The sequence below is a fragment of the Manis javanica genome, chromosome 3 (genome assembly GCF_040802235.1).
Source record: "Manis javanica isolate MJ-LG chromosome 3, MJ_LKY, whole genome shotgun sequence".
Taxonomy (NCBI): domain Eukaryota; kingdom Metazoa; phylum Chordata; class Mammalia; order Pholidota; family Manidae; genus Manis; species Manis javanica.
This window is the reverse complement of record NC_133158.1, coordinates 203336041-203912756: the sequence shown is the minus strand read 5'-3', so window position 1 is coordinate 203912756 and position 576716 is coordinate 203336041. Positions and strand designations below refer to the sequence as shown.

General features: G+C 37.2%; 1 protein-coding gene and 1 pseudogene across 4 annotated transcripts; one reads left to right on the top strand and one right to left on the bottom strand.

Annotated features, from left to right (window-relative positions):
- Nucleotides 1-138632: 138632 nt before the first annotated feature.
- SPOCK3 (SPARC (osteonectin), cwcv and kazal like domains proteoglycan 3) lies at nt 138633-538157 on the top strand. Of its 4 annotated transcripts, none has more exons than XM_073232632.1 (11): nt 138633-139283; nt 139857-140030; nt 274178-274223; nt 323066-323180; nt 397362-397485; nt 419528-419642; nt 494925-495044; nt 526694-526915; nt 532390-532452; nt 534012-534149; nt 536315-538026. In XM_073232632.1, the coding sequence occupies exons 2-11, from the start codon at nt 139857-139859 to the stop codon at nt 536482-536484; spliced, it is 1287 nt and encodes a 428-aa protein (XP_073088733.1). In that variant the 5' UTR covers nt 138633-139283; the 3' UTR covers nt 536485-538026. The 4 variants fall into 4 exon arrangements, with proteins under 4 accessions (XP_073088733.1, XP_073088734.1, XP_073088735.1 ...); XM_073232633.1 differs by lacking the exon at nt 138633-139283 and adding an exon at nt 139443-139463; XM_073232631.1 differs by lacking the exon at nt 138633-139283 and adding an exon at nt 139510-139690.
- Nucleotides 152264-153249, bottom strand: LOC108398106 (heterogeneous nuclear ribonucleoprotein H3 pseudogene; annotated as a pseudogene).
- Nucleotides 538158-576716: the final 38559 nt, after the last annotated feature.

Sequence of the window (576716 nt, the reverse complement as noted above, 5' to 3'; positions counted from 1 at the left end):
GGAGAGAGAACTTCATGAATTCAGCAAAGGATTCGCACTTGTTAAGTTACACTGATATAAGTGTTACTTCCATCTTGTATCTTCAAAACATGTCAGTCTTTATTTCTATAAAAAGGAAAAGAATAGGACTGACACAGAATCCTGTGTCATTCCAGCAGAAAGTGGCATTCATCCACGAATACATAAAAAATACAGAAAGAAACCCATCAAATGCATCAGATGCATTTCAAATAAAAGTTTATCTGTAATTCTAATGTACTAAAATTTGTAATATGTTTAGGTTGATTTGTTCATGTTTTAGCACTAATAATTGGAATGATATCCCAAATTAAAAAAAATTCTCAACATTTAGAGCAACATGTGACAGCAAATTTAAAAAGATAATATTTCAATTTATGCATTGATTTATATTCAAATAATTTCTTTAGGATTCACCAATAAAGGACCATCAAGCATAAGATGATGTAATAGGGTTTAAGTCCATGGAGGAAAAGGATTATGAGTTCAGAAAGAAAATGGAATTTGGTGTTGGAAAATTTGAAGTAAAAATGATTGCTGGGTGAGTCCAGTAGAAATCACATATGGTTCAGATTGTATCCTCCCAGGTTTCCTGGTCTTTCTTTGCCCTTGTGTTATTTTACAACTCTGCAAGTTGTAGATAACAGATGAAAATGCAAAATAAATTTAGATTATAGATGCTCTAAAGTCTGTCTAGTGGATATTGAATTGATTTCCATTTCCCACTTTTATAGCAAAAGCCAGCCTTCGTTCAACTTAAAATGTGCAAACGGTACTATTATTGTACAGACTTCTTAAGAATATTCTGAAGGAAAAATATAAAACATGCCCTGGCATACATTATATAGAAAGGCATAAAGTGCATGAGAAGATATGGAATGAACACTTGGTATAACACATGGAATACTTTAAATACCTTGCTAAAACTTAGATTATTCTGCCAACAATGGTTTTTAAATAAGGGAGTGAAACGACCTGACTTGAGTAAAGAAAAGATCATTCTAGTTGCAATATAATAAGTGGGATGGAATAAGTGAGAATCTGGAGGCAATGGGATGGGTTTGGGTGATTATTATAGCACACAATTGTGGTAAATAATTCCAGCTAAAAATAATGATAGTCTCCTAGGGAAACTGATAGGAAGGATTAAACAAACCTGGGTACAGGGGTGGAGGAATTATGGAGATAAAGTGGCCACAGAATGGGGACTGGATGGAGGACATGAGTACAGGGTGCGCCCTTATCCATGGTTTCACTTTCCTAGGTTTCATTTCCCTGAAGTCAATCACCATCAAAGCAGGTGGTCTTCTTCTGACAGATCATCAAAAGAAGACTAGCAGCCTAACCACACTGTCACAGCGCTTCCACCACCCACTCACTCCTACTCATCACATGGCATCTTACCATCTCACATCATCCCAAGAAGAAGGGAGATGCAGCTCAATATATTTTGAGAGGGAGAGACCACATTCACATCACTTTTATTATAGTATCTTGCTGCAATTGTTCTATTTTATTATAGTTGTCAATCTCTTACCATGCCTAATTTATAAATTAAATGTTATCACATGTATTTATATACATGTATATATATGAAAAAAAGCATAGTATATATAGGGTTGGGTAATGTCCAAGGTTTCAGAAATCTACTGAGGGTCCTGGAATGTACCCCTGAGGAAAAGGTCCAGGATGACTGTAAAAGAATCAGTAATGCCTCTGGGTAGGCAATACTCAAATCTCTATTTTATAGATATATACAGATATAAAGTCTGTCTGTCATCATCTCTCTCTAACTTCCCCACCTCCCTAAACTGTTTGATGGAGCTGTGTATCTGCCTTCTGGAAATTTGTCTGCATATTTCTGTAGCACTTCTACTTTGCATGTCCCAGAGAACTAATTGTCCACCCATCACTGTACTAATCACTTCCTCTCCACACTTTCACCTGTTCTTGAAAAGAGTGTGCATTCTTCTGCAGTTGGATGGGGTGATCTCCATAGGTTAATTGGATCCCACTGATCAATGGTATTGGCCAGCTTTCCTATATTCATGCTGATTTTCTGCCTAGTGATTCCATCAGTTACTGAGAAGGGGGTGTTGAAATCACAAACTGCAACTGCGGATTGGTTATGCCTCTTTTTGTTCTGTCAAATTTTTCTTCATGTGTTTTGAAGCCCCACTGTTTAATGCATGCATATTAAATATTACGTCTTCTTGATGAATTGACCATTTTATCAATATGCAATGTCCCACTTTGTTATTGGCAATTACCTTTGCACTGAAATCTACTTTGCTGAAACTGCGATAGTCACTCCAGCTCCCTTTTGATTAGTACTCACATGGTCTATAGTTGTATTTGTAACCTACTTATAATTATACTTGAAATTCATTTCTTGAGGACTGCATAGAATTGGGACATGACTTTTTATCCTTTCTCCAAAGTTCTGAATTTAACTACTATGTTTAAACCACTCACCTTTAATGTAACTACTGATTGACATATGATTGGACCTATTGTATTGTTTTTGTTGTTTCTGTTTTTCAGTCCTTCTGTTGTTCCTTTCTTCCTTTCCTATAGGTTACTTGACCTTTTTATTTTTAGTATTTGATGTTGATTTGGCATTTTTTAGTGTATCTTTGTATTTTAATGGTTGATTTAAGAATTACAATGTACAAACATAATATATCATGGTCTACTAGTATCAGTATCTTTCTCACCTCACACATAATTTTAAATACACAGGAGAGAAGTCAATTTTATTTACCCATAAGTTACTCCCTTCTTTTGCTCTTTTTTTATTCCTGATGCTCCAGGATCCTTCTTCCTATCATTTTCCTGATGTTAGAAGAATTTCCTTTAACAGTTCCTTTAGAGAAAGTCTGTCGGTGACAAATTTACTTAGATTCCCTTTGAGTAGATTTTATTTCACATTCATTTCTGAAAGACACGTTCTTGATTGACAGTTCTCGTTTATCCAAAATGTTTTTTGGTGTTTTTTTTTTTTGTCTTTTTTCTGGCTTATTTTGATTTGAACCTTTTGTCCTTTGTTTGGTTAACCCATAGGCAAGGTGTCTGTTCTTTGATTCCTTTCAAAACTCACCCTTTGCCTTCGGTTTTCAGAAATTTGATGACAATATGTCTTGGTATGCATTTCTTCAGGCACGCCATGTTTGGAGTTTACTCAGTGCCTGGAATCTTGAGGTTTAGATGTTTTGTCAGAATTGGGGGAGGGAGTTATGCCATTGTTTTATTTCTTCGGTTCCTTTTAGTACCGTACTCTTCCTTCCGGCACACTGATGGCCAGAATGCTAGGTCATATGTACCATTGCTCAGGTACCTGAGCTCCGTTCATGTTTTCCGGTCTCTTCCGTCTTTATCATTATGATTGGATAGTTTATTTTGCTCTATCTTCAGGTTCCCTGCCACCTTCATTCTCCTACTGAGTTCGCCCAGTTCATTTTTTTATTTCAGTTATTACTTGACTAAGTTCTAAAGTTTTCATTTGGTTCTCTATTATTTCTTCTACTCCTTTGCTTGCACTTTCCATTTGTTTTAAGAGTGTTCATAATCGTTTGCTCGGTCACTTTCATGATGGCTGCTTTAAAGTCCTGTCAGATAATTCCAACATTATGCCCGCTCAGGGTTGGTGTTTATCCATTCTCTTTTCTTATCCAAGTTAATATTTCCCTTGTTCTTGTTCTGATGAGTCCTTCTGCATGCATCCTGGACATTTGGGGCGTCATGAGATTCTAGTTCCTATTTAAACCTTGTACTTGAGCTTGTAGGCAACCTGCTGGAGTCAGAGTGTAACCTCAGCTTACTTTTGCTGGCTGTGATTTACATGTTAATTTAATTTTCCAAGTCTCCATATGCTATTCTGTTCTGTCCTACTTGTGTGCCAACCAGAGGCCAGTATGAAACCTAAGTGTTCCCAAAGCAGTTCAATTTGTAGACTTTTGCTGAGTTGTGGCTCATTGGTTTCACACGTGGACCACATAGAAGTCCTACTAGGACTTTGCACACATATTTAAAGAACTCTTTTCTCTAGCTCCTTCCTCTCTGTAATCTCTCTGCGATTCTCTAGGTGGCAGAGGTAAAGAGCTGTATTTGTGTTGCCTTTCATTTAGTGTAGGGGTGGGAAAGTCCACAAGGCTCCGCTCAGTGGCCTCTTAGGAGCTGGTAGGTATGAGGAGAAGCACCAGCTCATTGTGCTGGGCTGTGAGGGTGGTTCTCAGGGCTTCTTTACAGTCTGAATGGCCAGCAGAGAAAGCTTTCCTACCGTGTTAGTCTGGAGAAAGGCCAGTATAGTCTAAGGGGTTTTGTCATGTAAGGCTACTGTCCTGGTCTTTTTCTCTCCTTTGGAAATCCACCTACTGCTCTTGTGTTCCCTAAGAAGATAAAGAACTCTAGTATCAATCATTGGATTGACGGAGCCAGGGCCGCAGTTCAAGACTAGGTCCTGGGAGAGTCTAGAATTTGTGTCCCATCATCAGTGCCCCTGACCCAGTTCACATACTGCTCGGTATTTATGATTTTTTTATACTGGTTACTGAAAACTCTTCATGGACATTCTCTGTCTTCAATATTTTCCTGCTCTCAGTCTATTTTTTATTCTGTAATCAGAATGACCAATCCAAGCTGAAAATCTGGTTTTATTTTACTTGGCACCTTTCAACAGTTTCCCGTTTCATTTAGGAAACCTTCCACACCTGTCTACAAAGCTGTTTACTGTCTGGACTCGTACCACTTCCTCCTGCTTCTACAGGGTCTGCCCCGCCTGCGAGGGGCCGCCCTCACTTCCTCACCGCTGTGGCTTTGCGTCTCCCTGACCACAGCCCATCCTTTCCATCTGAGTGCATGTAACTCACCCTCACCACCACCTTTAGGAAAACCTACACCTAAGTGTTCTCTATTACTGCTCCTAAAAGAATTTAAAAAAAAGTAACACTTAACCACTCAATATTATCAAGGCTCTGCCTTCTCCAACAGACTACAAAGTAATGAAAGAGTTGCAATTTCAATCTGTTTATCAGTTTAGCTCCAGAAGCTGACACACTGTAGCTCTTCAAAAATAATTATTTGTTTGAAGGAATCAATGTGTGAAACAAATGGTTTGAACCTGGGTGACTGAGCAGAAAAGAGTGCCATCAGCTAAGCTGGGTTCCCTAGTAGGAGATCTAGTTTTCTGGCAGATGAATTAGAGTAAAACCCTCTGGGAACTTGATGACCCTGTGTGGCCATAGCATTTCCATTCCCATACACTCTATGTAAGAGTAAGCATGTGGGGGTGTGCCTGGGTGGTGGCTTCCTACATGAATAAATTAGTAATAAGTGTATCTAAGCACAAGATCAGGAGACTTGGAAATATTTTAGGTTCCTGAGAAAGAAGTTTCTGCTAATATGAAGCCTGAACACGTTCAGATAAAAAATAAAAAAGAATTGAGTATAGACTTGCTGCTGCAAATCGGGAGGGCAGAGGGAGTTTGCAGAGGTTGGTAAGTAACACATGAGAAAAGTACAGCCTCCACAAATGAGTGGGATTGTTGAGAGAAAAGTGTTATTTATCCTCCGGCCTGATGTTCTACCATCCAGTGCCACCTGGAGTTATTCTTCCCAGAGCCTCATGTTGACAAAACTTTATTTTTGAAATATAACAAACAGGAGTAGACACCGATATAGATGATGGTTCTAGTATTGCCTCTTTTCTGAAGTTGGTAATACTAAGCAATTTATCTGGGAAGTGCAGTAAAGGTTAGAGGTTAGGAGGGCTAATGACACTTCCAGTTTCCAGGCTGACACACAAGGAGCCTAGAGTCACCACTCCATCCTAACAAGCAAATAGCTGAACAAACTGAACTTTCTCGTGTGTCTGTCTTCATATCCACAAAATAAGGTAGAAATATCTGTCTCATATAAGTCTTAATAGACTCTATACTAGACATAAAACATGTACCGCACGTCAAGGTCAAAGGAGATATCACAGGGGGAAATTAAATCGGCAATAACAAGGAGGAAACATTTCTCCCATAAAACATGTTCGGACAGAGGCAAGACACAGTTTAGGTTTGTTTACTTCACTGACCACTAAGTCATTGGGAAGTGCTAAGTCTGTTCAGATGGCTTATGTGCTTCAAGAAGCTTAGCACCAAGATGTCCAGACTCTTAGTTATTTCCTTTTTCCCCTTGCCTTTTTCACATTCACTCATTTATTTTCACATTCACAAAGAAATAATTTACCCAAGCATGAAGAAAGCAAAATGATAGCAGACTCTTTTATATTTTGAAGTATATTTTTTAATAAGCTCACCTCACAATCATCTTACTCTCTCATAGATAAAATATTTGTTTGGCTGATGCTGTTCAGCCCCGTGGTGTGAGAAATGAACATATTAAGAAATGATAAGCTATCATTTGCTTGTGGCCTATAGAAATGATAATCCCAAAGTCTGTGATTTTTGTTACTCTGTAGAAAATTAACCCATCTTTTGACTAGCTTGACATTCTTACTTTTGCATTCTTTCCTTAATGAGTTATTCAAATACCTGTAAGTATGACCTATTGTCTTTCTGCTGGTGCCTAATTAGTAAATACAGAAAAACTTGATGTGAGCCAAAAAATAAAAATAAAATATCAAACCAAACCAAACAAAGCCTTTAAATATTTTCATTTATCTCTGTTGCTGCCTACCTTTTTTTTACCTTTTTTTCCTAACTCACCTTCCTTCCTTCCTGTATTCTTTTCCTTTATTTTTTTCTAAGTTTACTCATTTTTGACCAAGCTATAAACTGGAGTGCTGTCAATTTTGTGGGCACTGACAATGTTGGTTATCTCATTGTAGCCTTGCTACCAAGCAGCCTAAATTGCCTGTACGTTATGTCAGCATATCTCTGGGAGTAAGTAACAGGCAAATATAACAAACTAGTCTATTGTACAAATTATGAACATTGATAATAGTTACTTATCTTGAAAAAGTGAATTAATGTAACTATCAGGTGACCTGGAAAACAGACTGAGACTTTTTGTCTACAAGACAGAATGACACTGTGACAACTGAGGGAAGAGCAATGGGAAGAGGGAGAGTCTGGATTGCAATGACGTCTTCTAGATATTGCATAGAAATAAAATTATACAATGTCAAAGTGCTGATGCTCCAGAAACTGGAAAATAAATAATGAATCTCAGGAGGCGGTCAAAATAGTGTTAGGATCATGGGTCCTTATGTAAATGGTTGTGAAGGTAAATATATCATTGTAGGGCAGGATGCTATGATAGTGGGGCACCAATTAACACAATCCTCAATATAAAATCTTAGGATTCTTGTAGATTTCACTGTTTCTATTAGCCTTCTCAGCAATTCTAAGCTTCTAAGCAATTCTAAGCACCCAGCCTCTCTGGTCCAGATAATCCAGATAATTCTCTCTTGCCCTTGTAATTACCTATTCATATGGAGAGGGACTATCCTCTCCACCCCCTGGAAACACCTATCCTATGGAGATGCAGTAAAGCCTGGTGAGAGATTCTGGAAATATTGCAATTTTACCCACAGCTATTACTTCTAAGTTTCGCCTTAAAGTTGAGTGGCCTTATGAGAGACAAAACTGACCAAAAAAAAAAAATTTATATATATTAGAAATGTATGACTACTGTAAAATTCAGTTTCCAAATATAACAGCTAAAATAATAGGAAAAACATGCTGAAAAAGGAAAAATACCAAGCATAAACTAACATAAAATGTTGCTTTGCTATTAATGGCATCCGTAATAATATCCAAAATGTGGAGCTTTTGTAAACCTGGTTTAGATTTTATTGTCTAGTCCAGGGTCAGCAAACTATAGCCCAAGGGCCAAATCACCATCCATCCCCTTTGTTTCTTTTTTTAATAAAGTTTTATTGGAACACAGTCAGGCCTATGTTCCTTTATTATCTTATTATCTATGGCTACCACTAGCATCATACACAAAGACTACAATATTTATATGTGCTGACCTGGGTCAAGACTAAATATTTGAGAGAGCTTCCTTTCTCATGAGACTAGGTTAACATCTTGGAAATTTCCATTGCTCTCACTTGCCACATGATTCAGAGGACAAAAGTACATTTTGGCATTATGTCAGTCAGGATTCCTACAGAAATCATGGGTCACTCAAAGTAAAACTATTTCAAGAAGGTTTATCAATAATGCACATTTAAAATAGTGTGGATGGACATAAAGAAACTCTAAGGAATGTATAATAACCTTGGTCTAGTAATAGAGGAGATGTTATCACTCCAAGACCCAGAAGTCATGAAGGAAAGAAAGAGGCACCAGACATAAAGGAGAGACACTGGTCAAGAAGACTGCCTTGAGAGAAGCAGTAACCTTTGGCCCAGGAGCATAATAATCCTCGGGTATTTCTCAGGGAGTAAACCAGAGAGTAATTCCATCCCTTCCTCCATCCCTTCTATTTCTCACTGTGGTATCCCACTGGGAATTGAATTAAAGAGAACGCAGAAACCAGGTCTTTTAAAACCAGGTTGTAAAACAAGGTCAGACACCAGGTTGTGAACCAGATCAGCCTCTTCCAGCACAGGACAAAGTGACAAAGGGTGGAAAATGGATTGAGGGAAAGATGAAAAGGTAGGAAATATGGCTAGAAACCTATATGTGGCTTTTTCATCAGTTGGGCCACTTGACAAGCCATTAATAACAATACACCAATCAGTGACTGTCAATCAGCCTAGCAGGATGTGAGTATGGTGTGTGTAAGACCAAGAAAGAGCAAGAGTGGCTTGCAAAGCTCACCCCAGTATCTCTGTATGCAGACACACACACAAACACACACACACACAGAAGAAGCAGAGGGAAATAGTATCAATGGAATTTAATTACTTTTCTCTAAATTTAACTGTTTTTTTCCTTTAGCTAGTTTCCCTTAAATGCCAATTCTGAACATGATTTGTTCCAGGTTCTTTATTTGTTTTAGAAGTTTATTGAAGACTTTCAGAAAACATCAAGGATATTGAACAAAGTCCAAATGGCAGCATAGAAAGAGGCTGAACTTACCTCCCCCCACATATGCACCAAATCTTCACCTCCATACAAAACAATTCCTCCTGAAGGAGAACTGAGGGTTGAATGAACAGTTATTCTACAACAAAGGATAGAGAAACCACCTGAAAAAAGGCAGGAGAGACAGAGACAAGGCGACAGAGGGAGTACTGGCCCCAACAGCCCCCTGTAGGAGGAATATCACTGAGGAATCCTTGAGCAGAATCACCTGCCCTCACAGAAGAAAACTGTGGTGTAAGGCGCAACCAGACTCTAAGCGAAGGAAGTCAATTTACTGAACTAGAGCACCCACCAAATGACACAGGAGATGGAACTCTTTGCGGGATCGGAGGTGCTGGCAAGAACCATTGTTTACACACACTGATGTGTGGATGGGAACAGGGTTCTGGACACCTCACCAGCCTCCCACACCAGCCCACACCAGCTCCAGATGTCCTCTGAGGTGGTCCCCATACATGCCTACATGTACCTGCCCAACATCCCACTGTTCCCCCAAAGCAGCTCCAATGTGGCACATATAAGGACTCCCTGTCCTGCACTTCAGTCGTCTGTCCTCCCACCAGGAAAACGAAGAAAAACAAAGCAGGAGGTATCAAGTGCCATGATTTCAACCTATACTAAAATCTACAGTGATCAAAACAGTATGGGACTTGCATAAAAATAGGCATGTAGATCGATGCAACAGAATAGAGATCCCAGAAATAAACCCATTCCTAAATGGCCAATTATTCTATGACGAAGGAGGCAAAAATACACAATGGCCAAAGACAGTCTTTTCAGTAAATGGTGTGGGAAAAACTGGCAGTTACATGCAAAAGAATGAAACTGGATCCCTGTCTTACACCATACACAAAAATAAGCTCAAATGGATGAAAGGACTAAATATAAGACCTGAAACCATAAAACCGTTGGGAAAAAATATTGGTAATACATTCTTGAATGTCAGCACTAGTGATTTTTTTCTGGATATGTCTCACCAGGAAAGAGAAACAAAAGCAAAAATAGTCAAGTGGTACTACATCAAACTAAAAAGCTTCTGCCCAGCAAAGGGAACCATCAACAAAATGAAAAGCCTACTGAACAGGAAAATGTATTTATAAATGATTTATCCAATATGAGGTTAATATCCAAAGTATATAAAGAACTCATATGACTCAACAACAACAAAACAAATAATCTGATTAAAAAATGATCAGAGGATCTGAATATACGTTTCTCCAAGGGTGACACACAGATGGCCCACAGACACAGAAAAAGGTGTTCCACATCACTAATCATCAGGAAAATGGAAATCAAAATCACAGTGAGGTATCACCTCACACATGTCAGAGTGGCTGCCATCCAAAAGACAAGAAATGAAAAGTGTTGACAAGGATGTGGACAATAGAAAAGTGTACCCTTGTGCACTCTTGATGGCATGTAAACTCATGAAGCCACTATGGAACACACTATGGAAGTTACTTAAAATATCAGAAATAGAAATATAATATGACCCAGAAATAACACTTCTGGGAGTTTACCCAAGAAAACAAAATCACTAATTCGAAAGCTACATGCACTTTTATGTTTATTGCAGCATTATTTACAGTAGCAAAGATATGGAAGCAACCTACATGGCCATCAATAGGTGAATGGATAAAGAAGACACAGTATATACACACAATGGGATATTGTAACTCTGGGGGGAAAATCCCAGGGCAAAATGCCTTTGAAACCAAAATCAGTCAAAGGGAGAAATAAAGTGCAAGAAACCCATTAGTTTCTTACAAGCAATACACTTCCGCTCCCCCATATCTCTCACAACCTGGCTGCAGAAGAAAAAGCCCCTCACCCCAACTCTCTGGTCCAGATAATCCAGATAATCCTTTCTTGCCCTTGTAATTACCTATTCATATGGAGATAGACTACTCCTCTCCACCCCCTGGAAACACCTATCCTATGGAGATGCACTAAAGTCAGTCAAAAGATTATGGAAATATCGCAATTTTACCCACAGCTATTACTTGCCATAAAAATAATGGCATTTTACCATTTCCAACAACACTGATGAACCTAGAGGATTTTGTGCTAAGTGGAATAACTCAACAAAGAAAGACAAATACATAGCATTTTACTTATATATGGAATTAAAAAATACATATATACCAACCACAGATAAACTCCTACATACAGAGAACTGGTGGTTGCTATAGGGGAAGGAGCTGGGGGATGGGCAAGGTGATAAGTTGGGAGATGGGCGAGTGAAAGGTTAAAAAGGCAGACTTCCAATTATAAAATAAATAAGTTACAAGGATAGAAAGTAAAGCATGGGGGATATAGCCAATAGTATTGCAGTAACTTCGCATAGTGACAGATGGTAACTACACTACAGTGTTGAGTTCATAACGTATATATTTATCAAATCTCTGCGTCATACACCTGAAACCAATGTAATATTGTACATGAAGTATATTTCCATAAGAAAAGAAGAAAATAGGAGTATAAAGAGCCTTGAGGCAGCTGCAAATATTGTCGGGAAAAGAGTGATGCTCCTATGTCCTCTGACTTCCGGGTTGATCCACATTTCTCCAGCCCACCTCACCTCTGCTCCAAGGAAAATACTGCTCCTGTTTCATGCATCATGCAGAATAGTTTGGCAAGAAAGGCTGGACCAAGCAAACTTCCAATAATAAAGCCTGTGATGCTATCAGAGAAGTAAGGAAACTGACCTAAACATTCAAATTGGGAGCTAAGGAACTAGGTCTCTGAGTTTTCAGCTCTGGATGTGACACACAGCACTGTCAGAGCCTGTGATCCTTTCATGTCAGAGCTGACAAGGGCTCATACGAGCTGCAGGTAATGTTGCCTATGACTTCCAATAGGTATCTTAAATATACTTGAATGGAATTCAGAAACAACAGAAATGCTAGGGTCTGATGCTATTTAGGCAACACTTGAAAGCTTATGAAATAACACCACAGGTTGTTAGTATAGAATATGTAATAAAAATACAAACACCTGCATGGTAATAATAAACACCCACTTTAAATAATGGTATCTCCAAAGGGAGAAGGGGGAGAAAAACATGTGATAGAGACCTTCAGCTGGATTTGTTAATGTAAAAATTTGATATGGGGATGGCTAATGATAAAGTCTTATAGATCTGTAAGAGGGTATGGAAGGTATCAGATAAGTTATTCTTGGAATGTTTCTGTTTGTTTGAAATATTTCATAGCAAAAGTTTAATAAAATTAATTCTACTTCTCTCACTAAAAGATATTAATCTCTCTGCATATTTTTGTCAAATCATTATGAATCAACTTTTTAATGGAGAAATGTTCAATAGCCACTATGAGCAAATAAAACAATGAATTTGTTGAATAACATTAAATTTTGGGGCATATCCTCTGTCCAAATAGGTTGCAGCAAATATAAATTACATCTGCAGTCTGTAAAATCCATCCATTAAATCTTATATTTGCTATGCCAAAAATGTACTTGACACAAAGTAAGTTCCACCTATAGGAACCAAGGGCAGGCTCCTCCAAGACATGCAGATTATTTCAGAGTTGAGAACAAGGCCCAAAAGACTGAGAAAGGAACTTCCTCCCACCCCACAAGCACATAAGAATTTAGATGTAGGACCTGCTCCAGGAGAGCCCTCCCCGTGCAGAGCTATATTATAATGTAAACTAGGTGGGGTAGACAGGGGGGGATGTGGCTAAGTTTATTAAAATTCCTCTCTGTGACCCCTCATTGTTTCTGTGCTGCCCAGTGAGTATTTAATTAGTAAATATTGCTGTTAACTACTTCCTTTTTCCTTTGCAGTTTCAGATCCCTAACCCCTTCTCCTGGCTTATGATGACAAATATACCTCATTCTGGCCAAATGTGTTGGAACCCATGTCTATGGCTTCTCCATATAGATGTAATTAAACTTTGTTTTTTTTTCTCCTGTTATTTTGTCTCCTCAATTTGATTCTTAGACCAGCTAGAAGAACCTCAAGGGGTAGAGGAAACTGTGAACAGCTTTGAAATGGGCAGAAAAGATCACTGGGTGGCGCTTATCTTTGTCTTTCATTTTTCAGATATTTTGCAAATCTCTAAAGTGTAAAAAACTGGTAGTATTGCAGATGACTGTCTGTAGATATGCAAATCAACTCTGTCAAGTGGAAAGTAATTGATCATCCCTATTGACACTCCCCAGTTTTGCTTCTTTTTGTAAATTCAGTTTAGTATTCCTGGGTGCCTAATAAATATGTTTTTTTTTTCTAATTCTCCTCAGAAGCAACGATAACACCTGAATGTTTCCCTCACTGATTGATCGATTAAACAAAATCTTTAACACATGGCTATTTTATATTGGTATGAGGTCATGATGTTACCTTAAAAAAATATTTCCTTTACTAATAGCATGACTAGAGTCAAAGTCATAATTTAAACTGGAGAAGGCACATTAGTTTCTCAAGAAGCTTGAAAAGATGTTACCGATTCTCTAGAGGGTGGAAGGACTGCTCAGCAGCAGTTCAAGTAAACACCAATTTAAGCACCATAGGCTTTACGTGACAAATTGATAAAGGAAAACAACTTAAAAAGACAAACACATGCAATGCTTCTCAACTTGATCTGTGGTTTTTATGATCAACTACGGTATTTAAAAAGCCTGCTGTGAAGTACTTTGAAAATACCTTGGAGAATGACAGGGTATGATTTCTGTTCTTTTTTATGGCAGAAAAAAAAGTAATGTTATTGTTGTTTGAATATTTTTAAACACATCCTTCATGCTTGAGCTCCCTTATCATGAAAATTATGGGTTTCCTACTGTTTCGTACTGTTATCAGGTTAAGGAGAAAAGGTTTACATCTTATGCAAGATTAATTAGGTTTTAGCCAATCTTAAAGGTATCATCTATATCCTGTAGGCTCAGAAGAGAATCTGGCAGCATTGTCCATCACTTCCCAGTTTGCTGTATGCCAGTATATAAATAATCTGAAGGCAAGCACACTTCCTTTGTATATAGTTACAGAGAGATGTGTTTTCTGTCAAAATTTTTCAATTTTATGTAAAAATGAAGTCACAGGTACCTTTGATAATAGCCCAAAGTTTCAACCTTTGTGAAGTGCCATTATGAAGTATGTATATATATATATAATTTTACATGGATTCTTTGGCATGGGAATTATGCTGAATGCCATAATCAATAGGTATGTAATATTAGCAATTAGACATAAAAACTCAGATGTACTTAAAGATCACTTAGTAAGTGGCACTTAGTAAGTGTCTTTTAGCAAACAGACAAAGCCGTATGTGGTTAGAGTTTAGATGTAGCGATCCTTTTGACACATGAGCAAACGTTAAGGGAGATTACGCCCATTAAATGTTAATGCTAAATCCTGTTAAACATATCCAAAGAGTAGAAGTGGACTTGCCTCGTGGTTTGGCTCCTACAGGATGGCGTAAAATCCTTAATTCATCCTCGTCCCTACAGACTCCAAAGTTTTCAATTTATTCTTCTGGATTGGAGAAAATAAATGTAATTCCACAACTCTCATTTAAACAAGTCCTGACTTATTATTACAGAACAGAACAACCAAAATCTTCATCAGAATGCTTTTCTTGGCATCAGAAAGGCATTCCAGCTGTGGTGCTTCAACATAGACTCACTGACCAGGAGCTACAACTTTTTGCCATTTGCTGTGAGAAAATTAGTCCAAATCAACCTCGGAAAGGAGCCGAGAGAACAAAAGCCTTTAGAAGCTGATAAACAAAGAGTAAACAACAAACATATCTGCTGACCTCGATGCTATTTATGCAATACTTTCTTTATTAGGGTAAGATTCACAGTTTCAAAATGGAAAACTGCCATGTGAATTGATTCCTAGCTGTGGGACAGCCCAACATCACAATGCGTGTGCTAACTGGCAAGCACATGGTTACCTCAGCAGCTCCCAGATGGACTCCAGGCAGTCAGGGATGTCTGGAATGGGCTGCTTCTTCTGCAATTTAAATAAAAATGGAGTGAGAATTTACTTTGACTCTGTCTTGCCAGTGAGTTTCAGCCCCGGACAAGTTCACTATGGATTCAGTGAGACCAAAAAATGACAATGGAACATTCTTGGAGTGAAAGGGTTTATACCCAACTTTATTCCCATGGTGGCAGGTCAATCACTAGAATCCGGTCCACTCAGAGCGAGTCTGCCCCCAGCAAGCCGGTCTCTGCCTCTGGGCCTCTGCATCCCTGCAGCCGTCTCAGTCTCTGTCCTCGGTGCTGCCACCACTCCAGCCTCTGCTCTGCTCTCGTGCAGCCTTGCAGCTGTGCCACTGTGCCTCCCAGAGCCCTGGGTGAAGATCTTTATAAAGAGTCAGTAGCAACGTATTGCCCACACGTGTGTAGTGAGCCAGCCAACCAGGGCCAGGTGAGATTCCTGGCCACAGGAACCTTCACTTTATCCACAGATCCAACATCTGTGCTACTGATCTCTGCTGTATGTTAACACATTTCTCTGCTATCTCTGGACAGATGATCAGGGGCAATTTTGTAGGTTCTACCCCCAGTGCAAAGGGGGTCAGCCTTCACCAGAATTTATAAAGTTAGATTCTATAATTTGGGGTATTTGACTGACTGTAAGGCTGAGCATAAAATGCAGACCTATTTTAAATACTCTACCTCACATATCACACAGATAATTTCACACAAACACATACTGTGAAAGTGTAGGAAAAAAACACTACACGGATCCCGAACATTCAAAAATGAATACCCTTACGTTTGAAGTCTCTTAGGGCAGCAGAATGTTACACTCTTCCATTGTGTACGGGCCACACTTGGCACAGGACTCTTGTATGTCTGTTTGACCAGCATGGAGAAAACAAGTTATTAAGAACTTAGGCATTCCAGTTATGTCAGGGCACATCACCTCTACGGTGTACACACTTCATTTTTTCAGTATCGTTGTGGCCCTAAGGTTGCTGAACAGATTTCTCTTGCTCTGGGTGGCTAGATCTTTGCTTTTCATTCTTAAGTTGTCTCTCCTTTACTTCTCATAAAAATAGAGAGTCCGCTATACTAGGGGCCTATTGAGAGCACCACCGCTTCTCATCAGCCCTGAAGTGCCTGGGGTCACCTTGCTTTTCCCACCAGGAAGGCCCAGTTCAGCTTACCTGTCTTACCTGTCCAGGAAACCCTGAGCCTTTGTGGGGAACAAGAGGGTACGGAGAACAGTCAGGCCTAAGAAAAGCAGGTGGCATCAGAGAAGCTGTGACCAAATCAAGTCTTTAAGTTTGCATGTTGCTAGCTAGGCACTGTTGCCATTTTCCCTGTAACATCCCTGACCCAGCAGCCCTCTCATGCTTAGTGGTGGATTGACTTATGATATTGCTCGACACGTCACGTTCGTGCTCTGAAATCCCAATCCGTTATTGTCCCTTTATGGGGAAAGAAAATCTGTTCAAGGTTCTGAATTTACTCTGGACAGTCCTATTTCACTTTTTTAGAGTTACTAATAATGTCTCTATCTATAGTGTGTTCAGAATGCCCTACGACAGTGACAGTTTCATGTAGGATTGCATGATACTTATCTGCAAGTTTTCATCTTGAAACACAGAGGACAAGCGTGAACTGTGAGACAAAAACTTTGATGTATTTAAATTAGCATAGTGAGATCTATCTCACATGTACTAATTGAAAACACAAAAGCAAATCAGAGAACTGATGTCATCAGATATTGGCAGCAGCCTGGGTGCATTTTAAAGTGTGAAAGAAGCAATGGCACCATTTTTTATTGAATGACAGTCACTCTTCTGCCCTTTACAAGTAGTGAGATAATACATCTTCCATCACAGACACTGTGATCGAAACAGCTTAATGGTCAGATATTTAACGTCAGCCAATGATTTTCTTCTGAAAGATATTCCCCATCAGCAATAAACCGCATTGCTTTACTTCAGAAGCCTAATAGTTACCATGACATTTTCCCTAAGGCAGGGTGCCGAGTGTGCAGGGTACACCAGACGCCTCTGCTGACACCTCTTCTGATTCTCCTCGGAGCAGATGGGCCAGATTCCAGCGACCTCTGATGGATGGGTGGTCGCTTCACTAGGTCAAACACCGTGAATGAGAAACAAGAAACTTTAAAATTAAAAAGTCTGTAAATCGACCATAGAAGGATGGTAGTTTGCAAGGCTAATGGGAAAAATGGATGTTACCCAAGAGCATCTGATAAAAGAACCCATTCTGTCTGTGCTTACATCAGTCTTATTTCTGACTAAGCAGTGGAGTAAGAAATTTATTTCTGGTTTAGTGAAAATGTCTTTAGTAATCCCCATCTATTGGATCAAAAGTAACTAAAAATGCTTGTTATGAAGTGACTGATTTTTGGACCTTATATGACTCACCAAATTTGGAAGTCTGCTCTTGTGTTTATAGTAATCACATCCTTAATGTGATATATTATCTAAAAACCTGTCAACATCTCTACTTAGTGATCTCCCTGGGAGCAAATATGTGACAAACGACAGGGTGCCCCCTGTATGTCTAGCCGCTCGGTCTCCACGGTTGAGCCGTTTCATATGTTGTTCTCTGTCCTTAAAGCCACAGCACTTCTGCGATCCTCATGCTCAATGATGCACTTGCTTGCTTTTTTACTAACAACATTAAAGCACTGAAGGAATCTTTCACAACTTCCCACAGTAACATCCACTCACCAGCCTGCCTTTGGGTCTGTATTCAGCTCATCCTATCAGGTCTTGTAAAGTAATAAATCCCAGTTAGTGTCCACAGTCAAACTTCCCCATGTGCTGCAGCTTTCTGTTCTCTTGCTTACTCAAGAGTATTGCTTCACCAAGACTCTTGTATATTTCATGCATCATTATTTTTTTCCTCTTCACTGAATTATTCAAATCAGCATACAGTCAAGGCTTAATTTTTTACATATTAAAAATGAATAAACAGGCAAAAATCTTTTCTTTGGACTGCTTCAAGTGGCCACACCATTCCTCTGATTCCCTCTGATCCTCGTCTCCAATATAACTTTCCAATCATCTCCAAAATCTTGAGAACTTCACTCAAGATTCTGCCCTCACTATTCTAATGAAACCTTTCTTCAGAGTTCCAATTACCTCTATATTCCTAAGTCAAGGACGGTTTACCCACCTCTTTACATTTGACCTGTTAGCAGCACTTGGCTGACTCCTTTTAGCCTTTGAAACCCTTCTGCACTCGACTTCTAGCATACCATCCTTCCTAAAAACAAGGAGAAACTGTCAAATATGAGCCCATGGGCATGTTGGATGCAGATGTTGAAGGGTCTTACAGTGTTGCATTAACAAGCTTGAATTTTTCCGTAAACTACCTGGAGTCAAAGCAGGACTTTAAGCAGAGGAGTGACACAATAGGATTTGTTTTGGAAATGCAGCTCTGAAAAGAGTGCTATTAAAAGCAGACAGACAAAAGTACATGGGGGACTGTAATATTGCTCCCCCAAATTCACTCTCTCCCCAGTAAGAGAATTACACATCCATGTTCTTTGCCATATGCAGTGACGTATCTCCCTAGATAACACTTCCCTATTCACGCTGAGGCTTGGCCACGTGATGTCCTCGGGCCAATGAAACACAGCTAGACTTAAAGTACGTCATGTTCGAGCACAGGCTTTGAGTACAGTTGTGTGGTTTGGCTTGTTTATTGCCTTCTTAACGTCTGAAGTGAGATTACTATTCCCAAGAAAAGTTGTATTTTTACCCTGGGTCCGAGAAAGGAAAAACACATGGGGGAAAAGCAAGCACCAACTGGTACAGCCAACCCGCAGGTAGGTAAGCTAGAAGTGAGAGATGTATTAAGTCACTATTCTGGGGTTACAGTGTTTTCCAGTATAAATTCAAAAGAACTTGTAACTGATTATTTGAAATACAAACAAAAAAGGAAAGTAAAATATTACTGTATTTTTAGGAAATAGGAGTTTTATTTAAAAAATGTGAGCATAGAGATACAGATGTCTTTCTCCAGAAGTTATATTGAGAGCAGAAAAGCAGTGGATATAAATTTAACCCTACATGAAGCCAGAAAAACATTGACTATGGAAATGAGCATACACCTCTCAGTTGTGTGGGGCACACAACAGTTTATGGTTTAGAGGAAATAGGACTATGGAAACACATATTCAAGTCAACACATCAGTAATCCTGATAATAGAAAAAAAATGTCATTTCTAGAATTATTTCTAAATAATTTTCAGATTCAGGCTAAAGAATGATAACACTTCTCTGCTAATATTCAAAAACTTGAAATAACATTATCTGCTCAAAATCTGGCTAGAATGATGTGCAGTTTAGGGCTGAAATCCATGAATGTGTGCTTGGGAATTATAGATTGTTCTAGAAAACTAATACAGCCAAGTATCCAACTGAAGTTATTCGGAGGATCTACTTAACTATTTTCTAACTAATGTAAAGGACTGGGTCAAGATTCAAAGACAGAATGTAGCTCATTGAAGAACATTTGAATTATTTCCTTTTTGCCTATTTTTAAAAAGGCCAAAGTGCATGAGACACATGAACTAATCCTGTTTAAACTTGACAACAGCACTGCCTTACTGCTTTACTTTATTTAATCCTCACAATAGCCCAAAAGATATTATTTTTGTTTTCCCCATTATATAGGTGAGCATAGGTAATTTTCCCAAGTTCTCACAGTAAGATGGGAAGCTAAAGTCAAACCTGGCACAGTTTGCTTACTGTGCACATCTGCTTCCATGGGAACTATGCAGGCATTCAGCCATCAAATATTATAACATGCAATTCATGGATTTTAAATACTACATATTTACAGAATTTATCTCAGAAGGAGTTGAGGATCCATTATTTGAATGTTAAAGCATAAATCAGAAGTTAGCTATTGTGGTGATAATTACTGGGTTGTATAGAGAATAATTTCCCCTGACACTGCACCCCCACCAGTGCACGTACGCAGGCACACACACAGATCCTCATCTCATGGTCACTTTCCCATGATTATGTGCTTACCAGGACATCTCTGTTATTGTATCATCTTCCTACCTGCCGTTAAGAATTGTTGGCTGCAGAATATGCTGGCCTAGACCACAGCAGTCAGCGTACATCCCAGGATTTTAGACGTTGAACTAGGCCTGAGAAAGTCATTCAGTCTCACTTTAGCGGAAGTCGAGACTTAGAAACCTTGAGGAGTGTTGGTGACCCCTCAGCCAGGGTTTAAAAAATGTCATTCTGCCTCAGAATTGCACCGACCCAGACAGGCAGTGAAAGCAGAGACGATGAAGTCAGGGGGACCTCACGGCTCGGTTCCAGTTGTTCCTGCCTTCCTGTGGCCTGTTCCACACTCGATTAAATTCCCCCAGGACATGAATTCTCCTTTATACTCAAGCTAGTGTTAGGTCAGATTCTATCTCTTTTAAGCAATGTGGTCCTGAGATTATACTTCAGAAAGCTCTTAAGGAAACACACACACACACACACACACACACACACACACACACACACACACACACACACAGGGCAGGGTGGGTTCTAAGAAGAGAGGACAGAGAGAAAGCTTCATGCTACTCACAGTGGAGAGAGAGAAACTCTGAGCAGACGCAGCAAACAATCTGTCCATAAAATGTGCAGAAATTGCTACGGATGATGCACTTCGCAGACTTCCTGAAGCCAGCGGTCAGACTTAACCAAATTCCCAGTGTCTTCCAAGGCGGATATGCAGCACAACCAAGGGGGAGCTCGCTTTTCTAGAAAGTCACTTAATGGGAAAACAACACAACACTGTCAAAATTAAATTCTGTCACTTACACATACAAAAAAGATAAAATACCAGACAGGGGGGCTCCCAAGTGCTTGGTTATGAGAAGCAAGAAAGCACAACCATAGTCTATATGTCCAGACTTGCAGTGAGTGGAGATTGTTGGCATTGTGTCTCCCTTCCAAAAACTGAAATTTGGGTATTGAATAAAGTAACATACCTATGTATGTATACACATGCGCACATGTGTACAGGTATATGTTTTATGTGTTTGCTCAGCTGTAATCATCTTTATTACAACAATTATTTTTTTTGTTTTTCAGTCAGGCTGAATAAACAAGTAAGATGTTTTTCCCCTCGATGGGTTTCTTTTTTTGTTTATTTGCTACTCTATTCCTAGCAACTGAAAATGACTCCTGACAGCACAGGTATCAATAAAGAATTGCCAGACAACTATAGATTCTATTAATAAAGTAATCAATCAATAAAATTTAAATAAAATTTCTCAAGAAACAGTAAAAGAAATAAATGTGAACCACGACAGCAATTCATAGAGCATTTATGGGGATCTGATTCCTGGAAGGCCCAGTGTCCACAGGAGTAGGTTTAAAGCTTCATCCAGCAAGTCAGAATTTGTACTTCTTTCCTGTCTACAGACCCACATAGTCTGTCCAACCTACAATCCCAGTAAGAGGGAAAAGGCAAAGCTGAAATACAGAGGCACATAACAGACACAAATAAGCACCAGTACCTGGGGCAGTGGGAGCCGAGTATCACGGTGTGCAAGCACTCTGCTAGGACACATGAAATGCTCACTTTTGACAGTGTTTAATATATTCTTCTTTGTTCCCATTTCTGTCTTCTCAACTATATTTATTTTCTGATGTTAGTTCACAGAGAAAAAGAGAGATAGAATTCCCCAACAGAGAAATATTGAGCCTGTGTCTGTGGGCAGAACAGGAGAGAAAATCTCTGTGGACAGAACAGATCCAGGCTAAACAGGAGAGAAAACACATGTTTAGGGGAAGATGGTTCATAGCGTTAGAAAACGACTGTGTCATATAAATGAATTTGTCACAGAAACAGTTTCAGTTTTAGTCAAATATATATATACATTTATAAAATGCATATGACATTATATAAATTACAGTATACATGCAATATATAAAAATAATCTCCTCATTAAACAGCTGGATAGAATAAAGGATCACTGTGAAGAACTCAGCAAGCAGTCTTTTCAAAAAGTTTTGAATGAACTGTTCTCACAGTCTTCGGCTTTGTCTCTGATTCAGACTCCATCTCTCAGAAATATACTTACTGAGTAATGAAACGTGCCAAGTATTTCACAAAGCTAATTATTTGACAAAATCAATTTGTATTTAGTAAGTGTGCATATACAGTTCCTTTTAAACATCTGTTTGGTGAGCAGAGACCAGTATGAGAAAATGTATTTGGAAATTTGACTAAACCATAGAGCAAGGAATTCTGATCTTTTTAAACCATTTTTTGAATTTTAATGCTTGCAATTGCCTTGCTTAGCATGCAGAGGTTTTTTCTTGGAGAGAAAACATGTTAATGAACTCTTTGTGTGTTTCCAGCTTCCTAAATAGTATGATGTCTGACATTTGTGCACCAAGTACTCAGGAGGCCTCCTGGAGAAAGAGGGAACGAGGGCATCAACTACTGCGGAGGCTGAGCCAATGTGGTCCAGGCCTCTACTAGAAATAACTAAGGAACCACGATGCAGCAAAAGGGGAAATGTGGAGTCCCAAGCTAACATTTACTTCCCGGCTGTTGCTGAAACATCACCACCACGAATAAGCAGTGAGCACCCACCAGGTGTAATGAATTAAGGCTCAGGGGGGATGATCCTGGGCAGGTGAAATATTTCCTTCCGAGCATCGCAGTGAGTAAATGTCAAAACCGAAACTGACTCCATTCTTTCAGGTTGGCATTGGTTACTGCTGTGTGCTTTCTGTCCTCTGCCCACGGTAGTTTGTGTCCGCCGCAAGGCAAAGGGTGCTCGCCTTCCTCTGAGGCCCTCCCTGCACAGGATCAGCTCGCAGTCCTGGTCTCTTATCTGGTGGGTCCTGGAGGGCTGAGGCACCTGGAGTGGAGGTCCTCATGCACACAGCTTCTGCAGCTCTGTTCTGCTCCACCTCTATGCCTGTGAAATGAAGGGGACCCATCATGGGCCCCCACAGCCCAGCAGAACGTTGTGGAAGCACTGGGCACTGATGGACAGTCCTGTCCAGGGCTGGGCGGCACCAAGGAGTCTGTTTGCCTAACTCAAGTGCAGTGGGTGGGCAAAAGCTGGGCAGGGCCTGATCAGGTTTCAGGGCTGGAAATGTTCTCCATGGCCCCAGGTCCTGCAGGCTGGTTGGGTTCCTGCTCCGGGGGTCAGCCCTTTGCCCCACCCCAGGTAAAGTAGCAGCTGTCAAGTGAGTCTTCTCAGCTGGCTTCCTTTCAAGATTTGATGGGTGCAATGTCCTTTCTTTTCTTTCTGTACTGTCTGTGTTCCTTTCAGTTAGAGGTGCAACTGCTTCTGTGGATAAAGTTCTCTCCGAACCATCTTGGCACTTCCACAACCCTGACGATTATCCCTTTGGGTTTCAAATGACAGTGACCCAGAGATGAGCTCTTCTCTGCCCCAGGGTCCTGATGAAACTGCAGTGGCATGAAGCTTCTAGATGCCTGATGTTCTTTTCTTTCTTTATTTTTTTGAGAGGCTCTGTGAAGAACACCCTCAATCTCCTTAAATAACCTTTGGTTTGGCACCGTCATTGGTCTTTCTGACATCTTAACAAAAGCTTTTATGATCACATCCTACGCTTTCTCTTAGAGCATGTTTTCCTGGAAATGCCCTGGATTCAGTATTTGCTCAGAAGTCAATTTTCACCTCAGGCATCATTTGTCATTTGGCAGAGTTAAGATTTTTCACTGCCATCAGGTCACGACTCCTTCATGTCTTCCCTCCATTGATCTCTTTTCACATTTCACTATGAGCAGCCCAAGGAAAGCAGGTGTCAACACTCTGCTTAGACACCAGCTTAGCCAGACCCCAGGTAACGGGGCGCCCTCAGTGCAGGCAATTTGGTTTTCTTTCTGGCCTTACATCAGATTGCCTTCTTGCAGCTTCCAGTGGAATCTTTTTACCTTCTCTGGAGACTTAAGAATACAACCCTCAATGCCCAGAATTCTGTGAATCTCTGCTGAAGGCCATGTAGGCTTTTTCTACGGACTCTCACTCCTTCCAAACCACCCACTGCTCAGTTCCAGAGCCATCACCACATTTTAGTTATTTGTTAGGGCAGCATAACTATGCAGGAATACCAATGTCAGGTATCTACTGCTGCATTAAAAACTACCCCAGATTCAACAGATTGAAACAAAACAGTTATTATCTCCTAGTTTCTGTAGGTCAGGAATCCAGATGTGGCTTAGCTGGTGGCTCTGTGTTAGGGTACAGTAGTCCCTCTATCTGTGGTTTCAGCTCCCCCTGGTCAACTATGGTCAGAAAGCAGATGATTCTCCTTCTGATGTATAGTCAAAGGTCACTAGCAGCCTAACACTGTGTCACAGCACCTCCACTACCCACCTTACTCTGTCTCATCACGTGGCATTTTTATCATCTCACATCATGATGAGAAGGGTGAGTGGAGCACAAGAAGATATTCTGAGAGACAGTCCAGACACACATCACTTTCAGTGCAGTGTATTGTTATAATTGTGCTACTTTATTATTAGTTGTTGTTAGTCTCCTACTGTGCCTAATTTATAAATAAAACTTTAACATAGGTCTGATGTATAGGAAAAACCTAGTATGTATAGGGTTTGGTACTGTCTGCAGTTCCTGGCAGCCCCTGAGGGTCTTGAACCATATCCCCTGTGGATAAGGGAGATGCTGTATTTCAAAGTCTTCAGTGAAAATATTGTTTGGGGCTGTGGTCTCCTCTGAAACCTGACTGAGGAGCTCTGCTTCCAAGCTGATTCCCCCGGTTGTTGGTAAGATTTAGCTCCCCGTGGGCAGCTGAACTGAGAAACTCAATTCCCCACTTGGGGTGGCTAGAAACCTCACCCAGTCCTTGCCGCGTGGGCCTCTCCGCAGGGCAGCCTGCAGCACGGCAGCTGGCTCACAGCACGTGACCGAGGAGGGGCTGAGCGTTCTGAAATGAACGCTTGCATCTTTCTCTAATTTAACCTCGGAAGTGATGGCTCATCCCTTATGCCCGTTCTATTTGTTGGAGTAAACCACTGCATCTGGTCTGTCCTCAAAGGGAGAAGAGCACACAAGGGCAGGGACGCCAGGAGGTGAGGACCATTGGGAACAACTTAGAGGCTGCCCACCATGAGGTCCCGATCTGACGTTTGTCCTCCACCATGTGATGAAGGGTTGGTTGCGTTTATTCTGGATCCTTAGATATAACTGTGGAAATACAACTCACTTACAACATATTTTTTTAATGCTGAGCAAAATATAATCCATTTTACAATTACAAATTAGGTTTACAAAAACCAATAGTTTTAGTATTCTATTGCTATTTTTATTAGAATCAATATTATTATTTTGAGATTGATTAGAGGAAATTTCTTATGGATCCTTCACATTTTTATGCATCTTATGAAGTACTAACCATAATTTGTTCCCGGCTCTCTTATCAATTATTTTTGTATAGCAAATAGCATTGGAAGGTAAGAGTGTCTCCCTTCCAAGCAAAGGAAAAGCATACTTTACATCCACAGTATTAAAGTTAATGTCAGCCTCAGAGCAAAGGGCAGATTTATGGCAATATTTGCATGTCTGGTTTCCTACATTCCGTGTTCCTCTTCTATAACACTACCATCTACACATGCACTTCTTACCTGGCCTTCTTACTGGGGGGATTAATTAATGCTCAGGGAACAAAAATACTGACCTTCTGGTCTCTGATATTGCTGTTAATAATATATTGTCTCTCACCTCTGGCTCAACCAGCCTCCATGAAACAAAAACAGGCTAATATGTTGACCTCCATGTACAGTAAAATCTCAGGCCATTTTAAGTGTTTTCAGCATGAGTAACTTGATAAGATGTATCACATTTTTTAAGGTCTTTATTATTGATGAGTAATATTATATTGCATGACTATACTCTTCTTTATTAATTCATGATTCACCTAATTTTAAGCTAGTACTCTTTGAAATATGATATCTGATTTAGGCATTTTCAATTTCAGTTGTCTAGAAACAACTGAAATCTTCCCACTCAGTTTTTTCTGTATGTGCCATTGAATACAAAAATGGAAACTAACAATTATGGACCATTAGGAACGTATTCTGTTCATATTATTAATACCTTTTTTTAAAAATTGTACTAGGATTCCCTTTCTAGAAAATAACAACAGAATTTAGAATATTTATATTAGGATAACTTAAACAGAAAAAGATGTCTACATGTTTTCTTTTGCAATTAAAAAAAAATACCTCTATTCATTTTATGTTCCAAACATCTCGGTGTAAACTGAGAAGCACCTGGTCACTGCAGTGTCCCGTGCAGGATAACGATGCAGGATAATCATGACATTAGTGACGTCATGCCAAGTAAAAGCTTGGCAGCAATCTGGCTGTTGTCTAGAAGAATCATGATGATATCTTTCGTAAAGTGATCATGTCATTTCTGCATTAGGAAATTCTTATGTAGGTAAGTGTACTGTTCACTCAGTATGTACTTTTATTTAACTGACTATATCTTTAGCATTTTATTAGTAGGATTCAACCAAAAGAGAAGCTATTCTACATATTATGAGTGGAAATATATTTAATACTGAGAATTAAATAAGCTTCCAATGCCACTGACAGAGTGGAAGCACAGAGTTTAAGAAAGTTTTTCAAATCATAGTGATGATAAAATAACCATCCTCAATGCAATCAGCCTCCTGCAACTCCAAAGTGGACACTTCTCAGAAGGGTATCTGCAAGCCACAGGTGGAAGCTTCTATCTGCTGTCTCCCAAAGCCCATAGACAGCAGCATAATGGTATTGCCTTCTTATATGTCCCCAAAGTTTGCACAATTGCCTCTAGAGATAGAATGTAACTGAACTCAGTATCAAGGGAGTCCTGATCCTGTAGCTTCCAGATTTCACTTTCCTGTAGGACAAGGGGTAACTTAGGAGAGTGGGGAATGGTTTGCCAACAAGTGATATGCAAAAAAGTCCACCTGTTGCTACCTTGGCACCATTACCCAACCTTCTACAGAAAACCAAAACCACACAAATATAGTGAGCTCCAGGGACTATTACTAGAGTATGTATCTGAAGTTTGGAAGAAACAAAATATTAAGTCTTAATAAGCAGAAGATGTGAAGCCTGTATGTCATCTGAGGTTTACACAATGGAATTCAAATTCTGATCAAATAGAATTTTAGACTCCGTTTCCCTCTTATTAAGATTATATTTAGAAGTTAGGATTCCTGTGCCTTGGATCCTTGATTCCAGATCTGTGGGTCTTAGATTTGTACACAATATACTGGGACAACAGCCTGAATTCACAAAGCATGTCTCCTAGGCGATGCCAAGCTGTATTTAAATTAGCTGTTCCTACCTTCTATAAGGTCAAGTTTCTGGAATGTAGGATTTGTGAGAAGGCTAGTGAGTATCATACCTTTTTCCCATTGCTTTAGAGTTCTCATCCTGCAGCACAGTTGTGTGGAAAGCTGTGATGATACACGGTGAACCAAACATGCTGGTTTAGAGGAGACATGATTGGCACAGGAAAAAATATAAGTTCAGAATGTGTTAACTTAACTGAGGCAAATTCCTTGCTTTTGCTTTCTGGAAAGAAGCCAGTCTACTTTACTGATCATCAGCTATCTAGCTAGTTCTACTGAAGTATGGCCATATTGGGGGTTGCTGGGACAAATCAGACATTTGGCAGCAAAGTCCTTATCATTGAGCCCATGCATGTCATCCATCCCTATCTGCACAGCCATTTGGTTTGTGAGACCAAATGACCATGCAGAGAGTAGCCTAGGAAAAGTACGCTGGTGCAAATATGTAGACAAGTTAATCCTGGTCGTTAACAGCCTTCTCTGTAGTAGGGCCCCTTTGGTGAATTCCTACAGGGCACAAATATTACCTGGGCCTATTCTGAAAAGTTCAGTCTATTACATCTTGTTGATGGTATCAGCCTTCTTATTTGTCCTTCCAAGTCCCTGGTTGTCTGAACACTGTTGGCTCCGTGCATCCAGCCAGCTCTATTTCCATGGCAGGGGAAAGCAGATGCTCCAGAATCTTTCCCCTTGGAAGATTTACCTTGTCCCATGACCCTGACAGCCATCCCAAATGGAATTGTAATGTAGTAGCAGACTATTTTCAATATATGCCAACATACCATACAAAACTTTCTGTAAAAACGGCTCAAAAGTTTTGCTTTTTATTTCCTACTCATTTAACTGATGGCTTAAACTCCTTATAAGTAATTATGTATATGTTGAGATAAGCACAGCACTGGGCCCATAGTTGAACCATATAAGGACATTTTTATCCTGAAACTAACTTGTACCTCAGAAACTACTCATGCTAATCATATACACCACATCTTGATGATAGAGTGCCTCTTTATTTATTTAGGTATTTATTACTCTGTAATTAGTGGTCAGATGTATCTGAAGTCACCTGATTTGCTTTGGTCACATGGTCAAATGTCATCTGATAGTCAATCATAAGCTCACCCTCTATAAGATTCTAGTAGAAAACCAAAGAACTGATTTGTCAAATAAGTTACTTTCTGAAAATGGAATGGCTATGCTTTCAAACCCAGTGTCATTTTCCATGATCCTGTAATGCATGCTGCCATCATTACTGATCAGCATTGCTACTGACCCCAGATACTTCAAGCATTATAGTACTTACTGGGACCTATCAAGATGTTGGAAGAACAACTTATTCTGCAGGGTAGATACCAGATGTGCAGCCATTTCTTTCTTTAAAATCTTCATGAAAACTTGTCAGCTTTGAGACAAGAAGTAAATTAAGTCAAAGCAGAATTCCAAAATGTTACATATTCATTAGAAATAGGTGATGCAAATCATTAAAGGGGTTTATCAAGAAATATGTAGTTTGATGAATTAGAAAAATAATTTTAATGACAGAATTGGAAAGAGGAGAAGCAAAATATTTAGGAAATCATTTAGTTAGTTCAAGTAGGATACGCTAGGTCCATAATAAAGGCCATGGAAATAATAATTGAGAAAATGAGACTCTACTGAGAATTGCTAAGATGAAGAATAGCTTGGCTTAGTGAATGATTAATCATGAAAGGAAAGAGAAAGGAGTTGAAATGATGTCCAGATTCCATGTTTCAGCAATTGGTTGGGTAACAGTGTCCTTAACAAAAATGGGGAATAGAGTATAAAGAGTCTCTGGAAAAAGGAGAAAATTGAGAAAGGTTCAGTTTTTTAACATGTTTACTTTGAGGTGAGAAACCTGATAGATTTGTGAGGCCAAAGCAGAAAATAGAGGCTTGAACTATTGATCTAGAAGTCATAATGTTTGACTGTTTGTAATTAAACCTGCAAAAGTTGGAAATATATCCTCTAAAACAGAGATGTAGATATTCATGCACAAGTATTATTTGGTGATATAGATGTTATTGACAATTTCTTGGCCAATCTCCCCATTATGAATCCCCTAATTCAGTGCCTTGAAACTATAGCCACTTAAACATTTCATATGTTTAAATATTTTGTGGGTCAGAGATTTGAGGGACCTTCTATAAGCAGTTCTTGCTGAGGGTCTCTCATGCAGTTCCACTTTCATTGCATTTTGTTGGTACAAATAAATCACAAATTTTACTACAGATGTAGGAGAGGATGACATAAATCCCCACCCTGATGGGAAGAAAGGTAAGATTTTTGGGGGATATGTTTTAAAACTGACAAGCTTCCTGTACAAATGGGTTTCCTCCCAGCTCTCTTAGTTTCCTATAACTTTTGTAACAAATCACCACAAACTTAATGGCTTACAACAACATATATTTATTATATTACTGTTCTAGAAACCAGAGGTCTAAAATGGGTCTTATGGGACTAGCATCCAAGTTTGCAAACCTTCTGGAAGCTCTAGGGGGAGAATCTGTTCCTTACATTTTCTAGCTTCCAGAGGCTGTCCATATTCCTTGGCTTCTGGCCACATCACCTTGACCTGTGTGCCCATTATCATACATCCTTCTTTGACTACCCATCCTGCCTCCCTCTTATAAGGACACTTACTATTATTCTGGGTCCACTGGATAATCCAGGGATAATCTCCCTGTCTCAAGGTCCTCAATTAACCACATAGGTACATTTAGACAACATGGGTACATTTAGTCAACAGGGATTAGGGTGTGGATATCACTGGGGTCCACCATTTGTCCTGTCATACTGTTGGATGAGAAATTGACTGTGTAATATGTTTTGATCCAACACTTTGTATGTAAACAGAGTAGACAGATTCATGATGGTTGTTTTGCTGGCCACCTCAGTCTACGAGGATCTACAGTTTTAAAGGTGTTAATATTTGTAAGATTTTATAGAGATAGTTTATAGAGATACCATTTTATAAGGTATGAAGTTAAGTTTCCATGACATGTAACACTCTCCAGCCTACAGTGGAAATACCATATGCAGGACCCAATCTGTCTAGCTCCTGGCCTAGTGTTCTTTCAATTGCACCACTTGCCCTGCAAGTTTAGCAGAAAGTTATGGTCTTGGTGATACTGAGTTCCAAGAAAAGCAGGGGAAAAGCATTCAGAAATACTGTATCAGGAAGAAATAGGAAATGTAAATAGGACAATAATGGATAAAGAGATTAAATTAGTAACCAAAACCTGCCCAACAGAGAAACTCCAGGACCAGATAGCTTCACTGGAAAATTCTACCAAAGCTGTCAATCCTCAACCTCTTCTAAAAAGGAATTGAAGAGGAGTTAAACATTTCCAAACTCATTATATGATGCCAGCGTGGATACCAAAGTCAGATAAGGACACAAGAAAACTATAGACCAATATCAGTGATAAATATAGATACAAAAATTGATAAAATATTAGCAAACCAAATTCAAGAACATATTTAAAGTATATGATACCCTGACCATGTGAAAATTATCCCTGGGATGCAAAGTTGGTTCAATGTCCACAAATCAATAAACAGAGTATATTGCATTAAAAGAATGAAAGATAAAAGTAACATGATCATCACAATAGATGCAGAAAAATAACTTGATAAATCATATCTTTTCATGATAAGAACCTCCAACACGCTGGGTGTAGACCGAACATACCTCAACATAATAAAGGCTTTGTATGACACTCCCAAACTAACATAGTCAATAATGAAAATTGAAAACTTTCCTTCTAAAATCAGGGACAATTGAAGGATGGCTACTCTCACACTCTTACGCATCATAGTACTAGATAGTCTAGATGTAGACATAGCAATTAGGCAAGACAAAGAAATAAAAAGCATTCAAATCAAAAAAGAAGAAGTAAAATTATCTCTATTTGCAGATGATATGATCTTTTATGTGGAAAATCCCAAATAGTTAACCATAAAAAAGTGTAGTAACTAATCAACAAATTCAGTCAGGTTGCAGGATATAAAATCAAAATACAGAAATCAGTTGTATTTGTACAATATAATAATGAAGCATCTGAAAAAGAAGTAAAGAAAACTATTCTATTCACAATAGCATCAGAAACAATAAAATACCTAGGAATAAACTTAACCAAGAGAGTGAAGCATCTATACAATGAAAACTATGAGACTTTGGTGAAAGAAACTGAAAAAGACATGAATAAAGGGAAAGTTGGTAGATTAGCATTAATATCATTAAAATGTCCATGCTACCCAAAGTTGTCTATAGATGCAATGGAATCCCTATCAAAATTTCAATGGCATTCTCCACAGAAATGGAAAAAATATCTTATAATTTGTATGGAACTACAAAAGATCCTGAATAGCCGAAGCAATCCTAAGGAAGAACATAGCCAGGGCATCACACTCTTGATTTTCAAACAATACTGAAAGCTCTAGCAATTACAACAGTTGGTACTGGCATAAAAAATTAGGCACACAGACCAATAGCCAGCATAGAGTGCCCAAAATTAACCCCCACATATTCTATGATCAACTAATATTCCCAGAATGGGAAAGGAGAGTTCCTTCAGTAAATGTTGGCGGGATAAGCATGTGTAGCAAAATGAAATTGGACCCCTGCCTCACTAACAAAAACTAATTAACTCAAAATGGTCAAAGACTTAAACATAAGAAAGACCTGACAACAGGACTCCTAGAAAAAAACAGGAAAGAAGCTCCTTAACAATGAATGGTCTTGGCAATCATTTTCTGGATACACCTCACCAGACAAGGGATGCAAAAGTAAAAATGAACAAATGGGACTACATCAAACTTAAAAGCTTCTGCACAGCAGAAGAAACAACCAACAAAATGAAAAGATGACGTACGGAATAGGAGACAATTTTGCAAGTCATATATTGATAAAAGGTTAATATCCAAAGCACATAAAAAACTCATGCAAAACCAAAACAAAACAATCAGATTAAAAAATGGGCAGAAGGAAGAAAACACATTTTTCCAAAGAAGACATACTGATGGCCAACAGATGCCTGAGAAGATGTTCATCACCACGCATCATCAGAGAAATGCAAAGATCATTTGGCATCCAGAAGACAAGAACTAACAAGTTTTGGTGAGTAAGGAAACCCACTTACAGTGTTGGTGGGAATGTAAGTTGGTGCAGCCACTATGGAAAACAGTACTGAGGTTCCTCCAAAAATAAAAACAGATCTATCATGTGACCCAGCCATCTGACTTCTGGGTACACACCCAAAGGAGATGAAAACAGGATACAGAAGAGACATCTGCACTACCATGTTCGCCGTAGCATTATTCACAATAGCCAAGAATACAGAAACAGCCTACATGTCTGCCCAAGCATGAATGGAGAAAGAGATGGTACGTGCACACACACACATATACAATACTACCATGAGGAAGAAGAACATCCTGCCATCCTGCCACTTGCAATGACGTGGTTGGACCTTGGGGACATTATGTTAAGTGAGATAAGTCAGACAAAGATAAGGATTGTTTGATACTGCTTAAATGTGAAATCTAAGAAAGTTAAATGGTTTAAAAACAGAAAAAAACAGAAAAGTCAAACGGTGGTTATCAAGGGATGGGGATGGGGAGGAGAGGACCAATATTTTTTAAGGGTACAACAATAGCAAATAAGCCCCAGAGATTTAATGCACAGTACCATTAATATAGACAACAGTATTGAATTAGAATCACCAAACTTGCTTAGATCTTAGATCTTGCTAGGTCTTATCTCAACCACTGTAAAGAAATGATAATTATATGACATGTGAAGGTGCTAAATTGTTGCTGAAATGGAAATCATAATACACAAATGTATCAAATCACCATGTTGTACATTTGAAATTTAGATGTTATATATCAAAAATATTTCAATACCTATATATTTTAATTTAAAAAAAAGAAATAGAAAAAGCATTCAGGCTCACCCCTTTCTTATGCTAACTGCCTCAGGATGAGAGGCATCTATAAAGGATGCTCACGATTATGTTATCAAATGAAAACTGATCACCTACGCCTACTCTCCACCTTGAAACCAAGCCAAGTTCTACATCATTTTCTTTATTCTTCCCCATGCCATAGACTTGCTATTTATTTTCAGTTTTTAACATCATATATACATAATTTTATTTCCCATTTGGACTAACCTCAAGCACTTTAGTGCTCAGAACTGGATATATCTTTTCTCTTCAACTGTGATAATTCCAAAAAAACTAACACAATTGCTGAAGCTCCAGAGTTCAGTAATATTATATATTTTTTAAAGTGAGCAAAGATGAGTTACTGAGTAAAGATGCAGTTCCATAATTTTCCTTTTTCTAAAGGGACTCATTTATTCTTTTATATTTCTATTCATTCAAAGTAATTTTCTATGTTTATGACACACAGTTTTGGGACACCAATCATATTTCTTCAATAAAAAGTCATAGAATTTGATTCCCAGTTTAACACCCGGAGTCAACTGTGAGGGTGGTTCTCTAACCTCATAAGGTTGTTGTCAGCATCAGTTCATGTTCTGTTTGACAAATTGGCTTATAAGCTGAAAAATGTCACACAAGTGCTAGATGCTATTTCATTCCCATATTTCTTGTTTGTCTTTCAGTGCTGTTGTTTTTCCCATGAGTCAATAAGGCACCACGTTTATCTGTCAGTATAAATAACACCATCATGGGTGCTGTTTGTATATGTTTTTAAAATACCAGAAAACAGATTAAGTCACAGAGAAGGGTGGGGTTTAAGAACTGAATGGATCCATCTTGATAACAATGCTTTGAAGGTCATCATAGAGCAAGGACATGGCAGAGAGTCCCTAGGCCTCCTTTTCTGTGCAGGAGAGAAGCATTTTTGCATAACAAAATCTTAGCTACACTTGTCTCTCTTTGGCCATTCCTCTCAGAGTGAGAACTATAAACTTCAGCTGTTTTTACCCTGGGAAAATTGCTAACATCTTCAGAAATACAGAGTTCTATGTTCCTTTCCTGAAAATTTGTGTAAGTGGGTTCTGGGCAGGAACAGAGAATCTACATTATTGATCTGCCCCAGATGATCTCCATGTGGCCAGTGATGTACCAGGAAGCCTGGCCCCTTCATAACCTTCTTAGGGTCTGGTCTTAGGTTCATGAAAACAGACCTACAATTGATTTACAACTCAATTTGTGGTTCTAGGTCAGTTATAAGACCTAGCTGTCTTCATGAAATTACTGTACCACTTTATGAAATTTGCTTGAGGACTTTGTGTTCTTACGGGACCTGACTCAAGTAACTCCATTACACTCACATTATTTCCAATTTTACCTCTTCAAAAACCCTTTTCATCTGACTGAGACCCATTGTTTGTAAAGTCGTATTTGCTAGATGTTTTTCCTTTGTGTTACAAAAAATGGAAGTTGAACTTTAAGAAAGTAGTTTCTTCTCGAAGTGATTTTTTCTCAATGTACAGTTTACGTTTTGCTAATTTCTTCACTGCGCAGTGAAGCACATGGTCAGCACTTGCCCCATTCTTTCATGGCCAATGGGGTTGGCTTCTATTCAGGGTCAGGAGATGTATATGAATGACCTTATTGATGGTTGGGGAGAAAAGGTCAAGGATAATGTAGGGACCAAGGACAAGCTGCCCTAGATGCAGCTTGTCCTAATGTGCCATTTTGGCATATTAATTACTCTGAATTAACATGACTGGAGAAACAGCAGAAGCAGGAGGAACTCTCTGACCTGCCTCAGTCTCCCTCTACTTGAAACCAGGATATAAATCTCCCATGGGAAAGGTGCCCTCCCTGCACCAGGAGGGAGAGAGACAACTTTATCAACAGGAAATTCAAGGCCAAAGAAGCCTGTATAAGCAAACCTTGTCATTTTTACTAATTTACTACCTCAACGCAGATACTGGGTAGAATTCCTTACTAACTGAAGTTCCCAAACCTACATTTCCCTAGACCTTCCAATTCCTCATAGATGTTTGTTTCTTTGTCCAAAGTGTATAAAATCTGCCTACTTTGGTCATTGTTTTGGGTCTCAATTATATTTTGGGGCTTATGTATGTAGGTAATTAAACTTTGTTTCTTTTGCCTGTTGATCAAGCTTAGAACCTTGAAAAGTAGAAGAAAATTCTTCCTCCCCAACAAACACAGTCATTTATTTAATCTTTTGGTTTCTTGCACAGAATCCATACATTTTATATCAATACTAGCTTGACAAGGTAAAAGGCAGCTGCAATTTACAAACTGCTCCCAGTGCCTCCCGTTTCACAGCCCTTCTCACAGGCAGATGCTATTGTTTCTCTTGAGAAACTCGCACAAATTCTCTCCCACCCCTTCCTTTGCTTGCTGGTGGAGACAGTGTTGCTTGGAGAGTGGGTATCTGGGCAAGCAGGCCCCAGCTTCCTCTCTTCCTGGCCTTTCTTTCTTTTCACTCCTTTCCTCTGAGCCCAGGACACAAGCTGGCAGATGCCTGTGCTCGCGAGTTTGCCAACCAGGCAGGGAAATGACCGTATTGGTGGGATATCCTCAGTTGAGTTGGGGAAGACTAAGGCCTTTGCATATCCTTCCAGGGACACACATACCATCTACACGTTTTCCTGAGCTTTTTTCCTCAATAGTGTCCCAAACTATTACTACAAATATGTAGGCTGTGTGATTCAAAGATACAAATCTAAGATTATTTATACATGATCTAAGAAGGAGTGTCCCTGTACTTAGTAAGTTGCTGCCTTGCTTATATGAGAATTAAAGGAGCACCATGAGTTGGACCCAGTTTAGGACTGGTCAACATCTAGCTTAGTTTGCCATATAGTCCAAGCATGATCCATAAAAGGATGAATAAGAAACATGTAATTGGAAATAGATGGGTTGGGAGTTAGTTTGAAATCCATTAAGAACAGTTAAATTACATGATTCTGTTTCTCTGGGTCCTCAACAAACCAACAAAGTAAACCAAAAACATTTTCCTGAATAAGAATAAATAGTTTTAATATTCAAATGGCATGTCCACTTGAATAATGACAAAAACAATATTCACAGTATCTAAATCCTGTCCATTTAACAATGTATAGAGGAGAGCTGCCTAAATAAATCTCTAGTGTATTTTATGACCCTTCCTGTCAGGTGTTATTATGTGATTGTCCTTCTTGAAATGTCTCTGGTGTGTCTGCACCTTCCAAGCCACAGAGGGGAGAAAAGCATGTGGGGAAAAGTCACACCAAATGAATTCAGTCAGTTTCAAGGCAACATGAAGGGCAGATGCCAAGTGGCTCTGGACCACTTCCATGGGCCTGTCAGGAGAAGGCTGGGCCCGTAATGATCACAGGCCCTGTGTGCAGGTAGGTGAAGTGAGAATCCAAAGCAGGTCTTCTCCCAGGACTTCTGGCTGAGCTGCAGGCTCCAGGGGGCAAAATGCTCCCGAGGGATTCTGATTCTGATAGGGCAGGGGCAAGACTCAACTCAGGGGTAGCCACAGACCCCAGGGCCCTCAGGAAAGGATGGGTTGATATTTTTAAGGTGCTTTCCTTTTTCTCTATTAGACATTCCAGATGTTATTTAGGAAATATTCCTTTATTTCTCAACACCTCAACAAAAAATTAATTTTTATTTCGGTGAATCATGGCATCTTTATAAGCCCCCTACTCTCCAGTTGTACCTAGATTTCCAAATAGTACATATTACTTAAGTCAAAATGGGTCCATTTGTATTGAAATAGAAATAGACCAAAAAGGATAATAGTACCTAACTTGTTTTTTCGGTGAATATTATTATTCATACATAATAAAACTACTCTTTACCAGATGACCAAACAACTGGATCACAAAATGCCATGAGGAATGTTTTAGCAGAAGGGCTTGGAGGTCACATGATCCAGTGCGTCCTTGTCACAGCTGAGCAAATTGAGTCTGCAGCACATTATGTCTGACACATTTCCTCTCTCTGGCTTGTTAATAAGGACTCTCATCTCAATTTTTAATAGTGAATTATTTTATGATTAGTGGATACATGACAAAGGAAGGACTTCTCCTTCTTCTAGGGTGAAAGCTCAGTTCAATTAGCAGATATCCATCTGCTTCTCCATAGCCACATACTGAGAGCATGGCATTCATTGCTCCAAAAATTTATACTTTTTTTGTTTAAGGTACTAGAAAAGACAGATATAAAATCTCATAGCTCCAATTTCAAATTACCCATAAAGAGTCTTGCTGGAATACCTGGATTCAGCTTTCATCAAATGCTGCTTGAGAGCTGGACCACACAGTACAAAAATCACACCAGCTTCCCAAAGTCAAGGCTGCAGAGGCAGTGCGGCGGGTTACTGTGAGTGCAAGACGTACGCGGGAATTACAAAGCTCCCTTCCTACGGTACAAATTCTCTGTGAGGAGACGTCTTTCTAGACAAAACTGCAATTTTTGTCATACTCAGACCTCAGCACAATGAACAATTCTAAGTTAATTAGTATTCTAAATTTAGATGACAGAGATTTGAATTTTAAAATTTCAATTTAACTTTATTATCTCCTTGTCAAGAAAGTCACTGTCATTAGCTTTAGTAACATATAAATGAAAAACATTAAGCTCTAAGATATCTATTAAAAAGTTTATGTATATTTGTGGATAACTGTGTAGAATCAGCTATGGAGTACATATATAAAATTAAAAAGTAAAAAATAGCTTGTGGATAAAGATATGGGTGAAAAATCAATAGCTGGGAAGTGCATGCATTTTTGATGTTCAATGTAGATGTAGGAAGTATACAAAAATAGTCTTTGAGCTTGATTTAAATTAGTTTATTAGATGCAAATTAAGAAAATGGAAATTCGAAGGGCAGGTTAGAAGAACACTGTTGGCGCAGGTACTAAAATGGCAAAGGCAACTCAGGAGGTCCCAGAGATGGCACTGTGGGTAGAGACTTTTCAGTTACTCACATGGACATCTATAGAGGAATGAACATTTTCATATAATTCAATACTTAATGGCTGTGTTCTTTAGATACAGAATGCTGCAATACCTAGCTAAATTCCTTTAAACCCCCCAAAATTCAAAATTGTATTAATTTTCTATGATAGTCAATGTATTTGAAAAGTGGAATGGTTAGACATTCTCAAGTTCTAAAAAGTAAAATTGTACAATTGGCATTTTCTATTATTTAAAATCACTCTCTTTCTATTCCATTCTATTCCCTTTAGGTGATTATGTTATTATTATAATTATTTTAATTCCAGAATTGAGGTCAAAAGTTCATGTCCACATTAGTTTAAATCTTAGTTTAGAATTTTAAGAGAGAATCATAAAATTATACCACATGGTTGAAAAACCAGTGTGTGAGGTGCAAGGGTCAAGAATGATGTACTATTTACTTATGAGTATTAAATGTGTTTCTGTTCTTAATGATGTGACCCAGAAATTTCATCAGTGCCTTTTCTCTCCCAGTTATAAATCAGCTTTGTGCATAAACATCTAAAGTCTTCATCTCAACATAACAGAAGTCACGACGTGAGGAAGACCCCCTGCTTTTAGTGTAATATTCATATTATCCTTTAACATGAAAATCTAATATTTAAAATTAATAGCCAATCACTAGGCAGATAAATTAAGATATTCCCTTAGGGAAAACAGAGTATTTTCAAAAAGGGAAAATTATAATTGACTAATATATTTTAGTTTATAGGTAAACATAATCATTACAGTGGGGAGAAATATTAAAAAATATTTATATTGATGCATATTTAAGCAAGACAACTATTTAAGGCTGAATGATGGTTGTACCATAAGTATAGCACTAGCTTAAGGAAAATAGCTAAAAAAACTTTATATATATATATGTGTGTGTGTGTGTGTGTGTGTGTGTGTGTGTGTGTGTGTGTGTGTGTGTATGTATACACACATTTGCCTTAGAATGGAAGACCCTAGGAATTAGAGGTGGAACTAGGCAGCAGAATCATCTTTAATATCACCTGGTAAAATGTAAGTTCCCAATATCTCTAAATATTTAGTTGTGTCTGCCACCCACTGGTTTCCTTCTAAGGTTTTTCGTTTTTTTTTTCTTTTTTTGCCTTCTTTAATACTTTTTATGGAGACACACATTAAGTGCCCAAGTCTTAAGCAAGCATCTTTACATCTTTACATGTGTATACGCCCATGTTTATCACCAAGAGCCAGATATAGAATATTTTCAGAGGGTCTCCTCATTCCCCATCACATTTAATCCCCACTTTCACCAACCTAAGGAAACTATACTTCTGGCTTTTATCACTAGTTACATTCTTTTTGCCTGTTTTGAACTTTTTACAAATGTGAAATTGAAAAGTATATTTTTTTTGTGTTTGCTCAACATCGTGTCTCTGAGTTGTAGCCATGTTATTATATGTAGCAATTCTTTCTTAAATTTAAAAATTGCATATTATTTTCTTTTAGGGGGGGCATGGTCATTTATTACATCATCTGATGGATTTGAATTTCTGGAGATGATGCACATTTGAAGAATACTAACAAAGATACTGGATAGAGTCTGGAGTCTGTTTCTAAGTCAAGAGCCAAGAGTGTCAGGATTAAACCCAGAGAGCAGACTCCATCTCCAATATGAAGAATCTCAGATCCAGACAAGTGGGTATCAGCCAGATTTCCTAATACCACCATTTCTTCATTGTTCCCAACTCTTAGGAACACAAGTATAATAGCCTTCTAAAACGATACACATACCACTTCAAGAGGCTAATGTCACATCTAGGGGAGCCCCATTTTGATCACCATCTTTCCAATCTCATGACCTTCTCAGTGAGTACTGTACAGACTTTCTGATATTTTATATGCCCCTTGTCAATGTTGGAATCATAGCATTTGGGATTCTCCCCACTTCCCATGGATCTTGTAAACCATGATAATACGATGCCTGACGTCAATGGAAAGCTATCCGGGATTTCCTTTGAATGGTTATGGTTTTAGATGTAAGTAGGGATCACTTTTTCTCCTTCTGGAATCAGCCTTTCTCAGCACTTCCAATGCTGTGAGCTCATGGTCCCTGAAGCAGAGCTTCCTACAAACTTGGGCCTGCCACAGGGTCCTTCCCTGCTTTGTGCCCCACTCAGAGTGGTGGCCTTCGATGTCATTCAACAGTGACCCTACATGTGGAATATGCTGAGTTTGGAACCTAAAGAGGCTCATCAAGCACTGTGCTTCCTCTTCACGACAGGAAGTTCAAAGTTGTTACCTGATAGGCCACATCCAGGCGCTGCATGGCCTCTGCACTCCTGCACTGCTAAAACACGTACATGTGTCTACACCGTGAATCTGCAGAGTCTATCCTTCACCCTCTGGAGCACATGCGTCCGACCAGTGCCATCAGGAAGCCAGCTCCCTCTTGCTCATCTGGACCAGTCAATGTAACATCTTTCATGTGACAAATCCATGTGACACTACAGGGCATCCGGACAGTCCATATTTTCTTGGTCTATATAATGTTATAGGGTGGGGGAGTTAATATAGCCTGAAAGAATAACTGTGTATGTTTTTTCTTTCCTTTCCATGTGAATCTAAAGTGTTTCTCATCCTCTTTTCTGGTTAGGATAGAAAATAATTCATTCACCAAATCATTGGTTGCATATTACCTATCTGGGGTCATGTGCACAGCGTGCACAGCAAAAATACTACAGACGGCATTGCAGCTGCAATTGGGGCTGCTATATGGATGAACGTGCAGTAGTCATACTCACATGGTTAAAATTTTTACAATTGAACTGTGTCTTTATGTCTGCACCCACTGTCATTGATGGGACTTTCATTGATGCTGGGCAATGAATCATGTGGTTTTGAATCTCCATCTTAGACATGCTGTTTAAGTTGGGGCATCTGGAAGCTGAGACTGATTTAGGTGCATGATGTTAGGCATCAGTAAAGAGGGTTAGGTAGAGAAAAGAGTGAACTGTGATGTAGGCCTGAAAAGCTCTGGCCAACCTGGTAGAGAGCTCTAAATTGTGTATATTATGACAAACACACAAAAAGAAATCTCTTCCCCCAGCTCCTTAGACCACTTCCTCATCAACTTCCACATTTTCCTTCACTCTCAGGAAATAAATATATTTTTAGGCTTTGGAATCTACCAATTTCTCCAGAACCCACTAAATCTACCCTTTGATTTATTATTCATTTTCTATTTTGTTTTAAAACTATGGATAGAGTGCCTCCTATGTTCTAGTAACTATTCAGAATATAGCACCAAAAATAGCTGAAAAAGTTTCTGAAAAATAAACAAAGAGTACCTGTGCATAACGTGAGACTAGCAGGTAGCAATAAGTGCTGTGAATAAAAATAGAGCAGGGCTGAGGGGGTTGTGCTGACCACGGAATTGCTCCTCAAGGATCTGACATGTGATCAAGGATCTAAGTGAGCTGAGGGAGTGAGATGAACGAATATGGAAGGAAAAAGATATTCTAGAAGGAACACGTGATGCAAAGAGCCTATGGCAGGTGCATACCTGGTGCTTTCACAGAATAAGTTTAGTGCAGCTAGGAAAGTAACTGATGTTGGTTTTCTTGTTTTAGAAAGGCAAATTAACCTCTAAGGACACAAAAGAGAAAACATTGGCATAATCACAGAATGTTTTTCTGCACAATGAATGATTATTCACAGATCCCATTAATCTTTGCCAAAATGAGCTTTACACATCTCAAATAGACGCTGGGAATTCCAGAAATGATGTGAGCGTGCGTATTTGTAGCTAATTAACTAAGCCTCGTTCCTCTAAATTTCTCATTATATCACATCTTTTGCAAATGAGAAAAAGTTATGGTGTCTTGAGATATCATGAAAGTATTTGTGCTTATAAAACGTGTGGGTATTAATTTTTTAAAAATTTCTATTAAATCTTAGTTAATAGATTTTCTTGTGAAAGATTGGAGATTTATTAAATTGATATGCTGGTCATGTAACAGTCTCTGTGGGAGAATGTGCATATGGTTTCAATGGAGATATGAGTGGTTTATGCTTAATATGAAAATAAATATTAAATATATACATACATATGCATAGATGTAAAATTTCCTCCTTGACAATAGTGATAATTTAGATGTTCCTCTCTAGTCAATCAGATTTTTGATTCAGCAAATATTTATTGTGTGCCTTTTAAGTGCTTGCACTGTGCCAAATTCTGGGGACATATTGGGAAACCCAACACAGGAAAATCTCTACCCTTCTGGAGTGAATTCTGTTTTTTTGTGCATTTAGGCCTATAACAAGTTTTAGGTGTAATGGGAAATTCTTTTTTCAAATAGTGAAAAACTTCTAAATTTCTTGGGTGCCTATTTTGAGCACAGAGATACAGAATTGAGATAGTCACCATGGACACAGCACTTCCATCTAAAACTTTTGTGCTTTCTAACTTTCTATATAGGTAGCAATATAAAAAAAATCTTTTAATAACATTTCAAATGAAACAATATATTTTCAGGGCTAGATCCATTCTAAGTTTTAAGGAATGTTGACATTATGGTGCCTAAACATCCTAAAATATCCTAGCAAGTTTCACATAAAGCATTGGTAGTTCCTTTAGTATGTTTACCTACAGTATTTTTCAGAAGGAAATATTTCTCACTGCAATACTTTTTCCAAAATTCACTCAAATTTACATTGATTTATTTGCTCTCTTCCATCCTTTTCAAGACAGCATTACAAAGAACTTCATTTGTTAAGTGACCTAAACCAGACCATCTAGATTTTCTGTGATTTCTTGGTAAATCCACTATGAAATGCAAAAATATATAGAAAAGCGAATCAATGAAAGAGGTATGCATAAGAGTGAAGTTAGTGGATATTATTTTCTCAAATAATTAAAAGAAAGTGTTTTACATGTTTACTGGGCTGCTGCTATGCTAGCATCCTCTTGATCTTATCTTTTCACATTTAGACATCAAGAAATGCTAACGGCATTCTTTTTAGAGTGGGCTGTTCTCCAGAATTTTGCCTCTCTCTTTGGCATTTATCCAACATGCTTTAAAAGTCCATAGTATGTTCAGGGTACGAGGATTATAAATAAATAAATAAATAAACTATGGTTCTTATACATCAATATCAATTAACTGAGGAAGATTCACAAACAAATAATTACATTTAAGTATACATAATAGGTACTGTTTACAAAGTATCTGTTTACAAAGAATCCATGAAATCAACACTTGAACTATCTCAAGATGATAATGTGGAAGCACACGACGTGTATCTCGATAATATAGAAGGCAGTGGAGGAGGGAAGGACTCTCAGAGCGTGCAATTTCTACACAAGTCATCAAGAACGGGGAGTTTATCAGGTGGAAAAGAGGAAGAAAACACTCCCAGGACATGGAGCAGCAAGAAAAACAGCACAGAAGAAAAAGGGATTACAGAGTTCCGGAAATGCATTAGCCAACATGGCTCTAGAGAGTGAGTGGCTCTAAGGAGGTAAGGATTTCCATTCTGGCAGCATGGTTTAGAAAGAGGTAGCCTGAAGGAAGTGAGCTGTTGGAAGCAGTTATTAATAATCCAGGTAAACAGTGATATCCTGACTTAATGAAGAGAGAATCGTAAGAACAGCAATTTAAGAGATGGTAAAGATGAAGAGCTGATTATACCCGTGGTTGGTTTGAAGTGGTAGGTGAGACAATAGAGGTACCAAGAAAGACTTGTAGTTTTTAGAGGCTATTTTTGGAAAAACTAGGAGCATGCAAATGTAATTCCCTGAGAAATGAGATTTCAAAATGGGCATTGTGGACAGATTTTGGATAGACTATGTGTTCACTTTGCGAGTTTGGAAGTAGCTGTACATTAATAGATGGCAGAAAAGAAGGGAGGTGTGGTTAACGATGTCAAATGCAACAGAAAAGACAGGTGATAAAAATTTGAATGTAGCCACTGAATTTCCCAAGGAGGACATTTTTGGTGACATAGAAAGAGGAATTCAAAGGAGTGGTGAGAGAAAATCTATGATTGCAGGGAATCTAGCCTAACATGCTGCAAAACATACATTGCTTTCTAAGCAAAAGAATTTAATGGGAAGCAGAAATGTATATTCTAGATATTTCAGTTTCATTTAAATGTGATAGATAGTCTTGAAATACATTTGTGTTGGAAAAAAAGAATGAGTATAAAGGCAAAGATAAAGATAGGAATAACAGTGGACAAGCAAAAAGGCTCTGGAGAGATGGGAAATCACTCAAATTATTGGGGAACAACGGAGGCAGCAACTTCCATCTGGGAGACTCAACGGAGGCTGAGGGGTAAATGTCCTATGCTACATATCACATCTTAAAATATTTAATAACTTGTGACATAGTCAAATAATAAATGTGCCTTTTCTTCCTGTTCATATAGAGATGTAAAACAACACCAGATCCGGTCTCTCTCCAGCAGGTCTTTGCATACTGTACCCAGTCCCACTGCATCTGGCCTAAACGTAGCTATTTATGGAATAATGAGAGAATGGAAGGCCCATGGATGATCTAAAGCTTCTCTGATTATACGTTTTACCCAATAAATCTTATTTTCTATTTAAAGATCACATTGCTAGGGTTATGCATGTCTGCATCCACCTGGCTCAACCATATCAAAGGTTTATTAATGGCAGAAAGATAAATGAGCACCAACTTGAAAAGGAATTAATAAAGGAAAAAGGTGACGTTGTCTGTTGGTAGGATGAGCAGAATGTGAGCCCAGGTTTGGACTTCCGCATGACGAAGCTTTTCTTAGAAATACACTGTCGGCTACTCTCCTCCCTCTCGTTCAGGTACTGCTGCTCAAGTAAACCAGAGTATTATTATGTACTTGTAGAAAGATCTTCCCCAAGAGCATCTTCTCTCTGGTTTTTCCTTAGAATGGTATCTTCACAGGATGTTAATTAGTGTCATCTGAGAGAGTACTAAGCAAGCAAATTAGACCACGCCAGGTTAAAGGGATTTCACTGTTTTAAAAATGTCAAAGTATCTGTGTTGGCTCTAAAACACATCTGCATATTCTCTGATAGTCTTGTCCTCCAACAAAGGAGTCTGATTCTCCTCCCTTAAGTAAGAGCTGGCCTAAGCCGCTTGATTACAGCCAATAGAGTGAAGCGGCAGGTGGCACTGCATGATGTCTATGAGGTCATGACGGTCACGTAGATTCCACTGGCTCTCTCTCTTTTCAGGATGACCATCCCAGAAATACAGCCTCTGTGCAGGGCAGGAGCTAAGCAACCTCATGGAAAGTCCATGTGCTAGTGGCCCAGGCACAGCTGAGGCACCAGCTAAAAACCAGATCAACTACGAGGCATACAACGAAGGCATCATAATATCCCCAAACAACAATCCAATATTATTCTTTTATCAGTTCCTAAAGCATATAAAACATTTTTCAAAAAGTTATTCTGAATATAATATTAATTAAAGAAATATTCATTATGTATCTATTCTAACAGTTTTAGAGGAAAAAAGAACAGTGAATAGGAAAAAGCCTTGCCCTCCATAGAATACATTTTAGTAAGAGATACAGAGATTACATGTATAAATGAGGAAGTAATAAAATTTCAGGCAATTCAGCCTCCAACCTTGGCCCAGATTCAGATGATGCCCAATGAATTGTCCCCATGAAATTTTTCTTACTTTGCAGATTCACAAAATTAATTTATCATAGTTGTAAGCATTTAATTTTAGAGTGCATATTATTCAGCAATAGGTACTAGAATGGCTTTTGGTTCACTAGAGCTATAATGGACTTCGTAAGAGGGGTAAATGTTTTCTGAAATGATTTTCTCACAGATCCTTCAGAGGATGTTTACTCTTTCATTTTCTCTGTAGTTTTTGGAATCTTGTTTTTAAACTTTTGCTTAATGTTATTTGTGGTATGTATCTTAATATGTCTATGAATTTTCTTCCATGATTATGAAAATTAAGAGACAAAAATATTGCATTTTTTGGTAAAGATTTTTGTACTCATTATTTATTAAGGTCATGAAGTAATTGTTTTACCAAAACCGAAAGGGTTTGTATTAGACTTTCTCTACCACTTTCACACAACTTGCAAATTAGCCAATTCTACTCTGAACCCATCACTTCTTTTAAATTGAAGTATCATTGATATACAATCTTATATTGCTTTCAAATGTTCAACACAGTGGTTCAACAATTACCCATATTATTAAATCCTCACCCCCCTCTAGTGTGGTTACTATTTATCAATGTAGAAAGATGTTAGAAAATCATTGGCTATATTTTCTGTGCTGTACTCCTGAAAACAATATTGCATTTTTAAGGCACCATCACTTCCACTGCACTGACTATATACACATTTTTTTTCCCTTTCTGCTAAGGCAGAATTAAATATGGAGGAGAAGTTGCTCTAACATGCTGTTTTGATTTCTGAGAGAAGAATTTATGGGCAAAATAATTCAAGAATTTCTCAACACTGTGTTTTAAGCAAACTAATACTAAGTTGAAGTGGCTATTTGAAATCTCTCCATGAAAATTCTGTCTTTTATCAAAACCATCTTTTTTCCATGTATATAAAAGTACACAGTATATTCCCTTATTCGTGTCTTTTTAGGATTGCTATCCTTTGGTTATCAGCAAGTTTCTGCCCTCATATTTCTATATTTCCATAAAGGTAGAGGCTTTCAAGAACTATATTTTTTCCCTCTGTCATTTCTTTTTAGAAGTATATTTCTTTTGAAAATGGAATACTCTTAGCTCATTGCCATTGTCCAATCTTAATTTCCATTTCCCAGAGTAACATTGATAACAATAAGATTATATTTGCTGTCCTGTTTTAGAGTCTCAATTTAAGATTACTTATTACCCATCTCTGGTGTGTTGGTTTACAAATACTGAATTCATAAATATACTGAAATGATAGAATTTTAAGCCATGGTCCTAAAATCCAATTTCAACTCATGGATGATGTTTTCAAACACAGATACCTCCTTAGAGATTTTACTTTCCCTTTTGTAGTCTCAAAGCTCTAGGATAATCTGTTATGAAGTTGGTATAGTATAAGATTTCATTAAATTTAATGGATTTCTAGTGTGAAGACTCAGAATACCTCCCTAAAAAACTATTAGTTTCATGTTTTTCTTTCTTTACATGTTCACCTTCCTAAGTGTAGTCAAATGTTACAATTATATCATTTTAACAGTTTTTGTATCTATGCAAATTATTTAATGGATTCACATGCAATCTGTCCTAAAATAGTATCAAACCTAGGCAAAACAATCTTGTATTAATAACGGGGACACTCTTTTATTCCATGTTGTTATTTCTGTAGAGCATCTATGAATGAAACAAGGAAATAACCTAAAGGAACCTAGAACTAATTTTGTTAACATCTAGATAGTAAGTTAACTTTTATAAAAATTCAATGAATAATAAGCTGAGTGGACGTGTGAAAGGACAAGTTACAAAATAATAATCCAACATCATTCTTATGTCAGCTTTTGAAACATACATAAAATAATCTCCAAAAGGTTTTCTGAATATAAGAAAATTAATTAAAGAAGTATTTATGATATATTCTAACAGTTTTAGACAAATAGAATAGTGAATAGGAAAAAGCCTTACCTTCCTTACAATACATTTTAGTAAGAGATAGAGAGAGGTTATATGTGTAAATGAGGAAACAAAATTTCAGGAAATAGTAACTGGTAAAAGAAAAAAATAAGAAATCTAAGGAATTAGTGAATAATCAAGTCCTAGGTACATAAGGATGGGGGAAGACAGACTATTTAGATGATGAATATAATGACTATGCTATAAAAACATGTTTGAATTTACATTTGAAAAACATGTGAAACCAAACCGTATAAAGACTTGGGAGAAGAGCATTGTAGATGGAGGGAAAAGCTATGTGAAAGGCATGGGAATGAGCATGACCTTGGCCACTGAAGAAACCAAAGCAACAGTCAGGAGAATAGCTACATGTCATGTGGCACACAGTCTGGCACACACAGATGTAATTAAGTCTCCGTTAAATCCTGGCCCCAGGACTGCACAGCAGTGGGCAGCTCCTCGAGTCCCTTTGAGCATGGTTCTTAAATCTGTTGATGGAGACCCGTCCCCTGCCCACCTCTGGATCACCCTGAGTACTGAATGACTGGGACGTTGGAAGGCCTCAGGGCAGAAGACGAGTTTTGCAAGTGTCCCCTGCTGCCACACTGCTGGCAGGTGAGGCCACAGTTAGGACCAGATAGGTCACACCTTGGGCCATGTAAAAAGTTTGGATTTTCTTCCAAATGGAATGAAAACATTAGGGAATTCCAAGCAGGTGACTGATGTCAACTGATTGTCATTTTGAAAAACACCCCTTTTTTTGTGAAGTGTAGGAACACAGCAGGAGCAGGGGGTGGGCTGGGAGACAAGTTCAGGAATCACCCTGGAAGGAGGATAAACTGAGCTGCAGCAAAATTAAAATTCCTTTCATTTTGGTTGAAACCATAAATTGCCCCTAGGAAAAATATCTCCTAGACTTGGGACTAGATGTTACAGAACCCTGGAAAGCCACCCATCTTAAAAGACAGGAGGGAGCTCTTGATTTAGTCCTGGCCCTACTACTGGCACATTGCATTAACTTGAGGGAGCCAATGATGTCACTAACTTTGCTAAATCCACACAAAATCAATCACTGAGCTAGATTATGGAGATTTCCTCTGGGTCTAAAATTCTGTAATGAATTTTATTCTGAATTTTGAAAATATATTTTAATATGAAAAGATAAATGTTATATATCATTATATGAAAATAACCTTTTAAAAGACCTGTGTACTTATATTTAGTTGTTTCAAGTGAATTTTTTTCTGTTTTAAATGGAAACTTCACATCAAATAATCATTTTTAATAACCTGGTAAATTCCTCCTGTTTCACAGGCACAAATAATTCCTTAATTCTAGGGTCATGGACTAGGGAAAGATGCTAAGCGTTTCTAAAGTTGGTGTTTAATAAGTTGTCCAATTCTTTTCAGAATGACACATGATTCTATCTAAAATACTGTAGGATTAAAGCATCTCAAGATTCACTGAATTTTTATTCAGATTTATTCCTGTAGACAGTCTCTCCCTGGTGTGTATCTCACCTCTGCTTCCCCAGTGTTAGCTGATATATTACTTTCTTTTTCCCCATTTATTTCTCCTTCCTTTGCATATTCCTGCATATAACTGACAACCCACCCCTTCCACCAATTCCCTCTTGCTTTTTCTCAAGTCATATCATTTTTTTCTGCTGAGCATAAGGGCATCTTATGGAAATAAACAGCTGCTGTCACCTTAGCAATAAAAATGATTCAGGAATCACTATGTCTTGGAGTCGCAATTCCTTCTGAGGCTTCAAATTCCCTGGTTTTCCTGATTATACTTCAATATCAAGGATATTTTTCACAAAAATATAGTCATTTTTCATTTGTCACATGTTTCATATTTTATTTTTCACCAATGATAACATTAAAAATAGTAGCTCTGAGGTTTTCAGTATTGGACACTAGTTATTTAAAATACTGTATTGCCAAAGGACATTTAAACCAGGAAACCTAGCATAAGACTCAATTATGATCTGTGTTAAAGTTACTTAACCGTAATTTGCCTCTAGTTCTATTTAAAATGCATTTTCTTCCAGTAATATATGCATTGATGTGTGTTAGGAAGCACACAATGGTTAGCTTTACCTGAATCTGATATACATTGTACTTCTTTCCTTTTTGATCATTTTTTATTACTTAATATGTGATCATGTTAATAATATAGGTAGCTTTTAATTATTTTTTAGGTACACATCCATAATCTTTTAATAGTATGCTTAACCAAAAGCATTGTTGGCGAAAATACTAGGTACTGTGAACACTTAAAAATGACTGTGAAATAAAATTTATGAGAAGGGACAGGATAAGCATAGTTTTGAGGACGGATCTCAAAAACATCTCTGAATATCATTAGAATAATTTTTTTATAATAATGGAAAGATAGAGAAAAAACAATAATCCATTTTTGAAATGCTCTGAACTACAATACTATTACGGTAACACTCCATAGACTATTTGAATTTACATGTTCTCTGAGATTTCAATATATTCAAGAAAAATCTACTTTAATGGTATCTATTATCCTGTTGTCTTGAATATGATGGGGCAATTTTTGTTCTTACAATGAAAAAAATATTTCTGTGTATATTACCATTAGCCTTATAATAAGGGGATATGATTATCCTCTAACTTTTATATATTTTCTCTTTCTTTGTGAAAACAGACTGAAATAATTAGACAAGTGCAGAGGAGGTTCAGAGGCAATTGTTTTCTGTGCTAAAACAATGGACTCCAGTTCTGAATGGTTCCAGTGAGGTGAGGACATGGGGAAAGGGCAGATGGGGTGTTGTTCAACCTAAGGAAGGCTCTTGAGAAATGAGAATTTTAAAGAAGTGGACCCAAGTTTTATCTGGAAGAGTCATAAAATATTCCACCCTCAATATTTTGGTAAATTGGCTCTGGAAGTCCATCTAGTTTTAGAAGAAAAGGAAAAACAGTTAAGATTATACGTTAGGGCCTTTTTTTTTTCTTACAAATTTCTCTATAGTGATTCTTAAAATGTTCTCTTCCATAATTCAGTTACCAAATTCATTTGTAACACTGTTCACTAGGGAAATATTCTCCAAGGAAATTATTTAGATTCATGATCTATGAGGAAAGTTCCTTTTCAATCTCTAATATTTAAGCTAATTAAGCACTGTAGAGTAACCTATTTTAAAAATTAAACTTTGCTTGTGATTATTCTCAGAGAAGCCACAATATAGGTTTTCAGAAACTTAATGGGTGGTCTTTTAAATCAAAAACAATCACCTTGCAAAACAGAAACCATGTGAAAACTAAATGTTATCCCAAACCACTGTATGCCTTTATTTTCACTTTTATAGAGAAATCCTCTGACCAGAGTATAAATGATGAAAAGTTTTGAGCATGTGTTGGGGTGGTCATTAAGGGCTATATATTCATTTAAGGAAAAGAAACTTGAAAACAAATGTTTACTTTTAAATCAATGTTTCGTAAGTTGCTAAGACATTTAGACCGTGAAAATATAACAATGTATAAATTTCAGACTATATTACGAAGTGAAATAGGAAAAGCAGATGAGCAATTATTCTTCCATTTCTGTCGCTCTGCATTAGTTCAGACGTGTCTATAAGCAAATGTTGTGTTGAGTATTCTGAGGTGCTAAACTTTTCAGTTGGTAAGATTCAGAAAAATGTATGTGTAAAAATCCTTGCCCACCTCACAGCGCTGTCAAAGCAAAACAACGCACCAGAGATACAGGCGAGGAAGACTTCATTAAGGCCACTGCAGTGGGTGAGAGATGCTGGACTCAGAGGGCTTAATTCCACTGAGACAAAGGGCGGGACAGTTTTAAGAGTGGGTTTACAGGAATATCAGATCATCTGCTTTTCCTAAATGGCCTTTCCCCAAAGGAAAATTAAACTCTTACCTTCACAACAAGAGGCAGCTTTGCAACTTGGGGCAAGCTGTCCACAAAAGTTAGGTTCCCACCCAACCCCAGATGCTGGGGGTGCCATCTTCCTGGATGCCTGCATTCGAAAGGGATGCCTCTCAGGCCCTTGAGAAAGACAGTCCTCCGTGTAAAACCAGCAAAGAGACGTTTCAAAAGATTTACACCTCAAAGGGGCAGGGAAAGGATTTTAAAAATTTCTATGTCAAATGCTCTAAAGAAAAGGAGGTCAAGACCTGGAGTCAGGAAGGAACCTGCCTAAATTTAGTCAAAGGAAATGTCAAGGTCATCTTGGCGAACATACACACACACAGATGTTCTCATGTCCTAAAATAATAATAGTGATGATAATAATAACAGGTGGTTCTGCATGTTCATTATCTTATTTAGTAATCTGATTTTATCAACCATGTACTGTACCTATCTCAAATTAACCATATAGTCGCCTTCCTATCATAATTCCAATTTTAAGATGAGAAACCTGAGGCTCAGGTAATTTAAGTAACTTGCAGAAAAGTGTTAGAACATAAATTCAAACACAGACAGCATGATTCCAGACCCCGAGCTCTTAAAAAGTAGGTGCCAGACAGAATGCCCTTGCCTCAAGGTGGTGTTAATTCCTTTTATATGTCTCTGCGGACTGCTGCACCCCTTGCCTGAGGTGCAAAAGTCATAGAAGAAATACTGGCTGCTTCTACTCAGCCTAGCACTCTAGACATCTCTGTTCAGGGAGGAAGGGAGGCATTCCTCCCTTACCTGTAGAAGCTGGAGTGCATTTTCACTCACAGAGGGAGTTCCCACCTCTGTCTCTTATGTGGGTCTGATTATGTCTATAAAAGGAAGATTTTCCTTAAGTGGGTGTGGGACAGGAAGGCAAGCACAGGACAGGTCTGAAGCGGGGTTCATAGGAGTGGTCAGGAGATGAGTGGATGAGCCATGGGTAGTTTTTAGCTTCATTGCACACACTGGACACAGCCATGAGCCCCTTTTAAAGCTCTCTGTGCTAAGATAACTAGGTTGCCTACAGTACTAAGCCATATTCTTTCTTTATCAAAATTTCAGAGATACAAGTCATTTCCATCCCTGCCCCCTACAGTCCAATGCCTCATCTCAGTTTGGTCAAATATAATTCCATTTGAAAGCAAAAGGACTCATTCTTGTAGCTGTGCCTGGGTGGGTGGTGGAGTCAGGCTTCGGTTAGAGCAGGTGGACAGGGGCAAGAATCGGGGGTGTGGGGTGTTCTGATCACCCAGTGGCAATTTTTTGCTCTGTTCTACATCAGATGGAGAGAGTAACTCCAACCGTAATGCTGAGGGTTTTATACCATCCAGTTCTAGCTAAATGTAGCCAATTAAAGATGCTGGTGAATGATGAGAGGATGGGAAATTCATTCTTCACAGTTCTGGAGGTGGATACCCAAGACCAGGGTCAGATGAGGGCCCTCTTCCTGGTCACAGCCAGCACTCTCTCACTAAGTCCCCACATGGTGGAAGGAGCAGGGGTCAGTCTGGATTGGTGTTTTTTTATAAGGCTACTCATCTTGTTCATAAAGGCTCTACCTCCAGCCACCCCCCAAAGGCCCTAATACCATCACCTTTGGGGGCTGGGGTTCAGTAGGCATTGGGGAAAGCACAGCAAGAGATTTATTTCACTCCTTTTATTCCCTAAGGCAGGTTGTCAATGGTTCCATCTCCTCTATGGACAGAAAATAGCAGGTTGAGGAAGAATATACCTGTTTTTATATGAGCTAGATTTCAAAGGAACTAAAGAACACAAACAAAGATTACACAGAAACAATGGAGAGAGGATGGGAAAACAAGCAGCAGAACATTTATCAGGAACTGTTACTATCCAGCAGATAAAACATCTAACCACGTATTTCACTGTGAATTAAAAAAATAGTGAATCAATCACTTGCATAAAAATGAATTCAAGGAAGACATGAAGAGACAACAGGTGAAGAAAAAACACAAGTCCACAGTTCAGGAGCAAAATGTGAAAAACAATAATACCATGGAAACTGTAAAGAACACACACCTTGAATCTAAAGGCTAAAGTGTAAACTGTATTCAATAAAAAGGTGGATATAATGCAAGAAACTTCAAATAGGATTTTGCCAAAATTTCTGTACCTCAGAAATAAAGAATCTGGTTTTGTCAGATATAAAGAACAAGTTATCTATATAGTGAAAGTTTTTGGCATGACTTCACACTTCTCCTCAGCAATATTAAATTTTAGAGATCATAGTAAGAATGTCTATAAACTTCTCAGGAAAAGAAAGTGATACCCAACACTTATAATCAGCCAGCCTGGCATTTGAACAGAAGGGCACCATGAAACATTTTCACACACCAGTTCTAGTGAACCCGTCCCAAAGGTACGAGAGGATGAACCGCTGCCCATCAAGGCATGGGCAGGAATAAATACTGCAGCGGACTGTAACTGAGAATCATAACTATTATGATGAAGGAAATAAATGTTATGAGCTGCTCTGGAGTTTTTATGGTATGAATATTAATAGAACTGTAAGGGGAGAGGACCTACAAGGTAGTGTATGTACACAAATTTTCTCTCTTTTAACCTGTGGAAATTGAAATATCATCCAATTGTGTGTTAGTAAGAACACAACATAAGGTTTACCCTCTTAAAAAAATTTTAATTACACAACCCCTTATTATTAACTACAGGCCACTAGGCTGTTCAGCAGACTTCTGGCACTTACTCTTCTTTTATAACTTTGATTTCACATCCATTAATCAACAACAAATCCCTGTCACCCTTCTTTCCAGCCCCTGGCAATCACCATTCTGTGGTCTACTTCTATACTTTTGTCTATTTTAGATGCCTCCTAGTAGAGAAATCAGGCAGATTATGTCCTACTGTGACTGACATTTCATTTAGCACATTTCTTCCAAGTCGGCTTAATAATATTCCGTCATGTCTATGCCACATTTTCTGTTTGCAGTCGTCTGTTGTTGGACACTTGGGTTATTTCCATATACTGGCTGTGGCGAATAATATGCACTACATGGGAGTGCAAATATCTCTTCAAGATCCTGATTTCAATTCTTTTGGGTATATACCTGCAAGCAGGATTGCTGGATCGTATGGTAGTTTCTATTTTGTAATTTTTGAGGAAGTTACATATTGCTTTCCATAGCCCCACGTGCGAGCTCTACCGGCAACGCACACAGCCCTGTTTTCCCTACACACTCTCCAATACTTATCTGTGCTGTTTTTGCTGTTATGATCATTATCCTAACAAGTGGGAAGTGATACCGTATTACGGTTTTGATTCGCATTTCCCTGATGATTAGTGATGTTGAGCATCCTTCTATATACCTCTGGCCATTTGGATGTCTTCTTTGGAGGGGTGTGACGTTTTATATTCCCATCAGTAGTGAATAAAAGTTCCAGCTCCTCCACATCCTTGCCAATACCTGGTATGGTCAGATTTTTTTTGTTTCAGGCTTTCTAGTACCTGTTGTAGTGGTTTCTCATTGTGCTTTCAATTTACATCTGCTTAATGAGCGGTGATGTTGAGCATCTTTTCATAAGCTCTCTAGTTGTCTGTTCAGATCATGATTCATTTTTTCTAACTGATGTGCTGATTTTCTTGTTACCGAGTTTATTCCCTTGTATTGAGTTTTAAGAGTTCTATATATATTGTAGATCACAGTTAAGGGATTTGAATTTCTTTTCCAGTTAATGGCTCACTATTCACTCTATTTGAAGAGCAGAAATTCTTAATTTTGATGTAGTCCAGTTTACCAACATTCTTTTATAGATTGTGTTTAGTATTTAATCTAAGGTTTATTTGCTTAACCCAAAGTCACAAAGATTTTTCCCATGTTTTACTGAAGTTTCATAATTTTGTATTTTATATTTAATCCTTTTATACATTTTGATTTTATTTTTCCAAAGAGTATAAGAAATCTGTAAAAGTTCTTTTTTATTTTGAGAATTTGTATCCATTTTTTAAGCAAATTGAAATGGTTTTTCTTTCCATATAATTAACTTTGAATGTTACAAAAAGTCAATTGACTAAATATATGTATGGCTATTTTTGGATTCTCCATTCTGTTCTATTGATCTTTTTGTCTGTCTATATATCAGTACTACACTGTACTGAACATACAGCTTTGCAATAAATAAGTTCTGAAGTCAGATGGTAATTGTCAATTTCTACCAAAAAAACAGAAAAAGGATTCTTGTATTTTGATTTGATTGCATTCACTTACACGTCAATTAGGCAAGAACTGCTATCTATAATATTGAGTTTATCAATCCATAAACACAATAGTAGTCTCCATTTATTTAGGTATTCTTTCATTTGTCTCAATGTTTCGTGTTTGTGTACAAGTCTTGGACATAGTTTGTTGTGTTTACTTCTAGATATTACCATTACTAGGGGTGATTAATTATATTAAATTCAATACCAGTGATTGGGGCCACCCAATGATTTATTTGTGGTCAAAATATCTTTGCCACAAATACATGGCAAATATTTGTTTCTTTTTAGTAATTAAGCTCAATTCAATAAGAGTGGTCACATATCAGTTAGTAAGATGTCTTATATTAAAGTAAGCAGGTATATTTGTAGCAAATATACATATCATAATATTCACCTAAATATTCAGTCTTCTTTAAGACTTATGATTGCTTTATGTGGACTTCAAAGAACATGTATAATGTTGTTGGGTTTCCTGTTCTGTAAAATTAATTGCATTACACTGTTTGATATGACATCCAAGTTTTATATGCTTTTACTGATTTTCTATTTACTAATTCAGCCAGTAAATGAGAATTATTATTAAAATATCCAAACATAATTCTTGGTTCATCAATTTCTTATTTCAGTTCTATGAATTTTTGCTTCACTGATCTTGAAATTTTGTTATCATGCAACCTACTTATAACTGTTATGAATTTCTGCAGATTGACCTCTTTTATCTCTAGAAAATGCTCCACTTCATCCTTATTAATATTTGATCATTTTAAGGTCCCTTAAGGATATTAATATAACACTTCCAGCTTCCTTATGATTTATGTGTGATTTAAATTTTCTGACCTTTTACTTTAACCTATCTGAAAGCTTCTTTATATTTAAATGCGTTTCTTCTATATAGCATATAGTTGGGTCATATTTGGTATCTTCTCTGATAATCTTTTTTAATTAGTACATTTGGACTAAAAATGTTTAGTGTACTATTGATCTATTAGGACTTAAATCTACTATTTGGCTATAGCAGTTTTATATGTCTGCTTCATTTAGTGAAAATTGTCGTATTCTCTAAACCTTCAAGAGTCCATCTAGAATCATATATTATTGTCTGTTAGAGTTTGCTAAACTCTGTCATAGGAACATTCTTAGCAATAAAGATTCCTTATGCATACAATCATATCAATAGATGCAGAAAAGACATTTGACAAGATTCAACATCCTTTCATGCTTAAAAAAAACCCTCAACAGACTGGACATTGAAGGAACATACCTCAGCACAGTATACAACAAACACAGAACTAACATCATTCTCAACAGAAAAGATTTGAAGCTTTTCCTCTAAGATTAGGAACCAAAAAAAAGTGCACACTCTACCAGACTTATTCAACAGAGTAGTCCTAGCTATAGCAATTGGGAAAGACAAAGAAATAAAAGGCATCCAAATCTGAAAGGAAGAAGTAAAATGATCATGATTTACAAATTATCTCATTGTGTGCATATAGAAAATCCAAATGACTCAACAAAAAAGATGTTGGAACTAATCATCAAATTCAGGAAAGTTGCAGAATGTAAATCAACATACGGAAATCAGTGGGGTTTGTATATACTAACAATGACATATATGAAAAAGAAATAAAAAATATTCCATTCACAATATCATCAAAAAAAATTAAATAATTAGGGATAAATTCAACCAAAGGGGTGAAAGACCTGTTTAATGAAAACTGCAAGAATTTGATGAAGGGAACTGAAGAAAGCAAACAAATGGAATGATATCCTGTGTTCATAAAGAGGAAGAATTAACATTGTTAAAATGCCCATACTACCTAAAGCCATATATACATTCAATGTAATCTCTATCAATATTCCAATGCCATTATTTTACAGAAATAAAAAGTAATAATAAAATTTCTGTGGACTCATAAAAGACCTTGGATAGCCAAAGAAATCCTAAGAAAGAAGAATCATGAGATATCACAGTGTGATTTCAAACTATATTATTAAGTGATAATACAATCCTGGCATAAAAGATAGACACACAGACCAATGGAATAGAATCGAAAGCCCAGAAATATTCCCACACATACAGTGAGCTAATGTTTGACAGGGGAGCCAATTACATTCAATGGGGAAAAGACAGTCTCTTCAACAAGTGGATCTGGCCAGCCTGGGTAACCACAGGAGGAAAAGTAGAATTGGACCCTTATCTTATGGCATTCACAAAAATTAACCCAAAATGGATTAAAGACTTAAATTTAAGATCTGAGACCATAAAACTGCAAAAATAAAATAGGGAAGAAACTCCTTGACATTGGTCTTGGCGTTTATATTTTTGGATATGACACCGAAAGCATAGCAACAAAGCAAATCAAGTGGGACTACAAATGTGAAACCTTCTGCAAAACAAAAGAAACCGCAAAATGAAAAGGCAACTTACAGAAGAGGAGGAAATATTTGCAAACCATGTATTAGATAAGGGGTTAATATCCGGAATATATAAAGAACTCATATGACTCAATAACAACAACAAAAAGTCTAGTTAAAAAATGGGCAAAAGAACTAAGCAGACATTGTTTCCAAAGAGGACACCTGACCGGCCAACAGGTAAATGAAAACATGCTCAACATCACTAATCAACAGGAAATATGAATTAAAAGCATGAGATATCACCTTACACTTATTAAAATGGCTATCGTCAAGGAGATAAGAGTTGATGAGGATGCAAAGAGAAGGAAACCCTTATACATATTGATAAGGATATAAATTGGTATGTACCCAATGAAAAAGAGAAGGGAATACTTCCCAACTCATTCTATGAGACTAGCATCACCCTAATACTAAAACCAGACAAAGACATCCCCAAAAAAGAAAATTATCAATATCCCTGAAGAACAGAGATGCAAAAATACTCAACAAAATATTAGCAAATTGAATAAAAAAATACATCAAAAAGATCATCCATCATAGTCAAGTGGGGTTAATTTCAGGAATGCAAGGAAGGTACAATATTTGAAAATCCATCAGTACCATCCACCACATCAACAAAAAGAGGAACAAAAATCCCATGATCATCTCAATAGATGATGAAAAAGCATTTGACAAAATTCAACATACATTCACGATAAAAACTCTCAACAAAGTATAGAGGGCAAGCACCTCAACATAATAAAGGCCATATAAGACAAACCCAGAGCCAACATCATACTGAAAGCGTTTCCTCTAAGGTCAGGAATAAGACAAGGATGCCCCCTCTTCCCACTTTTATTCAACATAGTACTGGAGTCCTAGCAATGGCAATCAGACAACACAAAGAAATAAAAGGCATCCAGATTGGTAAGGAAGAAGTTAAACTGTCATTGTTTGCAGATGACATGATTCTGTACATAAAAAACCCTAAAGAATCCACCCCAAAACTATTAGAACTAATAAACTGAATTCAGCAAAGTTGCAGGATAGAAAATCAATGCACAGAAATCTGGTGCATTTCTATATACTAATGATGAACTAGCAGAAACAGAAATCAGGAAAACAATTCCATTCACAATTGCATCAAAAAGAATAAAATACCTAGGAATAAAGACCTTTATATACCTTGAAAACTGCAAAACACTCATGAGAGAAATTAAAGGAGACACCAATAAATGGAAATACATTCCGTGCTCATGGATAGGAAGAATTAATATATATCTCAATTTTAAAAATATTTCCTAATCCACCTTACACCTTGCCCCCATGATCCAGTATGTCTTTGATCCAATACACTGAAGATTTACAAATCATTTCTGGAGCTCTGCTACCCTTACAATTAAATCTTGGGCCTCGTGCTCAGCTTTTCTACATTCTAGCTTTAGGAGAAACAAGTCTTCATTTAAATATTTACAATATTTATAAACATTGGCAGAGTCCTCTCTTCCATATTTGCCTTAAATTGGTGGTTAATCAACTCTAGCCTTCCACTGTCTTATTCTACTTCTCAAATGCAACTAGTGATTCTCAGAAAAGTCATCCAATTGTCATCTTCATAATTCCTACTTCTCAATAACTTCTTAGTACTTGAGGTATTGCATAACAGTGAATTTCCTTCCACTAGCATTCCATCCAGGTCACCAACAGTGAAAATTTTAATAATTGCAGAGGCTATCTAAATTTTGCCTACCACGAATGATGGGGTTCTTATTACCAGTTTCTCCAAGGGTGATATCGTTCCAAAAATCTATTATAGAGTGTTCCTATGGACCATTTCTGGATGAAAACAACCCCATTGGGTTGGGTTCCTAGGGAAACAGCTCTGAGACAGACACCTGTTTGTCAGCTGTGTACTAGGGGTGCCCATAGGAACAGTCCCTCTGTCAGGGGCTGAAAGAAGGATTAACAGATGACTAAATTTCAATTGCAACTTAAAATAAAGAGTTCCTCTGGTTTTATGTGGAGCTTTGGAACTAAGACCACCAATCAGAGTTGTCTTAAATTGAGATTAGGGGCTGAGTTTTTGCATTTGCACATAATGGTCTGTGGAAGTGAACTGCCCTTGAGAAGGGGCATAGCTGGGTAAGAGTTTCCTTTCACTCAGGGCAATTTCTGGGGCAGGACTCAGCTGTAAGCAGGCCACAGGCAATGACGGTGTCAGTCCCGGAGGTGAGGGCATGGGGGTTGCATCACAGCCTCCATCTCCCTCCCCTAATAGACCAAAAGCTGAAGGATAAAGGAAGCTATACAATCATTCCCCCAGGAAACGCCGAACAGTAACAGGATTAAAAGCAGTGTCTGTGCTCATTTGAGATCAAGAACCCGATTGCTATTGTGAGACTAGTGGCTTGGATGAGGTGTCAGGGAAGGCACTGGGGTTTTACCAAGGTTAGGATTTTGCCAGGACAGAATGAATAAAGGAAAAAGACAAGGGAGTTAAGGGTGATTGTAAGGGGTAATAATGATGGGCCAAAGAATTTCCATGGGATAAGGAGTATGGTAGGGAAATGAAGGAGATCATATTTTGGTGAAAAGATTAGGACTACTCAGTATTTGCCAGAGTGTAACAATTATGAGCATTGTCTGTCTTCTGGTTCTGAATTCACTGTCTTTCCCTGCCATTTCTATATACTAACCATGTTGCTATACTATATATTATATACTAACAATCTCTACGTGTTGTTGCTCTTGTTTGTTCCAATCTAGTGCCACCAGTAAACTAAGATTGAATGAGGTCACAATTTCATTTTTCAAGTATATTAATTTCTCTAGGTAAATATTCACATCACTAAACAAAATTATATTGTCATTCTCCTTGTCCCAGTTTCAGAGGGAGGTTTCCCATCACACATGAATTTTGTAGGAAGCACTTATTATTGGTATGTGCAAACTTTAATTGAAGAGAATAAACAAAGACTGAAGTGTTTCATTGTTATGGTTCTTTGGAAGTATACTGATAAAATATTTTTTCACGTGAAAATATATACCTTTTGCTGTAAGTAACACTAATTGGATAACTTGGTTTTAATAATGTTGAGTAAACATTATCCCCTTTTATTTTATGATACAGTAGCTGCTATAGTTCTTATTGTATTGTGCAGTAATTATCCACAGTTTAATTTCTACATTATCAAGTAAAATAATTTATCCAGCATTTATATGGAAATATTCTGGAATTTTGTGAACTGTTGTTTGATATGTAGAGCCAGTTATCTCAGCTTTATCATAATTTATGTTATAGGTCTCCTATAGCAATTGAACAATTAAGAATCGATTATAACTTTCTAAGTGTTTATAAATAAATAAACCATCATTGTTGAGTTCCTTATCTGAAGGTAGGGAAATTTTTTTTCAGCCTCTGACCTTGAAATTTCAGCTATAAGCAAGATAAAGTTTGTTTTCATGAAACCCTTATGATTTGGTGCCTCTAGAACCTTCTTACAAGAATAGTGTTAATTTTTCATGAAAAAGTAAAGCAACTCTGCTGTGCATTCAAGACTTTTGGGCTTTCAGGAAACCATGATCTATTGCATTTTTTTTTTAACTTGGGAAGCAGTAGATAGAACAGGTAAACGTGCATATTTTTAATGAGCTGTTTGTGAGTGTGTATGTGTGTTGCCCTCCAGGCAAGTGCTCTATGAATTCAGTGAGACTAAATAAAGACAAGGTCAAGAAGTTGGGGGTTCTAAAAGGGGTTCACCACGCTTATTCTCATGGTGGTCATCCGGCTAAGTACAGCGGCAATGACAGCTCAGCGTGTCCTAGCTGGAGCTCTGTTCCAGCTTAACCTTCTAGCCCCAGGGCTCCACAGCTTCCCTCCACACATCGCCGTTGCCCCTAATTCTCCCTCTAGGCTTCCCTTCTCCACTCTCTTCCGTTCTCCCAGCTCCCAGCTTCCACGCTTGCTCACACTTCTCTCCCCCCAACTCTCATGGCCCTCCAGCCTCACTGCCCCTCCCACCGGGAGGAACCCTGTGGGCGGGTCTCTGGTGACTGGCAGATGCCTGACCACTTACACAGCAGGAGCTGATGGGAGGAGAGAATGGGTGCTTTCTCTCCACCCCTTCCCTGGACTGGTACTCCTGTAACTCACCAGCCACTCTGTCCCCAGTAAACAACCCACAGATGTGCAAACAGGCATATATATATATGTATATATACACATACACACACACAATGGGCACTATTAAGGTCAGGTAGGAATCCTGTTCGAAAATTTCCCTTTTCTCCACAGTATGTCTTACAGGTTCTAGTTCTTACGAGTTAAGGCAGAGGGCTAGTAATCAATTGCAGTGGAAGAATAGTATAGAGAATCTGGCTTTTGACTTCTTCCTATTCTTTCTAAACTGTTGTGGCTCTGAACTGAATATAGGTCATGAGACAGTAATTCAAAAATCAGTAATTAGTATTTGAGCCTTGAAAGTAGTTTGATCTCTCTCATATCGTGTTCAGTTCATGATTATAAGATTTCCACCGTGGAAATAATACTTTGTCACCAATGATAGAGCAATTTGTAATATATCAGAACCCCTAATTAAATTCATTAATTAATAATTAAGCTGGCAAATGGGGCTAATGCCAGCTCACTTTTGTTCATTCTATACCTGCAATAGATTTGTAGTTAAGATATTAATTAGGATTAACGTTGATCCATTAGTCACTTTGTTACTCTCTGCATTCCCGTATGTCTGCAAAGTTGCTTCCTTTTAAGTATTTTCCATCAACCTCCTTTCCCTGAATAAAAGCTATAGAAAAAAACACCTTCTCACATAAACCTTTGATCACAATGTACAGCTGCTAAAGACACTGAAGTTGATTACTGCTAAGGGCAAAGAAGCCCATTTTTTTCCACAGCTGTTTACATCCATAAATGGGTAAAAACCATCCACATACACTTTTCTGATCTAGTGCTTTGAATTTTTAATGATGGCAGCTGAATAATGAAAGATCCCAAAGGTACCAAACACACTGCAACATGCCCAGGGGTCTCTGCAGTTAGATGTGGAGATAACACATCTGTGAAAGACGCTTCCCTTTAAAACCATAGAAGATATGCCTTTAAAATGTCTACAAAAGCAAATCTTAACCACATGCTGGAAAGTAGAGGATAATGTTTACATTGCCAGTGTTTCTTTTCCTGTTAGTGGGAAAAATGGGAAAATCTAGGTTTACCTGGACTGAGTACATTAAGACAGAAGTCCCTTGTAACCCCATCACAATGTGCTTAAATCTATTTATTGCATAGTTCTGTCTGGAGAATGATCAATTTGTGGGGGTAAGTAAAGCAAAGTAGTGATTAACAACCACAGGCTAACGGAAATGACTTAATGTGATAAATCTCAAGGATTATTGGAAAACTGCCAAAAAAAAAGTTTGAAGGGTACCATTTAGGAATAAGACTAGAAGACAATTTAAAACAGTAAAAGCCCTTTCCCCCCAAAATGTATTTGAAAACAAAACCTCTTACTGTATTTAAAATTACAGTCAACACCTTAAGGGAAATGTCCCTGGCTTTCAAGTACATGACTTTCATGTAACCCATACACTCATTTATTAAACTCTGAAACCTAAAATCTTCATACTTATCCAAAGTGTTGTTTTCCATACTCATTTCAACCCTACGTGAGTGCCTCTGATACTGGAGAAGAGGTGCGACTTCATCCACATCAAAAGGAGTTTGTCAACTTTCAACACTCCCTGGAGGCTGTGCCTAATGTAGGCACCTCTGCCCTACCCCCCACTTGCTGCTACGTGAACCATGATTTTGTATTATAACTTCAATAAGGTTTTGACTCTTCCGTATATAATCTCCTGAATAAAATATATCTGTAGATGATTTTTCAGGCAGCTTTTTGTTTCCATGAGTACCTGAGAAACAAGTCAGAAACCACCCTCCAGATGCCAATAAACACAGGCTAGTTTGATTCATCATATTACTTATCTTCACGTAAAATGTATATAAAATATATCTCACTTATTCCTATGCTGCATTAACAGAATGGCTCTGACCCCAAAAGCTTTCATTCTTTTCTTTCAGATCTTAATTAATTTTTTTCCCTGTCTCTTCTGGATTTGCAGTAAAACTGGTCAGAAAACTTTCCCAAGTCCTTTATAAAATATTGGTGTGTTTCAAAAAGGACAGATTCCCAGGTATCTGGTAAATTTAATCTGCACTAGGATGCCGGAAGAACCAACACTGGGATGTAAGAGTTGCTCAGTCAGATGTGACTCTTGCTTTAGAGGAGAGGCTGTGCACGCTGCCTGTACTGGGGCGAGGAAGGACTGAGGAGAACACAACCACATAGGGGACGGCGACGAGGGAGAGAAAGTTGGAGAGAGAGATTCCTACGCTGTTGCCTTCTTCTGAATGAGTAACAGGAGTGCAGTGCTGTGGGTTTATGGGGGTCTGATGTTGGACCATTTGGTCTGAATCTTGGCTTTGCCAATTCCCAGCAGTGTGAATTGGGGGCAATTTACCCAAAGTTTCTATGCCTCAGTTGCCTCATCTATGAAATGGTGATGAAATAGTACCACTGACTTCACAGGGGTGTTCGAGTTAAATGAGTCAATACTAAAACCACCTAAGATAGTGCCTGACACATGATAATAGTTCCTAGCATTTATTACACACTTATCATTTTTATATATGAAGTCCTTCCTATTAAATTACCACCTATAAGATGCCCCAAATCAACAGACAAAGGTCCTTGAGGTTGTCTGTCATAACCACCCAGCCATTTTCTAATCTTTTCCCCAACCTCTGCCACCACCACGTTTTATTCATTCCTCTTAAACTTCTTAGTGTCATCATTCCAGCTCCTTTCATGACAGTGGTCTGCTGACGAATACTCCATTAGCTTGTGTGCCTAAATGCTTCACTGTGAATACAGACTACTGAGTTTGGCATTCTGGAAGCTTTCTCATTTGTGCACCTGGAGATAAACTAGGCCCTTGGGAACTACACCACACTGTGGACCCCACTCCCCATTCAGTGAACTGTTGTCACCTCAACTGCATCTCAACAGGCAACCCTGTAATGTACTGTGTACCAGGCAGGAGCGCTGCATGTCCCCATGACTCCCTCTGGAGCTCAGAATGGTCAGCAAACCACCCGGAGATTGTGGGATGAACTGAAGGCAGAACTCTGCTGAGGACATCACCGTGGCCCCAAGCCCTGTCTTCTTCAGGAGTGCTATTAAGACGTAGTCTTCCCATGTTGGTTACTCATCACTTTCAGGAACAAAATACAAAGCTACCTCCATTTTGAGTTAACAATTTTACATGTAGTTGAGTTTGATTCACTGTTATCCCACTGGCAGAAACATATCTGTCTATTTGATGTGCTTATTCTTTTTAAAACTGAATATATGTTTAATGTTATCTATACCTTCACACAAGTAATTGATAAAGATACTAAATATTTCAGTGTGTATTTCCAGTCTTGAATCCCCTATACACAGTTTTCCATCCTGAAGCCAGAATATTTTTGTAGGTAGTATTTATGTACCTTTATGGAACAGGTATTGATAAGAATTGTATACACTTCCTGGGAATTGTGGCTAAAGGCAAGGTACTTGAACTACAGGGAGGTTAACGGCTACCATTTAGAACTAGGCAATGCTCTGCAGGTGCCAGAACTCACCTACCCACCAACTTCCCAGCTTTCTTAGGAAATAAACAATTGAAGTGTAGGGTGGGGTCCCGGTCGGTCTTGTGAACGAAGCATATGACGATGTCAGGAGTTATTCTCCCCCTTCTTTGAGGTAGGGCGGGGCAGGGGGAAGTGAAAGGGCTCCCTCTTCAAGTCAAATGAGTGAGGGATTCTAAAACACTATTTCCCTTGAGGGAGGGAAAGGTATCTCTTTCTCCTGATGGGTTTTGCTGACATAGAGAATTTGCATTCTACCCTAATGCCACCATCAGAACACAGCGTGTGAGCGAGCTCATGGGAGAGCGCATGAGAGCTCAGGAGAGGGTGGTGAACCCCTTGCTCCCCTCTTACATGTCAGGGAAGAGGACTGGGGTGCCTACCAAGAGAGCTGAGTTAGGGGGCACCAATGAGCAGTCTTTGTTGGTCCCTGCGAATCCTTTCTAAAAAGTCCATTTCTTTCCAGTGTTCCTGCTTCAGGGATATGCAAAGAGGGCTTTTCATTCTGGGCTCTCTTCCAGCCCCATGGATTGAGGTGGAGCAGGACCAACATTGCTGCACAGGCAACCAGAAAGCCGGGGAATTATTACGCCGTTCTGGATGAGGAGTGCATACCTACGGAGTGCAAAGACACACACGAAATGCCTCTGCCTCGGGTTAGAAAGAGCAAAGACGAACTCCATCACTGAGGAGTTCAAGCACGCACTCGGACCACAGGTCATTGGAGCCCCAGCATTATGGGCACTTCTGGGCTGGGGGCCTGGGCTCCTCCCAACCATGGATTTCCAGCTGCACAGAGGGAGGCCTTCCCGGTCTGTGTCTCTACCCTTGACCTTGAAGGCATCTACTGTTAACGAGCAGACAAGCAGCCATGTCCCTGGGCCCGACCACACTCACCCTCCTCCCCACCAACAGAAATAGTTCAGAATGCATCATACTGTTTGGCAAATAGGATCTTCTATTTATTTTTGTTTCATCGTATGAGTGTGGAGTAACAGCGGAAAACTAATTTCCACTCACAAAAGCTCCAGATATTTAAATTTCCCACTATCAACTTATTGAGTAATGGACAAGCAGTAGTCACAGCTCCATCCTGCCCATACCCTCCCTACACCCCACCCCCACCGCCAGGAGTAAGCAGCAATTGTAGAGAATATGTTTTTAAGCTACATACTTAGACAAATATGTTTTAAAATGTCATTGATGCTAAAAGAATTGAAAGCTTAAGTGTTTTCAAACAAATTTAAGACTAATAAACCTATGGCTTATATTTATTTATTTATTTTCATAGAGATAGGAGAAGTCTGGCTTTTCATACGCCACTGATAGCTTGGAAAATTTAACCTAAATTATAAAATTTGACAAAATAAATAATAGTGTACATAGCATATATTAAGGTTCTCAGATAGTCTTAACTGCCTTCCATCAATAGAACTTAAGTAAGACAGATAATAAGCTCATATATTAATTATAATTTACAGGCTTATAATTATTTACAGAGTTGGACATTGTCATATGAAAATACACATGGAAATATGAAAACATAAACATAGCATATGGCATCTGAAAATCTATGAGGACAGTGGAATTGAAAGGCTTTTTCTTAATTATTAGCGTAATATCTGTTCATTTGTCTTTTCTACATCTTTAAATATTCAAAATTCTGTTCATGATTTGTCTGTAATAGTTCTGAAATACCAACCAAATAAAAGATAACTTGTCATTGAAATATAAAGCTAGATATTTACAATGTCTCCAGAGTGAGAATATTTCAAAATATTGATAAGGACTATATGCTATGCCTTTGAAATTTGTCAGGTAAAATTTGTCTAGGCCAAAGAAAGAGAAATTAGAACTTCAGATTTGTATTGGGAGAAGAACTCTGCCATTAAATTGTTTACATAATGCTACATTTAAAAATGCTTTGAGGAGCAGCATGGTACCATCTTTATAACATAGATAATGGCAAATTCTTCATGGCTCAGTTTGCTCCATCTGAAAAAGAAAGATTCTCCTAGATAAGCATTGTAAAATAAAAACTAAATATTGCAATGACTCATTTGCTGGTAGGATATAAGCAAACCTCCATATGGTGGAACCAGCAGAGCCAGCAAGATAGCCTGGTCCTTCTTGCCGCTGTTGGGCTAGGAGTGGGTGAGTTGCCTTCAGCAGATATGCCCCTCTGAGAGAGCACAGAAGGCTAGCCATCCCAAAAGGAGCCTCCACCACATCACTGGGGAAAAAGAAAAACATGAGTTGGTTGCAGTGGAGGAGTTTGATAGAAGCAGAAAACTAAGAGAAACTTTCCAAGTGCCACTCCACCCCTAAGAAGGCACTGATCAGACCTAACTTCTCTGCACAAGTGACCTGTCCTACAGGAAAAAGAAAGGGCAGTGGGAGAGGGCCTGAGCACCCCTGGCTGGGCATCATGTGATTGGAGGATGCACTTCTGCTCAGCAGTGTCTGGCGTGGTAAGGGGAAGCTCTGCCATTTGGAGAAGGAAGATCTTGAGAAGAGACAGATAAGAATTTCAAATTGTCTTAAAGAGATAATGCTCAGCAGGGAGTCTACCATGATCCCCTGGAAGAGCCACCCCTGGGAATTTCCCTACAGGGTACATGGGTACCCCCAACACTGAGTGCTAGACCCATACTTCCCCCAACTTTGCTGCAGGCTCCATGCACACACTCCCGAGTGCCTCTGAAGAGAGTGATCCATGTAGACAAGAAGAGTACTCAGAAGGTAAGCACCAGTGAGGAAAAGGGGGAAATCACAAACTTGAGCTACGGTGCCACCTCCTGGAATACAAAGAGAGGTTTCTAATAGACAGTCCGGCAAATCCTAAGTACCAAAGAAGACATGAAAGTTTATTAAGCAGGTGTGTACTATTTCAAATGTGAAATCAAAGGCATATAGCTACAAACAATAAGAAAAATCAAAGAGCTATTAAATCACAAAAAGAAAAGAAAGTTCTGCAGCGGCCAAACTCAAAGACATGGGATTTTGTGATCTAACTGATTAAGAATTCAAAATAGTTACTGTGGAGATATCCAACAAGTAAAAGAAAACTCGGAAGGACAATTTAATGAAATCAGCAATAAAACTAATGAACAGAAGGATTTCTTTACCAAAGATATTGATTATAAAAAATAACCAAACAAGTTCTGGAGTTGAAGAATTCAAAGAATGAGATAAAGAAAGCAATGGAGAACATTTCTCAGGAACAACCAGAGGAAAAAAAAATAAATTACTTGGAGAATAGGTATATGGAAATGATACAGTTAAAAGACAAGAAGGAATTAGATTTTTAAAAGAATAAAGAAAGCCTATGAGAGCTATTGGAGTCTATCAGGAAAGTAAATATCCAAATTGGGATTCCAGAAGGAGAAGAAAGGGAAGAGAAGCCAGAGTATATTTGAAGTACTAATAGCTGAGAACTTCCAAAACTTGGGGAAAGACTTAGACATTCCAGTCCACAAATTAATAGAACACCTCACTATCTCAATACAAAAAGACATTCTCCAAGACATTATACTGAAATTGCAAAAACCAATGACAAAGAAAGAATCTTAAAGGCAGCCAGGTAAAACAAGAGAGTAATCTGCAAAGGAACACCCATTAGATTATCAGCAGATTTCTCAGCAGATACTCTACAGGCCAGGAGAGAATGGAATGACATCTCCATGGGGTTGAGGCGGAAAGTTAGGCTAAATTGTTGAAGGGGACAACAAGGAACCAATTTCCAATTATAAACAAATAAATCACAGGCATGAAGAGTACAGCGTAAGGATTATAGTTCACAGTATTGCAATAACTACAGTTATTGTGGTGAGCATGTCATAAAGTCTGTAATTGCCAAATTAATGTATGCCTGAAAGTATTATTTATTGTATATCAATTATACTTACATAAATAAGCACATAAATAAATACATAACTGATTGACTTCAGTGGGGAAGAAAACAAGTGTTCTAAAATTTTTATAAAGCTGATTTTCTACACTTGAAATCAATAAATAATTGTAATAATACATGGTAATAGTTATATGAAACATTGAATCATTATAAGTGACTTTAAATTTTCTACTAGTTTATATTATCTATGCAAATATTCTGATATGGACAATCAAGAATTGAGTATAGGTCAATAAAATACAGTGTTCTACACTCTTCGTGGAGGCTTTCACTACAGAAAATAATTACTATGATTGCTTCTAGGGTTTGGATTGCATTTCCTTAGAAGTACTATTACACTGAACAAAAATGCACACATACTCTTACACACACACGCGCGTGCACACACATATATTTGAGAATACAGTCGATCCTGAGCAACGTGCATATTTAAACACACGGGTTCACTCATAAGCAGATTTTTTTCAATAAATGTGTCGGAAAATTTTTGGAGATTTATGATAATTTTTTAAAAATGTTCTTTTCTCTAGCTTACTTTATTTTAAGAATACAGTATGTAATATAACATACAAAATGTGTCACAATCAACTGTTTATGCTAATGGTAAGGCTTCCAGTCAACAGTGGGCTATTAGTGACTAAGTTTCTGGGGAGTCAAACATTGTATGTGGATTTTCAACTCTGTGGGGTATTATGACGCTAACCCCATATTGTTCAAAGGTCAGCTGTAGATTTAAAATCACACCTGCAGATTTCTTGAATTCGAATTCAGGCTCTGTGATGAGCTGTGAGGCTATGGTTCAGTTTTAATTTCAGTTGCCTCTTTCACTTGTCAAATAATTACAGAAGCCCCACCATATGCTTATGTTAAGGGTCAAATGAGATAATACATATGAAAGTGTTCAGCTCAGCACCTGCCGGGGGGAAGTGATTAGGAACATTACATGTCCTTACCTGTTCTGATGTTTACCTGTAGCTCACAGGAGATCTGTCCCATGGATAGTGCTCAAGGCCCATTTCTACATCTTTGAATACACAACAGGAGAGAGTTTCACCTCTTTCGGGGAAGAGTAACTAACAATAGAGGCAATGATGCTGAGTAAACGAAAATAATATATAGTATTTGGAAAATACCTGATCGGAGAGAGGGAACCTTGGTCCATGCCGTTCCCTCTGCCCGGGTTGCTTTCACCACGTCTGTAAGGGAACCCCCCTACCTTTATTCATTAAGGTCTCTGCTAAATGTCACCCCCTCAGAAATGCCCTCACGGACAACCCATCTATTGCTAATCTTTTTCCTCATCTTGCCTTAGTTTTCTTCTTATTATCTATGGCTCTTGAGAACCTCTTATTTTTTTTAATTTATTTTGGTTTTCATTTCTTCCCACTAGTGTCTGAGTCTTGATAGCAGTGATTCTTCTGGTTCCGTGTCATAATTTCAACATTAAAAAATGTACAAAATAGACATTACCGAAATGCTTTGTGAATGGATGAATGCATAATAATTGAATAAAGCATATTATAGATTTTGTTCTATATTTTAATCAAAGATAATAGTTACCACTAAGATAAGGCTTCTGGACTATGGATGTATCATTGAGGTCTTTGCATATGGGTATGGCCAACATTTACTAATAAATATAGGATAATTTTGTGCTATGAATTGTGCATGCAATATTTAATCTTTACAGTGCCCCAATGAAATTGCTAACGTTTAGATGACCATTTTGCCAATTAGAAAGTGAGGCATAGAGAGCCTAAATAGCTTTTCCAGTGAGTGAGTGACAGAGCCAGGATAAGTGCTCTGTGTCTGATTTTATTCCATAGATAAACGATACCACGTGAATGATGCTACAAATCCATTCCAGCCCTTGAAAGCCAATTCGAAGCTCACCTCCTCTCATCATGGCTCAATAGTACCATTTTCAGATACAGAGACAAAAACATGTGAAGTACACTTAAAATCCTGACCCACTTAATGCCAGATCAAAGAGTAATGTGTATTAGCTAATCAAGAACTAAATTAAGTTCTTTAAATCCTCTTAGTAATGTGTTTCAGGTAGGAATTAGCAGAACCATTGCCAATTTGCTGGTTCATTTGCCTGAAAAGTCAATTTCTGCTAGCAATAACCAGAGTTCCAGGAATTGAAAGCCTTTTAAAAGTCAATGACTTTTGCTCCTGTGTAAATTGTCAGGCATCAAACCACATAACACTACATTACAGATCTCAACTGTGGGCAGAACAGCAGTAGCAATTTACTCAGCAGTGTCGTATTTTCATAATGCCTGTGCTCACTGAGAATTCCTATGAGTTCTGTGCTTTATTTTTGAGATAAGGCTGAGAAATAGGATATTATGGGCTGGAGTTAATACACTATTAAGATTTTATGATAATAACCAGCCTTGTTCCCATTGAAGGGACAGGGATTTCCAAAACTCGAAATGCCTCTGGTCAAATGAAACTGATCATCTTCTTGGAGTCTTAGGACTTGAGGAAGGAAGTGCTTATTTCTGACTCTTTGTGAAATGCCATTATCAATGCCGTCATCAGGAATTAGACAGTATGTGTATGTTATCAGACCCTGGCACCCAGGTATAATTTGGTGGTTCAAATTGTCTGTAGAAGAATGACACAGGAAAGGCAGATGGAAAGAATTTCAACTGTGATTAGAGAGAAACCACAGGTGTTATAATTATTTCCCTGGCTTGAAAAATACTGGATGGACAGAAATAGTGAACAGATTCAAAAATTAAGTCTGTACCCCAAATCTCTTCAGAAACAGGTTTTCCTTACCAGTTGTTCACTCCCCCTCGCCCTGCCTTCCTACCTCACAGCACACTAACTCAAACGGGCTAAGCCTCGTTTTAAATCCCATCTTTGCAGTTACTGACGATGCTGCTGATTTGCTCCTTCTTGAGCATTTCACTGGCTTTTCTGATACCACACCGTACTGGTGTTCCTCTGAAGTTCAGGTGTTTGTCGTGCTCCTTTGAAGTCTTGCCCTTATTTTCTAGGCCATTAAGTGCATCATCACCAAATGCAGCTCCTCACGTTTGGATCCTAGAACTTCTCTTCATTCTAGTTACTATTGTCAAAGCCCATGGCATCAACCTTTCTCTACAAATACATCATACACAGATGTGTGCCCCCAGCCAGAACTCCCCTATTAGCTCTAGACTCATGTCAAAGCTTCGCATAGCCTGTACGAATTGCATTATTTCAACCTTGACTTTGTGATCTTACTTCCAAATCTCACCAATTTCCAGTGATGCTGGTCTTACTAAACAGATCACACTCAATCCTGTACGTGTCATTCTTTCTCTCTAATTCCTCTCACGGATGGGACCCAACCTACAATGCTTTGACTTACGATCTTTTAACTTTACATGGTGTGAGAGTGATGCACAGTCAGTAGGAAGCATGCTTTGAATTTTGAATTTGGATCTTTTCCTGGACCAGGGACATGCAGTACTATCCTTTCTCACGATGCTGGGCAGGGTGGTGAGCTGCCCCTCCAGTCAGTCACGTGATGGTGAAGTTAACCCACACACTTACATCCATTTTGTATGCATACAACCATTCTGTTTTCCACTTTCAGTACAGTGTTCAATATATTACGTGAGATATTGTCAGGTCTGGGGGTTGCCTTTGAGGTTTTGGGGCAACGCAAAGAGCAAAGAAGGCAGTGGGAGTCGTCATGGAGGGAGCTCAAGGAGGCTACTTTATTCTGCCCAAAGCTGTACTTCTCAAATGGCTACAGTACTAACTCATGGTTGCAGAAGTATTTGAAGACACCATGCGTGTGGCCTTCATGGCCAGACATCTGCCCTTCATGGCCCTTATCTATCTCCTTTCCCATGGGTACAACACGCTGTGTTTGCAGGGTTTCTCAAGGCCAGACATATCTGGGGTGAAGCAGTGGGCAGATGTCCTCATAGAACAGTACAGGTAGTGGGGGGACCTTCCCTTTAGATACCCAACACTGTTATAAAGTAGACTTTTTATAGATGATTTTTCCCAACCATAGGCTAATGTAGGTTCTAAGCACCTTTAGGGTAGTTAGGATAAGTTATGATGTTTGATGGGTTCTGTGAATTAAATGACTTTCAAAACAACTTACATGGGTTTGTCAGGACATAACACCACTATTAAGTCAAAGATGATCTTGTATTTGATTCATCACCAAATATTGCCAATATTATATCCTACATCTTGAATGAATCTTTTTATTTGGTTCCATTTCCATAAAAGCCATTCTAGCCAATCTCTCTCCTGGTTTCTCAAAACAGTCTCCAAACTGTTAACAGCCACCTCTGCACAGTCCCATCCTCCAAGCTCTTCTCTGCGATGCAACCAACATGATTAATCCACAGCAAAGGTCTAATGCCCGTACCTTGATTATATCCCTCCAACTGCTTCCCAGGAGCATCTTACTCAGGAAAACAGACGATGGAATAGGTATTTCCAACAGAAGATTTAATTATGGAAATTGATTACTGCCGTGTTTGAAAACTTAAAGATCAAAAGTTGAGCTAATCCAGAGTTTACTGACCATGGGAAAAAGCTACTACCTGCAGCACTGAGGAAACAGACAGAAAATGTTAGTATTACAGAATTTAAGGGCTCAGAGGAAGGGCCCTGCTCGGATCTTGGTGCGACTTCTGGGAGGAAGCTTCACACAGCTGGTGCCAAACATGCAGTAGGATTTTCATCCCACTGCTGTAAGTGCTGATGGAAACTAGAAAACAGGAAATATCTGTTCATTCTGACTGCTGTACCAAAAACAGCAGACTTGGGGTGGGGTAGGGGGAGGCTCTTAAGCAACAGGAATTTATTTCTCACCGTTCTGAAGGCTGAGAAGTCCAAGATCAAGATGCCAGAGATGCAGGATCTGGTGAAGGGCCACTTCCTGGCTCGGAGTCTGCCATGTGCTCCCCGGAGCCTCACATGGTGGGCCTGGGTGATGGGGCCCTCTGAGGTCTCACTTCTAAGGGTACCAACTCCATCCACGAGAGCTCTCCACCATGACTATTATAACAGCCTCCCAAATTCCTTACTTCCAAATACCACCACATTTTGAATAAGATTTTAACATATGAATTTGGGGGAATGCACACATTCAGATTACAGGAGACATGACGGGAGGTGGTGAGGAACATGGCACTTTTCCCAAAAATAAACAGAAAAACTACCTATTTGTGATTCTGACAAGAAGCTTCAGTTTTTAAAGAGCTTATACTACACACAAAGAAGAGAGTAATTTTCAACAAAACTGGTATCTCTGCCTTTAATTGCACTGATTTAAGTCATTCCTATCCCATGTTAACCAAGGATCAAGTTTGGAAACAATAAGAATCAGTCATATTAATTATCTTGATATATTTTTTAATATGATTACATGATCACCTAGTGACTTTCAATAAAATAAAATTGAACCTATTGGCTATAACTCCATCTTACTTTATGGGACCTTAGAACTAAATTTTCCTTGGTCTGGAAAATTTCCTCACTGAGGGATAATATAATCAATTTACATTTTTTGGAGCTGCATTTTAATGATATACAACAGTTTTCATTAGTGAAAGCAGTCTTAATAGATGTAAAAATTAAAATGTTTCAGTCTAAAATTTTCCTTGATTTTATGAAAATTTAATTGGAAAAAGTTTTAAGTGGGATGAAAGGCAAAATTATGCTGGAAGGTGATATTATTAATAACATTTTCCTAATTAGAAAGCCAGGAAAAATATAATAATTATATAATGTTAAAACCAATTTAAAGATGTTCCTTTTCTTTATACTTCCAAAGCACAAAAAGAGAGAAATTAACTGCATTCAGAGCAAGAAGTGTCAGTAGAAAGGTTTGTCAAAGGAGATTTATGTCTTTAGTACTCAATCAAATTTTAATGAAGGATTACAACTGGGACTTAGGAAAAATAAAGAACTCTATGTGCAGTTAGCCTGAGAAAAATAATTTAGACTGAAACACTGATGATTTAAGGATTTTAGGATTTAAACTATTCACTTTCTTGTGCGTAGTAAGATTATTTGATAAGACCTTCATTAAATTTTGTTTGAGTTATCAAGGAGTCACTTTCCAAACCAAATTTTTCAGCTTGGTCCACCTCTGTAGCTATTTTTCCTTAGACTTTGCAGATTAGAAATCTTTTTTTCTTTTATCATAACTGAAAATATTTTCATGTCAGTTCATATCATTTTTCTTGAATATTAAAACTACTGAAGTAATGTTTACCTTAATTTTTAAGACATAGTTTTATTTCTCATAGCTCCAACTATCAGTTCACTTAAATATTGCCTATTACAGTTACACAAATTGAAAACATTATGGATGTTTATTAGTATTTTGATTTTTAAAAACTGATAAGCACTTTAAAACCTTACCACTTGCTCTCGTTAGTCGTGTTTTAAAAGTCTACTTACATATTTTAAAAATATTTTAAGATGAAACCATTTAAATTACTTTTTTATGAATATGTAAGTGTCCCTCAAATACTCAATAAATAAATTAAACAAGATAAAAATTCAATGGTAAATTTAATGGTTGGTGACATGTAAAATTTTGGGACACCCATAATCTGAGTATTAGACTCAATCTGATAACATAATTTAATATAAGACTCTATGTTCCTCTAATCCAATGTAAAAAACAAATCATTCCATATTTTGATATTTGTGCTATTGTAGTTCTTTTCATCTAATTGCTTGTTAGAAGATGACCCAATTTGCATTCAAGCATTTATAAGACTGATTTTCACTAAGCATGAGACATCTGCATACTCTCTGTTGAGCCTGGCTTGTCCTGCAAACAATCAGACTAGACATATGATACATCTGCCATCCTTTATAACCTAAACTGCTGCAAGAAGGAAAATGCATTTATATTTCATCATGAAAGGAAGCATCTGAATGTCAACTAGTTCACACAAAAGATTACTGTCTGAGTTACCAAGCTTGGGTTGCCTGACATTAAATGTTTAGCAGCTAATTCTTACAAATTATTGATGTTCCTATCATTTAGCAAATGGGTCACATCACTATAGTAATTAGCACCCTGTTTCTTCTGCTTATCATAGTTAATGTGCCATGAAAGAGCTATTTAAGACCTAAAAAAGTAAATGGTGAGATTTGGTTTTACCATTGCTAAACAGAAGATACAAAATTTAGATCTTAGGGATAATGTTCAATAGGTTTATGGTCCCAGTAGGGTAGGTACAAGGTTGCTGTTTCTCTCAGGTATTTCCTTGGAAAGGGGTAGTAATGGTTGGTCATCTGGGAAGATGAGAATTTAACATGCTGCGAAGTAACCAAAAATCACATTAATTCTAATAATACAATCAATTTTAGTCATAGAGGAAAACAATTTTCGAAACCATTTCCACTTCATAACCAGCTTTATATCTACTATTTTATATTACTGTTATAGCTGAAAATATTTTACTTAAAGATACTTGAAACAATTCTCACCTAAAAATTCCTGAATACCTATAAGTAATAGTACACATTATAGATATTATAATGTATTCTTTTTGGTTTCTAACTCCAACTTACAATGAGGTGATAACGTGAAGGTTTCAAACATCACCATCACCCGGACTGCCTTTAAGGGCTCTCAAGAAGACAGCAGTATCATATATAGACATATAATCTTCCAGAAGTTTTAATAAGGTTTTTTCTTATAATCATAATATTTTTTAATGTACTTCATATTGAAAACAATTCAGCTTTCTCAAATCTCTATTATCCCTACCATCAAGAGATGTGGCTTCAAACATTTCTATTAAGAAAGTCATTTAATCTGTGAATGAAAAGAATGTAAGTGGCTCTTCCCCTTGCATAATTGAACATCAAGAATGAAGATCCAGGATTTTTTCCAAATAACTCTTCAGCGTTTTGTCCGTTTCTACTGGCAACAGAATCGTATGATTATCAGCCAAGAGACTGCGTGTCTTTCTAGGCCTGAGGTTCCAGCGAGGCGTGAGAAACCACGGAGCACACCCAGAAAATCTCTCCCTTTCACCTACTTGCTCCTGACTGTCTATAAAATGATGGAAATTTCATTTGCCTTCTATCTGCTGTCCCCCGGCATTGGACTGTCAGTACAATCAGAGTTGCCGGAGCAGGAACGAGCTTATTGGCTGATACTAATTGTATCCCTAACAGCTTAAGGGTGTGTGTGTAGCTATAGGAGAGCATTACGTGGAAATTGTCTTTGCCTATAAAGTTTTAAATTTAGCACAGCCAGAGCTGATTCTGGCCATCATGAAATACACATACATACCCTAAGTGCAAATGTTGAGTAAGAAAGTATACCAAGACATCAAGTGGGAAAAATGAAGGGTTTTATGGATTAGTGATAACTGCCTGCCTATAAAATTGAAAACAGGGAATACAAACTCTGCAACTTTAATTGAAAGCTTCCTTTTCCCCAAGAAAGTTTTCGTTATCCTACTCAGCACCTGACTTCCCTTGAGACCTCTTTTACATCAACCTTAGAGCACACCTTAGGCGGGGAATCGTCTGGGAAGACAGCCTGTGATTGCTCTAAAATAGTCTGTCACACAGTTTAGTGTGAAAACTTTAGGCTAGTTAATCCGTTCTGGAAGACACAAACAAATTCTCTTAAACTCTCTACATTATAGAAACTCTCCCACAGTCTCCTGGTATTAACTCAGATATCACCTCCATCACTACCAAAACCACACACACTCAACCATGGAAATCATGTTTCTAAATCTCTCTTGAATAATGAAAGCTTATTCTACGTCCAATGTTAAATCAGTTCAATGTTATGGGTCTATTTTTAAAACATCTTTGTTTTAGTTCAATGTAACAGTCTATAAAATCCAGTACAGAAGATAAAATCAAAACCCCTTCACTGTTTTGAGCTAGAATCTTTGAAGTGGTCAGTAAGTCAATCAAAATATATTTATTGAAGTGCTCTATATGCCAAACCATGTGTTATAGATGCAAAAGAATGTAATAGTGAACAAGACACATTGAGGCTCTGTTCTCAACTGATGATCTGCTTTGATTCAGGCAGAAAATGCACACAGAATGGTAAACAAAGCCATTTTAGTACTAATGAAAAGATCAAAGGTATGAGATAGAATTTTTGTTAGGGGTAGGGGGTTGAAATGCCCCTCTAGCCAAAGGAGCAATAGAGGTCTTTTTGAGAAGAACGCATCTGATTGAGAAGGACACGGGCATGTAAGAATTCCATAGAACAGCGTTTAAAGCAGAAAAGAGAGTGAGTATAAAGAATGTGCTATGAGGATGAGCATGTTGCACTGAATAAGCAAAAAATAGGCAAACATGTCTGGAGCCGCAGTAATTGGGAACTGGGTCAGGGTCCTGTACCCATGGGCAATGCAGGGTAGGGACTTGAAACAGGTTGAATAGACCCCACTGGCTTCAAGCATTTACACTTTTATCCCTTCCCCTTAAACTATTGGAGCTGACAGTGTTGAGTTCCTCTAAATATTGATTCTACTGAAGGGTTTAAAAATGAAATCCTTAGCACAGAAGTTTCCTGGTAAGAGTAGTGCACAGTGAAGGTGCTCGATAATGATGTTATAATGCTTGGGGCTCACCTCCCTTGGTCCTATGTCCCATTCTCTCCTTAACTCCTAAGGATTGACTCTGAGCGCCTGGTTTCTTAACTCCTTTCTGACACATTACCTGACAAAATAGCTGATAATCTTAAGCTAACATGAGCCTATACGATAAAAGAGCTAGGCTTCTCAAAATAACAACAAGCTGCACAGCATACGCCATCTGAAACAGACTTACTGAAAGAAGAAAAAAGAATTTAAGATAAGTCAAAATATACACAAAGTTTTAAGGAAGATATTAACACTCTAAACTGTAGGATTTGGGTTGTTAGGCCACTTCTATTTTTTTAGCATTTAAAAAAGTGGGACTTGGTTTTGATTGGATGTTGTAAGGAAGTGTAGGTATTTATGTAATGGGTATCTTAATAAATCTATCCGTAAGGAGAGAAGACTAGACCTACGCTACAGCTTTAACTGGTGAAGAAACAACTGTTACTCTTATTAGTCAGGATGGGGAACGTTTGGTCATCTGTATGTTTGGGATAGTGTTCACATTTTGTCTGTGCTTGGGTGTGATTATGGGGTGCTCTTGCTTTTGTCTTGATCCATCCTGGTCACAGAGAGGATATTCTGTGAAATTTTACACGTTCAGCCCAGAGCATAAGACCAATCTGAAAGTACTAGGCCACTTCCTAAAAGTCAGCTAGCTCAGCTTTTCCCCTTCTCAGGAGTATTTGCATTTGAAAGCAAAGGATCTGAAATGAATATGCACACAGGGATACATTCAGGCATGGCACTGGCCAACTTAGTTTATTCTTTCATTTCAAGAGAAATTTCATATTGAATAATAATGGTATTGCAATTTTTTTTCCTGAGTTCTGTTGACCTCCTTCCACAGCATAGTAGTGCTCTAAAATATATGGTACAAAGCAATCACACACTGTTGTAGTAGATTTTATCAACAAATCAAACCATTATGTTTTTAAACTTACTTTCTTTAAAATCATGCAGGAACTATATTTTAAATTGTGTCTCTAAAATATGTTTGAATGTTTTGCCATTAAATATGTCGACAGAGGCAACAAAGATTAAATAACTGCGATAAAATAGTGGTAGAAAAATTTTGAAAATATGTAGTCAAATGTCTTCTTTCACGTGACAGTGGGTATAGGAGCAGTGCAGTAGTTTGCAAACTAAAGATTAATAAAACAAAAGAAAAAAAGACCTCTGAAGTCAAAGAAAAATGAAACGCTGTATTATCAGTATGAAATGAGTTTAATAAATAACACAAATTTAAAAGAAAATCATGGCCCATGACTCAGAGAAGTTTCCTTGACAGAGATGTACTTGCACATTTGGGGAGGTCAAGAAAGAAATGAACGTCATTAACTAACATGTACGGGGTGCCTGAAAACCTGCATACTTTATATGACTTAATGTTACTGAAAGCCCATTAATTGAGGCCCAGGCTATTCAGGTAAGTTGTCACGGTTCACATAGCTACCATTTTCAGAGTCCGTATCTGGGTCCAGGTACCGATCCCCAAGCACATAGTCTTTCTATTACATGGTGCTGGTAAGTGTATTTTGTATGAGGACAGGTGTGCAAGGATAGCCAAAGTTTGGGAAAAGGAAGAGGAAAACATGATTATAGTGTCCAGGGTTTGTCCACAATAATTTGATTAGAACATATTATTGGTCTGGGAGGAAAAGGCGAAAAGAATTCAAAGCATAAATGGAAAATTGGTCTATAAAGGCTGGACTTTCCTCCAGCCTTGAGAGCAACTGATGGCTGGGGGGATGAATCGTAAAAACATCAGTTCAGGAAGATTATTGTTAATGAACAGAAATGATCAAAAAATTTGTAATTAAGGCAACACTAAAGAAAAGTCTGACACAGATATGGAAACATTTTCTAAGAATGTCAAGAATTGAAGCGTCATAAAAAGAAAAAATTTCCTTAAGCTCTTACAATAGTGGTGTATGGCTTTGCTTCATGTTTTATGAACCACAGTTCAGTATTAATTACTTAAATTTACCATATCTTTCTTCTGCACTGTCCATCCTGTCATAGATATTTCTTTGCTCAAGTTGTTTTCTCAGAAATTTGATGTGAGTGTGCTTTACCAAACCTAATTGTATTTGTCAGAAGTATTGTCATTGCAAAAACTGTCAGAACAAGTCATAGACAATATAATAATTCATTAGGGGAGTCATGTTTTACAAGTTGTTTCCTTTTGGGTCATTTAACATAATTTTTTAAAAATAAATAAAATTTACACTCCTTTGAAAAGGCGTGAACACCATGAAGAATGAGTTTTGCAGAAAGCTAAATGATACCAACCTCCAAACCTGAAAAAAAATGAGCAGTATATTAAAGATTGATATAAAATTTATTATCTTTGACTGCTACATAAACATCTTAGTAATGTGATTCCTTTAGAAGGTATGCTTAATCTCTCTGCCAAAAGTTTATGAGAAAATATAGTTTAGTGTCTGATACCACCTTTCAGTCACAAATTCTACATTCACATTTATCATCAGGCAGAAAATAAGATAGTGAGAAATGAAAAAGGGGCTGCTTAGCTTAATGATTAAATCATTTTTCAATTTCAGTGTTCCAAATTAGACATGAAGAACTGACAGTACCAGCATAGTTACCTGACTTAAGACAAAATGCAAGCTTTTAAGAATATAATAAATTACATATTCATAAAAATGCTAATATTACTACTGAGAAAACAGCCAAAACAGCATTAAAATTGTTCCTACAAATGTTTACTTTTACTGATACCTATTAGTATAAGAGAGAAAAAAAGAGTTTAGAAGGAGCAAGACGGATAGCACATAAATGTGGGGATCAGGAAAGCTGGTGTTGAATTTGATTTATCTGCTTGCTTATTATACTAAAGCAAATACAGTCAGTATACTAAAGCAGGCAACTTGGCTTACTATACTAAAGCACTTTAAACACTCTCTGAGCCTCACAGGAAAAAAAATGAGAATAATTATTATCTTTCTGGATTATGGTGAGGATTTTAAAAGATAATAAGACTTTTAAGTTGCCTAAAAGAGTGCCTGGTATGTAAGAAAAGGCAACTAAAGATGGATTTTTATTGTTCAACAATGTTCAACATTTGACTTAGAAATCTTCAAAATTTGACTTAGACCTGGAAATCAGTATCTTAACTTTAAATATCAGTCATGATTAAAGTAGCAAATCTTTTTAAAACATGGGACATTGTATTATTTTCCCCAACATTTTATTATGAAAAAACTCAAACATACAGAAAAGCTGGAAGAGTTTTGCAGTGAACACATAACTACCACCCAGATTCCACCACCCACATTCTACTGTACTTCCTCACATCCTTATCATTTCTCTACCCAGCACTATTGCATCTTAATTTTCATGCATTTCAAAGTCAGTTGCAGCTATCGGTATTCTTCTCCCTGACTGTCTCAGCATACATATCATTATCTAGACATCACTGTTTGCTCATAGTTTTCTTCTTCTGGTGTAAAATGTAGATGAAATTAAATGGACAGGCCTTGAACACACACTGGGATTTGAAAAACGCTCTGTCTCTGCACCCAGTCTCTACAAAGCACAGACCTTACCACTCCTCAAAAAGGACAGCATTATTTTTTATTGCAAGATAGTGTTAGTAGCCTCGTGAATCCAAGTCAAAGAATTATTAATTAATTAAAAATCACATTAGGAGTAGATGCAAAATAAATGAACTAACTGGCTTTGATGTTCTCACCATGACAACTGGAGATGACAGGGAACTGAGACTATTTCAAAGAGGAAACCATATCCAAAGATGAGAGCAGAGAAGAAAATCATTCACTCAAGTACCAGATAGTTATTGACCAAATATTGTAGTAGGGGATAATTTTAAGCCCAGGGGTTGGAATTTAAAGAACATGAAATCATTGTATATGTTTATGTGCCAAGTGACAAAAAGCATTCAGATTCACATGTACATGCTCAATACCATATGTCTCATCTAAAAGGAAAACATCCTGATTTTCTCATTAAGGCACAAATTCAGGCAAAATTTGTCAAACAATTTTCATGGCAAATGACATAACATAGATGGAAAGTGATTATTTGGTAACATTGAATGCAGACAGACACAGACATACACACACACATGCAAGATTTGAGAAATGTATTTAGCTCTCCTTTCTGCTCTGAGTTCTCTATTTTTAGCCAATCATCCAGAGGCAGGTGGCTACACAGGCAGCATTCTAGAAATTGTTCCTTTTCTAAATTACTATGTTGACTTCCTTCCGTCCGATGTTCTATACTGAAGACTGTGTCATCCTGATATAAACTGCAATGTGCAATGTTAGCAATGTTAGAAAATCCACTGTCCTGAGAGTTGGAGGTAGAAGGCTCCCCAGTTGTACAAAACACTGAAATAAAAGCAGAACAGCATCAGCAGACAAAATAGCAGTTAGTGGCTGCATTTTCATGAAGCTGCAAAAGGTGCTTTGGAATCCCTACCAGAGGGAGCTAACTGATCAAGCCATGTGGAATCAGAGTACCTAACTGCAAGGTCATTAACAAATAATTAGGTCACAACTTAGGGTAGCATATCAGAAGAGTGCCAATCTGCATTCACCATATATATAGATACAGACAGTATAGGTATGAAGTTACAGATGTCCATAAAAATAGCAATACTGGTAGCAATTTACATAGCAGGAGTTAATAGCAAAAAGTCATTCCAACAATTAAAAAAAAGGGAAAAAGACACTGACCTATGTTTGCGTGATATTGTAGTCCTGTCACTCAATAGGTTTCAGTATAATCACATGAATTATGTTCTGAAGAATGACCTTCCTTCCCTCATCTTGCATGCCCTAAAAACATAATCACACTTTCAAAATTACAAGCATACACAATTTTTTGTTTTGCTGCATTAAATAGTCTCTTTTCAACATACGGCCTGAAACTGAGAAGCTCCTCTCAAGCCTATGTAATTTCTCTACCTTCATGAAACTTCCAGGGTCACTTGGGAAATCAGTCTATCTTGCTGATCACTAGCTCCTAAAAGGCTGGTATTTGCCTGTCCTGCCCTCAGGACCTCTCCGTTGTAGGCAAGGAGACTTCCTCCGCGTTCCGCACAACTGGCCTCAGTGGGCTGCATCAGGGCTCTTGCTCTCCCCCAGGGTGTCCAAACTAGGCACAACAGCACTCCTTTCACCAGCCCAGGAAGTGGGAAAACATGGCCCTTGTCTGAACTCCACACCTAAAGCTCCATTTTCACAGACAGAATAATTAAGCCTTGTGGGAGGCGTTCCAGCCCAGATGCTGCGTCCTTCCTCCTGGGCCCATTGTATTGTCATTGATTCATGGGAACTTTGATGCTGATTATCAGAAAATGTGGGCTGAACATCCTGAAGGACTGACTTAAAAATCTTGGCCTTGCAAATGGTAGGACAAGTAGTGATTCTACAGCATCTTACTATGCTGATAGACAGTGATTCTAATGGGGTTTGTGGCGGGGACTTGGTGAAGGGGGGACCCTAGTAAACATTATGCTCTTCATGTAATTGTAGATTAATGATAACAAAATTTAAAAAATAAGTAAAAATCTTGGCCTTAAGCACCTTAACTCTTGGAACTTTTCTGTTTATATCATGTCAAATATATTAAACTTAAATATCCCACATTAAACAGTTCCACTGAAAATCTTAAAAGTGATTTTTACTGATTAGATGTGTTAAAAATCATTTTGTTTATGTATATATTTTATTTTCTCAACATAATTGAGTTTCACCACCTATTAATTCAAATATTTAAAATATTGCTAAAAACTTTTTGAGATTCATAAATATTTTTATGTTTGTTTGTGGCATGCATGTATATGTAAGTGTGCCTAGGTTGAAGTCTCAAATCATTCTGTATGTTTCTGCAAAGCTTATGAACTTTGGGTACCAGGTTTATAATACCCACTGTTTAAAAACCCCACCCCCAAGCCCATTGCTAATATGTGACCTCCAATTTGCAGAAACTGCAGACAAGAGCAGCACGCAGGAGACTGACGCAGCGTCCTGTTACCCCACTTCATTCACCTTTTTCAACATAAATACAAGAACAAGTTTCTTAAGGCTTTTCCTCAGCTGCCTTGAGTTTTCTCAAAGGTACTTTGCAAAACCATCTGTTTCTGCTCTTCCCTCAACTTCCCTTCCTAATTTTCTTTGTAGCTCTAAGTTTCTCTTCTAAGTGTAACAAATTATCATTTCATTCTATCTGCAATCCTCTTACGCACCCAATCACTTTATATAAAATTCCTACACATTCCTTTTAAAAACAAAGTTATTTTTCTATTAGAAAGGCAATAGCAAGTCATAATAGAAATTGCAGATATTAGAAGCAAAGTGATCTGCAGGTCTTTAATTCATATTTTAAGTTGTTAATACTTTGTTGTATTCTCTTTACATATGTTTGCATCTATATTGTTCAAATAAAGCTGTATTATTACTTTTTAAATAGCTTTTTCTGATTATAAAAGGTAACAATTGATATTTATAAACATTTTGTAAAATTTCAATAAATTTTGAATGAAACACCCACAATCCCTGTACACCAACTACTGTTAGTATTTTTTAATGTCCTTATAATGTTTTCATGAATATTTTCATATTTTTGATATACACTGTGTATGTGTTTTAAAGCAAACTTATCAAAAAAACAAAGGTACAAGAAAAGACATGATTAAAGGAAAAGGGCTTATTAAAAGCAGCTCAAGGTGAGTGTTTCATTCATGTTTCTCAGTTAAAAGACACTGTAATCTGGGCTTTTAAATTTAGGGCTTTTAAAAATAGGTATGCAAACATTTAAACTAATGAAAGAGCTAACATTTCATAAAGACACACTGTAGCCTGGACATTTGTTATTTTGTGTTTGTGTTTGTGTTTTTAAATTAAACAAAATACAATAATATAAATGTTACACATTATTATAGTATTTTTCCTCTACAAATGAAGATAACAAGGCAAAAAGTGAAAACATAATATTTACTTCTTTGGAGTGCCTAGTATGTTAAGCCCTGGATTATTTTCAAAGGGTGGAACAATGAGAAATAAATTCAAAAATCCCGGGTCCCCTGACAATAAGTGGCAGGCCAGGATTTGACTCTAGAGCGTAGGTATTTGTATTTACTCAGTGTTACCATGCTTCTCTTCTGCCTTCTGGTTTGTGAATGGGCAAAGAGACAATTTATTTGTCATTTCTTTCAGAAGGATGTCCCTAATGTGTGCATATTTTAGCAATTTTTGCAAGCCATTAGTAGAACAGACATATGACTATTTTATGACCATTAAATCTAGCAAAGAATCCCTATGAAATATAAAAGAAGGGATGTACAAATGTAACAAATGTTATAATAAAATGAAATGAAGAACGGGATCACAGTTGGGCTTAGATCAAGTCACTGGACATGCAGTGATCATGCAGTTAGGTTTCTGAATTTGAGGTTCAACTTGAATAAAAGAAGGCCCACAGACTTTTAATTCTATAGTTTCCTCATTTGAAATTTCTTACATTTTATTCAAATTTGTTAGTTGGAGATTATCTTCAATAATTTTCTTAATATAACTCTGTGGCTGGTATAATCTGAATCATTGATAATTGGATAATATATTTTGGTTGGCTTCATACATGAACAAAAATTTTGTAACATTTATTTTTCCTTCAAAATTCTGAAAATATTGCTTTTTTGAATTTGGTGTTACATAGTGGCATTTTATCATTCAGCCGATGTTTAGATTTTATAATAGTGTCTTTTAGTGATTCTGATACCTGTATATATTCAGAATTTTAAAAAAATCTGCTAGTTGGAATTGGGTTAGAAATTTGGCAAGTTTGGGTGCATAAACTATAAGGCACCAGTTACACTTGAGAGAAAGCATATTAAACAAGAGAGATAGAAGTTACATTCTGAAAACTGAATCACCAAAATTATCTTTTCCTATTTCACCCTCCAGGCAAAATAACCTTCTTGCAGAATTTACTGATACAAGGAGAAAAACCTAACCATGAAAAGGGACCTCCCCATGTCAGCACCCAGTAAGAACACCTCGTAGTGAAGTTAGCCATTTGCTATTACTTGTTAATGATGCTCAGAATTCCCAAACAGATTTTGTCTCCAAGAACAGAGAACAAGGTGGTAGCTTCAGTGTATGCCCGCATACAGGAAGATGTGACAAGGTTGGGAATCTTCTCTCCAAAAATCAAGTATAAAACTGAACAAAATTATTAAAACAACCATTCTCCAGGGTTCTGAAATTGACCAAAATAACTAACAAGCATTTATTTGCAAAACGTTGCTACCATCTGGGAGGAAAAAGAGAAGGAATCTGTGGGCCTCATTGTCTGCAGGTGCTACCATTTCCCCCACCCTTGCTCAGAGTGCATTTTTACCAGCACAGAGTTCACCACAAGAACCAGCAACTTCTGTGCCAAAGAGAACGTACATGACTTTAGGAAAAGGGCAAAAATCCATGGTGTCATTTACAAACAAGTAGCAAACACGGTAAGAAATAATATCACACTGCTCTGATGGTCTGAGACTGCAGACCCAAGTCAGATAAACAGTGATCTTGCCAAAAACAGAAAGAAAATATCCCTGCCTTTCCCCATGAACATGCGCGCGCGCGCACACACACACACACACACACACACACACACACACACACACACACACACACACACACACACACAATATCTGGGGCCAACTCCTACTGGCCAAAGCTGGAACAATCTGAGCAACAAAATAAAGTACTATTGGATTATATCCTCAAGCATAAAATGAACATCCATGCCGCCTGGGCTTCCAACCATTGGAAACAAATGAGCACATACCTAATTGGGGAGATGTGCACATCTGTACAGAAAGTTGCCAGTAGCTCCTATTGATGCCCTTCCTCCAGGGGGTTCAGGCTAATTCTCTACTCCTGCACTGTGGTTTGTGGTAGTGATCATCTTCCACAGGGTTCATACGCAAAGACAGGAGGGACAATTTACATGGAAAAACCTCACAAACACAGCTAACTAGTGATAGAGGTTAACACCACCAGGGAGAAATCATCAGCAAGTCTGTTCCCCTGGTATTGTTGCTGGGCAGCTGCGTCTCGGGAGGTCTCCTCCCTATGCACTACGTGAAGCACTAGGAGAAACCCCAACCTGGATTGAGAGTGTTCTTGACTCTGAATGAGAAAAAATTCTTAAGCAGGTCAGATGAGTGTATGTAAGGAAGCATTAAAGCAAGAGCGGCAGGGAATGGCAGCTGCCCAGCAGGCAGCAGAGAGCAAGGAAGAGCAGAGGGAGGGAAGGGAAGCCCATTGAACTCCTGCTCAGCATGGGGCAGATCCCTTGGCAACTCCTAAGGCCAGGGTCACCTGGCCTCCATTGTCAACTTGAATCTGCAGGGCGTGGGAACTAACTCCCTAGAACCCCAAGATTTGGGGGAGCTGCAGAGCACTGAAGGAAGTGATGAGAACTTCCCAAAGGCAAAGAAAGGAGATTTTCAAAGCAAGCTAATAAAGAGCATGATGGTGCAGCTGCAGTCCTGTCTGGGTCACCCAGGCGACAGGAGCTGGCAAGCCCAAAACAGAGCTCTCAGTAGCCCTTTCTACTTGTCTGAAGTAGAACAGAGGGAGTGAAGACTTGGGCTTAAGTCTGGAAATTTGAATGAAGTAGCAAAGTAACAAAGACGCTTACCACTGGAAAAGCACAGAGACAAAATGCAGTAAGCTGAGCAGTGAGAAATTTTTATTCAAGGCAAAAAGTACACACTCAAAGAAATAGGAAGCACACTTAAGGGCTTAGGATTCTGTGTTTTAAGGCTTTCAAGAGTGAGGCAATGAGCAGAGGCCGGGTGGGGGTGGTTGCTGGGTATAGGTTTGACTCGTGGTCTCATGGTGTCTCTTTCCACGGAGAGACATTATGTCACCATCCACAGTCTGTCCTCTGGATATCCTGTAAGATAAATTCAACATAAGGAATTTATTGATCCTGTTCTTCTCCAAGATAGTGGTCTTCCTCATGAGCTGGGAACATATCAGTTTGGCTTGCTTGTCCTACCTTAAGATGGTGTCAGGTGTTGCCTGACTACCAAGGAATATATTAGGAATCTTACCTCCTAACTCCCTATTTTTTTTAATGGAATTTTATCCCTAAGATGGAGTCCCTCTTGTTCTTACAATACTGTTTATATCTTGGCATTTTTCATCATAGGTAGGAAAAGGTAATCATGATGTTTGTCCCATGTCCCTGCCCCGTGTCAGTATGACTGACCCAAGAGAGCACTTTGCCACTGTGGTTCTCCTCTAAGAAAAACATGGACATGATCCAGTTATGGGGAAAAAAAGAACAAACCCCAATCGAGTGACACTTTTTTAAAATACCCAACAAGGACTCTTCAAAACAGTCAAGATCATAGCCGCCAGGAACCCAGGGGGACACGAGTGCTCAGTGTAATATGGTTTCATGAATGGGGCCCTGCAAAAAAAATGGGACATGAGGCAAAAACTAAGGAAATCTCGATAAAGTATGCAGTTTAGTTAATAATTTATTAATACTGGTTTGTTATTTATGCAAATTTACTCATACAAAAGTACTAGCCTCACAATTTTTTCTGCAATTCTAAAACTGTACTAAAATTCAAACTTTATTTTTAAAAAAGAAGAGGAAGAAGTTGTTTAAAGGGCGTAAGAACCAGCATGAGAGGTATCCCAAAGGCCAAAACTGGAAAAATTTGGGCAAGAAGATGAATAAAATTATAATGCATCCTGCGGTTGTGGCTGCATCCACCCCACCGTCTCCTGGACTTGCCATTGGAATGAGGAGGGAGATGTCTAGGCTGGCATGTGCATACAGTGAGACAACGAATTTGACCGGATCTGTACTGTTGGAACTCAACCAGGAGTTGGGAGGGGTGCAAGTTGTAGCACTCCAAAATCTCATGACTATAGACTATCTATGGTTAAAAGAACATATGGGATGTGAACAGATCCCAGAAATGGGCTGCTTTAATTTGTCTGATTTCTCTCAGACTGTTCAAGTACAGTTGGACAATATCCATCATATCATAGACAAATTTTCACAAATGCCTAGGGTGCCTAAATGGTTTTCTTGGCTTCACTGGAGATGGCTGGTAATTATAGATTTGCTTTGTTTATGTTACCGTATTCCTATTATATTAATATGTGTGTGCAAGTTAGTTAGTAGTTTAAAACCTATACATGCTTAAGATACTCTACAAGAAGATATGTCAAAGAAATAATCAATCCTCCCATGTTTTCTTCCATATGCTACCTCTACAACTTTTCTTCTTCCTTCCTAATTACAACCCTTAAATAGAATTCATGCCTCATATCGAATTTATCGAGTATCATAATTCCTCCAGGTGGTAAAGCTCGAGACAAGTGCTGGGCATAGAAGCCACAGGGCATAAATCTGCAAAGAAGTAAAAAACTAACCTTTTCAAACAATATGGCTTCTCTCTCACTTACCAACTTTACATTTCCCTGTATGGCCCCGGAAGATGACTGGTTAGCCAGAGACGGGTAAGAGTCCTCAAGGGAGGAACAACCTAAGACAGGCGCACAGTCGCAGGGGGACCATCTGGTGAGAAATCGGGGAACAACAGTGGTGAAGTTTAGAACCTCACCCCCCCTGTTTTGAGAGAAAGCTTCTGCATACATGGATGTTTTATTGCCCTTGTCTAGCTCGGATTAGCACATAGTCTACAGGCACACACCTGATCATCTACAATTGCTCTCTTACAACACTAAACTATGTTTTCTAACTTTATCTTGCATCTACCTACCACTTCAGCATTTTATTAAAAATAAAAATGATAATAATAATAAAGGGAGAAATGTGGGATCCACATATAAATCAAGTATAAAAATCAAACGAATATTCATATTTGTCCTCATTGTTTATAGTTCATAATGCGTGATCAAAACCAAAAGTTTCTGTGATGACTGCCCTTGTACTGTTCACCATGTAAGAACTTATTCACTATGTAAGAATTCGTTCACCATGTAAGAACTTGTTCGTTATGCTTCAGAAGATTGGAGACTGACGAGAACTAGGCTTGAGATGGATTAATGATTGTGCATTGAGCACTGACTCCCCTATACAGAATTTTATTGCTGTTAACAACCATTTGATCAATAAATATGAGAGATGCCCTCTCAAAAAAAATATTATAATGCATTCAAAAACCCATATCCATACTAATATAAATGAATAATTGAATAAAGAGGTAAACATGGGAGAAGATACAGCTCTTCATTACAGAAAAATTCAGAACGAATGCGGGACATAGAAAATTATCATTAGAACAGCACTAAATAACAATTGCATTGTCAAGAACCAATAATGCATGCATGCTACAATTAGTGGGTAAGTGTTTGAGAGGAAGCAGGATATTTGCATCCTCTATTAGCACCTCCCCAATGATATTTATTGATTACTAATGAAAAATGGTGGGGAAACCAAGCAGACAGTATTTTAGGCAAGCAATTAAAATGAGCATCACCATCAATAAGGCATCGACATTATGGACCCTCGGATGTGATGAATTTATAGGATCCTCACTTCCGTGATATTTTTCACAAAAATAACCTTCTATCAAACATTGATGTTAATTATTTTAATAGAAAATCTCTCTCCAAATGAAAATATATATATTTTCATGGCTTAATATAAGAAATGTGTTAACATCAGCAGTAGTTCCTGATGCTCAGAAATTTTCCTTTAGCAGATATTAAGAAAGATGGAATCCGTTATGGTGCATTGATTTATTCCAGGAGGTTCAGTGCTGGATTTAGTGATCAAATATGACAATTTAGCTTTACTTAGGTGCCCTACGACCTCTAATCTGTTACTTGACTGTTGGTCATTCAACAATCTATTTTTTTTAATTGCATCTATAGAAAGATAGTGCAATGTAAGAAAAGCCATATTGGAATGATTTGAAATACTGGGAAATGAGTAAAGCTTTGCCATATAATGATCATGGGCTCTCATCTTGAAATCTGGAAAAATAATACATACAGGCGACTCTTTGTAGAGGAAATAAAATAAACCTTTCTTATATAAACTAGAAAAAAGAGAGTTATGTCCTAAATGCAATAGAAATTTAAAACACTGTGTGCACTTGAGTTTGCATAATTACATGCAAATTAATGAAAAAGACATTATGTAACTCCTCAAACCTGAAAGCAACCTGCTTTATAAAGTGCCAATAAAATAATTTGATGTTAAAGATATATTTCAAAAAATTTATTAATTACATAATTGTAATATCAGATAAAAACAAAACCATGCAAATGAAAACAAAAGCTCATTAATTAAACACCTTCATTTCCCAATAAAAAGAAAATTTTGCAAACTCTGTGACAGTTATGTTCAAGAATTGGCTACCCTAATTTACATTTTAAATTTATGTTCATCTGATACCATTATAATATTTCCAAAAGCAATGAAAAATCACGAAATTAATAAATCAGGCAATGGACAAAAAATTTGAATGTAACAGTAAGTGCATTTTTATTATTGGCTAATATATAACTTAAGATTATAAAAGTCCTATTTTTCCAGTTTCAGCCAAAATCATCTAGCTAAGAATTTTAAACATTAATTTTGATTTAACATTATTACTATTCTGATATGAATTGAAATAAAAATTTAATTCAATCATACTCAGAAATGATAGTAACAGCTTTTCTGAGCTGTTTACGGACTCTGAAGCCTTCAGTTCCCTGATAACATCGAACTATGTTGCTCTTTAAACATGTAATGCCCACCTTTCAGTGAACTACTTGCTTTTGACCTTTAATAGAAAATAACTGAACAAGAGAAGTTTAAAACTGAATAACTTGTGACTATAAATATTCTTTGGGGGGGTGTAAGCTCATGTGACTAAGTGATATGAAAGATCTGTGAATTAAAAAACAAATATGAATGTACTTGAATTATTTTATAAAAGCTAACAAAGAGTAGAAATGGAAAAATATTTAACATAATTCCAGTATAAACTAGTTTCACTCTGTTCTAAGGAAAAATTAGCAATGAAATATTGGATGTTAATATTTTGAATGTACGTGTAGTAATAACCAAGTCTGGAAAATGTGATAGAAATTATTACCCTTGACCCATTCAGATTTACTGCTGAACATGGTTACATCAGCATGTTTATAAAAGAACTTCCGTTTTGAAGATACAATAACTAAGGAACTGAACTATCAGGTTGAAAATTAAATTACTTCCTCAGGAGAACTTTATTTTAATAAATAGGATCTTAGAACTATCAGAGCAATAAATTGCCTTAGATAATTTTAATCAAATTTTAATAACATTTAAATAAAAAGCAAATCATTCTGATTACATTTATGTCAAAGGATGCATAACATATGCAGGCTTGCACAATTTTATGATTTGGAAAGCTTGTGTGTTGCAAAAGTCCCTGAAAAATAAAAGCCAATACTCAACCAATTGCAAATACTTTTTTCAGCCCATTCATCTTTAATTACTGGATCTCAGGCTCCAGCATCCCCAATTTCCCCAGAAGGGTAAATGGATTAAACTATTAATGACTAACATATCAATACCTACCCTTTAAGCCAAATAAATCAACAGGATGATAAACGATTTACTGCTTCAGTGCACACAATTATACAAATATTTATTCATGTTCTGTCATAAATAATGTTCCCATAGTTGATCAAAAACTAAAGTGAAAATGTTCCCTTACTTGTAAGCTTACCATTGGTATCTGTTTGAATTCACATGTAGTATTTGAACTATTGGGACATCTCTGAAAACCAAACATGTTAGGAATATTTCTAATCAAATGTTCTTTTCTGATGCATGATTGAAGTTGTGTGGTGATTTTATTCATCTGACCTAATTATAAACTGAAAAACTCACATCACTGGATTATAATAATATCTGGACATCAAGTCAATCTTTATCTTTAATCAAAACAGATAGTTGGCTTTTGATTAATAGTAAGGGCATACTTTATAAAATATACAGCATAAAATTATAATTGATCAATATGTATAAACCACTTGGTTGTAAAATTAGCCTCTCTGTTAAATTTTGAAGAGGTGGGTTAACACAAAAACCACCCCTTTTTCTATGAAATCGTCTCCACAAAGTAAGTTCCATGAGAGCAGGTCCTTATCTTTCTTGTTCTCTGATATATTCAGAAGGCTGCCTGGAAGAGAAATTAATCTCTTCCTCAAAAAGACATTTGATGTAAGGGTTACCTCCATCTCCTTTCCAATCCCTGGATTTCACAAAAGGTCATAACCACTGTTCTGACTATATTCCTTTACTCAGTATCAGTAGCTTTAATCACTAAACTACAGAACATTTTTGAGGCACAAAATTTTACAGAAACAAAATTTCAGAACATAAAGAGTAAATAATGTTTGCACAATCCTTTAAAAGGAATGTGTCTAGTGAAAAAGTTGTAGAATGCCTACAATGATAACATGACTACATTTTGAATAACAAAAAAAACCCATCAAAAAAGAAAATATGAAGGTATTTAAGGAAATCAATATAGCAGCCAGGTTGCTTTACAAAGGTACAGACTTTGAAAGAACAAAGTACAATGGAGTGGCTAGGAACAAGAGGAAATATAGAATTCTAAAACAAACCCATAATAACTTTGTCAGAATTATTAAGTGCAAAGGATGAATTGCCAAGAACTAAGCACAACAAGTTTTTTTCCAGTTCTGCTTGAAACATAAAAGAAAAATAAGAAATGGATAGCTTCAGGAGAGAGCCAATATGTTGACAGACAGCAGGGAAGAAAAAAAATTCACCTTTCTATTTTGCTTCTGTGTTTTCTTCAACCTGAAATACAAGAAATATAAAACATAGATTTGGAATTAAAATACTTGTAGGGGATCTGACTCACCACATCCTTTTAAATGACTTTAGGTCTCCTGGCCAAGAAAAGTTAAAACCCAGGCCTAAAGGTTTACAAAAGGGATTTTGGAACCAGACACCACAATGTATTGGAGGTTTCATAGGAATGACAAGAGTTAACATATTTAATATAGACAAATACCATGAATTTCCAAAGGAAAATGTATAGAGCCAGATATTACAATTGCTAAGATCATTCCCCATATTCATAATGTTACAATGCATTAAGTTATCTAGATAGTCTGTGGGATTACTTAGCAAAGCAAAACTAAATTCTAAATTCTAAATACATTTATTAAGACTATGATAATAATAAATTACTTTTCCTTTTTCCATGGGGTTTTTTCATGAAAAAAATTAGAGAGTTTATATAAATATGCTATGTTAAATCTATCTGCATTTTGTACATTAAGAAATAGCTATTATACACATTGTTATTTATAGATTATTAATTACAGATTATAAAGGATATTGTCAATATAATGTCCTTTAAGTATAAAGGATATTCACTCATCTGTGGAGCATAAGAACAAAGCAAAAACTGAAGGAACAAAACAGCAGCAGACTCACAGAACCCAAGAATGGACTAACAGTTACCAAAGGGAAAGGGACTCGGGGTGGGGGAAGGGAGGGAGAAGGGGAATAAGGGGCATTACAGTTATCACATATAATGTAGCGGGGCCCACGGGGAAGGCAGTATAGCACAGAGAAGACAAGTAGTGATTCCATAGCATCTTAGTATGCTGATGGACAGTGACTGTAATGGGTTATGTGGTGGGGACTTTATAATGGGGGTAATACAATATTGCTCATGTAAATTGTATATTAATGGTACCAAAAAATATATATATACCTAACAAAGTAGAAAGAAAAAAAAGTAGAAAAGAAAAAATATATATATATACCTAACAAAGAAAAAAAAAGTGTAAAAGATATTGCCAATGACAATGAATAAAATTGGTTGGAAGTCCCCAGCCCTCTCCTATATTTCAATAGATTACTTAGGTCAAGATATAAAATGCAAGTATATCACAATTTTAAATGGTGTGGCATTCAGTTGAAAGCATATATTGTGAGGCTTCACCGACAGGTTAGAGAAGATCCAAAAACCAGGGGCTAAGAAGATGGAAGCAAGTAACAAATGTAATGATTAGAAAGAAAAAAGAAAAGAACAAAAGAATTTGAAATATCCAGTCCAGAGAAGAAGAAACAGAGATTTATCAAAATCAGAATGATACAGTGCTGTGTGAAGTCAACACAGGGGTAACACAGACTAAGATTTTGAGAACTAGGAATCTTTCCTTATCTCTTAATCTAGGACTAGAGGTGTGTATGTAAGTAGCAGAAAAAGGAAAGTGAATTCTGTGTCAAAAAAACAGGACATTGGCACAAAAATAGTGTGAAAAACATGGAGTTGTAAGAATGGTGCCACATGATAAAGGCAAGCTCAGTTATGGCCATGGGCATTGGCTAGAACCTCCCAGATGAAAGAACAAGCAAAAGGGACGGTACGAAGCTTGCTTGGGATGGGGCAAATGGCTCAAATTGATTGAAATTTTGCCAATCAAGTGTAATGAAGAAGAGGGCATTTTTGTTTTGCTTTATTAGAGGAGCGATATGATTAAACTGTGCTTCAGGCATAACCTGGCAGTGGTGATGGAGACATTAAAGACTGCTGTAAGAGAAGCCAATAATGTAGAATCATATTTCTGAAAGGGAAGAGGGAGGGTCAGAGATGCCGGAAAAAGGTGAGTGGGTGGTGCCTTTACAGAAATAAGGTGCAGGGAGGTCCCATGCAGGTGAAGGGGCAACTTTTGCACATCCCAAATTTGAGTCATTTCTCATAAATTAGGAATATCTATCTGCTTCAAGGAATATTTCAATTCAAACTAACTTGTTATCCCTTCACTTTATTTCATGTAGATGTAGCTGACATCATATGATGTAGACTGTCCTAAAACCATACGTATACATTTTTTCAAGTGTATGTTGGCGTACACTCCAAATACACTTTTGGGGACTTCTCTCAATCTTTTTTTAAAAATGAATTTAAAACATACACACATGAAAAGGGCCTAAATGCATGCATATGCAGTTTGATGAATTTACAGTAACTGAGCTCATCTGTGTAACCGGAGCCTAAACCCAGAAATAAAACTTTTTCGTTACCATAGAAACCTCAGCGGAACCCCCTTTAAGTAATGGCTCTCCTTCAGAGGAAACTGCTATTCCAGTTCCTAACAGTGTGCTTTATATTTTATATAAATGAACCAGTACAGAATTTCCTCTTTTATGGCCTTCTCTTTTTGCTCAAAACTATGTTTGTAAGACCCATCCATACTGCTGTGTGTAGCAGAAGTGCTTTTATTCTAATTGCTATATAAAATTTACTGTGTGAACATACTGCAATTTATTTATCCAGTCTACTCTTGATGACATCTGATGGGCACTTGGTAGGTTTCTAGGTTTTGTGTATCACTAATGATGCTGCTATAAACATTCGTATAATGATACTTGGTGAATACATTATGCATTTCTGTTGGGATTATATTTTACCGCCACAACAGGAATTACTGGGTCCAAATTATTCACATATTCAGTTTTAGTAGACGGTGTCGGCTTTCCAAAGTTGTTGTACCTGTTATATTCTCACCAAAAGTGTTGGAGATTTCTGGTTGCTTAACATTCCCAGCCACATTTAAAACAGAGTATTTCATTTCTGCTAGTTTGGTATGTGTGGTGGCTTTATTTTACATATCTCTTATGACAAATGAATTTAAACAGTCTTCGTATGTTTATTGGTTAGATGTATATTCCATTGGATAAAATGTCTATTTAAATAATGTGTTTCTTTTTCCACATATTTTTCTATTTCTCTATGGTTGATGATAATTCTATATATTCTGAATATGTATCTTTATCTGATATATGTGTTACAGATCTCTTTCTCTATCCTGTGGTTTTCCATTTTACTCACTTACTTGTGCCTTTTGACAGAAATGTTAACAACATAGTTCAATTATACATTTTACTTCCGTTAAGATTTGCACGTTTTTCCATTGTGTTTAAAAAGTCTTAACGCATTCCAGGTCATGAAGTTGTTATATATATATTATCTTCTGCAAACTTATTGTTTACCTTTTACATTTAGACCAACAATACACCTGCAATTTATTTTCTGAATGCTGCAAGGAAGTAGTCGATATTGCTTGTAAAATGTGATGCGTTAGAAGACCTAGCTATTTATGGAAAGATTATCTTTTCTCATTGTACTACAAGCATTCTTGTCAAGTACCCAGTGTCTGCATATGTAGGACTCTATCTCAAATGCATTCACTTCCATTGATCTATTTTTTTATCTTTGTACCAAGACCGTGTGGTTTCAATGATTATTCGTTTACATTGATTTTGAAATGCCATTATAAGGCCTCCAATTCAAGATCACCCTTGATGCTTCTTAGACATTTACATTTTAATAGAAATGTTAGAATCAGCTTGTCTGTTTTTCCCAGCTCTACTGGAAAAAACAGATACACTTGACAGATATAATTGTATATATTTTAAATGTACATGTGGTGGTCTGATATGCATACACATTGTAGAAGGATAACCAAGATCAAAATAACTGGCACACATCACTTCCTGTGGGAATTCCTTTTTGGGGGGGATGCTTAAGACCTACCCTCAGCAACTTGCAAAAAGAGGATCCCCTACAACTACGGTCATGGTGCTGTTCACTAGACCATCAGAACTTAACTCTTATAACTGAAGGTTTGTACCCTTTGACCTGCATCCACCCATTTTCCTCTCCACCTGGTCCCTCTCCACCTCCACCATCCTATTCTCTGTTTCAGTGAAATCGGATGTTTTTATTCCACATATCAATGGTCTCATACAGTGTTTGACTTTCTGTCTGGTTTATTTCACTTAGCGTGATAACGCCCTCCAGGGTCATCCACACTGCTACAGAAGTCCGGATTTCCGTCTATTTGAAGCGGTATACTACTTTATTGTCTCTGTGTCACTCTGGCAGCTCCATCAGCTGTGCTCAGCATCAGCGATGCTGTGGGGTCCTCATAGCAAAGGCTGCAGGTAACTGCGGCCGTGAGGTTTGCTGGGGCTCTTCTGCTCTCCTTTCCTAGTGGAGTGAAATCCCTCCAAGAGGATGCTGCTCTGGCCCGGGATGCAAGTGACGTCACATGCTTCCTGTGCTTTTCCACGTGTCCGTCTTCAGTCTGAGCTCCGAAGAGACCTGCTACTTCTTGGTTGCAGCCTGGGGCTTTCCTTATAGTTGTTTATTCATTGTTTGTGTGTGTGTGTATGTGTGTGCAGGAGATGAGCATTGGTACCTCCAGGCCCTCCATTCTGCACCTTGCTGAAGTAACCTTAGCTTGCCAATTCACACACACACATGCACACACACACACACACACCTGTAATTTTGATTGCAGTTACATAGAATCTATAGGTAAATTGGGGAGAATTAATATTTTTACAACAATGAGTCTTATAATCCATACACCTATCATCATATTTCTTAAGATATACTTTAATTTCTTCAAAATATAAAATTTGTATCTGTATAGATATTTTACATATGCTTTGTAAGAACTTTAGTGTAAAATATACATTGTAGGTCAATTGTTTTAGAATTTTAGATGTTTGTATACTGTGTTTACTGAAGTAGTGTTCTGTGAACTGTTATGGTGGATTTTTCTGCAGTTTCCCTCCCATTTTTCTGAAAGTATTTTTTTGTCCTTTGTGGATGTCTTCAGTTCCTTGATCTGTTTAGGATGACAAAGGTTATGAACTCTACTATTTTCATTAACATAGGCGGGTTGTACAATTCTCTAAACTCCATGCTATTTGACAGTTCCTTAGGTAAGCAGTTGTTGTCAAAGTTACCTGCAGAAGCAACAAGAGGGAGTAAACCGCTTGCGTGCATTGTAGCAAAGCCACGACAACCTTTGTGGTTTCTTTGCCCACCAGGCTGCAGCAGCTGTCCGCTTAGATAACAGTGACTAGTAGTAAGAATGGATCCAGGCCGAGTCCTTTCAAATATTGACACCAGGAAGAAGATAACCTCCTGATAACATAGAAGCAAAGAGTGATGAATGCCTTGTGAAATGCCACAGATATGAGTGTTGCCTGTAACATATTTCCTCCTGACCAGCAATTACCACAGCAAAGGGTATAAATATGAAGTCAACATGGGACAATAGAAGAGGCACACCAAGAATTTAAAATACAGTCTCTCCTCCCCAATCCATTTTGGACACAAGTCTTAATAAATGTTTTTTTCAAAAAGAGAAGCACATTTAATTATTTTTGGTTAGTCAAGAAAACACAGTGGGCCACAGTGATATTGAGGGCCCACTATAATGAAAACAGTTGTTCAAAGGATAACTGACTCAGAATAGCCTCCAGTAGCTCATGAGGAAAACACGGTGATAAAGTAGAGCTGGAGGGTGTGCGTCTCTCACCGCGACGCCGGGAATTAATATTATCCTTTGGGTTTAGATAAGATTAAAGGCTATGGAATAGACTTCACATTTTCATCCTTTGGTTTTGTTCTTATTCTGAAATATTTATCAAATACTTACTGTACATGAGAAGAAAAAGACAAGAAAGGGAAATAGAAGGACATGTTTCTGTCCATGAGTTCTCCTGTTGCAGGCATCCAACTTTCAGATTTAGAAATGGCGTCGATATGGAATACAGATATTATCGTCCTAAAATGAGTTATTGGTTGATAACAGTAATTGGTTAATAACAGTGCATATAGTTGAGGCTTCAATACAGAAACTTCAGTGGGTTAAGAGGAGAAAGGATCCACTGAATTGGCATAAGGAAAATCTGGGAATTTCTCGATGTTATTGAGGATTCATTAAAAGTATTCATTTCCAGTGTTCAGAAGCCAGTGCTGTTGAACAGTGACTGCAAAGTTTTGAGAAATTTTAGAAAGCACACAAGAAGTGAGCGGCTAACCAAGGCATGCGCCTCTTTCACGCAACTGTTCAGTTGCTAAGGGTCCAGAGGCTGAGTGAAGCCATCATGTTCCAGGTCATGGAGGCTCCTGAGTGCTCAGAGGTGCTCAGGAGCCCCATCTGTAAAAACAGGTCGTCGTCATATTTGCTGTGACATATAATTGTAAGCAAGGTTCTGGAAGTTAATACATATTTGCTTTAAAAACTATGGTTATTTTCTATACTAGAAAAATAGAAAGCATTCAGACTCATAAACTGTAAGAGTTTTTCCAAGTTATATTTCTTCTCTGAAATGAAGCAATAAAGGGTAGGTAAGGCTACTTTATTTCCCTTTCCTTTTGCCCTGGCCTGCATCACTGCTTATATGTACATTATTTCACAAATCATGAAGTTCATGAAGTCATGTTCTAAAGCCCTTTGTTGAAGCCCTCTAAAATTTATCTGGGTAACTTGCTTTTCTAAGTATTTCAGAATAACACTGTTAAAATTCAACATTTCAATGATTTTCATGTTTTAACTGAAGTTAGCAGAAGACCTTGTTTCATGTCAGTATTCCTCTGCAGACCAAGTTTCAGAGAGCAAATTCAAGACTTGCTAAGTAATGGCTCTGAAATTCCATTCCACTGATCAATTCTTTATAATCACAGAGAAGACATCTTTATTTCCTAATTCTTATTTTTAAGACAATCATCCCTGGAGTTGTCTATATATATAGTTTTATAAAAAGAGAACAGAAACTCAGAGAAGAAAATGGGAACCAGCAGGAGGCTCTAGACAGTACATTTTCACCACAGAATTACATGCAGTTTCTAAAGAAAAGAAATAACAAATGATAAGTCAAGAATTTACTTTAACCATGTGGTATTTATTTTGCTTGAGAAATGTTTCTTTTGACCAACAATAATTGTTGATGAACTTAACAATTAATGATGAACTTAAACCCATGATAAAACCTTTAGTGCTGTATACAACCCAAAATAAAATGATTTCTAATTTTAGGATTTGTATCAATCAACTTGCATTTTTAATTTTATAGTGTTACGAGCTACTAAATAAATTCTAGCTGTTAATTGTATGATGCATGATAAGGATAATTACCACATTGATTGCCTTGCCTTTTCTTAAATTAATATGTAAAGTACTTTGTTAAAATATGTTTTTCAAATGCTGAAATAAATGAGTTCGCTTTTTCTTTTTAATGTATCTACATAGTCATAAGCAGTCAGGAAATTCTGACAAATGTTTTAAAACCTTTTTTGAGAATGATGTTTTTTTTATTTTAAAAATCATTTTATGAAAAGAGAAGTACCTAAATGGAAATTTATTTATAAACAGCTTAGAATTTTTGGTTGAGCCAAACATACTTTATTACTTCATGCCCATTTACAGTTTAGGATTTTCTCTAGAATGTTGTTGTTTATTTAATCTAGTAAAATATGCAGGACATTCCTTCATATATTCCTTTTATCATAAAATGACAATCTGAGGAATCTTTTCTGATAGAAATATTTTTCCTATTTATCTGTACATAGTAAACTATTTGTAATGACTCAGATATATTTGAATATGTTTTGTTAATCCTGTACTAATTGTTAACTGCTGCTTTTTTTCCTCCATATTTTTCCATAACCAGGTTATTGGAGAAATAGCCTAATATTATGTGAAAGTTCAGGATGTCTGTCTCGTTCATCTCTTTTGAGAAAATAAGGTAAATGTCACAGAAAACCCAATATTCCTTTAGGTTCCTTTCCATAAGGTAGGTAGGTGAAAGATAATCTTGATTCTAAGTATATGTATTTCAAGCTTTGATATAACATCAACCTCTAAGCTTGCAGGACTCTAAGACCCCCAAATCACCCTTAATATCCAAATACATACAAACAAAAGAATACTTCGTTTTTTCACGTCAGTATTCCTCTGCAGTGCACCCCTGAATGACTACTCTTCTGTTTTTCTCTGCCTGTCTCTGGTATATGGATGCTGTGCACACAAAGAACGCAGCAAACAATGATTACCTATTCCCAGTGTTTGCTGTGTCTCCTGCTATTCTGCTTCAGAGCCACATCTACCACTGCTGCCAAATCCTTTATTTCTATTAAAGGCCATACTTTCATTCTGGGTAGGCAATCATTTAAAAATAAAATTCACAAGAAAACCAGACACAAGGTGCATTTTAACCATAACACATGTACCTATAAAAAGTCTGGGTAGATGATTGTATGACACGGTGACCCAGCCGAAGCTTTGCTGACTGTGGTGAGCAAAAGGCACAGACGGTAGCATTGCTGAGGCATGCTCACCGGTGTGGGGACCTGTCAGGGGTCCTCTTTCTTCCCTTCTATAACTGTGTCTGATTGAAGGATTTTTCTCAGGAGGCCTTAACAGTTACTTCACTAATGATTCCAATTTCATTCAGTGACCCAGAAATGAAACACAACATTTCACAAAACTCCCAGAGTGCACTATAAACAAGACTTACAAAATGTCATGTCCTTGAAAACATGAAATCCAACATGCTGGTTTGTGTCTTTTACTCAGAATTGAGCTCCGAAATAAAATGTTTCATGGGCCACAGAAGGAGGTGAGGTCTGAGTTCAAAAAGAAACACGAATCTTTTCCCCTCTATCAAGTCAAACACCATAAAATCTGAAATGTGAAATTACTGTGATACAAGATCAACGACACAATTCCTTTCATAACCTAGTGGTGCCAGGTGGATGTTATTTATAACTCTGAGGAGACGACACAAGATGCTTCATGAGTTTGTGTAAGGTGTTGATTTGGGAAGTCCTAGAGTGATCCAGGTCTGTCCACACATGAAAAGTATTAAATCTACTTTAGCACGAACTGGGCCTAACTGATATGTTTTAATCCAAATGATAATTATGTTGACCCACTTCTAAGGAAAACACTTTACTTAGCAATTTATACCTTGAAATGTTCCATGTTCTTTGATGCTCAGCCAAAGAGAAGCACATATTTAAATCTGAAAAATATTCCATTTTAAATATAGTATTTTTGTATATGAAAATGACTTTGATATCAACCTATCTAAACATTTCCTTGACTTTTTATACACCAAGCACTTTTGGTGTATAAAAGGATACCAAAATGGTATCCTTGCTTACTCAGACATCAGGATATATATATATATATCCAGTACATAATGACAATGTAAAAGAATTGATTTTGCGGGCACTTTGCATCAGCGATTGCTCAGTAACTGCAGCTGAAGTTTTCCCCAACATGCTCAACTTTTCATTCTTATTAGCAATGATATGAATTCCTGTTTCATTACATTCTCACCAGCATTTGGAATTGCCAGACTTAAAATTTTTCTAAACATTCTAGATGATGCATAAAGGTAACCTATTGTTGTTTCAATTTGCAGTCACTCTACACGTGTCCATTTGTCACATGAATGTCTTCTTTGGTGATGTGTTTCTTTTGTCTATTTATTTTATTATTATTATTTTATTCTGTTTTGATACTTGTTATGCATTTGAGAAATGTTTTTTATCACATGTGATTTGCAAATATTGGTCTGCACTTCCTGTTTTATCTCCTCATGATTTTAACAATAGCTTTTGAAGCCCAATTTGTCTTTTTTGTTGTTGTTGTTATGGATTGTGCCTTTGATATTTTATCTAAGCGGTATTAGCCTAAACCAAAGCCACAAAGGTTTATCCCTATATTTTATTCCAGAGTTTTTATAATTTTGGGTTTAACATTTAGGTCTATGATACATTTTGATTTAACGTTTGTGTATGGTATGGTTCCTATTCTGGTTCAGTTTTTGCCTATCGATATCCAGTTGGTATAAGATCACTTGCTGAAAAAATTTCCCTTTATTCATTGAACTATCTTTGCACCTTTGCTGTCAGCCAGTGGATGATATATGTGTGGTTCTATCCGGATTCTCTATTTAGTTTCATTGATCTATGTATCTATGCTTTTGCCTATGCCAGGAGTCATCAAACACTTTTCATAAAAGACAAAATAGTAAATAAAGAAGATCTGGAAAGAAGTAGAAACCTTAACTTCTATTAATTTTTGACAACTCGAGGATGCATACTGTAATCACTACCCTGGACATTTAAAGAAAGGAAAAAAATATTTAATTATTAATGGAATAATAAAAATATTCACTTAATCTAAAAGAAATCAAGAAAGGAAAGAAAAATAATAGAAGTCAAATATTTAAACACAAATGTATCAGAAATTACATTAGCTGTAGGAAATAAGTGCTATAATTATATGACAAAGCTTGTCAGAATTAAAAAAATGAGTGACATAACTAAACATAAGGAAAAAGAAAAATTAGAAGGAAAACATGAATAGCTGTATTATGGAAACACTAACCCCAAAAATACTGATTTAGATGTATAATTAGAAAAAGTAGAATATTAATGTAAGAAACATTACTACAAATAAAAAGGATGTCTACAGTGTTGTGTTTTAATATGCCAAAACAATGTGACTTTACTTTATAGACCTAAAATAGAAAAAATTATGGAAATTGAGGAAACTAAATATTGAGATAAAAAAATAGACATTTTGCAAGATTTTTAAAAGCACCTCTCAATAACAGATAATACAAGTAAACTAGTTTAGGAAGTATATAAAGATATGAACAGCAATAATAATGTACATAAAAAAGCAGAGAAAAACCTTTCTAACACATGACATATTATTTTTGAATGACTATATCTTTATATGTTAAGCATTTGACATAAAGTTTAAAGATTTTAAATATAGTGCATGTTATTTCACAGCAATGGTTTTTGCTAAAAATTAAAAATAAAAATACAAAAATAACTCATATTAGGAATCTAGAAATTAATTTTTAATTATCATCCATTTAAAAAATCACAGGAGAAATTAGAAAACATTTGAATTAAATTATTCCAGAAACACACACATTATAATAATATATGACATATAATATATATTTTATATATAATGCATATGAGTTTTGGAACATAGCTGAAGAATAACTAGAAAGAACTCTGTAGCTTTAAATCCATTGTATATATTAAAACTGTAAGATAGCAAGTCTATTTTGAAAACACTTTTCTCAAGAAACTATTTTAAAAACCATATGAAAGCCAAAGAAAGAAGGAAAGATGCAAATAATAAAAAATCATGGAAAACTTTCACAGAATCTGTGATATGTATAAATGTGAGAGTATACATATATATATACACACACACATATATATATATATGCACAAATATTTCATTATTTGAAAAAACTGAAAATGAGATAGTGATCAAGGCAAAAGGAAATAATAGAGGAAGAACAAAAAATAATGATTTTACTAACAAAAAAGTGACATTACTGTAGATCTTAGAGATGAAAGGATATTATAAGCAGCTTTATGCCAAGAAAATGTATGATTTAGATGAAATAATTAAAATCTTAGTAAAATAGAACTTTTGGAAATGAGGAAATGTAAAATGTGAATAGCTTATACCTATTAAAGGAATTATATCTGCAATTAAAAAAACAAAATTTAAAATACCTTCACACACAAAAATTCCATAATCTGATGGATTAAGCGATGAATTCTAGCAAAGGATAAACAATGCACATCTTACATAAACTTGTCCAGAGACTAACAAAAAAGTGAACACTTCCCCAGCTCTTTTCCTTTTAAATCATAACCTTGTTATCAAAACCTGAGAAGAACATTAACAGAAGAAAAAATTATAGCTTTTGTCATGAACATAACAGCAAAAAAACTGAAATGAAAATATTAGCAAATCAAATCTAATGACATAAAAAAGGTTAATGTCCCACAACTAAAGTGGATTTAATCCAGAAATGCAAAGGTGAATTAACATTTAAAAAATAAAGTAATTCAACAGATAAAAGAGAAAAATCATGTAACATCACTACATATGTAGCAATGTCTCAAAAAAACAATTGATAAAAACTCATATAAACTAGACATGAGTGAAGAAAAGTCTTAATCTGTAAATTGTATCTATAAAATGTTTGCAGCAAATCATACTAAATAGTGAGATTTTAAAAAATATTACCTGAGATTAGAAAGGTGCAAGAATGACAGTGAATTGGACAAGAAAATGAAATCGAAGTTGCAAAGATTGTAAAAGAATATCAAATAGATAAATGGGCAAGTACTCAAATAGACATATTATAGAAGATAACATGCAAAATGTCAATGCAAATGTAAAAAGATACTCTGATTTGACAGTGAAATGCAAATTAAAGTACATGCATTTTGTTGAAGAAGGTAAACTAAAAATAGGTCCTACTTACACACTAGAATGACTACAATTAATAAGAATGACAGTGATGAGTATTGCTGTAGATATGGAAAAATGGCTTTTTTATATCAGGTGCTAAGTAGTTTAAATGCCTACTGTTACACTGGAAAATACACTGGCATTATCTAAAAATTGAATATAATGACTCAGAAATTTTACTTGTAGATATATACTTAACAGAAATTGTATATATATGCATATTTCATTATTTGAAATGAATTCCTTCTGGCGGAATTCCTTCTCCTTCAGGCGAGATAAGTTTTTGGTTCTATTCAGGCTTTTGAACTATTGGATGAGACCCACCTATATTACGTATAGTATGTAGGGTAATCTGTTTAATTCAAAATCCACTGATTTAAGCGTAAGTCTCTCAAAAATGTCCTCACAGAAACATCCAGAATAATGTTTGGCTATATATCTATCTGGGCAAAATAGCCCAGCCAGGTGACACATAAATTAATCACCACGCTCCTTTTCTGAAGCATGTTCATGTGAAATTCCACAAATACTAAGCAAATTAAAATGTCCCAACAACATAAATGTTTATGATACGCAAACCGGAAAGTGAAGTATAGAGGGCTAAAGAAAGCCATTGCTTTCACTCTTTAAACCTCAGTCCTCTGTCACTGAACTGTTCCCGGGTATCCCTTGGTATACAGAGAACTGGAAAGTTAGTATTAGGTATGATTGACAGAGACAGTGGAGCATAAGTGGGGAAGCATATTTTAGATCATGGTATCAACTTTAATTCTGGATAAGGAAAAGTTTCACTTGTAACCAGGAAAACTGATGTTTAGCCCAATGTAGTATATTTATGTAACAGCTTGATGACTACATATCCTAGAATGCAAAAGTTACCCAGCCCAAATTCCTGCTTGCAAAGAATTCCATTTTTATCTAGCTATGACTATGTTTTCTAAACATAATATACACGGGTTCTTTTGACAACTCTGCTAGCAAAATAGATGGACTTACTAGTAGTTTTCCTGTGATTTAATTAGAGTTCTAAGGGTTTACCTTTTGGTTTAGTGTGATACATCTGTCAGATGAAGTCTTAAATTACATAGTCAGCTGTGAAGGCTGAATTCCTTTGTAACGACATTGTTTCAAGATTTGTACTGCTGATTAATCCAAATCTCTAAATGGCTTCTTTATTGTTTATCTGTAAAGCGTGATTCAATTGAAAGAACACAGGGTCAATTGTTCTCATCAGTTACCTAATGAATTCTCTGAAAGTTGGAACTGACTCTGTAAGTGATTTAAAAAAAAATATCTTATCTTTGACATGTATGAAATCCAAGTTGCAGGCTTAGAGTTTGATTGAACAAAATTGTTACATCACAGTTAGGAGTATGTTAATTGTCCTTTCTGCAACCTTCCCTGAAAGATACAAAGGTATGATTTAATCTTTACAGACTGACCAGGTATAGTCCATAATTTCACTTTTCACTAATTGGGTAGAAGTATTAAGTAGGTTTGTTTATTTTATATTTGAAAACGAAGAATGTGAACAACGAATGTCAAATTAATAAATCACTTAAAATTCTCTCCACGAATTAGAAGGTACTGTTCTCTTGGTCTATGGTTACTAACGTTCTGTACTCTTCTCCAAACATTCATAAATTTTGACCACTAAAAACACACCATACAAGCAAATCATCTTATTCATATGTAATGAGATACACATTTTTTAAAAATCCATTTTTATCTCCCTGTCCTTTAACCCTCATGTACTCAAGGTAAAGCTGGTTAATAGACTTGGTTCTGCCAGAGAAAGAAAGAAGGAAATAAGCTCATGCAAAACCCATATTTAGCATTTGAGTTTGCAGAATAAAGTTGCATAAAATAAAAGAATAGTATTTTCCTGGCTGACAGTCATGAGCAATCTAGAGTAGCAGTTTCCAAAAGGTAGTCCTTCACCTCCTGTGTGATGGTCACCTGACTGTTTCACTTACACGCAGATCTGAACTTGCCTCCCAGGTCACCTGGGAAGGGGAGACTGGGAGGGTGTAGGAAGACAGTGATAAAGTCCAGGATTCTAATTTCTCTTTACACATTCATTCATAATTTCTCTTTACACATAATTGTTTTAAAAAATCACTGTTCTAGAATATTTGACAAACGGGTAGAAAAATTTTTTAAGCAGAGGAGAAATGGTTAATGCCTGCAAAACAATGTTCTTTTGTTCACAAACATTCAACTTTAATGTGTTTTCCAATGAACAATTATGAGAAGAGGTGTGCAAAATCTAGTTAAGGTAGCTTTATAGGTCAGTTAGATCTAAAATTCTATGTCTAGCGCAAGTTTCCCACCTCTGCACTATTTCCACCTGGTAACTGTAACTGGGAGCTGGTTTGCATTCTGGGACGTTTAGCAGCCTCTACTCATTAGACACCAGTAGCACCTCACCCCACTTGTGACAAGTAAAAGTGTCTCTAGACACTGTCAAATGGCCCTGGGGAAAAATTGCCCCCACTGTGGTTGAGATGGGAAATGGTGTGGCGAACATTTCTTGTTCTTGTGTATTCACTTGCAAGTGTATTATAGTTTGATGGCAGTGAAATCTGGATAGTTTGAAGACTATATGTAATTAATATAATTTATATTTCCAGTTTTCATCATGATCAGCCTACAAAAGTTGGTCTGCCTCTGACAGATTAACTCTGACAATTGAATAAAATGATGTTCTCTTCTGCTGCCCTGTTTATTGATCACCCTTCTATTTTACCCAGTCATATTCCTGCCCTTCAATATTATTTTTTAACAGTAAATTGAGAGAGAACTTTTTTCATGGTTAGAAGTGGTTGTTAATGAGTAGAGAGCCAGAAGTTATTTCAGAGCAAACTATTTTATTATTTAGAAATGCTCCTTGTTCTTGTTAAGAAGTATACTACATAAATTTAACTAGCTAGGTTGCTCATAAATTATTACTGACAGTATAAACAGTGGTGAGCTTCGTCTAGTAATTTTGGATAAAATCCTATCTTCCATTAACTTAATTTCTTAATTTTTCACTGGGAAGCTCCAGGTTAACATTGCACTGGGATGTGCTCCCTAGTTCAGGATCTTCATGTTCAGGGGTTCCCGAGGTTCTGAGGCTCACAATCCCCTGTGAGTTCCACTGCCCTGGGTCTGAATAGACATCCCCCAGTTGATATCTGGGAGTCCCACTGAGGACAATGGGGAACAGATGGCCTTTCTGCTGTGTCCTTGGGTGAGTAATGAAGAACAGGCCAGGAACACATGAAAATTGTGCCACAGTATCAGGAAAATTGCAGTGTACGCCCAGTAGCATTATTCTCTAGAAACAGTGTTGTGACTGTGGAGAGCCTCCTACACAAGCATAAAAACAGAAAACAGCAGCAGTACATGCATTCCATTAGCTGGATCCTAGAAAGTTGGTGGTTTTCTTAAAACTACTTTCTAATCAATCTCCATGAAGCACTTTATTCTATTTCCAGTAAGATAAATTTAAACTTAAAGTAGTTCCATGTCTAAAAAATACTATGATATGCTTGATTGTATCATAAGGATGAAAATCTTTTTTAATTTAAAAATATCCTTAATATTAATAGATTTTGTTATAAGGTATCAAATATCACAAGAGGGCACTCTTTTACTAAATACATCAATAGAAGGGCAGTGTGCTGAACTTTTTTAAAACACAGTTTTTAATGATACAGTAGCCCTATCACACATATCTAATGCTATTTTTCAATACTATATATAGAATATTATAAATATGTGATCCTATCCATAAAAATATACCTTTTTGCAGCAAAAATTTTAGTGAATTCAACTTATTTTAAAATTGTCATACAAATAAAGAACTTTATCTTGAGGATGAGTATTTTGACTGAGAACATAAGTTTTAAAAAAGTTAGTTTCATTTTTGGGGGGCCATGGAGTTTTCTTAAAGTATTTTTTTCTGCTTATACTAAGGATAGTGTTAATGAGGTTCTTATTTATAAATGTTTTTTTTTTTGCCAGCCCATCAACATTTTATCTGTCCCTGAATTGTATATTTTAGCCATGTTAGTAGAAATCGATAATATATTCTGCATTAAAAAGAAATTTTAGGATTCTCCCTATATGATGATAATGTTATTATGAGTGATTCAGAGACGATGATGATATTTGAGGATGAACACAGGCACATTATTTATCATTACGGCCAAAATTGGGACTGAAGATACTGGGTCATGGGAATGGGAATAAACTAAGTGGTCCATGTGAGTATAATACCAGCATTACACTGATAGGAATATATTTTACCACTCTGATTAACAGAAGTAAAACTTAAATAAAATAGTGAAGAACTTTTAACAATTATGACTTTAATATATTCCATGTGACTAGGATGACAGTATGTCCTAGTGAACAGTAGATGTCAAATTCATTGGTGTGGTGGTACCATTGCAATTTAAGATGATTTATTTAGACTTCAAATGTTTCAAATATAAGATTTTAATTAAAGTTAATCCACAAGGTGGAAAAAATTATAAATCATAAATATAATCATGTTCTTCCAAAGAAACTACCAGTAATGCCTAGAGAAGAGCTTAGAGTAGTTAAAATCGCTAGCACTGGGTAAAGACCTCTAACTTCGTAGATAGAAAACCTAGATGTATTTCTGGCTTTGCCATTTTATTAATTGTGCAACTGTGGGTGAAATAATTCACCCTTAGGATTCTCAAAACAGTTGGTAAAGGAAGCAAAGTTCTTATTCATCTGGGTCTGAACTACCAGGATACATGGTGACACACATCCTAAGGTTACGATGACTGTTCATGTTTTAAAACAATATATATATAATTTATTAAGTACATTTAAGAAATGTGCAGGATCTAGCCGTGTCCCAGCAAAGCCGTCTGAGTTTTGAAAATAAATATTGCTGAACCATTGCTAAAGATCAGCAAGTTCTCATCAAACTAAGCCATCCTGAGGGTCTCATTTCTTTTCACTATATGGAGGTTTGCCTTTTAGAATTTATGCCATGTATAATCATACCTTGGTTGTAGTTCTAGATATGAATTTGTATTATAATAGATTTTTCAATGATCTGTGTTATTTTTTTGAATGTTATTAACTCTTACACCATTTGTTTTAACACTAGACAGAATCATCAAATTCCAACAATATTTTGTGAGCTTCCTTTTTCAGAAGCCACCTATATGTCAAAGCCCCACACCTACTTCTAGTTACAGGCTTTGAATTGGAACTCAGGTTTCTTAGTGAAATTCAAATTTTTTCTTCCCACAATATCATAGCTACCGGTAAAATACATTTTCTCTGCAGGTGACCATGAGTTTCAGGTTTTAGAATGACATAAAATGTTAAGGTAATAGATACTTGAAAAAAATATGTTTATCATGATTTCCTTCTAGTAAAATTCAATTGACTTTAATTGCATGGATTTCTTAGAAGAAAACTGCATACTCCAAAAATAAAATCCAAGTTTCCTGCCAACAGATTTTATTAATATTACTATAGAATGCATCTATTTCCTGGTCAAAACTACTTTGTTTTGAAAAAATATGGTAACATTTACAAATGGAAGGTGACAGCAAAATTGAGATACTGGAGAACTGGTCACAAGCTAAGGGCAACAAGAAGGAATAAACCATTGTCCTTCATACCACTGACTGACTCCCATCTGGAGTTCTGAGTAACGCACATGTGCCAGGACTGATGAGTTACATCAAGGGAGGGGGACACACCTAACTGCACAGGCTCTGTTCTGTATACCAGGATTGGAGCCCGAGGTATCCCTCACTTTCCTATTTCTATCCTTCTTCTTTTTCTTCTTCTTTCTGTCCTTCGTTTCTCTAATTTTCTTCTCTTATAAGTTGTCTTTGTTCTCATCCTTCCTTATTATTTTCCCTAAAAAGGCTTCCTTTTTTTAAAGAATGATTGGTTGTGTAATAAACTCTTTTTACAGTGTCTCGTATCTGTAGTATGTAGGAGAAAATTTTTTTACATGCTAGTGGAAAAAATGCTTGTGTTTCTGTTTCCTATGGCTTTTGTTTTGCTAATGATTCATTCAGAAATTAGTCAAGGGTTAAATCAGACTAGATGTTTATACCAATGAATCTAAAAGTGGCTGAATTGCTTCTTTTGCAAAACACCACCTTCTATGAAAGTAGAGGAATCACGTCATACTGGTAATTTTTTCCTGTTAGTAAGGAATAGTACTCATCATAAAGCACTAAAATGTAGAAAATTAGGGAAAAAAAACGATTATAGTGCCATTATTCTTGTACTTATCTTTGTTATTTTGTCAGTTTTTACTTTATATGAATTTTGAAAAACTTGGGATCTTTTTTGTTGTTGCTGTGTTTTTTTGTGTTATTTTTTTTGCCTGTCCAAATATTATAACTCCAATGTTCTTCTAAGATCTTTGGAAATGTTTTGAACTGCTGCAGAATGTTCCATTGGTTAACTGTCTGGCAATATCATAATAATTTTCAATTGCTTGTTAACACCGTGGAGTGACAGGCCTGCATTGTATCTGAAGCACGAGCATTGCTCATACTCTTGACTAGCTTATCCCACCTGATGCTTTATACAAACTTTTCAGTGTAATATTTTGTTATTATTGCTGCTTTACTTCCTTTCAGGACACTCTCACAAATGAAATTGTTGTCACAGAGGAGAGTAAAAATTTTAAGATTCTTTATAATAAATGCCAAAGCTCTTGTAAAGACTGTGCTACTTTATTTTCACACTAGTTACAATGAAGTAGTCCACTGGATGGCATCTTCTGTCAGGCTGTTGGGGACTTCCAATCCCTACCAGGACTGTGAACCTGAGAACTGGCCCCAGGGTTCTATCTGATTTTCTGCACACAAAGCCAGACAAAGGGAAGCAGCACCCGTATCAAAAATTGAAGTGAACTGTAGAAGAGATCGCTCTTCTAATTTTTTAAGAAGCTCTTGCTATTAACAAAAGAGTAAAGAAATCCTACCCATAGTTTCACAGCTATGTTTTGACAATCCTTATTGATTAGATGTCCCTTGAGGACTTTCTTTTTCACTCAATTAATATGTCGCCTTTATCATGTCAGGAGAGGATGACCTCTAAAGTATTTTTCTCAGTGATGGGTTACATCTATTTATAAAAACTAGAAAGAACACTCCCTAAGGCTGGCAGGGTGAGCCACCTTCCATAAAGGATTGATTTTACTGACCCTCTCTTTGGACTGTTGGGCTTTGGACTGTCCACTTGGGGCTGACCATATTAACTGGAGTTCCAAGCTGACCTACATCTTAAATTAGGCATATCTAAAATGTTATCCAAAAAGTATCTGAGGATTTCCATTCTTTTATATAGCATCATCATGTTTTTTATTTTCCTAAAAGCTACATTTTAGTTCCTCAATTAAGGGCCAAACACTATGAACCAAGGACACACAATTAGCAAAGAATCTTCCTGCCCTAAAGCATTTTAGATTCCAGAGGGGAATGAGACAGACAAACAATTAGTAAGAAAAATAATCGTTTTGTGTGTAATAAGCAATTGGAACGTAAAGGAAGAAACAAGGACAGTCGTCTAGAGGAACTTGGGAGGTGTCAGAGGCATTTGAAGGACAAGGGAAGGTTTGAAAGGGAAATGGCACGTGTTAATGTGAGGAAAACTCCATGCACATGCTGTGAAAATCCGGAGGAGAGAGGTGTCAGAAATGCTGCAGAGATGCAGGCGCATGTTGCTCTGGACTCCGGGGAGTCCAGCAGTGGGATAGGAGCAGAAAACAGATCATGCTGAGTAGAGCAGTGAACAGTGTGAGAAAGTAGAGATGATGAAATGAACTGAAAGATGTAGACTAACGTCTAGATGGCGGACTGCATTAAGGGCAGTTGGTTTTGATTTTATTTTCATTCGTAACACGTTTACCGGCCACTTCCTTTGCATTCTACTTGGTAGAAACGGTGTAAAGGACAAGAGAGAATCTCTGTCCTCAAGTACTGACTTTTATTGGCAGGGGGACATACTCAGTTACAAAGTAAATACTCTTAAGTACAGACACATTCAAGGAAGAAGCCAGACAAGGGCATGTGGCGGTTAGCTGCTGGGACTGCATGGGAGCCTGGAAGGCCCTATGGTAAAGACATATTTATGTTGAGAATTAAATGATGACAAGAAGGCAGCCAAGAAAAGATCTAAAAGACATTCTAAGACAAATCAGTGCAAAGGCCTCAATATTGTTAAGAGCATCACATGGTGAAGGTACAGAAATTAGGCTAATGTGCTGTGAGCGACAGCAGCATGGACAGGGCAGGAGGTGTAATGCCCTTCATGTTCTAGTTTCAATAGCAGACCTTTAAAATTTGTTAGGAAGGAAGTGACCTAACACATACTTTAGGAAAATTGTGGACTTCAGGAGAAAGGGGAGAAAAACATGGCAATGAGTGGAACCAACGGAGTTGAATTTGCGAAGGACAGCAGCTGCACAGGGGAAAGGTTGTATCCGGTTGACAGTCACAGTATTTCCTTGAGGATGTTACATACTCTCAATCTGTGCAGCTACTTGAGCTTTATAAATTAGCCTCTGTCCCCTTAAATTTGTAATGGGTTAATAAAAACAACTTTCCTGCTCCTCACTGGTTTGCTGTTTGGATTCAACGGGGGGCAGCGATGGGGAAGCCTTGAATAGGCTGTAAGGCATCCTTCCGGTGCTGTTACTGTCTGGTCTGTTAAACTGCCATTCAGTGAGAACATCTACCTCCTTAGAATTGATTCTGACATTGGAAAGGCTAAACAGGAATGTGACATCCAACAGTTTGCCTGCGAAACCTACCAAAAGCACATACATTTCTCTGAAATATGCCTTAATAGGACAATAGAACTGTTTTTGACATTTAATGACTTACACAAATTCCCACAGGCATTTAAGAGCAGACTTGACACCGGTTGATGTATCACATTCAGATGTATACACATCCTTTTGATATTCAGAGATCAAACATTGATATTCCATCCAGAGGAGTTTAATAGACATTAAGGGGCATGTCTCATTTAATCAAGTCAAGAAATATGACATATTATCTATTTATTTATTTTGGTGGTTATTACTCTTGCTTAGGTCCCAAACTACCCAGAGTAGCTGAATCACAAATTACAGATATATTTTGAGACATATTCAAGGCTTTTTATATTCTCAACAATATTGTCTCTATGGTCACTCTAACACATTTCACTTTTACATTAAATAACATTCTAAGCCACATAGTCACTAATGGTATGCTTGACTTTTGATGTGTTCTGAGAACATTCTCCTTTCTGTTTATTTATCCCAGGGACACATAGAGAAATTTAATATCTAAAAGACATGATTTCTGCTTAACACAGCATCATCCATTTGTTTTGCCCATTATGAGTAAATTTGAATATCCGGGCTTGGAATATAATTTCTTGATCTGCAGGATTCCAAACAATTCTAAACTCATTGTTTTGTTCCATTCCATTTGTGATCAAATTTTTTCCTTTATTAAAACTCCTTAGAGTCAAGTAATTTTGAATGTTTCAGACAATGTGAAAATTGGTCAATGAATCTATAACAATATTACTTATTACATGGAGGGAATCTGTTGTTTTTGAATGAACCAAATATGAAATTAATATGTCCATTTATTTATAAATTAGTTTTGTCTATGTCCCAGACATTATTCTTAATACTTACATATTATTGGGGAAAGAATCCTGAGAGACATGGAACTAAGTACCAGTTGTAGGAGACGAACCATAGGCAACAATCATAATGTTAAATAAATTACATATTATGTTAGAAGGAAATAATCACCATGGCAAAAGTGGAGCAGGAAAATGATTTGTGCATCTATTTCAACCATTCTTTTTTCACTGCTGATGTACTTTTACTTTGGAAGCCTCAACATAAACCCTAGATTCACAGTCCCATTTTAGTGTTCAGCCCAGACTGGCAGGAATTTCTCAACTTCATTTCCTAATTGCCACGGGAGAGAATCTCATTGATCTGACTCAAGTCTGGGTTCCAGTCAACTATGGACTAGAGCCAAAAACATGCTCTGTGCGTCTCCAGTTGGAGCATCGTCTGTTCTATAAAGATGTTCCTACAGAGAAAGGATGTGGTCCTCATACACACATTGCACTTTTATGCTCCACAGCAAAATTGTAGGAAGGGGTCCAGAAGTTCCCTTCTCAGAAAATCCACTCAGAGCTACAAGTTGAGGCAGGTTGAAGGACATGAGAGAGTTTCACTCACATATCTTTTCCTTTTAAGCAAGAATGCCTTCTCCAGAAGATCATATTTCTCAGATATCATCAGTCAGAACCAGGCTGTTAGATTTGACAACAGTGTCCAGCATTTGGGTTCTTTTGTTTGAGAGACAGGCCATTTTATGGTAAGGAAAAAGTGGTAAAAGATTAAGGCAACCCCTGGTATCCATGCATGTAAGGTTATCAGGTACTGGGGTACCCCACCAATGTATGTATTTATCTTAAATGCAGTTTATTTGTCTTTTAGTCATTAGCCTTTATAGAGATTTCAAAAAAATAAATTTCTATAATATTTTATTAGAAAAACTAGATTGGTTAAATTTCCAAGAAACATCAGAAGTTTGTTAGGTAAATATTGTAAATACCCTGAAATTAACACTTATATGTCTCACTAAACATATGTAATAGATGAAAAAGCTTAAGATATGAAATCTACAATTTAATAAATGATTACCAATCATTTTACTACGAGTGGCAAATTAAAACAGCCAAAGTCATGTTTCCCTTAATGGTGTACAGTTTAAGGAATCAATGTCTACTTTGAAGTAAATTTATGGCAAATACTTAGAGTCTACCAAAAACTTAGAAAAGTTTGTGGAATGGATTTTTTGCATTGAATATAGAGTTACAACTCATATGTTATTAATGTAAGGAGAAATTCTTCTCCATTCCTTGTAAAACATGCTTTATAGGACATGCTTTCTACAATGAAGACTAAGAAGATGGTAAGCACCTTACTTATTCTTTCATTTAATAAATAGCTTTTGATTAACAGCTATTATCTGAAGCTTATGGTGCAATGTGGAATTATTCATATACTCTGGTCTTGGGGAACACAGTCTCCTGATAAAGATATTGACATGGAAAAAATAATTAAAATGAACCATGAGAGCCAAAATAGATACATGAACAGAAGACAAAATATACTCTGGAAGCAAAGCGGAGGTCTCTCCAACTTTGCATAGAGGAAGCTTCCAGAGAAAGGGCAGCTGAGCTGGTCAAATGAAAATTTTCCTAGACAGCATATGAGGAAAGGCATTTGATAGGAAGAAATCAACACGCACAGAAGCATGGAGATGAGATGTGCAAGGGAGCTGAATCTTCAGGACAATTGTATCACACACTGGGGATAGAACAAGAGTAGGGTGAGAAAATAGGCAGAGATAGGACTAAAAGTGTGGACGCATGACAGTACATCCTGAGAAAGGGCCTGGTGTGATGTCGAGGGGTAGGCAGTTTATTTTATAAGCCAGCAGAAAGCTACAAAGTCACCAGAAATGTTGAAAGAGGGGATGGTATGAACTAATGTAATTTTTAAGTTATCATTTCTGACAACCACAATTAGATGCCATTAAACACCCACCAGATGTCAAAAACTAGGACTAATGTCATGAAAATGTGTCAAGGCTGCGGAGCAACCAGTGCTCTCAAATGTTTCTGATGGCACTGTAAAATGTGCAATTGCTTTGCAAACGCATTTGGCAGCTTTTTGCAATGTTAAAAAATAAACATGATCCAGGAACTTCTTCATAATAGCCAAAAGTTGGATATAATCCAAATGTCCGTCAAGAGCAGAGTGGATGAAACATTCATAAAATGGAACAATATTCACCAACAGAGACGAATAACCTACTTTTAAACACAACAGCATGAACGATTATCAAAAACATTAAGCCAAGCAAAAAACCAGGCACAGAAGAATACCCACTGCACAAGCATGTTTACGAGAGGCTCAAAAAATCCAAATGGATCCATTGTATTATATATATCACAGTGGTGGCTGCTGTGAAGGGGTGGATTGACCAGAGGGAACTTGGGAAGATTTTCTGTAGAGCTAAAATCCTCTCAGTCTCGACTGGGAGGTCATGGTTACAAAGAATATGCATTTATTCAACTCATTGAGTATTTAAGATGAATTTTCCTCAATGTTGCTACTTGAAGTAAATGTTATATAATTAAAAAAAAATTATAACCTGGACAGCAACATGGTGGTGAACAAAGGAAAGAAGTAGATAACAAGAACATCACTGAAGAGAACAGTGTCCTATTTCAGGTAAAAGGGAAAGGTTTGAATGACAATAGGGACGATGATGACAGAAAAGAGCAGATTTTGCAAGGAAGAGAGGACTGTGCTTGAAATATGATGGCAAGCGTGATGGGGGAAAAAAAAGACAAGAGAATAAATAATGGATGTATTTTGATGTTACTATTGAAAAAAACATACTGAAGAGTAAAAGGTGCACCCTAGCCAGCACGATGTTGGAGTAGAAGAACCACATCAGACCAGACTTCAAGATTCACTATAAAGCTACAAAGATGAAGACAGTGTGGTGCTGCTGAAAGAAATAGGCAAGCAAACAAACAAACAGAAAACCAGACAAGCTGATGAAACAAAATAGAGAACCCAGAAATAGGTCATACAGTCAAGTGATCTTTGACAAAAGAGCAAATACAACTGAATGTAGAAAGGATGGTCTTTTCAATATATGGAGCAACTGGGAATTCCACATGCAAAAAAAAAGAATCTAGTCACAGAACTTAGATTGTTCACAAAATAAAACCAAAATGGATTGCAGTCTTAGCTATAAAATGCAAAGCGGTACCACTCCTAGGAGATAACATAGGAGAAATCCTATGACCTTGGGTTTGACAAAGACTTAGACACAATACCAAAAACATGGCCCATGAAAAAATAATTGATCAATTGAATTTCATTAAAATTAAAAACTTCTCCACTACTGAAGACACGTGAAAAGATAAGCCACAGACTGGGAGAAAATATTTGCAAAATAAGTAGCTGATGAAAGACTAGTATCCAAAATATTAAAAAAATTCTTAAAATTCAACAGTAAGAAAATGAACAATAAATGACCCAAAGATCTGAACAAACATTTTACCAAAGAAGATATACAGGTTGCATACAAACATATGAAGAGATGCTCAACATAGCTGTTGCTGGGGAATTGCAAATTACAACAACAATGTGATACCACTACGCATCTGGTACAGTGACCAAGATAAAATGCACACCAAATGCTGGCAAGGATGTACAGCAACAGAAACTCTCTTCATTGGTGGTGGGAATGCAGAATGACGCAGCCCCTGTGGAAGACAGCTTGGTGATTTCTTACAAAGCTGAACACTCTTATTACACAGTCCACAAAATTGTACTCTGTATTTACCCAAAGGAGTTGAAAACTTATGTCCACAAAAAAATGCACACAGTGTTTATAGCAGCTTTATTCATAATTTCCAAAACCTTGGAAAACCAAGATCTCCTTCAGTAGGTGAAGGGATAAACAAACTGTGGTACCTTCATACATGGAATATTATTCAGCAATAAAAACAAATAAGCTATCAAGCCACAAAAAGACACAAAGGAACATGAAATGCACACTGCTAAGTGAAAGAAGCCAGCCTGAAAGGGCCACCTGCACTATGATTCCAACTCTGTGACATCCTGGAAAGGAAATACTGTGCAGACAGTAAAAAGGTCAGTGGCCACCTGGGATAGGGGAGAACGGAGGAATGCATAGATGTAATAGGACATTTTCAGGGCCAGATTATTTTGTATTATGCTACAGTGTAGATGCATGCCATATATATTTGTCAGAGTGGAAAGAATGATTAACATAAAACATGAATGCTGATGTAAATTACAGATTTTAGTATATTATAATGGATCAATATCAGCTCATTGATGGTAACAAATATACCACACTAATGCAAAATGTTAATAATGAGGGAGGTTGGAGAGGAAGGGTAAGAGGATATATGAAAACTGATTATTTCAGTTTGATATAGATTGTGTAAGTACATGTTTGTTATTCAGGTGGAGAAACATAACAGCAATGAATATATATCTAAGGTCCAATAAGAAATGGATACCCTTATGTGTGGAGGAAGAAAAAGAACAGGCTATGTCAGAAAGCTCAGAAACATCAGAACTGAAGAATCGGTGGAGGAGCCAGAAAAAGAGAGGATGGAGAAATGGTTTGATAAGAGTGGTTGTTTTATTCAGTAAGAACAGGTATTTTTATGTGAGCCGAGAGTATGTTCTGTTGCGTCAAAAGCTGCCAAAAGATATAGTTTATGAATATGAGGAAATGATGTGAAATCCGGGCTGCTATTTTTAGTAAAGTGGTAGGACGTCAGCCAGTCTGTCATAATTTGAATAAAGGAAGGGAATTGAGAAGTAAAATCACAAGTTCAAAGTATCAATCAAAAAGTCTGATGAAGAGGAATAGGGAATGCCAACCACCCCTGTGTTATGACTCATTCTGCAAAGTTTCACAGCAGCCTTCTCTACTTTATAGGGCTTCAAACAGGGGATTGAGGTCCTTGGTGAAGTTTCGTTGTTGTGCTCTTGATGCAGCATAAAGCTAGTTAATGGCCTTCCAGTGAGTTCTGAAATGTACCCTCAGACTCCTCCAGAATATATTTACCAACAAATGATTGAATCTTTTAAATGACATCAGTTTTTCTACTTGGGATATTAAACAGAATCTTCAGGGGAACTGATAGCTTTATAGAATTTCTTGTTGACCTCTATTCTATGCCCTGTTCTTAAGTTTTAAGATAAAATGTCACTCTGAAAACCTATAGCTTCTATTTTAAAACAGTGTATTGGTTGCCACTAAGGTATGTCTCTTATTAAAAGTTGATTTCATTAAATACTCAGATTGCCATAATAATTCTGATCATTTAAATAATTTGAATGGTGAATCGCACTTTGCTTTTGTTAAGTGTATTTGTTACTCTCAAATTTTTTAATCAAAATAATAAGAATAATCATATCATTGTTAGGCAGAAAGACAGATATGAGTAGGAAGAACAGAGGGTGGGGCCCACCAATAACTCAGGGAATAAATCAGATAAAGCCAGAGAGCCAGAAATGACTCACAGAGTTAACGACCTTTTGCAGTGTGAGTTCATTCTACATGCTCTGAATCTGGGCTGACCTTGAGACTTGCTCTAGCTAATGCAGGTGAGATAGGGCAGACATGGGACAAGCATCATGATTAACTTTTCCTGCCTATGATGAAAAATGCTTAGATATAAACAATACAGTAAGAACAAGAATGACTCTATCTTAAGGCTCAGATTCCATTTTAAAAACCAGGGAGTAGGAAGGTAAGATTCCTAACATTCTTTGATAGTCAGTCAACAACCTATCTTAAGGCAAGGCAAATGGTCTTAACTGATATGTTCTCAGTGCTTGAGAGTAACCACTACCTTGGAGAAGAATAGGATCAATTCTGTGTGTTAAGTTGATCTTAAAGAATTATCTGGAACACTGACTGTGGATGAGGACATAGTGTCTTTCACTGGAGATAGACATCATGAGACCACATGTCAAGCTTACACTTCCCCCCCCTTAACCCTTTACCTATATCCTATTCTTGAAAGCCTTATAAGAGAAAATCCTAAATCCTTAAGTGTGCTTCCTCTCTGAGATTGCCTGCACCTGCCTTTCTTTGAGTGTGTTACTCTTTTCTGTCCTATGCTGGATAAATAGGGAGGGGCTACTGGGAGCTCTGATTTAGGCTTGAAAGTTCCCATCTCCTAAGTGACCTAGAAGGAACTGTGGCTATACGATCATGTTCCTTAGAAGCCTGCCTGAAAATCTCTTTTCTTTGCCTTTAGGAAGTTCTCAGACCATAATTTCACTCTGACCAGTGTTCTGAAGATCCCCCAACTCCTGGTGCGGTAGGGACTTAGTTCATGTGCCATACAAAGTCAAGCAGACACGGCACACCAGGTGACCCTGGCTTTAGGAGTCAGCAGGATTATTACTATGCTAAGCAGCAGTTTGATGAGCTTTCCTTTCCTCCCTCTGTTTTTCCTTCCTCTCTGCTTTATTCAGATAAACCTGCCATTGTGTACCTTGACTTTAGCCTGTTCCTTTCTTACAGTGTGTTCAAATAAAGCTTTGATTCTACTTCATGACTGTGTCTCTGCCCTTTAATTCTGTGTTGTGGCGGGGACAAGAACTGAGGAGAGCAAACTGAACCCCGACATCAGTACAAGGGTGATTTAATAGTGAATATGATACATTCTCTTAGAAACACTGAAAATAAGTGACCTTTTGGGTTATTTATTTTTTGATGTGCTTTTGATTGTTATAAAAGGTGGTTCTTAGGGTTGGGTGTATGTTCCCAAATGACTTCATAAGGTTTTGGCTTTTTTAAGAGCAATGCTTACTTTTTGTTTAAGTGGGTGTTTTCTTCACTTTCTTTACTGAAAATTTTTAAATGTTGAAATATATTGCATGAGGTATTAAAACAAATGTAAATTATCAAACATTCATACTCTTTAGTAGTGATGATGCATAAACGTGCAATATGTCAAAAATTTAGCCCTCAAACCCTGTCCAATTATATAGTTTGAGGATAGTTAAAACTTCATCAAGTCTCCAGCAAATAAACTCATAAGGTCATGGCATTGTTTAAATTTTTTTATTTGGAGTAATTAAGGCATTCCCATAAGACAACTTTATAAATTCTAAGTATACTCTGATAATGAGATCTCTGTCAATGGAGTGCTTATCAGGTTGCCATAGTCATTGCAATTACATTAAGAACTTTGGTTGGAATAAAAAAATAGATTGTTACAGTATAATTACCAATAATTGTAGAAGACTCAGAACCTTTTCAGTTTTATCTAAGATAAATAACTGTGGAATAAACAAGTTTAAGTATATGAATATAGCAAAGATTGCAATAATGTATAATAAAAGGTAACTGCTTAACTATACTATAATCTTGCAATACTATATAGTCATTTAAAATTACATGTTCAAGACTATGTATCAATATAAAAGATATTAATAATAGTTAAGTAAGGGGAACAATCCAGTTTCAGTGCTTTTGGGGGAAAGACTAATCCCTGTCCTAATAACAAGTTATGCCTCATGTAGTTCCTTAAGAACTGATACCAGCCCCTCAATGAGGATGCCTTTCTGTCTGTGCTTAGATTTGTGTGGGGAACAGATTTTCACCAGCAGGATTAGGGGTACAATACTCATCTGTTTTATGTGTCTCTCTTAATTTGTACAATAATAGAGAAGGAAAGTACTGTAAGTAGTCCCCAAAGGTGATAAAATTTGTTGCAAAAGGACTCCAAGAAATTATACCATTTCACTTATTATTTTGTCCTTGGGATCACTGAGGTTTGAACCGTTGACTTGTTACAATTTCAACACTGATGATACATTTGGGGCTAGTCTTCAAGGCCAAAACGTTATTCCAATTCATCACAGCTTTTAAGTACCCAAAAAAACCAAAAACAATAAAACAAAAAACAAAAACTGATAGAACTTGGATGAGAAGTTGACAGAACCACAGTTCTCACAGTTATAAGGGGACTTCATCACAACCATCAGAAACACATAGATGGCTTAGGAAAACACAGGTGAGGATGAAAAGTTTTGAGTAATGAAAATTTCAAACATGATCATAAGGAATATATCTGTATAGATACACACATAGCTCTGAATTAGAAAATAAATAGATATAACCTTCAAATATGAATTGAACATTCACAGAATTTTATTATGTAGTATATCACAAAGAAATTCCCAATAAATGTCTTAAGGGTTCTTTCAAGCCACAATCTATGTATATAAGCCAGTACTTTTAAAAAAGGAAAATACATATCCAATTAAAAAACACTTGCATATTACAAAGCATACATCCAAAAAATTATTCGAGTGAATAGGTAAACAGTATAAAATTTAAAACAACTGAGAACTAATGACAAACTGTCACTATGAGAAACTGTGTAATGTGGCCAAAGTAGTAATTAGAGGAAACATTTTAGTCCTAGAACTATTGAAAACAAAACAAAAATAAAATAATTTTATTAAGAATCAAATATAAATTAAGAGAAACACAAAATTATTCCCAAAATGCTTGAAAAAATAAAGAAAACCAAATAAGAGAAAGCAGAATTGATCAATGAACATCTGGCATATATGATCATGAAAGAAAAGGGATGAAGAGACAAGATGAGCAACACAAAATACTGAAATATTATTCATAATTTAACATTATAGAAGCATATTATGTACAACTTGAGTTTGATAAATATAAAGATCTAGAAAAAATGATCCATTTCTTGGAAAATGCAATTTCATGGATCAAAAGAAACCTGAATTGTTCAAATATCATAAAAGGTATTCTGAAAGCTATTGCCCAAAAAGAAAATACAGCAAATATTATGAATGATTCCTATCAAATTTGTAACATCCAGGGAATACCTATTGTCTACCAGTTTATTAAAGGTCACAGGAAAAGATAAAACTATTTCCAAATCCATTCCACAACTGAAGCAAGATTCGGACATGAAATCTACATGGAAAATCCAAGAGAGAATTCTCCCTTGTGAAAATAAAAATTTTAAATCATAGTATCAGAAATTGAAAATCAAACCCATTTTAATAGAATGGAACCAGACATGATTTATCTTCATGGGATAGGGAACCTGTTAACATAATTTACCAAATTAATTTGAACAGGAAGAAGCAAAATAATGTGAGGTCTAAAGATTTTAATAAAATCCACAAAATTTGTTATATATAGATAAAGCATTTCAGCCTGTAATAACAATATTAGTTAACTACGACATGCATTATATTCAGTGAAGAAATGCTGTGTATGCTTTATTAAACAAGAGGAAGAGAAGCAAAATTACCTCCTCACCATTATTTAGATTTCACTAGAATTTTTTACTAACTAATTCAAAAAGATAAAAAGCCATTTGTACTGGAAACAAAGTAGCTAAACCTCATTATTTACAATTAACTTACTTGATTTCCTCTAGCCATCAATAGTCAATTAGAAAGAATAATTAGGAACAAGACTCAAAATAGCCACTCATTACACCATAGGCTAAATCAAAAGCAACCCCATATGTTTACAAAGATTAAGAAATGTGAAAAGATGCAAAAGCAAAAAACTCTAAAATGGTACTGAGTCTTGGAAAAAATGACTAATGGTAATTGAGAGATGTACTAATATCTTCCTTAGGTGTGTAGATAATTTCACTACTCTCATCATTGGGCACTTGAGCAATCTATTTTACATCGTACAAATATTAAAGGGACTCTTAAAACCACTTGCATCTTTTTTTCCATAGATTTTGTCATCATGCATTGGAAGTTTAGGGTATGATTATATTTATTGTTGTTTCACATATGATGGATGTACTAAGAACATTCCCTAACTTATTTTAATTTGCAAGTTGTCTATTTTACACCTCTCTTAATATAATGTTTACTTTCTATTCAATTATAAAACATTTTTTCTTCTTGATTCATAATTTTGTTGCCTAATTATTGAATTAAGGCTATATTATATGTGTCAAACATACTTTGTTGTTATTATTATTATTATTATTATTTGTATTGGCTGTTTTGTTTATTTTGCATAAGAGGCACTTAGATTTTATATAATAAACTTAATCATTTTTATGTTTTTGCTTTTTAGGCTTTAAATCATAGAAACAGAATATTTACAGAATGTATTAACCTCATAATTTTAGAATTCAATGTCATGATTAGAAAGACTACAGAGCCTAAGGGAGTCTATTGCTAATCAATTTTATGGTTTGAGGTAATATTTATTCTCAAAATTTTATCTTCCTCATCCACAAAATTATGAGGCTGGACATTTTCCTTCTGTTTCTAGAATCCACATTTCAAAAGTCCAAGTATTTCCTAGGTTTTATGATATAGCCCTCCCCCCACATTTATTATAAGAGTCAACATACATCTTATAATTTGTGCAATTAATATAAATCTCTTATAATTTCATTAGGAATCATTTCTTTTTCAGAAAATCCACCTTAAAATCAAATACACAATAACTATAATTAAGAAACTAATTGCAAATTGTATGAAGTAGCCTACCATTCTCATGTTTGAAAAAATATCCCTGGATAAGATATCAAAATGAATTTTGCTTGAATAAGAAAGCTGATGGAATTAATATGAGTTTGCATGTGTATGTATGTGTGAACATCTATGTGCACAGATAGATAAATGCATGCTTGTCTTTAGGGTCTGTCAACATCACTAAAAGCAATCCTAGCAAAGGGAAGGAGTAAAATTCCATCATGAATTATTTCTTTGGGGCTGCAATATTGTAATTAGATGCCTAAACAGATTAAACTATCAATTTAGAAAATATAAGTTAGAAAACACATGTGTCCAGTCATCCATTCTGTCCATCCAACTGTCTATCAGTTTTCCCCTACAAATATTTATTATACGAAGTATTCCTCCATCTACTCCCTGACCCCATGCAAAAACAGAAAATTTGCCAAATTGTCACTCTAAACATCATCTGTAAGGGAGAATCTTGGATCCTCAGACTAAATGAAAGGATATTTGCCATGTTGTATGATATTCTTTGAACAACCTCTTGTGTGAGGGGTTTTTTATGAGTCTGTTTATGTAAGACAGAACAGGAAACTTGCTTGTGGAGCCATCTTGAAGTTGAGCTGAATCTATCAAACACCAAGTGTTTATTATTTCTCATAGTTTCCATAGGTCAGGAATCCAAGAGCAGTTGACAGGACAGTTTAGGCTCAGAGACCCTCATACGGTTGCAGTCAAAATCTTGGCCAGAATGACAGTCATTCAAAAGCTTAATGGGGGTTGGAAGATCTGCCTCCAGGGGGCTCATGCCCATGCCTGGTCGTCCTTGTGTCACTGAGAGGAACTCAGTTCTGGATTCTGGCTTCTTGAGTGTTCTCACAATATGGCAGCTAGCTTCCATGGAGAAATGATCAGAGAGACAGACAGACAGACCAGATAGAAACTATTCCTCTTATGACCTAACCTTGCAAGTTACTTGGCATTATTCTTGCCACACTCTACTGTAAGACACGAGTTACTAATTCTGAAGCATTTACAGGAATATTTTAAAACTAACATTTCTAACTTTGTTCTGCCAACCTTAACAATTGAGTTGCATTATGAATGTCAGAAGGTGACTGGTGGAGGTTTAGTTATTCAGGTCTTGATTTTAACAGCAAGAATGAGAATACTTGGCCGTATTGTGTACTCCTCACCTTTGAAGGAAATGTCCAGTAAGTCTCATTGAATTCTTCTAGTTAGGCTTAAACAGCTAGAACTATGTTGTTCTTTTAGCTGCAGAGGCAATGGAGGAATATAATCTTTTATTATTTATGATAATATGCCCCATTAAACATTGGGATTCTGTTACAAAGTGAGATGTGAATGTGGATATTAGTGCAGGCAGCCAGCATTCTATTCCTGGAAAGCCAATAGATTAATTCTTAAAAAACAGGTCTCTTGACCTCTGGTTCTGATGAAGATGGAGTAGCCCCATACCTCCATGTCTCCTTACAACTGAAAAAACTCTGAATGTAACTCAAAAATAAGTCTAGTAAGACTGAAAGGTGGGTATTAGAAGGCAGATTGCCTAGGGAACTCAAGATATGAGGAAGAACATGAGGGGGAGTTCCCTTGGTCTCTTATTACAAACAAGGCACTGCAGAAGGTTCCACCTGGTAGCTTCAATGAGAACAGACAAAAATGCTCCAAAATATTTGTTCTCCTAAGTCAAGGGACTGGGAAATGGGTGGCCTAACAACAGAATATGCTTCTGGCAATAACCACCCTACTCCAGCCAAACATCAGTGGATAAATGGCAACCACCCCATTTCACAGTTTCATTGTGGAGTTGAGCTTTCATCCCCACTAGGCATCAAGGGATTGAACAAGGTTGCATGAGTCTGAGCTCATTAGCAACTCCTTTGTGTCAGGTGGATTCAGGGGAGCTGAAGACCCCAACCCCATTCTGGAGCAACAAAGAAGTATGAATCAGCCTTCCATTTTTTTCTACCCAGATATTGTCAGGGCCCAGTAGGGAAGTCATCTACTCCCCACTTCACCAATTTCCCTAAACACAGAGGCAGTGATAAATCTCAATTTTGTTGGAAAGATCTTAGCAGAAGCTGAACTTGCAACCAATCCATCTACCAAGAGGTGGTATAAATATGAATAAGTACCCCATTTTGCAAGCAGTGGGTTTGGCAGGGTAGATGGGAAGCTTAATTTATACACCTACCTAGCACTATGGCTGTATTAACAAAAGCTCTGCTTATTTAGAAAAAAGATTAAACAGGAACCAGTCATAACATAAATGAGAAAGAGAATCAACAGACACCAATACCAGGATAAATCAGCTTGAATTATCTAACAAGGAGTATAGAAGTATAAACATGTTTCAACAAGCAGTTACAAATGCTTTTGAAACAAATGGAGAAATAGGAAATCAAAAAAAGGAAAGTATAAGAAGACTCAGATAGGAAATTATAGAACTAAAAAGTATAATCACTGAAATAAAACAAAACTTGCTAGATGGACTCAATCACAGAGCAAAGATGACAGAGACAGAATTAATGACCTTCAGAACCAGTGAACACATCAATTGCATTTACCTAATCTGAGTATCAGAGAGAAAGTAGACTAAAAAATAAAACTACAGATTGTCATGACCTGTGAAACAATAACAAAAGAACTAACATTTATATTATCTGCATTAAAGGAGAGGACAGAGAAAGAGATACTGATAAGGTACTTGAAGAAATAATCAGTGAATATTCCTTAAATAGATTGAAATAAACATACTTACAGATTCAAGAGACTGAGTTAACACCAAAGAAGATATATCAAAAGAAAGCACTCCATGAATATCATCAATTTCTAAAAACTAAAAAAGAAAAAAGAAAAAGTCTTAACATTATGTAGAGAAGAGTCCATATCACTTATTGATATCGATTCAGAAGACAGGCAACTTTTAATCTGAAACCATGGAGGACAGGAGGAAATGGTACATTTTTCAAATGCTGAAACAAAAGAACTGTCAACCATAAATTCTATATTTGTGAAACTGTCATTCAGTAATGAAGAGGAAATAAGGACATTCAGATGAAAGAAAATTAAAGCTAAGAATATTAGTACACTTGCCTTTAAAGTATAGCTAAAGGAAATTTCTAAAAAGACAGAAAACAATAACAAAATAAGGCTGGGGACTTCAGAAGGAAATAACATTGGGATGAGTAAAAGAGAGCAAAAAAAAAGAATGGATAAAAATGTGGACTATTCTTTTCATGAGTTTCTTAAATCATATTTGATGGTTTAAGCAAAACTATAACATCATATATGTGGTGCCCTATGTATGTAAAGGAAATACTTAAGACAATTATATTTAACAAGTGGAGAGGTTTAATGGATCTAATCAGAAAATAAATTCTACACTTTGTTCAAAGAGATAAAACTTCCATATTGGGAGACTGTTGTAAGTTAAGTATGTATGTTGTAATATTTAGGGAAATCAATACAGACTATGCATTTGGTCATAAAATAAACCTCAACAAATTGAGAAGAATATAAATCATATGAAGTATGTTCTCTGACCATATAGAATCAAACTAGAAATTAATAACAGAGAAACAATTGAAAAATCTCCAAATGTTAGGAAAAAAACACACAATCTCTGAGTCAAAGAGGAATTTTAGAAGGGAACAGAAAAATCCCCAAAACTGAATTAAAATGAACACACTACCTACCAAAATATATGGTATGCAGTTAAAGCAGTACAGACAGGGAAATTTATAGCATTAAATGCTTATAGTAAGGAAAGAAGGAAGTTCTCAAATTAATAATATAATTCCCTACCTTAAGAAATTATAAGAAGAAGAGTAAAATAAACCCAAATAAGCAGAAGGAAGAAAATCATGAAGAAAAAAATCAATAAAATTGAAAAACAGGTAAATAATAGAGAAACAAAAAGCTGGTTCTTTAAAGAAATTACTAAAATTATAAATCTCTAGCCAGATTGACAAAGATGGGAAGAAGAGAATAACTACTATCAGTAATAATACCAGGGCATTAGTCCATATCCTGAATATACTCAAAGAATGACAAAGAATATTATAAGTAACTTGACACACATACATCAGAAGGGATGAGTTAACTCTTTGAAAACTACCAACTACCAAAACTTAACCATAATGAAATATATAACTTGAAGTGTCCTACACCAAGTAAATAAATTAAATTTGTATTTAAAAAGTTCCTAAGGGGAAAAAAAGTCAAGAAAAATATCTCAATCCAAAGTACAAACTGAACTAAATTAGCTGTGTTGTTGATTGCAACCAAGAGCTTGATTAGTATAGCAAATTTTTTAATTAGTGTTTAAAAATTAAACAAGAGCAAAAATATTTTCCTACCAAAATTAAAGGTTGAATTATTCATGTTTTATTCCTTATTCCTTTATGTTCTGAAACTAAGAAAGTCTTTTGCTTGGTTCAGAGGGACAATCTCTGCCTATTTGTGATCACTGGAAAGTATTTTATGGAATTTGGTCGGGCCTATTACAATGAAATAAACTTTAAAAATACATTTTAAGAGATTTTTTGGCTCTAATTTTTGTCTAGATTCTATTGTCCACTCTGTTTCTATATAATATTAGAGATGTTTTAGAAACAGAACAAAACAGTTAAAAATGTGACCATATGTTATTTCACAGATCTCTGATTTTATCTGAGTTCCTTCCCCTAAAAGGCATGCTGTTCATATCATATGTCCCCTGGCAAATAAATCTTATTCTCTAAGGTTCCCTAGTAATATCTTTCAAATGACCTCTTTCTTTGCTCAAAGTCTCTCCTACAGATCCCCAGTGGGAATCTTATATCTGCCATCCCATACTACCATTTGTAGAATGATGCTCTGACCTACCTTCCTTCAGTGAATTGGTTCATCCCCTATCACAGATCAAAGATTTCATAAGGACCACTGATTCTGCCTCCCTCTCAGTTATCATGGTGTTTTTCATTCTCCTGGCACGGGAATGAGTTCAGATTTGGGTACTGAGATGGTGTGTTCTTTTTCTACATATATATTTAACAGTAATAATATTATACATAGCAGTAATAGTAGTATAACTTCATTCAGGTTCCAGAACCTGATTCCAATGTGTGTTATTATGTGGGAGGGGGTCTTCCCACACATACTAATACCAAACAATTCTAGAACACAGCAGGGTGTTGGAGAACTCAACTCAATTCTGATATTAGCTGCCCAGAGACAGCACCAGATTCCCCACAGTACTCCATCTTACAGGACTGCCCTCCATCCCCCACTCCAGGTACCAGTTGCAAGCCCCAGGCAGTTAAACTGCGCTTCTGACCTACCCACTACAGACTGGAAGTTCTCATGACCAACCCCTTAGGTTAGATTAATTTGCTAGAGCAGTTCACAGAACTCAGGAAAATTCTTAACGATTACCAGTTTCATAAAGGATACAAGTTAACAGCCAGATGAAGAGATACATAGGGCAAGGTCCCAAATAAAGGAGCTTCTGTCCTCGTGGAGCTTGGGGTCTGGGCTGGTGGCACATGGAGGTGTTCTGGTTCCCCTAATGTAGAAGCTCTCTCCAACAATGAAGCAGGATCTGGGAGAGCAGAGAGCAAGAAGCTCTTCTCAGGTGTTTTTGTGAGGGCTTCATTGCATAGTCATGATTGACTAAATTATTGTCTGTTGGCTGACTGAACCTCCAGACCCCAACTTTGGGTGGGGCTCCAAAAGTTTCTCCTTAACATGACAAAACACCCATACCACCTTTAAGACTCTGCAGCGTTTTCAGGAACTGTGGATGAAGACCAAATACACCTGGGAAATACATATTTGGTCATATGACCAAATATGTATTTCTTATGACTTATTATATCGCAATATATGTGATATAATATATATTCAAAACTGTGATTCAAAGAGGGACTGTAGAGGTCTTCAAGTCGGGGGGCACTCTCCTCTCTCATTCATGACTGTAGGAAGAGAATCCCTTCCTTTTCCTACACCTCTGGTTCAGGAGTGTGAAATGTCTGAGTGCCTGGCCAGTTCTTAACTCTGTGAACACACTTGAGTTTGCTGGGATGGAGTTTCCTATGATTGAGCTAGCTCGTGATGGAGAAAAATAGTCTTCAGTAGTTTTTGTTCAAGCTGTTTGTCTGAGATCAGGCTTCTCTCTAAGCTTTTCACTTATATGTGGCAATCAGTTCACATTGCAGCGTCCTGGCATTAGTTCAGCAAGAAGCCTGTTTACATAATCCCTATCTTTACACTCATCATACTTGAGTTATTAATTTATTGTGATTTTTCTCCTCAAATATGACTGTGTGCTTTCTGTGTCATGGGATCATGTAGCAGCTTGTTCATATTTTTATCCCATTTCAAGCCTATTTAGAGAACAATCAACAAATACTTTTAAAATAAATAGCAGAAGAGCTTTATAACTGTGAGAGGAAAAACTTGTGTTATCTGTGAATTATTTCACACTCTTGTGTAATTTCTAGTTAGATATTTTCTTTACTTTCAGCAATCCCATAGAATCCAGGATTCTTGAGGTAAGTATGGACAGTAATTATAAGCTTCCTCTGTTTTTTTTTTTAGAGGGCATCTCTCATATTTATTGATCAAATGGTCAAGCTTCCTCTGTTTTTTTAGTACAACCAGTTCACAGGGTGAGAACTCCTCATTTATCCAAGGGACAGAATTAAGTGTCAAAGGATTTGTAATATCACTTGGGATAGGATTTATTCTCTGAAAATAGTTAACCTATAATAATTTAATAGAGAATGATATATGAAGCTGGTTTTTCACTGGTCAGCTGAAAACAAGTAACCGAACAACAATTCACAATGACAAACATAAAAGTTTCTTTGTACATCTTGATTTAGAAACTCTGTCTGTAGTCATTTGCGAACATAATACTCTACCAGGCCAAATAACATTCTGAGTCAAAGAATAAAGTCATCCACATGCATTCTTATATGATGGTTACTAAGTTAATAAATCTGCAGGTCAAACAAATTTTTTTAAAACATATTAATCTTAAGGACAGAGGTATTTTTAAAAAGTCTTTTTGACTTACAAACTTTTAAATTTAGTAACTTTAGTGTAAGAATGTGTATATTTCTGTGCATGTGTAGAGTTTAAATTTTCTTATATATCTTATTTTATCAGTTTTTATGTTAATACCCTGTACCTGTCAATATAATTTATATATTTATAAATAGTATTCATTAAAATTAAAAAAAAAATTTTTTTTAGAAACAGTCAAGACATATTATCTCAATATAAAGTAGAAACATTGTAATTACCTTATTGGCCAGTTTTCTAGTGCCATCTATTTAATGATCAATTAATTTAATCAGATTCACTTTTTGGTATAAATGTTGAAAAACGCCTTTGTAAGAATTATAGTAATTGAACTGATTGATATATTTCTCATATTTATTACAACTTTTAAGTTGGTTTACTGAATGCTTTAGATTAAGCTAAAATCACAAGAGGACCCATCTATCAAATTAGGTATCTCATATCTTGTAAGTATGCTTGAGTCAAAACAACTAACAACCTGTTGTGTAGTGTTCTAATTTTTAAAAATGTGTTTGTTTGATGGCCCTAATGCAAATGTAGTAATTACTGCTACTTTCATTAAATTAGGAACAGATGATTTATAAGACTTAGATGGTTTCAGTAAATAAAGTTCCAAAATAAGGCACAGAATGCTCCTTCTTGACATGTTTTTATGATGGTGTTGGCAGGTCTTTAATTTCATCCTGAATTTTTAAAACCCAGGGGTTTTCTTCACTGTTTTTCTCTTTTGTATGCTGAATTCAAGCTGGTAGATGGATTTGGCATAAGGCACCCTGCTAATGGTTGACTTTATAGATTAGGTATTGTTTTCCTCATCTTATAATGAACTCTTCTAGGCATGGCCAAATTGTGCCTTTAGGATGACTTACCTAGCCTTAAACCACGGCTTCTGGTGGCTTCACACACTTTGCAAAGCCCCCTAATGTCCATCTTGCCTTATCTTCCACCAGCTAGCTATAATGGAAAGGAAAATTACATTTGCTTGATTGGCAAACAATATTTTTTGCATAAGGACAGGGAAGTAGTAGTGGTCAATTTCCATCTCAGCCAAGCAGGGGGATAGCCTGCTGGATTTCCGGCTTAATGCTGCTGCGATGGGAGGCTGAGAGGATGAGGTCATTTGAGTCAGGGTCTGAGGTGCTCAGTGTTCTTAGTCTTAGCTTTGCAAGCTCCCTGAGTTAACCACCCCCTCTTTCCCTGACTTTATGTAGAGATGAGTCCTACTCCTACTGGAATCCACATCAGTGAATGTACAACAGGAGAGGGAAGAAGGATACAGGGGCAGTGGAAGGCAACATAAAGATGATCCAGACACAGACATTTGTACACAGAGAGGGAAAACTGAGAAGCGGTGCAGCAGGATCATTCCAGAGAACTTTATAGACACTAAAAATCCCTCCTTTGTATGGGGTTATTGAAGAACAAAGGTCATCAGGTATGTTAGGAGCCTGGTAAGTGGAAGATAGCCATCATTCGGCGCTTTCTTACATACAGCCTCAGGAGAGTTGGGAGGAAGAACAGAGTAGCCTATTTTATAATAGCCAAGAAAGAAAGTAACCTATGAAAGAACTGTGTGTGCGTGTGTGTGTGCATGTGCATGTGTGTGTGTCTGAATTTAAGGAAAAGGAGTTCCATTAAGGTCTTCATAGATCCCAATCTTAAAGGTGGTCAGAAATGGACCTCTTGCTGCTATATGTTTAGTGTTTATCTTTCTAGAACTTTGACAAACCTAAAAATGAGGGTAAAGGGGAACTAGACAAGGAATGGGTTTAATACAAAAACATCCTAACAAAATGTCTTGTACATATTCAACAATAGATATGTGCTGATTAAGTAACTTAATGTTTAGTACAGGAAGAGCTGAAAGCATCAAGAAACAAATATAATCGTAAGGTTTTAGCTCAGAGTTGCCCTCATTTTGGCTTTTTGTAAGGTCTATACATTATTATTTGTCATGAGGTGACAGAAGTGGCCTAAAAGAGACTGTGGATCTCAAGTAGTCTTGCTGTGAGTCCCCATCTGTAAAGGACAATCAGAAACTCAACACCACTTGCCTTGCCACCTACTGTTGTGACTGGAGGGCATCTTACCCGCCAGTCCGGTCCAGACATCACTCTCCATGTCTGCCTTTTTAGCTTTTCCATAAAACTGGGCAGCCGCCAGTGAATTATTCCACTCTGTGCCCCCACCACCCTTGACTTGGAAGTCCTTAACCCCCCAGCCCCCCACACCCTCCCACCCCTCCGACTCCCATCATCTTACCTCCTTACCTCTCACCCCTCTTCCTGTTCTTACCTGCTGTGTTTTCCTCTCAGCAAGCTTTCAATTAATCCCTGTTGAGGTGTTAACTGACAACCAAGGTGTTAACTGAAGTGTGAATTCTCTCAGGATTATTTAAATTTTGAAAGTAGGCTCTTTGAAGACCCAGTTATAGAGAAACTGAGAGGAGACTTCCCTGTGATTAATACATCAAACCGTCACACTTAGTGACTTCGTATCTCTATTAACATGCCCAGAAGCTTAGCCTTGCTGATGGCAGTGGATCTGGGAGAATGCCAGTTGTGAGAGGTGAGCTGGACCACACCAATCGGGCGCAAATGCACGGGACATCGGCTTCTACCTCTTCTGGAGGTACCTACCTCTTCTGACACGCAGCGGCTCAAGCTTGCAGTCTGTCTTGAGTCAGTCCAGCTCTACTGACAGAACTGGAGTTTGATACTATTAGAGGCTTTCCTCCTAAGACAAGTACTGTTGTCACATCATGGTCTTCCACGGATTTTTACGTCTTGTAGTAATTCATGTGGAGCTGCATTTTGGGATATTGCCAGTGAAAGCTAGATGTGAAGACACTCCATGCACATATCAGGGTCAGCAATGACATACGTTCATTTGGGGATAAATGGAGGTATAAAAATAATTATACACATGCTTCCATAAATCTAAAGATGATCTTGTAGCCGTGGATGGCAATTCCCGTGCTAAATATATAAGGGATGCTGAAGGGGTGGGGAGTGTGGCAGCATCATGATCCATCAAATATTTTCTAGCAAAGAACATGCATCTCCTCTTAAAGGCCGGTTACGAAGGTTAGGTTTTTCAACAATTACTGATTTGCTGTGCATCAGTTTCATCTAAGGCACAATTTTGGTGCTCTTCTCATTAAATTTAAATAAAAAAGAGTGAGGTGTTAAGTTAGAACGTGTTAAAATACACCCATTGAATTGAGAAGAAAGTATTTCTACTTAATCTGAGGTAGAAGTGAGAATGGGGAGCGGGGCTGAAGGGCCAGGTCGCAGGACAGGGCCGGGGGGCCTCCTGACCACGCACTTCACCTAGATTCGCTCCATCAGGTTCTGTTTCCAGGGGGTGAATGCCTGATTTCCTAACAGTGCCTTTTTTTTTTTTTTTTTAGAATATGTGGACAGCATGCAGAGGCAAGTATTTTGTCTTAAATGGAAGTCTGGAATGCAGGCAGTGTGAGGTCCTCAAGACGGTCTTCAAGTTGCTATAGGGAGACAGCATGGGGCTTTTCAAGTTTTGATTCAGGATCCAGAACGTAAAACACAGTTCTCAACGAGCTTTTATTAAGGAAAGTAATCCACAGCCTGTGGGAGTTCTAGGTGTGCTCCAATTTCCCTCCTAGGAACGAGCCGCTTTTTAAAAAGGGAACAGGAAAGAGCTTCCACCCATCCACAGGGAAGTTTGCACAGCGCGGTAGCCAGAAGTTCGCGCAAACAGACTTCACCTTTCCGGGCCTGAAACCCGTCTCCCAGACTCTCCCGAGGGCCCTGCCGGGGGCGGAGCTCGGTGCCGGAGGCTTACGGGACGCCAGCGCGGGGCAGCGCTGCCCGGCGACGCGTAAAGTTTCTCCAGGTCTCGCCTCCCGCGTCTGACCGTCCGCTCGGGGACTGCGGGACGGAGGCGCCCCAGAACGCGCTCTGCGCTCAGTTCCATGCGGGAGCCGAGGGGCTGAGACCGCCTGGCGGACGGGAGGAGCGCTTCCGAGCGGCGGGGCCAGGACGCGGAGGACCGCGGGCGCGGGGCCGCCGCCTTCGGAGGGGCCGCAGCGGGTCTGGAGAGGAAGGTGTGCAGGCGGGCGCGAGCGCACGGGAACGGGGCCGGCGGAGGGCTGCGCTGGGGATGGGGGTGGGGGTGCGGCTGGGGGCCAGAGGGCTGAGCCGGGCGCCGGCGAGGCAGGGGCGGGCGCTGGGGGGAGGGCTGAACCCGGGCGCAGGGCTGAGCCGGCGGGAGCGCGGCGCGCGAGGTGGGCGCGGGGGGCGCGCCGGGCGCTGGGAGGCCCGCGGGAGGCGGCGGCGCGCGGGCGGCGCGAGTGGGCACGGCCGCTGCCTTCCGGAGCCTGAGCCGGTGCGGGGACCGCGCGGTGGTGCTCCGCAGGGGCCGGCCGGAGGCGCGCGGGGACGGCGCGGGCAGCTCCAGGAGCAGCGCGCACGGCCGGCGGCGCCTCAGGGGAGCCCGGGCGCTGCTCACGAGGTGACGCGCGGCAGCTGCGATCATTCCGGCCGCGCGGCTTCCCCTCCCGGGCCACGGGTCCGCGCGCGGGGGTCGGGCCGGGCCGGAGGGAACGCCTGAGGGGTGGGCGCTGCCTCCGGGTCCCCGGCCCCGTCCCCCGTGCGACACTGCCCCTGTGTCCCCGCAGATGCTCCAGGTGTCGGTGCTGTGTGTGTGCGCAGCCGCCTGGTGCGGCCCGGCTCTGGCGCTGCCTGCGGCCGCCGGGCGGCCGGACGGAGGGAATTTCCTGGATGACAGACAATGGCTCACCACCGTGTCTCAGTACGACCAGGGCGCCGGGCAGTGGAACAAATTCCGAGACGTAAGTGCTACGCACCCCTCCCGGGCACGAGAGCGCGCGGCTCCGAGAGGGGACGGGCTGGGTGGGGGGCGCGCGCGGAGGAGCCGGTGGAGGGGGGACCGGGGGTGCCGGTCCCCGCGGCGCGCCCTCCGGACCGGTGAAAGCGAGAGGGCCTGCGGGCCGGCTGCGCTGGAGTCCGGGAGCCCCCCAGCCTCCCACAGTGCCCCTCTTCCCGCTACACCCCCACACCCGTCCCCAGCGCACCCCTTCCCCACTGTCCCACCATGCTCCCCTTCAACCCCCAACTGGAGTTCAGGTCTCCCTAGCTTTCCCGTCCTTGCTGTCCCACGTTGGCCCCCCGTCACCACCGTGCCCCCCTTCCCACTTTCCCACTGTCTCCTTCCCCACTCTTCCACTGAGATGCCCCCCTCGACTGTCCCTCCGTCCCCCGCATCCCCACTGCGCCCCCCACGCCGGCCCCCAAAGGTCCGCACAGTGCCTCCTCTGCCTCCCCAACTTTGGGGCGTCTCTGGCACTGGTGAACACAGATGTGTCTTTAGATGCCTTGCTGCTAGAGTGACCAGGATCGATGCGATCCTAATGGGCCATTAAGGAGTAGAGGGAGAGGTGGGAAGATGGAAGACGCGCCAGCGCCGGCTCTCGCCCAGGGCAGGTCTGGCCGCCGTGTCGGCGTAAGTGGAACCGCTCCCGGTTCCGCAGCATTGTGATCAGGTGTGAGGCTCGGCGTTGACTCCGCACGGAATGCTGCGGCCTCCGCGGGACACCTGCGGGGCGAGGGGCGCTCCAGGGTCACCCGCAGATGGCGCCGGGGGCCCCGCGGTGCCGTCGGGAGGGGCTGGTCCCTGGCGCCTCCGGTTGCGGTCGGCTCCCCCGGCCTGCGCGCGTTCGCACCGGCAGGAGGAGGTCACCCTGGCAAGTGTGCCCCCAGCCCCCCCGCCTGCCCTCCCAGAGGCCCGGCAGCCATCCGTGGGACTGCGCGGATCCGCGTGCCGGGCTTCGGCTCGCTGAGCCCTGCTCGGGGAGTAACGTCAGCCGAGGCCGCTTTCCTCCTGGTTTCCCAGCCCCCAACCCAGGAAAACCCACCGACTAACCTGACACGCAGCTGGTCTTGTCACAGGGATTCCTAAGGAAAGCTGATTTTTACTTTAAAATGAATGTAGCTCAGGTTAACAGGGATGTGAAATGACACTGGTGGTACTTAATGGAGGGCCTCGCCTTAAATGTTTTTTCTATTAACAAAGCTTAAACATCGTATTATTAATAAATGAATACTCGTGTAAAAGCAAGCCCTTTACACATCTGTGTTATTCAAGTCTGTGCTAATATTGAAAACAATCCGAAAGGCTAGCAAGGGAATGACATACCTAAATCTGGGGAAGAATTTCTGTTTCTCCTGCCCTCATTTGGAAAAAACATTTTGAACCTTTACTCAGTATTTAAACAATGCATCACACTATGACATTTAATTTCTTGGTGGCTGCTTTAAAACGTTTTAAAAATAAATTAGTCTTTTCTAAAATATACTTTAATCTTGAATATCCTCTTACTATATTCACACTACTTTACTGAATTATTAAAAGCAACCAGTCTATACCTGGGCAGTTTGTAAATGTGTTTGATTTAAACTACTGAGGACAGCTGAGTTGCCTGAAATAATTAAATATTCTAGGATTCATTCAGCCAGCCTTTACAGAAATGGAATAGGGTATTTTATTGCCCTAGTGTTTTCAGTTATTCTTATGTGATCTCTGGGGGTAAAAATACATGGGAATTATATGTTAAATTTAAGGAAAGGATTACTGAAATATTTTCAGTAATCTGTTTAAAGCACATGCAGTACAGGAAAATTAATGATTTACTTGAGAAACATCAGGTTTTAGCATTGCCATTTTAGTAAGACAATTGCATTTTTGTAAAGACTTCATCAGGACATGGAGAAGGTAAGTGCTATCTTTGTTCACCTTTAAACACCTGTTGCTTATTAACATTAGAAAATGTTTGCTGACAACATGGCTTCTCAACTCTGCTTGTGTCAGATCCTTGTTTAGAACACCCACTCCTTTGCTGATTTACATATTTTCTTCCTCTTTTTGGGAGTCATTAGCTAAATTTTTTGTCTGTATCTTTCAAGATGTTGTTTATTTTTTGGTTCATTTTCAGCTGGAAGCCCACGGTTATGGGGTATTGCTTGAAATAAGTCTACAGCATGAATCTAAATGTTCTGCATCAGCACTGATATCTTAAGTAATTGATTTGCATATTCAGTTTATATAAAGGCAAAGAAAGCAAGGAAATCTGAACTACTTCTTGCAGAAACAATTTAACTGAAGCACTTCTGTTTAGTGCTTTTCACCACAAAAATATAACCACTTTTATTTAGGAAAAACCAAGCTTTGGAATGCCTCAGCATAATTAATAGTAGAATTAATCCTTACCTTACTTCTTGTGACCATTTTACCTACCAACATTTTTTTATAAATAACTTGTTAATGAAAGTTTGAACTGTATCTTCTTTTGAATTATATTTGAAATCTATTTTGAATAATATTTGAAAATATAACTCTTCATTATATTTTAATTGAGTGATTTAAAAATAAATGTACTTTATAGTATATGCAATGCAAATATATAAATATATTTGTATGTGATAAGCCTTTAGGAGTAAGGAGCATGGATGGGAAGTATTATGTGAGAGGAGGTAAACACAGGAAACACTGTCATTTGATGGCTCGTTTTCTCAATTTCCTCAATGTAAGTTATGGAGAAATAATAAAATCAAAGGCAAACTTTCAGTGAGTAGGCATTCACATAGAGACATCTGATAATGTTGACTGTGCTCTTTGAACAAAATTTTGTTGCCCTCTAAAATTTACCACAATGTCATTATATTGACATAGAGAATTTTTATCCTTTTGAAAATCATTGACATATGTGGTTACTAGTATAAAAATTCCTGTATAGATTCTAATCTCTATGTTTTCGGAAAAATACAAGTTTAACTTGAGGATGTAGAGAAGTCAACACACTAAAAAGTAACTATAGTAGATAGAACCAGCACATTATATTCAGGGTATAGTTATGTGGTTTTAAAATAAAGCAAATGAACAAAAAACTCTAAGCAACAGGATATGTTAAGCAGATACACTGGTTGCATGGCATTTTCTACTTTGTTGATTCTGAGCAGTGATAAAATCAAGAACCCAAGATTTCTTAGTGGGGAAATACCACTTTACTGGGACGGGAACAGGTAATTAACTCCCCCACACCATTCTTGCTTTCATATATATATGAAAAGCTTTCATATGTATATGTATATATATGGGCCCATTAGGAGAACTGGAAACCAGATCATTGTAAGGAGCCAGAATTATTAACTTATAAATAAGTGGTTCATATATTGTGTATTTCAAACATTTATGTTTTAAAAGTCAATAAAATTATTACCTTTATCATGTAATAAATTAGTATGCAATTTGGACATTAGTGAATTAATTGGTAATGATATAATACCACTACTTACATATTGATTTCAATGAAGTACATATAGTAATTAAGAAAGAAAAGATACTGTATGTTGAAAGCAATTTAATAAAAATCTAACAAAAATAGGAGTGATGGCCATGCTATTTTAAATAGCTCATGTAATAAAACTATAATTTTACCCTTACATTGAAATTGAAGTACAACTGACCCTTGAACAACATGGGTTTGAACTGCATGGGTCCACTTATACGTGGATTGTTTTTCAATAATATATTGGAAACATTTTTGGAGGATTATAACAACTTGAAAAACATTTTCTTTTCTTTAACTTTATTGTTGGATACAGTATGTAATACTACATATAAACTACTTGTTAATTGACTGTTACTGGTAAGGCTTCTGGTCAATGGTAGGTGATCAGTAGTTAAATTTTTGGGGGAGTAAAAAGTTATATGCAGATTTTCGACTTCATGGAGGTCTTGTTCTCTCTTAATCCTGGCATTGTTCAAGAGTCTACTGTATTTCTAGGTTAGATTTCTTTTTCAATAAAAATGCCTGGCAATGAGGGAAAGGGGAGGGATGAACAGGTGCAGCACAGAGGAAATTTAGGGCAGTGAAAATACTATATATAATAGTATAATGGTTGACACATATCATTATATATTTGTCCAATGTCATTAGAATGTACAGCCCCAAGACTGAACTGTTAGGTAAACTGTGAACTTTTAGTGGTGGTGATGTGTCTGAGTAGCCTTGTCATTGTAACAAAGGTACTCCTCTGGCTGGGTGCTGACAGGGAGGCTGTGCATGTGGGGACAGGGAGCATATGGGAAACCTCTGTACTCTCCTCTCAATTTTTCTGGAACTTAAAACTGCCCCCCAAAAACGGTAGTGTTAAAAAAATTGTAACCACAGCCCTATCACCTTAAGAGACACACAAAAAACTTGGAGCTCATTTTGAACATTGTTTTAACAGCTGGTTACCATGCATGTTACAAAGCCCACAAGCCAATTCAGCTTACATTCATTCCTTAAGTGACTTTTAATACAGTTTAGAAAAAAATGAAAGCACTAGTGAAGAGTTACAACTTAACTTTACAGAATCAACCTTAATTCAAGTTAAAGGACATGTCCAATGTTGTGAAAATGTAAAATGAAGGTTGAAGCAAGAGTGAGGCACTTACATTGTAAGTTGACTTTTTAAAAATGCCTGATTTGGATATGTTGAATAATAGGAAGTAAACCTCTCCTAACTTTTTATTTCCCTTTTTCATCTGAGTTGAGGTTCTAGAGTACACAGATAGTTTAAGAGATGATGGCTAATGGACTAGGATAGCTATTTCCTGATGCTTAGTGGCTGCAGAATAAAGCCTCTGAGAATCTATCAACTTTTACTGCTACTAGTAAATAAATAAAGCAATTGGTCTCTATGCCTGCTCCAAGCAAAGGACTCAATTGCTGTAAAAGGCTCTATGAGAATCCTTAAAGAACATCGTTTCCGTGCTTTGCGCAGATCTGTGATACACTGCGGTTATAGTTCCTGAGGAGCTGGCATACCCTACTCCTGGGGACCCTTCTTTGTGGTACCTTTTTGAAAAAGGAAATATTTTTGAGATATAATAGGTAAAAGTGTATATATTTAAGCTGTACAATATAATGATTTCATATTTATGTGTTGTGAAATAATTACCTTTGTGGTGCATTCATAGTAGGAAGGATAGTTTCACTGTTTTACTTTTCAACAATATATACCAAAAATAAAATTGAAGAATGAATACTAATTTGGAGAAATTAAACAAATTATACTACTACAGTCTCTGTTTTAGGACTACTTTCTCAATAATGGTTGTCCAATTCTGGTAAAAAAAAGGACACTTAGTGTTTCTTCCTATGAAACAGCATTTTTAACTGTGGTAACCAGTACTATATTTCATCACAGTGGAGAATTTAGACTCTCCCTGGGAATTCTTCACAGTTAATTTGTTGCAGTCTTGTGTTTTTTTCTTTCTCTCTTCATCTTTGACGACCCACACTCTGTTTAACAATCCAGGAAAGCCTTTGTATACAGTTACATACTTGCAGTTCAGAGCTGGTAAAAAATAGCAAGCAGTGTCTTTATAACACTTATAGTAGCGTATTTTATAACAACTGGACTGTTACTCATATTGTTTAAATCATCGGGGTTTAATCAAGAGAGAGGCAATTGACTTAAGAGAAGCAGTAGGTGGGTTTGGAGGTTCTGGGGTCAGTGAGTAGAGGGGTATTGCTGTGTAGCACCCTGCCCCCTGCCCCTGTTCTTAGCCCCTACTTCTTAGCCCCTATCCCTACTTCTTAACCCCACCCAGTGCCGCCACCACCACCACACGCACCAGCAGGATTTAAGATTGGTTTTAAGTAAGATGCCATATGAGGAAGGTAGGTCAGAGATACGCGCTGATGTGCTAGTTTCTTGAGAGGGACTCTTCACAAAAGCTGGCACTGCATTATCAGATCCCTCCAGGAAGTCTGAACTGAGTACAAAATTTAGTTTGTTTGCCCTGAGTTTATTCTAAGGTAGAAATTGTAGGGCCACACATAATCCTTTCAACTCTCCAGCTTTTATAATGTCTACTGAACTGTCAGGAAGTGTAAGTGGATTAAGAAATTTCTCTGTGTATGTGTTATATATGTTTATGTTTATACATAGGTCTCTGCATGAATGTATATATTTTATATATACTTTATATATGGGTATCTTCAAATAGGTAACAGATGAAATAATTAGAAAAACAAAGTGTTAATAATAATTATAGATTTAGATATTATTTTTACATGCTAATTACAAGGCAGATACTCCCCTCCCCCTAGAATGTGTTGAGACATGTGTTAGGGTTGTTTTTTTTTTCTGTTTTTCCTGGTTAAGTTTTCTGCATTTCAAGCTGAGAATCCGATCTCATTTGCTGGTAAATAAATGTGTGGTCACTGTTTGCCTTTCTGGTTCTGGGAAGTTAGCTCACTTGGGATTATATGCATAAACATTTTACCTAGATACACAAAAGGAATATCATGTTCTACTATAAAGCATTTATTTTCCTGCTCTTAAAATAAGACTACTGAAAGACTGCTTTTAGATCTCATGATTCTGTCTTAGTGACATTTTGTGTTCTTATAATTTTATGTTCAGCTTTAGTTTTCATGCTCTTGGCCAGAATTATTTTATTTTATGTATGTATTTTTAAAGGCTGACCTGTGGATCATTCATACACAAAATCCAACTCCCATAAATATGCTCCAGGAGTATCTGCATGCATTTTCCTATGTATGAAAATCCTTTTATCTTTTTTACTCTTTCCACTTCTCCTAGTTTACAAACTTGGCTGCCCTACTAGACTATGAAGTCTCAACAGTTACAGGTTGTCGTCTCTCCCCTCAGACTTCTACAGTTCCCCAAGCATTAGCACAGAGACTGGCACCGAGCTAACAGGAAAAATACTTACTGAATGAACATTATATTAAATTTGCCTTTTCAATTTAACAGTCCTTAAGTAAATCCTTTTGGAACTGTATTGCTTTTGGGGGCTATTTCCATTCTGACTATCCACAGCCCTGTTTTGTAGTTTAGAAATTTAATTTTTATGAAATACAAAGTTTCAAGTACTAAAACTGCTTTAGTCCATAAATTCCTAAATGTACCAAAATGGCCAAAACTGTCATGTTCCGTTTCAGACTGGCAGCAAGTAGACCTTCATTAGATGCATCTTGGCATTCCCTCTGCCAATTTGTCCAATTCTTTTCTTATGGTTTCTCTTTGACCACAAAATGTTGTTGCTCTAAAGTATTTAAACATTTTACTTGCTGCCTATTAAGTAATACTAAGAGCCACTATCTTTCTTCTCTTTTTCAACTACTGCACTTCGGTGAATGGTTGTGTGGCTGAATCCAGAGAGTTCCCAGACAGTGTAGATTTCTTTCACTTCTGTCTCAGTTACAATCGCCGGCATATTAGAAATAGGTTAAGTTCTGGCAAAAAGGAGACTGGATTAGAGTGCCTGAATTCAGATAGAATTTTATTTCCCAACCATGGAACCATTAAGGGGACTCTTCCAGCTGAACTTTTAGATTTTCTCTCACATTTCTATGAATTACCATTTCCTATCAGTAGGAAGGATATCCTGAAGTGACCTGAACCCTCACACATGACTTCTTTGCATGTCCCACTGGCCTGACCTTAGTGGCAGGGTTACACCTAGCTAAGGGGTGTGGTGAGGTGTTTGGGGGAGGGCTGTGGAATGCGATCTCTAATAGAAAAGAATTAAAAAGAAATAGAAGGTTGCAGCTGGATAGGGAAGAAAATATTAACTGTCATGTCTTGCAAATATTCCTGTGCCCACTGATAGAAATGTTAATCACTACCTGTCAGTGTTTGCCTCACCTCAGTCCTTCTCCCCCTTCCATGTAACTCCTCTGTCCTCATCTAGGGTGGAACTGGCACACCTGGTACCCAAGGTTGAGGGTGTAGGAGCTTGAGGGTAAATAGTGGTTTGCTAATGTCTATGAGGCTCCCTGGAGGCTAAGGAGACGTGCTCACATGTCCTCATTTCTGGTGGAATCCTTTGGCATTCTCTTTCATGAGAGCTTTTTAATATGGATCTTTGGTGGTACCTCCAGAATTCTCTTGAGATAGATAATGGTGATTGGTGGAACTAGAATTTACTTGTTACTCCTATTAATTGAAGGACAGAATACTTCCATAGCCAAGGTTTTATTTTTCACCCACGCAGAGAAAAGGCAAGTACCACTAATGCAAAGTGGCTGCCCTGGAATAATATGAGAAATGATGCCATTGCTGTATTCATGCAGCTAGCTCTGGTCCTGGAAGAAGGAAAGCAGTCTCGTAGCATTAGTGTCTCTGAGTGGGTTTCCAGATGGACATTGCACCATGTCAGATCTGCCAGGCATGCCCTAGAGGCTTTAAGGTCCCACTTTGTGTCATGACATCAGACGTGGCTGACAGCTAGGATGGCTGAGTCCTTGCCTCCTCATAGACACAAGTGCTGAACTGCACTATTTGTTGGTAAGTTCCATTTTGTTTTTTAGAGATCCTTGATTCCTTCCTTCTTCATACTTCTCAGCTTTCATATTTGTACTTTTCTCATATATTTTCATGGCATGATTATTTCACAGGGGATGAATGTATGATTTTTGCTTGCTGTTCTCACTTATATTAGCATGTCTTATAACTAAACTAATAATAATGAGTATATAGTGTACAAATATACAAATAGAAATATAGGTAAAAAGTCTTCATAAAACCACTTGGCCACTGAAACTGTGTCATTTCTTTCAAAGTATTGATGCTTTCCTCACAACTCTACTGGAAATTGTCTTGTTTTCGATAAGCTGCTCACAGGCTTCATTATCAAAACCTGCACGGCCTCAATCAGAAATGTCTCCCACTTCTGAGCATGTGTAGCAGATTTTTGCATTCAGAATCTAGGGATTGTAGCCTAATACAAATTTTTTTCCCTCCTGAATAGTAACATAGTATTTCATTGGTCTATTTAATAGTTGTGAAAGCAATAACATTCAATAAAAAAAATAATAATCTTAAGAATTTGGTGGACCCTGTAATTTGTGTACTTTTAATCAGTGTTGTTCTCATTTTAATATAGGGACAATTAAAACTCAACATTCTGTTTGCACGTATGCTTCATCGGAAACAATGGTTTTGATTTTGAAAATACTATTTCAATATGGAAAAGTTTTAAGAACTTAACTATCTCAATCTAATTTTATTTTGTTAGGTTTTATCATTTGATAGTTTGTTTTACTGGTGATGTAAATTACAAAAGAACTTAGATTTAATATATATGTGTTTTTTCTACACAGTCACATAGCAAGTGGCAAATTGTGATTCTTTTCATTTTTTCCCCAGTCGTCTTTTAAGCTCTTTATATTATTATTGATATTAACTGTGTTGCTAAAATGCCTATTTTCAGGTGATTGTTTTAGTATTTTGTCAATAAAATAATACCATATCTTTATGTTTTCTGAACATGCAAGATAATGGTTAAACTTTACTTCATTATTTTTTTATAATGGATATCCTCTATCCTAATCTCTGAAAACTCCAACTGTCTGTGCTAGTTATGTCGAAATAAAAACATCTTTAATCATGTCATAATTAAATCTGTGTATATGTGTGTGTGTGTATATATATATATATATATATATATATATATGCATAAATACATATGTGTACACATATTTCAACCAAAATATCAAAGATAATGTAAATGGGAAAAAAAATCATAGGGAAACTTCCATTTGGTTTTCCATAGTGGCTGCAGTGTTTTAAGTTCCCACCAGTACTGTACAAGGGTTCCAGTTTTCAACAGTATTGTCAATACATGTTATTTTTATATTTTTTGACAGTAGTCATTTTATTGGACATGAGGTAGTATCTCACAGTGTTGATTTGTATTTCTTTAATGAATAGTGATGTTGAACATCTTTTCATTTTTATTGGTCATTCGAATATTATTACCTCTGGAGAAATGTCTATGCAAATCCTTTGCTCCTATTTTATTGAATTTTGTTTTGTTTTTAGTTTAATCTTTTAACGACCGAAAAATAGACTTTATTACTCTACTCTTGCAAATGGGGAAACTTAGTTTCAACAAGCTTGATTAGTCTGCTAAAGATTAATGAGATTTGAATCTATGCTGTCTAGCTCTGAAGATTTATTTATTTATTTATCAACAGTCGACCACTTTAAATGAGTCTTTAAAAGCAACTCAGATTGGTTTTCTATCTTTTGAAATGTTATGCTTGGTCCTTTTAAATGGTCCCAATTAGTAAAGATTTGGACTTTTTTATTACAATTATGGAGGGAGTGTCTTTTAAACAGAATTACAATGATTTTACTGTAATTGCAGCATTTTATCTTGAGGCTACAATAAAGATTTCTAGTGGCCTATTCTTCATCAGTTTTAGAGTAAGTAACATTGGTGAATGGAAAGCCATTAGTTGCAGAGTCCATTATTGTTCAAAGAATAATGTTTATCCCCATGGGCATATACACATAACAATTGCATCTTACTTGTGTTTTTATTAGAGAATTCTTTTGATATCACGGTGCAATTCTGGACATCTCTGGTAGGTAAGAGTGGAGTTGAAAGGCGTACTAATATGTTCTCCCAATAGCTCTTGGTCAGCTTCTGATAACAACTACATCATCTTTGGACACTGCTAAGCATTCTTTGCTTAATTTCTACCCACCACAGTTACGGATTTATTTTCCAAGTAGATAAAAGTGGAAAAGGAAAAGGAAGTATCTCTTAAAATTAAACTTTAGGAATTTGCAAATGATTATCATGTGTAATCAACAACACAAATATAGAAACGTTGGCAGTGTGGAACGGGTTCTCAGCCAGCCAGCCAATTTCTGCCCTTAGCAGATTCCTTATTTTTTTTATGTTTCCCAGGTAGAATATCAAAGGTTGGGATAATGCTGTTGACTTAAAAAAAAAAAAGAAATTTCACCATATATAAAATAGTCTTTCTAATTTTTTTTAAGAGAGATGCTATACTATTATCTCCCTCACTGATATGTATCACAACAATACTATTTCTAGCAAAAAGAATTAACAAGTTCAGTAACTGAATTCACACTGACAGGTTTCATTTTGATCCATTAACCAATTTGGAAAAAAATCCATATTGATCAAAGGGTTTAAAAGTAAAAAGCACTTTTTCATTGTTATTTGCAGCACTTTATAATGCAGTGGTTCTGAAACTCCAGACAGAAATCAGATGCAAAATCCAACTTGCAGGACTCTTATTTTAATTAAGACTATGACATGGACTTGTCTCTTACATTTTTATTTTTTAGTAGTCATTCATACAATTATTAAAAAAACACACTTTAACTCTTGGGCAGGACACTGAAAATACATGTGAGAATTATACTGCACAGTAAGTACTTTTGTTACTTGCACTGAATTCCCATGTCACTGAGAACCTTAACCTAGTTCTAAGACATTTTGAGAAAACTAACAACTATCACTTTTTGGAAACATTTTTTTGGACTTCAGTGAAGTGCTCAGGGGATTTTATTATAAAATCTAGTGCAGGTGTTTAACTTCCAATACTCCCATGCCCCGGTAGTACAATTAAGAATAATCAGAAATCCATATACTTCTTGAATCATCAACATTTCAGAGTCATGCCCCATAAATGACATTTGAAAAGAATGACTCACATGGAATTAGCTGAATTTGTACTCCTGAAGCCACCTACATGCATATTTAGATTTTATATTTATAGTATGTCCAAGAGAAATTAAAGAAAAAGTTACACTAATTATTTTCTAAGCTCTAATCCATATGTCTGTTTAGTAAGACTTCTAGTTATGGAGAGGCGAACCACTGGCTTTTAAAACTACTCTCTACTTCTTCTTGTAGATCTGATAGTAAATACAGCAGCCACAATCTTATGAAAGCAGCACATCCTTAGGAGTAACTAGTATATAAAAAGTATCAACATCAGTGGTTTGAATATAAAAATTTATTTTTAAGTCAAAGTATGCAATAAAACCCACAGAAAACAGATTTTCTCATCACAATCTATTACTTTTCCAAATAGTATTTTGAAAACACATTCCTTCAATCATTATAAAGTTCTTTAAATATAAGAGAAGTTGAAATCTGTAACAACTAGGCTAGTAGACCAGATGCTGTTGTTAGGACTTCTGTGTTTGTGGTTATGTGTTAGCACATCCCATGCCATCCACCTCCACTCATGCCACCTTGACCAGAATAACCTCCACTGCCTCCACCACCATGGCCAGGAGTACCGTATCCTCCACTGCAGCTGTCCCCCATTCCTATTCTCCCAACAGATCCATAACCTCCCTGAATGGCCATTCCATCTCTGCCGCAGCCTCCCATTCCAGAGCCTCCTGCAGGAGTAGAATTCAAGAGGAGTTCAATGTTGCATGTTATGCATATCTTTAGACTTGGCAGCTGCTGCATCTTGATGTGTCACAAACTACATCTGCTTCTCCTGTTGCTCTGATCAGCTCCAATATCAGTAGGCACTTGTAGTAGATTTAGTGGTGAAAGAGATCAGCAATGTCATTGTCAGTTGCAGGAAAAGGTAATCCTCTCGTATGTACAAAATGACCACCGTGAAAACCTGAACTTGTATCACTAGCTCCACCATGTCGTCTTCCCATACCGCTTCCTTCTCTCATTCTGTCATCAAAGTCGTCATTTCCACAGCCATAATTATTACAACTACCACAGTCATCAAAACCTCCAGAACCACCATCATATCCATCACCTCCTTGTGGCATTCTGTCATACATATTTCCACGCCCAGCTCCATAATAACCCTCTCTTCCTCCTATTGGTCTATCATGTGGTCTGGGTGGCTGATCCAGCAATCATCTTGGTGGGTCCTAAAATCCTTTGATCTCCTGCTATTTCTGAAGATCTCCATATACCCGTGACCTGTTCTTTGCTTGTGTTTCCCCAGAGCATTTTCTGCTGTCTCCATTGAAGCAAACTGCAGGAAGGCCTCCCCTGTCCTTCTCCCCTAATGGTCCATCTTCAGTGTTACCTGTTTGGCTCGATTTCCAGCCCTTGAAAGGACTGAACTATTTACACTTGGCTGAAACCAGTGGCAGTCCTCGAAGTCGTACTGTCCCATCACTAGCGTCTTTTGGACCATTATGTTTCATAACTCAATCCATGCCAATACGGTTTGATTTAAATGCCCCTTTTACTTCAGATGCCCTGTCTGGCGACGGTCCCAACTCAGGTGCTGACGGGGTCCAGAGAGGAGGGAGAAGGGCTTGCCTGGTGCAGTGCTCCCTGCAGGGTTCTTCTATGTCTCTGCAGGTTGCAACTGCTAAGGTAGCTGCTCAGTGGAGCGACGGGCTGGGGGAATGGATTGGAGGAATTGAGTTATTTCTTGTTTTTAAAATAATTTTGCTTTGTTTACATATATTTTGGAAACTTACCCATCTAGAATTTTATTGGAGTTATTGAGTATGAATTATTTCATGGAACATGGATTCTCTGTTTTCACAGTTTTTTAGCCAAACAGAAGAATTAATAAGCTGCCAGACTGATGAAACTACGGAGTGAATGAAAATTCAATGACTTATGTACTTTATATTTATTGAATTTAAGTCATATTGAACTTATTTGGTGCTACATTTTATACTAAGTATTTATGTGAAATGAATAAATTCAAAACTTGATGCAAAACGTACATTCAAAATGATTTTTTTCTCCTATACTTCTGATTCTCCAAAAACGATGTGGTTGTCTTCTATCTTCACTCTGAATTTGCTACCTGACTTACACATGTCATTCCCCCACTGGCAATTTTCCCATATTTCTTAAAATTTTACTTAGGTTATATGAAATATTCAATGATTAAAAAATTAAAATAAATTCATAGCATCAATGTTGGAACATGTTGAGTGTTCCAGATACCTGTGTGGGTTTTTTATTCTGAGCATAAGGAAAAACCCATTATTTATAAGGAATAAAAGAGGGAGAGGGACCAAAAATGTAACACTTAATTTAAATGTGTCTCCAAATACATAAAACATTACAGGGCATTCTCTTCTGAATATGGTGAAATACTTACTAAATACAGTAATTTGTATAGTTCCTTACTCAGAGGTCCCTTTCACTTTTCTATCACCAGGCTACTTAGGGACTTTCAGAATGTTTATGGACGGGCACTCCAGGCAGGATACTCTGAAATATGAGCTAGCTAATTGCCTTGGCACATGGAAATAGCATCTGCTGAAGAACCACTTTTAGAATATCAGGAGAATATTTATAGGCCTTTCATGACATACAGTATAATATGAAAGTATAGGCAATCTCATCTCCCAGGAAGACTGTCTAAGGTGCCCTTGGCAGTATCTGATCTTCTGCCCAAACATCCCCGAGGCAGTCAGATTCATCTAAAACCAACATTCTCCAAGGCACGACTTCTCTGGAACATTGTGACAGCAAGCATTAGCCTAGCATTACCTGAGAAATTTTTCTTTCACATGAAATATAATTTCTTGTAATTGAGATATTACACACTTCATAGTTTTAAAGAGCTATTGTATTTACTGAAACTATGACTTAAAGGCACCCTTCACACTGATAGGAAGTGCTAGTTTGGAAGCTGAGATATTTGAAAGTAACCCTAGGCAAAGTGGTGTTTTATGTAGATCAACCCACTTAGCATATTATCTCCAGAATATCTTGTTGATGAAACGTGCTAATTTTGCTTACTGATATTGTTATTTAAAATTGAGAATGGAAAGTTTTCTGTTTTGTTTTTATTCCGCATATTTTCCTAAGTAAAATTTTAAGAAACAAGGGAAGATTTCTGGGGAAGGTGTGTGTGTGCAGTGTGACATGTTTAAATTGGGTAGCAAATTAGTACTGAAGATGGGACAACACAGCTCATATCATTTTTGGAGAATGAGAAGTTATTTGGGGAAAAATAGGCCTTGTGAATGTATGCCTTGCATCAAGTTTTGAATATCACTGGGAACCACAGCAGTTTATAGGCCAGTGCCTAATATCTGGAAATCAGGCTTCAGAACTGTTTTGTTTCTCTGAGTAGCTGACAGCTCTGGGCCTCTGCTGCCAGAAGCCTTGTGTTTACCCTTCGGGGAGCAGCACCCCTTCCCTTACATGTGCTGGTTGGTCTGACTTGTGGATTTGAGAGAATACCTGAGGAAGCTTGCCATCTGTCTCAAAGGTGGCAAAACCTGTGTCTCTGGTACTAGTCTCATGTGGCTGCCACCCCTGGTGCCAGGATCAAAAGTAGAGTGAAACATCAAGCACCATCTAAGGCCGGGGTGCTGTCTATGGGGACCTGGGACAGATTTTGACACACCATTAGTTTTGAGTTACAACATTCGCTGCCTGTGGGGGTGGCCTGTGTGTGTCTGACTGGCTTTCATGTTTCCTTACGCCAATGCCTGTCACCTTGGACTCCAAAAGAAGTTCTCTGTGAACAGTAATCTTTTCAGTACTAGGTAGTTTAAGGTGTAGGTAGTTGTAGGTATAGTTAAAATATAAATGTTCTTAATTCTTCTACTTGAATAAGTAATTTAATCTTCACTTTTCTGGTGTGGAGCTACTGTGGTGGTTCTGATTTGCATTTGTGGAGGAAAAAGCCCTTCTTGATTGTGGTTTGTGGACTTAACTTTTTTATTTTTTATTAAGGTATTATTGATATACACTCTTATGAAGGTTTCACATGAAAAAACAATGTGTTTACTACATTCACTCATATTATTGAGTCCCCACCCATACCCCAATGCAGTCACTGTCCATCAGTATAGTAAGATGCCACCGATCCACTATGTGCCTTCTCTGTGCTACACTGTCTTCCCCATGATCCCCCACACCATGTGTTCTAAACATAACTAAACATAATAAATACCCCTCAGTTCCCTTCTCCCTCCCTCCCCACCCGGCCTCCCACACCCCTCCCCTTTGGTAACTGCTAGTCCTTCTTGGAGTCTGTGATTCTGCTACTATTTTGTTCCTTCAGTTTTGCTTCGTTGTTATACTCCACAAATGAGGGAAATCATTTGGCACTTGTCTTTCTCTGCCTGGCTTATTTCACTGAGCATAATATCCTCCAGCTCCATCCATGTTGCAAATGGTAGGATTTGTTTCTTTCTTATGGCTGAGTAGTATTCCATTGTGTATATGTACCACATCTTCTTTATCCATTCATCTACTGATGGACACTTAGGTTGCTTCCATACCTTGGCTATTGTAAATACTGCTGCAATAAGCATAGGGGTGCATATGTCTTTTTGAGACTGAGAAGTTGTATTCTTTGGGTAAATTCTAAGGAGTGGGATTCCCAGGTCAAATGGTATTTCTGTGACTTAACTTTTTTTTAAACTTGAATGAAACTATAATTTAAATAACTTTCTTCTAGAGGTCATGATAAAAATTGCACAATTTAATTTTTACAGGGATATAGCAACATTGGTATCATATTAAACTATTCAATGCTTGAAAACATCTAAAATTGATTTTTAAAATGGATATGAATTATGTTCATTATGAAGTTTCTTTCTTAAAAATATTGGCTATAGACCATAGCAAAATAAGCTGGGAAAAGCACATGATGACTGATTTATATATTATACAATTTTGAAGTAGCATATTTTCTGAGTTTTGTAATATTTAAGATGTTATAATTTTTAACTAAAATAGCTTTGTAAATAAAATTGACTAGCTAGTTAAGGAGACTTGAAGTATTTTTGACAAACATTCTCTTTCTGGAATTCAAATTCCTTAATAAAAGGTATATAAAATAGCACCATAAAGTTCATCTCACATTCCTTAACAAATAGAATTTCTTTAAACAAAACCATTGGAATAAGGCAATTTGTATATGTGTACTTAGTTTAGCATAGAAGTTTTTATCTATGCTCTGATATTTTCTATATTTACCTTAGGATTTCCCTGTGATACTGTTGTTTGATTATAAGTGTTCCTTTTTGCAGCATAATTAATAAAGTGTCCAAAAAACTGAAATTTTTTCCAAAGCTAATCCTCTGGCCCAAAAATACTTAATCATTTTGGAGGAAAGAAACTCAGAATTTGAGAACAGCAATGTCCACTTTTCCCAGAAATGGTTCAGATAATGCACAATTGCATAGAATACTCAGGGAGTTCATAATTCCCTGATGTGATTCTTTACAACATGTGGATAGGCGCACTGTGCAATGTGGCCATTTCTGCAGAGTTTATGCAGTCTTTAGTGTATAGCCATACAAAGTTTTCTTAAGCCTTCGTGATTTACAGGAAATGTGTATTGAAGGTGTCTTGGACTCCTTCTTCCCTCCCAGCTCTTCCCAAAAGATCACTTGCAAGCCCTGTCAAGGTCTCTGGAGCACTTTTCATATCCACAGTTCTTCCCTTTTCCTTGGCTCATTACCTCTCATTTAGGTTAGTCTTGTAGAAGACCTTTATGTTTTCGGGCTTTTCCCTGCCTACAGCATCTGAGGCTGTATTGATACATGAATTCCCCCCCACCCCCAGTTGTCTTATTGCTCCTCTGTACAGAAACTTCCATTCTTCCTTCCTTTGTTGCAGAGTAGGACTGCCTCTACCTGCAACAGTACATTGCCCTCCCCAAATTTGTGACTAGGATTGCCCTCCATCACATAAATCATGGGGTGTGTCATCGTCTTAGAGAGAGGTTATGTGACTTCTTAAGTGCTAGAGTGAAGGTATGCCGTTGGACTATTGTAGCACCTACTTGGGAAAGATTATTCATCAGAAGGAGTCTGAAATGAGAGACAGAATTCCCCAAGGCAAGCTTTGGCCGTGCTCAGGAGAGCGAAGGTCCCTTTAAAGATGGGTCCAGTGTTCTGTAACCTGAGGATGATGGATTCCATGCTTACCTAGCAAACTTCTGATTTCAGTGTGGCTCAGCCTCAGGAGAGAATTCACCGGTCTTGCTGACATGTGTTTTCTGCTGACAGAACCAGGTTTCTGCAGCTTCAGGGCAGAAGGCCAGACCCTGGATGGTGGCAAAGTCATCAAGGCCATATCACAGCAAGAGATCTTTGGTAGGTGGGCTGGGTCTTCTGGTCCCAGACAGGTCTCCCCAGGAGCTTTCTATTCAAATGTCAGCACCAAAGAAAATCCAAATTTCCTGTCTTCACATCCAGAAGTTTTGCATGACCTTCTTTCTACCATATTTGCTTTCTCGTCCTTATTTTCTCTTCCAGGCACTCTTTGCCCAGTCAGGCTGAGCAGTCTGGCTCCTGCTGCACCTGCTCCCTTCTGTCTTTGGTTTTCTCACAATGAGTTGCTCACTTGGAATGAATGTCTTTTGCCCTGTTATTTATCTCTTTCCTAATATAACATTTTTCATGGCTCATTTTATGTTCTCCTTTTTTAAAATTTGTTCCTTGACTTCTGCAGCCAAATGTAATCCCTCTCATCCCAAACTGAAGCACTTTTGCAGAGGCTCAGCAGTCACGGAAAGAGCCAGGCTTCTGAGGTCTGTACCTCGCACTCCAGGACTTGTAGAATGATTACTCATGAAACAAGTTAGTCTGTGTGAATGAATCAGGATGTTCCTCATTTTCTTCAAAGCCAGTATGGGAGTTAATAGTTGATACAGATATACAAACCCAGGTTAGTACTATTAGTTGATGATACAACATTTTATTCTATTTTTCACCTGGAGGTTTATTGATCATGTCATTTATGGAACCTGTGTTCATTTCCAATTTCTAGACAGTCTTTCTTAAATTTCTGATTTCTGCATTTAGTTTGCATTTATTTTATGAGAAAAATGTTGCTTTTTATCACTAATTTTGACTTATAGTAAAAATCAAGAAAAATAATATTAGCAAGCATTTGGTATGTCATATGTGACATGTTTTTGCTCTTTCAAGCAGCCAACTCCTGATCTATAATTACTATGAAAATGTCAAAAGTAGGCTGTTGGATTTTTGCCATAAGTCGTCATAAAAATTAGCCACCCCAAAGCTAGGAAGACTTTTCCTGCCTCTTTTAGTCTAAAGTCAAACTTTCTAAAGGTGAGAGTCATACAGAAGAAAAACAGGTCAACTGCTGTTAAGACTCAAATGATTGGTTCATTTACTGTATGTAACATTATAGGAAAGGGAAGTTTATTTTTTGAAAGATTTCTTTTTTGGAAGAGCATCTGTTGAAACTTCTTAACCTTATTTTATAATAAAATTATAAGGCTGACAATAATCATTTGGAAAATACAGATTGAAAAGACACAAATGCCCTGAGATATATAGTGGAAATTTTTTATTATGAATTAAGAAAATTACAATGTTTTATTATTTCAGATGAAATTGAAATAACAATTTCTTACAAAAACTTTTTTTTTCTTTTGTACTTGTATCTTACAGTATTATATATTCAATTTTGGAGAGTCTAAAATACTAATGAAACATGGCAGATTTATACTTTATAACATAGATTAAGGTTACTTAACAGAAATAATGACAAATACCATTATGGATATTTTCTTCTTTAAACTATATAAAAATAGTAATAACAAATACACGATGAAAACCAAAGATTATAACCACTATCGAGTGGTTTCACTCTGTTATGCTTTACTATTTTCTTAAAGCAGTTTCTAAATTTATATCTTGGAAGGCATCCTCAATGAACTATCATGGAAACAGTATCTACACCCATAAAAATAAAAGCAGAAATGAGGCCTTCGAAAACATAATTTGAAATCAAAGAATACAATTTCAGGAATATTACCATAGCATTTTATAGTATAGTAGTATAGGATTAAAGTGTTTTAATTGTCATTATAATAAAAATTCCAAGTATTTGAGACACACAGTTTTGTGACAGTACAATGGATGAACAAATCCATGTGATGAAATGTAATCTTGAAGTTTACAAGTTTTTATGGTGATTGATTATAACATTATAGTATTTTATCTTTGGCACTGTTTTGTAAGATTTTTAAACTGTCAAGAATTAAATGGCTAATTTTTTATGATTTCAGGATCTAAGGTAGTTGAACTTATATTAAAACTGTGATGCATTAATTTATAATTGGGTCCGTTCACAAGGTGGAGAGTTCTACCTGGTGAAATTCGAAACTGGCCTCTGTACCAGGAGATAGGGAGAAGCTGAGGAAGGAGGCGGACAACGCCAGAGTGGTAGGACCCAGGCTTAATAAGCAAGGGAATTTACACGTTAGGCAAGTAGATTTCTGCACACACATGCTGGGATCTGAAAAGCTTCAGTTGAGGCTTTAATGGATACAGTCACATGCACAGTGTAGGAGGTGGAAACAACATATTACTCTCAAGGCTGCATCCTTGAAATGGCTCCAGTGTAGGAACGGTGTAGACTGCACATTTCAAGGACAAGGGACAGGATGAGGACCTCCTGTTGCTGTGGCCAGCTCTCTACTCCACCAGCCAGCAGTCACGTCCTCCTGATTGACTTCCTTCAACAAAATGGCACTGAAATTGATCCTGGGGGAAAGGAGGCTTCTATTTTCTTCATTATATTTATGTGAATAGCTCTGGCAATAGTATTTGTGTTTCAAACTAGAGCTCCAGTTTCTCATTTGACATTAAACAGCAGCTGACACTAGTGAGTATTATAATTCTCTTGCTAAATATTTGTTTTCTAACTTGAGAGTTACTTTTACAATATCACTTAGAACATAGTACATTTTTAAGGTTATCATTAATGCAGTTAAATGACATGAAGAAAATAGAATACTTAAAGAATATCTTAATATAAACAGAAAAGATTGAAAAATGATTGCAACTTTTGAATATGTTCTTGTATGCCTTCAATAGCAATATCCACTCCTGGTCATTTCAAATGCTCTGTAATGACATTTGTTGTAGAAAAGCAGTAAATTTTAAAGTTTGTGATCTAAGTACTGGTCAGAAAAATTTAGTCACAAAAGAAGTTAGACTTTGGTACTATTTTATAGATATCAGATGTGATGGCAGAATCATAGAAAAGTGAACATTTTAGTTAGGTACAATTTCTTTTTTCTGTATGAAAATACTCAATGCCTTTTCCTTTTCTCACATGCCCTTAAACTTGATTAAATGCAATGGTGATATATAAGGCTAAAGATACATGTTTATTATTACTGTTGTTATACTTTTAATTGATGTAAACATACCATTAATGGTTAGAGTAGCTATAAGTGAATTGGCTGTTGATTTTCAAGTAAAATTATTTTGTAATTGTGCAGGTAGTCCTGCTTTCACTTTTATGCATCTCCATTATGACTCCATGTGACATAGAATTACATCTGCCTTGGCATAAACACAGGAAGAAATCAGACATGCAAACAATTCATTTTATATTGAGCTGAATTAGAAATAAAACATTCTCACATATTAGTAGCTGAGTTTATTTCAAATAACTACAGGAGAAGGGCAGGGCTATTTTCTAGCATTGAACAGAGACTTACATGACAACTTTGTCATCACTGAGCATGGACAGACACCATGCCATCTCTGCAAAACCTAAATGATTTAAACACATGCTGCTGAGAACATTAACATTACTGTCAATGAGCATCTTGGAAGTGCTTGGGTGTAGGTCATGCTCCGGCATCTGTAAGTGGTAGTAGCCAAACCAAACATTCTGAGGCAGTTCAGTTCATTTTGACTAAAACTCAGTTTTATCTGTTTTGCACTTTGTCACATGCCTTGAAAAAAATGCAGACCTTACTGCAATTTTCTAAAATTCCTTGACCTTCTTACATGATTTTTAGGACTTCAGAGTATAGGATTTCTAGTGACATTACATAGGCAAGTTGGAAAAATTGTGTTGTACCCATTCTGAAATGATTGTAAATGGATTTTGGATTGAGTGAGGTTTCTTTTCTATACTGTGAGCTGGCTGAAGAGATTTGACCCTTGGTTGTTGATTCTCTGATCGACACCAAATGGCTTACGGTATAGATGTAACTTTTTTGGATATAACTTACCAAAACAATGGGAATCGAAAAAATACAATTTAAGTCACAGTTAATTTTTTTTCTTGAATCCAGATTTTTGTCTGTAGTTGAGAGGTAAAATAATAAATCGTTAAAAAAAGAGTCAAATAGGCAAAAATAGCAGCTTTAGTGGAAATTCAAAATGAAGATTTTCCAGAGTATAGCCTATAGGAGCAGAAAAGCATTTATTGACTCTTGTTTTGTTATGCATTATCTGTTTGTAACAACCCCATAGTGGGTTATCATGGATATTTAACATACAACCTAAGTTAACCAGATGAATAGAAAATAGTGGTGGGAGATATTTTTAAAGTGGAAAAATCATCTCCCATGATGTTAGAATCAGTGTTGTTTACACTGACTAGTATGTATCATCTTGAACAATTGGGTAACTAGTAATACAACTAGATCTTGAAGCCTATGGTTTACATAATTGCATGTGTGGCTTGACATGGGGAATTGCTTCATTAAGACCATTGATTATAAGTATGCCATTGTCTGTTGTTAAAATAGAAACTACCTATTTACTACATTGTAACATGAACATCTTATAACTTTTAAAGTGACATTCCTGAGACTGAAATGAACTTTTAAATCAGTATGTGGGCCTAATATGGCAATAGTTTTTTGTGTGTGTTTCAAAAAACTGTTAAGTATATAGGGAAGTAGGAACAATCCTAACATGACTTAAAGAGAAATAATTTAGTCTATCTTAACTCTATAGAAAGCTGATTTTATTAACTGAAGTTATTACCTGTTAACATTTATGGTTAAACTTCCATTCATTAACGGCCCATTAAAAGTCCAAAGAAACAAAATATACAGTGTATTTACTTGGTCTTTGATAAAATCTTAAGACAATATTAGCAGTTGGCTCATTAGATTATGTGGACAAATACTTTCATTTTATTTGGAGAAAGATAATTTAAAATTGGCTGTCTCATCTAAGAAAAACAGAATTGTTCTCATTTCCCAAGATGATTATTCATTTCAAGAGGAGAGATCATCAACATCAGAAAATGCAGCATTTCCCTTGTTGGAAGGGTTATGCATATGGACTGGTGTGATTCTTGGATTCCTTGCACTACAAATCATACTGTATCATAGAAACACTATTTTTGGTAAGGTTCTAGAAAAATATGAAATAACTTATAAGAAAAACCAGAGTTTTACTGTGTGCTGTTTTCTGGGATACTGGTTAAAAATGGAGTCTATGCAGAGATTCCTAGAGATTCTTAGATATAAAGGTATATGTACTTCTGAAAGTTTTTCTTGTTCTGCATTATTAACATCTTAGGGAAATCAAACCCTGATATTATTGCCTGCCTGACTGCTGAGCTGAATGCATTCAGCCATGTAAAGCTAGAAAATGCTTCAATACACAGCAGCAGCAAGGGGCCTTATTACAGCCCGTACATGTGGTGGAGATGTCATTTGCTGAATTCAGTACACATATTTTGCTGGTGAATGTTATGATGTTGGGTCTAACTGCTGTAGACTTCCTGAGTTTGAGCCATGACTTCTCCACTTACTGCTAGATGAGTCTGAACTCTGGCTTTGCTAGTTGCTACTAAGTGACCCTGGGAAAAATTCTCTTCTGTCCACTTCTCTACTGAAAAAGGGGAATAACATTAGCATCAACTGCGTAGTGTTTTGTTAGACAGTATGTGCTGGTAACACAAAGTTCTTAATTCACATTTGCATGTACTCAGTACATAATACACGTTAATTTGTTCTATCTTAAGTAACTATCATTGTTTAAATTGATAGTTTAAGTTGAACTCTAAGAAAATCATTCATTGTCCCACAACTGAACTACATTTAGATTAAGCATGTTTTCTGAGATATGTAAGATCTGGTGTTTTCAGTAAGTTATATGTCAATAACGGAAACATTATTAGATAGTAAGAGAAAAATATATATAGATGGAGAGCATTTTGCACTTACCTGCGTTCTCTAGAGCTAATCACATGACATTTGTATGACTCAGTTACTAGCTTATAAAATGAGAGTAATATTTGCTCTTTCAGAAAATCACAAGGTTGTTATAAATATCAAATGATCAAACACACATGAAAACACTTTGGAAAATAAATAGCTACTGCATGGTGTCATTTTAGAAACAAACATTCTTCATCTGTTTATAAATCTAAGTCTTTTTGCTAAATATACACATTTTTTAATATGTAAAATTTTTAATGATCATTGAGACTAAAAGTATACAATGAAGAAAAGGCTATTTCGTTCTAAAATAATTCTGTGTGCTGCACTTAGCTCTCCACCCAAGACATGCTATCTCCTCCCTGAAGAATCTGGAATAGTTGAGGAGATGGCCGTGTTGAACAATCAGAATGTGTTGTGACTAGGGAAATAAGGTAAGTACTTGCAGATTACATGTGCGGGGAAGGTGACCTCTTTGAGTCCATGAGGCTTCGTTTAGCTCTGGATGGATGAGCAGAGTTTGTCGTTTGGACAAAGGGAAGAAAGCATACCTGGCGGGTCGGCCTGCACAGAGGCAGGAAGCTGTGAGGGACACGGTATGTGTCAGAACGACAAGAAACTCAGTGCAACCTAAGTCAAGGGCACATGGTAGGGAGTCATTGGAGATGAGACGGGAAAGTGTTTCAACTAGAATTGAAAGGCATTTCTAAACCTGCTAAGCGGATTGTCCTTTGTAGAGAGGATGGAGGGTTCCTACGATTACCAGTCAGGGTGGGTGCTTGAGTAACTTTGGTGGGTGTCCATGGGGGTCAGAGTAAGACTTGCTGTTGACCCTCAGCTCAGAACAGCACCCTGTCTGCTCCATATGTAATTTGAAGTAAAAATAAGAGTGTAAAATTGGTATAGGGAATTTCAGTGAAGGGCTGCCTTTTATTTCCCTATGATGTCTACTTTGATTTGATTCTTTCAGAGAAGTTTAAAAAACAAAATTCTTTAGCTTTTTTTACTTTTTGCTTTTTGTTGTTTGGGTGCCTTTGGGTGGCTAGTGTTCTCAAAACACCCCAGGTAATGCAGCACTAAGTCACTAGTTTTCCATGGAGTGGCTGCTGAATGCATTCATATTTTATAATCTGCCTATGTACATGATGATGAGTACTGATATAATTTTATATCCTAAACTGGGCAATAAGAAATCCATAGGAAAATGAGGATATTTTGAACCCAAGAACTTAGAAACATGAAAGTTTTCCTTATAGCTTCCAAACATAGAAAACACAATTTGTGTTCCATACTGTGTCAGACTGCAATACTTACTGATGTTTATGTTTCTTTGAAGTAACAATTTCTTTAAATTTCATATTCCTTTTGTGTTTCATTATAGTACAACTCAGACACTCTACTTATCTATCGAAACCCAGGTTAGGCATCACAACTCAGTCATCATTTCAATTTAGAGATAATATTTTGAAATGCTGTTTGGAAAACAATATACTGGGAGTTTAGAGAGAAACCCCTATTTCTGCAGCAGCAATGAGAACTGGGCGTTTGCCCAGGATGTGCCGGTCTGACAAGCCCAGTGGCAACCAAAGCTAGTTCAGCTTTCTCCTGGCTTCCTGAAACTAAACTGCTGGTGACGATCTGGCTTCAGCTGTCACTGCAGTAGTTGATAAAGGACAGATTTAACTGCTAGTGACTCATATGCAGAATACAAATAAGTAATTATTAACTAGGGTATGTAGTTTTTGAGAACTACAATGTATAGATTTTTGTACTTACTATTTATAAGCTTTTACATATGTTTTCCTTGTTTAAGATTCTTGTTCTCAAATTTTTAAATCTTATTTTCAAATTTTAGATTCTTATTACTTGTAACTTCTCTAGGGAAGGAATGTTTCCTGGCAAAATATGGATAAAATAATTACTATTTATTTCAATAGGTGAAGTCATAGTAAATTTATACAAATGTTTTCTCGTACTTTCAATAAGATCTGTTTGTGCGAATGAGAATTTAAATCAAATGTCAGTCTTCTAGCATCATAAACTAAATGTTTCCATTTACCAAAATGTGCTTATACAAATGTGTAAAAGATAAAGAGAAAAAAAAATTCCAGTTAAATTTGGAAAATCAAGTTGAGAATTTAAGGCAGCTGCCCAGGGTAACTAAGTTGGTGATTCCCAGAGGTCACCGGTTTGACCTTGAAGCCCAGGATTTCTGTCTCTACTGACTTTCCAAATTAGGTTAAATTTTCCTAAAAGTAAATGATTTGAGTCTCCAACCACTTGGAGTGAAATAACAGCTCCAAAGTAAAAGAAAACACCTACATTGCCTATTATTCCTGCTCATAGAGAGGAACACTATAAATATGACAGCAAACTACAAATAATTGAAAAAAAATGTTACCTCTGTTGCTGTAACGCCTTAATTTCGCTTGTGACTTGCTAAGTCCCTGGGAGATTGTCTCTCTTCAGTGGTTTCCCTACTGTGTTAGGCAACGGTGATTCAAAGACACATAGTTAAGGCCCTGCCCTCCTTCTTTGTGGTCTGGAAATGTCTTTCAGTGGGGGTCCAGTGCTCTGAGCATTCGGGAGTGAGAATGTGTTCCTTCAGTGCGATTGGAGAGTGGGGTGGATTTAGGGCAGGGAAAGCAGCAAGTGACGGAATGAAAACTCCAGAAAGACTCAGAAGGCCATGTACAAGTCAGGCTTCCTTAGCTTTTCATTAGAGTGTATTGTATTCCTTGATCATAAACTGAATGAAAGCAGCATGGCTCACGTGTTACTGTATAGGAAAGGGTGTGTAATTTAACTTTTGCTGTCTAGTTCATAAAACAAGTGATCCCAAGCTTATAATTATATATTACTGAAATAGATTAATGTTTATTTTAGCTATTGCTCAGGAAATATCTAAAGTGCTTCACATTTTTATTGAAAATGACATATTAAAATAGATATTTTAAATAGGGCTACAGTGGGTTTGTAGGTGATAACTGAGTAATCGACATGATGTTATATTATGCTCATCACTGATTAAAGTCTTTAAAGTTTCATATTAAAAATATGTATAAATATTGTGATTTTATATCAAATAATGCCATATGGTGTACTAATTGAAAAATAATCTTTTTTATTGAAGTATAGTTGATATACAATATTATATTGGTTTCAAGTATAAAAAACACTGGTTCAGCAGTTACCCATATTAGTAAATGCTCACCCCAACTAGTGCAGATACTGTCAACATAGAAAGATGTTACAGAACCATTAGCTTCATTTTCCATGCTGTACTTCCATCCCTGTGACTAACTCATATTATGATTGAAAATTTTTTGCCCTTTTATCAACAATACCCTCCCACCCACACACCCTACTCCCACTCCTTTGTTAACCATGAGTCACTTCTCAGTGTCTGTATGTCAACTGCTATTTTGTTCATTTTGTTTTGTTTTGTTCTTAGATTCTACATGTAAGTGAAATTACGGTAATTGTCTTTGCTTGGTTTATTTCACTTAACATAGCACCCTCTAGGTCACCCTAGTTTGTTGCAAATGGCAGGATTTCTTTTTTTTTATGGCTGAATAATATTTCATTGTGTCTATGTACACATCTTCTTTATTCAAATAAGGATGGACGCTTTGGTTGGTAAATGTTTCCATTTATCATAAAAAATGTGGCAATAAACATAGGGCTGCCTATCTCTTTTCTAATCAGGGATTTTGTTTTCATTGGGTTAATGCCTAGAAGTGGAATTAGTGGATCATATGATATTTCTATTTTTAGTTTTTTGAGGAACCTCTGTATTGATTTCCACCGTGACTGCACCAGTTTACATTCCCACCAACACCAACATGTAGGAGGAATCCCTATTCTCCACATTCTCACCTACACTTGTTATTTTTTATTTTTTGAATAGTGGCCATTCTAACTGGTGTGATGTAGTATTTCATTGTGGTTTTGATTTGCATTTCCCTGATGGTTAGAAATGTGAAATATCTTTGAATGTGCCTATTGGCCATCTGTATGTCTTCTTTGGAAAAATGTCTGTTTAGGTTCTTTGCCCTTCTTTTAATCAAGTTATTTAATTTTTTGGGTATGTATGATATCTTATGAGTTCTTTATATACTTTGGATGTTAACCCCTTATCAGATAAATCATTTATGAATACATTCTCCCATACTATCGTATGCCTTACTGTTCTGTTGCTCATGTCCTTTGCTGTACAGAAGCTTTTTAATTTGGTGTAATCCTACTTGTTCATTGTGATTTTGTTTGCCTTGCCCTGGGAGGTATATCCAGAAAAAAATTGCTCGTGCTTATGCTCAAGAGATTTTTGCCTATGTTTTTTCCTGAGTTTATGGTTTCATGTCTTATATTAGCTCTTCAATACATTTCAAGTTTACTTTTGTGTATGGACTTAGACAGTAATCCAGTTTCATTCTTTTACATGTAGCTGTCCTGTTATGCCAACACCATTTATTGAAGAGACTGTCTTTTCACCATTGTATATTCATGGTTCCTTTGTCATATATTAATTGACTATTTATGCGTGGGTTTACTTCTGGGGGGTCTATTCTGTTCCATTGATCTATGGCTGTGTCCTTGTGCAACTACCATACTGTTTTGATCACTGTAGCTTTATAGTATAGCTTAAAGTCAGGGAGTGTAATCCCCCCAGCCTTGTTCTTCTTTCTCAGGATAGCTTTGGCTATTTGGGGTCTTTGGGTCAGTGATAGGAATATTTGATAGGAATTGCATTGAATCTGTCAGTTGCTTTGGGCAGGATGGCCATTTTGACAATATTATTTCTTCCTATCCATGAGCAAGGGATAGATTTCCATTTATTAATTTCTCTTATGAGTCTCTTACAGTTTTCAGAGTGCAAGTCTTTCACCTCCTTGGTTATGTTTATTCCTAGGCATTTTTTTCTTTTTGTTACAATTGTAAATGGAATTGTTTTCCTGATTTCTCTTTCTGCTAGTTTGTTGTTAATATGTCAGAGTGCAACAGATTTCTATATATTAATTTTGTATCCTGCAATCTTGCTGAATGTAGTTACTAGTTCTAATTGTTTCTTGGTGGAATCTTTAGGGTTTTGTATATATAATATCATGTCATTTGCAAATAGTGACACTTTTACTTCTCATTAGTTTGGGTGTCTTTTATCTCTTTATCTTCTCTGATTTCTGTGGCTAGGACCTGCAGTACTATCATGAGTAATAATGGTGAGAGTAGGCATCCTTATCTTATTCCTGATATTAGTGAAAAAGCTTTTGACATTGAGTATATTAGCTGTGAGTTTGTTGTATAGGTCTTTATTATGCTAAGGTATGTTCCTTTATATCCATTTTATTAAGAGTTTTTATCGTGGATGGCTGTTGAATTTTGTCAAATACTTTTTCAGCATCTATTGAGATGATCATATGATGTTTATACTTTTTGTTAATGCGGTGTTTCACACTGACTGATTTATGAATATTCTACTATCTTTGCATCCCTAGAATAAACCTCACTTGGTTGTGATAGATGATCCTTTTGATATACTTTTGAATTTGGTTTACTAATATTTTGTTGAGGATATTTGTGCCCATGTTCATCAGGGATATTGGTCTAATATTTCCTTTCTTTGTAGTGTCTTTGTGTGGTTTGGTATTAGGGTTATTCTGGGCTCATAGAATGTGGAAGTATTTCCTCCTTTTCTATTTTTTTGGAATATTTTGAAAAGGATGCATATTAACTCTTCTTTAAATGTTTGATAGAATTCAGCTGTGAATCCATCAAGCCTGGGACTTTTGTTTGTTAGAAGTTTGTTGATTACCAATTCAGTTACATTACTGGGAATTCATCTGTTCAGATTTTGTGCTTGCTGGGTCAGTCTTGGAAGGTTGTACTTTTCTAGGAATTTGTCCGTTTCTTCTAGATTGTCCAATCTATTTGCATATAATTTTTCATAGAATTCTCTAGTAATTATTTGTATTTGTGTAGTGTTGGTTGTAACCCTTTTTTTGTGATTTTGTTTATTTTGTATACTCTTTTTTTTCTTGGTAAGTCTAGCTAGGGGTTTGTCTGTTTTCTCAAAGAGCTCTTGATTTCATTGATTTTTAAAAATTGTTTTATTCTTCTCTATTTTATTTATTTCTGCTTTGATATTTATTATATACCTTCTGCTACTTTGGGTTTCATTTGTTATTTTTCTAGTTTCTTTAACTGAATTTAGACTGCTTATTTGGGATTGTTCCTCTTTCTTGAGGTAAGCCTATATTTCTATGTACTTCCCTCTTGTGCTTTTGAAGCATCCCATATATTTTGGACTGTTGTATTTTTGTTTTCATTTGTCTCCATGTATTGCTTAATTGCTTTTTTGATTTGTTCATTCATGTTTTGATTATTTAAAAGTATGTTGTTTAGCCTTCATGTTTTTGTGGTTTTCTTTCTTCATTTATTGCCAGTCTCATATCATTGTGATTTTAAAAGACACTTGACAAAATTTCAACCTTTTAGAATTTTTTGAGGTTATTTTGTGTCCTAGTAGGTGATCTGTTCTGGAGAACATTCCATGTGCACTTGAGAAAATGTGTATCCTGCTGCTTTTGTGTGGAATGTTCTGTAAATACCTGTTAAGTCCATCTGATCTAATATGTTGTTCAGTGCTTCTGTCTTCTTGCTTATTTTCTACTTGGGTGATCTGGCCATCGATGTAAGTGGCGTGTTAAAGTTGTCTAATATGATTCAGTTGCAGTCTATTTCTCCCTTTAATTCTGTTAGTATTTGTTTTGCATATTTAGGTCACACTAGGTTGGGTGCATACATACTTATAATGGTTATATCCTCTTGTTGGACTGACCCCTTTATCATTATGTAATGTCCTTCTTTGTCTCTTGTTCCTTTCTTTGTTTTGAAGTCTGTTTTGTCTGATACAAGTACTGCAACTCCTGCTTTTTTCTCCCTATTATTTGCATGAAATATATTTTTCCATCCCTTCACTTTTAGTCTGTGTATGTCTTTGCATCTGAAATGAGTCTCTTGTAGGCTGCACATAGATTGGTCTCATTTCTTTATCCATCTGCCACCCTTTGTCTTCTGATTGATGCATTCAGTCCATTTATATTTAAGGTAGGTGTTGATAGGCATGTACTTTTTGCTGTTGTATTGTTTATATATTTATTTCAGAAACATTCCTAATTAGACAATATTACCTTGTAAAACCAGGCAGGCATTCATTGTGAGCTGTTTTTTTTTTCAGCAATGCTTTTGAATTTGAATTCAAAAAGGACATCAGATATACTGAGGAAAATATGAGGAATTGTATGATCAGTCTTCATAATTCTTTCTTCTCAACTCCCATTTATCTGGTAGACTTTTCAGATGCAATTTATATAATGCATTGTTGTTTTGAATGACCAGGGAGATATTATCATCATCATCTGAAATAACTTTTTAGTGTATTGAAATGCTGTAACAATGTACAGCTATTATGTTACTACTGTTAGAAGTGAGAATGCACACAGTGTAATTTTGATTCTCACACCTCTTACATTCTTACCTGATTCTTGAAAGAATGTCTCATCTTCTCCCTCTTGTCCTTCTTTGTTTATTTTCTCTTCAAGAGCTTCTTTTCACTCTTTCCCTCTGTCTCCCTGCTTCTCTCTTTCCAGTGCTACTAATGAGAAATTGACAGTTTCCTAAGGAGGAAATTTTATTCAGCTCAATTGTTGCAAGGTTTGATAAGAAACTTTAGTAAACTGCAGCAGGAGTTGATATTAAATTGTTTAATTATAGCTGGTGTATTTATGCATAGCCACTGTGGGGTGATTTTGCTGAAGGGATTTGTTTTGGGTGAAGTACTCTACAGACTGCTGTACCAAGAGGCTACATTTTATTTATTTACCAATTGGAAGTTCCAGGTACTTTTTCTCTGAATAAAGTAAAAAAATTTCTTATCTGTTATATTTAATATGAAGTGTCTTATCACTCAACATAATTTGCAGCTTGTCTTCTCCACTTCCAAGGTTAGAAATTCAAAGTTGCCATTTTGGGAGCCTGGGTAAATAAGGCAGGTTGCATCATTTGACCTTCCCTTGCTCATTAGTGTCTGCTCATTATCTGATATTGTTAATCGCAGCATCACCAGTTGTTGTAATAGTATATATGTGTTGTTATGGTAAAAATGATTATATATGAAATACATGAAAAAAGCACTTGTGTATTCTGTGGTGTGTGTAGTGACTGATGGAGTCACTAGATATGCCTTTTCAATGCCGTATTCCCTGCTGTATTTTGTAGTTTGTAATTTACACCTGTGGATTTAGTTGCAATGAAATTCAATATGGCATTCTTAAGTAGCGTAAAGAGCATATTTCACAGTTACATTGTGCCTCTTGCAGGGAAATCGAGTATATTTACTGTTGATACTAGTCCTATGTGTTTAGGTAAGGAGTACATGATATAGTATTTGAAGACAGAAGTTTCTAAGCTGATCATCCACTTTAAGCAGTATTTCAATCCATCAAGTAGGTGAATTCCTTTATATGTCCTCCTTTATATCCTGAATTTTCAAACAGGGAGTGACTGGAAAAAAGTTCCTTTTATTTAACTCATATGCAAATAGACAAATTCCATGTGTTGGTGCTGAATGTGCCTTGCAGAGAACTATAGAAATAAACTTCCTTATCCATATGATAAGCACAGAAATATTTGAAGACATTTTATTATATCTCCTGTTTTCCAAGACTATTAAACATGTACCTTCCATGGATTGTATACTATGTATCAATTTTTTTTCATTTTTAGTAATTATGCAGTCCTTATTTCCCTTATTTGTAAGGTTTTTCTGAAGAAAATAATTTCTCTTTAAAGTAAAACTGTAAAAATATTCAGGGTTTATAATATATTCCAAGTTCAGAAAAGCACAGAGGAGAAGAAATACTGCCTGTGGTTTCATCATCCTGTGAAAACCATGTTTATTTGTATTGGCACTTAAACTTGTTATTTTTTAAAATTTTATACATACTCTAATAGGTTGCGTTCTCAGGAAACAGACCCTGAGATTTGAGTGCAGGAGGGTTATTGGGGGTGTTCTTTGTCATAACCCCTGTTGGGTGGAGGAAGAAGGGCTGGACAGAGAGAAGCTCATCTGGAATGACCTTGCAACAGAAGCCTTGGCCAGTCTTTTGGGGACTTGGGGAGTAAAGTGGCCTCAGGAATCAAACCACTGAGGCGCGGGCACACCTCACAGCTGGAGAATCCATGCCCGTCCTGAAGAGGCCCCAGGTTCGCTTTACCACCACACGCAAACAGATGTATTTAGAATTTTGAGGATCATAAGTCACACCCTTTATGTATCAGATGTTTCTGTGACTTTATATATTAGAAATTTTAAGCATCAATAGATCTCATGCTGCCCTCTTGTACTTTAAATGCAGTTTTAACTCTGTTTTCTGAGGATTCTCTACATACACTTATTTCATGTGTTCAAAAATATACATATAGGAGACACAATATGAACTTTGAGATCTTTTCCATAAGAAGTGAAGGATATTTTTGGCAACTACTTAATTAATATGTTTTCTGAGCTTTCCTAAGGGGTGAGTTTTATTGCTGTTTTCTATAGGCTTGATTAAATAGAAGTGAAATCTATTGATTTTGCTACTACTCAGTACATTAGGGTCAGTAACTGACTGAGTTTAATTTTGTAACCTAAGTATATGACTTAAAGTACTTGTGTCATATTTAAACATGGTTCTTAGAGGTCGAGCTTGGCCAAGAGGTTAGGTGAGTTCAGATTATGAGATTCAGAGCATGGACACCAAAGAGATCTAAAGGAAGGTTCAAAAATAAAAGAAAAAGAAAAAATGTAGGAGGAACAGAAAAACTACTGTTTTTTTTAGTCATTGATTTTATTATATAAATATGTGCAAGGACCTAATAGTAGATTACATATTCTGCCACTGCATTAACTTAGTGCAAAATCTGTTACTTCTGTATTTATTTGGAAATTTGGTCATTTGGGGGATAGGTGTGGACTGATATACTTAGGAACATCCATGAATGCTCATTTTTTAAAAAAAGATGTATGTTCAGCAACGTATGCATTCATTTTTTTTTTCTCCAGAAAACTTTGAGACATTTTTAAAGTGACAGAGCTGTTACTTAGCAGGGTCACAAGCCATCTGAGGCACTCTGGTTTGGCTTTGGGGATTGTGACAGGGTCCTCACAAAAACATGTTTTTTTGTTATTGTTTCTTTATGCTAGTAACAAGGAAGAGTTTGTGGTTGAGTTAATAAGACCAAGTGGATCTCAGTCACATTTTCACATTCTTATTTTCAAAAGCAAAGGATATTGTTCTAGATCCATACTATTGTAGTTGTGTATAAATATTCATGACATGATTCCAGGTTATTAGAGGGAATTAAGAAAAGCCACACCCATAGATTTCACTTATATGTGGAATCTCAAAAAGCACAACAAACAAAACAAACAACAGTAGACTCATAGACACTGAGAAGTGACTGGTGCTCACCACGGGGAGGGCTTGGGGTGGGTGGGTAAAATAGTTCAAGGGGATAAAGAGGCACAAAATCTCAGTCATAATATACATTAGTCATGGGGATGGTTGTACAGCATGGGGAATATAGTCAGTGATACTGTAACATCTTCCTATATTGACAGTATACTAGTTGAGGGTGAGCCTCTAATAGTGTAGATAACTGTTGAATCACTATGTTGTATACTTGAAGCCAATATAATATTGCATATTAACTATACTTCAATAAAAATGTGTAACATTAAAAAATGAGCCAAACACAAATGAATATAAGACATACTCTTTATGAGCACAAGCTGTATCAGCAACTTAGTGGAAAAGTTGTCAAAGACCTTACAAAGCCACCCACAGATCTTCTGCAGACCAGGTGCCAGCAATGGACTGACTCAGGGCTTCCCCAGCTTGGATCAGCTTCTTGCGGATGGAAATGTAAAGGTCATATATGTTTTAAAGATCAGATGCTTCTTTGCAAAGATCTTTTGGTCATGCACCCTTCTTAGCATGCTTATTTTTTAAGCATACCCTTGAAACATAAAATATACATTGAGTGAACTTGGGAATGGAAATAGCTAATTTGTGATGGAAACTTGATTTCCTTCTGTTTAATTTCTTTAAACTTTATTTAAATGACCTAAAAATTTACTGCCACTTTGATGTGATGTTTCTTTTTTCCCGATTAAAAGCAATTAAGACATTAGAATACATCCTTCAGGTTATTTGTAGGCAGATTTGACTCACAAGTATTTATACAGAAATTTAAATTGATGAGCAATAGATTTCTCACCCTCAAGTTCCCAGTGGTTAATTTTCACTTACCTTGTAAGTAATAGTCTGAGGTTTCTCACGTCATAAATTGAGGTATGTACATGTAAATTACATACCATATTTTATGGATGTTAATGATGTATTTTGGCTTTAGTATCATTTTTAATAGCCCTGAGTGTACCCCCAAGGTCTGTGACACTGAAATCGGTGAATTCACTAAAAAGGTGGACATGATTCTGCCCACCAGGTGTGTTTGTAACTCAATTCCACCTTCCTTAATAATAATTCATCAACATGCATGAAAGCCTTAAAAATGTGCATAGCATTCATCCCAAAGTTCTAGGTTCGCGACTGGGTCAGTTATCATGGTTGTACATGGAGTTTACCCAAGTGTGGCCGACTCATCCTAAGGTAATTCTGATGAGTCACACCTGTGTCGTCCTCTCCCCAAGAGATGCAATGCAGAATGTGATGTGTTTTTTGTCAGTGAAACTTGGAAATGGTGGTGGAATGTCACTCCCGGGGTTAGGTCACCTTATGTGGCAATAAGGTAGAGCAGTTGCTCCTGAGGTAGTCCATTGCTTAAGACCCAACTGAGCTGACTGTAGGAGGAAACTCTCCTAAGGGCCTTGAGCAGGTAAGCCGCCCAGATGTGAGCACTTCAGAGAGGGTCATGTGGCCTCAGCATCAAGAGGGGACTGTGCTAACAGCAAGAGAAGAAACAGACTTCAGTCCTGAAACAGCGAAGCACCACACTCGGCAGACCGCCACCTGAGCTTGGAGGACAACCATAGCACCAGAAAGGAGGCAGCTGGCCAACACCTTGGTTTCAGCCTATTGAAACCCCGGCGTGAAGACACACAAAGCTCTGCCCCAACCTGTAACACATCGGCACTGCGAAACTAATAAACATGCTAAGCTTGTGGGTAATGTGTTACCCAACAACAGATAACTGTAACACCAAGGCTATTAATTATGGCAGTATTACATATTTCACAAAGAAAACACAAACAACTGAAAATAAAATAATATATACTATTCTAACTATTAAAATGACACTGAAGTTTTTGGTATATTTTTAAGTGATTGAAAAGAGGTTGCAACAGTACATTCAGCATGACAATTTTTCTTAGGATAAAACAGTAGATGATCTATGTGCATTAAAAAGGAACTGATTGTATATACACTAAATGTAGAGAATAGATTTATGGTCATTTAAAAATTATTTTGGCTTATGAATACTTCTTAACATTTATATAATGAGCTTGTCACATGGGTAAATACTTAGTAGAAGGATTGCTGGATCATGTGATTCAGTGTATCATTGACTTTGTAAGAAGCAGACAAACCATTTTCATAGCAGCTTCCATATGTTGTGTTCCAATTTTCATTTAGTTCAAAAATTTTCTAATTTCTCTTATGATTTTCTCTTTGCATGATGGGTTAATTAGACATGCACAACTGGACATGCATTATTCATCCTTGAATATTTGGGGCAATTTCTTTATGTTTCTCTGTTACTGATTTCTAATTTAATCCCTTACGTTCATAGAAAATATTTTGTTATGATTTTAATTCTCTTACATTTATTGGAACATATCTTACAGTCTAGGATATGGTGTGTCTTGGTAAATAGTCTCTTTGCTCTGGAAAAGCATGTGCATCCTGCAGTTTTGAGGTGCAGTTTTTTAATAATATGTTAAAGTGATTGGTAGTGTTTCAGCCCTACTGATTTTTCTCTCTATCAATAACTGAGCTAAAGTGTTAAATTTCCAATGATAACTGTGCTTTTTTTCCTATTTTTACCTTTAATTCCAACAGTTTTTGCTTGTATTTTGAAGCTTTGTTGACCATTATTTATTGATCATTATGAAATATCCTTCTTGATCTTTGAAATCTAGTTTGTATAATATAGGAACTCAGCTTTATTTTAACTAATGTTTACAGAATATATCTTTTTTCATCATTGTTTTTTCAACTGAACTGTGTCTTTATCATGAATTCATTGTAGATAACGTATACTTGGAAAATGCTATTTTATCCAGTCTGACGATCGTTCATTAGAGTCTTTAGACCATTCACAGTTAGGCAAGACTGTGTTTTGTTTTTTATTTTTCCCCTTTTTTCCTTTTTTTTGTGCTTTCCCTTGGTTTGAGTTTTATTTTCTGATTTTATTTTATTTCTATTTTCTGTTCTTGGTTGCATGAGTGTATGTGACTACACTTTTTTTCAATATACATCTTTAATCTATCATTATGTAATTTCTAAGAATATTATACTAACTCCACCTAGAGTGTAACTATCTCACTGTACTGTAATTACATTCCTTTAATCCTTTTTTATCATATTCGTTCTTTTAAATTTGGAATATATCTAAACTGTGCCCTATTTTGTTATTTTTCTTAAACTGCTACTATTTACAGAGCTTTTAAAATGTAAAAGAATGAATTTTACATTTACCACAATATTTACAATTTATATTTTTCTTCATGATTTGTAAGTGCAAATTTACATGTGGTATCATTTTTCCTTCTCTCTAAAGAACTTCCTTCAGCATTATAATTCAGATCTGGTGGCCGTGAAGCCTATCACCTTTTGTTAATAAGAAAATGTCTTTATGTTACCTCCCTGTTCGAAAGATATTTTCTCCTAGCACACATTCCACTTTTTCTTTTACCCTCTAAGGATGTTAGTCTGTTGTCCCTGGCTTACATGCTTTGCTGAGAAGCTAGTATCCCATTATTATCTTTGATCTTTGGATGTAACATGTCTTTTATTCTCTGGTTCCTTTTAAGATTTCTCTTTATTATTATTTTTAGCAGTCCGACTGTGGCATACCTTGATGTGGCTGTTTTTATGCATATTCCTCTTGGTGTCTGCTGAAGTTCTTGGATTTGCAATTTGAAGTTTTGATTACATTTGGGGGTTTTTCTGCCATTATTCCTTCAAAATGCTCAGCTTTTCCTCCCATCACTCATTCTGGAGATTCAGGCTCTTCAGTGCTGTCCCTTGACACTGCCTTTTCATGTCTTTCTTCTGCTCTTTATTAAATGTCACAAGCTTTTCTTCTCCCACATCTGGTCTTCAGATAATCCCTTAAGAGATTTCTTCATCCCTAAGACTGTTTTTGATCTTGGCATTTCCATTTGGTTCTTTCATGCATGTTGTCCACTTTTGCCTTTAGCTCTTTAGCATGTCAGTGATCAGTTTTGATGTCCTTGTCTCATAGTTCCATTTTCTAACCTATTTCCAGTTCTTTGCTGATGAGTAATCTATGAATAGCATCTCCCCCTCTTTTGTGTGTCCTGTAATTTTTTTTTCTTTTTGAATACCAGGTTTTATCTGTAGCTGTGTAAGTGACCAGTGCAGGGAGAGTTAAAAAATACTTGCACCGGAAAACAGTCTCGCCTTTTCCTCCATCAAGCCTTTGCCGATGGGGTTTAATTACCAGCAAGCAGTGAGAGTGGTGTCGGGGTTTGCTGCTGCCATGTGCACTTGTAGTGTGTCAGCATCTGCACACACTCTGGGGTGAGTCTTGGCTGCTCTGCACGGTGTGCAGCGCCTGGGCAATGACAGCTTTCTTCAGGATTCCTCCCCACACTTAGCTCTCCCCAGCCCCCCTTTCTGACCTTGGGACTGGAGATTGCTTACAGTTTCTGTCCCCCATCTAGTAACAACCACCCCTCCTATGTGCAATCTCTCTTCTGCCCTCCCCTTGCTCAGCAGCCCACATGTGCCTTTCATTGGGCACTACCTGAGGCATATAGTGCCCTACATGGCCTTGTGTGGTGGGTATCCAGGCAGGAGTCAGGGTGCAAGCAGGTGTCTTGTCTTCTGTCGATGGCCTGCAGTCAGTCTAAGGGGGGGTCAGCTGACTTCTTTTTCCCCTGCCAGGGGCACCAGTCCTTCTGTCAGGAGGAGTGGGGATTCCTGGCTGTCCTTCAGTAGGGGTCATGTTTTGTTCTTGTAGAATGGGGTCTGATCTGACATACAGGCATGTTTCGTTGTCTGTCCTCCAGCAGCAGGCAGACCCCTCTTGTGTGGGCACAGGGCCTGGAGCAGGGGCAGGTCTTGTGCTGTCCCCAGCAGGCTGGCCCCTTGTGGTAGGCGGGCTGTACCTTGTACTCACCTTGCGCAGCAGGGCAGGGTGCTCCCAGGCCCCTCCTGCACCCCTGGCTTCATGCCCCCAGGGGAAGCATGAGGAGAGAAGCTGGCATGGGTGGTGGAGTCTCCTTGTCTCTGGGTCTTCTGTTGTTGCATGCTGCCCCACCTGGGCCTTTAAAAGTTTGTTAAAATTTATGTTGTGTTTTTTTTACCCATGTTTATGCCAACCCTTAGCTCTTCTCTCCATGCTCTATCAGAGGTAAGCTGACAAGGTTTCCTGTGTCTCCTTGAAGAGACCTGCCACTAGGGAATGCCAGTCTCTGGGTTGCCTGGCAGTCTCAGGATTCTCTAGTGGATTAAAGTGTTTGCTGTTGTAGATGATATGTTTTATTCTTATTGTTATATCTTCTGGCTTTTTCTACATCCTAAGCAGTAGTGGAACTTTACCTCATTTGTCAAAGATTACTTGGTATAAGGAAAGAGGATTTGCCTCCTACTTTATTATGGGCTGTAAAGTATTTTGTCGTTTGGATATGCAATAAGTTCTTTAGTCAGTGAAATATTATTGGACATTAGAGGTGTCTTTTAGTCTTTTTAAAATTTAAAATGCTATAATTAATCTCTATATGCATTCTTTAATATTTTTTCTCAGACAGTAAGATAATGTCTGTGCTATTATATTAATTTTTAACTTAATATCTCTTGATTACGAACTTCCATTTCCACATCTACTGTCTGATGGTCAATAATTTCAGAGAAGTACATCCCTTTTTATCAAATGATGAGTCAAATTACCATTACGATCCCCACCTTCACTGTCACAGCCCCCACCATCTGTCACTGGGTTGACATCCCAGAAATGCCTTATGGGAACCAGGTGATCTCTGCAACTCTGTTAATTGAATTTTTTTAAACCCATATGAATTCCATATAAAGTTACAACAGCATGACCTGTCTTATAAATTGTGTACTTTATATCTTGCAACTGGGCTTTGATCTTTAATGGAGATTTGTTTTATCCATGAATAACTGTCAAAGAAACATCAAAAAACATAAAGCTAAAATATGTATAATTAAACCGAAAATAGGCACTTGCATCGTTTTTTATTTCATACCTTACTTTTGTTTTTCACTGATGCTTCCAAATAAAGATAAGTTAGTTGTAATAACCAGACCAGAAATGTTATAACTAACCGTTCCATGGGTTCCTTATTTTACTAAAGAAGGTTTATCTTAAAGAGAAGTTCTACATGCTGTGGGAATCTTCTAAATTACTCTTCTTTGTCCTTTTGCCAATATCAGTATCATATATTTTTATACTTCTGTGCAACATTGTAAAATAAGTATGGAGCATGTTACATCTGAGGGTGCACGTACCCTTTTTGGCACAGTGAAGACCATTACACTGTCCCTTTATTCTAATTGGTGCATGGGGTGCTGCACCATTTGCAGGGGTCAGAATCTGGCAGGAAGGTGAATGAAAGGACAGATAAGGCATTTTCACTTTTATTTAAAAAAACCTTTTTATTTTAAAAAGTTGAAAAACACTTTTAATTTTTAAACTCCCCTCCCCGCACTGAACTCGGTGGTAGTTGATTGTATTTAGATTTGCCTTCGGTCAGCACTTAAATTTTTCCCCAGGATTAGGTTGTCAGGATCTGAATTCTACTGTGAAGGGGCAGCTGTTCCGAGGAAGGACGGCCCTCCCACACTGTCAGTTTTGGCTGAAATATGGAGAGCTCCAGTTTGTCCCTGTGTTTCCCGTTTCTTGTCATAGGTATGACGTCACTGAGTACTTTATTTTCCTGATGAGCTCAATTATTTGCGGGAGCAGTGCCCACACAGCAGATGGCATTTACATGGGGAATCCTGACTCCTGGCCTGGCAGAGCTCTGGATGTGTTAGAGCCCATGCAGTGCTGGAGAAAGAGGGCTGGAAGCAGGGTGGGCAGAGGCAGGGAAAGGGAGGTAAGGGAGAGAGGGGGAGAGCTGCTGTTGTCAGAGATCTGGGTACAGGGGAGGCCATGGTCCAGGAGTGGGTGGCACCTTTTCCCAGGGACTGGGGTAAGGTGGGGAGATTGACCAACTACGAGGACATCCCAGAACAATGAAAGGTGTGCTTGTCAGCTGAGGCCAGCCTCTCTGAGAATATTTAATTGAAGGTGTTGCCCATTTCTCCCATATTTACGTCAAGGTCTTGAGATACTTCTTCAGACTGCCAGGATGCCCAGCCCTACAGTTGCATCTGTTCCCTTTTGCTCTCCACTGGCTCCTTCCTGGAGGAAGAAGCCCAGCCTTTGGGTTCCTACCACCTGCAAACACGTGTCAGTCCCAGGAGGCTGGTGAATGCAGCCAATCTGTGGAAACACTGAGGGCCAGAGGGCTTATAATATATAGAGTCAAACAACTTCAGTTGGATAGTGCACATCTGTTTCAAAAAATAATTTCTACTTCCTTTTCTGCCAAGTAAGTGTCCAGACTCAACTTTGGAAGCAGGGTGGGCCAATTTCCAAATATTCCATATTTAAAAGGGCATTAACAACATATTTTATTTTCTTCTCTAGAAAAAAACTACTAAAATGCCCTCAGCTTCCCAGTGATGGTATTTTTCAGGCATTTTTCAAATGGGCTGTTTTCTTTCTAAGATGAAATCTGATGACATCTGTTTTATTTTTCAGCTTTTTTAGGGTTGTGATGTAATGGCTAAGATTCTCAGTCTGCTTGGCATATTTTTCTGGTTCTATTGGTTTAGCGAAGCTAATCCTCATTTTTCTGACTTGGTAAAATGGAGGTAACCCTAAAATCTGTTTTATAGGTGGTTGTGAGACTGAGAGAAGTTAATTCTGCTAAGTGGTTGTGATGTGGTTCAGTGTGAATGCTCAGTTAAAAGACCTGCTACTAAATCCTGTAGGAAGGTAGTTTTTGCTGGGTACTAAGGAATGCCATTTATCAGGAGAGAAGGCTGCATGGTGAACTCCATGCATTCGAGAAATAGAAAACCAGCATTCATGCCGTTGGCTTTCTGAATTCCTGAGTTGAAAATATGCCACCTAAAACAGTCCACACTCAGTATTTCCAAATTATGTTTAGTGAGGTATTCTCTTGTGAGACAAAAAGAATCACTCATGTCCTGGTATACATACATATGATGATTCTTTTGGGAAAAGAGGCCTCAGAGTGAAAAGGGATTAATTCCCAAGTTCCTCCGAATTAAAAGTCTGTTTTTAAGAAACACGTTAAGTGTGCACATAAGAAGGCTGATTTCTCTGAATGTATACACGTATTGAACAAGAACAAGTGGAAGCTGAAGCAAATTACCTTCACAGCCCTTTTGATTTATTTCCATCTTGGTAACTCATGAGTCATTTGGGCTTCAAGTAAATGATCCTGGTATGATAATCAAAAAAGTTTTTCATCAATGTTTTATGACAAACTCTAATAAAAGTTTCTGCGTCTAGGTATTTCTTCCATGTCTTCCTTCAGTGGGCCTTGAGGGTAATGTTAGGTTAATTCTGGTAAGCTGTCGTGGCTGAAGAGTATTTGCTGGCATTATTCTCATAGGCTTTTAGATGATCTCTTATTTAGAGTCTGATCCACTGATGCTTCTCTTCACTACGTTTTTCAAAGGATAACTTTTGCTATTCTGGGAATTTATTTCTTTTAGGCAAACTAGTTTTACTTGGCTATTGTATGCTAAAATTATTTGTGGAATAATAAAATACTAACATCAATGGATATAAAAAGTCTTCTATTCTCTCTATTCCTGTTTTGTTTTGCTCCGACTTCTTTACCATGAAAGTACTTTAGTATCCCATTTTATTCATGTTTTTATAAGAAGATAACTTGTTAGAAATTCTTTCTATGCATTCTTTCTATAAAGTGTCATTTTTTTTTCCCATGCTGTTTTGACCTAAATTTTGGTTTGAAGTCATTACATGTTTTTGTAGTAGGTTGAACTTTTTTCTGACTTATGAAGAAATCTTTTTTAGAAAGTTTAAAGGCATATTTTGGAAAGAAGAAAGAAAATTGTATTGGCTTGCTCTTGATGTATAACAAACTACCTCAAAACTCAGTGGCTAAAACAATGATCAATTCTTAACATTCTGATGTGTGTGGCTCAGCCGCCTGGGCCGGGCTGGGTACTCTCTGCAGGGGGACTCTGGCATGTGGTTCTGTGGGCTGGTGGCAATCACTCTATTCCACATACCTTCCACTTTTCTTGGGTCAGCGGGGAGGCCAGTGTCTGTGTCAGTCATTAGGATGGTCAGGGGGCAAAAGGATAATCAGAATCCTGCACAACTTCTTCGACTCCATGTTCAGCACAGGCCTGCTGTCACTCGTGCCTTGCTACAATTCATCTAATCGACCCACATAGTGGACCCTAAAGTTAGGGACCCCTTGTCAATTGTGAACCACAGAAAGGATATGGGTACAAGGGCATGTGGAAGATCGAGATCACCCGTGCGGTCCACCGAAGAATAAGAAAGAGAGGAATCAGGGCTTTTCTCTGCATCCTTTGTCAGGTGTTCTCTTTATAATTGTGGACCTCTATCACTCCCTTTTAGATCGCTCAGATATCCTTGGCGGTGAGTGTCAGAGGTAAATCGTTTTTGTCTTTCTTTTGGCTGCAGAGAACTCCTGCTGGTGGTGTTCTGCTCATATATAAATGTGGGTGTGTTGGGTGGGGCTGCACGGTGGTAATGTGACCTCTTGCTTCACATTATTTCGCTTAAGTGTGTGTGTTTTCTGTTCTGTTGGAAAAATGGCAGATATTACAATTTAGATATATTTCCAGGGTTAGAAAACTAAGCATGGATTTGGAATTGATAGTCAAGGAGAATACCAAGGTTGCCAGACTTGTGCAATGTGATCTCTAATAGTTTGTTAAAAACAAACTTTGCTAGAACTTTGTGAATTGTATCTGTGCAGTGATTTACTTGGAAAGTCATGAAAGGATAGATTGAAAAAAATGAGGAACTTCTCATTTCTTTGCCACTATTTAATTCACCCAGCAGATCTTTACTGAACATGTGATTCATATCCTGGGGATTCACGGGTAGTGTTATGAACAGTGTGGTGACCTCATGGTACTCACATCCTAGTGGGGGAAGACAAAGAGAAGCAGAAATGAGCTTAAGTTAGGTGATTATTGTAATGAAGAAAGATAGGGGACACATTTAGCGAGAGGAAGGAGATATGCCATATTGTATGGGATGATCAAAAACAACCTGAAAATGTAGCTTTTGAGTGTAGCTTGGGAAAAGGGAGAGAAGACACTATACACGTATTTCATTGAATGGTTTTTCAGGTAGAGGACAAAGAAAGTGAAAAAGCACTGAGCTGGGGATTTGAGTTACATCCACGAGGCCATTGTGGTGGGAAGGTGGGAAGCTGAAGGGGAAACTGCAGGACATGAGGTCAGGCATCAAGGAGCTAGATCATGACTCCCCTGTCTCCACAGTGAGTGCTCTGGACTGATGCCACTGAGTTTCAGGTGGATGACTTTATCACATTGTAAAATCAAGCGAAGAAACATGGAGTGAAGTTAGAAAATTCTTGCAGTGGACAGACGATCAGGTGGGAGCTTGGCAGCTGTAGGGATAGTGAGAAATGGTCAGATTTAGAGAAAGAAAAATGAGAGTTTTGTCCTTACACTATAAGGAGGAAGCTGGGGAAGACTGCTGGAGGATCAGGCTTGTGGGAGCGTGTGGGTTCCTGCGTGCACAGCAGCCTCCTGCAGACATCCAGGCGTGCAGATCTCTGTTCTCCTCTGGCGTGCTGAGGAGGAAATGGAGACAGAGATACCAATCTGGGAGTCATTGCATACAGCTTGTATTTAAAGGAGCTAGGTGAGGTCACCTTTAATTATTGAAATATGGTGAGTTAGTGCATGGTAGGCTGCTTCTCTTCAATGTCATTCAAGTTACAGTAAAAATTTAAATGGCACCAAAATACTTTTAAAGTTAAACCCTTCATGTATTTATAAATTTTGATTAGTAGGAATGCATCCATTTTGTACTTTTTTGGGTGGTGGGAAATTTATCTGTACCGTATGCTTAAAACCAAAATAGGGTCTCTTACGTGGATGTTCTTATTTTCAAACTGCTGGGCCATGTCTTCCTCATTTCAGTTTGACCTTTGTTAAATACCTGGATTGTTGGGCTTTTAGTCATAATCTTAACTATTTCTCCTGTAGCTGTGATGTATTAAACGATCACTGACCAGGTTATTGTTCTTTAAAATATAAATGCTGAAATATCATAATGCCTCATTATGTTGTGCATAAGAACGAGACCTTGATTTTGGGCTTCTGTATTTCCTGCTTCATGAAACTTACTTGCATACTTATGGGAACATGGCCTCTCTGTCAAGATTCCCTTTCTTTTATGTCTCTCTCATGGCTGATGGAACTTTGCCCAATCGGGGCTGGGCACTCACTCGGGGCACTGCTAGTGCGCCTGTCACTGCTGGCCCCTGCAGCCCCTGCTCTGGTGGCCCTCCTCAGGCACCCCACACCTGCCACAGGAAGATCAGCCCTGAGCTGGGACTTACTCCATCTCTGTTGCTGATTAGTTTGATTTACAAGGCTGCTTGGAGAAAATGTCTCTCTTCCCTGAATGCCGTCCATGCTGATGCATTCCAGCTCAGATTTTCTAGACCCTGGGTGGTTACTGTGTCTTCCTCTCTTCACTTGGCTCTTTTTTTTTTTTTTTTTTTTTGCCACTATGCCCCCAAGAAAGGCTGTGTTGAAGGAAAACAACTGTGTGAAAAAATTGGGCCCTCAGGCTCCATAGGGTCTAAACTGTTAAAGAAACCCCTTACCTGGGGTAGAGGGAATCCTGCCTAAGAAAGTCACATTCCCTTTCTTATAATATACCTTCCTTGGGGGCATTGAGTCCTCCCCTCTCCAGCCCACCTGCCAATTTCTTTAGCCATTTTGTAGGTTATTTAATTCTCACCATAATATTTTGAGTTTCTTTCCAAGAAAACTGACCAGCTTCTATATAAATCAGTAGATGCAGGTGAGATAAGTCTCCTAAATTCTCTCAATAGATGTATCTAAATGCAGTTCTGGCAGAGTGAGGACCCCTGCCTTGTACACGTTGTAGATGAACAGATCTTAACTGCTTATGATGCACTGTTATCCTAGCAATGTGCAATGTCCTCTTCTTTCAAAGGTTAAAAATACATTAAGTGAAATCAATGTAAATTATAGTGGCTGTTCATTAAATTTTCATATCATGATTGCAAGAAATCCATGCATAATAAATTAGATAAAGAAAATAGAACATCCATGAATGAAAAAGATTTACCTGATTATAAAAATGATTTCCTCTGGGAGATCAGATTCGCAACTCAAAGAGGTTTCCGGGACCAAAACTGCCCAGGGAGAGAATGGAAAGCAGGTGCATATTTGTGTGCCTGCTCTGATACATTTTTAGAGCCCGCTTCAGTGTCATTTTGAGCATTGAAAAGGAGCGTAGCTCTGCAGCCTATCAGCTCATCTGCTGTTGCTGTCCTGAGCTCGGTAGAGTTCAAGCTCCATCCTGTGCATTTTTCACTTCAGCAGATAGGGAAGAACAGAAAAATGGATCAGTAATAGTGGATGGAACAACAATGGCATCTAATCTGGGCCATCAGCGTGAGGGCTGGGACCCTGATTTTTTGGATTCCTTATTTTCAGAATCCAGGGAGTCTGATAAGCTGTCTTGTACAAATAGAAGTATCAATCAGCTACTTTAAGCAGTTTGCCTATGTGATTTCTAAAATAATCCTGAAAAAGAGACATTTTTAAACTGATGATGACAGTTTTTCATCTAGGTCAATCAGAGAGGACATAATTTAAAACGTAAAGACTAACACTTAAAAATAAAAGTCAATCCTATAAAAATCTTGCCATTTAGAGGATTTTCTATTGGATTGAGTAATGTCCCAACTATTTACATGACAACTGTATTAACAACTCTATGGTGATTCAAACAGGAACATATATTACTAACTTATTTCAGTAGCTGTTAACACAAAAAGTAGGGAAGGCACAACACAGAGAGGACAAGTAGTGACTCTACCACATTTTGCTAAGCTGATGGACAGTAACCGTAATGTGGTTGTTAGGGGGGACCTGATATAGGGGAGAGCATAGTAAACATAGTATTCTTCAGGTAAGTGTAGATTAAAAATTTAAAAAAAAAAAAAAGAAAGAAAGAAAGAAAAGGGGGATTACTCCTTAACAGGATAAAACTATTGGTAAATCAAAGATCAACGCATGCTTTAAATATCCTTAATGTTGATCACTTAAAGGGTGTCAGATGATCAGCTATGGAGGTACTCTTTTCTGATAATATTCCTTTCTCTTAATTAAAAAAAAAAAAAAAAAAAGCAGTTACTGTGTGCTGACCTCCAATGAGTTCTGCACAGTGGTATAGAGGGCATGTCAAAGTGTGGGCAAAGGGTCTGTTTGTTTCTACGCAGAAGATCAAGGCCTAGCTTGGATACCCAGAAAATGAACTAAGATACGATATGAGGAGGAGCTTCCGGCATCAGCACTCTCTGGAGGACTCGTGCCGGGGGATGATCATCAAAAAGCCTCCACAGGGATCCGGACGATGCTGCGGTTGTGGCTGCATCCAGCCCACCATCTCCTGGACTTGCCATAAGAAGGAGGAGGGAGATGTCTAGGCTGGCATGTGCATACAGTGAGACAACGAATTTGACTGGATCTGTACTGTTGGAACTCAACCAGGAGTTGGGAGGGGTGCAAGTTGTAGCACCCCAAAATCTCATGACTATAGACTATCTATGGTTAAAAGAACATATGGGATGTGAACAGATCCCAGAAATGGGCTGCTTTAATTTGTCTGATGGTTCAAGTACAGTTGGAAAATATCCATCATATCATAGATAAATTTTCACAAATGCCTAGGGTGCCTAAATGGTTTTCTTGGCTTCACTGGAGATGGCTGGTAATTATAGATTTGCTTTGTTTATGTCACCGTATTCCTATTATGTCAATATGTGTGTGCAAATTAGTTAGTAGTTTAAAACCTATACATACTTAAGGTACTATACAAGAAGATATGTCAAAGAAATAATCAATCCTCCCAAGTTTCCTTCATATGCTACACCTATAGCTTTTCTTCTTCCTTCCTAATTACAAACTTTAAATAGAATTCGTGCCTCATATCGAATTTACCGAGTATCATAATTCCTCCAGGTGGTAAAGATACCTCGAGACAAGTGCTGGGCATAGAAGCCACAGGGCATAAATCTGCAAAGAAGTAAAAAGCTAACCTTTGCAAACAATATGGCTTCTCTCTCACTTACCAACTTTACATTTCCCTGTATGGCCCCGGAAGATGACTGGTTAGCCAGAGACGGGTAAGATTCCTCAAGGGAGGAACAACCTAAGACAGGCACAGTCGCAGGGGGGCCATCAGGTGAGAATTTGGGGATCAACAGAGGTGAGGCTCAGAACCTCACCCCCCCTGCTTTGAGAGAAATCTTCTGCATCCGTGGATGTCTTGCTGCCCTTGTCTAGCCTGGATTAATACTTAGTCCATAGGCACACACCTGATCATCTGATCATCTACATTTGCCTTCTTACAGCACTAAACTATGTTTTCTACCTTTATTAGGGAAGGATTTGGGACTGGACTATCGATGACATGACTGGGAGCATGTGATGACTTGATTACAAGTAATTCCATCACCAACAATGTTTTAAATTGCCCTTTTGATTTACATTCAAGCTTTTTCAGCTAAGGAGGCGATGCTCAATCCATACTAAGGCTATAGATGAGTGAAATTTTTTGTCTAAATTGAAGAATATTAAGTCATTATTTAAATGGTTGAATGGTGACTGTAAACATGGTGGAAACCCTCACCCCAGCTGCTATAACTCAGCTAAAGTAACATTAAGAGTAGGTGTTTAATGATACAGAAATTGATTTCTGTAACACACTCATAGCATCATACCTCTTGATATGCTTTGTGGTGAGCACTGGGCTGTCTCCACAGCTGCTGGTGGCTGCTGAGGATAACACAGCGGCTGACAGCTTGGAGTGTGGAACTCAGTTGCCTGGGCTCAAATCCCTGCTTTGCACGGAACAGCTGTGTGGTCTTTGGTGGGACACTGAAATCTTCCTGTGCCTCTGTTTTTTGGTCTGTAATGTGGGTGTTGAGAAATAGGAAAGCAGCCCTGACACTTGGGGACCTGATGTAGGATTCTGGTGTTCTCTGGTTGGAAATTTAAAAATCCTACAGAATACTGACATCAGACAGAATCATCGTGTGACCCTTCATGAGCTGAGGCAAAACAAGACCAGTTGGTGATTTTGAGTGTAGAAAAAAGACAGTGCTATTTTGTAAAACACAAATACCTGCTGACAGGAGTGCCAGCTTCTTTGTTAGCCTCATAGTCTGTCCTCCTTCTAAAGGAACCTGTTATCACCTCATAGAAGGATTCCTGCTTGCTGACAGCACTCAATCAGAGTATACACCAGTTTTCTGGGGTCCTCTCCTCAAATCCCCTGACCAAAGCCCAAATCCTAAATTGAGTCTTCTGTGTCAGTCTCTGAGATCTCCAAGGGTGTCCTTTGCTGCAACAAGAACTCAACCCAACTTGTATAAGCACAGGCCTTCCCTTTGTGGCTTTAACAAGATAATAGTTGTCATAGGTTTTATGAGGACAAATTAATTAATATGCAGAAAGCTCTCCAAACATGCCTGGCATGCTGGAAGAGAAAGGTGCCGTTGGCCCCAGGGCAACATGTACTGTTCCTGCACTGGGCCCTGACAGGTGCTTCATCTGAAAGCTGACTGTCCTCTGCCGTGCCCCTGATCTCAGGGGCTCCAGCCACAGATCAGTAATTCTCTATCGCCTGGTGTCAAGAAGAGCCCGTGAAATCCAGTGCTTTGTTAAGTAATTGCCCCACTAGTTTGTCGAAAATAGCAACCAATTTCACCGTTTCAGTAGAGTTTAGTTGAAAATTGCCTTGTTAATGCCACAATTTGTGGTATCTTGAACAAAGAGCTCTGTTCTCATTCGCCTCATGGATTCCCTCAGTAATCCGCAAGGCTGGGGCTTGGTGGTGAGTGGACAGAGCCCATCCACTCCGTGCTGTTGGGGCCCAGGAACCTCTTTGTACAAAGCCATCCTATCTTTGGGACTTTGGAGGGCTCTGCCCCTGTGGAGCTGTGGCCCAGGGCCCATGTTACGGGCAGTTTCATCTCTACCCACTTCAGTTTCAGTCAGATTCTGTGCACACCCTTGGTGCGGCTCTGTCTTTAGAAGGCTTGACTGAATATGGGATTAAAAATGGACATCCAGCAACTAAAAGAGATGGAGGCATTATCTTTACATAAAAAGTAGCTATATATGTAGAGAGTGGAGACATACAGCAACAAATGACATTTAATTTCATAGTTGAGGAAGATTTAGGGTAGAATAATGCATTGAATAAACACACAAACTTTAAAATCCTTAGATGAAATGGGCATGAATAGCAATGGTATCCAATCCTAAAATCACTGGGAAGGTGAAAAGAGGAAAATAAGGCAAAGTGCTTAGCTGGATGCTTCAGCATGTCAACTGCTCAATACATCTGTCAGTGTATCTGTCAGTGTATCTGTGACAGGCAGAAAGGTGGTCCCCGGAGCCATTCACATCCTAATCTGTTCTTGTGTCACTTCACATGACTAAAGGGATTTGGCAGATGTGATGAACTTGATTTGGGTTTTATCCTGAATTGTCTTGGGGGCACAATGTAATCACAAAGGTCATTACAAGAAGAGGGAGGAGGGTCAGTCAGAGAAGGAGATATGGTAGAAGCAGGGGTCAGAGTGGTGGGCCAGGAACTAAAGGATGCAGGCAGCCTCTAGATGCCGGAGAATGTGACCATGGCCTCTCCCCTATAGCCTCCAGGAGTGCAGCTCTGCTGGCAACTTGATTTTAGTCTTATGAGACTTCTGGCTTCTGGGACTATAAGATATGAACCTGTATTGTTTAATTTGTGCCATTGATTTTTGTGCTAATTTGTTACAGCTGTAATATGGAACCAATACAATATAATAGCTTCATTATCGTTACTATACTTGTAGTAGTTTGCTCGGGCTGTCAGGACCAAGTACCACAGATGAAGGCTTAAACACGAACATTTCCTGTCTCACAGCTCTGGAGGCTACAATCTAAGATCCACGTGTCAGCGGGTTTGGCTTCATCTGCAGGCTGTGCAGGATCTGTTTCTGTCCTTGCTTGGCTTGGAGATGGCCATCTTCACTCTGTCCCTCGGTGTGTGTTCCTGTATACTTCTCTAAGGTTGATGTCTTCAGTTACAGCCACCCTCCCAGGTATCAGGGGCTAGGACCCCAACATGACAATTACCATGTGCATTTAAAGTGAAATCCCAGATGCAAATGCTGAGACTGTACTGGAAATAGAGTATCTCAGAATTATTTTAACCATAGCTTTCATTTGACTAAGGTGGTTCTTTAAAGGGCAGCATGCTGGGGATTTTCATATTAGGAGGTGCCACCTTATTGGTTTAATAAGTGTTACTGTGAATACTACCACTGGATGCAGCCTCAACTATGGGGAATGACAGCTTAATAGGTGAGAAACAACTCCCTTTTATAATTCTGGAGAACTTTCTTAGGAGTGCCTGGAGTTCATTAGGTTGTTCTTTTCTCATGAGGTCTGCCTAAGTGTGTAATTATTACATCATTTTGAGAATCCTCAGTGATTCTGCAGGTGGTAGGCAAAAAAGTACATCTGATGTAGCAGGTGGAAGCTGCATTCTACTATAGAAGAGCAAACTAAGTCACATTTCCAGGGAAATCTGACTCTCATTAGATTTGCTCTGGATCAGTGGGCTTACAATATCACAGACTCTTTTGAGAATATATATTACAAGAAAAAAAGAAAGAGAAGAAAAATATTGGTTTCTCATCAGAAAAGTGCCTGTGTGTGTGAACACAAAGTTTGCATACATTTCAAACCATTGAGGGAGTCTGAGAACATATTTATAAGCCCCCTAGGGCTCTACTCTAGGACCTTTTAGTCCGAGACAGTTTTTTCTTGAAGGTCTCTTGCTTGCTTCAGCCTCACCTCCAGATTTGGCATCTTTACCAGTTTCTTGAGCCTCAACTCCCATTACCCGGGCCCTGGCTTCCCTCCTTCCTCTGGGCTCCCTCTCAGCTCTCAGTGCCCCCCCCCCCCCCGACCTAGCCTCACTAGTCCTCTTAACTTCTCTGGATATCATACTTTGTAGGCTGCCTCCTGCTTTTTTCATTGTGAAATATGAGAAGTTATCAATTGTAAACCCCTCTACATTTTGGTCAATCATTGTCTAAGTTATCTGTTTATTTTAGGGAATGTCCTTGATTTTTTTCAAAATTTTAGAGTTTGATTTGCAGTGAATTTCTAACTAGTAGTTTTGTCCATACCTTGTTTCCCTGAAATATGGGATGCACCTTCAAAATGCTTTTTCCCCTCATATGTAAGATCATATGCATGCTGTTTTAAGTCCTATACTTTTTTTATTAATCTTTAGAAAAACATGTATTATCTTTTTACAAATAATTGCAATAAAATGGCTATTTTTCATGTGAATAAAACACTTCTTAAGTAAAAGGAATATCAAATTGGATAAATTGTATATGAATATAATATCTATGACTGCTTTTGAAATCAGTATCACATAATTGTATGTTTTATTGGATTGGCTATTCCATTTTGTTTTTTCATAATAAAGTGATAAATAAATGCTATGGTTTTATCTCCAAAACTATTGGAAGCAGTAGCTAGTCTATGTATCCATGTATTGAAAAATCAGGATGAAAACCTTCAATCAAAAACTTAACTTGAGATGACTCAGGTCTTATTGGCTGTGCTCCAGCCCATTCTTCTGCCTGGAATGTCAGGTTATCTCTCTTCCTTCAAGATGCAGCTCCATCCATGAAATAATCTCCTGAACTTAGTCTAGTGTGTTTCTCTGAATCTGTGAGTACTTCTGCCTCAGCAATGACCTCTTTAGGTTCTAATCACCAATGGCTTCTTCCTTCTCTCTTCCCCACCTCTCAGAGTGCTCAGATTTTTGAAGTCAAGTTTGGCCATGGTTTGTTACCCCAGCACCCAGCCTCGTGCCCTGCTTAGTAGTCATTCGGTAAAGGCCTGTGGAGTTAACAAAGGGAAGCTTATACCCAGTGAAGAAACAGCTGGGCAGGGGTTGGAGCCCTCTTCATGTTAAGACAGATCTTTCTTTTGTTGTTATTATAGGGTAATTTTAGAAGATCAGATACAGAAATGCAGTAACAGTATCTAATAAACATCCTTTAGATTCAGAATGCTCTGGCAGATATGGATGCACAGGCGGCAGGGGAGTGGTGGGGAGGGGGAGGGACAAACACTTGTTGCAGGAAATTTACAAAGTAGTTAGAAATACAGGTTTAAAGTACCAGAGAGAAAAGTTACAACATGCAAAGGAACTTAAAAACATGTAAGGCAACATTGTGCAACCTATTTACATATATATTGAGGTAAATGGACCCACTGCAATAAAAAGATCAGGAAATAACGAAAAGCAAAAATACAGAGATTTTTCAGTTTTTGTAGCAACATCAAATGCAGAGCCACTTCTGCATAGATGAATAAAATGCTTATGGCCATCCATTCCCTGTGTCTCATCCTGATAATAGTAGGAAGTCATAAAAATATAATTCAAGGCAAGTGAGACATAAACATGGATTACAGCCTGGACTGCAGATGCCTCGTGCTAGTGAATGACAGAGATGGAACAAACACATTTGATTTGTATTCAGCTCTGTAAATTCCAGCCTAATTAATGTAAAGAATATGAGAATAACACAGCATTTATTCCTGTGATCACTTTTGTAAGATTTTTCACATTTAGTGCATGAAAAATTATTTACTCTTGAAAGAGCATGAGCTTTTAAAATTGCCAAATTCTCTGAAACCTTTGGTAGACAGTCAACCAGAGATCTTTCCAAAATGAAATGCCTGCACAGATGTATATATCATATATATCACACACACATACATACATATATACCTACATGCATATGTAGATGTGTTTATGTATATATAAATGCACATACATAAGTATATATACTTTAAAAACCTATTTAAATTCTGACCAATTTTTAAAAAAATGTGTACGTAGATGGAGTGTGGGTGTAATAGAAATTAACTGATTTAACTGGTTCAGGCAAATCGGGAGAAATTAGTTGGAAATTATCTTGCATGTTTTAGGAAGTACGGATTCTTGTAAGTATAGATTTTTTTATATCTATGGATAATAAATTGAGGTATACAGAGGAAGACATGGTTTTAGAAATCCCCTTCAATAAATGGGAACGGTTAGTTGTCAGCACATAAAAACATCACATTGAGCAGCTTCTGCTTTCACTGAAGATGCATCGTTTTAGGAAGGGGATGATGACCTTAGTTGGGTTAAGTATTACCCAGAAAAATGATATTTGATCATTAATCTCAAATTGCCAAACGAAAATGTCAAGTAGCCTCTGTCAGACTAATGACAGATATTAGATCCATGATGTGCGTGACAGATGCCAGGTGAAAAGATTCTGATTATAAACTTTGGTTGTAGTTTGGAGTAACTATCCTGCGTTTGTGGACATTCATGTGGTGCCTTTGTCCTGTTCTTGGTGACTCTCGCCTGACCTCTCTTTTGGAGAAAGAGGCCACTCTGGAGACCCCAGGAGCCCACAGGTGCTGGTTTTCCCTTTAACTTCCCAGGTCCAGTTAAATGCACCCCACCAACGATGCCTTACCTCTGGACAGCATTCTCTGCAGTCCCCGTCCTCTTCCTGTCACTTTGACCTTTTCTCCTGCTTTTTAAGCTCACTGGGGGAGAAAACATCCTCCTCTTTTCTTTTTTAAAAATTTTCTTTTTGATCTTTCTAGTTATCCCTTCCTTGTTCCATATACAAGGGACTAGAAATAGGTCAGTCATGAGAGACATACCAAATAAGGCTAACACTTCTATTTTAAAGAAAAATAGTGTCCCTGACTCAATGCCAAATAAGATGTAATTCAAAAAGAGTATCTTTAACTTTCAAAACAATTTTAAGTTCTTAGGGCTGCTTTTGGACTGTTTCTCCTGCCTCATTTTCCTCTAGTTTAATCTATGTTGTTTTCTCCAGCACTCAAACATTTAAGAAAAAATAAGAAGTTCCGCCATTTGGATAATGACCACATTATGTTATTACCTATTTTGTCAAAAATATTAATATTTCAGCTAAATTGAATCCTGATTAAGCCATTAGTAATTGACCTAAGTACCTTTTATGCATTTTTTTCCCTTTGGAAAAAGCTTCAGACAAGTACTTCAAAAACATCTTTGGAAGCCACCCTGCTTTCTGCTTGAAGATTTCTGTATTACCTTAGGCATTTAAGGATGAAGAGAGTATTTCATGTTGTTAAATAGATGTAGTGTTATAAAATTGTCTAATTTCAGTTTTGATCCACCTTTGCACATTCTACACTTTCTTACTGTATATCTGGGTATCTAGAAGAATCAAAAGAAACTATTTGTCAAACACTGGAGCTCTCCCCTCCCAACTCGTCTATTTAGTAAGTCAGATTTTTATTTGTGGCAAAGGTATTTTAACTGAGGAACTTGGGGAATTGGATGACTTGGGCTGTCAGATCATCAGTTTTCAAGGTACTTTAAAAAACTGGAAAGCTTGTCTGCATTTGATAATTTCTGCTTCTTTGTCTCTTGCTGTTTGCAGGTTTCTCTTTTTTTGTCCTCTTCCCCCACACCATTTGCCTTTTTTTGAAATCATGAGCCATTAGAACTGACTTGATGATTTTTGGTTTTGAGTCAGGCTGCCTGTACCAAAATCAGTCTTTTGATTTTCTGAAGCAGCAAATAGAAGTGTCTAAAGCTTGAACTTAGAACAGCTTGACCAGTTGAAATCTGACTTTTCTCCACCTCGGGACCCTCATCAATTCCACGTTCTAAACCATGATGTTCTTTTGGAGATATTTTCAGCTTTCAGATGCTTGATATTTTCCTTATCAACTTTTCTTATAGATAGATGAACATAAAGTCAGTAGAGGCCAGTGGCTTAAATCTATCCAAACTGACAAAGATTCAAAGATAAGCCATCCCACTTTCTGGGTGTGTGACGTTAGCAAGATGCCATTAGCTGTGTGTGCCTCAGACTTGTCAGTAAAACTGGGATAAAGAGAATCATCGTGAGGATGTAATGAGTCAATGTAAGTGAGGGCGTGTATCAGTTCCCTTCCACTGGGATTACTCAGTATGTGTTCGCTCTCAGCGTGGAAAGGTTGCGACATATTCTGGACGTAGAGTAAATGAGTGAAGGAACGGCATACCCACTCTTTATTCCCATTAACATCTGGTGCATTTTTAGAGCTTTCTCTTTGACTTACCTGAAGATAGTAGACATTCAAACACTGGCTTTGGGCTTATAAAATTCAGGTTGATTTGTGCTATCACTTTATGTAAGACCCATCAATTAGACAGTATCCCTTGTTTTTATTTAAAAAAGTGAAACAGGAGCTTAAGCAATTTTAATAGTTTTACTGCTATTATGTTACCATATACCATTACATATATGTGTGCTAAAGTGAAGTGCCCTGAACTTCCAATGCCCATGATAGTTTATGTAAGGATATATACACAAAATGAAAACTATTGGTTGATAAATTAAATCTGTTATTCTCAATCACTTGATATGGGAATAAGTGTTCCCTGTCTACACCCATTCCCTTCACTGAATTGTTCAAATCAAGTCAAATGATCTTAGAATTTTGAGTCAGACTTAGTTTAATCCTACTATAACTTCTCACTATACAGATCCCTTGCCATAAAAAATGGAGTCTCATATTTCTTAGCCTGAGTTCCTGCATAAAAAGATACTAATTATTTTGATTTCATACTCTCATCATAATACTGGGAAGTAGCATATCCTTTCAGTTGATGATATTTTACAATTTTGCAAAACTATCTTATTAGCAAACAGGTGAAGTTTGACTCCAGGTTATTATGTTGAATTGCAAGGCACTTGCAGAAATAAGTCCCTGCTTTCGAATTATATCTAATAATTAGGAATTGCCCATGGCAGCTGGTGAAAGAGTATTGCCAAAAAATTAGCCCTCTTCTCTCTAGAAAACTCAGCCAGATCTCACAATAGCAGAGACACTATTCCCTGGATTCCCACTCAATTCAAAAATTCAACTTTCACTTCTGTGATTATTATTGTTTATATATCTATTTCTGGAATCATTGATGATCCACTCTCTTTCTTTCCATTCTTAATATAGATATCATAAAGAATATTAAATATCAAGATGGAATTTGCAAGGAGTTCAGGTTGACCCAGCAAGAAATAAAAAAATAAAATGAGATGTTATTGGATGGCATTTTCCTATAGAGTATTCCATAAATTCATGACATACACTGGAATTTAATTTTTCCTGGTTGTTCAAACATATTTAGGACATGGAACTCCATTAAAAGTGCAATTCATTTTGAGAAGACCCACTCTGTTTCTTGTAGTTGAAATTTTGAGAAATACTCAGATTGGGTTTACTTTATTCTTTATTCCACTATGTAGCCAAGGTACAAAGACTCCTGGGTATTTTAAAACTATTGCCATTTTCAATTTCCCATGCACACATTTTTAACAGTTTTCAAAAGAAATATGTAAACTGCTATTCTCTTGCTGAGGAGTGAAATTAATGATTGGTGGTCTACATTTCAACAATCCATTTTCCTTCCATTGTCATAAATATTAGCTGTCAGACAGGACACTATTAACTAGTCTCCAGGAAACTAACTGCTGAAAAGGTACTTTTATAACTAGAGTTATAAAAATATAGAGAACTCTGACCATAAGAGCACATGAACTCTTGAGAGCTAAGTAAGAAATTTAATATTTTCTGGCTCTTGAGAGATAGATTGTCACACCAGCATTACCAACAGATCAGTTTACCATTTAGTGCAGGACAAAGAGAGGGTTGTAGGCTTCCAAACAATGCAGTAAGCAATACAAATGGGCTCTAGCTGCAAGGTACAGTTGAAAAGGACTGTGCCTGTTGCATTCTATGGACCACTCAGTTATGTTTTAATTTCTTAGAATTTAGAGGCATTGACTTCTTATTTTAAAACATTCAACCTGAAATGTTCTGTTTTATTGTCTGGGAAATATTAAAATGGTGCACTTTTCAGTTCGCTGTATCAAAGAAAATAGCCATTTTGGATTTGGTAAGATAAAAGTTTTATAACAGCAAATCTTCCCCAACCCCAACACCGCCCAGTTTTTTTTGTCCATAGAATTCCCATGGAATGTGGGTTAAGCATTACTCCATTTTCTGTGGTTGTCTGTGTTGAAGAGCAATTTGCCTTCTCTCTTAGAGTGCATTGGCTTCTCAGTAGGATGGCATTTAAACCATATAAATCTTCAGAGATCAGTTTCCAGAATTCATTGCTTTTATTGTCCCTTTTGTGGGTTTTGCTAATGATGCCAATTTTTGGATGAAAATAACCTCCGTTCCTCCAATGCTGTCATCTCTGTGAAAGGAGGTTTACCTGACCCATTCCAGTAGATCTTACTCCTTTATGCCAGGGGCAGCTCTCAACATGGTGCAGATCCAACTAACTTGTTTGGATTTTCCTGAATCCCTTGTAACTCCCACTTGGGTGCAATTGCCGTATGTTTTGATCTGTAATGTTTTGCTGTGGTCAGTATACCTGCCTCACTCTGCACACTCCAGTAGAAGTGTTTTCTGAATGGGATTTATATATAGTCTTAAAATATATACTTTATTGCTTCTTCATTTTATACTTTCATTTTTTTGAATCTAGTCTCTAGAAGTTTAATTAAGTTAATGTAAGAGGAATATTAACTTTTACCTTATTTCAAGTTTGCGTTCCTGATAAGTCCCATTGGATGTCATTCATTTCTTTAATTCGAATCTTTTCACGTGTTTTCTCAAGTCACTTTGAATTGAAAAACTTAGAATAAATTGATACTTAAAATTTTTGAGTTATAGAAGTCTGTTATTTGTAAAACCCACATGATTTCATATGTGTGAATATGCTGAAATATTGTATTGGTTATAACATTAGTTGTTCCCAGTGATACAAAAATGATTCAGTTGTTTGGAATGTTGGGAGGAAGCATTTTCCTTTACAATTCAGGGTTCTTCCAGCTCAAGAATCAAATTAAAATGAGGCAGATCAACAGGAGAAAATCGAACACAAGTTTAATAACATTGATGCCTCTTGTATACATGGGAGAGACCAGGCATACTGAATAACTTCTCGAAGCAGCAAAACAGCCACCTTCAGCTAAAAAGAAAGAGGGTATTGAGGGTGGGGAGTCAGTTGTGGGAGGTGACCAGGAAAGCACAGTAAACAGGAGTGAGGTCATACTGCTTATTTAAGTTGGTGCCTTCTCACTCATAAGAGCTTTGGAGTCACCCTTTCTTCCTGGTGCAGGAAGGAGACACCCTTGCAAATGAAGATGCCCTAGTACATGCAGATGTGTCATAGCAAAGGGCAAGTTCCATGCCCTTCTTACAGCTTTGACTCTGTAGTTTCTTAAAACTAACCAGTTTAACATAATAAATATGACATCATGAAGGCTCTATATCTCTGTGACCTGATGACACAGACTGTAGTGTGTTCACTGTTTCTATGTGTATAAAGGCAGAAACAACTTATTTTATAGTAGAGTTAAAAAAATATGACAAGTTACAACTGAGTAATCTTAGAATGTTTTCCTGTGTTCCTCTGTTTATTCTTTTCTAGTAGCACTGAATTAAACATAAAACAGGTAAAATTAATTTTAATAATGTATTCTACTTAATCCAATATATTTGAAATATTGCATTATTTAACAATATAAGAAGGGCTATGTTTTATATTTATTTGAACATTAAACCCTCAAAATTGATTTTCCATTTTATATTTACAGCATAATCTCAATTTGTACCAGCCACATTTCAAGTTCTCAATAGTCAGTAGAGTGGACAGTGTAGGATGGAGAGAAATTCACACTTCTTACCCTCTTCACCTATTTCACCTGTCCCCCGACCCTTTCCCTTTGGCACCACCAGTTTGTTCTCTGTATTTATGACTCTGTTTCTGGATTGTTTGTTTATTTGTTCATTTGTTTTATTTTTTAGACTCTCTATATAAGTGAAAACATATGGCATTTGTCTTTTTTTCTCCTGGCTTATTTCACTTAACATCATACCTTCTAGGTACATCCATGTTGTCCTAAATGGCAAGAGTTCATTCTTTTTCATGTCTGCATAATATTCCTTTCTATACATGTACCACATCTTCTTTATCCATTCATCTACTCATGGACATTTAGGTTGTTTCCATGTCTTGGCTATTGTAACTAGTGTTGCATTGGACATAGGGGCACAGATATCTTCTCAAATCAGTGATTTTGTTTTCTTTGGGTAAATGCCCTGGAATTGCTGGATTGTCATTTGCTTTACATGTTAGGTCCCCATCTAAATTTAAAATTACATTTGTCATTCACGTATTTCTGTTAGGCACAGATGTTCTATATCTTTCAAATATTGCATTCACTAGTCTTTTCCCTGCCATTTTAGTTTAATTTTTCTGACTTTTTCAAGCCTTTTATATTATCTTAACAATTCTCCATATTATACCTCCTGCCCAATGATTTTAAATTTGTTGTGTGAAAACGAAAACCTCAAGTGAATTAAAAGTGTCTCCTAAGAGTTCTGGGCTTTTATGAGTTGAAAAGTAATAGATTATGAGTTGTTTGATGCAATTTTTATTGTATCTTGTTTATGTTTCCTTCCAAGCTTTGTCATAACTTCATTTAAAACACTTGAGAATACTGCTTTGTTTCATTTTCTGCATTTTAAAGAACTAGACATGCAGTGAAATCATGAAATAAGTTATATAACATTACTAGACATACCATATGATTTCCCGTTATGAGAATGATAGCCACTTGGATAGACAATTTAACACAGGTATTCGGTTAAAATAATTAGGCAAAACATTAGGATAATTCAATACTCTCTTTCCTCCAAAATCACAACTACCAAGCACAAAGAAAGCAGGGTAATTAGAACATGAAGACTGATTTATTGTGAAGACATGGAAATGATAAAAATTTTCAAATTTTTTTGAGTCCCAAGTATTTTGGGGGGGATATTTAAAGAGGTCACATCACAATTGTACTAAAAATGAACATGGAACAAACTTTTTATTCCCTGTTTCTATTATGGCATTGTTTCTTTTGCTCAGCTGTATAGGTGATAGAAACTGAACCTCAAACTCAAATGTTTTGCATGGCAGACACTCTTTATTTTTTTCTTTCTCCTTACAAGAACCATTTCTCTTGTTGCTATACCATATTCAGTCTGCATATATGGTTTCTGGTGGGGTATTTTTGTGTTCCCAATCCTGATCCCATGGTAGACCCCTGTCCCAGTTGGGCTGTCTAAATGTTTTCCTGGGAATTGTGTAGTGTAAGCAAGAGAGAAGGTGATTTTAATCTCTAGGTTGCAGGTGTTCATAAACTTTTCTTTTGGTCACAAAGATCACTTTAGTCAAGTCAATGGACACCCTTCTCAGAATGTTTTCAATGCATATTATAAAATACTTGGGATTATAAAGAAAACAATTTGTATTGAAATGTTATCAAAGTATAAAAAGAAAAGCCAAATTTTGATATACCTATGATGTGATTCTTGATATATCTAATATGTGATACACCTATTATGTGATTCTAATATTTGATTTACCTAAATCAAAAGCTGGCATTAGGCGGGTGGGACAGAAAGTGACAAAGTAAAAAATATGCAGAGAAAGAGATGAGAAAAGGAGAGGCAGAGTTCTGACAGTGGCTTGAAACTGGTTTAGTTTTTCCTTGAAACTCAGCCATATTGCTGCCTTTTTTCTCCCAGGTAAGTTGTATTTGTTAGTTGATGCCTTTGAGAAAAAGCTCCACTTTATGCTTTTGATACTAAGTGTAATTTGAATGCTCATGCTGTGCTGTGTTATAGACATTAAATATATTAGGGAAAATATTGCTGAAATTTGCAGTCACAAGGGCAAAAATCATACTACTCTTCTTGACTCTTAAGATTTTAAGGTAATATTCTATAGTGCTACCCAGCAAAATTTTCTGCAATGATGAAAATATTTTATATCTGCAGTGGGCAATCCAGTGGCAGCTAGCCATGCAAGGTTATTGAGCATTGGAAATGTGACTAGTGTAGCTGAGAAGCTGAATTTAATTTTTTATTGTATTTTAATTAATTTGAATTTGACTTCGAATCATTCCATATGGGAGAGCAGAGGCTATAAAGCAATCCTCTTTGATTTACATAATCTAATGATTTCCAAAGCAAGTCTCTCTCAGATAGATGCTGAAAGTTTTACTGAATACCATCCCAGGGATGCTGCATTATTCTCCTTTTTTTTTTTTAGAGTATTGCTAAGTGCATAGTGCATATAACGGACAGATTCTTGGCTTAGAAGCCAGACAGGTGACCTGAGACTCAGCCTAAGCCTGGTCACATACTAACTGTATGTGTGAGTTAGTACCCTTAGGAAAGTTATAGCACCTCACTGAACGTCAGTTGCTTCATCTGTAGAATGGGGATAATAATGTTCATCTCCTGGTGTTATTTTGAGAACAAAATTAAATATATTGAGAATAAATCTAAGTCCATTAAGGAGCTTAGCATAGTGCCTAACACTGTTGTTAATCAGTATATACATAAAACCTACATTTAGCAGAAGATTCTATTTTTGTCTGAATATATTTGGATCACTGTTTGAAAAGCATACCCTGATCAATGTATTAAGCTATTAGATATGCTGATACCCTAGTTAATATATTAAGGTAGATATTTGAATAGTATACTACTTTGGAAGCATGTGATGCTTTGCTTAATTGTTATGTTGGAAGTTTCCTACAGTTTTGTAACAGATTTTATTCTGTGAGAGAATTCTTTGAGAAATTCTTCTGTCAGCTATTGACTGCTTATAATTATGTTCTCTTTGGAAATAAGTGTATGGTGATTATTATAGAGGCTTAAGTTCCAGTTTAGCCCAAGTTTAGGTAATTTAAAGTGTTCAAGTGATGCTTTTATCACACTGTTATGTCACATGTCTGTTACTGAACTGTCAGAGAAGTGAGGTTTAATGATTCTATTCAACAGTCTTGATTAGTTAAATTACACTGTTCTCATCCAGTAAGTTGAGAAGCTACTTCATGGTTCATGGTTACATATTTAAAATGTTAGCATTAGCCATATTTCGGTATAATGTCACTACCCCTATTGTTTTGGTAGTTGTTGTTTATGGGCAATCTGACTTATATACCCTGACATTTATATTTATCTAGCAACTGTTCTACCAACAGTTTTCTGGAACATTTATATTAATAGCATACTTTAGCTTTGTATCTCAAGTTGTGAAATCATTCATGGATGTCCCCATAACTAATGGCTACTTTATTTTACAGTGCCATATTTTACAGGGATGTAAGACATTTATATCTAATCAAAAAATACCTGATCTCACATTGTTTAAGTTGCATAGCTCCCCTTTATTGATTTGTACTTGGGACTCCATCATATATTACATTTTAGATTCTAAGTAGCAATTTCAGAAACTAGTTACTCTGTTTCCATGAAAAAAGAATTGTTATTAGCAGGGTCTCTCTCCACTCTCCAGGCTGAAGGCCACCCTGCCTCCGTTTCAATTGAAGTCATTAGCTGTGGATGGCTGCCTTATCAAGGAAAAGCAGGGGGCTGGTTCCGCTGCTGGACGTGGCTTTGTTTGCGTGCTCAGAGGGAAGATACTTAAGGAGTGATTGCACCTTCCGTGATTTCCTCCCATGTTTCTCTCTTTATCTCTGTGTCTCTGTGTGATGGCAAAACTAAGTATGTGGAAGTGAGACTGTTTACAAAGAGGCACATGGGCTTGTGCTCTTTGCTTTTGTGACTTTGATCTTCAGCTGCCCTGCCTGGGTGCTCCCGTCCCAGGTGAGAATAGGCAGAACCCAGAGTTTGATTTTCTCCACCTGGGGTAGAGCGTGGAGTCTCATATCTGGCTACACACCGTAATTCCCTGGAAGCACAAAGTGCTGATGCCTGGGGCCCACCCACACCTTCCACTTTAATGCAACCTGGGTGTGGCCTGGGCACTGGGCTTTGCTTAATGTCTGCAGATGATCTTTGAGGATGCTGAAGTAAGCAGCCTGCTCCAGAGGATCGGCTGTACCACACGATGGACTCGAGGCTGCTGCCTTGGGCTGTTGTGGTTGAAACGACAAAATGAGATGATCAGTTCCCTTGAACTTTTTACTTTAGGATAATACTCTTAGAATAAATGTCATTCCTGTCATGCTTAGCCACCTGGGCTTCAGTGTTGGTGATTCTGGGTTACTTGAGCTTGTAAGTTCCTTTCTTTTCTTAACATAGTGAACTTGCTAGCATTGCCTGTGGGTACCACTGCTCATCACTAAGCCACCCCTTGGGAACCCCACCTCTGGGAACACTCAGTCCCTGTTTGAACTCAGACACACCAGATGGCCCTTGCAATCTCACTCTGTCCCTTTATGGACCAAACATAATGTCTTCACATCTTCCATCTCATAAAACACTCAACTTGCCTTATGCGAGTCTGTACTGGTTTCTCCCTGCCCAAGTCTATGGCCTTCTCTTCCTGTTGTCCCAGTGTATCTCCTCTTCCCGGTACTGTCCCAGCCGGCTCCTCCTCTCGTCATCCCAGCCTCCTGCTGCATCCCTTCCACCTGCCCTCCATCAGGCCACCTTTTCCTCAATCACTTCTGATTTCAGACTCTCCTCTTTTCATCAGTCCTGGTTGTGCATACATTTTCTTTGAAAATCTGCGTCTGTTCCTTCTTAGTCACCTAACTACTATCTGTTAACTCAGTCTTCTTTTTCTCTGAAACCCCTGTGCTTCTCTGTACATTTTAAAAATCATTTATAATAGGTTTCTTCATAGTCTAAGAGCTGGCATTCAAATTATCCACTCTTCTGACATTTCTCTCTAGAAACTCTTAATATTCCTTATTACAAAATTCGAGGATTTGATCTGAAGCTCCAGATGCTCTAGGAGCACAGAATAGTAGCCTTTATTCCTTTCATGGGTTACTTTTAGCAGTTACGGAACATCTGCTTCGTAGCTGTCTCTTGAGAAATCAGTAATAAATGAGAGAACATTGAGCAGTTCTTATCTTTAGATGGTTTGCTCAGGTCTTCCCATTTAGTCCTCAATAAATAACATACCTGAAGCTTAAAGCAGTTCAGTGACCTTCCCAAGGTCTCCATGCAGGTTAAGGGCCAAGCTCACATTCAAATTCAGATCTTTCTGACTGTAGAAGTCAAGTTTTTATTATATGTGTAAATATATGCACTCATGTGTAGAACGTTCCTTACAATTACAAAGATCATAGTTTAATATTAAATATTTAACATTTGGTGAGCACTTTGCAAAAATCCTGTCCTTACACATGTAGTCTTAGGTAAGATCCCCTCCAAAGGGGATGTGATATGAGTGCTTCAGAGGTAGGGCTGGGTGTTTACAAGTAAACAGTGATAGACCCAATAAAGAGTTAACATTTTGACTTGTCTGGATGATGTTACTGTGTGATTTAACTATTGCGAATCATGCATTAATGAGCAATATCACTGAATGGAACATCTGCATGTTCAGAGCATAGTGGAGGGCCAGGGTCTACACGTTTATGACAGTCCATCACCATGCTCCTCCTGACAGGGATTCCTGCCACAGACACCACAACGATCCCTGGATTGTGTGCAGTGGAACAGCCTTTAGTCAGAAGCTTCCTTTTCCATAGCAGATAGGAAATGCCAAGGGGAAATCAAAGCATAAGTAAACATGTTCAGTGTGAGGGTGAAGATCATGCCTAATGATCCCCTGTTGTTCTCTCAGTATTTGGGAAAAACTCCAATCCTAGTAGACAATAAATATTTGCTGTGGAGAACAACTTGCAAATTCTAGTAAGGACTGAGCAATATGCAGCTGGAATTGCTCTCAAATATCCTGCCGACCAAACGCAGTTGTTGCCCTCACAGCACGTGGCCCATGGTGCTTTTTACTTCACTTTCTATGTGCATTTTTAATGCACAGTGAATTTAAAGAGGCATAGCCGAGTATTCCTTATAAAATACAGTAAAAGGAATTAATCGAATCAAATCAGTACCTTCTTCAAAACAATTTAGAATTGTTACATACTTTATTTTTTATGTCCTTTGTTTCTTAGAATGATATTCCATATTTTTTTAGCATTTCAGAACATACATACACCTAATTTACTTTGTCTTCCAGATTATTTTTAATATACATGAATAACATGAAATTAATTTATTCAGTTTGGTTTCAGGAAGACACTATATTCAAAGGAAAATACAATTGGCTAAATGATTTCAAAGTCTGAAATGGAAAAGACACACACATGTCCAAAGAGGGTCTTGGTCTGTGTACACACATACGTGTGCATACGTGAGATTGCATGCTGTTATATTTGTTGGAAGCTAGGGAGATGTCTTTATAGCAGAATTCTGCTGTATATGGTCATTAGCCTCCAGTCCTCACTTAATAGTGACAAACAGGTAGATGGTAGTGAACTGAGTGCACCATGATTGGTTAAAGCCAACTGTCATTACACATACATTAGTACTCCACCTCTGTAAACTGAGTCTTTTCTGTCTCTGAAGAGAAAATGATAGACAATTCCTTTAGAAAAGGGTTTCCTAGTCTCATCACTATTGCCATATTTAGTCAAACAGCTCCTTGTTGAGGGGCTGCCTGCTGCACTTAGACCACGGGTGGCACCCGGCCTGGGCTGCTGAGTGTCTGCATTGTGACAGTCAAAAATGCCTTGGATATTACCAAATGCTCCTCAGAGGACAGCCTATCTGTTTGAGAACCACTGGGCCACTGCTAATGGTTGAAACATGGAAAAGAGGCTTTTCTCTCCAAAATTTCATGGCTGGTTTCCAGATCTCCAATGGCGGCAGGGTGCAGTGCTCATTTTGGGGCCTCAGCATGTCAGTCAGTCTGAGCAGCTATCAGTTGATCTCTCTACCTGAAAACACCTTGTTCGCTCAGCTTCCCTTGATTTTCCTCGGCCCTCACTGGTATCTCCTCTCAGACCCCTTTCCTGGTTCCTGCTCATTTTCTTGGCCTTTACACCAAAGTGGCACATGGCCTCAGTCCTGAGACCTCCTCCCTCTTCACACACTTCCTTGGTGATCTTATCCAGTCCCCTGACTTTTCAAAACCTTGTCCATGTTTCCCACACTGTATCTTCAGATCTTATAGGTCTTACATGGCTAATGGCCCCATGATTTCTCCACTGGCTTATGTGATAGGCATCTGGCCGTTAGTATTCCCACAGCAGAAGTACTGGTCTTTGCGCCCACCAATCGCTTCTCCCAGTAAATCCTGTCCTTTGATTTACTTAGAGAAAGAAAACCAGCAAGCTTGAAGTCATCCTTACTCTTCTCTTTAACAAGCACATCTAGTCTATCAGAAAGTCTGTTGCCTGTACCTTTAAAGAAAGCAAGCCAGAATCCACCAGTTTCTCTACTGCTCCACGCTGGCTATGTCATCATCTATCACTTGGATTAATTTAGTGTTGCACAAATAACTGCCATGCAGTTTTTTTCACAGCAGCAGTTTGAGTGAGGCTTTTAAACCTTAAAGGAGTGTCTGTCCATGCTTTGCTGAGAACCACGAAGTGGTTCCTGCCCCATTGGGAGCCTTTATTAAGCCTGACAACTCCCTGCCATCTCCACCCCACAACCCCAGGCACCTGTTCACCCCTGACCTCTCCTCTTCTCAGGCTTGAGTTTGCCCGTCTCTGCTGTGGCTTCCTGTCCTCAAGCATGTGAGACGTTGCTGCATCAGTTCCTTGCGCCTGTGTCGTCCTTTCCCAGGATTCTTCATCCCTAGATGTCTGCATGGCTATCTTCCTCATATTCCGTTCAATGAGACCATCCCTGACCTTCCTGTTTAACAGCATGGCTTCTCACTTTTCCCTTATTTCTCTCCCCTACCTTCTTTTTTCTCACCATCATTTATCACTTATCACCATCTGACACTATGTACTAATTTTTTCTGTCCCCTCTTTGCATATCTCATGCACCTTTGTTATATCCAAAACCTAGAACATTTGTCTGCCCAATAGTAGACTTTTAAATATTTGCAGAATGAGCAAAGAAAGGCATGTACACAACTGCACAGTTATGTTTTTTTCTGTAGACATTAAGCATTTGGAATTCTTGGAAGATATTACTGCATAATTGCACAAAACTTATTTTCCTACATTTGGATAATAGTGCATTTTAAGACAAAGGGTATTTTTAGTCTAGTTGAATAGCTATTTCTACTAAGGCAGAAAGGTAATCCTTAGGTTCTCTTTAGCAACTTATTAATAAGAAAGAGTAGGGAAAGTTGAGTGTTCCACAGGCTTCTATGTTGAGGCTGTCGTAGACATCACTGGTTGGGGAGGAGCTGAAAACAGGAGGAAAAGAAGACTCACAGCAGAAATGTGATAATAGCCATTTAAGGAGGTGCTGCCTCATGATTTTGATTTGCATTTCCCTGATTGTTATTGATATCGAGCATCTTCTCTTGTACCTATTTGCCATCTGTATGTTTTCTATGGAAAAATGTCAATTCAGGTCCTTTGCCCATTTCTTCATCAGATTATTTGTCTTTTTGGTGTTGAGTTATATGACTCCTTGATGTACTTTGGATATCAGCCCCTTATCAAATACATCATTTGCAAATATATTCCTCCTTAGAGTGGGTTGCCTTTTCATTTTGTTGATGGTTTCCTTTGCTGTGTGGAAGCATTTTAGTTTGATGCAGTCCCAGTTGTTTATTTTTTGATTTTGTTTCCCTTGATTGGGAGAAAAAAGTTACTAATGCTAATGTTTAAGAGTTTACTGCCTATATTTTCTCCTAGGAGTTTTATGGTTACTTGTCTTACATTTAGGCCTTTAATGCATTTTGAGTTGACTTCAGTGTATGGAGTTAGACAATAATCCAGTTTCATTCTCTTGCATGCAGCTGTCCAGTTTTCCCAACACCAGTTGTTGAAGAGACTTTTCTCCACTGTATATTCTTGCCTCCTTTATCATAGATAATTTACCATATATGCACGGGTTTATTTCTGGGCTTTTTATTTTGTTCCATTGGCCCCGTGTCTGTTTTTGTGCCAGGGGCATCCTGTTTTGCTTTGGTCTGGGGTTTGGGATTGGGAGTCTCAACCGCTGGGTTGCAGATGGTTTTTAAAGCTTTTGCAGAGGGTTGACTCCTTTTCTAAGAGGCCTGAATTCAACTTCGGGGAATTTCACTTTCTGCTTTCCAACACTTGTCCTGGATTTTTTTTTCTTCTCTGACAATGCTTTCCACTTTCAAGAGCCTTGTTGTTCTTGTACTTTTCCAGAGGTATTTTGAATGAATTTTTGGTTTCCTGAAGCCCTCTACATCCCTCCTATGGAGGAATAAAAAGTGAAAGGTTAAAGTGGAATCCAGTCTGTGGGAGTGAGTGGTGTCGAGTCCCCGTGCTTCCGTATGCAGTCTTGGCTTGTTTGCTTCGAGTGTTTCTGTAGCTTGGTATCCGGGAGGCACCCTGGGAACCCTTGAGGGTCAGTGTCTCCAGGTCTGCCTTCCTGACATGATCACATTTATGAGACTTCCTCCAGTCCCCTTCCTACAGGGCCAGGGTCGGGTTGCCAGAGCTCTGGGACCCTAGCTGGGGAAGAGCACAGGCTCTCCAACTTTTAAGTTGAATGCACATGGTTCAGTTCGACTTACAGTTTCGACTTTTTGATGGTGCAGAAGGGATATGTGTTCCAGATCAGGCGCACTTCATGATGCTTTATCTCATTCCAACCTCCCAGCATCTATTAGACATCTAGGATTCTAAAAGCCCCTTTTGCCTTCTGTGGACACTGTACTCTGAGCTTTGGCTTTCGCTGTCTCCCTGGCCAGTGATGTGCGGGATGGTCTTCTTGCTGACGCTGCTCAGGCAGCAAGCCTGCTCTAGTCACCCCATGCTCACAAGGGTGAGCAGCCCATATGCTGCCACCCGCGTTGCACCCACACACACCTTCTGTTCTCCCCTTTCAGTACAGCATCCAATCAATTCAATCGATATATTCAATCAATTTTATTGTAAAATAGGCTTTGTGGATGATTCTGCTGGCTGTGGGCTCATGGAGAACTTCTGAGCACTTTTAGGTTTCAGTAGGTTAGGTGTATCAGTGCTTTTTATTCACAATACTTTCAACTTGCATGCGTTTATGGGGTGTAGCCCCATTGTCAGGGGAGGGAGATCTTCACTCACACATGACGTGTGTCTCTAGTCTGTTTTGCTGTCCTACCATCTCAGCAGTGCCTGGTGTCTTGCCAGTGGGTTTCAGCACCAGACAAGTTTGCTATGGATTCAATGTGACCAAAGAAATGACAGTAGAATGTTCTTGGGGTGAAAGGGTTATACCCAACTTTATTCCCATGGTGGCACAACAATCACTAGAATCCCATCCACTCAGAGTGAGTCTGCACACCGCAAGCCGTTCTCTGCCTCTGGGCCTCTCTGCCCCCGCAGCCGTCTTGGTCTCTGTCCTCGGTGCTGCCACCACTCCAGTCTCATCTCTGCACTCCTGCAGCCTTGCAGCCGTGCTGCCGTGTCACCCAGAGCACTGGGCAGGGCTCTTTATATAGAGCCAATAACAACGTATTGCCCATGCATGTGTAGTGAGCTAGCCTACCAGGGCCAGGTGAGAATCCTGGCCATAGGACCCTTCACTTTATCCACACCTGATGTCTCTCTCTTCTCTCAGACCTGCAGTTTAGTTCTTGGGAGTGAATAAAACTTCATTACTCTTGCAGAACTGGTGGAGCAGCAGCAATCTGGAGATCTAATAGTTCTCAGTCGGATTTAACCAATCTTTCTTATTTTAACAACTCCCTTTATCCTAGTTCCGCGTGTGTCTGGTGGGGCCGACGTGAGCTGTTTGAGGCTCTGCAGGCTAAGTCCCTTGGGTCTTTGCTCTCCCACCGTAGACTCCGCATGTGGCCTCAGCTCCCGGGATTTTCTCACTAGGTCTTCTCTGGTTTTCCTATCTTGGAGACCTATAACTTGAAAATGATTTGTTTACTGTAATGTTTGTGGGCTTTGGGCAACAAAATTAACCCAGAGCTGTAAAAGGATTTTCAGCTTTAAAAACTCCCAGGCTCAAAGGATGTTGAATCTTACAGCTTAAAATAAAAATAAAAGGCATGCATTGACTTATGTAATAGTAATAATGAAAGCCAAAGTAGCTAACACTTAGGGGGATGTGTTTCAGATCAGGCACAGTTCACACTGCTTCATCTCCCTCTAACCTCCCAACATCTCTTAGACATCGAGGAGATCAAAAGCCCCTTTTGCAAAAGGGGAAACTGAAGCATGGAGTCTTTAGCCAGAGCCCTGCCCCAGAGACCTGGCTGCTGGTGGAGCCCAAATTCAAACCCCAGAGCCCGCTCCCAGGCTCTGCTGTCCCCCTGCTGTGCTGTGCTCCCTCACCAGGCCGTCACACTGAAAGGGCCGAGTGGAATCACCTCTAGGGCGTCTTGAACTCTGACCTTTGGGTTTGCAGTTTCTATGTCAAAGCAAACAAAGTGATTTTGACTCCCAATAAAAATGGGGCACTATATTTTACTACTTGATGGTGTACAAGGGGAGCAGATTATTACAAATAGGTAACATGAACCTGTAGAATGCATGTGGTTACTTAATATTCCTTAATGTTATGTTATAGTTTAGTATAGAAAGTTACACCTTTGTATTCCCAATATACTGAAGTGTTACCTCGTCTCTGTCAGCTACCCTCTTATACTTATATATTGTTAGGTGAAAAAGGTCTATTTGAAGAAGAGTAAGTTACTTGCTACAGATCATTTTAAGTGCAGCCAAGCAATAAGCACCAAAACACTGATTAGGTATAAACTACATTCGTTAAGATATACGTGGATAACATTTTGTAGTAAGATTAATCCTCCGGAATTTTTATACCTGTCACCAAACATATGTTCCAGAAAATTTATCTACATTCATTCAGTATCACCCAGGGTGCTTTATACTGCAAACAACTGAAAACCAAATTCAAATCAAACTCACCCAACATCTCAAGAAGTCAAAGAGTAAGGAGAAATAAAAAATAAATCCAAAGCAAGATGGCTCCACCTCGTTAATTCAGCAATTAATTATGACGAAGCATCCGGGTTCTGTCTCTGGGTGATGTTTGTGGACTTGGATGCAGTCTGATTACAGGCAGGTCCAGGTATCATGCCCAGATATGACAATGCCCAGGGGAAAAATAAGGGTATCTACTTCTATATGTCTTTGTAAGATTGAGAAAATCATCCTAGAAAGCCCAAAAATGAATCACATGGCCACAACTGCATTGCCTGGCCTTTCCTAAAATAAAAATTAGCTAAGGTAAGGTAACTATCATGATTAATTTAGAATAGCACTCTGAAATATAAAGTATATAAGCAATAATGTATATAAACTTTTTGAAATGCCTTTTTAAACACTAAATTGAAATTATTTTGCAAAATGAAATTTTATGGAGTTGAAATTTGGCAAATGAAATGCTCGTGAAAATACGTCATTGTTGATTATGTTAGGAAAATCTTTAATTTGATCATTTCATATTGAAAATCCTTTTGACCATATTCGCCAATTTCACATTTCAAGAAAAATAAAAGCAATTTTATACATTAGATCATAGATCAAGAAATTGATGATGAACTGTTCCGTAACATGTGTGCTCTATTGTCTCAAATGGGTCTATCCCATACAGTGTAACCTGCAGAGTGGCAATAACTTCAAATCTTTAGTTTTTCTGGGATTATTTTCTGTGCTTTCCCCTGAAATTACTCAGTTTCTCACAGAAATTCAAACTATATTTGGAGACAAACTTAAAATCTATCTTTTTTCGTGTCTTCCTTCTTTCAGTGTAGTTCACTTACACATATGTGTCAGTTCAGAGAATGACATTCAGTGATGAACAAATTATTTTCTACATACCTTCCAAAAAATAGCTTAGTACAATAATGTCTTTAGATTTACATATGTAGCTTTTTGTCTGATTTCTTACGTGGTTCTAAAGGGATAAGTGGATAAATTAAGTTATTATATGGGCCTTAAGAATGAAGCATGGATTTAAGGACTTCTGTTAGAATCCCTTCATGTTACAAAAAGCAACTTAGTAGTAAGGTCTTTTTAAAAGTGATCCTGTTGAATGAAATGTTCTACTACCATTACCCTCCCACAGATTTTCTCATACCACAGTATTTAACATTTTTTGATAAAAATTAATGAAGTAATTCAATTGTAACTCATATTGATGATCATAGATTTGCCTTAATTTGTTTCAGTCCCATGATGTTGTTTAACTTGTTTCTCTTTGCATCAAGACTCCTATAAATGTTTGAAAGAGAAAATATCTGGGATAAAAAAATTCCCTCCTAGTATGTTTCCTCTTTTTCAATTTTGCATTAGCTCTTTACTTCTTTGAAAATGCAATTAACATTTCCAGGAGGGTTACTATTATGCCTGTACTTTTTTTAAGGCAACTCTTTATTATTGGTGGGGGTACAGCAAGAAGCAAGCCTCTTTCCTCCTTCTCCTGACCTACTCTGGTGATCTGATCCTAGCTATTTGTATTTCCTGGGTACACACCCATTCTCTCACTGGACCCCGGCAGCAGGTGCGGCACGCACAGAGTAATCCCGCTATGGCAGCACATGGGGTCCCTCCTTTGTCCACTGACATGTCACTGATACCCAGCCTGAGGAAGAAGGAATGAAATATGAATCTGCCCATTGTGTTTGAGTCACCTCCCAAAGTCTGTATATGTTTCTGAGACAAAATAAATCTTCCAAAAAAATTTACTCTTTGTATAAACAATTACTGAAGTAATAAAAATATTAAAGAATCTCATTCAATCATAGGAAGTCAGTAAATAGCGGTAAACATTAAAGGGAAAATTACTGCAGAAAAAAGAAATGGTCTCAGGGTAACTCTTGCATGTTTTCCTGCTTCCCACCTCCGCATTCTCTCTTGCACACCTGAACCTGTTATGTCTGCAGATTCTGCAGCGAGTGGTGAAGGAAACAGGAAGGACCTGCAGGGAGTGTCTCCTAGTCATCCAAACACCACCAGAGGAAGGGGACTTCCCAGTGAATTGTGCTGGTTCCTTGGTCGCTTATTGAAAGATGAATTGAGAATATTTTCTGTGTCAATAAAATCGTATAATATTTCAGATTATTTAAAAATGTTCAAGTGTGATATCATAAATATCTTAGTGGAAAAAAGGGGTATTTGATTTTTGTTCATGATACAGAAGGAGTACCTTAGCTTAAAACTAATGGAAGATTCACATCAGAACAGATGGATGTATTTGAATACATAAATATGTACTAAAAACTTTTTTGTATCAAAACTCATGCATATTTTAATATACACTAGTGTAAAAGACTGAACATACTGAGATCAAAATATTCTGGTAGATATTTTTGTGGCTTATATATTTTAAATGTTGTATCCCTTATTCCTTTCTGTATTTTATATATTACCAACAGTGGACATGCTTTAGCTTTATAATAAACAACAAAAGCAGAAATGAAAACATTGGAATCCTTTATGAAATGGTTAATGATGTCTAAAAATGAGGTCAGGCTGCAGTGTTATAATGTTGATGAATAAGATAGCTAAGCTAAAATTTCATTTTAGATTTTATATCACATATACACAAAAATCAAATTATATCTAAAAACTGAATCAAAAGTAAATGAAAATAATGGGTTTTAGATCTATTTTATCCTCCTCCACATTAAAGTTTTTAAAAGATGCAAAGCTAAGGTTAACAAAATCAAATCTATTTTATATCATACTTCATTATGTCAGGTCACTTGGCGCTTTGGATGAGAAGCACTCAGAAAGAAATGCCTAAGTATTCATGATTTCTGTTTTCACTGAGCATATTTGTTTATTTGCTTCAAGATGTTTTAGAGGAGATGTAAGTTTCCCCTCTGCCTTGTGTAGGTTTAGCCTCAGAAAAACACTTACTTAACAAAGAAAAAGGAGGCAGAGAAGCCACATTCACACAAAATTCAGTATTATATATAAAAAAAATTATTTTATGAAGTGTTTGGTAAAATAGCCTACCTGAGACCCCTGAATTTAATGCTGGGTTGTTCTACAATCAAAAACATTTATTTAACGAGGGAGAGAATTGACATGCCAGGTATTATTCATCCATGATACACTAAGCAGGCCACCCTTCTCGTTATAGAGACTCACCATCAACATAACATGAAACTTTCCATTCCAGAACCCACGTTCTCATGGGAATGACCATTTTCCCAAATTCCATTGCAGTGTGCTTATGGTTGTGCAGCACACCCTCAGCAATTGAAAATATTCTTAATATGAGCAAGCACTCATATTTGGAATTTTTAAAGTTGTAAATGAAATATTTCTCAGCTATTTTGCTGTTCAGATTATCTCTAGCAATTCTAAATAGGACAGAAGTGCTAGAGATTCAGCAAAAATAACTCTATAGTCCTAATCATCAAAATTATTTGAAAAATTTTCGATTGATATTTATTATTGTAAACAATCAATATCAGTGATTAAAATAAATGTTAAGCAGGATTAAAATATACAGAATCTTTGATATGATAATAAATTTCACTTTCTCAGTTGACCACCTTACTTGGGTTCTTTAATTGTCACATTTATTTTATATTTTTATAGAAATATATATTGTACAGAGTGCATAAAATATCTTAAGAAGATATTTAAAAGCATACATAATTTTATGACAAGGAAATAACTAATCTTTGTGTCATATAATTATTTTTCTAGGATATATTTATGATCTGCAGATTATCTCAGCATTTTGATTATTTTATATGAAAGTACAGTTTACTTTTATTAATAAAACAACCAACATCATTGATATTATTTCAGCCTTAAAAATATTATTAACATTAACATAGAATGATTAATTGAATATAACCCTCTACTTGCACAAAAGTTTGTTAAAATCATCAACTTAAAACTGTAAAACATACACAGAAACAGAAAATTTATAATAGAAAACTTATAAAATCCAAACTTTATAAATTCAATATATTAAAATTTCCATTTATTGACATTGCTAACGTTTCTAATGAGCAAATATAAAAGAGTGAAGGATTAATCCATATTAACTTCCTTTCATTGAGCTTTTCATTGATAGCTTTTACAGTATTTTGGCAAATATATCATTGGTTAAAATCAGGAAGGCATTAAGGTTTTATGCTTTTCCTCTTACAAATTTACATACAGTAGAAAATTCTGGTGAAGTTGAATAATTTTATCATTGGATACACATGGAGTTGTGACTGAAGAATGAGAAGAAAATGTGAGAAATCAGCCGGCTCTGAATCACTCAGATATGAAGGAAATTACTCTCTCCCGTTTCATCCATATGAATTCCCCCAAAGTCTCAGAAGAGCTTAGGGGCCTATGATACAGCACTGTGGAGCCTTCTAACCTCGAAAAGTAGATCTACTATAAAATATGAATAAACAGATAAAATATAATTTATACTCTATTGGCAATTTGCTACTGTTTAATGTGTTTGCCTCAAGAGGCATTGAGAATTGATGGATGCCTCCCGCCCAAACAGCTTTTAACCCAGTTCTGCCAAATGTGAAGATGTGGTTCCTCAAGAAATATCGCAATACCACAGTACACATCTCTTTTGTTCACTTGATACCTTTAGAGTTTCAGCTTTATAGTAGTACAATAATATTTCCATTCCTAAAGTACAGTTTGGGAACTGTACAGAAAATGAGTATGTACAGAATAGAGTTGGCAGAATAGATCTGTGTGTGAGAACACACACACACACACACTCAAATCAAATTGGACTTGAAAAATTCCTGGGTCCCATCATCGGCTTCTGAACATCCTGGTTCAGGCTAGAGCTAAATATTTGCCCGATGCTCATGCTGACAGTTCTGCAGTCCACACTTTGAGAACCTCTCCTTAGAAGGAAGAATATTGGATAGAAGCACATTTGGTCTTTTCTTTTTACATTAGGAAGTAATTTTTAATTTACATTAAAAAAATTGTTCATTTCCAAAAGGACATTGAAGGAATATGGTTGTTTTTCAAGCCTATTGATAGATCAAATCAGAGGTGGAATGATAAATACAGCAGCATTATGCACACTGGCAAATGATCTTTTTTCATAGTCATTCATTTGACTTACATCAAACTGTAATCCATTAAAATTTATATTGTACTATCTGGTGGGTTGGAACACCCTAACTTAATTTCATGCACGCACACACACACACACACACACACACACACACACACACACCCATTTCATATAGGGCAATAAATATATTAATGCTTTTAGGTTGAAAAAAATGTGAAGCATTGCCTGTGTGCTTTGCTTTTGAACTGCTGTGAATTTCCAGCACCTTCTCAATGATTTGCCTCTTACAGTGTCTTGGTAGAATGTTATTAAGTGCCTAAGACAAGTAACCTCTCTCCAGGGAATCTGCTGAAAGATGAAGAAGATTACAACTACTGGTGACGGAAACTGATTGAAAATTGTTATCGTCCATTGAAGAAAGTCCCAGACCATTCTTTGTGATCTGTGCATTTTCTGTGAAAAGAATGGAAAGAACAGGAATAATTTTCTACTCCTTCAGTGTGCACAAAATTTTGAAATTGAACATTTTCATATGTTTTACATTTCCAAATCTTGAATATATTATGAATACTAGTGGATATTAAAACAAGACATGTTGTACATAAGCATTTTCAGCCCTTGCCGACAAAATGAGGGAATGAATGGCCTTTTCACTTTTTCTCTAGGTTTATATTGAGGAGCATTCCAGTCACTAAAGTTACACATATTATAAATCATATATGAAGTTATAAATATATACGTGTTATGTTCTTACGTATGTCTATTTGAGGTAACAAATAGCTCTGAAAAGATATTCCCTTGTGTTCTCCTCACACTTAGAAAGTCAAGATCAGTGAGGGGTCAATCTTTTCACTTTATGGATCTGTAAACTCTAAGTAGAACTAGGAATAAGGTATTGACTAATGCTGACTGAAATACTAGAAAAAATGAAATAAAATGAAATGGAGAGATAGCCCAGTTTACTAAGGTAAGCCTGCTACATACTTATATCCTTTCATATCATTTTTAGAGAAATCTAACATAACAGAGCCAGTGGACAACATAATTACTGAAAGCAACATAAATGTTCTAATTAATGGCAAATACGGCTTTGAGAACCAGTGAATAATTTCGATAAACTTTAAGGCAGATTTTTTTAACTTTAAAAAGGAAATTAAACATCTTGATGCACAAGTGAAATCAGAAGTTTTTAATGTGACACTCTTATTTAAAAAGCTGTAATATGAATAATTACCCAGACTTAATTTCCATGCTTTTAAAATAATTTAGGAATAGAAAAATTATAGCAAATGAAAACTAAATTGAGAGCCCAGGTTATTAACATTAGTACTTCTTGCCATCTTTCCCTCCTTCCTCCAGTATCTTAATTTTTCTTTTTTAGGAAAACATAAATACAAGGTAAAGCATCAATGGTGTAAGGCAAAGCCTAATGAATGTGTACACCAGCATCGTGATTTATTAATGCTAATTAATAGGTGCTTTTTCAAAGTAGAATAGTAGATTATTTTTGAACTTTATTGGCTAGATAATATTTTCCAAATGATGTCTGAGTAAGTAAACCTCTTTATCTCACAGTTTGTACAGAGACAAACATTTTAGGTACGGCTTTCCTGAGAGGCTGAAGCTGATAGGAATGGCACCAGATAATGCTGTCTGTCTGCTACATGTCCTCTTGCAGCATTACAACATCAACCCCAGCCAAGCAAAAATGCAGCAGGATTCAAACCCTGGATTCTGTTAACCTGAACCCAGCTTAAGTAGAATGATTCCTGAGATTAAAACTGAAATAGAATAGACTTCCTTTTTCTCAGATCAGCAGCCCCAGCAGTGAGCTAAAACCAGGTAACTCAGACTTGACTATTAATGTGCCTTAAAAAGGAAAGTTGGATAGTGTATTGTTTCCTATTGTGGTGTAACAAATTGCCTCAAACTTAGTGATTTAAAACAGCACAAATGTATTATATCACAGTTATAGAAGCAGAAGCCTGACATGGGTTTATGAGGTTAAACTGAAGGCCGTGTTTATCTTGGGCTCTAGGGAGCAAATCCATCCTTGCCTTTTCCAGTTCCTTGAGGCTGCCCTCACAAAATATATGTTTTTGAGCTGCTGGCTTATTTTTAATACAATAATATTGATTTTACAGATTAATGTGATGCCTAGTTGCAAGTTTCTGGTAGAAAAAAATGTTTAAGCAAAAAAAAAAAATCTAAATTAAATAGACACTTTCATCTTAAGTTTTACAAAAGTCACATTAGGTTAACATTGATAATGTGAGGCATCAGCAATTTATAGCAGTTATATCTCAATGGCTGGACATCTTTGTTTCCTGTATATTGACTTTGTCTCTTATTTCTTATATGTTTTTTAGCAGTACTATGTTATATGCATTTCCCCAGTAAATTAATGTAAGTCCCCAAATTTTGATATCTAACTTAAATAACTTTAACTTTCGTAGTTCAAAACTAGAAAAATCTAATATTTACTTTAGTTTTGAAATCCTATTTGGAAACTTGGAAATATGCTTTATTCTTAGATAACTGCAGACATCACTGTAACACCCCATGGTACCAAGGTCCCTTCCAAATTTTCCAAATGAAAGTCCGAAAGAGGTGAGGCGAAAAGCTTACAATCTGACATTAAGAAATCTCAGCACAGTTTTTAAGTATCATATATTTTAACTCCTCTGCAATTTCAAAACAAACAGTTCTCCTCTTTCCATTATGAGGAAATTGTATTTTATTTTTTAGCTAGGTTCTTTGGTAGTGAAGTGCAGACTTCTGAATTTGTGAGTTCTCAAGTCCCCAGCTGGAGAGTGTTTACTGACTACATGTTTTATGATTTTACAGAGAAGGCTGTGCAGTATCCTGTTTTTAAAGATATTGGTATACTTGGGATGACAAGGGAAGAAAGTGGTATTGCCTTAAAGAAAGAAAGAAAAAAGAGTGCTTGGAATCACAGATGGAATAGACCACAGAAATACAAGGAAAGGGGTTGCTCAGCACTAAGAGGGAAGGATGAGACAGGTGAGCTTGGGCAGTGGCGGGTATGGGGACAGGGCAAGGAAGCCTGGCATCAGTACCTGCCGGTTGTGTTCTTGAACTCAGACCTGCATCAGAATCACGTGGTAGGTTAAAGTACAGTGAGCTGGGTCACACACCCAGAGTATTGAATGAAGTGGATCTGGGGTGGGATTTGAGAATTCGTATTTCTGACATTGTCTTGGATAACTCTGACTGCTGTCTGAGTCAGTACTCTGCAGACCACTGCCCTGTGCCGTTCTCAGTCTTAGGACCCTCCTGCTGTGTCAGGGCTCAGGAGACTGGTGATAGGTAGACAGCTGCCAAACAAGGATCTGGAGCAGGGACACAGCAGACCCTGGGTGTCATTCATCAGGGTCCATTTAGCCCCTCAGACTGGTGCCCTGGTGCCACAAGAATCCAGGGAGGCCTTGCCAGCATCCTTGAGTCTCTGCTCTGCATTGAATGACCAGTGGGGAGTCTGGGTGCGCCTGGTGCATCCAGCAGAGAGATGCACTGAGCAAACAGAGCCCACTGTCAATCAGGTGGCAAATTCTCATGCCCCCAAAATTCCTTTGGAGAAGAACCGGAAGTGAGGGGAGCAATCTACACAGGGAGATGTGGCGGGGAGTTCCAGTAAGATGGGGGTAAAAGTCCGGGTTTGGCAATGATGGACTAACGCTGAAGAGAACTTTGGTAGCATGATCCTGCTGGTAGAAATATGGCTTTGGGCTTAAGACTGAGTGAAAGCAGCATCCAAGGGCCTCCTAGGGTGCTCGGGCAGGCCTGGGAAAGCTGGGGGCCAGTTCCATGTGCGGTAGAAGAGAAGCTGAGACTCCATCTGCTTAGAGTAAAGGTCTCAGGGGGAGAAGACACAGTTGGAGAAAGGGGGTGAGTTATTCCAGGGGAACCAGGGGGTGATTGGTGTTTTGAGTTCCTTTAGGAATGTGGGGGGGCATGTTCAGAGCATAAATGTCAAATGCTGTTTCAAAGGTCTGTTTTGAGACTGTTGTCACCCCATGTGGTCATTTATTTCAATAATTTCATTTCATGTCAACTATAATGAGAAATTGAAGCTTGGAGGGTTTAGGGCACATTTTTATTTGCCTCTTACCATATTCAAGTCATTGCAATTTATCATCATGCTCTTTTTGTAAACTTCTGTTAAGTGAGTAATTGGTCACCAGCTAAGAAATTTCCCAGCATCGTTTTTTTGCCTTCAGGGGGCTTACTCGATTAATTTTTTTCTATAATATGAAAAATAAGTCTTGGAAGTACCTCACAGTGCAGAGATCAGCGTGACTCAGTTAAGTGTGGGTGGATTTGTGTGTGTGTGTGTGTGTGTGTGTGTGTGTGTGTGTGTGTGTGTGTGTGTGTGTGTGTGCGTGCGCTCTGGTATCCAATATTAAGTAAGGATACCAAACTTAAACAAATCAGGGTCTGCTAACCCATCTCATGCAAAAGAAAGTGTTAATCCTTGATTTGCGATCAAACCTTACTCCGATCCTTCTGGAATAGTTTATTGGAAACCTTCCTAGGATACTTACTTTTGAGCTGCATTTTTTACCTAGAACATAAATAGTAAACAGATAGATTCTCCTCAACAGCTTGACTCCTGTGGGTGGCTCAGGGTGGTCTGGACCACCTGTCAGTAGGGTAGGGCATGTCTGGGCTGTGCTTCGCACAGAAAAAAATCCCTGCTTTTAGAGGGTGCACTCTTTTGGAGGAACCATCCAATAAAAGGGAAGAATAGCAAACTAGTACTTAGTACTATGGATAAAATCTATAGATAAAATACAGATTGTAGGAAAGGGGGAGGGATAAACCTAGGTGCACCTTGAACTTAGAGCTAGCCTGGCCAGAAAAGACCTCATGCAGGACGTGGCTTTAGGGTTAAATCCTGAAGTTAGTGGGGAAGTGGCCTGTGTATGGGGTAGTGGGGAGCTCTGCCGGCAGAGCCTAGCGAGGGCAGAGCCTGCCCACTCTTTGGAACCTGGTGTGTCCCCTGGTAGCACAGAGGGGAGGGGAGGGAGCCATAGGAGATAAGACCAGTGTGCTAAGGGCCAGACATTCCAGATCCTGTAAAGGGCTGAGGATGGGCTGTGAACACAGCAGGGCTCCTGTCAGAAGGTATAATTCAATTTTTACCTTAAAAGGATGACTCTGCTTTGTGGGAAACTGAAAGTTTCAAGAAAGGAGAAGGAAAACTTGTCAGGAGCCATTCTGGTGCCTTGGGTGAGAGGTGAGCCTAGAGGGGTGAGGGGTTGACAGGATATACATTGAATGTAGAGCTGCCAAGTCAGGGCAGGACAGGAAGAGGGCCTTGAGGAGGTCATCAAAGGTCACGGGATGAGCAACCTGAGAACAGAGCTGCCGTGAACTGGCATGAAAAGTCTTACAGAAAAGCTGGCCTTGTGGGAGGCGGGCCAGAGCAGGAGGTCTTGTGCCTGGAGAGTCTGAGGGCAGAGGCTGGGTGCAGGTGGGTGCACATGTCTGAGCTGCAGGGATCCCTGAGGGAGAAACACTTTAGGAAGTTTTCAGCATTCAGACATTTAGTTACAAGCCTGGATGAAGTCCCTGGAGATTGCAAGGCAGAAAGGAAAAGAAGTGGAAGGGCCAGTCCCGAGTCCTCGGCCCTTCCCACATCCAAAGGACAGGAAGAGAATGAGGAAGCAATGAAAGAAAATGAGGAAGGTGGGTAGAAATTTGGAGGAAGACCAGGTGCGTGTGGTGCCCAGGGCTCCCAGGGAAGAAAATGTAATGTAACACATAGCTTTGCAGAGCTGTCCCCAGGTTTGGGTATGCTATGCCAAATGTGTGATTGACAGTCCATCTGATTCGCCACACAGCAGGGGACAGGCCACCCAGCTTAGAGTGTCCGACATGGAACAAATTTAACCAAGCCTGGAGTCCTGCATCTTGGTCAACAGATAGTTGACAGTTTGATCCAGGACCATGTCCAGCCTGGGGTGCAGTTTGTATGAATTGCTGCAGGCCTGTATGTTTACGTGCACTGACTCCTTCCTCAGAAATGGAGGAGCTGATCTGGGCCTGAGGAGCTAGTCAGAAAGAAAGCCACGGTCATCTTCATCCTCAGGAGATTAAACCGTGGTAATTACCTCTCCTTACAAAATAGAGCTGGACCTTCAGGGATACAAAGATACAGAAGATATTATCTGCTATTATTCATTAACTTACGAATTCCTGGGTCATTCATGAGAGGCATTTTTCCTATCTATATACTGAAGTATAACTCACTGCTTCAAATGCTGTTTAACCTTTTTGTATTACTGTGTTTTGTCTCCCTCATTTGAAGTCATGCTCCTTAAAGACTGGAATAATGTTCTTAAGCTTTCCTCTCTGCACCTTCTAGTTAATTTTTTATTAGAAAATCCTAGTCTTATGGATAACATGATTTTTTTAAACTTATTTTTTTTAACCATTCCCTTGCTTAATGTATTTAAGGTAACAGAGTATCTAGTTCTATTTACCATTATGCTAAGCCTAGTACTGCCATTATTTTGACTCCAAGATGAAGATGTTTGGAAAAGACACTGCAATAGTGTGTAAGTTTTACTGAGTTGGTTATTCTTCAGCACTACTGCTTTGAAAATGCTGAGAATGTATTCTATGATTTTTAACATTGTCTGGAAATTCTAAATGAGGTTTGCAGTCATGAAGCATTTCATCTATATATCTCTTTGCTGTATTTACTTCATCCTTCAAATGCCAGCTGTAAGAAATGGAGGTGAGTGATCCGTATGTGCAGACACCAGTCGTGCTGCATCACGCCTGTCCCAAGCAGGGATGGCTCCCCGGGATGAGATGCAGTCCTACAATGCTGCAGCCTTACAATGCCCTCCGAGGTGTGTTTTCTCAAAGGAAGCTATAGTGACTTTTCCCTCCAATCCAGAGAAGGGAAGATGTTATGGATGGCCCTTTACGTTTGTTAATAGGCACCTACTCTTGGAACGATTAGTGGGGAACTCAGAAACAGTTCTCCATGGTTAAGTTCACAGGTTTCTTTTGTATTGTTTTGAAATTCTTTGCAACAATGTGAGTGATTTTACATTTTACTCACACCATTTGTTCACAACAGTCAGACTATTTTGTTAAGGATATTAGGGGTTAGTATGTTAAGATTGCATTTACTGGTGTTCCAGAGGGCATGGCATCTTCGTGTCCTCAATTCTGAGAAATTTCAGAACAACTGAAAGAGGATTTTTCCTTTAGTTCAGCAGACTATCACCTCCACACCTTTGTTCCCTCGGGATGAGAAAATGTGCAGTTGGTAGGTGAACATGAGATAGCATTTCTGATAGCATTTAGCCAAGACTAGAAATAAACAGTATAACATTTGTTACTCACATATTTCAAGGAATCCTGTCAGATGAAATGATGCCTTCCACTCTTTCAGTTTTTCCTTACCTTTTACACTTGCTTCTTACCATTTGATTTAGCTCAAATGTATGAAAATTAATCTTACCCACATTCACTTTTCCCAATTGAAATCTGAGAAGAAATCTCCATGAGATAACAAGTGGGTTCAGGTATTTCACCATCATGACCCAGAACTCCAGGGAAGATACTACATGAGCTAACAGGAAGGATAAGAGCTGGTTGAAACAGACGTTAGATGAGGAACTAATTATTATTATTCATCCTGTGATCTGATGGGAGAGATATAAGCCATCTGTGTGGGAAGGAGGAGCCACTTGAATCTGTAAATGTCAGTGCGCCAATACACTTTGGGTGTTCACACGTTTATGTGAATTGCATATTATTTAAATATATTCTTAGATTTAGCAATGGGTCTCTTTTGTTCATTATTAATTTTAATGAAGTTAAAAATTTTGATTGTTGAACTGCTCAAGGAAATAGGGGAGATTTTGGACCTACAGAATTTCTGTCTATACTCACCTAATGGTGAAGAGTACCATTAATCCGAAGGAGTGTGAGGCATTTTAATATTTTGAAAAATATCAAGATTGGTTAAAGAAGTATATATTTATTGGAAAGTAATCTTCATATAAACTGAGATGCTACCACTACCAAGTTTAATTCAAATGGCAACATTGAAGGTGGTAATTCTTTACTCTGTAGGGCATGAGTTTTAAAATAACAGAAAGGAACCCTTTCATTCATATAAGGGTATGCATTTTTTACATTAAAAAATTGCACTCGTGTTAAAATGAGTGCAGTTATAACCATTTAAAATCATGTTCTCTATTATAGGGTAACACCCTTTGAAACATATAGTTAATACTAAATTCAGTCACAAATCCTAAAAAAACACCATGGCAAAAAGAAAATATCTGCATTATTTCTTGATTGGATATGCTAACAAATTACTGTGTACAATACTCAGTACAAACATTCAGAATGATTATTTGTTTTTAAAAAATCAAATTGATTGTCAAGTTATTTTACTTTAACATAATAGCCAGAAGCATCAATATGTTCTCCTTGTTTTCACAAATGATCTTTTGACACAGGTAATCAAAATAATTATATTAGCCAAAGTTTGAATAATCATACCGTGTATGTATCAGGTACTGTACTCTGCTCTACACAGTTATTAGCTCATTTAAGCCCACAACAGCCCTGTAGGAGAGAATGCTATTGTCATCACCATTTTATACTTAAGAAAACTGAGGCACTGTGGTAAGTTGTCCACAGTCACTTGTAGGTAGAAAGTGATAGAGTGGAATCTAATCTAAGGCAGCCCAGAGCCACAGCCATGCTTGTCAATCAAAGCAGTATTGTGGCTCTTAAAATTAGAGGTAATTTTGAAACTTTACGTTTTAATGAACAAAGACATCTGCATACACATGTTAATCATCCTCAGTTATAGGAACACAAAGTCTGCTGTGTACACAATGAGCTAGTGGTATATTCTTTTAACATATTTCTGTAGAGAGCATTTAACTTTGAATTTTTATGTAAGTATTTTCAACTACAAGGAGTATTTTCTTTTTTCTTTTTCGTTTCTATTGACACCTTAGGGTCATTGGTAAGAAAACAAAATGTTAGTTGACAGTAGGCAAGAGCAGAATCCACATGCATTCAGGTAATGTATATTATTAAATATATAAGATTGCAGGAAATAATGGGCATGCTGGTGAATTGCAGACATAATAGTCCTTATCTAAACACTGGAGATTCACTGCTTGCACAGTGTGCATCAAACACGTCTATGACTGATGTCAGCCTCAGGCCTTCACTTTGGTTTCATGTTTCTGGTATGTAACTATGTAAGCATTCCACGTAATGGTTTAAATGATGTCAATAGGTATTATTTTGGAGATAACTATGTGGATAAGTCATAAGGTATAATATAAACAGGCATTACCTTTGTTATTCTTGACAAATTGCAATACCCTTTTATTTTCATATAATAAAAGTAATTTTTAAGGAATATTAGAATGAAAATCTTCCAGCAGACTCCTCTTTATAAGGGTTAGAAATGCTCCATCCTACATCAGCCATAATGGGAGCCTCTTAGATATCCTTTCATAAGCTCACTCTGTCCTTCCACCACGTCCTCTCCTGTGCAGAGGATCACTGTTGGGTCACGTCCTTTATACATGAATGGGGTAAGGCATTCTTCTGCCCCCATCTAGGAACTTACATTCCTGCAAAGCCAATAGGCATTTTGCTTCTAACTCCAGGATTGCTATTACAAACCATTTTTGGAGCTCTCAATAGTACAGATAAAATGGTGCTTCCTTTCCCCTCTTCTAATTCAGAAGATATAATCACAGGGAACTAGCTTTTGAATTATTTGTACACCTCTCCCCTATTCTGGAGCCATGTTTATCTCCTCTATTCAACCCTGATGGGCAGCATGCAGAGTGGTCCAACGGGCTGAGATGGGCAGAGAGGCCAGGTAGAGACTAAAACAATCTAAGCAAAGGTAATGAGTGCGGGGGGCAGAGGATATAATAGAAGAGAAGGGATACAGATTGGAAAGGTGGTGTGAATTACATTAAATCCCTTCCACAGATTTGTTATTGACATTTGAGCCTTTAGGAAAAAAGTAAGAGAGCAGCCTAAAGAAACCAGCATTTTTTCCCTTAGCATTTCAATAAATGTTAAGTTGGGCTTTTTTTTTCTGATGGAAAAGAACATGCTTGTAAAACAGGGCATAATGCCACTTTGATGAAGCATTTTCATGAATAACTAGTACATGAAATATGAGCAATTTGTCTATTTAAGATTTAACTAGGATGGCTCCTGGTGTTCAGAAGGATTCATTGACATGAATTTTAAAGTTGAAAATGCTACATAAGCAATCATAAAATATAGACACAGTCAAAATAAATGAGAGAGTTTCAAGGTATAAGCTATTCACAGGAACATTTAAACTCTAAAACTACCCAGCCTTTTAAAGTAATGTGGGTATTTCTAGGTATCATTAGAATGAATTTATTTAATTAGGGGTGAACTTTAGAGAGATAGGCATTTTTGGAAATCTAATAGAGCAGAATCCAAAAGAAAACTAAGGAAGTGATTATGTTGGATTTATAAGTGATTATGGAGATTCTATGCTAGGGAAGCTCTTAAGTAAGATGTTTGATTCTCTTGTGTTATGTGAGGTTTAAAATCCCTCTTAGCATCTGCATCTAGCCAGTTAGTTTTGGATTAATTATAATCATGTACACATAATAAAAACCCATCACATCCAGTGCTTTAGTGCTCAGCAAAATTCAGAGGCTGGCCTAGGAGATGGTGTTTGAAAGAATTTTTCTGTCAGGATGAAGATCTGACTGAGGTGTCTGTTGCTTCTAATTATGGGTCATGTTACCCTGCATGCCAAGCGTTGCATATTAAAGAAGAGTGCAAATGGAATAGGTACTACTTTCCCCAACGCTTGCACGGTCCCTTGCCACCGAGGCGGAGACTCGGTCAGTCCCATTTTTCTTTGCACCAAGTCTCATTTGTTTGTGCTGGGTCTGGCTTCTGCTGAATTTTTGTGGGGCTCTGTTCTCCCTGGTTTCAGATGTTGACAGTGAGACCAGGCCCGTCTCAATGAGAATTTCTCATTGGCATTTCCAGAAATCTCCATGCTTTACAAGCCAGTTCCTTGAGGACCTGGGGTTGCACTTTGTTCTCCATAGCCTCCCTGAGATGTCCACCTTCCAGAAAGCCCCCTCCTGCCACTCTGACCCCAGATTCCAGTTGATTGCTGCTCTGCCTGTACTGAAAGCCCTGGCATATTGCTGAGGGGAGGGTCCGCTTTCTTGCCTTGACCTTCGCATTCAGCTGGGCGCCTAGGTGCTGCCTGGGTGCCTTGTCTGCTCTGGCCTCTGTGCCTTCTGCTGGGTGTAACTCAGGGTGGCCTTTGAGCCCTAGGCCAGCTCTGGGCCTGGCTGCTAGTGCAGAGATGGTGCTAGTGCAGGGATGGCATTAGCCAGGAACATCCTGAGGGCCTGGGTTTTTTTGACTTCTGCAGTAATGCACAGTGGCCGTTATGGGAGGCCTGTTAGCTCTCTTCTTTTTTATAGCACATTTGGTTTTCGTTCACCATGACCCAAGAGTTCAAGGCAGCCATGGGCCACTTCAGTCCTAGAAAGCATTTGTCCCCATCTGGCATGCACTGCCTTGAGGTTTCTTTAAATCCTGAACTCCGCATGGAGCTAAAAAATTTTTTAAAAATGGGCTCTTATCATTTATCTGACTTGTCCTTCATTTTAAGTGGAGTGGTGGTCTTTGCTGTTCTCAGCATCTTCCTTGCAATTGTCAGTGGCCTGTAGAGGCTCATCTACATTGTGTCTGATTGTTTGAAATTCAAATTGATACTGCGATGGATTTTCCTATCTGTGTCTTTTTGTGTATTTGTGTGTGTATGTGTGAGCATACCTCTTGGCTACATTTATAAAACTGAAATTTCTGGATCATAGACTATGCATAGTTCATAGACCGTAGTTTTACTTATCTATTTTACTCCATGAGACACTGTTATTGCTCTTGCAGGTACAATTTATTTAGGTCACCCACATATTTTTTCTTCCCATTATTCTATTCCTTACTGAATTTTAGTGCTTTTCTCTGTTATCACATCCTTATACCTGAAGAAGTACTTCTAGTAATTTTTTCGAAGGAGGATCTACTGCTGATGAATCATTCCATTTTAGTTTCACTGGAGACATTCATTTTTATTTTTCAATGCAAAGGGTACGGGCATGGAATTCCATTTAGCAGTAGTGTTTTTCTATGTAAATTAAAGAGGTTGTACCATTGTCTTTTGGCCTTAACCATTTCAGTTGATAGTAGTTCATTGTCAATTTTACTGTTTACCTAAGTGCTTCCAAGGCTCCACCCCTGCTCCTTTTGTCTTCAATGTTTTTTCTTTGTCTTATATTTTAATATGCCTGTATTTTAATTATGCTTGTGTGTTTATGTTTCCCTGCCTGGGATTCATAATGATTCTTAAATCAATAGCATGATATATTTCACCACTTTCAGAAAATCTCAGCCATTATTTGTTCAAATATTATATTATATCAAATATTATATCAATACCACCGTCTTTCTCCTTTTCTCAATTGCGGTTACATAAATTAGTCCTTATTATCTGCACACATATTTTATCTTATGGTTCCTTGTTTATTTTCACTTTTAAAAAATTCCTCCGGTGCTTCATTCTGCAGAGGTTTTTCACAATACTCCAGTTATCTATTCTTCTCTACGTAATCTCTGGATCAATGGTCTTCTTTCTGTTAAAGGCCAGATAGTAAATATATTATACTTTACAGAACATACAGCCTGGTGTCAATTAGAAAACTCTGCATTGTTACCCAAAAAGAGTCATAGACCATATGTAACCAGATATGATTATGCTACAATAAAAAATAATTACAAAGAGTATCATGAATTTGGAATGAGGCTGTAGTTGGCCAAGACCTTGTCTAATATAACCTGTTGACATATGCTTCTTCATACAGACTCTAGTTCCCTGGTGAAATTTAACATAATGCCAACTATTTTTGGAGCACATTAATTCCAATTATTTTAACATTCCTGTTTGGTAGTTCCAACAGCTGGATCCACTCTGTGCCTAACTCTACTGCTTGTTTCTTCTCTCAGTCATATCTCTTGCTGTTCCTGTTAATGTTTTATGAAGCTGGAGTCTTAGTATTAAACACTGTAAAAGCTTTGGGTGAGATATTACATTTAGATATAGTTAGTGTAGGCATGTATCACCTTAATGCAACTCAGACTTGAGCTAAGTCAAGGCTGAGTTTTAGTACTTCTAAGACCTGCCTTGGAGGTGGTGGGAAAAAAGGTGGCAGAGGAGGGCAGTAAGGTGGGAACCTCGTCCCACACACACATTAAGAAAGCACCTACAGCAAACACAACTAACCCTGAAAGTGAACTGAACACTGCACAACAGTCCACCTACACCTGGTGAAGAAGAGAAGACCACACAGAGAAGGGTAAAGTGGCAGAGCTGAGACTGAGTGGGACTCAAGCCCTTCCCCCACCCCAGCCCACAGGCAGGAGGGAGAGGAACAGAGCAGGGAGGGGACAGGTGCTCAGGAATCCTGTACACTTGGCCCTGGGGATCTTCTCTGGGAAAATGAGGCCCCATTGCATTGGCTTAGGTGGTTAACAGGACTGGAGCACTCTGGGAAGCTGAGACTCTAGCCTCTTGTGGAGGACAGACACCCAGTCCTACTGAGATGCAGCACAGAGGTGGCAGTTTAAAAGAATTACCAGCAGTGGGAGGGGAGCCAGAGTGGTGGGGATTGGATAGAGACCTCTCTCTGCAGGAGAAAGGGCAGGTCATTCAGCCAAACAGGTCAGGCACCCATGGGAGCCCCAAATGTTCCATCCTCCTAGCTGGTGGCTCAGTCCTGAGGCACTTCCCTACACACCTGCCTGTCTGTCCACCTGGCCTGATGGGACCAGAAATGTCAAACTTCCTGCCTAGAAGGCAGAAGGAGACTTTAATACCTGGCAGGAAGAGGGAGGCTTTCTCAACTTACATGGCTTTCTCTCAGCCCTAGTTGGGAGGTGTTTGCAGGACCCAGCTCCAAATACCCCTTCTTTCTCACTGGTGGTCCAGCATGACACTGTGCATCAGCACTCCCTACCACCACACCCTGCCACCACACCTATGCACCCTCAAGCCACACACCTGCCCCAGAGCCACATGACCTCCCTGCTCATCCCCTTCGCCCAGCAGTGCCACATCACTTTAGCACAGGAAGATGGTGGCCCCGCCCACAAGGATCCCAACAGAAGTGCCACTACACTGCTCACAAAGGGCCGACTGATGGGAACCGCCATCTGTGGTGGACTGAGCCAGACCACTGATAGCAGACAGAAATGCAGACCCACCTATGGCTCACCAACAGCAACTGGGGCTCCACTGAAAAGAAGAAGCAAGCACTGCAGTAATGAGACTAGAGCTTCTGGGCACCACAGGATGGCCTCTCCATAAGGCCTTTATTCTCTAGACCAGGAGGCATAGCAGAGCGACTTAATACAAAGGAAGAAATACAGAGACCCTGACAAAAGGAGGAAGCAGAGGATTATGTTCTAAACAAAACCACAGGAAAAGGGCTAAATGAAACAGAGATTACCAGTTTTCTTGAAAAAGATTTCAAAGTAACAGTCATAAAGATGTTCACTGATCTGTGGAAAAGTATTGCTCTCAGTAAAAAAGAGAAGAGCTGAAGAAGAGCCACAAAGAGCTGAAGAATATAGTAACTGAAATGAAAATACAATGGAGGGAATGAATAATAGATTGCTGCAAGTAGACGAGACAGTCAGTGAAATGGAAATTAGAGAACAGGAATAAAATGAAGATGAGGAACAGAGAGGTAAAAGTATCTATAGAAATGAGAGGATATTGAGAGAGCTCTGAGGCAACATCAAATGAACAGTATTTACATAATAGGGGTACTGAAATGAAGAGAGAGAAAAAGAGGTAGAAAGTCTCTTTGAAGAAATAAGTGCTGAAAATTTCCACAGTCTGGGGAATGAAACAGACACTCAGGTCCTGGAAACCAAAGTAACTCCAGGAAGATAACACAAAGATACATAATAATTACAATGACAAATATTACAGATAAGGAGAGAGTGTTGAAAACAGCCAGAGAGAGAGAAAAGATTACTTAAAAGGAAAACCCCATCAGGCTATAAGCAAACTTTTCATCAGAAGCTTTACAGGCAAGAAGGGAGTGGCATGAAATATTTAATGTATTCAAACAGAAGGATCTTCAACCAAGTATCCTCTTCCCAACAAGATTATTTTTCAAATTTGCAGGAGAGATTAAAATTTTTCCATATAAACAAAGACAAAGAATTTACAACCACAAAACTGGCATTAGAGTATATGTATGTTAAAGGAGTTTCTGTATATAGAAATGTTCTTAAGCCTACATAATTTTCTCCAGTGAAAATAAACACCCAATAAAGGCAGTAGACCAAATACTTATGAAGTAAGGACAAAAGAAAAACAAAACAAAAAAGTAGTAAAACCAACTGTAAACAAAATCAGTCAAGGGATACACAAAAAATTGCAGATCATGACATCTTGTTCATAATGTATGGAGGAGAAAGAAGAAGAGAAAAGAAGTAGTTTTAGACTGTGTTAGAAATAGAGCAGCAACAACTTAGTAGAGACTGTTACATAGCTAGGAAACTATCCATGAACCTTATTGTAACCCAAAACCTAAAGACTATAATTGATACACAAAAAAATGTAAAGAAAAAAAGATACAATCTCAACACTAAAAAAAAGAACACAAATAACAAAGAGAAGAGGAGAGGAGAGGAATAAAGGAACAGAGGGGAACTACAAAAACAACCAGAAAGCAATAATAATAAAATGGCAATAAGTACACACCTATCAATAAACACCTTCAGTGTAAGTGAACTGAATGCACCAATCAGAATACACAGGGTGGCAGGTGGATAAAGAAGCAAGGCTCAGAGATATTCTGCCTACAGAAAACTCATTTCAGACCCAAAGTCATACACAGACTGAGCAAAGGGATGGAAAAGATATTTTCATGCAAATAATGGGGAGAAAAAAGCAGGAGTAGAAGTACTTATATCATACAAAATGGACTTCAAAACAAAAAAAAGTAACAAGAGACAAAGAAAGACATTACATAATGATAAAGGGGTCAGTCCCAAAAAAGGATATAACAATGATCAGTATGTATACACCCAACACAGCACCTAAATATGTATAACAAATGCTACTTGAACTAAAGGAAGAAATATACTACAATTCTATCATATTAAGGGACTTGAACACTCCACTCACATCAATGACAGATCAACCAGACCGAAAATATATGAGGAAACAGTAACACTGAATGATACACTAGATAAGATAGACTTAACAGATATATACAGAACATTCCACACACAAAGCTGCAGGATACACATTTTTCTCAAGAGTACATGGAACATTATCCAGAATACTAGACCACAAAAAGAGCACTGATAAATTGAAAAGGATTCCCAGACCACAGTGGTATGAAACTAGAAATTAATTACACAAAGAAAACAAAAAAGCTGACAAACACATGGAGGCTGAACAACATGCTTCTAAATAGTCAGTGGATCAATGAGTAAATCAAAACAGAAATCAAGCAAAACATGGAGAGAAATGAAAACAAAATTCAACAGTCCAAAATTTGTGGGATGCTGCAAAGGCCGTTCAATGAGGGAAGTACATAGTAATACAGGCCTACTTCAAGAAACAGCAATCCTAAGTGAACTGTCTAAACTCCCAACTAAGGAAACTAGAAAAAGAACAGATGAACCCCAATGTTAGTAGAAGGAAGGACATAATATAGATCAGAGAAGAAATAAATAAAATAGAGAAGAATAACACAGTATAAAAAAATCAGTGAAACTGAGAACCAGTGCTTTGAGAAGATAAACAAAACAGACAAACCCATAGCCAGACATATCAGGAAGAAAAGAGCATACAAACAAAATCAGAAACAAAAATAGAATAGTCACAACTGACACCACAGAAATACAAAGTTTATTAAAGAATTGTATGAAAAATTATATGACAATAAATTGGACAAACAAGAAGAAATGGATAAATTCCTAGAAAAGTCTGGCCTTCCAAGACTGACCCAGGAAGAAGCAAACAATCTAAACAGGCCAATTACTAGTAACAAAATTGAATTGAAGTCAACTTCCAACAAACAGAATACCAGAACCAAATGACTTCACAGCTGAATTCTAGCAAACAATTAAAGAAGAGTTAATACCCATGCATTGTAAAGTATTCCAAAAAGGAGAAGAGGACTTAATACTTCCAAACTCAGTCTATGAGACCAGCATCATTCTAACACCAAATGCAAAAAGACACTGCAAGAAAAGAAAATTGCAAACTAGTAGCCCTTATGAAAGTAGATGCAAAAATCCTCAACAAAATATTAGCAAACCAAATTCAAAAATACATCAAAAGGATCATCCATCACTATCAAGTGGGATTTATTCCAGGGATGTAAGGATGGCACAATATTCATAAATCAATCAACACAATACACCACATTAACAAAAAGGATAAAGCTATATGATCATCTCAGCAGATGCTGAAAAAGCAATTTATAATATCCAACATCCATTCATGGTAAAGTCTCTCAAGGAAATGGGTCTAGAGGGCACATACCTCAACATAATACAGGCCATATATGACAAACACATAGCTAACATCATACTCAATGGCAAAAAGCTGAAAGCTTTTCCTCTGAGATCAGGAACAAGAAAAGGATGTCCTCTCTTACCACTTTTATTCAACATAGTACTGGAGGTCCAAGGCAGGGCAATCAGACAACACAAAGAGATAAAAGGCATCTGTATTAGTAAGGAAGAAGTTAAACTGTCTCTACTTGCAGATGACATGATATTATATATACAAAGTCCTAAAGACTATACCAAAAAAACTATTAGAATGAATATCTGGATTCAGCAAAGTTGCAGGATATAAAATTAATACACAGAAATCTTAGGTGTTCCTATATACTAACAATGAACTAGCAGAAAGAGAATTCAGACAAACAGTTCCATTTACACTTGCATCAAGAATAATAAAATACCTAGAAATAAATACAACCACTCTGAAAACTCTGAAAATTATAAGGTACTCATGAGAGGAAGTAGACACAAATAAATGAACATCTATCCCATGCTCATGAATAAGAATATTGTCAAAATGGCCATCCTGCCCAAAGTAATTTACAGATTTAGTACAATCTCTATCAAAATACAAGTGGCATTTCTCAGAAGACTTAAACAAATAGTCCTAAAATTCATATGGAAACTCAAAAGACCCCAAATAACCAAAACAATACTGAGAAAGAAGATCAAAACTGGGGTATCATACTCTCTGACTTCAAGCTATACTACAAAGCTACAGTAATCAAGACAGGATGGTACTGACACAAGAACGAACCTGTGGATCAGTGGAAAAAAAATAGAGAGCCAGGATATAAACCCAGGAAGGTATAGTCAATTAATATACAATAAAGGAGCCATGAATATACAATGGGAAAAAAATCAGTCTCTTCAATAACTGGTGTTGGAAGTAGTGGGTAGTTACATTTAAAAGAATCAAACTGGATTATTGTTGAACTCCATACACAAAAGTAAACTCAAAATCGATCAAAGACCTAAATGTAAGACATTCAGCCATAAAAGTCTTAGAAGAAAATATAGGGAAAAATCTCTTGAACATATGTATGAGCAATTATTTTTTCCTGGACATCTGCTTGGGCAAGGGAAACAAAAATAAGCAAGTAGGACTACATCGAACTAAAAAGTTTCTGTACAGCAAAGGACACCATCAGCAGAGCAAAACAGCCAACAGTATGGGAGAATATGCTGGTCAATGATTTATCACATAACTGATTAAAATATAAGAACCATATGACTCAACACCAAAAAAAAATAATAACCCAATTAAAAAATGGGCAGAGGACCTGAACAGAAATTTCTCCAAAGAAGAAACACAGGTAGCCAATAGGCATATATGAAGATGATCGGCATTGTTAATCATCAGGGAAATACAAAACAAAACCACAGTGGGATATCACTTCACATCAGTTAGAATGGCCACTACCCAAAAGACAAGAAATAAGAAGTGTTTTCCAGTGTGGAGAAATGGGAACACTTCTACGCTGTTGGTAAGAATGTAAATTGGTGCAGCCACTGAAGAAAGAAGGATAGAGTTTCCTCAAAAAATTAAAACTGGAACTACCATCTAACATAGTAATTCCACTTCTAGGAATTTACACAATGTATACAAAATTCCTGATTTGAAAATATATTTTCCACTCCTATGTTTATCATCACATTATTTACAACAGCCAAGGTATGAAAGCAACCAAAGTGTCCATCAATAGATGAATGGATAATAAAGAGGTGGTACATTTACACAGTGGAATATTATTCAGCCATAATAAAAAAGGAGCTCCTTATATTTGCAGCAACATGGATGGATCGAGAGGGTATTGTATTATAAGTGAAATAAGCTAGGAAGAGAAAGAGAGGTATCATATAATTTTACTTATTTGTGGAATCTAAAACAAAACAGAACAAAATGAACGAAATAGCAGTAGACTCATAGACACTGAGAAGTGACTGGTGTTACTATGGAGAAGAGGTTGAATAGGTAAATGGGGAATGTGAGGGGGATAAAGGGGCATTAAAATTCTCAATCATCATATAAATTGGTCATGATGATAGTAGTACAGCATAGAATATATAGTCAATGATTCTCTAACCTCTTTCTATGTTAACAGATAGTAACTGCTCAGTGGGGATGCGGATTTAGTTGTGTGTAACTGCTGAACCATTGTGTTGTATAGCTGAAATCAGTATAAGTTTGTATATCAACAATCTTTCAATTAAAAAAAATCTGGTAAATTTCTGCTTCTTCTTTACTCCTAGCTTTACTTATTTGCAGGGGTCTCCTGTGAAAGTCCTGGTATTATTAAAACCGTATTCATTGTCAAGTACTTTATACTACATATCTTCACTCCAGTGCTCTGTGATTGCTGAAAATACATGGACTCCACATGTCTTTTCTGTACCTGCACGGCTTGTGAGTTGGTGAGTCCCACCCAGGAGGAGATATGTACAGGGCTCATTTATTTTCCTGAGGGATCATGCATACTCAGTCTTGCTGTCTCAGAAACCCTGGACTTCTAGATGTCACCTACCAGCCTTAGGAAATAGAAATAAATTGCTCAAATTGTATTTCTTTTTTTTTTTCATTAAGGTGTCATTGATGTAGACTCATGAAAGTTTGACAAGAGAAACAATGTTGTTATTACTTTCACCCTTATTATGGAGTCCCGCCCATGCCCCATTGCTGTCACTGTCCATCAGTGTAGTAAGATGCCACAGAGTCCCTATTTGTCTTCTCTGAGCTACACTGTCTTCCCCGTGACCCCACACACACCATGTGCACCAATCACGATACCCCACAATCCCCTTCTCCCTCCCTCCCCCCACCCCTCCCACCTCTCCCCTTTGGTAACCGCTAGTCCCTTCTTGGAGTCAGTGAATCTGCTGCTATTTTGTTCCTTCAGTTTTGCTTCATTGTTACACTCCACAAATGAGGGAAATCATTTGGTATTTGTCTTTCTCTGCTTGAGTTATTTCACAGAGCATAATATCCTCTAGCTCCATCCATGTTGTTGCAAATGGTAGGATTTGTTTCATTCTTATGGCTGAATAGTATTCCATTGTATATATGTACTGTATCTTCTTTATCCATTCATCCATTGATGGGCACATAGTTTGCTTCCATATCTTGGCTATTGTAATTAGTGCTGTGATAAACATAGGGGTGCATATATGTCTTTTTGAATCTGAGAAATTGTTTTCTTTGGGTTAATTCTTAGGAGAGGAATTCCCAGGTCAAATGGTATTTCTATTTTTAGTTTTTTGAGGAACCTCCATATCATTTTCCACAATGGTTAAACTAATTTACATTCCCACCAGCAGTGTAGGAGGGTTCCCTTTTCTCCTCATCCTCTCCAGCATTTGTTGTTCCTAGTCTTTTCTGTGTTGTCCATCCTAACTTGTGTGAGGTGATATCTCATTGTGGTTTTAATTTGCATTTCTCTGTTGATTAGCAATGTGGAGCATCTTTTCATGTGCCTTTTGGCCATCTGAATTTTTTCTTTGGAAAAGTATCTGTTCATATCCTCCACCCATTTTTTAATAGGGTTATTTGCTTTTTGGGTGTTGAGGCATGTGAGTTCTTTATATATTTTGGATGTTAACCCCTTGTCAGATATGTCATTTAAAAACATATTCTCCCATACTGTAGGATATCCTTTTGTTCTGCTGATGGTGTCCTTTGCTGTACAGAAGCTTTTTAACATGATGTAGTCCCATTTGTTCGTTTTTTATTTTTGTTTCCCTTGCCTGAGGAGATGTGTTCATGAAAAAGTTGCTCATTCTTATATTCAAGAGATTTTTGTCTTTGTTTTCTTCTAAGAGTTTTATGTTTTCATGACATACATTCAGGTCTTTGATCCATTTTGAGTTTACTTTTGTATATGGGGTTAGACAATGATCCAGTTTCATTCTCTAAATGTAGCTGGATGTAGCTGTCCAGTTTTGCCAACACCAGCTGTTGAAGAGGCTGTCATTTTCCCATTGTATGTCCATGGCTCCTTTATCGTATATTAATTGACCATATATGTTTGGGTTAATGTCTGGACTCTCTAGTCTGTTCCACTGGTCTATGGGTCTGTTCTTATGCCAGTACCAAATTGTCTTGATTACTATGGCTTTGTAGTAGAGCTTGAAGTCAGGAGCTTTATTCTTTATTCTTCCCCCAGCTTTATTCTTCCTTCTCAGGATTGTTTTGGCTATTCAGGGTCTTTTGTGGTTTCATATGAATTTTAGAACTATTTGCTCTAGTTCATTGAAGGATGCTGTTGGTATTTTGATAGGGATTGCATTGAATCTGTAGATTGCTTTAGGCAAGTTAGCTGTTTTTACAATATTAATTCTTCCTATCCGTGAGCATGGGATGTATTTCTATTTATTGGTATCTTCTATAATTTCTCACGTAAGTGTCTTGTAGTTTTCAGAGTATAGGTCTTTCAATTGTATTTCGTAGCAGACTTCTACTCAGCTCCCAGCATCTCTCTCAGTTTAGAAAAGGCTACAGTGGTCCCCCTTATCTGTGGTTTCACTTTTTATGCTTTCAGTTTCCCAAGGTCAGCCTCAGTCCAGAAGCAGGTAATCTCCTTCTGCCAGGTCATCTTAAGGAGACTAGCAGCCTACAGCTGTGTCTGAGTGCCTCCACCACTCACCTCACTCCATCTCATCATAGGGCATCTTACCATCTCACATGCCACAAGGAGAAGGGTGAATGCAGCTCAGTAAGATGTTTTGAGAGAAAGAGAGTGAGACCACATGCACATCACTTTTATTGCAGTGTATTGTTTTCCTTGTTCTATTTTACCATTAGTTATTTTTGTTAATCCCCTACTGTGCCCAATTTATAAATGAAACTTTATCTTAGGTGTGTATTTAATAGTAAAAAAAAAAAAAAGCATAGTATATGTAGGGCTCAGTTCTATTCATGGTTCCAGGCACACCCTGGAGGTCTTGGAAGGAGTCCTCTGCAAATGAGTGGGATGCTGTTCCTGCTTCATAAGGAGCCTGTGGTCAGGCTGTTCAGGCAGTGTCTTCTCCCAGGGTCTTTCGTGTCCAGATTCACTTGGTAGCGTTTCAGTGCCTTCACACAGACGTTTGTTTCTTGTTTTGCTTGTTTGATTAGTTTCCAACTCCCCTAATTTGCTTTTAGATGACATTTCAGCCTTTTTGGCTGCCCACTATCCCTGGCAAATAAGCATTAGCTCTTACTTTTTAATCTCTTGGAAACTATTCACTGTGGCGTTTTCCCTTGTTCTGTCACTAGGTGCCCATTATTTTCAGTTGGCTTTGTCAGTCCATCTCTGCCTTTTTCTCCTCTGTTCTGTGCCTCAGGAGGTCCTCCTCGCTTGTTGTCTGGCTTCCTGTGGGGCTTGCAGGGTGGGTGGGTCAAAGCCCTGGAGCAGAGGCTGAGATGTCTCCTCTTTGTGGAGACAGGCTTCCTCCACCTTCTTCCACCACTCCTGGGGGTGCACTGCCTCCCACAGTACAGCCTCCATTTGGTTTGAGGGTCATCACATTCTGTTCTGTCACATCTCTGAGGTCTAAGGAGGGCAGTGGACCTTCCTGCTGTCATTTGAACGTGGTGCTTGACCCACCCCATTGTTCCCTTAATCCTGCCAATTACTCTTTTAATAGCTGCTTACAATAGTTAAGGTTTTACCAGCTAATCCTTTGAATATGGCATCTGCTCAGATCCTGACTGATTCACATTCTCTTTCCTTATCTAACTAGATGATCTTTTGAGGATGTATGGCAAGGATCCTAAAATATTTGCTCCACACTGTGGACTTTTAACAAATTCAGAATTGTATTCAACTGATGATAAAACCTAAAAGATAATAAATTATAAAAATTTCATAAGAACAGCTTCCCAAATGCAAGTGTACATTAATGTAAATTGTGCAGCTGCAAGGCACAGGATTAAAAAATAAAATGTTGGTTATTGTGTAGAACAAGATATATAGGGCTGTAAATGAAGCTCTAAGTGAGAAGTGCTACAGAGATAAAAGCATAACTAAAATGCAGTGGCCGGGGCTGAGGTGGGTGGGAAGTGCAGCCATTTGAGTTCACCAGTGTCTCTGACTTTGAATGTTTTTCATTCCTACAACAGTTAGTCCAAGATTCACAGTTTTTCCCTTTACCTGCTGACCTTTTTACTCTGATCCTTTCTCCATGCTGCTAAGATACAAAATCAATATTATCAGCAGGCGAATCACTTGATCTTGACAGAACCTGGTAATGGAGAAAGCCTAATTGTCTTGTGCCCTGGATGCCCTGTATGTGCATAAAGTCAGGCACACAGGCCTACTCTGAGGTGGCTTCTGATTTGCACTCATGCATCTAATACATGACCTTTATTTTGAAAAGAGCACCTTGGACCCAGATAGAGGGAGCAGATATGTTGACTGCTACTTGATGGGCTCTCTCCTTTGTGACTCTGCATGGAATTTCTTTCTCTTTGCCTTCAAAAGCAGTTTCTGAGGGTTTCTCCAATGTTCATGTCTCTCCTCTTACTGCGTTTCACTAGACACAGAGCTGGTGTATAATAGAACGTCCTGGGTAGCACGGTGCAAAGGGGTGGTCAGTCCTGACGTTCCCCTCTTCATGTCTCCTCTTGCTGTTGGAGACCCAGTCATTGAAGGATCAACAGCCCCTCAAGCCCTTTGTTTTTCCTGGCAGGCCAAGAACCAGCCTGGCTCTTGATCATGAAAACCTCAAGCAAGTTGTTTCTTTCACATGGGAAGGAGTTTGTTGAGGGAAACCTGACAGGGTTCCTTAACTCACAGCAAGTCAGTAACCATCGATCTATCAGTTTGCTTTAATATATTGCATTAAACGATTTGCATTAAAAAAATGAATACTTGTAACATTTTTTAAAAAGTCATTTTTAGAACACGATGCTGTATTTGGAAAGTGTTCACCATGACTTACAATTCTACCTCCTGAGAAAGAAAGTTCTCTGGGAGATTCATATGATTTAGGTGTTTGCTGGAAATTATGTTTTATATTCAGGTCTGTTATGTGTTAATAATTTTCAAGAGTGATAAAGCATATATGCCAATTAAAGGTGCTAGCACATTATTTCACCAAAGTAAAGTTTTTAAACAGTTACTTTAAAGAATATTGGCAATATATTTTATAATCCATTATTATGAACTAGGAATCAACTCTGATGACAGGATGATTTAAAAAATTTGCAACACATTTTTCCTGTTGGAAGCAGTCTTCATGGAACTCATCCGTGATAATGACATTACATATTCTCAAAATGTTAACTGGTGATAAGTTGAGGTATTCATTTTTAGTGTTTGGTTGGAAACTACTCCCAGATTTTAAAAATTGCTATTTAAAGAATTAAGCAAGTCTTACACAGAATAATGTATTTTTATGGCTTATTTGGAATTTATTCCCTGAATAGGGCTGGTGGGCTATTTGGGATTCTCATCCCAGGGAACTTCAGAGTGTTCCCTGAGGTTGGGTCTCAAACTGTAATATAAAAACACTTTCTGAATAAAGATCAGTCATTTATCTCAACTCCTAGTGGGAAAAAAAGTGATTGGTATTGGTGTTTGAATTATGAAAGTATTTCAGAGTTTAATTACAAGTGGAAAATATGTTCTTTTATTACACGGTAATTTTTTAGAGCAGTTGAAGCTTTATGAGAGACCTGGGGAGAAAATACAGGGTTATCCTGTGTACTCCCTGCCCCCACATGCACAGCCTCCTTTATCCCCAGCATCACCCACCGGAACAAGGCATATGTCACCAGGGATGAACCTACATGGACATATCATCACCCAAAGTCCGTAGTTTACCTTAGGGTTCACTCTTGGGGCTGCACATCATAGAATTCATCATGATGTGTATCTACCATTAGAGTATCATAGAGAGTAGTTCCACTGTCCTAAAAATCCTCTGTGTTCTGCCTGTTCATCCCTCCCTCCTCCAAACCCATGACAACCACTGTCTCCATATTTTTGCTTTTTCCAGAATGTCATCTAGTTGGAATCATAGAGTGTGTAGCCTTTGCAGATTGGCTTCTTTCACTTGGTTGTATGCATTTAAGGTTCCTCCTAGTCTTTCCATGGCTTGTAGCTCATTTCTTTTTAGCATGGCATAATATCCTGTCGTCTGGATGGGCCACAGTTTATCTACTCACCTACTGAAGGGCATCTTGGTTGTTTACAAGTTTCAGCAATTATGAATAAAGCTGCTATAAACATTTGTGTGTAGGTTTTCCCATCGGGATTCCCACGAGCAATGATGAGAGTTCCTGTTGATCCGCATCCTCACCAGCGTCTGGGGGTGTCAGTGTTCTGATTTTTGGCTGTTCCTCTAGGTGTGTGGTGGGTATCTCGTTGTAGTTTTAAATTTGCATTTCCCTGATGACATATGATGTGGAGTCGATATCCATATGTTTATTTGCCATTTGCATATCTTCTTTGGTGAAGTGTTCATTGAGGTCTTGGGCCCATTATTTAATTGGGTTGTTTGTTTTCTTAATTTTATAGTTTTAGGTGACTTCATATATTTCAGATTATCTTTTATCAGATGTGCCTTTTGCAAATATTTTTTTCCCAGTCTGTGGCTTGTCTTCTAATTCTCTTGATCTTGTCTTTCACTGAGCAGAAGTTTTTAATAAAGTCCAGCTTATTATTATTTCTTTCATGGGTCATGTCTTTGGTATTGTTTCTAAAAAGGCATCACCATGCCTTGAGGCATCTAGGTTTTTCCCTACATTATCTCCTAGGAGTTCTATGATCCATTTATTGTCATTGTTTAAGAATTATTCTAAAGAGTGTGCCCAGGAGACAGACATTTTCTTATGTGTACTTCAATATAAATTTTTTTTAAAAGATGAAGAATTATTCTAAGTACCTGTTCTACATAACCATTTTTTGAAATCTATCATTTATATAAGAAAAAAAATAAATGATACATTGATTTTTTTATATTGAATTATATTAAGGTTATTTGACCTTTAAGTGGCCAATAACAAATGAAATAAAATATGTTTGCATGCCATTCTGAAGCATGGTTATTAAAACTGCTTGGCATAGATACTCCTGATAACATTAAAAAAAAGATTCAGTACAATAAATTACATAGTACTGTTGGTAACACTGACAGATTCATCTTCATTTGGGGAAATGATCAATAGTCTCATATGGGAGCAGCAGTTTATTTTTTTTAGGATTATTGAACTATTTTATTATTTAACTATTCCTGGAATTTTGTGCTGTATTTTAGAATTTCCTCCTCTTTCCTGCTCATAAATTTATTCATTCACCCAGTGAATATTTATGACTTCCTTACACATAGTACAGGTTCCATAGATATTTGTATTATGGATGACTGATTAAATAGAACACAAATGAAGGTGACACGCACTGTTCACAGTTGAATACTTATCTGTCACCTTTTATTCTTTGCTTTACTGATCCTCTGCTCATAGAGGGCCATGCCTTTATCAGCCCTTACACTGGATTCCTGATCCATAAGTTCAGATACTGGAAATAATACAAGTAAGAGACAAGTACCCACTTTATATATATATGTATCCTAAACAAAGTAAGATTTTAAAACACGCTTTTGTGCACAGCGCCCTTTCTAGACTAAGGGGAGTGCAGCTATGGTGGGAATTTGCTGAATATCTCATTTCTTTATGTTTGTTGTCTCCGAGAAATGGAGAAGAAGAGGCTATAACATGCATAAGGGTTGAGAGGAGGTCTGACATAGTCCTCCAGGAATGAGGGTAGGTGAGCAGACCAGGGGAAGGGTATGGGTGCCCTTAGCTTCCCTTTGCAAGTAGGGCCACAAGGTGTGGCAAAGCTCACGTGGAGCTCCATGCAGCCACAGGCTGCATGACAGAGAGACTCCAAGGGGCACCTCCCATCCAGGCTTCTGTAGGAAGAGTGTGCCCAGGAGACAGCCACTGTCTGCCAGGGCTCCATGGAAAGCAGGACCCTCTGTGGAGGGCCTGTTCAGTTAGGCAAAAATAGATGAGAATGGTGGGATCAAGGTGAAAGATGCACACGATTTTACGAAAGACTGGAAATGAGCTTTAATATTGACACCATGTGACAGGTTCTATGTGTGGAGGCATTGCATCGTGAAGGGGATTGATGCTAACACCTTTAGGGAGTGAATCCTAGCAAATGTAAGAAACGACAAAGATTTGGCTAATGTCAGCATGCTCTTTTTCTCAGAAGTATTTTATTTTAATATATATTACATAAATACATATAATAAAATATTTTAGGAATAAATCCTATTGATTACTTTTGTGGGAATAATTTTATTTAGAAATAAAATGATCTGATTGATGAGTATTTAGCTCAAGTGAGATCATCTCTTCACAAATTCACCAACAGTTAAGTAATTAGTATATAATAAAATAGAAACACTAAAGCTATTCTAAGAATATTTTAATGTTTTTTATTATAGGTAAATTCATTCCTTTGAGTTGAGATTTTATATTTTTTTGTGTCTTAATTATTTTTTTAGACAACTTATGCAGAAGGATTTGGGTGTGAGGTGATGAGGTTGACTTTACATTAACTCTTTACTAAATTGGAGACTAATTTTCTGAGAGAGATGATATGTGTATGTATGTATGTGTGTGTCAGAAAGAGAGAGGAAAGTGAGGGGAACTCCAGCACAGCTATATTTATTTTCAGGATTGAATATTTTAGTAAGGGGAGAATTATTTTTGAAAAATTTGGAAGTCAAAAAGATGAACTTATTTAAGTAAGTATATGAATATAGTTCAGATTTCCTCATCTGGAGCAGAAGTCACTGAGCTGCAAACTGGCAGGAACACTTAAATTATAATTGATATGGATTGACAGAGGCCAGATGAAGAATAGGCCATCTCTGTGTCCCAGTCCACTCCCTTGGGGAAACCCACTCCACGGTGTGATTACTCACCCATCCAGAGCATTCTCCCTAGCAGAGACTCAGTCTCAAGGGGAAAAGACTTTACAAAAGCCTTTCCCTAAAGCTCTGGGATAAGGACATACTTCCCACTAATGTGCACTTTTCTGTCACTTTCCAAAGAGGGGAAAAAGCTCTCCCACTGGAGAATCATTTGGGAAAGTCACAGAGAGGCACACGGAACGACCAAGGTTTAATCCTAAGATGTAAAGAATGTCTCCAAGCTTTCCCTGCCCCGACACCTCACCGCCTCACCAGTGGGTTTGGTGCAATACTAATAAGTTATTATAGAAAGACAGTCAAGACATAGACGCCATCAGCAGGGGCAACTGAGGGAAAGACAGTCAGGAGGAGAGATGCAAGGACCCTCAAGCATTGTTAGTGGTCTACCAAGAAAGGATATAAAATGGAGTCACATAAATGCCCAAATAAAACTAGAAATGGGAGAAGAAGGGGATGAAGGAAAAGACAGAGGCGACAAGCAGAAAAGAGTTATGAAAATGGTAGCTGTAGATCTAAAACCTAACTATGTGTTCTGTGTAAGAAGCTCACTGTAAGTACAAACACGCAGATAGACTACAAGTGAAGGGCAGGAGATCAATATGCCTGTTCATCTTAAATGAATGAAAACTATGTTTATTTTGGAAAAGTCAACTTTGGGACAATTCTCAACTTTAGGAAAATTACCAGGGACAATAAGACTGCACACAAATATTTACAGCAGCTTTATTCATAATCGTCAAAAGCCAGAAGTAACCAAGAGGTCCTTCATTAGATGAATGTATAAAGAAAGAGGATACAGGTATATAGTGAAATACTATTCAGTAAGAAAAGAAACAACCAAGCCAAGAAGAGACATGAATAATTATAATATTATGACTTTAGTTTGATTATAATACATGCAAATTGCCAAGGCTCTGAGATGTCACTAAGGGAGGAAACTGGATGTGGGTATATGGGAGCAGACTGTTCTGTGCTCTCAACTTCCTACAAATCTAACGCTGTTTTGTAATACAGATTTCTTTTTAAAAAGTTAAATATTTTAGAAACTACCTCAATACATTTTGGAATCATGAGCTAGGGCCAACTATAGAAATTCCACTATGAATCGTACTCTGTTTCTCTCAAAATTTAAATATAAGAAGACAGTAAAAATGGAAATTAAGGGACTATCCAGCTTCCTGGAATAGTTGTGTTACTGAGATACCCTGACTTCCCAGGTTCATCTGGTGAAAAATGCAGGAACTCAGACATGGTTATCACTGTCTAAGTTTTTCAAAATTTTTCCAGTTTTCCCAGAGTCATGATTGCTAATCTTTCCAGCCAGAATCTCCTGAAGTATGACCATCTTAACCAGAGAGGATCTTTTATTTTCATATTTGATAAGATCATAAAAAAGTGCCTGGTTTCAGGTATGTTAAATTAAGTTACATGATAATTATATTGATATTACATATAGATAAATAAGTACCTCTGATATCTTCATTATGTAAAGTATGGTAATCTTGTAGATGAATGGATTGATAATTGTCCTTTGGACGGACATTGGATTGATATCCATTCATTGTTAGGGCTGGGTGATAGCCATCCAAAAGATGATTGAATCTTTTCTTACTAACCTGGAATTGGAATGTTATTTGGAATATATACTTATAGATGAATATAATAGGATATATATTTATAAGAATATGTATAAATAGGAGTATCTGTTTTTACATAAATACAGTAGGATACACTTCAAAAATCAGAATAAAATCTATAAATTCAATGGCCAGCTCCTAAAATCATTGACCAGCCCTGAAGATTTCTGTGATCCACAGTGTGGCTTATTTTTCAGTTTTCCTGGTCCCTATGATGTCAAGTAAACAATAGGAGTTATTCTTGTTTCTCTCTGAATTCCATTTTTTTCTCTTGCCAAATCACTTATAAGTTTTATAAAATCTTATGTAATAAAAATAATAGACACATTCCAAAGAATCACTGGGTAGGTGATCAGTTTTCATTCTCCTGAATTATTTCAATATTTTCTTACTATCCACATCTTCTTTTTTAACTCATATATTCCTTCAGCTTGGAGATGTTGCCTTATCCATGGAAAAAGGTGTTATTACTCTGGTGTATTTCATATGCCTTATTGTTTCATAAAAATCTTAGATTGAATATTTTTTTTGTTCTGATGATTTAGGGCAGTTTCTACTTAAATAATCAATACATATCATTAAGTGGCTAAGATAATATATTCCTGATTTTTATGTCTGTTATATTTTATGATAGCCAAAAGGCCAGATAAATAAAAATATAATAGAATTTCAGGTATGACAAATTCCTTCTGGAAAATGAGAGTCTAAATGGATAGGAGTGATGGACAATTTTAATAAGAGTGAGAGTAAACAAATTTCTGAGATGACATTTTTGGGAGGTCTAATAAAAGGGTGCAAGTGTGGGCAATAGCAGCAATTAGGATTTGCTCAGAGATAGCAACAAGATCTGAGTCACTTGTGTGGAGGAGGAGGAGAATGAATAGAGGTGAGCCCGGAAGGAAGTGGGGGTCAGACTGGCCAGAGTGGTGTACACTGGATGTGGCTAATTCACAGAAACCGTTGAATAATCTGACAGGCATGAGGCCTCTGTGGGCCCAGCTCCCGGTTCTCATGCAGCACTGACTGGTGGCTGGGAAGAATTTATTAAATACAATGTTTAGGACTTATAAATTAATAAAAATAAGTAAAGGAGAGATTCTGTGAGAATCTTTTCATGTAAACCACACCATCCTGGTTCTATTTTTTATATTTTAATTTTTTTTACAAGCTTGGTGGTTAAAGCTCTCAGGGTGATCTTTCTTTGCTTACTGGAGGTTTCCCAATTCAGTGTGTTTACAGGCACTACAATTTGAAATAGGAATTTATGATTAAGAAATTATTTTGAAGACCTAAACCTCATTTGATCCCATTCAACAACCCCCAAACCTGCAGATCATCAAGTGTTTGAATGAACTGCTTTTATTTTCATTTATATCGCTCTTCTAATGTAGCTTGCCTATCTTCAGATTTTTCTACTGTCCTAGCATCCAAGGCACTGATTTTAAACATACTTTGCAGAGTTTGCAGTGATTAGACTAAGAAGCCTGAAACTTACATATGTAACACTTTTTATAGTTTTGGTCTCTGAGGACTTTGTCTTACAGTATTAAAGAACTTGAAGAATTTAACTGGAACTAGGAGGTATGCTCTAAATCAGTGATCCTGTCTCTTCTAAGAGCATGTGGGATTCCGTTGCTGTGTCACAGATGGAAGCCCTCCCAACCTTCCCAGTTCCCCAGCCCTGATCTCATTTTTGCATACTGATCATTACCTTCTAACATAATGCTGTGCTTCTTATAATAAGAAAAAAAATGCGGTCTGTTTCACTTCCACCAATATGCTAGCTCTACAAAGGTGAGAATTTTTGTGTGTTGTTCATGAGTTACTCCCACTGACAGAATAGGACTCGTGCACAGTAGTTAATGGATATTTGGTTAAATGAAATGGTGGACATAGAAGGAAAGTACTGCTTGCGTTTCAAGTAATAATGAAAATAGAGAAATTTTGGAATTTAATATGTTGATGAATTAAAATATCAATTAAGATCTAAGCCCCAGCATATTTATTGATGAAATTTGATAGTTTGATATGGAACTGGAAAACTGAAGAATATCTAAGAATATTTCTTGGCTTAGATAAAGATTTTGTCTCTGTACTGGACAATTTATTATCAATTCTACATTGTGGGTATAGAAACAAAACATATTATCTGATTTTGTGTATATTTGAGTTGAAATTTCTTAACTGGCTACAAACTCTGCTTAGTGTATTTTCATAAATGATTAACAAAATATTTTATGAGATATTTCATATCACTAAGGTAAAGCCATGTAAACAATATACCAATGTCAGCCCCACCAGATTAAGAAATCAAATATTATAATACTCTCAGTCTTTTTTCCAGTTTAGTTCTTTATTCTGCCCACATGAGTGTCATACCTTTTCAGAATTTTGTCATTTTAGTCTCTTGCTTTTTATTCTAGTTCACTACTTCAATATATTTCCCATTTATATTGTTTTCTTTTTCAACTTTACATAAATGTCATTAAATTGTGTTGTTCTATGACTTGCTTTTGTCACTCAACACTGTTTTGAGATTATTCCAGTGACTGATTGTTTTTCTAGAATCTAGTGTTCTATAACATAACATCATAGTGTGTAGCATTGACTCACTAAAATGCTCTGCATCAGTGGTAATAAACAAATATATGTTTAAAAACATATCTCCGTTCTCCTGTTGACAGACCCAGCTGGGTTCCTCTGCCTTCTGCTGCTATGCGCAGTGACGTTTGGACAGTTTTCTTGGGGTGGGCCTCTGGTTGTGGGATTGCTCTGTCATGCAATGGGCTATCATAGCGATCTCAGTCATGAGATTTGTATTGATTATGGAGTAGTAATTTGATATTTGATTAATACTTGTGATCAGTTCATTTACAATAACATACTTTTTGTGTTACTGTTTAGGTATTTAAGCATTTAAAAGTCATCTAATATAAATGGAATACAATGTTGTATTTTGTGTCTAAGGCAAAAGAAAGTCCGAGAGACTTTCAGAGTCCGTATGTAGGGGATAGTTTGTAGCAGTTTAGTGTGTTATTTATCAGAAGAAGGCAATGCTAGCTTTTGGATTTTGAAACACTCAAACATATGAGTTATTAAAATGTTTTTAAAAATATCCATATCTGTTTATAATGCCCAAGAAATTAAAAATACTATGTGATAAAAAATCTATTGAGACTTCATCAAGGAGGATATATGGAGAGCAAATAAGCACATGGAAAGTTGAACAGCATTATTCATCCTTATGGAAATGCTAATTGAGATTAAAATTAAAATGATAAAACACTACATATCATTAGAATGGAAAAGAAAAAAATGATGATGCCAAGTGCTAAGGAGGATGCAGAGAGACTAACAAGTTTGCTTCTGTTTTAATTGCTTTTTTTATACTGAAGTGTATTTGATGTACAATATTATATTGGTTTCATGTGTGTGACATAGTGATTCTCCATTTACATACATTGCTAAGTGCTCACCATAATATCTGTCACCATACAACGTTATTACATATTTTTGTATATTGATAAGGACTATATTCTTTATGCTGTATGTTCGTTCATCCCTGTGACTTTATTTTATAATGAGAAGTTTATACTTCTTAATGCCCTTCAGCTATTTTTACCTAGTCTCCCAATCCCTCTCCTTTGGCAAGCAACAGTTTGTTCTCTGTGTTTATGAATCTATTTTTGTTTAATTTTTTTGATTCTACTTTTAAGTGATATCATGCAGGATTTGTCTTTCTATGCCTGACTTATTTCACTGAGTATAACATCTGCCAGGTCTAGCCATGTTTTTGTGAGTGACAAAGTTGTGTTCCTTTTAATGGCTGAGTAATATTCCATTAGGTGTATGTACCACATGTTCTTCACCCATTCATTCACTGATGGGAACTTAGGCTGTTTCCCATCTTTGATTGTGTAAATAATGCTGCACTGAACATAGGGGAACATGCATCATTTTGAATTAAGGCTTTTGTTTTCTTTGGATAGATGCTAGGAGTGGAATTGCTGGATCATATGGTTCTTCTAAATTAGTATTTTTAAAAATCAGGAAAAAATAAATATTGGAAAACAAATTAAAAAAATAAGATGAAAGTCATGAAGCTTTAACTTTTGTCACTCTTTCTGAAATAATTCAGAAATTAGCTGAAATTGCAATATCCTAGACATTTCTTATTCTTTTTGTTTTTTTGTCTGCTTTATCAGTTATACCAACTCAAATACTGTATTTTCTTTTTTAATTTCTTTTTTATCTCTATTAAGGTATCATTGATACACATTCTTTGTGGTTACTACATTCACCATATTATCAAGTTCCCCCCATAGCCCATTGTAGTCACTGTCCATCAGTGTTCAAATCCTGTATTTTCAATTTACTTTTTAATCTTTATTGTTTATTATTTCTCACTTATGTAACACCAGTACCTAATACAAGTATCAATTCAATATGTATTTGTTGAATGAATTAATACATTGTTGAATACAATAATCTTTTGGACATATATACAATAATAACAGAAATAAATGATTTGTCATTTAGTGTGTAGGAACATACTTAAATGACCGAAAATTAACCAATGATTTATAACCTGCTTAATACAATCACAAGGTCTGTAAAGGGATCGTATATCATCAAATGCAGTTAGCAGCTACTATAAAATAATTTTTTTTAAAGTGTGAAGAGTTATAATGTCTGAATTGACCTTAAAAATGCAAATGTTCATTTAGAGAATATAAATATTTCATAAGTCTTATTTGTACGACAGCCTACATTTCCTCAATGTTTGGATAAAGAAAGTTATTAGGGATTGGTGGCCTTTCCTCATCAGAGTTCCAAGATAAGATTAAGCTGTACAACCCTTAAGCAATGACTAAAGTGAGCTCCCAGATCAGCAGCGGCATCACCTGGAAACTGGTAAGACCTGCAGATTCTCAGGTCCCACCGGAGGCCAGCTTACTCTGAACCACTGAGGCATAGTTTCAGGATTTCTGTTAAAACATCATTGTAAACACCATAAGGCATCCATTGCATGTAAAATTTTCTGCTGCATATCTAGAATGGTACTAGCTATATCACATCCTTAGGGGAAATAAAGAAAATGGTCTTCTTCCCTTTTGCTTCTAAAATATTCCTTCTGGAATAATTTGCCCTCTTTCTGTATGACACCATTCTAAAATCCCCTACTGTCAGTGTGTCTGTGGTATATGCCATCTGTATTTTGTTTACCTAGTGCCATCTTTTTCTGGTTCTGTAAAATCCAACAGAAAAAAAGTCTATTTACATATTTACATCACTGATTTTATTAAGCACAGTTGTGATAGCCCAAAACATAAGGCTTTTATTTGGATTATAAATAAACCATGTTCTGAGGCAGTGTGTTCCATAATTCTATCATGAAAGGCCATTTTAGCCTCCTAATATATGGGAAGTAAATGAAATAGGAGAAAATTAAGTATATTCCATGTCAATAATGGTGTTTACTTTATGCATGATAACTTGAAGTAAAGTCAATAACCTGGAGAGATTTACTGCAGGAGCAATCTCAGATAGCATGTACTCACCATTGAGTAGCTTTCAGTGAGACTAAATGGGTCCCAACATTTATCTTTTGATGAAATGCTGTAAGATTTATTTAAGCATGTAGGTGAAAAGGAACACAGATGTTCTTGCAATAAGATTTGTGGATGAAGCATTTCTATTGCCAGTAGTACTAAAAGAGGGAAATTTCCTATCATTGGTTCTTACTGTAACTTAATGTATGTGTTAAAAATGTCAGAAGGATTGCACTCTACTTCAAGTGAATAATGATGATGCCTTTTTTTGAAATACTACATCATAGTGTAATGGTTAGGAAAGCAGAAGCTGAAGATTCTCTACCTAAATTCAAATTCTGGCTCTGAAATTTACAAACTCTGTTATCTTGTGCATGTTATTTATTTAACTGATGTGTTGTAATTGTCTCATCCATCAAAAGGAAGCTATAGTAACACCTGTACTTTCTGGGCTTGTTCTGACTACTAAGTGAATTAAGAATGTTAAGCTATTTCAAATACCCTTGGATCACAGTAAACATAATGTAAGTAATAAATAAAATGATTTCCAGACAAATTATCTGGATAATTTTGTTTAATGAAAATTTTCTTCTCTGTGTACCTATCTATCCAGGCAGGCCAATATATCCTGTCCTTTCTGTATCACTGTAATGTGAGTAGTTTATTTCAACAATGAATCTTAACTGTCAAGCACTCACTGTCCATTTCTGAAGTTGGTAAAAAAAATACAGTGCCATACCTGAAATAGTTGCATTTGTTATATCACTCATTCATTCAGTGCTCTAATGTTTCTTAATTAACTGTTTTGTCTGTGTCATTGTGCCAAGGAATGTAGAAGGTATAAAATGAATGAGAATTTGATCTTGAGGAGGTTTTCATTTAGTAAATTAGATATGCAGTAGAGCAGATTGACTAACACAAGTGGAAAATGACTACTTCCGGTTGAAAAAGAGTTTTGATGACATTTTCTCTGGACTTGGCAGAATAAAAGACAATCAGTTCTCACAGAAAAAATCCTGTGAAATAAAAATTATTGTTATTCCCATTTAACAGTTGTACACATACCAAATCAGACAATTTAACTTGGTAACTTTCAAAGTTACAGAGCCCATCACAGTTGACAGAACTCAGAACCATTTCCAGGCTGCTGTTACTCCACAGCCAGCTCTATTATTGGCTACCTCACATGTAAAAGAATGACAAAATCTGTTTCAACTTTCACAATGGTTTTTACTTCTGTTATGTCTTATCTATTGATCTTTAGTAATGGGAGAGTCTGTGTTTCATTTCCAGTAAAAGAATTTTATTATATGGAAGTATGATGTAATTAATATGTGGCTCATTTTGTAATAACAAAATAAGAACTGAGATTAAATTCCCCTGATATACTACTATGATGAAGTATCTTATTTCCAGTATTTCAGAAAAATATTACAACCAATGAACTCAGTATTAATTTTTTAATTTAATTATATTTGTTGAAAAATGGATATAGTAAAATAAAGAAAATATTCACTTAAATATGTTAGTGAAGAAATATAAAAATTAAGTTTCCAGTGAGAGTTTAAATACTTCCTAATTTCCAGGTAGGCCATATATCCTATTCTCTCCTTTCTTTCTGCATCATTTTGTAATCTAGGTAAGTTTATTTATCCAAACAATGGGTGTTTATTATGAAGCACTTAGAATATATAACATGTCATTGTATGTTTAACATAAATATCTACATCATAATGAGATGTGATTTATGTTCTAGGAGTATAATGAAAAAATATATTAGTTCTAATTTGAGGTAGTATGGGTTTATCATAATGCCAAAGGAGTTGATGTTGTTTATGTGGGGACTTAAAAAATATAGAGAACATCTCTCAAGTAGGGATGGTAAAGAAAGGCATTTTAGGGACCCAGTATAGCACCTGATGAAAATTCATGCTGTGTCCTGGAATGTACGTATGGACTGAATCCCCTCTATTTTTACTGTGACACATTCTGAACCGTGTCACTAGATTTCTCTTTGTAAAGCACAAATTCAACCATATTTCTCTCTTCCATTTTGAGAAAAACGACCTCCAGTTAAAAAAAGAATATAATCGGCAGTTTCAAGGATGCAACCAAGATAATATGATTATCTCTGGAAGTTTAGAAGATTCTTCCTTATGTTAAACAAAATTTGCCCTGATGTACCCTCTAAGGGGTCCAACTTCTGGTCCATATAGTGACGATAATTATATCATTATCACCACCATCACCATCACCTCCACCATCACCACCATCACCATCAGCAGCAGCTGCAGCACCACCACCAGTAACTACTAATTAAAGAGTTCTACTCTGTGCAGGCATTACAGTTGAAATTGCGTATAGATTAATCTTCTCCCCAGCCTTTCAAGTTGACTATTATGTTTTTTTGGCAAATGAACAAATTGACACACACAGTGGTTAAATAGTTGACTTGTGTGAAAGTGCTAAGTTAGGAAGCAGGCATTTTGATTTAAGAACACTTGCTTCTAAAATCACCATACCTCATGGAAAGAACATGGGAGTTGGATACAGAGCTCTGAGCTAAATTTAACTCTTGCCTCTTAACAGCCAGTATGACTTTTCTGAGTTCTTTCCAGAGTTCTGTCCAATTTGATGAGCAATTTAGAGTAATAAATGCAACCATCTTTGGGGTCTTTTATCCTATCTCCTTCATTTTTTTGCTCTTTGTCTGTTGAAACCTTCTCTTTCGAGACAAGCACCCATGGTCATTCTTCTGAAGACATGTTTTCTGGATTCAACTGTCAGGTCCAGGGAAGCATGGACGGTGGCTGTCGCTTCATTGCATCCTGACATTGTGCTTCCTTGCATTAGATGGTGTTCAGGTCTATTGAGTCATTGTTAACCATGTCACACAGTTGATTTCTATAAGCTTACAGTCAAGTGAACCTACCACCCTGATTGTCCCTGGCCAAAAGCATGGGGAGGGAAGCAAAAAGGATTCTTTAATTTGCAAGGTCTTCATGCTAAGCTGAATGTCCAAGGGCTGTTTGTACCTAAAAGACATTGCTTCTATAATAGGTTCCTATGCATGAGTATCCTCATTTTTGTTTTATTTGTCATTTACATTGTTAGCTAACCTAACATTTCACTATGGAACTTTACATTTATAGTTCCTTGCTGATTACAAATAACAAATGTGTAATTTATATTTAATTTTATTCTAACTTTTACCAAAGGCATCAGGATATAGGGAGAAGCATTAGGATGATAGACTTCAAAGGAATTCCGTGGTTTCTTCGGTATGGCCATAAGACTTCCGCTTCTTCTGAAAGGGAATTTAGGACACTTGCAGGGCCAAAAGCCATCCTAGTAATCATTATGACATTTTTGGCTATGCAATCCACATAGGTAAGGATGATTGTAAAAACAGTTGTCAAGATAGTATTTCTGGACTGTGCAAGTCCCATTCAGATTTTAGGTGATATCAGTGTATTAGCCTCAGGGTTGTACAGTGACACTGAGTTACTAACAGTGGGCTTATTCTCAGGGAGAAATATAAAAGAGAGGATTATATAAGAGAGGAAGGTATTACAAAAATCTGAAAATGAAAGTGGAGGAAAATGATAGAGAAAGAAAAATGTACAGTAGTTTCTTATGTAGTACCAAATGTTATTGTTTGTTTTTCCCATTATGAGGCTGACAGAGATCATAATTTCCACTATATTTAGAGAACTCTTACCTGCATGTTTTATCAACTTTTAATATAAAACCAAAAACTGACAAACCTGATATAGTTCTTATCCAAGTGAAGTAACAGCACATATAGTCTCATAAATCATGAAGTTTAAACTCAGTGATCATACCGTGATAATCTTCATAAGTCCCAAATATCACAAACAAGAGATTTGTACTTTGTACTTGGAGTGACATTGAAAAACATCTGATTCCTCTATTAAGTTACCCAAGTTGTAGACATTTTCTATCACTAGAAAACCGTCAGCTAACCTAAAGCAGGTGATGTGTCATTGTTTAATATTTAGTGACTTGAGCAGAAAAATATAACACAATTATTTAGTTTTCAATGCCCTGCAGTGAAAGAAATTAGCTTCCTGGACCCCAGTGTTATAACTGATATTCAGGAATGTGAACAAATAAATCCAACAATTTGTATTAATTTCTATTACCCTCTTTTGTTACCACTATCCTTCTGAAATTAATATACATTTTATTAGTGGCCTTTCATGTCATTCATGCAAACTCAATAGTGTGCTGAGTTATATAACCCAGTTTGCACTGAACAACATTTCCACATTTCAAGTAGACAATTTTCTTTGCAAAAGTCGTAGGCTAGACATGTGCTGATTATAAATATACAGTGAGTCTGGAATGAAGGGTGACTTTTTGTCGGTGGTAGAGCACCTTGTGCTAATTCATGCACTGTCTTCTGTAGATCTTCACATTGAACTCTGTATGATTCATGTCCATCCCCACAGTGTTGAGTCCTGTTGAGGGCAACTTGTATGCCAGTGGTCACCCCATGCTTTGCACATGCAGTAAGTCACACACCTGGGCTTCAAATTGTCCTTACCGAAGGATCTTAGAGTAAATCACCACTTAGATGACTTGTCTGTTAGATGCTTGTTAGGAGATGAATTTCCACTGGTGCCTTTGAATCAGATCCTGGAGAGAGAGAGGATGGACTGCTGAGAGAAGCACACGGGGGATTTGGTGGGAGGCACAGGCTGGAGCAGTGGCTCGGTTCAGGCCTGGAGAGGCTCCCGGCAGCTCAGTAAGGCACAGCTCTGCTTCCTGAGCCCCCAGCATCCTCCACTCGGGATACAGCTGTCCTCCCTCACGACCTTATCTGAGCCATAGACTTTGCTTACTCAGGCCTCAGGCTACCTCCTGACCTTGGCCCTTGCTTCCCTAGGGATTGCAGCGGCTGCTCCTGCTTTGGAAGTTTGGTTCTCCACAGCTGCAGCTCGGATTCCCCGGAGGGAAGCTCATTTGCCAGGGCATGGTCCTGCTGTGGAGGAACTGTCCTGCTCTCTCTCTCTCTTTTTTTTTAAATTTTGGGGTGGGGCTCCTCAAGGTCTATTAACGTCTGCTTTCCATATTAACTCTAATTAACATCTTATGCATGAATACACCAAACCCCGCTGTGTGGATGGGGGAGCTAAGGCCGTGAGAGCATTAGCAGCAACCGGCCCACAGTTTTTAAATGTAATGGCATTTGGGGGTAAAAAAGGAGGCAGCAAAGTTTGATTTATTTGAGAGCCTGTTACATGCTGGAAGCTGTGCTTGGGGTGTTTCCAGCTTCCCTTATTTAATACCATGAAGCTCTGTAAAGGCAACTTCACCCAGAGTCTTCCAGTGAAGAAATTAAAGCTAGAAGTCTGTGGGTTTTTCAGCACGCTTCACAGGTAATTTGAAGCAAGAACAGTTACCCATGACGACATTATTCCTAAACTACGCCGTGTTGCCTCAGAAGCTAGCATAGTAGCAGAAACAGATTTATAGGACTTGTTTCAAGGCAGCATTGCCCTGGGCTGGAGGACACGGGCATCGAGGGGGACGAGCGGTTGGTGCAGAGTGCAGCCGCCTCCTTCCTCCTGGACAAGAGGTGATCCCAGCTTGTTTTTCATCATCCCGTAGGTGGTGGTAATTGGCTGTGGCTTTATTTCCAACATCTGAGGCAAAATTGCACAGCCCATGACAGGTTTGTGGCATTTTGCTTACTCTTGTAAATCTCCCTGCTGGCACCGTGAACTCAGGCTGCTCTGTGGGATGCCAACACCCTGCCCAGGGCTGTGCTTTGCCAACAGGGCCTCTGGATCCCTGCTTTGCCTTATAGTTCCCTTTGGAGCAGGGGCGGAGGAAGGTGATGCCCTGCTGCTGAGGATCAAGTGCTTCCCAACATCAGTGTAACGGCTTCCCAGGAATGACTGATGGCAGGTTCTCGAGGATACTTGCTGGGTGCAAGGGGAGCTGATTGGCCCAATAGATTGAGGGAGCCTCCGGAACCTGTTGGCAGGTGGCCTTCCCACTGTCACTGGACCTCCTGAGCTATTTCACTCCTTCAGCTCCTAGTACAACAAGCACAGGCTGTTGGACTGGGCCCTTCTTGGGGGAAAATCTGCCCTTTTCCCTGTTTTAGTATGTGAAATACCATAAAGATTAGAAAGTTGGCTATTAGGGGCACATATGGTTCAATCTATGGATAACAACCATGGATAATAGCCTGGTTTGGAAAATGATACATTGGAGAACATTTGTAAAAGGAAAGTGCACTTCGCTGGACTCCGCTGGAGGAGGGATGACTTGCTCCCTCCAGAGACAGATTGATTCTCTTACATTCTTCATGACATTTCACTCTAACAACTTCTGTCTCGCCGAGCTGCCTTTTCAATGTCCAGATCCTCTTATCTTTACAGCACATGTTGGCCTCCCACCCCGAAACTGGTACATGCAGAGTCCTGCTCTGACTTACTACCTACATTAGAGGAAGTCCTAAATATCACATCACTAAGTCCATAAACAACTCTGCTAATGTACAAAGGGGCTCTGTCCTGGTCAAAACACATCCCAGCTGCCAACACCATAAAATCCCACTTACTTTCCCTTAAGACTGTTTGGTGTTCTATTTTCTTTCACCTGAACTGTGATTAACAACATTCTCAACTGCCTGCAAAAGTCAGTGGACTGGTTTTTGCATATGAATCACACATTTACAGAGAAACTGGCTATTGCATTGGATTTTTTTTTTCTCATGTGTTCTTGGCATCTAATCTCTGATTAAAATTAAGAAAATAGCTTTGCTCACCATGTTCTATGGGCATTTATTTTCTTGGTATGTTTAGTCTAATAAAGATCCTCCACCCCATCTCCTTTTATTGGATCTTGCTTCCAAATTTCTATATAATGTGGAGTAAAACCAAGAAACAGTATTTCTTGTCAAGAGGAACAGTTTATTCCAGATAATTAAATCCAGGAACGTTCAAAGAAAACAGCAAGGAGCATAAATTAGGTTCTATCAAGGGATACAGGTCATTCCCCATGAATGGACACTGACAAAACGATTCTGTGGGAGCTTTGAAGTCATTAATAGTTTTCAAACTTTTGAAAACTAGCACATTTTGTAGAAGAAAGATACAAGGTTTATTTCTGTGGTTTTAAAATGTACCTAAGATATTCACTGATGTTTCATCTTTATATTGGACAGTAGTTTTGAGCTGGCAGCTAAGATATCTGCACATATATTCTTAGAAAAGCTAGGGTAGATTTTTCTTTTTTTTTGCATTTGCCCAAATGCCATTTAGAAACAAATAACAATGTAAACATCAAAATAAATTTCGAAAAAAAATGGGGTTTACCTAATGATGACAGACCCTCTCCATTATCCACAAATATTATCCAGAACTGTACTGTGAATAGCCCTTGAGTCTGTGACCCAGGAAGACAGTCACATTTTATCTTATTCACTGATTTTACTTCTTGCTTAGAACTGGAAAATAATAAACAATAAATATTTTCTAAATAAATCCACCAGCAAAAATAATTTAGGTTGGAATTCCTAAGTTATTTTGCATAGCAGATTGCCATTTGAACTTGGAAATTAATAAAATTTAAAGTTAGAATATTGATGCATAATATAAATTATTAGGAGCTGATTCCAGAACCAGACAGTCTGGGCTTGAGTCATGTGTCTGATAGTACTCAGGGACCTGGTACATTGCCTTTCTTCAACTGTAAATTAAGGTAAAGGGTGATACTTACATCACAGGTATCTACAAGATACACAGAGTAAAGAATTGAGGAAGTGCTTTATTAGTGGTTATAGTTACTACTACAAGATTCTGGATTTTGTGTAGGTATTAAGGATTCTTGAAAATATACTGATGTCTAAAAGCTGTATATCAACCTTACAATAGACTAGTATTGACTCTGGAAGTGAAGGAAAAAATATATCTTGCCAAGGCAAATCTAGTTACAATGAGTTTGCCTGTCGACCTCCCAACTTGCCCGTAACTGTACTGTCCAACCCAATCACCATTCCTTACCAATATACCCGGTCCCCCTGCACGCACCTGCACACACACATGCACGCCACATACACACGTGCACACATGCACATGCACTCACGGAGTTATAATCAGTGATTCTGGCACACACAGAATCACACATACATTGTGACCCAATACGCTGCACTACTTGTGGTTTCCAGACTTCTCTGTGCTTTCCTGTGTCTACTTGTCTTTAATTTGCTGGTGTTTCTGCATCAGACATCTCTGCTTGCTGCTTTTCAAACTGCAACTCTTAGGCTTTGTGCTCCAACCCAGATGATATCAGGCTGAGGATGATTTCAAACTTTATATATAGCTGCACTGTCTCTCCTTAGACAGTAAATTGCTTGAGTACAGAGACCACGTCTATGCATTTTCATCTTCTAGATGCCAAAGCCTATCATGGGACCTGGAACAGAAACATTAAATGAGCATCTGCTAGACACCACCTCTTCTTCCCCTGTGACTTACTGCTTTAATCCCTTTCATCTTTCATTCCTCTTTTCCTTCTCTAAGTGGAGTCACTGTAATAATTGAAGTAGAAAAATGAAACCAAATATGAGCTATTATAGTAATTACTAATATTAATATTTTCTTTCATAATATTGAAAACTTACCTAAATTTTACCTGATTAAAATACAAATAAGGATCAGAGTACCAATAAAACCAGATTTTATTATGTTAAAATTAGCATTGAGCCATATTAAAAAACTGTCCATGTTTTTGTGTGTATTCAGGAGAAGGAAAGAACAGAGTTACATGTTTTGTGTCTTAGTTATGGGAAACTAATTTCTTCTGTTTCAACCTAAAGCACATGGCATATAGAAGCTGTCTTGCTTTGCATCAAGTTATTTGGAAGGGAACCTTGCTCCCTTAAAAATGTCCTGGTAATTGAAGCTACAAGATGCAATTGGATACAAACATCTTGTTCATTTCCTTATGAATTTCATGTCTACACTCTTCATTTCTGCACTGTGGTTTGTTTTTCTTACTTGAGAAGGAAATAGAAGTAGTGCAAAATAATAGGCAATGTAGAATTATTAGCAAATATGAAGAACTGTGGAAAGTGTGTTTGTAAACAAGTTCATACATACTTATTAAGAATGATTATCCTTTCAAAACTGATTTTTCAAATCTTAACATATATGAAATGCAGAAGAATATCATGTCTTATTAAAGAACATATACTATATCGTATATTTTTTAATACCAAAGAGTGGATGAATTTCAACCATACAAATTTTTCATTTTTTCTTTTAATTTAAATTGATGTATTTAATGCGATTTTTAAAATATCAATTCAGTTCCATGAGTACTTTTACATGTAAGTGTCAGATTTTCACTTCATTCTCCTGTGTGTGAACTTGATATAACTATGGTACATTTATATACTGACATGGTTCTAAAAGGGTATAAATATGGCAAATTATTAAAAGGACTATATAACTTCTTTTCCCCTACAGTATTCTACTGTTTTGATTTTTATTTCTTTTTTCTTTTTTTATTAAGGTATATACAATAAAATGCACAAATCTTAGTGTACAGTTCAGTGAACTTTGACATGTATATACACCCACGTAACCATTGCCCAGATCAAGATATCAACATTCTCACTAATTGTGCCCACTTGACCTGTATTTCACATTACCCCTCCCACTATGGCAACCACCAGTCTATTCTCTGTGTCTGTAAGTCTATTTCTGTTTTGTTTGTTTATTTGTTTTGTTTTCAGATTTCACATATAAGTGAAACCATATGGTATTCATTTTCTTTGCCTGGCTTATTTCACTTAACATAATACCCTCTAAGTCCACCTGTGTTGTTGTAAATGTGAGGATTTCTTTATGGCTGAATAATATTCCATTGTATATTTATACCACCTCTTCTTTACCTGTATCCATTCACCTGTCAGTGGACCTTTAGGTTGCTTTCATCCTTGGCTTTTTAAAATAATGCTGCAGTAAACATAGGGGTGCATGTATCATTCAAATTAGTGATTTCAGTTTCTTCAGGTAGACACACAGAAGTGGAATTATGGGGTTGTAGGTATTTCTATTTCAGTTTTCTGAGAAACCTACATACTGGTTTCCATAGTGGCTGCACCAATTCACATTCCCACGAACAGTATAGGAGGGTCCCTATTCTCCACATCCTCGCTAACAGTTGTCATTTTTTATCGTTTGGATAGTGGCCATTCTGACTCTGTGAGGTCATAGCTCATGCGGTTTTGATCTGTATGTCCCTGATGATAAGTGATGTGGAGCGTCTTTTCAGGTATCTGTTGGCCATCTGGATTTCTTCTCTGAAAAATGTTTTTTAAGTCCTCTGGCTATGTTTTAATTGGGTTATTTCTAGTTTTGGTGTTGAGTTGTATGAGTTCTTTATAAATTTTGCATATTAGCCCCTTACCAAATATATTGTTTGAAAATATTATATAATTATAAAATTATGCAAATTTAAAACTATATGAATTTTAAATTTTTCTAATTTTGGTTGCTGGTATCTGAAGTCACCCTTTTCTGATTTCTAACTATATACATTTGGCTATTATATTGCCTCATGCAAAAAAGAAAAGGCCTGAAAGTGGAGCATAAGCCTAATTTATTTGTGGACACCTGAGAAAATAGTGGTTTGTAGTATTCAAAAATTTGTTTATTTTCTAGATTACTCATTACAGTACAGGCTATTAGCTGACATAGGTTTCTATCATGTGTAATTTAAGAGTTTTTTAATGCTTTCTGTTGTGTGTACTTTATTATAGTTAGAGCTGTAAACTACACAACTCTTTATAAGATTACCGGTGTTATCTAATTTTGCTGTGATCCATTTTAATGTAAATTTTTAAATATGTAAGCACATTTTCCAATGTCATAATTGTTGATAGCTCCTTACTTTTTGATGACTGTAGACTAAGGGAAAGGAGCATGGACTGAAATGGGTCCTAAATACAAGCAAATGAGAATCAAAATATTGTTACTGATTTTATCTCACTTCTTTGTCATAAGGAAAAATAATATTTGTTTGATGGAAATTTCCCAACTATCAAATTAGCTAAAATATCCTCTGCTTTTGGAGATGTGACATTGATGATTCATTGAGTGCATACTATTTTATCAGAAAAATCTGCAAATGTCAACGTGTGAAGTTTTGGGGGACACATCTCTAACTGCATCTTGTGGTGCTATATCTAAAAATTACAAATTATAAGCACTAAGAAATTGCTATTATAGATACCAAAGTCATATAAAATAAATAGGGAAATATTGATATTTATTATTTTGCCCCAACATGTAAATAATAACTAAATCTTGATTTACTAATCTGAGAAGTATTTTGGGATTGAAAGAAACTTAAAAGTATCTTGAGGCATTTACTTTACTATTTTGGTTTTCATTTTTTACTTAATTTACTATTTGGTTTTCATTTTTAACTGAGGATCATGATTGCATATAGAATACACATTTGTAACATATGACTAAAACATGTCTTTTGTATAATATACAGATTTTTGGAATAGTGTTCCTGCTTGGTTCCAAATTATATACCTTCATTTCTTGAAAATATGGTAGACTCTTCCAAAGCTAGATGATATTTTGGTGGTCATTACGGGAAAATGAAATACTTGGAAAATTTATAGGCCTTGATTTTTGGACCAAATCAGGCAGATTCAGAACATTAAATACCTTAAATACTCTTCAGCTTTGCAGACCCTGCTTTGTGAGAGTCACAACTACTCTACTCTGTGCAGTAGGTGCCAAGAAATATAGACGACACATAGAAGGATGGCTGTGGCCATGTTCCAAGAACTCTTTGTGTATAAAATAGGTGGTGGCTGTGGCCCTGGGCCATGGTGGCCACCTGTAAATAATGAGGTGGGCCTGGGGCTCACACAGCAGCTCTACTTCTAACTGGCTGTGTAGGTTCTAACCAATTGCTTTGTCTCTCTCCTTTACTTCCTCATGTATAAAACACAAGTGGTCTTAGAGGCACTTTCTCTTTCAGCTGCTGAGAGCAAAATACTTAGAGCAGTTCCTGGACAGAGGAAGAGGGCAGCAACTTCAAGCCACAGTGTTTCTCAATTTCTTTCCATGTGTCAGTGTCCTTACAGTTACACTGAAGATGACCCTTGTTTAAAAGTTCTTGTTTTATTTATCAGGACAAATTATTTTTATGTCTTTCCCTGATATTAATGAATTGTTGCAGTTTTGTATATCAGTGTGAAAGTGACCAGTACACATTCTGTGTACATTCAAGAGGCTTTTGACCTCAGTTGATAGAGATTTTCAGAGACAATTGAGAAATTATCCCAATGCATTGTCCTTTTTGCACCATTTATTTTATTTATGTGTTTTATCTGTGGTGAGTCAGAGAGCACAAAATGCTTTCTAACAAATGAAGGGCTCATCACAGTGTTATAAATGTGTCCTTTCAGGGCCCCATAACATCACTTGGGTAACACATATGACACCTGGGGCCTGAAGCAGGTAGTTTGTCTCATAAAGATAATTTGTTTATACCCAAAGCTTACTGAATCTATCCTGTGATCCAATCATATGTTAAATATTGTTACACAGGGGAGTTTCCTCTTTTGTGAAATTTCGGCTTGACTATTACACTGGCCATTCTTGCTGTAATGTAGTGAGATGTGTAAATGAGTCTGTCAGGATATATAACACATTTAAAAAAAAAACAGATTTCTGTTACTATTTCTTTGGCTAACAGAATTAGCAGTGCCTCCTGATTTATCTGAGCCATTGAAACAGCAATAAAATTAATGTTAGTAGGGAAATTCTGAAGTTTTGTATGAGAGGGCTTGAGGAACATAATCACAAAATACAGAAATACTAAGGCATATATCTCCCTGTTCCTCAGCACAGATGCACAGAACATAAAAAGATTATCAAAATTTTGACAGTAAGTGGAGAAATAGCTGATTATTCTTACCTCTATTTTATCCTGGCTATTTGAATAAAAAAATATAATTGTTGTGGAAAGGTTAAAAGTCAGGGGTCTTCCTACCTTTTATACTCCCCTAAATATGGACATTTTGGTCATTGAGTTACTCCTTGGGAATATATAGGATCTCTCAGTGAGGGCTTTTGGCCCAATCTCCCCTTTCCCAAAGAGGACTAGGAGCCAGAAACACTCTAATCCCTGATGTGTCTGACACTCCGTCCTAGTTGTGTCTGGTAATACAGTGCAATGGTGGTGGTTTGGATGCAAGAATTAACCAAATAGAGGTCAAGTGGGTCAAGGGTGGGAGATTGGGTAAGTAGGTTTGGACTCAGTGTAGCAGATGGGGAGAAGGTGAATGAAAAGTCCATGAAGAGAAAGTCAGTGAGCAAGCGGAAGCTCCCAGAGAAGAATGAGTAGAGGGCAGATTGACGTCCATATGGAGTCAAGAGACTGACACTCCCCAGGCTTTGCTCAGAGAGTCCGCTGCAAGGCCCAGTGGCCATGCTCTAGTGCTAAAGGTGTCATTCAGCCTAAAAATCCAGTAGTACATGTGAAGGACACACCTAAAGGGTCACAGCTTAAACCCTGGGAACAAGGCACAATTTGTAGGTCCTGCATCTATGTATTGGAAGACATGGTGTTAGGAAATATGTGCCAAATATGATTTGCAGACCTTGTTATATGTATTTTTTTTCACCTTCACAAGTGACTGATGACCTGGGGCCTCCCCAACTCTTTATTGCTCTGTAACTAACCAGCCCCAAACACAGGGACTTGAAACCACAGTGTATGATTATTTCTCAGGGTTCTTTGTTGCAACTCTAATTAGTTTGGTATTTCTCACTCTGAATCTCTAAAGTGATCACAGTAAGTGGGTGCTGGGTTCGGAGTCATTTGGAAGTTTGGAGTCTCTCTCCTGTGGCCGGCAGTGACTCTAGATGCCAGGAGGAGCTCAACGGGGGTTTAGACCGTTGGGTTCTCCCTGTGGCTTGGGTCTCTCTCAGGGCGGCCTGATGGCAAGCTCCTCATAAACTTGCCTTCAGGTTCCTGAAATCCTCTGGGCCTCATTCTGTTTGTCAAACAATGTGTTGGTCCTAAAAGCCAGTCTGTTCAGACCTCATGTTTGTGGTGAATAGCAGGATGGAGACAGAGTGAGGAAAGGGTCTGGTGGGAGCCATCTGGAGATCATGTACTCGTGTCCTGCAGGAGCCTCAGGTTCTTCATCTCTGCAGCTAGGGAAGACTAGGTCACATCTCCAAAACCTTGGAGAGTTAATGTCCAGGTTTTCTGTGTCCTCTGGGAGCACACTTACAAGGTACCCTCCCCGTGGAGACTTCCCACATACACCGTGACAGATACAGTTGCTTTCTCACTTTCCTCAAGCACTTGGTCCATTCTGGGGTGCATCTGGCTTTCACATTAAATTCTGAGCTCCTTGAAGTCACTGGCCATGTATCACTCCATTTTCTTTGCCTTAGCTTTTACCAGAAACACAATAAGTGCTTATTGGAATAATTGAAAAAAAATAAATTCCTGATCTCGATATAGCAGTGGAAGATGAATAAGGTCATAGTTTATGTATATTTGGCTTCAGAAGTCAGGGGCCACAAAGAGGGATAAAAACGCTGGGTTCCCACCGCCTAGTCCAAATTTAGTCTTCCCTTTAGCTCAGACCACATACTTTATTCAAAAATCCTATTTTATGTGATGTTAACCAAGATATTCATGTATAACATTGCAACTACTAGTGGCAATTATTAGAGTGCTTTTCTGGCTATAGTAATAGGCACCTATTTTAAAGTGCTTATTGTGATCTAGAAACTATATTAAAACATTGCATATATTATCTAATTTAATCTTTACACAGCTTAAGGATGTTATTATTAGTCTCAATTTTCAGAAAAGAAAATTAAAAGTCAGAGTTTAAATACTGGAGAATATGGTGAAAACAGGGTTTGAAAATAGGCTTTTCTTCCTCAAAAACTGTATTCTTCGCCCTGATGCCTTATTATGTCTTTCTCTTTGTTTTCTTATTTCATCTTCTTTACTTTTTAATTCTAGCTCATTAACTGAAATCGTCAATCTAGCATTTGATAATGTGTGCCAAGATAAGTATATCTTTATGTCTTCATAATTATTATTTCTGGCATTTTCTCAAAATTTTTAACCATAATTTATTCACAACTTTATACAATTATTATATGAATGACATCATTGATTAAACACTATTGCTTTTGGAAGTATCCAATTTTGGAAAAAAGTTAAAAATGAAATTTTAAGTAGTAATTCACCAATAACATGCAGTTTGTTAGTACTTAATAGAACAGAATATTATATATTCTTTAAAGTAAAAAACTGTGATAGCAAGTAGGCTTCTGTCGACTAGAACAAAGATCAAGAGAGAGAACTGTCCTAAGGGACTTTCTCCTCCCTGAGTGTGGTATGGAGCTGTTGCCATCACTTTATGGGAGATGTCATTGCAAAGAAACTCACTGGATGAAAAGGTGTCCATATAAATGGTTGGTAATACTAAAGCTGAATTTTTTTATTTACTTAGTTACTTTGTTCATTTATTTATTTACTCTGTCCCTGAGACTAAGGTTTCTAGATTTCCATAATTGTATTTAAGGTAGTTCTGCAAATCTTTAAAGGAATCTTATCAATTTTATGCCACATGGATTTTTTTTTTTTGACAAAGCTATAGTTTGTTAAAATACATCTGCCTTGTGAGATGTCTCATATGCCTAAAGTCATATGAATAAAATATTATTTAAGTGACATTCAAATGTTATAGACAGTGAGGAAATGTATCTGTGTAATAGACCCATTTAAAGTATGCATTCATGTGTGTGCATATATATGTATATGTGTTTATGTGTGTGTATGTGTACGTATATATACACACATTTCAGCGTATGTGTAATATATATAGTGTGTGTATTCCAAAGGGATCACTATATGCAAAAGTCCTGTATGAAATTTCAGGTATTCTGATGTCAGACTTCAGATAGAGAAGAGTACTGTGGATATATTATCACCTAACTATTTCAGTATAGATTGACCATAAGATTCTATACCCAACCTAGAACTGGAGTGTCACATTTTTAGGCTATGTGTGTACTGCATCAGAGATGTCCACCACTGATAGTCATCACCTTAACACTCATTTTATTTTTGCAATGTGTCTCCAAAGTGTTATCTTTGGTTGTCATTTTATAGTCATTTAACACTTTTTCTATAGCTTAAAATACCTTACAGTTGCCATCTCACATCAGTTGCTGAATGTGTGTGGAAATTGTGCCCATAACTTCAATAGTATCCCTATTGATTATTGTTTAAAAGTGGCATGCTTTGCTAGCCATCTCCTTTAAAATACATATTTCAGTAAGGTTTTATGGCCTATATAGCTCTTCATAGGCACTGGAACAGGCCGAATGGCTCTTGATGGCTAACATGATCTGAGTAATACCTTTCTGTGTTCATCTCAGGCATCGTGGAGCTCTTGGGCATGAAGACTCTCCAACTTCCAGCTGATCACATATCAGAATCTATGGCGATGTTTAAGACACTGCTGACCCAGTCTGCCAATCCATACATTCCTTCAGGCAAAGGGATACTTTATGAGTACAGAGGTAGCAGTGAGTGAATGAACAACACAGTTAATCTTTGTGTATAAACTTGTCCTTCCAAACTGCCTCATCTGCACAAAGCCTAGTGAGAACCAGTTATTGTCACAGGAAACTAGTTTCTCCATTCTGGCCCTATTGATATTTTGGGCTAGATAATCCATTGCCAAACTGGGGGAGGGGCCTATCTTGTACTCTGCATTCTGGGTAGCAGCAGCCCTGTCTCCTCCCCAGAAGAGGCCAGCAGGCCACCATGGGGAGGGTCACCTTGTGGTGAATAACCCAGTGACCACTTTCCTATGCTTATATTCTGTGTTCATAAGAAAATAGATACTTGGTCAGACATTTATGTTTGAGTTATTTCTTATAACAAAATACTCTAAAGAATATGAAAGCACAGGCACATGACCAGATAGCTAAATGATGGTAAATCCACTTGAAAAGCCTATTAGGCAGCCATGAAATATTTTGGCAGAACATATTGATCCAATGTAGAGTGCTCCTAACAAAATGTTACATAAAAAGCCTAGATATAAAATTGAATATATAATAATATTATCTCTATAATAAAACATTTCTGAAGAAGCATCTGTCACTGTTGGCAACCCCTTGGTGTAGGATATTTCAATTCATTTGTCTTTCTGGTTATTTCCAAACAACTTTACATCAGTGGACCTCACATAGGTGATTTCTTTCCCCCAGAGTAGACATTTGGTAATATTTGGTGACGTTTCTATTTGTCACACCTTGAGAAGTAACAAGGTGACCCCTCCCCATGGTGGCCTGCTGGCCTCTTCTGGGGAGGGGACAGGGCTACTGCTACCCAGAATGCAGAGTGTAAGACAGGCCCCTCCCCCAGTTTGGCAATGGATTATCTAGCCCAAAATATCAATAGGGCCAAGTTTGAGAAACTGTTTTATATTAAATATGTATTTTATTTAAAATTATAAGAAAATGAGCATTTCCATAAAACTGCAAGGAATAATTTTAAGAGGTTACACAAATTTTCTTATGCAGACTACACCTTTGGAATGCCAATAAATATTATTTCTTTCCATATGAGACATTGGCAAAGGTCTAGTATTAAATTTTGTTGTCACTGTAATTCACTGGCATAAGCTTTGGGACACGTAAGCTTTGGGACAAGAATACTGCTTTGCCTGTGGGAACACTCAGCCTTGATTTTAGGCATCCAAACCTGAATTTCTCCCTTTGGGGTACTTCTTACAGTTGTTTTCTAAATCCCTGTTTGACTTATTTTGGATCTAAATTAAATCCTAAGAACATCCAACATTGACACAAAGCTTTTTGAAACAAAAGAAATTGCGCCTGAGTGAACACTTGTGTGAAAATACTTTTACTTCTCTTCCTGGCAAAATTCCTAAGATTTAATGAGGTAAAACCACTTACATGAAAAAAGGAAAGTCTAGGGATGTGGAAGTACAAAGAAAAATATCCAAAAATAGCCAACAGCTAACTGCTTTGCTTTTCTACACTCTATCAAGTTCCTACAGTGGCCAGACATCGGCCCTGCCCTTGACTTAACTAGGCTCATGCTTTGCATGGTGATTGTAGATTTTTTACACAGCTATGGCCCCAAACTCACGCAACATGATCATACCATTCAGAAGGAAGTTAATCAAATGTGGTTGCCTTACACTTGATCATCGTGTTCTTTCTTAAGTATGTGTTCACTCAGTTCCTGTTTATCTGTACAGTGTGGAGTGTTTCACAGGGTATGTGTTGGGTCAGACATGTTCCTTTCCTATTGTCAGGTTCAGTGCTAATGTGTCAGTTTCATAGCTGTTCCCGTTCTAGATCTCTGTGGTATTTGTGTGGGTGGAGTCACTACTGCAGTAAAAACTTAGCCACATCCTCCTGGCTGGGGGCACTGTAGCCGTACCACTTCAGAGCACTTTGGGGTGACAGCAGAAAACCTGCCTCTTGTATTAGCTGCAGTCATGGATGGTAGGCTTCGCTGTGTCTCAAGTTTGACATTGGGAGGGGCACAGTTTGCACACCACTTTAAAAAATGTTATGAGGAGTCCATGGCTCTATACAACAAACCAGAACAATTCAAGGACTGCGGTAGTAGTGAGAGCTTGCCCAATGGCGATGATACCCAAAGATACTAACACAGCGTGAACCAGGCCCCTCTGGTTGTGCTCTAAATGCCTCCTTGATGCCAGGTGTTGTGCTGGTCTTTTACATTCTTTATAACTAATCCCCACAGCACTTACCAGATAAGTAGGTATTATGTTTCCAACTTAAGTCACAATTATCTGAGGTTTAGATGATCACTTTTTCTAAAGTGATGCAGTTAATAAGTGGTACAGCCAGACTTAAAATTCAGCCCTGCCCTTCTCCAAATCCATAGCTCATGCTCATAGTCCAGCTTTTGTTATGCTTCAGGAGGACCTCCAACTCCCCTCCGTGCATGGAATGACTAATAGTCATCATCCTCAACAGTAAGATGTAAGATAAGAACTTAAGTTACAAATGAGTGTATTATGATCCTCACGTAAATTTTTGAGACTTTGAATGGAGTAATTTAATTGGAAAGCTGAATTTTCAAGGACTTTATCATGCTATAATTGTTTTACAAAGAGATGTTAAAAAGAGACTAAACAATCAACATTTAATTCTCCAGTGGTGTTATCCTTTCTTAATCTAATCCTAGATAATTTAGTGTAGAACCTATACATAGATTGCTGTGGCATGCCCCTCTTAATATAATCCTATCTCAACCTAAATATAGGAGTGACAGAGGTATCGTCTGTGGTTTTCCTTTTTTTCCTTCTTTTTCTGCCCTTGAAGGTGGTCAGGTGGGAGTGCAGAAGGTGGTGATGAATGATCAGTCATCATAAGGAAAAACATTTGTAACAATTTAACATTTTTTGAATAATTAAGTTAGAGAAGCATATTTATTTCCTAATTAAAATATGTACTACCTTTTCCTCTTTGTACACCCGAGGGTGTTTGCAAAGATGTTAGGAAGAAGGTTCAAAGAATCTACTTGACCTTTTCACATTCCCAAGGTTCTGTGGCTTTCCAACAGACGGGCTCGAGTGGGTTTGTGTACAGAGCTAGGAAATGTAATCAAGAACCTGCATCGTGATGCACTACCCTTCCTTATTACTGTGCAAGAAGCTTATTAATTTGACAGTTAAATCTGTTCTATTTACCATAAAAGATGATTGTGTATGAAGTATTTTTGCAGGGCTTAGAAAGCTACAAACAATAAATAAAATAGACTTAGTTTGGATTTGCTTTTTAAAAATTCTCTTTTTTATACTTGCCCCACTTCTAAATTATATAGTCCCATTTATAAATTTATAGAGAATATGTTGTAATAATTATTTTCCACATCAAAGACTTAAACCTTAGACAAGATCTAACTAGGTGCACATTATTTTTTCAAGCTTCCAATTGAATTTTGATGAACTCCTTAGATATTTAATTAACGTGTGACAGATCTGCATAAAGTATATTTACTCTGTGGGCTAGTAAAGGATCACTTAGTATTTTCCATGTTATATTAATGGTTCCATTTACTGTTGTGCTAGTGGGAAATGAAGTTGTATAATTGGAAACTGGAAAGATACGTTTATAGTTTATTAGCTTTGGGTGATTATCTGCACGTTGCATTGTGCATTGACCTGCAATGGGAAGTATTGTGTTATAATATTTAGGTGAAGTGGCAACAGAAGTAGGTAAATTGTTATGAAAATGAACTTGCAATGAAAATGAGCACTTTTTTAAAGACATTTCTATGATCTATAATCAGTGTGTTCCCTTTTGGTAACTATTGTTTTTCTCTTGTTCCTTTTCCTTGTTTTTTGTTTATTTTTTTATAATTTGCTGCTTGCCATGGCAGGAAGTAGAGGTTTGTATTCAGCTTCTGTATTTCATATTTTAATTTAGATTTTATATGAATGTTTACAATTTAATTACTCATATACACTCAACGCACAATATTTTCCTTCTTAGGATGATTATTTCCACACTTGGAGTCCTGGAAAGGCCTTCGATCGGGGTAAGAATCTAATTATTTTACAATATAAATATTTACATGTTTAGTAAATGTGATCAAGAATCTGCATTGTGATATGCTACCCTTCCTTATTATTGTGCAGAAAGCACTGTATTTTAATTGTGATATTTATTGTTTGCTTGATTTTAAATTACTAAATAGGACAGCTTAGATGAGTGGAAAAATTCATGCAATAATTACTTCTATCTCAGAATAATATAGTTAGAAAAAAGTTAGTAGGTGTCGTGTTATGTCAGGTTGTCACTTATTTTTAGATACATATCTGAGGTTACTGATTTGGGCTTCTGAACTTTTTTATCCATTTTTATTAGCTGATGCAAGTTACTTCAGCCAGTTTTCAAATATATTCAATTGCATTCTTTAGAAAATAGATTTATTTGTACAAAATTAAAAAAAAATGCCTTTGCTGTCTGTTTTTCAGTTAAGAAAAGCTATCATTTAAAACAAGCAGTTTGGAATTTTGACTCAGTTGGGGTCTCAGTAAGACCCAACAGGAAGAGTTTTATATAAAGCTGGAGTTCCCCCACCTCTGTGCACAGTTTGTGGTTCTGGTTTGTTTACCTGAGAAGGAAGAGCAGAAAATAAGCATGGGAAGGGAAGTGCTTCCATCCAAACATGAGAATGAAACATCAAGCTCAGTGCAATCATAATTATATAAGCTACTAAACAGGTTTGTTTACTAAATTCTACAATATTAGAGCCAGAGACTTCCCTTTAAAGTTTGAAACAATATAAGTTTCTACTTTAGATAGACTATGGTGACTTTACAAAAGTAATTACCCCATCAAGTAAGGTACCACTTAAAAATCATTTTTAAAAATGAGTTATGATATATTATTAAAGGAAGCCTAGAGTACTTTTTTTTTGGTAGGTGTCTAAACTTTGACTGATGTCTGGGATGAATGCTACACCAGCCAACCGCCCTCGTGAGAGCCACTGGGTGGATCCAGATGATGGCCACCCCTGCCCCCATTGGTGTCAGCCTTCATCTGAACGGTCATCCACACCCACACCCTCAGTGCTAGCTCCTTTCTTTGCTTCTGCGTGTGGCTTCACTACTCTTATCCAGTGTGTTTATTTGTGGAATCTGTATTTAAAAATTTTTAAAGGTAATTTTGATTTGGCTAATAACCGGTCAAGTCAAATGCACTAAAAAAAAAAAGACAGTAAAAAAATAATGACATACAGACTGAGAGATTTGCAAGCTTTCTTGGGAAATGAGTTTTATGATAGAATCATAAACCTTGAAAAATTGGAGGTATCTATGAAATGGATGTCAACACTTAAATTTGCCTTACTTGGTACATGCAATTGGAATAAATGGGCTTGTTTGTGTGTGTGTGTGTGGGGGGGTAATTTCTTGAACCAGGATTTAGCTCTCACTTAAGTAAAAATTACGAAGATAATTATTGGGAGACTCAAACTCTGATATACAGTAAGACCGATCTACTTTACTTTTCAAAGAGGTTTCTAACGTAACAACTCATCATAAACATAAAATTATGAGAAAGGGAGGAGTTCATGACAGATACTAGCTAGTCTTTATAGAGGATCCTATGTCCAGTCAGCAGTCTAAGTATTCCATATATTGATTTATTTACTCTTCCCAGTAACCCTGTCAGGTAGATGGAGAAGGGGAGGCATTCGAGAAGGCTAAGCTCCTACCCTAGGTCATATTCACCAAAGTGCGGAGTCAAGGTTCGGGTCCAGGTGGTCAAGACCCCTGAACCTCCTTTCCTGACTCCTATGTGGTACGGTCACCCATATGATGTCATAGAATGAAATAATTGCATAATTGCATGCTAATGGCATTTTAAAGTTTATGTTTTAAAAGTATTTTTTTGAACGAATATTCAAAATAGAGCTGGTAGCATTGTTTCTGTATTTTAAGAATATTTTGTAGGCTGCTAAGCCCTGATTTTGCTTGACTGAGCATAATAGAGTCGATAAACATGAATGAGAAAGTTTTGTATAAAAAAAAGAAAAGTGGAAAAAAATTAGGTTGAGATAGATGTATTTGTTTCTATTTGTCTTTGGCATTAAGCCAAATTACGAAACCTATTTGCAGAACATACTGAGGAGGGAGAAAAATCATGTTCTCATGTAGTGCTGAATAAGATAGATAGTGTGCAACATTTGGATAGAATAGACTTGAGGTGTGTTAATATCTAAGCTTTCTTACTCTTTCTGATGACCCAATCTTTTGTTAAGTATCATTTTCAAAATCTGATTGAACTACTGCATGTAAAATAATTTGTAATACATTTTATGAGTATTTATAATTTTTAATATATTTTTCATGGTTTGTGGACATCCATAACATATTTAGATAAGTTGATTTTCCATGCTTTACTTTTTTGGGGTGTTTGCATATTTCCTGAAAGGAATGAAGAAAAAGTTACCATAGCATTACATTTTTTATATTGATATTTATACCATTTTTTATTGTATTTACTTAAAATCATATTTTCTTTTCTATAGAATGCTTCACAAAATATGCAGAAAATAATGTACAACTAATTAAAAATGTTAATATTTCATTACACATGTCATAATTTCTCAGCACCAAATCCCTCTCTAAATAAATGCAAAAATATGCACACACATACACACATAAGAATATGGATACATATGTGCACATTCACACACGCATTTGCATTGCAAGCTTACTTCCATGTAAAATCAACTAATTTGTTCATTTACAGCTTATCTACCTTTTGGCTTAGCTGCAACATATTTTCCATCTCATGTGAGTTTCTATTCATTATTCAGAATAATTCTACTTTGTTTTATTATACCATTATGCTAGTAAGAGTTTTGGGAAAGTACTATGTTTTCAAATGAATTTAAGTAAAACTATTTTGGTGATGGTAAATCTGCTTTAAAATAAAAGAAAGCATATTTATACCAAAAATAAATTTCTTTGTATTTTTCTATGGAGTATTTTCTCTGCCATTACTTCTACTTATTAATGTGTGGCTAATTATGAGTTGCCACAGCAGAAATTGACTGAAAAATAGTTTTAATGATGACATGCATCTTCTTGAATACAGCTTAAAAATTCTGTTTGCTATGACAAACTTAAAAAGGAAATGCATGTAGCTTGTAGTCAAGCTTTGGAGATTGCCTTAGGAAAGAGACCCACAGAAGTTTGAGACTGCACATAAAAGCCCAAATTTTGCGGGCTGATTTTGTGATAGAGAAATGTCATGTGGAGAAGTCAAGTTGGCTGGTACAATTTTACCTTATTATTTCTTCCTTGATAGATAATTGCTTTTAAGTGGTTTGGAATCATTTAAAGTTCTCATCTTTCTATATGTAACAGATTTTGGCAGAAATTTAAAAAGAACAAAATGAACACTGCTATTGCACTGTGATCTCCCCTCTAAACTTGATTATTTGTAAACATTTAGAATGAATTGCTTTTCAGAAAGTTGATTGATTGGCTGGTCCCATTTTGAATAACGTGGGACAATCTGTTACATGGAAAGAAAGAATAGCTCAATCTTCTATTTGGAAGCTACTCTATTCTTAAAATCCAGGCATCTTTAGTGTTCAAATAATGGAAGTTAAATTCCTTTCAGAACCCCGATTTAATAGACCCTTCAATGTGTGTTTTGAAAAAAAAAAAGGAAATGCATGGATGAACCTAGAGTAGCTGCATGACAAAGATTTTAAATAATTCGGAAAATGCTTTGAATAAACACGCTGTAGCTGTGAAAAAAAAAATCACTTCTTTCCCTTTCACTTCCTGACCCCCTGCCTTGTTTTTGGTCACAGATTAATTTGGGTGTGTAGTAGATAAATAGATAAGTTACTGAAATTATTATCAGGAATTCCTGACAGTTGTTTAAAGAATCTGCTGGTAGTGAACTGATATATGTATAAGGATCATGTTTTATACAAAAGTTATTTTCTCCAGGATACGACATACACATGCCCTGAGATGAAAGACTTGGAAGCAAAATGCGCTTTCTGTATTTCCCTAATTGTGCTCTCCAGCCTAGCCTGGAGTTGCTTCACTTGTGCTACCATAGCAGTGAGTTATGATCAATAGGCTGAAAATAAAGAAGCTGAATTTAAATAGATTCAGAAATTTCAGGAGAAATCAGGTCTGTGTGATTGACATGTCCCTGCTCGTGCACATTTCTGGGGATGAGGCATCAGGGGAGAGAAGGTGGCTGTGCCTTAGAGCAGCACCCAGGTTTCTTCAGAGCTCTCTAGTCTGTACTCTTCCCGAAGCTGGGCCTCTGTGGGAAGGGCAGCCTGTCTCCTGCTGGCTCATTAGGTTGCAATTAAATTCAACGCAAGTCCTACAGAACTGGGGAGTTGGGAGAGCATTTAACTTAAGCTGATTAGAATCTAGTCAAGAGAGATGGACATATGGACTCGTAGCCATGTGAGCCATTTCCTGTAAGGATTGGAGGGCAGTGCAAAGAAGACTCCACACCCCAGGGCAGTCCTGGGCTTAGCCATGCACCTGCCCATTGTTTCTGTCCTTTCTGGACCAGTTCTTGGAACTTCCTCCATTCCTGCAACTTTTCTCATCCACTTGCAAAATGTCTCATGAATTCTGACAGTCACCGCAGTCAGTTATTGGCTGCATATGAAAAGCTGTTGAGATGTCATTTGGAGATTTTATTTCCTTCAATGAACGGAATCATTCACAGTATTATGGCTGCAATTATTTCTGAAATGGAAAAGACTAGTGTTTGAAAAAATGCACCCCCCAACCCATCTTTCCTGTCTTTAAAAACATTGCTGCCCTTCTTAAAGCACAGTGTGTGTGGACTGCACGAGCTAGGTGTTGTCTCCCGCCAACACTCCCAGATGCCCTTAAGTTTCACTGGTTTGCATGAGGGTCACTTTGTTATGTTCTTGGATTGTGTTAATTGATAGAAGCCTGAGACAGTGGAGCCATGGCCATACCAGAGCACTGCTTCATCTAAGTGCATGGTGCCTTTTGGCATTTTCCAGTGGAAAAAATTTATGTTCGTAGAACTGAAATTCAGGGGGGGGTAATACACCAATAGGATTACAATGTTTTCTAGAAATGCTTTCAATCATTTAAAAATGTAAATTATGACCCGTTATTTGATCTGGTTCATTTATTTGATCAACTCACAAGAATTGATTTAGAATTTTTTTTTTATCATTTAGGACAAATGACTTGTTAGGGTATTTAAGTGCTAATAGCCATGCCAGTTGTAGCTCTGGGAGTAAGGGGGTTCCCCGAGGGCAAGTTCCCTCTAAGTCCGGGGAAACTAAAGGAAGAAAAGGGAAAGGGCAGGTTGGGAGGAAGGGTTTCATCGCTCACAGCTCAGTCTCTGGCTTGGCTCCGCCAGCCAGCCCCCATTCGTCCCTTCTGCCATGGCCCCTGCAGGCTCTTCCTGCCCACCCTTTCTGGGAGGAATTCTGTGGGCGGGTCCCTGGTGATTAGCAGGCATACGACCAATTAGATACCAGGAACAAAGGGCAGAGAATGGCCTTGCCTGTGGGACAGGCACAAACATCACATTGATATGCAAACAGACCATTAATGCGTATCACTATGAAGGCCAGGTGGGAAATTCTGGTTGAAAACTTCCATTTATCTAACACCAATTTACATATATTATTATATTATCCATGTTGGCAACCTTGGCTTATAAAAGCCCTCTGGACCATCTGCTAAGAAATAATATTCAACTTAGAAACCAATAGTACATGTTCATTTATTGTATAACAGATTTAGTTCATAAGAGCTACATAGGGCTTCTAAGTGAACTATGTATGTCCTCTTCCTATCCAGTTCATATTTCTTAATACAAGAATATGGTATATTTATTTTGTTTTATACCATAATCTAGGAAAATAAATATAGGAATATTCCATAAAATACAGGAATCGAGAATCTGAGGTTTATTCTGTATCAAATAGTGCTTTTTTTCTTTATAGAACAATAAAGAATGCATAAAGGTCTGTGCTTTTAATTTATAAATTAAAATGAAGATTAATAATACCTCATTTGGTTCATATCACAGCAGCCTATATAGGTGTGCAAGAAGGCAAGTTCATTACATTTATTTCCAGTGACCTTATGTGTTACTAAATTGTGAATCAAATTTATAGACCAAGAGATTGATCAAATATGTTTCAAAGGTGTTCAGTTAATAAATAATGTTATTATCTCAAACTTTACTAATTTATCATAGTAATAAGTACTGTGAAGATTGAAAAGACAGTAGATATACATAGAAAGTCATACTTTTAACAGGAATCCTCCACTGACGAGAGATGTGATTTTCAGTCTTGCCTACAAATGAGGATTGCTAAGCACTCATTTAAAAATACAGTTTCCTAGGCTTGGTCCCTGAATATTTTTATTTAGTTCATGAGACAAACTATGGGCACTTGGTGTGTGTGTTTGTGTGTTTTCTGTGTGTGTTTTAATTTTTAAAAACAGGGTAAAATAAACATAACAATACATTTACTATTTTAACCATTTTAAGTATATAGTCTAGTGGTATTAAGCACATTCACATTGCTGGGCAGCCATCCCATCATCATCCCCAGAAGTCATTATCTTGCCCACCCAAGACTGTCCCCATTAAACACTGACTCCCCATCCCTGCCCTCCAGCCCTTGGCAGTCGCCCTTCTGCTTCGTGCCTCTGTGAATTTGGCTCCTCTAAGTATCTCATGTAAGTGAAACCACAATATCTGTCCTCTGGTGACTGGCTTGTTTCACTTGGCTCTTGATCTCAGGGTTTACTCATGTTATTTCATGTTGTCAGGATTCCCACCTCTTTAAAGCCAGAATAATACAATATTCTTTTGTACATGTACCCGTATTATGTTCGTCCATTCATTGAGAAACAGTTATTGTGAAATTGCAGGTATTGTAAAAATGTAGCTGTGAACATACCTGTTTGAATCTCTACTTTCAATTCTTTTAAGTATAGACCCACATGCTGGATCATTAAAATTCTGTGTTTAATTATTTGAGGAACCACTGTATTGTTCTCCACAGCAACTCACCATGCAATTCCCCCAGCAATGAGGGAGATTTCCAATTTCTCCACATTCTCACCAACATTTACTTTGTGTTATTAAAAAAAAATATCCATCATGATGGGTGTGTTTCGGTTTTAAACTCTATATGGTATTATTTTTACTTTCTTGAAGGTTACCTTTCACTGAAGTATCCACACCACACTTCTCACCCCACTTCCTTACATGCAGTGTAGAAAACAAATCCATGTGTTTATAGAATATTAAAATATTGGCCCTGAAACTTGGAAGTTATGATGTCCAATCAGTAATAGAATTAAAGAGCTTCTGCCTCTTCAATATCTCTGATGTCCAGCCTTGGCTTAGACTTTTTATTTGGTTATGCCATTCCATCTTTACATGGCACATATTTGAAAATTACTTCTTAAACTAAAACATGTTCTTTATGCCCAGTTTTTGGTTCTATGTTTTTGATCAACAGTGAGTGAATTTGTCCTTCTACATGTAATTTATTTGAATACTTTTTTTATTGAAATGTATTTGATCTGCAATGTTACATGGGTTTTAAGTGTACAACACAGTGATTGAACAGTTATATACATTAGGAAATGCTCACTGTAAGTGTAGCTACCATTTGTTACCATACAAAATTACTACCTAGTATAATTCTTTGACTGTGGTTTTCATCTCTGTGACTTATTTATTTTACAACCGAAAGTTTGTATCACTTTATTCCCTTCACCTATTTCAACCCCACTCATGGTTAAGAACAGTTTATCTCTGTGTTTATGAGTCTTTTTCTGTTTTGTTTGCCCCTTTGTTTTGTTTTTTTCTAGATTCCCAATGTGAGTAAAATCATATGGTATTTGTTTTTCTCCACCTGGTTTATTTCACTTAGCATAATACCCTCTAGGTCCATCTGTGTTGTCCCAAGTGGAAGGATTTCTTTCCTTTTTATGGCTGAATTGTATACCATAGTGTATGTGAACCACATCTTATTTATCCAGTCATCTATTGATGGATACTTGGGTTGCTTCTTTATCTTAGTTATTATAAATAATATGGCAGTAAATAGAGTGGTGCATATATATTTTCGAAACAGAGATTTTGTTTTCTTTGGGTAAATTCCTGGAAGTAGACTTACTGGGTCGGATGGTATTTCTATTTCTCTTTCCACGCTGTTGTTCATAGTTGCTTCCCAAATTACATTCCCACCAACAGTGTAGGAGGGTTCCCATTTCTCCATATCCTCACCAACACTTGTCATTTCTCGTCTTTTGCATAATGCTGTTCTTACCCGTGTGAGGTAGTATCTCTTTGTGGTTTTGATTTGCATTTTCCTGATGATTGGAGCATTTTTTCATGTGGCTGTTGGCCCCCTGTATGTCCTTTTTGGAAAAAGGTCTGTTCCGGTCCTCTACCCACTTTTTAATTGGGTTTCTAGTTTTTCAGGTGTTGAGTTTTATGAATTCTTTATACATTCTTATAATAGCTCCTTATCAGGAGTATCATTTGCAGATATCTTCTCCTGTACAGTAGGCTGCCTTTTCATTTTGTTCAGGATTTCCTTTGCTGTGAAGAAGCTTTTTAGTTTGATGTGGTCCCACTTGTTTATTTTGCTCTAGTTTCCCTTGCTTGGTGAGGCATATTCAGAAAAAATGACTAAAACAGATGTTCAACAGTTTACTATCTAAGTTTTCTTGTAGGGGTTTTATGGTTGCATGGAAATTATTTGAATGTTTGTAAGTAGCTACCATGGTACTCTTTTTAGAAACATTTTAATTAATTCAATAATTTTTAAATTAATGAATGCTTTTGATTAGAATATTCCGCCTCTCATCATGTAGACCCTGGAAGGTCATGGTCACCATCCTAGCTCTGGAATTTCACAAATACTTTTCGTAGATGGATAATATTGCTATTTAGCTCTGGATATTGTTTTTTTCTATTTTCTCACTTGTTTCTTGCTAATTCTTCCCAGGCTCTCCTCTTCTGTGCTTTAGTATTGCTTTGAGATAGGTGAAATGAATGGTCGGTAGGTTGCGTAGCTGGATTTGCATTGGACTGGGTCATCTGATGTGAATTCAAATCACAGCTATAGCAATACAGGCTCTACTACCTTATGTAAGTAACTTAACCATCTTACAGTTGTTTTCCCTTTAATAAAATATGAATAAATCCCTAATTCATAAAATTATAAAACAATATAAAAACATATGTAAAGCCTATACACACAGTAATATCTAAAAATTTCTGCATCTTTCCTTCTCTCTTACTCATAAACTTTTACTACTTTTATTATTTTTAACAATGTCTGCCGTTAGATAATGTGTTTGTCCATTCTTTATAAAATGCTAATATCCAGAGTGGTCACATAAATTATATTGAACTTAATTCTCTTGAACAATAATTATTTTGAGAGATTTTATGAAAAATTATCTTCCTTGACCAATATAGAGGAATTTGTAATGTTAAAGACACTGGGTAAAACACTGTCACTTTTTTATATTAAGCAGCCTATCCTTCAATTTTGTAATTAACACAGTGAAATCCATTAGGTTTGTAAACAGCACATATGGTATAGTGAAAACAAATACCAGTCTTAGAATCAATAGGTCAGGTTTTGTTTTCTAGTTTTTCCAATTGTTAATTTGAAACTCAGTATTCTACAATTTAAAAGATAGACTATTTTAAAGAAGGAATGTCAGAATACCCCCAACTTTTATAATTATGTTTACTTTTAACCTTAAATAATCTTATAGAAAAAAAATGGATCCTCTGAAGAGTGGTAAACATTTGTCAGTGTTTCACCTGTAAAGTCTTGAAATTTATTTAAATTACTTATAAAATGAAGCAAGGGAGCCAAAATCTAAAGATATTCTTTCAAACAAGATTTGCTGAGGATTTTTTTTGTCAAAGTAATTTTAAGTTTACAACAAATTGAGTGGAGGTAGAGATTTCCCACAGACACTTTACGTGGACACACATGATATATCATTATCACCCAAAGCCCATAGTTTACATGGGAGACCAGGGCTCTCTTTGGGGATGTACATTCTGTAAGTTTGGACAAATGTATAATACCCTTCTCCATCATGATGGTATCATACAAAATATGTTTATTGCTCTAAAAATCCTCTGTGCTCTGCCTGTTCTCCCACCCTTCCCCAATCCTCTGGCAGCCACTGATATTTTCATTGTTTCCATGGTTTTGCCTTTTTCACAGTGTCTTATAGTTGGAAACATACAATGTAGAGCCTTTTCGAATTAGCTTCGTTCACTCAGTGACATGCATTTAAGCTTCATCCAGGTCTTTTCATAACTTGATGGTTCATTTCATTCTAGAGCTAAATACTATCCCGTTGTCTGGATGGGCCAGTTTGTTTATCTGGTCACCTACTGAAGGGCATCTTGGTTGCTCCCCAGTTTTGACAGTGATGCGTAAAGTTGCCATAAGCACCCATGTGCAGGTTTTTTGGGAACATAAATTTTCAGCTCAGTTGGATAAATACCAGGAAGTGTGATTGCTGAAACATCTGGTGAAGGTATGTTTATTTATGTAAGAACCCCCTCCACTGCCTTCCAAGGTGGCTGCACCGATCTGGATTCCCACGGCCGCCATGTGGCCTCCTGCTGCCCCGCCTCCTCACATGGCTCATTTGCATAACTTACTTGCCCCTTTATTATTACTGTAAACCCTATAAAGCATCTGGAGATAAACTTGGTCAACTCTTCTTTCCGTTTTTTCTAGAAATTCTGTGTATATGTTCAGAACCACTTGATTTTTGGTGTGTTTGTGCAAGTCTTTTTAACCTTAAGAGAGTTTATTGTCTTACTTCATGAAGGGCATTGCAAGTATAAAAAGCCTTTAAATATGGATTAATTTTATTCCTATGTAGTAATTTTAGATACATTGGCAAACCATCAGATCCACCCAGTGGTATTTTATATACCAAGGTGGCAGTCCTATAGCCTGCTTACTGCACCATTAGCAGCTTGTGTGGATGCCTGGAATTGCTATTTTCACAAACTCTCCAACATATGTGTCTATCCCAGATGTGTTCCTAACTTAAGTTTAAAAAGTTACCTAGTTCTTTATTCTATACCTTGTTTTCAAGCTTTTAACTCATTGTTCTATAAACAGCAATTACATTGCATTATCTGTTATTTTGGGATGTTTATTACTACGTTTGACATATCTAATTAAAGGACTGAATAAAAGTCTAATGAGTGGAAGAACAGAATTTTGAGTATGCTTTTGTTCCACTCAAGTGCAAGCAGATGAATTTGTCTGTCTGGTGCAATGCTTATGGTTGTAGAAGTTATACTTAATCACATTTAACTTGTAATGTACATTTACCCTTCACTGTATTGATGGTGACTTGGCTTCTTTATGGAGCATTTACCCAGCATCTCATAAGCATTGTTTCGTTTGACCTTCACACTAAGAACATCTTGTAAAAGGACTAATTGTTGCTCTTCTAACATCTGAAGAACCTGGGAATAATCTGAGTTTTGGTTTGCTCAGGTCACATGAAAATTGATAAATGCAATTGAGATTAGAATTCAGATTTTCTAGGTATAATCCTGTGGTTTTCCAAGATATCATGTAGCCTCTGCTTATTAGTGCTTTAATAATAATGGTAATAGCAAAGTGAACCTATTTATTTAGCTTATTTTGTTAGAGCACACATTTCATGAGTCCAACAAATAGCTGTTATTGTTAGTCACCTTCTATATGCCATGGCCATTTGGCTGTTACCTCACTCAGTTTTCACACCAACTCTCTTTTTGGCTGCTTTTATCTTGCTCCCATTTTTGTTCTTTTTATTGCTTTCATTACAAAGGGGAGAAAAGTTGATGTTCAATGAATGGAAATAAGTTTCCCATGATTGGGCAGCTATTTTTGGAGTAAGAACCAGAATTCGTCTCTGCCTCATTTGATACCAGCTCTGGGGCTTCTCTGGCCCACAGCCTGGGTCAGCATTGGTGCCGGGGGTCTGGTTACATTCATGATTATCCACTGCAGTTTCAAGTTAGACTTTATGAATTACGGTTGCTGCCAGAAAATGACTGAATTATTTCTGCCTAGTGTAACTGTGTGCCTTTCATTTAATTAAACTCATTTGGCTTCTGATTTCTGATCCCTGAAATGAGGAAGTTGCAGAGAAGGATTTCTAAGCCCCCTTTCAGCCCTTCAGTTCTATCTTTCCAGTGTTGTGTAAGTCCTGTGAATGGCACATTACTGAATAAATCTTTGTAAAGGTTGACATGTAACAATTCTGCCATCAGTTTTCACTCATATAATTTTTAAAAGGGCAATAATTTGTCATTAGAAAGATGAATTCAATTTTCAAGAAAAATTTGCAAAAATAAAACTAGAATGATATTTGGGGAAATCTTTGTTAGCAACTTAAGTTATCAAATTTATTTTAAGGCACTTTATCATCCTACATATGGTTGGCTTATTATCAGTTAATAAATATTAGGTCTATAATATTTTATATATGTCTTATATTATTTTATATTTTATACAATTGTTAAATTACAGACTGAGGCTAACAAATTTTTGTATAATTGGGAAAATGGGGCCAGGTTAATTAGAAAGTCACTTAATTAGGAAGGTACATGGCCTTGCCCAAAATTAAAGATCTGTCATGCTAACCATTTACATTAAGTGACACATCTAGAACCAGAATTTGTTATTTATCCCCTAGTCCTGTGCATCCCAACTTACTATACTTCAAAATTATCACCTATTCCTTTTTACCATTATTGTAAAGACAAGCTCATTATTTCTGCACTGCAGTGGAGTTCATTATATTTCCCCTCAGGCCCAGAACATTTAGAAATTAAAATAAATTTTAATGGAAGATAGGCAACAACGTGTTTAAAATTTCAACGGCAACTTTTATGTAAGACAGGAGGCAACATAATTTTAGGAATGTTTTGTGGGCCTGAGAATCAGAGGTACTACGTTTGCTTTGAGTCTGGGCTCTATTCCTTATTAGCTCTGGAAACTTGGAACAATTAACCCAAGGCCAAAGGTAAGGTTTGCAGATTAACATTTAATCTTAAACCCTGAGACTCCTAAGAGATAGTTAATAAGATGGCAGGGAAAGAGGAAAGAAGGAAAACCCCAGCTGCCCTTTTGGCTCAAGGCATCTTAATTGTTTATACATCATGGTGATATAAATATACTATTCACATATTTTTAGCATGTTTTTTCACGTACACTTAAAATATGCATAAAACCTCTTATTCTACAGTGTTAAGAATTTCTATTAAAAAAGGAACTAATGATCATACTGATTTGCAGTTAGTTTTGACACTCTATACTGTGTAAATTTTGAGCACTATATTTTAGTAAATGGAGGCAAGAACCCAGGCATAAATTTGTATCCCCTACTTGGAAACAGTAGGAAGAAAATAGAGGTTCATTACATATGTACATATGTAATCTGCTAAGTGTCAATCCTGAAATGAACTTTTTGTATTAATTTGGCTCTAATTACTAGATTTCAAATACTATTGTATCTTATATAAGGTAAAGGTCAGTGTTATGGGTTGAATTGTGTCCCCCAGAAAGATATGTTGAAGCCCTAGCCCCCATCCCAGTGTATGCGACCTTATTTGGAAATAGGATCCTTGCAGATATAATCAAGCTGAGATCATACCAGTTTGGGATGAGCCCTCCTCCATGTGGCCCATGTCCTTATTGAGAGAAGAGAAAAAAGAAAAGAGACAGACACGTAGGAGAATACCATGAAAACACAGAGGCAGAGAACGGAGTTTGGCCTCCACAAGCCTAGGAACACCAAGAACTGCCAACAGCCGTTAGAAGCTGCAAGGAGGGCATGGCTGAACTTCCCTTCTAAGCACTCAGGAAGGAACCAACGCTGCTGGTGCCCCGATTGCAGCATTCAAACCTCCAGAAATGTGAGGGGTACAGTTGTGTTGTTTAAGCCACCCAGTTTGTGGTGACTTTGTTATGACAGCCCTAGGAAATCAATAGTCTATCAAAATGATGTTTAAATCATTCCTACAATTACTATTCCACGGAAAAGCACAAGAGCTGGTCTACAGATAAACACTGTCTTCCTTATATCTAAATACTAATAATAGTATATATTAATTGTAACTTTTAACACATGAATTTTTGCTTATGAAACATTTTCTATAGAAAGTACTGGATAAATGTTTTTGCTTAAGCAGCATCTTTTGGCTTCAGCACCCTGAATTTCTTTTGGAAAGACATACCTCACTCCTAATCTTAGACTCCAAGGCTTCAATAGGTTGATACCACTTCCAACCCTCGGCATGGTTATGTGACCCCCATCTGACCAACTGGGGGCTTCTTCCCTGTTCTCAGCATCTAGTTGAAAGGAGGGAACTTGAGCCCCAAACACAGAAGGTGCAGTGTTACAAGGCGAAGCAAGCAGAACCTAATCCTGATACAGTTTGGGCCCTGCATCCTGTCATGTCTGAAATGAGAGGGCCTCATAGATTCCTTTAACTCTCCTTTCTTTGGTTAAGTCAGTTTTAAGTAATTTCTCTATGTCCAACAAAAGCATCTGAACTACATAGAGGAATCCCAACCCTTGTATAAGAAGTTTTCTATTTCAAGCTTTATTATAGGAATGACATGGCTATGCTCTGGCCTTTTGACTCTGAGGTCTCCTAATATGCACCTGCTCAAGCTAGTCTTTTTGGGGACCTGCTAGATAATTGTGCTTTTTCCTAAAAAATCCATATGTTTATAACATATACCATTGCATTTTCCTTGAAGCCTTACTTTGTATTTCTGTGGCTGGTCTGATCATTGTATCAGCAGCTTAAAAACAAAAACAAATGTTAAGTAAGGAAGGACCTGAAAACTATTTGCTTTGAAAACTAAAAATTCACTTTATGTAATTATATTAGGAGTAACATTCAGGAAAATATTTAATTTAACAATGTTATATCAAATTAAATGGTTGGTATGAACCAGACTTTCTTCAAAGGTTAAGGCCACATCCAGTCATTAAGTAGCTGTTCTAGGTGACACATTAATCCCTCGTGGCCTTGTTTCTCTTCCATTTGGCCATGCAGTGGACAGTGTGGGTACCTCCTGGAGTCTTGTGGGTGAACACTGCATTTGCAACCAGGACTAAACTAATTGGTGACTTGCAGAAAATGACTTCAGATATTTCAAAAAGCTCTTAAAGTAGGCTGGGCAGTGTTGCTCTAAAATATTTGATCTGGATGATGCAGATGCACTTTAAGCAAATATCCTTACTGTCTCCCCTCTTCCGAGGATGACAGTGAGATGCTCAGTCAGGAGAGAGCTAAGCAGCAACAGCCTCAAATTCCCAAAGCGACAGTCTCTTCTCTAAGAATGAATAATTTATAAACATGTCCTTAGCCTATAATGCCAATGATAATGGTCAAGCTCTTTAAGGAAATAAAAATAAAATAAGGAACTCAATCCAAAATCTCACCCATGGAAAAAACAAACATAAATATGACCTCTGAGACTGAAATTACAAAATACTGAAGCAGTGTGGATATCTCACAATGCTATGGCTGTTGGCATAGTGGGACAGCAGGCTTCCATACCTCTGATCCATGTAAGTTTTTAAAAGTTTAAAACTGTAACCAGGAAAGTCATATTCTTTTCATTGGAATATAGAGCAATATAAGCAATATGTGGCTGTATAATTTTGCTTAACAATTATTGTATATTTTTATTGTACTTCATAGACAAAGGTAAAAAAAAAGCAAATACAATTTAAGAAGTGATCCTGCTATTTAAGAAGTTTTTTATTTCAAAGGACATTTGCTAACTTACTACCATAAGTCTTTTATCTGAATGTCCACTGAATAGCAATCTAAAATCATCCCAAATCATATGTCAGCAAGAATCCTTTAAAGTACTTTTTATATTTTCTTCTGCACCTGGCTTCCAGTAGGGCCAAAAGGTACTTCTGGTCGAAGCTGTGACTCAGCACAAGACTGAAATAGGCATATAAATAAAGAAATGAGGTCAAGGAAGACAACTGGTGTGCATAAAGAAGAAACTCAAACTTTGGGTGTCCTCCACTTAATTTGGAACAGGGAAAAACAGCAGATAAAGGCAGCTTAGAAGCCAGATGCTCAGCCTTAAATATCCAAGGAAATACATTTTGACATCACAAACATACTCAGCAGAATTCAATTGAAGCAATTTGTGTGTCTTCAAGAATGTCATCATCTTCACTGGGTAACTACATCAGTAGTCTGATTAAAAGAAAATTTTGACAAGATATTCTTCATAAAAATTTAAAATACGAAGTAGAAAACCAGGATTAATTAATTATTAGGATTTACACTCAGCAGAAGCTCAAATAATCTTTACCTTAGTGATTTTATTTAAGCTCTGGTGGGGAATTTAATTCAGATCTAGCCTCTAAGGGATGGAGGAAGTGGGGGTTAAGGCAGATGGCTTGGGATAGAATTGCATACACAGAACGATGTGGGATTGCAGAAATCTGGAAAACGTAGCATTTGCAGAACTTCTGGTTACTGGCACATGGCTTAGCAGGTTTTGCCCAGCATCTCATTCATGCTCAAATACAGGACATGGAACCCGTCAGGATGAGAGTGACGATTTGGCTAAACAAGAACAGGTCCTGTTCTGGAGCCAAGAAGCTAGGAAGAGGTGCATAGCCAAGATTCTGGCAGGAGAGGAGGATGGAGAGCTAATTACCATGACTCAAGAAATTACAGACTAAGCTGCAGGGTCAGAGAGCAGCCTAATGTCACCTGAGAGGCACATGGTCAGAGGTGGGCTTGCAGGAGCTGTGTACGGTCATCCATCTGAGAGTGTTAAACTGGACCTCTTTACCTTTCTTCTGCTGAAGGAAAATAGGTTCTATAGCATTTCTGCTGAGTTTGCAGGTGAGATTTCTATTTCATACCCTGGGATGTATCTATATCTGTACCTCTGTTTGTATATCTGTCTAACTATCTATCATCTCTTTATCCATCTCTCTTTCTCTCTCCCCTCACTTTCACCCATTACAAATATGGGTCTTTCAATCCATATATGGGGTTACATTTAGGAGTCATGATAACCATATATAAGTAATAAAAGACACAGAGCAAAAAAACCAAAAGCAAAACAAACTTACTGGTATGTGGGGTCTATGAGGTATTCACAGTCTGTAGCGGAAAGGAAATTTTTTTTTTGTCCTTTTGACTTTTACCCTTTAGCCTTTACCCTCATTTGTATTTTTCTTTTGGGTGGAGATCACGTGTTAAAGTTGACAGAGTAAGTGCTCTCTTACTTATTAATCATTAGTCTACTTTTTTTAACCTACAGTGATTATGTTCCTACAAAGTTTTAAACTAACTTATGAAAACATTTCATCAATGGGTGATGTTAATTTGAACACTAATACATTACTTAAAGTATTATTAAGTACCAGTGTATTTGTTGACAAAATGATTGCTTCAAAAACGAAGAGTCTCAAGATATAAAAATTCTTTCCTAAGATAAATGATCTTTCTATTCAAGCACCTTGACTTTTTTTCCACTCTGAACGCTACATTATTGTTGATTAGTTTGACATATCTGTGCCCTTCCAAGTAAATCTGGCCTTTTTTTTATATGCAGATACATTAGACTTCAAACCTTTTCCAGCTAAGAGCATTTTTAGTTTAAGTTAAATTGAAATTCTCACCAGATACAGATCTCAGAGCCTGTATTTTATCTATATTAAGAAGTTTGCTATTGGCAGTGCACATGTAAGGGCTACAGTTTTAATCACAGAACGTGACTGAGTCTTGCTGAGCTGATAAAAACTGCATCACATGTTGCCAAGCTGGGTTCCGTACTGCAGCCCTGTTTTTAATTAGATGATCAAATTGTTATCAAACTGTGCTTTCAGACCTTATCTCCATTTTTCCATTAAGCAAACCACATTCAGTATCTCATACTGAAAAATACAGGGATGACCTTTTTTATCAGTTATTCCTTCCTCATGTCTTACTTTCTTTGGTTTTTAGCAGTTTTTTTCCTTAAAAATTTTTTTTTCAAATAAAGCTTCAGTATTTGGATTCAAAGACCATCCCTAATTTCTTCTTTTATTATCTGGTTCAAGAATGACTTTTTGGACATGAAAAAATAACAAATATTATTTTATATACATATAATTAATTATTTTGTATCCTATTCCTAGTTGGCTACACTTAAAGAGCTAACTAGAATTAAAGAGAATTCAGAGGGTTTTGAGAATATGCACATCATTTAGTTCAATGTTCAGATCCTTTCTGAAAGTTTTCTCTTACGTTTTAGAAAGAAGGTAATGGTTTTTGTTTTATGACATATTCTTACATGTAATTTCTGCTTTTCGGAGGGAATTCTGAAGTACAGTAATACTAGTTAACTTGATAATTTATTATATAACAGGAAAGTTTTATTGCTATCAATTACTGGAAGACAACAAAAATTCACTGTAATTTACAGAGGACAGCCTTCATTTAGAAATTCAAATGGAAAATTAAAATAGTTGAGTGATAGCAGCACCCTCAAATTCACCTTTAATTTATGTAAATATTTTTAGTAACACTGGGGCAGAAGCAAACAAGAAAGATTCCCTTAGTATCCTTCGTAATATGGCTGTGTTGAGAGTCCCTCTGACTCATGTGGATTCAGGGATGGGAATAATGGCCTATGTGATGGGTATTTACTGACTCCAGATAATTTTCTCAACTGGTAAGGATTTGTTTCTTCTCCCTTAACTTCCTTTTCACCTTCCTACATGCAAATGAGCAATAATAATTCTTCCCTCATAGGATTAGTGCAAGGATTAAATCATGTGTATGAAGCTTTTGGGTACTGCACTTGGCCCATATAAACACTAAATGATGATGATAACAACCATAATAATAGTGGCTAATAACACATATTATTAGGTAAATATAGCTTCTTGACTTAAACAGTTTGTAAAGAAAAAAATATATGTTGTTTTTTGTTTTCCCAACCATGATGTTACCTTGAGAACTTATTCAAAAATATAAACCTTTAAAAATGCTCACAGGTAAGGAAGTATGAAATAAGGCTTCCTTTTAGTTTTCTAAAGTCGTATATTAATGGTTGGCTCTCCTGCTTTCCTACTGCTGAATTAGTAGTCATGTTTATGATGATGATGATGTCATGACATCAAGATATTATGACTAATACATCCTGCCAGTGGCTATGAACTAAATTAAATCTCAGGGGTAATAATGGGCAACCCTACTGAGCATCTCCGCTAAGCATGAAGAATTAAGAAACGAAGCCATTAGTTGTAATTGAAGAATTCATGTTTGTATGTAGTAGTTTTTCACAGGAAACTGAAAAGGATGAATCCAAATCAGCCCACAGTGATATAATAAACAGTCCTCATCAACTCATTAGCATCTTAGGAGATAATGACTATTGACCACGTTGGTGTGTTTTCCAGAACCTAATTAGAAATGCAATTTTTAACTTTTAGAATTGGATACAGAACCAGTATTCATCAAAATGTCATTTAAGTTGAACTCTTCCAAGTTTTTTGTTTTTTTCTATGATAACTAATAAAATGGAGATGAAATAAACCTGTATTGCTTAGGATACACTATTCTCTTCCTCTTCCTTTATAAAGCTTGATATTTTAGCTGTGAATACACATGTGTGCTTATATGTGATAAGACTTGAGCAACTAGTTAGCATATAATGCATGTCGAGGGTGACATAAGATACTTAGAAGGATTTTAGTAATTGCACACATCAGTTATATGACTTTATTGATAACAAAACCAGCATTCAGTAATGTTGTAATCTGGGTGCAGCTGGGTAACTTCTATCCCCATGTACCATCCTTTCCAGCAGCCTGGCAGCCCCACCACCTTGTGCCTCAGTTTCCCACTGCCTTCCCCAGGGACAGCCAGTTTGCTGTGCCCAGAACTACCGCCACCTCATTTTTACCTCTAAAACTCCAGTTGATTGTTGAACACTTTTATGGCAAATAATTAAATTGTGTAAAATTGGACACTTTATGTTTGCTTCACATACCCCAACCCCTCCTCCCACCCCCCCAAAAAAACCCTAAAATCTTGATTTTATTTAATGGCTTTTGACATACTGATGTATCTATCAGGCTTGCAGGTTTGGACTGCTTTCAAACTTTTCCTCTTCATTCAGATTCCTTACTAATTTGTTGAAATGACTCATCAGTTGCTCCCTCTATAGAAAGTTCATATAAATTTTGGTCATTTAGTAGCAAAGCAAATAACTAGCTATGGTAAAAAAGGTCATGGGTAAAGGGACTCTAAATAATCAAAGTCCCAACTAACATTGCCTACCTTTGAAGGTGACATAAGATACTTTGTAGGATTTTAGGAATTGCACACATCAGAAGGGGTCCAGGTTCAGAATCCCAAGAAAGTGCGTCTGATTGGCAGAGTGTTAGGTCAACTCACTTTATGCCTAAAGCAATTTCAGTTCTATCACTGGAATAGAAACAGGTAGATGTGAAGAGGGGCAGATCCTTAAAGGAGAGGAAAGTGCCCTGACTGGTAGGAGAGGGAACAATTGCTGGCAGAGGAATAGACTCTCTAGTTGATTTTTCCTTCCTCTATCCCTCAGCAGTAATACTCTACTTTATTTTGCCTAATTATTGTTGTCTCCAGTTTTTCTCTGCTTGATTCTATAATCCACAGCAGGTGAACAAATATCCTCAGACTGAAGTTTCAGTCTATAAACTAAATGCCACTTGCTCTTATCTGTCACACTTTCTCTTAACTGTGTGTGATTTTTTAGTAAGTGAGTGATTCATCACTTATAATATTAATATTATAATGTGTTCTTAAATACTTTGATTATAGAAACTGATTTTTATGACCTATTGTTATTAGAGAATAAAATATTTTAGTAAAGGGTTATTTGTGTTTGTTAAAGACAGTTAATAATAAAGTAGATCTATTCTTTTTGTCCTTAGCAAATTTTAATATCATTTTATTAAAATAGCACATGTCATATGATAAAACAATTGATAATATTTAGACTACAATGAATATATGTATTCTATTTATTTTGTCTCTTCTCATACCTGTAATAGAGGCAGTGCCCTTTGACAGAGTATGACTCCATAAATCTGAAAATATTGCTATACCAGATTTTTATTAATTAGATGCTATTAATCTGAATACAGGAATATATGAATAGATTAATTCATACAGGTATGAATACATAAATTCATAAAGGTGTATAGATAAATGTGAAGATTAAATGCTAATGAGCTTCTGGTGAAGTTAACTTTTTAAATTTAGTTTGTAAGTTATGCTTCAGTGATATGATATTATAAATAAAATATAAAAAAAGAAACAAAAAAATATGGTCTTGATCAACACAAGATGAACTTCTCAGGGATGAAGATGGAACAGTGAGCCTGGCTGAAGCCGTAGGCTATTAGACTTTAGGTCCAATAGACGTACAGAGGAGTTAAATTTATTGGGGTAATGGACTAAATGTGCCCTTGCACTGAACTTTACTTAAGAAATAGGATTTGTGTTTGAAACAGTTAGGAGTAGGGTTCCTTCCTACAGGTCAGGGACTAGATGGGGAATTCAGCAACTTCCTAAAATTGACTTGGAGTTCAGGATGACATAAAGCTGCATAGTTAAGCATGAAAGAGACCTGTGCCAGGATTGGAACAAGCTTCTTAGGGCTATACGCTCAGAGACTAGATCAGCAGTACTAGTAACAGTACCATTGCTTGGAAGTTTGACCACTAATTTTAATCCTAGCTCTTGTTTGGGAGCTTTGAGTCCAAGTAGAATCAGTGATCTGAGGAATAGACGTAAACAGGGAAAGAAGGAGACAGAGAGAAGAGAGACAGTGTTTCCTGGTCCAGATTAGTTTCGAACCAAAGTTTTAAAAGACCTGAGGAAAACAACAAAGCAAAAAAACATTAACAATGTTACTTAGCAAACCTCATTAATTATGCACTGAAAGATATACTTCAAAAGAAGAACAAAATAAAACCTGGAAATACAGTCGAATACAAAAAAAAAGTGAATTTGATGGGATTATCACAAATTTTCAAAATATATTAGTAAATTTGACGAATTATGATTGTAGAGATAAAAGGCCAGATACTAATTTTATATGCCTGAATTTTTTAACAAAAATGTTAGAAAACAATAATTCTTTTAAGTGTGGGTGGTGGTGATTAAAGACTGCTAAGGCTCTATTGTTGTTTGGGAGACTAGATAATGAAAACTTTAGTTTTTGTTAATGAAAACACAGTTAACTCTGTGAAGTGTGAAATACTGCTACTTATAGACTCTACAATCTAGAACTTCCATGGCAGAAATAGTATGGCGCCTCCCGTATTGTTTCTGTTATTTGTTCATAGTAATAGTTCTTCAAAGTGTTTTCTGGGCACATTGCTACTTAGACTAAAGATTTCATTCATGAATATCCCTGGAGGCTAAATAGGGCCATATGACCAGGCTCTCACCAAATGGAGAACTCTTGGGAATATCACCTGTGACTTTTGGAAATTGTTTGTAAATGGAAAGCAAGAGATCACCATGGACAAGGAACAGAAAGCCCGGTGCCACGGATGACCCACCAAGACCAGGCTGCTCAAGTAAGCATGGTCAACAAAATATAAAGCAAGGAGATTAATAGTTCAAACATGTCTGTCATCATTATAAATGTAAATGAAACCTATCACATCAAAGGAAACAGAAAGCAAAATATGGGTGTTTAAAAACAAAAAAGACTACTGTGTTTCAAAACTTTATAATTTAAATGGCATAGAACATTTTATATAAATACTAGGCCAATAACAAAGAAATTCCAGACTAAGTATGTTACCTAATAAAAAAAGGAACTGTGCTCCAGGAAACAGCAAGAACCATGGTGTTGCATGCACCAAACAACATAGCCTTTACTCTAACATGCAGACATTGACAGCATTGATGAGAAAATGGATGAAAACTACAGGTATGAAAGGGAAACAACACATTTCTATCAGAAACCTTATAGAACAAGTAGCTAACATTCCCTCATGGTGGGAGGAGGGCCATATTTCAGGCAGAAAGATCATGGAAGCAAAGGTTTACAGACTGAGAGCAAATGATGTAACAAGAGGCTGGTGGATGTTGCACAAACAATATTATGCAAGATCTCTGATCCTTTCCAGATCACCTCTTTATGTTAAATTTTAGAAAGAATGATAACCTTCCATATAAAATAAAAGCCAGAAGTTTTGAAAAAAAAAGGTTGTAAAGGAAGAATTTATTTTTCAAGTAATGCTATATATTTTAAAATTTAAAAAACTAATCTAAATTTAATGCAGAGTATGAATTATATTAAAAATGTATATCACATCTAGATGTAAAAATAGTGCACTGTCGTGAGCTATTTTCATTTTACCAAATTATAGAAGTTCTTATATTTGAGTCCTTTTATCTTCAGTAGTAACAAACAACTATTTCAGAATTTAATATTTAATTCGCTACTGTATAGTGATTCTTAAGTATGTTTAGGTAGAACTATTATCAGAATTGTTCAGAGGTCCAGATGTTTTAATTTTGCAAAAGGCATCACTCCAACGTCATCCTTCTCTGTCTCAGGCAGAATTTCCAGTAGGCAGGAAAACTGCAGAGTGTTTTCCTTCCTTGTGAATCTTTAAGAAGTTATTTGGGGTATTGTATAAGATTCTGAGTAAAGATTACAGAACCTCTAATGTGAAGAATAGTTTATTCTTCATATTATCTGTTATCTATATTGAAATAGTTATCTAACACATATGACAGCTAAGAAATTCCAGCAAACTTTCATTGAAAGGGAAAAATAACTATTTTGACTTCCCTTTTCTTCTATCCACCAACCTCTTTGTAGAGGACAACAAAGCCAAGATGGTACATTTCAAAGAGGTCAGATTTACAGCCTAATAACTCAGGATGGAAGATGGGCTGGGTTTTCAGTCACAGAATTTCTAGCACAGTCCAAAGTCATTTTCGCTTGTTATATAACCTTTTTTAATTTAATTTAATTTTTTTTTTTGAGAGGGCATCTCTCATATTTATTGATCAAATGGTTGTTAACAACAATAAAATTCAGTATAGGGGGGTCAATGCTCAATGTACAATCATTAATCCATCTCAAGCCTAATTCTCGTCAGTCTCCAATCTTCTGCAGCATAACGAACAAGTTCTTACATGGTGAACGAATTCTTACATAGTGAATAAGTTCTTACATGGTGAACAGTACAAGGACAGTCATCACAGAAACTTTCGGTTTTGATCACACATTATGAACTATAAACAATCAGGTCAAATATGAATATTTGTTTGATTTTTATACTTGATTTATATGTGGATCCCACATTTCTCCCTTTATTATTATCATTATTTTTATTTTTAATAAAATGCTGAAGCGGTAGGTAGATGTGAGATAAAGTTAGAAAACATAGTTTAGTGTTGTAAGAGAGCAATTGTAGATAATCAGGTGTGTGCCTGTAGACTATGTGCTAATCTGAGCTAGACAAGGGCAATAAAACATCCACGGATGCAGAAGCTTTCTCTCAAAACGGGGGGAGGGGGGTGAGGTTCTAAGCTTCACCACTGTTGTTCCCTGATTTCTCACCTGATGGCCCCCCTGCGACTATGCCTGTCTTAGGTTATTCCTCCCTTGAGGAATCTTACCCGTCTCTGGCTAACCAGTCATCTCCCGGGGCCATACAGGGAGACGTAAAGTTGGTAAGTGAGAGAGAAGCCATAATGTTTGAAAAGGTTAGCTTTTTACTTCTTTGCAGATTTATGCCCTGTGGCTTCTATGCCCGGCATTTGTCTTGAGGTATCTTTACCACTTGGAGGAATTATGATACTCGGTAAATTCGATATGAGGCACGAATTCTATTTAAGGGTTGTAATTAGGAAGGAAGAAGAAAAGCTATAGAGGTAGCAAATGGAAGAAAACATGGGAGGATTGATTATTTCTTTGACATCTCTTCTTGTAGAGTAACTTAAGCATGTATAGGTTTTAAACTACTAACTAAATTGCACACACACATTAACATAATAGGAATACAGTTACATAACCAAAGCAGATCTATAATTACCAACCATCTCCAGTGAAGCCAAGAAAACCAGTTAGGCACCCTAGGCATTTGTGAAAATTTATCTATGATATGATGGATATTGTCCAACTGTACTTGAACAGTCTGAGAGAAATCATACAAATTAAAACAACCCATTCCTCAGAACTGTTCACATCCCATATGTTCTTTTAACCGTAGATAGTCAGTAGTTGTAAGATTTTGGAGCGCTACAACTTGCACTTCTCCTAATTCTTGGTTGAGTTCCAACAGTATAGATCCAGTGAAATTTCTTGTTTTACTGTATGCACAGGCCAGCTTAGATATCTCCTTCTTCATTCCAATGGCAAGTCCAGGAACCAGTGGGATGGATGCAGCTACAACTGCAGCATTGCTGGGATCTTTGTGGAGGTTTTTTGACGATCATCTTCTGGTATGAGTCTTCCAGAGAGTGCTGATGTTGGAAGTTCTTCTTCATATCGTATCCTAGTTCATTTTCTGGGTAGCCAAATTAGGCTTTGATCCTCTGTATGAACACAAACAGACCCTTTGCCCACACTTTGATACGCCCTTTATACCATTGTGTAGAACTCATTGGAGGTCACCACACAGGAACTGCTTGGTTTTTTTTTTTTAAGAGAAAGGAATATTATCAGAAAAGTGTACCTCCATAGCCGATCATCTGACACCCTTTAAGTGATCAAAATTAAGGATATTTAAAACATGCGTTAATCGTTGATTTACCATTAGTTTTATCCTATCAAGGAGTAATCCCCTTTTTCTTTCTTTTTTCTTTTTTTTTTAATCTTTAATCTACACTTACATGAAGAATATTATGTTTACTAGGCTCTCCCCCATACCAGGTTCCCCCTATAAACCACTTTACAGTCACTGTCCACCAGCATAGCAAAATGTTGTAGAATCACTACTTGTCTTCTCTGTGTTGTACAGCCCTCCCCTTTCTCCCACCACCCCCATGCATGCTAATCTTAATACCCCTCTTCTTCATCCCCCCCCTTATCCCTCCCTACCCACCCATCCTCCCCAGTCCCTTTCCCTTTGGTACCTGTTAGTCCATTTTTGGGTTCTGTAACTCCGCTGCTGTTTTGTTCCTTCAGTTTTTCCTTTGTTCTTATACTCATCAGATGAGTGAAATCATTTGGTATTTCTCTTTCTCTGCTTGGCTTATTTCACTGAGCATAATACCCTCCAGCTCCATCCATGTTGCTGCAAATGGTAGGATTTTCCCTCTTCTTATGGCTGAGTAGTATTCCATTGTGTATATGTACCACATCTTCTTTATCCATTCATCTACCAATGGACATTTAGGTTGCTTCCAATTCTTGACTATTGTAAATAGTGCTGCGATAAACATAGGGGTGCATCTGTCTTTCTCAAACTTGATTTCTGTGTTCTTAGGGTAAATTCCTAGGAGTGGAATTCCTGGGTCAAATGGTAGGTCTATTTTGAGCATTTTGATGTACCTCCATACTGCTTTCCACAATGGTGAACTAATTTACATTCCCACCAGCAGTGTAGGAGGGTTCCCCTTTCTCCACAGCCTCGCCAACATTTGTTGTTGTTTGTCTTTTGGATGGCAGCCATCCTTACTGGTGTGAGGTGATATCTCATTGTAGTTTTAATTTGCATTTCTCTGATAATTAGTGATGTGGAACATCTTGTCATGTGTCTGTTGGCCATCTGTATTTCTTTTTTTGGAGAACTGTCTGTTCAGTTCCTCTGCCAGTTTTTTAATTGGATTATTTGTTTTTTGTTTGTTGAGGCGTGTGAGCTCTTTATATATTTTGGACGTCAAGCCTTTATTGGATCTGTCATTTTCAAATATATTCTCCCATACTGTAGGGTTCCTTTTTGTTCTATTGATGGTGTCTTTTGCTGTACAGAAGCTTTTCAGCTTAATACAGTCCCACTTGTTCATTTTTGCTGTTGTTTTCCTTGCCCGGGGAGATATATTCAAGAAGAGGTCACTCATGTTTATGTCTAAAAGGTTTTTGCCTATGTTTTTTTCTAAGAGTTTTATGGTTTCATGACTTCATTCAGTTCTTTGATCCATTTTGAATTTACTTTTGTGTATGGGGTTAGACAATGGTCCAGTTTCATTCTCGTACATGTAGCTGTCGTTTTGCCAGCACCATCTGTTGAAGAGACTGTCATTTCGCCATTGTATGTCCATGGCTCCTTTATCAAATATTAATTGACCATATATGTTTGGGTTAATTTCTGGAGTCTCTAATCTGTTCCACTGGTCTGTGGCTCTGTTCTTGTGCCAGTGCCAAATTGTCTTGATTACTATGGCTTTGTAGTAGAGCTTGAAGTTGGGGAGTGAGATCCCCCCTACTTTATTCTTCTTTCTCAGTATTGCTTTGGCTATTCGGGGTCTTTGGTGTTTCCATATGAATTTTTGAATTATTTGCTCCAGTTCATTGAAGAATGTTGCTGGTAATTTGAGAGGGATTGCATCAAATCTATATATTACTTTGGGCAGGATGGCCATTTTGACGATATTAATTCTTCCTAGCCATGAGCATGGGACGAGTTTCCATTTGTTAGTGTCCCCTTTAATTTCTCTTAAGAGTGACTTGTAGTTTTCAGGGTATAGGTCTTTCACTTCTTTGGTTAGGTTTATTCCTAGGTATTTTATTCTTTTTGATGCAATTGTGAATGGGATTGTTTTCCTGATTTCTCTTTCTATTGGTTCATTGTTAGTGTATAGGAAAGCTACAGATTTCCCTGTGTTAATTTTGTATCTGCAACTTTGCTGTGTTCCGATATCAGTTCTAGTAGTTTTAGAGTGGAGTCTTTAGGGTGTTTTATGTATAATATCATATCATCGGCAAATAGTGACAGTTTAACTTCTTCTTTACCAATCTGGATTCCTTGTATTTCTTTGTTTTGTCTGATTGCCGTGGCTAGGACCTCTAGTACTATTTGAAATAACAGTGGGGAGAGTGGGCATCCCTTTCTGGTTCCCGATCTCAGAGGAAATGCTTTCAGCTTCTCACTGTTCAGTATAATATTGGCTGTGGGTTTATGATATATAGACTTTATTATGTTGAGGTACTTGCCCTCTATTCCCATTTTGCTGAGAGTTTTTATCATGAATGGATGTTGAATTTTGTCAAATGCTTTTTCAGCATCTATGGAGATGATCATGTGGTTTTTGTCTTTCTTTTTGTTGATGTGGTGGATGATGTTGATGGATTTTCGAATGTTGTACTATCCTTGCATCCCTGGGATGAATCCCACTTGGTCATGATGTATGATCCTTTTGATATACTGTTGAATTCTGTTTGCTAATATTTTATTGATTATTTTTGCATCTACATTCATCAGGGATATTGGTCTGTAATTTTCTTTTTTGGTGGGGTCTTTGCCTGGTTTTGGTATTAGGGTGATGTTGGCTTCATAGAATGAGTTTGGGAGTATTCCCTCCTCTTCTATTTTTTGGAAAACTTTAAGGAGAATGGGTATTATGTTTTCTCTGTGTGTCTGATAAAATTCCAAGGTAAATCCATCTGGCCCCGGGGTTTTGTTCTTGGGTAGTTTTTTGATTACCATTTCAATTTCTTTGCTCGTAATTGGTTTGTTTAACTTTTGTGTTTATTCCTTGGTCAGTCTTGGGAGGTTGTATTTTTCTAGGAAGTTGTCCACTTCTAGGTTTTCCAGCTTGTTGGCATATAGGTTTTCATAGTAGTCTTTAATAATTCTTTGTATTTCTGTGGAGTCTGTTGTGATTTTTCCGTTCTCATTTCTGATGCTGTTGATTTGTGTTGATTCTCTTTTTCTCTTAATAAGTTTGGCTAGATGCTTATCTATTTTGTTTATTTTCTCAAAGAACCAGCTCTTGGTTTCGTTGATTTTTGCTATTGTTTTATTCTTCTCAATTTTGTTTATTTCTTCTCTGATCTTTATTATGTCCCTCCTTCTGCTGACTTTAGGCCTCCTTTGTTCTTCTTTTTCCAGTTTTGATAATTGTGATGTTAGACTATTCATTTGGGATTGTTCTTCCTTCTTCAAGTGTGCCTGGATTGCTATATACTTTCCTCTTAAGACTGCTTTCGCTGCTTCCCACGGAAGTTGGGGCTTTGGGTTATTGTCATTTGTTTCCATGTATTGCTGGATCTCCATTTTAATTTGGTCATTGATCCATTGATTATTTAGGAGCATGTTGTTAAGCCTCCATGTGTTTGTGAGCCTTTTTGTTTTCTTTGTAGAATTTATTTCTAGTTTTATACCTTTGTGGTCTGAAAAGTTGGTTGGTAGAATTTCAATCTTTTGGAATTTACTGAGGTTCTTTTTGTGGCCCATTATGTGGTCTATTCTGGAAAATGTTCCATGTGCACTTGAGAAGAATGTGTCTCCTGTTGCTTTTGGATGTAGAGTTCCATAGATGTCTATTAGGTCCATCTGTTCTAGTGTGTTGTTCAGTGCCTCCGTGTCCTTACTTATTTTCTATCTGGTGGATCTGTCCTTTGGGGTGAGTGGTGTGTTAAAGTCTCCCAAAATGAATTCATTGGAGTCCATTTCCCTCTTTAGTTCTGTTAGTATTTGTTTCACATATGCTTGTGCTCCTGTATTGGGTGCATATATATTTAGAATGGTTATATCCTCTTGTTGGACTGAAGCCTTTATCATTATGTAGTGTCCTTCTTTATCTCTTGTTAGTTTCTTCGTTTTGAAGTCTATTTTGTCTGATATTAGTACTGCAACCCCTGCTTTCTTCTCACTGTTGTTTGCCTGAAATATGTTTTTCCATCCCTCGACTTTTCGTCTGTGCATGTCTTTGGGTTTGAGGTGAGTTTCTTGTAAGCAGCATATAGATGGGTCTTGCTTTTTTGTCCATTCTATTACTCTGTGTCTTTTGATTGGTGCATTAAGTCCATTTACATTTAGGGTGACTATTGAGAGATATGTACTTATTGCCATTGCAGACTTTAGATTCGTGATTACCAAAGGTTCAAGGTTAGCCTCTTTAGTATCTTACTGCCTAACTTAGCTCGCTTATTGAGCTGTTATATATACTGTCTGGGGACTCATTTCTTCTCTCCCTTCTTATTCCTCCTCCTCCATTCTTCATATATTGTGTGTTTTGTTCTGTGCTCTTTTTAGGAGTGCTCCCATCTAGAGCAGTCCCTGTAAGATGCCCTTTAGAGGTGGTTTGTGCGAAGCAAATTCCCTCAGCTTTTGCTTGTCTGGGAATTGTTTAATCCTGCCATCATATTTAAATGACAATCGTGCTGGGTACAGTATCCTTGGTTCAAGGCCCTTCTGTTTCATTGCATTAAATATATCCTGCCCTTCTCTTCTGGCCTGTAGGGTTTCTGTCGAGAAGTCTGATGATAGCCTGATAGGTTTTCCTTTATAGGTGACCTTTTTCTCTCTAGCTGCTTCTAAAACTCATTCCTTGTCCTTTATCCTTATAATTTTAATTATTATGTGTCTTGGTGTTGTCCTCCTTGGATCCTTTCTTTTGAGGGTTATGTGTATTTCCATGGTCTGTTCGATTATTTCCTCCCCCAGTTTGGGGAAGTTTTCAGCAATTATTTCTTCAAGGAGACTTTCTATCCCTTTTCCTCTCTGTTCTTCTTCTGGTACCCTTATAATACAGATATTGTTCCTTTTGGATTGGTCACATAGTTCTCTTAGTATTGTTTCATTCCTGGAGATCCTTTTATCTCTCTCTATGTCAGCTTCTATACGTTCCTGTTCTCTGGTTTCTATTCCTTCAATGGCCTCTTGCACCTTGTCCATTCTGCTTATAAATCCTTCCAGGATTTGTTTCACTTCTGTGATCTCCTTCCTGACATCTGTGATCTCCCTCCAGACTTCTTCCCATTGCTCTTGCATATTTCTCTGCATCTCCGTCAGTATGTTCATGATTTTTATTTTGAATTCTTTTTCAGGAAGACTGGTTACGTCTGTCTCCTTCTCAGGTGTTGTCTCTGTGATCTTGGTCTGCCTGTAGTTTTGCCTTTTCATGGTGATAGAGATAGTTTGCAGAGCTGGTACGAGTGACAGCTGGAAGAGCTTCCCTTCTTGTTGCTTTGTGGCCTTCCTCTCCTGGGACAATAGCGAGCTCTAGTGGCTTGTGCTGGGCAGCTGTGCGCAGACAGGGCTTCTGCTTCCTGCCTGGCTGCTATGGAGTTTATCTCTGCTGTAGCTGTGGGTGTGGCCTGGCTCGGGCTGCCGCTCCAAAATGGTGGAGCCCCGTTGGAGGGGGAGCGGCCAGGAAGCTATTTATCTCCGTAAGGGGCCTCTGTGCTCCCTGTTGCCCAGGGGGTTAGAGTGCTCAGTGATCCCCAGATTCCCTGCCTCTGGACTAAGTGTCCTGCCCTGCCTCTTTTAGAGTTCCAAAAAGCACTCTCCAAATCAAAACAACAACAGCAACAACGAAAGAAAAAAATTTTAAATAAATAATTAAGAAAAAAAAAAGAAAAGAAAAAACGCACGATTTTCTTTGTCCTCAGGTGCCGGTCTCAGGCACCCGCTCACCGGTCTTGCTTCCCTGTTTTCCTAGTATTGGGGTCCCTGTCCCTTTAATACTTCCAAAAACCCCCCTCCCAACAAAAAGAAAAGGCCACTCCCGTTTCTTTGTTCTCCAGCGTCGGCCTCAGGCACCCACTCACTGGTCCTGCCGCCCTGTTTCCCTAGTATCCAGGGCCCCATGCATGCACTGTATCTGTGCTCTTGTCTGGATGGCTGGGGCTGGGTGTTCAGCAGTCCTGGGCTCCCTCCCCACTCCCTGCTGACTCCTCTCCTCCTGCTGGTAGCTGGGGGGAGGGTTGCTCGGGTCCTGTCAGGCCGGGGTTTGTATCTTTCCCCCTTCACGAGGCGCTCGGTTCTCACAGGTTTGGATGTGGTCTGGATGTTTTCCTGTGTCCTCTGGTCTCTATTTTAGGAAGAGTTGTCTTTGCCAAATTTTCATAGATTAATGTGGTTTTGGGAGGAGATTTCTGCTGCTGTACTCACGCCACCATCTTGAGGCCTGTATAACCTTTTATCCTGTACTTTTTCCCAAATGGAAAAAGTTCAGAGTCCTGGTGGCCCTATGTTAATTTTTTTGTACCGCTTACAGAATCAAAATTGAAGGTCTATCCACCGCCAGTGCTGCTTATATAAAGTAGCAGAGAAAAAGGGAGAAGAAATTATTAGAGAATTAGAGCTGCCCATGTTACTACTTCTGTTACCATGTCTAGGTCAGTGATTAATTGGCTTCCTCTTCTGGCATCCGTTCCATGTTCTCTGGCCCTTTACACTTTGCCAAGTTTTCTGCTTCTTGGGTTATCCTTTTCATCCTTTTTTAATCCAAGTGGGGTAACCAAACTCTCAGACCCATAGGATCTAAGTCATCACACCATCCGTTATTTGGTGATTATACTATCTAATTGACCAGTAGTATTAGACATTGGAGTAGTAAAAGACACCCAGTTGAATATTTGGTTTCATGGACATGGTCCTCTTAGCCATATGTAGGCTTTTTGCTAAGTTCATGAAGGAGAGTCATGCAGAAGCATTTTGGGGCCAAACTGTCTGAAGAAAGGTTCCATATTGCTGCCTGGGCAGTGGCTGCTGCTTTAGGTACTTTCTGCGCATGGCAGTGATTGTAGCCAGATAAGCCTTGTGAAGGGAGACAGCAGCCAACATAGACTAAACAGAAACCTATGCAGACAACAAAAATGACCTGTACACAGTTCCTGTGCATGTCACCATGGCCATGTTTTACATGGGGTTCTCGAACAAAACTCAGGAAGTTTGGAGGAAAAAACGTAATGGCACTAGAGAAAGTGCAGACTGGGTTGAGAGCTCCTGCTGGGTGGCTTGTATATGGGACACAGGTACTTACTACTCTGTGTCCACTACTAGAGGACTATCCCTACATGTCTCCAATCTTGTACCCTTTCATGGGATCATGTGACTTCCATGTGACCAGCCAGCCAGTGTATCAGCCACAGCCTACGATTCAGTCAGTTGTCTAACTACAACTCCAATAGTCTCTCTTCCACATAAAGTGGATAATGTGATTACTGCCCTAACTCTACCTAATGGGATTTACCTTCATCGCTATAGTTCAGGATGGTCTCTGAATGGGACCATCATGCCATGGAACTCAAGTCTGATCTCTCCATGCACATGGGACAAACCTCATTTTGTCATCATCCCCATGTGAGGCTATTACAGCTGTGGGCTGGAAGAAATTTGGCACAGCATTAAGGGCAAATATGATGGGTCCCTAGTCCCCTACTCACTCCGTTTATTGTGTTATCCAGACCTTCTTGGACCTGATCTTATTTTTTACCATTTTTATTTAATCATGAACTGTAACTACACATTAGAAATCATCCATATTAGAGTGGAACAATTGGGCTGCCTAGTTACTTGGTTTCCTGGAAAATGCCTTGGAAATAAGCTAGAAAATGTTTTTTGAGTAGAGATTAGTTGACAGTAAAAGATTTGCTCATGAAAATCCTAGCAGTTTGCATGGTGGTTCTCCTATTTGGTATATTTTTTTTGTTTGTTAAAAGTATTTTGTTTTTTCTTTAAATACTTATCTCAAGGTTTCATTTTTTTTAAACTTTGGTATCATTAATCTACAATTACAGAAAGAACATTATGTTTACTAGGTTCCCCCCTTCACCAAGTCCCCCACCACATACACCTTCACAGTCACTGTCCATCTGCGTAGTATGATGCTGTAAAATCACTACTTGTCTTCTCTGTGTTGTGCAGCCCTCCCCATGCCCCCCACGCACTAAACATGCTAATCGTAATGCCTTTTTTCTTTTTCCCTCCCTTATCCCTCCCTTCCCACCTATCATCCCCAGTCCCTTTCCCTTTGGTAACTATTAGTCCATTCTTGGATTCTGTGATTCTGCTGCTGTTTTGTTCCTTCAGTTTTCTTTGGTTCTTATACTCCACATATGAGTGAAATCATTTTGTACTTGTCCTTCTCCACTTGGGTTATTTCACTGAGCATAATACCCTCTAGCTCCATCCATGTTGTTGCAAATGGTAGGATCTTTTTTTTTCTTATGGCTGTGTAATATTCCACTATGTATATCTACCAGTCTTCTTTATCCATTCATCTACTGATGGACATTTAGGTTGCTTCCATATCTTTTCTATTATAAGCAGTGCAGCGATAAACATAGGGGTGCATCGGTCTTTTTCAAACTGGAGTGCTGCATTCTTGGGATAAATTCCTAGAAGTGGAATTCTTGGGTCAAATGGTATTTCCATTTTGAGCATTCTGAGTAACCTCCATACTGCTTTCCACAATGGTTGAACTAGTTTACATTCCCACCAGCATTGTAGGAGGGTTCCCCTTTCTCCACAAACTCGTCAACATTTGTTGTTGTTTGTCTTTTCCATGATGGCAATCCTTACTGGTGTGAGGTGATATCTCATTGTGGTTTTAATTTGCATTTCTCTGATAATTAGCGATGTGGAGCATCTTTTCATGTGCCTGTTGGCCATCTGGATTTCTTCTTTAGAGAACTGTCTATTCAGCTCCTCTGCCCATTTTTTAATTGGATTATTTGCTTTTTGTTTGTTGAGGTGTGTGAGCTCTTTATATGTTTTGGATGTCAAGCCTTTATCAGATCTCTCATTTATGAATATGTTCTCCCATACTGTAGGATACCTTTTTGTTCTATTGATGGTGTCCTTTGCTTTACAGAAGCTTTTTAGCTTGATATAGTCTCACTTGTTCATTTTTGCCTTTGTTTCCCTTGCCTGGGGAGCTACGTTCATGAAGAAGTCACTCATGTTTATGTCCATGAGATTTTTGCCTATGTTTTTTTCAAAGAGTTTTATGGTTTCATGACTTATATTCAGGTCTTAGACCCATTTGGAGTTTACTTTTGTGTATGGGGTTAGACAGTGATCCAGTTTCATTCTCTTACATGTAGCTGTCCAGTTTTGCCAGCACCATCTCTTGAAGAGACTGTCATTTCGCCATTGTATGTCCATGGCTCCTTTATCACATATTAATTGGCCATATATGTTTGGGTTAATGTCTGGAGTCTCTAATCTGTTCCACTGGTCTATGGCTCTGTTCTTGTGCCAGTACCAAATTGTCTTGATTACTATGGCTTTGTAGTAGAGCTTGAAGTTAGGGAGCGAGATCCCCCCCTCTTTATTCTTCCTTCTCAGGATTGCATTGGCTATTCAGGGTCTTTGATTGTTCTATATGAATTTTTGAACTATTTGTTGTAGTTCATTGAAGAATGCTGTTGGTAATTTGATAGGGATTGCATTGAATCCTTATATTGCTTTGGGCAGGATGGCCATTTTGACGATATTAATTCTTCCTAGCCAGGAGCATGGGATGAGTTTCCATTTGTTAGGGACCTCTTTAATTTCTCTTAAGAGTGTCTTGTAGTTTCAGGGTATAGGTCTTTCACTTCCTTGGTTAGGCTTATTCCTAGGTTTTCCTGATTTCTCTTTCTATTAGTTCATTGTTAGTATATAGGAAAGCTACAGATTTCTCTGTGTTAGTTTTGTATCCGGCAACTTTGCTGTATTCCGATATTAGTTCTAGTAGTTTTGGAGTGGAGTCTTTAGGGTTTTTTATGTACAATATCATGTCATCTGCAAATAGTGACCATTTGACTTCTTCTTTACCAATCTGGATTCCTTGTATTTCTTTGTTTTGTCTGATTGCCGTGGCTAGGACCTCTAATATCATGTTGAATAACAGTGGGGAGAGTGGGTATCATTGTCTTGTTCCCGATCTCAGAGGATAAGCTTTCAGCTTCTCGCTGTTCAGTATGATGTTAGCTGTGGGTTTATCATATATGGCCTTTATTATGGTGAAGTACTTGCCCTCTATGCCCATTTTGTTAAGAGTTTTTATCATGAATGGATGTTGAATTTTATCGAATGCTTTTTCAGCATCTATGGATATGATCATGTCATTTTTGAATTCGGTTTGCTAATATTTTGTTGAGTATTTTTGCATCTACGTTCATCAGGGATATTGGTCTGTAGTTTTCTTTTTTTGTGAGGTCTGGTATTAGGGTGATGTTGGCTTCATAGAATGAGTTTGGGAGTCTTCCCTCCTCTTCTATTTTTTGGAAAACTTTAAGGAGAATGGGTGTTATGTCTTCTCTGTATGTTTGATAAAATTCCAAGGTAAATCCGTCTGGCTCAGGGCTTTTGTTCTTGGGTAGTTTTTTGATTACCGATTCAATTTCATTGCTGGTAAAGGGTCTCTTTAGATTTTCTGTTTCTTTCTGGGTCAGTCTTAGAAGTTTGTATTTTTCTAAGAAGTTGTCCATTTCTCCTAGGATTCCCAGCTTGTTAGCATATAGGTTTTCGTAGTATTCTCTCATAATTCTTTGTATTTCTGTGGGGTGTGTCATGATTTTTCCTTTCTTGTTTCTAATTCTGTTGATGTGTGTTGACTCTCATTTTCTCTTAATAAGTCTGGCTAGAGGCTTATCTATTTTGTTTATTTTCTTGAAGAACCAGCTCTTGGTTCCATTGATTTTTTCTGTTGTTTCATTCTTCTCAATTTTATTTATTTCTTCTCTGATCTTTATTATGTCCCTCCCTCTGCTGACCTTAGGCCTCATTTGTTCTTCTTTTTCCAATTTCAATAATTGTGACATTAGACCATTCATTTGGGATTATTCTTCCTTCCTTAAATATGCCTGGATTGCTATATACTTTCCTCTTAAGACTTCTTTTGCTGTGTCCCACAGAAGTTGGGGCTTTGTGTTATTGTTGTCATTTGATTCCATATATTGCTGGATCTCCACTTTAATTTGGTCATTGATCCATTGATTATTTAGGAGTATGTTGTTAAGCCTCCATGTGTTTGTGAGCCTTTTTGTTTTCTTTCTAGAATTTATTTCTAGTTTTATACCTTTGTGGTCTGAAAAGTTGGTTGGTAGAATTTTAATCTTTTGGAATTTACTGAGGTTCTTTTTGTGGCCCAGTATGTGGTCTATTCTGGAGAATGTTCCATGTGCACTTGAGAAGAATGTGTATGCTGTTGCTTTTAGATGTAGAGTTTTATAGATGTCTATTAGGTCCATCTGTTCTAGTGTGTTGTTCAGTGCCTCTGTGTCCTTACTTATTTTCTATCTGGTGGATCTGTCCTTTGGGATGAGTGGTGTGTTAAAGTCTCCCAAAATGAATGCATTGCATTCTATTTCCTCCTTTAATTCTGTTAGTATTTGTTTCACATATATTGCTGCTCCTGTGTTGGGTGCATATATGTTTATAATGGTTATGTCCTCTTGTTGGACTGAGTCCTTTATCATTATGTAATATCCTTCTTTATCTCTTGTTACCTTCTTTATTTTGAGGTCTATTTTGTCTGATACTTGTATTGCAACACCTGCTTTTTTCTCTCTATTGTTTGCCTGAAATATGTTTTTCCATCCCTTGACTTTTAGTGTGTGCATGTCTTTGGGTTTGAGGTGAGTCTATTGTAAGCAGCATATAGATGGGTCTTGTTTTTTATCCATTCAGTGACTCTATGTCTTTTGATTGCTGCATTCAGTCCATTTACATTTATGGTGATTATTGATAGGTATGTACTTGTTGCCATTGCAGGCTTTAGATTTGTGGTTACCAAAGGTTTAAGGTTAGCTTGTTTGCTACCTTATTGTGTGACCTCACTCACTTATTGAGCTGTTATAAACACAGTCTGATGATTTTTTCTTTCCCTTCTTTTTCCTCCTCCTTTATTTTTCATATGTTGGGTGTTTTGTTCTGTGCTCTTTTTAGGAGTGCTCCTGTCTAGAGCAGTCCCTGTAGGATGCCCTGTAGAGGTGGTTTGTGGGAGGCAAATTCTGTCAACTTTTGCTTTTCTGGGAATTGTTTAATCCCTCCTTCATATTTAAATGATAATCGTGCTGGATACAGTATCCTTGGTTCAAGCCCCTTCTGTTTCATTGTGTCAAATATATCATGCCATTCTCTTCTGGCCTGTAGGGTTTCTGTCGAGAAGTCTGATGATAGCCTGATGGGTTTTCCTTTGCAGGTGACCTTTTTACTCTCTCTGGCTGCCTTTAATACTCTGTCCCTGACCTTGATCTTTGCCATTTTAATTATTATGTGTCTTGGTGTTGACCTCTTTGGATCCCATCTCTCACTCAGGAGTTCTGTGTGCCTCTGTAGTCTGAGCAACTATTCCCCCCCCCCCCCCAGTTTGGGGAAGTTCTCAGCAATTATTTCTTCAAAGACACTTTTTATTCCTTTTTCTCTCTCTTCTTCCTCTGGTACCCCTATAATGCAGATATTGTTCCTTTTGGATTAGTCACACAGTTCTCTTAATATTTTTTCATTCCTGGAGATCCTTTTATCTCTCTCTGCATCAGCTTCTATGTGTTCCTGTTCTCTGGTTTCTATTCCATCAATGGCCTGTTGCATCTTATCCATTCTGGTTATAAATCCTTTGAGAGTTTGTTTCACTTCTGTAATCTCCCTCCGTACATCTGTAATCTCCCTCCGGACTTCATCTCTTAGCTCTTGCATATTTCTCTGCAGCTCTGTCAGCATGTTTATGATTTTTATTTTGAATTATTTTTCAGGGAGACTGTTTAGGTCTGCCTCTGCAGATCCTTTCTCAGGTGTAACTATCTTGGTCTGGATGAGATTTTTTTGCCTTTTCATGGTGACTGCAGTGGCTGTAGGCAGGTTGTGGGTGTGTCAGCTGGGAGAAGAAAGTCCTTTCCTGCTTGCTGGATGCCTCGCCCTTCCCCGCTGCTGGTGACGGCTTCCTGCAGTCCTGGAGCAGCCACCAGGTTAATCTCCTAAATGCTGTGGGCAGGGTGTCCATCAGAGCAGCGCGGAGCCCTGCGGGGAGTGGCAGGCATGCCAGGTGCTCTCCTCCGTACTAGCGGTGACCCTGCCAGGCAGCTGTGTGGCAGCAGCAGCCTTTGGGTCTGGCCCACGCGGCTGTGCATTGGGTTGGGATTCCGGTCGGCTCCTGGGAGTGTACCTACTCCCTCTGGCTCTGCTGCCGGTGTGCGCGGGGCTTTTCTGCGCAGGCTTCTACCAGGCTCTGGCTTCACTGCCGGTGGTGCACGCGAGCCGCGCCTGGGCTGTTCGGTCGCACCACTGTGGGCTAGCCGTGCAGCGCACGGATCTTCTCTCAGTTCCTTCTAGCGCTTTCACCCCCTACGTGCACGTTCCCACTCTCCTCCTACTGGGCCCATGTGTCAGGGTCCGCGCCAGTTGGAGGAACAACTGGAAGGCTGCCTAGTTCTGTGAGGGGCTTCAGAGCTGCACTGCCTCGGTTAAGGATGTGTAAGTTTCCCCAGTATTCCCAGCTGCCAGGACAACTTCGTCCAACTATGGGGTCCCTGTCTCTTTAAGACTTGCAGAAAGCACTCGCTTTTCTTTTGTCTCAGGTGCGTCAGTTGCAGGGACCTGCCCACAGGTTTTGCTTTTCCATTTCTCTAATATTCAGCACCCTGTGCACCTTGTGTCTATGTTCTGTGTGCAGATTTCTAGAGCTGGTTGTTTAATAGTCCTGGGCTTTCACTCTCTCCCCATTCTGACTCCTTTCTTCCTGCTGGGTTTTGAGGTGGGGGAGCCTTTGAGTCCCACCTGGCCGAGGCTTGTGTCTTACCCCCTTCATGTGATGCTTAGTTCTCACAGATGTATATGTATCTTGGCTGTTGTACTGCATCCACTGGTGTCTCTTCTAGGAATAGTTGTAGTTATTGTATTTTCATAAGTATATATGTTTTGGGGAGGAGATTTCCTCTGAACTACTCACGCTGCAATCTTCCTGTGATCCTCCTATTTGATATTTTTAAAAAAAATTTTACCATAATGTTTATGATGCATATTTACGACTATTTCAACTATAGCACATTCAGTAGCATTGGTCCAGGTTCACAAGTTTAGAGATCCCAGTGTCGTGTCCATCAATTTTTTTCATATAAAAATTATTCTATGAAAAATTCTTTCTATACCCCCTCACAAGTATCTCATGCAGCCATGAAACAGCTACTTCTCTGACATTTTTAAGAAATTGCCATCCAGAGAGAAACAGAAGTAGAGACCTCTACTGCTTGCTACTCATAGACTTTCTTTCTTCCAGAATGTATGTAGGTGAAAAGATCTGAGAAAAATCTCTGTGGGAAAAAGTGGGATCATTGTTTAGGCATGGACAGATTGGGCAAAATATGAACGGATAATAGAGAGTGATTAACAAAACTGAGAGCAAAGGAAGGAATAAAAGAAGGTTTTGTTAAATTGATTTGAATACCCCCTAAAGTAATGTAAGTCAAAATCTAGAAAGACAGAAGAACTGAGAAAGTAGGAATATCTGGGCATTATATTCAAAGGTGCTTCAGGTTCAAAACAAAACTAAATCACTCAGAGGATAGCTTAAAGGTATTACCAAAAAAATAGGTATTCCACTCTGCAAAGGAGGCTGTACAATTATACTCAAGTCGAGGAGTGTAGTGAACCACTGATCTTTAATCTCCTGGAAGAAAACATAATTATACCAATCTAGCTTCAGAGTCTGTCTAAACTACCCAGATTCTGGTGTCTTTTTTTAAAATAAATTATCCTATTTTTTAAATTAAAATTTTATTGGTATACGGTCTTATGATAGTTTCACATACACAAAACGGTGGTTCAACATTCACCCATATTATTAAGATATCGCCCCCTCCATTGGCGTCACTGTCTATCAATGTAGTAAGATGTTATAGTGTTGTTAATTGGTATTCTCTGTGCTGTACTACCATCCTAGTGACCTAGAATGTGATTGCAATGCATAGTTCCCTTAATCCCCTTCTCCCTCCCCACGGTTTGGGCCATTCCAAATTGTCTTGATTTGAGTTACTCTTTGGTGCCACCTGGTGGTGGCTGTAAAGTTATAGGTCATTCTGGATCACCTGGGTTCCTGCCTCTACTCGGACCCGTCTGTATTCTTTCTGGTTTAACAGCTTTTCTCTCCAATACAATTTGGCTCGAAGAGACCCACATATACTACAGGACAGCCCCTGATGTGAGTCCTGCAGGCTCATCCTTGATGTGCTTACAGAAGAGCAGCGATGTTGTCATTAGAATCCAGAAAATGTTTTTCCCAAGACATTTTCTGACAAAACAGTCCTTGTGAATGGACTCCCAGAGCTCCAACTGCCTCCATGATCCAGCTGCCACTCTCAGAGTGCCCACATGCTGAGGGTGCCTGCTGGCCAGTCCCAGTCATGGCCTGTGCCTCCCAGCCTCAGCACACCTACGCCAGATGCGTGGGGGGCATAGGTGCAGTGCTGCCTGACTTCCTGTGACTGTAGGCCAGCTCCGGCCCCTCCAGCCAGGTAGACTTCTTAGCCATCCAGTGGGCTGCAGTCTTCTCCAGTGAGACCTGAAGCCTAGTTTGGGCCTTCAGATTGAATAGATGCTATAAGGGGACTGACTCCTGATTCACACCTCAGGTAAAATGGTCATACTATGATTCCCTGTTTATATATGCCCACTTGTGCGTGTGCTTGCAGGAGTGTGTAAATTACCTATGGGAGCAGTGCTTGACACTGCTTCCACAGGTGAAATGTCTGTGTCTGCAAGCTTGTGTTGGTCTTTTAAGGATTAGCTTCCTTGTTTTTTTAGAAAGAGGTTACATGGAAATTATTATTTTTACTTTTAAATAGGCAAAAACAGAAGAATAGGCTTTATTTGGGACATAGGGAGTTTAGAGTCAGTGGAGTCTTTGTGCCCTCACAGAGGGCTGCAGAAGGCAGAGTGTCACTCAAAGTGGGCCAGAGATCTGCCCCGTGGATCTTCCAATGGCCAATAATGCTTTCCATTGGACTGGAAATATTCTAGGTGGCTTAACACGCCTTCATGCAAAGGCACATCAAGTTTTTTCAACAGTGTTTCTTAAAATATTTCTTTTTTACTTAATAATTCTCAGGTAATTTAAAGTATGTTACTACAGAATATGTTACTTTATATTACAATTAGACAAATTTCTTCAATTTATAGATGAAGACTTTAAGATAGAGAATAAATAGGAGACATCATTGAGGAACTACAGGTTAACATTATTTCAGTAAGCCAGGCCATCATTGCCGTGTTAGGATGGGGTTTTGTTGATGATTGTATTTCAGGCAGCCTTTTAGTAAGGGTTAATCAAATCATAGGTATATTTAGCTCTACTCTTCAAAAGAAAATCACAAACATAAGCCCTTATTCTGGAGATTTAATATCATCTTTATATATGTAAATAATTGATTAGAAAATGGAAACCAGTAAGAATAGGTTTTTACACATAATCAGTTTTGCTGGAATGCATCTATTTTATGAAAACATACTACAAATGTTTACTCTTTAGGAAATTTGGAAGATAATATGGTATACTGACAAAGAAAAGGGATGATAAACAGTTGAAGAAATGATATTTTAAAATTTTCATCAATCTTTTAACTAGTGTAGAACACCAGTAGGGTAAAATTCTGCCTCATGTTAGCATCTAGATTTTTCAGTAACCTAGTTATCAGTGCAGTCTTCGGTTGCTTTTCCTACACTTTTATAAGAAAGATGTTACCAAAATTAACACTATAATATTTTGATATATATTTACCACAAATTTAATTCAGCAATTTCATCCAAATCTGCTAATTGTGTACACCTCCTTATTTAGTGTTTGTAGTAGGGAGACCAGTTTGGAGTGGAAGGATGGGTTTTATATAACTGAAGTCGCATTTTAAGGTTTGAAATTAAAGCCACTCCGAAGACTTGCAGCCACATTTAGCACCTCAAAATTGGCTGTCAGAAGTCTAATTAACTATCAGGCATCAGCTCTATTTTTTATGCAGCTCACTTGCATAGCCTTTCATTATAACATCTGGCAAGTTTTAAAGAATTCCCTGGAAAACCACATTTTGTTATAGTTTTATAGCATGGAGTTATAGGGGATGGAGCTATTGCTAGAACAACAACCAAAGTCTATTTCAGGCTTCAGTGTTGAGCCATGAAATTTTTTAAGACCTTGCTTGAGTTACTGGTTACCTTATTTTATGTGAGAGCACACAGGTCTAAGGAGAAATTTTACCACTGAATACTCATATGTATTTTGACTTCACTATTTGGAGATGTGTTTTTCCAAAATTGAAAGCTAGGTTTCAATGGCAATCATCACCTGATGAATGTCCAACTTCATCTTTGTTTTCTTGATTTTTCCCAACTTTTGGAGCATTCTTTCATCACCTAAGTATCCTTATGTTACCAACTGAAATTCAAAGAGAAGGTCATAGTTGTTTATATATTTGCTGTAATAGTAGGAGATAAACATTCTACAACACAGAAATTTGGTGATCAGAAAATAGCATAACATTCAGGAAGTAAAGACTGCTCAAAGAGAACTATAGACTGAGAGTTGATGTTAATTGATGGCATCTGATGACAAAATAACATGAAATAATATCTTCACTGTGGTTAGGAAAGATAATTATCAATAAGAATTCCAGACACAGCTAAATTATCCTTTAAAAGTGGTTGGAAAATAAAGATATTCAGAAAAATGTATCAAAGGCATAGCACAAATTGTACATACTGAAAGAACTACTAAAGGATATCATTTCACAAATAGAAGGAGATTATACAAGGTAACCTAAAAGGAAGTATTATTCACAAGAAGCAATGATGGGCAAATACACTGGTAGATTTGATAATTTTTAAATGAGCTGTTGCAGTAAACATAATATAAGAAATAATTAATTTGCAGTGGTTGGCTGGTGAAGTGAGGCATATGTCATGGAAAGCAAGGGAGGAATTTGTACAGCAAAGATTCAAGGTGAACATGTTCTAAGGCCCTAGAGTACAATTAATACACTATGAGGCAGGAACAAGGAAAGAAAAGAAAAAAAAAAACAGAAAGTACAAAATAATGTAGTAGATAAGAGTCCAATTACATAAAAAAACTCACAATAAATAAAACAGAAAAGGAGATAATTGTAGATTGGACTTATAAATCCACCCAAGGGGTCTTGAGAGTGCTGTCAAAATGTAAAAATAAAGAATTAAAAATCACAGAATTGGGGGAAAAGTTAGACAGGCAAATACTAATCAAAAGAAAATCAGTTATAGCAATAATAATATCAGAAAAAATCCACAAATGGTGGAAGAGAAGAACTGGAAGTTTGTTCGTTTGATTCAGGTGTTGTCTCCTCTTACCTGTTCAAATAAACTAGAGCCCAAGCCTCTCAAAATCATCTTTATTTTCTGTTCTATGGTCTCTGTCCCCCTGACCCTCTTCATACTCAGTTCTTTTAGATCAGATGTTTATCCTTTCTCTCCTGAGCATTTAGTTAGTTTCTCTGTCTTGATCAACCATTGTTTAAAGCATAGCCAAATTTTTGTGAGTGACATTTTTACCATACACACAGACCTAATGATGCTGTCTTTCAAACTAAAATCTTTCAGTTGCTTGATATTACCTGCCTGGTGACACTCCACAAATGAGAAAGCTTCCATCTGCCTCTTCAGTGTTTTTTTTTCTTGTTTTTTCTCCTTCACAACACTTGCAGGCAGCATGCACATTTTATATTTCATTGATACTGAACTTCCTGTCTTTCCAGGAACAACGCATCCTTTTAATCCTTTTGTCCCATTCACACTGTCTCCTTATACGTATGGGAGTCTCCTTTCATTTGATTTGCTGTATGTGCTTCAGAACCTGCCTGAGGTTTTACTCATTCTAATTGTCCCCCACTCACCATTATACATATATTCTAATTGTTGATTTATGTATCTCTCTTCCTGTAAAAGGTTCAAGCCAGAGTCCATTCCATATAGGCTATCTGGTGCCAAAATATAGGATAAAATGCAATAATCCATTTTCAGAGCAAAATATGAATTTGAAGATCATCTATTCCAAATTCTATATTTTATAGACAAACCTAATAGGCTACTTAGAGATTACTAATTTGTACTGCATTGAAAAATCAGAATCAGTATTGGAAAGGTTAAGTTTATATTACATTTGACAAGTGTCTAAGAAATCCTTTCTCTGCTATTGGCTGAGCTTAGGTAACTGGCTCATCATTAACTCTACCAAAAATATTACACAGCATAATTTAAAAATGCTTTAGTCTAGTACCATTAGGATTTAATTTTTGAATATCTAGGCTGCTTGTGGACAAACACTGTGTTCCAGTCTTCTCTATTAATCTTTATTTCAGTCCCTGATACTAATAACAATACCTATTTCTGCACCTCCATGATGCTGCTATAGGCCTCTCCTTTCAAGATCGCTTGCACTAAATATGAAACTAGTGACGATTCCTTGGCTCCAATGGGCAGTCAGAACCTTTCATCAAGATCTGTGTTTGTTTTCCTATCCCACATCCTTAACATTCAGTTCCCCTTATATTGCGACTTCTCTCCAAGAATGAGATATCTTCTTCTGACCTAGTAGTTGACACTCAAATCTGCTTCCTACTGTCATCACCCCTGCTGGCTCAGAGACTTTCGCCACTGGCCCCTGGGTCAGGCTGAGTATTTCTTAGATAATCCCGGTCTGGCAGTAAGTGGGGAACTATGGACTATAAACCACAAGGATTCTGGGGAAAGAATGAGGGAAATCCTACATCCCAAATGGAGTGCAAAAGTTAAATTATAAGGCAGTTGTTTGAAATTCAGACTGCTTTTTCTGAATCAAAACAGAACAAAACAAAAACAGTATGAGTTAGGTCCCACCGTTAGTTCACATCAATCAGAAAGATTCTGAAAGGCTGGAAAGAGAATGCATGGCCATGTGAACCCAAACACTCCAGCTGAGACTTTCCTGGAGTGACTGTACCGGATGCTTGAGACGAAATGAAATGCAACCATGCAGAACAGAAGAGGCCATGTTAATTTGGAAATGAGGGAAAGGAGCGAATAGCAACAGAGGGAGGTGGTGAAAATATGCCAGGCTTCTTTTAAGATGCAAAATTGATTCTAATTCATGGGCTTCAGCCAAGAGGAAGATGGTTGTGTTATTGTTGTGATTTCAAGGATAAAATCTTAGGCATCTGTATTTACAGTGTGTGATGTTTTATAGTTTTTAAGTTGTCAACAATGTGAGTTGTACTAAAAAATACAGATGGTTGAAATCACATGTGCAGAAAATGTTCTTTATTGTAGGTCCTATGTATCTGATTCTTTCATTTATTTTCTATTGTATTTTTCATCTCCTGGTGGATGCTACTTTTTAAATTGATAATTTATGTAGAATTTCATGCAAAACATTCATTAAATATACTTTCTTGTGTTATATTTGTTCTGATAATTTTCTTGCTGTACACAAATTTGAGTTCTGATTTACTAAGGAATGTCAGAGGTGTCGTGGAACTTTTAAAAATTATCTAGTGTAGATTGTGTAAGGTAAAGAAAACTGGAAGAAAAGACTGAAAATGACTACTAACTTTCTGCATTCAAAAGGTAATTAGATTAGATTAACCATGATAGTTTTATATGTACAGTAGTCTTTTATTTAAAGAGAAAACACTCCCTTTTCAGAATAACATGTCTGAGATTAAATTTATTTATAAGTATGTGGCATAGGAATATATGGTACATATATTAATACATACAAAGATACATACAAAAATGCAGAATTCCTTAATTTTAATTAATATTTAAAGTGATTTTAATGATTAAAAATAAAAATGGAATAAGGATTAGAAATAGGTCAAAACATTTTAAATGCCTTTTAAGTTACTGAATGTTTTTCTTTATATGTGGTCCTCCAAGATGTCATATAGTTCTAATGTGCAATAGTTCAATGAGATAGTTTTTAAATTAAGGGCAATTTAAACTGTGATAGCTTAACTGAGAATGTTCTAGTAATTTGCATTTGCATAGCAAACAAAGTATATTCAACATTTTTTGGAGAATACAATAATACAGCTGCTCATTTTAACTTTGAAGCTACCTAAGAGAATTATAAGAAGCTATAGTAAATATATTAAGAGATGCTATATATAAGAGTTGCATTATGTATAATTAAGAGTTGATATATATAATCAGTGCTTGTCAAAATTTTTTTTCCTTAATATGGAGGAAATTGAAATATTTGTGTTCCAAATAGATGCATTTAATATACTGAACATTTTATTATGGTATAACATAAGATACATTAGTTAACATTTTATCAACTATATATGTTAATATTTATTGTAAATCACATGCTTATTTAAAATGTTAAATAAGAGTTTTGAAAAAACACACATTGCATTTTTATAGAAATTTATATGTACTTTATATGTATATTTTATTGAATTCATTGATTATTAAAATATACTCATTAATTATTGGCTAAAAATATCTGACTTAACACATTCATAAAGATACATTTGATTTGTAAACCAGATGATAGCTCTGGTTTATCCTAGGTTTAAGATCTACAAAAAATTGGCTCAAATACACATTCTATGTCCATTGAAAAGCCTAGGACCCTCCCATTTATGTCTGCGTATTCCACAGGTATATTCTCATAGTCCCCAGGCTCCACTTTCCTGCACTAGAACTTCACTCTCAGTTCACCATCTTCCATGGGCTCTTTCTCAATTTTGGCATGTACCCAAACTAGACATTGTGCCTTTTCCTCATTTGTACCAAATCCCTCTCTGGCTTTCCACACACAATAAATCACAACAGAATATCACTAAACCATCACCAATAGTGATTATCAACAGCAGCATTATTCATAATAAACAAAAGGTGGGAACAATGAAACTTTCCACAATGAATGGATGAACTGTGACATGTCCATACAATGGAAGGATACTCATCAATATAAAGGAATGGAATAGTGATGTGTGCTACAACATGGTTGGACCTTGAAAACATTTCTCCAAATGAGGGAAGCCAGTCACAAAAAATACGTATTGAATGGTGTATATGAAGTATCCAGAATAGAAAATCTATAGAGACAGAAGTTAGATTAGTGGGTACCTAGTCCTAGTGGCTGTGAGTGAGTTGAAAAAAGGTGTGATAGCTATAGGGATAGGTATTTCTTTTTTGAAGTGATAATGTTCAAAATTGATTATAATAAGACTTTCACAACTGTGAATGCTCTGAAAACTGTTGAATTTAAACATTAAAAAATGAATTATATAATATATGAATTGCATCTCAATAAAACTGTCCTTTAAAAAATCACAGTCTTTCTGTTGGCAGCCACCAAAACAGGTTTTGTTTACAGAAATAGGGGGTCAAATGTCAGGCATAAGCAATTTAAATATGCAAATGCAACATCTCAGTTCTTCCCGTGCTGCACGCAGTCAACCCCTAGTACAGCGGTTGTCTTGTCTGGGCTATCCAAAGACTCGGTAATGCTCACTAACATCTTTTTGGTTTCATCCTTTCTTCTGCCACCTGTATCTATCTGGTGAAAGCAGAAGTATAAGTTATAATTCTCCACTGACAGAAGTATTATTTCTCCACCTTTACTGCTTGGAAGGCAGTAGCAACTGTTGGATGTTTTGTTCTTAAAGTTTCTGTTTTGATTACATATTGTTTGTTCATAGAGGTGTGTGTATTGTAGCTTCTGAATAGAGTGGGTGAGACAAAACTCTTTGAGTTATGTGGGTAGGAACAGAAGTATCCCTTATAGAAGAAGGACGTGAAGACCATTTGCGACTAAAATGTTATATAAATTCCTTGATTAAATTGTGTTTGATGGCACTAAATATGTCCATTTTACAGAAACTTATCTTAATATTGTCTGTACATTCTCTCTTTTCTTAAGTTTTAGATCCATCTAAAGATCCATGCTTAAAGATGAAATGTAGTCGCCACAAAGTATGCGTCGCGCAAGATTCTCAGACTGCAGTCTGCGTTAGTCATCGGAGGCTCACACACAGGTAAACACCAGTGGCTGACGTCCTACAACTGAATGTTGCTCCTTGCCGTGAATCACTGCATAGTATAAATATTGGGCAATGTCTGCTGAGCTTTTACCCAGAGCTTTGTTGAAATAGTTTCAGAAGCTTAGGTAACCCAATTGATTCACTTGGGTTAAATATTGTTATCCATTAGAAACCCTATGGATTATAGAATTTAGGTATACATTATTAAATAAAGAGGACTTTGTGAAGATTGAGTTAAAGTGTTACATTTTACATTTCTTCAAGATTAAGGAACAAGTCACAGCTTTGTTACCCTCTAAATATTTTTGCTTATGTCTATGGAAACATCCTAGTTTCCTCAGGGGAAAATTAAAAACAGAGTTAAAGGGCCAGAAAAATAAATAATAATGATTGGTGTTCATAAAAAAAGGATGAAATGTTACAAAATGGAGACAGGGGTCTGAAGTACTTCAGGATGCCTTCCTGTCGGGAAGGACGCCTACCAGTGGAGCCCTTGTAGTCTGTTTCCTGGAGGCTGACATGAAATTCCAAGAAGAGCCGAACAGGCTTCAAGTATCTTTTATGATGATCACCCCTGCTTCTGTGCAGTAGGCTCTGTTTTGAGAAGCATTGGTAATTTAGAAATTGCCTTGTCATTTCGCTCTGAGTCTTAAGGACTGAGACCTGCCATGAGCGAATGTGACATCACTGGGTAACTGACTGAGGCGAGTGGATGCATCCATTCTCTTTAATACGTCCAAAGGAATTCTCTTTATGAGAACAGTCTTCTCTGATAGTGGGCCAAATTCATGCTTTGTGTTTACATTACATGAGCAAATGAATTTCACTATTTGGGTTATGTTCAGAGAGCAACTGGAGTTTGGCTTCAGTGTACTTATATCTAAATTCTATTATTCAAACACACCAGTAGACAGAGAATAAGAACATAAGTAACATTTCTAGGAAACAGCAAAGTGTACGTTTCCTTGGATGTCCCTTATTAATATGGAGGCACATATGCAGAAAACTCTTTACCACATGCTGAGTGGTCCAGAGGAAGACTTTATTGCATAATGCTGAACCTACAGTAGCAGATGTCAAATACCAAGGCCAGTGCATGCAACCACAGTAGACAGTTTGGGCATGAGTCCATGTAGGGCAAAGAATCTGACATACAGATATGTACTTGCTAAAGAGAAAACCAGATGGGTGTAGAGTGGAAAATACATCTAGGAAGTAGCTTTGGTTTATGTCAGCATGCTGCGGCAGGCTCTGAGTGTAGATGTGCAGCTGTCAGTGACCCCACCCAGTCAGTCCTCAATGTTAGATTTACAAAGGAGTAGCAAAACTGTAGGTCAGAACTTTATTTTTATGTCTATTTCATTAGGCTTCCAAAAAGCTTTTGAATTTCTTGGCATTCCTATTAATTTGTCACCAAACATTTAAAATATTAGTATGCAAATGGAGGTATGGGGAGAAATGGGAGAGCAGACTTTCATGAGGAATCAATAGGAAGGTGGTGTTGAAATGAACTATCGCGTGATTCCCTCACCCAAGTTGCAAGACTGAGCCAATTCATCTCATATAAAAGCAAAAATTATTTTGTCACAAATTTCAGAGACCCTGAGAAAGGTTTCCATCTACACACATTTAAAAGATCTGAAAAGTCTTGTCTGCCATTTCACCTCCTGGCCCCCAAACCCAGACCAAAGAGCAACTGAAGACATCATAGCTAATGTCATGCATCTTCTTTCAGCATTGCTGAATGCTGAAGCCAGGAGAGGTGAAAGTAACTGACCATATCACAAAGCTAGGAATTTCAGAGCATTGATTCCAGTCTATATTGACACCAAAGTCTGTGTTCTTTACAAGTGTGTTGTCTCACTGCTTCTTTAACTTATTATAAAACAAAGACTTAACTACTGATTAAAATAAACTTTCTTAACATGATGAAGACTCTCAGAAACACATATTGTGTGTTCTTTATATAAATGGTGAAACACTGTGAATAGGGACAATGGCCAGCTTTGCCTCTGGGGTAGTGGAGTTTGGGGCATGGGGGGAGACTGTGATGGTGGCTACCAAGATTTTATGTAAATAATATTTAGTCCTGCTCTATTTCTCACAGAGGCTATTTTAAAATTTGCACTCAATACACACTGTAGTCAATAAATAAATAACTGGTTTCTGAAGAATTGACATTAAGATTAATATTTGGTATGCTTTATTTGCTTTGAGGAGATCAGCGCATAATGAATGTTTATACAACGCTTAGGGAAGGAGCATTCGGCAAGCTGTTTGTTCAATAAAGGTGGCTAATGTAAATAACATAGGTCTTAAATTTGGGGGTTTGTATGTATTTGGGGAAGGAGGTAGAGAAAACGAGGAAAAGGGCTTAATTAATCAATTTTGGCTCTTTACATACTGTGGATTAGAAATTCCTAATTTTTTCCATTTAAAAGAACAACTTTTTTTTTCTCTCTCTTTCTTTTCATGAGAAGAAATGAAACTTGTTTGTTTTGCAGGGGAATCCTGGTTTTCAAAGAGGTCCTCTCAAGTATCCCACTCCCCAAACTAGAAACACACCCATTTTCCATTACCTTAGTCCCTGAACTTCTCATCTTATAATATTCACCACATGTGTAATAAACTATTTAAAATCAATCTTCTTCAATTGGTGGGAAGTTTCATATAGATAGAGTCTATACCACTTATCACTTTGTTCTTAGAACCTGACATACTAGCTAGTATATATTTTCAGTGAAGAGTTATTTTGTTTATGTGAATAGTTTATTTGTAGAACATTTAGAGAAATACATTAAGTAATTTGATCAACTGAATTGGTCAATCCAGATAATTTAAGTCAGAAAGGTGTCTTCTGTGTGTCTTATGCTTATTTTTTGAAGATGGTTTGGGAAGGTCATAGGAGTCAATCAACAAACATTTTAAAATAAATTAATGACAGAGAGGAGTTCAAGATCTTCATCACAAGAAGATCCTGGACTCACCTACTCATGGACTCAGCAGATTTACAAGTACATATGAAATAATTTTCTGTGCAAAAGACCTGAAAAAGGATTAACAATGCTTCCACAACAAGGAGGGCAGCATCAAAATAGATAAAGACATGGTCTTGCCAAGAAAAACCTCACCCCAGGCATGGTGAACCATAAACAGGAGGGATATGAAAAATCCCACTGAATTCCTAGATTCTGGATAGGTGAGACCAACCCCCAAAATACCTGACTTTGAAAAACAATGGTGATTACACTTAAGAAAATATAGAACCATAAGGAATGGGTAATCTGCCTTTACAGGGCTCATGTGCAGACTCACTAATCTGAAAGTGACAGCAAGAGAGGCAGGAATTTGTTGGGACTCTTTCTGGGAATGGAGACACTGGTGGGCATCACATTCTAATATAATACCAGTGCTGGGGGTCATACCCTTTTGAAGCTTCCCCTCTAGCATGTTAGCACCAGAGATATACCCCATGGAGTAACATTTGCTCATCCCTGCACCACAGCCATGCACTACCACAGCAGGCAGGGGTGCAAAGCTCATGCAGGGAATGTGCCCTTTGAGTACCTAGCTCTGGTGGCCCAGGAGGTCAGCACTTATGAGCCTCAGGGAACATCTCCTGCACAGGTGACTCAAGACTGAGAGAGAGAGAGAGCTGCTTTGCCTAATATGCAGAAGCAAATCCAGAGAGTAAGGCAAAAGTGAGGAAACAGGAATATTTTCCAAATGAAAGAACAAGAAAAAAACATCAGGAAAAATCTTTAATGAAACAGATAAGCAATTTACCTAATAAAGAATTCCATGTACTGGTCATACAGATGTTCATTGGACTTGAGAGAAGAATGGATGAACTCAGGGAGAACTGCAACAAAGACATACAAAATAAAAGAATGACCAAAGAAAAGTTACAGAGTTACAGAACACAATAACTGAACAGAAAAATACACGGGAGGGATTCCACAGACTGGATGGGGCAGAAGAATGCATCAGTGAGCTGGAAGACAAAGCAGTGAAACTCACACAGAGCAGAGAAAAAATTCAAAGTAGTTAAGATACCTTAAGAGACTTTTGAGACAACAAATATACTAACATTCACTTTATAGGGACCCGAAAGTAGAGAGAGAGGAAGTGCCAAAAACATGTTTGAACACTTAATGGCTGAAAACTTCCCCAGTTAGGGGTAAAACACAGACATCCAGGTCCAGGAAGCCCAGAGAGATCCAAAGAAGATGAATCCAAAGAGAGCCATACCAAGGCACATTATAGTTAAAATGGCAAAAGTGAAAGAATATCTTAAAAGATTCAAGAGAAAATCAACTTGATACATAGAAGAGAAACCCCATAAAGCTTTCAGCAGATTTTTCAGCAGAAACTTTGCAGGCCAGATGGGAGTGACATGACATATTCAGCATGCTGAAAGAAAACTTGGAACCAGAAATTTTATACCATGCGAGGTTGTCATTCAGAAGTGAAGGGGAAATGAAGAGTTTTCCACATAAGCAAAAACTAGAGGAGTTTATCACCTTTAAATCAGGCTTACAAGAATTGTTAAATGGACTTCTTTAAGCTGGAAATAAATGGCACTAATGAATAATGAGAAAAGATAACAAAGTAAAAATCACATTGGGAAAAGTAAATATATAGTAAATATGAAGGTAAAAAGACAAAAGTTAAATTAACTAAAACCACAAAAAGGTAAGGGATACATAAAATAAAAAGATGTAAAATCTGACAACAAAAAATATAGAACATGGAGAGAGGGAGTAAAAATGTACTTTTGTAATGTATTCAAATTTAAATTCCCTTCAACTTAAAATTGACTGATATATACACAGGATGTTATATATGAACCTCAAGGTAACCACAAAGCAAAAACTTGTTAATGCACAAAAGATAATGAGAAAGAAAGTTAAACTTAACTCCAATGAAAGCCATCAAACCACAGGGAAAAAAGAAAGAGAAGACAGGAATGGCGAGGAAGAACAAAAACAGCCAGGAGACAATGGACAGAATGGCAATAAGTACATGCTTGTCAATAATTACTTTAATGTAAATGGACTAAGTTCTCCAAACCAAATACGTAGAGTGGCTAAATGGATAACAAATAAGACCCGTTTGGGTGCTGTCTGCAAGAGACTCCCTTAGAAGTAAGAACGGCACAGACTAGATGTGAAGGATGGGTAAAGATATTCCAGGCCAATGAAAATGAAAAGAAAGCTGGTATAGTTATGCTCATATTCCACAAAACAGACTTTAAAACACAGATTGTAATAAATGGCAAAGAAGGTCATTACTTAATGATGAAGGGGATAATCCAGCAAATGAATAAACCCACGCATATATGGGCAATTAATTTATGACAAAGGAACCAAGAGCATACAATGGAGAAAGGACAGTTTTCTCAGTAAATGATATTGGAAAAACTGGACAGAACATGTGAAAGCATGAAAGTAGAATGCTGTCTTACACCATACCCAAAAATTTAGTCAAAATGAATCTAAAGACTTAAATATGAGACCTGAAACCGTAAAATTCCTAGAAGAAAACATGCCTTAGCAATGTGTTTTCAAATTAAACAAATGAGACACTATCAAGTTGAAAAACTTCTGTACAGTGAAGCAAATAATAATCAAAATGAAAAGGTGCCTACTAAATGAGACAGATATTTGCAGATAAGGGATTAATAACCAAAATATATGAAGAACTAGTACAATGAAATAAACAACTTGATTAAAAATGGGTACAGGACCTGAACAGACATTTTTCCAAAGAAGAAATACAGATGGCCATCAGGGACATGAGAAGAGGCTCCATATCACTAATCATCAGGGAAATGTAAATCAAAACCGCAATGAGTTAACACCTTACACCAGCCAGAATGGCCACTATCCAAAAGGCAAGAGATTGACAAGTGTTGGTTTTAATGTGGGGAAAGGGTACCTTGTTCTCTTCTGGTGGGAATGCAAATTGGTGCAGCCATTATGGAAAACAGAATAGAGATTCCTCAAATAATTCAGAACAGATCTAACATATGATCCAGCAGTTCCACTTCTGGAGAATATGAAAACAGAAAGATACAGGTACCCCTGTAATTATTGCAGCACTATTTAGAACACTCAACAATCTAAGTGTCCTTTAATCGATGAATGGATAAAGAGGTTCTAATACATGATACAATGGAATATTACTCAGCCATAAAGAAGAATGCAATCTTGCCATTTTTGACAACATGGATAAACCTAAAGGGTATTATTCTGAAGTAAGTCACTTGGAGAAAGACAAATACCACATGATTTCATTTATATGTGGAATCTAACAAAATCCAAAACAAACAAACAAAACAATACAAAAGCAAACTCAGAGATAGAGTTAACAGATTGATATTTGCCAGAGGGAAGGAGGCTAGGGGTGGGTGAAATAGGTTAAAGGAGTCAGTTACATGGTGATGGATGGTCTAGACTTGTGGTGATCACTTCTAAGTGTATACAGGTATCAAATTATAATTTTGTGTACCTGAAACTTATGTTATATGCTAATTATAACTAATAAAAAGTAAAATAAGTAAGTTATTGAATGAACAAACACATAAATTATTGCCAGTAAAAAAGGGAGAGGGCTATATGGAAATATGAGGGAAAGTTGAGTCTATAGCAGATGGTTTTAAGAAACTGGTAAATCCTTGCCTTAGATTTTTAAATAATAGAAATGATTGCTAAATGTTTCCTCTTTGCTTTAAAGAACAATAGTTGTCTTCTGAAATCAGAGAAATAGACTGGTTAAGAGGCTTACTAGCTTTGACTACTATTCCAAGTTAGAGGAGCATATACATTATGTTCCAAGCCATATATTGGATATTTGTCTCCTAATGTCCTTTCTGTGCAGAATTAGCCTCAAACAAGCATGATACCTGTGTCCCTGTTCTGGCTTTCTGTTCCCATTATCATCCCCAGTTAAAACCAAATGGTTTTGTGAACAATGAGAAAGAACTTTGAAAGCACACTTTTCCAAAATGGTAATATACCTAGTTATTTAGAAAGTTTAATTTAAAATATATGATCTGTTTGTCAGGCTTTGAATATGACCCACTTATTTGTATTGTCACTGTGGGGAAAAGTTCTGGAGATGGTCACAGATGATGGTTTCTGTTTCATTGTTTCTGTGTATTGTGAGCAAGAAGCCTGAAGTTTTATGCTCCCTTTGCTGTCTGTGCAGCTGCAGATAATTAACACTGTTTCAAGATCAATGTTTCAGGCACCAATCGATGGATGCTGTTGATATTTAAAATAAAAAGATTTGATATAATAAGAGAGAGATGGGCTGAAGGAGCTTTTGTAGGATAAAACTAGCCATGTTAAGTTTTGCTTCATTTATACCAAAGGATGATAAAATAATCAATAAAGAAATGTTTTTAGTCTCCTAAGAAAGGATTATTTAAAAGAATGATGAAACCAATTAAAAATACTATTTATTAAAAATACGTATCAAAAGAAGGTGAGCCCTAAAACTTCTCTATTTTAACTGTGCACTTATAGAATTCATAATTGTGATAGCCATATTTAAAAGAAGATCTGAATTTTTTTACATAATTGTTAAATGCATGATGGTATTTATATTTCCATTGCTGTAATGTTGAAATATTTATGATGGGAAGATTCAATTAAAGGTCCAAAGTTATAGTACAGTCCCAAAAATGTTTGTTGAATTGAATTGAATTTATAAGTATCTAAAAATAATGCTTCTTATACTTATGCAAGAGTTAGCCTTTATGGTATATAAATGTACTGATATTGTCTTTAGGGAGAGTGAAATCTAGCATTTATTGCAGTCTTTTCCTAAATGCCTTAAATTGATTTAGTTTCTACAACAACCCAAAAGTTTTATACTGAAGATTCTTATACCCATTTTGTAGAAACAGAAACTGAAGCTCAAAATTTCTGGGTGTTCTGTGTGATTAGTTATATAAAATAATGGTAGACAGAAAGATGGTAGATAGATAGATATAGATAGATAGATAGATAGATGAAGAGGGATAGTTTAAAAGAAGGATGGAAAGAAGGACAGATTTAGGATTGAAATAATACCTATCTTTTTATATGCAAATTTTTTATCAGTAATGAATTATATGTTTTTGAATATATAATTGTTCATATGTTTATGGACAGATATTTTTATCATATTTTAAGTACCTAGCTCTCCATAAATCTCTCTTAGTTATTATATAGAAGTTTACAATACTTTTTTTCATGCAGTTTATTTATTTTTTATTTTTATGTTTTGTTATCATTAATCTACAATTACATGAAGAACATTATGTTTACTAGGCTCTCCCCTACCCCAAGTCCCCCCCACAAACCCCATTACAGTCACTGTCCATCAGCATAGTAAGATGCTGTAGAATCACTACTTGTCTTCTCTGTGTTGCACAGCCCTCCCCTTTCCCCCCTCCCACATTATACATGCTAATCATTATACCCCCTCTTTCTTCTTCCCCGCCCTTATCCCTTCCTACTCTCCCATTCTCCCCAGTCCCTTTCCCTTTGGTAACTGTTAGTCCATTCTTGGGTTCTGTGATTCTGCTGCTGTTTTGTTCCTTTAGTTTTTCTCTTGTTCTTATACTCCACAGATAAGTGAAATCATTTGGTATTTATCTTTCTCCACTTGGCTTATTTCACTGAGCATAATACCCTCTAGCTCCATCCATGTTGTTGTAAATGGTAGGACTTTCCCTTTTCTTACGGCTGAGTAGTATTCCATTGTGTATATGTACCACATCTTCTTTATCCATTCATCTATCGATGGACATTTAGGTTGCTTCCAATTCTTGGCTATTGTAAATAGTGCTGCGATAAACATAAGGGTGCATCTGTCTTTCTCAAACTTGATTGCTAGATTCTTAGGGTAAATTCCTAGGAGTGGAATTCCTGGGTCAAATGGTAAATCTGTTTTGGGCATTTTGATGTACCTCCATACTGCTTTCCACAATGGTTGAACTAACTTACATTCCCACCAGCAGTGTAGGAGGGTTCCCCTTTCTCCACAACCTTGCCAACATTTGTTGTTGTTTGTCTTTTGGATGGTAGCCATCCTTACTGGTGTGAGGTGATATCTCATTGTGGTTTTAATTTGCATTTCTCTGATAACTAGTGATGTGGAGCATCTTTTCATGTGTCTGTTGGCCATCTGAGTTTCTTCTTTGGAAAACTGTTCAGCTCCTCTGCCCATTTTTAGATTGGATTATTTGTTTTTTTGTTTGTTGAGGTGCATGAGCTCTTTATATATTTTGGATGTCAAGCCTTTATCGGATCTGTCATTTATGAAAATATTCTCCCATACTGTAGGGTACCTTTTTGTTCTATTGATGGTGTCCTTTGCTGTACAAAAGCTTTTCAGCTTGATATAGTCCCACTTGTTCATTTTTGCTTTTGTTTTCCTTGCCTGGGGAGATATATTCATGAAGAAGTCGCTAATGTTCATGTCCAAGAGATTTTTGCCTGTTTTTTTCTAAGAGTTTTATGGTTTCATGACTTACATTCAGGTCTTTGATCCATTTTGAATTCACTTTTGTGTATGGGGTTAGACAGTGGTCCAGTTTCATTCTCTTACATGTAGCTGTCCAGTTTTGCCAGCACCATCTGTTGAAGAGACTGTCATTTCCCCATTGTATGTCCATGGCTCCTTTATCGAATATTAATTGACCATATATGTTTGGGTTAATGTCTGGAGTCTCTAATCTGTTCCACTGGTCTGTGGCTCTGTTCTTGTGCCAGTACCAAATTGTCTTGATTACTATGGCTTTGCAGTAGAGCTTGAAGTTGGGGAGAGAGGTCCCTGCCACTTTATTCTTCTTTCTCAGGATTGCTTGGGCTATACGGGGTCTTTGGTGTTTCCATATGAATTTTTGAACTATTTGTTCCAGTTCATTGAAGAATGTTGTTGTAATTTGATAGGGATGGCATCAAATCTGTATATTGCTTTGGGCAGTATGCCATTTTGATGATATTAATTCTTCCTAACCAAGAGCATGGGATGAGTTTCCATTTGTTAGTGTCCTCTTTAATTTCTCTTAAGAGTGTCTTATAGTTTTCAGGGTATAGGTCTTTCACTTCTTTTGTTAGGTTTATTCCCAGGTATTTTATTCTTTTTGATGCTACTGTGAATGGAATTGTTTTCCTGATTTCTATTTCTATTGGCTCATTGTAAGTGTATAGGAAAGCCACAGATTTCTGTGTGTTAATTTTGTATCCTGCAACTTTGCTGTATTCTGATAGCAGTTCTAGTAGTTTTGGAGTGGAGTCTTTAGGGTTTTTTATGTACAATATCATGTCATCTGCAAATAGTGACAGTTTAACTTCTTCTTTACCAATCTGAATTCCTTGTATTTCTTTGTTTTGTCTAATTGCCATGGCTAGGACCTCCAGTACTATGTTAAATAACAGTGGGGAGAGTGGGCATCCCTGTCTTGTTCCTGATCTCAGAGGAAAAGCTTTCAGCTTCTCGCTGTTTAGTATGATGTTGGCTGTGGGTTTATCGTATATGGCCTTTATTATGTTGAGGTACTTGCCATCTATACCCATTTTGCTGAGAGTTTTTATCATGAATGGATGTTGAATTTTATCGAATGCTTTTTCAGCATCTATGGAGATGATCATGTGGTTTTTGTCTTTCTTTTTGTTGATGTGGTGGATGATGTTGATGGATTTTCGAATGTTGTACCATCCTTGCATCCCTGGGATGAATCCCACTTGGTCATGGTGTATGATCCTTTTTATATATTCTTCAATTTGGTTTGCTAATATTTTATTGAGTATTTTTGCATCTACATTCATCAGGGATATTGGTCTGTAATTTTCTTTTTTGGTGGGGTCTTTGCTTGGTTTTGGTGTTAGGGTGATGTTGGCTTCATAGAATGAGTTTGGGAGTATTCCCTCCTCTTCTATTTTTTGGAAAACTTTAAGGAGAATTGGTATTATATCTTCTCTGTATGTCTGACAAAATTCCGAAGTAAATCCATCTGGCCCAGGGGTTTTTTTCCTTGGGTATTTTTTTGATTACCACTTCAATTTCTTTGCTGGTAATTGGCTTATTTAGATTTTGTGATTCTTCCTTGGTCAGTCTTGGAAGGTTGTATTTTTCTAGGAAGTTGTCCATTTCTTCTAGGTTTTCCAGCTTCTTAGCATATAGGTTTTCATAGTAGTCTCTAATAATTCTTTGTATTTCTGTTGGGTCCATCGTGATGTTTCCTTTCTCATTTTTGATTCTGTTGATGTGTGATGATTCTCTTTTTCTCTTAATAAGTCTGGGTAGAGTCTTATCTATTTTGTTTATTTTCTCAAAGAACCAGCTCTTGGTTCCATTGATTTTTGCTATTGTTTTATTCTTCTCAATTTTGTTTATTTCTTCTCTGATCTTTATTATGTCCCTTCCTCTGCTGACCTTAGGCCTCATTTGTTCTTCTTTTTCCAATTTTGATAATTGTGACATTAGACCATTCATTTGGGATTGTTCTTCCTTCCTTAAATATGCCTGGATTGCTATATACTTTCCTCTTAAGACTCTTTTGCTTCATCCCACAGAAGTTGGGGCTTTGTGTTGTTGTTGTTCTTTGTTTCCATATATAGCTGGATCTCCATTTTAATTTGGTCATTGATCCATTGATTATTTAGGAGCATGTTGTTAAGCCTCCATGTGTTTGCATACCTTTTTGCTTTCTTTGTACAGTTTATTTCTAGTTTTATACCTTTGTGGTCTGAAAAGTTGGTTGGTAGGATTTCAATCTTTTGGAATTTACTGAGGCTCTTTTTGTGGCCTAGTATGTGGTCTATTCTGGAGAATGTTCCATGTGCACTTGAGAAGAATGTGTATCCTGTTGCTTTTGGGTGTAGAGTTCTATAGATGTCTATTAGGTCCATCTGTTCTAGTGTGTTGTTCAGTGCCTCTGTGTCCTTACTTATTTTCTATCTGGTGGATCTGTCCTTTGGGGTGAGTGGTGTGTTAAAGTCTCCCAAAATGGATTCATTGGAGTCTATTTCCTCCTTTAGTTCTGTTAGTATTTGCTTCACATATATTGGTGCTCCTGTGTTGGGTGCATATATATTTAGAATAGTTATATCCTCTTGTTGGACTGAGCCCTTTATCATTATGTAATGTCCTTCTTTATCTCTTGTTTCTTTCTTTGTTTTGAGGTCTATTTTGTCTGATACTAGTACTACAACACCTGCTTTTTTCTCCCTATTGTTTGCATGAAATATCTTTTTCCATCCCTTGACTTTTAGTCTGTGCATGTCTTTGGGTTTGAGGTGAGTCTCTTGTAAGCAGCATATAGATGGGTCTTGTTTTTCATCCATTCTGTGACTGTATGTCTTTTGATTGGTGCATTCGGTCCATTTACATTTATGGTGATTATTGATAGGTATGTACTTATTGCCATTTCAGGCTTTAGATTCGTGGTTACCAAAGGTTCCAGTTTACTTTCCTTACTATCTAAGAGTCTAACTTAACTCACCTACGTGCTGTTACAAACACAATCTAAAAGTTCTTTTCTGTTTCTCCTCCTTTTTCTTCCTCCTTCATTCTTTATATATTAGGTATCAAATTCTATACTTTTTCTCTATCCCTTGATTGACTATGGGGATAGTCAATTTAATTTTGCATTTTCCTCGCAATCAGCTTCTCCACTCTCCCTACTGTGATTTTACTACCTCTGGTGACAGCTGTCCAAACCTCGGAACACTTCCATCTATAGCAGTCCCTCCAAAATAGACTGCAGACATGGTTTGTGGGAGGTAAACTCTTTCAGCTTTTGCTTATCTGGAAATTGTTCAATCCCTCCTTCAAATTTAAATGATTATCTTGCCAAATAAAGTAATCTTGGTTCCAGGCTCTTCTGCTTCATGACATTAAGTACATCATGCCACTCCCTTCTGGCCTGTAAGGTTTCTGCTGAGAAGTCTGTTAGCCTGATGGGCTTTCCTTTGTATGTGATCTTATTTCTGCCTCTGGCTGCTTTTAACAGTTTGTCCTTATCCTTGATCTTTCCCATTTTAATTACTATGTGTCTTGGTGTTGTCTTCCTTGGGTCCCTTGTGCTGGGAGATCTGTGGATCTCTGTGGCCTGAGAGACTATCTCCTTCCCCAGATTGGGGAAGTTTTCAGCAACTACCTCCTCAAAGACACTTTCTAACCATTTCTCTCTCTCTTCTTCTTCTGGTATCCCTATAATGCAAATATTGTTCCGCTTGGATTGGTCACACAGTTCTCTCAATATTCTTTCATTTTTAGAGATCCCTTTTTTCTCTCTGTGCCTCAGCTTCTTTGTATTCCTCTTCTCTAGTTTCTATTTCATTTATTGTCTCCTCCACCGTATCCAACCTGCTTTTAATACCCTCCATAGTGTTCTTTAATGATTGGATCTCTGACCTGAATTCATTCCTGAGTTCTTGGATGTCTTTCCGTACCTCCATTAGGATGCTGATTATTTTTATTTTGAACTCCCTTTGAGGAAGAGTCACGGGGTCCATATCATTTAAATCTTTCTCGGGAGTTGTATTAACAATTTTACTCTGGACAAGGTTCCTTTGGCGTTTCATGTTTGTATGTGGTGCCCTCTAGTGTCCAGAAGCTCTGTTCTGGAGCTGCTGAGCCCCTGAAGCAATGTCGGGGGTTGCAGGGGAATGGTACTGGGGGTAGGAAAGAGCTGTTCCCCACCTCCTGGCTCCTGTGCCTGTCTCCACTGTCTGAGCCAGTGGGCCAGTCACACAGTTATGTTTTTGTCCCAGAGCACCTGGATATGGATCCCTGCTTTCCACAAGCAGCCAGGATCCCAGTCTCCCCCGGAACTCTGCCTGTATTAACTTTCCAACCCGGTAGTCATGCGAGTCTCATGAAAGCACCATGAAATGTAGGTTTGTGCTCCCAGCGCAGATCTCCAGAGCTAGGTATTCAGCAGTCCCAAGCCTTCCACTCCCTCCCTGCTCTGTTTGTCTTCCTCCTGCCGGTCAGCTGGGGTGGGGGAGAGGCTCGGGTCCCACAGAGCCACAGCTCTGGTATGTTACCCGTTCGCTGAGGTCTGCTCTTTTCTCCAGGTGTGTGCAGTCTGATGCCGTCCTCTTTCCTGTTGCTCTCTCAGGATTAGTTCCACCAATTAAATTTTCTAATTGTATCCAGTTTTAGGGGGAATCCTCTGTCTCTCCTCTCATGCCGCCATCTTTAATCCGAATCCCATGCAGTTTATTCTTAAAGTAGTTTTAGGTTTATAGCAAAATTGAGTGGAAGGTACATAGAATTTCCCATGTGCCCCCAGGCCCTATGCATGAATGGTCTCCCCTGTTACCCACATATGCCACCATGGTGTTACCTTTCTTACATTTGATAAACCTACACTAACACATTATCACCCAAAGTATATAGTTTACATGATTTTTTAAAATATTAATTGCATTTAAGAAAGGTGTCATGATATTTTAGATAGTGAATTATTTAACATTGTTTGATTTCTCATTTTAAATTACAGACTAAAATTAATAGCTCTATTTTTTTTGAAAGCTCTATTATATGTGTGTGTACATATGTATATGGATGTGTGTATATACACATGCACATGCATATGTATGTATAACTAATATAATATAAAGTGTGAGGGGAAGTGAGTTGTAGTTATTATCCCCATTTGATCAATGAGGAAAGCTGAGGCACAGAATGTACATAATTTGCTGGTGTGGCAGGCTTGGACATTGAACTTGGTCACTGAGGTTCCAGCATTTTTTCTCCTATTAAATTTAATGTCTTTTGATACACATGATTTAATACTTATAAAGTATGTTATATAAATGGGGCATTCTTCTAGGTGTTTTAGAGATGTTAACTCATTTTATCTGACAGTAATTCCATATACCTTTTCAAAAGTTTCTGGATAATCCATTTCCTAATGCACAGTTTCTCAGCATATTTTGGCACGCATTCTTTTTTGCTGAGCACACAATTCTTAGATTCTCTTTCTATTCTGATATCACATTCAAGAGGGTGTGAAACCTAGGTACTTGGGAGTTTCTCATAAGAAGAACATTTAACTCATTAGACTGTGCATTTGTGTTAGCCATTATGAGTTGGTCAAGTTTTACTTTACGTGTCATAGTGTTTTGGATAGTAAGTCATTGAGGCATACATTGTGAAAAGTGCATTAGACAAATTATGTCTTTAATTCTCACAAAATTAAAAAAGAAGGAAATAGGTAATATGATTGTCATGTCTTATAAATGAGGAAAATGGGTCTTGGGTGGGGGGTTTTATATGCTCTAAGTCAAAACAAACATAAAAAGCATGTTTCTCAAATATAAAGTACAATAACACTGACTATATTTTGTAGGTACACAGCACATCTCATTGTTATTGTGATGTTACTGCCACTCCTGCTATAAATCAGGGACTTGGCTGTAGTCCTAAATCCTGGGCATGGTCCCTTGTAACCTGACCATCAGAGCTTGGCAGCCTCCTCTGTGTCTTCCTGCGGGCACGCTGCAGCCCTGTCAAAGCAGAAAGCCACCGTGTCAAGTGATGTTACAGGATCTGGGGGCAGAGCTGGGCTAGCTGGCTTCATAGTCTAGCCACACTGTGCTTGGCTGTATTATCTTGAACAGTTGTCTTAAATTCTGTGGGCTTCAGTTTCTTTTCTGTAAAGTAGGGATGATAAAAATGGGACAGTCTGATGATGCTGATTTCAGGATTAATGAGTTAATACACCAAAATAATTAGAACTGTACCTGCTCCAGAGTAGGAATTATGAAAGGGTTAGTTACTGCTACTTTTTTCCTAAACATGTTTATTTTGTAATCACAGACTTTTGTTATGTCTGGGTTATTTTCTCAGTGAAAACTTTAGCCCATTTATTCACTGCTGTTCTGGCAAATACTCCATTTCTGAAGTGGCTTTTAGCATAATGGTTAATGGTATGTAATTTGAAACAAGACTGGCCAGCTTTGAAGTCTTCTGTCTCCATATCTCTGTGGCAGACAGACTTTGAGCCTATGAAGTTCCCCAAGACTCAGAGTTCTAGTTTATAAGATAGAGACAATGGTTGTACTCTCCATGTCCTTCTGATTTTTTTGTGAGGATTAAAGACATAATTTGTATATAGCACTTTTCACAATATAAGTACTCAATAAACATTAATTATTGAGATATCTCTATTCAGCTTTCTCTCAGATGTCTCCTGGTACAAGGTAGAATTAAATTTTCTTTTATTGCTGTGCCCCTATGACATCAGAAGTACCTTTTATTTACCAGCATTGTAGTTATTTGTTTATGTATTAATAGCTTAAGGTCGAGTTGCAGTTGAAACAGTTTGATAAAACTGGTTTTCTCTTGTCATAATTCTGGGAGATAAAATTTAAGATGACTTTATACTTCAGATAAAAAGAAGTTATGTTATTTTTCCAATTGAGATTATGGAGAATGGGTCATTGTGCCATTTTTGTGTGGGGAAAATGAGAAAGAGAGATGCTTAAAGGAAGCAGGCAACCTTTGTTCTCCTGACGGTCAGGAGACTTTAATGATTAGTTTAGTTTAATTAGTTTAGTTCAGAGATCTAGTTTAATGCTTTTAATGCCCTTTTAGTTTTTATCATTTACCACTGTGCTTTTCCTATGCTGAGAGAACAGACACTGCAGACCAAGGAGTCCAAAATATCGGAGAGGAATTCACATGCACTGAAGGCATTTCAGTTAATGTCCTTCTGTGTATGCTTCTAAGTCTGATACCTAGATTTCAGCTGTGCCAATAGTCGTTTTTGTTTTTTCAGACAAGGGGATAGTTTTATCACAGGGTAAGGAGGCTTAGTTAAAGGGTCCCACCCAACACTGGAAATGATGTGCTATTTAAACAGTAACACAATGTCCACAATTCACTTACTGTCACTATTATTTAGACCTATTATTTGTTAAAGCAGTTGGCGTTTGTTGTACAGATGCTATGATGAATATAGTTACTATTTTACATATTCCTGATTTTGGTTATCTTTTCATCAAATGAATGTTTCTTATTCTAAATACTTTCTTCTCCAGGCAATTTTCTTAGCATTTAGAGAATTTATTATTATTATTACTACTACTACTACTATTAATGCTGTAACTTCCAATGATCAGTTCTGCTATGAATTCCTTTAATTTTCATCATGACATTTAAAAAATTAAACCCAAATTTTCTATTACTGAATTTTTATCAAAGAAGCCAACATTTTGGATTAAGTACAGCTAAACCTCCTGCCAGACAAGTGTTAGCACAGAGACAATAGTATTTCTGGGTAATGGACAGTAAGGTGTGGAGCATATTAATTTTTAAACTTTGTACAAAGCCTTCTTTCTTGGAGCAGGCTGGCACAGATAAATAATTAGGAAATTATTTAGTGTCATGTGCTGTTGTATTTCAGCAGCTCATTTTCTTTTCTTAGATTCCTACTTTATTTCCTTTAGATTTCTTTAAAATACTTTAAAAACATTTTTAATGTTGGGTCTATCTAATGCCAAAATATGGAACTCAATACTTCCTGGTTATTTCAGTATCCACATTGTAATTCTGGATATGTGGTTCGTATTCACTGACATTCACCCATGGAGGGAAACAGCTGGCCATGTCTCAGCAGTCCATTAGGTTGTGCATTTGTGTTAGCCATTATGAGTTGGTCAAGTTTTACTTTGCATGTCATAGTGTATTGGATAGTAAGTCATTGAGGCATACATTGTGAAAAGTGCATTAGACAAATTATGTCTTTAATTCTCACAAAATTAAAAAAGAAGGAAATAGGTAATATGATTATCATGTCTTAGAGGAAAATGTGCTGTTGTTGCTGGGCACAGGGGTGCCAGGCAGCATTTGTTGCTGGAAACGGGGTGCCAGGCAGGCACTGCAGATCTGAGCAGCTCCGCCACCAGGCCTTACTCCTTGTGAGGTTCTGTGACTAGTTCCTGCATGTCAAACAGAATAGAAGTAATGTTTGTCCCTTCGGAGTGCAGATGGTTGAGCAAGACGGTGACTGCTTCCGTTCTTGTTTTCTGCCCATGGGCTGGAGGCCAACAGTTCTGGGCCCAGAGTGGGTTACCGCCGCAAAATACAAGGAAACTTGTGCAGGATCATCTGAGAAACAGCCTATTATGTGAAAGAAAATTAAACTGGGTTTCTGAAGACACTGAAATTTCAAGATTTGTGATGGCAGCTATCATACTAATTAATAGTCTATTTAAAGTTTAGTATCAAGAAAATTTGAGAATGGCATTCATGGTGAAAAAATGTGGAGGTATGTGATGGAGTCACAGTCATTATCTCATGAAGTTCACACTGGGTAAAGCACAGGATAACTGATAAGGGGGTTTAAAGAACTTGTCTACTGGGCACCTCAGTGACATGGTATCACCTTTCCTGCCACAGGGGCACCACTGACATCCCGAAACAGGAGATGCCCTAGCAAATGAACATAATATAGTCCCGAATGTAGGCATCTTATATACTCTCACAGATAAAACTGTATTGTATAAGACACGAGGACCACTGATGAGTTTCCAGAAGATTATAAAAAATTACTCTAGAGAACCCCGTAAATAAAAATTCTTCCATTAAGTAAAAATTATCGTGTCTCAGTCAAGTTAGAGGGATTTTGCCTATGTTATAAAGAGGGGCTTTGCCTGTTTTATGTTAAAAACAGTACAGCAGTTGTATTAATTTAAGCCTTTAGCCTTAGCTGAAGATCCCAAATATAATTATTGAAAATGCTCTACTTTAATGACAAATATAAATAGCAACATTTGTAGGAGTAAAATGCAACCTTTATCATTTCTCATTATCTAACCTTTTATTCTGGTTTCAGCCTTGGATCTACTGATGTCTACATAAAGTTTGTAACTAGAATAAAAAAATTTTGGATAGAAAGCTCTTTGAGATAACTGAATCCTGTATTCTACATTTAAGGAAATATTTGTTGTGATTTTGAAAATGGTGATAATGAAGATTAGATTGAGAGTTTATAGGATAACAGCACCTGAATATTCACTGCTTACACTTCGCGGAAATTTGTAGTCATTTTTCCTGTGTTACCTTATTTAGTCACGTTATCATTATCCTCATTTCTCAGATGAGACATTGAAACTCAGGCTGCTTATATGAATTGCAAAAATCCACCCAAGTATTAAGTGACAGCGTCAGGGAATGAACTTAGGCTTGCTCACTTTCAAGTCCTCACTGTTCGCTGCCAGTTACTTGCCTGTTAGCAGACTTGTCCAGAGTCACACAGCTATTTATTAATAAATTAAGACTATGCTCCAGGACTTGCATATGCAGACATTATTACTCAGACTCGTGTGGCTGTAAGGATGCTATCGCAGCAGATGGTCTCCACTCACAACCTGCCCACTCACACTTTCTGGTGATTATTCTGTGTGTCCTGAGTCAGATTTTATCTCTGTTTTTGCAAACTGCTATTGTAAAACTCTCTCTCCTTGGTAAGCTTCATATTTTACCACCTTCCTTTTTGTTCTCATTGGGTGAACTCATGGGTATGTTACAAAGGAAACAGAAGCCATCAGATTGGGTCCCCTCTGATGTTCAATTTACAGAGTTATTAATTTAATTAACAACACACTAAGAAACACGAAGAAAAATGTCGTCTTTCATTACAAATGCTTTGTTCTCATGATTGTGATTAGCAGCAGCCTACCTCATTCTCTCCTTTTCAGCCCTAATCCCTCAACTTGGGTTTTAGATCCATCGTTTCCTTTGTTTGTAATCCTTGCTCTGTCATACTGTGTCATTTTACTGCCATTTGCAGTATTAGAAGAGTTTCTGATCACTTAGAAGGCAAATCTTACAAGGATTTCATATTTATTCCATTGCCTTTCATCACCTTCTCCATCTATCACACATGATTATAAAAAAATTCCTACAACATATAATTTTTCTATAGAGACTTTTGCTTACTTGCAATTAGTTAACCTAATTAACTTACAATATTTATGCAGCTAGAGCAATGAACTGCTTTTCCATATAGCATTGGTAACTTCTGTGTTGCCAGATTCGTTGTTTACTCTTTTATTTTATTTAAATTTTCTACCATTTTCATTTGTATTAAAACTGTACTTATAACTCTGTTGTAGCTATTTGTTCATGATTGATGCATCATCGCAAACACATATTGAGCACTTCTCCAGAGTCAATCGTACCTACAGGTGCTTGGATTACAGTGTTATAAAGACAAAGAAAAGGCTTAAATTTTGTCACTTTCACATTTTGTAGTGAAAGAAAATAAAGGAGTAAGACAAATCTCAGTATCATTTAATACGGTGATAAATGACATAGTGAAAATGAAGCTGACTTGGGAGAGACAGAGCATAGAAGGAAGCCTTCTCAGAACAGGTCACTGAAAATTTCCCCAAGGGATTTTCAGATTTTCAGAGTCACATTCAGATATCAAGGAGGAAAGATCCAGGCAAGGGAACAGAGAATGAGAAGATCTTGCAGCAGACACAAATTTGACATGTACCCACGAAACAGCTGAAGGCATGTGGCTGGACCAGAAGTAAGATACCAGGTTGGAAAAGTGTCAGCTGCAAGATCTTACAGGGTGTTATGGTCCAGGTCGGGGTTTTGGGCTTTATCCTAAAGGTAATAGTTGGGAGCACTCTGATCAAGAGAAGGATAAGAAATGCATTTCCTTCCAAAGACCACTTGGCTGCTGGGAGGAGCAAGGCTGAACATGTGGGCCAGCTGGTCAGAACACATGTTCAAATAGCTCTTGGGGTGGGTGCTGGTGACTTGGTGGGAGGTGGGAGCTGGTCATGTGCAGTGCAGTGTATATTTGGGATGTGAAACCAAATGGACTTGGGGATGAATCTGATGTCATTTTAAGATGTGTGTGTGTTGTGGAAGAAGGTCATGAGAAATAATTTAAACCGCCCTCATTTATAGCCGTTACTATGTAAAACCAGTCCAGCAGAGCCATGGAGCCCAGTAGTCGGCCCTGGTGGATACCGTCATTTCTCTTCTTGGAGAGCAGAGTCCCTCTCTCTGCTGCTTTGGGTCCCGGCTCAGTGGCTAGCCATGACTATGAATTGGGGGCTTACTGTCCTGATGATACATATCATGTGGTGCATGAATTCTTTATCCATGCACTGTAAAATGCTGAGCGGTGGGGCAGCATTCGATGCTGCTCCTGGGAGGCCAGTCCCCATGTCCAGGCTGCAGGCATCGTGACAGGCAGTATGTGAGCATTTGTTCCTCTGTGGCCAGGATGCCTGGTGCCTGGTGGTGGGGCTGGGAGCCCCATTGGAACCCCACGAGTGTGTGTGTGTGTGTGTGTGTGTGTGTGTGTGTGTGTAGGGGGGCAAACTTCTAGCATTTTCTCTATGAACAGAAGACCCTGTGGGAAACCTGGGAACAAAAGAAATTCTTGAAAGAGAGAATATGGTAAAACTTTGACTTTGAGGTGTTTTGTGTCCTAGCATTTAATCTGGCTTTGAGCCAGTGAACATCAATAGGGAATGACAGTTTTATAAATGTGGGAGATTTCTGAAAATAAACTTTGAAATGAAATTATTTCATTTGAAGATTCTCTGTGTTTCAAAATTCCATATGTTTTGTTGCACTATTAGAGAAAAAAGGGGAAAAACATGTTATACTTTCAGAGCTTAGGGAAAGAAAATACAATGTCAGCTTAAACCTTATCCATTCCTTCTGTGTGAATGTGCTGAACCAACATAGAAATTTTGATATTCTGGTATTTGTGATGTTCAAATTTTCCATTGAGAGGTAAGAGGCATTCCCCTCCATAAAATAAATCTCACTCTATGGTTTGGTATTTATATATATTTTAATGTGAATCTATAATTGTGTACCTTTTGACCTGATTATATAATTTTAGCATTCATCTGAGAGCCAAGAAAGGTGATAAGTAATGATTATTTTGTATTCACAGACCACATTGAAACTTTAGAGCCTTGCAGAATGGTTTCCAAGGGTGATGATCATGGTAGGTGTTTGTTACATTTATGGAAGTCCAATACTGAGCACGACATTAAGTCCTGAATGTTTTCTAAAAACAGAAAAGTTAGTACAATTGACCTGTTTTCTGTGAGCACTTTTTCTTTAAAGGAAGATGTACGATATTGTGGGCAGTGTCATCCTATTTAAGTAAAATGGTCTGATGCAAATGCAGGAACCTCCCTGTGTTCTGAAGGAGTCCTGGTTGCCCTTAGTCTGGCCAGACTAAATCTCACTTGGAGCAAGCTAATGATATTGCAAGGGTTTTGAAAGGGCATTCCTTCTTTGATGCTACATGTCACATAGCACATGAATTCTTTATCCATGAAAGTTGAACTCTCATTGTGAGGGATTTCTAAGGTTCTTGGTTTCAAACATTACAAGGTTACCGTGTGAGAAGATAGGCTGGAGTTGTCTATATCTTTCCCAGCCTTGGTAGTGACTCTAAAAGCTAATAAATACAAAGAAAAATGAAATTTCCAATTACAAAGAATATTATGTCCTGGGCCTCTCTTCTGGAAGCTTAAGTAGCTCATTTTTTATGTAGATAATCCTGTCTGTGTTCTCAATGGCTCCTAGATAGCAATTACCTGTTTTCTTCCAAATTGAGTATCTCCTGCTTCAGTTATAAAGACAAGAAGTAGATAAACCCATGCAATGAACTAAAAGCTTTATCACTAAAGATGAACATCAAAGAATTATTGGTATAAGACAAAATTACTAGAAAGGAAAGCATTTTTTTTCAAATTGCTTAATTCAGCTTGTTTTTCAAAATATAGTTGATATACAATATAATGTTTCAGGTGTATAACATAGCGATTCTACAATTTTATACATTGCTAAATGCTCACCATGATAAGGTGATGATAAATGTAGTTACCATTTGCTACCGTACAAAGATATTACAATATGATTTATGATATCCCCATGCTGTACTTTTATCCCTGCTGTTATTTATTTTGTAATTGCAAGCCTGCACCATTTTATACCCATCACCCACTTCACTCCCTACCATGGTAGCCATCCGTCTGCTCTGAACCCATGAGCCTACTTCTGTTTTATTTGGACAAACATTCACTTTTTATTAAAACTTTAATCAAATTTCTACTATGTACATTTCATAATCTATAGCTAATCACATAGAAAAGATAAAATGCAAAAAGGCAAAATGGAAGAAATCTGGATTGTTTGAGTCTTAGACTGGAGAAGGGTCGTACACAGGGAGGGTCTGGGCTTCTCTGTGCTCTGGGGATGAGTTCTTTACATGGTCCCTGTACATCTTGTTTCTGCCTTTGTAATAATCACAAATCTCTCCTTCATAGGGAGCTAAAACTAACTGTAACATCTATCCTGTTGATTCTTGTATCAATATGTTTTTAAAAGGGGAGATACCAACAAACAAAAAAGAACTTCTCAATATTTTATAATAAATTTAATATAAAGTGTTTGGCATTGACCGATTCAGTAGTGATGTGTGTTCCAATTAAGGAACAGATTAAACTGCAGGGCTACAGGAGGGCCGCTCATGTTGGAATCGAGCTATGTAGTTTATTAAGTTATATGCTTGACTTTTTCTCACTTTGATTTATTTTCCAGAGTTTGTAGAACAGTGTTCTCAGAGGATGATAAAAGTAGTTAATTTTATAAAATTTATTTTAGTAACCCATTTCTGTAGTGTGCCTGATGAGGTGCGGACGGGAAGTCCTGCTGTGGGGCAACCTTCTTATCTTCTTTGTCTGAGTCTGCGATGAGTTCTGTCTGTCCTTGTGTTGCTCTCAAGGTCTTAGATCCCAGTGACCAGTGCCCCTCAGGTCTTAATGGGTCTCAAAAACCATATCATGTTGTTCTTTTATCTAGCAAATTATCAAGAGAAAGATGGATAAATAATTGAGAAAAATGTGACCATAATGATAATTACAGAGGAACTTAAATGTATTTGTGCTATTAAATTTATAAGAAGCATCATTTTCTAGGTAGAGGCACAGCTGCTTCAGTTAGCTTGAATTGTTCTTTTAACCATCATTATCCAGAGACTGATTAGCATATTGCTGAAAGGAGATACAATTTCTTAGGTTTTCTGCAATTTTCTTAAGAGGAACCATGACTGCATTATAAATACCTTTGTGATGCATAGTCTTTTCTCCCTCTTGCTTTATTATATTCAAAAAATGGGGAAATATATTTCCAAATCAGTGTATATGTATTAAGAACCTGTAAGTGTAAGGCATGGTGCTAGCTGCTGTGGAAAATCCAAGTTAATAATGAAGCATATGGTAGTCTTATCTTTCAAACTTCATTAATTTAATAGAGATGCCATACAATTCCACATAGGGACAATACACACTTGATATAACATAAATGATATATTTTTAGTTCTCTACAATGCTGCACTATGTCAGGCATCAGAACCAAGGAGAGATGATAAAAGCAGAAATTGGCAGGAATGGAACTAGTGGTCATTAGAATTGTCTCTTTTCTACTATATCATTGCCATATTTTTCTCTGTTACGTGTAGACTCAATTCTATATGGACAAACATCCTGAAAGTTACCTATTCTATTGTTAGAAGCGAATCCATCTTCTGTACCTGCACAGCTCTGCCTTATTATTTATACTCATTGGGCAGTCACCTCAGGGAAGAAATTGGGGAGAAGGGTTAATAAATCATGAACATTGCCATTTGTCTTTATCAATAATTAGCTACCATCCTAGTTCCTAGAATGAATTATTTGAGTGTGTAGTCATGGACTGTCTAAATATAGAGACACCAAGTTCTTAATAAACATGGCTTAAGTTTTACATCTTACATACCCACTAGTTTTCCTTTGTAAATCTAGTAACCCAAAGGTATAGTCTTCTAGATCATGTAAGGAAATGTAATCAAAGAAGTCCAAAGTGTGTTTTCTCCAATTAGTTTAATTCAAACTTGATTTAAAATCATTTGCATGAATAAACCTAAACAGTTGAAAATTTTATCTATAAGGGTTATCAGTGTGTTTATTATTATGTGGGATTGCAAAATAGGGGTTTTGATTATCTCACATAAATGACAAAGGAAGAAAAATATCAGATCATGGGAAGACTGCTTTATGTTATCAGTCAGCTCTGCAGTAAGGGTGTGGAATTTCTTCATGCACTGAGCTCTTGTTGACATGATCAAGCAAATGCTTGGTGACGGGAATAGAGGAAAGCTAAAAAGGGTATTGCTGCATTTGTTTACTTGTTTGTTTTTACTTGTTCATTCATTCATTCATTCATTCAGCCATTATTTATTATCTGCAGTGTACCAGCTGTTTTCCGTATAGTGAATATACATTAGTGAATAAAAGTCCTCAGGGAGGCTAACATCTACTGTGATTTCTGTAGAAGCACAGAACAGGCATATAAACACAGCAAGCAGTCACTGCTGTGGTCAGGATGCATGGCATGGGACCCTAACTGATGCAGCTGTCAAACTCTTAAATTATGAGGTGTGAATGTGGAGGGTGGAATGGAGGTGATCAGGTAAAATATGGAAAGAAAAGAGGCAGGGGAAAGTGTGCAAAGGCCCAAGAAAGGGGAGATGGGGCATGTTTCAGGGCTGGATGGGGACAGTGGAACGAAGGAGTAAGTCTGGACCAGGTTAGCATCTGGTCACCATGGACACACACGGAAGCATCAGTGATGCACTTTGAGGGTGGAAACAAGCAGGGCTCACCAAGTCATTGCACACAGAGAGGGAAGGAGGCCACAGCGACAAGATTTTCAGCCTACTGGGTTCCTCATCCAGTGGGTCAGGCTCCGAGTTAGTCAGATGGGCCTGGAGGGGAGAAGGAACAGTGGTCTGGCCCCATTTTGAATATCTGAGGCTGAAACCCCTGTCCCCTGGACCTGTAGAGGAGCTGTGAGGTTCATACGATCTGGCTCTGGCTAGAGTTGGATTTCAACATTTGAATATTACACAAACTTGTGGAAATGGATGAGGGATGGACTGAGGACCCGAAAGAGAAGAGAATGGATCTTAGAAATGCCAGTATTTGGAATCAGGCATCGAGGCAACGCCACAGAGGAGACTGAGAGGGAGAAACAAAGGATGTAGAGACTCAGGGTCCCTGGGGCAACGGGGACCAGGGCACGTCTTCAGGTGGAAGCATGGTTGACTGCTTTCCCAGAGGGAGGCTGAGTGAGATTCTTATATGGAAGGTAATGGTTGCGTTTCACAATTTGAGGTTGGAATTCATAGCAGACTGCTCATGGGGAGCAAGGGAAGACGGAAGTTTAATAATGTTCTGGGGAAAATAACGGGAAAGCCTTATTGAAGACCAAGGGTTAGGCTGTTCTGTTTGGCTTCACTTGGGGGAGGTGGCCAGTGAGGCAAGAGAGGTTTGTGGTGCAGGAGAAAGGGGATCGGCCACAGTGAGGGGGCAGTGAGGGGTCTTCCCACATGGGGGTGGCGAGACCCTACTCTGTGTTAGAAAGAGACCCACCTTCTCAGTCTTATCAGGAACAAGAAGGGAGAATGTGTGTGCAGGAGTGTGTGAATCTGTAAATTTTAAACTGTGAAAGTGTTTTGTTTCCCCTTTGCTAACACCTTCTATTTTTCTAAAGGCAGTATAAGTAGGTCATTATAGCTCTTAGCACAAAATATTTTTAAAACTGAGTTATGATGAGGTTCCTTGTTATTTGAATAAGGTTGCATTCACACATTTCAAGATTCAGAATATACTAAAGTATATACATGGAAAAATCTCCCTTCCAACCTGTCCCATACTACCTTTCTTTCAATCAATGTTTTCAATATCTTTGGAATATTTACAGAAAGATTTTATTCACCCATAAGCAGATGTATTTTTAAAATTTATCTTTTCGCTTCAATTTCCTATCATCTTCACTGTGTGTGTGTGTGTGTATGTGTGTATACTTAATAAGGTATTTTGACTGTTTTAAAAATGATTATATATGTGGTAATTTGTATACAGTGCATTACTCTGAGCTCAGCACATGGTAGATGTACAGTCAAGTCCCCTATATTTTGGAGATATTATGAGACTGTAGTCCAAAACTAGGAGCATGACACAAATTCATGTCTTGTTGATCTGGCTCTGACCTTAATGCTTTGCTGTAGTAACTGGGCTCTTGTGCTGTTTGTAACATCAAGTCTTATCCCCTTTCTTTTTGTCCTTTCCCTATTGGACTCATAAGCACTTGTTCTGATTGCTTTTTATAATCCTTTTGTTCCAAGGCCAGTCTTGTGCCACCCGCTGCAGGACATGCCATAAGCTGAGAGACAAGGTGTTGGGGCAAGGAAAGTGACTATTCAGAAAGCCAGCAGACAGAGTTGATGGTTGACTCACGTCATAAAGAACCATCTTAACTCAGGGTTAATTTAAAATTTAAAATTTCTTTTACATCAGGGAAGGCGGGGCAGCAGGGGTTCAGGTCAGGCGGTGACGATCAACCTCAGACATCTGGATGTGAGCAAGGGTCTGAGGAGGGTGGCAAATCCTTGTCCTCGGTCAGTTGATTCCAGTCATTCTGTCGATGCGGGTCTGGCCATGATGCTTCTCTGAGTCCTTGCCAGTGCAGTTGTCAATTCCGTACATGCTTCTTTATCTCCTCAGGGAGGCAAGTTTTGGGTAAGGGGCTGGTTGCACCAATGTTAAGCCCTGAGCAAAATTCCCTTTGATGATTAACAAGCCCACTTGCAGGGCTGCAGGGCTGAGAAGAAGCTCTTGAACCCAAAGATGAAAGAGCAAAGGAGGCAGATGCAGCGTGAAGGCAGCGATGCCAGCTTTTTCACTCGGTGACCCTTTTTCCCCACTGGGATGGAACTTCTGCTTGTCCTTTGCACGTCCTGTCTTAGACAGGACTCATGCATTGCTGAGATAGGTCCCAGAGATCCTTCCAGCTGACATTAAAAAAGGAAGTGAAAAAGAGAAGTAAGATTTTGGAGGATAAGGGCTTAACTGTCTTAACCTGAGAAATTGCTGCTCCCCATATTGCTAATGTGGTTCTTGGTCCAGCATTAGTGAAGACACTCTTGTGATATCCTTGATAGTAAACTAAATCAGAAACCAGGATCAATATCTGCTTCCTCTACAACGGAAGCCTCATCCTTTGTCTCAAAGGAGTCAATGGAGACTTTAAAGCAGATTAGTAGCAATAACTTTGAATCATGGCTAGACATGAGTCAAAAGCTCATGTCGCTAATAGGAACCTAAAGTCTTTGTGTATATATGCGCTTGCAGTTGTGCCAAGGGAGAGAAAATTGATGTAATGTTATACTGATTCAAATCTGATTTTCATCCTCCTTAAAAGAGAAGAGCTTTGGCCGCCTTCCCTACTAATGGAAGATTTCCAGAGAAAAAGCTAGTGACTATCAGATTCTGGCTTCACTATCAATGGAACAATCACTTAAGAAGCATTAGGTTTAAATGACTTACTCCGGAGTGTTGATTCAGAATTATCTGATACCAAAACCCTCCAAATGTCCTTGAAAAGATATATTCTGACATTGAAAACATGAGTATTCAGAATCAATCCATTACACATAGCTGTGAATGTAACATAAACAATACTGGGATTTCTAAAATCTACAGTGATAGTCATTTTAAGAATTGGCAAAGAAAATTACATTATCAGGGAATGCTATACTTATGAACTTTTCTAAGTAATCCCCCTTCCCTCTATAGTATGATCATCAAAAGTATTTTAAAGTCTTCACGAAATTTACAAGTCTTTATCCATGTTTAGACTTCACCATTCTATCTAAGTTTTCATAACTGAGATTAGGTATAAATAAGTATGAGTTAGTTTAATTGATGCCACAAAATAAGACATTTTAAAGCAATCACCCTAACTCATATATCTCCAAGTACAATATGATTGTAAAGACATTAAAAACCTACTAGTGCAAAAAACAAAAATAGACTTACTAGAGGTAATGTCTTGAGTCAAATGTCTGAAAATTGATAAAAATAATTCACATTTTAAGTGGATTGAAGAAATAGGGTAGAATCACTGGACATCTTATTTTGTGGTGAAAATGAAATGAGCTGACAAGACAACTCATGAGAAGACTTGGGTTTGAATTTTTGCTTTGCCTCTTATTAATTATGTGAACTTGGACCAACAGCTTCATCTTTCTGAGTTCCACTTTCCTCTCCTATAAAAAATAGCTAATTTTAAATAACAGTGTAAGATTAATTTTATAGGACAAATGATATAATGGAAGAAAAGAGTTAGATAAAAAATGTACAATATCTGGGACATCTTCTGGGTTATATCTTTTTTTCAGGTTTAAATCTAACATTTAGTTTTGGGCAAATCAAAGTTATTCACAGAAAATCAATAATGAACAATACATATCCACTGAATACTTTTAAATATGTTTCATTATTATTTGATGATTATTTGATGAGGAAAACTGTCCTTAGGAAAAGGGAAAACATATAATTCCATGTCTTTTACTAATTGGGAGAAATAGGGACACTTTTAACACAGCAATGATTGAAAGTACAAAATGTCAGTTAACCCCCAAATATCTGTTAAAGACATTTTTTTCTCTTTTCCTCACATTTCTAGTTTTCTAGAAATGGCAAATGTAGAAATAGTAAAACAAATGGTTGAAACATTTAGTATTTAGTGGCTCAATCAAGCTCTCAAAATAGAAATAAAGCGCAGGTCCATTTGTTCATTAAATATTTATTAAGCAATTATTCATTTCATGTCCTAAAAGGAACAGAAACTTCGTTTTATGGGGAAAAAGAAAGCAAATGAGGGGGTACAGTGTGTTGGTGAGGGGGAGGGAGAGGGCAGTGTGGAGGGAGGCTGAAATGGAGGCCGGGAATAGTCCAGCTGCGTGGGATCAGTGGATCCAGGGGTGGTGGGAGGCTGAGTAAGTGTGTATCGTGGTCCTAATCTCAGTGCCAAATTCTAAGTTTGGAGGCAGGAGTGAGTGTCCCAGGAACAGCAGAATTCACTGACGTGGTTACACGGAGCTTTGCTGAGGTTGGAGTGGGGTGGGCAAGCCAGGAACATGGAGCACAAGCGCAGTGAGCCAGATGGGAGGTGCCCATGCTTTAGGCTGAAATAACGGAAGTGCAGGTGGCAAAAAGGAATAGGCCTCTTTATACATTTATTAACTTTTTCCCATTTATGAAAATAGAAATAATTCTACTGTAAGGCACCAGGGTTTGCTAACAGGTTGGACAAGGGGTGTGAGAGGAATAGGTGATGCCTCTAAAGCTCTGGCCCGAGCAGCTGGAGCAATGGAACTGCCTATAGGTGACCTAGAAAGACAGCAGGAGGAGGAGGTGTTTGTTGGTTGGGTCCCTCTTTGGTGGGGAGGGCGCTCTGTGTGGAGGTGAGGACAGGCTCCCTTCAGGACGTGCTGAGGTGGAGATCTCTAGGCAGTTGGGCACATACAGCTGCCATTGAGAGTAGAGGTTTATGTTCCAACTTATGCCTCTATGAATGTAATTGGAAAATGGTAACTATATGGTGTGTATAGGTAAGAGGGGCGAGAAACTCCAGCATTAGTAGATAGGAGCAAAACTGGGAACACATCAATAATTCTGGGAAGAAGCAGAGCAGCAAGCAAGCCAGGGACCATGGTGTGCGGGAGTTCACGAGAGGAAATGTGAGTGTAGAGGGACTGACTGTGCCAAAGGCTCAAGTCAAGGATAGAGAACTTACCATTTGGGCTTTGGTGATGCAAAAATCATCTGTAAACCCAACAAGAATGGTTTTGGTGTGGTGAACGTTCAAGAAAGCTTGGTCAGAAAGAAATTAGAATAACTAATTTGGGGGAATTTTGCTGTAAAGAAGAAAAGTGGTATCATCTGATGATTTATTATCAGCTATTAAAACATTCATCATGAAGATTAGTTAGTAAATATGTTTTAATTAATCTAAATAAATCATGCTCAAACAGATATGGATGATTTGATTGTAAGTGAATTTCCCATTTTTGCAAATTATCTGAAGTATTTTTTATGTCATTTTAACAGTAACAGTTTTTAAAAGCTAGAAACACAGTCCCACCCCCTGCAGCAAACTCCAATTTCCACAATTTCAGTGTGCTTAAAAAAGCCACATTACTAAGAAGTGGACATGGTGGCTGTGGATTTCTGTTTTCAGTAGAATTTGCATGATCCATATAAAATAATTTTCTATGTATTCATAAAAACTCTTACCTGTTTTTAATTTGCATTAAATGATTGCTAAGGCTTTAATGGGATCTTCGAAATGTCTTTTCAGATTTATCTCCTGTAAAGCATATGCTGGTGGGCTCGGCCATTGGTATTACTTTTGAGTTTACTGTTTAACCCATGATTTTTATAACCCATTGATTATTTAGCTACTTTACCCAATTTCTTAGACAGTGGTTTCATATTTTAAAGAACTGCTAAATGTGTGTATATCAATACACAATATTTGTTCATCCAATGTATTTCTTAGCTATGGCTAAATTATTTTTATAATTAGAGTGTTTAAAATATTACATTATGGAAGTCTTGACTATATTTTGGAGACAGTCTGAAATGATTGATGCTCTGTCATGGAAATACTGTGTCTACCTAAAGGTACCTAAGCCATTGTTTGTAGTTTAAGTAAGAAAAGCGCACTCTTTTAGGCAGTTTACTCAAGCTATTGAATTAATTGTTTTTAGTGTGATTGAAATCAAGTTAATTTGATTCACTTATGACTATGGTACAGGTTTAGTTATTTCATATATATTCTTACAACTATTCTACATATTGTTATATATTTTGAGTTATTTCATGTAGTTTAATATGTTGCTAACACTGTATTATAATTTTTTCAGTTGTTGACCAACAATTAATAAAATAAAAGCCCACTTCAAAAAAGCATGAAAATAAACACCTTCAAAACAATGTTGAGACATAACCAGGCAGAATTAACCTGGTTAAACATATTTTTGACATAGGATTGAAGAGCTTTCTGTTTTGGTACTTTCTTAGAATTTTAAGAGCTGTTGGTATGGAAAATCATTTATGCTTCTATTTTTCTGCCTCAACGTATGAAAAAGTGGTTGACGTTATTTTGATTTGTCAGGTTTTTTCTTTTGTGATGTACTTGTCTAAACAAGGGAGCTAACTCAGGGACAGTAATCCGCGCCGCCAGCGCTGCTGTCAGAGCGTCAGCATTTCACTCTGTAACGTGGCTGTGTTGTGCGGGCCTGCTGGCACATGTAAGCTTCTCACTGGAAATTTTCATCTGGTTCATTATTGTGATTTGTGGCTTTGTGCAGAAATATTTAATCATTTTCATGTAGAAGTTGTCTCTGAAGCTGTTGGAAGACTTTCTTTTGTGCTGAGTAATTTGTGCTATCAATCTGCTAGTTTGGAAGTATTTCCAGCTCACCATGTTGTCAAAGTTTGTTTGCGCAGAAAATGATGTACCGCAGAGGCTGAGTGTAGAGCCGAAGTTTACAGGGGGCTAATGAGCAGTACTGCATATGTCGTGGCCATGATGATATGGCTACGTAACTCGGATTAGCATAATTACCGTTATAATTCTCTCTTGGATCTACAGATCCAAGTGTTTCATACAGACTGATTTCTGCTTTTGCCATTCTGGAAAATTGCTTTGATATTTGTGTTCAGTCGTAAGCTATAAGCTACTGATATTTGCTTTTGTTTTCAGGAAAACACACACATACAAAATCTATTACCTTAATTACATTTATAGATATCAGTTGATTTGATTGCAAATGAATTTCCCAAGGGCTGCATGGGTGTCCAGTCCCTGAGTTATATTTTTTTTTTTTTTTTTTTTTTGAGAGGGCATCTCTCATATTTATTGATCAAATGGTTGTTAACAACAATAAAATTCAGTATAGGGGGGTCAATGCTCAATGTACAATCATTAATCCATCTCAAGCCTAACTCTCGTCAGTCTCCAATCTTCTGAAGCATAACGAACAAGTTCTTACATGGTGAACGAATTCTTACATAGTGAATAAATTCTTACATGGTGAACAGTACAAGGGCATTCATCACAGAAACTTACGGTTTTGATCACGCATTATGAATTATAAACAATCATGTCAAATATGAATATTCATTTGATTTTTATACTTGATTTATATGTTGATCCCACATTTCTCCCTTTATTATTATTATTATTATTATTATTATTATTATTATTATTTTTTTTTTTTTTTTTTTTGAGAGGGCATCTCTCATATTTATTGATCAAATGGTTGTTAACAACAATAAAATTCAGTATAGGGGGGTCAATGCTCAATGTACAATCATTAATCCATCTCAAGCCTAATTCTCGTCAGTCTCCAATCTTCTGAAGCATAATGATCAAGTTCTTACATGGTGAACGAATTCTTACAGAGTGAATAAATTCTTACATGGTGAACAGTACAAGGGCATTCATCACAGAAACTTTCGGTTTTGATCATGCAATATGACCTATAAACCATCAGGTCAAATATGAATATTCATTTGATTTTTGTACTTGATTTATATGTTGATCCCACATTTCTCCTATTATTATTATTATTTTTATTTTTAATAAAATGCTGAAGTGGTAGGTAGATGCAGGATAAAGGTAGAAAACATAGTTTAGTGCTGTAAGAAGGCAAATAAAGATGATCAGATGATCAGGTGTGTGCCTATGGACTAAGTATTAATCCAGGCTAGACAAGGGCAGCAAGACATCCACGGATACAGAAGATTTCTCTCAAAGCAGGGGGGGTGAGGTTCTGAGCCTCACCTCTGTTGATCCCCAAATTCTCACCTGATGGCCCCCCTGCGACTGTGCCTGTCTTAGGTTGTTCCTCCCTTGAGGAATCTTACCCGTCTCTGGCTAACCAGTCATCTTCCGGGGCCATGCAGGGAAATGTAAAGTTGGTAAGTGAGAGAGAAGCCATATTGTTTGCAAAGGTTAGCTTTTTACTTCTTTGCAGATTTATGCCCTGTGGCTTCTATGCCCAGCACTTGTCTCGAGGTATCTTTACCACCTGGAGGAATTATGATACTCGGTAAATTCGATATGAGGCACGAATTCTATTTAAGGTTTATAATTAGGAAGGAAGAAGAAAAGCTATAGATGTAGCATATGAAGGAAACTTGGGAGGATTGATTATTTCTTTGACATATCTTCTTGTATAGTACCTTAAGTATGTATAGGTTTTAAACTACTAACTAATTTGCACACACATATTAACATAATAGGAATACGGTGACATAAACAAAGCAAATCTATAATTACCAGCCATCTCCAGTGAAGCCAAGAAAACCATTTAGGCACCCTAGGCATTTGTGAAAATTTATCTATGATATGATGGATATTGTCCAACTGTAGTTGAACAATCAGACAAATTAAAGCAGCCCATTTCTGGGATCTGTTCACATCCCATATGTTCTTTTAACCATAGATAGTCTATAGTCATGAGATTTTGGAGTGCTACAACTTGCACCCCTCCCAACTCCTGGTTGAGTTCCAACAGTACAGATCCGGTCAAATTCGTTGTCTCACTGTACGCACATGCCAGCCTAGACATCTCCCTCCTCATTCCTATGGCAAGTCCAGGAGACGGTGGGCTGGATGCAGCCACAACCGCAGCATCGTCCGGATCCCTGTGGAGGCTTTTTGATGATCATCCCCCGGCACGAGTCCTCCAGAGAGTGCTGATGCCGGAAGCTCCTCCTCATATCGTATCTTAGTTCATTTTCTGGGTATCCAAGCTAGGCCTTGATCTTCTGCGTAGAAACAAACAGACCCTTTGCCCACACTTTGACATGCCCTCTATACCACTGTGCAGAACTCATTGGAGGTCAGCACACAGTAACTGCTGTTAGTCCATTTTTGGGTTCTGTAATTCTGCTGCTGTTTTGTTCCTTCAGTTTTTCCTTTGTTCCTATACTCCTCAGATGAGTGAAATCATTTGGTATTTCTCTTTCTCCGCTTGGCTTATTTCACTGAGCATAATACTCTCCAGCTCCATCCATGTTGCTGCAAATGGTTGGATTTTTCCACTTCTTATGGCTGAGTAGTATTCCATTGTGTATATGTACCACATCTTCTTTATCCATTCATCTACAGATGGACATTTAGGTTGCTTCCAATTCTTGGCTATTGTAAATAGTGCTGCGATAAACATAGGAGTGCATCTGTCTTTCTCAAACTTGATTGCTGCGTTCTTAGGGTAAATTCCTAGGAGTGGAATTCCTGGGTCAAATGGTAGGTCTGTTTTGAGCATTTTGATGCACCTCCATACTGCTTTCCACAATGGTTGAACTAATTTACATTCCCACCAGCAGTGTAGGAGGGTTCCCCTTTCTCCACAGCCTCGCCAACATTTGTTGTTGTTTGTCTTTTGGATGGCAGCTATCCTTACTGGTGTGAGGTGATACCTCATTGTAGTTTTAATTTGCATTTCTCTGATAATTAGCGATGTGGAGCATCTTTTCATGTGTCTCTTGGCCATCTGTATTTCTTTTTTGGAGAACTGTCTGTTCAGTTCCTCTGCCCATTTTTTAATTGGGTTATTTGTTTTTTGTTTGTTGAGGCGTGTGAGCTCTTTATATATTCTGGACGTCAAGCCTTTATCAGATCTGTCATTTTCAAATATATTCTCCCATACTGTAGGGTTCCTTTTTGTTCTATTGATGGTGTCTTTCGCTGTACAGAAGCTTTTCAGCTTAATGTAGTCCCACTTGCTCATTTTTGCTGTTGTTTTCCTTGCCCGGGGAGATATGTTCAAGAAGAGATCACTCATGTTTATATCTAAGAGGTTTTTGCCTATGTTTTTTTCCAAGAGTTTAATGGTTTCGTGACTTACATTCAGGTCTTTGATCCATTTTGAGTTTACCTTTGTATATGGGGTTAGACAATGGTCCAGTTTCATTCTCCTACATGTAGCTGTCCAGTTTTGCCAGCACCATCTGTTGAAGAGACTGTCATTTTGCCATTGTATGTCCATGGCTCCTTTATCAAATATTAATTGACCATATATGTTTGGGTTAATTTCTGGGGTCTCTAATCTGTTCCACTGGTCTGTGGCTCTGTTCTTGTGCCAGTACCAAATTGTCTTGATTACTATGGCTTTGTAGTAGAGCTTGAAGTTGGGGAGTGAGATCCCCCCTACTTTATTCTTCTTTTTCAGAATTGCTTTGGCTATTCGGGGTCTTTGGTGTTTCCATATGAATTTTTGAATTATTTGTTCCAATTCATTGAAGAATGTTGCTGGTAATTTGAGAGGGATTGCATCAAATTTGTATATTGCTTTCGGCAGGATTGCCATTTTGACGATATTAATTCTTCCTAGCCATGAGCATGGGATGAGTTTCCATTTATTAGTGTCCCCTTTAATTTCTCTTAAGAGTGACTTGTAGTTTTCAGAGTATAAGTCTTTCACTTCCTTGGTTAGGTTTATTCCTAGGTATTTTATTCTTTTTGATGCAATGGTGAATGGAATTGTTTTCCTGATTTCTCTTTCTATTGATTCGTTGTTAGTGTATAGGAAAGCTACAGATTTCTGTGTGTTGATTTTGTATCCTGCAACTTTGCTGTATTCCGATATCAGTTCTAGTAGTTTTGGAGTGGAGTCTTTAGGGTTTTTTATGTACAGTATCATATCATCTGCAAATAGTGACAGTTTAACTTCTTCTTTACCAATCTGGATTCCTTGTATTTCTTTGTTTTGTCTGATTGCCGTGGCTAGGACCTCCAGTACTATGTTAAATAACAGTGGGGAGAGTGGGCATCCCTGTCTGGTTCCCGATCTCAGTGGAAATGCTTTCAGCTTCTCGCTGTTCAGTATAATGCTGGCTGTGGGTTTATCATATATGGCCTTTATTATGTTGAGGTACTTGCCCTCTATTCCCATTTTGCTGAGAGTTTTTATCATGAATGGATGTTGAATTTTGTCAAATGCTTTTTCAGCATCTATGGAGATGATCATGTGGTTTTTGTCTTTCTTTTTGTTGATGTGGTGGATGATGTTGATGGATTTTCGAATGTTGTACCATCCTTGCATCCCTGGGATGAACCCCACTTGGTCATGGTGTATGATCCTTTTGATATACTGTTGAATTCTGTTTGCTAATATTTTATTGAGTATTTTTGCATCTACATTCATCAGGGATATTGGTCTGTAATTTTCTTTTTTGGTGGGGTCTTTTCCTGGTTTTGGTATTAGGGTGATGTTGGCTTCATAGAATGAGTTTGGGAGTATTCCCTCTTCTTCTATTTTGTGGAACACTTTAAGGAGAATGGGTATTATGTCTTCTCTGTGTGTCTGATAAAATTCCGAGGTAAATCCGTCCGGCCCCGGGGTTTTGTTCTTGGGTAGTTTTTTGATTACTGTTTCAATTTCTTTGCTTGTAATTGGTTTGTTTAACTTTTGTGTTTCTTCCTTGGTCAGTCTTGGGAGGTTGTATTTTTCTAGGAAGTTGTCCATTTCTTCTAGGTTTTCCAGCTTGTTGGCATATAGGTTTTCATAGTAGTCTTTAATAATTCTTTGTATTTCTGTGGAGTCTGTCGTGATTTTTCCATTCTCATTTCTGATTATGTTGATTTGTGTTGACTCTCTTTTTCTCTTAATAAGTTGGGCTAGAGGCTTATCTATTTTGTTTATTTTCTCAAAGAACCAGCTCTTGGTTTTGTTGATTTTTGCTATTGTTTTATTCTTCTCAATTTTGTTTATTTCTTCTCTGATCTTTATTATGTCCCTCCTTCTGCTGACTTTAGGCCTCATTTGTTCTTCTTTTTCCAGTTTTAATAGTTGTGATGTTAGACTATTCATTTGGGATTGTTCTTCCTTCTTCAAGTGTGCCTGGATTGCTATATACTTTCCTCTTAAGACTGCTTTCGCTGCATCCCACAGAAGTTGGGGCTTAGTGTTGTTGTTGTCATTTGTTTCTATATATTCCTTGATCTCTATTTTGATTTGTTCATTGATCCATTGATTATTTAGTAGCATGTTGTTAAGCCTCCATGTGTTTGTGAGCCTTTTTGTTTTCTTTGTAGAATTTATTTCTACTTTCATACCTTTGTGGTCTGAAAAATTGGTTGGTAGAATTTCAATATTGTGGAATTTACTGAGGCTCTTTTTGTGAGCTAGTATGTGGTCTGTTCTGGAGAATGTTCCATGTGCACTTGAGAAGAATGTATATCCTGTTGCTTTTGGATGTAAAGTTCTATAGATGTCTATTAGGTCCATCTGTTCTAGTGTGTTGTTCAGTGCCTGTGTGTCTTTACTTATTTTCTGCCCGGTGGATCTATCCTTTGGGGTGAGTGGTGTGTTGAAGTCTCCTACAATGAATGCATTGCAGTCTATTTCCCTCTTTAGTTCTGTTAGTATTTGCTTCACATATGCTGGTGCTCCTGTATTGGGTGCATATATATTTAGAATGGTTATATCCTCTTGTTGGACTAAGCCCTTTATCATTATGTAGTGGCCTTCTTTATCTCTTGTTACTTTCTTTGTTTTGAAGTCTATTTTGTCTGATATTAGTACTGCAACCCCTGCTTTCTTCTCACTGTTGTTTGCCTGAAATATGTTTTTCCATCCCTTGACTTTTAGTCTATGCTTATCTTTGGGTTTAAGGTGAGTTTCTTGTAAGCAGCATATAGATGGGTCTTGCTTTTTTATCCATTCTATTACTCTATGTCTTTTGTTTGGTGCATTAAGTCCATTTACATTTAGGGTGACTATTGAGAGATATGTACTTATTGCCATTGCAGGCTTTAGATTCGTGGTTACCAAAGGTTCAAGGTTAGCTTCTTTAGTATCTTACTGCCTAACTTAGCTCGCTTATTGAGCTGTTATATACACTGTCTGGAGAGTCTTTTCTTCTCTCCCTTCTTATTCCTCCTCCTCCATTCTTCATATGTTGTTTGTTTTGTTCTGTGCTCTTTTTAGGGGTGCTCCCATCTAGAGCAGTCCCTGTAGGATGCCCTGTAGAGGTGGTTTGTGGGAAGCAAATTCCCTCAGCTTTTGCTTGTCTGGGAATTGTTTGATCCCACCATCATATTTAAATGATAGTCGTGCTGGATACAGTATCCTTGGTTCAAGGCCCTTCTGTTTCATTGCATTAAGTATATCATGCCATTCTCTTCTGGCCTGTAGGGTTTCTGTTGAGAAGTCTGATGTTAGCCTGATTGATTTTCCTTTATAGGTGACCTTTTTCTCTCTAGCTGCCTTTAAAACTCTTTCCTTGTCCTTGATCCTTGCCATTTTAATTATTATGTGTCTTGGTGTTGTCCTCCTTGGATCCTTTCTGTTGGGGGTTCTGTATAATTCCATGGTCTGTTCGATTATTTCCTCCCCCAGTTTGGGGAAGTTTTCAGCAATTATTTCTTCAAAGACACTATCTATCCCTTTTCCTGAGTTATATTTTTAACCATTTCATGTTTTGGGTTATATCTTTTTTTCAGGTTTAAATCTAACATTTAGTTTTGGGCAAATCAAAGTTATTCACAGAAAATCAATAATGAACAATACATATCCACTGAATACTTTTAAATATGTTTCATTATTATTTGATGAGGAAAACTGTCCTTAGGAAAAGGGAAAACATATAATTCCATGTCTTTTACTAATTGGGAGAAATAGGGACACTTTTAACACAGCAATGATTGAAAGTACAAAATGTCGGTTAACCCCCAAAGACATTTTTTTCTCTTTTCCTCACATTTGCTTCCTCAAATAATTAAGTACTTTTAAAAAGAAAACCTGTTACCTTAATGAGCTAAACAGTACCCAAATGTTACTGAGTTATACGGGCCCAGAGAACAAAATAAAAATCAACATTAGTAAAATTCTTGGCATACTTATGAAAACTCTAGGGATGCTATCTGCCACATGTTTATGTATCAGAAGATGTAGGGACCTTTCACCTTTCTCTGTGTCTCACGTTTAGACACTTCTAGGTATTTCTTCTGAACTGTGCAAATTACACATTGAAATTAGATGCCAGAAAATGTCTATTCCCATGACCTATTTCAACTTGTCTTTCTTAGTGTAAAAAGTCACATGCTTGGAGCTGGAACTGTAACAAATAGCTTTGATATATCTTACGGATTTAATATTATGTAATTTTTATGCCATACTATAAATTCTCAAGTCCTGTATTACTCTATTTTCTGAAAATTCATCTCTGGAATCTATAGGTATCTGTAGACTTTTATGAACTTGGCAAGACGTTTAAGAGTATGTGATGGTATATTGATATTGTAATCCTACAGGGGTTCAGAAGCTGTGTAGTTATTCCAAAATAAATTCCCAAACCTGAATATTAAAGGACAGGAACTAGTGAATGCTGGTCTGAAGATATGTATAACTGATTAACCAGAAAAGGGAGGTTCCCACATGAGAAGAAGGTCTGTGAAATCCTCAAACCAGAATTGGGTGAGATGATGATGATGAAGATACATGTGAAACTGTTTTCAGATATCAGACCAAGGGCTGCGTGGGTGTCCAGTCCCCGAGAGAGATCAGGAAACTACACAGACAGGCCCCAGTGCAGACTGAATTTGGGCTGCAGAATGGCTAGTGTTTGAGGATCACGCCCATGGAGAGACGGGAGCTGCAGAGAGTTGGGGCTTCATGCATCTTCTTGGGGCTTCCCATCTTTGGCCAAATACACAAAAGCAAAAGTTTAGGGCAAGATGTGACTAGTAGAAATCTGTGAGCTGAACAAGACTCTGAAGGTTTCACCATGGTGATAGGTTTCCAGCAAGTCAGAATATAGAGCCCTCTGTGGCATCAGGTGGTCAAAGTGACACTCAGGGGGGCTCAGGTTTTGGAGTTAGGGCTAATCTAACACTATTGCAGTATTCTCAAAGTGTGATCCATGGAGACCCTTCCCAGAGGTCAGTGGGGTAAAATAATTTATAGTAGTTATAATAATATAAATAAAGTCATTTGCCCTTTTATTTTACCATGTTACACTTGCAGTTATGTTGCCAAAGCATTTGGTGAGTCAAGCTTCTGTACTACAGCCGAGTTAAGGCAGGAGTGACAAACTATAGTCGTAGTCATTGTGTTCCTCACTGCCTGGAAACTGCAGTAGGAAAGAATGGTTTCACTTAAGAGTTTCCTCGATTAAGTAGGAAAATATATTAACTTTATTATCCTCAAGCCTGTGGATGCTTTTTAATAATCTGAATGGTGAAGCCAGGAGGATGCACAAAACCCTCTCTGCAAAATGAAGTAAAATGGTTGTCCCAAGGGAAAGCACTTACATGATTGAGTTGCAAATAGAACTAGTCACTTTTTTTCACAGAATAACAATTTTATGTGAAATAATGACTAATAAAACTATAGCTACACTGACTCCAGTATTTTAAAGATCTACTCTTAATAATGAATGAAATTAACCTGTTGCTGTAAAGGAAGCACCTGACAGACACAACTGGCAGGAAAAGTATTTGAATGAGCAGTGGCAAACATCTTCCAAAATTTATAGAATACAACACTGACAGATCCAATAAAGGAATGCTAATTATTCAGCTATGGACCTAAGTAGACTCAATAATATATGGCAGATTTTGAAGCGAGCCATGTGAAATGCTTACATGTTGGCAGTCTGATCCAAGAAGTCTAGCAAATGTCCAGCAAGAGAAAAAGTACACATTTCCTAAAGGGGAATAACACTATGAATAATGACTAATGTGCCATCAGAAACAATGGAGGCATGAAGACAATGGAATGACATATTTAAAGTGCTCCAAAGGGGAAAAAAATGTTAAGCCAGAAATCTTCTGCAAAATGGACCTTCTAAATTGAAGGTGACATAAAGACATTTTCAAAAAAAACAACAGAAAATTATTTGCTAACAGACCTTTCCCTACAAAAATCCCAAAAAAGATGTTCTTCAAGTCAAAAGGGATTCCTCCATATCAGACCAGGTCTACAGGAAGGGGTTGGAACACACTGGAAGCATTATATAAATGGGTAGATTCATGTGTGTAAATGTATATCTTTTCTTAATGTTTTTAAAAAGACACATAAGTTTAAAATACAAATTATAGTGTTCCATGTTAATGTCTATATAAAATTTTGTTTTATATTATCACCTCTGTATTTACATTAGATTTAGATGTAGAATATTTTGGGGTTAGAATTCTGCCTACTTAATATTATCTGATGGTGTAAAACAAAAATATGTGATGAGAACATTGAGATCCTGTGTGTCCTAATTATTTTAAATTATTATGATTTTGTGTGCATTCTGAGTTGCCATTTTTCTAAGGTCTTAGAGATGACCTAACATAAACAACTATATGGTTGAGACTTTTAATATCTAAATACATTAAAGTTCTGTAGCAGTATAGGTTGATCTATGTTTTAATTTTTTATTTCTATTTTTAGTTGAAGAAGGCAGGCTGATGTTTATTTCTTAATTTCATTCAATATGTATTGACCACCTAGCACATGTTAACTACAGCACAAGGTAATAGCTTTGCTCTCAAAGAGCATACATTCTAATACGGGGCATGGAAAATAAGGATGCAGTGGGTTAGTTATTATGTAAAGTGGGTGCAGAGGTTGTGGAAACAGAGGAGCAGAACACATCGGTGTAATATTCCATCCTGACATTATCATAACAAGACCATTAATTCATATTTTAAGTCATATTACTAATCAAGGTGCTTCATCCAGTGACTCATGATACCTAATATCCAATAAAATAGTGATTTATCTTTCAGGTTTTTGAAAGTCAGGAGGAAAAATTATGGCATTGGTTTAAAAAAACAAGTTTCAAATTGTGCCATTAGTGTATTCATATTCATGTCCTTTCATTGACAAATATTAGTCAAGGGCTTTGTGCAAAGGAAGTCAACAGCATTGTGTGTGCAGAATATTGAAGAGCACATTTTAATTTGTTTTTTAAGACTGAGTAAAAAAAGAAATAAAGTGTCAGTTTTAGTGAATCTTGGCTATTCAGTATTGTCTCCTGGGGTTTAAGTTAATGAATTTAAATGCCAGAACTTTTTGGCTGCTTTTGAAGGTCTTAAAAAAAGTCTTAGTGTTACAGTGCTAACACTAAATCTGTCTAATATATTTCATTACCAACAATGATGATTCAAGTGTAAAATCCTAATAGAAGAAAATGCCATTAGCTTCTTATAAAGAGTACAAAAGAAGCATTTATGCCATTCTGGTAATGTTATCTCAATTTCCAAATAACGAATTAAATACACAGAATTAATATCCTAGTTTACTGACATCTCTATTTATCTCTCCAAGCCATGTGCATTTTTAGCCACCCGTCAAAAACATCACAATGGTCCCGCTTAAATATTTTTAGCATTGATAGGAAAGGTACAGGACAAAACTTGCAATCGATGAGAAGGTTGAGAGGTCTCATTTCAAGTGGTACAGAAGAGACAGAGCTAAGGTTTGGAAAAACCACTAAGATTTCATAATGCAGGTTAAGAGGACAAGAGATGGGAACACACTGGAGAGATGTAGACTTCAGCAGAGAGTAGGCAAATTGTGCCTTTATAAAGTAAGCACGAACGAATGAAGGAATGCTACTTACTCAGCTATGGACCTAAGTAGACTCAATAATATATGGCAGATTTTGAAGCGAGCCATGTAAGATGCTTCCATGTTGGCAGTCTCATGATTTAATGAGCTGATGATTTCTATGAACCTGTAGTCATTGGTGTTGTGTGGAGTTTTGTCTGGGGATTCAACATGACATTTCCCATACTTGGATGTTTAGAATTTTTTGTTCTTTGATTTGAAATAGAGTCAGTCATTTCAACAGCTATCTAGGGCCAGCCCTCTGTTTCTACAAGCTACCAAGATCTATGGAAATCCTGAAGATCTTCTCTTAAATAATTTTCTGACATTGCAACTTTTTAATGCAGTCCAAGATAATACCTTATCATTTAGATACAAAATTTTTAAAAAATGGGTTTCCATTATAGCATCTTTCTTCTTACTCTCCCTTCCCTATATCTGTCTTCCTATAACATTTCTAGTTGGAAGTGACATTTGTGTTACCTGTAGAAGATTCTCAAATGCTGCTGCAATCAGGAAACAAACATTTACCTGCACAAAGTCTTACACTTAAATAGAGGCATGAAGTAATATGTCTAAGAGTTTACTTGCAAGTCCGAAGGTCAGGCTGCCACAATTGCATGGATGTATGAAGAGGAGGATAAAAGACTATAGGGTCAGAGACAATGATGTTTTCTTACAATGAGAACAGTAGCCAAAGTGAGATCATTTACGCAGGTTCCCTGAGCTCCAGTTTCCCCGGGGTTCATACAATGGTCATGTGACACCTTTGCAAACTGCAGTTTCCTTACAGGAGAAGGAACCTCAGTAAGGTAAACAGAACGTGGCTTCCCAAAGATATCTACACCTTAATTCCTGAACCTGTGAACATCCCATTACCTGTGAAAGAAGCACTAAGGTAGGAGATATAATTAAAAACTTTCTAAAGCTGCCCCAGCTTTTCCTTGGAGTGAAAGAAGAGATTTAGAAAGTCTTTAATTATTTCTTTAAGCTCTCTTTCAGTGTCTTATTGGAATTCCTTATTTTCTTGCCATCTTTGACAAACCCATATAGGGATTTTGTTCTGCAAACATGCACTGGGATACATGCCATAGGGGACATGGTACTGAATGGCGAGCCACTTAATTTTGCCTGGATCAGTGCCAATTCTGACCTGTTGTCAGGAGTTTGGGTCCACTGAGGCCTACTTAGAGATCTAGATTTGGGGGTCTACAAGGTCTGCATAATTGTGCTGGACTGTGTTTTGAAGCTAAACCTGCTAACGATAAAATCAGCCACAGTGGGGAGTAATCTGACTCCCCAGTTCTCTTTACCCAGTGTCCTCAGGACTGAAACACTTTTAATTAAGTTAGGATTCCATGTTCCTTGAAAGTTAAGGATAGATGACCGAAGGGCAAAGTATTGAAACTAGTGCAATGACAGATAAATACTTTAACCAATTATAAACAAAATAAATGGGTAGTATTTATAGTCACGTTGGTGAAGCAGACCCTATTGGTAATATTAGCCATGTATACATACAGTTGTTTCTATGGAATAGAAAAATGTGAAAAGAAGTTTTAAAAAACATTTTATTATGGAATATAGATTAACATCAAATTATGGAAGATGCTGATCAGCTGAAGAAAGAGTAATATTCCTAAGCAAAGAGAAGAACTCAAAATAATTGACTGCACATCACCTTGCATGCTGGGATGTGCTGGTCTACCTGAACAGCATCAGATGCATGCTGGCTAATCAATAGCTGTTCTGGTATCATCAACCAGATGGTATATGAGAGTGCAACACAAGTGTAAGTTTTGTTGGAGTTTGTGTTTTCTTTACATAGAAGGCACAGAGTTAATCTCATAGTAAAGCCTCCAGAGAGACCCCACCTTCACTGGTGTGTGCAGTAATGTTGATTTCTGAGTCTATGCAGAACCCAGCTGGGGCAGCAAACGGTTCTTCAGTGGCAGGGTAGTGCTGAAGAGCAATCATGGTTGACATAAAAACTGAAAGTTAGACATTTTACAATGAAAGACCAATGTTGTTCAACAGCAACAGTTGGTGTAATGAAAATAACCATTGCCATGTGCTATGTTACATGTATGTATGAACTCCCATTGTATGAAATAGGAACCTCCATGACTCCCATTTCTCCGAGAATGGCATCTCATTTTCTTCACCTATGATTACAAGGTTTACATACAGGGAATGTTATTAGATTACCTGAATGGATCAATGGAGTGTATTTATTTCACTTTTCATAATTTCTGCTAAAATCGTCAGATTGTGAGAATGCCCAAATCTGCACATCTTCATTTTGATTTTAAATTTATGTTTTTTCTTGTCCATGTCAATGGGTGCAAATATCTATACATCCATATTTAAATACTTTGAATTTATTTATTTAATTTCATGGGTGTATTTCACATCTTTAGAAGTTTTTCAAATTTAAAATGTCTTAAATTATTGTGAATTTCATGGGTGCAAATGTTGTGTTGTTTGCTTTGTGCTTCACAAAGGTTGAATTTATTTTTTTATCTTCTTTTTTGTGGGGCTATTACTGTTTTCTTCTTTATTGTCTGATTATATCATTTGTGTATCTTTTCATTTTTGCTAATTAAAAATATATGTTCTAGATACTTTATTTATTATGTCAAGAAATGTAAATTCCAGATCTACAACTGCCAGATTAATCATCCTTTGGAACAACAATGGCCATTTCTATCCCAATTCTACAATGTCTGTTGGATCCAATTTTTTTATATGTGAGGCTTTCATTCTACAGTATCATCTCCAGCTTCATCCAAGTATTCTGACCTTAGACCACAGCAAAACTGACCAGACTGGATTTCTCAAACCTGATCACTCCCTGCCTGGCTGTTGTGATGGCTTTTCTCCTGCTGTTCCTTGCGTGTGAATATCCAACACACACCTCTCCAGTCATCCGTGTTCATCCTATTCTGAATGCAGGCACAATTTGTCACTCTCTGATCCAAGCATTGACTTTGCTAACCCTGCTAACCGGATGGGACCCCTTTTGTTTTTACAATCCCAAATGCAGTCGTCATGCTCAGTGAAGAGGCCGACCTGACAGAGGGCTTTATTTCTATCACGTTGTTGAGTCGCTGTCCCTCCCAACAAAGTCTGTGTCAAAGCTCTTAAGATTGATTATTTTACACTCTGGGGTAATGAATCTCCTGAGATAGCAGACACACATATCCATCCTTCTGGGTAAATTCCAAGTGCTTTATATTCAGTGAACTTATTATGATGCTTCCCACCTGAAGTTATTTCTCTCTCTTCTGTGTCTCATAGAAATTTTTAGCCTTCATTGTGTCTTTTTACCATTATAGGAGTGGCACTTACCATCTGTTAGGGTCTGTAACTTTCTTTGTCTTTTTAATTTTTGCATTTTCCATGTCAACCTCCACAAAGCCTTGCTTTGATGTTAAAATGTAAAAATAATAATAATAATTAACTAATATAATAAAATCTGTTAAAAGAATAACCCTTGAGTTATCAAGGGATTTCATTTTCAAATCAAATATTTCTATATTGTATGATAATTTTACAATGAGTATACACTGCTTTCATTACAAGAAAAATAAAAAAAAATTATGTGAGTTATTAGATTTGTACTCTAGGAGTAGCTTTATGAAAGACTCCCAAAAATCATTACATCTAATTAGACTAAAATGTTTCAATTATTATTCTAGTATGTTTTTATTGTGCTTCATTTTGAAAATAACCATAAAGGGGAATAGAAAAACTTTAATCCTTTTGTGCCTGCTCCCTTAAGGAAGGTCTGTGTTTATGACTACTTCTTTTATCTTCATCATGCATTATATATGATATACTTAAAAAGTTGTCTTGTAATTATAGCAGTATTACTAGGAATTAATGAATAATATCCCTAGACCTACTTCTATAAAGCCTAAAAACTATAATTATATATTTAAGTAAAGATAGTTTTCACATTTTTTTTTATTTTGGTATCATTAATCTACAGTTACAGAAAGAACGTTATGTTTACTAGGTTCCCCCCTTCACCAAGTCCCCCCACATACCCCTTCATAGTCACTGTCCATTTGCATAGTAAGATGCTGTAAAAATCACTATTTGTCTTCTCTGTGTTGTGCAGCCCTCCCCATGCCCCCCACGCACTATACATGCTAATCATAATGCAGTTTTCACATTTTTTATCTAATTGTATTTCTTTCTTATTTTTCCCATTCTTTGATAGGTTAGTCTCTTTGTTCATTTCTCACTAGGTTAATTAACATTAACCTATTAGTAGATTAACAGGTTAGCCTATTTTTCTTATTTCTCTCATAAGCATTACTTAGCTGGAAAAGCCATTGGCTCTGTTATCTAACTAATTCACATCTTCCTTGATCACATTCCGTATTTCCTTCTCTATGTTTTGCTTCATTAACTTAACAAGAACCAGTAAACAATGTTAAATGAAGCAAACCGTATTTGCATTGTGCGCAATGTTTTACACATTCTGAAATCATTAAGACGTCATCAGTACTATGCTTATAGCATCAACTGGATGCTTGTCAAATTTTATAAATGACAGTTAATCTCTTCGTAAGTAGTTATGAAGGAATATAAGATATGGTCAAAGAGTTAACATTATTTATGTGTGCCACTCTCTTCCATTCCCTCAGCTTATTTAATGACTTTAAAACAGGGGAGAGGGCGTTTTCTCTTTTTGTCCCTTTCATGTGCTCCTGTGAGTGTCCTTCATGAATGTTTGTTGAAGGAATACATTTCTCTGTTCTGGAGATACAGCAGCAAACAAAACAGTGAGCAGTCCCAGCCTTCATGGATTTGACTTCTAGTAGAAGGACAAAGAAGATAAGCAAATAAGTCATTCTTCCCTCAAATATCATCTCCTCAGTTTGGACTTCCATAGTTACCTGTTTCTGTTGCACCTTCCCACCCCCAGGCCCCCTTTCCCTAACGGTGGTCCTCCCTAGCACTCTGTATCTCCCACCTAGTGCTCTGAAAGTAACATAAAGGCCAAATATCTGCCGGCATTGCTTGCTGAGAAACAAACATGGGGGGGTCCGGGCCAAGAGCTGAGGTGAGACCACTGCACATGCAGGTGAGCGAGGGTGGTGGCTTGGTCCAGCTCAGTGGCCAGGGAGTTTGGGTCAATGGCCAAATTTGGAATATATTGTGAAGCAAGAGCTGCTTGTTTTCACTTCAGGCTGTGAGAAATGCCGAGGAGACGGCGATGCTGACCAGGTGTCTGCCGAGCCACTAGGACAGTTGAGTTGCAGTTAAGTTGGGTGGAGATGGAGAGACACATGGAGTGGAGACCAGAATCCAGGCCGGGCCACTATTCATGTACGACTTTGTTCTTCCAGAGGGAGCAAAGGGTAAATGTCCAGGAAGGTGGTATCTGACCAGCTTAAACTGAAACCGAATATTGAAATCATGTGTTTTCTTTCAAACACATATATTGGCTTTCAGGGCAGAGCTAGGCTTTGCTGTGTGATGAAGGGAAAGGCCAGACATGTTTTTTGTGCCTGTACCCTGGGTGTGCAGATGGGAGGGCACAGGTTGTTGGACAAGGATGACAGAAGTTTCTGGCATCTGGTATAAGAGGGAGGGAGACTGGGCTTGGAGTCCTGGAGACCCCCCAGTTACTGCAGTAACAGAGACGCGGGCATGACCATGAGAGTGGGTGGCTGAGGTGGGGTGAGGGAAAGGTTCTATCCTCAGGGCATTGGGAACATCATCTTTAGATATTAAAATCACTGGAATTTTGTTGGGGTGAGTGACCATGGTCCAGGAGCAAGCCATGGCAGAATAATTAAGAGGCAGAGTCCATAGATGATGAAAAAGGCTGGATAGCACAGTCTGATGATGTAGATTCAAAAGTGGGCATTTTTAGGGAAAAGGGACAGAGACTGAGGAGCAAAGGAGACAACTCTGCTCGTGGCAGGAGCCACATAAGAAGAAAACGCTCAAGGGGGCCAAGGAAGCTGTGTCCTTAGGCAGAGGCACATTGACACAGGGTGGGAAGGGGGTCACACTTTTACCAATTATGCTCTGGAAGTGTGGGGCCTGTGCTCACAGGCTCTTGGAAAGTACTGGAGGAGGATGGGGTCTGTGTGGCAGTCAGGCCTCTGGAGGCCCTACTGGGATGGTGAGTGGCCCCGAGCTGTGAAAGCAAATGAAAATACTTGCATCAGAGACATTAGGGATGTGGCAGTCCAATACTGTTATAAAATTTCATTTTTTTTTCCAGACTGGGAAGTTCACCTGTCTACCTATTTCTTCTGTTCAAAACCACAAACATTAACAAAGGCCTTTGCATGTCAATATTTTAAAAAATTTAAAGTATTTTTTCAGAATAAATTATGTGAGTCATGACTTCATATATTACTGGCTTAATAGCTATCCAGACAAAAATCACAGTCCATGAGTTCAACCAGGAAACCTTACAGTGAACATCCACATGGGAAATGTAGATTTTTATGCTGAGAAGTACAAATGCAACTGGGGCACCTGGCAAAACTATGCTCATGACAGGAGCTGGAAGCAAAGGCTCACATACTGAAGGATCCATCTATGTAAAACATCTAGAAACAGTGACTCTGCAGAGACAGGTACACAACTGGAGCTGGAGAAGGGGGTAGTGACTGCAAGGGGCTCTGGGAAGGCTCTGGGCCAAATCAACTGTTCTGAAATCAGACTGTAGTGATGGCTACCTAATTCTGCAAATGTGCCCAAAACTTTTGAATTGTACAGTTAATTTACAGTATCTATATTATACATATGTAAAACATTTTTTATAGAATTCAGAGAATGTTTAAAAATAGCACTAAAGTAACAAAAATAGGACCCAAATTAAATGCAGTGTGGTGAGTCTTAGCAGGAAAACCTGTTATGTTGTTTGTGTGTTTGTTTTTTGTCAGTGATTTTGAAATCAGAATGATAATTCATTATATCCTTTGATCCAATAATCTCATTTCTGAGAATGTTTCCTGTGGAAAATAATTCAAAGGAAGCAAAGCTATATACACAACTTTACTTACTAAAGCATTTTCCCCTAATGGCAGTGTTACCATTGAGTAAGATTACAAATAGTGTTGTAGTGGATGAGCATTCAGAAAACTATGCAATATTTGTGGAATTTTTTGCAACATGATCAAGAATTTAGAAAATGCATGCACTGGTGAAAGGTGGTATGCTCAGGATACTTGAATATGAATAAAGAGTCACAGGCACAATGATTCAAAAGTTTCAACAATGCTGAAAAGATTGTTGGAGAGCTGGCAGGCTCTCAGTTGACTCATATAATTGAAATTTCATAATTTCTACCTAAAAATAATATAAAGAAATATATTAAAATATTTGTGTTATAAAACTGAAAGTTTCTGTGATGACTGCCCTTGCACTGTTGACCATGTAAGAACTTACTCACTGTGTAAGAATTTGTTCACCATGTAAGAACTTGTTCATTATGTTTCAGAAGATTGGAGACTATTGAGAACTAGGCTTGGGGTTGATTAATGATTGTGCATTGAGTCCCCTACACAGAATTTTATTGTTGTTAACAACCATTTGATCAATAAATATGAGAGATGCCCTCTCAAAAAAAATATTTGTGTTATATAAATAATGCTGCAAACTTACCATTTAAAAAGTGCAAATAAGTTAATATTAGGGGATGAAACAGCAAGTACTTCTAAGTCCTTATGGAATTTGGTCTTTATGGTAGGAGATCAGATATAAATAATTCAATGGATTTTTAAATAAATTTTAAGGACACCTGACATATTTATATAACTTTGTCACAGACAAATGAGAAAGTTGTATCCTTTAAATCAAAATATTTCTGGATTTTTCAGAGGCAATATTGGTTGTTTTGCACTAAGCATTTTCACTGTTTTATCATCTACCTCCTCTGTGCCACAGTTGAAGGTGCTCAGAGATTCCCACGAACACAACAGACACCATCCCTGTCCGTGTAGTGTTTACTTTATAGTGCAGAGAGAAAAGCTGCAATCATTTAAAATAATAAGTAAGGTAGAATAGTTTTTAAAGGGCAAGGTGCTATAAAAGTGTAGAAAAAGGTGGGAGGGCTCTGGCCCAGCACGGAGACAGGGTCACATGGCAGCATTAAAGAAGATGCTCAGGGAGGCTTACGTGTAAAGGCTGTATTTGGCGAGGCTTGAGTGGGGAGGAAGCTGCCTAGGTGGCTCTCCACTGTGGCGCATTTCAGGCAGGAGGAAGCCGCGGGGAGGACCTGGGGCACGTTGGCAGGAAGATGGTGGTATGCTCCAGGACACCAGGGTCAAAGCTGCTGGGAGGCTTGAGTCTGGAGTTCCCCTTGGATCAGCGCCGAGAAGTGAGGGTGGGTCTGGTTGTGGGAGACCTCGCATGACTCTCTAAGAAGGTTGGCTTTACTTTGAGTGAAATGGGCATTGCAGTGCCTGACCGAGGAGTGTATGGCCTGGGTTAGCTTTGAGCAAATCTCGCTGGGACTGTTATGAGAATGTAGCCACAGGCCTGGGAAGGGGCCAAGGGCTGGAGGATGGTTGGAAGTTGGATTCTGGAAAGAGATTCTGCAGTGCTCCAGACAGGGCTCTGATACGTGCTGCCCACAGAGGTGGGAGGGACCAGCTATGCTGTGCATTGAGGCACACGCAACAGGATCTACGAAAGGATGGGTGTGTGAGGAGGCCCTGCTGAGGTTTCTCCCCAGGGATCGTGAGTCATCCTTCCTGAAAGAGGAAATACTGGCTGCAGGGAAGGAATTCAGGCTTGGGTGAGCTGTGTGGATGACCCCTATTTGCTGTGGAGGTGGAAGTGCTGAGTAGGCCCTTAGATATATGAATCTAGGTTCAGGGTAGAAGCCAAAGTTAAAGACACCAATTTGACAGGTACATGTAGCTCTCCCTATCTTTTTATGAATGAATGAATGAACTAATATATGTATGTATGTATGCATGTATGTATGTATCCATCCATCAGCTAGAGAACCTCGCAGAAGTGACTCCCCAACTGTAACAAGCAAACCTTGCACCCGGCCTGGTTTCTGAAGACCAGCCTTACTGAAAGGGGCCACGGCTCCCTGCAGCAATTGTTGACTCCAGGCAGGAACAGACATGAGCTAGGTTGTCCTGGAACGTCATCTTAGCCAGAAAGCAGGGAGGTGATCAAGGAATGACAGCAGTGTGGCACCAGGACACAGGAGCTGGTTTCGTCACAGGGGCCATAACAGACCAGGTCTAGGGCAACTTGAGCATCTTCCTTATATGAGTAGCAAATTATAACCCAAGGAATCAAATGAAATCATGAAAACACAATAATATGAAAGAATTGAATAAATCGATGTCTTGATGAAGAATAAGGTATTTACGTAATCTCAAAGTACTCCCAGCACAAGTGCAAGAAGATTGAAGTGACTAAGTTGGCATCACTCTTAATGAAACAAGGAAACCATGGGCCACATCATCGGATGCAGTGAGAGGAGCACACCCTCTCTTCTGGGGTCCTGTGGCTGAAGTTGCATAAGGTGAATTTAATCATGAAGAAATAAACCCAAACTGGGAAATGTTCAAGGTGTTAAGAGTTAGAAAAGCCCAGCAAAGACTGGAGAGAACTCTCCTAGACTGAAGGAAACACTTAAGAAAATGTCAACCAAAGGCAACAAAGTATGGTTTTGATTGCGTGCATTTACTGAAAAGGGCATTCCTGAGACAGACACTTGAGTGGGTTTGGGGGAGATGGAGATGATGTGTCAATATTAATGCATCATTCAGATGGTTGTACTGTCATATAGAAGACAGGTCTTTGTGGCAAATACACGCTGAAGGACTGGGGATGCTGGGGAATTGTTTCAGTGACTGATCTTCCACCTTTGTACAAACCTCTCTGTTTGGTGCAGTGACGGGCACCCCCCTCTTGATGAATACCTTCCAGAACAGCTTATTTAATCACACTGTCTTTGTGATAACTGTAGTATCATATCATTTATACCAATGTTTAAGAATGCCATATATCTTTGGTGCCTACTATTTTTTGAACTATACACATGAGGCTTATGCAGTAAATATTTGCAAAGTACCAGGAAAAGGCCACTACTGGTATTTAGTGCTAAGACTACCTTCCTCATTAATTTGGAGATTAGTCACTTAATATTTTTTAATAACTGATGATTTTATAATAGGAAAGTGCAGTCTATATGTGTAACGTGACATTCGGTCTCACATATTGTCAAAACCAGACACAAGATATGAGAATTAATGCTCTGAAATATTTCAAAACATCTAAATAAGCAAGGAAGGAAACACCTGGCATACATTTGGACTTAACTTAGATAAGCTGCCCTTTTTTTCCCCCCTCAATGCAGTCTCTTTTCATCAAGCTGTCAAAAATGGATTGACAAATTGAGGTTGATTTTTGCCCAGGAGTTCTATGATTTCGTGATATGTCTTCTTCTTTTGTCAAATTTTAATACAGTCTTTCACTCAGTAATATCACTGAGCTCCAGTACAGTCTGACCTTTCATTATTGTAGGTTCTATTGGAAACTCTCCTCCTCCCTCCAAAATCCAGTGGATGTGATGGGCTAGAACTCTGTCCTTTGTTTCATATGTCAATGTCATGCCCTTGAATGGAAACTTTAAGGAAAATCAAGTAGCGTTTTTTTAAGTTTTATTAAAATGACACGCACATACACACCAACTATTTAAATGGAGTGCAATCAATGTTTTCTTCTGTCTTGATATGGAAAAAGAGATGTGCACATATTTCCTCCCAACTAACTGATAAAAACATCTTCTACATGTTGAAGTTTTGCATAATGATGATTCTAAAATGGTTCAAAATTGCAACAAGTCACTTTCATTGAACCATGAATATTGAATAGTAATTATTGCTTAATAAACATTTTATAAGACACTATTTACAGTACAGCTGCTAAGTTGCTATAAATTCTGCTTGAATGTATCATGCAAATACCAACACCTGTGAAGCCTTTCTAGTATTAAGCCCAATTCCACAGGGTGTTCTTAGTCTCATCTTTTCTGCCCTGTGGCTTTTGAGTTTTTGGCTTATTTACATTCTCTCTTCCATTTTGCCTGAATAGAAAAGTGTCCATTACATTGTATAAAAAAGTATACGATTTTCTGTAAATGCTGGTGGGAGGTTGTTCTCAGTATTTTCAGAGGCCATATGCCCTTTGCCTTAACAGGCAAATTCATGAAAAGTAAGTTATTTCAAGAAATAGAAACACAAAATGGTTTAAACCCAAAATATGTATTTATTAACTACATGCTAATGTGTGGCTATTTTGTTAGAATAGCTGAAAGAAATAACGTCTGTTCACCAAGTACCTTAAAAATGTCAAATGCTATTATGTTAGTTCTTTGTTTCTGTGTAGCTAATTATTTGGAAGCTGAGTGGCATAAAACTGCAAGCTTTCTCCAAGTTGAGGTCTTGCCTGAGGCTGCATTCAAGCTGTTGCCTTGAGTTAGAATTATTTCAGGACTGGCCTGGGGTGAGCGGTCCACTGCCACACTCACTCAAGTCTGTTGGCAGCTTCAGCAGCTCCTCGGCTGTTAGACTGTTGGCCCCAGCTGTTCTCATGCCACAAGACTGACTGCCCACATCCCAGCAGTGTGCTCCCAGCATGAGCAGCCCGAAAGAGAGCCAGAGAAGTGCCCCCAAGGCGGAGGGCAGCCAGCCTCTCTCTGTAGCCTGAGCTTGGCAGGGATGTCTCCTTTCTTTTGTTGTCCTTGTCTTGAAGCAGTTGATGAGCTTAGTGGGTGCTGAAGGGGACGCCTAAGCAGGGCTGTGATACAGGAGCCGTGGGTAATTCCGGGCATCGTAGAGGCTGCCAACCCACAGGCACTGAGGTGCTAAATGGGAGATGTGCCCCATAGTTCTTCCCCCTAGTGGCAGTAATGTTGCCAATATTGGCAGGGGAAAGTGAAACATGGATGCAGTCAACCCCCTCCCACCGTCTCTGTGTTTTGTCCTGGAGTTAGAAAATGAAATTTTTTCTTAACTTCACTTTTGCTAACTCTAGGACAAGATCACAATAAAAAAAGGACCAGGTGTTTCTGTTCTCTTGTTCACAGATTCTAGTTTTATATTCTCCCCGTGGAGATGAATGAGTTTTCTACATTCCTTGGAGGCATAAATCAGATAGCCTGGCTCCCGCGGGAGGTCCATCCTGCATCCGCTTTAACTGTGACCACTTTGGACCTCTGTCTGTTTGTGTAGGGCAGCCAGAGGCTCTGTTCTGAAGGTAGGCTTGGGGGCCTGTAAGCGGCTGAAACCAGCCCAGATCATCTGGCATTTCTGAGAGACAAGAGGATATTGTAGTCTGGGCACCCACTCAACAGGTGATTCCCAGAGGTTGTTATATCATGGTGGTCAGAAGGATAACTGAGTCACAGAAGGGGCAACTCCTGTTTCCTGATACCATTTCAAGATGCAGTGCCAGCAGAGAGGATGCTACTGACCCATCTGACCACGCAACACACATGACAGCGACAACTGGCCATTGATTGTCGTTCCCCATTTCCCTTTACTGTATTAAGCTTATTTTAATTATCTTTCCTTTAGTACGACAAAAAATATTTTTTTTTTGCATCGCATAAATCAGTTACTTTGTTCATTGTCACCAAATAAAATCTGGAAAAAAGTAAAATGAACTGTGTGTCCAGTTCATAGTAATTTCAGCGATTGCTCTTTCTAGCTGAGGTGGCTTTTACAGAAGGAGATATATTCACCAGTTTTGTTGAGAACATGTTTGTCAGAGCATCCTTTCGCCCTGTTAAACGTAAAGATAAAGTGGCTTGTTATTTAGAATATAGTGATCAAGACTCTGGTTTTGAGCTATTTTAAACAAGATTGAGGGGCTTGGATAGGAGTGATTTATAAACCCATCATTGTTTATTGAGCTCTCAATAGACCTACTGGAGCCGCAAACGAAGGCACGCTGTGTCTGGAAAACCACTCCTCCTCAGGTCCCGGCTGTGGTGCCATTTCTGGCCACAGAACTGTGTGTCTCCTCTTTGTACCATTACAGTCATGATTTCATGTTTATTTGGCCTTTTTAAATATTCACAATTGCTTCTTACTCTCGTTATCTCCAGAAAGAGAAGGTCCTGTGATATTTGTTGTTATTGCTTTGCCGTACGGTGTTTGCATTGACCTCTTTTAGTCCCCATCATCTTGCTCAGGTCACTTTTAATAACAGATGTTTACTGAAGAAATGAAGGAAACAAACAATGCATCCATGTTATGGGTGTGCCATCACCTGTCCACTGTGTCCTCCAAGTGAGGTTCTGCAGTCTATTTTCATTCCCCTCAAGTCTGGCAAACTAATTTTCAGTTATCTTACATTACTGTACCTTGTCCTGTCTTCCTGAGGGTAAGTTTGGTATCAGAAAAATTCCAGGTTCCACCATGTGATTTCACGGGGCATGCCATTTAATGAATACAGGCATTTTATCCTTGATAAAAAAGATGAACTGAAATTAGAATTCTGATGTCATAGGTTCGTAGAAGTTACTGACAATCCCTTTCTTTCTGTGTGGGTGTGACTTCCTATCTCCACCTAGATAACACACAGCAGGCACACTGGAAATGCTGGTACCACCCTTCTGGTTTCTGCACATTAGTTCATCCTTTCTCAGAACCCTTTCCTTGCCTGACATTTGCATTATTATATAATGTAATTACTTTTTCTAACTGGTGTGTGGCTAGCATTGTATTTCTCAACTGACTAAATGTTGGTTTTTTTTCTGTTCTCTCCATTTCCTTCTCTTTTACTCACACCTCCTAAATATGTGTGCACCTCACATCTCCTTTTATTCTTTTTTTTCCCCATAATTCTTCTTTAGAGATTTCATTCGAGTTCACAATTGAAACTATTGGCTACATATTTCTTGCCTTACATTCCACAAGTTCATATTTATGTCCATTTCTAGGTTCAAGTTATAAGCTTGCAGTTACCTGCTAACTACTTTCTATCAGATTGATCACTGACATCTGAAATTCAATGTATCTATCACCAAACTAATTTTCAACATAATACTTACTCTATTCATATTTTGTTTTATAGAATACATTTTTTTAACCAAAATCAAAACCTCAGAGGAATCTGGTGTCTTGCACCTGGCTCATGTCTAAATTATGTCAGATTTCCTCCACAAATGTCTGTTAAGGCATTATTTCTTATTTCTCTCTGATTTCACTTTTGTATCTTTATTAATTTGTAGCTTGGTAGTTTTAACTACTTAACAGGTCTTTCTTCTGTCATTCTTCACATAGGCATCTGTTAAAAAAGCTGTTCAAATATATGAACATCCATTACCTAGCAGATAAACTTGAAACATCTTTACTTAACAATCAAAAAAATGAAACTCTAAGTATCCTGCAGCTGTGTTTCTCACAACTTACTGGTTTTAACAAAACTTTGTTTCAGGCAAACTAGGATAACCACAATTACTGAAAGTGATTTCCACTGGTAATACATTCTATATATACATATATATATCTCTATATATATATAGATATATATATGTATTCTATCTATAGATTACTATATAGATATAGATATAGATGTGATGTATATTTATATATTTACATATATCTGTATCTAATTTATACATGGTTCACAGCCTTGGTCAAATCCCACATTTCCCAAAATTCTCTATGCTAATCCTGTGAGAAGCCATTTTCCTGGTCTCTGAATTCCCAGGGTGTATTATTATCTCTCACACTCACTTGCTGCTCAACAGTTGAGGCTGATTGCAGCTGTTTTCCAAGAGCTGTGGGTGGTCCCTGGTAATCACTTTTGCTACCAAGTCCTTACTGTAGCTCATACTTAAAAGCATTTGCATTTGTAGTAAACAAAACAAAGCAAGTGCCAACTAGTCATTCACAGCATGTTCTTTAACCAGAGGGCAATTCAGCCAAAAATAATATAAAAAAATATGGATCAAGAAATATTCTTATAAAGAATCCATTATCAAAGAATTACCTCATCGCTCAAGGCTATGGGTGGAAATCCAGACTGAAGATTGAGCCGGGGTCAGGAGCAGTCAGGGCCTGTGCTGTGTGCACCCAGAGAGGACGTGCAGGCAGTGCCCAGCGTGGGTGCCTCTTCCAGAAGGCCTGCACGTCTGGATTCCCGCCACAGTTCTGACTTTTCCTTATGCTCTTGGTGCACCCGGCTCGGGTGACTTTTTGCTGCCCGGTATGTTCTTCCTCAAAGAGGTCAAGTCCCACCTCCCCCTCTTTTTTTGAGTTTTTGTTTTTTAATGTGGGGCAACTTTACTTGCAATTTCCTCTACTTAGAATTTTCCTAGCTTACTCCTTCATCTGCTTCAGGTTTTTTCTTAAATATTAACATTTCGGCTCACAGTCACCTATTTAAATCACATCGTGATCAGCTTTCCCCTTATTTTCCTTCAAAGTACTCATTACCATTTAAAGCCTTTCTGGAGGCCACTGAAGGGCAGTAAACATTTTGTCTTGGATTTAGAAAATCAATTTCTAGGAATTTGTGCTGACCTCGTAGTAGCACATAAAATAGTATTTATCACAGCATTGTTTTATGTAGTAATACGTTATGCACACAAAAATACAAATACACACACAGAAAGTTTTTGAGATTCATACATCAGACAGCTGACAGTATCGTTGAGTGATAATACTATGTGTGATTTTAATTTTCTTATTTAGGTGGTTCCCTAATTTCTTGGTATTCCATATTGTCTTCTTATTTCATTTTTTTCTAAATTCTCCTTCATGTTATTGTTGTATTGTTCACATTTTTCCTTCCTTTTTATGCATTATTAAGAACTATGGAGAGTTTGACATTTTACCTACTTGTCAGCTGATGAATCAGCCTGTCCCATCCATGGATGCTAATACCTCTGGTCAGAAATGAAGAAGTTGAAGTCCATGGGCAGCAGGCAGCATGGAGAATTAGCATGTTTACCAATTCCTCTGATGCCCGTCCCAGAGGGGTATCATGGGTGTTCCCAGCTCCGTTCCTACACCCCATAGGTTGCCTACAGGAGATAAATTCTGAGCTCAGACCAACAGGACTTCGGTAGTGAGGACTACGTCTGCCTGTATTTAGCTCTTTTCTTTACTAGACTGGACAGTTAGAGAATTTGTCATCTTCCTAGGGAGACAGATCTCTGTGTTTCAAGGCCGCTTATAAAGCACTTGTTGTTCCTGAAAGATTGTCTAGACCAGGGCAGATGGTAAGTGGGGCAGAAATGGGGAGCTTGAGAAAAAAAAGATAATTTTCTGAAAGGAACCTAAGTTGAGTCAGGGATTCCAGGTGGAAGTGACAGAGAGCTGACATGTGGAGGATTTGTAGGGGATTTTTACAAAGTGATTAATAAGAACAGTCCAGACAGAAAGCAGGATGGCGTGTGAGCCTGCCAGCAAGTTAGGGCAGCGGCCTGGAGAGCTAGCCGGAGGCCGGAGGCCGAGCAGGTGGTGGGCAAGGTGGAGCTTCCAGAGGGGCCAGGCCCCTGCGGCTCATCCAGGGATCAAAAGGAAAGCTTCCAAAGCTTTGCTTTTTGTTTTTCGTTGTTTGGTTGTTTTGTTATTTCTTTAGCAAGAGACTCACAGCATCGGATTTTCATGTTGAAAAATCTCTTCTAACTTCAGTGTAGAGAGATGAACTAGAAGGGATTCGGAGCACCCATCAATGCTATTTGTAATATCATAGTTTTAATTTATTATTAATGAAGTTTATTGGGATCTGAAGGTTGAGTAAATCTGACAGTTACATTTACTTTTTTTCCCCAGAGAATACCTTTTCTAGCAAATGTATTGCTAACGGAGTTCTCAATGCTTTTGCACTTAGTAGATTCTTGAAAGAAGATAAATGGCTTTTTAGGTTAATTATTATGTCAACTGTACCCCCTTGCATGGAGGTTGGTGGGGACACTAGGCCCAGAAAGGCTCCCATGTGAGCATTGAGATGGTTCTTAATATGATATTGCTTAAAAAGCCCTGTGCTTTTAAATATGCACAGATAAAAACCAGAGTGAATAAATTCAGCAACAGTAAAAAAGAAATACTTTGTCTCTCTCTCCATACATACATTCATCCAATTATCCTTCTAGAGATTAAATAGACTATTTCCAGGTGAAGTTAAGTTAAGCAACTGATTTTTTTAAAATGTCACTCACATGATATTTCAGTGAGGAACAAATCAGTTATTGTCTAATGAAACTGAGATTTTAGCCACAAAGATCTCCCAACATTACATTTTATTTATAAAGCATGAAACAACTTCAGAGGAGCTCCTTTTGGGCTGAATTTTCTGAAAGAAACCTTATTTCTGGATTTTCTGAAAGAAACAAAGCTCATTTAGGAGAGAAAATTGATATTTCAGTGTATGTTGCCTTAATCATCTCATTGCTGCATATGGTTTTGGCATTACCAAAAATAGTCTGCACTTGTCTGAAAAATGTGAAATTATGTGAAGAACACCTGAAGCCTTTTGTAGGTAAATTGTTCTTCATAGTATGGCTGAAGATTAATAATCAAGAGTACACACTTTAGGAATTTTCTTGATGGAATAAATGTAGTGTCTTGCCACTATTACCAAAATTACATACCATTAATTAATTTCTCATAGAACATCTTTAATTGTGTCCTTTTACCTAAGTTGTGGATTTATTAAACATGAGTAAGCTAATGAATTGCATTAACATACTTCAGGCCTTTTTGTCTGGTTCAGGAATATATATGTGCCCCTAAAAATGCATTCCAATGCAGTTTTCCAAAAGCAATAATGGAAATGCTAATGAAATGTGAGTTTCTGTCACTAGTTAGGAAATGTCACAATTCATATTGTCTCACTGGATGCTTCTATGTCCATGTACTTTAGAGGTCTAAGATATTGAGGAGAAGTGCCAAGAAAGGAAGACAAAACAAAACCCAAAGGACCAACAGGAATTGGGAAGACCCAGTAATAATGGAGAAGGTGGATCAAACTCTCCAGCAATTTTCAGAGTCCAGAGTGCTGACCATCTTAGCAATTTTCTAATTTCTAAGGCCCATAGAGAACCTGGTATTGGCACATCCTGTCACCTGTAGCCAATTCAGTGTTAGAAATTACACCACAAGTGGTTAATATGAGAGAAATAGACTTTTTAGTGCAAATAAACTCAAAGCATAAATTTAATGCTTGAAACAATGAAACTAGCAGTAGAGAGAGAAGAGATACTAATTATTGCCAATTGTTCATGCTATTTAAATGAGTGTTTCTGAGCACTTACATGTTAGGGAGTAGTCTAGTCACAGGGGTTATAGAACTGAACAAACTATGTAGAAATCTCTGCTCTGAAGGAGCTTATATGCTAGTGGGAGTAGGCCGATGGTAAACTAAATTAAAATCTAGAGGATGGATAATAAATACCTGTTAAGCTAATGCAATATAATTTGAGTTTTTTGTACACCAATGGATTGTTTTAAAATGGCATTCCAACTGCAGGACTAAAGGCAATGAAAAAGCTTTCTGGCCACCAACGTGACTGAGCTGGAGCAGAGCAAGTGCTCATTGTACGTAGGAACACAGGATACCCTGCGCACGCCTACAAACCTACCAGAAAGACCCAGTAGGTCATCAACGGAGTCTGAAAGAAGCCACTTTACTTTCTTTGGCAAGTGACAAGTGGACATATGTTCTTTTTTTAGTGGAAAATCTTATTAGAGATTGTGTTTTGTACTTAAAACTAATTTTAAAAAGTGAACTTTAAAAAAAATCTTATAAAAAATATGATATCTTGGTGTAAAAATAAATTTATTTCATGGAAGCATGTCTCATAGGATAAGGCATGTTAACTTTCTTGTCTATCCTTCATCTCATGATCGCTTGACAGGAAATGCAAATATTTTCCATAAGTGCCTGACCTTTTCATAATGCAGGAACTTTTTAGTCATTTCTCTTTGATTTATCTTCTCTTATGAAAGGCCACTATTTTTTTTTCATTTTTATGGTGCCAGCAGAATTATTTAAAAGCTGTCAATCAAACTATGGCTGTCATTGTACCTTTTTGCAAAGGAGAGATTATTAACCAAGAGCTATGTCAGTTTCATATGATTGGCTTCTTTCTACTTACAACACACTTACTGCTTATAATGATAGAGTAAAATACCGTGATCGATGATGACAAAAAAAACCCTGCACAAATATAGCATAAACAGTAAATGAGGTATGTTGATGGCTTTTATATGTAAACATTTATTACTTTGTGTTTATGGCCCTGCCTTGATCGTCTTTTCCCTCCTCTCCACACCCACTGTTTGGAGAAAAAAATATACCAATTATTTTCTGCGTAATTGTGTTACAACTAGTTTACTTTTGAAAGGACAGTCACGCTTCTAGCAAATTTTTTTTTAAGAGAGTCACTCAAATTTATCTAACAGTCAAAGGATTCAATTCAAAATAGAGTGTTGATAATATAGATGGAGCTGGAAGATATTATGCTCAGTGAAATAAGCCAGGCGGAGAAAGACAAGTGCCAAATGATTTCCCTCATTTGTGGAGTATAACAATGAAGCAAAACTGAAGGAACAAAACAGCAGCAGACTCACAGATTCCAAGAAGGGACTAGTGGTTACCAAAGAGAAAGGGGGTGGGAGAGTGGGGAGGGAGGGAGGGAGAAGGGGATTAAAGGGCATTATGATTAGCACACATAATGTAGAGGGGTCATGGGGAAGGCTGTATAGCACAGAGATGACAAGTAGTGACCCTGTAGCATCTCACTATGCTGATGGACAGTGACTGCAGTGGGGTGTGGGGGGACTCGATAATATGGGTGAATGTAGTAACTACATTGTTTTTTCATGTGAAACCTTCATAAGAGTGTGTATCAATAATACCTTAATAATAAAAAAAATAGGGTGTTGACTTAAGGAATAAGAGAGCTAGCAATTTATAAGAAAGGGTCCCAAAACAATGTAACTATTACTTTCCATCACATGCATATTCCACTTAGGAATCTTTCAGTTTGCCATTGTTCAAATGAAAAGTTAACCAGCTGAATAAAGGCCACTACATTTGCTATGATTATTTTTGCTCACTGTTTATGCATACCTGATACATTAATCATTTGCAGATATTATATCGAAACCACTTTGAAGGTTGTGTTCTTACATATGCTTAGGCTAATAATTCAAGATGCCGATGGCTAGGAGAACACACATGCCAAGGGATCCCTTGCTTCCAGCTGAGCAACGGAAGTAGCAGAAACCTTCATGTTGTATTTACATGACGCCACACTTACTAAGCACACTCAAGAAGAATTGGCATTTGAAAAAAGGGGCTGTTGGTTTTATGAAGAAACTATATAGAAATGGCAGATTTCTGAAGTGAAAATTTACCAGGATTCATAGCTTCGCCAGAACAATATTCAAACTGCTGGAATCTCTTTGATCCTTTATCCAACCCTATTGAAATCTTCAGGGGAAGGTTTCCAACCCCAGCTTGGGAAAAAAAACAAGACAAAACAAATGAGCTGAGATTTATAGATACTGATCAGCAGTCATGTGCACATACAGCATGGAAAAGGTTCACAACATTCAATTCCTGGAGCACTTTGACAACTCTGGGAATAAAGTGAAGATTCACAACGCACATGGAAACATCTACCAAATTGCTCACTCCTTCTTGGGGAAGGATTAGGATGTTGCTTCTAACCTAGTGCTCAACCCATCCTCTCAAACCAGTATAACCTTACAAATGCATTTCAAACACAAGACCAACATTTTTGTTTAATCTAATAAAAGGGACCTCAGGATCAAGGCCAGTGAAACACTGGGTAAACTTTAATAGAAGTTTGTAAATGCCACACTTCCCTAGCATGTGGTCCGTTAAGTAGACGGTAACTTAATTGTTCCTTAGCATTTGTTCTTTCATGCCTCATTCCTTGCTTATTCCTCTTTAAATATTGATTTTGGAATTGTTTTCTAAAGTTAATTCTCAACACAAATCAAAAAATGGTAAGAGACAAAGTTAATAAAAGGAATACAAGAAAAGAAAACCAAAATTATAAGTAAAAAGATCCTTATTTTCATTGGTAATCAAAACAATGTACAATTGTCAGTGAATTAACAACTTATTTTTAATCCAAAAATCTAAGGTCATTACCATTCAAATGCTGCTAGCAAAAATATTTCTATGGATTTTATAATAGAGAAGTATTTATTTGACACCAGTGTGACCCTGTCTATACGAAGAACTTTGTTTCACTGACACCCATCTATTTCGTGAAATCATGAGCTGCTCCTTCAAAATTTTCATCCTGTGGCCATGAATTCCTTGGAGGTTACAGTTACTGCAAGGCTTAAGGCTCAAACATATTGCATATACACGAGGAAGTATTTGCATCACTTTTCAAAACTGTTATGAGTAACAAAATTTAAAGAAATGCTTTCTGTCATTACATAATTTCTTAATGAACAGAAGTGAAAGTATGACTTCTGTTAAATAGGAATCCAAGGAGGTTTTGTTTTTGTTTTAACTTCGCAGGATGTTTTCACTAGTCCAGTTTGCAAAGTACTATTATGGAAGAAACTCTTTGGCATCTTCTGAGACTATATCTGTACATAATGAAACCCACCTCGTATTTCCTGTTAAAAGCTTCTCCCTCATGACTTGCAGCTGTGAGGTGCACGTTGCATCTTTCCTTAGGGAACTTTCTACCTACGCCACAGGCCACCTTCTGTCTCTCTCAGGGAATTGAAGCACTCTAAAGCTTGAAATGAAATTATTCTAATTTTTTTCTCCTTTCACATATGATCAAAGTGTTGAATCTAGATGTGAACTAGAAACGTCAAGGCAAGACCGACAATGAAGACAACAAGGATTTCTGACAAATGTAATGAGAAGTGTAATGTGATGTGCCTGGCTCAATATGCACCAGGCTGCTGACAAGGAAGGAATTTATCAGCTCTTCCTGAGGCAGGAGGCGGGCCAGGAGGAAGGCCCGGCTGGGGGTGCTTCCTCTGGGGCCACCATTGAAGAGTGTGAAGAAGCTAACCTGATTATAGATGTAGTGTCATCCCACGACAAACACTGAACGACCCGCATCTGTAGCAGTTTCCATGGCATTTTTAGCATTGAGCTGCTGTAGTGAATGTTGGGCCTTCTTGATTCTAGACTATGGAATATGTGTAGGGAAGGAATAAGCACTGCAGTGTCCATCACTGCATTATAAGTGGGACATTCAGTGCCTAATACACTATCTGTAACGTGAAAACAAAAATTGGACATGTATGTTCAATAGGGCTATTGCCCCTCCAAGTATGATCTGCAAGGTATTTTTGCAGAATTTGAAGAGTTCACTAGTTACTAAAATTAAATAGAAATTGAAGACTCTTTTTGTCTGAAAATAATTATAACATGAATACCTATAACATTTCCCCTGATATCATTTAGAGGAAAGAGGTCAGGGGTCATAGGGAAAGGACAAAGGTCAAAGTGTGTCTTCCTAGCAGTTGGGTTGCATGGACATGAAAGCAATATTTTAAGATTCTTCGAAGACACAAGTCTGAAAACTAAATTCAACTAGTTCATTAGAGAAAACAGATCTAAAACCTTTCCACAGAGTTATTTCAAACAAGACCTGGAGAACATAGCCTGAAGCAAATGCCAAAGGTGACAATTTTCTGTTGAAAGATGTATAATTCTCATGTCCTTGAGAAAACAGAAATTCTGCAGATGTGGCCATGCCTGCTGTGTGGCTCCAAGGACGCTGACACAATCTTAAAACCCACAGAGTTCTCATGGTTATTGAATATAAAATGCAATGAATAATTCATAAACCACATTTTAATTTCTTCTCAGGTTCTATATTTAGTAAAGCTCCAATTACTCAACATCTGCATTTCATTCCAGTCTAAGGGTTTGTGAAATTTAGCTCCACCAAAGGGATTATTATATCAGAATTTACTTTCTCTTGATGACAATGATAGAGATGCTATTCAAACAATGATCTACCCATAAAGAGCCTTAAACTTTGAAAAACACCCTGTTCACTTACCATTCCACTCAGGTGGTTGCATTAATGTATGTGTGCAACTTCAAGAAGAAAAATGTTACTTGATTTCTCAGTATGATAGACATATTTGCACACTGGTTTCAAGTGAATTGTAAAAAAAAAAAATAACACCTTTGTGTGATTTCTATTAGTTATCTTAAAATGGAGTGGATTTTGAAACTCTTGTATCTTGCATGATAGGAAGTCACAAACAGCATGGATGTCAGTGTATATTTTGTGAGAATGATGTTCCTGCTTTCTTTATTCCTTTACACTTGCAAGTCCAAGATTGGGGCTCTATTCCCAGGGAAGTTAGAGAAGTTAATAGTTGAAAAGTAAATTCTGCTATATGATGTCTGACTTGAAACCAAGAAGGCTTAGAGCTTTTTTTACCCTTTCATTTTTTATTGTGTTAAAAGGAAATGTTTTTTTAGTTATTAATATGTCTAGATTGCTTCAGCTATCTGTGTTTTTTATGGTAATGTTATGTTATAGCAGATTTACCCCCAAATTCCAGTGGTGTGACACAATAAAAAATTAATGTATTATACACATATTAAATTGAGAAGGGTGGTCCTGGATGGAGACAGATCCTTCCCTCTGTTGATTGAGGGAAAAACTCTCATTGTAAGCATGCTCGTGGAGTTCCTTTCTCCACAAATGCCATACGAGCACATCAACACAGACTTGTGTCTATGTCCATTGAAGTTTGTGGGACAGGACCACCTTAAGGGTATATTTGGTCTGTTGTTGAGAAGTAATTAAAGGAACTTGGGACCACCCACGTTTTTCACCAAAGGGCACTGGTGCAAAGAAAACAAATGTAAATAATAAGCACGCATCCCATGCTGGAGCTTCAGCCTAAGGCCCCCAGTGAACCTGCTGTGCTCTGAAAAGCAGGGTTCTCTACCTCAATGTGGGTGTCTGAATAAGTGCACATTGGACTGCAAGAAGCCAAAGGTATTCTCTGCCAATTTATACCCCATGTTCTAAGTAGTAATCTAAGCTTGAATTTTGTCAAGCCAGTGTAAACAAAACAAACATAAAAAGCAAATGAATTGTCGAACAAGAAACAGTGCCCAATGTAATTATATTTGATCTGAGGTCAACAGTAGAGCCACAGTAGATTAGTGACCCATATGGGCTTCCCTTCAACACAGAGTAACAGAGACCCCAGGAGAGCGTCACCAGACCAGGTTAGCTCAGCCTGTGACCCGCAGCTCAGGACTCACAGACCTTTGGTTCAGCATTCTGCTTCCAGCCCTTGGTCAGTAAAATAACAGCAAATGTGATTGATCAGCAGCCACCTTTCTACCCCATGCAGGCAGCACTGGTAGGGGACGTGGGGATTGTAGAGTGTGCTGCATCTACTGTATGTTTTATGGCCTCCAAATGGTCAGGAAATAAAAACTGTCAGACCAGCAAGACTGTGGCAGAGTATTTTTCAAAGGATGTTAGCATGAGATTTTAGACTAAATGATTTTATTTTTCTGAAAAGCCAGGTGAGAAACAAGATGCAGTAAATCATCAATACTTTCAAAAGAGTTTAAGTATTATTGAAAAAGAGAAAGCTCTTGCATCAGTCTTCTCAATGCAGTTGTGAAGAGCTGGCTTGTTGGTTTCCTGATCGTGCTTCCTCAATGAGTAATGGAGAGCTGGTTAAAAATCCTGAAACGCAAGACTGAAAAGAGTCCTTTTTAGAAGGAATGTACGGGAGGAGATTGTGTAAAATGCTCTGTCGTGTTCCTCTACTCTATAGCATCAAATAATTGTTAGGAAAAACAAGACTTTTGTTTGAATTCAAGGCCAATTTTATTATTCAGCCTAAGGCCCCCAGTGAACCTGCTGCAGTTTTATTATTATTATATTTTTTTCTTCTCCAATTGACTGACTTTTATATAGCAAGGCATAATAATGAGTTTTAAGAAGGACATGATTAAGAAATTATTTATGAAAAGCTTATTCAGTACAAAAATCAGGTTATAGAATTTCCACCTCTTTAGTAGATGGAGAGCTAAGATAAGGAAAGGGACCTTCTTTATTGCTTCATCCAGGGGGCTCCTTGCCCCCTTTCCCTCCCTCTATTTTCTCTTTCCTGCTTGCCTTCACTTACTCATTCAATGATATTTATTGATCACTCCTGTGCCAGGCTCAGGGAATATTCTGGAGAAAGACTGATGATGGTCTGTGATTAAAAAGGTGAGCAGGTCTTCCTGGAGAGGGAACAGAACATGTGCAAAATGTAAGCCCAGAAACTTGCTGGCAATGAGGATAGAACCTGTGGACACATGTTCTGAAACCCATTCTCTCCCAGCAAACCCAGATGCCAAGGATGCGATTTCTCCCTCTCCTGTGACCCTTGACCCATCTACTACTTCCCCCTTCCACTTACCCCAGTGACCACTACACCTGAATAAGAAAGAAGAAAAAGAAAACTGCCCTGTCCTTACCTGTGTTCTGAAACCCATCAAGTTGAGGGTCAGATGAGGCATGTGGGTAGGATTCATTTTAATTGTTTACCCATAAAAATAACAACTTCATTGTTTTCCATTCTTCACAACTCTAGCACTCAGTTTCCCTAAAAATCAGTAAGGTGAAAAAATAAACATGGTGCTGTACTTCACAGACACAAGTTGAGTTTCAAGTACATGGGTTGGGAAGCACAGAACTCCTCTCTCTGCAGATGGAAACCAGTCAGCTCCACTGTGGGCCTCTGGCTATAAGGGAATCCACATCTGCAGAGGGGCACAGCCTTGTGGTGGCTGAAGGACGATACCTAAGTCCCAAGATATGTCCATGGACCATACATTCATCCTGTAGATGCAAAGGGGGTGATTGGTGGAGTCATAGAATACATGATCAGCATGTGCTGTGAAGATGGTACATTGAGGCACCTGTCCAAGTCAGGGGCTCTATTACTGAAGCCCCTCTGTTATGAGGTAAAAATCCCTCTTGTCCCAAGTATCTTTCCTTTACTAGAGTGAATGACCCCAAAGATAAGCCCATGTCCTAGTTTCTGAAATTTCTGAGTATTGTTGAATATAGCAAAAGAGTAAATACTACTTTATATGGCAAAGGATGTAAGTGAAAGGTCTTGAGAACAAGAAGTTGTCCAGGATTATTAGGACCCTTATGAGAGAGAGACAGGGGGCTTCAACACAGGCACAGAGAAGGGGAGGCAGTGTAGAGATGGGCAGTGGGGTACAAGCCCAGCTGTGGGGCAGCTGCCAGAAGATGGGAGAGGCAAGGCTCACACTATCCCTGGACCCTCAGGGCATCCCTGCCAGTACCTTGGTGCCAGGCTGGTGGAAGTGACTTCAGACTTTTCACCAAAATCTTACTTGTGAGAAATTAAACTCTGTTGTGTCAAGCCAGAAAGGTCTTGCTGAATTGGTACAGCAGACATAGTAAACAAATGCACTCCCCGATTTCAGAAGCTCTATTTCTAGGGGTGTGATATAACCGGATGAAAGCAGGAGTGTGATGAGCAGGCTGCACACAGGTCACAGTGTTGGGTGCAGTGGCTCCTGGGCATCTGGGTGAAATCCGCACGCACAAGTCCATGCGGTGACTGGAATAACTTCTGTTACTTCTCAGCTGTGCCCTTGTCAGTGGAAGGATTCCACATAGGTGAGAAGCATTTCTAGGCCACATATTGGAGGCTTTCTCTCTGAGTGGCTCTGTTGTCTCCCAGTTCAGGTCTGCAGAAGCAGCAGGCGTCAAGAGGGGCATGTCAGGCTGAGGCCTGTCTCCTTATGGCTCAGGAGGTGTCCTGGGTGCAAGACAACTGAGAATCAGAGAAGCAGAAGTGTAAACTGGAGTAGAGGAGGAGGGTAACCCTGTCGGTGGCTGTTAGGACAGACAAGTAAATAAAAGGTGTGTGTCACAAAGGAAATGTGTTGGAAGTGGGCACGGACAAGAACTACATCAAGTTGCCATCAGGGCAGAATATCTTAACTTTATGTATCATAGATTATCATTTAGTCACGGAATATCTTAACTTTATGTATCATAGATTGTCATTTAATTGCTTCATTTCTCTGGGTTCAATAATACAGCTTTCTGCTCTTTAAGGGAAAGGATTATGGCTATGTAAAGAATGGTATTATAAAGTAAGTAAATACATTTTTAATGCAAACCTTCAAAATGGAAATATATGTTTTTTTGAAAAAGACTTCTCTTAAAGGTAGAATTTTAAGAGGTTTTCTCTAGCATAGTTGCTATTGGGAGAGTGATTTGTAAGTAATTTCAGAGGTTTGCAGCCAGCTTGTGTTTGTTTCTTCACTGATGGAAGCAAATTATATTACACTACTTGATAATAATTCACAATAGTTAACTGACCTTTGGTTCTATCAAAAATTACACTTACTCCCAAAGAATAAGGACCTTTACATGTGGACTATTTAGAATAATATGGCTGGTAAAGCTTTTGCCAAAACTAGTTTCTTACCTATCACTCCTTGGACAACATGTGCTGGGCAACTTTCTGATAACCTGAGCCTCTCTGTCTTTTCTCAAGCACTTTGCCCATCTTGCCCTGAACACTTGACTACCATGACTTCATCCCTCATGCAGAAATATGTTGTTCTTCCTTAAATAAGCCCTTCAAGTATAATAAAAAAGGGGATTATCTCCCCTTTTATGTGATCATCTGTGTTTACGTATAATTTGTGATACATATGTATTATATTAAATCTTAGATATTATTAGTTGTAGTCTCATCTGCTTCACTGATTTTCCTAAGAACAAGTTCAGTATTTGAATAGACAAAATTATGAGTCATGCTGATTCTGAGATGCATTCCTGATGCCGAACCAAACAATTCTGAATGACAGTATGACTGATAAAAGACTCTAGATCATGAAATCTCTTCCACGGTGAACAGGGTGAGTGAATGCCACACACAGCTAGCAGGGCAGATGGAGCCCTGCAGTGCTGAGGAGAACCAAAAATGTGGCTTGTGGTATCTGCAACCTACGCAACTGCACACAGCGACCCTCTTTGCCAAGTCTGGCCTGACTACCGTCATTGGAAATGATTGGCATTCCTCAGAATTCCTGAAGCCTCTCCTTTGTTGACGATACAGCCTATTTGCCCCCAAGCATCTGCTCTTTCATACTGTACAGCTTGTTTTCACATGTATATAACTTATTTTCTCAATTATAAATGTTTTAATTTTTGGAATAAAAGAATGCATGTGTCTTCTCTGTGTCTTATCTGGTGATTGTTTTTGGTACACTGTTAATTGGCTTATGAATTTGTAGTACTTTTTAAATCCAAATAATTCTTAGAAATTCATTTGTAATTGTACCTTAATTCCAACATGAATGCAAGCTTAGAAAAACTATATTCTATACTATATATTTCATTTGCTTGAATGGAATTTGTCTTTCTACAGAAAATGAAATAAACAATTTTATTTGTGAATTGCATCAAGCCAAGATAATTTTAAGAACATATAAAAATTATGGTATTTAGAATTTCAGATTTAAAATTTAAGCTCAAATTTTATAAAGTGTTCTGTAAAGACTATCTTAGGATGATAAAATGCTAAGTGCTTTCTTTGGATTTACTGAATATAGTAAAAGAGTCCATGATTCACTGCTCCCGTATGTTATGGAATGAATAACATATATTAAACCATGAATTCTGGTAAACTTATCATCATCTAATGTATTTATTTCAAAATAAATATCAGCAAACATTCTACTGGTTTAAGAAATGGTGTAAATTCGTATCAACTTTGAATCAAAGTGGTGATGAAAATATATGCAGTGTTAATAATGTTCATAATGATGATAATTTAGCAGATCCTGACCAGGATGAGATCTAAATAAAAATACCACTTTTATTTGTGCACACTGGGAATCTGAAAGTGTTTAGTGTTTAGCAATGCTGGCTTTAAAAAGATTAAGGATAACTAAAGTTTTTTTTTTTAACCTCAAAACCAATTTTACATGCACATTGTAATTCAGTGTTAAGAAGTTATTTCAATTTCAAGAGTTTCTAATAAATCTTCAAATTTTTAAAAAGATTTCATTTCTAGATATATCCTCTATATATATATGTGTATATATATATATATCCCCAAGCAAAAATGATATATTCATCCTACTAATAAAATATTCTTTATTGATTAGAAACCTGAGCTTAGTCATAATTTGAGATATTGTATTTCAGAAGCAAATAATTTGCATAATTTATGCCTTGTTTTGATTATACAAATGAAAGAACAATGCAAGTAGCATCGTATTTTAAAATCATTTCTCTCTGCAATTTATGTCTCCAAGTGGGACAGAATAATGTTGCAGGTTTTCCAGTCATCGTTTTAATTCCCAGTAGAATTTCGTGCCAATTACTTAATCAGTACTGGCAGCATGGCTGTTTTCTCCATTAGATTCTTATGAGATCAACTCTGTGGCCAGGCAAGATTTTAAAGTGGTCTTTTGGCAGAATTCACTGAACTGAGATGAAGGGAACGTGTTTGGAATAAGACAGACCTCATGGAAACCTTAGAGAGAGGAGCAGAGGAGGGAAGGGCGGTAGGGGGCAGAGGACAGTGCAGCTTTTCCCCAGGCCCACACAGAGTTTGAACTTCTTTCCCTAATGAAGACTAACACTATACTTCTTAACAGTCTTTGGGGATTACTTTTTTTGTAGGCTTGACTTATTCATGAAAAAAGAAGAAAAAAAGCAAAGTAAAAAGGAAGCAATTGTTTGTGGTAAAACCTCTTTTCTCACCCTGGTACAGACTTCTAATGACTCTCTCCATAAACAATTTCAATGAATGAGAATGAGACTGATTCACAAAAGGGCTTCTGAATATTGAATGTGTTTGTATAGATTCCCTGTTGCTTTACTTCTTATTTTTAAGCCCTTTATCCCTCTGTGTAAAATGTTCACACAAAAAGGCAGAGCAATGCACAGTTTAATTAAAGTGGAAAAGCAAATGATTCTAAAAGTAGGTAGCAGAGGAAGAAGGGTTTTCCTAAGTTATTCCAGATCAAAGTCTAATGGATCTATTTTGAGGCATTTCTACACAATAAAAAGGATTAATTGTCACTAAACTGACTAATTTGTCTCTCTAAATATTGGTCTTCGCAGGAAAAGTGTACTTCCTCATTGCTATTCTCTCTAAAAGTAAGCTGCTCTCATTTTGAGGCACATCAGGGAAATGTGGTGAAGTAGTTGTCTGTTTTCTGATATTATTCCTCATGGAATACTAGGGGAGCTCTTTAGAAAGTTCCAGATGTGTGAGTCCTTTATTCCTGAGCAATTATTGCTTCTGTTTCTGAGGCTATGAAAAACATGTCACAACTATAAATTCAAATGAAAAATTCATATGATGAAATATAACTATAATTGACATGTGACTAGCAAAATGTTTTTAAGGAATATACCCTTATTTTATTATTGGAAAACCTTGATATACGAAACAAAAAATTTATAATGGAGAACTCTATATGGATTAATGCACTGTAAATGAGAATACAGTTTATTAATTGTAATTTATCTTCAAGAGTTGGAATGGCAGTGAGAAAAGGCATGATGCTATTGTAAGTTTATTTACTTTGTAGAGTATACGCACTAAATATGGTTGTTTATTTTTTTACAGTATGAAGGATGCAGGAATTGGCCATAAACCATGGAGGGGTCCCGTATCATCCACCTGCAAGCAGTGCCCGGGGCTCTATGCCAGCCCTGTCTGTGGTTCAGATGGTCATACCTACTCCTCTCAGGTAAATACAATTACAGCCATTTGGTGTGAAATATGTAATATATATTTATTAGTAAGTGACTAAACCTACTAGTTCTCCAGTGTGGTTATCCAAATAGTTTATTTAACTTTAAAAACAATGCAGATAATCTCCCTGGTTTGGGATATGATTCAATACGTGTTTGTTTCTTCTATATCAGAATTTTAAAGTCTGAAATACTAAAGCCATGACACATTGAACCCTCAAATACTGAAGCCAAATTTCCTATGGAAGAGGCCAGAAATGGTATTGAGAACAGTCGTTACTATTCTAACAACTCTAACAACTATAATCTGCCATTATCATTACTTCTTTTACCTCATACATTTTTCCCTCTATTTTCTCATGTAAGCGTCCCCGAATCCCTTTTAACAAATGAGAAAACTAAAGACCAGAAAGATACAGCAAATTCCACATATTTAGATCATCACATTGAAGACAACGTTTGATGTCTTCTCCAATTCAGTGTCTCTGTTCTCTCCTCTGCATTACTCTGCCTCCTCTGTGGTGTCCATAAGTGCTCAATTATTTAGGAATTATGAAGAACTCTACCTAATAAGATCTTGATGAGTTTTCTTTGATTATGTGATAGGAAGGAATACAGGTTCATAAAATTTACAAGAAACTTTGGGACCAGATAAATCTATGAATTTAGATTTTTAAAAAATATATTTTAGAAGGGTAATGTATGCAGTGTCCCCAGTGGACCTTGCCCTATCATTAAACATATTAACATCTCTTTAAGGAACTATTGGAATATTCACATTATAAAGGATATATGAAGTCTATGAAATAGCTTTGCTTCAGTTCATGTCTGGCTTTGCTTACTGCAATGTGAGTTCCAAAAAAATTTGGCTATCTGAAAGTTTTGTTTTGTAGATTTACTAACTGTCCTTTCTCCCAGTAAATATTTCCCTACAACTTACCCTTGCATTTACAATTGCTAATCTTGGTAAGAGCACTACAATTATAAGATACATTCATTTGGTCACTGAACATATGTCTAGTCGTTAATAGGTACCAAGTACTATGAATCCTCAGTGAAAGTGAAACTGCCATGTGCCTACTTGGTTAAGTTTTAAAGATATACATAGAAGTTTGGGTATTTCTAGGAGAGAAGGGAGTGTGTCACTTGTCTTCCCAACATAACCTTGATCTTGGTGAATTTACTATGGTTTGGAACCTTGGCTTTTCAGGTTGAGAAAATTCATGTTATCAGCACAGAGATAATATATCTATCTCATATTATCAAATCCTATCCCATAATGTAAACCATTATACTGATGAATAAATTAAAATGAATGATGCAAATTGTAATATTCAAATTGGTGGGTAAAGCTATATGGCAAGAAAATTTTCATTCTAATTTTACTTGGTGAACATTGATGGTTGAACAAGGTGAGTCAAGAAAGAGACTGGAATTTTTGCTGGCATCCAGCCAAGTTATCTGTGTCTTTCTCAAATTAGAAATGTATCCACTGCAAGTACTGGAGAGTCATGTGCATGGGGTCCCTGGAGCATGCTACTAGTCTGCCACCTGCTTGTGTGGGGCTCTCTGTAGGATGCTCCTAGTAGATGATCAGTTCCTTCACAACTGATCTTTACAGGACACAAAGCTGCAATCACAAGGGACATCTTGTTGGGACCATAAGGGAGGCCTTATTGATGATCTTTGAATAAAAATCATCTTAATCATTTAAGACTAAATTCATCCATCCGTCATAGGTAGATTAATTCACATATACTTCCAGTCACATCGGTTTTCTCCATTGTTCTCTTTTTTTTTTTTTTTTTTTTTTTTTTGAGAGGGCATCTCTCATATTTATTGATCAAATGGTTGTTAACAACAATAAAATTCAGTATAGGGGGGTCAATGCTCAATGTACAATCATTAATCCATCTCAAGCCTAATTCTCGTCAGTCTCCAATCTTCTGAAGCATAACGAACAAGTTCTTACATGGTGAACGAATTCTTACAGAGTGAATAAATTCTTACATGGTGAACAGTACAAGGGCAGTCATCACAGAAACTTTCGGTTTTGATCATGCAATATGACCTATAAACCATCAGGTCAAATATGAATATTCATTTGATTTTTGTACTTGATTTATATGTTGATCCCACATTTCTCCTATTATTATTATTATTTTTATTTTTAATAAAATGCTGAAGTGGTAGGTAGATGCAAGATAAAGGTAGAAAACATAGTTTAGTGCTGTAAGAAGGCAAATGTAGATGATCAGATGATCAGGTGTGTGCCTATGGACTAAGTATTAATCCAGGCTAGACAAGGGCAGCAAGACATCCACGGATGCAGAAGATTTCTCTCAAAGCAGGGGGGGTGAGGTTCTGAGCCTCACCTCTGTTGATCCCCAAATTCTCACCTGATGGCCCCCCTGCGACTGTGCCTGTCTTAGGTTGTTCCTCCCTTGAGGAATCTTACCCGTCTCTGGCTAACCAGTCATCTTCCGGGGCCATACAGGGAAATGTAAAGTTGGTAAGTGAGAGAGAAGCCATATTGTTTGCAAAGGTTAGCTTTTTACTTCTTTGCAGATTTATGCCCTGTGGCTTCTATGCCCAGCACTTGTCTCGAGGTATCTTTACCACCTGGAGGAATTATGATACTCGGTAAATTCGATATGAGGCACGAATTCTATTTAAAGTTTGTAATTAGGAAGGAAGAAGAAAAGCTATAGATGTAGCATATGAAGGAAACTTGGGAGGATTGATTATTTCTTTGACATATCTTCTTGTATAGTACCTTAAGTATGTATAGGTTTTAAACTACTAACTAATTTGCACACACATATTGACATAATAGGAATACAGTGACATAAACAAAGCAAATCTATAATTACCAGCCATCTCCAGTGAAGCCAAGAAAACCATTTAGGCACCCTAGGCATTTGTGAAAATTTATCTATGATATGATGGATATTTTCCAACTGTACTTGAACCATCAGACAAATTAAAGCAGCCCATTTCTGGGATCTGTTCACATCCCATATGTTCTTTTAACCATAGATAGTCTATAGTCATGAGATTTTGGGGTGCTACAACTTGCACCCCTCCCAACTCCTGGTTGAGTTCCAACAGTACAGATCCAGTCAAATTCGTTGTCTCACTGTATGCACATGCCAGCCTAGACATCTCCCTCCTCCTTCTTATGGCAAGTCCAGGAGATGGTGGGCTGGATGCAGCCACAACCGCAGCATCGTCCGGATCCCTGTGGAGGCTTTTTGATGATCATCCCCCGGCACGAGTCCTCCAGAGAGTGCTGATGCCGGAAGCTCCTCCTCATATCGTATCTTAGTTCATTTTCTGGGTATCCAAGCTAGGCCTTGATCTTCTGCGTAGAAACAAACAGACCCTTTGCCCACACTTTGACATGCCCTCTATACCACTGTGCAGAACTCATTGGAGGTCAGCACACAGTAACTGCTTTTTTTTTTTTTTTTTAATTAAGAGAAAGGAATATTATCAGAAAAGAGTACCTACATAGCTGATCATCTGACACCCTTTAAGTGATCAACATTAAGGATATTTAAAGCATGCGTTGATCTTTGATTTACCAATAGTTTTATCCTGTTAAGGAGTAATCCCCCTTTTCTTTCTTTCTTTCTTTTTTTTTTTTTTAATTTTTAATCTACACTTACCTGAAGAATACTATGTTTACTATGCTCTCCCCTATATCAGGTCCCCCCTAACAACCACATTACGGTTACTGTCCATCAGCTTAGCAAAATGTTGTAGAGTCACTACTTGTCCTCTCTGTGTTGTGCAGCCCACCCTCCCCTTTCTCCCTCCCCCCCATGCATGCTAATCTTAATACCCCCCTTCTTCTTCCCCCCCCTTATCCCTCCCTGCCCACCCATCCTCCCCAGTTCCTTTCCCTTTGGTACCTGTTAGTCCATTTTTGGGTTCTGTAATTCTGCTGCTGTTTTGTTCCTTCAGTTTTTCCTTTGTTCCTATACTCCTCAGATGAGTGAAATCATTTGGTATTTCTCTTTCTCCGCTTGGCTTATTTCACTGAGCATAATACTCTCCAGCTCCATCCATGTTGCTGCAAATGGTTGGATTTTTCCACTTCTTATGGCTGAGTAGTATTCCATTGTGTATATGTACCACATCTTCTTTATCCATTCATCTACAGATGGACATTTAGGTTGCTTCCAATTCTTGGCTATTGTAAATAGTGCTGCGATAAACATAGGAGTGCATCTGTCTTTCTCAAACTTGATTGCTGCGTTCTTAGGGTAAATTCCTAGGAGTGGAATTCCTGGGTCAAATGGTAGGTCTGTTTTGAGCATTTTGATGCACCTCCATACTGCTTTCCACAATGGTTGAACTAATTTACATTCCCACCAGCAGTGTAGGAGGGTTCCCCTTTCTCCACAGCCTCGCCAACATTTGTTGTTGTTTGTCTTTTGGATGGCAGCTATCCTTACTGGTGTGAGGTGATACCTCATTGTAGTTTTAATTTGCATTTCTCTGATAATTAGCGATGTGGAGCATCTTTTCATGTGTCTCTTGGCCATCTGTATTTCTTTTTTGGAGAACTGTCTGTTCAGTTCCTCTGCCCATTTTTTAATTGGGTTATTTGTTTTTTGTTTGTTGAGGCGTGTGAGCTCTTTATATATTCTGGACGTCAAGCCTTTATCAGATCTGTCATTTTCAAATATATTCTCCCATACTGTAGGGTTCCTTTTTGTTCTATTGATGGTGTCTTTCGCTGTACAGAAGCTTTTCAGCTTAATGTAGTCCCACTTGCTCATTTTTGCTGTTGTTTTCCTTGCCCGGGGAGATATGTTCAAGAAGAGATCACTCATGTTTATGTCTAAGAGGTTTTTGCCTATGTTTTTTTCCAAGAGTTTAATGGTTTCGTGACTTACATTCAGGTCTTTGATCCATTTTGAGTTTACCTTTGTATATGGGGTTAGACAATGGTCCAGTTTCATTCTCCTACATGTAGCTGTCCAGTTTTGCCAGCACCATCTGTTGAAGAGACTGTCATTTTGCCATTGTATGTCCATGGCTCCTTTATCAAATATTAATTGACCATATATGTTTGGGTTAATTTCTGGGGTCTCTAATCTGTTCCACTGGTCTGTGGCTCTGTTCTTGTGCCAGTACCAAATTGTCTTGATTACTATGGCTTTGTAGTAGAGCTTGAAGTTGGGGAGTGAGATCCCCCCTACTTTATTCTTCTTTTTCAGGATTGCTTTGGCTATTCGGGGTCTTTGGTGTTTCCATATGAATTTTTGAATTATTTGTTCCAATTCATTGAAGAATGTTGCTGGTAATTTGAGAGGGATTGCATCAAATTTGTATATTGCTTTCGGCAGGATGGCCATTTTGACGATATTAATTCTTCCTAGCCATGAGCATGGGATGAGTTTCCATTTATTAGTGTCCCCTTTAATTTCTCTTAAGAGTGACTTGTAGTTTTCAGAGTATAAGTCTTTCACTTCCTTGGTTAGGTTTATTCCTAGGTATTTTATTCTTTTTGATGCAATGGTGAATGGAATTGTTTTCCTGATTTCTCTTTCTATTGATTCGTTGTTAGTGTATAGGAAAGCTACAGATTTCTGTGTGTTGATTTTGTATCCTGCAACTTTGCTGTATTCCGATATCAGTTCTAGTAGTTTTGGAGTGGAGTCTTTAGGGTTTTTTATGTACAGTATCATATCATCTGCAAATAGTGACAGTTTAACTTCTTCTTTACCAATCTGGATTCCTTGTATTTCTTTGTTTTGTCTGATTGCCGTGGCTAGGACCTCCAGTACTATGTTAAATAACAGTGGGGGAGTGGGCATCCCTGTCTGGTTCCCGATCTCAGTGGAAATGCTTTCAGCTTCTCGCTGTTCAGTATAATGCTGGCTGTGGGTTTATCATATATGGCCTTTATTATGTTGAGGTACTTGCCCTCTATTCCCATTTTGCTGAGAGTTTTTATCATGAATGGATGTTGAATTTTGTCAAATGCTTTTTCAGCATCTATGGAGATGATCATGTGGTTTTTGTCTTTCTTTTTGTTGATGTGGTGGATGATGTTGATGGATTTTCGAATGTTGTACCATCCTTGCATCCCTGGGATGAACCCCACTTGGTCATGGTGTATGATCCTTTTGATATACTGTTGAATTCTGTTTGCTAATATTTTATTGAGTATTTTTGCATCTACGTTCATCAGGGATATTGGTCTGTAATTTTCTTTTTTGGTGGGGTCTTTGCCTGGTTTTGGTATTAGGGTGATGTTGGCTTCATAGAATGAGTTTGGGAGTATTCCCTCTTCTTCTATTTTGTGGAACACTTTAAGGAGAATGGGTATTATGTCTTCTCTGTGTGTCTGATAAAATTCCGAGGTAAATCCGTCCGGCCCCGGGGTTTTGTTCTTGGGTAGTTTTTTGATTACTGTTTCAATTTCTTTGCTTGTAATTGGTTTGTTTAACTTTTGTGTTTCTTCCTTGGTCAGTCTTGGGAGGTTGTATTTTTCTAGGAAGTTGTCCATTTCTTCTAGGTTTTCCAGCTTGTTGGCATATAGGTTTTCATAGTAGTCTTTAATAATTCTTTGTATTTCTGTGGAGTCTGTCGTGATTTTTCCATTCTCATTTCTGATTATGTTGATTTGTGTTGACTCTCTTTTTCTCTTAATAAGTTGGGCTAGAGGCTTATCTATTTTGTTTATTTTCTCAAAGAACCAGCTCTTGGTTTCGTTGATTTTTGCTATTGTTTTATTCTTCTCAATTTTGTTTATTTCTTCTCTGATCTTTATTATGTCCCTCCTTCTGCTGACTTTAGGCCTCATTTGTTCTTCTTTTTCCAGTTTTAATAATTGTGATGTTAGACTATTCATTTGGGATTGTTCTTCCTTCTTCAAGTGTGCCTGGATTGCTATATACTTTCCTCTTAAGACTGCTTTCGCTGCATCCCACAGAAGTTGGGGCTTAGTGTTGTTGTTGTCATTTGTTTCTATATATTCCTTGATCTCTATTTTGATTTGTTCATTGATCCATTGATTATTTAGTAGCATGTTGTTAAGCCTCCATGTGTTTGTGAGCCTTTTTGTTTTCTTTGTAGAATTTATTTCTACTTTCATACCTTTGTGGTCTGAAAAATTGGTTGGTAGAATTTCAATATTGTGGAATTTACTGAGGCTCTTTTTGTGAGCTAGTATGTGGTCTATTCTGGAGAATGTTCCATGTGCACTTGAGAAGAATGTATATCCTGTTGCTTTTGGATGTAAAGTTCTATAGATGTCTATTAGGTCCATCTGTTCTAGTGTGTTGTTCAGTGCCTGTGTGTCTTTACTTATTTTCTGCCCGGTGGATCTATCCTTTGGGGTGAGTGGTGTGTTGAAGTCTCCTACAATGAATGCATTGCAGTCTATTTCCCTCTTTAGTTCTGTTAGTGTTTGGTTCACATATGCTGGTGCTCCTGTATTGGGTGCATATATATTTAGAATGGTTATATCCTCTTGTTGGACTAAGCCCTTTATCATTATGTAGTGGCCTTCTTTATCTCTTGTTACTTTCTTTGTTTTGAAGTCTATTTTGTCTGATATTAGTACTGCAACCCCTGCTTTCTTCTCACTGTTGTTTGCCTGAAATATGTTTTTCCATCCCTTGACTTTTAGTCTATGCTTATCTTTGGGTTTAAGGTGAGTTTCTTGTAAGCAGCATATAGATGGGTCTTGCTTTTTTATCCATTCTATTACTCTATGTCTTTTGATTGGTGCATTAAGTCCATTTACATTTAGGGTGACTATTGAAAGATATGTACTTATTGCCATTGCAGGCTTTAGATTCGTGGTTACCAAAGGTTCAAGGTTAGCTTCTTTAGTATCTTACTGCCTAACTTAGCTCGCTTATTGAGCTGTTATATACACTGTCTGGAGAGTCTTTTCTTCTCTCCCTTCTTATTTCTCCTCCTCCCTTCTTCATATGTTGTGTGTTTTGTTCTGTGCTCTTTTTAGGGGTGCTCCCATCTAGAGCAGTCCCTGTAGGATGCCCTGTAGAGGTGGTTTGTGGGAAGCAAATTCCCTCAGCTTTTGCTTGTCTGGGAATTGTTTGATCCCACCATCATATTTAAATGATAGTCGTGCTGGATACAGTATCCTTGGTTCAAGGCCCTTCTGTTTCATTGCATTAAGTATATCATGCCATTCTCTTCTAGCCTGTAGGGTTTCTGTTGAGAAGTCTGATGTTAGCCTGATTGGTTTTCCTTTATAGGTGACCTTTTTCTCTCTAGCTGCCTTTAAAACTCTTTCCTTGTCCTTGATCCTTGCCATTTTAATTATTATGTGTCTTGGTGTTGTCCTCCTTGGATCCTTTCTGTTGGGGGTTCTGTATAATTCCATGGTCTGTTCGATTATTTCCTCCCCCAGTTTGGGGAAGTTTTCAGCAATTATTTCTTCAAAGACACTTTCTATCCCTTTTCCTCTTTCTTCCTCTTCTGGTATCCCTATAATACGAATGTTTTTCCTTTTGTATTGGTCACATATTTCTCTTAGTGTTGTTTCATTCCTGGAGATCCTTTTATCTCTCTCTATGTCAGCTTCTATACGTTCCTGTTCTCTGGCTTCTATTCCTTCAATGGCCTCTTGCATCTTATCCATTCTGCTTATAAATCCTTCCAGGGATTGTTTCACTTCTGTGATCTCTTTCCTGACATCTGTGATCTCCGTCCGGACTTCATCCCACTGCTCTTGCATTTTTCTCTGCATCTCATCCCATTGCTCTTGCATTTTTTTCTGCATCTCTGTCAGCATGTTCATGATTTTTATTTTGAATTCTTTTTCAGGAGGACTAGTTAGGTCTGTCTCCTTCTCAGGTGTTGTCTCTGTGATCTTTGTCTGCCTGTAGTTTTGCCTTTTCATGGTGATAGAGATAGTCTGCAGAGCTGGTACTAGTGACCGCTGGAAGAGCTTCCCTTCTTGTTGGTTTGTAGCCTTTTCCTGGGAGAATAGCGACCTCTAGTGGCTTGTGCTGGGCAGCTGTGCGCAGACAGGGCTTCTGCTTCCTGCCCAGTTGCTTTGGGGTTTATCTCCACTGTTGCTGTGGGCTTGGCCTGGCTGGGGCTGTTCCTCCAAAATGGTGGAGCCCCGTTAGAGGGGGAGCAGCCAGGAGACTATTTATCTCCGTAAGGGGCCTCTGTGCTCCCTGCTGCCCAGGGGGTTAGAGTGCCCAGAGATCCCCAGATTCCCTGCTTCTGGTCTAAGTGACCTGTCCTGCCCCTTTAAGATTTCCAAAAAGCACTCTCCAAACCAAAACAACAACAGCAACAATGAGAGAGGGAACAGAAAGGAAAAAAAAAAGAAAAAACACGCGATTTTTTTTTTTTTTTCCTCAGGTGCCAGTCCCAGGCACCCGCGCACTGGTCCTGCTGCCCTGTCTCCCTAGCACCAGGGTCCCTGTCCTTTCAAGGCTTCCAAAAAGCACCCACCCACCGGTCCCGCAGGGAAGGAACGCTCAATATTCTTGGTCCTCAGGCACTGGTCCCACGCACCCGCTCACCAGTCCCGCCGCCCTGCCTCCCTAGCACCGGGGTCCCTGTCCCTTCAAGGCTTCCAAAAAGCACTTGGCAAAAAGAGAGAAAAAAAAGGGGAAAAACGCGCGATTTCTTCCGTCCTCAGGTGCTGGTCTCAGGCACCCACCCACCGGTCCCACAGGGAAAAATGCGGGATATTCTTTGTCCTCAGGTGCCGGTCCCAGGCAGCCGCTCACCAGTCCCGCCGCCCTGCCTCCCTAGCACCGGGGTCCCTGTCCCTTTTAGGCTTCCAAAAAGCACTCGCAGAAAAGAGAAAAAAAAAAGGGGAAAAACGCGCGATTTCCTCTGTCCTCAAGTGCCGGTCTCAGGCACCCGCCCACCGGTCCCGCAGGGAAAAACGGGGGATATTCTTTGTCCTCAGGCGCCGGTCCCAGCCACCCGCTCACCAGTCCCGCCACCGTGCCTCCCTAGCACTGGGGTCCCCGTCCCTTCAAGGCTTCCAAAAAGCGCTTGCCAAAAAGAGAAAAAAAAAAAAGGGGAAAAACGCGCGACCTCCTCCGTCCTCAGGCACCGGTCTCAGGCACCCGCCCCCAGGTCTCGCAGGGAGAAACGCGGGATATTCTTTGTCCTCCGGCGCCGTTCCCAGGCACCTCCTCACCGGTCCCGCCACCCTGCCTCCCCAGCAACGGGGGCCCGTCCCTCTGAGGCTTCCAAAAAGCGCTCGCCAAAAAAAAAAACTGCTCCGGTTTCTCTCCACCCGCCGGGAGCCGGGGGGAGGGGCGCTCGGGTCCCGCCGGGCTGGGGCTTGTATCTTACCCCCTTCACAAGGCGCTGGGTTCTTGCAGGTGTGGATGTGGTCTGGATGTTGTCCTGTGTCCTGTGGTCTCTATTTTAGGAAGATTTTTCTTTGTTATATTTTCATAGCTCTATGTGTTTTTGGGAGGAGATTTCCACTGCTCTACTCACGCCGCCATCTTGGCTCCCATTGTTCTCTTTTGAGCTGGACACACTGTCAAACTCCAACTTACAAATCATATTGACTGTTAGTATTGTAAATAAAACCATTCTAAGTAATTCATTGAATTGAATAATAAACCATCAAATTATTTTAATGTTTATTTGCATATATATTGTTTTCGATCCATTTCTTATTTACACAGAAAGCCAAAAAAAGAACATGGTTCAAATGGAAATGAGTTTTTAATAACTCCAAATCACTATCCCTATTTCTGTGGATTCTAGTTTAACTTGGTGATGTTTCCACTTTGTACCACCCAGTACTAATTTTACAGAAGTGAGGCTAGCTGTGTAAAATAATGAAGCTAAACAGAGATCTTAGCCCAGTAAGAACTTATAATCAACTCTGCTTACTGACACTTTCTAGAAGTTTATTGGATTATAAATTCAAATTAAGGCCCTTAGCATTTTTGTGTGTAAGACAAAGTACCACCCTGGACTCTAGGTGCAGGGTCATGAACAGTGACCACAAGGGTAAATGCCTGCTGGAGGTCATTGTGTTATTTCTCCAATATCTACTTCTCAGGCTATGAAAATAGAAAAAGGTTCAGGCGTCACAGGATCTTTCTTCTAGCTCTTGAATCACTCAACTTGGTCAATAGTCTAAGAAACTCCGACAGGGCAGATTTAAGCAGCCTTTGGGGGCTCAGAGGCATTTGAGCTCATAGTAATGGTGAGCGCCAAATTCCAAGTTTGCTATGGTCCATGAAGCTCCTTGCCTAAAGTTTCTGGTCGCTTAATTGGGTAATGCTGGTGTGTTAAATATTGTCCAGAAACCAGGTACGTCAGTCGGGAGAGTAGGACCCTGCTTCCAGGTTGGATGCCCATCCTATTCTCTGGTGTTCTTACCTTCTTGCTGTATGTTGCACTCCCTGAATTGATTAATATACAGTTTGCTTGGTTAGTTTTGTCTGTTTTTACTGCTACAAATAATATTTCTACAGGTTCTAGTTTGACCCACAATGTTTCCTCATTATCTTCAGCTCAATTTATGGAGATGAAATTATAAATTATATTTCTACTGTAAAACTCAATTGGAGATGAGGTCATCTGAAGTATAGTAGGCACAGAAGCAGGGGGTCTAGGTGGAGAAAGGGTCATCAGAAGGTATCCAAAAGCAGATGTTAATCAAGTGACACACGAGGGTGTAATTTTGGAAAGCTTACCTCATTACACGATGTGGCCAATTTGGAAAAATTATTTTATTAAAGCTCAAGTTCTGAACTTGTCAGCTTCTCTAGAAATCTCGGCTGAGTATTTTTAAAACATATACACAAAAAGACAAAAGAACAGATGAATAACTCTGGAAAAATTGATTTCCTTGAAAAATATTGGGACTTTTGTGCTTTTCACAAGAAGTGTTTCTGTAATGTTGTCTGGTTTTTTTTCTTGTTAAAGGAAACTATTGACTTTTCTTAGAAGCTTACCAAACTTTCATTTAAAAATGTTTCTGAATTCTTTCAAATTCAGCAATGCTAGAAATATCAGAATGTATATCTTTCAGGGTTATTTGAGAAGTAATCATTCTTGAAATTGACACAAAAGATGAAGGTCTTTATTTCTCTACTTCAGGCAAAGTCTATTTTGATTGTCTTTTCAAGCTTCACTAAGAACTAGGAATTGTTCTCCAATATAGCATCTATATTAGGCCATGGATTTATTTGTCACTGACTCATGTAAATTGTATACTACAATGGCTGAGCAGAAGTCAATAAATAATTTTAATGTTTTAGAATTCAGCAGGGCATCTGTAATATAAATTCCCTAGGAATAACACATTGCATGATTCTGAACTCTCTTTTGTCATGTTTAGGCATGCAGTGGTTGGCAATTGAACTAAATAATGGTGAATTCTTTAGTAATGAACACTATAAGAAATTGTGTGTGTGTGTGTGTGTGTGTGTGTGTGTGTGTGTGTGTGTTAAGAAATGGCAAAGAGGAGGCTTATCCATTTTGCACTAGAGTTCCCAACTCTGGCTGCAGAGGTGCTTCTTAAATTGGTTTAGGATGGGGGCCCTATAAATCTGAATTTTAAGTGTGTCCCCACCCCTGTGATTTTTATGTGTTGGCATGGTTGAGAAACACTGTTGCCTCCCTTCAAATGATTGCTTTTGAAATCTTAATTTTTAAGAGTTTCATTTGTTTTGTTTTATAAAATAGAACAATGAGATTAGCACTAAAGGGAAAGCATGTACTTTGCATTGCAATTTGAGAAAATTCCATTTTAGGTTTCAACATTCTGCTAGTATGTTTTAATCTTTCTTTAATTTTTTTTTCCATATTTGAGGCATTTTTCTTACTTTCTCTTAATAAGTTACTAATTCTAGTAGCTTTACACATTTTGAAAGAAAATTTCTGAGACCTCATTGTTTTGCTTCATTGTATCTATTCGTGTTTAGTATGTAACTGTCCTGTCTCCTTTCTTCTGAATACTTTGCCTGAGCTGAGATGACATTGTGTTCGAAGATCAAGTCAGAAACAAATTTGCACTGGTTCCATTTGAACTGCTTTCAAGGTAAATTAGGTCTTACTGTTAGCTTAGTGATGCCAAATTGATCAAGATCACAACTCCAGTGTATTACCAGAATCACTGACCAATATAAGCTCTTATGAAAGCGCTGAGCATAGTAGGAAATAATATGAGTGAACTTTATCATAAAATCTCAGATATAAAAGGAGCTCAGTAGGACAGCTAAGACAAACTTCTACATGAGCACAGTAGTCCCTGAAAAAGCACCGTGTTCCCTGACATAACCGTCTGTCTTGCGGGGCATCCCAAGCGTCAGGGAAGTTCCTGTCCTGATACTGATTTCACTCCCAACACTCCCTATTCCTGCCCACTGGGCATTTATTGGTGCACAAAATTTATATTCCGCTGCCTTCAGTAACTGTGAAAATATGAATTCCTAAACTTTCATTTAAAATGGAACTAGAAGCTAAAAGACAGCCTAAATTTAAGACTATTATTTAATTTTTATGAAACTTCATTCCCCCCACCCCAGCCTTTTTTGATTCTCTCACATGCATTTATTTAGATATGAACAGTTTTTATGCAGCTCACCTTCATGGAGTCTGAAATACTCAACATTGTCTTCATGGAAATCCAACCATCTACTTTGCACTGATATTTAAGCATATAAAGTCATCTTTAATTAAATTGCAGAATTGTGATATTAATTTACTTAAACCTATTTTAGGACCCAAAAAAGTGGAGTGGTGGTAAGCATAAAGCTCACCTAACAGAAATGAGAAACTCTGGAATTTTTCATTAGTGTTAAGTCTTCAGTTCACTGTGGGCATCAGTTATTTCCCTGGAGGTCAATTGAGAAAGGACTTCTCAGTGCAATTTTGTGTTTTTGTCAACCAGAAAATATTTATACAGGAAAAACTAATTAATATGCTCCTCTTTCTGTAAATATGAACATATTTGGGTTAAATTCATTATCAAGTAAAGGTTTTATCAGCTGATTTTATCAGCTGAATTTGAAAAACTGGGAATAATCATTGAATTTTCATGATGCTTAAGTATTTTCTAGAAAAAATAATAATTATTTGCTTGTCAACCCTGGATTTATTTTATCCTCAGAATATTTTATATATATGGAATCTATTATGTTCAGCAATTTAGTTTTTAGTCATATCCTACTTCATTATTAGTGTATTTAAGTGCACACATGAAGTTAAGAAAAATAATTCATAGCAAGGAATGATTTTTGTTTTTCAAAAAGGTAAAGGAGAAAAAAAAGTTAGGTTTTCACATGAAAACTATTTGCCATTTTTATAAAAGGATTGTTTTAGCAAACTGACTGCTTCTATTATTGAATACTCAAAGATTTCTTCCACTTTCTCAATTATATCAATAGGGCAGTATCTCACTGTTGTAGCAAAGAAACTTCTGGCCTTGACTCTAAATGATTTCACAGACCAAATCACTTTTCTCCAATTTGTATTATAGTGAAGAAATTTAACTTCATTTTCATTTTCTACTATAGTATCCTTTGGAAGCATAATTACTTTGGCAGATGGCTTGTTGGAGTTACTGGGTGAGAACCCTGTATTTTTGAGGGTTACGCTCTAATCTCTGCCCATACCCTGAAGACCTTCTCCAGGATGATTTGCAGGTTATTTTATGCCTGTGTTTCTTTAACCTTCACACAGCCATATGCTCACTTTCTTGGCCTATTCAAGACTGTTAAGCTATGTATATTGGTGGCTGCCACTTAATAAGTTTAGGACAAAGTGTTCACTGATTTCTGAATTTATATATTGATGTACTTTTGAGATTATATCCTTCTTACTTTTTTGAGAGTGACTATTAATATGGTCTTTCACACAACTCCAGAGATATTTTTATAATTTTATTAATTTCTTTCATTATTTCAGTGTAACTTCTTAGGAATATGAGAAGTTAGCAGATCTATGTCTGTTTAACGTGCTTTGGAATATTGGTAATCAATAAAATCTAAATCTCAGGTTTTATCTGCTGGTCCCTGCATTTCAGTGCCAATTACTTCGTTGCCAATTACTTCATGGCACACTAAAACATGGCTTCTCCTCCCATTCCTAAATCAAAGCTGTTTGACAGCATTCATCAGCCATGAAGAAAATACCAAATTCAGTGATTATCTCAGAAGTCTTTCCTTATTGCATTGAAATGACATTTGACAGTTTTATGAATTTATCTTTTTTCTCCCACATCCCTAGATGGTCATTGACTTGAACCATGACCACAGCACTTTTGGAAGGAGGCTTCCAAGGGAACATAGATATATAGCCCCAAATACTGTGACCCAGCTCACCCTACTATTATAGTGACAGTAGAGACTGAAGGCTGAGGGATTATCCTAGTGTCTTGCCCCTGTTTGCCCCAGCTTGATGCCAGCCCGTAGCTGCCGGGTGAGGCATGTGTCACCAGTGAGTCTCTTAACTACGATCTACAGTAACTTATGTATTGATTGTGCAGTTTGGTAACTCATGACCTTTTCAGTGCATTACCTTTCAAAGTCTCATATATACATGGGTGTATATATTGATCAAGGATTTATTTAGCTCTTTTTGTAGCAAATACTGTTAATGATTTAGGTATATCAACTCATTATAATCTTCCTTGTATTAATGACAACACTGATGCACAGAGAAGTTAAATAATTTGCCCAGTGTCATTCAGTAGAGTGCAGAGTCCATTTTCTAAATCACTTTTACTTGTTTTAAATGTGAATTTGGAACAGAAACACTTTTAAAAAATGAATCGCCCTTCATTTTTTCCTGTATTACTGTACCTGATTAATGGGATGACTACATTTATTTGGATCAGTAAAGATTGCAATAGATGGTCTTTACATTTATAGAGTTGTTTATTTCTCACTAATTTGAAGTCTGTGATCTAAGGGCCTATTTAAAAATTATATTTTTAGAGATTTTGAATGATAAAGAAGCCTAATTCATCAATTTACTATAGTTAAAACTTCTTGCAGAAGATAATCATCTATGTTTTCATTAAAGCTTTAGCTTTTAGGTGTGATACATGTTGATTAATTTTTGTGTATGGTGAGAGGTAGGGTTTGAGTATTTTTTTTTATTACAGCCAGCCACTTGTTGCAGTCCCTTGCCCCATTGGGTTGCTTTGATGTCTTTATCAAAAATGAAATGATAGTAAAATTGTGGATCTGTTTCTGTCTCTGTTTTGTTCCAATGAATTTTCTGTCTTCTGTCCATAATGCCTTATCTGCTGTGTCTTTGTGTTAAGTTTTGAATTCAGGTGTTGTCAATCTGTCTTTGTTCCACCTCCTTTTCAATATTACTGTGGCATTTGCCCTTTGTATTTTCAGAAGAATTGTAGAATCAGTCTGCCAGTTTCTTCAGAAAACCAGCTAGAACAATGATGCATAATTTTGTTGAATATATAGGTAAATTTGAGGAGAATTGATAACAATGTTGAATCTTCACCATGCACTTGGAATATTTTACTATTTATATATAATTCAGTAATGTTTTACGGTTTTTGGTATAGCAGTCTCTGTTAAATGTATTGCTAAGTAATTTGTTTTTATTAATGCTGCTATAAATTTAGTTGTTACTTTTATTTTTGATTGCTTGGTCTAATTGTCAGAATTAATTTTTCTATACTGAACTTGTATATTCACACTTTGATAAATTCACTCATTTCTAGTAGTGTTTTGTAGATGCCTTGGGGTTTTCTACATATACAGTTATCCTCTGTGTTCTTTTAAAATGCATCCCTTATTACTCACTCCCCTTCTTTTTTCAACTATTCACTCCCATTTATATATGTAAAAATAATTTCTTTCAACTGCTGTCCTTATTTTTTGAGTAACCTAATATTAGGACCTTCTATTCATCCATTCCTTAGTTATTTTTAACCACTCCTGCACCTTTTGGAAAATTCATTGAGTCATTAACTGTCAAAGCCTGTACCACATACTAAGATAAATAAAGAAAATATAAATCAATAGTAAGTTAAAATGATTTCATTAATTTTATGCAGGTATATCAATCATCAAGCAACATGTTTTATGGGTTTTATTTTTATTGAAACTATTACTGATAACTGAAAGCAACATTGGTCTGAAATAATTTAAACAAGAATTGTCATTTAATAACAAAATTCATTAAAACATATAAGAATGAAATGATTTTAAAATTAACATACTATCATTTTGATCTTTAAATTTTTTAAATTTATTACTAGATTTTGAAGTGTAGGATAATCTGTTGACATCAGTGGCCTATCAAAGAGGAGAGTGTATTTGAGTGCAACATTGTGCGGACAAGTCACAAAATAAGAGGCACTGGACAACAGAGGATCTGATGACTAAATAATTCAGTAATGAGAAAAAAGTAAGGTTTTTATAAGATGCATACACCCACTATCTCAACTGAACAGAGCAGATGCACAAACTTACATGCGAGGATTGACCTGGGTTTGAGGCAGAATTTCATGTCTGCTGTAAGGCTTCTCAGCTGCTCTCCAGGGGAAACCACCCCCAAACTAGAACTGCATCCTGTTCTGTCCGAGTCCGTAATTCACGTGGCAAGTTGTTTTCTCCTTGACCTGTTCTCCTGCTGCACTACAAGGTAATTGTAAATTCTGCTTCCAATGGGAAATTTCTGTCTGCTATTTTGAGATGTGTTTAATTTTGGAAGAAAAGTAACATATCTGCAATAGTAATTCCTGTTTGAAAAATTAGGCATGTTCTGGTCCAGAGAATATACTGTGTCTAAGAGAATGAGCTCCTAAGATAAGGGTTAAGTTTTCTTTTGTTGCCCCATTATTTTTCCTGGAAGTTCTCCCCTTTGTGCCAGTGTTATGTGATAACATTTCATATGTAAAAAGAAGTTTCCCAAAATAAAATTTCTGGTGAGAAAAGGAGCAGTTGCCCAAAATAAGTAGCATGTTATTGCTTCATGAAAAGTACAGTGTTAAACAGAGAAAACAACATTGCTGCACCCACATTAGGGCAAAGGGTTGTTGAAGCTGCTCTGTTTACCCCCCTGCTTGTGTGTGTCTGTTCCAATAATGTTGTGTGTGTAATTGGTACATACCAGTGAATGGACAGGCTCAAGGCTGAGCCTAGTTTTTTCCCCTCTCCTAGATGTCTTTGCATGGAAAACACCTGAGTGGGCATAGAAAAACTCATGTGGAGGGTGTTTACGTGCCAAAGGGTGAGCTGTCTCTCAGTAGGTGAAATTCTACTCATGAGAACTCAGACCAGGCCCAAGATATTGGTTATCTAAGGCACTAAAGACACGTAATGGAACATTGTAGTCAGTCCAAGAGAGAATAAAACAGAGGTATTAAAAAAGTGATTCATAATATTCCATACTTTCCAGTTTGTTTTTCACTTGAATAACAAATTTTCTCTCTACAATAAGAAATAAAACATTGTTGCTATTTTTACCCACTTCTAATTACATACTTGCTTCAGAAGAGCTATAAAATAGTGCTCAGATCCCTTTTTAGCCATATTTTTTTTATCAGTTGCAGAAGCTCTCTAAACTTGAAGTTCTAATTTAAAAAATATTCCTGTCTTGCATCAATGATCCAAAGAGTAATGCATCAGAACTGCCTGACCCAGTGCCTGACACATAGTGACATGTCAATAAAAGTCATTTTTAAACTGTATTTTGTTGTTTTCCTGGTTTATATTTTCTGGTTTTCCCGAATAATTAATTACTTGCAGCTGGTAGTCTGTTTACACTATTATTTTTATTTTATTGCATTACCTTAACAAATGCCCAGGAAAAACCTCCTAAGGAAATGTGGACAGGATCTGAGCATTTAGTTAATCCAAACATTGTCTTTGAGTTGCCCAGTGCCCACCCCAGGGTGCTATTGATATCTGAGGTCAGATGGTGCTTTACTGGGGAGCTGACTGTCTCGCCTGAGGGTTTCAGCCCCGGGCAAGTTCACTCTGGATTAGGTGAGACCAGAAAATGCCAACAGAATGTTGGCAGTAAAAGCATTTATACCCAGCTTTATTCTTGTGATAGCAGGTCAAGCACTAGAATCCTGTCTACCTCAGGGCAATCTGCATGCAGCAAGCCCCTCTCTACCTCTGGGCCTCTCTGCTGCCTCACAGCCCCAGATCACTGGGTGGAGCTCTTTATACAGAGTCAGCAATAGCTCACTGCCCACACTTGGGCAAGCATGTGGCTGCAAGCATTGGGTGTGCTTAGTGGGCAGACAGACCAGGGGCAGGTGAGGATCCATTTTCCCTACACACACCAGTTCACTGTAAGACGTTTAGCAGCATTTCTGGCCTGTAACTAGTAAATGCCAGCATCAGTCCCTATCCACCACAACTGTAACAATCAAAAACGTTTCCCCATATCCCCTGGGGTTAAAACTACCCAAGCTGAGGACCTGTGATGTAAGCCATCCACGTGGCCATAGTGATTACATCTTGAAAACCTGTAACCATAGTGTGCCCCAGTGTGCACTGCCTATAATGATGGTTAGGGTCTTCTCTCTGAGAACCCAGGTCTTTCTTACAGTAAGAGTGTTTTCTTCTTTGGTCCTGTGTGGGGAAAATGGAAGTTCCTATGTCCAGGATCCTCACCTGACTCTAAACTACATGATGATGTAACTGGCCTACTGCTAGCCTACTGCTTCCACACCTGTAGGCAATAAGCTATTACTGACTGAGTCACTATATAAGGAACTCCACCCAGTACTCTGGGCAGAGGCAGGGATAGATTATGGAACTATGGAGTGCTGGATGCAGACGTGATTCTAGTGCTTGACCTACCACCAGGTAGGTATAACCCCTTTTACTCCAAGTATGTCTCGGTGACATTTTTTGCTCTCACTGAATCCATAGAGAACTTGCCTGGGGCTGAAACCCTTGGGCATGACATCTTGCTACTAAACAAATCACTTCAGCTTCCTTTACTTGATAAGTATCACCTTTGACCCTTGAAAAATCATTCTGCAGGCTTGTTCCCACAGTAACTCATAAAGTGATGTTCTCAATACTCAGGGACTTAGATAATCAAAAATGCATTAATCATGTCCTTCCCTACCATATTTGCATTTTTTGGTAATTATAGACTAATGAGCATGCCCTTTATGTGATATTTTAGTTCACTTATACTTTATAAATATTTCAGCTTTGTGATAATTAACTAAATTGATCATTATCAATTAGAAATGCAATCTGCAATGTAGTTAAAAAATATTTTTGAATAGTACTTTTAATGTCCTAATAATCTCTGAATAAAATTCACCATGTTATTTTTGAAAAATCAATCCAGAAGTAAATGTAACTAAATGGTTTTCTAATTACGGGAAGCTAGGCTTTATAACTGTACACACGGGGTATATTTGCCCTACATCTGATTATGTTGCTCTTCACAGAAATTCACACAGAGAAAAGGTGTTCAGTAGAATTATTCTGAAAGAGAAGTTGTTTCATTTGTAAAGTAATTCTTTTGCAAGGCTGTAATTTGATCATATAATGCAAATTTTAAATACAGCTTTGATATTTACAAATTGTAGTTATGTCAGAGAAAGTTAAGAGGAGAAAACTTTAACAAACAGCTCATGTTTTTTTGTTCAAGCTTTTTCAGACATTCATTTTCTTTGAATAAAAAAAATCATGGATAAACCATATTCCAAATGTAAATGAGCACGTCATAACACATCTTTGAAGGGAACTAACATATTTTCAAGTTTTAAATGCAGTATTCACTACAATTATTATTGACTTTTGGCTTTGTGCACTTGTCTGTGTGTATGTTTGACTTTATTTAGTATTATATTGGCTTTTTATATACCATTTGCAACTGCTCTTTTAGTTTTCTTAAATTATCTCATGAGTCAGAATTTTCTTTTCACTGGATCCAGAGTTCTGAAATCTTAAGTTACAGTAAGGCGTATTAAATGTGTAGTCTCAAAGTTTTATATAACTTCTTTGGGTTTTGTTAAAGCACTCATGTCTTAACATTGATTTCTATTTTTAATTAGCTATTATGCATTTTTAATCATATTTAAAATTCATTGTGATTTTACATGACAAAAACATTTCTTTCAACTATTGAAACAATGCGTAATGCAAAATAATGATATCTTTGAGTTTATTCCTCCAAAAAGGCCACTAAGCCTCTATAAATATACTCCAAGTGTAATAATTTTTAATCACTTGTTAAAAGTGTAGGTAAGAATTTTGTCTGTCCATTAGAATTTTTTGACAAGGAAAAAAATGTACAGATGCGTGTAATCTGATTAGTCATTGGGCATATTCAGTGCCTCTTGGTATTGGCTGAGGTTGGATTAAATTAGGCTCTGGTGCATTTGTTGAGTGGAGCCAGAAAGTCCGCCCTATTTACTTTTAAAATAATTTTCACTGAGTAAATTATGGGCATTGCCATTAAAGAAATCACATTACTTCAGAATTAGTAGTATCTATTTCTTTTAGAGCTGGAAGATGATTATTATCTCTTAAAAGATGGAGAGGCTTATGATATTTTTAATCATGTCAGATGTACAGTTATAAAATAGTAACAAGCATGAGTTAAGAATACTCAAGCTTAAAATTCTACGAAGAGTAATGTTTACAAAGAAAATCAAGACAAAATAAAAATAAACTAACGAAAAACCATGTGCCATAAAAATTTTGATTATTTGACAGTAATTTCATTCAGCTTTTATATACATTCACTGAGAGCCAGCAGTAGCTCTGCAGTCTAGTAGCTCTGCACTGGGAAATCTCACAGTTTGATTCTTAAAATCTGTAAATTCTGTGTTACTGTCCCAATATTCGTATGGGAAAAATTGAGGCCAAGAACATTTATTTAGGAAACTAGTCCGAACCACCACATTTTGCAAGTCCTACTCAGATTTGAAGACAGGTGTGACGTTCTTTGTTCTTCACTATTCATTTATTGTTTTCTGCAGCCCTTGTAATAGAGTTGGCAGTACTGTTGTCACTCTCTTGACTTTCTATTGATAGAACTTAATGTATCTGAATTAACTATTATTTTTCTCTTTTCGTACAGTGCAAGCTAGAATATCAGGCATGTGTCTTAGGAAAACAGATCTCAGCCAAATGTGAAGGGCGTTGCCCTTGTCCTTCAGATACACCCACGAGTACAAGCAGAAACATTCTGAGAGGTAAGTGAAGAAAATATGTCTATAGTTGTACATTCGTTCCTGCTATTAAAATGTTTTGTAACAATTATCAGTAAATACAACAAGAAAGTTTAGTAATATTGTAACCGAGGTCTTTTTCTTTTTTTGCCTTGAGCTGCATCATTATAGCATGCAGTATTTTTCTATAGATTCATATTTATCTTGATAGCAATATTTGGAGGTTTCTCTTCTACATGCTCATCATATATAAGAAATCTTAAGCATTGCCTTCTATGAATTATTGTGCACACAGTGTGTGTTTTAACATCCAGTTTTTCTTTGGGAGCAAGTTAGTGGTAAAGTAGTAAGTGATAAAGTAGTTTGGTCAGATGTGAGGTAAGCCATGCAATTAGCACTAACCTTTTTAAGTAACAGTGTCTGCTCCATTTATTGTGTGTGTGTGTGTGTGTGTGTGTGTGTGTGTGTGTGTGTGTGTGTATACAAAATTTCCTCCTGAATAATTTCATAATTCAAACTTTCTTTTGATTATGTCTGGAATTTGTAAATCTTTATTTTCATTACTTTGCCTAATAAATTAATGAAATATATTGAACTCGATATGTATTATACTATATAATTTGACCTTTCATAGATTATTTAATGTAGTTTACATTCTTTATATATTTGAGATGTTGTTTATGCCTTCAAAAAATCTCCATGGCTGCTTGTTTCAATTCTTCCCACCTACGGATAAAGAAAGAGATTCAGTGAAAAGATGTTTAAGTCAAAGACTATTTTATGGAACATTATCATCAATATTTATCACATATTTTATTACCATCTGAATCTTGTAATTAAACAATTATTGTGGGTTTTTAATGTAGAGAACTGATTTTTGCCTTTTTTCCTGATAAATATCAATAATGCATATGGAGACAGAAAAACTTATTGAGAAATGTACTTAATATACGCTATGCATTTTCCTAAACAGAGAGTACTTGATATTTCGTGTTACAGTCCCATGATGAATATTTTTTTACAGATAAAACTTTTGATCTTCAATTATGCCTCTTATATTGGATTTTGCTCATTAAGTAATATTTAAGATAATTAAAAAATTAAAGCCTGTTATAGCATCATCTTTGGTAAAGTGGCTAGTCAATTATATTATTCAAAAGCCCATTAGGTGATTTGTTACTTAATGGTAAGTCAGTGCCCAGACATAGGCAAAGTGGGGAAAGACGCCAGCCAGTGAGTTAGGGTCTCAGCTGCCTTCTGCCAGCCTGTGCTTAAAGCCTCACGCTAGAGGCCTCCCGCCTTCCAGGGCAACTTCTGAGCTTGGTTCCCTCTGGACTCCTGGTCCCCAATCCACTCCCTCTCACAGAGCCCAAATAGGATTGTCAGTGAGAACTTAGATACATTGATCCGCCCCCGTATGATTAAGAGCTAATTACAGTTTTCCTTTAGCTGAAGTGCTGGGGTGGCTCTGCCGTCCTCATCCCCACACCCTGGCTACCCAGAGGAGCAGCTTCCTCTGAAGTGAAAATCACTTCAGGCGTGAAGTGCCTGGCAGGTTGTGCCCACCCGTGTCCTCTCTGTGGGAGGCCACCGAGGCCACTGGGAGGGAGCAGGGTCGCGAGTGCACACTCACAGTGATCCCAGCCTTCAGCATCAGCAAGGTTCCCTGCAGAGGGCATTCTGCTTTTGGACTGGCTTTCACATGAGAAGATGCGTGTGATGTGGCCTCGGTTTATCATCACTTCCAACAAACCACAAAAGGAACTGAAGATGCATTAACTTGGGAGGACAACACATCTTGTCAATAAACAATAATTATGTTTCATGTTGCTTAAATTTTCTGTACAATGTCTATATTAATGTCAGGAAGGACACTTTTCTTAAAGTTGTATCACCAGGAGATAAAGATCACTTGTGTTCAACTGTGCATAGAAAGGCGGGCATGGCCAATTTAAACCGATCCTGCTCTGGTAGTGTGTCAGGGACGAGCAAGCACAGGGTTTTGCTACCCACGGTGGAAAAGCAATACGGAGTTGTAAATGTCATTTCTACACAGCACCAAAGGCCAAGAGACATGGGAAATGTAAAAGTTCAGTATCCCTTCTAATCTTCCAGCTGTCATTTACATTAGAAGAATGCCTTCTGTAGACGGGGCAGTACAGGGAAGTCTATTTAATAGCATCTCTGTTCTAGAAAAAGTGAGGAAGAAACTACCATCAATGAAATAGTTAACTCTCCTGACTTACTGAATTTGAGGTCAAACTGGCACCATAGTGTGTTTTCATTGTGGGAAGAGCACAGTGAATTCTCAAATCTACTTGACATATGTTCAAAATAATAAAAGTGCATTTCTTCATATAGTAAGAAAAAATAAACATCTCCTCTGATCCAAATGTATTCAGTAACAGATGTACATAAATTGGTCCAAGTATATATATTTTGTTCAAGTAGTATATTTAAGAAAATAATAGGTAGTTGACACTTTTTAAAATTCCAGATTCTGATTTTACGTAGATAGGTAAGCACACCCCGTCTTCAATCACTGACCTCACTGCTCTTCTAACTCACAAAATTGAGATGACCAAGTCCAGTGCTTCTGGACTTTTCATGTATTACCCACCCCTCCCCGCCCCCAACACACACACATACAAACACACACTTTAAAAGAAATTGTTATTTGGTCACAAATACAGAATGAGTGTTTGGAAGGTTAATCAATTCCATTCAAAGACTCTTGGCATTTCAGGTGATTTCTAAAGGCCCTTAGTATGTTTTATATGGCCAGATTATTATGAGACTCAGAATTGTGGACATGGACTATGAATAGACTATTTTCCACTGATGCTGTATATGTATACATATAATGGAACCCTAAATGTCAGAAGGGACTTGTAGCACCAAAGATAAAAGCATCTGAAAGGACTTGAGAAAGTGTCTACTTTGAGCTGGAAAATCCAGACCCAAAAGGCTGCCCTAGAAATGTCTTGAATGACCCGCGCCACAGGCTCTGCTGTACAACATTGGATCTATGTCACTGGTGCTCTTTTAGGTTAGTCATTTGGCTAAATTCAGAAAATTCTTTTAATTGGCACCCTCCTGTAGTTTCAAACTCAAGTATGCCAATGTCCAAAACACTTTTGTTTATCATTATGGATTTTATGTAGCTATTATGGTTTTATATAGCTAATCTCAATTTTTTATTAATTTTAAATAATATCATTTTTTTTATCCTCACTTCTAGCATGCTCGAAACTCTAACACCTTCATAATTTTAATGTTGAGTTTGAGTGGAGATAGCAACAGAGATGGAAGAGGACCTGTAACAAATTTCAATATTATCAGAAAAACAAAATACAACAGATGCTGGTGAGGATGGGGAGAGAGGGGGACCCCCTTGTATACTGTTAGTGGGAATTGGTGCAGCCACTATGGAAAATAGTATGGAGATTTCTCAAAAAACTAAAACTGGAAAAACCATATGTCCAGCAATTCCACTTCTGGGTTTATATCTGAAGGAAATGAAGTCAGCATCTCAACAAGATAATCTGCACCCCCATGTTCATTGCAGCATTGTTCACAATAACCAAGACATGTAAATTAACTAAGTGTTCGTTGACAGATGAATGGACATATACATACATATAATATGGAATATATATAATACTACATGTAACATAGAATATATATCATGTACACACCCACACATATGTGTATGTGTATACATAAAACATATGGAATATTGCTCAGAAGAAGACCCTGCCATTTGCAAGAACATGGATGAATGTGAGGACACTGTGCTAAGCCAGTCTATACTTGTCTATACTTCAGCCAAAGAAGGAGAAAAACCACATGATCTATTTTATATGTGGAATCTAAAAAAGTCAAGCACAAAGAACCAAATGATAAACAGTGGTTACCAAGGGTGATAAGGTAGGGGAAATGGGGAGATGTTGGTCAAAGGGTACAAAGCTGAAGCTACATAGGATGAACTAGTCAAGGGATCTAATATGCAGCATGACAGCTACAGTCAATACCACACGACTGAACACGAGTCAATGCCTCTCTATAGAACACCAGAGAATGCCACCCTGTGAAATACTAGTCAACACCACAGTACTGAACACGAGTCAATACTGTCTTGATGAACACTTGTCAATACCACAGAATTGAACATTAGAAATTTGCTGAGAGACTAGATCTCAGGTGTTCTCAATACATATGCACACATACAAGATGGAAACTATTTGAGGTGTTATGTTAATTAGCTTGCCTGGGTGACTTACGGAATGCTAACACAAATTACCAGCTCATTTTTTCTATGTCTGTGGTCCATCATTTCCACTATAGCCTCACTGATATTTTTTTTGTACAATGCGAGAAGCCTCCTCCTATCAGAAGCTGAAATCATGTAACTCATCGTATTTCCCTTTATGCTTTATCCTCTTGAGTGTCAGACCTAAATACTCAGTCACATAAACCTATTAGCCACCATCTAAGACTGGCTTGCTCCGAATTTTGATTGTGTGTGTGTGTAACTTTTACAGAATTTCTTTTTGTTTTGTGTGTTGTTATGCTGTGGGTAGTATAATTTACTGACAAAGAGCACAGATTTTAGAATCCCTGTCCTAACTGGCTGTCTGGCCTTTAACAATACATTCAAATTTTTGAATCTCAATTTCTTCATCTGTAAAATCTAAAATATATACATCATAAAGATTTATGAATATATATCCTCAGATTAAACCATCTTTGAACTTCTATTTCATTTTAATTGATGATACTTATAAAATACTGTTGAATTCTCAAATTATGGAATTTTTTCATATATTAAATGTCACTCGTTATTTTATTTCTTACACTTTTTTATCAGGTTGGTTACAAAAAAGTTGGAGAAGTTTTCATTTTTTAGAGTCAATACTGTTTATATACTTTGGAAATTATCTGTACATTGAGAGTTTGAAAGAGCTCAGCTATAGAATTCTGTGGCCAAAGAGGTATTTTTGGTTATTTTCGTTGTTAAATCTTTCCAAACTTTCATAGCTACTGGATTTTGCTGTATGTGTGTATAGTTTCTTCTTGAAATTATGTTAATTTATACTTTGTCAAATAAGTGCTCATTTAAATTTTTAAATGTATTGAACTCAATTATCCAGGATATACTTTTTGTAATTAAAAACACTCCTTTTAGGCCACTTAAGATCTCTGGAAAGATATAATAGTTTTAACTAAAACTCAATATATTCATTAATGCCTATAACTTCATTTCAGTGTTTTTGCAATTATAATTCTATGGAGTTAATTTATTTTGAGTTTCTTAAATTCCTCAGTACTCGGTTTTTGCTAATTAGTTTGTTTCAGACTATGTGTGTATTAAAATGCTACCATGGCACTGGGGGACTAGGAAGAGGTTAGAAGAAAATGGTTTGATTCATATGTGTTGCAAGAATGACTAAAAGTCATTTTTTTCCCCAAACATTAAGCCTTGATGTCAGCCACACATTTCTGCATGTCAGCATGATGGGTTCAGTGGCAAAGTATAAGCCATGGTGTTTGCTTCCCTTCTTCTCTGGCACCCAACTCAGCCTCAAGGTAAAGAAGGAATTGTTCTGACTCCCTCTTATATCAGAGACCCTTGAAGCCTGTAAAATGTTGCTGTGGACTCAGAGATCATTGAACAACATAAACAAAAAGCTCTTCTTTTAATGAAAGAAACCTCATCTAAGACTGATTGAAATGGTTTTAATAGATGTGGGGAGCTGTCAGTTTGTACAGTTCCAGTTGTCCTTTGAGAGTCTAAACTAAGAAGCCTGATAGTTTTTATTCACAGAAAGACAAGAGATAGATGAGTTCTTCTGTAATCTGACACAGTCATTATTTTCTGTTTACTTCATTGCTCTGAATCCTGTGGAGACCTTCTAAGAAAGATAATTTATTTAAGTTTTATGATGTGATTATAAATGTATACATTTAAAAACAGTACATTAAAAACTTATTTATGCCTTTTTCCAATTGGCAGAAATCAGTTTTAGCATTTCATTTCTAGAATGGACTTTGAAAAAAATATCCTTTGTATGACGTGTCGACTGAAAAACACAGCTGTTATGTTTGACAGTTAGTTCGTTTTCTTACTGAGGATCCTAGCTACCCTGTCACCCAGGAGGAGTTTGGGAAAACTGCTCCAGAGCTCCTGCATTTGGAGACAACTTAAATATCTTTTCTACAGCAGGGGATACATGCAGAAAAGAAGTTGCCTTTATCAATACATCAAGCAGTGTGGCAAGGGTACATGTAGTCAGTGTCCTCAAGGATCATGTTATGCACAGTCCAATGCTATCTCTGAGTGAGAGGGGGGACCAGGATCAGGATTATTGTCCTAAACAGAGAAAAGGATTATTTCAGGTGAGATCACCTTCATTTGGGGACAAACAGGTCTCATTAGGTGGATTTACCTCATCTTCCTTTGGGGACAGAGAAGGCACAGGTGTCAGATTGTCATACTGATGTTGACAAGAAATTCCTGACTGAATGCAGTTAAATGAGGGATTAAAGCCCAGGTTTGGTGACTTGGTCTAGAAGTGATCCCATGTTAGGCCGGTCTTTCTTTTTAATGGATGGAATGCATTTTGAATAAGCAACAGTGACACCACCTATTAATATACTCTTAGAAAATGCACACTTATCCATGAAAAAACAATATTCATAAGTAAGTTCTTTCATAATTTTGTTTTACTGGATTCATACAAAAATAAAATTAAATATAATTATTGAGATGTGTTGTGTGATGCATTATAATTAAAAATGAAGTTTAATCTTTTGGAACATTTGAAGCACATTACTGGATTAAAATTAATATTTGTTCAAAAAAAACATAATCTGGAAAGGGAAAGTTTTAAATGTGGAGATTGTTGCTCTTCCCTGGCAAACTATATTTTTGTGTTGCTATTTAAATGATTTCATTTTACACAGATATTTTATTTTATACATAAAATTATTTGGGGGTTAATTTTTATCTTCCATATTAATTCTAGTTAGAAGTTTTGTATTTTGAGTTTATGAAGTTGTATGCTATCAGATATAAATGAGGAGATAGCCCTGTGTTATTTCTTTTTTTTTTAAATGAAGAATAGCTGACATATATTAGTATCAAGTATTCAATATAATGAATGAACAATTACATTATAAAATGTTCATCACATTAAGTCGTTACCATCTAGATACAAAGTTACTACAATATTATTGACTATATTCCTTATGTGATACTTTTCATCCCTGTGACTTATTTATTTTATAATGACAGTTTGTACCTTTTAATCCCCTCCACCTATTTTGCCTGTCCCCCCAAACCCCACCTTTGTGGCAACTACCAGTTCTCTGTATTTATAGTTTGTTTCTGTTTTCTTAGCCCTGTATTTGTTCTTACAACACAAAAGGACTATTTATACATAGTCCTTGTTTAACTACTTTCAGGTTACAGCTGATGTGTTACTTGAAAATAGTTCTTTTGGAATAATATTTCAGAATTTAAATTATAGTTTCTTTATGTAACTGACTCACTTTTTCCAAAAGTATCGATGAGTTCCCAGGATCCTAATGATGATTTTAATCCTCAAAATAGGAAAAGAAAGCAAAGTCAATGCAGTAGTTATATAGTCTCATAAAAAAGTTGATTTGTGAGTTCAGAAAATAGAAAAAACAGATTGTCAACTTTAGATATTAACGAAATGTCATCTATATTTTATAAAAAAAAGAAAGCATGAGGCCAGATTAAATTAAAAGTAAAAAATGAAACTATATTCTTTTCTATAAAATCTATTTGAAACAAATAATTTAGTTGAAATAAGGTCACTGTATATTCTAATTTATATTTGTTTTGTAATACATTTAAACCACTTGATGATTTACTAATTAATGAGTTTACCAAATGAATTATTTTATCTTAGAAATAGAATAGGTTCTGCTACTTTTGTTTCCAATTATGTTACTTTGCTAATGTCTAAAATAGGAAAAGGAAAAAATACACTGCAACTATATAATTGATGTTTCTATTTACAGGTTAAAGAATGTCAACTATGCTTATTCATTTTCTTCAATTTGAAATTGCTTACAAAAGTAAAATTATATTTCATTGTATTGCGTATGCCTTGGCAACTAATTTCAAAAGCATATTTCAAGATCTTTGTGATTTTTTGTTGATTTAATTACAATTTACCTTTTCACTATTAGTTTGATTTAGAAATCATATTTTAAAATTCCTTGAACAAAAAGGGGTAATATCATGAGTAAATGTTTGAACAAACCACTCTGCAAAGATTTTCAGTGAATTAAACATGTAGAAAAGTGGTTGTATTTGGATTTTTAATATTTAATTAAGGATGTGTGATGGGTAAATAAGATTGTTCAATGAATGGAAAGCAGGAGCAGTTAGGCTGTAGATAATATATGAGGCTTGAGATGATAATGATCAAAGTATCAAGGATGAGACTCAGGTGATGGGTTCAGGACATATTTCTGAAGCTAAATGGTCATGACATGTTGATTGGTTGGATTTAGGAAACATGAAGTAGCCAAGAGTCAGTTATAACTCCTGAGAAGATGATGGTGATAAAATCGAAATGGAAAAATTGTTAAAATATCTAGTGCAGATGGGAAAATCACTGAGTTCCATATTGGAAAGTGTGTTTAAGGTGTGTAGGCTCCATCCAAATGCAGACACATTTCTGTTTATACTTCTTGGGGAAGAGGTCCAGCTAGCAGTAAACACTGGAGATCCACTGAGGTGTAAACGGAGAGAAAAGTCAGGTGAAAGCTCTGGAAAAGGCGAATATGCACAGACTATCCCAGTAAAGGAAGAAATCTATGGAGGATTTAATGAGGGAAAAATGAGAAACAGGAGAGGACAGTATCCCAGACGCTGAGAAATAAATTCTGGCTTGAAAGAGATAGTGAGCTTGACTCTGCCAGTCAGAACGTCAGCAGTGATTGTAGAAAGAGCCACTTCAGCCTAATGGGTGTGACATGAAACGATGCAAATTACTTGGCATATATAATTAGTATAAATACTTGTTCCTTCTTCCACCCTACTCATCTTCAGTTCCCAAAATGGAACTCATTTCAGCCAAATGGTGGGGTTGACAGAATGCAATATATATGTAGAAAGTGAAGGAAAAGTGGGAAATAGTTTATATCTGGCATCTATTATGTGTCAGCCACTTTGCTCTGTCATGTCATTTGCTCCTCAAAACTGGTAGGTATTATTTGGTATACCAGTTGAACACACAAGGAAACTGGCCATAGTTATGGGATGTGGCCAACATAGGATGGTTACCAGGCAGACTTTCTCTCTTTGAAGCCCACACTCTGCATAGTTCTTTCTAAAAATAAAGAAATTTGAACCCAGGTTTGCCACCTTTGAAAACTTTGACTAAATCCCTTAAATGTGTTGGCCTAAACTTTTAGCAAATTCAAGTAAAGGACTGAACTAGTATTATTTAGCCCTCATTAGTATATGCGTGATTCTCCTCTAGGTGCTTTACATGCATTATTTCATTTAATTCTCTAAAAACCCCATGAAACGGATTCTCTTTGTATCCTCACCTTACAGAAGATGAATTTGAATCACGGAGAAATTAAGTACCCCTTCTGAAGTCTCAGAGCTACTAAGTGTTGGAGCAAGGATTTGAACTCTGTTTGCTGCCCCCTAACTGCTACCATTAGGATCCTTAGGATCTCCCTATTATGGTCATATGACATGTTCTTTCAATAATAGTATTTTGGGGTGTGCACATATTTGGGCATCTGTGTAAAATGACTTACACAGTCATATTGGCCATATCCCTTAACTATAGCCAGTTTTCCAGTGTGTCCAACTGGTATACCAAGTAATACCTATGAGTTTTGAGGAGCAAATGACATGTCAGAGCAAATGTTTGTGTTTTGCAATAGGTACCAAGAAGGCATATATAAAGAATGACATTAGATTTTCAAAACAGATTGAGTACAACAAAACATATCCGTATACATTTAAAAGAAGCAGTGTTAAATCATTTTAGGTTGCTTGTTGAAAGTCTGATCATTTGTTGGCTAACTTTGCCTACAGTCTTGGCCAACATACTTTCTGGAGCCAAATTCTCAGAAACTATTAAATGATTAACATTCTTAGATGCCATCAAAGGAAACGTATGTCATTCAGTTTTCTCTCTTTAGGTGGTTGGTTTGTAGCTTCCCCAGTAGCATTTTTAATGTTTCTCGGTCGATGCAGGAAGTCATTTTAGCAATTCACAACTTGCTTTATGTATCACTCACTGATCTTCTATGCACATTTTCTTCTAAAGTATATTCATGCTTAAGATGACTGGGCAGACTTTCTGTCTTTGAAGCCCACACTCTGCATATTTCTTCCTAAGGATAAAGAGAATTGAACTTAGGTTTACCACTTTTGTAAACTTTGAGTAAATCCCTTAAATATATTGGCCTTCACTTTTAGCAATTTACAAGTAAAAGGGCTGGACTAGTATTATATAGCCCTCATTAGTATATGCTTGACCTTCCTCTAAGTGCTTAAGCTAGCTGTTTAGATACATCCCATGCTCCTGAAGAATCTATTTCTGGCTCTAGGCTTCATTAAAAATATCAGGACACAATATAGTTATGGTTATATAATTTTCTACTTGATGACAAAATGATACTGCTTCCATTATTTTTACAGAATGACTAGAATTAGGTAAATATAAATTCACTGGTAATGATAATATTACCAGAAATAAAAATGTGTTAAAGAATTTTAATGTATGATTTTCTTGAAAACATCTCTAATTGTGAAAATAGTAATCTTTGAGTGAAACAACCTGATGAGGAGGTCTTTTACCTTATGCCCTTTGAAATAAGAGTGTGTGAACACTTTATTTTCTATTCACTGCCCTTTCCAGTTTTTCATATTTTTCTCTGTTTATCCTTCTAAAAATCTTATATAAAATAGCACTTACTTGGTTTAAATTTATATTACATTTTCCTTAAAATATATTCATATTTGTTTTTCCTTTGCTTGTGTTTTCTAAAGGAGAGAGCTCTAATTATTTCTAAATGAAAACTTCTCCTCAAATATGACAGTTGTATTGTATTAAAGGAAATATTTTAACTCTAATAGAATTCACCCAAGACAGAAATAAATTGCCAAAGAAGGTATAATAGTACCAGAGAACAATTGTAGAGAAAGCTATTTTTTGAATCACAACAAGGTTTAGGATGTCAATGTTTGTAAAAGGATTTTTTTGACACTGCAAAATAATTTGTGCACATGGTAAAATGATAACTAGCACAAATTGGAGTATAATGAGAAAATATTGCCAGCCCATGAAGTCCTGGCCTATCAGTCAGAGGTAACCACTTTTAACCACTTTCATGATTAGTTCTTGTAGTTGTTCCTATCATTACTCGTCATACGTACTCCTTCCCTGGTGATGTATCAATCAGAGACAATATCTACTGACTGACTATTTTGAAAGATAAATATTTAGCTTATGTCACTATCCAACTACCCCCTCTCAGTGGGTGCTAGTCAACTATTTCAGTTACTGTATTGGTGATCTTTGTGATTTTGAATAATAAATGTCACGTTTTTCTTGTTCCATCAACTTCAGAAAAATGTCATCAGACTCTCTTAATCAGACACATCTCCCTCCTCGTCTCTTCTTCTTTCACTGTATATATTTTGTTTATTACAATTAAATGCTGTCTTTTAAATGTATTCTGTGATTTTTCTGCTGTTAGATCCTGAAGTTTTGAAAGCCAACAAATACTTTTAATATTACTATGTCTGTACATAACACAGCAGGCCTGCTCCACAGTGCCTCTAGGGACCTGGGGCATTGAGAACCCGTGTGAACAAGCTCACACTGCCTCTGTTCCATTGGGCAAGAAGCAGGTTGATTTTCAGAATTGTTTCAGTTACTTTCTGAGTTTTTGAAAATGTGGCAAGGGACATTCCAGTTCCTGCACTCACTGGCCCCCTCTTGGCATCAGTCTGGGCTGACATTTCCATGCTTTGCTGCATCTGGACCTGTTGTCTAAGCCTGCAAGAAATGCACATCTGTCACTCTAACTTGTATTCCTCTCTGTCCACAACTGAATTCGGCATCTTCCTTTTACTTGTGTGTCTCCTTTGGTTTTCTGGAATATATTCCTTATTGTTTTCTTGAAAGGAATGTGTGGATGATGGACTTTTTGAGAATTTCAACATCTGGAAAATCTCTATTTTGATTTTAGGGCTGTAAATACCAGGACTGAGAAAAAAATACCAGATAAAATCTTACATTTCCTCAATAATTGAAAGCATTAATTTTTTTGTCTCCTAACTCCCTCCTACAGTTGTTGATAGAAATAATAACCTTTATGCTATGTCAAGTGCAATATTGATAATTGAAAACAATATCATAATTAAAGTAGTATACCAATAACATTATTGGTGGACTTACAGACTAAAAAGCTCTGCCTACGAGAAAATCTACAACTATATAGTAAATTAAATAGAAATTTAACTTCCTCCAAATGTAAACATTTTAATCATACATAGTTTCCACCTCTTTTTTTTAAAGATGCAAGGATTTCACAGAAAAGTGGCACTGATTACCAAAAGGCATGACCAACATATCATAAATTCATGCTATGTATTAATGAATCACATACTCTAAGTAAGACAAATACCTCTGTATGTCCTTCAAAAACTACATATCAGTCACTCCTCTATCAGATAATTTTCTTATAGATTTTAGTCACATTTGAGCATAACAAAGATAAATGTGCATAATTATTTGTTTAAGAAAAATGCTTTACCCTTTGAGCATACTAGCAAAACCTTCTGATAGTATAGCCTAGTTATGCAAAGTATTGATATATTTACCTAATTAGGTCAGGAAAAATAATTTTTATTAAAAATCTACAACTTTGGGCATCACTTCTTTCAATAAGGTATTAAATTTTTGTCTGGCCTATTTTTCTGTCATTTTGCATATAATTCACGTACCAGACTGAGTTCTGTGATTTATATTTCTGAAAGTCATGATCCTTATAGAGTCTTCTATTTAAAACCTAAATATACAGGGAGTCAGTCTATCCTGGTGCTTGAACTCACACCGGTTGTGGTCAGGCATGTGTGCTTACATTAGTGACCTTGCCCCTGACTTGAGGCTTGGCCTTGAGAAAATTAGCAAAACACTCTAATTTTCAGTCTCCTGTTTTGTAATGTAGGTAATATTAAATGCACTGGGTTTTAAGTTTAAATTGAATTAAGTGGAGACAGTGTTCTTAGCATACTACTTAAATGGAAACTTCTATTTTTCAAGGATCCCTCTTTCATTCATTTTTTTAAATTTAGTATCATTAATATAAAACCACATGAGAAACACTGTGGTTACTAGATTCCCCCCATTATCAAGTCCCCACCACATACCCCATTACAGTCACTGTCCGTCAGCCTAGTAAGATGTTATAGAGTCGCTACCTGTCTTCTCTGTGCTATATTGCCTCCCTGTGCCCCCACCCTATGTTATGTGTGCTAATCGTAATGCCCCTTTTTCCCCTTATCCCTCCCTTCCCACCCATCCTCCCCAGTCCCTTTCCCTTTGGTAACTGTTAGTCCATTCTTGGGTTCTGTGAGTCTGTTGCTGTTCTGTTCCTTCAGTTTTTGCTTTGTTCTCATGCTCCACAGAAGAGTGAAATCATTTGGCACTTGTCTTTCTCCGCCTGGCTTTTTTCACTGAGCATAATACCCTCTAGCTCCATCCATGTTGTTGCAAATGGTAGGATTTGTTTTCTTCTTGTGGCTGAATAATATTCCACTGTGTATATGTACCACATCTTCTTTATCCATTCATCTACTGATGGACATTTAGGTCACTTCCATTTCTTGGCTGTTGTAAATAGTGCTGCGATAAACATAGGGGTGCATATATCTTTTTGAAACTGGGATCCTACATTCAGGGATCCCTCTTTCTTAAGGGTGTGGGATTTTTCCCGCTTTGTAAGCCTACCACTTAGTCTGTATAGTTGCACAGATGCTGGTGGCAGACAGGAAACTACTAGGTACCTGCTCACATCTGTGCTCCTTGACCCCTAGTGCTCAGAGGTGATGTGGGGATGCATTGCTCACTGTGCAGTTGGGTCACTGCTGAGGGACCCCAAATTTAGGAAACCCCAGTCACAAGGAGGCTGATGACAAACACATCCAACCTCTGCCCCAGAGGAAGACATCATCCCCACTACCCTGGACAACAGTACGCCTGCCTTCTGCTCTGTGGGAGGTGCTCCCCCACCCCCAGGACATCTGCTGTGCAGACATCCCTGGGAAGATGGGGCGAGAGCAAAAGCAGCTACGAACACGTTGGCACAGACCGTGGTGATTGTCATTAGCGAATTCTTCCCTGCTTCCTAGAGAACACTGGCTGGCTTTTGAGCTCTTTGATTCTGCTTTACCTTATTCTTCTTTCCATTTGAAAGTATATCTGCCCCTCTAACCACCCTGACCCTGCTCCCTTCCCCACTGCCAGCCCTGCTCCCAGTGTCTTCCGTGGTCCTTGTTATAGGAGGTGGCCAGAGAGTAATCGTGGAAATCAAAGGAATTGCATTTCTAAGTTTATGGGTCAGGAGTCTAAATAAAGTAATAGTAACAGTGAATCTTAGAGAAGGGAAGTTAGAGATTTTCCATCCATAACTCTCAAACTAGAGTACATGTCCCCTAAAATATTTGAGCTGAAGACCTTCATTTAGATAAAGGTATATTGGGAAAATATTACTAGCTCATCAGGCTCTTCATTGTCAAGTAAGTTTGAAGCTTATTTTGAAGCTGATTGCTGAACTTGAAGTTAATTTTAAAAGTTGAAATGATCTTAAATCAATTTATATAGAAATATTAACTGAATACATAGCTTAGGAGCAAAAAAAAAAAAATCCTGCAATTTTGGTTTCTTTCGAGTTCTATTAATTAGTTATAGCTCTGTGGCCCTGGAACAGGCTTTTAAACTTTAGAGTTTTCTGTTATAGAATATAAGTATTTTATTTTAATATTAGGGAATTTAAATGAAATATGGTAAGTGAAATAATTTTTAGATTTAAATAAACTTTAAAAATTTAGAATCACTTCCTATTTACGAAAGAGCTGGAAAGATAACAGAAAGTCACCAGGTAACCCATACAGTGTCCCCTATTATTGCCAGTTTAGGTTTCTGCAGCACGTCAGCCATAGCTAATGAACCAATACTGATAATATTATTCTTACTAAACTCCGTAACTTATGGACATTGCATTAGTTTCTACCTAATGTCCTTTTCTCTTCAAGGGTCCCATCCAAGAAACCACATTACATTTTTGGATCGTATCTCTTTGGGCTTTTGTGTGATGATGACTGTTTTTTTTTCCAATCCTTTCTTGACCTTCGTGACTTTGACAGGTTTGAGGAGTGTCCGTCAACTGCTTTGTAGAATGTGCATGGATTCAGGTCTGTCTGGTGTTTTTCTTATGGAAGACTGGGGTTATGGGTTTTAGGAGGAAGAGCACAGAGGTCAAGTGTCATTCTCAACAAATCATATCAAGGGGACAAACTCTCAACATGACTCATAACGGATCATCTGACCATAGTAGTCTTGGCTAGATTTCCACAGTATAAATTCATTTCCCCCAACCCTTTCCCTGCTGTACTCTTTGGAAGCAAGTCGTTAAGAAAAGCCCACACTGAAGGGCTGAGGAGTTATACTCCAGCTCCTTGAAGCTAAGTATCTACAAAAATTATTTGAAATTCTATATGAGCACTTTATCTCTCCCTCTTCTTCTTTCCTTCCTTTCCTTCATTCTTCCTTCTTTCACCATCATCTGTCTTTACACATTTACTCATTTATTCATTTATATTAATGTGTACTCATGAATATTTGTTTTATCTTACCAGGTATAATTCAGTATTACTTTATTTTATTGCTCGGATTGTCACAGGTTTGTCCACTGAGAGCTCTTTCACTCGGCTGCTGTGTTCCTTTGCCATATATGCCCCATTGCTTTGTTTTCTGAGCACTTCTTTACTTTCTGGAACTATAAAATGCTCCAGATGTATTTGTATATATACTACTCCAATCCTGGAATCAGCCATTCTCCAATATTGCCTGGTACCTTTTCTTGGAGAATGGTATTAAAAACTGAGTTTTGAGCGATGGGTGTGCTGGGATCTCATTTCTTCTAGACCCTCTCAGTGGCTAAAGCTGTGACCTTGTGTGTATGTGTGTGTGTTTGCTATTTTATGTGGCCCTTCAGTGGACTACAGGGGTAACCCAGATATGCGATTAGACTTCTCAGCCCCCATAATCAAGTGAGCAATGCCTTATAGTATACAAATATATTTCAAATCAGTTGGTAATTTTTAGGAGTGTGGCTGCTGAGTTGTATGGTAAGTCTATATTTAGTTTTATAAGAATCTGTCATACTGTCTTCCAAAGCAACTGAATCGTTTTATCTTCCTTTCTGCAGTGAGTGATAGACTTCTGCTGCTCTGTATCTTTACACACCTTTGTATTACTTGCTTTTGCATATTAGCTATTTTAATGGGTGTGTGGTGGTGTCTTGCTACTGTTTTATTTTGTATTTCCATAATGACAAGTGCTGTTGAATATCTTTCCATGTTTATTTTCCATCTGTATATCATTTGGTGAAGAATCTGTTCATATCTCTTGTCTGCTTTTCAACTGAGTTGAGTATTAAGAGTTCTTTGTATTTTCTAGATACAAGTTCCTATTAGATATGTAATTTATGTATTTTACTCCGTTCTGTGGCTTTTCTTGTCCTTCTCTCAAAAGTGGATTTGCAAGTTAAGTTTCAAAATTTAATGAAATCAAATTAATCTATTTATTTCTTTTATATATCATGCTTTTGTTCTTGTATATGAAAATTCAAACTCAAGATCACACAGGTTTTCATTTATGTTTTCTTCCAGTATATTTATAGTTTTACATTTTACATTTAGGCATCTAGTACCTTTAAAGAGATTTGTGTCTGGTGTAGAGTCTGTTTTCTTTGCATGTGGTCATTTTGCATATGTTTCTGCAATTCTCCATCTTTGTCAAAAGTCAGTTTACTATATTTGTATGGGTCTATTTCAAGCTTCCTATTATGTTTCACTGACCAATGTGTCTATTCATTTGCCAAGTCCATGTTGTCTTTATTACTGTAGTTTTATGGTAAACCTTGAAATCCAGTAATACGAGTTCTTGTATTTTATTCTCCTTTTCAGAATTGCACTCGATAATCTTTGCCTTTCACTATACATGTTAGAATCTATTTGTCAATGTCTGTGAAAATCTTGCTGAGAATTTGAGATTGTGGTGAATCCATAGCTCAGATTGCATAGAACTGCTATTTTAGCCAAATTAAGACTCCCAACCTGTGAACATGTAATACCGCTCCATTTATTTAGATTTTCTTTGAGTCTGTCATCAGTTTTTAACACACAAACAGTGTACATGTTAAGACTGACATTCTATGAAATTTGTGGGATGCTATTTTAAGTGATATGTATATATTTTTCTCTTTTGAGGTCTGATGGTTCATTTTTGGTATTTACAATGATGATTGATGTTTGTCTATTGACCTGCAACCATGTTAAATTATCTTACCAGCTTACTAGTTTCAGGAGGTTTTTTTGCTTTGTTTTTCTGTTTCCAGTCTTGGGCAAAAATTACTCAATCTCTCATTAAATTTTAGCCATTTTTTTTAATATTGTAAATATTAACAAATATATATATCCTTATTAGAATGAGAAAGTTTCCTTTTTTTCTTAGTTTTAACCAGAAATAGGTTTTAACTTTCTTTGGTGATTTTTCTGCAGTGATTGATATGATCTTTTTCTTCTTAATTGTGTTAATATGATAAATTGCATTGATTGATTTATGAATGTTTAACCAGTCTTATTTCTGGAAATTAATTCCATTCCATTGTGATATATCATTTCATATATACTGTTGAATTCAATTTACTGCTATTCTGTCAGGGGTGTTTTGCATGTATGTTCATGATGTATTTCAGTTTATGATTTTCCTCTAATGTTTTTATTTTGTTTTGGTATCAGGGTAATGATTATCTTATGAAATGAGTTGGAACGTGTTCCTTTTCAAATTTCTGGAAGGGTTTTTGAAGAATTGGTAGTATTTATTTTTTTCCTTACATAATTGGTAGAATTCATCAGTGAATGTATCTGGGTCTGATATTTTCTTTTTTGCAATGTTTTATCAACAATTCAACCTCTTTAACAGATAAAGGGCACTGAGATCATTTATTTCTTTTTGAACGAGTTTCAGTACATTTAGTCTGTCAAAGAAGTGATCTGATCTAAACTTTCAAATTGTTGATCGCATTCCCTTGGAAGCATTGACGATTGCTTTCATTACTGATGTTGCTAATTGTTGTCTTCTCTTTTTTTCTTGTTTAGCCCATCTAGGTGTTTATCAATTTCATTGCCTTTTTTCAAAGAATCACCTTTTGGTTTCATCTATTTTTCTCTATTAATGGACTATTATTAGTTCCACTGAGTTCTGCTCATTTTTTTCCCCTTTCTTTTTTGTTCTTTTGCTTATCTAGGTTCAATTTATTCCCTTTTCTCTAATTTGTTTAATGTGCAAGCTTAGATTATGTTGTTTTCTAATATATTCAGTGCAATAAATTTTATTCTAAGCACTGCTCTAGATGCATCTCACAAAGTTTGATATGTTGTATTTCCATTTTTCTTTAAGAAATTTTTACTTTCTTTTTACTTTCTCTTCAGATGTCTTTCACTCATTGATTATTTACAGGTATAGTTTATAGTTACCAAATATTTGGAAACTTCTAGGTATCTTTTCTGTTACTGATTTCTAGTTTAATTCCTTTGCATTCAGGAAATAAATTTTGTATGATTTATATTCTATCACATTTATAAAAGTGTGTCTTATGGCCCAGAATGTGGTCAATTATGGTGACTGATGTGCGCAAACTTTAGAAGAATGTGGATTTTGGGTGGAGTATTCTCTAAATATCAATTAGACTGAGAGGATTACTAGTACTGTTTAGGTCATCTGTATCCTTACTGACTTCTCCCATTTCATCTGTCAATTACTAATAAAGACTGAAGTCTTCATGTATAATGGTGGACTTGCCTAATTCTTCTCTCAATTCTGTTTGCCTCCTACAATCTGATACTCTCTTGTTAGGTGTAGACCTGAAGCCCTGGACTCTGTCTGTTGCAGTGTTTGTTTGATGGTCTGTTTGCTTCCTTAGGTAACATAGGAAGTTTTGAGAGGCTGGGGGTAGCCAATTCCCCTACCCTTACTGGAATAAGGCCCTGGCAAAGTATATTCCCTGGAAGGAGGTCCTGTTACAGAGAAAGTTCTGGCTTATTGCAGGATGGTTAGCTGCTCTTTTCTCCTCCTACCAGAGCCACAAAGGAATATTCCCTTGTGTTCTTAGAAGGGAAGCCCATGGAAGTGTGGGAGCTTGCCAGGACCACAGCTCCAGAGGTTCTCATCTTCATGCTGTCCACACTCAGTCTTCAGCATTTTGTCAAAACCACCATTTCTCTGCCCCAATCAGCATAGCCTCTATGGCCTCCAAGGGGCCACACACCCATAGACCTTCCCCTGGAGCAGAGCAGTGTCTCTTCTCTGAGTTGGGGTTTGGTGTCCGTATTGACCTCTGGTGACGTCCTTGTCCCTGGTCTCTGGAGATTAGGAGCTCATAGGATGAGGGGCTTAAGAAGGCTTCCAAAAGGCCACTCTTTCCTACTGCTAGCCTCAGGGGGAGAGTTTTCTCAGATCCTCTCCATAAGAACATCACAGGTCTGAACAGAAAGCTACAAAAATGTGAGGCCCTCTTCACACACCAGCCCCAGCAGCCCCCACCCTCCCACTGGTCTACTCTCCACCTCCAGCTGTAGATCAAAGATGCCATGTAAGTGTGTCTACTTGCTTATGGATCTCTAAGCCTGTGTGTGAAGTAGATAAATCTTGGATGCTGCATCTCTAGATTTTCCAGACTCGTAGATTTCAGGGTGGTGCTTTGCCCTGTACCCTCGTTTCTCAGAAGCGTCTAAGAAAAGAAAGTGATTTTCAGTTTCTTCAGGTTTTTCTTGGCAGAGGCTAGGAATAATGACTTTCAAGCTTCTGGACATGTTGGTTCTTCAACCAGCAGTCTCTAAAAGTACTGGTAGAATAAAAACCACAATTGTTAAGGCATCAGTAGTCATTACCATTTAACTTATTGGAGCATCATACTGACTGGTTGCCTTTGAATGAAACTGTGACTCAATAGTTAAAAAAAAGATGTGGTGATATTTCCTTTCTATAAGTATTATAGATGCTGGAATGCATTCACTTTCTCACCAGATTGTCTGGAAACCGAAAACCAAATGTGCAAAAAAGCCACGGTACTTGTAGACTTCGTCTGTGGCTTTGAAAGGGGGCAGGAGAGTCAGAGATCTTCATTCCGCTGGCTTATTAGATGGCCTTACTCTTACTACTGTAAGATTTTTGACTGTAAAATTTGGCACGTGTTAACTCTGATTGCTTTAACTCAAAGACAAAAGTATCAGCATTTTACAGGTTGTAAAATGAACGGCACTGTCCCTTTAATGATTCCTCTGATCCTGCAAGATCAGGCACCAGAGAGCCTCCCAAGCATTTCTCAGCAGTTGCTCAGTTGAGTCAAATTGAGGGCTGTGCTCCATGAGTGCAGGAGCGGCTTTGTAGTTTTATGAATAATTAATAAAACCATCAACTCATAGCCCTCTCTTCTAGCTGAAAATTTTGTTTTAATTGACTTGCTTAACACAAAGTCATTCTTAAAAACTTTATTAAAAATGAAGCTCAATTATCAAAACTATAAATTTCACGAAAGGCATTAATGAGCAAACAGAAAGTCATGCCAGGACATCAGAGCAAAGATAATAATAATAATCACACATTTTATGTGATTTTGGCCAGAGATCTTTTTAGGTGACTTAGTTAGGCCCTGATTCCAAATAGTATGGGGAATTTACAGAAGAATAGTCCTGTTGTTTGGTTTTGCTTTGTACGATTAAAGGAATAAAATTATATGGACACAATTTGACTTTGTTAGCAATGTTATCTTTTTTCTGTTTTATAAATAGATGAAAGAATGAAGAAGCTAATAACCTAGATTACTGTTGCTCAGAGGAATTGGAGTTCCTAGACTCATTTGTATATTTGAATATTATAATCACCTCCCTAAGTGTTCTTATTAAGATGTGCTTATTAAGATATTTAACTTTATAAACCCAGGTTATCCCAGGTGATACTCAGTGTGAGATTTAATTCAGAAGTTTTGTTTCCAAGATCAAGAACAATAACAACAAAAATGATCCCTCAGAATTACGTAGTTTGTAGTTCATTAATTGATTTTCTTAAAATTACAACTGAAATGCAAATACAGCTATTTAATTCCTCACATAATTTTTAAATAGTGCCATTTCTTTCTGACTCAAGCAAGTAAACTATACCATATACATATATTATGTATATCTGCATAAGAAAATTTAAAACACTGACTTATTTTGTTCTGGTATATATGTTTTGGCAGTGAAAATACTTTTGTTTCAACATAAAGCTTTTCTCAATTAGTTTTTCCTTTCACAAATTAGTCTGTAGTACTTGAGGCTATTGATATTATTGAAAACACTGTAATAATTTATGTTCTAATTTATTATATATTATTAGGTGCTTACTACTAATTTTTTATAACCTTGCCTAAATATTTTACTTTTGTTTACATTTAATGTTAGTATATGCTATTTGTGCTCTTAATCTTAAAGATTAAAAATCATTACAACTTTATCCTTAGTTGATCATCTTATTTACTGTAGTTCATTCATCAATAACCACTTAAGAGCCAGATGTACCTTCAAAAATCATGACAAATTATTTTCCAATGTACAGTAGTTATCAACTATCCATCTAAGAATATGACTATTTACTTAGCAATAATAATGCCTTTTTAATAATAATTATAGTGGCTTAAACACTGGTGCTCAGACTCCCTTTTGTGCCATTCTGGAACAAACCTCTCTGCTCCATCCTGTTCATTTACGTGATACTCCCTTTCTGGCACCAGGATTAAACTCCTGTTTCTTCTGTACATCTTCCTCATGTGTATTAAAGCCATACGGATTCTCCAGCAGAAAATCCACTGGAAAATCCATGTAGCCATCTGTCCAGGAAGTTGCCGTTCCCATTACTGGCTTTATCATTCTAGTTATTGTTACTGTGATCTTCATCTGAAATGTCAGAGGTCTGGGTCATCTGAAAGAGGAGGGCAGGCGATGTCAATTCCACAGACTCTCCTTAAATAATTGCCCTCCAATTCTGCAAACTCTGAATTAAAATGATACCTTCAGCTAACATCTTCAGGGTAGTTCTCAGAGGGACTTTTTTACTAATGTGAAGTTACAGAGTGAAGTTTACTTGCTCATTCTGATTAGCTCCCTGGTCCTGGTCCAAATCACATCAGTCACAATGCACATTCATTTTATGTGTCCAGAAGCTCAGTTTTCATTTATTTTAATGACTGGATCATGTATTTTATTATATTTATCTTCACGTATTATTAATCTAGAAATAATTTGGGCACGAAAGATGGAGTTGCTGGTCTATTAAGGATTAATGAGGATTAAAACTTTTTCATAGAGAAACATTTCTATCTGTGGGTATTTCATTGGTTAATTTCTGATTGGATATAGAACACTTCTCAGTATTTGTCAATTTTCATGAAAATTTCAGTCTTTGTTTGACCATAAGCTAATGTTCTTTTCCATCCTACTACAGAGCATGGAACACTAATTTTGCCAGATAATTGACAAAAGGTAACATTTGAACTGATGGCCAGTAGCTAAACAAAGCTCAGTTGACAGACAAAACAATAATAGTACTAATAAGAAGAAAAGAAAAAAAAAGCAAATATAAGTAATTTTTCTGAAGTTATTGAACTGGATTTTTATAAATCTTTTTGTGGATTATGTTAGAAGGATTGAATGTGTATCTGTTTTCCATGCGAGAACTGCTGGATTTAAAGAAATGCTTTTGATGTGTTGTTCTGGCTCATGTAAGTAGACTTGAAGGGAACTTTACTGTGAACTTCCTGGCATGCTGAGTGTCTTAGATGATGGCCTCATGATGAGTCCTTACTGGGACATTTCTTTTCTAGATTTGTTTTGATTTTTTGAATATACAAAACAAAAAAAATATTTTTTAAACAAAATCTTGTAACGAATACATGCCTAACCTGAGTCAGTTCTCTTTAAGATGAGAAAAAGTATAAGAATATCCTGTATTATCACAAAGTACTATTAGAAGTGTGGGCCAATTATTTAATAAATTGGAATAAATATAAAAAATAGAAAGGAAGACACAAACCTATTTATTAAGCAAATGATATAATTATTTCGATAAACTACCAAAAAAAAAATTTGAGAATTTGAGAGAAGATATGAAAATTCAGGAATATCTGACTGGAAGATTAATCTATAAAATAAATAGCAATTCTCAATACCAGAAGTATTCAACTTGATAATATAAGTCAAATGCAAGTTTTAGTTCTCAAAAGAAAATCTCTGTAGAAAGGAATACACAAGATCTTTAAAGATAAAAAATAATATGTATTAAAGGATATGAGAAAATATTTGAAAACTTGACAGTATCAGCCACATTTTTCAGTAAGAATATTTCATATTATAAAGATATATTTTTCTTCCCAAGTTAATCTATAAATGCAATGTAAAACTAATCAAAATTATAATATGTATTTTTGAGGTTACACAAAAATCTAACTCCAAAATTTATACACAAGTCAATTTTAATAAAGAATAGCATAAAGGGACCTTAACAGCTACTAAGGCATAGTGAAAATTATAGTTATATAAACAGAACCAGAATAGAAAAATAATACAACAGAAAGTAAAGATAATTCAGAAACAAATATGAATAAGGGATTTTGACAGATATGGAGTTATATTTCACTTGTAATTTGTATCTTGACCTCCAATTGCATTGAAGACTTAAATTTGAAAAGCAAAACTATAAAGTTAATAGAAGAAATATGGGAAAATAACTTTGTGACTCTAGACTGTGGAAGGATTTTTTTAATGGCCCTAAAAATGCAGAGTGTGAAAAGTTGATCGATCTTACTGTGTTGCATATAAGGATTTCCATTCAAAAAAGGGTACCTAGTTAACATATGTGTGACAGAAGATATTTAAAATATCCACATTTGGCAAGACATTAATAACTAAGTGAAATTCCTCTAAGCCAGCAAGAAAAAAATATTACAGCCAGTAGAAAATGGCCATATAAATGAGCATATTTTAAAAATTGTCATTGAATAAGAAAAGAACAGGATGCTTTCTAAATAACAATTATATAAATTAAAGCTCAAATAAAATTAATATTATGTTTCAGAAGTGCATACAAATATTAAAATGTAAACCTATGGTGAAAATGAAAGGAATACAGGGATCTCTGCTGAAGGGAAGGGAAAAGAGGAGGGATTTTTCCATGGTTTGAGGAAAATAGTGTTCCTTGGACTGAGAAATATAATTAAGTCTATTCTCTGCATGAGAAAGTAACAGATAAATGAACCGATTACCCATCATTGGCTTATAAAACAAAACCAGAGGAATTAATTTTATATGAATTTAAAAATGTTTGCTTGAAATGCGAAGTATATGGTGAACAAAATACTCAGACATAAACTGAAACGAGAGAAAAAGAAAATATGTGAAATGCTGGATAATCCCAGTGAACACAAAATGTATCAATAATTACAGTTAATGCAAATGAACTACATATTCTAGTTAAAAGAGAAAGAAGGACAGTGAAGTTTAAAACAACTTCTTATGATGAATTTAATATATTTGCCTTTTTCCATAGAATTCAAGTGTGCAGAAGAGAGAAAATACAATAGGGAACAATGAACCAAAATAAACCTAGTGTGTCTGAATAATTAGCACATGAAAAAAAATAAAACAGAAAAATATATGAGATGAAGAGAGGTCAGATACTAAATATAAAAGGCTAAAATAATCAGAAAAGAATTTCTAAATTTCCATGCCTCTAGCAAAATGGCATCAAAATATACAAAAAAAATTATAGGAATTAGGAAAATGAGCACATACTGATTTTTTATATTTCCTAGTAATGATCAGCAAATTAAAATATGGACTATTTGCATAACACCTAGCAATAATAATTTTAATGGCATAGATTAAAAACCAAATCCACTATCAACAAAATATGCACTCTGTTTCTAACACACCTACAACATTTATTAAAAGTAACCACACATTTATCCCCAGAGTAAGTCTGACAAACTTCAAAGTACAGTCTATTTTTATTCATGGCTATTATGTTCTATAAATATCTACAAAGACTCGGTTAGTGGACACTGAACCACTGCTCTTTTGGGGGAAATACAGGAGTAGGTTCCTGCAAACCTCTAGTTACATTTTTGTCCACTGATCAATATATTAACTTGTTTTATCTGCGTTTCTTCTTCAAAAACACCCTATTGAATACATATGATTGATCTGTTGATGTTAGACTCACATCCAACAGCATCATAACTCACGCCTCAAAGAAGCTCCAACACGTGTATTTTATCCCCAAAGAGTATCATGGTCTCCTGTTCAGGGTCCCTGGACAGCACTTCTGCACTGTGCTCAGGGACCATTTGAATAGCAACATCACCAACAAAAAGCCCCCAAATGCAATACCATGGAACTAAATAGACCATCAAAGAGACATTTGCTAATAGTATGAGAGCTGAGTCAGGAAGCCAGAGCAGCTGGTAGGCTGACCGCTGTGGGCATGAGCGTGTCAGGTGGCTTGGATATTCTCCCACCCTGCACACATCCATGGATGACCTTGAGAGAGCAAGTGAGCCAATTCACAGACACAGAGGCTGCTAATAAAGACTATTGTTATAATTTAGATGTATGGCCTAGACACAGTAGGCTTAATAATCAAACCACAAATAAAAATACAGGTAACTCATGGGTTAAAGAAATAATCTTAATGAATATTTTTTTAAAAATTTGAAATTGAAAATAACAAAAATTATATATAATTTAATCTGCAGGATGAATTTATAAAAGAACTCACAGAAATATTTATAGCCTTAAATACTTCTTTTAGGAAAGAAGAAAGGCTGAACGTGAAAGAAATAAAGGTGGAATTTAAGTTATATTAAAAAATAGTAAAAACAAGGAATAGATGGGAAGGAAATCAAGCAAGTGCAAAAATTAATGAATTAGAAAAAAAGAGAATGAGACTGAAAGGGCAAAAGGCTGGTTGTTTTAGACACATAAAGATAATGTTATCTACAACTCCATAGCATTACATTTGAAAATATATCTGAGGTGGCTAAACTCATAGGAAATATCAATATTGTCACAGAAAGGAAGAAAAACAAAGAGTAGATCCATAACATTAAGTTGATAGTAAAATATTTCACAGAGAAAATACCATTCCCGACCTGTTTTGCCAGCAACCTCAATTGCAAGAAACCCCTAATTCCCATGTTACCTACAGTATTCCGGAGATATCCCCCAAAAGGGGAAGCACTTCTCAATTGTTTATGTGATGTGAGCCTTAGTTTCAGAACTAGGCAATAGTCTGAGGAAAAGAAACTCAGTCATAAATGTACATGCAAAATTCCCAAATAAAATGTTGACAAACAGGTCTATGATGCAGCAAGTTTATTTTGAATTTATTCCAGGAATGCAAGACAAGCTCAATATTAGTTCTCTTCGTGATGGAAACATGGTTGACAAGGCTCCCAAGTTCTACATACCCTACAATTTTCTGCCTTTGGAAAGAGGCTTTAATAGCTAAAACAGTACTGTATTCTTACAGACCTGGGAAGACAGAACAGACCTTTGCACGATGTGTGTGTTCAGGGGCGGGGCAGTGTTCTGTGCAGATATTCCCCTAATTAAGAGCTACCTCCCCCAGATTCTTAAACCTAAAGTCAGAACAACCTACAGAGTAAAGACACACTATCTCTGCTGACCTACACTTGTTGAAGTCATATATAACTGAAATGTGAGCCTAGAAACATCTCGAAACCAAAACTTTCTGCCAGTAAAATAGCTTTTGCATAGAAAGTTAGTTTCTGACCCATGTGAAGCAGCATCATAGTTTCATGGAAAAAGAGAATTCACTAAACCAAACAATATCCTGACCATCAATTATTTTTTGGGAAAAAAACATAATCATTATTTCATACTATTAGACAAAATAAATGATGAATGAAATAAACATACAAACACATAAACATTTTAAGCTAGAAGAAAATATAGGTGAATTTCTATAGATTACCTATAGTACAGGTGACAGATGTGGATAGTTTTTGAGATAGAAGAACAATTAAATAACAATGTAGATGTTTGCATTTTGCCACTTAATTGTACCAGATCAAATGGCCTAAGCAAGTTCAAAGGCAAACAATAAACTATAAGGAATATTCACATTAAATATTGTAGCCTAAGCCTATGATTTAATATTTTTAATATATTAAGAATCACACAGTAATAGAAAACTATCTTAAATTTCTTATAGAAAAATTCTTATAGAAAAATAAACAAAAGGATTTATCCAGGAATTTCACAGAAATGTATTGCCATTGAAAATAGTAATAAATTTATAAAAATCCTGTTCAATTTCAGCAATAATCAAATCAACTTACAGTGGAACATATTATGACTTTTGGACTTTCAAATTAACAAAATAATAATTATGAAATAATTACAGCCATGTTTAGAAAGTTTGGTGAAATGAGAGCCAATAGAAGATACTATGAAAATACAAAACTTCTGAAAACCAGCTAATACCAGAAACCTTAAAAATATCTTAGTCTGCCTTAGAATTACCACTTTTGAGCATATATTTAATAATAATAAATAACAAAATCATTGAATCTAGGTGCTCATTGAAGAAAAAAATATATAGGAATTTGGAGGAAAATCTTAATTTCTAATAATGTGAGAATGTTTAAATAAAGCATGTGTAGTTTTTAATTAAGCCATTTATTTATGATTTAGGAATATTAAATGCTGTGTATGAAAAGCAAGGTGTGTAAGTCTGTAATAATGCTACTACATATGTATCAATGTTTATCTCTTTAGAAAAAAGTTTACTAGAATATTACTCATATTAATCATCAGATTTTCTTCTCTAAGACACAGAAATTTTTTTTTTTAGAAATTGTTTTTATTTATGCGTCTATACTTTGTCTAAATTTTCAGAACCACTATGTGTTTTTATTTGGAACAAAGGTGTAAAAATTATTAATAAGTTAAATTATTTTTAAAAAAATTAAACTCAATGGTAGATTTCTAACATTATGCTTTTGGAATAGACATGTATTTTCTGATTGGATGAAGAGGAATTTATTATAAATGTTGCTGATTTTTTTTAAGCAAAAGGAGAATCAAAATAGGATGGACTTCACTGTGAATTATATAATTCCATATAACTAGCACACTTAATTCAATCATTCATCCAAAGAACACTTCACATACAGCTATAATATTTGGAACTGTTTTCTCAATACACTGATTTTCCTAGGAATTTGGTATATTTATGAATACTGTACCTTTATTTTACTAACTTAGCTACAATTATTGATTTGAGTAGGAATCAAAGGAAAATTATACAAGGATATTAATAAATTTAAAAATATTTCTATAGTTAGTTAGAGATAAGACTTTACCACATTTTATAATTTGATAGTTTGCAATATTATGAGATAAAAGATAAAATATACACCCATTTTTTTCTTTTAATTAAAGGACCAAAAGCCCAAATAATTTATATGAATTGACTAATGCTACATGACTAAGTAGTTGTAAAACCAATTTAAGCTGGATGTCTAAGTCCTAGCCACAGAAACATGTATTAAAATGGAATACAATTAATTATGCAAAAATTATACTATTTGTGGCTACAGATTGTAAATGGTAACAAAAAGGGAACCATTGGTAAAATAACCAGTCCTGAGGTAAGCAGAGATAGCTAGTGAAAGCTCTTAAAAGAAATGGTAAAGATTGAGTTTGAAGCTCATTTTCATTTGCTTTACCTGCTAGAAATCAGCATTATACACAATCAAGAACCAAAATGATTTAGGTGCTATTAATATAAGCACCTTATAGACTTACAATAGCTACTCAGGAAGGGTAAGTCATTTGTTTGGTTTTTACAGACCTAACAAGAATGATGTATATTTTTAGAAGAGAATTTTTTAATAGTTAAATTTAATATTATTTTGTAATATAAGATGTAAAGTTAATATCCCAACTAATTTTTAACCAAATAGGCTATTTTCTCTTCAACTCTCCAAATATGATAGCATTGTGAACTGGATAGGTCAACGCTTTATGTTATTTTCCATTTAATTTGCTACATTCGAGCATTTTTCATAGTTTTACTGCCTTCCTATCATTTTTCTTTGTCTTTCCGAGAATCCTAACTTCATTACCTTCAAATATCCCAAGTGGCAAAAGACATGTCATGTGCTTTGAGTAAGAAGACTACCTCGCACCTGCTTTTTCTAAATGGATCAGTGGCCTCATTTTCTAACCTATTTCTGGCTTTTGAGGGAATATGTTGCAGTTCTACCTGCTTGCAGCATGAACTGAAGTTGTACACATTTTCGGAGTTTAGTGGCTGTATTAAAAGGACATGGCTGACTGGCAGAACTTCAGTGGATAAAGCACGATATGTCGAACAAATTCCATCATTCGGGCCAGACTGAGCACACAATGTAATGTCCAGACAGGCAAAAGGAGACACCATCTGGGATTCCCAGTCATCAAAGGCTGCACAAAAGAGGGTGGATTCCTACCCTGCAGGAGGAGATTGACAGCAACCTCAGAAACCCCAGTGCAGCAGACAACGCCTGGGTTCAGAGGCCAGGGCAGCCTGAGCTCGGGGCTGTGAGGCATTGGGAAAGCAGTGGGGACCCCACGTGATCAAGAAAATTTACTTCACTTTATTTAAGTTTAAACAAATATTGATGAAGGCCGGTTTGTAATTTTTAAACGTCTATTGAAGTGCCTCTGTTTTAAAAGTGCTGGCCCAGCACTATGCAGCTGGAGCTGAGTACAGTGGCTTTTCCTTTTACTGAGGTGTGTGTGGGTGAAGCTGTTCCTAGTGTGGCCAGGAACATATGTTGAGAAGGGCCTGAGGACCGTTGAGAGGGTGGGGTTCGCTGCCCACGTGCCTCTCTGTGGCTCTAAATTGAGCTGCCTGAGGGACTCTGTTCTTACGCCGGGCGGACAACCTCAGGACACTCTCTTATCAGGTAATTTTGTTATTCACCCTTCAGTGACCACGCTCAGTGGGACTCAGTTCACAGCAACAAATTCATTGCCTAATACGTTTCTTGGAGTGTCTACATGTGGACAGGTTCCACTTGGTGGGCTTTGCATTAAAGTCATGCCTTTGATGCTCCCACTGGTCATTTCCTCCTCAGGGTGAGCAGGGCCGATTCCTCCAGCTACCTCCAAAACCCGTAACTGCTTGTGGAGGCCCTTCCCATGAAAATATGTGTACTGATACCCCCAAGTAATAATTTTACTCCAGACTTTATGTGGCCCCCTAGGAAGGACTGAGAATCACCAAATTTCACAAGAATTCTGAGGTCCACAAGGCAATTGATTCAAACATGGGGCTGTATTGTGTGTATTTATGTGCATTGCACTTGCACCCAGAAAGCGGGATGTGACGGGAGGCTGAGACCCGAGTCTGTCCCGCCTGTACCACTGAGGCCTCACTCTGCGGTGGTAGGAAAGGTCCTGTGCTGCTCGTCTTCTGTCTGCCTGGATCTGTGAGTGAACGAGCTTCCTCTGCATCTTCCAGTTGCCCACAGATGCTGTGCCCCCTTCCATCAGGGACGCACACAGTTCAGGAAGGCTCGCTGTCTTTTTGTTTCCAACACTTAGAAATCAGTAGTGGTCCTGCTAACTATTTCAGGTCTGGTTTTCTCACTCCCAGGTATGATTTCTGCACCATGGTGAATATATGTGGTTGCTCCCCAGGAATACCCCTGGAGCACCTGTTTCTGTCTTTCTCTCTTTATTAAGGCAGTGCCATTGGTTTCCTCCAGTTGTAGTTTGAAAAACTGTGGCTGCTCAATTTCTTCAGCCACAGAAATTGTGCCAGGCAGGTTACACTTGAAAGTGCCTCCACCATAGGGCCAGTACCTTTCAGCACTGATGCAAGTCATTAAAGGAATGATCTTCCCTGGAGGGTGCTGGACATTCACAGCCAATAGGTTGCCTCTATTTGATTCACAGCTTCTTAGGTGATAGGCCTGAAGGGGGAGGACACAAAGTCTATCATGCTACCAGCTTGAATGGATTGCAGTTTTTTAAGACTCTCATATTCTGTTAATATTTTTTATAAGATAAATTCTAGCCACTTGCTTAGTCTAAATAGATGAAGCTAAATACCAGTACTTACTTTGTTCTTGACATGAATACATTTATAGCACTTTGTTGGCAGTTTGCTTATAAAAAATGGGGTACTTCTGCTATGTTGGCTGCATAGGTTTTTATTAAACTAAGTGTCTCTGAAAAGGGACCTTTTCAAATTTGGTGCCCTGTTTCTGAGATGTGTTCTGTTAGTAACAGTCACCCTTGGGTGCTAATTCAATTTAAATAATCTCTCTGCTGGTCTTTCTTTACTAAGAAAAACAACAGTTTTACTATGTTCCCAGGTAAAATGCATAATTGCCCAATTTATAGCAACAATTGTATTCCATTTGGTTCTAAGATGTATGATACATTTGTAAAGAAAAAGCTCACAGCACTAGCATATGTGTATAAGGATATAAAAGTATTACACTAAAAACAGTCACTATATATCATGTTGTATGCATTGTTTGTCAAATATTACATGAATTTTCCCAGACCGGTCTTTTTTCTTGGTAATTGTTGACCAAAGGAGGGTCAATACATTTATGAAATTTTAAACTCAAGTTGACTTAATAGAAAGTAATTGTCCCACACAGTAGATGTGGGTAAGATATAATTCTGTGTTATAGATGATAATGGTGGCTCCTTTTCATATCTTTACACCAACACAGTCCATCTACTATCTATATGCATATGTATATAACATATATACATATAGTGTATATATGTATGTGTGTGCGTATATATATGAATTTATTAATGCTCACAATGAAAAAAGACCACCAGTGAGCAAGGAGGAAATAATGTACTTATATATTTCATATTTGTTTTATTTAAAATAAATTATTAATATTTTTCCTATGCAATCTCTCTTTTGGGCATCCTGCTCTACTTTCTTGTAGAATGTCTATGTTGTTCATTTTTCATTTTAAGTAGATGTCCATTCATTTCACATATATTATACTTGTAATGCAAAATATTGCAGGGAGTTTAAATCAACTTCTATTTTATATTCACTAAGAAAATGTGTTATTAAATGCTAGGTAACATTGGCAGGTAGAATTTTTAGAAAGGTGGAGTTTTTCTCCTCCAAGATTTCACAGGTTTTGCAGTCTGCACATAAATACCATGGCAAGAGACAAAAACAAGTAAATGCCATAGAAAATATGGAAACTCCATCATGCGGCAGCTTGGGAGAAATGAGGATGGGCTGAATGAAAGGGTATGTACACCGAAGAGTACATCTTGAGTCAGAAGGAGGAGGACTGGAGACAGAACAAGGAACCCGATCAAATTCACAGCCAAGATTTCACAAGGAGTCTGGTGAAATAAGGGGCCTCCCAAGTTCTGAGTGCACGCTCATACTCGGCCCCTGCAGGCTTCGCCTCCCAGACGTTAACTACTACGTGTTTGGCATCAGGCTCGTTCTGAAGTGGCTAGTAGTGTGAGGGAACAAATCACATTCAATTAAAAGGTAACAAGTGATTTGTATACACAGGTGGTTAGCTAGGTGCTACAGGAATACATATAAGCATCTATTTTCAATGTGCTACGTAACTGTGTTGTGAAGCCAGCATTGTTAATGCCAGAAGCAAAACAGGCTAGCTAAAATAGTTGGTACTTTTGAGTTCTACCTATGGACTGCAGGTGGAAGGAATATATTCCCTTGCAATATCATTCCCAAGGTACATAGAAAAGGAGAATATGGTTATAACAATGGGATGGTACAAATCACTCCTGCTTGGTAAAATGGGCTAAAGTCTCATCCTACACAACAAATCACGGAGGGATGGTGGTCAGCATGTCTGGCAGACACCTCCCACACTGCCACCCCCCTAATATGAGTGGTTACTTGGAAGACTGTGTTTTTTGGAGCTAGGAGCCATAAAAGGAAAAATAGTTGTTTTAGGTGTAACACTTCTACAAAACAGTAATTATTTTCTTAGTCTATTCAAACTACGATAGGAAATTCTACTACAACTTTTCGATTTTCTCTCGGGTTTTACCTGAATTACATGAGACTCCTACTTGTGGTTATTTCTTGGACAAGTCTGGGTCCGAAGCATATGAGACCTCAGTAATAGATGGAAAGAAAGCCTAGTTTTGCCCTAAACACATGAAGTCTTGAAGCAAGAGCAATACGAGTTTCCAGAGAGCTTGCATAGACTCTTAAATGTCCATGTCCGAAAGCCTCCCTCTTCACCCCAGCAGAAGCACCCATTTGGTATTGGCTTCTGTGCCCCCAGTGGAATTCAGCCCAGAGGTGGGGCCTGTGCCTGGGGACAGTGATGTGGAGGCCCTATTCCTGGTAGCTAAGTGCAGTTCCCAATGCTCTGCAGGGAGGGCCTGCCATCTACAGGAGTGCTGAACAGACGGAAGCTCAATTGCTAAAACTTTAAAAGACTGGCATTTGTATATCACTTACCCATTTTAGGGTCAGAGCAAGCAGTCAATGCATCTGATTGATTTGTCTTTCTCTTGAAACCTGCCCAGATATTGCTTCCCAGTGACTTAATGCTTGGTGTTTGGCTGGCAGAGCAGTTGTAGGCATGTAGCCATGGATGTGTGGAGTACAAAAAGTAAGCTGCCAAGAGAAAGCTGCTTTGGGGAATTCAACTCGAGTAATTGTCATTGACATAGTAATGGGAGGGCACTCCGCAGTACCCCGTTCCCAAGACTTTTCCACTAGAACATAAACTGCAGAGCAAGGGAATTATGTCCCTCTCAGCCTGCAGCTCCAGCCCCTGGCAGAATGGCCCTCCTGGCCAGCAGAGCAGCATTGCCTGGGACATTGTCAGCACTTGTTTGGATCAGAAATTCAGATAGTCACGCCCCTCCCTCTCCTACTCCATAAGGACCTCTGAAGTGGGAAGACAACAATCTGTGGCTTATTAAGACCTCCAGAGACTACACACAAGACATTCCTGCATTCAGTAGGCACAAATCAGGACTTCTTAAAGGAACTCAGGGGAGTTGGTGAGACCAGGAACAGCCACAGGCAGGGTAGGGACCACAATTCCACTTTTCCTTGTGTTAGAAGATACTGAGTAAAGTTATTTCTCTCCCACCAATAATTTGGCAAGTGTGTGTAAGGAACTACTGGCCTGGCTTATTAAGAGGCACAGTTTGCACTACATGGAAAAATGTTGGTTAAACTTCCAGAGCAGTCGGGGCAAACTCTGACACTATGTCCTCAATAAAGCTGGAGGGCAGGGGCACCGTGGCTTTGAGCCTGCAGGTGGCCCTCTAGCTCTTGTCTCAGTCTTTCATATGCTAGTGGTGATTGTCAGCTCAGCTGCAATTTATTTTGATTCTATGTATGTGTGCTTTTAGCTTTAAAAAAATTATATTGCGTTTCTCACGATGGATGGTGACGTCTACAGAGACACGTACAAGCCTTACTCTGTCTGGCAGTACTGTGGGGAAGGGGGAAGAACCGCCCGGCTCCTGGGCAAGCGCATGCCCATTCTAACGATGCTTCCAGCGACCATCTGTGTATTTGTGTCATTCTGTCAACGACTCGTTAACTATATTCAGTCTGCAGTATCCTCCTTCCTGTTGTGAGTGCCACAAGGGAACAAATTCACTGTATCTGACGCTCCAGCCTCTTTCTGCCTTCCCTACTCCCTTTCTCATTAAACAGCCATTTCAACAACATATTTGATAATGTAATTTTTAAGAGTTCAACCCCTAAATTATAACAAAATAGCATACAATATTCTCAGGAAAATGAATAGTATAGAAATATTACTGACAGAAATCTTGAAATGAATGGTAGCTGATGGCAAGGCCATGCATCCTTTGTAACTTTTCCTCATAGAGTCGAGAATCCATTTTGCTGAATCTATTTAGGTATTTCTTAATTATTCTGCTCACTGAACAGAGCCCAGCAAATAGTACCAAACATAATCTGTAAGCAAAATTAGGATTTAGGCAATTGGAAATAGATTATATTTGTATTCCAAATCAAAGTACATGTTTATACAGAAAATACTATGTACAGATTGCCATGTTAACATGCCATTGGGAAATAGTATTAGAAACTTCCAAGAATTGGGGCAAAACATTAACACACTGGGAATTGAACATCCTACGCATTGCTAACCTAAGACAATTCTAGTTTCATTTGGGGAGGGAGTTTATTTACAAATAAGCCCAATGTATCCACACTGGTTAGGATGCCTAGGAATACAACGTGTATTGAATTAGGCTATATGAAACTGTCATTTTATAGGTCAAAATCATAGAATATCAGCAAGGTCATATGGCTCAACCTAATATTGTTTTAAATGATTGCTTCACATTTCTTGAAAATCCTGTGCTTTATGTTTGGCTAATGTTGCTATTAATTCTCTCTGTGGATTGCTTTAGGGGATCTGCATAAGTTCTGTTTCATTGCATTCCTCACCTTGAAAAATACTTTGGAAATTTATGAGTGAAAATTTGAAGAAGATTTTTAGCTTCTTGTTGGTTTGCAAATTAAATGGTATTGGGTGGCTTTGAAGTGTTGTTTCAGCTTCAAAAAATATATACTCCTCTAAGAACATAGTTTATCACATAAGAAGAGCACAACATGTAGGAAATATTTCATACAGCCTAATACTTAAATGTTATCTATATTTTATAGGAATGATGTAAATTTAGAAATGGCCTTATACCGACAGTGAAATAATTCTTCCATAATATTACATTTGACCTTGAATTTCACATGTTGCCAGTTTTTAGTGCTTCTTTTGTCACTGTTTTGTATATTGACTAAATAAAAATGTGTAGTTTAATTTCTAGAAATATTGGCAACCTATTCAGTATCCAACTATGTAAAATTTTTAATGTCAGAAACAGGCTTTTGTTTTTGAGATTTTGTGACTTTGGGACTTAGAAGATGGCATAAGCTCTTTATTTTGTAAAAAACAAAAATGAAGTTATAAAAATAAAAAGTAAATAACTAGCTCAGAGATTGAAGTTAGAATCCAAACCACCCTCCATGTAGTCCAACAATAGTTCTACTAATTCAGATTTTTAGAGAAAGACCATGCACTTCTTTTTTTTTTTTACACTTATGGCAGATTTTAAAATATAACATAAAATTTAGCAATTGCATTTTTAACTATGTTTTGATCTTTTATTCAGTCTCACAAAATTATTTATACATTAGTACTTTTTTTCTTTAAAATCTCTGCTAACTTATTTTCCCCTAAAATAAATTCCAAATTGTTTATCTTCACATTCCAGCTCCTTTAAAAATCCAGACCCAACCCATATTACATTATAGCATAGAACTTTCATTCCATTCAAATCTATTTATTGTCATTAAAACACAGCCAATAAACCACAACAAGACACCAGCTTACATCCATTAAGACAGCTACTGTCAAAACACAGAGAATAACAAGTGCTGATGAAGATGTAGAGAAATTGGAAAGTGTTGGTGGGAATGTAAATTGGTGCAGCTGCAGTGGAAAACAATATGGCAGCTCCTCAAAAAATTAGAAGTGGAATTACTTTGTGATCCAGGAATCTGAATTCAATCCAAAAGGACTGAAAGCAGTGTGTGAAAGAAGTATGTGCACACCCAACAGTACTATTCACAATGCCAGAAAGGCAGAGGCTACCCAAGTGCCTGTTGACCCATGAGTGATGAGCAAATAGTGGTTTATACAAATAATGGAATGCTCCATCCTCCAAGAAAAAGAGGATTCTGACCCACGATACAACATAGATGAACTTTTGAAGACATTATTCTAAGTGAAAAATCCCATCACAAAAATATATAGTGTATATCAGTCCACTTCAGGAGGTCTTTGGAGGAGTCAAGTTCAGGCACAGAAGTGTGGGTGCCAGGGCCTGAGGGTGGGTGGAGTTGTTTAATGGATGTAGGGTTTTCATTCTGCAAGATGAAAAAGGTTTGGGCATCTGTCACCATGACCTGAATATAGTTGACACCATTGAACTATATACTTAGAAATTATTACGATGGTAAATTTTATGTTATGTGTATTCGAACACAATTTTAAAAAGTATACCAAATAAATAGAAATTGTACTGTTGTTCCTGTGAACAAAGTAAGGCCTCTTTAACCTCCCTCCTCTTTCATCAAGCTTTTGCTGAGAAAACAAATTTTAAATGGTTTTCTTCTAATTGTGTATGTTATGTGGGGTCTCTCCAGTGGGGTACACACAGCTCAGGGTGCATAAACAATCCACCCCAATGCAGAGCAAACACATTTGACATTTCATTTATTTTATATTGTTACTAAAGGAAGCAATATCTCAACATGTAATTTGCAGGTGGACAGAAGTGCACACATGTATGTGTAATTTGTAAACACATACATAGAAACAGGCATCATGAATGCAAAAATTTTACTGATGAAGATGCTGGATACCTAAAGCCCTAAAATACTGATCATTTATAATGTCTGTCCATCTTACTTTGGAAAGCACATGTCTCATTTCCACAATCAAATTACATATATTGACCTCACAGACAAGGCCTGTGCTCTATGTATTAATATATTTCCAACTCCATAATTGCATTTTGTACATTTAAACAAATGTTGATAAATGTAGGCCTCTTGATCTATACCATTTAGCGAATTCTCAAAAAAATGAAGTTTGATCGTGTTTGTGCTGTTGGTAAAAATAGAACAACAAATATCTGTTTCACGTGACCTCTTAAAAAGAGAATGGACAACAAAAATGATATGCAAAATTCTCCATATAAGAAAGAGCATGGGAAGATTAAGGTGCTGGCTGACAGCCCAGAAAGGCACAGAAAGAGAGGGAAGCAGTGACTTGCAGCGAGGACCGCAGCAGCCGGCTGGCTCCGAGTCCGCATCCTGCCCTCCCCTGGCACGGGCTCCCTGTTTAACGTTGGGCGTCAGGAGCACAGGGGAGCCAACTTAGGACACATACAATCAAATGGAAGGTCACGCATGTGTCTGGCCGAGTTTGAGTCAGGCTGTTGTTTCAGAGAGCACCCAGCCGGAGCTCACCAGACACTCTGCCTCAGGGTTTCGCAGGAATCCGGCAAAGGATTACACTGACCCTTTCTCTGTGTTGCATTTGATGTCAGGACAGCATTTCAGGACCTCATTCTGTAACAAAAAGAGCTCTGTCTGCTGTGAACCCACTCACGGGCCCCTGCAGCCCAGACAGGCAGGAAACGGCGTGCCCACGTTTCACACGTTCATTCGCTTTTCCTCAAGTGTAAATGCCAGCTCTCTTTCTCCTCCTCAGGTCAGCACTGGTGTCGGCACTGGACTCACTGGAAGCATGAATTAATCAAAACTCTACCCTATTCCAGCAGTTTGTAACTGGCAGTTATAAATTTTAACCCAGATGAACTGAGCTGTATGGAAAGTTAGATGTCAGTAATCAAAGGGATGGTGGCTGAAGTCAGTGTGGTGGCTTCATGTGCTGCTCGAGTACCAAAGTTTTGGTTTCTATCCACAATATTTTGAATGGTCCCATTAGAATAACATGTCCATCCAACCATCTGAATTAGTTTTAAGAACTAGTGTGTGGTCATTTGTAGGAAACATTGTGATTTGCTTCTGGCTTACAAACCAAATGCAGTCCAGCTTTGATTTTAGTAGTTTTATGAAAATATTCACAGACTTCAGATACAAATACTTCCCAGTTTGGCTGCCTAACCAGAAACTGCTGAATCAATATGTGACTAACATATGAATCATCAAAACTTGTTTCTGTTTATTTTGCCGCATGTAGAGGAATTTCTGTTTATCATCTTTCCTAAAATTGAGCTGTACAGGGATTGCTAGTGCTCGATTATTAAAACAATACTGAGAATCATAATTTTGAGCTATAAAACATAGACACACACACACTTTTATGTTTTCGCTGAAGAAAGGAAATGGCAGTACCAGGTGCTGGAAGGTAAAAGAGAGCTCAAGTCCAAAAGGTATCAGCAGACTCAGTCTGAAACCATTTACAGTCGAGGTTTAGCAGCCAAAGCCTGTGGGTCCAACCTCCCACTCCTCAGAAAGGAAAGACTGAAATGGGCCACTGGTAGTCAGCCAGGTGGTGACCCATACTCATCAAGGGGGCAGAGTGGACCTCCTATCAACCTCCTGGAGAAGAAGCACCAATAAAGGAGAAAGACCTCAAGGGGTAAGGAGCCCATAGAGTCAGTCTCTGGGAGATACAGATTCCTTGATCCTGTGGGAGCACGTACTGGATTCGGCCAAAATACTGTGAAAACAGGCAGAGCTAGGGAAATCCACTGGGCCCTGGAATTGGCCAAAACAAAACCACCCCACGAGGATGTTTTCACCCCCAAGGAAACAGGAGAGAAGTAGATTCACAGAGGAAAATCATCTCAAACCACTTAAGGAAGAGAGTGTGTCAGCCCATTCCACTGAAAAAAACAATTTTCTTCCAAAAATCTGGAAATAACAATAATATATGGATGTTTAATATGTAAGTTAATTTTAGTTGTACCTAGTGTGAATTTAGAGAAAGAAAATGAAAGAATAGACAACCAAACTATTTGCAATATATTATTTTATAAGCTTCTAAAGAAAGCTGAAAAATATTACAAAATGATGCTAATGTTGGGATTTGAATACATGAATGCTTGTTATGTTTTACTTACACTGTTTGTGCTTTAAACTTTCAGAAAAAAAGCACAAGTCAAAACACTGAGGTGAAGTGGAATGGGCTGGGGTACCCCATTTAGGATATATGGGTCGTCACTTAAGCAATTTTTCTTTATTAGATGCAGACAACCTAAAAGCTAAAGAGACCAAGAATGCAGTTTATAAGAAACATCAGGATGTTCTGGTTGATGGAGTGAGCATAACCATACACATTGCAAAAGCATGTCAAAGCTTTCAATAATGGAGAGCCTTCCCTGCAGGGATATTTATATTGTATCAAGAAATTCTTCTGGTGATGAATAAAAAGGCCTTCAAAGGAAAAACAATGTTTAAAATCCACAAAAGTACAGGTGACTTAAGCTGAAATATAAAGCAACATGCAAGATAACTAACAAATTATTTAAGAAGTAGTTTGGCAAAAAGGGAATCGTCTTAAGTTTCTATACAGATGAATGAAAAATGAAGGCCTAGTTTCACAGTGGAGATACCCTTTTGGACCTTTTTGGATAGTTTAAGACAGTCCACAGAAGGTAATCTCAGATGCTCAAAAAATATATAAAGAATTTGTTTTGTTTCCTTAGGTAACTTCTACTTAAATATTGTCCTTGAGTCTTTCCAATAAAATACTGATGTCACTGTTGACATTATAAGAATTCTGAGTTTCATGAATTCTGAAAATAGGATAGACAAGAGTTTTGGAGGGCATTACAAGTAATATTTAATAAAAGTTTATAGGGAGAATTTTAATACTGATAATTTTTAGTTCTTTATGCCTCAAGGTATAAATTAGTTCAGCCAATTAGTTTAGAAGCCTTTACTATTCTATGACTAACAAAAATTTTATAGGTAAATGTATGACATTGATATTGTTATACAAATATAATAGCAAATTATCAGAAAAACATTTTCATTGTTAATCGATTATACACTAAAAATTCAGATTTGCCATATTAATGGCAAATTTTCACAAATCTATTTCAGGAAGAATAAAATCTATGGAAATCATAAAGAAATGTTAGATTATTAAAGAAAATAGAGGTGTGTTTGTAGAACTATTCGAGAAATCAAAGAGCAGAGTAGAGGTGCTGATAGATAAAAACATTTAGTTTTTCTTAATACAGTGATTAACAGAGGGAAGGGGAAGAGAGGGTGAGAACATACTTAGAATCTCTAATTAAAATGTTCTCAAGCTGAATCTAGAAATCTGTGATCATTTATGTCTTTTTGGAAACAAGGGATCAAGGGATTGATTGTTCTTGACCATCTTTTTTTTTTTTTTAATTTGAGTATGTGTTTTTTCTTGTCTAATTTCTCATACCTTCTGGCAGAACAGATATTTTTAGACTTGGTAAAGATAACCTCTTAGATGCATATAAACAGTAGAACTTAACTTCTACTTAAGATGGAGAAAGCCCCAGGGAAAAGTCTGTCCCACCTGAATATTGCCACTTGGATATAGAGGAAAAGTCTGGTAATTTAAAGATTGACAGTTTTTCGTTAGCTCATCACTGCAGAGAGCTGCAGTAGCAAGCCGGTCCCCTGCACTGAACTCCACAGAGACAGGGCCCCTCCGCTGAAGAGAGGCCTCATGTCTCAGAACATGAGAAAGACGTGGTTGCCTTACCAGCACCTGGACAGAAAGTGGAGTCACCGAAGCTGAGTATGGGAATGTGGATGAGTTGGAGACACATGGAGCCCTGACATAAAGGCAGTTTACAGTCATGGCTAAGTTCTTTCCCATGGGCTTTCATAAGTGCTAAGGGGAAAGATTTGGGGCAGAGCAAGAGATCTGAGGGTCCCTGAGCAGTTCAGGTATACAAAAGGGCTAAAGCCCCTCACTCCCAGGGAGATCCCTTTCCTACTGGGGCAAGAGTAGAAGCAAAGCTCCTTTGCCCGAGGACACAGAGTGTAAACCCTCTTGCCCCAGCCAGTTTCCTTCCAGAGCTGAGGTAGAAGTAAGATCTCTCAGCCTGAGGACAAGCAGGGCCCCTCCCGAGCAGAGGGCAGGGGACACACAAACCCAGGAGCTGTCACAGAGAGAGAACAGTTTGGCCACTGAAAGGAGAGGTCCTGCTTAAAAGCTCAGGCCCCCAGCCCAGGTGCAAAGGGCCTGCCTAAAAGATGGAAATAACATGCCAACAGTGGAGAGAAAGTGATACCATAAAAATTCAATTAATTCAAAAGGCAGTAAAAAGGACCAGGGTCTGGATGGGGCAAATGGAATATAAGTAGCAATGTAATAGGTTTAAATAATATCAATACTTACAGTAAATGTAAATATAATGCCATGTGTCTGTGCATCTAACAATAGAACTTTCACACTCATAAAGCAAAAACTGATAAGACTGAAAGGAAAACTGAACAGATCTACTCTTCTAGGTGAAGACTTCAACATTCATCTCTCACTAATCAGTACAACCAGTCATAAAACAAGTAAATTCATAGTGGCCTGAATGACACTATTAGTCAACTTGACACAACTGACATTTATTGGACTTAACCACCAGCAAAAGCACAAAGCACATTCTTTTTAAGTGCACATGAAACCACCCAGGCAACCCATACTCCACGCTATTAAACAAACTTCAAAATAACTGGAATCTTACAATGTGTATTGTCTGAGGTATAGAATTACATTAGAAGTTGATAGTGGAGTGGCACACAGACAATACCAGAAATATTTGGGAATTAACACATTTCCAAGCAAGCCATGGATCATAGTGGTGGTCACAAATGAAAGTACACTTTGAACTGAACAAAAATGAAAGTATAATATGTCAAAATATAAGAGACACCACTAAAGCAATGTTAGCTGGAAATTTATAGAATTGAAGGCTTAGATTATAAAATTAGAAAAGATTCAAATGAATAATCAGCACTTCTACTTGAAGAACCTAGAAAAACTGGAGCAAATCAAATGCAAAGCAAGAGGAGGGAAGAGAATCTGGGTGGGAGTCAGTATAAACGGAATTAAAAAGGAAAACAAAATAGAGAATATTAAAGGAACCGGAAGTTGGTTTCTTGAAAAGCTCAAGATAATGGACAAAACTCTACCAAGACTGGTCAAGAAAATAAGAGACACACATGATTTTAGACATCACTTAGAGGGATAATGAGAATGGTGCAAAGAACTCATGTCAATGAATGTAATAACTTAAATGGAATAGACAGATTATCTCAAAGACACAGACTCCCAAAGCTTCCTCTAGATGAAATCTACCCTCTGAATAGCCCATATCATTTTTTTCCCTGTGTATTTTAAGGTAATTTAATTTATCATTAAAAATCTTACCACAAAGAAAACTCCAGACCCTTATGACTTCACTGGCAAATTCTCACAAACATTTAGAGAAGAAATGCCACCCCAAATCATCCAGATGATGGAAGAGGGAGGGACACAGCTCACCTCACTTTATGAGGTTGACATTATCTTGATAAAATGTAGTGCATTGAATGAAAGCAACAAAAGGCCGTGAGTAAAATCAAAGATGTAATTCAAAGTGGAGGTATATGCCCACTGGTGGGGCTGAACACTCCCTACTGCTAACCACTGTTTCTCTCCCAAAGTGTTCAATAGATGCCGCACAATAACAATCAAAATTCCCCCAGGTTTTGTTTGTTTTTATTTTGGTAGAAGTTGACAAAATGATTCTAAAATGTGAAAAATCAAAGCAGCCAGAATAGCCAAAGCAGTTTGGCAGAAGAATAAAAAGTCTGAGAACTCACACAACCTGATTTTGGATTTGAGCTAGGCTTTCCATCATATCTGCACAAACCAGTGAAGACGTTACAAAAGAATTTAATAGCTTCTTCCTGGAGAAAGTTCCGTAGCTGGTTTTAGATTTTACTCTGTCCTTGGGCCTTGGCTGTTTATCACAGTTATCTAGCAGCATGGAAAAAAATATGATTATCAAGTCTGAATAGCAAACAAACTTGAGAAGAATGGGTCCACCCATGAGCGACACAGTTAGACTCAGACGTGTTACAGTAAGCAGGGATAACTGTGACGCAACAAGAGTAAATGAACAGAAGCATTATTTATAAATATTTGTATTGGATAGAGACAACAGTGTGGGGTATTATTAGTGCAGTAACAGCAATGTGCTTACTGGGAGAATCCAGAGGAAGATGTCAAACTGTGCAGCAGGTGGGGGGCGACAGGTAACCATCCCATGTGAAAGTGAAGAACCATTTAAGGAGTTAAGATATTTCACCTGAAGAAACTGAAACATGGCTGTTCAGAGAGGGGAGCATTTTCAAACTCAAAGGGCTGCCATAGGAAAGTAAAATGAGACTTTTAAAATTCTCATAATTACAAATTCCCAGGAGACATAGGGGACACATCCATGACATGGTCCTGTTTATTTCAACAATATGAATTTGCAACAATAAAAAAAAAGCTGTCCTGTCAAGCACTGAGCCTCATAGGAGACTTTTCACCCTTGTATCAGGCTTTGCATAGAAAATGTTTATTGAGAATGGCAAACAGTGAGGGGGTTGTTCCAGAGTGCTTGTGCTTTGAAAATGTTTTTTACTCTTTTTAGCAAATGTCTTGCCAGTGGGTTTCAGCCCTGGACAAGTTCACTATAGATTCAATGTGACCAAAGACATGACAGTAGAACGTTCTTGGGGTGAAAGGGTTATACCTAACCTTATTTCCATGGTGGCAGGTCAGTCACTAGAATCACATCCACTCAGAGCGAGTCTGCACACAGCAAGCAGGTCTCTGCCTCAGGGCCTCTCTGCCCACACATCTGTCCTCTGGGCCTCTGTCCATGGCACTGCCACCACTCCAGCCTCTGCTCTGCTCTCCTGCAGCCCTGCAGCCGTACCACCGTGTTGCCCAGAGCACTGGGCAGAGCTCTTTATATAGAGTCAACAACAGCGTGTTGCCCACTCATGTGTAGTGACTAGCCAACCAGGGCCAGGTGAGAATCCTGGCCACAGGAACCTTCACTTTTCTTCACAGCAAATAACCAAATGCAATCATACACTTTACTCGATTTAAAATACTGATAGGTCAAAAGTGAAGTTTCAAAGTTAGGAGGTTAGAAAGACGTAGAAGGGCAATTAAAATAGTCCTTTTCCCTAAACATATAATAAAGTCAGCCCTATTTACATGAAGAAATACAGTGTTAGTGAGTGCAAATGTGGTCTGCCATCTGGCTAGTTATGAATGCTGCCTTTGTTGACAAAGGTGGTGTTTAGAGTTACTGGCTACCTCTAAATAGGATGAACTCCCCTTAAATAAAATTACAGCACTCTCAATTGTATTGACACATGTTGATATGAAGTATGCTATTCTTTATCAATGGCATCTAATAACCCATGATTTTGTGTTTGTGTGTGTATGCGTGTCTATGTGTGGGATGAGTGTACATCATTTCTTTAAAGTTCTTGGTTTGGAAAAAAATAGGATAGTTACACCTGGTATCACTTAAGTTGTTCAAATTGGTTCATTAAAATGGCCTTGAGGGAACACCCCCACACTTTCAATATTTCAGATAAAAATCTTATTTAATAGGGAAACATGCTAGATGTGTCAGGATTCTTTGCAGCAGACGCATTCCACCTTAGAATGTTTCTCCGTATTGTAAAAAGCAAGATGATTTTCTCTTGAGGAATTTGAGCCTTTTAGCAAAAGCTTGAGTAAAGTAAAGATCAGTGGTCAAAAGAAATACTTGCTTCATTGAAACGTGTTCTTCATAAATTCAGAAATAAGAGCACCGTGGTATGTGATATCCCATATTCCGTAGGCGTTTTTGTCCTCCATGCATTAAAATGACAATGGAAAGAATCCACCCCGTAGTTGCTCCAATTACCTGTTGTGCACTGGCAGATGGAAAACAATCACTCTCCCACCATTACTAGCCGAGGAGGAAGCTTTTTAACCTAGAAATATGATTAAATCCATGATAAGATGAGAATAATATGTTTGCCTTGGGAGATATCATAAGACACTATTAGAGAATCCCTCATGTAAAGCAATAACTGAGAAAAATTCTTGCCCACATACCATGAAAGTCACAGTATTATCTAATTCCCATGTATTGTGTATAATAAACATTTTTCTTCTCTGGAAACAAACCATTTCAATTTTTAGGATCCATGCTCCAGAAAAACTTCATGTTGGTAAAATGAAAGCTAAATAGAAAACGCCATCAGAAAGATAAAGATTGATTGAATACAGGGATTACTGACTACCTCATGTTTGCATTTTCTCTTAAGTTCTAGGTAAACAAATAAAGTACAGTCTCCTTTATTTTCTGAAGAAGCTTGGCAAATTTTATAGGAAGTTCTCAGTTTTGGTGTGAGCTTCATCCCTTATCCAGTCTCTGGGGGCAAGTCAGACTGGACATTCTGATTTTCTGGCCAGGCCATTTGCCCTCCTCATGACTAACACAGAGTTTGCATGAAATGGGGGGTAGATTTACAGAGAAGAAAAAAAAAAGGAAAGTAGTAAAAACAATATCATATTCCTATTAAGGTATGGTGCTCCCAGACTAAGAGATTCCCATCTAATCCATGTGTAAATATAAATTGAAAAAATATTTTTAGTGAGTCTAAAGTTGGGCATATCTTTTGGCTCAGTAAGTCCAACTCCTGACACTGGGTTCAGTCTATATTCAGAGGCCTCCACAAAAGGTTCAGTCGGAGACAAATGATGCAGGCACAGAACAGCTAGTTTAGCCATTCTCTTTACTGAAATGGTTGCTCTTTCCTGTTATATGAAGGAGTGAATGAACAAATGATTTTCACTTGCCAGTCCAGTATATTTCAATGAATCATAGATCTGCCATTTTTTTGAATGATGCCAAGAAGTTGTTTATTTTAATACACTCTCAATAGCCAATTTTTAAAACATATATGTGAGAAAGTATGTTCATCTTATAATTGATGATATGTAACAACACAGAGTACAAAATATAATTCAGTCTGCAAACAGTATACAGCACAAATGTAGCTCGATGATACAAAATATAGCTCAGTATGAATCTCTGTTTCCTAAACTATTCTTAGAGTGAAATAGTATTTTTTGCTGGTTGTAAAGATTTCATTTGACATGTCTATTTTATTACAGATAATTAAAGACACACTTTTTAGAAAAATGCATAACAGTAGAATTCAAATACCTTTATACATCAGAAAGTGTAACAAGAAAACAGTGGAAGCTTAATAAAGATATGGCAAGGTCAAATCTAATATTACTGGGGACTTCTATCAAATGAATTATATGCTTAGGTACTTTTTTAGTCATATAATAGTGCGCATTTTTGTTCCATGAGTCATATATATTTGAAATCATCAGCTGTCTTACAAGCATAAAGATACAGTGCATTGTACAATGTCTGAATAAATGAAATATTTCAAGGCCAGATGCTTCTATAGTCCCATCTAATTAAATCTGATTACATTCTTGTAGGGAGACTAACATTCCTAATTTGGAATTTTTCTTTTCATAGAGTTGGTCTAAATGACTTGTTTCCTGTTGGCAATACAACTTTAGGAAGGTGAATCAATTAGGGTAATTTCACTATGGAAGTCCAGTTGAACTAAATGTAAAACAATGGGATTTATGACTTCCCATGATAGGTGTAGAGGCAGGTATTCCAGGACTGATGAACGCAGTAAATATTGTCACTGAAGGCCCAGACTCTTTCTTTCCATCTTTCTAGTCTTATATCCTCAGTTTTTCCTCAAGCTAATGTACAACAAAAATCTCAGGAATCCTAGGAAGGGAAGGCAATGACTAGTAGAATAAAGGTGTGCTTCCTCCTTAAGCTTTTCTTCATTTAACTTCTTTTTTTAATTTTAAGCATAAAAACACATGTCATAGAAATTGCCCTGGAGACTTACTATGGCATCACTGGTCAGAATGGGTCCTATGCTCATTCAGAAATCTGCCACTGGCAGAAGCTGGACCTTCCGGGAGAGAGGAGGGAGACTGGAGAAAGGCCCGGGCTCTGCAGGAATGGACGGGGTGGCGTAAGTGGGGACCCCTCCCTGCATGGGACTTCTAGAGGCTTGGGGCTCAGGGTCCCCACAAGACAGGAGAGTGTCAGGGGAGCTCCAGAGAGGGCTGTGTGAGCCGTGGCTTCTGTGTTGGGGACGCCACCCAGCAGTGTGCAGGGAGTGGCCCCATCAGGGGACTGGGAAGAGAGCAGCAGACTGGGGCCTTTGAACTGCAGGCCCTGCTTGAACAATGGGCAGCAGCTGTGGGGGTCATAGGCACACAAAGCCGGCAGGCTCCACATGGCCCCAAATATGCTTGTCTGGCCTCTTTTTTAAATATCTGGATGTGTAAAAATCTGCGCCTGGTGTCAGTGGCTTTTAAGATGGCAGGTCTCAGCCTGAAGAGGAAACAGCCAAGGGGCCAACACAGAAGCCAAGGCCTGTGTCAGAAAGTTGTTGTCACCTCGGGGGCCCCTGAAACACAGGTTGTGGATGTAGTGGGCATGCGCAGTGCCGACTGCGGACATTCATATTTTAAACCCTAGGGCTGGGGCTAGCTCTGGCCACTGCAGTATCACCCCACCACTGCCAGGGTCTTCTGACCCTCAGATCAAGGTTCCCAAAGAAAGGCTCAAATAGATGTCACAGGAGGTAAAATGGCTCATTTCAGTCAGGTGCGCTGCTTAGAGCAGTCAGAGAGCTCCTGGAGTCCAGGACTGCATGCACCCCGCTGCCTGCTCACAGTCCTGTACCCTCAAGTCCCATGTCCTGATTAAACACCCGGCATATTCCACCCAGAGCCTCTGCTCCGAGTCCCCCTCCCCACAGCCCTGGATTTGGTTAGAAGATGGAAGATGGAACAGAAAAGTCAAAACTGTTCTCAGTGGTCTCAGCCTGGGTGTGGTTATCACTCCAACGTGCACTCCAGTGGTGAAAATGCAGGATTAACAAAAAAACATTTTTAAATTAATCTTCTGAGTAACGTTCTTAAATCTGTTGTAAAGTTGAACCTCTTTATTCAGAAAGCACAAAGGAGCGTGCACACTTGAGGAGTGAGTCGAATCCCAAGTATTTACCCCAGTAACCTTTGCATGGGGCTTTCCGTTAGTTATTTGCCAATATAAACTTATTTTTTCATCATTGATATAATGGAAAAAGAAAATGTGATCTCTCTCACTTAAAATCATATTAAACCAACTGAAAGCTCTTAATAAACAGAATAGATCAGAAAAGATCAATTAAAAAAGAAACCTTATCTCTACTTTTATATCAGCTTTCTAGGGTGAAAGTCCCAGAACTTACTCACTTTTTTAGATGGGCTGTGACAGAAAACATTTTGTACATTAGAAAAAAAAGGATGGTGATTTCAAGCATGGAGACTTTTAGGAACCAATTGTTACCAGGATATCTGTTCAGTCATGTTCTAAAGAGACACAGGAGTTTGGTAGAACCTTTGAAAAAGACTGATAAGAGATCCAAGAAACAGTCAACCCAGCTGCCAGGTCAGGATACCAAGAAAATCTCTTGAAGAAATTGCAAAATTGCTTCTGAATCTACCCTTTTTAGGCCTGAAAATCTCAGAGGTATTTAATAATAGTTAAAATTTATTGAGTGTTACGATGGTCAAATTGTGTTCAAAGTGGTTTATATGAGATAACTCCATTAATTCCCAGAATAACTATACAACTACTGATACACATTTTCAGATAAGAAAACTGAGGGAAAGAGAGATTCAGCAATTCATCCAAGTTCATTCCTTTGGTCAGTAGAAGAGCAAGGATGATAAATAAGACCATCTAGCTTCAGAACCAATCCCATTCATGACCATGAGGGAAGTATGACAGCTTCACAGTGAGGTCAGCACTGATATGATTAGTTTGATCATTTAATACCAAACCAAACTTAAATAATATTTTCATTATCAGGATCAAAGTAGGTGAAAAAGAGAAGTACTTCCAGAATGTCCATTTTTAAAAAAGCATTCTAAGAATGCTGTTCCACTTTAACACCTACTAGGACATTCAAACATCTAGTACTATCAATTTATTATAAATAAATAATAGCAGATGCACTTGCTGAAGAGAATCCATTGTATGGATAAACTATGTTTTGCTTATCCATTTACCACTAAGTGGAAGTTTGGATTGGTTCCACTTTGGGGCCATTATCAATGACACTGTTATGACACTTCTATACAAGTCCTTGTATTGACTTGTGTTTTCTGAGAGTGAAATTGCTGAATCATATGGTAAATTTACACAACTTCTTAAGAAACTGCCAAACTGTTTTCCTAAGTAGCTTTACCATTTTACACTTTACATTCACATTCATGAGCAGCATATGAGGGTTCCAGTTTTGCCAACACTTGTCTTTTCTCACGTAGCCATCCTAGTGGCTGTGAGGTGGTATCCCAGTGTAGTATTAATTTGCATGTATACCTACTGATGTTGAGCACCTTTCCTTGCACTTAGCTTATCAGCTGTTCCCTTCACTTCTTTAAAAACACACAGACTTTATTTTTAATTGGATTATTTGTCACCTTGTTGTAAGCTTTCTTTATGTATTCTGGTTACTACTCCTTTATCAGATACCTTTTCAGGGTCTGCAGACATTTGCTCTGTCTTTGACCTATCTTTTCACATGGATGAATGTCTTTTGAAGTGTAACAATTTTAAACTTTCATGAAGTCTAATGTATCAGTTGTTTCTCTATTGCTAGTGTTTTTGGTTTTTATACCTAAAAAGTCATCATCTATCCCAGGGTCACAAAGATTTAGTCCTGTTTTTGTTTCGGATCTTTGTTTTTTGGAAGAATTTTGTAGTTTTAGTTCTTAAATTTGGGTGCTTGTTCCATTTTAAGTAAGTTTTTGTGTTCTGTGTAACACTTGGCATATTTGTCAAAAATCAATTGACAGTAATTTATGGGATTATCTGACCATAAATACAAGTGTTTATATCTGAGCTTTCAGTTTTGTTCTGTGATCTAAAATGTCTATCTTTATACCAGTTCTACACTGTTTTGATTACGTGGCACTGTAGTGCATTTTGAAATCATGAAACATAAGCCCTCCAACTTTGTGTTTTCTAACATTATTTTGGCTATTCTGGGTCCCTTGTATTTACATATAAATTTCACAACTTGTCTGTTTCTGAGAAAGAGCCTGCTGGGGTTTTGATAGTCATTTCATCTGATCTGTACATGAATTTGGGAGAATTGCCATCTTTAATGTTGGATCTTCTAATCCATGAAATGGATTATTTATCAGTTTCTTTAGGGCTTTTATTTCTTTTAGCAATATTTTATAGTTTCAGTGTGTACTTGTTTTTTTTAATTTATTCATAAATATTTAATGCTTTTTGATACTTCTGTGAATGAAATTATTGCCTTGATTCCATTTTTGTACTGTCATCCTTAGTAGTATAAAATTATAGTGGATTTTTGTATATTGATCTTGTATCCCAGTGACCTTGCTGAACTCCTTTATTAATTCTAGTGGTTGCATGTGTGTGTGTTTGTGTGTGTGTGTGTGTGTGTGTGTGTGTGTGTGCATGTGTGTGCACCTGAGGAATTTGTATTAGGATTGTGTTGTGTACAAATCAAGACAGTTTCACCTTGTCCCTTTCCAATCCTGATGGCTTTATTTCTTTTTCTTGCCTCGTTTCTCTGGCTGAAACATCCCACACAATGTTAAGTATAAGTGGTCAGAACAGATGTCCTTACCCTGTTCTTTATCTCAGGGGAAAGAAGGAAAGCATTCAGACTTGCTCTTCATTTATGGTGTTAGGTGTAGGGATTTTGTAGATGTTCTTTATCAGATTGAATAAGTTCCTTCTTATTCCTAATTTGTGAATTTTTATCATGCAAGAATGTGTATTGGAGTTTTATTTTCTCAGATGAGTTTCCTGCATTTATTGAGATCATGTGTGGGTTTTTTTTCCCTTTAATAGATGCAGTTTTAAAATAATGACAATGAAGGATAAACAAGGATTTGGCTTTCATTCTTTTATTTTTCCAAATACTAGTAGTGTCATGGTCGACTCAAAAGTCGATGGGAGTTAGCAATTAAGCATACTGTGCCTGCAAATGGACTTTTACATCTCAAATATAATAATTATATTGAGGCCTATAGACTTTTTAAAAGCAACTCATGTCCTGGTTAAATAATTTTCATTTATACTCTTTTCAAGTTATAAAAATAGGAAATTTGCAAGGTTCTGTTTTAATTGCTATTGATTGAAAACCGTGTTAGGGGTCCTATCTATAGAGTTGCGATAAGACTCAAACTAAGCCAGCTGGTTTACAAATTAATTTTAGTATGAATGTAAGTTTATATTTTCACAGAAGAATTCTTAAAAGAAGTATAAGTCTTAGGTGCAATTTTTAACAGCAGCTTTTAGCATTAGGTGTGATAAGTGAATTTAATGGAAATGATGATTCACGTTTACATGATAGAAAAAGTGGTGAACCAGTTACATGAATCAAAAGAAGTAATTTCAACCTAATGCTGCCAAGGGATAAAGTGAGGTTAGTTCTGATCCGACCATCTTCCCTGTAACACTATTGTTATGCTAAGGCCTTGGCTTACCGAACCAAACAAGTTCTGTGTCACATAATGAAAGGTAACATTTAATAAGCACTTTTATAATTATAGGCACTTCACTGAGGGATATAAGAAGTTTGACTCCTTTAGTTTTCAAAGCAATTATCTGAGAAAAGTATTTATTAACTGTGTAATCATGAACAAACTACTTAACTCTTTGTGTTTTGTATTTATTTAGAATATGAGGATAATAATAACGTACTTCACAGGATTGCTGAAATTAAAAAAAGGGCCAGTGATTTTTAAGGAGTTTGTAGCAAGACCGGATGCATACCATGCACTAGCTAAATACCGTACTTTCTGTCTTCGTGCTCTGCTGCTAAATATGTATCTGTTTCTGTCTTATTTTCTTAATCTAGTGCTCCCCTTCAAATCCCTCTCTCTGTGTAGGCTGTTTTTCTTCTCATGTTCCATTCTGTTTGATATTCATATTGTTACTCTGGTTTACTTTTGATTTGAATTGCCGTTTTTTCTTTTTATCTTACTTCATTTTTAATCTTTCTTAGAGCTCCTCTCTCTGGATTTAAATGGCTCCACCTCAGCCTGAATGGGGAGGTGATGGCAGGGACCACTCAGGTGGATAAGGTACCTGTTACTTTTAGTCTGCTTTTCACATGTTGGATTCTGGTTCTGCCCCGATTTTATCCTGTGACCCTAAGTTTTTGCTGATACCCATCAGGATACAGTTTCCCCTGAATCCCTCACAATTACAGCACCTTGTGAGCAGAGGTAGTGGCTGGCCTTGCTCTGTATTGCCTTCCCAGGGATATCTGTATGGTGAACAACTTTTGAAGGAGAGTCTCCCTTCAGAGCAAAAGCAGGTAAAAGACGCAGGCCTCCAGCTGGGGGACCCTCTCCGAACGCAGCATGCTGCATGCAGGAACCACCTGCCGTGGATGTCGCTGGACTCTTGTCCCATTGCCCTGGGTGAATCAGGTCTGGGGAAATAGCAAGAAAAAGATTGTACAGGCTACCTTACTACTGGATCACAGATGCCCCTCTGTTTCTGGCCCGGAGCCTGGCTCTCTACCCAAAAGACTGTGGTAGGCCACTTTGTAAGCAGGGTAAAATCCTAGACCCCCACATCCTTGACACCCCTTCTTTCATACAGTGATACAAGGATAGGAAATGTCCACCCTGAGTGGCAAGTAAAGGGCACAGACTTCCCTGTGAGCCCTGAAAGCCGGTTCCCTGAGCCACCATTCTCTGCTTACACTGAACACAGAGGGCTTCTGCCTTCTGCTGGCTCTTGGATGGTGTTTTTCCTAATGGCTTTCATCCATATGTATTTCCAACTTTTGTCATTTCTACAGGTTTAGTTTGGGGAAAGGAGTAAGGATTATGTGTTTCTTCAACATCTTTTCAGACCATGTAGAATTTCTATGATTTAAAATTACTAATGCATTCATCTTTACATAAAGTGCTTGATTTGTACACAATTTCCTTTCCAATCAACACAGTGATATTATGTGGCTCCAGAGGAAGCTGTTCCTCTCAGGGAGAGACAGAGAAATAACATACTTGGCAGACTGGAAAATTGCAGCCTTACAAAGCATACAGGATGCTCTATGAAAATGCTACTTGATGGCAATGAAATTAATTAAACCTCTGCAGAGCCAAAATGTACACACACATAAGAATGATTTTGGCATGAATTAACAGAATGAGTAATGAAGTTTATAACCCCAATTACCCAGGATGTATAAAGAAATTCGAGACAGCCTAGAGGAAAAACACATATTAAACATATACACAGTTGAAATTGCATCTATAAACACAGACAATGCATACCTCAATGCTAGAAAACAGATTGAAAGATAATATTATTTTAGAAAATATGGGCTATTTCTGTGAAAATGGCAATAAATGATTTTAAAATGAATTATTTTCATTTCCAAAGAGGAAAGAAAAGGGCAATATGAACTTCAAATAAAGCAGAAATTATTTAAGTTCATTTTCTTGATAATCACTTTATCTTAATAGCAGAATTATTCAGTAGTTCCTCTAGATTATGCAAGGCTTTTTTTTAATCCTCTATAATTATAAGGATGTTGCAGCATAATAGTAAGAAAAACATGAATTGTAAAGCCTTAAATAACTGGATCAGATACATAGTTATAGGATTTGCCAACTGCAGATTTGGGTAACTCTGTAAGTATTCTTAGCCTCAGTTTCTTCATCCTTAAAATGGATAATGTCTCTCAGGATTGATCAGGTAATTATAATGAAGACCTGCTATAAGGTTTAACATGTGTTAGAAAACTAAAAACACACATCCCTTTGGTAAGTCATGTTCTATATATGTTAAGTGTCTTATGAATGACCAGATAATATATTCAGGCCAGATAATGTACACAAATGTATAATTGGTAATCATATCAAATCTTCAGCTTTTCATTACAAATAAAGGCAATATCTAAGCTGTGTTCAGTTTTATGATACATCACCTTGTCATTTGCTATTTATGATTAAATAGCTCCCTGCTCACAGGTCATTACTTTCCTGATTAGTTTATAGGCACATTACCTGCTTAGTGATTCTCTGACAATATGGGGAATAAAGATCCCAAATACAGTAAATGTTTCCTTTGCATCAGCTCTATTTCTGAAGTTATTGGAGAAAAAAAAATTGATCATGAAGTTTTTATACTGGAGTTTATCCATACTTTTCCTAACCACAATTTTTGTATCAATATGTATATTTGTATATATGCAACTAAATTATATATATATTTATCTTATTTCCCTCAAAATATAATTAATATGTAACTAGATTAAATAATATCTTTAAAAAGTATATAACATAATTATTTATAAATCATGTTACTATATAATATAAAATATAACTATTATATATATGTATAATTATATGATAGAATAGGATATGTATAATATATATAACTAATTTCTCCCACTCATATTTTTGGATTTGCTGTCAGCTAATAATTTCTCACTGGAATGAATTATTATTTCAAATAATGAATATCTGAGAGTAAACTTCTAATTGCTATGTAATACTATTTTTTTGAGTTATTATTCTTCAGTTCTAAGTTAGCAGACCACTGATGTCATTTCATGCGAATTCCTCAGTGCCCACCTTGCCACTGAGTCTCCCACACACTGGCTACTCCTTTGCCATCTTCAGACTAGAATCTCATGGTGTAGCTGATATTTTGTGAGAATATGCTGCAGACGCTTTCTACACCTTCTCAGAAAATGCTTCTCTGTCTACATAGTCACTGAGTCTTTGTCCTGTGGACTGAATGTCAGTGACCTTACCAATAGTGACAACACATTGAGATGAGATTTACTTCACGAAAATGTAATTTAACTTAAACCATTTGATTTTTATGATAGATTAATCATGGATGGAATATGTATATAGAACATTGGTTTGAAGCAGTGAGAATAAGCAGCTGTGCTTCCCTGATTGATTTGATAACTATAGTATTTATATTAATTATCTCATGACATAGAACTACTGAAATAGAACATTATGTTCCATTAAAGGCAAAGGAAATCAAAAGACTTATATTTATTAATTTTAAAGTATACTCCACCCGTTAGACCTCCCCCAAGCCAGAAATACTTTACCGAAAGTGTATGATCAGTAAAATCAAAGAAAATAATAGTAGTGTTTATATGTATTTGCATGTGGGTATATATGTTTGTATTAACTTTGAAAATATAGAGACCTTAATATTTTTTAAATAAAAAAATTTACACATCCCAGTGAAGAATTGTGATCCAGTGGGAACATACTTCAAAATAAAAAAATTCATTTCAATAGGCACTGTTGATTTATTTTGAATATTGTAGTTGAACTGATACAAATAAAAATACAATGTAAATAGAAACACTATTTCCAAAAATAGAACATATCTCCAAAACCCTTCAAGGTCATTCAGTTGTAATCTCTTTTTACATTTAAAGTGAAAATATTTGTGTTCAGTTTTAAGTGTGACAATTTGTATCAAGTAAAATCTCTAATCATTGGCATATTTCTCTACAGGGAGCACCACATTTACCAATTTATTTTATTTTTCCATGAATGAAATATAAATATTAACTTTACTTTTCCTATAAGACTGACTAATTTGAATTTAAATTTTATTTAAATATAATTTGTTAGAACACCAAAGACCTAGTTAAAAGTGAGATAAATATTAAGGGTTACGTGTCAAACACCAGGTTATAGAAAATCATCAGATGGAAATAATTACTTGATGAATTTTGTTTATTATGATGATTTGGGTGAGGTGTGGAGCTCCTTAAGAACAGGAGTTAAATTTTCAATGAACTTAGGTCAAGAATGTTTATAGAATTAATACAAGAAAATGTTGATTGGAAACCCTAATTAATCAATATTAAGAAATGGGCATTTGTAGATTTTGTTTTAATTCTCCAATTAAATATTTTTAAGTCTGGAATGAAAAAACACAAGACATCTTTATTTTAGAAGGTTGACTATAGCTTACTATGCTTGTGCACTTTGAAAAAGCTAAGTACTAGAGGTTAGTATGTTGCAAATAATAGTAATCCTTTCCAGTCATTGCCTTGGGAAGGCTGTTTTAAGCTCAATATTACACTCTATATTACTGAATTTAATAATCAAAATCACTTATATTTAAGTAGCATTCTACACAAGTAATCCCACCACTGTCATACCTGAATCATTCCATGACTTCTGATAATGGTTCAATTAAGCTAGAAATCAATAACAAAGATAACATTAAAATTCGCCACATGTTTAAGCATTAAGAAACACACCACTATATACTATACAGGTCAAAGAAGAAATCACAATGATATTAAAAACATTGTGAAACTAAATAATAAAAATAGTAAATATCATAGTTCATGCTGGAGGTAGGTCAGTTATTAGAAATCTTTATTTTGAGATACATTTATGTAAAAAGAAGAAAGAATATCAATGATCAAACCATCTAATTTGACAAGTCAAAAAAAGCAAATTAAACCCAAACAAGAAAGAAGGATATAAATAATAAAGAGGGAGTAGGCATTATAACTCAGCCATCAGAAATTTAAAATACAATAAAGCAAACACCTTTCAGCTAATACATGTGAATATTGTTAAATAAAATGAAGTGAACACATACTAGAAAAAAAACTTGACAAAAGAAGAAACAGAAATTTTAAATAATCCAATCATATTATAGTAGATTTTATAATTTACTTCTTCCTGCAAAAGCAAATCCATGCCCAGATATTTAAGAAAAATAAGTAATACTAAATTTATTCACCCACTTTTAGATAAAAGAGGAAAAAAAGCAGCCCTCCTAATTTATATTATGTGTTCAGCTTTATCTTGATAACATATGTTAAGGAAATCAATAGGCTCTTCCCATTCATAGCAATAATTGTAAAAAGCTTAAATTATAAATTAGTCTAAGAATGTACATGTTTTAAAAAGTATCATAAGGAAGTTGAGTAGATTTCAGAAATTAAAGGGTTTTCTAACATTAAAAATCCGTTTTATTTATAGCACTAAAAAAGTTATTAAAAATCACATGTTAAGAATTATTGAATAAATTCTAATGTCCATGTATGCCAGAAAGCCTCAGAAATGATCAAATAAAGCTTCCTTAATATGATAAAATTTTTCTACAGAAATGTCTATAGCAAATATTCTTAATTATAAAATGTTGAACACATTATTTTTAAGAATGAATATATATGACAAGGATACCTGTTATAACTTACATTTAATATTTCATCCAACTGTCCTAGGAGTACAGAAAGTCTACAAAATTAAATAAAAGTGTTAATGAAAGAATGGAAGAAATGAAACTGCATTTATTTACAGACAATGTGAATAAATAAGTGAACTCAAAAAGTCTTTCTGTAATTTCATTTTTGCTCACAAGAAATAAAAGGGAAAAAAATGTTAGTCACCATTTAAAATGTATCAAGAAATATGAGATACCTAGAAATGAATTTCATTAAAAATATTCAAGACCACTATGAAGAAAATATAAAATATTAAAATAAAGAAAACAAGTAATTGAAGGTACATATTATGTCCATGAATAAGAAGGATCAAAATCAAAATTTATCTTTAGAATGAATGATACCCTAGTCCAAATTCTGAGTGAAGTTTTGCGGAAACTGACAAACTTTACAAAGTAATTAAGAAAAATATACCTATTTGTTAACAATATTGCATAATGTAACCAATTTTTTAATCAACATTATTTTCAAGAAGCACTGCTTTTCTATAACTTTCATTTACCTGAGAATTCTATGTAGGAAGTATAAATCAAAATTTCATTGTGCTTTCCTATAAACAGCAATTATACTTATTTAAATTGAACTATTTTTTGATACACAACAGTGGTTTCAAGTGTACAATACAGTGATACAGCAGTTACACACATTATTAAATCCTCAACCCAACTATTCCACTTACTGTTTGTCAGCATAGAAAGGTGTTAAAAAACTATTGGCTCTATTCTCCATACTGTACTACCATCCCTGTGACCAATTTATATTAAGATTGAGATTTTTGTGCCCTTTTATCAACTTCACCCATCCCACTTATGCAACCCAGTCCCTCGCCCATGGTAACCACCAGTCATTTCTCAGTGTTAATAACTCAGCTGCTATTTTGTTAATTTTGCTTTGTTTTGTTTTTAGATACCACAAATAAGTGAAATCATATGATGTTTGTCTTTCTCCACCAAGCTTATTTCACTCATCATAATGCCCTCTAGTACATCCATGTTGTCCCAAATGAGAGGTTTCATTTTTATGGCTGAATAATATTCCATTCTGTGTATGTTCCAGCTCTTCTTTATGTATTAGTCTGTTGATGGACACTTTGATTGCTTTAATATCTTGGCTATTGTAAATAACAAGGCAGTAAACATGGAGTACATGTGTCTTTTCAAATAAAGAATTTTGTTTTCTTTTGGTAAATCCTAGGAGTGAAATTACTGTGTTGCTTGTATTTCTATTTTTAGGTTTTTGAGGAACCTCCACAGCTTTCCACAGTGGTTTCACTAATTACAATGCTGAACAACAGTGTAGAAGTGTTTCCTTTTCTCCACATCATCACAACACTTGTTATTTCTTGTCATTGGATAGTGAACATTCTAACTGGTATGAGCTGATATTATGGCTTTGATTTCATTTCCCTGATAATTAGCAATGTGGAGTATCTTTGCATGTGCCTGGTGGCCATCTGTATTTTACATTTGGAGAAATATCTGTTTAGGGTCTGTCCTCTGCCCATTTTTTAATCTGGTTATTTGTTTTTTTTTTTGGCTTTGAGGCATCTGAGCTCTGTATATATTTTGGCTATTAACCCCTTAGCAGATAAATCATTTATGAATATATTCTCCAATACTGCAGATTGCCTTTTTGTTCTGTCCTGTGCTGTACAGAAGCTTTATAGTTTGATGTAGTCCCTTCCACTTGGTCATTTTGACTTTGTTTCCCTTGCTAAAAGAGATGTGTTCAGGAAAGTATTGCTCATGTTTAAGTTGAAGAGATTTTAGCCTATGTTTCTTTCTAAAAGTTTTATGGTTCCATGTCTTGTATTTGGATCTTTGATCCATTTTTAATTTACTTTTGTGTATGGAGTTAGACAGTAATACAGTTTTATTCTCTTGCATGTAGCTGTCCAGTTTTCCTGATAGCAGTTATTGAAGACACTGTTTTTCCCCATTGTATATTCATGGCTTCTTTTTCAAATATTAATTTTCCATATATGTATGGGTTTTTATCTGGGCTCTCCATTCTGTTCCATTGATCTATGGGTCTGTTCTTGTGCCAGTAGCATCCTGTTAGGGTTACTGTAGCTTTGTAATATGGCTTGAGGGCAAGGAGTGTAATAATACATTGAGCTTTGTTCTTCTTTCTAAAGATTCCTTTGGTTATTTGGGGTCTTTTGTGGCTCCATCTGAAATTTAAAATTATTTGCTCTAGTTCATTGAAAAATGCTATTGGTATTTTGATAAGGATTGTATTTAATCTTATCAGTTGCTTTGTACAGGATGGCCATTTTGACAATAGTAATTCTTCCTATCCGTGAGTATGGGATGGATTTCCATTTACTTGTGTTTTCTTTAATTTCTCTCATGAATCTTATAGTTTCTGGGGTACAGGTCTTTAACCTGCTTGGTTACATTTATTTGTTGGTATTTCATTATTTTTGATGCAATGTAAGTAGAGTTGTTTTTCTGATTTCTCTTTCTGTTACCTCATTGATAATATATAGGAATGCAACAGGTTCTGTATATTAATTTTGTGTCCTGTAACTTTGTTGAATCAGTTATTCTATTTTTTCTTTTTGGTGGAATCATTGGGGTTTTTATATACAGTATCATGCCATGTTCAAATAGTGACAGTTTTACTTCTTCCTTAACAATTTGGATGTCTTTTATTTCTTTATCTTGTCTGATTACTGTGACTGCCACTACTGTGTTGAATCAAAGTGGTGAGAGTGGGCATCCTTGTCTTGTTCCCGATCTTAGAGGAAAAGCTTTCAGCTTTTCACCATCAAGTATGATGTCAGCTGTGCATTTATCATATATGGCCTTTATTATGTTGAGGTTTTGTTGAAAGTTTTTATCATGAATGGATGACAAAATTTGTCGAATGCTCTTTCAGCATCTATGGATATGATCATGTGGTTTTTATCCTTCTTTTGGTTAATTTGGTATACTACATTGATTGATTTACCAATATTGTACTATCTTTGCATCCCTGAAATGAATCCCACTTGGTCATGATGGATGATCCTTTTTATGTATTTTTTTAATTTGGTTTGCTAATATCTTGATGATTATTTTTGCATCTATATTCCTCAAGGATATTGGCCTGTACTTTTCTTTTTTTTTGTAATATCCTTGATTTGAGTATTAGAGTGATGGTGCCCTCATAGAATAAATTTGGAGGTATTCCCTCCTCTTCTAATTTTTGGAATACTTTAAGAAGGATTGGTACCAGTTCTAGTTTAAACGGTAGAATTTGGCTGTGAAGCCATCTGGTGCTGGACTTTTGTCTGTTGGGAGTCATTGATCACAAATTCAATTTCATCACTGATAATTTGTCTGCTCAGATTTCTTTGCTTCTTCCTGGGCTAGTCTTGGAAGGCTGTGCTTTTCTAAAAATTCGTCCTTTTCTTCTAGATTGTCCAATTTATTGGCCTATAATTTTTTATAGAATTCTCTAATAATTGTTTGTGTCTTTGTGGTATAAGTTGTAATTATCCCTTTTTCATTTCTGATTTTGTTTATTTGTGTCCTCTGTATTTTTTTCTTGATAAGTCTGGTTATGGGTTTGTTTATTTTGTTTATTTTCTCAAGAAATAACTCTTGGTTTCATTGATATTTTTTTTCTATTTTATTCTTTAGTTTATTCATTTCTGCTCTGATTTGTATTATGCCTTTCTACTAATCTTGGGTTCCACTTGCTCTTCTTTTTTTAGTTTCTCTAGTTGTAAGTTTAGACTATTTGGGATTGTTCTTGTTTCTTGAGGTAGACCTGTAGTGCTATGTATTTCTCTTTTGGAATTTCTTTTGTGGTGTCCTACAAATTTTGGACTGTTATATTTTTGTTTTCATTTGTGTGCATGTATTGCTTAATTTCTTCTTTGATTTGTTCAGTGATCCATTGATTATTTAGAAGTAGAAGCATGTTGTTTAGCCTCCATGTGTTTGTGGGGTCTTTTTGTTTTCTTTGTGTAATTTATTTTTAGCTTCATACCATTTGATCTGAAAAGTTGGTTGATATAATTGCAATCTTTTTTAATTTATTGAGGCTTTTTTTTGTGGCCTGGTAAGTGATCTATTCTACAGAATGTTCCATGTGCACTTGAAAAAAAATGTGCATCTGTCTGCTTTTAGGTGGAATGTTCTATGTATATCAGTTAGGTTCAGTTCTGCCACATTACCCTTCTCTGTGTGATATCTTTTCACCAGGTGTAGGTGGTCTGTTGTGCAGTCTTCAGGTCATTTTCAGGGTTAATTGTATTTGCTGTAGTTGCTTCTTTGGTGTGTGTGCTTTCCCCTTGCCTTCCTACTCCACCATCTTTTCTCACAAGCAATTGTATTCTAATGCAGGATTATATTTTATTTTTTATTCTATGTGGAAATAATTGATTACACTATTTAAATATTATGTATTGTATGGGATTTTCTGAAACACATACTTGTAGTGTTTTATGAACTTAAAAATTCTTCCACTTGTTGCAGAATCATATATATTGCTCTTGCAAAGCCAGTCAGTTTTTGTTACTTTAAACAATTGCCAAATGTACCAACTTTTGTGCTTATGACTTCATTTTTACCCTACTGTAATTCTCGTAATGGCTAGTACAATACCAGGCCTGCTCTCTATTAATATTATGTCAGACTAAAAGCACTTCTTGCAGGTTCCTGAGTGGAATTCATCTGTTTAAATATGCATTTTTTTATTACTGTCTAACCTTCTATGACCCTTAATATCTGTGTTTTGCCACTAAAGATTAATCTGTCAATCTATTAAATAAAACAATAATGTGAATGGATCTTCATTATTTCACCTTGTCTATCCGATCAGATGAGACTATTATTTTATTGTTTGTAAAATATACATGTGACCAGAAAAATCACCATCTGGTAGGAAAAAAAAAAACTATTAAAAGGCAATGCTATGCTTGTAAAATATATCAATTCTCAAATATATTTTCTGGATATCTAAAATTTGCCAAACCTATGAAAAGATAATCCCAAAGAAAAACTTTTTTAAGAAAAATAACCCCATAGTTTCCATTGATTTATCCATCCATACAACCAATATATTTTGAAGTCCTCTTTATTATCAGTATATTTGTGCTTGCAGATTAGGCATACAAGGAGCACATTTGGTAGATATAGTTCTATTCCTTTGCAATGATATATATTTTATTATGTATATATATAATGTATATGTAATATATTGTTCTATCCAAGAGCATTATTGCCCAAAAGAAAATATGGTTCTGTGGTAACAAAAAAAGTAAACTTTTAATAATGCTATGTATTTTATCACTCTTAGAGATGCATATTGGTTGAAAGCATATTAAAATTCTTAAAAAACTATGCAGAAAATATGTTTAAAATTTGTCTCAGCTCCATGTTTATTAAATCCCTTTTACTGTGGAACCTTTCCTCATGAAACAAAATGTAACACTTCACAGAATTGTGATCTGTGAGTCAAGTCTTGGAAAATGCTGTGAGGTAACGATGGTTTAATTGGTCTGTTCTTCCTATGCTGGCAGTGATTAGAAACCAACTTGGAAACAAATGAGAGATGTATGTTCTCTTTTTTTATCACTTTTTTCAATATGCAGTTATGAGTGATATTTGTCAAGGATATTTAAATGTTGTTTGAAATGTTGAAATACATAAAGATTTAAACTAAATCTGAAAACACATATTTGAGAAGAACTTTGTAACATGGACAAAGTGAGTTTTAGTGGTTTGAATGACATTCTGCAACAGTGTCATAGTGTGCTGTTGGCTTCATGCATGCCTACTGTTACCATCTAAGTTGGCCCCCTCAAAATTCATGAAAATGTAGAAGTCCTAATTCCCAGGATCTCAGACTATGACCGTATTTAGAGGTGGGGCCTCTAAAGAGGTAATTAATGTAAAGTAAGTTCATACGGTGGGCCATAATCATATATGACCATGTCCTGATAAGAAGAGAAGATTAGGACACAGTCAACATGGACCCAGGGACAGCCACATGAGGACTTGGGAGAAGGAGGCCTCAGAGGAGCCCCCCCTTCCAACAATCCTGGTCTTGGGCTTCCAGCCTCCAGAACTGTGAGGAAATAAATTTCTGTTGTGTGAGCCACCGAGACTATAGTATTTTGTAGTGGCAGCCCTAGTAAAGGAATATGCCTACTGAACAGTTTTTTGTATCATATGGTCCACTGGGGTCCCTAACCCAGCAGAAGGCCACACAGTGCTGCACACCAATCACAGCATCTTAGGGACCCCTCGTCCCACAGGAGCTGCTAGTGAAATCCTCTTCCTTTCCATTTTATGGGGTACTTCATGGCCAGTAGTTTCCTAACGAATATGGGGTAGCTATCGAAATTGGTGAAGGATCTTTCCTCTGATGACTCTGCAGTTAATCTGCATTTAATAAAAGAATAGGAACCATCCTGTATATATTCAGATGTGCTAAATATGTTTCATTGCTCTTCCCAGAAACATAAATTAGCAATAACTCCAGACATGGAATAATAATAGTTTTTTTCAGGTGTATTGTTCTTAAATGTCAAAGATAAGTTTAAGCTTTAGGAACATGTTCTGTTGGCAGAGAATATCAGCGGATATTTGGAGTCTCAAATATGTAGATTCAAATGCTTTAGTTTCTTCTTCTTGCCTAATGACAGAAATGGATTTATCTGTTTTACAGGATATTAAATATTCCAACAATGTTTGTCATCTTTAAGACATTTGCCTGGAAAGCTACTGTGTCACTTGATCCCATCTCCAGCTGCTCTTGCTTTTCAGAGAGACCTTTATATAACCCAAAATGCTACTGACCACCAGCAAGTAATGAATCATGCATTATGACGGCCAAATGCCTGCTTGGAGACTCATTCATTCAACACATGCTCTCTGATGTGTGAGCAAATGCATCTAAGAATAAAACACCTCAGTCCTTAGGCCGGTCCTCAAAGAGAAAATTATTTATGAATCAGAGTTTCACACACATCTGTGAAGATGAATATTCTTTAATGGCTATAGAATTGTAGCTCACGTGTTAATAAAACTGCATGACTTATAGCTGGAGACTCATGGTTTCACCTCCATAATTTATCACTTACAAATTTTAGTATGACTTTAATACAGAGAACACTCAAAGTGAAGTAATCCTTGGTAAGGAATCATTTTCCAAAATGTGTGCTCATGTGTGTTTGTCTTTGTCAGAAAGGATTTGGAGGGCAACTTACCTGATTTGTGCTTTGTACAGCAGAGATTCAAATGACTACTGTAGCATGACACCAGCTAGCCCAAATCCTCTCTATAATAATACCTGCAGGATCTCCTAACTGGGCTTTTAAAGGCATAGCTTAAAATCCCTGCTTTGGAATGAGTCTTAACTACATTTTACCCTATAATTAGGCAATTGTCTGTTCGTGTATACATTTGCATTTACATATGTGTTCTGTTTACATTTTCAATTCCTTTTCATTTACCAAGCAGAAGTTCTGGAAGAGTTCCTTTGAACAGGCATCCTCCTTTTTTCAAAATGTCAGAGACATGCTGATCTTTTTCTCTATATATAGAATAGAAGGACAAGAATAGAGTCCATGCAATTCTTGTCCCTTCTGTCTTTTTCTACCATCTTCAGACTCTGCTTATCAATGTCTCATGAAGACTTGAACTGTTAATTCTTACAGAGGAAATTGCTCTCTAAAACACCTGCAAAAGGCCCAGCATTGTTTATTTATTATCCAGGAAATGTTTTTTTTTTTTTGGAATTTATATTTTCTCTATTGTATATGCTCTTTGTGTCTTATGTATGGATTGTCTCCCTCAAGGCAGATATAGATTTATATTTTATTGCCTTTGGAATAACTTTCTGACTAGGCTCCATGTTAAAATATAATTTGCAATTGAACAGAACCTAGAAACTGCCTTTTATTTTGAAGGTTCCTTAACATATTCCTGGGGAGCCACTCAGGGCTCTTTGTCTGGTGTCAGTTACTCTGTGGACCATACATGCTGTGCTCATCTTAGTAGCGTGTCCTAGTTAAATGTGTAGTTCACCCCATTTTTATCCTGGAGAATTTGGTTAGCCTTCAATAAGTTTATTTAAATCCACTACATATATATATTTCATTTCTCAACAACTGAAACATAAATACATTATTGTTAAAACAATGCACATTTTAAATATGTCTAAAATACTTCATGGGGTTAAAGTGTGTGTTTAACAAAACCAAGTTGTCTATACATAAGGAAGAGCCTTTAAATGTTCACGTTCTGTGACTGACAACCCCTTCCTCAGATTTTTCTAAGGAAATAAGAACAGACAGCAATGATTTGTTGAATAAATATTCATCCCACACAGATAGAAAACATGTTCTCTACATACAATATATTCCTTTGGGAATTTTAACAAGTTATATATTTATATAATGGAGTTTTTGCAGCTACCATGTATTTTACTCTCAGATGTTTTAACGAGAGAATTCTCATTTTATAACGTAAGGCAGAGGCATACAATAAAGAAATTGACATAATCCAAGCTGTGTACAACCTACGTAGCAGATATGCAAAGTAAATAGTTTAACAATGACAACCTATTGCTGGCAGTGTTAAATATATGGTTTTCTGTTTAGTTTTGCTAAAATATAGTGTAACATGTATAGATTTACAAAATGGGCAGTCTTTAATAATCAGAAAATAGTGGATTTTTAATAATAAAAATATATATATAAAAAAATTAAAAAATAAAAAAAAAAAGTTTTCATCATGTAATGTGACCTAGCTTCAATCCTCTGACTTCCTAGCTTTTCAGGTTACAGCTTGAGTCAATCACTGTGGTTGATTTGACTCTTCAAAAGGGGAGATGCAGGTTCTGATAAGGACGTTGTAGTCTAAGAGTCACACAGGAAAAAGCCAAAAGAGTACTTCCAGGTGGTGAGACTTCATCTTGTTATTTATACCTTTGAAGCCATCCTTGTCTGAATGTGTATTAAAAAAGAAACAAATAAAGCAAATACAGTTTTGTGATAAAGCCACTTGTAAATGTGAGCATCTAGGTCATTTATTCGTCACAGCCTAAGTAATTACCTGTCACGTGCTGACGCAGTGGCGTTCAATAAGAAATAAAGCCCCCTTGCTCCTTAAGCTGATGCAAGCACGGGCTGCTCAGAGGCTTCTCTGGACATTGTCTTTTCATATCTCTCGGACATCCTGGCCCATGTGATGGTGGCATAGGAGCTTATCTTGAGAGACCGTTTGCTTGGACTTTTCTTTGCATATTAGGCTTGTTCTTGCAAGGGAAGATTCTCAAGGCAAACTTAAGCTATTTTGCCTTAGAGCAGCTGCTTCCTGCAGGGTTTTCCTTGTGGCATATTTACTCACCAGCCTAATCCCGTAAGAATGACTGTCAGAATCTCTGTGAATCATTGGTACGCAGATGACAAATACTTTTTATTTATGAGGAGCGTGTTATGGTGCTATTTCATTTCTTCTTTTTATAAAAAATCAGAAATTTAGGAAAATCTCTTCTCTACCCAAAGCTTGTGAGGGAAACAAAGAAAACACCAAATACGCTTGAGCACATTATGTAATGATTTTCTAACATTTAGCAAGAATGAATGATGCTTTGAGAAATGCTGTTTAAAACCTTATTAATCAAGCCTGAGATAATAGTCACTTTGCTACAACCACTATTGGAACAAAAGGTATGACGTTCCCTCAAAGTCACTGTGTAGTTCAGTGCGGGCTCTGCCACCGACCTGAAGCTTCCCAGAGCGTCCTCTGCCTGCAGGCCTGTACGTAGGTCTGAGCTGCTTGCAAAACATTGTTTCAATGAGCAACTCATAGTGACCGACACCAGCCTTCTCTCCTTAATAAGAGATAATTGTAATAAGTTCACGTTAGAATGTTTCAGTGTAAGCATATCCGAAGCATTTTAACACTTTTTTGTAATAGGCGAAAAGTGTGGAACCTGTAAACATGAAAGAGCCATAAAAATGTTGAGACTTGAGAAAAAGCTTTTGTCCTTAAAAAATAAAAAGGAAAGTGAATGAACTTCCAGTTATAAAATAAATAAGTCATGGGATGAAAGATATAGCATGAGGCATATAGTCACTGATATTGTAATAACTCAGTATAGTGACAGATGGTCACTACATTCAGTGTGGTGAGCATTTAGTAATGTATATGTGGAGTCACCATGATATACACCTGAAACTATTATGTCAACTGTGTGCAATAAATTAAAAAGACTAATAAATGCTTAATTTCATAGTAATAAAATACATCAATTTCATTAATTTCTAAATTATGTATTTATAACAATTAAATGTCAGGAAGCATGTGGTTTAAAGTTATGATTTAGTAAGAACCTCTGCTCAATGCTCTCAGATACATCATTGCCAATTTTGAATTAAATGAATTAGTCATCGGCAAAAGAAAAGTAACTTGCAAAATTATAAAAATATTTTCAAATATTTTATACCTAAAATATTATTTTTAATGTATGCTTCAGGCTGTGGCCTCCAAAAGGAAAATGTCTTAGGTTTTGGAAGGTACTGAAATGTTCCCAAAATCTCTCCACCCATTTTCACTTTATGTGATCCTCTCTGAGTGATGTTAAGCACCTGGAATGTAAATAGAGTATCCTAGTGTACACGTGTGTCTAATCTATTGGGAAAAGATGCCAACTTATCATAATAGAAGTTATTCTGAATCAAGAGTACCAGATTTGCCACTAAATAGCTATGGTTTGAAATGAAGTAACAAATTCTCAAAGCTAATAGCTGTTATAAAATAAGGTAATACTCATTGATTTAATGAGTATAACCAACAAATGACCATTGTCCTAAGTCAGCTAACCACCATGACATCCATGTAGTATTGCCCAGGGGTTTCTGTGAAGGGGACAGAGTGTGAGGAGGGGAGTACCCCTGTATTAGTGATTTTCAGGTGTGTAGTTGAAAAGTCAAAAGCTGTGGAAGGGACTGTAGTGAAAACCAACAGTCCACCTCTTGCGTCACTTCTGCTCATCCCCACACTGGGTTAGGGAGCTAATCATTCGTAAGCCTTACCAGTTTTCCCTATCTGGTGATTAGCTCATTTGTGAAATAGCTATTTATCAACTTCAAACATTACCTTTAGATTTTGTTTGATAAATGAGAAAATATTTCTCTTTCCAGTATAAGTACATGGCTATTCTTAGTTTTCCATTGGTTACAATTAAAAAAGCAAAAACATTAGTAAAAAAACACAAAAACAAAAGACACTCAACCATCTGTTCCCAGTTCTAGACACCTTTTACCTCCTCATTCTGTAAAACAAGGACAGAGCCCCACATGTTCCCTCACATCATTTCTACCTCCCTGTATTTAGGGGCTATAGTTGCACCATTTCTTGCCAAAATTGGTAACACAGGTTATATTCAAGACCATTAAGTCCACCGTGAATTCTTTACAAAGTGAGTTAATTTGCATATCAAAACTTTTACCGTATCATAATGATGTGAATATTCACTGAAAAGTGAGAATTTATGGTAAAATTTTATCTGTATGGATAGTTTTTCTATCTCAATAGAGAATATTACTAGTATCAATTTTAAATGCCCTCTACCCTTTCACGTCCCTTCTGCCCTCAATATGACCATAAGATTTTACAAACTGTCAATCCGAGACTTCTGTCTAATCACTCTACCCTCCCCCTGGTCTGGGTCCCTTCTGAGGTTGGGGGCTCCGTCCACCTGTGGGTTCCCACACAGCTGGTACACTTGTTCTGCTCTCAGCCTTTCTCAAGTGGAGCCCTTCTGTGAATTTCGTATCTTTGTCTCTTCCTGTTTCATTTTGCTGCATCCATTCTCATTTCTGCATGGAATGCAAAAATCTGAGAGCCCTTGCATATCTGAAAATGCCTTTATTTTGCCCTATCTCATTGATACCTGAACACACATAGGATACTAGATTAAAATCCATTTTCCTTAATGTTTTGAAGACTTGCTGTATGTTATTTCATAATCAATTATTGCTAAGAGTTACTGGGATACCATGCTGAGACTTTCCCTTTGGTGGTAACTTTTGGTTTTTGTCTGATCGTTTATTTGATTTTGCTTTCTTCCTGAAAGCTCTTATAATTGTTTTTGTATGTTAAATTTTAAATTTTAAAAGATGTGTTGGTGTGAATGTGTATATGTGTATGTTTAATTCATTCAGCTAAGACCTCGGCCATCCTCTCTGAAAACTCTCCTGCTGTGTCAGGAATTACTTTCTGTATTTTAAAAATGATTTTCTCCATTTCAAATTATTTCTTGCTTAACAACTTCTATAAATCAGATATTAGACTTAAACTGATCATCTTCTCTTCATGTTCTTCTTTAGTCTCCCTCTGTTAGTTTTACTTTACATTGTAGAATTCTTGTTGGGTTTTATCCCCACTTTTATCCCCACACATTCTATTACATGTTCTGTCTTGTCAAACCCATGAGTATGTATATGTGCACACAAACATAAATGAAGATAAAACTTTTTACATTCCAAGACCTCTTTCCCCTTCACTCATTCACTTATATAACCAGGCTCTAATTAATAATTTGACACAACTGAATAGCCTTGCACCAAAATCTAGTTTTGCTTTTATTCAAATCTAATTTAAAATCATATTTATTCTGCTATGATTTATTATTCTTTTATTTATTCCTGACTGCAAATACAATTAGATCAATGAGTACCAATTACTGTGGCTATAAAATTTAAGGTTATCATTGAACTTCAGTGTTTTAGTTTCCATAGCTATAAAAAAATAATAATCCTTTACCTAATCTTCTAGGCTTGATATTAAAAACAAATGTAAAATCTCACTAAATGTATTTCATGCTGTATAAATGAAGATACTATTCTTAGGGAAAAAAATTCATAATTCATTTGGTAGAACTATTGGAAAATATGAAGAAAAGATACTGACTCTGGAAACAAATGGTAGTAAATTGCTGATGACATCAAACACTTGGATGGTGAGGTCTGACTGGTGGTGTTTCAATTGGAACACATCTGTAACAAAGGATTCAGTAGCCAGTGAAGTGGAAATGGCACACCCTGCAAGTGCTGTCGTGTTTCAATATTGTACAGCTAGGCATTATTTTCTGTGTGTGTGACAAGCAGTTTGGCTTATGATTTATACAAGATAATGGCCATGTGGGGAAAATGGAAGTTCCTATGGCCAGGGTCCTCACCTGAACCTAAACTGCTTGATGGTGTAACTGGCCTGCTGCCAGGCTACTGCTTCCACACCCGCAGGCAATAAGCTATTACTGACTGAGTCACTGTATAAAGCTCTCTATCCAGTGCTCCGGGAGGAGGCAGAGAGGGAGGAGGATTACAGACCTGCAGACTGCTGGATGCAGATGCAATTCTAGTGCTCTACCTATGCTGTCAGAACAAAGCCGGGTAATAAACCCTTTTACCCCAAAAATGTTCCATTGTCATTCCTCCGTCTTACTGAATCCATAGTGAACTTGCCCAGGACTGAGAACCATTGGCAAGATGGGCACCTTTGTAGACTCTCTAAAAATAATACTAAGGGAAGTCGAGTCCTCAAGAGGAACCTTCATCCTGGGTGCTTGTTAGCTGCTGTGTAAAATGTAGTCCATATACTGGAGCTTATTGTCCCATTGACCTGTTTTTAATTAGCATTATAAAAATATTGGACTTGAAGGTATCCGTACATAGGTATTGTGTTGTCTGCTAAAATTACACCGCTGCGATCATCTCACATCACTCTTACTGACATGGAAAGTGTGTGCTTTGAGGCAGGGCTAGTCTTATCTGCTTCACTTGGTCCATAGTATTTGTTGTGGTTAGGGGACAACCGAGGGAACTGGGGTAAGGACCATGGCTCTGGACTCTGAATTCTGACACTTAGGATTTGAAAGTTGACTCTGCCATGAAGTTGTCTGACCTTCTCAGGCAAGTTCTCCAACTCTCTCTGCCTTGATTTCCTAATGCTTAATGGAAGCTATACTGGTATCACCTTCATGGAGTTTCATTTTATAGGATCAAACCTGTTAATGAATGGAAACTACTTATAAAAGGAAGTATGCAGTGTTAGCTACTATCATCATCATAATTATTACTGCAAGATGCTTGGTTCCTAAAATCCCAATACAATACATGGATAACTTCATGTTGAGATTAAAGCTAAGGTGTGTGTGACACACTATAAGGGTACATAACATCTCATATTCAAATTTTTTAAGATGCTATTATTCTTATTTTTTCTCAATTTTTCTTCTTAATTGTTCTCAATTTTTAAGATACTGTTATTTCCTTAAATATACATGGTAAGCACTCTATTGCTAAAATTTAGTAAAACAATAAAAATTTGTGTCAATCTATTCAACAAATGTTTTATCATTTTCCAGCAGATATTTTATTGGGTAAAACTTTGCTCTTTGCTGGTTGTGATTTGAGAAAACAAACAAAAACATAAGATCAATAGAAGAAATAGAGAATTAAAGCTCATTGAGATGTTTATTTGTTGATGTTGGTAATGCATTCATACACATTAACCTTTTAAAGTAAAAATGAACACATGTTGAGGCCCCCACCATCATCCTACCCAGTTTGCACTGCAAAGGGGACAGTTTTCAATCTCATAAGTGAATTTCCAGATGTTTTAAGCATATATAAGCAAATGCATATTTTCCTCTTTTTATACAAATGGAAGTATACTAAACACACTTTCCACCCCTTACCTTTTTCACTGAAAGCTCTATTGTGGGTCTAGTTTCATATCAGTAATAGTGAGCTTTTGAACTTTATTAATGACTGGTAGAGCTTCACTGTGTGGATGCACTGACTAATATCACAGGCTGCTGCTGCAGGACAGTTTTTGTGTTAACACACTTGCTGTTATAAAAGTGCCAAATGAACGATACTGCACAATTTAAATGTGTTTGTAATGTGCAGTGTGCCTGTATGATAATTTTTAAGATGGACTTGGTGGGTCAAGGATTAGATGCATTTGAATGAATTTCTCAAAGAAATTTTATTTTTTTTAATTTAATTTTGAATATTAATATAGGTATGTAATGCACAATTCAAAAGGAAGGAAAGAAATGAGCAGTAAAAGGAAGACCCTCTCACCCCACATTCCTCCATTCATTCAGCTCCTCTACGTGAAGATAATTAGTCCCACCAGCTTCCAATCTATTTTTTCATATAAGCAGTGGGCACAGGAGCATACGTATATATACAGAGGAGTTCCTCTTCTTCAAGTGGGCTTCTGTTGTCTTCTGCAAAGCATTTTATAGGATCAGAAGCCTGGGTATTTGTTTAAACAGATATACCAGGCCTAGCATGTAAAAATTCTTATTAGGAGCTTACTGTTTGTTGCCTTACCACTCAGTCTCAGCCACTGTTGATCTTATTGATCAGTGATGTTTTCCTTGACTTCTGCTATAGCTCATTGTTTTCCCTGGATGAAAGGATAGCAATCATTGCTCTGTGCTTGACTAAGGATTTTCAGACCTACTGCCATCTGCTTCTGCTCTCAGCATGTGACACATGTTTTGGGATCCCTCTCCGTAGTGCTCCTGGAAATCCCTTCCACTTCTCTTTTAAATCTGCATTTCTGTGTCTCTGCTATTCTCCCCTTTGGTTCTCTCTGGATTATCACATCTTGAAGTAGCTGCCTGGGGAGAGGTTATGTGGGTGGTCAAGTGTTTGGATCTTGTAACTTACGCATGACAGTTTTTGGTACTCTTCCCACGGCAGCTCATAGGATCTTGCTTGCCTCCAGTGTTCTGAAATATTACAATGACTTGTTGGTATGGGTCATCTTACTGAGTACTAGGAGGGTCCTAAAATTTGGAATTTTACTCCATTTAACACTAGGAAATGGTCTTAGGTTATATTGCATTCTATTATACTATGTTATGCATGTTATAGATACTACAAATTGTAATATAAGGTATACAGTATTAAATTTATGTAAAATTACAATATCATTGTGTAAATTATCATTTTTAACAAATTGAGTAAAAGGAGTACTAATATGAGTGCTTGTCAGTTCAGGAAGTTCATGTCTGCTACTTGTAGTAACAATGCCCCTAAAACAATGTAAAACAGCATTTCTTATATTTTCAAATATTTTGGTAAACAAGCTACTAAATTTGACATACCAGTCTTAGCATTAGTCACACACATGACCATATATTAATTATACATAATATACACATATATATGCTCTTTATTGTATAGATTATTTTAAAGAATATAGTTTTGATAAATAATATTAAGAAAGAGCAAAGAATTAATTTAAGTTCCAAGTTTGCTAACATCTTACTTTTATAACAAATATGATATAATTTTCTTACATATTTTATAAGCTTTCCTAATGTCAAGTAGCCATTCCTTTTCTGTGTTTAAAAATATATATATATAGGATTAAATCAAATAGAAATAGCAATTATGTATAATTGATAATTCATACATATACTGAATATACTAATATAGACTTATAAACCATAAACTATAAAAGATATGGCTAATAATAAAAGTAATATTCATCTTGGATTCTCAACCACTTATTTTCCCAGGTGACTCACCACTTAACGGTGATGAAAGTGGCCAGCATGTAAATATTATGAGTCAACTTAAGTGTTGTTAACAAAGGAATCCTCAATCAAGCATTACATTCTAGTGAAGAGAGGAAGCAGATTTCTACTAATATGTTCCATTATTAAATAAAACGTTATAATTGTGTTACATCGTGTTATGTTTAAACATTTATTTTTAGTTTTTGTGAAGCTAAAACACAATTAGTAATTGTATTTCATTTTTCAGTATAGTCATTGTTACCTTTCAGTTATCGGGGTAATTTGAGAGCTAGCGCTGACACTGCCGTTTCTATTCAAGGTCCGTGTTGTTTCTCCTTGTTTTTAGCGTGCAGTGGCCTGGAGTTCAGGGAGGTGGCAAACAGATTGCGGGACTGGTTCAAGGCCCTTCATGAAGGCGGAAGTCAGAACAAGAAGACAAAGGCACTACTGAGGCCCGAAAGGAGCAGTAAGATTTCTAATTTATGTGCACCTGTTGTCTTTGATATGGGATTTTGTTTCTAATAAATCACTTAGACCAAACCATGTATTTCAAAGTTTACCCTTTACTTAGATGCAGAACAAAAATCAGCACATTGGTATTCCTTCCAAACACACCTCTAATATTGAGCAAGGAAGTAATGAGATTTGTGACAACTGACTGACGGAGAACAGAACACCCCTCAAGACAGCACTGAACTTCCAGTGGGACTGAAAGGGTAGGGCTGTTTTTCAGTGTTTTGATAGAAGTAGTAAAGAGAACACAAGACCTAAAGGTAAGACTTTTGGTGAACTTCAATTTTTAGAGAAGACAGCACACCCCGCCCCTGTCCACCCCGCCAGATGAGCCTTTCATGATTGCTTTGCAGACACTTCTAATTTGACCCACCCAAGACAGGAGACAAAAACATACATTCAGTGACACACTAAAAACCAATTCATACAAGAAAGAAGAAAAACTCAGAGCTGTATGAATCTTATATTTTTCATCATCTGTATAGTCCCCCCAAAGTATTTTTGAATTCCTTGGCAAGGCACCTGTTATTAATAATTTTATGAACTTTCCCTTTATATTTTTTCATTTGTAAAATACTGCATTTTTAATGTACATGAAAGAGTAAGTATTGAAAATGAGCTAATTTTAGGGAGGTTTCAAAGATCGAAGCATGTAAATAAGCATTTAAAACCCTCTACATCACAAGAAGAGGAGATGGGGCAGAAATTATGAGCAGCATCTTGCACTTGATGAAGTCCCAGGTGTTCCCTTTGCTTATTGTGACATGATCATCCACTCTTGCTTGCTATCCTCAAACACCAGTTTCTAACAAAATCACTTCATAAGATGGCACAGTCAGCTGTAATCTGTAATTACTAAAATGCCTCAATTGTTTTCATCAAGGAATTTTCTATAATCCCAACCTTTTGTATTTATGGATCTTATTTATGTTCTTAAAGAATGTAATAATTCTTTCTAATTGAGCCATCTAATTAAGCTTCCATCAACAGACATAATTACCTTTGAATGGGTGATGACTATGTATATTGTTTCTTCTTATGAAGTTCAGAAAGAAACTACAGTGTTTTCCCCACTCGGCAGTAGTAGTTCTCAGGTTTATCTTCAAAATTATTAACTGCATTTTGGCAGATGTTATAGAAACAGTACATGATATATGCCCCTGTATTTATAAATACATATCCAGGGTGGGTGAAAGTTTGTCCAGACCTTTACTTAACTGATTTTTTAAAGAATTCATACCTGTATCTGTCCACTAGTTCTCATTCTTGAATATTTTTGTTTCTTGCTCTCAAGTTTCTCCTTTGAACTTGAGTTCAGACTACTGGTCCCAACAGACTTGGAGATGGATAAAAGGAGAGCTTTAGAACACCTGGTTAATGGTCACATTCATAAATATTATTTCCCTTCCTACATTATTCTTTCAAAAAATGAGACACTGTCCGTATAGCAGGTTAATGATACGAAACTCCTTGGGAGTGGAGTATCTTCGGAGAACAAATTAAAAATTGGATACAGGAATATTTACACTGCTTGAAATGGTCAGAGGTCAAGTAGGAGTACATTTCCAACAGGAAGTTATCCACTAGAACAGGTCAGACAAACCCCCAAAGAGAATGGTTGGCTCCCTTACGTCCTCTCTTGCTGCTCCATGAGTCCTGTCCCAACTTCGTATCTAATCCATGAACCAACCCTCTGATTTCATATCCCCATTGCTTTTCTGTGCTAATTTTTCCTTCATAACATTTCTCAATAGCTACCATAGTGATAATCTAGTTGTTTATATGGTTTATTCTCTTTCTTTGTCACCCTACCAGACAACCATAAATGCAATAGTATAGACTTTACACACCACTGTATCATTGGAGCATAGCATAGCTTGACACATAGTTAAGTTTTCATTAAGTGAAAGAGAGTAGAAGTAATGAATAGATGAAGCAAAGAAGCGATCAAAATACTACATTGTGTTGATATACCATAATTTGATCAATTATTTCCCTAGGAATGATCATTTACTGTTTCTATTATTTTCTCCATGACAATTCTGCAGTTAATCAGGTTTTTTCTTTTTAATTTCTTTAAGAAAGATTCTAAGCAGTGGGAGTAATGGTTCAAAATGTGCATGCATTCCAAGTGATAAATGATAACAGATGTTGCTAGATTGCTTTGCAGAAAGCTTAGGGCATTTCTGATTTCTAAAAACAAAGTATACAAGTTAACATTTACCTTCATCCCTGCTAGAAAAAAATATTATAATTCTCTTTAATTTTCCCATTCTGGTAAACATGCTATCATCATTCACTATTAATCTAATTTGTATTTCCTTTATTAGCAGTGAATTTGAACATAAAATATTGGAAGAGATGGCAGCTTGCATAGCAAAATGAAACAAAATGTCTTAGCTCAGTCTACTATACCATAGCCTAGGTGAATTAAAAATAGATGTTTCTCAAATTCTGGGAAAGTTGTCAGACTGGATTCCAGTGAGGGCTCTCCTTCTGGCTTATAAACAGCCATCTTCTCACATGATGAAGACAGAGATCTCTCTAGGTCCTCATGCTTGTTAGGGCACTAATCTCATCATGAGGGCTCTACCATCAGATTTAATTGTCGCCCAATGGGCCTGTCTACAAATGCCATCACCCTGAGGGTTAGAGAGTCATCAATGAATTTTGGGAGGGCACAGTTCAGTCCACAGCATCAATAAAAAATAACAAAAACCCACTAAAAATTTTGTCACCCTACATGTTTAATTCTGAGACAGGTGCATTAATGGCTTCCATTGTAATTGTGTTTAATCAGGTCTGTCTAATATTTTTGGTAGTTTTTGCTATATGAGTTTTATGCTTTATTTTTTAGAACATATGGATTTATTTCTATTTTGTCCCTTAATAAATTATACTTTTTATCACTTTATTTTATTCACTATGCCCTACCTACTGCTTTTTAGCACATTTCACCTTAGCTGATAGTAATATGGACACTGTTACATTCAGTTTTATTGCATTTGCCTGAGATACTCGCTAACATTTGTCAATCTTTTTTCCTAGACTTGTGTCTTTCTTGTAAACATCCATAGTTGATTTGGAGTTTTCAGTATGACAGTGAGCAAGCTCTATGATTTTTTCTTCATTTTTTAATAATTAAAATGTAGTAAAATCAACATAAAGCACAGGAAAGGACTGATTCAAAGACTCAGAATGTTGCCATTTAGGCAGATTACCCAGAAAACAAAGAAAACTTACTTTAAAACTCTTATTAAGAGCAGAACAGTAATACAAGAAAATTTAGTCATTTTAACAGACACAAAATCAAATTTTAGTTTTTCATGTGTATGATATTTGACATAAATTTAAAAAATAATCTTACATGAATAAACCCCATATTAGCCAGCATTCATCATGACAAACTATATTTTGTGAGATTCTTTCAATGATTTGTTACATTCACGTAGAGTTTGTCTATGTATTTTTGGAACAATGAATCATTTTATTATAGGATAAAGCTATATTTTTAAACAAAATTATATCTTGCCCACCTTATATCATTTTTCTTAGTAGAGTCTTATTTATATAATTATAATTTTAATTACAGTAATTTTATGTTAAAAAGAAACTATGAAGTATTTTAAACTGTTACATATTAGCATTTTGTATTAGATTTGCAGAATTTATGAATATACATTTTATGTTTTTTATAGGCACACAGTTTTATATGAAATAATGTTTTAATGTAGAAAAAGTGAATATATTTGTTAACAGGTCAAATATATACAACCATACACTGTAAAATTAATTTGAACTATAAAAAAATTAGAAGCAAAAAGTATATGAATTTTAAAACATGCTTTCATGGATTTCTTTAAGAAATGATCTAAATTTTTAGTGAATACACATTAATTAAGTTAACAAAGCCTAAGGTTTCACATTACCAAATGATCTTGAAAATTGTTTTTCAATTTCAAGTTGGCTTATGATAAAACATAATTACTATTGAAATACAATTTATCATAATAATGATTTGTTAAAAACAAATTTACATTTTTGTAATTTTAAACGTCTAGCAGGTGTGATATGCTAACTTACCCAATCAGTATGCCTATATAATTTAGAACCACTATGTCTAAGTTGAACAAAAATGTATGCCTGTGTTAGACTTAATACTGATAACTCTGAAAATACACCTGTTTTTATTAAGCAAACAATGTTAAACTAGCCTTTTATGAAAGTTTATTTAAATTGTGAACTGATTTTTTTTTTATTTTGTTTTTTCTTGATAAAATACTTTTGAAAGTATTAGGAATTTCTTTAATTTCATGAAGTTTTAGGGATATGTCATTTATATAAGCACTTATTTAGCCCTAAGCTAATCAGATAGATTATCAAAAGAGATTTGATAATCTAATTTGGAAACACCATCTGGACATTGGAAAGCATGTGTCTATGCACATACAGCCACCCATGCATGAACACACACACACATACACATGTACACACAAGTGGAGAATTTATAGCTTTGATTTTAAACTTCTAGCCTTGAGGCCCTGGACATACATAGGATCAGAAAGCCCACTGATTTATATGGAAGAATTACCCCTCTCCTTTCCCCCTCTGCCTTTTCACCAACACTGTAGAGGATGGGCTGAGTATGGTCACAGGTAATGGGGGCTGGCTCTGCAGCAGTGTTCACAGGAGTCGCTTGCATTCCTTCCTTTGTCCTGGCATGCACTCCCAAGGGGGATAAAAAATATCCAACCTGCTTCCAGTGAGCTGTCGCAGACTCCGATGGTTGCTTGGGGGGCCTCAGAGTTCCTGAGAGCTTGTGGAGGGGGCCAGTCCTAAAGCTGGAGGGACCCCAGCAGCGGCTGGGGCAAGGGTGAGTCAGGCAAGACCTGACGGAGACATAGGCTGGAGGGTTCAGCCCTCAAGTCAGGTCCCCATGAAATGCTAAGGAAAACAATGCCAAACCAAGGAAGGGAAGACGGGGCCACAGGACCATTGGAATATGGAAATGGTTCCTCTTCCAGACAGCGCACCTCTGGGAGCGCAGCGTGAGTCTCCAATGGCAGAAGGCCAAGCAGGACAGCGACGACTCTGTGGAGAGGCGGGGAAGTGGGCAGGGCAGGTGGCCAGCGCGGGGCACATGGGCAGAGTGGAGGGCTGTACCTTAGCTGGTGCTCGGCATGTGGGAAGCCCGAGGTCTCCAGCGGGGGAAGAAAACCTGCTGGCCTGTGGGAAGATGGATGAGCACAGTAGTACGTGACAGGGACTCTGGAGTCAGACCAGTCCTACATATAAAGAGTCCGTGTATCTATCGAGCAATACAGTTTAAGCCTCTTACTTCACAAACTATTTTTATCCTCTTCTACCTCTGGTCCCTGTTTAGGTATATTTCATGCACTTGATTGTCTAGGCCGCTAATTTGATGCTCAAAAGTGGCAATTCCCTGTACAATTCACCTGTGGAATGACTTAGCTGGGAAAAGACTGTGTTTAGTCTAGAAACAATGTATTTTTGCACTTTTTTTTATGTGTGCACTCGAGTATTCATGTGTATGTATGTGTCTTAAATTTAAGTAGCTGTCTCCTTCCTTACATACTAACTCAGTAGGGAATTGATTTTTCTCTCTCTGGCTACTTGAGCCCTTTAGAGTCAGGGTGGCTTTCCTTTGCTCACTGGCCCTGTGAGTGCCCTTGGCCTGTGTTGCAGGCTGCCCTGGCCCCCCTAATGAGCTCCAGCCCCCACGCGGGGGGCCGACAGTGACCTTCCCCTGGGACTCTGTGGGGTCTGTGAGTCAGGTTCTTTCCAAAGTCTGTCACTTCTCATTCTCCACTCTTGGTATCCCATTCTTTTCTCCATTGATCACCTCATCCCTGGGGAGAGAAAGCTCTTTACCCATTTGCACCCCTTTATCTTCAGACTCCCACACTTATTTCACCGAAAACAGAGTGATGGTGGGAAGGAGATGATTGTGGCGGGGAAGCTTGCTGCATTTTGGGTGGTCAGAGTAGCTCCCAATACTTAGTCAACCAACTTCAGATTTAATATAGAAAGAGTGTCAGGCATGAAGATCAATTCAGAGTAAAATTCCTGTTTTTATCTTAATGTCAGAATAATGACTGGGCAAATATGTAAGAGAGGGCCAAACACATATATCTGTTCAGGTTATGCAAAGAAAAATGCCTAAACCCCTATGTCCATTTACTGTGCAGAATATCACCTTTGAGATAGAGCTATGTCTTTTGATGGATTCGTATCTCTGGCGATCTTTAATTACAGTAATGTTCATAAATATGGCCAAGTTTTACTATCTGGAAATATCATAATTTGCTTTCTATGTTATTAGAATATTTGTGAATAGAATATGCAGTTTCTTACAAAGTAATTCTGACAAATGATGTTTGTTTGTGAGACTTAAAAATGTACATACAGGGAAAATTTATGGGATGAGTTCAGGAGGTGAACTGAGCTGGTGCAGAACTTGCAGGGAGGAGGAAAGGGGAGAAGGGTGTTAGCCCAGGTCTGCTTGTCAGTGCCTCCTAGCCCCAGACAGTCTGCGAACTTCAGCTGTCTGCTCGCTCCACACAGAGCCTTAACTATGTGCTACCCACTGCCGAACACATGGAGCAGGACTGGCTCCCAGGCACCACCCGTAAAGCTGGCTCCAAACATCAGCTGGAAGAGCCAGCACCTCTTCAAACATCATGCAGCACGAATGTGTGTGTGCGGATGAGCCATCTGAAATCACTATTTTGGAACTAAGAAACCATGTTTGCTTTAAGGATCAACTAGAAAAGTCATCTTAAATTCACCATTCTGTTCTCATCTGTCCTCATCTCTTTTTGTATGTACGTTAATCCTTGCACTTCACTGGTCAAAATTATTTTCTTGTCTGAGTAATGCATATCTATTCGTTTAACTTTTTGTGCAGGGTTATGATGAGTAAAAAGACAAATTAAACCATGACAGCTTTTGTTTTCCTTCATCGTAGTCTTATATAAACTGGCGTCATTCTATATTAACTGCGTAACTGCTAATGATGCTTCAGCTGAATACAGAATAGGTAATGGGCTCTCAGCTTCATTTTTTTCCTACTCATAAGCCAGATTGCTAAAAGCAATTAGTGCAGATTACTCTTGTGGCCTAGCATTTAACCTGCTGACCTTTCTGTGAGTTTTGGGAGGCGTTACGGGATTTTTTGATGAATGTAATTTCTCAGTAGAGACACTTGCTTCATATTGCTGCCGCTTGGGGCCCTAGAGCGCTCTTCACTCGAGTACCTGACCTCCTGTTACCTCATCCAACTTGCTGCTCAAATATCCAGCACGTGATGCCTTCCTTCCGCCACCCCCCAGAGCACTTGTCCCAGCGTTAGGCTGCTTTTCTTTTCTCCATAGTGCATGTCACTACTGATAGAAGAACGGTTACTAGATCTTTTTCTTTCCTTTCCAAATAAAATACAAGCTCAGAATTTTCTGTTGTGAATCCCCGCTTACTAGAAAAGGACTTGGCACATAATGGGAACTCAGTAACAGTTTGTTTAATGAATAAATTATTAAATCTAATCACAAATTTTTATGTAAAAAATGTTTGCAAAGAGTAATAGAGCAGCTGCCTTCCCATGATTGCTGAATGACATGCAGGTTCCAGGAGAACAAATCTCTGACAGCAAGAAGATTGAAATAATAGGGTAAAGACTTGAGGAAATTGAGTGGGAGGGTATTCTACTTTTTAGGTGGATGATGGCTTTATTCAAAGGGAATTTCCTCACACACTGACCATCAAATCGAGAGTGCTCTATGTTTTATATTAAACATATTATTCTTTAAAAATATTTTAAGGCATGGTAAAAAGTTATAGGGTTTTTTCCTAGTAGTTATTTTAGTAGTTATTCTGAATTTTTGAACATAATAGGGTACTAACCTGAGTTTGTAATTGACCAAATTTTATCACAGCCATTATCCAAAGAATTGTATAGCCATTACCCAAGAAGAATCATGTATTTGAATCTCAGTAGCATAAATATTTCATATTTCATAGTTAAATGGTTTGAGTTGACAAAAAAGATCAATAATGTTATAGCTTTTCAAGAAATTAAGCAAGCTGGTAAAGTGTGCCATTATTTTATTTAAGTCTACTTTACATTTATGAAATTAGACTTTTTGGATATATTTTGTTTGGATATATTTGAGAGCCATTGCTGACAAAAGAATGATCATAGAAAAGCAACTAAAATGGTAAAAATCTTAAAATATGTTTTATAATAAAAGGTAAAAGAAATAGAGCTATTTCGCCTCTGACTCTATTTTCATTAAACCCTGAAAATACTTGCTTGAGGCTTTTTACAATAAGTACATGCTATACCTATTGTAATCTATATGATGGATGTATTTTGTTTCATTATTTCAATCTCCCAAAATTTAAGAACAGAATTATATCCAGGATTTTTAAAACTATGCTTACAATCTCATGTGTATGGTATGTGTTATCCTTTTTTAAGATTTTGTATTGTTTCTTTTTGTCAATTTGGAAAGCAATCAGGACATCAGAATTACACGCAAAATCCTCAGATTCATGCCGAATGCCCACCTCATTCAGAGAAAATGATAGGACTACTTAAACCCCCTGGGTAAATGAAGACATTGCTCACTTTCTGTCATGCCGTATTCACATTGAAAGGAAGATTGCATTTGAAATCAGATGGCTTAAAAACAATGCTCTATTTTAATGCAATTAGGACTCTTCTAGGTAGAGCAGAAGACTTCATTTTCTGAAAACAATGATTTTCAAAGTTGGTAGATAAATTTTCTTTTCTTAATTCAAATAAAGTGAAAGACCCAGATCATTGCTTATTTTATGTGTTCTAACTTGAGACATCTGGCATTTTCTTCTTTTCTTAATAGACACAAAAACTCTCTAGATAATAAAATCTAATTATAACTTTAGTATTACTAAATTGTTATCTTATTTGGAAATTATACTTTCTGTAGAAATTATAAAGTTCATATGTAGCTAAATCAATGTAATCCTACATCAATTACAACTTAATTTTAAAATAAAAGTTCTAAGTGAATAATGACATTGTTCTGTTACATTATTGTATACCAAACTTGCTGTAAGTCATTGGTCTTTTAGGGACTATATTCCTGCATGCAGAGGGTATTACCATTGGCATTGGTATTTTTGGAATCATTAGCCAGTAATTGCTTCTCACATGATAAGTGAAGTATTTTCCTTTTTATTATATTCAGTTTTCAACAAAATGACTACCTCACTTTCAAAATATAACCATGTAGGGTGTTCAGAACACATTTAACCAATAATTTGAACTACTAGAACCTAGTAAAAAATGAAACAGCCCCCAAAAAAGGGCAACAACAGATTTTTTAAATGTGGAGAAAAATAAAACAAAACGTAACTTTTTACATTATGTACATGCATTTCATATATTCAGTCATTTATCACACAAGCATAATTTTTATCGAATTTTACTCCAGTGACAGTTGAGTAATACATAAAAGACTGGAATGTGTGCATAATAGGAGTCTTAAAGCTTAAAAAAAGTAATAACTAAAACAGAGGAAAAACACAAATAAAAAGAAAATAAAATAGCTTAAAAGCATATCTAGATTATTTAATGTGGAAACAAATGATTCTGTACACCATAAGCAGATTTGAACCGTATGCTGATCAATAAAATGGCAATTAATTTCATGATGAGTCCTGTGAGACATTAATCAGTGTTAAATTATTTTAATTTATCCACAGTAAGGAAAATTAGATATAAGGTATTTTTCTATTTAAATTTTTCATTTAAAAATGACATGAAGTTATATTAAGAGAGTTGATATCCATTCACCAATTCCATCCATTTCTCCATCATGAGGTAAAAATTGTTATCAGCCTGATAGAGTTTTCCAATCCTACTTCATCCCTGTACAAACATACATTCTCATAAACATTTAATAAGAATGAGATCATACTATACACAGTATGTGGCAGATGCTTATTATCACTATCCATCTATTTTAACCATTTCATCCTTTACTGTTTTGCAAATATTTTCTCACTACATTTTTTTTATTTGACTTCAGAGTTCTTAGTTTGTCTTCCTTAAGGAAGTTCTGTTATGCACACATTCCAGTCTAGAGTTCTTCCTTGAGGAAGTCGCCCTTACAGAATTATGGACCTGGATATTCTTCTAATTTATAGTTTTGCATTTAAATCATTAAGCCATCCACAGTTTTTTGTTGTGAGATAGGATTCTGGCAATAGATCATGTTTCCTCACTGAATCAAAATAACATCTTTGCAATTACTTGCTCTATTTTATTCCTAATGTCCATTTTTTGTTCTCTATTTTTAAATAGTTCCTTCTGTTATTCATTTCAATGGTAATTCTGTCATGTTCTGATTTCACACTTTATATGATTTCAGTTCTTCCAGGTTTGTTACAGTCTGTTGTATGACTCAGAATGTGTTTCATATGTAATTGAAGGAAATAGGATTTTGTTGGAATGTTATGTCATACACTATTTCAAGTTTATTGAGAGTTCTGTTCAGGTCTGTACTTTGTTTTTCTGCCTTTATTTTATTGATTATGGAATAGTGTTGAGGTCTCCACATGTAATTGGGAATTTGTCTATTTGTCCATTCAGTTCTATTACTTTTTTTCCCATATATTTTGAAGCTTCATTTTAGATACATACACAATTAGGGTTAGTATGTGTTCTTTATTGATCATTATGTAATGACCCTTTTTATCTTGGTAACATTCCTTATTTTGAAGGCAAACATATTACTATATACTGAGGCTTTCCTTCCACTAGCACTGTATGGTATTTTTCTTACAACTTGTTTTTTTTTCCTACTGTACCATCTATTTAAAATGATTTCCTTGAGGATAATATATATATAGTTTAGCCTTGCTTTTTAGCCAATCTGACCTTTTTCTATTTTAATTGATATACTTAGATCATTTACCTTTAATATAATTATTCATATGGTTTAATCATAATCTACTTTATTGCTAATTATTTCCTATTTTATTCCATTTCTCCTTTGCCTATTTACCTTCTCCTAATGCCTTATTTTGAGCCAATTAAGTATTTTTATGATTTCATTTTATTTTTACTCCTGGGTTATTTTTTGTACCTTCTTTTAAATTTTTTTCAATGGTTGCCCTAGGATTTAAAAGATACCAATTTAATTTCTCTAAATCTACCTTCGTTGCCATTTCATGTATTTTAGAAGGGCTTGCAACTTGTAATATATCCCATCTTTTGAGCCATTTTGACACATACTTTGCTTTTGTACCTGTTGCAAACATACAGTACATTGCTGCTAGCTTGATTAGACATTCAGTTATCTTTTATAAAAATTTAGGAAAAAAACATGATTTATATGTGTATTCATTTGTGCGACTTGCAGGATTCTTCAGGTTTTGTTCTGTCTTTCCTTTTGTAGCAACTCAAGTTTCTGCCTAGTATCACATTTATTCTACCTGAAGAATTCATTTTTTAACATTTCTTACAGTTCACTTCTGCTCTAAACGAATTTTCTTTGGTTTTTGTTTGCTTTAAGGAGTTTCTCCTTCCTTTTCAATGATTTTCTCTGGGGAAGTAATTTTTGGTCAAGAGCTGTGTTTTCCTTTGAGCCTGTGTCCTGGATGTCTCTCCGTTGTGTTCTGGCTTTTGCAGTTTCAGCCGAAATGTCTGCTGCTGTTTGCTTCTGTTTGTTCCTCTGTAGGAATGTGTATTTTACCTCCAGCTGCTTTAAAGATTTTTCTCCTTGTCACTAGTTCCATGTGGTTTGATTAGGTTGGGTCTAGGTTTTTTCTTGGTTTGTTTGCTCAGGTGATTGTTACCTGTTTGGTGTCCTCTCAGATTCTTATCTCTGTGGTTTGATGCATTTCATTAATCTTGGAGATTTCTCCACTAACTCTTGCAGTATTTCTTCCACCCTGTTTTCTCCCCCTTCTCCTACCATTCAGTTTCTTTTCTGTTGGCCTGTGGAAGAGTCGTCTACTGCTCTGCATATTTCCCTCTCTTCCCCTGCTCACCGTCCTCCTGGCATGTTTATCTGCTTCTCTCTCGGAGTTCCCATCTGGAGTTGTAGTACAGATTTTACTTCTTATATGACAGCCTTTAACCTGTCAATCATTTCGTCATATCTGAGTTTGGTTCTGTTGAGTGCTTCGTCTCTTCAAAAATGTGTTTATCATTCTTATTTGTGTGTCTCTATTTCTTTGGTTCAAACTGATCAGATTGGGTGGGACAGCAGAGACAGGCGGATAGTGTTTATGGCTAGAGAGGAGGACGCCTCCTGTATGGTTGGCCTTGGTGAGGTCACTGAATGAGTTCCGGTGTGATCCGAAGCAGGTGCTGGTTTGGGTTTATGACGGTTACACACAGCACTCTCCGCTTCAAAGTCCTTTGTGTTGCTTGTGCTGCTGGCAGGGCTGGTTTGCCACAGCCTCTTTCTACATTTGCTTCTATATGTTTTTCTTTGCAGCTGAACCTTAGAAAGGTCCCCTCTCCACCATCCCACCCTACACCCTGGCAGACTGTTGGTGCTGGTTACTCAACACCTGCTACCTGGAGTGGGAGCGCTCCCTTGCGTTCCTGTGAAGATGCATTCTCAGGCAGGTGCTATGTACCTGGGTCTGAGGTGGGACCTTCTCAGAGACCCTCTCCCTCCTCTAGTGACAGGGATTTTCCAATAATCTGGACTCAGTATTGTCCTGCTCTTCACTCAGAGAAAGATTTCTTTTTTTCCCCTATTCCTCTGGCTGCAGCATATTCTCACCTGTGTCAGAAGGGTGACAGAGTATTCCCATAACTGAAGGCCTTCTTCCATAGGCGTGAAAGGAAGGAGGATGCAGGTGTCCTTCACACCCGGCTCCCAGCAGCTTCTGTGTGTAAGGTGGCCTTCCTGGGTCTCTTGCACTTGTCCAGATCTTCTGGGAGGCGGGCTAACGTCTGCGTAACAAAATCTGCTGATGGTTTGTATTCGTCTCCCTTGTGTGGCTTCCAGGGGTTGTCTGTTATCACACCAGCCTACACACAGCCTTTAACAATTCATTGGGAAGTTCAGCTGAATTTTCCTCATTGACTGGTCTTCAGTGGCTGTGTCAGGTGAGCAGTGATGGCATCCCATCTCTTCTTATTGGAGGTACATCCTTGTTTTTTAGGTTCTGGGTTATTGATTTGCCCAGGGACACAAAGTTTCCCTAGTCGATTATAAGAATTTGTGGTTTTGTTGACTATTCATATTTTTCTTCTTATTATTAGGGTGAGAGTAATAGTTTTTTTTTTACTTTCTCCCAAGATGATAGCAGGGAATCTTTGCCTTTATTTTTAGAAATATATTCACTGGATGCAGATTCTTGAAAGTGTTTTTAAATCTTTTTTTTTCTTTCCTCACTGAAAGATATTTTTTAACCTTTCCTGGACTCTAAAATTTCTGATGAGATGTCAGGCTTTAATTGAATCATTGTTTAATTTTGATGCATCCTTTTCTTCCTGCTGATTTCAAGCTTAGTGTTTGTCTTTGGTTCTTAAGAGTTGGAATAGAAATGGCCTTCCTTGTGTTTTCATAGCCTGAGGATTATTGCAGATCTTGAATCTGTAAATTGAGAATTATAGCAAAATTTCTACCCTTATTTCCTCAAATTATGTTTCTTGCACCGTCATCTTTCCCTTCTCCTCTGGGGCTTCAGTTAGATGGGCTGTCCTCTTATATTATCTGGCAGTCCCCAGAGATTCTGTTCATTTCTTTCCTTGTCTTTCTTCACATTAGATTAGTGTAGTTGAGCTATATTCAAGTTTACCTTTTCCTCTGTGAACTCAGTTCTGCTGTTGGGTCCATCTAGTGTTTTTAAAAATTTTTTTTTAGGCTTCATTGGTTGCTTTGCTATTTTGTTCTTGAATTTTGAGTTCGTTCTTTCTTAGAATTCTATTTCTCTACTGCTAGTTCCTATTATTGCAATTATTACAAGCATATTTCCTTTCCTCACTAAGACACCTATTCTAGTTGTTTTAAAGTCTTGTCTGCTCATTGCAACAACTGGGTCATCTCGTGTTTGTTCTCAATTGACTTTCTTTTCATTTAAGAATATGTCCCATTTTCTCTGGTGCTGCATATGTCTCATAATTCTAGATGGTGTCTCAGATGTTAAGGATATAAAAAAGTAGGATGCCTTATTGTTATTCCAATGAGTGTTGTATTTTAGCAGATGATTCATTTTGTTGGGCTCAAAATGAAAACTTTACTTCTTGGGTGCCAGCTCTAATCTCAGATTCCATCTGCACCCTCCGTGCAGGTGACCTGAATCTACAGTATCAGCGTCCAGAACAGACACTGCTCAGCTCTTTAGCTCTTTTCTGCCTGGATTTCTCCCTTGGTCCTCAGGAGTTGCACACAATTTTCTGATTCTCCAGGCTAGAGCATGTGTGTTCTTTCTCCACCAGTGTCCCCCCTGCCTTTTACCATTTTAACTCTGCTCCAGGCTAAGTAAAAGTGAGAATGCACTCCATATAACTTCCTTCCTAAAAAATATGGACTATGCACCAGAATCTATCTACTTCTTTTTCACTTTTCAGTTCCCTAATTTTTTTTTTTAATGATATGCAGAGTTTAACAATTTATGAGCAGAAACATCAGTCCAGTAAATGTTAGTTAGCCATTCCTGGAAACAGAATCTAAAACAGTCATTTAAATGATGGGTTAAAGAGAGGATTTTTCAACTTATGTCTTTGTATCTGCAAGCCCTAGGAGCATGCGTTGAACACATATGAGCTAGAATGCTATTCTACTTTTCATTACCTACTCCTGTTTACCCCTCCCATCCTGAAACTTAACAGTCTTTTTTTTTCTGAATTTTTTGTATTACAGTACTTTTAAAAATGTTAAGCCTTTATGAGTGAGGTCAATCATTCAGTCATTTTGAATATGCTTTGAAATCTACATTTACTGAGTTTTTGCTTTCATCTGAATGATTTTACCTTGATTATGTTCATCTCAGTTATGCTAATTTATTTCTGACTCAGAAATGCAACTGTTAATATAGGCTTGCTATTTTGTAAGATTAGGAAGTGAACTGCTCTGTGACTACATTCTAGAGGTGAATAACCTCATTTTCTACAACAGCATAAATATTCAGGGAATGTTGAGAGGTGTTTTTGGATTATAAAACTTTGTGTCTGATAGCTTCTGCCTTTCAGAAATTTTTGACACATATTTGAAGAGACATTGCTAGACACTTCTTAAATGTGATTGTAGATGTCTCACGGTGATTCCGGAGCTCTCCTAAGGACTGTAAGATCGGTGAGTATGGAAGGGTCAGGGGGCAGCGTGAACCGAGGTTCTGACCATTAGTAAGTATAGTGTGGAACCTTGTGTCTAGGTGTCGAGACCCAGCACTGATTCCACAGGGCTCGGTCACCAAAGCAATCATGGATGCCCTTCTGTAATCCTTACAGCAGTTTAGCAAAGTGGATATTGTTTGCTCCACTTTATACTTGGAAGGTTGGCAGGTAGAACCCAAAGTTGAATGATTAGAAAGTGGTAGAGCTGGGATTTGAATGTAGATTTTATGCATGCTGAACTTATGAATTTATGTACTTTCACTCAATGGATAAGTGAAATCTCCCAATGGACATCTTAGAATTCAAGTAATATCAGAGTAATCAAAGAAATATCCAAAATTCAAATACTAATTCACCTGAACTGTGATAACTGCTCCTAATACACTTGCACACGCAGGTATATAAATACACTAGCACAAAGAGGGTATTTCCCTATTTCATTTCTAAAACCCTTAGAAATTCAATAATTAGTAACCATTATTTTACCTTTATTATGATATTTCTAAATAATGTTTTATTTAGATTCTTATAAATATGGATGAATGATATAGGTGGGATTAATACACATAATTTAAAACTTTCTTGAGTTATATTGATAACCTATACCAATGCTTGAGACAGATTTTTATCCATTAAATTATTCCTGTGTTAAATGTACTTATATTTATTCATCTTAATGCTAAAAAACTGTCGGAAATTTCAAAAATTTACTCAGGGTTTAGTATCTTGAGATTCACTGTTTAAAACCATTTCCATAATCATACTTTTCATAATCAAGAAAAGGTTTTTTATCCTTGTTCCTCTGTCTTCATAGTTCTGCCTAAACAGATATTTTAAGTAGATACTTTCATACAAGAAACCATTATCTTCCAGGGCAATTTTCTATATCCTTCACTAAAGATTTCCTTATGCTAAATCTTCCATAAGTAAGTGACTGAGACATTAGATAGTGTTGGATAATGAATCTGCTTTCTTCTTACAAGTGAAGGACATGCTCTTAACCTTTGTAGCACTTAGTCATGATCATTCATGGGTACTGGTATTTTTTGCTCAGGTGAGTCCCTGCGTGAGTGCTGTCTAATGTCCCCTTTCACAGAGCCCTTTCTTGAGCTAATAATGAACTATTTGTGCTGTTTGGGTTTAGCTTTCCTTAAATGCATTCACTACCTTAAAGCAATTTTGCTTTTTACTGTCCTAAGTTTTTAATACTATTTAAGAAGATGATACATGCACTGACGATTTTCCTTCAGATTATTTTTAAAATAAAAATTTCCTGTGAAGCACAGTGGAAAATTCCTCATCTATTCTCCCCTTTACATTGCTTTGCCTATGTAGAGCTCCCCTCCCTCACAAATTACTGTGACTTTCTTAAGTCTTTTTCAATTTTCAAATGTCCCCTCAGGTGTTGATATCTTGTGTTGTGCCTTGCTGAGACTCTTGCTATTTTCTCTGCTCTCAGAGCTCCTACTGTAGAACTTTAGGGTTTATGTTGTTTGAGTGTACGTTTGTTTCTGTTCTACATTTTGTCTTCTTTACATGGGTGTGTAAAATACCTTTATGGTATTTGGCATATACTTAATATTTAATTTATTCAATCATTCTTTGTGAAATATTTTTGAGTGAATACTATTTACCAACCATTGTCCCAGACATTTAGGAAATGGAAATGAATGAAAAGACCCCAATCTGCTCTTCTGATTTTCCTCATCGGCTGATATCTAAATATTAGTAATCCCTAAGACTTCATATATTTTCTGCTACTGTAAAAATGGCATTTATGACTTTGTTCACTGTTCCTGCTTAAAATATAAAATTTCTCTATGTACAAATAATTCTCCAAATCATACTTCTAGGCCCGACACACAGAACCCTATATTCAATTCACATTCAAATCTTCTCTGAAAGTTCAACAGACATCTCAGTCTTGAAGTGGCCAAATTGTTCCCCTTCTCAACACAGTCCGTGTAAGCTCATTTTTCCAGTAGGTCACACTAGTCACCCCAGAGCTGATCCTTGAGAAAAAAGAACAGAAACAGATGGGATGGTCTCTCACTGAAAGCCAAACCTATGATGTGAGCCAACCACTGTACGACCTCATTTCTTACCATCCAGTCAGCTCCAGTCATACTGGTTCTTTGCCCTTAGACAGTGACCTGAGATTATTTTAGTTTTCTGGTCCTTCTACCTACAACTGCCTTCCCACCCCATGGCCCAGGTTACTCATGTCTTTGCTTCCATTAGATTTCTGCTCAAATATCCTGCTTTTAGAGCCAGTGTGGTAGGGAGAATTCTAAAGATGGCTCTTCCCAGGTTCCAGGCCCCTGGTTATCACACAGATACTAATTGAGGTACTGTTGTGAAGGGAATTTGCAAATATAAGTCCGTGGCCCTTAAAATGTATGTCCAAAGGAAGGTTTAAAAGAAAAAAGCCAGCAAAGATGTCAAGGGCATTTATGAAGGGGGTTCTTTGGAAAGAGCTCTGCTAGGACTTCACCACCCCTCCAGGAAGAGATGAGGTTGCCTCCCTTCACTTGCAGCTGAGAGGCAGATCTCAGCAGAATCACTCCAGTTTTATATGTGTCCCCAGACAAGTGGATTATGGTCTGAATTTCCCCAGGCAAGTCTTGAAAGTCAGAGACTGTCTGGGCTGCTTACTTACTTGTTCTCAAACCAAAGGAGAGTGAATGCTGCTTTGCAATTGTGACTGTGCAAGAAATATGAGGATATTTATGGTGGACAATATTTGAGCCATAAGGGTAAAAACAATGTAATGCTTCCCAAGAGGGCTGTTTTGAATAGTGAGTAAACCCCAACAGAAAAAAATGGATCACCAGACATCCAGGGACTAAGCGGTGGTGGTCAGCCAGAGGAAAGATCACATTTCTAAGGAAATATTGTGGAATGTGTGCACCAGGGACCTCTGCAGTACCCACAAAAGAAGACACACAGAGGAAGTCTTAAAACCTGATGGGCCTGTACAGCACTAAGCCTTCCTAATCCAGTCGTCAGTTTGGTAAGAAACTCCCTGTCACCTTTAAATATCTTTTATCGGCCCTCTCCAAAACTAGAGGTGAGCATAAGAAAGATGGAAGAGGAGAATTGGGAGAAAATTGGAGAAGGATTGAGGAACTATCATGTCCCCCTTATCTGACCACCTCTACAAAAATAAATCTACAGCTAGAGAAAGGGACAACCAAGTTTGGAGTTGTGATTATTATATGCACTCAGACATCTTGAACCACAGTTAGCCTATACTTGTACCTTAAAGGGACAATGCTACATTTTATTTTATTTATTTATTTTTTAAATTTTATTTTCGTATCATTAATCTACATTTACATGAAGAACATTATGTTTACTAGGCTCGCCCTTCACCAAGTCCCCCCAACAACCCCATTCACAGTCACTGTCCATCAACATAGTAAGATGCTGTAAAATCACTACTTCTCTTCTCTGTGTTGCACAGCTCTCCCCGTGCCCCCCCCCCACACACACACACTATACATGCTAATTGTAATGCCCCCTTTCTTTTTTTCCCGCCCTTATCCCTCCCTTCCCACCAGTCCTCCCCACTCCCTTTCCCTTTGGTAACTATTAGTTCATTCTTGGGTTCTGTGATTCTGCTGCTGTTTTGTTCCTTCAGTTTTCTTTTGTTCTTATACTCCACATATGAGTGAAATCATTTGGTACTTGTCTTTCTCCGCCTGGCTTATTTCACTGAGCATAATACTCTCTAGCTCCATCAATGTTGTTGTGAATGGTAGGATTTGTTTTTTTCTTATAGCTGAGTAATATTCCATTGTGTATATGGACCACATCTTCTTTATCCAATCTTCTACTGATGGACATTTAGGTTGCTTCCATATCTTGGCTATTGTAAATAGTGCAGTGATAAACATAGGGGTGCATCTGTCTTTTTCAAACTGGAGTGCTGCATTCTTAGGGTAAATTCCTAGAAGTGGAATTCCTGGGTCAAATGATATTTCTATTTTGAGCATTTTGAGGAACCTCCATACTGCTTTCCACAATGGTTGAACTAATTTACATTCCCACCAGCAGTGTAGGAGGGTTCCCCTTTCTCCACAACCTCACCAACATTTGTTGTTGTTTGTCTTTTGGATGGCAGCCATCCTTACTGGTGTGAGATGATATCTCATTGTGGTTTTAATTTGCATTTCTCTGATGACAAGCCATGTGGAGCATCTTTTCATATGTCTGTTGGCTATCTGAATTTCTCCTTTAGAGAACTGTCTATTCAGCTCCTCTGCCCATTTTTTAATTGGATTATTTGCTTTTTGTTTGTTGAGGTGTGTGAGCTCTTTATATATTTTGGATGTCAACCCTTTATCGGATCTGTCATTTACGAATGTATTCTCCCATACTGTAGGATACCTTTTTGTTCTATTGATGGTGTCCTTTGCTGTACAGAAGCTTTTCAGCTTGATATAGTCCCATTTGTTCATTTTTGTTTTTGTTTCCCTTGCCCGGGAAGATATGTTCAAGAAGAGGTCACTCATGTTTATGTCTAAGAGATTTTTGCCTATGTTTTTTTCTCAGAGTTTTATGGTTTCATGACTTACATTCAAGTCTTTGATCCATTTTGAATTTACTTTTGTGTATGGGGTTAGACAGTGATCCAGTTTTATTCTCTTACATGTAGCTGTCCAGTTTTGCCAGCACCAACTGTTGAAGAGACTGTCATTTTCCCATTGTATGTCCATAGCCCCTTTATCAAATATTAGTTGACCATATATGTTTGGGTTAATGTTTGGAGTTCCTATTCTGTTCCATTGATTTGTGACTATGTTCTTGTGCCAATACCAAATTGTCTTGATTACTGTGGCTTTGTAGTAGAGCTTGAAGTTAGGGAGCAAGATCCCCCCCACTTTATTCTTCCTTCTCAGGATTGCTTTAGCTATTCGGGGTCTTTGGCGTTTCCATATGAATTTTTGAACTATTTGTTCCAGTTCATTGAAGAATGATGTTGGTAGTTTGATAGGGATTGCATCGAATCTGTATATTGCTTTGGGCAGGATGGCCATTTTGACGATATTAATTCTTCCTAGCCAGGAGCATGGGATGAGTTTCCATTTGTTAGTGACCGCTTTAATTTCTCTTAAGAGTGTCTTATAGTTTTCAGGGTATATATAGGTCTTTCACTTCCTTGGTTAGGTATATTCCTAGGTATTTTATTCTTTTTGATGCTATTGTGAATGGAATTGTCTTCCTGATTTCTCTTTCTATTAGTTTATTGTTAGTGTATAGGAAAGCCACAGATTTCTGTGTGTTAATTTTGTATCCTGCAACTTTGCTGAATTCCGATATTAGCTCTAGTTGTTTCGGAGTGGAGCCTTTAGGGTTTTTTATGTACAATATCATATCATCTGCAAATAGTGACAGTTTAACTTCTTCTTTACCAATCTGTATTCCTTATATTTCTTTGTTTTGTCTAATTGCCGTGGCTAGGACCTCCAGTACTATGTTGAATAACAGTGGGGAGAGTGGGCATCCCTGTCTTGTTCCTGATCTCAGAGGAAAAGCTTTCAGCTTCTCGCTGTTCAGTATGATGTTGGCTGTGGGTTTATCATATATGGCCTTTATTATGTTGAGGTTCTTGCCCTCTATACCCATTTTGCTGAGAGTTTTTATCATGAATGGATGTCGAATTTTATCGAATGCTTTTTCAGCATCTATGGAGATGATCATGTGGTTTTTGTCTTTCTTTTTGTTGATGTGGTGGATGATGTTGATGGATTTTCGAATGTTTGTACCATCCTTGCATCCGTGGGATGAATCCCACTTGGTCATTGTGTATGATCCTTTTGATGTATTTTTGAAATTGGTTTGCTAATATTTTGTTGAGTATTTTTGCATCTACATTCATCAGGGATATTGCTCTGTAGTTTTCTTTTTTGGTGGTCTCTTTGCCTGGTTTTGGTATTAGGGTGATATGGGTTTCATAGAATGAGTTTGGGAGTATTCCTTCCTCTTCTATTTTTTGAAAAACTTTAAGGAGGATAGGTATTATGTCTTCTCTGTATATCTGATAAAATACCGAGGTAAATCCATCTGGCCTGGGGGTTTTGTTCTTTGGTAGGGTTTTGATTACCGCTTCAATTTCGTTGCTGGTAATTGGTCTGTTTAGATTTTCTGTTTCTTTCTGGGTCAGTCTTGGAAGGTTGTATTTTTCTAGGAAGTTGTCCATTTCTCCTAGGTTTCCCAGCTCATTAGCATATAGGTTTTCATAGTACTCTCTAATAATTCTTTGTATTTCTGTGGGGTCCGTCGTGATTTTTCCTTTCTCATTTCTGATTCTGTTGATGTGTGTTGACTCTCTTTTCCTCTTAATAAGTCTGGCTAGAGGCTTATCTATTTTGTTTATTTTCTCAAAGAACCAGCTCTTGGTTTCATTGATTTTTGCTATTGTTTTATTCTTCTCAATTTTATTTATTTCTCTGATCTTTATTATGTCCCTCCTTCTGCTGACCTTAGGCCTCATTTGTTCTTCTTTTTCCAATGTCAATAATTGTGACATTAGACCACTCATTTGGGATTGTTCTTCCTTCTTTAAATATGCCTGGATTGCTATATACTTTTCTCTAAAGACTGCTTTCGCTGTGTCCCACCGTAGTTGGGGCTTAGTGTTGTTGCTGTCATTTGTTTCCGTATATTGCTGGATCTCCATTTTGATTTGGTCATTGATCCATTGATTATTTAGGAGTGTGTTGTTAATCCTCCATGTGTTTGTGAGCCTTTTTGCTTTCTTTGTACAATTCATTTCGAGTTTCATGCCTTTGTGGTCTGAAAAGTTGGTTGGTAGGATTTCAATCTTTTGGAATTTACTGAGGCTCTTTTTGTGGCCTAGTATGTGGTCTATTCTGGAGAATGTTCCATGTGCACTTGAGAAGAATGTGTATCCTGTTGCTTTTGGATCTAGATGCTTCTGTAGATGTCTATTAGTTCCATCTATTCTAGTGTGTTGTTCAGTGCCTCTGTAACCTTCCTTATTTTATGTCTGGTGGATCTGTCCTTTGGAGTGAGTGGTGTGCTGAAGTCTCCCAGAATGGATGCATTGCATTCTATTTCCTCCTTTAATTCTGTTAGTGTTTGTTTCACATATGTTGGTGCTCCTGTATTGAGTGCATATATATTTATAATGGTTATATCCTCTTGTTGGACTGAGCCCTTTATCACTATGTAATGTCCTTCTTTATCTTTTGTTACCTTCTTTATTTTGAAGTCTATTTTGTCTGATACTAGTATTGCAACACCTGCTTTTTTCTCTCTGTTGTTTGCATGAAATATGTTTTTCCATCCCTTGACTTTAAGTCTGTGCATGTCTTTGGGTTTGAGGTGAGTCTCTTGTAAGCAGCATATGGATGGGTCTTGCTTTTTTATCCATTCTATTACTCTGTGTCTTTTGATTGGTGCATTCAGTCCATTTACATTTAGGGTGATTATTGAAAGGTATGTACTTATTGCTATTGCAGGCTTTAAGTTTGTGGTTACCAAAGGTTCAAGGTTAGCTGCTTTACTCTCTTACTGTCTAACTTTACTCACTTATTGAGCTGTTATATACAGTGTCTGGGGACTCATTTCTTCTCTCCCTTCTTATTCCTCCTCCTCCATTCTTCATATGTTGGGTATTTTGTTCTGTGCTCTTTCTAGGAGTGCTCCCATCTAGAGCAGTCCCTGTAAGATGCCCTGTAGAGGTGGTTTGTGGGAGACAAATTCCCTCAACTTTTGCTTGTCTGGGAATTGTTCAATCCCTCCTTCATATTTAAATGATAATCGTGCTGGATACAGTATTCTTGGTTCAAGGCCCTTCTGTTTCATTGCATTAAGTATATCATGCCATTCTCTTCTGGCCTGTAGGGTTTCTGTTGAGAAGTCTGATGATAGCCTGATGGGTTTTCCTTTGTAGGTGACCTTTTTTTTGTCTCTGGCTGCCTTTAATACTTTGTCCTTGCCTTTGATCTTTGCCATTTTAATAATTATGTATCTTGGTGTTGCCCTCTTTGGATCCCTCGTCATGGGAGTTCTGTGTACCTCTGTGGTCTGAGAGGCCATTTCCTCCCCTAGTTTGGGGAATTTTTCAGAAATTATTTCTTCAAAGACACTTTCTATCCCTTTTTCTCTCTCTTCTTCTTCTGGTACCCCTATAATGCGGATATTGTTCCATTTCAATTGGTCACACAGTTCTCTTAAAATCCTTTCATTCCTGGAGATCCTTTTATCTCTCTCTGCATCAGCTTCTCTGCATTCCTGTTCTCTGTTTTCTAGTCCATTAATGGTCTCTTGCATCTTGTCCATTCTGCTTTGAAGTCTTTCCAGAGATTGTTTTATTTCTGTATTCTCCCTCCTTAGTTCTTGCATATTTCTCTCCAAGACCATCAACATGGTTATGACTTTTGTTTTGAATTCTTTTTCAGGAAGACTGGTTAAATCTATCTTCCCAGGTTCCTTCTCAGGGCAAGATGCAGAAGATGTCGAAGCTGTCTGGGTTAGTCTTGTCTGGATCCAATTTTTTTGCCTTTTCATGTTGATAGGTGCAATGGTGAGCTATTGACTCATCTGTCAGCTGGCAGAGCCAAGGCTTTCCACTTGCTCCTGGCCTTTCTTTACTTGGACAACTGTGACCCCTAGTAGCTTGTGTAGGGCAATTACATGTAGACTGGGTCTCTGTATATTGCCCAGCAATATGGAGGAAGCTCCCTTTCTGAGGGTGTGCCCAGCCTCAGGCTGCTTCTCTGCAATGGCAGGGCCCTGGAGGGGTAATGGATGGGGGGCTCTTTGGCTGTTTACCTCAATGAGGGGTCTCAGAGCTGCTGCCCAGGGGGTTGGTGCGCCCGGAGTTCCCTGGAATTTCCAGCTGCTGGACTGTGACCCGGGATGCTTCCATCCAGCTGTTGGGTCCCTGTCCCTTTAAGACTTTCTAAAAGCACTCACTTTTCTTTGTCACAGGTGTGCCAGCTTCGGGACCTGCTCAAAGGTCTTACTGTCCTGTTTCCCTAGTATCCAGGACCCCACACATACACTGTGTGTGCGCTCTGGTGCGGATGGCTGGGGCTGGTTGTTTATTAGTCCTGGGCTCCCTCTCCCTCCCCTCTCCAACTCCTCTCCTCCCACCGGGAGCTGGGGTGAGGGGTGCTCGGGTCCCGCTGGGCTGGGGCTTGTATCTTACCCCTTTCACAAGGCGCTGGGTTCTCCCAGGTGTGGATGTAGTCTGGCTGTTGTCCTGTGTCTTCTGGTCTCTCTTTTAGGGATAGTTGTATTTGTTGTATTTTCAAAAAGATGTATGTTTTTGGGAGGAGATTCCCACTGTCCTACTCAAGCCACCATCTTTGCTACGCCTTGACCTAGCTTTTCTAGATCACATTTATTACATTAAAGAAAGACCTTAACTGACCTTGTAAAATTACCTAGTACTGTCGCTATGCAGGCACAGTATCAATGCTGCATTTTATTACATAAAGCTGAAATGAAGAAATTATTGGACCACCGGAGTTTTCATCCAGAGACAGGAGAAAACTTTCACTAATGAACGAATATTTACAGAACATCAAGAAAAACATTAAAGTGGGTTTGGATCATATACTGTAAGCCCTACTTGTCCAAGACAGGTGTGTATGTGCATTCCGTAGTCCTTGTACATGGGGGTTACATACAGCTTCTTGACCATAGTTAACAATACCGTGTTGTTATATTTGAAAGTTAGTGAAAGAAAAGATCTTAAAAATTCTCTTCGTAAGACAAGAAAGCTGTAACCATGTGAGGTGATAGATGTTAACTAAACTTACTGTGGTGTTCATTTCTCAATATGTACAGATATCAAATCATTGTGTTATGTATCTTGGACTAATGCAATATCATGTCAGTTACATCTCCATAAAACTGGGGGAGAAAGTAAATGAACTAACCTCAGTGTACAAACATCGTAATTTTAAACTTCCAGCTTAATGTTTGCATGTGATACTCTTTTTACATTGATTTTAATCTACATACTTATTTATAACATCATTAAAAATATATATCCCAAATACCACACTTAATTACAAGATTGAGCCCTGAGTTATTTCTACTTAGGATACTATCTTAAAAAGTTCGTGAAAATAATTATACTCTGGGAAAGAGAACCTTCTAAAAAGAATGATCCTACGAGTAATATTAGTAAAGATGTTGGAGACCTTACATTGACTACATGAAGAGCCCATCCCAGCAATCTGAATCCACTCTTAATGTAACTTTTACCCAACTGTCTATTATTTCTGAATTTTCAATAATGTAATTTTAACCAATAGACTCTCAAGATGTGTTCTTAGTATCCCGTTATATCCTAATATCATATTTCAATTTTATAAATGTAAATTGTCCCTTAGTTTTTGTTTTTCCCTCCTCAGCTTGTGTTGATAGACTAGCAGATTTGATCATAGTCAATGATTAGAGGATATTTCATAAATAGATCCTCTGCCTTTATGATAATAAGTGAATTGTAGGCTCCTGGAAGTTGAGCACAGGGCCTGTTAAAAAAAAAAGTCCTACTTGTCATACACAGGGGGTTACATTGCAATTCAGACACAACAACGTGGATTCATTCAGAATAGTGAAAATACATGGAATGTGGCATTATCATTTTTATTTTTATTTAATGAAACGATATTTCTATTTTATTGATTCTTCTTGTTATATTTTTACTGACATATAGTTGATTTACAACAAGTATACAACTCAGTGGTTCAAGTTACACACATTATTAAATCCTCACTCCAACTAGTGCACTGACTATCTGCCAACATAGGAAGATGTTAGAGAAACATTGGCTATATTCTCCACGCTGCACTTCCATCCCCGTGACTAATTTATATTCTGATTGAGATTTTGTGGGAAAGTGGGATTTTTAGAAATACTAGAAGCAGACAGCATTGCATGCTTTTTAAAAATGCATTTTATTACTTTATGTTCCTTCATATTCTGCCGTATTGTTTGTGGTGCTGGGTCCACCTGTGCTCTACATTCAGAAATGTGAGAGAGCAAAGGGTAGCAGTGATATGAATCCTTTGTGAGTCATCTTTTCATGCAGTGCTACTTTCATACTGGTTTTAAAGTTTGCTATAAAATAAATGGGATCATTTATAATGATACATAACTATACTTATTTTGCATGACTTTCTTCAAGATCTTCAGATTCACTGGACAGATTTTGACTGAATACCTCTGATTACAGTTCTCACTGGGCTTTATCGATGAGGACGCGAAGACAGGTGGATGTACTGGGACAGGGGGACATGCCCAGTTGTATGCAGTGTCCACACTGACCACTGACCATGTGTAGCTTCAGGAACAGTAATTTCGGTGATGGCTGGATTAAACATGGGGCAAGCCACAGCTGGAGGGCAGAGTGACTGAACGTGCACACGTTCTCCTAAAGTTCTGTGATAGGGAGAGCTTGGGTGAACCCAGCAGGGAGACTGGAGTTTATTTGATGTCTCTTTCAGCCACATCCTGCCCTCCAAGGTGCGGCCATGGCTGCCAGCTGCTGCGATCACTGGGCTTAACATGGCAGCTGTGTCTTGTGTCTTGTAATGTGTCAACACATGACCCCATAGCTTGTGCTGAGTACAGGGAATGTACAAAGAGATGAAAAACATGAACCTTACTTAAAGTTGAACATTTCTCTGGAATCCTCTTCTCCAGGAAAAGGGACCTGGAGTGGAATAGGGATGGCCTCAGCATTCATTTTTTTCTAGATGCAAGAATGGAGGAAAGAAAATTTCAAGATATAATTTACCTGAAATAAAAGTCAGTTTGTCTAAATGGAAAACCTAAGATTATAAAACTACAGAAGGAAACATAAGAAAAATATAAGTAAGCTTTGGTTAGAGAGATTTCTTAGATTAGGAAAAAAAAAAGAAAATACATGGTAAATCAAACCTCAAAATATATATATTTTTTACTTTTAAAGGATATCACTTTAAAAATGAAAAGACAAGCCACAAACTGGAAGACACTATTGGCAAATAGATATCTGATAAAGGATTTGCATCCAGGAAATATAAATAACACTGAAACTAGTAATGGTTGAATAAATAGCTCAGATGAGAAACGGGCGAAGTCCTGTACATTCACCAAAGAGATACATGATGTAAATTAGCACAGGGAAGGCAGCTCACTACCAGTCAGCACTAGCGAAACATTGAATGAAATCACAAGGAGATACCTCTTATACACTTAATAGAATGACAAGACCTTGGCCAGTGGGAGTGCAAAGTAGAGTAGCCACTTTGAGAAGCAGTTTGGCGGTGACTCATAAATGAAACAAACTTACCATATGATCCAGATATCCCACTTCAATATATTTTATCCTAGAGAAACTACAGCATATGTTCATATAAAAACATATATGTGGATGTTTATAGTAACTTTATTTATAATTACAAAACTGCAGCAATCCAGATGTCCTTTAGCTGGTGAGTGGATAAATGATTGTACTTCTATGTAATGAAATAGGACAGATATTGATATTGGGGCTGAATTAGTCCTAGAATGATCTGTTCTGTTCCTGCCATAACAAAGCTTCAAAGCTGTCCTGAAACAGATCCAGCTGATGCAGTTTGTTCACCTTCATGCCCGAACAAATACAACACTGTAGAGGAATACCACAAAATCCAAGAACAAATGATGTAAAGTTCATAATGTTCATCCAATTAAAATTTTTCTAGCATGCTATGAAGCTTAAAAATACAACCCATAATTTGGAGAAATTGCAATCCAAAAAAGACATCCAGAAATAACAGTGATCATGGGATTAGTATACAAGGACCTTAAAACAACAGTGATAAATATTAATATGCATAGTAGTTTAAAGGCAAACAGGGACATCGGTTACAAGAGGGGATATTTGAATAAAACATCTAAATAGGATGTCTGGAGATGAAAAAACAATAAGTGAAATGAAAAATATGCTGGGTGAGACTAGAAGCACAGTGGACACTGCAGAAGAAAAAAATCCATGAATTTGAAGACATGAGAGAAACTGCCCAAAATGAAGCATATACGAAGAAAAGAGACTGAAAAGAAGTCTGTGTGTTCATGAACTGTGGAACATCAAGAGTATTAACATACGAGCAACTGGAGTCTCAGAAGGGCACTGACAGAGTGGGCTCAGAAATTATATGAATAAATAATGGCCAAAATTTTCTAAATTGAATGAATATGGGTTTTCCCCCACTTATCTGAAAGTCAAATGTGCCTATAAATCCTTTCATAAGCCAAAATGGCTTAAATCAAAGAAGCAATTACCATTAATTGTTGAGTGTTCCCAGACCCAAAAAGTAACCTCTCTTAGGGTTTTTGTGTATCTTAGGTCATATCATGCTAACAGATGTAAAAAACAAATTGAGATTAAGCACAGGTGCCCACAGACACAGTTCAAAGCTGTGGCAGCTTCATGCTGAGGTGCTGAGGGTGGCTCCCAGGAAGGGCCGTGGCGGCTGCCCTGGGAGGCACGTCGCCTCTGTAAGTGCTCATTGCAAAACAAACATGGAATGCTCCACTTTTCCCATTTTTCATAAAAGCAAAAGTCCTCTTCAGATTTCTTTTGGTTGACAAAAACAGGTACTAATCAAAGACGCAATTTTGTAAAAGCAAAGTGTCATAACATGGCCTTTTTAGAAAGCAGGGGATACTTGTATTATAAACCACAGATACGAGAAGTACAATAAACATCAAGCAACAGGAAGAAAGAAAACCAAATAAAAGCATATCATAAGCAAATTGCTGAAAGCCAGCATTAAAAAGAATCTTAAAAGCAGCCAGATGTAAAAAAAAAAAAAATAGAAAAGAAGGAGAAAGGTGCCAAATTTTGTACAGAGCAACGAAGATCCCCATGTCAGCAAGCTTTACATCAGACTATGAAGGCCAGAATACAGTGGAACATGTTTAAAGCACTGATAGAGAACAAAAGAAAAAACAAACATAAAACACACAAATACCATCCCTGACAAAAATACATTTCAAAAATTAAGCTAACATAAATCTTTCAACAATTCAAAGCTGAGAGATTTCAAGAAATAGTAAAGGAATTTCTGGAAGATAATGACACCGCATGGAGACATGTGCCTGCATATAGGAATGTAGAGGGCCAGATATGCTGAATCTGAAGATAAATATATGTGAAAAATAAAAGAGATGTGGTCTCTGCTCCTGATTTCCCCAGTGCTCTTTCCCCCCTTGGCAGTAACAGGGCTCGTCCAGGGTAGATGAGCAGAGATCCACCTGAAGTCAGGCAGGGGGACCTTGCAGACTTTCTGGGGATGCTGTGGAACCATCCACACTAAGCTTTGGGAGACAAACCAGTGGAGTCATCCATTCTGGATAAAAGGGGAGGGCAGTCACCATCTCTAATTCCCATTTCTTATACTCATGGAATCAGGACAGCACCTCCAGGCTTCTCCATTGTCCCAGAAAATAACATTGGGCTGGTGTGTGAGGTTTGAAGGTATACCAGAAATCTCACACCAAGTACTCAGTTTCTTTGAATGGCTTTGCACGGTTCAGTATATTTTTCTGCAGGTTGCTTTCTTCATGTAACCCCTGAGCATTTGACAACGTTCTGGTAGTAAGGAGCAGTTCCAGACAGATCCTCAGCCCATGCTGCTTTAAAAGCAAGGGCCAAGAGCACTGGAGCCATAGCTATATATTCAACCTGTACCCCGGAACCAATTCGGAACCTTGAACACAAACAGGAAATGATCAATTCATCTTTAATGTTCGTTTCTTTGGTTTGCGTGAGAGATTTCTGTTTTGACTGTGCAATGTTGCAAAGAAAAATTCAAACAGAGAAAAATCCATATCTGAATTTCCTTTTCTACATTTGCTGAACCTGTTACAAATACCACTTTACCTTTGTATCCCCACTGCCCTGCAAGGTGATGCACAGAGAGGATGCACTAAATATGCTCTAAGGACGATCAGAAAATAAGTTCCAAAAAGGTGGTGAAATTATTAATTTCTCAACGTCAAAAATCTCCTAGAGTTGGAGAAAAAAAATCTATTTAATTTTTAATCCTAAGTGTCCTGAAAATGCTAAACATTATTTAAAAATTAAAGCCAAAATACCCATATCCTTATTTGCAGTTATTTGTACATCTTGAAGTATAATACACTAAAATTATCCAAATAGATTAGTACAGCTAGAACTGTATCTGAGATAGAATTCCACTCATACATGGTGACACTATTCCTCAACCCCTGCTGCTGAAGACTAAATCCTTTGGATATTCAGCTTTCAGTCTTGGCCTCTCTTCCATGCCAGTTAACTAACATTATTTTACTTTCACTTGTAACCAGTGGAAAATAGTACAGAAGACAAAAACTGGATTTAGTGCATGTGAAAGGAGTTTAAACCTGACTAATGAGAATAGTTCAAAGTAAATGCTTAAATAGTGCTTTGTGCCATTTACACTACAGAACACTGACATTGCATCTGATGCCTGTAGGGCGCTGAGCCTCAGGGAGGTGGCTCACCGGGGTGGCCCACACTTTGATAGTTGGCAGCTTGGGTACAACCCCCCACCCCAGTAGGTCATCTCTCCACCCCTGCACTGTGCAGGGTCCCCGGCTGCCTCCCATTACAGTGTCTTTGTATATGTAAAAACTGCCTTGAGGGACGCAGGCGGCAGAATGTCTGTGTAGATTACATGATGTGTGTTCTTTCTGTGTACACCTGTTACTTGTGAAACATCATGATCACCGTGGTTCTACCAAGACAGGGCATTAATGATGTTACTGCTTATTATGTGTTACTTATGCTTTTGTTAAAGGGCATTGTCATTTCTTTGAATGAAAAATGAGTTTTCTTTCTAAATTAATAGGACATATTATTCAGTAATAGCTATGTACATCAAATAAAGCATTCCCCATGACAACCTACTTATTCAGAAAAGCCTTGAATAATAATAATAGTAAATAATTATAATATAATTCCAATAGTAGCTGCCATGAATGAATGACTAATTAGCAATAGATGCTTTATATTCTGGTTTATTAATCCTCACAACTGTCATGAAAGGAAGTGATTACTACCCCCACTTTACTCTGAAAAAAATTACCCAAAATGAATTTAAAGCCTTACTTCTGAGTGGGTGCCCTGTGGAAGCCAACTACTCTGTTACTTTATTTTGCCTGCTGCTGATGGCAACCTTCAGACTGAGCTAATCCCTTTCTGCCTTCGCCTTTAGGATTTGACACCAGTATTTTGCCCATTTGCAAGGATTCGCTTGGTTGGATGTTTAACAGACTTGATACAAACTATGACCTGCTGCTGGACCAGTCTGAGCTTGGAAGCATTTACCTTGATAAGAACGAACAGTGCACCAAGGCATTCTTCAATTCTTGTGACACGTACAAGGACAGTTTGATATCTAACAATGAATGGTGCTACTGCTTCCAGAGACAGCAAGGTAAAGGGTGAGGCTCTGCCGGTGCAGACAGTGGACCTGCATGTCAAGTTGTATCTATTCCTTCACAATAAAGAAAAATAGTACATTATACCCCATTCACTTTGGTAGATACTTTTTTCTAATTAGAGTGTTTAATAAAGGAGCAAATAAGCAGCATATTGAGCAATATAACTCTGCTAGGGTTGCAAAACATGCTAAATAAGATGAAAAATAGTAATTAATACTTCATATTAATGCACTTCAGTATAGTTTCCATTATGAGCCACCAGGAAGCACATAGAGATAGGAGAACATAGATATTAAAAGTAATCATTAAAATTAATTTGCTATCTTCTTTGCTCACAGTGTAAAATAAATGGTTTTTTTATCATTATACTGTGGAGTTTTAATGTGCTATTCTGTGATTTTATTAAATGAGCTGAATGAACCACAGCATTCACCATAAAGTTATTTTTACTTATTTGACTTTAAAATGGCATAGTCTTTTGGGCTTTTCTAAATAGCTTAGCATTTTTAAAATTTACTAGCAAAGAAAGTGTTGATTCTCTGGGCAAACAAGCCATCCTGGAGTGAGGCTATTCGTTACGCATCCTTCTTTATCAGGAAATGCAGTGAGACAGTGCATTGCAAGCATGCTTACACAAACAACCGAATGATGAGTTAAAGTAATTATTGAAGGGAAATAGATCCCAAAAAACTCACACTTGGAGAAAGTTTGAGAAGATAAGGAGACAGTAATATGTGTAATTTCGATGCTAATTTTAAAAACAAATGCCTGCTGTTGTCAGCTCATTAAACAGTTCTTGACAGCTAAGAGAAGGAACAAATAAAATAATTTAAATTATAGTAGTGATTCCCAGTTTTTCATATGGGAAACCAACACGTATAGGGCATTTCACTTCCTATTGCTTTCTCAAATATTAGGAATAGTTTAGTAATTAGGGATGAAATGATTATCATAATCGACCAGTAGTGAGCCAACATCATGGTGCATGGAGTTGCTTATCTATTTATAAATCACTTTAAACAAAGTTTAAAATTAAATATTTGACTTATTAAAATATTCTAAGTTATACACACACACAGTTGACTTTCCTATTATGTAGGTGCCTCCTAGATTACTGAACACTTCTAAGAAACTATGTCCTAGTTTTAATGATTTAAATCTAAAATTTAGTAATTTAAATTTAAAATGAGTCAGTTAAATCAGTTAGAATAGAAAAGTCAGTCCAGGTAAACTGCTATAAAAAGATATGTGGTCTTTTTTTATGTTATTTTAGTTTTTTTTTTTTGAATGTTATGATGGCATGTTTACCTGTTTATACGTGAACACTTTAAAGTATTTTGAATAACAATAAATGTTTCTTCTATAGATATAAATATTTTGACCTTAAAATGTTCTTGGATTTTGCAGTGATATTTGTAGAATTGATTAATATTCCCCAAGGAAAAATTTTGCTTTATATCCTTTCCACTTATTAAGCAGTATTCTTCCAAATTAAAATTTTTATAATCATGTGAAGATATTCTCTGAGATCATTTAATACATAGTAGAAATAGTTTAATAAATAGTGAAGATATTTTCTGATAGTTGGTGAAAGGATTTATACAACTTCTCAAAATCTGAGGAAAATTTGGCTCATTATGTTTATTACTTTAATATGCCAGTATATGTTATAAAACTCAGGGTAACTGAGTTACCAATTGGCTCATTAAGTAATTTCATGAAGGTCATGTTTTTCCTGTTTGTTTATTCAATAAAAACAACTAATTACTAAGTTAATTATAATAAGAGTAATATGTGTGTGTAATTATAAGTATATATGTTGGTAGAGAGAGAGAACAGCATCTCATTAGGTGTTATTAGTGCAGGTTGACCTAAAACTGCAGTGAAGACTATAGTTGTGTAGTGTTGGAAAATATCTAAAAAATAAAGAAATGGTGTTTTTTTAAGAAAGAACTTTCAAAAACATAAAATTAAAGTTTAATAAATGAGCTTAAGAACGTAAAATTTCAAGTCAGTGAAATGTGTGTAGTTTTCCAAGGAAAGAAACTTTTTAATTTTAATTAAGATACAAGTTTGTTTCTCTAACTTTCTGAAATCATGACAATTAAGCAATACAAAATAGATATGATGGTGGTTTATTTAATTCTTTGTTCTAGGTAATCATGGAGGAATGAGTCAAAAGAATAGTAATTGGGAGTTTTGGTTACCTTCAGATTTAATAACTTATTTTCATTAAAGTGTATTCTAAGTTTCCATTCTAAAAAAGTAAATTAATTATTAGTTGCTCTTTCATTTAAAGTCCTGTTGTGTGAGATCAGGGAAAGAGAAAGAATACTAACATTAATTCGGGTCCATGTACAGTCTTCCATATACGTAAAACTATTTATTACTCAAACAGCCATGTTGAAAATATTTTCATTCCCATTTTATGGCTAAGGACTAAATCATATTGATCTGGAGGGTCTTAACATAACAGAATGAGTTTAGGACCTGGGATTTGATACTAGAGTCCTTGGCTTCTGTCTTCACATAGTTTAATTCTATATTCAAAGTTTGCAAATTATATTTAAGTAATATATAAAATGCCATCAAGACATTACTGTACAACTTGTCAGCAAACTCCATTCACTACAGGTCACATCTGCAGGTCTCATTTTAGTCAATGATATATCCAATATTGTTTCTCAGGACTACAGTGAAAACAGATGACATTTTTAGAAGAATCTACAGAAAGTTATATCAAAATGTGGGTCATGTGTATTAATTTTGCAAAAGATATTTTTCCTATTTAATGAAAGACATTAAATACAAAGAATTTTGTCCCTTGCTATTATGCTTATTTAAAATTTCCATGTATGAAGTAAACAAATATATATGTGTGGAGAGAGAGAGAAGAGCATCTTATGAGGTTTATCTATTCTTTGTGATACTATATGAAGAATAAAATATGAGAAGAAAAGGGAATGGGACAGTGCTTGTTGGAAAGGAACTAGAGAACTACCTGCTGCATAACCTCAGGGTGCCTTCCATTCATGGACATGGATAGCGCCATGGGGCTGAACAACTGATGCAGCCTGTGCATTCTTTCATGCAATGCTGCCCTGCAGAGAGCCGTTCTCAGGCCTGTGAGAGTCGCAGCTTTCCTAGTTTTGACTCTAAATTGTCCATATATATTCAACAGCTAATACAAATATACTCCCTAGAAATGACTAGGTGCAAGTATAGAAAAAAACACATTTTCACACTAATAATTATTCTAAACACACAGATATTTCCTTATTTATTTTTCACAGTGACAGTTCTATTAAAAATTGGGAAAATAAAAATGCATCATTGTTATCACTGAATTGAAAATGATCAATTCCTAATATAGAGTATATGTGAATAGCCCCATGATAAGAATTCTAGTTTTTAAGTTCACAATGAAAAACAATAAACAATGCTGCTTTCAAAAACAACATTTTGAAATGTAGCCAGTAAAACATGTTTCATTTTTCTTTTTTTCTTGTTTTTCTAAACTAATGTTTGGAATAATTACTTGTAAATTCAGGGATTAAGTTAAATCTTATATATTTTATTAATGATTCTCATACAAATTCGAGCATGTAAAATCAGAATTTTCCATAAGTCAAAGCACTCTTAAGTCATTAACAGTTTTGGGAAAATGAATCTTGTGTTATAAATCTGTGCCTGTATTCTAGGCTAAATATTCACAGTCATGTCTAAACCTTCATGCAACTAGTTAGGGAGCTCTCTTTCCATCCCAATCATTTCTTTCCAAGTAAGTTTAATGATAGGTGAAATCTCAATTAAGCTCTCCAACTCTACTTAAGATAAAGATGAGATAGGGCTGCCTTGTGAATAATAGAAGAAAAATTTCAAAATAAAATTTGTGGTTTAAAGCTTAATCTGTCGTGATAACTCTCAATATCTTAAAATGTTCCCCTGCACAGTCCTGTAGGATCAGTGCTTATGTTTATTCAGTGAGGTTCCGAATCAGGACTCAGGTCCCAAAGGTGTCTGGATTTCAGGCAGCGCCATAGCGAACATGCAAGAAATATTCCTTCCACTTTGTAGTAACTGGGAATTGTTTTCAGTACAATATTGAAACTCCAGCTGTATTCTTTCCTCTTGATCCAACATGTTATATTTGGAAAGCAATAAATTTAAAATGTTTATTCTATAAACTCATACTATGGAAGTTTATTCTTATTCCTCCAAAACATAGTGTAGGAGACACATTATGATCAGGAAAATCAAAGGAATAAATTGGACCAAATTCAAAGTGAAGTAGAACAAGGTGATTATTTAGGCTTTTCAAAAAAAGTACTTTCTGTCCACATTTTAGACTCCTGAAGGAAAACTTTTTTTGGCCTTATATATTAAACTGTAAAACATACATAAACATTTGATCTCATTTCCTCATTCCACTTTGTTACTTACATGCAAATTTAATAACAATATTGTGAAGTGGATATACTAAAGAGTTTTAAAATTGTTTGAATTATGTCTCGCCTTTTTCCTAAAAAAATTGTAGTGTACAAAAACAGGTACTTATTGTTTAGCTGTTTCAATAGTTTATGATGCAGTTTTTATTAGCAAATATCAACAGCAAATTTCTGGAATATGAGTATAAAATACATTGAATTCTTTTCAGATAAGAATGTTATATATAACAATATATATCATTTAATAATGTAATTACATGTTAATAATACTATAAGCCAAACTCTAGTGTGTCCATTAGAATTTCACACCTCTCTAAAAATGTTCTCGAAGTGACTGAGTTTGAAAAGTAGACAAATAGTTGTTTCCAAATTGGTTTAATGTTTTAAGTTTAATTTTTAGGAGAGGGCTTGTCAGAAAATATTGTATCTTATGTCCTGTTTCCAAATTGCATGTAGTATTGAAGTACCCAGGCGAAACTAAAAAGACCAAGGCCTGTCAACATTACACAACACCAAAATTTATAATCGTTTTTCTGATATAACCTGAAAGAAGCATTAATAGATTGCTTTTCATAAATTACTCTTTTTCATGGAAAGCTATTTCTCTACACAATAGCAACTGTTTTAAATGAGGGCAAACTGTAATCAGTTCATTATTTGGGCTGCAGTCTATCAGCTGAATTTACATCGCTGAGCTGATTAAGCATTTAAGCTAAGCTTTTCCCATCATATTAGCACTTTATACTATTCCCTTTTATTTTTCATCCAATTTCATCACTCTGAAGAAAACCAATATACTCTAAAATTAATAGTTGGAAAACCTCTCTCTCTCTGTATAAATATTTGTATGTGTATTCATGTGTATATATACACCTGTGCATCTCCATTTTTAAAAATAACAACTAATATGTAATACGTCTTCTAAAGCTATGTAAAGACTAATTGAAGTTTGATAACATAGAAATTATACTTTCATTGTTTAACTAGAATCCTTGAAGTAACACTTAATGTCATTGCAGACCCACCTTGCCAGACGGAGCTCAGCAATATTCAGAAGCGACAGGGGATGAAAAAGTTCCTAGGTGAGCAATAGATCATGCTTCCGAAGCCTTTATTGCTTACATAAATAACCCCAGGGAAACAGCAACATAAAATCAATATTAATCCAATGAAGATAGACTACACTAAATTTTAGTAACAAAATTTATGAAGTTCCTGAAAGCCATTAAACTTACTTTTATTATCTTACCTATTGAAAGATATTACATCTGTTTTATTACCTAATATAATGTTCATTTTGAAAGTTATTAAGTAAAAAAAGAGATTTAAACAATGCTGAATTTAAAGCATCAGCAGAACCTTCAATTTTAATTCTAAGGTTAACAGTTCAAGAACTGATGGCATCTCTCTCTCTCTCTCTCTGAGTGGCATGAAAGCATGCCTTTTGTACCTCACGGAGATTTGAGCAGACTTTTTAGTGTTTTTCATTAGCACTTTTTACTAACTTACTTTCAGTATGTAAATGTGTGTATTGGACAGTGAGAGAGAGACAGAGAGAGGGAGACAGACAATTCCACATGTTATCCAAAGCCTTAAAATAGAATGTTTGGCTATCAACACATTCTTTAACTATATATAATTCATAATTATGTATAATTATTTTGTTTATTCTTATAAGCATACAATTTTAAATAAACTGTAATAATTCACAAAGACAGTACAGTTTCCACATGTCCTCCAGCCTCTCCTAAAGCTACCACATCTCCATGTATCAAATAACCATTACGTATTTATTAAATCTAAGAAACTACTATTGCTATAGTCTTATAAATTAAGCCTCAGATTTTATTTGGATTTCACCCGTTTTTCCACTGATGTCCTTTTTCTACTTTAGAGTCCAATGCACAGCACCACATACACAATGTGGGTTTTTTTTCATGTATATTAATGCCTTTATATATTTAGTGGCACATAATTTTATTATATTTTTTAATCTGATTAATCAGTATTACATTATGTTATGCTGTCTTTGTAATTATAATATTGAATGTTTACAGGAGAATATTTTTCGTATTATTTGAAAATCCAAAGTTCAAAATAAAAAGGCTGATTTTTACAATAAAGCATTTTTAGATATGGAACATTGCTAACAATTAAAGCTACAATGTGTCATATTTTTCTTAATTCTGTTACAGAATGCATGCCATATTACAGCTCACAAGTCCATGTACAAAAGAAAAGCCACTGAAATTCAGCTGAAAAGTATTTTAGACTCGATCAGGTCCATTAGTGACAAATCTATTAAAATTCAGTCTTTAAAGTTAAAAAAAAACATGAAATATAGTTAGCACCCATTTGGGAGGAGTTGCCTTTCTTTTTCTGACATGACAAAAATGAAAAGTCATTATTAAAATGACTTTTAGTGTCATTCAAAGGGATTAGTGAATCCTTAAACCTTTCTTACAGTTTGGGTAGGGTAACAGTAGCAAATCGAAAATTGATCAGTTGTTATATAGAGGAGGGCACCATATGCTCCAGCTTGTGGGTTCAGATTGGTTGTTTGCAGTTCTAACATAACATCTGTGTGTGTGTGTGTGTGTGTGTGTGTGTGTGTGTGTGTGTGTGTGTGTGTCTGTGACAGGGCAGTACATCCCCCTGTGCGATGAAGATGGTTACTACAAGCCAACCCAATGCCATGGCAGTGTGGGGCAGTGCTGGTGCGTCGACAGATACGGAAATGAAGTCGTAGGATCCAGAACCAGTGGTGGTGCCGACTGTGGTGAGCATATGTCCCATTCATTGTTCAGGCATTGAATGAGGGTGTACTCTATGCAAAGGCTATAGGGTCAGTGCGGGACGGTTACAAAAAGACTCACCCCCAAGCATATCAAATACCTGCATTAAATGAAGTTGCATAATTTGACTATGTTAGGAGAGATTAATTCAAAGGTGGGCTCCTTTTGTTGCCCCCATTTGATTCCAGGTTAGCTGACTCTAGAGTGTGCGATGTCCCCACATGGCACTCTTCTGTCTGCATACCTTTGGAGGGTTGGCTGAGGGTGTACATAGGCTCACCCACAAAGGAAAAGTAACCTTAAAGTTAGAGATCCAAAAATTGATGCTGTATGTTTTTCTATGTTTAGGTGAGAAAAATAGAGTTAATTGTTTGAGGGGTAATTATAATTAATATTCTAATGCTTTTTATGAGCATGCATTTTTATGTGTATGCCTAAAAATCATATTACAGTTGAGCATCAAAAGCATGCATTCTACAATTTTTAATGTGATATCATTTTTGTTCATAAAATATTATTTCAGAATGCAAGTTTCAAATCAGTATTTTTGTTTGTACTATGGACAGTTTTCACTGCATTAGCCACTTACCTGTATACACATGCACACACAACACACACCCTCACATGCACAGGCACACATAGGTACACTAGAATTAATGGATTGTGTTTCAACTAATAACACATGACTAAAAATGAAAATAAAGTACTCAGTTTTGTTCTTTAGAAACTCTTTAGCTGTTTCCTTTATGCAATTTTTAAATTGTAAAGGTTTACAAATAAATAGTAAACCATATAAAAGTAACCTCATTTAATGCTTCAATGCCTATTCTGCATTTATTTACTCCATAAGGATTTAATATCTTGGACTTGGTTTTCTGGCAAATTGTCAGATTTAAGTAGTATTCAATAGCTTCTTAACATAATTTCAACATGTACAGAAATGTTGTCATATGTAATTTAAACTCATTGTTTCATTAATTGTTTCATTTATCATGATGGAAAAGAATTTTAATTTTTTATGTTGTAAATAAAAATTATATGGAGATTAATTTAAGAAGTGGAAGGGGAAATTAAGGAACACAACATCTAGGCTTTCTCAGCATCTTGAAATTATTAAGAAAACACCTGAAGTAGGATAATAAAAATAACATTTTCTTCACCTAAGATATGAATTTCAGCATTTTGTGTAATCAGTTTATAAACTCTGAATTACATTAATAAGGTTTGTTATAATTTGTTACCAAAGAATTATAAGATTGAAGTATTAGAAAGGAGAGAAAAAAATGCACTAACATGAGAGGAGTTGAAAAATAATATATACTGAGATATACATGCATTATTGCCTCCTCATATAGTAATGAATTCATTTCTAAATATTTATTTTTAATACCAAATATTATATTTGTTTCCTATTGCTATTGTAACAAATTCCCACAACACTTGTTGGCTTCACTCACACAATGGTCTCACCTTACAGTTCTGTATGTCAGTATTCCAGCATGGGTCTCCCTGAGCTAACCGTCAGGTGTCCCAGGGCTGGTTCCTATTGGAGGCTGGGGGACACACCTGTGCCCCTGCCTTTCTCACCTTCTACCCCCTGCTCACCTTCCTTGTCTCATGGACCCTTTCCTCCCACGTCAAGGCTGGCTTCTTTCTGCTGCTTTCTCACTGTTCCTCTGTAGTCACGTCACTTCCTGACTCGGTCTGGGAAAGGTTCTTTGATTTTAAGAAAGCAGGTGACCATCCTGACCCACCTGAATGGTCCAGGATACTCTCCCCAGCTCAAGGTCTTAGCTTGATCGCCTCTGCAGAGTCCCTTTTATCATGGAAGGTCATATGTTCACAGGCTTCAGTGGTTAGGAAGTGATAGAACCAATTTAAATTTCTTCATAAAAGTCAAAGTTTGACATGGATTTCTATAAAAACCAGGATGAGATCAATCAGTATTAACAAACTGGAAATACTGTATATCGGACCTCCTTCCTGATTCTGCTTTTTGGCACACAAATTTTAACCAATGACAGAGATTGGATTTTTCCTTTTTTATGTTTGGTAAGCTAAAGGGCAAATTCAAATTCTACTTAGACAAATTCCTTTAGAAATTATCCCAGTACTGAGTCAAACAGCACAAATTGTATTTTCTCCTAAGCTGTTGATTTTGAGATCTCTGGAGATTTTGCGAGCGGAGACTTCCATGAGTGGGCTGAGGATGAGGACGATGAAGATGCCCTCATGAATGACGAGGACGAGATCGACGACGACGATGAAGACGCAGGGGACGACGACGGTGACGGCGACGACCGTGATGGCGACATCTGACCGATGAGGGCTGAGACCCACCCACCCCACACGAAGCAAAAGGTACCTACTGAGAGGTACCTTCTTGCCCCAAAACAAAATGATTCTAAAACTCACATATATTTTGTATAATTATTTCAGATACTACAGCTAAAATCATAGAGCTTTATGTTTCAATAAGAGTCATTTCTTTGAGTTTTTATATGCCTTAGAGAAAAAGAAAATGCATATGCAGTCTAACCAATGCCAGACAAAAGAGAGTTGTGAAGAGCTACTGATAGAAACGCCCACGTTTTCATAGGAACAAACTATGTAAATCTCCCACAACCCAGTGACAACCAGAGTTTAGGGTCATATGCATTCTTTTTCTGAGAGATATTCTAAATTAAATTTTCAATGACTTGTCAATGACCTGGGTCCCAAGAATTTTATAAAAATATGCATGACATTGCAGTTCAAAGTAGCATCTTCCCAAACCTAGGCTGAGTTAGAGACAAGCGAGGGGTATCACAGGGTAAGGAAACAAGGTGACGTCTGCAGAGACCTTCATTGTGTTTACATTAATAGTGATATTTTTTTCCATTATGAAATCATTCTGGATATGAGAAGCTATTTTACAAAATGCCAAGTATAGAAAACCATGGATTCTGAAAGTTAAAAATGTAGTTGTCCTTTCTAATTTTTATTTTAGTTTGAATAGTGGTCTTGTGTAGATTTTTTTTTTTCTTTAATATTCTTACGCGGCATGATTTCTTTACCTTTATAGGTTTCTTTGTCCTTCTGACCAGCAACTTAGGGCACAAAGTTTATAGTAGGAATACAAAGGGAAAGATTCATTTAAACGGTATTTCCACAGAAAGTTTGTCATTTGCCCCAATGTCAAATTTTTAATCTCTGAATTCTTATTTTATTTGCTATTTTAGATTAAAAAAATTGCATTTGATCTTAGAATTATGCCCTTTTTTACTACTAATGTCAAAACTTAGAGAATACATTGTATTTTAGCATGCATACCAATATAGGATATTAGGCAATGTCTAAGCATACCCAATTAACAAGTTAATACCAGTGAAGGTACTGCTGGAATGAAGAAAATGGAGTATGTTTCTTTCTTATTTTCTATTGTTATATAATTTCCATGTGGACTTGTTTCTGATTATTGTGCAGAGTAGCATTTAAGATTTAACTGTAACAAAAATCACTTTAATTGCTGTATTTAACTTAGCATGTTAATTACTTGTGTAGACATTTTGACATACCATCACATTTAAGTATATCAGACTTATGGTTTTGTGCCTATAATAAAAACAAAAAAAAAGTGTTGAATGTTACACACTGGTATCATAATTTAAACTGTGGGTCAACTGGTTTCCCAATATAGAATCCATTGAAAGTAAAATTGGTGTATTCTTTCCATTTGGTTTATACACACCAAAAAAAAAAAACTTTAATGTTGACTTTATGTAATATTTAAAGTAAATTGCATTTTCTTTTCTACTGTTTATGTATAGTTTACAAAATAAAGAATCTTATAACCAAATAAAAGTGTTCCTTAATGATTTTCTGGGATATAGACATTAGCACGAAGGGTTCTTAGTCTATTACATGATTTTTTAAATGAATATATGACAAACTAGCCAGGAAAGCTTTTTGAAGTTTTTGAATTTCAAAATGAGAGCTCTTAGCACCATGGATATTGTCAAAGATATATCCAAAATGGTTTTGGTTTGTTGGTATGTTTAAATGTTTTATTTGATATATTGCTGCAAGATGGATCATTTTCTTTGTTGAAGATGGTATTTTTAAGCCCATTTTTGTGGTATCACATTTAATGTATTTAACTAAACTATAGCAAATAGCATTTTTTAAGAGTGATTGATTACCTTATCTATTTAACAAATGTATAGGAATCATAAAATATATCTAGTGGATTGGTAGGAAAAAGGCAAAAAAGTCCCAGCAAATTCTATATAGAAGTTTAGCAAATGAATTGAAAATAATAATCATACTGGTTTGAAACTAAGCTTTTTTTTAAGTATTATCTGTTAGGCTCCCAGGAAAGCAATTAATTCAACAGCTAACACAAAATTGAAAATATTTGCATTGAATTTTATATCAAGTATATGTGTGCAATATATATTTGCATATATGTGTATAAAAATTCTATTTGTGATGCATATTAGGTCTCTTGATCATTTAATTGATTTTTATTATTTTGATTCAATAAATTATACTTTATTTCTTCCAAAAATATCAATATTGAGCACTTTCCATAATCTAGTTACTAATCCAGGCACTAGAGGTTCATTGGGGAACATAATAATTATGAAATTAATATTCTAGTGTGAAAGACAAGCAATACATTTATCCCTAACTCAAAACATCATGTAATTGCATCCACCGTTAAATCTAGCTATTTCATAGATTTAATTTGAATAAAAATCAATGTATTTTGAGCCCTTAAGAACAATCCTTAAAACAAACTCAAAAATTTAAAGGAGGATTTTTGGTTGAAAAGAATTGAGCTACCCTAACATTTTCTTCTTGAATTCTGATGCATAGCCATGAATGCACTGTGTCACACTTGCAGCCTGTTTCCTTTAGTGTTTTAAGGGACACGCCTGCAAGGTAAAAACTATAAGATGGCCTGAATCACAACAAAGTAAAATTTAAGCTCATTATGGGAAAGAATGGAAACATACAAATAAAATATCAAATGTTTCTGGCATGTCAAAATTCTAATATGGAAACCTATAAATGCTTTTGTTGTGTGCATCTAACATGACGGTTTGGATATGCCCATACCCCTTTGGGAAATAATGAAATAAAAAGAAAAAAAAAGAAACATTTCAATTTTGTCTGAAAGGTCATGTGGCTTAAGGCTGACCTTGTATTTCTGCCAGTGTTTGAACAGAATAAAATCAATCCAGCCAAAAACAATATCAATATCACTAAAATTTCCAAGTTAATAAAACAGATACTGAACACTTTATTCTCCATATATTTACATATTTTTATGAAGCTAAAGAAAATATGAAAAGCAATCCACAAAATGAACATTGATCCATATGGCTGGCCTGCTTATCCTTTCTCTAGAGTGGAGTTAGAGTTTCTTTCATAACTACACATTTGCTTTGAAACAAACATTTTGATGACATTTTGTATAAAATGGATGATGCCGTGGCTGTATGCAACAAGTCTTTGGGGTCTTCAAACTTAGCCTATTCTGCAAGATCCCAAAATGCTAGAGAAAAATGCAGAAAGTAAACCAAACCAAACAGAACCATCATCATTATGAACATGTTTTGACTGATACATAAAGCATTCGCGCACATATTCACACATGCACACGTGAAATTAACCCATTTTTTTCTTTGACTTTAAAAAGTAGCCAGATCAATTTACATTAATGTCTCCTCTCCTGTTCATGATGAGTGAAATCTATAGGATCATATCATAAATTTCTCAGATGAAACAAGGAAACACAAAAATCCAGAATATCTACAGTGGTACAAATATGCAAATAAATGATAGCATAGGCTCCCTGTAGTTTATTCTTTTCAACATCATTTTAAACTTCATAGCTGATATTGAGGTAACTATACTGAAAAAAAGACATTTTCATTCATACTGGCACATATTTTGATATGAAATAAATAAGGTATTTTACTTCTATGCCTTAAAAATATTTCATGAATTGTAACGTGGCTTCATAACACTTTTATCAATGGTTGAGTCAATAAGCACTTCAAAGAGAACATCTTAAACATTAGCTTTATACAATACACACATCCCTCACAGGGCAAGGACATTTGAAGTGATCTTGAATAATCCCTGTTTTTTCTCCTCAGTTACATATGAATTTCTGCCATGTGTGTATTACCTAACATCTCTTTTACCCATTTGTTACATGCCTCAACAAAAAAAGCTTGCAAAGTAAAATTAATACAAATTAGTCCATCGTGAAACATGATTTAGAATGACAAAATGAAAAATTACAGGTGGAAAAAAAAACTCATCAACGTGTACACCCCATCACACCCATACCCACCTCTTTCAAAGACATCCTTGAGAAATTTATTTTTAATGTACTTTAATGATAAATCACCCTCTTGATTTTTAAATGCATCAATGCATAGTACACATACCTGGGTTTGAAATCCACATATCCCCCCCTTCTCATCAGTGAAGTGTAGCTTAAGGTGTTTGCCCAGAGGCTCGTCATAAATATTATAGGAAAAACACAATGCAGGAGCATCATATTTGCCACATAACAGGTGCCATTAGATATCAGGTTTTCCTTTGACTTCAAAATGGGTTAACAAGAGATGTACTGACATTTTCAAGATATGCTGACAAAATTAACATGTCTTTTTAAAGTTTATCCGCATTCATCCAAACAAAAGATCCTGTTTATACAATCTTCATATATTCTATAGTGGTAATAAATAGTGCTCACATCAAAAGGCCATTGTGAGAATAAAAATGAGTTAATGCATGATGTCTGGACAATAGTAAATAGCAAATAAATGCAATTATCATCATGATAAGGGTATGGCACAGCAAATCACAATAAGAAATTAATAAATCCCAAACCCAAATATCAGAGCTCATTGGTTTTCCTAAATATTTCTATATGTTTGAATTAGTATTTTTCAAGAGTAATAGTGTTAACTAGTGTTCCTGTACAATTATTATCTGTACATATAGTCATTGCTAAATATACTAAGTCCATGCAATAAGCTGGTAGAGGGTACTGTCCTTCTTCCATTTGAGGGGGCCTCTCACAGGAATTGCCTGCACTCCCATTCCCAGTTCTCTCCTCTCTGTGCACAAGGCATCTTCCTCTTTCCGTTCACTGTCAGGTTGGGGCCATGTGACCACAGTGAGCTGAAGTGACGTGGTGCTGCGCAGGGCCGGTGTCGTCACCCCCTACAGGCAGTTGAGGTCAAACAGTGACAGAACCGTGTCCCAATCCATGCTTCCAGACCCCCTGCTCTTTCCCCATCAGTCTTCAGCAACTACAGAAACTAACGCCTTGTTCTCATGCAACAGGCGTGTTCTGAAAGCATCTCAGCTATCCCTGAGGTGAAGCAGAGCGTTGATGAGCTAATCCAGGTGACTCGGGGTGTACTGGAATGGCGGTTCAGGGAATGCAGCTTCTGCAGTTCAGATCCCTGAGTTCACCCTGGCTCTGCCCTGTGGCCCTGGGCAACCTGAACCTTGGTGTAGCTCAGTCTGTCCAGCTGAGATAGGCAATGTCAGAATTTATGTCATAAAGCTGTGAGGGAGCTCCAGGGAGACTCCTAGGACAGCCACTCGCTCAAAAGTGTTGCCAACTATGAAGAAAGGAGTCTGCAGACTGGCAAACATACGGGGCTGCAGCCTGCTTACCAGGTGTGAATCCTGGCTCTGCTGCTTGCTGGCTGTGTGACTTTAGGCAAGTTGCTGAATTATCTCTGTGACTCAGTTTTTTCTCATCAGGAAAATCGGTATAGTGAGGATCCAGAGAGAGGATGACAAGCTTTAATATTTTTAAAAGTACTTTGGAAAGTATTTGTAGAAGGCTGAAATAAATAGACTAGCTACTATTTTTAGATCCATCATATTTTTTTAAGATAGAAATTTAGAAATTGCTCTTCTTGTTTTCTCCATTAGGAAGTCTCTAGTCTAGAGAATTTAGGTGACCTCAGAAAATCACCTGGGACACCAATATAAAACTAAATCACGAATGTGGGTAGCATCAATGCAATGCAGCCCAATGTTAAGTTGCTTTTAGTACTTCATTAATGTTTTCTCTTAAAGTTTACTTTCTATTTAAGGACTTTGCTTTTTTAAAACATTGATATATCGAGAGTTTAGGATGTCCTATCCAAAAGAGTGGTAATTCACAGAAGTGTTTTGATATAGGTTTCCCTGGTCACTATATGTCTTTTTAATTGAGATGTTAAATATTACCAAGTTCATTATTGTTTTTTAGTCCCTTTGAAATAAAAGTTATAAGTTCCAGAGTTGAATGAGAAGCAATAATCATATACCAAAAATCTGTTTTAGGGCTTAGGAGAGGTTGCAGCAGTGAGTCATTCTGAATTTATTAGATTAAAGAAAAAATTTCTGAATGGCATTACTTACACTTTAAAAATATTTAGCATTTGTTTGGGAAGGAAAAAAGAGAGATGGAAAATGAGAAGTATGAACAGGGCAATTTGACATTCTCAAATAGCCTCAGGGAGATTGAGTCCATGACATGAATCATCTGACATCTGCCTAAAATAAGATAATTCTTATTTTCTCATATATACATAGATATTAGTATGAAAATAGGCCATTACTAGTAAACTATTTCTTCGTTTAATTTAGCCAGATACAGTCTCTCCTGACATGTAACAATATAACATTTTTCTCTTTTAGGATAACGTGTTCCAGGTATTCATCATCATTTCACTCCAAAGGATAGATACTTTCTCTGAACTAATTTGACTATCTGGAAAAAGGCAGATAAAATATGGGGAGGATGCCCTCTACTAAGATATCTTTGTGGGAAATAAAAATATAGAAGACTAATCCGGGCCTCACATTCTTCTTACCAAATAAATGGCAACAAAATTAGTTGCATATATATTGTATTTAAAAAAATAATAATTCACCTCAGCATGGTCAAGTGGGTCATGGACTATTAAGATTAATGATTTATTAATTAAAATATATATTTATAACAGTTTAATAGCTACAGGAGCAAAGAGTGTCTATATAAATCTCAGTTTAGTTTCCAAAACTTGTTATCAATCAAATAAATACTTATTTCCATGTGTTTGTGTGTCCTGTGGTCTTAGTTTTTACTGGGGGTTTCTGGAAAGACCACTTTTTAAAATAAAACCACATCCTGGCAATTTAAAGTGAGGCTGACAGAAGTGATTGAATATGGTTAAGCATGCTTTACATTAATCACTATATGCCCTTGGCATGTATGGATTCAGCATCAACACTTGAGGTCTTCAAAACTTGCAAGCATTTTTAGCTTGAATCCCTCATATAAGGATCCAAGCTCATACAATCCCTCTTATATCCCTCTAGGCATATAAGAACAGCTCTCTGCTAGTAAAGAAACCTAGTGTTTACCCAACTTCCAATTCTAAAATAGCTTTAAAATAGCACCTTTTTCTCTAGGAATTCTCATTTATGTTTCAAATAATCCTATTTTATGAAGAAACTTGCAAATCATGGGTGTCAAGGAAACTTTGGCAAAAATTGCTAAGAATGTTGAACAGGTACCAAACACCTGCCAATAGTTGATAGTTGTGTTTATAATTATCCCTAATAGGAAGTGACTTCATTACTGGCTTTAGCTGGATAATGTCTTATTCTCTCGTGTGATTATTGAACAGTTGTGCCAGAATCTGGTCCAGAATCTTGGAGGAAAGGACAATTGATGTAGCTGCTCAGCTTTATTCCTCCTCACGTGACTGCAACCTTAGCTTCTTCGATGCCAGGAAAGACACTGTCATGTCTTATCAGCAAAAACAACCTCGCTGTGTCCACAGAGAGCCTCGGGCAGGCTAATTTTAGCCACGGACTTCGATGGGGTTCCTTTCAAAGAGCTGTTTGTTTAAAACATGGTCTTGGATATGCTGTGAAGGACAGCTGTGCAATCTTTATAAAAATCACAGTCTCTAATGCTTCGTGCTGAAGGGGGAAAAAAAAGTCAAATAACGAAGTCCAAAATTAAAACTAAACTTATGTAATGGATGCTGTCTGTTACTACAGTAGTGCCCAGTTTAAAACACAGTATTGCTACTAATCTCTTTCAAGGAGCATTGCCAGGGCATTATTTATGCATGCATTATTACGACTGTGACCCTCCCAATTTTGTAAAGCAAGTCATTTGCCTCCCATTTCTTTGACGACTCTTACTGACTTCTGATAATGAAAATGGTAGAGCAAAGAGAAAACGAAGTCAGTGAAGCTCACCTTGTCAGTGCCCAGAAGAGATGAGGTTAACATTAACAGATACAACTAATTGGGGACGTTATATTGGATTTTCATGATTCTTGTGGACCCCAAGAGATTTATCTTCAAACAACTGGCCAAATGGAACTCTATGCACAGGATACACAGCATTGAAGGATGCGTCTTCATAAGAAGTCTTCAAAGGAATCCCTGAACAGTGACACCCGTGAGTCACAGAGTCCCTGGAGACAAAGATGAGCATCGAAGGGGACATGTTGTGGGCTGCATCAGAGAAGGCTTCCTCCAAAGTTAGCAGAAGCACTCAGCAGTTACCTACATAAAAACAGAGCTGTGTCATGGATTAACAGGTCAGTGGGCCTTCTTTTTTCTTTTTCAGCTTGAGCTAAAATATTGCCCTAGCTATACAGGATATAATTACCCTTGGGAAGTCACATGTTAAAAGCGATTATTCTGTAGGCCTCACCCAGGCTGCGAGGCTGCTGTTGGAGCCGTCAGTCATCCTCCGAGCTGCAACGGCCCATGAACAAATCGCTGCTGCCTCAGAGGCACAGTAATTCCTGATGTAGGGACAGGTTTCCTTTTGGCTGAATCCAGCTACTGTCCTAAATCACCACCTGCTTAATCAGAAAGGTACATGCCATGATGTCATTGAGTGCTAAGTTAACTCCTTTCTAAAATTAACAAGTAAGTGGTTGTGTATTAAAATAAAACATAAGCATATTTATGTAGGAATATTTTTATTCCTACATAAATGCCTCAGAAATAAAACTGATAATTATGTACCAAATCTACTAGCAGTTATTCTAGCATAATAATATCAATTTTCTGACTTGTATAGTAACTTACTCTGTAAAGATAAGAGTTGAACTGGAACTCTTAATGTACTTAACAATAAAACAATAAAGAACTTGAAGGCTATTTTCATGGAGAAGAGCATTTGGCATATTTATGAAAAATAAAATTTAGTTCATTTCACAGGGAAGGTAGAAGGGTAGAAGCCCTGGGTATGACAGGAAAAGAGTAAAATTTTACATACAATGTACAAACACATCTACCTGAACCTCTGTATTTGTATCCATGGGGAGTACTATTTTATTTCACTGTATCAAAAAATTATATGTATACTTAATATAAACAATTAAAAATTTTTAATAGTTCTGAGATTTCAAATGTCTTTTCATTTTCATTTTACCTTATTCTGTAATATTCAATAAATCCTGAACTTCCATTTGATATTTTCTAAATTTGCTGCCACGGATTTTTTCTTTTACATTTGAGATTGGGTGAGAGGCTGAGCCTGACATGTTGATCTGTGTCTTCCGCAGTTGGCTGCCCGTTTCTGTAAGTTGCACAGATGGAATGATTTATTCTTCTTGAGGTTGTCTACTGAGGAAGAGTGGGCACTCATTTTTGTTAACCTTAGTTCCTTTTGAACATTTTGGTGTACCAAGTTTCCACTCATGTGCAAAAGACAGCCGTGGCCTGGAGGTGAGCTCCTTGTGGCCCTCTTGCCTGGCCCTCTGACCCTTGACCTCTCATCACTCAGCACATGGTCTTAGCCCTGTGGCTCTGTCACCCCCATTTGGATATACGTGAGTCAGCTTTCCACTTCCTGCGGCAGTTTTGATTATTCCTTGTAGACTGTCTTCTCTTCCTTTTCGCTACGGTGATAAGCTCTCCTAGCTGAGTGTTTCTCCAGAGACAGACTATCCCAACCATTTAAAATATTAAAATATATTTAAAACACCCCCTTGAAATAACTAACAAAAGTAATAAAATATCTTTACTTTTCTACTTTCGTTCGGTTGTATCAATTAGGCTATGAAATGTATTTATCAAAAATATCTTTAAATTAGGTAAAAGAGCAGGGCTTGTTGAACAGATGATGCCTGTGGCTTCTGACACTATTGATGACTCCGGTATCTGATGCTGGTTTCACCAGAGATTTTATAAGGCACATCAACACGCCCTCTGAAAATAGGTTGTACACAGGTGTTTTATAGTGTGTTAGATTTGAAAGAAGAAAACATTGTGGGTGATTATCACCTCATTTACCACAAATTTACAAAGACTTCTACTCACAGGGCCACATTCCAGTTTTCTGAAATTTCTGAATTAAAATGTAGTAATTAAAGTAGCTATTTATGTAGTTGAAACTGCCTTATTCCTTATGAGCTGTGGATGCCATTGATGGCAACTCCTATTTTTTATTTCCTTTGAAAAATCAAATCACCCAGAATGCTGGAAGGAGACAGAGAATAGAAATGGTAACCCTCTCTTTTTATTTTTAATTTACAATCTCTCATTAATTAGGTGCTATGTAAATGTTGTTAGTTTCCTGGGTTGCTTCATTTTTATTTTGTAAAAAATACTTCTAAACATATGCACAGAGATGACATTTCTCAAGATCCTGGGGAAAGAAAATTAAAATTCTTTTGGCAAAATTTCCCTTTGTCATTTTTCAAGATTACAGTCTCTTCAGTTTTCACCATAAATTAAAATGATACAATGATGATATAGGGCAATTAATAATGACAATATGTCACAGAAATAGCAATGATAATAATTTGGTGTGAAAACAAAAATCCAAATGACCTTTCTTCCAAAGTTCTAATTTGCCCTAGCTGAATACTTCCCTCTATATCCTGAGGTAGGAAACCTGAAATTGCATAGAAGGGAAGTTCCCTGGACCTGCTCATAAGATGGTAGGGGAAACTGAGGCAGCCTGAGAGAGCATGACCTTACTGTGTCCCTCTTCTCTGCTCACAGAGGATCTTTCTTCCAGAGCCCTGTCCCTTACTTGACCAAGATTGCTGTAATTCTCTCCTAATAGACTGATGTTCTTCTAGACTTGCCTAGACTCAACTTTACCCAAAGGCATCCCCAGAGAGCTGCAGCATACTCGTAGAAAATGTGTACTTGGCAATCACTTCCAAACCCCTTGGGATGGCTCCTCAGATCTACCCAGTTTCACATCATCCTCATACTCCAGGTTCCTGTTGGCCAGAATAAGAGGCCGTGCTCTCACCTGCCTCCTTGGCTTGGCATGCTATGCGACAGTCTTCTTTCTCCACCTACGTAATTCCAATGTGTCGCGACCCTTCAGGGACCGAAGCAACACGCCCAAGGTCTTGATTCTTCTCTAGGCTTTATTGTCTAATCTCTCACGGTGGTTACAGCAGTTGTCGGGAAGCTCTTTTCCCTCCCGGCGGGCTCCCTTATATTCAGTCACCCAACCAATCCGGGACAGTATCATGCGTGACCTTTAAGCGGATAGGTGTCACGCGCCACTCTAAGCGGGCAGCATGAGCTGTGCACGGGTACGGAAGTCTGCTGGGCCAATCCCCAACAGGGGTTGACCGACAGGAACACAGAGAAGCTGATGCGCCCAAGGTCTATGATTCTTCTTTGAAGTTCATCAGCAGGCACCAGGGTCAGCGGATCAGGTCGCGACGAGGTTTAGCGATTCCCAGAATAAGAGGCCGTGCTCTCACCTGCCTCCTTGGCTTGGCATGCTATGGGACACAGTCTTCTTTCTCCACCTACGTAATTCCAATGTGTCGCGACCCTTCAGGGACCGAAGGAACACGCCCAAGGTCTTGATTCTTCTCTAGGCTTTATTGTCTAATCTCTCACGGTGGTTACAGCAGTTGTCGGGAAGCTCTTTTCCCTCCCGGCGGGCTCCCTTATATTCAGTCACCCAACCAATCCAGGACAGTATCATGCGTGACCTTTAAGCGGATAGGTGTCACGCGCCACTCTAAGCGGGCAGCATGAGCTGTGCACGGGTACGGAAGTCTGCTGGGCCAATCCCCAACAGGGAAGAGGGCGTTGTCCAGCTAGAGTTAATGGACTAGAAAAGAGAGAACAGGAACACAGAGAAGCTGATGCAGGGTATCTCCAGGGAAAGTCTGCTGGGCCAATCCCCAATAGGGGAGGAAATGGCCTCTCAGACCACAGAGGTACACAGAACTCCCATGACAAGGGATCCAAAGAGGGCAACACCAAGACACATAATAATTAAAATGACAATGATCAAAGACAAGGACAAAGTATTAAAGGCAGTCAGAGAGATAAAAAGGTCACCTAGAAAGGAAAACCCATCGGGCTATCATCAGACTTCTCAACAGAAACCCTACAGGTCAGAAGAGAATGGCATGATATACTTAATGCAATGAAACAGAAAGGCCTTGAACCAAGAATACTGTATCCAACACGATTATCATTTAAGTATGAAGGAGGGATTGAACAATTCCCAGACAAGCAAAAGTTGAGGGAATTTGCCTCCCACAAACCACCTCTACAGGGCATCTTACAGGGACTGCTCTAGATGGGAGCACTCCTAAAAAGAGCACAGAACAAAACACCCAACATATGAAGAAGGGAGGAGGAGGAATAAGAAGGGAGAGAAATAAAGAATCATCAGATCGTGTTTATAATAGCTCAATAAGCAAGTAAAGTTAGACAGTAAGATACTAAAGAAGCTAACCTTGAACCTTTGGTAACCACAAACTTAAAGCCTGCAATGGCAATAAGTACATACCTTTCAATAATCACCCTTAATGTAAATGGATGGAATGCACCAATCAAAAGACACAGAGTAATAGAATGGATAAAAAAGCAGGACCCATCCATATGCTGCTTACAAGAAACTCACCTCATACCCAAAGACATGCACAGACTTAAAGTCAAGGGATGGAAAAAGATATTTCATGCAAACAACAGAGAGAAAAAAGCAGGTGTTGCAATACTAGTGTCAGACGAAATAGACTTCAAAATATAGAAGGTAACAAAAGATAAAGAAGGACATTACATAATGATAAAGAGCTCAGTCCAACAAGAGGATATAACCATTATAAACATATATGCACCCAACACAGGAGCACCAACATATGTGAAACAAATACTAACAGAATTAAAGGAGGAAATAGATTGCAATGCATTCATTTGGGTGAAGGGGGAGCCTAGTAAACATGTCCTTCATGTAATTGTAGATTAATGATACCAAAATAAAACTAATAAAAAAAAGAGTAATATTCCATTCCCTTGCTGTCTAAAGGACAAAGAAGGCTTATTTTGTATTTTTATGTTGCTCTGACATTTTCAAAAATTGTTTTCTCTAATACTTTTTTTACCATTCCCTAGATTCTCACCTCCAAAATATATATCTTCCTGTCTTTCTCCCTTCCCTTTTTTTTTACTTGGTTTAGACTTCAAATGTAAGAGACTATATTTTATACAGTGCCAACACAGCAAATATGAAGACATTAATCTTTGTTTCTGTAGTTTTCATTCTGACATATACATCCAATATTCATAATGGAAAATTCTCCCTAGAAATGTCTCCTTTGATTTTTGTTGACCCAGTGAAAATAATATAATACTGTCTAGTGCTTAGGAGAGCCCGTGCGTGTGTGTGGGTGTGTGGGCACATGCTCTGCAACAAGGCCTCCGAGCACACAGGGGAAGCTTTCCGCAGCTGGAGCTGCATTCAGCCCCCTGTACGCGGCCTGCTGCCTGCCTGTCTTCTTTCATGGGTTTGTCTCCTTATCAGTGGAAATCCCCCCTACAGATATCTCGGTGGTACTTTATGGTGTTGGATCCCTGAAGGGCCAAACAGGAAAGTCAAAGATACATCATAAAATCAAAGCTATGTTTTCATGAGAATTTACAATATGCTAAATATGACTTTCTAAACTATTATTGCAAATATTAAGTATGGAATTCAATAATCATATGAAATATATTGTCAGATACCTACTTCATATCTAATGCAAATACATTTGGATCAGTAAATGATACAAAGATGAAAATGTATGCAATATTTTCATAATTTTGCAAAACCTCAGTATGGGAAAGTCTTTCTACATCGGAAGCCATGACCAGTAGCCACAAAAGCATGATGAATTTTATTTCATGAAAATCAAATTTACAGTTTGGTAGAAAACGCCATGAACATAGTCAGCCAACAAGGAACAAACTGGAACAGTATGTTTTCAACTCTTCATGGACAGAGTACTCATCCATCAGTATGCTGATTTAAAGAGGCCCTAAAAATTAGTAAGACATTTTATATATATATATATATAAGTACAAAAAACAAAGTCCATTATGAGAAAAGTAATATTATAGCTCTTAATATATATAAGATGTTAAACTTTTCATAGAGAAGAAAAACACAAATAAAAATTATAAAGCAATGTCATTTTTATTTACTAATTCGGCCAAGTCAGTGACATTTGAATACATGCTGTATTGATGAAGGTATAGGAAAGTAGGTGTTTATTCATTTCTGGTTGGAATGGAATAAACTGATAAATTTGGAGCAATTGGTGAATGCCTCATATTTGAAAACAATACACTTTAAAAATATCAAAACCTTTTCTGAGTCAAAACACTTTGACTGGGACATTTCCCTCTAGGAATTTTTTATTCAGATTCACATGCATATCTGTGAAACGCCCTTGTTTTATAATAGCAAAATATAAGAAACAAAGTGTTCATTGGTAGGGTCTACTTAAAAATCAATTATTATATATTGGATTATGAAGTAATAGTGCTGTTACACAAAATGAGATCCTTTGAGTACGGATGCAATAGGAGATCCAAGGTATTGTTAATGAATGAAGTGGAATGATGTGCATATTTTCCACGGTTGTGCTTTCTTAAAAGAATGTCTACATGTGTAGAGAACATCGCTCATAGACTATAAACTCGTGGAAAAGCAGTCCCTAGTGCTTTTGTTGCAAAGAACTGAGTGGCTTAGGGACATTGATGGGGTGGAGAACGGATGGTCCAATTACCAAGAGATATTGAAAATCGGTTTGGAATTTAATATCTGATTATTACTATATATTTCATCAAACCAATTGCTTTTAAATTTGTTTTGCCTTTTTGAGACTGAGATTTTTCAAGGAAAAATATAGTTTATTATAGGAGTGCTAACATTTTAAAGGGATGTATTCAATCACTGTAGCTTAAAACTATGAATTAGACACTGAACACATTAAATTTTTTCTAACAAACATCATTGATATTTATTCGAACATTCATATCACCTTGGAAAAATAAACCTAGATGAGATTCTCAAAATAGAAGTTAGCTAACATTAATGTTTATTGTGTCTTCCTATAAGCATCACAGAGAAATGGTTCACTACTCAGATAATTTGGTAACAACAGACTAACCAAAACATGAGTTGTGAGTGGGTTTGTGCGATTTATATTAACGAAATTCATTGGAAGCCTGTAAGACTGTATATTTGCACTTTTTTTTTCATTCAAACAGAGCTAGTTCTTTGAGTTTTAATATATAGAGAAAGCACTATGTTTTTACCTCTAAGGATGTTCTATAAAGCCAAATGCTTCCTTAGAAAGCACTGAATCTGATCATAATGAAATCATATAGCAAATCTTACTGTAAAAACTTAATGTTGCAGGTGCTTGTCAATCCCCAAAGCCATTAAAAGAGGTACATTTAAAACCACCATTAAGTCCGTTTTACATGTCAATCAAGTGGCACAGATAATGAAATGCAGCAAAGCCGGCACCTTCTGTTAATGCTGGTTGGTTAGTGGGAGAAGCATGGTTTTGCTACCTGACAAGGTAAATAAGAATTAAAAACCTAACCAATTGGATAGCTAAACTTTTCTTTAAAACATGATTTCAGACTTAAACTGAAGGCTTACTTTCTGCAGGCTCACGGGGTGTAGGCTCAGTGCCTTGTGCTGACAGGTGGTCATCAGAATGGAAGGCAGCCACCTTCCGTCTCATAGGCTCCACAGCCGAAAGGATGCATGGGGAAACCCCTTTTCCTTATTGCCTCATGAGTCATTCACGTAGGGGCTGCAGTAGTTGAAACTCTTTAGAATAAATTTTAACAACCTTGTTGAGGTAATTCATCTACCATAACATTCACCTTTCAAAATGTAGAATTTGGTGGGTTTTAGTGTATTCCTGGAGTTCTGCAACCATCATTAATTAATTTGAAAACATTATCATGGACTACGTATTCTTTCAGTCCTCTCCCATTTCTCTTGCCCTCCAATCCCCGGCAATCATGACTTTGCTTTCCGCATCTGTGCATTGGACTGCTCTGTATAATTAATAAAATGGAATCATACAATATATCATCTTTTGTGATTGTCATCATTCGCACAACACAATGTTTCCAAGGTTCATCCACGTTGAAGCAGATGTCAGCCCAAGATTCTTTCATAACGCCGAAAAGTGTTTCATTGTATGGACGTACCACTTCTTGTTTGACATTCAGGAACCAGTGGGCATTTGGATATTAATCTTCGGTGAATATTATAATGTGGATATTCATGGTAGAGTGTTTTGAGATTCAGTGCAACAATTATCATAGTTCCCTGATGGCTTCCTAAGAAGCAGGGTCTGGCCCAGCTGCCACGCTGTCCTGTGGACGTAGGTTGCACATGCAGGCTCTGGTGGCACTGCCAGCCCAGAGCTCACCACACTGGCCTGGTACCACATGACACTCCCAGGTGTACACAACACTGGGGGACCTTGTGTGGCTGTGGCTGGGGGTGAGCGTACCTTGGCTTGTGCGGAACACAATTGCACATGAAGTGACATCATGAAGAGCCTTGTGGGTGCTAAGCTCACCTGTGCAGCTAGCGGTCAAGTGTGACCATGGTTAAGGAGTGTCTGTCCTTATCTCCCAGGATCCCCCCGTGCATCATGGCATCAGGTCCTCCTGCCACCCGTGCTGCAGTCACTGTCACCCTGCCCAGCTCTGAATCACCCTGCAGTGAAAGTCTGTGTGTTCTCAGTGCTTCCTCTCCACCCCTTGTGCCAGACTCCCTGGTCTCCCTGGGAATCCAGGCTTAGGAAAGCACACTGGCCTTTGTCTCCCCACGGAGGCCCTGGGCCCTGCATCCCTTCTCCCTGCAGCCTTGGATGCATGACAGTGCCCATCTCTCCAGCAGACCCTGGGTACTCCCCTTTGTAAAATCCAGCAGTGGCAGCTGATGGAGCCCCTCTCTTTACCCAAAAGAATTCTCCAAGTGGGGGGTAGCTACCCTGCTAAGGACAGTGTTCTTCTGCATGCAGTGTAGACACAAACCCAAGTGGTCTCTGCTCCCCTCTGAAGGGAGAGGGTGGCTCACTCGCTATTAGTAATGAGGCTTTATACACATATAACATACGTAAAATATCAAAACATGAGGTTTTAATGAGAATTAAATAATTGATAAAGGAAAAACCAGTGATGAAATGTGGAAAATTCTTTTAGGATGTTCTTTGGATTGTGTCTGGCTTTTAAGATGAGACAAGGCTGCCCCTTTTGAGCAAATGGTGTTGACACTGAGAATTGATTACATTCAACAAATATTAACTGTGACCAGCTCTTTGTCAGGCCTTACTGATACTGTATTTCCTTCCAACAACTGTTTTTAGACCTTAAAATCACAGATAAATATATGATTTCTTTTTCATGAAGTTTTTGTTTGTTTTAGAGATAGAATTGAGTTTTTCTTTACTTCCCCAATATCTCCTTACCATGACAACTTCAGTGAAAAATGTAGGTACTCATGTATCATTTTGTTCTATCAAGTAAGATATTATTGAAAACCAGATGTAAATACCCATGTTACCAAAGTCCAAATTATAAGAGATGTAATTATTTCATATGAAAAAGTTACCAGGAGGCAGTCCCCGGGCTGCCTGAGGATGCCAGGGGCTCTGGCTGTGGCTTTGGGGTCTACATGAGTCTGGATATTTCCCCTGAATCCTATTTTCTCATACCATGTGAAAGGCAGCAGTGGGGGTAAGGATCTTCCCTCTTCCCTGTCCTTTTCTTTTCTTCTCCCCACTTCTTCTCTCCTTCCTTTCATTTATCAAAGAAAAAAATTTTGCCATTCTGCCCAGCTTTCTGGCTTGTCACATTGACCAGAACTGAATCCCATGACTGCCTTTATCTGCAAAGGAATTTGAGAAATAAAGTACTTTACAGATTTAGCCTCTTTAATGAGAGACACATAGGAAAAAAATGGGGCTGGGGAAATTTACTGGGTAAGGCACCGAACAAGTCTGCCATAGCTGGTTCTTGAAATAACAAATGACGGCCTTGAGTTTATCTCATTAATGCACCGGTATGTTGAGCTAGTTAAGGTAGCAAGCCTGGAATTAATGTCGCCTTGAGGAGGAGTCAACAAAAAGTCTTTTCTGGGTGTCAAATATATCCCAGGTGTGTCACTGGGGTAAAAGGCAGGGTGCTTACAAAAATACATAAAATCTGTAAACTGGTACAACACCTGACACACATTAGTTGCTCAATAAATCTCAGTTTCTAACATTTTTGTAACGTATCTTTTTTGTAACAAAACCTAAGGTGGTTTTTATCAGATCAAGTTTGGTTATTTAAGAAACAAAACATTACAAAGACCTAAAATTCCTTTGCTTATTGAAAATTGTCCCTTTGTATTCCATAAAAAAAGAATTTTTTGACCACTATTTTCATTGACATATATAATTTCCCCCCCCCTCTCTCAATCTCTCTTATTTATGTCATATTTTTATTCTATAGTATTCCTTCATATCTGAGAAAAAATGGATGTCTGTACCTACTTATGTTTATAATTTAATTTCAAGTATTAAGTGATTAATTCAGCTTTTAACTTGTTTTGAAAATCTTAAAAGATTTGCCTTTTTCTAAACATTACACATATATTTGGTCATAATTCTGTTTTATTTTAATCTAAAGCTTGTTTTGGGGCATATTTTTGACTGCTTTCTTTATTCAGTACAGAAACACAATAATTTTCCTAAATAATTATTAGATATCCATAATTTCAAGAGACAAGCTTTTGGTTTTATTCTTCCTTTTTTAAAATATGAGAGGAAAGTGATCTAGAATTTATTACATTTACTTTACAAAGGTTCTTCTTTGTCAGTGAGCTGTACTTCAAAGTAATTTTTATACACAAATGATTGGATGAGATATAAATGAACTAAAAAGATAATGCATTTTAGCCATTATAAATAACAAAATCTTTCAGGAAAATTCAGAGAAAACAATAAGTGAAACAGAAACAAAATATGATATGTCAGGTTGGATAAAACAATGTTTGTCACTGTTAATATGGTGGGATGGTAAAGGTCATGTGCTGTTAACAAAAGTACTTGGGCTCAAAATATTACCAGCTGCTGTGACATGGTCAATACATGTGCATTTCCTGGTCCTCAGTTTTAACATCTCTACAATGGAGATAAGAATAATACTTATCTCATACAGGCAGTATGGGACTAAATGAGTTAATGCCTGTAGAACACTTAGAATTAGGTCACCAGGAAGTAGCGAGTTGCAACCATGATCTATTATTACTACACTGCTACCATTACTATTGCCACTGATAATAATTTGTCATTTTTTGTTTATAACCTGCCATCTGCTCTGTTCAGATTTTACATACATGTATCATGTAATACAAAAAATTTTAAACTGGGAATACCCAGTTTAGGAATAAATAAACATTGGTTCAAAGTGATTAATATACATCTCCAAAGTCAGAGTCTTCTTTTCTTAATCTCTAGACTTACTCTAAGTTAGAGGCCTGTGTTTAATGGGAAATCAAGGTGAATGGGGAAGCAGGTGTTAATGGGCTGGAGGGTTGGGGAAAACTAAGAAAAATTGTGAGGAGGAAAAGGGAAGCGATGGAATAAGTGATAAAGAGACTGTGTTAAAATAGGACACATTATTGTATTAGGGGTAAGGGTTGGGGTCTTGAGAGTATGCCATCTGCTCTGCAGATTCTCATATGAGCAAATGCAGACAGTGAATGTGCTCAGCTAAAATGGCCAGGCTAAGTGTCAGTCAGCTAAATTTCCAGGTCATCTGGAAAAGTCAGTTGAGTGGAGATTATTCCCCTACAATAATAGAAACCAATAGGGGAGGGGCTTCAGGGTTAGTTATTATTAAAAAGACATCCTACCCCTGTAATCATAGTGGGTTTTATAAGCCATTTTAATCCCTTTTATGTTACACTTAGTTTCTTGATTGTTATAACGAAATCCTCAAAAGTTGTCTTTGATTAAGAATTTAACATAATACTATCACTAATTACATCATATAACTTTGAGATTATAATGGCTGAAATTAAGTTGTTTAGAATATTTGCTGAGTCTGGGATATATTTTGCTTATTTCACAGCCCAATGACTTCTTTGATGATAAATCTGTTCTAGACTGAAACTTACGTCTTATTATCTTCTCAATGATATTTACACCAGCTTAATAATTTACAGTCTTTCAGGTCCAAGGCAGTTAGAGTCTGTATTTGATTTATTAATATAAAAAAAACTAGTAATACTATTAGAAAAAATGACCATCAAATACAGTGAGATCAATTCTAACTATACTCAAAACACTTAGTTTTAACCTTACTTGAATTCAGAAATGCCACACCTGGTATTTTATTTATTCTTCCATCTGTGAGTGAAATTATTTTCTAAGGTCATCATCTCTTGTCTCTTATGTCCTTTCTGCAAACCCAATTTAATTCTTAAGATAGATCAGATTATCTAATGATCATTATTATTCAGTATAAAAAATGAAACCCAGTGAGTTCTAACACTTTGTAGTTAACTCTGAACACTAAAAATGCAGTTTCTAATATAGGAAATAAATGATGGCCCTTTATATCAGTGTTTTTGCCAGACCATTGAGTCTTATAGTAAAACAGACAAACTATAAAATTCAGTGGCTCACATAATTATACCTCCAGATACAATGAAGAAAATTGAACATCTTTAAATGCTCTTGTTCAAATAAATAGTTCAGTATTGTGGAAGATGTAGGTAGTAATTGTACTGAACACCATGAAATTTTAAATTTAGACATAGCAAAGGAATATATTTATATGTGAAAGATGTGAGAACTGATTCTATGCCACCACAGGATGATAGTTAAAAATCTTAACAATTTAAGGAAAATACAATTGATTATATCTTATGTACAAGTGTTCTTTATTTTACCTATATTTCTTGCTTGTCTGACTGCTTATTTATATTAAGTTAGGAGGTTTGAAAACTGTATGGTCCTTTCCAGGGAGATTTGTTTTGTATTAGACCCTGTAAAAGGATAACTTATTAAAGTGCAACCTGACAAGGTATAAACTTTGACTTCAAGGAATTTGTTCTTGTGACTACATGATTTTTTTTGGTATCTTCCTAGATACATTTTACATAAATTTTGCTCTGGGTAATCAGCTTAATTCAGTGAATCATTATCAACATGTGATGCTATTCAGTTTAACGGAATGATGAAGGATGGGGATTCAGACAGTTTAATACTGACATGCCATATGATCATGGATAAGTGACGTGATAAAGCTGAAATGCATGCTTTGTTAGGTCCCTTTCTGCTCTAACATTCTATGAATGTGCAGTTTGCACCCCTCTGTGAAATGTTGTATGTAATTTTTTAGTATATCTGAATATATTATAATCTATTTAAGGGAATTAACTACTGGATTGTTACAATAATGATAAAATTCTTTTGTAGAAATGATTTGGAATATATCACTGATTTTTGCTTGAAGTAAATCAAAATTATTTGGAGGGGTTTCTTTTCTTTGACTGATAGTGGTGCTAAATTATCTTCATTTGGTTATCTGGATATTGTTTTTGCAAATGAAAAATAAACTCAAATCTATGCATGGAATCAAAGAAGATAATTCACTAATTTTTCACAGCTCATTGTGAGCACTAAAATTTTTCAACCATGTTGAATTAAAGTATAAATAATTATACATATTCTATGCAAATCTAAAAATACTGTATAATTTAGGAACATACAGCACATCCTAACTTAACATTGTGTTATTAATAGCTACAATTTCTTGCATTGAATTTACTTTTAAATTTTTACATAAATCATCCTGGATATCGTGAGATTTTTCCAAATCAAAAGAAACATAAAACTTCAGATGTGGAAGCGGGAAGTAAAAATGTATGATTCAGCTAAGCTTCCTGCCTTTTCTTTAAAAGAAAGGCAGATGTCAGAATCATTCATTTTCAGGTACCAGAGAACAACTGGCAATAAGAAATGAAGAATCATGACTGAAGGAAAGTGTTTGACACACGGTAAGGGCTCTGAGCTATGAAGAGTTGTATTTTTTTTTTTTTATTTTTTTATTTTTTTATTTTATTTTTTTTTTATTTTATTTTTTATTTTTTTTTATTTTTTATTTTTTATTTTTTTTTTGAGAGGGCATCTCTCATATTTATTGATCAAATGGTTGTTAACAACAATAAAATTCAGTATAGGGGGGTCAATGCTCAATGCACAGTCATTAATCCATCTCAAGCCTAATTCTCGTCAGTCTCCAATCTTCTGAAGCATAACGAACAAGTTCTTACATGGTGAACGAATTCTTACAGAGTGAATAAATTCTTACATGGTGAACAGTACAAGGGCATTCGTCACAGAAACTTTCGGTTTTGATCATGCAATATGACCTATAAACCATCAGGTCAAATATGAATATTCATTTGATTTTTGTACTTGATTTATATGTTGATCCCACATTTCTCCTATTATTATTATTATTTTTATTTTCAATAAAATGCTGAAGTGGTAGGTAGATGCAAGATAAAGGTAGAAAACATAGTTTAGTGCTGTAAGAAGGCAAATGTAGATGATCAGATGATCAGGTGTGTGCCTATGGACTAAGTATTAATCCAGGCTAGACAAGGGCAGCATGACATCCACGGATGCAGAAGATTTCTCTCAAAGCAGGGGGGGTGAGGTTCTGAGCCTCACCTCTGTTGATCCCCAAATTCTCACCTGATGGCCCCCCTGCGACTGTGCCTGTCTTAGGTTGTTCCTCCCTTGAGGAATCTTACCCGTCTCTGGCTAACCAGTCATCTTCCGGGGCCATACAGGGAAATGTAAAGTTGGTAAGTGAGAGAGAAGCCATATTGTTTGCAAAGGTTAGCTTTTTACTTCTTTGCAGATTTATGCCCTGTGGCTTCTATGCCCAGCACTTGTCTCGAGGTATCTTTACCACCTGGAGGAATTATGATACTCGGTAAATTCTATATGAGGCACGAATTCTATTTAAGGTTTGTAATTAGGAAGGAAGAAGAAAAGCTATAGATGTAGCATATGAAGGAAACTTGGGAGGATTGATTATTTCTTTGACATATCTTCTTGTATAGTACCTTAAGTATGTATAGGTTTTAAACTACTAACTAATTTGCACACACATATTAACATAATAGGAATACGGTGACATAAACAAAGCAAATCTATAATTACCAGCCATCTCCAGTGAAGCCAAGAAAACCATTTAGGCACCCTAGGCATTTGTGAAAATTTATCTATGATATGATGGATATTTTCCAACTGTACTTGAACCATCAGACAAATTAAAGCAGCCCATTTCTGGGATCTGTTCACATCCCATATGTTCTTTTAACCATAGATAGTCTATAGTCATGAGATTTTGGGGTGCTACAACTTGCACCCCTCCCAACTCCTGGTTGAGTTCCAACAGTACAGATCCAGTCAAATTCGTTGTCTCACTGTATGCACATGCCAGCCTAGACATCTCCCTCCTCCTTCTTATGGCAAGTCCAGGAGACGGTGGGCTGGATGCAGCCACAACCGCAGCATCGTCCGGATCCCTGTGGAGGCTTTTTGATGATCATCCCCCGGCACGAGTCCTCCAGAGAGTGCTGATGCCGGAAGCTCCTCCTCATATCATATCTTAGTTCATTTTCTGGGTATCCAAGCTAGGCCTTGATCTTCTGCGTAGAAACAAACAGACCCTTTGCCCACACTATGACATACCCTCTATACCACTGTGCAGAACTCATTGGAGGTCAGCACACAGTAACTGCTTTTTTTTTTTTTTTTTTTTTAATTAAGAGAAAGGAATATTATCAGAAAAGAGTACCTCCATAGCTGATCATCTGACACCCTTTAAGTGATCAACATTAAGGATATTTAAAGCATGCGTTGATTTTTGATTTACCAATAGTTTTATCCTGTTAAGGAGTAATCCCCCTTTTCTTTCTTTCTTTCTTTTTTTTTTTTTTAATTTTTAATCTACACTTACCTGAAGAATACTATGTTTACTATGCTCTCCGCTATATCAGGTCCCCCCCTAACAACCACATTACGGTTACTGTCCATCAGCTTAGCAAAATGTGGTAGAGTCACTACTTGTCCTCTCTGTGTTGTGCAGCCCACCCTCCCCTTTCTCCCTCCCCCCATGCATGCTAATCCTAATACCCCCCTTCTTCTTCCCCCCCCTTATCCCTCCCTGCCCACCCATCCTCCCCAGTTCCTTTCCCTTTGGTACCTGTTAGTCCATTTTTGGGTTCTGTAATTCTGCTGCTGTTTTGTTCCTTCAGTTTCTCCTTTGTTCTTATACTCCTCAGATGAGTGAAATCATTTGGTATTTCTCTTTCTCCGCTTGGCTTATTTCACTGAGCATAATACTCTCCAGCTCCATCCATGTTGCTGCAAATGGTTGGATTTTTCCACTTCTTATGGCTGAGTAGTATTCCATTGTGTATATGTACCACATCTTCTTTATCCATTCATCTACAGATGGACATTTAGGTTGCTTCCAATTCTTGGCTATTGTAAATAGTGCTGCGATAAACATAGGAGTGCATCTGTCTTTCTCAAACTTGATTGCTGCGTTCTTAGGGTAAATTCCTAGGAGTGGAATTCCTGGGTCAAATGGTAGGTCTGTTTTGAGCATTTTGATGCACCTCCATACTGCTTTCCACAATGGTTGAACTAATTTACATTCCCACCAGCAGTGTAGGAGGGTTCCCCTTTCTCCACAGCCTCGCCAACATTTGTTGTTCTTTGTCTTTTGGATGGCAGCTATCCTTACTGGTGTGAGGTGATACCTCATTGTAGTTTTAATTTGCATTTCTCTGATAATTAGCGATGTGGAGCATCTTTTCATGTGTCTCTTGGCCATCTGTATTTCTTTTTTGGAGAACTGTCTGTTCAGTTCCTCTGCCCATTTTTTAATTGGGTTATTTGTTTTTTGTTTGTTGAGGCATGTGAGCTCTTTATATATTCTGGACGTCAAGCCTTTATCAGATCTGTCATTTTCAAATATATTCTCCCATACTGTAGGGGTCCTTTTTGTTCTATTGATGGTGTCTTTCGCTGTACAGAAGCTTTTCAGCTTAATGTAGTCCCACTTGCTCATTTTTGCTGTTGTTTTCCTTGCCCGGGGAGATATGTTCAAGAAGAGATCACTCATGTTTATGTCTAAGAGGTTTTTGCCTATGTTTTTTTCCAAGAGTTTAATGGTTTCGTGACTTACATTCAGGTCTTTGATCCATTTTGAGTTTACCTTTGTATACGGGGTTAGACAATGGTCCAGTTTCATTCTCCTACATGTAGCTGTCCAGTTTTGCCAGCACCATCTGTTGAAGAGACTGTCATTTTGCCATTGTATGTCCATGGCTCCTTTATCAAATATTAATTGACCATATATGTTTGGGTTAATTTCTGGGGTCTCTAATCTGTTCCACTGGTCTGTGGCTCTGTTCTTGTGCCAGTACCAAATTGTCTTGATTACTATGGCTTTGTAGTAGAGCTTGAAGTTGGGGAGTGAGATCCCCCCTACTTTATTCTTCTTTTTCAGGATTGCTTTGGCTATTCGGGGTCTTTGGTGTTTCCATATGAATTTTTGAATTATTTGTTCTAATTCATTGAAGAATGTTGCTGGTAATTTGAGAGGGATTGCATCAAATTTGTATATTGCTTTCGGCAGGATGGCCATTTTGACGATATTAATTCTTCCTAGCCATGAGCATGGGATGAGTTTCCATTTATTAGTGTCCCCTTTAATTTCTCTTAAGAGTGACTTGTAGTTTTCAGAGTATAAGTCTTTCACTTCTTTGGTTAGGTTTATTCCTAGGTATTTTATTCTTTTTGATGCAATGGTGAATGGAATTGTTTTCCTGATTTCTCTTTCTATTGATTCGTTGTTAGTGTATAGGAAAGCTACAGATTTCTGTGTGTTGATTTTGTATCCTGCAACTTTGCTGTATTCCGATATCAGTTCTAGTAGTTTTGGAGTGGAGTCTTTAGGGTTTTTTATGTACAGTATCATATCATCTGCAAATAGTGACAGTTTAACTTCTTCTTTACCAATCTGGATTCCTTGTATTTCTTTGTTTTGTCTGATTGCCGTGGCTAGGACCTCCAGTACTATGTTAAATAACAGTGGGGAGAGTGGGCATCCCTGTCTGGTTCCCGATCTCAGTGGAAATGCTTTCAGCTTCTCGCTGTTCAGTATAATGCTGGCTGTGGGTTTATCATATATGGCCTTTATTATGTTGAGGTACTTGCCCTCTATTCCCATTTTGCTGAGAGTTTTTATCATGAATGGATGTTGAATTTTGTCAAATGCTTTTTCAGCATCTATGGAGATGATCATGTGGTTTTTGTCTTTCTTTTTGTTGATGTGGTGGATGATGTTGATGGATTTTCGAATGTTGTACCATCCTTGCATCCCTGGGATGAACCCCACTTGGTCATGGTGTATGATCCTTTTGATATACTGTTGAATTCTGTTTGCTAATATTTTATTGAGTATTTTTGCATCTACATTCATCAGGGATATTGGTCTGTAATTTTCTTTTTTGGTGGGGTCTTTTCCTGGTTTTGGTATTAGGGTGATGTTGGCTTCATAGAATGAGTTTGGGAGTATTCCCTCTTCTTCTATTTTGTGGAACACTTTAAGGAGAATGGGTATTATGTCTTCTCTGTGTGTCTGATAAAATTCCGAGGTAAATCCGTCCGGCCCCGGGGTTTTGTTCTTGGGTAGTTTTTTGATTACTGTTTCAATTTCTTTGCTTGTAATTGGTTTGTTTAACTTTTGTGTTTCTTCCTTGGTCAGTCTTGGGAGGTTGTATTTTTCTAGGAAGTTGTCCATTTCTTCTAGGTTTTCCAGCTTGTTGGCATATAGGTTTTCATAGTAGTCTTTAATAATTCTTTGTATTTCTGTGGAGTCTGTCGTGATTTTTCCATTCTCATTTCTGATTATGTTGATTTGTGTTGACTCTCTTTTTCTCTTAATAAGTTGGGCTAGAGGCTTATCTATTTTGTTTATTTTCTCAAAGAACCAGCTCTTGGTTTCGTTGATTTTTGCTATTGTTTTATTCTTCTCAATTTTGTTTATTTCTTCTCTGATCTTTATTATGTCCCTCCTTCTGCTGACTTTAGGCCTCATTTGTTCTTCTTTTTCCAGTTTTAATAATTGTGATGTTAGACTATTCATTTGGGATTGTTCTTCCTTCTTCAAGTGTGCCTGGATTGCTATATACTTTCCTCTTAAAACTGCTTTCGCTGCATCCCACAGAAGTTGGGGCTTAGTGTTGTTGTTGTCATTTGTTTCTATATATTCCTTGATCTCTATTTTGATTTGTTCATTGATCCATTGATTATTTAGTAGCATGTTGTTAAGCCTCCATGTGTTTGTGAGCCTTTTTGTTTTCTTTGTAGAATTTATTTCTACTTTCATACCTTTGTGGTCTGAAAAATTGGTTGGTAGAATTTCAATATTGTGGAATTTACTGAGGCTCTTTTTGTGAGCTAGTATGTGGTCTATTCTGGAGAATGTTCCATGTGCACTTGAGAAGAATGTATATCCTGTTGCTTTTGGATGTAAAGTTCTATAGATGTCTATTAGGTCCATCTGTTCTAGTGTGTTGTTCAGTGCCTGTGTGTCTTTACTTATTTTCTGCCCGGTGGATCTATCCTTTGGGGTGAGTGGTGTGTTGAAGTCTCCTACAATGAATGCATTGCAGTCTATTTCCCTCTTTAGTTCTGTTAGTATTTGCTTCACATATGCTGGTGCTCCTGTATTGGGTGCATATATATTTAGAATGGTTATATCCTCTTGTTGGACTAAGCCCTTTATCATTATGTAGTGGCCTTCTTTATCTCTTGTTACTTTCTTTGTTTTGAAGTCTATTTTGTCTGATATTAGTACTGCAACCCCTGCTTTCTTCTCACTGTTGTTTGCCTGAAATATGTTTTTCCATCCCTTGACTTTTAGTCTAAGCTTATCTTTGGGTTTAAGGTGAGTTTCTTGTAAGCAGCATATAGATGGGTCTTGCTTTTTTATCCATTCTATTACTCTATGTCTTTTGATTGGTGCATTAAGTCCATTTACATTTAGGGTGACTATTGAAAGATATGTACTTATTGCCATTGCAGGCTTTAGATTTGTGGTTACCAAAGGTTCAAGGTTAGCTTCTTTAGTATCTTACTGCCTAACTTAGCTCGCTTATTGAGCTGTTATATACACTGTCTGGAGAGTCTTTTCTTCTCTCCCTTCTTATTCCTCCTCCTCTATTCTTCATATGTTGTGTGTTTTGTTCTGTGCTCTTTTTAGGGGTGCTCCCATCTAGAGCAGTCCCCGTAGGATGCCCTGTAGAGGTGGTTTGTGGGAAGCAAATTCCCTCAGCTTTTGCTTGTCTGGGAATTGTTTAATCCCACCATCATATTTAAATGATAGTCGTGCTGGATACAGTATCCTTGGTTCAAGGCCCTTCTGTTTCATTGCATTAAGTATATCATGCCATTCTCTTCTGGCCTGTAGGGTTTCTGTTGAGAAGTCTGATGTTAGCCTGATTGGTTTTCCTTTATAGGTGACCTTTTTCTCTCTAGCTGCCTTTAAAACTCTTTCCTTGTCCTTGATCCTTGCCATTTTAATTACTATGTGTCTTGGTGTTGTCCTCCTTGGATCCTTTCTGTTGGGGGTTCTGTATAATTCCATGGTCTGTTCGATTATTTCCTCCCCCAGTTTGGGGAAGTTTTCAGCAATTATTTCTTCAAAGACACTTTCTATCCCTTTTCCTCTTTCTTCCTCTTCTGGTATCCCTATAATACGAATGTTTTTCCTTTTGTATTGGTCACATATTTCTCTTAGTGTTGTTTCATTCCTGGAGATCCTTTTATCTCTCTCTATGTCAGTTTCTATACGTTCCTGTTCTCTGGCTTCTATTCCTTCAATGGCCTCTTGCATCTTATCCATTCTGCTTATAAATCCTTCCAGGGATTGTTTCACTTCTGTGATCTCTTTCCTGACATCTGTGATCTCCTTCCGGACTTCATCCCACTGCTCTTGCATTTTTCTCTGCATCTCATCCCACTGCTCTTGCATTTTTCTCTGCATCTCATCCCATTGCTCTTGCATTTTTTTCTGCATCTCTGTCAGCATGTTCATGATTTTTATTTTGAATTCTTTTTCAGGAGGACTAGTTAGGTCTGTCTCCTTCTCAGGTGTTGTCTCTGTGATCTTTGTCTGCCTGTAGTTTTGCCTTTTCATGGTGATAGAGATAGTTTGCAGAGCTGGTACAAGTGACCGCTGGAAGAGCTTCCCTTCTTGTTGGTTTGTAGCCTTTTCCTGGGAGAATAGCGACCTCTAGTGGCTTGTGCTGGGCAGCTGTGCACAGACAGGGCTTCTGCTTCCTGCCCAGTTGCTTTGGGGTTTATCTCCGCTGTTGCTGTGGGCTTGGCCTGGCTGGGGCTGTTCCTCCAAAATGGTGGAGCCCCGTTGGAGGGGAAGCAGCCAGGAGACTATTTATCTCCGTAAGGGGCCTCTGTGCTCCCTGCTGCCCAGGGGGTTAGAGTGCCCAGAGATCCCCAGATTCCCTGCTTCTGGTCTAAGTGACCTGTCCTGCCCCTTTAAGATTTCCAAAAAGCACTCTCCAAACCAAAACAACAGCAGCAACAATGAGAGAGGGAACAGAAAGAAAGAGAAAAAAAAAAAAGGAAAAAAAAGGAAAAAACAAGCGATTTTTTTTTTTTTTTTTTTCTCCTCAGGTGCCGGTCCCAGGCACCCGCTCACTGGTCCTGCTGCCCTGTCTCCCTAGCACCAGGGTCCCTGTCCTTTCAAGGCTTCCAAAAAGCACCCACTCACCGGTCCCGCAGGGAAGGAACGCTGAATATTCTTTGTCCTCAGGCACTGGTCCCACGCACCCGCTCACCAGTCCCGCCGCCCTGCCTCCCTAGCACCGGGGTCCCTGTCCCTTCAAGGCTTCCAAAAAGCACTCGGCAAAAAGAGAGAAAAAAAAGGGGAAAAACGCGCGATTTCTTCCGTCCTCAGGTGCTGGTCTCAGGCACCCACCCACCGGTCCCGCAGGGAAAAATGGGGGATATTCTTTGTCCTCAGGCGCCGGTCCCAGCCACCCGCTCACCAGTCCCGCCACCGTGCCTCCCTAGCACCGGGGTCCCCGTCCCTTCAAGGCTTCCAAAAAGCGCTCGCCAAAAAGAGAAAAAAAAAAAAAAAGGGGGAAAACGCGCGACCTCCTCCGTCCTCAGGCACCGGTCTCAGGCACCCGCCCCCAGGTCTCGCAGGGAGAGACGCGGGATATTCTTTGTCCTCCGGCGCCGTTCCCAGGCACCTCCTCACCGGTCCCGCCACCCTGCCTCCCCAGCAACGGGGGCCCGTCCCTCTAAGGCTTCCAAAAAGCGCTCGCCAAAAAAAAAGAAAAAAAAAAAACCGCTCCGGTTTCTCTCCACCCGCCGGGAGCCGGGGGGAGGGGCGCTCGGGTCCCGCCGGGCCGGGGCTTGTATCTTACCCCCTTCACAAGGCGCTGGGTTCTTGCAGGTGTGGATGTGGTCTGGATGTTGTCCTGTGTCCTGTGGTCTCTATTTTAGGAAGATTTTTCTTTGTTATATTTTCATAGCTCTATGTGTTTTTGGGAGGAGATTTCCACTGCTCTACTCACGCTGCCATCTTGGCTCCCTTGAAGAGTTGTATTTTTTACTTTTGTATCAACATCTATCTTTTTTCACGGATTTCCAAGAAGGTAATTACATGAATTAAAGACAAATTTTTCTACCATTTAACTTCAGTGGATTCCTTGATATGAGATTTCATAAACTGAAGTGTACTGGTAGATGATTCTAGCCTCATTTTTTGTAGAAGGGGACTGACCCACTTTGTCAGAATTAATCCTCCTCTGTTGTTTCCCTGGCCCCTGTGGGTAGAAGCACCTTTGGGGCAGGTGGTGTGTGGGACCCTTTCCCTTGACTCTTGCTCGCACATGCTGACTGACTTGTAGCTTTGCACTAGGATCCCAGATGTGAGGCCAGTGCAGCCTTCTGTCTTGGCGCCTAAACAGAAAATTAGCCAGAAGGATAGTTGCCTCTTAATTGTTTTGTGCTACATATTTGAGGGAAATGAGGGAAAACTTTTCATGGACTTGACTTTGCCATGGATTAAAGGAGGATATTAGTTCATAGACAGAGAGCTGCCTTTAACCCCAATTAGTTATTGCTGTCGATTTTACAGTTTTTGAATCACTCTTTCCAGGCTTCACTCTAACAAAAGACATTGAACCATTATTACTTTGATGTTTAGGCTTCGAGACCAATAAATGGAATAAATAAGGAAAATGTATTGTCTTAGGAGAATTTATTATAAGACCAAGTGATCTACTTTGGCATATTTCCGTATTTCCATTATTACAATTTGAAGTGACAAATTCTTCCTATTAAATACTAACCCTTTTCTTTTTAACTATGCTACTACAGTTATCATTATCATAAGTTGATGAAAAAAATCCAGTAATGGAGAGAGGGGGTTCTGTGGGAAAAAACAAGAATTGGAGGCTTTAAAATTAATAATCAAGACATAAAGAATAGGTTTTTCTTTTAGAAAATCTTTGCAGATTTGTGTTTGTATGAATTCTGGAGTTAGGAGTGTCTGAAACAGGTAGGAGGGAATCAGTTTGTTTTTTAATAAAATATTCTTTCCATTTTTATTCTAGAAAGAATATACTTGGGAGAATCCTAGCTCCTCATCTGAGCACCTGCGAATGCTGTTTTGCTGAGAAGTTTGGAAGCATGCTTCAAGCATTACATAATGGCATTGCCTACACTGCTATGTATTCAGCATTGTTCTGGGTGTCTCTTGTAATGGTTCACATATTAATCCATTTTATCCTAAAAACACTCCTTAAGGGATGCACTGTTATCATCTCTATTTTACAGAGAAGAAGACTGAGTTACATGGAAATTAAAAAACACGTACAAAGTTCAGGAACTAGGAAGTGGCAGAAATTGAACGACAATCCAGAGAAGTGGGCTCCAGAATCTGCCTTATAACCATTAATTTGCCTCTCAATTTATTACTTACAAACAACATGACTTGAAAAGTCTTTTTCCGTAAACTGTCTTGTGGTACATATGTTCCACAAAACCCACTGTGGGGAAATGTTCTAATTGTAAATTATTTTATATGTTGTATATTTAACTTCAGGCATTTGGGAAAATGAGATGAACAATTTTTCAAATAATTGGTTGGGTAAAACCATTATGAAAAATTGACCTTACTTTAGAGTATTATTCATTAGTGGGTTTTCAGCATTTTTTTTTCATATTTTTAAGCAGTATTCCTTTAAAATGCACCTACAACCTAATTGTCTGTTTGTTTTTAGATCTGGTAATTTATTAGCAAATACCAAAGCGTGTTAATAAGAATCCCACTTCTTTTTAAAGACTTTCAAACTGTTCTTCAAATTTATTATAACTGTTTTCCTGACAATGCACAAAATAGTTGATTTTTAAAAGAACTCTTTTAAATGAAATATAGCTGTTTATGTCCAATTCAGAAACTTATTCTTTTACATACACCCTGAGGACACTCAGACAGCTTTATTTATGCATGTTTTATTTGTATATATTTGCAAAGTATTCGATCCTATTTCTGAAGATCTACAGTTCTTTTGTAGTGCAGACAGGTAGTGTATTTTCTTCTCTTATGGTTTATGAGAAATGGCTATGATTTATGCAACTGGTATAAAATTGCTTTTAAGTTAACATATACCAAAGACAGTATATAAAGTTAATAGTCAAAATCATCTGCCAAAGGCTATTGCTCTCACTGGATATTTGGAAACTATTGAATTGAGAAAGCAATGAGAATGTAAGTTTGCACCATTCAATTTTAGTTGTTTTCCAGGATGAGGGTTAACATCATTGACCGTGAACTTGGGTAGATAGTGAATGTTAGAGCCAAGGGTTATTGGAATTAGTATGCATTTAGGGATTCCCCTTGCATTAGAAACTCCATGCCTACCTTCAATCTAAATGGCTATTGGTTGCACAACTAGCAAAATGCAAGAAAAGTTATTTATCAATTCAGGTCAAAAGTGTAAAGTATCTAACAGGGTGTTTCTTTTTATTTATAACAAAGAACCATAATCTAAAATGCCTTGTTTCCTCATTTCCCACTTGCCATATCAACTAACTTGAAACAGTTAATCGTGGATTATGGAATGTTTAAATTACAACATAGCATATTTTATCCTGTCATTAACATGGATGATGCATTCTATCTACACTATCTTCCTCTTCTATCATGATTTCTATATGCTCTTAAAACTTTCCTCAACTGTTTCCAACATTGTATTTCATACTGTCTGTCAAGATTGTATTCGAATACCTTGAACTAACGACTATTTCTATTTCTTCCTTGTGATGAGATGATCTCCTCACCTAGCAAATGCTGTCTCCAAAAAATAACGATCTTTGTGTCATCACAGCCCAGCTCTTTATTGTCTTTGGTCTGGTTGAATAGCCGTTTCCAGGGTTAGTTCCACATCTGGTGATTTCCTCAGTCCATTTTATGCATATCATAACAGTGCCTCAACCTAACCTTCCTTTCTGCGTGCCTGCTGCATGTACGTGTGTGTGTCCATGTGAGCGCATCTGTAATGGCCACAGCTTCCCTGCAGGGGCCTGAGGCAGAATGCTGAGCTTGGAGGATCTCAGGAATGTGGGTCTCTTTGTCTCTTGTCATTACACATTTTTCTTGCTGTATCCCTTATGGGAAGTTACCCAGTCATCTCTAATACCCGCCTTCTGTTTATTGCCATGAAAACAGACTGATTTTAGGGTTGCCCCTTAGACTGGTAATTACAAGGTGGTGTAAGCAAATCTATATTTTTCACACTATTCATGTTTTAAATTATGTTATGATCCTGTCAAATCTTCTAATAATCATTTTCCAGACCTGAGTTCTTATTTTGTCTCTGTGCCGTTCTTCATATAACTCTCCTTTTTTATAATTTTGGCCCCTATTTTCTACATCTTTTTCAGATTCAAATACATTCCTAGCTAATTAGTTACAGAAATTCCTGTATTGAGCAAGGACAATAAAATTGTGGAACATGCATGTCTTTTACTCAAATAATTCTGAAAAATGAACCAATTTTACTAAAATAATCATTCATTTTTTTCAGTACCTCACCTTTATCTTTTGTCTTTACATTTGCAGATTATAAACGTAAAAGAAGTGTAAATAAGTATTTTCTACAAGTTAATTCCCTTTCCCTTGTCCTTTTTGTCATTTACTTAAAACTACATAGCGCCTCTTGATGTAGAATCATAATTGCTATGTTTCTTTAAGTAATATATTTAAGCTTATAGAAGATAGTACATATTCTACTTTGGTCTTCTTTGAAAATGTATGATGACATGGTAAGCATGCTAGGGAGAAACAAACTATGTTTTGTAACAGGACAATGAAATTTTGATAGATGGCCTGATACGGTAAGGTGAAATAAAAATATTTTATCAAATGCCAGGGGTAGTCTAAAAATTTTACATACAGTGACTCATTTATCTCTCACAGTACTTTGGGGTCTTTTAAAATATGGACCAGGCTCTGATTCAATGGTAATTTCACAAGCAGACAAGTCTAAGCAGAGAGTCAACTTTGGACTAGTTTTTCACTAATGGGTTTTCAACTAATAGGATTTTATTGATCAGCAACATACAAAATGTTGGGGAGATTTTACCAATGATTTTGAGACATTGCCCTATTTCCCCCCTGATTTGCTTCTTTGTAGACAATGAATGGTTGACAGAGTGCCCTCACCCACCTGAGAACTCCCATTAAGGGCTCCTCTATATGAATGCAGAGATTTAGCACCGCAGTATGAAACAAAGTTCATATATTTATTTTTGGATGGTTAATATATATTTGCTATATATATTACAGGAACCAACATTCTAAAACAGAACTCCAAAATACAACAAAATCCCCAAAGAAATCTCCTTTTTTGCACGATTATAATATTTGGGGACAAATTTGCATAGTCTAGGACTACTTATGCCTTATCCTGAAGTCTTTCTTCAAACGAAAATGAACATGAAAAAAGCATTTATTTCTAATCATATGTCAAAAGAAGCTTTGATCTTGAACGTGCTTCTTATGTATAATTTTGTATAACTCCTCTGAGGAAATCCTTTCCTATTTCTGTGCCTGCTGAGACATGATATCTCAGTTTTGGAGCAAATGCAATTCACTGTCTCCTGGACAACCGCTCTGCACCAGTGCTAACAGGTGAACTGGACACTAGCTGCAGAGGAAACGGTTTCCTGAGCCTCATGCCTTGTTAAGTGGAAAGGATTCTCCAAGAGAAACACTTTTATAGGGAAGATTTTAACTGACTGTGAAATTGTATATACCATTGAAGTACAGAATCGATCAGAGCCAACATTGCCTTTACTAGTGCTCAGATCTCTTTGATTCCAGGAGGGTTCACTATGTAGAATCCAGATAAGAAAATATACCAGCATCTCTTTCCCACACACCCTAAAATACCCTGTTGATGGGTGTTGCTCCTGGTAAATTCTTGAGATCAATAGGATAGAAAAAACCTAGCCGGATATGAGTTCTTCCATCTGTAGGTGTAACTGGATGTTCACTGTACTGATTTTCAACAAGGTCATACTCACGTTGCCATGATTACAATGGCATTAAAAAGCATAAGATCTTTTCCCTTCGGTTGACTAGATATCAGACACATAGATACAAATAGTATTTCTGTACGTAGCATTAGGAAATGTAATGGGAAAATAGCCAATTCAAACAAAGAAGAAAGCTTACAAAATAATTAAGAATAAGCATTATAAAATATGCTCAATATCTCTATGAGGAAAAGTATAAAACTTTAATGAATGATGTAGACAAAGACTTGAACAAATGGGAAACATACAACATTTATGATATGGAAGACAATGAATTTAGTATTGATTCATTCCGCCTCCTAATAAACACACTTAATTCAAAATCAGTCACAATAATAGGAAGATTATTGAGTGAAAAAAAGCCTTTTCTTCCTAGTCAGGGAATATAGTCCATTTGGATGGAGAAACAGCCTCAAGTTCTAGTTTTACTCTCTTCCTTCAATATTTTAGTTTAATTATATTTAAAACTTCCTAACATGTTTTAACATTTAATAAGGTCATTGATTTACTTTTCAAGAATTTTTCTTATTTATTTTTCCCATATGAAAAAGAACTGAAAAAAATTTCTAATTCTGAATTAGGAAGAAGTATTCTGAAAATAAAATATGTATTAATATTAGGTTTTAAAATTAACATATATTAGCTTATGGAGGATTGACATTTTTATGATGTGGTTTTCTTTTCAGAAACATGGAATTCCAGTTTTTCTCAAAATTTAACTGTTCTTGGGAATCTCAAAATTTTTTTCAAGGTAGAAAATCTACCCATTTTACATAATGTGCTAAATTATACAAATATTTGATTATTAATTTGATTTGTTTGTATTTTACAATTTTGCTCAATTTTTGCTTGATTTTGTTAGTGGTTGGTGCTACGTATATGTTATCAGGATATATGTTATTAGGATGTCTAATTCTTAAAAAGAAAGAAATTCTTAGGTATTTATTTGGAATTACCTGCTTTATAAATTTGTTAGAATATCTTTATCAAATCATATGACTATTTTTGTTTAGCAAAATTATTACTTTACAGCTTTCTTCATTTGTTCTATGAGAATTTTCTGTTTCTCCTCTCATCCAGTTTTTCTAAGTTATATTTTCCTAGGGTTTTTACATTCCATCTGTCTTCTCAAGTGCACGTTCATGGAGGTATGAACATTAGATACTGATGATTATTTTAATATGTATTAGTTTTCTAATATGTCTAATGATTTTTAGATACATATATCTGATTTTTATTTTAATATTGACATTTCTGTGCTTAATTCCACCTATTTCTATTGATTGTGGTGTGGGTTACATGACTGTTTGCATTTGCCACATCTCATCAAACTGTACACTTAAAATTAGGGAATTTAATGTATGTAATTATATCCAAGTGGAAAAAAATAAAAAGGCTAATACTGCTATTTCATAATTTGTCAGCTTTATATAATAATTTTGATGCACATCTCTTCCAGATGTGGCCATAACCCTTCTGCTATTCTTTCTATTTTTCTTCCTGTGTCACCTAATTTTTTGTTTTTGGGTCATTTCAGAATTATTACTGAATGTATAATTTGATTTTATTTTGTTGTTCTAATCCTCACATTTACTTTAGTATAAGTTGGGCAGTTAGACATATTTGATGCTCGCTGCCACTCGTTTGCAGACTTTTCTTCAGTCAACTACCACCTGTAAAATCTTCAGTAGTTTCTTTACTAAGTACTAATGGGAAATAAAATCATGAGATTTTCCAAGTTCAAATTATTTATACTTGAAAGTATGGTTAGATCTGAAATTCTTATCTCATTTATTTTTCCCTCTTGTATGTCTGATAGACATTCTGTATTATCTTATTGTGGCATATATGGCTTTGAGAAAACTAAAGTCAGAGTTCCTTTAAATTTTAATAAGTAACTGATCAATTTTCTGGGCTGCTTATATAGAATATTTATGTTGCATGGCTAATAATTCTAGGATGATATATCTTAGGGTTGAATATTTTGGGTCATTTTTTCTTCAATGTAAAGATGTGATTTTTAATTTGGGGAATTTTTAAAATATTATACCTTTAAATAGTTGCTCTGCTCCATTTATTCTGTTTATCTTTTACTGAGAAATCAATTAGATGCATGTTGGGTCAATTCTACCAACTTCAGTATTCTTATTTTGTCTCTAACTTATTTTAACTCTTTTCTCATAGCTGTTTCAATCTTCTGTTGATTTTCACTGATTCTATTCTTTTATTAATCTTTCTAATGTTATGTGGAGCTTGGGATTGTTTTATGTATTTTCTTTCATTTCCCTTTCTGTCATCTTCCAATTCTGATTTCATATGCCCTGTTATCTCACATCTTTTGTATATTATTCTATTTTTAACATTCAATGTCCTTTTATTGAAGTTCAGTAAAAATAGTTTTTTTAATTAATTGCACAATACTGTATTAATTTGCATCACTGAAAATTCTTTTTTTTCCCAGTTATTACGGTCTCATTTTTTTATATAAGACTAACAATGAAGCTTTTAAATAACAGACTTGGTAAATTCACAGATTTTGCAATTTTACAACCCTTAGATTCAATTCCACATTTACATTTTGGTGATCTTAGTCTTAAGGGTAAAGTGATTCAAGGATAACATAACACGGTCACAAAAGTCCCATTACCTGCTTTCATACCGGAGAATAGAGATTACAGCCCTTTCTTTTTCCTTTTGCTTTAACTTATACGATGCTATAAATACAGCCAACATAACACATGGTTCAAGATTTCTTATCATTTTTAAATATCCACAAATAGTAATTTTAAGAGAGAACATGGCTGACATGAGGCAAATAACAATAAGATTCTGTTCATACTTAGTGTTTTTAAACTAATATCACATTCTATTTCTGATATTATATTGTGATATAGCTAAGTTATTCATTCCTCTGAAGGTTTATGGACTGTATAATCTATTTACTGATATAAATATATGTTATAGCTGAAGGTTATTGTTTCCAAGCAGGAGAAAGTAACTCACAATAAAACATAAGTGAATATATATATATATATATGTGTGTGTGTACATTTACATATGCATAGACGTAGACATACACTTAGATGAGTGACTGTATGTAAGGGAACATGACCAACATTCCTTGAACAGTACATGGAAATGCAGGAGTTCCACAGACCAGCTCATGGACAGACTCTTTGGGGCACATTGTTAAGAAAACTGGCTCTAACCCATTCGTCTTCATATCTCATTCAGTTAAGATGAAAAGTTCCCAAATAGAAACTTTGCCTGATTGCACTCCTGCATGGATGCCCACGCTGTCACCGGGAGAGAGAACAGCATCCTGTGTCAGTCACAGGAGCCTGATGAGGCGGTGCATCTCCAAAGCATGGTCCCCACGCTGTCACCAGCAGGGGGAACAGATTCCAAGCAGACGAAACAACAAACTTCTGCTGCCTCAAGGCCTCCGGAATCTCAGGAAAAGTGTGGGTCTAATGCAAGTGTATTTCTCATATTTTTTCTTTGTGAATAAGTCCACTGACCCCTGCTTCCCCGCGGAGTGCGCACATCGCCCTGGGAACTTCAAGCTCTCATCAGAGTCCTGAGGCTGGAGGGAGGGGGCGTGGTCACCTGATAACTTGTAGAAGCTGCCATGCCTGGTAGTTACAATGTGCCATGGGGTGAGACTAGTCAGCTTTGTGGTGCTAGCCTGATGACACTGGACAAGTTACTTAAACTCATTTGCAAACTGGACCTCTTGGGAAGAGTAAGTGAATAATACAAGTAAATACTCTTCGTACCATGCCTGCGTATTAATAGCACTCAGTCACTGTTAATTATAACTGTGCCTTAGTTTGGCCTCCCTCTTGAAATGTGAGCTCTCTTCATACATTTATACTACCGAATACTTCTAATAAGCTGTTTAAGAAAAGATGTAGATTGTGGAGCCTTGACATGAGTTATGTAATTCTCAATTTCTCAATGTTTAATGTGCCTATTAAGAGGCACCCTCACTGTGGAATGAGGGAAGGTAGTGGTAGGCCTCCCCAGTGGTGACTGGTCAGAAATGCACCAGCATGCAGCACCATCTCGGAAGCATGCTGGTGGCTGCAAATGGCCATGGGGAGGCCTCCCCTTGGTCTGTCTAGAAGGGCAGCCTCAGTTCCCATACACAGGGGTAATGGCGATGAGTGGTGATGCCTACCAGCAGGCGAGAACTTGAATCTTCCATCTGAGTTATTCTACCAGTATCATCTTAATGGCAACTTGAAGTTCAGGGTAGCTCTGGGGTGGCTCTGAAGATTCCAGGCCTTGGGCAGAGATTTCTCTTTATGTTGATTAAGTTACTTTAACACAGATTTAGGAAGGGGCACCTAACCATGTATATTCAGTCAAATATCAATCCCCTTGTTAACTCATATGCAATACTGGTTGATCAAGTTAATGAAAATGTTGAAACTAAATGCTGCTTTATCAAAAATAATATATTTATAGACTTCTGTAATAGTAAAATATTTTTTCAAGCCAGGG

Excerpts from the sequence above, each read along its gene's own strand:
- SPOCK3 (XM_073232632.1), top strand. The coding sequence starts at position 139,857 with ATGCTCCAGGTGTCGGTGCTGTGTGTGTGCGCAGCCGCCTGGTGCGGC. Across the intron at positions 274,224-323,065 it reads TGGAAAGGCCTTCGATCGGG|TTTTAGATCCATCTAAAGAT; the intron begins GTAAGAATCTAA and ends TCTTTTCTTAAG. Across the intron at positions 526,916-532,389 it reads CTGCTTCCAGAGACAGCAAG|ACCCACCTTGCCAGACGGAG; the intron begins GTAAAGGGTGAG and ends ATGTCATTGCAG.